The sequence below is a fragment of the Zootoca vivipara genome, chromosome 4 (assembly GCF_963506605.1).
Source record: "Zootoca vivipara chromosome 4, rZooViv1.1, whole genome shotgun sequence".
Taxonomy (NCBI): Eukaryota; Metazoa; Chordata; class Lepidosauria; order Squamata; family Lacertidae; genus Zootoca; species Zootoca vivipara.
In genome coordinates, this window is record NC_083279.1 from 9,475,114 (window position 1) to 10,051,829 (window position 576,716).

Genomic DNA, 576,716 nt, shown 5'->3' on the forward strand with positions numbered 1-576,716 from the left:
AGGCTTCCCTCAGGTCCTCTCCCAGGGGATTCAAACAACCCACACCAGCCCCCAACACCCAAGTAATCTTAGTCTTTGTTGGAGGGGGGGTTGTACCCTCGCCTACATCTCCAGTAATAGGGTATCCCATTAAAGGGATCCGTGAAAGAGTTGTTTCTGTCCATATGCCCAGACAGCGGCTTGGGCCTCAGCACTCCTAGAGGCAACGATCCCTGCGGGGATCCCCATATTTGAAGTAAATCACAGGAATCCTCGGCCCTCCAAATGTTTTGAGACTACAATTCCCATCGTCCCTGACCACTGGTTTTGCTAGCTAGGGATCATGGGAGTTGTAGGCAAAAAACATCTGGAGGGCCAAGGTGGAGGAAGCCTGGCCTATGCCAAACTTCTTCATCTGTAGTCAATAAAAGTTGCCGCCTGATTTGATCCCATTCAATGGTGTGGTGTCATTTATTGGTAGCTCATCTGAGCCTGCAAGTGGGTCAAGAAGATGTGCATTTTACAGAGGAGAGCACTGAAAAATGCATGGACATGCACTTTGCGTTACTGACACCTCATTCTGTATCTGAGTGCCAGAAAGGTTTCTTATGAAGCAGGTCTAAGTGCCTTTCAGTTAAATGGATTGGACTACATTTCAGGACTTAAAAGTCCTCCCCCTTCATAGATATTCTATTTTTCTGGTGATCAATAAAGGTCCACTTCAAAATGATGAGATAGAGTAGCTCAGCTGGCTGGTAAGACAAGAAAGCAGAAGTAGACCAGTCTTAGTTCTCACTGGAGGTTAGGCTCAGGCAATGGAATTACAGATTAGCTGTAAAATAGTGTTGTTGTTTTTCCCTGAGAAGATTTCTGAGATTTTAATCTTTCAAACTCCTCAGGGGGTAAAAGTCTGCTACATAGATTCTCTCCCCCCCCCCTGAATATTTAAAACCATTTTTGTTTGTTTGGCAGCAACCTCCCCACCCCCCCCGACAATGCCACAGAATGGCCCTCATGGGGGGGGGGGTGCAAAATGGTTGTCAGGCTGCCAACATGGCTGCCGCTGTCATTTGTGGTGACAGCCGAAAGGAAGGAAGAAATAATTATTTGGTCATTCATAATCTGTCTCTGCTCAAATCCATACCTATCCTGAGTTATTTTCCAGTTAGAATGAATTAATATAGCTCTGCAATTTCGGTAAAAGCAATATATACATTAAAAACACCCGAGCAGACCCCCCCCCCAACATTTCGTTTCAATTTATAATCCTGTACGATCTGAGGGAAGCATAACCAAAATGGTTTCCTACAGATAATGTTGGACTAATTTCCCATCATCCATTATTGGCCCTTCAGGCTGAAGGTGATCACAGCTGAACAGCATCTGAAGGGCTCTACCCCAATCTGAGGCCATATTCTCTCCTATCTTTTAATATTTATTTATTTATTTATTTATTCATTTATTTATTTATTTATTTCATATTTAAAAAACATATCTCAGTTACTTTCTCATCGTATGTTCTCAAGGCGAGATGTGCAAAACTATAAAATGTATAAACATAAATGTTTAACATAAAAGTCATGTCAGTGGCATCCAGTTTGCATATGGTTGATTTGTTGATGTGATATATATATATACATATATACATACCACATTAATGATTCCTAATTTTTCCTGTTCTGGCTTAGTGTAAAAAAACAAAACACAAATAACCTCTCCACCCTTTCACAATTGTGGCTGGGCAAACCTAGCCAGATGCACCCATCTGTATAAATATAATATTTATATATTATAAATATAAATAAAAATAATAACATTATTATTATTTTCTGGAAACATTTTTTTCCGGTCTACAATCAGCATATATAGAACTGGATAAAGTACACATAGATGTGGATTATTTTTAGAGATTTCATACTACTGGAACTATAACAAAGCTCACTTTTATTTTGATGATCTAATAATTTTTTAAAGAATTGCACCAGTGATTAGTATGACCAAATAAACTTTTAAAGTCATTTTTATTCTAAGTGATTAATGCTTCATAGTTGAAGAGTGTCATCAGCATAGATAGAGACATTTTTCATAGACGGATTTATGCTTCATATTTGACATAGAAAGGTACATTTTTTAAAGTTGAAGAAGAGTGTCATCAGCATAGATAAAGATATATAGCTATATTCAGTAGGAGACAAGTACATATTATAATTATAGCGGACAGTTAACTTATGTTCTTCAGTTCTCCCACTCAGTACAATGAAACAATGTTGTTTTCAAATGAAACTTTAAGAAATTTAATTTTAAAAAGTGGCATGTGTTCTATCGGCTTTAATGTTTAATATTTGCCTTGAAATCTACCTGTATTTCTCAGACTACAGAATCCTTCTGCGATGGCCTCGATTTTAAATTTTTTATTTCATTTTAAACGGATTTGATCTTTTATTTGTGAAATACTGCTGAGTCACAGAGCAAAAGCAACCTCATAATTTCCCTCCCAGGGCTTTCCACGTCCCACACATTAACAACTCATTCAATTATATCTTTATATGGTGCTGCTGTTTGTGATTATTATACCCAGGAATGATGAGGATCAGTGCACACTCTCGCTGAAAGGTCTTTGGGCGCCAGGGCATGAGATTCTGGGCCAAGGTGATTTAGATTTCTAGTCCTTCGTTTTGTTTTATTAATACCCAAGAAAGCATCTTGTTAACTGAACCCAATCGTTTTATGGCGATGTGCATATGATAAGCTCAAGGTGAACTCAAATGGATAAATATATCTAGGGAGCGCAGCTGCAGACGGCTGCTTGAAGAAAATGATGGAGGGTAGCTTCATAATGTCAAATACAAAGAAGGAAAAGATTTTCATTCTGATTCAACTAAGGGCTGTCCCTGCTAATTATGCATATCGCTAGCTGGATGGCGAATTGCGTCGGCAAACTCTTGTATTTTAAACTCTTAAAGTGCAATCCTTTACACGTCTACTCAAAAGTAAGTCCCATTAGTTCATGGGTGTCAAACACAAGGCCCGGGGGCCAAATCCGGCCCGCCAGACCTCATCATGTGGCCCGCCGAGCGCCCCAGCCAGCGGGACCTTGCTGCTGAAGCGCTGCGCTGACAAAGCGCCGACAAACAGCTGGGGCCGGGGGGGGGGTCCCTTCGCACTCTTTTCTGGCGCTGAATCAAGGCGATGACCCCCCCTTCCCTTTCTTTCTTCCTCTCTCTCGTTCTTATTCTTTCTTTCCCTCTCCTTCCTTCCTTCTTTATCTCTGTCTTCTCTCCCTCTTTCTTTTTCTTTCCTTCTTTATTCCTTCTTTCCTACTCTTCTTTCTATCACCTCTTTCCTTCCTCTCTCCCTCCTGCTCCCTCTTTTCTTTCTTCCTTCCTTCCTTCCTTCCTTCCTTCCTTCCTTCCTTCCTTCCTTCCTTCCCATCTTTCTTCCTCTCCCTCATTCTTATCCTTTCTTTCCCTCTACTTCCTTCCTTCTTTCTCCCTTTCCGTCTTCTCTCCCTCTTTCTTTTTCTTTCCTTCTTTATTCCCTTCCTTATTTCCTACTCTTCTTTCTCTCCCCTCTTTCCTTCCTTCCTCTCTCCCTCCCACTCCCTCTTTTCTTCCTTCCTTCCTTCCTCCCTCCCCTCCCCTCCCTCTCCCTCTCCTCAGAAACATAGGATGCTGCTTTATACTTCTGGCCCTTAAACCCTGGAACCAGGAGAGCAGCTCCAGTGAGTCAACCTCAGCCAGTCCCTTTGGTGAAGGGTGGTGGCTCACTGGCAGAACATCTGTTCTGCATGCAGAAGGACCCCAGCATCTCCAGGTACTAGTAGCTCTGCAAAGGTCCTGCATGAAACCCTAGCGAGCCTCCACCACCCAGTGCAGTTACCAAAAATCATTTTTCAATAAATTGTACAATAATTGTACATTTGAATATCTACTTGCCATTATTCTGACTATGTTTCTGCTTTCAGAGCTAGTTATTACTTACATTATTACAAAAAACAGTAATAATTGAATGCAGTGACAATAATTTATGATAATAAAGAGTGGACACATAGTCCTACAGATACAACCGGCCCTTTGAGGGTGACCAAACTGCTGATGCGGCCCCCGATGAATTTGAGTTTGACACCCCTGCATTAGTTCAATAAGGCTTAGTACAGTATTAGGTAAGCAGGCATAGGTTTGCAGCCTTAGTTTTAAATCGTATTATTGCTTCACCTGGAATATTGGTTTGTATTGGATGGTGACTAATAAATTCAATAATAATACAGAATAAAGCAACAGGATGTTGTGATACCTTAAAGAATAACAAATTTATTACAAGTTAGAGTCCACTTCATAACCATGTTTTCGCATTTTGGCAAGTTCCTAAGCTTGGTCTCATTGAGAAAGCAAGAGAAAGACCTAATGCCTCGTGAGTTGCATGCCTTCGTTGTGGATTTAAATATCCATATCTAATATCCATAAATATCCATATCTACTGACAATGGTCTCCCTGGCTGCGGTTCCAGAGTTGTGGCGTCATTACTGAGAAAACTGTGGGATGTAATCCAGTGGGAGCAGTCAAATACAACATTCCTTGTTTTCCTAGAGTGGACATGCAAGGGGATGTTGGTCCAGCCTGTCGAAACTTCCTGTTTCCTCCTGGGCTGGAGCATCTTTCCTTGCATGTGACTAGAGGTGCGCGTCACCTTACCTGTCCAGGTAACAAAAAGGACAAGGCACGCAGACATCTCTCCCTTTTTGACTTTCTCCATCGTTGGACCAGCTTTTAGCTAGAATTACTCTGTTGGCTCTCAGCCAGCAGAGAACACTGGGATTATCTCCATATGGGATAGATCCACATGTATATACTTTGTAACTAAGTCTGCCTTCTGGTATCCAACTGTGAACTGATGATGTGAGTAAACGTCTTTTATATACTTTACACAATATTTTGCCATGTTTATACTTTCAAGGGGGGTATAAGGGAACTTACCAGGAATCAAATAATGAGAGGCTTGAACAAGCCTGCAACCAGCTATCTTCTGTGCCTTTAAAAGGGGAATGTAAAACTCTGCTAAGTTAATTGGGTCCTCCCTAACAAGAGGGCACGTGTTGTGGTGCGACCTAGCAACCAGACCCTGCGTTGTGAGTGGAAACATTTGGATAGCCACAACACCCTATTGGTGGTCCCTCGATCCTGGGTGCAATTGGGCCAGAGGGACGTCAGTCAAAGTGATCGAGGGACCTCTATTTAAGTCAATGCACGTGTCCCTGAGCTTCCTCTTTTGGGCTCTGTGCATTGGAACACCTGCCCACCTCTCCCTACATTTAGGGCTTGCGCTTGACCTTGCTATGCTGTCGTGTGTCGCCTGTCATTGGGACAGGGGCACAGCAGGAATTTTCCCCACTTGGCTGATTGGCTGGTGCCCTTTGGGTTTCACCTGCCCTGTAGCAAATCGTCACAACTTGTAAGGTTGCAGATAGGCTCTGGTTCTGGTGATAGCAGTGCCAGGATGCCTAGCCATCCCTATGTGTTGGGTATTCCAATAAAGGAATCCAGGGACTCATGGTTGGTCTTCCCTATGAGGGGTTGTGTCCGGAGCCTGAGTCTAGGGGACATCTGGGTGGAGGCCTAGCAGGGCTCCTGCTTACCACTGCCCCAAGTGTTCACCTGACCTATGGTTGGTGCCCAGGGTCAGCGCTACTTGCAAGGGTGCAGGGAGCTAGTTGAACCATAGCCTATGCAACCACACACTTGATTGTAATCAATAAAGTTGTGGCCTAAATTCTGCCAAAAACCACACCTAAAATTTGAGTCTTGTCTGAATTTACTTCTTGGGGTTGGTTAAAAGGTAATAGAACTTGCTAGCGCAAGTTAGGAAGGATATTAATAAACAACATATCTTCTCCTGCCTCCCTGAACATTCCCACACAAACCCATGTCCTATACGTTTAAGGTGCCACAAAACTGCTCATTTTGTGAATAGTTGTTGCTCTTTACCACAGAAACAACTTGCAACCACCTCAGGTACCACCTCACCCTATGTAGGTCCCTGCTGAGCAACTGCACTCAGATGGGGCACGGCTGAGAAGTGAACTTAGCTTGGCAGAACTCTTGAGATCCACTGCCTGGTAATCTAGCAGGGAGGTGGTGGTGGAGACAGGAAGTGTCTCTGTCCACAACATGCAAGTGCATGACATCATTGCCCTTGCTGATGTCAGCAGCCCTTGTCCACACTAGGAACCAGTATTCATTCCTTATTATTATTTTTACAGTGCGGGAGTGACCTGTGCTTCCAATCTTAATGCAGCAAAAGGGTTGCTTTAACTACCAAAGCCAGCAGCAAGAGAAACTATCGGGTTCTGTAAAACAGTGGTAGCTGAACTGTGAGCCTCCGGTGTTCTTGGACTGCAACTCCCATCAGTGCCCCATTCCCTCCGCACCATGGTTGACGGTCAGGGATGATGGAAGTTTTAGCCCAGTAACACCCAGACTTTACACCCACGTTGTAAAGACATACAATGAAAAAGGTTGTCCCATAAACAAGTGAGAAAGTGGAATTGGAAGGGGCACACCGCCATTCCCAACCGAACGTGGAATAAGAGACCTGATCAGTTGAAGAAAAACTTAGCTTAGAATAGTGATTGTATTCTAACTTGCAGTGACAAACTACAAGCATTTTTTTCTATATATAAAAGCATCTGTATTTACAACCCATAAATTCTTCCCAGCCCTTTAAATGAGCTCTCCATCTTCAATATATTTGAGTTCTCTATAAATCTACCATTCCTTAATCTAAATGTAATCATCTTGTAATAGACCGATTCCAGTAAAAATGCCATTAATCTTGTTTCCTTGGAAGAGAAGGAGGCAGAACGGCAAAGAAGGGAATGAAGAGAAAATTTTCTTCTAGTGTTTCGCTGCGGTGTTTTTTATTTAATTTCCAAATTTAAATAGAATCATGATGAACAGCAATAAACATGGGCGAGATCTAGTGAATGGCAAGCATTTCTTGCACAGTGGAATTTAAAGATGCTCCATATTGGCTCAATTGTGCTGCATATGATTTTGTTTACTTTCACTTGGGCTCCAATGTTTTGTTCGGCGTTTTAGAAAGACCACAAAATGCCAAATGAAGGCCCTTTCTAGTTACCAATTGTCTAATGCAGCTTAACAATTCGGACGTCTTCATTTTACAAAAAAATAAAAACACTCTCTGTAGGATTCCCATTATTGTCACAGAGAATAAATATTATGTCACAACGGTGACATTATGCTTAAGTTTGTATTTCTGTAACCTCAAACAACACTTGGTTGGACTACTGTAATGGGATCTTTATGGGGCTGCCTTCAAAAATGGACCGCATGTCGCGGCTTTTGCAACGTGCTGCTGCTCATTTGTTGAGCTTAGCAGCTTGTCAACATCATTTCACAGAGGTCATGAAGCCGTTGCACCATAGCTGCCAAGTTTTTGCTTTTCTCGCGAGGAAGCCTATTCAGCATAAGGGAAAATCCCTGTAAAAAAGGGATAACTTGGCAGCTATGCGTTGCACTTCCTGGTGATATGCTACTGGGTCAAATTATTGACAAAGAGCTGTACCAGCAACAGGGCCGGATTTAGGCTTGACCAGGCCCTAAGCTACCAAAGGTAATGGGGCCCTTTACATGTCCAGCTGTCCTTTGTCAACAACAAAATGTCGCTTTTTTGTGTGTTGAATATATGCTATATGGTAATTTATGGACCTAATAGGTATCTAAAGCCATTTGCACATAACAAACTAACCAGTCCATGCAGAATGTAGGCACCCTATACAGGTATATAGAAATGAGCAAACCAGTGATATTTTAGGGAGCTGGCTAGCAGGCAGGGCCCATTACTTACATCATAGGGGCCTGGGTAAAGGTAAAGGTACCCCTGACCATTAGGTCCAGTCGCGGACAACTCTGGGGTTGCGGCACTCATCTCGCTCTATAGGCCGAGGGAACCGGCTTTGGTCCACAGACAGCTTCTGGGCCATGTGCCCAGCATGACTAAGCCGCTTCTGGTGAACCAGAGCAGCGCACGGAAATGCCATTTACCTTCCCCCCGGAGCGGTACCTATTTATCTATTTGCACTTTGATGTGTTTTCGAACTGCTAGGTGGGCAGGAGCTGGGACCAAACAATGGGAGCTCACCCTGTCATGGGGATTCAAACTACCGACCTTCTGATCGGCAAGCCCTAGGCTCTGCGGTTTACACCACAGTGCCACCCGCATAGGGGCCTACACAACACAAAACACTGTGGCTGTATGTAGGTTTTATTTGTTTTTTTATCTCATATTTTGGAATTGTACATCCAGTGGGTTTTTTCCTTTAAATTTTTTGGGAGGGCCCAAGAGATTGGGGTCCAAACTATAGCTTGTTTAGCTTATACGTAAATCTGGAGCAGATGTATCGGTACATCTAAAGCTGGGAGAGACCAGGGACCAGAAATGCAAAAAGTTTGGTTTTCTGTGCTCCTCCAGCAATTTCCTCCATGCCCGTGGGTATTGAGTCTACTCTGCACCTTCTCCTTCTCCTTCTCTGCCTCCCTCCCTTTTCCCTCCTGCTGCAACTCTCACCTGCTCTCTCCGCCTTTCTTCTTAGTCATGCTGGGCGCTCCGGTCAGACTTCTAATAACACCACCAGCCAACCTGGAGAGGGAGCCCTGCAGGGCTACCGCAACGGCCCTTGCCAGTGGCCAGATTCCTCCACCAAAGTGCCCAGGATTTCATTCAGCCACCCAGAGCAACGGAGGAGCGGCCTGGGGGTGGCCACAAATGGGTGGGCTCCTAGCCCCTGTGAGCCAGCGTGGAGACTGCAGGCCTAGTCCTTGATGTCACCTGGAGCTTGATGTCACCTGGAGCTCAGGAGCTTCACCTGCATCACAAAAGACAGGATTCTAAAACCCTCCAATAGCATTTGCTGGTAGATGGCAGGCAGCCAATCCCTGCTGCGATAGGGCCAGCATTGTGATTCACCAGTCACAGCATAAGGCAGCCTATCACAGGCGGGGAGGTGTGTTGCCAGGGGTGACTTCAGGTCTCTATCTACTGGGCTGAGTGCCTCTGTTTGCCATCCTTGTTCTTCTTGATGTTACAATAAATCCTTTTTGAGCTGAAATCTGGTCTTGGGTCATGCCTGAGCCCACCTACACTTCAGAGAGGCATGGTTTTTGTGCCCTTCTGGGCCTGCAACCTTGGCAGAGGCCCACCTGGCTAACCTCTAGGTATGCCCCTGCATGTGATTACTTAAAAAGCCCTAAAGAACTTGGGACCTAAATACTTCAAGGAACATCTTCCTCCAAACCAACCTGCCTCTGAGTTCAGATCATGAGATCCCTTTTGTGGCAATCTACAAGAGGGACCTCTCTGCAGTGGCAGCCCCCGTCTGGAATGTCTGGCCCTCGGATATATACAGCTGGCTCTGACTCTGTTGAGTTTTCCTTGTCAGCTGAAAGCATATTTATTTGCTCAGGCAATTTGCTTTTTGCTATGTTTGTTGTTCAAGTTGTTAAAAACACAACAACCTGGCCTTTGATCTGATCTTGATGTAATTGTTATTTTTATTTTATTTTTTCTATTTGCTTTGTTGCACTCCACGCTGAGATTGCTAGTCAGTGAAGGTTTGGTTTAAAATGCTCTTAAATAAATAAGCACTTGACTGCATCTAGCCAACAATAACAGTAGTGGTGATTTGGATTGCAGCGTACAAACCAATTTGTGCAATCAACATCAGTAAACAAATGGAAAAAGTTTGTGTGTCCTCAGCAACAATGGTCACATCATACCTTTACTTTTCCTCTGCAAAATTCTTGTGAGATTCCCATCTCACTTACCTTTGATGTGCTTCCAAAGATCCCCCAGAAAAGTTCCTTTTCAAAGAGCAGAGACGTTTGAGAAAGGATAATATTTAGTTAGTTACCGGTAGTTAGTTAGTTAGTTAGTTAGTTAGTTAGTTATTACATTTATATCCCACTCTTTTCTCCAAGGAGCGCAAGGTGGAATACACAGGTCTCCACCTCTCCATGTTATTCCCACCACAGCCTTGTGAGGTAGGTTAGGTAAGTGAGTGACTGGTGCAAGGCCACCCAGTGAGCTTCATGGTTGAGTGGGGATTCGAACCCTGGACTCCGAGGTCCTAGTCCGACACTACACCACATTATTAGTTTCTTGGAAGAAGCAAAGATCACCAGTGCCAAAGCAATGATTCTTCAACATCAACTTCGTTGGACTGGTCATGTTGTTCGGATGCCCAATTAGCATCTTCCAAAGCAACTACTCTATTCCGAACTTAAAAATCGAAAGTGTAGTGCCGGTGGTCAACAAAAGAGGTTTAAAAACTCTCTCAAGGTAAATCTTTTTTAAAATGTAGTATAAACACCATCAACTGGGAAACACTGGCCTGCAAGTGCTCCAACTGGAGAACATGGGCTTTGAAGATGCTAAAAGTCAGGACGAAAGGGAGAAATGTGCTAAGAGGAAGGCACACTTGGCAGACACCGTGATCAACTCCCGCCCGGAAACCTATGTCCCCACTGTGGAAGGATGTGTGGATCCAGAATTGGCTTCCACAGTCACTTATGGACTCACTGTTAAAACCGTGTTTATGGAAGACAATATTACTCGGCTATGACTGATCGCCAAAGAAGAAAGAAGGAGAAGTAGTTTCTTTCCAATTTGTACTGCCCATTGATAGCCAAATCCTTAGCGTTCATAGTGGAGAAGTGTCCTCATTACCTCAAGGGCATTTATTTCTAGAGGTGTTTTTTTTTTATTCAGCCCTTTTATTTTATTTAAAAAGGACTTTGGTCTTGAGCTTGGTCTGACCAAGGCAGAATTGGCCAAATGATAAGCCTGTTGTTCACTTTAGCCAGCCAAGTAGCCAACACACAGAATCAACAGTCTGATCATAAGCAGATTTCCTCCTTTGCATGGGACTTACTCCCATATATGTGTGTACAGAATAGCATCCTTAGTTCCTAGTAAATATGCTTTGGATTACAGCTTTATGCTTAACAGCTCAGCAAAAGCATGAACCTTAGAGTTCTGCAGGATCATCTCCAAATTCAACAGCTGAAGAAATAAATCTAACTTCATTATGTCACTTCTCCAATTTCTTTCTCTCTTTAATGTAATGTACAACAGATTTCCTTCTGCAGAGCATTATCCGACTTCAGTGTCAGACCAGCTTATTCAGATCCCATCTGTGTGCTTCCAAAAACAGTAAAAACAATTTCTTGAACAAGTCTCATATTATCATAAAGTCTAAAGTTAGCAAAATCTCTCCAAAAGCACGTTTTATTTTGGTCTTCTCTGGAAAGAAAAAGACCCCCAGATTAGGGTGTATTTTCCTCCTGGCTCCCTGCAGTAAATTTTGCCATCTTCCTGGGCTGAGAATTTAGAGACCATCTCCACACTGCAATGGGTAGGGAGAGGCTCCCACATGGAGGCCCTGCCATGCCCGCTTCTCCTGATTCTCCACCCTGATCTCATTGCCTCCTACACTGTGGCAGCAGCATGAATCCAACTAGCATGCTCTGCTCCATCTATCATTGCCACAGTACAGGGAAGCCAAGCAAGCAGAGAGTGGAAGGGCCTCTACCCCAGAGCCTTAGTGGCATCAAGCTGTCTACCTCCCTAGAGTCCCACCTTGAGGCTGAATGAAACCAGCTCTTCCTTGGGTAGCAAAAGAATCCCCTTGACTTCCTAGCAGCTAGGAAGCGACTCATGTGGCAATGTCACAGCCTTTCTTGAATAACCTCTGGGATGGGAAAGATCTTGAAAGGAAAAGATGGGGGTGCCAACCAGTCAGCCCAAGTGGCTCAAGGGGCAGCAAGGTAACAGGTGCAGGAGCCCCATGTTAGAAACACTCTAACATCTAGCATAACTCCAAGGCAAGTGTGGCAGACTCTGTCTGGAGCAAGTAGGTTGGCAACCCTGCAGAGGAACAACCAATGCCAGACTTGCCATTGCTGCTGGTCATGTTGTGAGCATGGGCGTAGGCAGGGGGCAGGAGGGGGCAGTTGCCCCCCCCTAGAAGCAGGGCCACTGGCCAGCCTTCCCCGCTGCCCAGTGCCGTCTCCCTTCTCCCTGGCTGGCTGTGGGGCGGGTGGAGGGAAAGCCCCAGAGCCGCGCAAAGTGTTTGGCTGGCTTTCCCTTCGCCCGCCCCACAGCCAGCTGGCTAGAGGACGTCTCACTTCTCGCTGGCTGTGGGGCGGGTGGAGGGAACGCCAGCCAAACGCTTTGCGCGGCTCTGGGGCTTTCCCTCCACCCGCCCCACAGCCAGCCAGCTAGAAGGGACGTCTCCCTTCTCCCTGGCTGGCTGTGGGGCGGGTGGAGGGAGAGAAGGGGATCAGAACAGCCCGATTTTGGGCTGATCCTGGTGCCCCCTCGCCCCTGCCGATCGCAGAGGGGGAGGAGGGGGTCAGAACAGCCCAATTTTGGGCTGATCCTGGCGCCCCCTCGCCCCTGCCGGTCGAGGAGGGGGAGGAGGGGGTCGGAGCAGCCCGATTTCGGGCTGATCCTGGTGCCCCCTCACCCCTGAACGACCATGGCTTTCCTTGCCCCACTGTGGCCCCTCCCCTCCCGTGCCTTGGCCCCGCCCCTTGCCCCCCTAATTTTGATCCTGGCTACGCCCCTGGTTGTGAGCCTTACTCCTGCCCTTCATGGAAGAGGGTGGGGTCCTGTTCCCGTTGGAGAGTGGCCTGTTTTGACCCAGATGAAGTACCTGCAACCCATTGTCCCAGTGTGGAGGAGAGAGGGCTCTATCAGTGCCTAAGCCTCAGTTTTCCCAACCATACCTCCTTCTTGGGGCCATGGTGCAAAGCTCCCTCCGGGGCCCCCTCCATTTCCCAGAGTTTTTTAGGGAGGACTGCACTGCCAGCAGGGCTGGAGGGGGCGGGCAGTGGCTGGAGGGTGGCTCCTCTGGCGGGGAAGAGGCGGAGGCTGGACGCAGCGCCTCCTGGCTCAGCTAGTTGCTTCGTGCCGCAGTGGCCATGACAGACGGAGGGCGCAGCGCTGCTTCGGGGCGGCATGGCGGAGGTGGGCGAGGGCAGTATGCTGATGCTGGGAGGCGCCGCGTCCAGCCTCCGCCTCTTCCCTGGTGCCCTCCAGAACTTGGCACCCTGGTGCCCCGCGCCACTAGCCTCTATGGGTAAGATGCCCCTGGTGTCAACATAGCTCACATTCTTCCATCTGAGCAAAGGGAGGGGGCTTCCACCATTTCCTAGGGCTTCCCAACTGACACGACAAGTGTAGAATTGTTGCTCTAAGTTCCCTTTTCTTGGAGCAAAAGAGATGAATAAATATTGTAATCGGTATAGGTTGTGACTTCAGATCATGGGATGCTTGGCCAATTAGAAAACAACTCCAGGAGAAAAAGACAATTTCAAAAGACTTTACAGGCACAGCTTCACCATCAAGCTGGAGAAAGAACATCTGCAAATAATCAACTGACGCGTCTTTTGGGGCAGAGTTGAAACAGCAGGCAGTTTCTATTATCTTGGTCACTTCATTACTTTAGTCATCCAGCCCTGTTTGGTGATCCTGGCAGATGTATTTAAGTGCAGAATGGAGCACATAATTCACAGTGAATAATTTCATATGAATAGTTCATTCTCTCATTTGAGTGTACAGGACGCAGGCAAAAGTACAGATACCTCCGGTTTAGTCATTATTTTAAAATGTTTGGCACTGTGTTGTTGTTTTCTGGCCGCCTCCATTATGCAGTGGCTTAAAAGTCACAGTATCAGCCAATGAATGAACCAGATTTTTTCCCCCAGGGAATAGGATATTAATCTCTTCATGAGCAGGCAAAAGTCCAGCAGCAGTGCTACAGACTTCAGATTCTTTTCAATGAATGAGCACTTGAAACCCATGCTGCATTTGGAATCTATCTACTTACAATTGTCTGAGTAGACTCCTAAAAACAGGCAGCAAGAAAACCACCAGTCCTGAATTAGATTCCCACTGACCACTTGAATGGACTCTGCAGCACACACACTTTCCTGATCGCTGCTAATCCAGCTGAACATCATATCAAAACCTCTCTCCCAACTTGAATACCATGAACTTGAATCCCTGAGTTGGGGAAACTCTCCCAACTTGAATCCCTGAGTTGGGAAAAAATCAGTTTGACAAACAATGAATGCATATATGGGGAGGCTACATTTTCCGTTCTAAATTGGTCAAAAAAAGAAGTCCATTTTTGTATGTGCTGCAGAAATACATAGCAAGTTGTGATTAGTCATTCGGAATCTGAGTTATCTCTCCATCAACTTCCCATTAACTTTCGGTCAAAATCAAGCTCTTAAAATATTCCAGGTGCTTACATTAGGTGTTCAAAGCACTAAAAAACTTAGGCCCCAAATACCTGAGAGACCACCTCCTTCCCTACATACCCTCTTGGGTGTTAAGATAAACAGAGGGGGCTTTCTTGGCAGTTCCAACGCCTTCGGAAGTTCAAGGGATGGTGGCCAGGAGACAGCATGCTCTCTGGCAGCCCCTAAGCTGTAGACGTCCCTCCTAGCAGGGATCTGGCATCTTCATTATCAGTTCGCATTGTATGCTGAAGGGATTATCTTCACACCTCTGCTGACTTTGCTGCTTCCATGGGGGGGGGGGCTGATCTTTAGTGCTGAGTTGGAACCAACAACAATTAAGTTTTCCATGGATTGTTGTTTGTTCCGATTTAGCACTAAAGAGCGGGTTTTCTGGGGGAAAGTACTGAGAACAGAAATGTGGAATAGCCTGAAGATCCAGCTCTTTATCCTGGCCTGTGACACCTGACATATTTTGTAAACCCACCCTATTCTTGAGACTGTGGTTTGTTTTACATTGTTTTTTAAATTGTTGTAACCCATCCTGAAGCCTTATGGGAAGGATGGGTGATAAATCGAACAATTAAATAGTAAATAATGGTGCTATTTAAAATGTATTCAGGTCTCTTAATTTATAGTTCTTTACTCAGTAGCAGGTGGCATTGTGGAGCAGCGTTGCTCACCTGAGCTTTAGTTGATTGTGTCATTGCTTATGAGCAGGTCGAACGGTGATGAAACAGCAGCAACACCTGGGCCAGAGGACATGTGAGTATCTCCATCCCCACAGCCTTCTTGTCACTAGTTTGCCCAATGGACAGCTGGGAACTGAAGCTGAGAAATAGTGTTTGTCAAAATCACACTTAGCTTGTGATTCTTCTTCTTTTTTAATTGCATTTATATCCCACCTTTCCCCCTCTCCCAAGGAGTTGAAGGTAGAATACAGACATAGGCAAACTCAGCCCTCCAGATGTTTTGGGACTACAAATCCCATCATCCCTGACCACTGGTCCTGTTAGCTAGGGATAATGGGAGTTGTAGTCCCAAAACATCTGGAGGGCTGAGTTTGCCTATGCCTGGTAGAGTACATTGTTTTCTCCCTCCTCGTCTAATCCCCCACCACAACCCTGAGAGGTAGGTAAGGCTGAGAAGGAGTGGCTGGCTCAAGGTCATCCATTAAATGTCATGGCTGAGTAGGGATTTGAAGCCGGGTGCCACAGGTTCTAGCCTGACACTCACGCAACCCTGGTTCTCCCAGCTCTACCACTGGACTGCAATTAAACCAGCCCCATTTGAATCCTGATGCTAATTGTCAAATTGGGTTTCCCTATGGAGAGGCAGCCCCTTGCTGTCATATGGAAACCAGAAATAAGGATCACTCTTAGTTTAGGATTCTGTGCTCTGACATGCTTTTGCCCGTCAAGCCCGGGCTAATCTGTCTCCTTGCTATTCAACACCTGTCTCATCTATTTCGTCTTTCCATTTTATCTGTTTACTGCAGTGACTGCTCTTCCAGCATTCTGGACAAGCATCATTTCACCTTGCGGCAGAGTTAAACAGCTGTAGCTGCTTTCCTGTAGAAGAATTACTCAGTAGAAACCCTTTAGGATAGCTGGTTTGAATAGCCAATGACTGCATCCATATGTTTACCCTAGGACAGCTTAAAACAAAGTAACAGAAAAGGACAGGTTTGAAAACTAATTAGAAATACCATTGCCACTCAATGCAGAACAGTTATTATGTGAATGCAAGAAAACAGTTGACGTTTCATTCAAAAGCTTTTCTATATAGACAACCAGGCTTGGTAAACAGGCGTTCCGGGCAGGGCCTGGTTTTGACTTCTGCCTCCCCAATGCTCTATCACAGGCATCCCCAAACTCGGCCCTCCAGATGTTTTGGGACTACAATTCCCATCATCCCTGACCACTGGTCCTGCTAGCTAGGGATGATGGGAGTTGTAGTCCCAAACATCTGGAGGGCCAAGTTTGGGGATGCCTGCTCCATCAGTTCATCCTTCTTCATCTAATTTCCTCTCCTTCCAGAAACACACTGCCTCAGGTACATTCTGGTATTTACCTGAACATGCAAACGTTCTTACCTGAACATGTGAATGAGGGAAGGGGTGTGCAATTCATGCAAGCCCCCACCCCAAAGTGGCTCTTCTTCAGGCCTTTGTGCATCCATGCAGGTCACATTCACACAAAGGTCTATAGGGGTTTTATGTGTGTTAAATGATCATCTCCCAGCCCCATTCGGATTCCCAGTTGCAGAGAGGTTTCGGCGAGCATCTGACAGAATGCCTGTAAAAGCCCCCTTACAGGGGTGGCGAACTCTCAAAAGACTGCGATCTAAAGACTGGCAGTGATCTACCCCCTTTTGGGGGGGTTCAAGTCAAGGTTGTTGAGCTTTTTTTAGGGGAGCCAAAGTTGTTCAGCATTTTGGGGAGAGCCACTGATCTACCAGTGATCTACCACAGACGTCCAGTGATCTACCAGTAGCTCACGATCTACCTGTTGGACGTGCCTGCATGACTAAACCTACAAAAGTCTGAAGGGGACTCATCTTCATCATCATCATCATCAGAGGCAAGGCTTGCATGCATGTATGCACCCCCACCCACCCCAGTGCAGTTTGACCATTCACATGCTCAGATATGTGAATACACACACACACACACACACACACACTTCTGAGAAAATAGCAAATGCCCCAAAACAGTTTATCATTAAATAAGGAGTAAATATTGGGATGCCGATGACAGATTTGCCCATGGCTCATTATCTAATTCGATGGTAGCTAATTTTGAAAGATTACGAACTGCCTTAAATTAAACTCAAATCTATAAACAAGAATATTCTAATATAGCAGACAAAATGATTTTGTAACTTCATTGATAGGAAGCCGGTGGCTGGAAACATATGCCTGTGTCAGGATGACTTCATCGCTTTGAAGGAGATTCCCAGTTTTTTTTTTTTCTTAAAAAGAAATTCACACATGGGATTTAGTGGCCTTCAACTTTCAGCAGCCATAAAATCTCTTCCTTCACTTGTGATTCTAGGGAGTTTTCTGCTTCCTTGCTTTAGACTCAGACCCTCAATGTGATGGTTTGTGCACAAAAGGATGGAAACGAGTAAACTAAAATTATCTCAGCCTGGCTTGAACTGTCATCAGGAACATGATTTTGAACAGCTGAGAAGGGACTTTGGCAAGTGGTTAAGGGACGCGGGTGGCGCTGGGGGTTAAACCACAGAGCCTAGGGCTTGCCAATCAGAAGGTCGACGGTTCAAATCCCTGCGATGGGGTGAGCTCCCGTTGCTCGGTCCCTGCTCCTGCCAACCTAGCAGTTTGAAAGCACGTCAAAGTGCAAGTAAATAAATAGGTACCGCTCAAGCAGGAAGGTAAATGGCATTTCCGTGCGCTGCTCTGGTTTCTCCAGAAGTGGCTTAGTCATGCTGGCCACATGACCCGGAAGCTGTGCGCCGGCTCCCTCGGCCAGTAAAGCGAGATGAGCGCCACAACCCCAGAGTCGTCCGCGACTGGACCTAATGGCTCCACCTAGTATCTCACAAAGTCCCCACACTGGCTCTGCCATTCAACCCATCAGATTCTGCCCAGGTTCCACTCTTCACCTGCCACATTTGATCCAAGCCCTGAGCTGTCAGCATCTGCCCTGGCTATATACTCTATCTTCAGTTGCCTGTCCTCGATTTCAAAGGAGCAATTGTCTCCTATTGCATACGCCCCGTTATGTCCTCTCTAAAGCAAATATTGCCACCATGGTCATTTCAGTTGAACCCTTCCTGAATTACCTACTCTTGACATTAATGTTTTCCAAACGCTTCAGATTTAAATGGTCAAAATGAAAATCTTTGCATCCATATCCTGTTTTAAAGACAGCCTTTTTAAATAAAATAAAATAAAAAGTCAATAATCGCTCCAAAGCTTTGACATTAAACAAACTAAACTTCAGATAATACAATGGTAGAATAGATTTAATAAACTCAATGTCCAACCTCAGTAGTACTTAATCTCCCAGAATTATTATGTCACCCACTATCACCTCATAAGAAAAATTCCAGAAAGCAATTTCCCAGTGCACAAAAGCACACTATTTTATGCTTTTCTGTCACATTAGAAAGCAGCAGCTATATGTCTAACTGTTAAGGAGTTTCCACTGGCAGCATACAGTATATATATGAGATAATAATTTTGGCAATAGGGTACAGATAGATAACTCTCGGTCCAAGGGCCGGATTCAGCCGACTGAATTCTGCAGCCAGGCTGCATTTGCCAAATCTCCTTCCTCCCACCCTCCACCAGACTTATTCCTCCTGCTTCCTACCCATAGCTGCCAAGTTTTCCCTTTTCTCGCAAGGAAGCCTATTCAGCATAAGGGAATTTCCCTTAAAAAAAGGGAGAACTTGGCAGCTATGTTCCTACCTACCCCAACCCCACCTACCTCCCATGCTGAGTGAAGGGGAGGAGGATTGGCCAGCAGGGGTGAAAAGGAATTGTTGGGTTCACATTTTTATGCAATCACATCTTTCCAAATGGAGTATATATGAACTGAAATGAGGCTATCCTTCAAAATTTGTACTCCTCTGAAATTTGCAATGCAGTTCTACATCTTTTTTTTAAAAAAAAGCATTTGAAAAGCATGTATTAGGGGAGAGTATATTGGTGAAAATAATGTACAGAATCCATTGCACTGGGTAACAATGCTTGCAAAGTTGCGCATATATAGGGAAGTTGCATATGAACATGTGTATGTCAAGAAATGCACGTGAAAGTACTGTATGCGAATTTTCATGATTTTTTTAAAACCACAAACTGATCTGGAAATGGGCAGAACTCAGCTTAAGATTGGGGAGGGAATGAAAAACAGAGAGAAATTGAAATTGACGAACACATCCGTCTTTGCTGGTGGCAACTCCTCCCCATTCCCTCCTCCTCGGTCAACCTCAGCCAATCAGGAGTGTTGGCATCACCTTACTTCCTGTATGTTGGTCAAGCTTGGCATGGCCAGCCATGCCATCACCTCCCTCTATTTCAACATCATCATTTGCTCTCTCTTTCCCATTTGTTTCTGCATGATAGTCAGCTGGAGCTCACAGCTGGACCAGGAGCTGAATCCATGGATGGGGGACAGGGGGGTGCTCAGTCCCCAACCTTCCTCATGCTGAGTGAGGGATGTGAGCGGAATTTGAGAACTTTCCCTACAACTGAGGAGCCTGTCTTATCACCTCCACCCACATGAATTCACTTGTAAGCTAATGTCTTTAGGAGAGGCCTTTTGTGTGACCCTCTGCCATGTGAGATATAGAGTGGAGGGACCTTGGGAAGTCTGAGTCTGTTCCTCTCATTTGACAGTCCGTTCCTTTCCCCAGGGAACTCTGCAAAGGGAATAGGGGATCTCCTAACAATTATCAGCACTCTTAATAAACTAGAGTTGCCAGGGCGCTTTGGGGAAAGCCTTGGCTGTTTAAAGTGGCCTGATACAGTGGTACCTCGCAAGACGAATGCCCTGCAAGATGAATTTTTCGCAAGACGAATGCGTTTTGCGATCTGATGGTGATCTGATGGTGACTCGCAAGACGAATTCATTTTGCGAAAAATTCATCTTGCGAATCGCGGTTTCCCATAGGAATGCATTGAAATTTAATTAATGTGTTCCTATGGGCAAAAAAAGAAATTTCAATGCATTCCTATGGGAAACCGCGATTCACAAGACGAATTTTTCGCAAAACGAATTGACTGGTGGAACGAATTAAATTCATCTTGCGAGGCACCACTGTATTGGTTTAAATATATAGGGCAGGTGATGCCTTAGCATAAGGCAGATCCCAAAGCCAGGTGGGGAGAAACAAAGAGAAATTTCCTGCATTTATCCGCTCACTATATTTATTTACTATACCAAAGAATCAATAGATTCCTTGCCACATAACTGAAACCAGTCAGTGTATTTTAAATCAATTTTAAATATTCTGCTTAGAATATTCTGCTGCAGGCTGCAGTCCTATATCCATTTATCATGGTATAAGCCCCATTGAATTGAGTGGGACTGCATAGTAGACAAATACCAAACTTGCAAGCCAGCCTCCATATTTTCCTCAGTAACTGTGGATAATGTTATCTTAACAAATTTAATTCTTTCACACACCTTGAGCAGCCATTCACTTTTGGTAATGATAATGTATTTCACATTCTGGCACAGGTCAGCCTAGCAGATTCAACCTTGTGGTATCCTCTTTCCAGCGTTGCGTATTTTGCAAAATTCTTACCACTGTATCCAAAAGTCACTGTGCACCCAAACCAGTTAAACAAGGCTGAAGAAAATGAAAATATAAAAAATATCCCCCGACTGCTAGAATGGCTAAGAAATGGATAACCTGAATTATTTGCTAAAGCATTAAAACAATTGAATAATTTCGGGTGTTCTGATCATGAATACAATGCAATGCATAATCAGATGAAATAATTACTTTCTCAAATGAGAATATCACTCATAATCCCTGCATTGCTTGCGTTCTCACCACCTGTTAGATTTCATCTGTAGTACAAAGGGCAAGTGACAAAATTCACAGCATTCTCAGAAAAAAATGTGACAATATATATTCCGGCATTTGCAACAAGAAGACATCCAATATGGTTGGGCAATTAGTAAAATGGGGGGATATATAAGAGAAGTCCTGGATTACATGAGGTGGTATCTGAAAATTTCCTTTGCACTGATGGAAGGCTGTCTGATCCAGCAGTCTTCCGTTAGTGGAATGGGGAAATAGGCTATTTTGCCAATCCTCCCTGCCCAGTCCTCTGCATGCGCCCCAAATCTTTTTCAGAATTAGGGGACCCTTCCAAACAGGGTGGGAGCTGATCTGGGGGACTACAGCAGGTCCCTCCTCATTGTGGTGATGGGAAAACACAGCCATCCTTCCAAGATTTGCACGCCTCTGAATGTTGCTATGTGATATGAAGATAATAAGGTAAAATGTCCATAAAATAGTGAAAGCAACGCCTTATGTTATGAAATATCAGTCTATGTATGTATACCTACATCGACATAGTGTGTGTACATTAGAGAAAACATGCTTTGCAAAAATGTGCATATTCATAATAATAATAAAGGTAAAGGGACCCCTGACCATTAGGTCCAGTCGTGACCGACTCTGGGGTTGTGCGCTCATCTCGCATTATTGGCCGAGGGAGCCGGTGTATAGCTTCCAGGTCATGTGGCCGGCATGACAAAGCCGCTTCTGGCGAACCAGAGCAGCACATGGAAATGCCGTTTACCTTCCCGCCGGAGCAGTACCTATTTATCTACTTGCACTTTGATGTGCTTTCAAACCGCTAGGTTGGCAGGAGCTGGGACCGAGCAACGGGAGCTCACCCCATCGCAGGGATTCAAACCGCCGACCTTCTGATTGGCAAGCCCTAGGCTCAGTGGTTTAACCCACAGCGCCACCCACGTTCTTATCTACTACTACTCTTTTATGTTAGCTGGGCTAGGGCTATTGGTATAGAGCCAACATGTACAACGGGTGGATTGCGATCTACTGGTAGATCCCCTGGTGATCCTGGTAGATCACGGGATCCTTATTGATTGCCCCCTCACAGGGATTCGAACCGCCGACCTTCTGATCAGCAAGCCCTAGGCTCAGTGGTTTAGCCCACAGCGCCACCTGGGTCCAATAATAATAATAATAATAATAATAATAATAATAATAATAATAATTTACTAGGCAAAATTGCATGTGAAATGTGTATTTTAGGAAGAATTCACACAAAATACTAATCAATTTTCATGCAGCTTTTAAAAACCACACAAACTGATGTGGAGATGCAAGTGCATCACATTCTTGTTGCCTCGAGACCACATTATTTCTTACAGGCCAGGGTATGGAAATGGCGGTCATCTCCCAAAGGGTAGTGGGGAGAGGCCCTGTTCCCAGCTCATGTAGGTCCATTTATCACTCCAAAAAGAAAGTAGGTGGGGAGCGGCAGTGAGAAGCCATCATATTTTCAAGAGCAGCCATCATGTCTCCTCCAGGGACTCATCAGAAACTAGAGCCAGGCTCTGCTTGTAAATGAGTCCGGAAACGACATCGGTTTCCTTCCGACTGGAAAACAAAAACTGAGAAACTGTGAGAAACCCAACCTGACAGATTCGCCCATCCCTAAGTACACCATCTGTCCTATTTAAAGCAGCTGCAGTTTTACTCCTTGTGCTTCAGAGATTGTCAACGTGATCTTGTTTAGAACTAGTTTCAGAAGGTGGCTCGAGGAAGTAGGCACCGGCTCCATTTTCAGTTAGTTAGACACATCCCTGAGTGCAATACCGGTAGATAGATAGAGGTTTCTAGATAAAGGTTACCATAAAACTCTCTCTCTCTCTTGTGTGCCACTTAATGGAAAGATAAAGCTCAGTTTTAGCAGTATAAGCATGATGAAAGGAAATATTTAAGCCTGCCTGCCAAGTCTCTGGCCAGCTTGTGAAGAACAGCCAAATCTTCAGCCTGGCCTTGTTCTTGAAGCATAAGGAAAGGAATTAATTGGGGAAGAAACATGCCAGGCAAAAGAGGCTCAGGGCTGAGAGGCCAAGAGATCACTCATCAACTCTCCAGCCAGGGGAGACTCTGAAGATTTATTGCAGGGTGGGAATCTATTTAGGGCTAAACCACTAGATGACCTGCCATGCCAAAAGGAGGAGGCAGACAAGAAATAACGCAAAGAAAAGGTGTGACAGGGTGAATGGAAACCAATTTGTTAATTCAGAAAGCAGCAGCTGCTCCCTCCACACTTCAGACTCTCTTTGCCCATCTCTTTTCCATGGATGCTGTTTTACCTGTTTCCTTCTCCCTGGCTGGTTTCTAAGCAACCTTAGGAACCAGCAGCGCACCCAAATGAGCTCAGAAATTTCTTGACTTGTAGGCAGCAGGAGAGGATTGGCCTGTTGGCTGCTAATGTCACAAAAACACTCGGGCTGAGAATCTCGCCAGTTCCTTTCCTCACTGCAGTGACTGGGACAAAGGGGCTTGTAACCGGGCACATGCTGTTATTTCTGTGGGAAGGGTAGCATTGTCTTTTTGCTTACAAATCCTGTCTTAAGGGTATATTTTGTGTATGAATAGGGTGAGCCTGTGACATGCATTCAGGAACTAAAGCAGGCATCCCCAAACTGCGGCCCTCCAGATGTTTTGGCCTACAACTCCCATGATCCCTAGCTAACAGGACCAGTGGTCGGGGAAGATGGGAGTTGTAGCCCAAAACATCTGGAGGGCCAAAGTTTGGGGATGCCTGAACTAAAGTGTTAACCATCACAAAAGAATGGCCATACTGCCCAGGTAATGCAATCAGTGACCATTATCAGGTATCCTGGCAGACAGGATTTCTGTTGTAGACCGCCTCCTTCTGTGATGTATGTATGGTGTGTGTTTTTTTGGAGGGGGGGCTACAGGGTGGGCAGTTTCAAAAGTCTAAGGGCTTGCACACCACTGTTCAGGGTTCTCCTCCCTCCTGTGTGTGCTGAATGGGTACCCTGTTGGAACAGTTCCTTTAATAAATATCAGGCTTACTAGCCGCTTTGCTTCTCAATATTCTCTGGTTGGCCTCTGTTATTTTCTCCTACCAATAAGGAACCCATTTAAGGACTCTATACGGACTCCAGAATATCCCATAAGGGAAAGGGAGCAGTTTTTCTTATAACAGGATCTAAAATAAAGCTACAGAAGACCAACGGCAGCAACAGCGATACCCCCCTCCAAAACAACCAACCCTCCCAAAGAACACCCCAGCCCAATATCCTGTTCAGCAGTCTCAGCTTTTGCAGTTGGAGTCCATACACCCAGGCCAGGTGAATGCTGATGTCACGAATGCTGCAATTCCTCCCTAAAAACAAGGGAAATCAGTGTGAAGTCCTAGGCAGTCCTTATTAGGGGAGGATCTTTGAGGAGCCCTCTCCCAAGTGAAAGTTTGCAGGTTCGCCAAAAAATTTATTCCTGCCACTGGCATTGCTCTTCCTCACACAGACTGAGCAGTGCAGAAGGCATAAACTATGCATGGAGATCAGGGAAAAGGGGGTCTGCTCTCCCCTCTTGCCACCTCTGGGTACTCTGCTTTCAGTTGTCTGTACAGGGCTGAACTTTCCCAGTGTTGTGCTGTAATAAATTACTGAAGATCTGGGACTTTGCTTTGGAAATACAGACTAGCGATTTTCAGCCTAAGTAGAAGCACTTTTTTTTTATGAAGGAGGGAAGGCCGTTCCGAAGAAAGGGATAAGGAGAAACCGCTCTGCGGATTTGGAGAGAGTGGGGAATTTAGAAGTAGCTCCAGCAAGAGATCTCCAAGTAAAATGCAATAGAAGAGGCCAAAGCTGGGAAATGATTGTGATTTAGTGCAGGTTGCAAAACATGCAGAGGTGGGTTTGGGGAGTCCGATTCAGAAATTTTACCAGGTGAGCATTGGTGTTTTCATTTTGTGGTTGGCAGACTTTAAAAAAAGGAAAAAAAATTAGTCACCTTTATTGTTACCTCTCCCACTCCACCTCCAAGCCAAGAATCCAAAGAAATAACATGCTCTCTGTCATTCTTTATACAAGAAGAACCCAATTACAAAAGAGGGGAAGGGGGATCTGAGTAGTGAATGAAAGGTGGACAAACAACCCCAGAAGGAGCATGACCCACCGGAGGCACTACCCCTCCCCTAACACCCCCACCCCACCCCCAGATCTGGCATCAAATACTTTTATCCACATTACACCAAAATTGTTAAAAAAAGTTCCAGGTCAAGCTTGATTCCCGATTTGAGCAACTAGAGGTGGCAGATCATGGCAGCAGCTCTGTAGCAGCTCTGTAGCAGCTTCCCATGCACCTTAAGTCACCTCTGTCTTGCTTCAGCTCTCGCCCGACTTGACGGAAGCTGCATCTGAGTCTCTGCTTCCTGGAATGTGAGAGGAGTCATGCATCCCCTGGCAATTTCCACAAAAAGGCCAGCGTCATATTTTGAGAACCTTTGGGCTTCGGCCAGCTCTGTCCACGGCTCCCAAAGAGAGGATTCTAGGAAGTGTAAAACATAGACAGCATATAAAGAATTTTATATTTCTGGGGGAAGCCAAGGAACACCTGTTATTCCTTTCTGGCCTTGAAAGGCTTCATGAGTCCCCAGTGCATAGCACAGAGGAAACTCAAGGTGTAACCACAAGTTTTGCTGATGTAATAGTGATTTGGTTTAGTGTGACTGAGAAAGAGCAGAAGGAGAAGGATGGGGATATATATATACGTGTGTGTTTGTGTGTGTGTGTGTGTGTGTGTGTGTGTGTAGAGAGAGAGAGAGACTTATTTGCATGCCTTGTTTGTCAGAAGTATTATTAGAAAAGCACCTAAAGATGGGCATTAAAGGGCTAAAGGAGGAATATCAAAACTTTGTTTTTGAGGTACCTATCTGTAGGTAGCTGGGTAGGTAGAGATGAGATTATATAAATTCTACAGATCAATGGGTTGGACAAATGGTCTTTAGTTAGCTTTTTCTACGGCAGTTACGAATAATGGGATTGTCCAGCTTTTGGAAGCGGAAGGCTTAGCTGAACTTGATCAATCCTAAGTATGTATACTCAAAAATAACTGCCACTTAGTTCAGTGGGCATGATCCTGGGGAAGGACATGCCTGCTTTGAGCCAGGCTGGGTGGCGGCGTTGAATTGGGGATTGCCCGAGGCAGATTTAGGGGATCTGCAAGGGGCACAGAGACTTGGGGATGCTGCAACTAGGCTTTAGAACGGAGTGCGAGAGGCTGGGGCACCAAATTTTGCCATCACACAGGGGGCAAGTCCCAAAATTTCGCCACTGGGTTGGATTGGGTGGAGACTGATCTGCCAGCAGTAGCCTTTGGAAGGCCCCAAAGTGGAGTCTTCTGTCATCAGGGGTGGAAGAAGGGCTATTCTGCCACAGGATCCCAAGTCAGCCTCCCTGTGGGCCTAATTGCTGCACTGGCTCAAGGCTGTCACCAGCTAGGCTTGCCATATTTCAAAAAGTGTAAATCCAGAGCTTTGGGTTGGGGGGCAAAGTTGTTGAACTTTTCTGGCAAAATCGCCAAAAAAAGACATTTTTGAGCTATTTTTCAGGAAAATCAGCAAAAACCACACTGCCGACATGGGTTGCCATACATCCAGATTTTCCCAGACATTTGCCAATTTCCACCCAGACATTGCTTCCAACTGCGATATCCGGGGAAATTCCGGGCGTATGGCAACCCTAGGACCAACTATTTGCCTGCTCCCACCAGTTTGGACAGCGTTTTTCGATAAATATATAGAACAACTATTTATTTGGATGCAAGTTTCTACTGAAGACATACAGCAGGGGTCAGTGAGTAGGAGGACCCCTTCGTGTTGTTTCCACTATAATACATTTATTTAAATTATAAGTTACTTATGTGATGCTTTTCTTCCATGGAATTCAAGAAGGCACACGCAGAGTTCCCAGGTATTCTCTCACCCAGACGCTGAAGACACCCAAGGCTGCATAGTTTCAGAGAGATTCCACATCATAAACCTTCAGACCATGCCTGGGAGGAAGATCACTCATAGTTTCGTGGTTCTCCATTTCCACAAGAAGTAAGAGCTTGTACAGCATAGCTTCTTCTACCAGGTATCTTCTGTGGCATTTGATATTTGTCCAACTACCCACCAGTGGGTATTAGACAATTTGCACCTCTGTAGCTCCCCCCCCCCAAAAAAATGGCTCCTTATTTGTTGATGCTCCTTCTGCGTTGTCAGAGCGACAGTTTCCAGTCGCTCTATTAATAGTGCTACTCAGTAGGTGGCTGTGATGCTGTCAGCATCCGAAGACTAACGATAATCAATGAATCGTCCCAGGGATGGCTGAGAGCATTGCACAGGGATATGCACTGCAGCCAGCGCCATCCATTTAAAGCTCAGCAATAAAAGCAGGCAGCACCGATACTGAAAGCATTGGTGAGCCAATTGCCTCTCGATTTGGGGGCACTCGTGACGCATCTGATGCAAGGGAAGAGGCTGGAAGGCAAGGAAACGACTCTGAGGGAAGAGGGGAGAAGTAAATTCAATGAATAGCAAGATTTAAACAGAGATTTAAATCTCAAGCTGGAAAGTTAATGGGGTGGATTTTGAGGGACCTGTTTCGGTGGTAAACAGATAGCATAACATGATTGACTTGGAAGCTGATGGGATAATTTTTCTGAGTGGCCGGGCCGGGGGGGGGGGCAGCCAGATTTAATTCTTGGATTGAATGAAATCTGTGAGCAGAAGAAGGAACACAAATTTATGCAGAAATGATTTTGAGGGAGCCTGTTTTGGGGAGAGAAAGTATAACCTGTTTAGATTTGACTGTAAATATTACAATTGATTGGATTTTGATGGGAAACAATACTGGTAGTATTAATTTTCTACTTGTGCCATGTTCCATTTCTATATTGAACACACCTAATTTTTCACCTTGGCCACATGTACTGGCTCCCATATGTGGCTCCCAGGGGGTTGGCGGCTCTTAGCCCCCAAATGGTTACCCCCCCCCCACACACTCTACATGTTGGTATGACCTGTGTTCCATGCTCTAGAACTGTGCACTGGATCCAGCCAAGCCAATTTGGGTTGCCTCAAGATTTGGCTGAATTGAGCTGAGGCAATCACAAATCACCTTGGGTCAAATTGAGACCACCTTGTGGGGGCCAGTCTGAGAACAAGGAGAGGAGGGGAGAAGGAGACATGCTGTCAAGGCTTCAGAGAATCCTATCCCTCCCACGGTGGGATGCCAAGAAGCAGAAAAAAACAAGAAGAGTTCTTACCAAGTAGTTTATTCAATAGTCACAGAGAGAGACAAAGGAATGTGGTCTCTCTGAGATAATGGTGTTGCTCCAAGTAAAGTCCCACCCTCTCAGTCCCTCCTATTCTACGTCACCCCTGCGCTGGCTGATCTGTGCTTTCTGCCTCTGAGTTTTCTATTACTCTCAAGGTATGCCTTGTTCTGGGAGGGAGGGTCAGGAATACTTTCAAGAGACACTGAGTCTGTTAGCTGTTGGTGTTGACCTTTAAAGCCCTAAACGGCCTTGGTCTTCTATACCTGAAGGAGCGTCTCCACCCCATCGTCCAGCCCGGACCCTGAGGTCCAGCTCTGAGGGCCTTCTGGCGGTTCCCTCACTGCGAGAAGCAAAGTTACAGGGAACCAGGCAGAGGGCCTTCTTGGAAGTGGCACCTGCCCTGTGGAACACCCTCCCATCAGATGTCAAGGAAATAAGCAACTATCCTACTTTTGAAAGACATCTGAAGGCAGCCCTGTTTAGGGAAGTTTTTAATGTTTAATGTTGTATTGTGTTTTTAATATTCGATTGGGAGCCGCCCAGAGTGGCTGAGGATCCCCAGCCAGATGGGTGGGGTATTAATAAATTATTATTATTATTATTATTATTATTATTACCCAGTTTCTCCCCTCTGCAGCCTCTGAACTATGACCTTCTGCAAACCACTGTTCTAAATCTATACTGTCCTCCTCTTCTTGGGAAGGTGCAGAAAGAGGGGATGGCGGTTCCCACCATTCCTCCTCAGTCCAGCCCCTGACACATGTAGACAGCCTGTGTGCATCTCCCCACCCAGGAGGGAAGAACAAGATGCGTGTCCCCCTTCTGATTTCATGTTTAATTAGGGTTTTGAACCCCGACTAAAGATATGGTTGGGGGGGAGATACATATCTCCTCCCCTCTCCCAAGCACATAATAATAATAATAATAATAATAATAATAATAATAATAATAATAATTTATTATTTATACCCCGCCCATGAAATAAAATAATCTATTAAACATTAAAAGCCTCCGTAAACAGGGCTGCCTTCAGATGTCTTCTAAAAATCTGGTAGCTGTTTTTCTCTTTGACATCTGATGGGAGGGCGTTCCACAGGGCGGCTGCCACCACCGAGAAGGCCCTGTGCACATGACTGTGCAAGGCCCCAAAATTGCTTCATGGTCCAGATCCAGGTTGGTTCCTCCTGGGTCACATAAAGGCCACTCCAAAGTGTCAGATCAAGGAGTGTTCACAGCCCTTCTAGAAACTTACACTAACCGTGCCTATTAGGTAGCAATTAAGCAATACAAAATGTAATCTTTTCACTTATGCATAGCAGTAGGACATGTCCCGATTATTATATCATGTAGCAAGAATCCCTGGACCACTGCATAAGATTCTTTAAAAAATATAGATGCTACAGGCAGGAAAGAGGAGATGGAAGCTGGAAGCCCCAACCATTGCAGTTTTCCTCCACCCCTTTTTTTATTCCTAACACTTCATCCAATAACATCCAAATGTAGCAGTTTTTTTAAAGACAGATTTATTAGCTGATAACAAAAGTCTGTGAGTGTGAGACGAACAAGAAGAAAATCCTGACAAAACCCATAAGAATTGTGTTTTTTGTTACAAATATTGCATCCATATGGAAAATGTCTTTGTTGGATATTTTCCCCATGACCCTGAGAAGACTTGTCATTGATTTAATAATCTGTTGGAATGAAACAGAGGCACGTGTGGAATAGCACAACAGTATAACAGGAAAACACTTGGCTGTTGTAATTCCAAATAAGTAAATAATAATATTAATTAATTACTTCCCTTCTTAGCTCATACTGTAAAAAGAAGTAGCATTCTTTAGAAAATGTAGGTTACATATAGTCACATAACTCAGTGTTTCTCAACCTTTTTTGGGCCAAGGCACACTTGTTCCATGAAAAAAATCACGAGGCACACCACCATTAAAAAAGTTTTAAAAATTAACTCTGTGCCGCCCTATATTGACTATATAATTATGACTGTAAGAAACACTTGCCAATTGCTGTGTTGGTTGCAATCTCCTGTAATAAGGCTTCACAAGCCGCTGATTTCTCTGCCAGCACAATCCTTTGCTCAGCAAGTTTCAGGTTGAGCTCATGCAGCCAGCTTCTTTAAGTTTGTCTAAAACCACCCTCCCATGGTGGTGGCTGTTGAGAGCTGCGTCGTGACCCGGCCGGCTTCCTTTCCGGCGGGTCAGTGTTGGTTATTGGCGGCCGCCAGGCATGTGACAATGCAAATCGCCCTTCTCGTCGCCGCACGTCGCGGCACACCAGCCAGCGTCTCGCGGCACACTAGTGTGCCGCGGAACAGCGGTTGAGAAACGCTGACATAACTGGTATCTAGCTTCTGAAACACACTGCCATATGATACTGGCAATGACAAGTCACTTAAATGACTTTTAAAAGGGATTAGACAAAGACATGCTAAGACAAACCTTGTTTTACTTTCTTCATGGCAGGCAAAGCAGCAAAAGGGATCCGTGTGGAGCCATATGTCTCCAAGAGTTTGCATGTTTGTGCAGGTCTCATTAAGCCAAGATAATGAGAGTGAGAAAGAGAGTTAGGATTTATAGAGATATAGAAAAGGAATGTTATCAGTACTAAAATAATTCGTAATAATCTGTTTGGTTTGATCAACGGGTTTTCACATGCAACAGCAAACCGTCAGGCTTCTGTGTGCACTGCAAGGATCTTGAGACAGCCACAAAATAGATGGCTTGTGGGGAGGTGAATGTCCCAGAATGCAGAAAAGGGTCCCATGCTCAAGAAATGGGAGAAACACTCTTCCAGGGCAGTTTTGGGATTCTCTTGCTCTTTTTCTTTTGCATGCTGTATCTAGAGACTTGCGTATACTAAGTTCTCAAATATCTGGACCATTTAAACCAGGCGGGCACTGATTTATGTATAATCCAGAACAGGTACAGGGCCGTCTCTAGGCCTGGGCTGGGTGGCGCATTGCGCCAGGGCGCCTGGCCACCAGGGGCGCTGCTGCGCCCGCCAGACAGCTGATGTCTGAGCCCTATGGCTCTGCCGCCGCCGCCGCCTCTCCTTCGACCCGTGGTAATCCCCTCAGCCACTGCCCACCGAGTCGCTGTCGCCTGCGGGAGCAGTGGTGGCGGGAGTGGCTCCCAAGGGGCCTCCTCCACATCTGGTGCCCGCCGCCCCACCACCACCACTGGCAACCACCTCCTGCTCCTTGGGCCACTGGGAGCACAGCAAGAGAGCGCAGGTGGAGGCAGTGGTGGGCAGGTCAGCCGGCCAGGGAACAAGCGGCGCACTGCAGGACCCAGAATTCACCGCTCACGCTTGTTTCCTCGGGTGCGAATGGCGGCTGCTGGGCCACGCGGCCTCCGGGCCGGGGAGGTGGTGGGAGCTGGGGAGCTGCCCACGCCCTGGCTGGGGCAGAGAGGGGTCAGTGGCATGACCTGGACTGGCAGCGGGACACCACGCAGCAGGTGAGGGGCGGCGGGAAGCCTGGGCTGGTAGCACTGGGGACCCTGAGCCAGGGCGAGAGAGAGCAGCTTGGGGAAAGGGAGGCGGCACCGGAGGGACCTTTGCAACACGGCGCTGGATTTGCTTGAGACGGCCCTGAACAGGTACACAGAAGAAAAAGGATTAGCAAAGCTGGTCAAGATCTTATTGCAGATATTAACAACACAGGAGGTCGGTCTCCAGGTCTCACCGCAACACGTGCCTCTTCCTCCAGCCATGTCCTCCAGCCAAGGAGGAAACGTAGGTGGAAGTGGGAGGCACAGATCCTCAGTTGTGGCAATTGCTCTACTGCGACCTAGACTTGCCCACAGGTTTCTCTCTGTGTATTCTGTTTCCTTGAATAAAGAATTAACTTTACTGGTGGTCTCTGAGTTTCTGTGCTGACCTGCAGCTGAACCAGCCCCGACACTGACCCATGTATTGAATGATTTTATTCTGGTTTCTTTCCTGTTGGTTTTTCTTATGTAAGCCCCGTTGTGGAGGGACATCACCTAAAAGGCAGCCTATAAATAAGGATTTAATGACACTCATCACTGCCACCTTGGGAGACTTTAGTAACATAAATCAGCATCTGTCTACGGACTCAATGACTGTGGCGGCAGCAAGGGTAGCTGCAAGAGTTATTGCCGCAAGGATCCCTGTGAGTCTGATGATTTTCTTCTATAGAGCAAGGATATTTCTCAAGAAATGGAATTTGCCACCTGGATTGACTAGAGATTCTGCAGCTTTAAATTCCATAGCAACACATAGCAATTAAAGCTATGGGGACAGAAAGGTAAATCCAGAGCTGTTTACCTTCTATGGGTGTAGACAAGTTGCTATTTTATAAACGGAGAGCGGCCCCTTAGAAACTTGCACATTTATTACGGCATAAGGATTTGGGACCTGCGGTTCATTTCATCAGATATACTGTTATCTTGCATTACAAGTATATACACACAGCGGTTGTGGCAGCAGCGGCATTGTAGATGGTGAAGTCAGAGATCGTTGAAATGAAGAAAAGGACAGACCGTGATCATTATATAATTAAGAGCGGGAATTCGAAAAACAGCTGTTTCATTTATTGTGGTGCTCTGCCACCAATCAGATTTTATTATTTATTTATTTATTTGGCTTCTGACATCACAAAATGCAAAGGAGGTTAAGCCAATCTAGAAATAGAGCAGGTCCCGTGGGATGGGTGACCATCCCAGTCGAAAGTAAATGGATACATTTGCAGCGCTTGAAAAATTACTGAAGAGGAAGCTTTTCTAGTTCTGATGAAGATTTTCAGAATATGTCCTTCAACTCATTCCTGGCTCAGCCCAGGTTTAAATTATATTTCAAACATTGAACATAATCCAGAGAGGAATTCAATTTTTTGCCTGGTTTTTCTACATTGCAGCTTAGGGTACATTTGGATGTTGACATGTTCTTTGCAATGTCTCACATATCAATTACATATATTTCCAAAGGCCGGATATATCATTTTACATATAGAGTCATTTTAATGTGCAAATATCCCTGTGGTTGTACCTTTGATCGGTGTTTCAGTAATAGGCTTACTAGATGGTCCTGGAGGGCAAATGATGACTTCAGACTCAGTTTTCCTATCTGTAGTAATGGCTTCGTTCATGAAAATGTTGCTGCACAGATCAAAGAAATTAACATTCATATTCCTCAACCAAGTGCTGTAGAGATAATAACAATGGCCGCTGAAGGGAACTGGGTCAGTAAAACATAGTAACCATATTACATCTTTCAGCGTGGAAGAAATTGGGGCAAATCATTATAATGATTCACATGTGTATCTTAAGCAACCTTATTGGAATGATTGTCTTCTGCAGGGTCAGAATTTAGTCACATGAAGAGTATACATCTGCTTCTAAGTGTTAATTTGGCCAGATTGTTGCAAATTGAGTTATATCTAAATCAGATCTGAAAATATCCGAATCATTATTTTTTAAAAAATCCATGAAGCTAACTTCTCTCCATTCAGTCTTCTACCCAATCAGAGTCTGCTGTTTTCCTCCTGGCATTTGAATTTAGAAGCTGCGGTAATGCCTACGAAGCAATAGTTTATGCAGAATAATCCTTTTACCACAGAATTTCAAAATCTTTTATTCCTGCAGGTTCCCAGAAGCTCAGTGCTGTAAAATTGGGATATGTTCCTTATTTAAAGGATTAAAGGATTTAAAAGATGTTGAGGGAATGAAAACCACAGTGCTGTATGAAAACGTCATATAGGCTATTCTCTGATGGACTACGTGTTTATTGTTTAAAGAGGAACAGCGATGAATGAATGGATGAATGAATGAATGAATAATATTGCTACAGATCTGGGGTACCGGAGTTTAGAGGTGCAACAGCACCAAGAAGCTGCTCAAACCTCATTATGCACGATCAAGCTTTATTTAGCGCCTCAGCCCTTGCTTTTTCCCCGCAGGACCAATTGCAGTCATCAGCAGTCGTTAACAGCCATCAACAGGTTTACCACTCCCATCAGCCCATCAGCCCATCACCCATTCCCACCCACCCCCACCACCCTCTGTATATACATAAGGGTCTGACTCTTCTGTTTCAAGTGTATCTGAAGAAGTGGGCATGCACACGAAAGCTCATACCAAAATAAAAACTTAGTTGGTCTTTAAGGTGCTACTGAAGGAATTTTTTTATTTTGCTTCGACTCAGACGAACACGGCTACCTACCTGTAACTAGCACCCATAACTGTTAGCGTTATAAATTAATAAATGGTAGAATTTAGTCAATATTTCGGATACCGAAGGGGAAATACATCTTCAGCGGTTCTCCTGAAGTGTGCTAAACATGACATTCCTGGGTTTAGCCTTCGCAAACTAGCCTTTCTGGCCTCAATGAACGCAAGGATCACTGAGTTGAAAATGCAGAGAGAAGGAATCCGTTTCTTGGTCAAATAACAGCAAAAAGTCAGGCTCGTTGAATTTAGTTTATACTTCGGCATTTCCAGTAGCTCCATGCTTCCCTGCATGCATGTTGCCTCCCCATCCTTTAAATATAGACTAAGACAAGTAAGGTTGAAGCCCGCACCCAACCACAAAATGAAAAACTTGCTTAGGGGCCTTGAGGCAGTTGTGTTTTCTCAGCCTAACCTACCTCACTGGGTTGTTGTAAGGATAAAAGAGGAGGTGGGAAAAAAACAACTGCCCCGGGCTCCTTGGAGAAATAGCAGGATAAAACAAATAAATTTCCTTGAGAACATGAAAAAGGCACCTGTCTTCTAAAATTTATCACAATCTAGAATGCTTTTTCCAGTGCCCAATTCCTTTTGCTATCACTCTATCCAAAGTCTTGAAACACTGCCATCTCTTAGTATCATCACATTCTTGCCACAAGGTTCAGGCAGCAATCCTATACCTTCCTACTTGGGAGTAAGCCCCAAGGAATTCACTTATTCATGTAGAGAAGTGCAGGATTGTGCTGTCAGCATTCTGAAAACTTCCCTCACTGTTGTTGATAAATTCAGAGAGACTATTTTATATCTTTTCTCCCCTCCAAGAAACTATTCATTACAGAAGTTAACGAGCACTCGCTTAGTAAACTGCCTTTAAGACAAAGCTGAGGACATGTTAATGGTGTAATGAATCAGTTGTTACATTCAATGATCAGTTTTCACAGTAAAGTACTATTGCTTTATTGACCCCCACATCTAAAGATTTATCACAGTGGCATTTTATAGTGGTTACAGGACACACAGTTATAAGGCAACAGGGTGCCGTTTATTTTATATGGTACTTTTTATGTTTCACTGTATTGTGAACCTGTTGCATTCTGAAATCCCAAATAACGTTTGGCGGGAAATCATTAAGCATGTCAGGCGACAATGTGGAGCTTCTGTTGCAACCAGGAAGAATCTTCTCTTCTCCCCTGACCTGTTTCAGTTCCCTAAGAAAAATGTCTTGAAGTCCATTTTTATATATGGCAGGTATATAACTTGAAAAAAGAAATGAAGAACAGCACAATATATATATGGCTCTTCAGCAACTCCAAAGCGGAGCCATATATTTGGTCCCAAACCCTCCATCAGGGCAACTTCCTGCAAGAATTGCACATTGGAGAACTTCAAAGCGGGTGTCCTGGTTATGTAGAACCCCTGCAGGAGAGTTAGGTTGGGTTTTACTTTCTCTGTAGACAACAATACACATTGCAGGGTTATTGTCAAGGCTTCAGGGAATCCTATCTCTCCCACGGTGCGATGCCAAGAAGCAGGAAAAAAAGAAGAGTTCTTACCAAGTAGTTTATTCAATAGTCACAGAGACGATGGAATGCGGTCTCTCTGAGACAAAGGCATTGCTCCGAGTAAAGTCCCACCCCCTCAGTCCCTCCAATACTACATCACCCCTGCGCCAGCTGATCTGTACTTTATGCCTCTGAGTTTTCTATTACTCTCAAGGAACGCCTTGTTCTGGGGGGGGGGGGTCAGGAATGCTTTCAAGAGACACTGTGTTAGCTGTCTTTCCCCTGGTGCTTCTTCTTCTTGCTCCTCCTCCCCCTGCTATCCCAATATTTCCCAGCTTCTCCCCTCTGCAGCTTCTGAACTATGACCTTCTGCAAACCACTGTTCTAAATCTATACTGTCCTCCTCTTCTCAGGAAGGTGCAGGAAGAGGAGGGGGCAGTTCCCACCATTCCCCCTCAGTCCAGCCCCTGACAGTTTTTCCAAGAAGACCCAAGATGGAGCTAAAGGTATATTCCCACTCTGCCATCAATGTAGACCCTGCCAACGGTGTGTCAGGTTGGCATCATACCAGTGAAGGATCTCACACCCAACATCTGCCTTTTCTAAGGAGGTAGGCGACCTGAAGACAAAATATGGTAGTATGGGAATGTTTCTCCACCTACTACTTTTCAACTGCAAATTCTCCCTCTCCCTTGCTGCTTCCCCCTAGGCAGTGTGGTATTCCAGACAGACATCTGGGCTGTCATGCTATGTGGTGTCTGAAGAGGCTAGCATTTTAAAATCGTTGTTATTTCTTTAAACAAACCATTGTTGTTTTCTCAGCAAGCATTCTGAGTTTCACTTATATGCATGCCATTGCAGAGCAGTTGCAAATAGAATATTTCCATAACAACCAGGAAAAGATATCATTCCATCAGTCTTCTGTGCATGCCTTTCGAACTTTAGTAGAAAAAAACCAAAATAATTTATTTGGCAATGAATCGATGCTCATGGTGATTCCCTTTGCCTCTTCATTTTGAGGCAAAGGGAATCACCGTGAGCATCGATTCATTCCCAAATAAATTATTTGGGGGGTTTTCTACTAAAGTTTGAAAAATATGAACATAGGACTGATTAGAACACAACTGGAAAAGAACAAATATTTTGTGACATTTCATTTGTAGGAATGTTCCACGTACATTCATGCTAAAAGAGCATCTTACCGTGCCAAGATACCTTCAGTCATATTTAAAAACATTTTTAAAGTACTTTTAAAAGCCAAATATTGTCTCATGGAAAGTGTTGGATATGAACCAGGATTAAATCCCTGGGAATAGGGATTTAAGCGTGGGTGAGAATGGCAACTCAGTTCTCATTTAAAAGTGGATTTACATAACTCACACTTTCCCAAACAAAATGCAAACCAAGACATCCGTCCTTCAAAATTCACACTTCTCTGAGTTTTGCAATGCAGTTCTCCAATCAAATAATATATACAAAATGCATATATTGGGTTAAAGAATGCATATAACTGCATAAATTGTTGAAAATAGCATACAAGCATGCATTAAATTAGGGAAAATTGCTTTGCAATAGTGCATTTTATTGGGGAAAATTGTGCACATCAGAAAATGTGCACATCAGAAGAAATTCATGCTAGTGAATTTTCATGAGGGGGTGGTGGAAGCAGAAGCAGATGAAAGAAACCAAAACTGACATATTAATCCATTCCTAGTTACAAGTTTCTGAAATTTAAAAGTGCCGTCCTATGAATGGCTCCTCAGGATTAAGACCCACTGAATTCTACTATTAGAGTGAGAAACTAAAGATGAGAAAGTCAAAAGTGTGGCGATAAAGTGGGCACAAGACCTGGGACACAATAAACAAATGGAAGATTGGGAAAAATTAAGGAAATTTAATTTAAAGTTTACGGATTGTATAATGTTAAAAGAGAATTATATGAAAATGATGATACTACACCTGTAAAGATGACAAAAATGTATAGAACAGGCTCTAAAAATGTTGGAAGTGTAAAGAAAAAGAGGCTACGTTCTTACATATGTGGTGGAATTGTAAAGCAATTAAGAAATATTGGGAAATGATATATAATGAAATGAAAATGATGTTTAAGATAACTTTTGTCAAAAGTCCAGAAGCCTTTTTACTAGGCATTACAGGCCAAGATCTGCCAAAAGAGAAGAAGAAAATCTTCATGTATGCTACAACGGCTACTAGGATACTCCTAGCCCAGAAAATGGAAAAGTGACGAGATACCAACTAAAGAAGATTGGCAAGATAAACTTATGGACTACGCCAAAATGGCCAAACTGACTGAGAGATTAAGAAATATAGACAATAAAGACTTCCAAAAGGAGTGAGAACCATTTATGATGTACTTACAGAAATATTGTAAGGAAATGAACTCACTAGCAGGATTCGACTAAACACTTACAATTACCAAATAGAATAAAGAAAGGACCTAATTTAGAGAATACAGTATTAAGGTATAACCAAAAAGCAGGAGAATTATTATGCAACAAACCAGAAGAGGAAGTTGCAGGGGGGATACGGGTTTGCTTTATATTTAAGATGATGTCATTGTGATGAAGATAAAAATGTAACCAATAAAAACTATTTTTTAAAATAAAAAAAGACCTACTGAATTCAATGGGACTTATTTGCAGGTGTCCTGTAGAGCAATGCAGCTGTCTTGCGCCCTTTCCAGAAGCCTTTTCCTGCCTGCATGAAGGAAGTGGTTCGGAGGAGAAGCTGAATTTACAGGTGTACAGTCTCAAAAATATAAGACATAATGATGGAAGATATTAACAGCTATGGCAAAATGCATGACATGGGCAGCCTGCATCAAATTGCTGGTATGAGTACGGTACACAATATTTTAATGCTAGGCTGGGGAAAAGTTGAAATGTCTTTGCACCTAGGTAGCCAGGGACCTGGGATCTTTTTTTAAAATCTCTGCTCATTCATATTCCCAGCTCATTCATTTTTCAAGCCTTCCCAGACACAGCCATATATTAGACCTGATCAGAGCTTCCTGCGACTGCGGGGCTAAGGTTCCTGATAATAATAGTCTTTTGCCATCACAAATCAAGCAAATCGAGGCTTTCCATAAAAATTATTAGTGAAATCCATTACGGTCAAAGGGGGTCACAAAAATATCTGCAATAAATGTCGAAAACATATAGAGCATCATTTGATAAACTGTAGTATAATTTCGTTTGATGTTTACTTTGAAAATTGGTGGCTCTGCACAGGGTATTTTGACTACAGCATATAGTCATTTGGGTAATGGTGATTCTCCATTTCATGCCTGATGGCTTTCTGGACATAAAGGTAGCATGTTTTTGCCTTCACCTATCCGTTTTTATCACTGAAGGGGGGGGAGCCTTAGTCGGAAGATTAATTTGCTTTCAGTGACGGCCTGGTTTACAGTGGAACCTCGGTTTATGAACACCTCGGTTTACAAATTTTCGGTTTACGAACGCCGCGGACCCATCTGGAACGGGTTAATTCACTTTCCATTACTTTCAATGGGAAGGTTCGCTTCAGTTTATGAACGCTTCAGTTTATGAACAGACCTCTGGAACAAATTGTGTTCATAAACCAAGGTACCACTGTATTTAGGATGGAGGACATGACAGAAAAAAGGAGCACAGTGTGTGTCTCTGAGCTGTAGGTTGAATCTGCTTTGTAACTTAAATTTGTTTGTTTGTTTGTTTTGTATACCGCATTTCATCAAAGATCGCAGAACAGCTCATGAGATAAAAGTACAATATGAGGACACAAAATGCATAATAGAAGAAGAACAAAAGCAAACCAATAAACGTCAGGTCTGCATATTAGCGAAACAAATGCTGACTCAGGCATCTGCATGAGGGCTGCTTGTCTTTTTTATCGTTAAAGGTGAAACATGAATGTTCATGCATTTTTCTGTTTATCTGTTGTTATAGTATTGGGAGCGAGGGATGAAGTTTAAAAAAGAGAGGACAGGACTTGCTTTTAAAGTGCAAAATGACACTTTAAAAGTGGGAAGGTGTTTCTTAGTGATATCATCTGGTGTGCACTGCACTGCTACCTCACAGAATCTGTTTGTTCCCCAGACCACAAGTGGGGGAAGGCAGAGACTGAAAAGGTGGGAAACGGCTGACCTAGTAGGCAAAAAATTGTGGCTGGTCAGGTTAAGTTCACCTTGGGATGCAGGCATGCCACACTACCATTTTATAAATAGAATCATCAGCACACACACAGTTTTTACATATATCTCTTTACAATTGCAAGAGAGAGGGAGAGGCCTCTTTCTTCTCTGGTTTTTTTACAGTGGTACCTCTACTTACGAATTTAATGCGTTCCGAACGCACATTCGTAAGTCGAAAATAATTGTGAGTTGAATCCCATAGGAATGCATGGGGGGGGGAATCCATAAGTCAAAGCAACCCTATCCATAAATTCATAAGTACAGTGGAACCTCAGTTTATGAACACCTTGGTTTACGAATTTTCGGTTTATGAACGCCGCAGACCCATCTGGAACAGATTAATCCACTTTCCATTACTTTCAATGGGAAAGTTCGCTTCAGTTTATGAAGAGACTCCGGAACCAATTGTGTTCATAAACCGAGGTACCACTGTAGAAAAAATCCTACCTAAACCGCATCCAAGATGGCGGACGGAGCTCCGTTCGTAAGTAGAAACATTCGTAAGTAGAGTTATTCGTAAGTAGAGGTACCACTGTATTTATGTTTGGTGACATTGATATGTGCAATTAGGCAGAATACAGAGATTCATGGGTTTGTACATAAACAATAAACAATAATAAAATAGCCGCATGTGCAGAGGATTTGTTATTATTCGTGGGCCCAAATTGTCTGTATCAGAATTAATAAATTTGATGAATAATTTTGTTGAATTTCTGGCTCTAATTTTGGTGCAATTTCTGGTCAAACCCTGAATTAATGCCAATGAGCAGTGCAAAGTCATCTAGTTTATGTGCAAATTGGCAGTTTGGTTGGAGTCCAGAGGCTATTACATATTTAGGTGTTTTGGTTTCTAGACACATTTCTCAAATGATTAAGTTGACCTTAAATAGACTGGTGACAGAGGTATCTATTGATTCGGAAAGATGGGTGTTCCTTACAGAAAGGGCTCTGCCACACTTCGACTTGTCCTGGGCCTTGAAAGTACAGGTCTGAGTGGTTCTCTGTTTGCCTTGCCACTTTCCCCAGGAAAACCCGCTCTTTAGTGCGGAATCTGAGCAAATGTCAATCTGCAGAAAAGCCAGCTGATGTTTCCTCCAATTCAGTGGTTAAGATTGGGGTTTCCCAGGGGAAAGCAGTGGGGCAAGCAGAGCCCTTAGTAGTGGGGGCAAAGTTAAAACACATGGGGTGTATGGGATGTTAGGGGAAGGGTAGTACCTGTCATGGGCCAGAAGTCAGCTTTGCCTGCTGAACAGCAGCCTGAAGGGGGAGAAGGCAGAGTGACTCCACCTGCAGCTGATCAGCCTTCAATTACACAGAGGAGAAGGCACTGATGAGAACCAGCTGGCTTCAGCTTTCCTAAGCAGAGCTTCCAGCAGCAGTCAGATGCTGGCAACAACACTTGTAGTTCCTGGCCCGACCTTCCTGCTTGTCTGTGCCCTTGACCCCAAGATCATCAGATTCCTTGACACCTGGACCATCTGACCACGTGAACTGCTATATGCCTGACCTTAGGACTGGACCTGGCTTTGCTTATGGACTCTGCTTCCAGGCAAGTACCCCTCTGAAACTCTACTGGTTGGCTGGTCTCTCACTCCACTGGGCTGTGTTTGTGGCTGTGCAGCGTAGGACCATGACAGTACCTCTTGTGGGAGACATGTTGTGCTCCTTCTGGGGTAGTTTGTCCACCTTTGGTCCCCACCGTTCACTCAATGCTCACCTGTGACTCCTGGAAACTGTCTGCATGTGACAGTGGCCACACACCAGGAAACGGCTTCAACTGGCCGGCTAAACTGGGTGAGGGTAGCTGACGGGTCTCAAACCCTCTGTGAGTTAGGGACTTCCCCTCCATGAGAAGACAGGCTGTGGCAGATTGAGTGGACAAGACCAATAGTGGGTCCAGAAATCAAGAAGGTTTCTGCATGTGCTGTAGAGGGAAGTGAGGGGCAAATGGGATTCATCAACCTGAAAGGTTCATATGCCATCTGGGAAAAGGAAAAGTCTGTGTTGTGTATTGAGTCAAAGGATTTTATATCTGTATTACTATTGTCTGTATTTGCATTAGGGTAAAGCAGGCATCCCTAAACTGCGGCCCTCCAGATGTTTTGGCCTACAACTCCCATGATCCCTAGCTAACAGGACCAGTGGTCGGGGAAGATGGGAATTGTAGTCCAAACCATCTGGAGGGCTGAAGTTTGGGGATGCCTGGGGTAAAGTAACTGCCTTTTGGTTCCAGAAGGTACAGCTACTATTGGTTCATTTAAGCTGCTGTATTTGGATCCTCTGTCTTACTGGTTTCCTCCAAAAGGCAGCACTGTGATTGCCTGATATTGTTCCCTCCAAAATGTATCCCTTTCTAGCTAGTCCCCTGTCCCTATAAATGTAGCTTTCCTCTCCTCAGAGCTCAGTCTGGTTTGCTTTAATAAAGAAGTGTTGCTAGAGAACTGTCTCCAGCATATTTTGTCAAGAGAGCTGAAATCAAGAACCCCACGTCACAACAGTCTGATTCTTAACCTCCGCTGCCTTGCAGAACATATTTGGGAGAAGAAAGGGCTAAGGAATAAACCAGGCATCCCCAAACTTCGGCCCTCCAGATGTTTTGGACTACAATTCCCATAATCCCTGACCACTGGTCCTGCTAGCTAGGGATCATGGGAGTTGTAGGCCAAAACATCTGGAGGGCCGCAGTTTGGGGATGCCTGGAATAAACACTGCACAAATCCATAGTGGAGTCCCTAAGATGGTTGGGTGGCATGTGGTATGTCTCCTTCCAGCAGCTCCTGCAGCCAAGTTGGTGCCAGACATACTGCTCTGCTTTCCTTTGGACCAAATCATTGAAGCTGAGATGGGGCTGATCCCATCTGGGCAGCCCAGGACCTTTATACACACTGCCCAGGCGTGCGCCTCAGGGTGGTTTCTTCGATGCTGCTAATTGAACTGTTTGACTTCACTCCCGGAGGGTGCACTCCATGGTTTTTCAAGGCAGATGGATGCCAACAGTACGCATAAGAGAAATATTTTGCCACATATAATTTATGCACCTGTGGTATTCCTTTATATATTCCCTGTGTAATTTCAGAGATTTAATGCAGCATTTTGGAAGTTTATTTGGGGAGCCTCTAAACCAGGCCTAGGCAAACTCGGCCCTCCAGATGTTTTGGGACTACAACTCCCATCATCCCTAGCTAACAGGACCAGTGGTCAGGGATGATGGGAGTTGTAGTCCCAAAACATCTGGAGGGCCGAGTTTGCCTATGCCTGCTCTAAACTTTGGGATTTTTACTTTAAAAGATCCAGTTGTCAGTATTGGAAAGAGGGTTTAAATTTTACAGATTTCTGCCTATATCATAGGGCAAGCCTTTTAGCACATAGAATTGATTGGCTAACCCTGTATTTGTTGCTTATAAACATTTATTGGACTGTTGTATCTTGGAGATCTCAGGAACCTAGAGATGAGTAGCACAGAGAGTTCCATTCAGCTCAGTCCCGGAACATTGTTTTTGCATCTTTATGTCGTGTTTCTTTAGATTTAAAATTGAGATTGGTTGAACAAAAAATGGATGTTCCTGGTATCTTGGGACTGTGCAACACCTTTATACGAATGGATTGGCTAGTTCAAATAGACGCTAGTGACTTAATGCTGAAAGTTCCTCTTTGTGTCATGGACTGGCTGGCTGCAGAGGACTGGTGGGAGGCACCAATGGGAACCCCCCAAAAAGATGCTCAGAGTCAGGGGATTTGTGGTGGGACGGTGATGAGTGGTCCGAGGGATAAGACAGAGCAGACTGGGAGGAGGAGGTGTCAGAAGCTGAAGAGGCAACAGGGTTTAGTGAGCAGAAAGAGGCTGTGCCAGAGAGCATTCCAGAACTAGAGGCAGAAGAGGAGGCTGGAGAGGACGATGGGCAAGAGGCAGAGATCCGGCAGGCTGCTGAAGAAGCCCGGGGGTCTCCCCCTCCTTCTGCAACCAGCTCCCTTCTCCCATGGTCTCCCAGGACCAGAAGGGGTATGAAGTGGGTGGAGCAAGGACAGAACAATGGCGCCTCAGATTCCTTGGGAAGGAACCGGGGAGGAGGAGCCTTAGGGAGCTGTGGGAGCTTCAATCCCCACAACTGCCTCATAGGGGAAGTTCTACCAGGAAGAGTTGCTGTGCTCACTAGGCCTGGCCTCCTGAGTCAACCTTGTTTCCTTGAACTTCACTGAAGCAGTGTGATTTATTGCTGACCTACTCCTGGCACCCGCCCCGGAGGTGTCCTCTTCCTGGTTGGAAATTATTGCTTGCATTAACTGTGGATGTTCACGAACTCTTAGATTGCAATCCTGTGGTGTGGGGACCAGCAAATGAACAGCAAAAGTGGATTCTGTTAGCCCTTTTGGTGGCAAAAGAGACCTATATTGCATTTCTTTCTTGGTGGTGGTATTTGTCTTGAGAGACCATAGAGTGGGCCTCTGGAGGTGAGGTCAAACTGCTGCAATAGCAGCACTGATACGACTTCTCTGGGGCACAAGCCTGGGCATTCTGTATGAGGTCCTAGGCTGCCCAGATGACAGGACCTCACTCTTGGCCTTGCTGGAAGGACAAATACCACCATCCATGACTCAATGGTCTGAACATCTCACTGCCTTTTCTATATTTTAGCAATTAATCGTCAGTCTTGGTTTAGATAACTGTTTGGAACACACAAAGTGCTTATATTGCTTCATACACTTAAATTAGGATTGATGGAATATTCTTATTGTTAATGTCATCTGCAGATTATTTTTTAAAAAAAACAAACACGCATACACACAGAGAGAAGGAGCTTTTTACAAATAACTCTTTACAATTCCGGGTTAGTTGCTATCCCTAAGCATGTGTATACCTCTTGGTTATCAGCGGGAACACACAGTCCAGCTGATAAGGGAAATCCTTGGAGTGGTGTAATAGATAACTGAAATCTTGCCATTGAAATATTGCAGGACTTTAAGGGAAAGAAAAAGTCAATTGCCTTTCATTGAAAAGTTATTATTGTAATAGATTTTCTGCTGAGGTAAACTAATCCCAGGCATTAGAATTGTAATATCTCTATTTTCTCCAAGCTTTGCTACTTTGGAATCGTAAAATGAAAGGCTGCCGTGTCGTTTTCTTCCTGCCACCTCACATAACAGTTAAAACTATAAAAAGATGTTCACAGGGGACTCAAGCATAATATGGTAGTGGCAAATGTGTCGTCCCGCGTTGGCCGCCTTCTGAGAGACACATACCTGGGGGATAGTGTTGGTCTCATCTTGCTTGAACTGAGCCCAAGTCTAGATTTCGTCAGAAAATGAAATAATTTGGTGTGGTGTCAACTGCGTTTCTGGCAGGCAAAGTCTGTTCCATTATCGCTTGGGGCCTCCTGGCGGCACAGTAAGCTCCCATAATCCTTGCCTACACCGAAGTTGATCGGGAAATAAAGAGGCGGCTTTTCAATGTTTACTGCAGCGTTTATAGACCTATCATTTTTAATACAACGGTGCAATAGACAGGTTCATCCATTTGAGCTTGAGTGGTGGCAACAGGTGAAATGATGAGGCTAGCCTGATTCTACTACACAGCATATACTTTTAGATGATTAATAAAAACTAACTGCCCAGTGCTCTAGGAAGAGGGCTGCCGCAAACCAAATGTGGCATTGTGCCATACTGAATGGATATCACAGTAACAGGACACAAGGGAAAATCCTTTAGAATAGGGTGTGAATTAAAGTGGTAAGATAGTAAAAAGATAAATGGCCCTCTTCACCATCAGGTCCAATCGTGTCCGACTCTGGGGTTGCGGCGCTCATCTTGCTCTATAGGCCGAGGGAGCCGGCGTTTGTCCGCAGACAGCTTCTGGGTCATGTGGCCAGCATGACAAAGCTGCTTCTGGCAAACCAGAGCAGTGCACGGAAACGCCGTTTACTTTCCCGCCGGAGCGATCCCTATTTATCTACTTGCACTTTGATGTGCTTTCGAACTGTGGGCAGGAGCTGGGACCAAGCAACGGGAGATCACCCCGTTGCAGAGATTCGAACTGCCGACCTTCTGATCAGCAAGCTCTAGACTCTGCGGTTTAACTCACAGCGCCACCTGGGTCCCTTGCGGTAAGATAGTACCCCGCCCCCCCAAAATGTGAAAATAAGGCCCGAGGTTAAACACACAGAGACACTGCAACTTGTTTCTTGAAGACTGAAAATTTTGTCCAAGAAACTCTGTTCTAGTTTCATCCATAATACATTGCCTTTTGCACAGTCTTATCAGAAGGAAGTGAAAGAGGGAAATCCTATATAAGATTTCATACTATTAAACTTCTTGTTTATATTTTTACTTTTGAAAAACAGGCCTTTTCCCATCTAATAAAAAAAATACTCTCACAAGGACTGAGAAAAGGAAATTTATAAAGAAAGAACTGGGCAAACGGAACCATATGGTTGCACTTTTACTTAAGACTTGCCTACTCATAGAAACTGTTCCAATTTAATAAAATTAATTCTTTCAAGTGAGATACAGTCAACTGCTAAATCAGATTAAGTGTAGCTTGTGTCAGTTTAACAAAATTATTCTAAACCCAGTGTGCCTGCAGTGGTGGCTTACACCAAATTAAGACAGGAATCAATTACAGAACTGATTTAGTTAGATCAGAGCAATTTCTGTGTGGAGAGACCTGGTCAGCCAGCCACTTACAGTCCAGCCCTATGCATTTTGCTCCAAAGTAGCCGCCACTTGAAGTTTAATGGGACTTAGCGTATTCCCAAGTAAGCACACTTAGGATTGCAGACTTTATTACACATGCTGGTAGATATACTACCTTGCTAATATAATGATCATTTAGGGGCATTCTTTTCCTTTCACTGTTTTAATATGGAGGAAGTAAGATTTAATTAAGATTTAATTTAATTAATTAAAATGAGAAGAGAAGACTCCCTGGGAAAGACCCTGATGCTGGGAAAGATGGAGGGCACAAGGAGAAGGGGACAATAGAGGATGAGATGGTTGGACAGTGTTCTCGAAGCTACGAACATGAGTTTGACCAAACTGTGGGAGGCAGTGCAAGACAGGAGTGCCTGGCGTGCTATGGTCCATAGGGTCACGAAGAGTCAGACATGACTAAACGACTAAACAACAACAACAAGATTTAATTGTATCTTTGCACCAAGCTAAATCAATTGCTAGGGACCCAGGTGGCACTGTAGGTTAAATCACAGAGTCTAGGGCTTGCTGATCAGAAGGTCGGCGGTTCGAATCCCTGCAACGGGGTGAGCTCCCGTTGCTCGGTCCCAGCTCCTGTCCACCTAGCAGTTCGAAAGCACATCAAAGTGCAAGTAGATAAATAGGGATTGCTCCGGCGGGAAGGCAAACAGCGTTTCCGTGCGCTGCTCTGGTTCACCAGAAGCAGCTTTGTCATGCTGGCCACATGACCCGGAAGCTGTCTGCGGACAAACGCCGGCTCCCGAGGCCTATAGAGCGAGATGAGCGCCGCAACCCCAGAGTCGGTCACGACTGGACCTGATGGTCAGGGGCCCCTTTACCTTTACCTTTAAATCAATCACTATTTATTTGTCATGTGAATTTGGACAACCAGCTTACCATATAGAAAATGTGGAGAGGTTTGCCCATTTCATTAACGTGTGGTGTGCTAAAGTGCAGCAATACACGAGGCTCCATACCTAAATACTGACTTTGCTTTGGAGTGGAAAACCCTCTTCTCCCTCAGGATGGGGGAAGAAATTTGATTCAGTTCACATGTAAAGGTGATTCTCTCCAATCCACCCTTTCCAAAACAATGCATTGCCCAAAACAAAGGCATTCTTTGAAATCCACACTTCTCTGAATTTTGCACGGCTCCACCACGCAGCTCCACTCCCTACCGGGCTGGCGCCCTACACCACCCAGACTACCCCTAGAGCCGGCCCTGGGGACGGGCCTCTAATCACCCTTTTGGGAGGGAGAGCAGGACTGGGATTCTACTTAATAGGCATCCCAAAACCACCTTATTAAACGGGGGGAATTACAGACAATACAGACGGAATTAAAAAGGCACCCCACAATCAACATGGCACTCCCGCCAAAACAAGATGGCGCTCCCGCCAAAATTAGCTGGGCTAACACCTCCCCTACTCAAAAAGAAGGTACAAAATGGTGATTGCGTTAAGATGGGGGGGGGTTTTCCCAGCCCTAGGAAATTCCCCACCAGCTCCCAAGCAGAACAGTGGTGAAACTCAGCAATTCGCTCAGAGAGGGACTTTCCGCGATGCCCAAAAGCGATTGGGTAGACAGAATGCCAAATATCACAAAATACAAAATACCAATAAAATGTCCAAGCCCCAAAGCCGCAGCCGGAACCGAGAAGAAAAAGCCACTGCGCAAAAGCCCACCGGCAAATTAAGCAGGCAAATTTTAAGCAGGCTCTAGGGGCCGTAGCCCCGTGGGGTGAAAGCCCCTCTGGGGGGAAGGGAACGGAAAAGAAAGGAAGGGAATAAGTAACCAAGGAGGGACAGAAAACAACTGGAAAGGGATCAAAGGGAAAGAAGGGATGACAGAAAGAAATCACTGGGACGATCTGTCGAAGGTAAATCTCTCTCTCTCAGTTGCACAGAGGACACGCTCTTGCTGTTCCGAATGCACGTGCCGAAAGAGGAACCTCTGGGTCACGTGCATGGGTATATATAGGTCCTTTGATCCGTTTGGACTGCGCCCCATTGGCCAGATTGAACCCATCTTCGAGGGACCTACCAATCGGGTGTTGTGGCTGACCAGTCTTACCCAACCACAACACAGGGTGTCGCTCTCCAGGTCTTATCACAACCGATGCCCTCTTTGAGAGAGGACCTGACTTCTCTAATGATAGGGCCGGACCTGGACATTTTTCTGTGTTAACTGGTGGTTGTTGGCTCAGCTGCTGCCATTGGGAATAGGCCGGGCAGGCAGAGGATTATTGTTTGAGCTAAGCTGCCAGGCAGAGAGAAGAAATGCACAGAATTGCTCTCTGGGAGAATCTTACAGCACAGTTCAAGAAACCTGATGGGGGAAACTGAGTGCTAAAGCTGTGAACCATCAGTCTTACACTCAACCCTGAATGTGTATGTAAATAAAGCCTTACATAAGAGAAGCGCCACCAGGCTCCAGTGATCTGAAGTTCATGAAAACCAAGGTATGAGAACAAACCCCTGAAACCTCCATTATGAAGCCACGCATCATGTAATTTTCAAGGATCCAAATGGTGTTGGAATGAGCATGCTGATTAAATAGACTAGAGTTGTTGAAAAGTTGTCACTTGATGGTCATGCAGAAGCGTAAAATGTTGCTATGTCCTGAGGAAGATTCTCTTGTCCCCCCTCTTTCAGTTGGATCGTCTCTAGCTCAGGGAACTCAAGACCCAGCGACAGGAATCTCTCGTTTAATTTTATTACAGTCATTGGAAACGTTTGCTTCCCTTCGCCCCTCCCACTTTAGTCTCTCTCTCTTTTTATAATCTTTTTTATCGATTTTCAAAAATGTAAACATACAACATAAAGCAATTCAAGATATCGAGATTACTCTGAATCTCCTGACTTCCCACCCACTCCTGACTTCCCACTTCCTTTTGATGCTATTTTCAACTGCATATCAATACTTTTCCGTTTTTTGATCTTCCTAAATTATCTATATCTTCTGTTATATTACAAGTGTATTTAAAATCCTGCTATTGTTTTGACCTGTTTACAATGATTTTGTATATTCATTATAAACATTTCACATTCTTTTTTAAATTTATTGAGGTCTTGATTCCTGAGCTTCCTGGTTAGTTTTGCCATTTTGGCCTAGTCCATCAACTTGGTTTCCCAGTCTTCTCTGTCTCTTCCTTCCATCTCTGGGTTAGTAACATCCATGCGGCTGTTGTAGCATACATAAACAGTTTTCTCTGGTCCTTTGGTATCTGTCCCTATAATCAGTGCTTTTCTGGGGGGGGGACAGGGGTACACATACCCCTAAACATTTTTTGAATGTTTGGCCTCATTGAGGGGCAGTATTTCGATATGACTAGGAAAATGAGAGTACCCCTATACATTTGGGGGGGGAAGCATTGCCTATAATGCCTAATAAAAAAGCTTCTGTTTTTTTTAAACAAAAGTTATTTTGAACATTTTTTTTCAATTCAGTTTATATCATTTCCCAGAATCTTTTAGTTATATTACAGGTTCACCACATATGATAAAAGGTACCTCCTTTTTCTTTACATTTCCAGCATATATTGGTACTGGTTCCATACATCTTTGCTAGTTTTACCGGAGTCAAATGCCACCGGTACACAGGGCCGTCTTAAGCGCCCCTGGCACCGTGGTGCACTGGATCCCTCCGGTGCCCCCCCCGCCCTGTTTCCCAGCGTGGTGGGCGGGTGGGCGGAGCGCGTAGCGCGTAGCGCGGCTGCCACAGGCACTGCTGCGCGGCTGGCGGGCAGGCACAGCGCGGTTGCCGTGGGCGCAGCTGCGCGGCGGACCGGCCGGCCAGTGGGCGGGCGCAGCTCGCGGCGCCGTCCTGGCGGGCCGGCGCTGTGGTGCCCTGCGCCACCCAGCCTGGCCGTAGGGCCAGCCCTGCCGGTACATCATTTTCATATAATTTCCTTTCAATAAAGAACACGCCGTAAATTTCAGATCTTTTCCATAGCCTCTCCCAACCTGTCATTTGTATATTATGTCCCGCATCTTTCACCCCCAATTCAGTGTCTCTTTTAAAAGGTTCCTCCCCCCACGCAGTATTTGCAAGCTGGCACCTTTGCGTCTCGGCTGCATCCAGATGCGGTGCAGGCCCTGCAATACACAGGGCAAAAGGACCTTTGCAGCATAGGCGCTTTGAGCAACACTACATCGTGCCTGAAATGAGCCCTAGGTCAGGTTAGACAAGGACAAGGTAGCTGTGAAAAGCTTCTGGCATGCGTAAGATCCAGCCAATTAATAGTGATTCGTAGCATGCCATCAATAACCTAAGTGACTGACATTTCTTCCCACAAATCTCTTCACCTTTGTTTTTTGTTTTGCTTTGTGCTGCAAAGAGCACCTAGTATGGATTTCCTACCAGCAAATGTTCTCTTCCTGTCACATCTTCATTCCATCTGTAAATATTTTGTAATTTCCCATAAGCTTTCTCTACCTTACTCCACCAGATACAGTTTTCCCTTGACTAGGAGTCTTGGTAGACCACAAACTTGACATGAGTCAACAGTGTGATGCAGCAGCTAAAAAAGCCAATGCAATTCTGGGCTGCATCAATAGGAGTATAGCATCTAGATCAAGGGAAGTAATAGTACCACTGTATTCTGCTCTGGTCAGACCTCACCTGGAGTGCTGTGTCCAGTTCTGGGCACCACAGTTCAAGGATACTGACAAGCTGGAACGTGTCCAGAGGAGGGCAACCAAAATGGTCAAAGGCCTGGAAACAATGCCTTATGAGGAACGGCTTAGGGAGCTGGGTATGTTTAGCCTGGAGAAGAGAAGGTTAAGGGGTGATATGATAGCCATGTTCAAATATATAAAAGGATGTCATATAGAGGAGGGAGAAAGGTTGTTTTCTGCTGCTCCAGAGAAGCGGACAAAGAGCAATGGATTCAAGCTACAAGAAAGAAGATTCCACCTAAACATTAGGAAGAACTTCCTGACAGTAAGAGCTGTTTGACAGTGGAACTTGCTGCCAAGGAGTGTGGTGGAGTCTCCTTCTTTGGAGGTCTTTAAGCCATCTGTCAGGAATGCTTTGATGGTGTTTCCTGCTTGGCAGGGGGTTGGACTGGATGGCCCTTGTGGTCTCTTCCAACTCTATGATTCTATGAACTTCTGTCAGCTGAAATGGTTGCAGCAATGGGCCTTTCCTGTTCTGTCTTGTGAACATTTTCCCTCAAGCCCCGAGGGAACGAGTGAGTGTGGTAAAGCAATTTGCCTGTTTTAGGATGGGGGAATTCAGCTCAGACCTCCACCATTTCCCTAACCTCTTACGTAACGGGTGGTTTTTCTCTGCTCCCTCCCTTGCCCTTACAACCAGCGCAGCGCCAGGCATAAGTCACCCTGACGTTCCGGTTGCATCCCGCAATATAGGCCCTTGCCGGAGAGACATTTACCACACAGAACGACAGCCTCGCCAAAGTCCTGAAGTGGCCAATCCCTCAGCCAGGGTTTGTGGGAGTAATTTCTTCTGTTCTCTCCCTAGTGCAACTGGCCATCATTGCATGATGAAAGCCAGTATGTTGCCTAGTAACAGAAGTCCCTTTTCCATCCTTCCCAGAGCCAATGACACGGGTGGCTGACATAGAGATAAATGGCTGCCAAAGATCTCTAGCTGCAGGACCCAACCCAGAACAGATGCCCCACCCGTGCTGCAAGGCAATAAGGAGACGACACACAATCCATTTCCAAGGGTTGAAACAATGCTCCGATTTATGAGCTTTGCCTCAGTTTTCAGTTTCTGCGACATACATATTTAAACAGACCATTTTTGCTGCAGAATTGAGCAGCCTCTGCCTTTTGTTTTCAAGCTCTGGAATTACTAAAAGCCTAATTTGTATGCAGTTTCTTCCAGGACAGTGTTCTAATACCCAAAGAATAGTGTCAGGTCTGCCTTCCTTCTGTCATCTAGTGAGCTATGATTTTGCTCATTCGATATTCCCTTTTTTTATAACTATGCTGAGTCTTGTTCAACAAATTAGTAAGCTATGTCATATTGTACTGCTGCTTAATTATGCATGTGAGCATTCATTTCATCAGAGCTTTACCTTTCTTGCGCAGGTGGCAGAAAACCAAGTTATGGTTAAAATTAAACATGAAGTGATGTCTTGTTTGGAAGCAATGCCTTTGCTTATTCATGCAAGTTGATAGCCTGCGGGTTTCTGAAGAACCATCATTTGGTCATTTTTAAGAGCCCCAGGAGACAGAGCAGAGATTCTGCTGGAATGCCCATGTGGGCTTCTCCTCATGCGAAAAAATTGCAAGGGAATTTCATGAGAAGTCAAGCCCAGGGTAACTGCGGCTGTCAGCTGTTGAGCGGCTTCAGGCCGCTCTCCGGAGGCACGCGTGTGCCTCAGGATAGCGGCCTGAAGCTGCTCAACAGGTGACAGGACAGGCGCAGTAGAGGCGGCCCTAGGCAGCGGCGGCGGGCAGGCTGGCCAGCGCCTCCTCCATTTTGGCGCCCTAGGCAGCTGCCTAGTTCGCCTAAATAGACGTGCCGGCCCTGCATGAAATCACTGAGTGGAGTCATCTGCAGCTTTGGAGTACGTTGTCAGCAATATGTTGATGAGAGACTGCTCTGCTTCTTTACATCTGCAGGTGGGCCAGTGGATGTGTGGGGCCATTGTCTTGCCTCTGTTATGGAGCAGATGAGAGCCAATAAACTGAAGCTCAATTCAGATAAGACTGAGGCGCTGTTAGTGGGTGGTTTCCTGGACTGGATGGTTGGGATGTTGCTGGCTCTTGATGGGGTTAAACTTCCTCTGAAGCAGCAGGTTCATAGCTTGGGGATACTCAGGTGGCCTCAGTGGTGCGGAGTGCCTTCCATCAGCTACACCCCTATGTGGACAGGGATAGCCTAACTTCTGTCATCTATGCCCTGGTAATCTCTAGGTTATTGCAATGTGTTATACATGGTGCTGCCTCTGAAGATGGTTTGGATATTTCAGCTGGTGCAGAATGCCGCAGCCAGGCTACTCACGATTTGAGCATATAACACCAATCCTGGACAACCATGGGGCCATCATGGAAAAGGCCCTGCCATTGTTGCCTGCCGGAATAAGTTCCCTCCTTGGTGGGCATGGAAGCAGAGCTTTTTAAATCTTAAATAAAGCTCTCTGTAACCCAGAGGCGGAGCTAGCTGTGCACCCAGGGGTGGGGCAAGCATCCCAGGGGGTGGTGCGGCAATGTCACTCCCCCTCAGGGATGACACCCGAGGTGGATCGCACCCTTCCTCCACCAGTGCTGTAACCTTAGCTATTTTGGATGCATAATAACACAGCCTGTGATCATCGCAAAGGTCGGTTTTTCCATCGAACTGGCTTTTAAACGTTGTTGCTATTCTTGCTGGTTTTGCCATATGAGTTTTGCTATTAGTTTCTGCCATGTCTGTGTTATGTTCCAGAGGGATACTGGTAGATAAAATAATAATAAACTCTTTACAGAGTTCACCCTGCTATCTTTCAAAGCCGAGACAGTTGCAAGTTTGATCAAAAGAACCCTACTTATTTCTGAAGGTGGTATATTATGAGGATTACATAGATAGATCCTTGTGGGATTAGATCCCCAGGTATTTAACTGGAGTCCGTTTAAATCACTAATTTAAACTACCTGCATTTGTGAATGTTACTTTGAATGACAGGCAAGAGACGGTTAACACTGTTTTTATAGTTTCTGGGAAATGCCTACAAGTTGCAGCTTTCTACACCCATTGTAATGTGGGCTTAAACCACTCTTAAATGCTCTGAGGTGTACATGACCTGCAAAATACCATCTTGAGAAAAGTTCCTACTAAAATATAGTTAGTAGACTGATGTGTTAAGGGACCGGCTAACTTTCCCATGCAATCCTATTGGGCCCCAAACTAGAATTCCATAAGTTTGTAGTGATAATAATAATAATAATAATAATAATAATAATAATAATAATAATAATATATTATTTATACCCTGCCCATCTGGCTGGGTTTCCCCAGCCACTCTGGGCGGCTTCCAACAGAAAAATAAAACACAATAATCTATTAAACATTAAAAGGCTCCCTGAACAGGGCTGCCTTCAGATGTCTTCTAAAAGTCTGGTAGTTGTTTTCCTCTTTGACATCTGTTGGGAGGGCGTTCCACAGGGCAGGCACCACCACCGAGAAGGCCCTCTGCCTAGTTCCCTGCAACTTGGCTTCTCGCAACGAGGGAACCGCCAGAAGGCCCTCGGTGCTGGACCTCAGTGTCCTGGCAGAATGATGGAGGTGGAGACGCTCCTTCAGGTATACTGGAGTGCACAAATTAGCTGCATCCATGTAGCATTAGCCAGGAGGGAGAATGCATCTCATCTTAATATCTGTGCCATATAAACCATCACTTTTGTAATGATCGCAGTTATTTGGTCTTTCATTTTAACTGCATCATAAAAACCTATTTATTATCCAAGCAGCCTGGTTTATGAGATCAGCCCTATGATAGACTTGGCGTATTCAGAGGGACTTTGCAGCACCTTTTTACTCATTTGTTTGGTGCGCTCTGGGAATACTGAGCAAAAAAGCCCCACCCTGCCTCACCCACCCACCTCCACCCTCCCAAACCCCACCTTAAAGCCAAGCAAGTTGCCTCGAAAAAGGGCCTCGCCCACTGACAGCGAGAGAAAGAGGGAGAGCCGCAGAGGCTGGAAAGAAAGGAACAAAGAAAGACAGAAATGTACATCGTAATCTAATGGAGCCGAGGCAGCAACTAGACTGTCAATTTACTGAGCTGGAGACGAAGGAGCAGGCTGGGGCTTTTCAATTCCGCTGTCTCCTCCCTGGGGTTAGAATCGAGACTGGTTGCCATGGATATCCTGGATTCCTGCAGCTAATGGGAGGGAGTTCTGAAGCCCGTGGTATCCTGGGGACCATCTAGGGCGGGAGATGAAATGGAGGCCTGTGGGTGTGGTGGTGCGGCACCGGGAAAAAGAAGGTCAAAGGGGTCGGCTTCCAACCGCGTTAAAGCTGAAATTTCATTTCAAGTCACATTCATCCGGCAATCTCCGCGTCAGACCTCGTTTGTCCTCTTCTCCTCTCTGTCCTTTTTTCCAAGGCTGCCAACATTGTTGTCTTAAAATGGCTATTATCAAAGCACTTAATATTGCACATAATTGGATGCACGCCGACAGTTCGGGGGATTTCCGCCCCCCCCACTCCCTCACACGCCACATACCTCCAGTATTTGTATAATTTGAGCCGGACTGGGATTTAAAACCTGAATTTCCAATTTCTAAACATGAGGCAGTAGCAGTGCTATCTGGATTTACATCTGCTACGAACACAGAGGATGTTTTTTAAAAAAGAAAGAAAACCCACAGCACACCATTCGGAGTTTCTGGGTGTTTTCACTTTATAATGATGTATCGGTCCACTTTTGCAGAGTTTCGTCTGTGAGTGTTTTTTGTTCATGGCTATCCGTAAAGAGGAAGGTCATCTGTGGGCGGGACATTATATTTAGCCAGTATATTTCTCTTCTCCTTTGATCTATGACAACATTACTGCGTCAACAGTTTCCATCCCCTCCCCTCTGGATTTCTCTTCAGGAAAAGGGCATGCTTGCATTGAGTAGAATTAAAGGAATCTCTTCCAATCCCATAAAGCGTCCAATATACCTGAGGAAACGGGCCTTGATACGCACATCCCTAGTTAGGCTGAATAAGGAGTTGTGTGAGGCAATTCTCCACCTGATTCAGCAACAGAGCGATTTTTTAAAAAGAAGTTTTTGTTCCTTCCCTTTCAATAAATCAGATGTTCAGGAGAGGAAGCAAAGGCTGGATTCGAAAAATTGCTATGCTGCTTTTACACTATATCCACTTTTCCCAGCTGTCTAGCAGGACCACAGCTGCCAAAAACGGCTACATACACTCAGCCCTACCTGTGCCACAGGTGCTCTGTTGGGTCAGAATTGCAATGATGACTTTTAAAAAAATTTAAAAATACTGATTTTCCTTCCTAAGATACCACCATGGGATTAAAATCAACCACAAGGGAACTTTTCCATGAAGAATTTGCGCATGAATAGACATCCCACAATGTAGTTTTCCTAATAGGTAAAGGACCCCTGGACGGTAAAGTCCAGTCGAAGGCGACTCTGGGGTTACGGCACTCATCTTGCTTTCAGGCCGAGGGAGCCAGTGTTTGTCTGCAGACAGCTTTCCAAGTCATGGGGCCAGCAGGACTAAACTGCTTCTGGTGCAATGGAACACCGTGACGGAAACCAGAGTGCACGGAAATGCTGTTTACCTTCCCGCCACAGCCGTACCTATTTATCTACTTTCGCCGGCGTGCTTTCAAGCTGCTAGGTTGGCAGGAGCTGGGAGCAACGGGAGCTCACCCCGTCGCACGGATTCGAACCCCCGACCTTCCGATTGGCAAGCCCAAGAGGCTCAGTGGCTTAGACCACAGCGCCACCCGCACCCGTGCAGTTTTCCGAATAGATTATCACCTGCAGAGTAGTAAGCAAACATCCCTGAATTTTAACCCCATAGCAGATAGGGTTTTCTTCCTGAATATAAAAGAGCCTAGGCAATATAAGCTGATCAGTGCCCTTCTTTTCATTCTGCACACATGGCTTTGTTGGGGACATATGACCACCCTGGGATACATTGGAAATTGCCTTGGGGGGTAGTAAAATGCTTTTTAAAAATTGCTTATGTCAGCTTCTGACATAAGGCTATGGTGACACTTTTATTTACCTCCATGCCCTCTGAGCTTCAGCAGTTCTGCAAGCTGTATGAAGTGCTCCTAGCTAATTCAATAAGCCCATGTTCATTAGAAGTTACCCGAGGATGTTACCCTAAATGACTGTAGGATGGTAGTTTGGGGTGCTTCCTATTAGGGAAACCAGGGTTGTTTATTCCAATTTATTCAGTTTATTCCAGTTTATTCCAATATCGGTTTCAGGATATCTGCTCGTGGTATCGTTCTGGAAATCACTGATGCTATAAAAAATATTGTACATCGCACATTCATATTGTTACTAATTATTATTATAACTGAGGAAGCTCTACAGAGACTCATCAAACCTTTCCCCCAAGCCTGCATGGAGTTTCTCCTCGCCATCAGTCCAACGAAGACCAACATATTGGGTCAGGATGTTGCCAGCACTTCATGTATTGGCATGGTGACCACATGCTTGAGGGTAGTAGACACTTTTGCCTTCCTAGGTTCCACCATAACTAGCAACCTTTCCATCACCACGGAGCTTGAGAAGCATATTGGTGAGACAGCTACGGCAATGGCTCACCTCTCCAAAAGGGTATGGAGGCTAACAACCAATACCAAGATGAAGGTCTACCAGATTTTGGGCATCAGGTGGCAGGATAGTCTCAGACAAACATGTGCTCTTTCAAGCCCACTTTCCCAGCATGTTCGCTCTTCTGTCTCAGCGACATCTATGCCGGCTTCGTCACGTCCACAGAAGGTGGCAGGATCTCCAAAGATGTGTGCTTTATGGGGAACTGGCTTCAGGTACCCAGGCCTGTTGGCAGACCAACTCTATGAAATAAAGATGTCTGCAAACATAGAACCATAGAATCATAGAGTTGGAAGAGACCCCAAGGGCCATCCAGTCCAACCCCCTGCCAAGCAGGAAACACTATCAAAGCATTCCTGACAGATGGCTGTCAAGCCTCCGCTTAAAGACCTCCAAAGAAGGAGACTCCACCACACTCCTTGGCAGCAAGTTCCACTGTCGAATAGCTCTTAATGTCAGGAAGTTCTTCCTAATGTTTAGGTGGAATCTTCTTTCTTGTAGCTTGAATCCATTGCTCCGTGTCCGCTTCTCTGGAGCAGCAGAAAACAACCTTTCACCCTCTTCTATATGACATCCTTTTATATATTTGAACATGGCTATCATATCACCCCTTAACCTTCTCTTCTCCAGGCTAAACATACCCAGCTCCCTAAGCCGTTTCTCATAAGGCATCGTTTCCAGGCCTTTGACCATTTTGGTTGCCCTCCTCTGGACACATGCCAGCTTGTCAATATCCTTCTTGAACTGTGGTGCCCAGAACTGGACACAGTATTCCAGGTGAGGTCTGACCAGAGCAGAATACAGTGGTACTATTACTTCCCTTGATCTAGATGCTATACTCCTATTGATGCAGCCCAGAATTGCATTGGCTTTTTAAGCTGCTGCATCAGACTTTTGACTCATGTCAAGTTTGTGGTCTTCATGACATGAAGGCTGGGAATGTTAACCCCGCTTTGTAGAAATCCCTTGCAGGCAACCACAGTGTGTGGAGACAGTCAGGTTGTGTATCCGCAGCAGTGACCAGAGGAGAAATGACCACTGGGAACAGTGCAGAGAGAAGAAACGCCATATTGCACCTGTAACAGTGAAATTGCTTGCCTTCATCTGCCCCAGCTGGAATAAAACATGTCTCTCCCATATCAGACCACAGCAGGCTCTGTAACTCTCCAACAGTTTGACTTTACTCCTGATGCCACTGTCTCTCAAGACTGATGGATGCCAACAATAAAAAATACTGTACATTGCACATTAATAATAATAATAATAATAATAATAATAATAATAATAATAATAATATATTTATTACACAGTCTAGTTTAAGCAGAGACCCTCTTAAACGAGGCAAAATTTCCCCTGCTGCTTGCAGCAGAGCAGGAAAGCTAAGTTGATGTGTAGCCCCTTTAGGAATGACAAGCCATAGAAATACGGTCGCAGGCTGTTTCTCTGGAGAAAGACACTCCCAGAGGGTCAGTGAGCACCAAGCAGGCAGGCACACAGAAATAAATGTTCCCTTCTCTTTCCTTAACAGGAAAATGGAGAGTTGTGATTTGCCTATTCACAAAAGAGAAGTGGCAATATTTCATGAATTCAGCCTTCCAGTTAAAACCCTGCTCACACACATAGATACCTCACACAAACCATTACTTACAGAGGCACGACAGCTGCAGCTACATCTGGAGAGGGTTTTCTGAAGGAGGATTTGCTTTGGCCCCCATGGGATCTGGATGCTTCCTTATAGAAGTCGTCGGCCAAAGCAGCTGGAGGACAGTGGGCCTCCCACCCCGATTTACCACCCCAGACCTGTCTGTGACAGATAGATGAGATGAGAACTGGACTTCAGAGGCATAGCTGCCAAGTCTCCCGTATTCCCCGGGAAATCCCCGTTTTTCCAGCTGTTCCTAGCTGAAAAAACAGATTTTTTTTGTTTTTCCCCGGTTTATTCTGGCGCAGCGGCCATTTTGGAACTGGGCGGAGCATGCTCAGAAGCGACTTTTGATGCTGCTCTGCCCAGTTCCAAAATGGCTGCAGTGCGACTTCTGGCGCCGTGGCCATTTTGGAACTGGGCAAAGCAGCATCAAAAGTCACTTCTGAGCATGCCCCGCCCAGTTCCAAAATGGTGGCAGCGCTACTTCCGGTCTGCTACTTCCGCCCGGTCCCTTATTTCTCCGACAGCAACTTGGCAGGTATGTTCAGAGGCTCTCCAGCTGTACATCCCTCTGCAAGGACACCCAGATACACTCCATGGCTATGATCCGCCGAAGACATTTCGGCACCTGAGGCGAACCACAAGATGGCATCCCTCCCCACCAGAGAAGAAGGGGTGGGTGAAGATCTATATCAGGAATGAGGAGGGAATGAAGATCTACCTCAAGAACAAGGCAGGGCTGGGGACCTACATAGGGAAACCAATCAACGGTACCCGTAATAGGTGGGAAAGGGGCATGCGCTGAATCATGTAGGGTGGGGGAAGAGCCCAGGGGCTCCCAGAAAGCAGCCCCCCCACCATTTCCTCCCTCGGCCAGCAGTGCCTCCTATTCACTGAAAGGATGCTGTGGAAGTGGTTTGAGGCAGGGGCTGTGGAAAAGGAGGCAGAGCTTGGCCTCCACGGAGCACGCAGCAGTCACTGCTTCTGCAAGAGCAGCAAACAGTGTGTTTCTTCGAGGCTGGATCTGCTGCCCCTGTGGATTCTGCCACCAGAGGCAGTAAAATTCCTGGGGATGTTGTTCTAGGGTTTCACAAATGCTACAATAATTACTACGAACAAAATTTGCCAAGCGATTTAGGAAGGCTTCTCTATAGAAGTTAATTAACCAATCAATTAATTAATTGAGTAAAATGCTCAATATCGCTGAGTCTCAATAGACCCCCCAGGAGCTTCCTGCTGTAAAGACACAAAACCCCAGAGAATGTGCTCCTCTCTGCTCCTCCAATCCTAAACAAATTCCCACCTTTCCATGCAGACAGACACACAAACAGTCTGGATTACAATATTCCTGCAGCAGCTAAGCATGAAATGCAAAGTTCCGGATGCCCCTTACCTTAGTGATTGCTTTTTTGCATTTACATTTTATTATAATGTTTTTAAAGTGTGTGTGCATATAAGAAAATAATTACAACGGCATATGACATACCGTATAGCACCCCACGGTCAATGTCAGACCACTTCCTGGAGAATTTTGGACTTAAGTCTCCGATTCTCCAATCAGGGATGGTGGACTAATTATCTGCCCTAGGAAACAAATGGAATCCAATGGATTTCTGAATGCCCTCGGGTTTTTCCCCAGTGGATAGAGCAGGTGACCCTATTGAAGCCCACCTTGTGGAACAGAGTGGTACCTTGGTTCTCAAACTTTATCTGTTCCGGGAGGCCGTTCCAAAACCAAAGCGTTCCAAAACCAAGGCACACTTTCCCATAGAAAGTAATGCAAAATGGATTAATCCGTTCCAGACTTTTAAAAACAACCCCTAAAACAGCAATTTAACATGAATTTTACTATCTAACGAGACCATTGATCCATAAAATGAAAGCAATAAACAATGGACTGCAGTCAGACGATCAATCAATCAATCAATCAATCAGTAGCTGAACTGGGTTCCACACAGTCACAAAAAACAACAACAAAAAGAGCCGCAAAAACAAAAATGCAAAATAAATAGCAAAGACAGACAGACCTCAGCGTAACACTCAAAATGGAAGCGTAAGACTCAAAACGGAGCACTTTCAGCTTCTGAAAAAAGTTCGCAAACCGGAACTCTTACTTCCAGGTTTGCAGTGTTTAGATTCCAAGTTGAGTGCCGCTGTACTGAGATGCTTCAAGCTCTTAACAGGGCTGCCCTCAAGCACCCTCTCCAGCACGGTGGAACGCGTTCTGCATTTTGGTGCACCATAGACCTAAGGGTGATGAAACATGCCCGAGAATGGCTAGAACACATGTGGTAAATGGGTCACTGAAAAGTCCGCTGAGCAGGAGGAAGAGCTCACCATTATGCCTGCTGCCTGGCCTCGAGGGTGGCAAAGAAGACCCTCTGCTCTCCCTGCCTCATATCCTTGAGTAGCCATCCTTTTGTATTGTCCAAAGTCTGTTAATAATGGTGTTTTAGACCCTTTGGAAGCCCATGGAGATTTATTTGCAAGGCATTTTGAGGGTAAGGTCGCTTGCTTCCATCGCATTCTTGACCCTAAATCCACATTCACTGCAGTCTCTTGCGAGATGCCCAGTATGTCTGCTGCAACATTGTGGGATCGGTTTCAATGGATGTGTCTTGATAATGGGGGGAAAGTGCTTGTGGCAATGTGGCCAATAAGGTGTTCCTCTTGGTTCATTAAAGCTGATGGAGGGGGTACGATCAGGTGCATTTAGGGTGTGACATCATACACATCCCGTTCCATATTCTTCCTCGGAAATGGGGGGGGGGACTTTAGTCAGGCTAATTTCAGGACGGCCTCATCAGCAAGGTCCATAAGTCAAGATTCCTAGGCACTTGAGCAAGGCAAGAGATTCAGAACTCAGTGGGAGCTACATAGGAAGATGTCTCAACACTTTGACATAACCCCCCCCCCCCTGCCAAGCTTCTAAAGATGAGGTGGGGCAAGCTCATTCACGGGACTCTCCTGCCCTACAAGTCTCCTGCAATTAATCAAAGGTAATCTCCCCAAAATATACCTTTGACACGATCTGCTCTCCCTTTTTCTCTTTTATTGAAGAACAGGGTATTTTAATGCCATCATCATCACCACAGAGGTGTCTGTGGAGGAGATATATTGATTGAAAATGTCCAGCCAACCAGATTGCTAGTTGGGTTCTTATTGAGGATATTCGGCGACATGTATGTAGGCAGTGCCGGTTTCTAGGCAACATCATCTCTTGATTCAGCAAATCAAGGTGCAGTTAAATTCATACCTGGCTGGTCTTTATTTTGGCCCTAATGTTGATACAGTACGTTCTTACTGGGGAGAGAAGAGTGTGGCTTTCATGGTAACCACTTACTTTCTTCTTTTCTATAATTCTGCTGCGAATCATAGAATTGTAGAGTTGGGAAGGACCAACCCCCTGTCCCTGCAATCATGTTTTTACAAGTCTGCAGCCTGTTGCCATGCTAATAATTGAAATGTCATAAATTCACCATGGAACCGTTCCTCAGAAACAAAGGAGGAGAAAACGACAAGTTTACTGGAGCAAAACAAATAAGTTGTGAAGTATGGAGAGAACTTTGAAAGATAATCAGACAAACACCCACCCCAAAGGGAGTAAAATAGTTGTGCAGATTTACCAATGACGCAGAGATTAACGGTACATTGGTGCTCGTGTGGAAACCAACCCAAGGCTGCTGCTTCTTCTTTTTTAAAGACATTTTATTAAATTTTCCAATTAAACACAAACAATAACAAAACAACAACAAACACATTACATAAACATAATAAACATACAATTTTTCTTCTAAACATCTTATCAATTATTTCAATTTTCTTTGCTCTGCCGAGCTTTGACTTCCCTCCTTCCCCCCAATCGGTTTTCTTATCCATTCCTGTCTCACAGTTTCTTTATTCCATCTACCTAAAGTCAATTCGTAGGATTTATTTCAGTCCTGCAAGTGTCTTTAAACTTCTACAGTTCTTCTCCATATAGTCCACAAATTTACTCCAGTCCTTTTGGAACTTTGACTCTCCCTGGTTTCGGATCCTGCTAGTCAGTCTTGCTAGTTCCGCATAGTCCATCATTTTTGTCTGCCACTCTTCAATCGTCGGTAATTCCTGAGTTTTGGGGCTAACAAAGTCCTAGCCGCGGTTGTCGCATACATAAATAATACTTGATCTTCTTCCGCAATCTCCTGTCCTATAAATCCTAATAGAAAAGCTTCAGGTTTTTTGGGAAAGGTATATTTAAGAATCTTTTTCAATTCGTTATATATCATTTCACAAAATCTTTTAATTTTTTCGCACGTCCACCACATATGATAAAACCAACCCAAGGCTTCTTTTACACATGTGGATGACACGGCTGCTCCCATTTGCTGTTGGGAATGTATTGGAAACTTCCGCCCACATTGCTGAGCTTCCATGCGGATACATAACACAGACACTATGTTACGTTACAGTGGTGTAAATGCACGAGGAAGCCCAGCCACTTGGGTAGACATTTTATATGATGCCGTGTTGGAGCAAATGCGTTAACATCCGTGTTGCCCCAGAGCGTGCAAGAAGTTGTGGCGAGATTATTTGAGGTCCAACCATACGCTCGCATCCACAAGGACGACTTGGGCTGTGTACACACCGTCCAATTAAAGCACATTTAAAGTACCTGGCTTGCCCCAAGGAATCAGTAAGAGCTGTTCGACAGTGGAATTTGCTACCAAGGAGTGTGGTGGAGTCTCCTTCTTTGGAGGTCTTTAAGCAGAGGCTTGACAGCCATATGTCAATAATGCTTTGATGGTGTTTCCTGCTTGGCAGGGGGTTGGACTGGATGGCCCTTGTGGTCTCTTCCAACTCTTCTATGATTCTATAATCATGGGAACCGCCCCGCAACGAGCTACCATTCCTGCACTTCTAGCAAACTACAGTTCCCAGGGTTGTTTGGGGAAATCTTTAAATGGCTCAGAAGGAAAGGTCTTTATTCTCATCGGTTTCAATGCAACTATGAGAAGCTTCTGAACTGAAGGAGATAGCTTGTATAATGTCTTCTTTGATCTTTAGACACATTTTTTTTTAAAAAAACATACAAGGATCTTTAAATGTGACTGCCATCTGTTTTATTCTATGATTCTACAAACCAAACCTGCCTCAGGAATTAGCCTGTAGTCTACTCATCTGGCCAATAGTCTCAATGAAACTATTTGCACAGTAATAATAACTCAATAGCCCTTCTCAAGGGACATGGTCCTGCATTTACAGAGAGATCGCCACAGAGCTTTTCCTGTAATCATCATATTAGAACTCTCTAATATGTTAACCTGTCCTTTTTTAAAACACCCGCCTTTAAAAAAAAAAAACCAGCTTGAAAAGGTGCATTTTTCTATAATCAGATTGCAGAGAGCAGGGGGGGGGGGAATCCGTTCAGAAGAATTGTGCCAGAACCAGAAGACAAGAGCAGAGGACACAATGAAATAGATGAGGAATTTCACTTGATTTGATTGCCTGCTACTGCTTGGGAACCTAGCGAAGAAATGCTTGAGCTGAGAAGGTGACCAAGGTGATAATGAGAGCAATGTGCTGCCCCTTTCCCCCCGCCCAGCAGCAATTATTTTGTGTGGGAGAATTAAAAGGTCCAGGCGATATGGTCCATGGAAGACGTCATTCTGTAATATCTGGAACAAAGCCAGTGATCAGCCACGCCCCTGCAGGGCGCACATGCTTTTCGAAAGAATTATTTCTCGTGCGCTCGTGCAATGTTTACATCTTTGCAGAACGATAATCTGAAAAAAAAATCAGCTTGGGAAGCACGTTGCCTTGGGAATCCTCTGTATCAGGCTAGGAGCGTTATTCGCCTGGAAATTCTTCTTCGGAGATGGGGCGCCATCTAGTGGCAACTCTGCGAAGCACAAGATTAAGGTGGCTTTTTATTTTAGAATGGTGCTTGCTGAAATATGGATGATCTAAGCCCAGGTTTTTGCTCACACGGTGGCCAAGCAGATGCCAATGGGAAGCGTGCAAGCAGGACTTGGACGAGAGCGGTTTCCCCACTTGTTTTTCCCAAGAACTGGTATTCAGAAGCAGGCTTCCTCCAAGAAGTGAAGGCAGAACATACTGTATCTAATAATATCAATGGCTATGAAGTGCTTTCGTCTGCCTGGAATTTTGCAACATTCAGCTTCATTGAATAGCCCTGAGCCCGAATGACCCTGTGCATCATGGGCGTAGGCAGGGGGGCAGGAGGGGGCAATTGCCCCCCCCCCAGAAGCAGGGCCGCTGGCTAGCCTGCCCCGCTGCCCGCCCGGTGCCGTCTCCCTTCTCCCTGGCTGGCTGTGGAGCGGGCGGAGGGAAAGCCCCAGAGCCACGCAAAGCGTTTGGCTGGCTTTCCCTCCGCCCGCCCCACAGCCAGCAAGGGAGAAGGGAGACGTCCCTTCTAGCCAGCTGGCTGTGGGGCGGGTGGAGGGAAAGCCAGCCAAACGCTTTGCACGGCTCTGGGGCTTTCCCTCCGTCCGCCCCGGCGATCGCAGAGGGGGAGGAGGGGATCGGAGCAGCCTGATTTCGGGCTGATCCTGGTGCCCCCTCGCCCCTGCCGATCGCGGAGGGGGAGGAGGGAGTCGGAGCAGCCCGATTTTGGGCTGATCCTGGCGCCCCCTCGCCCCTGCCGTTCGAGGAGGGGGAGGAGGGGGTCGGAGCAGCCTCCGATCCCCTCCTCCCCCTCCGCGATCGCCGGGGCGGGTGGAGGGAAAGCTGGCAAGGAAGAAGGGAGCTTTCCTTGGCCCGCTGTGGCCCCCCCGCCCCTTGGCCCCCTAATTTTCATCCTGGCTACACCCCTGCTGTGCATTGTCTTGAAGATTCTGTACCAACCAAGGAGGAGCGGCAGACTAAATTAATGGGCTATGCCAAAATGGCAAAACTTACGGAAGCAATCAGAAACCAAGAGGGGGAGAACTTTATCAAAGACTGGGGGAAATTTGTGGATTACCTGAAATGTTATTGCACACATATAAGTTCATTAGCAGGATCAACTAAAACCAAGCAGCTAAAATTAATGCTAAAAGAATTAATAATTGGTGTAATGAAGGAAATTAAGTGTTACAAACTTAAAAAAAAGGAAAGAAACCATGACCCCGGGGGGGGGGGAGCATAATATGTATGTTTATTGGGGAAATATTGGATTTGAATTTCTGTTAAAATCCTTTTTTTAAAAAAAGCTGAGAAATAAAATTGATAAATAAAATGAGAAAGGGTTCATAACTAGCACTGCCACATAGACCTCTTCCATCTATTGAGGCACTTGCAATGTATCAGAAGCACATCTGCATTTTTTAAAACCAAGCTTGATAAAACAAGACGATGACTGCTTTCCATTTTGGAGACAAATCAGTCTGTTTTTCTCATCCAGCAACGCTTACGTATGTAAAATAAATGACAGCGAATGCCTATGGAGAGCAAAATGAAGGGGAGATTTTCCAGCGCTGGGTAGTTATCGTGCAGTTGTATAGAACTGAACACTCGAGTAGAAGATCTCTACAGGTAGCCGGGAAAACAAGAAAAAAGAAGAGCAACAAAAAGGAACCATAGCCAGATGCTGTGTGCAGGAAAGGCTTGTGAGATGAGGACACGAAAGAGGTCATGATCAAGTGGGCGATGGACTTCGGATATAACATTGAAGTTGATTTATGGATAAAACTGTGGAATCAATATATTAAGTTTACTGTGTGCACGGTACTAAAGGAGAACATAATGAAAATGATGTACCGGTGGCACTTGACACCAGTCAAGCTAGCAAAAATTTATAAGAAAAAAGACAAAAGGTGTTGGAAATGTATGTTGGAAGATGGGGATACCTACCACATGTGGTAGCGATGTAGGAAAACAAAACCGTTCTGGGAACAAATATACAATGAACTTAAAAGATTGTTAAAGTACACATCCCCGAAAAGACCAGAATTATTTTTGTTGGGATTAATGGGGAAGGAAATTAAAAAAGAAGACCATAGAATATTTATGTACGCAACCACTGCGGCCAGAGTGCTGCTGGCTCAGAAATGGAAAACGTTAGACCAGGCATCCCCAAACTGCGGCCCTCCAGATGTTTTGGCCTACAACTCCCATGATCCCTAGCTAACAGAACCAATGGTCAGGGATGATGGGAATTGTAGTCCAAAACATCTGGAGGGCCGAAGTTTGGGGATGCATGCGTTAGACATTCCAACTGTGGAGGGTAAAAATGGTAGAATATTTAGAATTGGCTTGACTGACTGGAAGAGTAAGAGATCAAAAAGACCAGAAATCTCAAAAAGAATGGAACAAATTTAGAGAATATATGAGAGTACATTGTAAACCAGCAATAACACTGATTGGCTTGACATAATACCTACAATAGTTTTTTTTTTAAAGGGAAATAACGGAGAAATAAGCAAAAGAGAAAACGTATAGAAACAAAAGGAAATGAGCAGATAAAAGAGTATAGAAAACCAAACGTGAAAGAAGAAGGAAGCTGAGTTCGGCAGGACGGATAAAAATAAAAGGTTAAAAAAACAACGAGGGGGGGGGGTAAGGGAATTTGCTGTATTTGGTTGTATTTTGGCATATTGTATAAAATGACCAATGATATACAAAGATGTACAAAAGTTTATGTTTATGCTTATGCTTATGTTCGGAAAACTCAATAAAAATCATATGGGGGGGGGGGAGTAAGTCACCTCAGTGTCTTCAGAGGAGGTGGGATTTTGAAACCGGGTTTGTAGTGAATTTACTTTTCTCGATAGGAGTGAATGTTTACCTCTTTCTTACTTGGGATAACGCCGTCGTCTCTCTCTTAAACCTTAGCAAAACTACTCCATTCTTTAATCCCTTCTGTTGCTCATAGTTCGAATCCTGCTAGCGTGTTCATCATACAATCATACAGTGGTACCTCGACTTACGAATTTAATCCGTTCCGAATGGACCTTCGTAAGTCGAAAAAATCGTAAGTCGAAGCCAATAGGGATTTTTTTAAAAAAAGTTGCAAGTCGAAAAAAGCCTATCTAAACCGCATCCAAAATGGCAGACGGAACTCTGTTCGTAACTCGAAACATTTGCAAGTCGGGTCATTCGTAAGTCGAGGTACCACTGTATTTCTTTAAATAATCCGAAAAGGGTTGACGTTCTTCCAAAAAAACCTTTGTCATGAGGTTCTTTTATTTTAGCTGTTAACTTTGCCAGTTCTGTGTGATCCACTGCTTTGCTTATCGATTCTTCTTCAGTGGGTATTTCTGCTTCTTTCCATTTTGTGTGCCATTTTGTGGGGAACTTCTGTCCCTATCATCCCTAAAAGAAAAAGCTTCAGGCTTGTTGTTATTGTTGTTTGGTATAGATTACTGAAACCAATTTGTGCATCTTCCCACCCAACCCAACCCAACCCCCTTTTCAGGTCCCAGTTTTCCAGGTAAGTCTAGCTCAAAAGTCTAAGTCTCTCTCCCCCCCCCATTTAAATCTCACTCTCTCTCATGCCATGTACCCAGACCCCACCTCAGTAGGCGCACTGTTGAAGGGGGAAGGGATCCAGAGTCAGTCCCTGCGAACCATCCTGTCCTTTTACAAAATCGCTAACCTCCATTAGGGCAAGACCATAGAGATGGGCCAGTCCCAAGCCATTGAGGCCGCTGTAACTCATATACACGAGAGGATGGCTACATAAAAGAGCTCCCACTTGGAATGACTCAAAAACATTGTCCTGGTTTTCTACAGGGCTTAGGAATTGCTCCCTTCTGTGGAGTGAAGTTTCTGTGGGGAATGGAGGAGACAGCAGCGAGCTCTTGGGGCTGCCGGGGGGGGGGGAGGAGAACAGCCTATTTTAAGCTTGCTTGAAAACCTATCCCAGCATTATGTGCTCCAACTTGACGGAAGAATGGTTTAATCTCCGTTGCCACCATTAATTTTTGACGGAGGTCACCACTCGACATCCTGTTTACAGCCCACTAAATCTCCATTATGAAGCTGCAGCTTACAGAAAGAGTGGTTGCGTTAACTTTTATGGTTGCATTACGCACAAAGGAAGGGGATTAAAAATGCCGCAATTTCTTTCTGGGGGTGGGGAAAACAGCAGCCACACTTCAGGAAAAAGCAAGAGAGATGGTGAGCCCAAGCTCTGCAATGCCCACTAAATTATGGGGTACCTACGGGACCGCCTCTCCTGGTATGCCCCACGGAGGACCTTAAGGTCCACAAACAACAATATTCTGGAGATCCCGAGCCATAAGGTGGCTAGATTGGCCTCTACTAGGGCCAGGGCCTTTTCAGTATTGGCCCCAACTTGGTGGAACGCTCTTTCACAGGACACCAGGGCCCTGCGGGATTTGTCATCTTTCCGCAGGGCCTGCAAGACAGAGCTGTTCCGCCTGGCCTTTGGGTTGGATTCAGTCTGACCCCTGTGTTTTCCTCCCTCATGGCTTGGATTTATGGACTACTTAAAATCAGGCTGCATTTTAAATTTTAATATTGTATTTTAATCTGTATTTTAACTAATTGCTTTTTATGTTTTATTGTAATTTTATTGGTGTTAGCCGCCCTGAGCCCAGTTTTGACTGGGGAGGGTGGGGTATAAATAAAAATTTATTATTTTTATTATTATTGCCATAGTTACCATATGCTCTACTACTGCCAGGAAGAAGCGGGTGGCGCTGTGGTCTAAACCACTGAGCCTCTTGGGCTTGCTGATCAGGAGGTTGGCCGTTCGAATCCCCACGTCAGTGAGCTCCCGTTGCTCTGTCCCAGCTCCTGCCAGCCTAGCAGTTTGAAAGCATGCCAGTGCAGCAGATTAAAAGGTAATCTGCTCCGGCAGGAAGGTAAATGGTGTTTTCAAGTGCTCTGGTTTCCGTCACGGTGTTCTGTTGCACCAAAAGTGGTTTAAGTCATGCTGGCCACATGACCTGAAAAGCTGTTTGTGGACAAAACGCCGTTTTTGTTTTTGAGGCTTTTTCGGTTAATTTGTTTTTGTGACTATGTGCAACCTTGTTCAGCTACCGATAGATTGATAGTGTGACTGCAGAAATGGATAAAAGCCCCCCATCCAAACAATGACTATCGACCGTGCAGGTAAGAAAAGAAATTAATTTAAATTTTTATCATCTAGAATACTGTCTTACTTATTTTATAGTTCAGTACAGCGCAGGTCGGCGGTTCGAATCCCCGCGACAGGGTGAGCTCCCGTTGCTCAGTCCCAGCTCCTGCCCACCTAGCAGTTCGAAATCACATCAAAATGCAAGTAGATAAATAGGTACTGCTTCAAGCGGGAAGGTAAACGGCATTTCCGTGCTCTGCTCTGCTTTGCCAGAAGCGGCTTTGTCATGCTGGCCACATGAGCTGGAAGCTGTACGCAGGCTCCCTCGGCCAATAATGCGAGATGACGGCCACAACCCCAGAGTCGGTCACGACTGGACCTAATGGTCAGGGGTCCCTTTACCTTTACATTAATTATTGCTTTCATTTTATGGATCAGTGGTCTTGTTAGATATTAAAATTTATGTTAAATTGCTGTTTTAGGGGTTGTTTTTAAAAGTCTGGAATGGATTAGTTACAGGTAGGTAGCCGTGTTGGTCTGACGTAATCAAAACAAAATAAAAAATTCCTTCCAGTAGCACCTTAGAGACCAACTAAGTTTGTCATAGGTATGAGCTTTCGTGTGCATGCACACTTCTTCAGATAAACTGAAACAGAAGTCACCAGACCCTTATATATAGTGAGAGGGTGGGGAGGGGTATTACTCAGAAGGGTGGTGGGAATGGGTGATTGGCTGATAGGAGTGGTAAACCCATTCCCACCACCCTTCTGAGTAATACCCCTCCCCACCCTCTCACTATATATAAGGGTCTGGTGACTTCTGTTTCAGTGTATCTGAAGAAGTGTGCATGCACACGAAAGCTCATACCTATGACAAACTTAGTTGGTCTCTAAGGTGCTACTGGAACGGATTAATCCGTTTTGCATTCCTTTCTATGGCGCGCCTTGGTTTTTGAACGCTTTGGTTTTGGAACGGACTTCCAGAACGGATTAAGTTTGAGAACCAAGGTACCACTGCACACTCTTACAAGAGCACCACATATGGTGAAAAGTACATTCTTTCTCCTTACATTTCCAGCACATATTTGATTTCGAGGTCAAAGGGTCCATCTAGTTCAGCATTCAATTTCCCAGAGCAGCCAGACAGTCAGGTGTCCTGAGGATGCTCATAGACCAGCCAGGAAGTTGGCTTGTTTATAGCCAGTTACAGAGAGGTCTACTGCCTTTCAATATGGAGGCTCCATTTAGCTAACAAATTTAGCCACCAATTTCCTTCATGGATGTGTCAAATCTAAGCCACTCTCTTTCGGCAGCTAAAGCCATAATCTTTTCCGTTAAAAAGCAGTTTAAATAGATACTCTTTTTTTGTCAGTCCTGAGCTTACTGCCAGTTAATTTAAGTGGGTGACCCCCCCCCGATTATGAGTTCTGCTGAGACAAAAGAGGAACAGGAATTCCTCTCTTCACATACAAAAGATCTGTATCACAAATGAAAACAACCAGAGGAAATGCAGCAATGACATTTATTGGAAATTCTCCAAATGATACATGTGAATAAGTCCAACTTAGGGTGAAACTTTCTCTGCCTCTTAAAAAAAAAAAGTTCTGAAAAGAAATTGCAACGTGCGCCTTGACAAGTTGATCAATGCAGTACACAGTTCAACAGTTCTATGGGACTGGTTCTGTATGCACAATATTGCTTCAAGTGAAATTGCAAAAAAGAAAGGAGAATCACTTTCCCCCTTCCATCTGGGAAAATGCAATTATTAGTGAGTTTATTCATTTGGGTGAGAGGCAACAGCTGCAAGAAAATAATGCTAGGCACAATCTGTTAGAAATCTGTCTTCCACAGTGGAATTTCCTACAATGTCACCTATTTGTTTCATCCACTCCTGCTGGACTGTGCCTTGTGATGATCACACCATTAATGTTATCAACTAACAAGAAAAGACTTGATACTGCCGTACTAAACCAGCAAACCAACTTTGTTGTCCCTCGGATTTGCTTGTCGCTTGCATTAGGCATTTTGCAAAGGAAACATTGGCACTCTCTCCACTTATGAGTAAGACACTTGGCTGAATTTGGCACTTGGCTTATTATTATTATTATTATTTTAGAAAAAAACAATACCTGGAAAAATATAACAAATAAATCCCCACTGGGTGTTACAATAATTCGATTCAAGCATGTTCCCACAAATGCAAATCTCCTGTGCATGATTAACTGCTATTTTCATAGCTCCCTCAGATCAAATATTGACTTCAGGGTCGGGTCTACAAGACTGAAGTGGGTTCCAAAAACAACAGTTCTTCAGCGCTGTGCAAAAGCAGAGACTGATAAAAAGAATGGAAGCTGCCCGGAAAAAAGCATTGAACTGTGTCTATTGGTATTGAATCCTGCTTCTAAACAAAACGAGACAAGGTATGCTCCAGAACAGATATCTTAAGCTGAAATGTACTAACCACTAGATTTGGACGACGACTTCCCTGCAGAGTAAACACGTCTATATGCTTCTCTGAGGCAAGGGCATCTTTGAGGCATCATAATAGTCTACATAAAGAATCCTGAAGTTTTGTCAGTGCCCATATCCCAATAAAGGGGGGGAAACTGGACGGGTCGTTGGCCCTTTGCACAGAGAGAGGTTGGGGACTCTTACAAGGTTTCTTTGGCTCGCTGAAACCATGTATTCATCACATTTTAAACTGCATGAAGCAGCGTTCAAATCAAAGGTTATCTTATGTGCCAGCACATGCGGAAACTCCATGTGGCGTATCTGTTGGTGTGCATCATGTGAGAAGACGGGCGATGAACGAAAACTTTGATTCTTTCCCCACATAAAGTAATTCCTAAACCTACAGAGCTAGCGTGTCCGAGGAAAAAGCTACCTTAGAAACACATGCTAGTTCTGTATCATGGTGTATCTCCAGCGAGATACATCATGCGAGATTTCCAAGAGCGTGTTTCGGCTCTTAATTTCACACCCCAGTGAACGGGGGAAGAGGAACTGCTTGCAACCTTCACTTTTCCTGCCTCCGTTGGGGAGAATAAGGTATGGCCACTTCTCTAGATGCAGGAGAAAGCACCCTGGCACCGTTTAACTCTCCTCAAGAAGCTGAGCCGCAAAATGACAGGATTATTCTTGGACGTATGTGGAAGTCAGCAGAATGAACTGCAGGCACGTAAAAATGGCCAGAGACACACACACACAGGGAAAAAAACCTTACACAGAACACAAAAGAAATCCCCAACTAAAATGGAAAACATGCTCTTCTTTGGAGGGGAACAATTACATTCTTGTTTTCTTTTCAAGTATTATTCAATGTGTATAAAGACAACAACATGTTCCTTTCACTAGATCCAGAGAACATATTGAAGTTGACATTTAAGTTACCAGCGGTCCAAAAGGGTGGACTTTCATCTCTTTCCCTTTACACCAATCCTAAATATACATCTAATTGTCTTCTTTAGATCCAATCTTCTTTTTCTTTCCTCTTTTTTTGCATTGCTATTTATGTACACCCATTATTAAAAACATTTAACCTGGGATTTGCATATCGAGATTTTAAAGGCCTCTCCGCTGCTAGAAGAACCCCAGTACCCGTGTGAGATTATGCAGATACCTTCTACGTTTGCCGTTTTCCCTTTTCTTTATTGTTCGAAACCGTGTTGCCTGCAACGCTTCACTTATGGCTTATTTTCTAAATTTTGCTTGGGCTACAGTTTGCTTCCTTTAGCAGCTGTTCACAGTCGGGCGGCACATTTTCCGGCAAGTATTTGCAGATTTTCTCAATAGTCTTTCTATAGAGCGCCTTCTCTTCTTCCAGAGACTGAATTAAGCTCTTCATTTTGTTCTCCCTTTCCAAGACGTCTTCCAGGTTCGATTCCACACTCTGGATTTTAGCATGAGCTGCCTAATCGGAAAGCAGGAAAAGGGATTTTTTAAAAGCAGAAACGCATAGCACCTACATTCATAAAATGCTTGCAAATACATTATACAAATTGCTCACTGTTCCCTTCAGGTTCATTGGGGATAAATCATTTCCCGTTTGCTCGCTGTTGTTCTTGCGATACAGGCACATCTAATTTCCAGTTTACTGAAAAGAACTAGTTGCACGAAGCTATTTTATTGTGGATCTCAACTTCTAGTCATAGTCTACTACACTTTGGCAACAGCCATTCTGTGCTGGGTACCACAGTGTCTTCCCAGCTCCGTATTGTCTACACTGACTGGCAGCAGTTGTCCAGGGTTTCAGGCAGAAAGAAGTTCCTCTCAGCCCTCCCTGGAGATGGCCAGGATTTGAACCTGGGACCTTCTGCACGCAAAGCAAATGCTCTCCCACTGGGCTATGGCCCTTCTACTCTGGCTTAGATGGGTACAACCTGGTGCGTTTTCCTACCCAACCTCAACCTCAACGAACCTGAAGACCAAACAAAGCATTCACCATCAGATCTGGGTGTTTGACAAACATGTAAACAACAACAACAACAAAACAGGCGAGAGGATGCAATTGGAAGAGGAAAACTGTTGGTGGGAGTGGCTCACTCTTCCTCCATAATCCTCTTCCGCAGCCACCGAACAAAGGACTGGGAGTTTCCTCTGAGGAAAAGAGGCTCTCCTGTACCCTCTTCCTGGTGTCTAGAGAATCAGGTTAGGGTTCCTAGGCCAACCCCATGTGCCATACCGGTTCTGCAATGCAGGATAGAGTCACAGCATGCAGCGTGGCCCTTGGTACTTTACCTGCAGTTTCTCCAAGAGGTCCATATTCTGCCTCTTCAGCTGACTGTTTGCCCTTTCGAGTTTCTCGGGAGCCTCCCCATCATCGCACAGACTTGAGTTCTCTTGCAGTTCATCTTGCAGAACGTGGTACTCCACCTCATAGGCATGCAGCTGTTTGGAAATATCCATCTCAAAGACCTACCGGCAGAAGAGAAAGCCAGCTTCCTTATGAGAGGTCCCACCGTGTTTAATTTAGGCAAATAGGACCATCTGAACTAAACAGAGCATGCCTACGAGGATGCCTCATTCAACTGGTTACGTGAGTCAAGGAGGCGTTGTTTGCAATTATCCCCCAGAAGGGATGACTCTCAAGACTAGAAGCTGCTTCTGGATAATGAGCCAAAAAGATGCAATCTTGAGGAATCAGCAGCATGCATGTTCCAAACTGAAGTGTGTGGACCCAAGTGGAACCCTGTGGCTACATTAACACACTTTCTAAAGGTAAAGGTGAAGGGACCCCTGACCATTAGATCCAGTCGTGACCGACTCTGGGGTTGCGGCACTCATCTCGCGTTATTGGCCAAGGGAGCCAGCGTACAGCTTCCGGGTCATGTGGCCAGCATGACTAAGCCGCTTCTGGCAAACCAGAGCAGCACACAGAAACACCGTTTACCTTCCCGCCGGAGCAGTACCTATTTATCTACTTGCACTTTGATGTGCTTTCAAACTGCTAGATTAGCAGGAGCTGGGACCGAGCAACAGGAGCTCACCCCGTCGCGGGGATTCGAACCGCCGACCTTCTGATCGGCAAGCCCTAGGCTCTGTGGTTTAACCCACAGCGCCACCCGCATTCCACAAACAAACACACTTTCTAGACAGGCCAATAAATAGGGGGATCTTACCAGAGGCAGAGAGTAATGTCAGTAAGATAGCTGGGAAATTTTCTGGACCTTTTGCCAATAGCTAAGTACAGTTAAAAAACAATAACACCAAACCACACACACATTTGTGGCAGGTGTACATTTTCAAAACACACTCACACATATTTGAAATATATTCCAATGACACTTCGAGGATAATTCAAATGAGTGATTGTTTAAAATGTATTTAGCTGTCAACCTTTGACATTTGGAAGCATTTATACAAAATACAGTAGGCTAAAAATATACATATTTGTATTCAGATAATAATAATGCCTATACATTAGATAGGTATACAATTGTACCCTGGATTCCAAATGCCTTGGTACTCGGACATTTTGGCTCCCAAAAGCCACAAACTCAGAAGTGAGTGTTCCAGTTTGCAAACGTTCTTTGGGACCCAAACGTCTGACGAGGCTTCTTTGGCTTTGGAAGTCAAACGGATTTCTGGAACGGATTCTGTTCGACTTCCAAGGTACAACTGTATATGGAATTGGAATTGCTCCCTTTTATAATGAAATAGTATACCTTTTCTTTTATCCTGTTCAGTTAAAATGTTCTTTAAAAATTAATTTTGAAAATACACCAGATATCGCAATATCTTGAAACTGCAAGATAAAGTTATAACACTGACACACAGAGAGAGCTCTTTTCAGGTAGTCCTTCACAGAACGGAGTTTTCAATCTCCTCCATTCACCCAGGTATAACCTAACCAGCCAGCTCCTTAAAGATGGCTTCACACGCCACTAACAGCTTGTGCATAAACTTGCTCACAGTAAACACCCGGTCTGCTGGCTTGAGGCAGAAACTGAAAGTACCTGGGCATGAGCAATATGACTTACAGCATTGGGATAGCAACCTAATATTTCTCATTAGAACAACAGTGAACTTTACAGAGTGCTTCACGTACATCAGCTCAGTAATCCTTACAAAAAAAACCCTGTAAGGAAGGCCAGATATTATTCCCTGTATCTCAAACTGCTGTTGGAGAGCGGCTTGCCTCAAGCCACCTCATGAATTCATGGGGGAAGCGAGGTTCAAGCCAGGGGCTTTTGGTTCACAGCTCGGTTCTCTGGGCACTATCGTATAACTGAATGGCCAAGGGATGCATTATCAATGCATTATACTGTTTGTGGGTGGGTGGAACAGAGCAGATGTGATTCTTACCTGTGTCATAATCTTTTCCATTTGGAGCTTTGTCATGTCTGGTAGAGTGTTTTTCAGAAACTCGACAATGCTTTCAAAAGCCTCGCACATCATGATGTGTTCCTCTTGGCTGCTAAGCAAACTTAGTGCTACTTTAAATATGACTTCTGTTCCCTGAAGAAATATAATGTCTGGGACAGAGAATGAAACATTGATTAGATCGCGTTTCCCATTATTTTAATCACAGATTTATGTCGACAGATATATTGAAGATTCAAGGGGATAAAAAAAAGTCATTTGTTTTGTGTTGTTACACTTACCTGCGAAAAACATGTTTTATAATTAATATATACATCACACATGCTTTAATATTCCAAGTCAAGAAAATGTGTCATGTCTTCTAAGTAAAATCAGAGCACGACACATGACTTGGTTAGCACCAGAGAACCGTCACCATGGCCCAAGAGAGCTAATGAAATGTAGATTATGTTCCTGCAATACACTTTTTAAAAATTCCTGCAGAAGGATCAGTTTAAAAAGAAAAAGAAAAGTCTTAAACAATTGTTCTAGTGCTAGCGTAGGAGTGCCCAAACTACTCAAAAAGATGTGTTGTTACACACACACACACACACACACACACACACACACACACACACACACACAATTAGGGAGCAGTTCTTACACATGAGAAGCAGATGTTAAGCAAGCCAATGCATGTTAGCCAGCATAAAGCAGAATTAAGTGTGACTAGGTAAAGGTAAAGGGACCCCTGACAGTTAAGTCCAGTCGCAAACGCCTCTGGGGTTGCAGCACTCTCATTGCTTTACAGGCCGAGGGAGCCGACGTTTGTTTGCTCCAAGACAGTTTTTCCGGGTCATGTGGCCGGCATGACTAAGCTGCTTCTGGCGCAATGGAACACCGACATCAGAGCAGCTCACGGAAACGTCGTTTACCTTCCCGCCGGAGCAGTACCTAATAATCTACTTGCACTTTTTGGCGTGCTTTCAAACTGCTAGGTTGGCAGGAGCTGGGACCAAGCAATGGGAGCTCACCCCATCGTGGGGATTCGAACTGCCGGCCTTTTGATCGGCAAGCCCTAGGCTTAGTGGTTTAGACCACAGCACCACCTGCGTCCCTGTGGCTGATCCGGTACAAACTTATCACTAAAGTCACTATGATTACGTCAAAGGCATGTTGCAGAATAGACCCCCCCCCCCAAAGAACACCCCACCAATTTGTAGGGACCTATTATTGATCTGCCCAGCCAATACACTGAAAAGCTTCTTACCAAACACTCTGGCTACAAATCCCAATGGAAACTGCGAAGCAAATAAAGTAAGAAACCAGGGGGCAGCATAAAGGCTGGGGCTGATCTCGTTCTCTTCAAGGTGGTTGTAGAGGTCTCTGTGATAATCATGCAGTAGCCTTGACAGCTGGTACATCTGGATCTGTATTAAAATATGGGAAAGTGAAGCGATTAAGAATTTCTCTGACTTGTGCAATCTGGACCTGCTATCACAGTTTCCCCACGGGGAGACCCTGAGGCTGTTTGGGTCCCCTCTCCCTGTGGCTGCTGTTCACATGATGCTTAGTCTGTCCAGAAGGTGTGACCACATGTATATATGCGCATATCTAGAATTCACTGCCGTAAGATGCGGTCATAGTCACTAATGCAGGCAGCTTTTCAGATTCGCAGCCCCTAAGGCCGTATTTCAGGTTGGTTTTTCCAAGCTAGAAAATTATCACAGATGTCGTTTGTCTCTTACATTAACTGATAAACTATGTCGAAACATTTAAACTACTCTCCTATGAACTAGCACTCTGGAATTTGTCTTAGGAATTCCAACTATAATAATAATAATAATTTATTATTTATACCCCGCCCATCTGGCCGGGTTCCCCCAGCCACTCTGGGCGGCTTCCAACAAAACACTAAAATACAGAAATCCATCAAACATTAAAAGCTTCCCTAAACAGGGCTGCCTTGAGATGCAGCACAGAGGAGGGAGGGATCTGCACAGCTCTCCCTCAAAATCGAGAAATGAAAAGCAGGGAGATATTGATCAGCTGCCACGTCTTATTACATTGCTAACAGAGGTTTACACGTAAAGAAAGACGCTGTTTCTGAGTGAGGGAATAGTTTGCCACATCAGCAGCTCAGCTCTATGCATGCTTCTTGAGTATGTAAAGCGAGCTAGCTTCTAACACCGTGTTCCTCTCATTGACCGCTTCCACTGAAAGTACCTAATAAAGTCATGGAGCAGCAGAATTATTATTATTATTATTATTATTATTATTATTATTATTATTATTATTATTATTATTATTATACCCCGCCCATCTGGCTGGGTTTCCCCGGCCACTCTGGGCGGCTTCCAACAAATATAAAAATACATCAAAATATCACAGATTAAAAACTTCCCAAAACAGGGCTGCCTTTAGGTGTTTTCTAAATGTAAGGTAGTTGTTCATCTCCCTGACCTCCGATGGAAGGGCGTTCCACAGGGCAGGCGCCACTACCGAGAAGGCCCTCTGCCTGGTTCCCTGTAGCTTTGCTTCTCGCAGTGAGGGAACCGCCAGAAGGCCCTCGGCGGTGGATCTGAGTGTCCGGGCTGAACAATGGGGGTGGAGACGCTCCTTCAGGTATATAGGACCGAGGCCGTTTAGGCCTTTAAATATTTGGCAGCAGAGTATGCGGTGAATAGTGTAAACTCCTGAGATGGCTGAGAAAAACACAGGGAAGAGAACTGCCCAACAAGCCAATGGGAACTTTTAAGGGACAATAAAGGAAACAGTGGTAAGAGAGGTTGTACTGAGTACAACGAGAGATCAGAAACCAAAGGAAAGCAGGTGGCAGGCCACATTTAGTTCATGAGCCTTCTGCAATCCTGCCTCCAACTCCCAGTGTAACACCTTTCTCCCAAGCGGAAGCCTATTTCTGCCTTACCTGTAGCGACATCATGTCCGGCCTGTACTGCTTCCGGAAGCCGAGGTCGTACATGAGGAATTTGAGCATTTCGAAGGCTTGTTCTTCGCTCATGTGGAGCAGCAGAACCCCAGCTACAAAGCTGATACCTTGGCAGTAGCCCACCTCCTTGTCCAGCAAGGAATAAGCTTTCAGAAGATTGAAGAGGGAGAGCTGCCCTGCTCCTAACTGAGCAGAGAAGTAAGGATGTGTTGGGAAGGTCCTTCCTGGTGCAGAGAGAGAGAGAGAGATAGATAACAGTGTATGTAATCATTTGGGAAGCCAGCCATAAGTGTAACTGACTGGCTTCCAAAGTGATTGCTTACACACACATACACAGATATAACCCTTGTACAAATAAATTAAAAAATTCCTTCCAGTAGCACCTTAGAGACCAACTAAGTTTGTCATAGGTATGAGCTTTCGTGTGCATGCACACTTCTTCAGGTATCTGAAGAAGTGTGCATGCACACAAAAGCTCATACCTATGACAAACTTAGTTGGTCTCTAAGGTGCTACTGGAAGGAATTTTTTTATTCTGTTTTGACTGCGTCAGACCAACACGGCTACCTACCTGTAACCTTGTACAAATGGGAAGCTTTTGCCACACTTCCTAACCACGGGCAACAGTCAACTAAGTTTTACTCAGAGCAAACCCATTGAAATCAATGGACCTAACTTAGTTGGGTTCGTTATTTTAAATGGGTCTACTCTGAGTAAACCTTCATTAACTACCACCCCACTGTCCACCAGCGACAGAATGTTAAACTTCTCTTTCATCTCTCGGCAGGACTTAGAAGCCTCCCTCTCTCTTGGTTCCTTACGCTGTGCTACTCCTGGGCCGTGGTCATGAGAAGTGTGAAAATGAACCACCCTAAGCAAATGAAAAGCGGGGTGCTTATTACTGGGGGCAGTTTCCAGGCATAACAACTGGTAGCCATAAAACAATAAATGTAAGCATGCTGCAAGATTTGGGTGCCACAGCAGAAGCACAGAACTGAACACTAGGCACAAAATTCAGGTTCCCAGAAAAAAAACTCTCTTCTTTTTTGAACGTGGCTAAAATATGCAGCAGCATGTTTGCAGATAGTGCCACCTAACGTTTCAGAAACCGGGGGTGGGGGGTGGGGTGGCTGAATAAGACTTCAAGGAATAAAGAGCAGGTCTTCAGTGCTCACATAGTTCTTTACCTGGTGGCTAGCAAAGCAAAAATGAATTTATGCACAATAAGAGGTGTTACGCTGGTACTTCACTTGTACAGTGGTACCTCGGGTTAAGAACTTAATTTGTTTGGGAGACTTCATGACCAGAGGGAAGAGTCGGTGGTAGAAGATTGGAAGAAATTTAAATTCGCAATATTGGAAATGTTTAATATAAGATTTGGAAGTACAGTCGTACCTCGGGTTACGACCACCTCGGTTTGCGAACAGTTCGGGTTACGAACTGCGCAAACCCGGAAGTGTTTTCGCCGCGCGCGCGTGATCTGCGCATGCGCAAAGCGCGAAAATCGCGCTTTGCGCATGCGCAAAATGGCGGCGCCCATTGCGTTCGGTTTACGAACTATTCGGGTTACGAACTGCGATCCGGAACGGATCGCGTTCGTAACCCGAGGTATTACTGTACATGGAGGTTGTAGAGGAAGATTTGTAGAGGTTTTATTGCTTTTTTTAGAATTGAAATGTTTGTTAAGGAAGTAATAAGAGGTGAAATATGTTAGTCAAGGTAAAAATAAGATGAGTTGAAGTATGATATAGAAATTACTAGGGATGATATACAATGAAATGCAGTTAGGAGGGACATGAGGAAGTCAACCATGTCAGAACATATGAATGATAAATATGGCTTGTTTTTTTCTTATTTTTGTGTTTTATGTGATTCTTTGTATTTTATATGTTTTTTTCAGTTTTATAAAATCAATATATATATATATATATATATATATATATATATATATATATATATATATATATATATTAAAAGAACTTAATTCGTTCCGGAGGTCCATTCTTAACCTGAAACTGTTCTTAACCTGAGGTACCACTTTAGCTAATGGGGACTCCCGCTGCCACCGCCGCACGATTTCTGTTCTCATCCTGAGGTAAAGTTATTTAGGGAGGCTTTTAATGTTTAATTGTTTTATTTCATTTTTCTGTTGTAAGCCACCCAGAGTGGCTGGGGAAACCCAGCCAGATGGGCGGGGTATAAATAATAAACTATTATTATTATTATTATTATATTATTATTATTATTATTATTATTATTATTATTATTATTATTATTATTAACCCGAGATACTACTTCAGGGCTAGCAGAGTCTGTAATCTGAAGCGTCTGTAACCTGAGGTAGCACTGTACAATTTATACAATTTGTAGAACCGGATTAACTTGGAACAAGTCCCCTCTCCCACCCCGCCTCCAACCTGTTCATGACCTAAAGTCCTGACTATGAAAAAAAAAGTTACCTAGGTCTACAAGGATCGCATGTTGCTGAGCTGTCAGCTGTTTCAGGAGTTCTTTGTAAGAGATGTCAGGCGGTTGCTGTTTATTTGGTAGCCGGTGCCTTACGCGATGCTGCACAGCAAGAAATTGCCATATTTCTCCCCGGCGACTTTTGGGAACCCCTGGACACAGAAGATATAAAACAAAATTATTCAGGGGGTTGTGCAGTGGTTTAATAGAGTTCACTACAAATATAAAGATGACCCATTTCTAATTTATAACCATTAGGGTCATTATTTTGAACTTCTACACACACTGTTCCACATGAACACTTTCAACATCTCATTTATTGCAGCCTCACAACGGGGCAAAAAGTGGGATCCTTTTGCCGGCCCAGTGACATTCTCCAGGAGCCTCAGAATTTTCAGACCTATTTTCTGAGCTTTAGGGAAATAGTTTACTTTTCCACCCAAACTCAAGCGGCGCTCTCCCTTTCTCTAGTTATAGCCCAGTAATCGTTATTTGTCCGCCACTCCTTTCCCAAGAGTCAAAGGGACTATAATTGCCCAGTTTTCAACTGGAAATGCAAGGCAACGAAAGCAAGGAAAAATCACCAGGAAAATGTCATTGCTTTGCATCAGGCTCATTCATTGCATATGGTGGTGTTCAGACAGATGGAAAATGCAAGGTCTCAAAAAAAAAATGCACTCAAAATTACCATCTTTCAGAGTTGCATGGATATCTTCCATGTCACATCTGATTTTGGCTCTGCAATTCAACAGCTTCTTATCCCAGATATTGATAGTGTCTTTCTGACAAGTACCAACTTCCTCATAGTCCAGCTTAACCTTTCTGGACTGGAGCTCATCTCTGCTTGCTGCAAGAGAGAACACAAGGCACAGACCATTTTAGACGATGGACCACAGATCAGCATTTAATGCCATGTATGTCTGGCATGTGGGACTCGGGTGGCGCTGTGGGTTGAACCACAGAGCCTAGGCCTTGCCGATCAGAAGGTCGGCGGTTCAAATCCCTGCGACGGGGTGAGCTCCCGTTGCTCGGTCCCTGCTCCTGCCAACCTAGCAGTTCGAAAGCACGTCAAAGTGCAAGTAGATAAAATAGGTAAGGTAAACAGGGTTTCCGTGTGCTGCTCTGGTTCGCCAGAAGTGGCTTAGTCATGCTGGCCACATGACCTGGAAGCTGTACGCCGGCTCCCTCGGCCAATAAAGCGAGATGAGCGCCGCAACCCCAGAGTCGGTCACGACTGGACCTAATGGTCAGGGGTCCCTTTACCTTTACCTATGTCTGGCATGTAGGCCACATATCAATTTATGTCACGTGGACCATCCAACAAGCCTAGGTTTAGGAAGGCATGTTTGTGGGCAGTTACACATAGTACTGTTCTCTTACTGTGCATAAGCTCTGCACACTTACAGCCTTGTACAACCAGCTCTTAAACTAAAGCTGTAGAAAGTTCGGTAAGACTCAATAATAAATAGCAGAAGACTTTCTTAAAACCTGTGGGAAGGTGAGAACATGCACTCAGCTGTCTCCCCTGCGCCATGGTTCACAATGTGATCCTGTCTTAAAGCTAATCATTAGATTTGGTGGAGTTGCAAAGAACATGGCGCTTGAATAGATGGAAGCAGCACATGCAAGACGTAAAGCTACAATTCCATCACTCAAACTGTGAAAGATGAAGTACTATTCTGCTATCTGCAGGTGATTCAAACAGTGGCTTACTTACAAGGAGGGGAAGAAAAGATTTTCCTTACGTGCATCTTACCTTCTATAAAAGAAAACATAATTCAAGCTTCCTCGACAGCATTAAGAAGAATAGGAAGTATTTTTATTAGCATTTTGTCAACAAATTTCATCTGATGATGAATAAGCAAAGAGGGTGTACGGGCAGGAATAAATTGCACAAAGGCAGGAGTGAAATCTGCTGCAACTTCCTTTATCAACTTAGCTCTCTGTGCGTGGGAAGGTGAGGAAGAAGGGAGGCAGGTTTATACGTTGCCTCAGCCATCGAACGAGGCAATGTTAAATGTTATGTGAAATAGCAAAGAATTTGAAGCTGATGCAAATCAACCAGCTGAAACACACTGATTAGAAACTTCCACTCAAGCAGAATTCCCAGTACCACAGATTACGAGGCATTTCTATCTACATTTTCTTCACAACCATCTCTGCTAAATGGTGTATGATGCAGGTGCCCATATGCACCTCCTAGACAGTTCAAATAAGCTAAAAATAAATAAGTGAAACAAACAAAGTCCAAAATCTGCGGTAATGTTTGAAAAGCTGAGTGTCCCATTTAAGGGCCTGCTTATCTCTCAGCCACCTCATTAGAGCTGAAGATATATGAGTGTGTGTGTGTGTGTGTGTGTGTGTGTGTGTGTGAGAGCGAGAGCGAGAGCGAGAGCGAGAGCGAGAGCGAGAGCGAGAGCGAGAGCGAGAGAGAGAGAGAGAGAGAGAGAGAGAGAGAGACTGCAGAATCAGGGACCGGCAGCCGTGTGACACCGGAAGTTGCGTCGACGTAACTTACGGTGTCGCTTTGCCCTTCTATGGGCACCAAAAATGGCCGCCGCCGGCTTCAAAAGTCGCTTGTACGCATGTCAGGAAGTGCGTCGACGCAACGTCCGGTGTCGCTCCGCCCATCTATGGGCACAAAAAATGGCTGCCACCAACACCGGAAGTCGCGTCTATGCACTTCTGGACATGCGTAGATGCGACGTTTGAAGCCGACGGTGGCCATTTTTGGTGCCCATAGAAGGGCAAATCGGAAAGAAAAAAAATGGCCGCCGGCAGGAGAAAATAATAGAGAAAAATGGGAGACGAAGTGATGCGGGGGATAACCGGGAAAAGGTAAGTATAATTGGGGTTTTCCCGGAGAAAACGGGGTACTTGGCAGCTATGCAACACATACAAACTCCCAATTTTCTCCACATAGAAAAAAACCCAGGATGTTAGGAGTGGGTGGGCCCAGCACTGATCACCCTCAGTACATACAATAAGTTGCAAAAGATTTGATTTTCAGCTTCACCACTAGATTCTGCTGAATTTATAAGGTGGCTCGGATATTTTGTGCACGCTAAGAGAGTGACATTCCAGAGGCAATGTTCAAAGGACATTCGTTTAAAGCCTCCTACCCTTGAGAAAACCTTTCCACATCATTTTTGTGTGCCATAGAACACTTTCATAGAACAGAGGATGTTAGGACTCACGTGGAATGATGGGACATTGCAATGCCCTGTATGAAATGACAGTTTGCCCCAGGGTGGATAAAAATCAATGATTTTTTTTTAAAAGATTTTTTTATTTAAATCAATTTTTTTAAAATAAAATGCTTTTTGAGGAAAATATATTACCATCCAAAGGTTATTCCATCATGAAATAAAGATTAGTTTTTTAATTATGTAGAATAACGTTGTATATGTTTGATTTTTTGGGTAAATATATTCCATTAATCCATTCACAATGTCATGCTCTTCCAGAGGTTTTTGTAAGATTATTGGGCAGTTTCTCTGCCTACAAGATATTATCACAGATGCTTGGTTTACTTTTGCAGTTCTCAAAACTGAATTTGACTCAGCAGAGATCACATGCCTCTTCTTCATAGAAAAAATGTTATAACATGAACAGAGTTGAGAAAAAGACCTTAATCCTATTGTTCTACAAACCTATGAATACAGAATCAACCCCTTCAGTGCTAAGTTTCAAGAAGTTCAATGAATAGAATAGAAACAATATTTTTCTGATTGTTTGGAGTGGACAGTATTTAAGTTTTTCATGTGTAGCCTGGGCTGACAGTCTAAGTTTCTTAAAATATATACATTTTGGTTTTGTTTAGCCAAATTAGTTAACAAACATGGATGTTTGTTTAAGCAAATAACATATGCTGTAATGTTATTGTTTCAGTTGAATAAATCTATTTAAATTGCTATTATTAAGGTAATGATTATTTTTCTCCTTCCTAAGTACAACAGTAAAGTTGTCCAAATATGAATGATTAACCTATTAAACTGGGGATAAAAAAAACTAATATGAAAAGTTGTTATTCTAAAAATCTTCATCTACTTGCATATTAAAGTTATACCAGCAAGAATTAGTCTTTATGTAGAAAACTATGATTTAAATCAAGCCTTACTGACTAGTGATTTAAGTCGTGAGTTAAATCATGATTTAAATCAGTTTGATTTAAATCAAATCCACCCTGGTTTGCCCTAACTTATGCACCAAATTACCCTTTTTGCCTGCGCATTGATGGCAAAGAGCAAAAACAGGTAGTCAAGTTTCCCTAAAGGGAGCCAGGCAATGCTGATCTCCTTGGCCAACTCCTGAAGAACACAGCTGAAAACTACTGTGCTAGCAAGAGAACAGAAAGGAGCAGAGAGTCTAGCCAGAAGGAGAATGTACAACAATAAAACAATTGGTGATACAATGACTACTGCAGTCGACACAAGACAACACCCCCGGTTTAAAAAAACTGAAGGACCTCGTCCACTTTCTATGCTCCTCCCGATGGAAACATGCGGATGGGGAAAGATATGCCCCTGCTTTAAGTCATTTACATACTGTCTTCTCTTGTATATTATTTACTACAGAGCTCAATGACTAAGCTCTTTAGCGACGAAACGTCGGATTACCGGAACGAAGTCATAAAATCTATTTTGGAAAGGGAAGAAATGAGCACTGAACCACTGATATATATTACCAGCGAAGTCTTTATTACTGTGTTTGCTATTGTTTAAGTTAAAACCAGTTTGGGAAAGAAACTGCTTTTGTCATTTTTATGGACGTTTATTGGTTTATTGTTTGTTTGCAGGTAGCTGCCTTGGCGAGATTATCTTGTGCCAATTGGAGAGCAAAAGTGGCAGGAAGGAAAGAACGGCAGCAAGGGCTGTGAAGCTGGAGGCAAAATTGGAAGCAGGGACTGCCTATCATCTTATAGATAAAGGAAAATAAACATAGTTTTAAGGTGTTGAACTGTTAACAGGGATCGCAGGTCCCACCAGACCCAAAAGCCATGCAGGATGGGCTTGCCATTTGCTTAAACAGTTTTTTTCTTAATTTTGTGACGCATACTGAAAACCTTTATATTAAAGGACGACATGTAAGCCCATGAAATTTGCCAGTCGCACAACACTATTTCATTAGCTACTTCTGCTTCAAGTTGCGCAGGGAATTTGTTAACTGATCCCTGGGATGTCCATGCCTGGAAGGCAGAGCAACCATTCTTTATCTTAACCTTCACTAACCTTCCAATTTCTGGTTTTCCTTTTCCATTCGAAGGAGCAGAATTTGCTGATGGATGGCTTTTCTCCACAGACTCTGCAGCTCTTCAGAGTTCTTTTTCTCCCCAGTCTTATCTTGAAGATCATCGTTTTGCAATATGGAAACAAGGGGGTCTTCATCAAAAGATCGCGCAAGAGGAGACAGCGGCAACAATTCATTTACATCACCTCCATCTGCAAAATATTGCTGCATTAGCCATGGATTTATTAAACACTATTTGAGAGTTCTAGTATGGCGGCAGAAATATGCATGAACATCCACCATTAGGATTTTATTTATTATATTACTGCACAAGCTCACATTCACCCATCTCACTTTTCTCTCCTCTTGGGAGAGAGACCTGGGTTACTGGGGTTTGGGTTTTTTGCTTATTCTGCAGAAGTGCCATGCACATTGAAGACACTCTATAAGTAATAACAGTAGTACGTGGTATTTTTAGTCTGTGCTCCAGCACTCAGTAACATATATACTACCCTAACTGAAGCGCATGGACCTAAGGACATATTGCTACAAGCCCAATTATACCCTCATAAGAAAGCAAGACAGCATAAGAAAGCAAGACAGAGACAAGGGTGGCGCTGTGGGTTAAACCACAGAGCCTAGGGCCTGCTGATCAGAAGGCCGGCGGTTCGAATCCCTGCGACGGGGTGAGCTCCCATTGCTTGGTCCCAGCTCCTGCCAACCTAGCAGTTCGAAAGCATGTCAAAGTGCAAGTAGATAAATAGGTACAGCGGGAAGGTAAACAGCGTTTCCGTGTGCTGCTCTGGTTCACCAGAAGCGGCTTTGTCATGCTGGCCACATGACCTGGAAGCTATAAGCCGGCTCCCTCGGCCAATAACACGAGATGAGCGCCGCAACCCCAGAGTCGGTCACGACTGGACCTAATGGTCAGGGTTCCCTTTACCTTTAAGAAAGCAAGATGGAACTTTTATAACGTCACCCTGATACAGCCTAACTCTGGGTTTATTATCTCATCCAATACTGCTTCCTCATACAACAGTGAGCAAATTTGTTTTAAGATTTTTTGCATCCACAGTTTGCCCTGCTAGACAGACAGACGAGCCATTCTAACAGTCAGTGTCACCTATTGCATGTAATTTTGGAAATCAGGTGCTAATGAACATTCATCGTCTGTGGTTCTGCTGAATATAACAATCAAGTCAGAAAGTGCAAGCAGACATACATAATTCTGCAAGTTTTGTTCTCGAGAGTCAAGTGCCAGGGTTATATATTCCCTTATGAGCCGTAGACTGGCTTTGGGGAAAGACAAAAGTTGAAATGCTTGAACCCCTTTTTTCTAGCCTATGGCTTCCCTTGAATAAATACTTCCTAACTGCTAATTGCCAGATGTAATTAGTGTTCCTTTTGATTTAGCACCCAGAACTGTTACTAGAGCACTCTCCTAGCAGCAGAGCCTGTCAATATGATAACTGGATATTATCCAACTTAGGCATTGAAAGCAGTACTGCAGCAAACTTGCAATTAGCAGAAAGTTTCCTCCAGGGGCGAAACTTTGCCTATCTTAACCAAGAGTTGATCTAGCTTTGCCCAGTTGGCCTTCATTACCTGAGACAGATCTGGTGACCTGGCACACACGCAACACCTGACTTTTCCTATGCTAGGAATTTGTATTAAACAGGACACAAAGTGTTTCTAACATATTATTTTAAAACCAAGGAAAGATAGTCCATAGCATCTGATTCATAGCATCTGTAAGGCGGTATGATACAGGCCCAAATGATGCAAGGTGGTTGATAAGCACGGTGTGAAAAAAGAGGAGAGAGAAGTTTTTGTCCCTCCCTTTCAACACTAGGATTCATCCAGTTTAACTGGCTAGCAGGAGATTCAGAAGAGGCAAAAGGAAGGGATATGATATTTGCCTTGATCAGGCATCCCCAAACTGCAGCCCTCCAGATGTTTTGGCCTACACCTCCCATGATCCTTAGCTAAGAAGACCAGTGGTCAGGGATGATGGGAATTGTAGTCCAAAACATCTGGAGGGCCGAGGTTTGGGGATGCCTGGCCTTGGCGGTCCTAAATGAGGACTGGCAAATTCATGGAGGACAGGGCTACATGTAACAGTATTACCGGTAACTCTGATTGCCAGTTGCTGAGAAGCAATGACATAATGCAGGCATGGCCAAACTTGGCCCTCCAGATGTCTTGGGACTACAACTCCCATCATCCCTAGCTAACAGGACCAGTGGTCAGGGATGATGGGAATTGTAGTCCCAAAACATCTGGAGGGCCAGGTTTGGCCATGCCTGACATAATGAATTTACTTCAGGCTCTGCTTGTGGGGTTTCCAGATGCACCTGTGTATAAGGAGGATATTGGGCTAGATCAGGGTTTCCCAAACTTGGCCCTCCAGTTGTTTTAGGACTACAACTCCCATCATCCCTAGCTAGCAGGACCAGTGGTTGGGATGATGGGAACTGTAGTCCAACAACAGCTGGAGACCCAAGTTTGGGAAACCCTGGACTAGATGAACATTGGATCAGATCCTGCAGGACTCGTCTTATGTTCATTAGCCTGTTGCCACCAGACATCTCCTCTTGCACCACCCCATATGACTTCCTTAGCTGTAACTTGAGGTCAAGGCAGTGCTGGTGACAAAGATACGTTGCATAATAGAGTTGTTAACCAAATGTTACCAGGGAGGTCAGAAGGAAACATGATTCGGAAGCAGATAGGGCGAGATGTGGCCATGTGTTTCTGGAGACAACTAAAGTGGTTGCTCTTAGAACAACATGTTGAAAGATACAGGGATAGTCAATCATAGACTTGACTCTGACTTCGATAGCATACTGCCACAAAAAAAGGCCAACTAGCTGGGAAAAAACACCCATTTGGAACCCTAAAACGAAAGCTGCACCTAACAAGCATATCAATTATTCAAACTTGGGTCTTGCAGAACTTGCCCACGTCTTTTAAGAGCAGACTGGAAACTGCCGCTCTTAAACAGATGTGAAATCGAATTGTCGTTACATAAACTGCTGCCTCAGAATGAAAACTGACCTTGAAGTTGCATTGCTGAGGGGGATTTCTTCATGGGCGATGCCACCCTTAGGAAGATTCTCTGCCGCCAGGAAATCCGGCGGGGGGTAAGGGTAATTCCGCCAGCATTTAGAGAGTCGTTGCTGCACACAGAGGAGGTCCTTTTTCTTCTTTCCCCATCACTGCAGGATCAGGAGGAAAAGGCAACAGCTCAAGTCAGCATCAAGGGAGACTGAGAGAAGCCTAGGCATGGCCATGCAAAGCCAGCAGAACAGCCTTTAACACACAAAGGATTACATCATTTCAATGTAATCACCATAAGAGCGAGGCTTCCCAGATCTTTTCATTAAGGACACCGGCCTAATCTGGGCCCAAGTTTTCGCCATATTTTTGTCCTAGGCACTGTACTGTTTCTACAGCCAGAAACCTGGAAGTTTATCCACAAATCTCCAACAAGTTTTTTGTAAGTCCCATACAATTTTGGAATCTATGAATACAGTATTTAGAGTTGCGGCAAACTATGTTGCACATTGCATGTCTATTAGAAGAAGGAAAACTGTATATAACCGAACCTTCATTATCAAAATCGGGAGTAGACCCTCATGTCCATATATCTGTAATCTAAGCTAAAAATGCTATTGATCTCAACTTCTAGGTTACCTGAAGATTAACAATTGCTTTAGGCTTTCTGGATAGGTAAGGCTATACAGCACAAGGCACTTGACGTGAAGGTCCAAACAAGCATATTAAGTCTCTCTTTTTCAAATTGCATCCACATTCCACGAGGCTTGTATGTGCATGAAAGCAAATGAATATAGCCAAACACAGAATTACAAAGACTGCATTACAAAAGAGGAAGAAGTGGGCTTTCAGAGAAAACCCTCTAAACTCTCTCAAAATGCATTGCATTATTGTGGCATTATAGTGACAAAATAGTATTGTGACAAAAAGTATACAGAAAGCCTTATTTGACAATCTGAAATATTTTACATACATAGCAAGTGGGCGTGAGACAGTTTTTATATAAATAATGCACCGAGAAAGAACTATTTCGACCTCTTTTGTTGCCCCCACACTCATCACTAAAATGTTAATTTCTAAACAGGATAGCCATAGATGCTCCCTATTGTGCAAAAACTGAGCTCAGATCAATGAATGCTGTGTAATATGTCCTCCCTTTAATTTTCTGATCCCAAGTAACCTAGTTTTCCAAGCAGGTAGCAAATGTAGGTCTTTGCTAGGTTTTTTAAAAAATGGTTTCAGCAAGAAATGGCAAAATCCCCTAGAGCTTGGCAAGAGCAGTTTCTTGGGGAGCGGGGGGGGGGGGGGAGGGGGGAGTAGTACTATCAACTTTTGCTTGTAAAGTATACCAGCAGCTTTAGAGTGAAACAAATGCAAGTAAGACTGCCTTCTGAAAGTGAAATGTGTTTATCGTTTCCCTACATTTTAATAATAAAAAAACACCCTACATTGAAGCTCCAACCTAGTCCTTTTACTTTAGAGATTGCTTTCACAAGCACACATCACAGTTCCCATCACAAATAAAAAGGACTTCCATTAACCCATACTAAACCCATCTAAGTTTTAATGCCCCTTCTTAAGAGCCAAAGCAGGATAAAAGTAACCAAATCAAAACTGCAAAGAAAACCATCGTTCAGTTTCTCACTTTGTATTTTTACTCTTAAGCTGATGACAAATTGTGAAACGTCAGAAAGAAATTAGCAAAACCCTTAAAACTACCTGGTTGGCCATGAACCCCATCTCCATTTAGCCGGCTGTGAGATCGTGTGAAGTTTGCCTCTACTTCTGCAAACTTTTACAGGAAGAAAAAAGGTTCTTTTAGAACGATCTGGTACCAAAACCACACTGCAATTACGAAAGCCCTTTTTTAATTCCTTCTTCAAGTTTCATCAGCATAAGCACTGAGCTTCTCCAAATAAATGCAGGGGATTTCCTAAGCAACAAGAGCAACAAGCTCTAGATTTCTTGGTAGCACAGTTCCACAACCGTCTTTCGAAAATAATTCTCCCTTATTGCGTTCACAACTGGAGCATTTTTGAATTTTAATCCGCAAGCCATAACTCACCCAAAAGTAAATCTTTAGAGCTGCAGCATATGAAAAATTTGCATTGTCTCTCAGCTTTGCTTTCGGTTCAACTTCTCCTTTCCTTTGAAGGAAAACAGAAAACTAAAAGGGAAATTCACGCCTTAGCCTGTGTACCTACTCAATGATGTTAGCTGGGAAATGAAAACACACCCACCCAATGAATAGAAAAGAGCAGCTCAGATGCTTGCGCCTTTACTGTGTCCTAAGGCTGAAAAATTCCTATCAGTTTTAATCCTCTGATGGGTTGACTATGATGTTGCTTATCTCTCTCTGTATTACTCTGAATTACAGAAGACCCCACACCCAATTTTCCTGCTTGCCCTAAAAGTGCAAGAAAAAAACCTAAGCCAGATAGATAGATAGATAGATAGATAGATAGATAGATAGATAGATAGATAGATAGATAGATGTATTTCCTACTGATGAAATGTCTGAAATATTAAGAAACTATGGCCTGCCAATGAACTGGGAGTGCTCATGACTTAAGTCCGTCACTAACAGTGATAACCTGTTATGCACAGTAGGAGCAATAAGAGACCATAGAACAACAGAAATGTGGAGTTGGAAGGGATCCCGAGGGTCATCTAGTCCAACCCCCTGCAATACAGGAATGTTTTGCTCAACGTGGGGCTCGAACCCATGACCCTAGAGTAAGAGCCTCGCGCTCTGCCGACTAAGCTAGGAAGATGAGGCCAAGATGTTCCTCCCCACAGAAATATTTAGTAAAAAGAGGCCAAGATCAGGATGAGAACAGTAAAGGGTTTCCTCTGCCAGGTGGGTGAATTTTAGCTGATAGTTGTAAGATAACACAGATAAAAAGAGAACCTCTTAAAAGTAGGGCTATAGCCAGATTAAAGAAGCCTTAGTCCACTAATTTGTCCATGGAGTTTTCTTGGCAAAATACTGGAGTGGGTTGCCAGTTTCATGATCATTGCAGATGGTAACTGCAGATGGTGACAGCAGTCACGAAATTAAAAGACGCCTACTTCTTGGGAGAAAAGCAATGACAAACCTAGACAGCATCTTAAAAAACAGAGACATCAACTTGCTGACAAAAGTCAGTATAGTTAAAGCTATGGTTTTCCCAGTAGTGATGTATGGAAGTGAGAGCTGGACCATAAAGAAGGCTGATCGCAGAAGAATTTATGCTTTTGAATTATGGTGCTGGAGGAGACTCTTGAGAGTCCCATGGACTGCAGGAAGATCAAACCTATCCATTCTTCAGGAAATCAGCCCTGGCTGCTCACTGGAAGGACAGATCCCGAAGCTGAGGCTCCAATACTTTGGCCACCTCATGAGAAGAGAAGACTCCCTGAAAAAGACCCTGATGCTGGGAAAGATTGAGGGCACTAGGAGAAGGGGACGACAGAGGATGAGATGGTTGGACAGTGTTCTCGAAGCTACGAACATGAGTCTGACCAAACTGTGGGAGGCAGTGGAAGACAAGAGTGCCTGGCGTGCTCTGGTCCATGGGGTCACGAAGAGTCGGACACGACTAAACAACAACAACAACAACAAAGTCCACTAATTTAGGAGATACAGTTGATCAATTAAATCTGCATATAGTTGCCTACAGTAAATTTTAAAGAAAGACACATGCATGATATGTGTTATCTTATAAGAGGCATTCCTCACACAGAAAAGAATGGTGCATGTTGCCGATGGCATTTAAGCACTTCCATTAGAAAGGTAATTTTAATAGCTCTGCTGCCTCCTTCAGCCATCCGACAGTGCTTTAACTGCTTAAAATCAGGAACAACATTGCTGCTCCTATTAAAACCTGCATCAACCAGAATGCTAACACCCATTAATTGTTTACAAAGGTCATTGTGGTTTCAAACTTACAAAATAAAGAGATAAGGGCAACGGTTTGTTATTGAAGTCGCCACAGCCAACAGCTGAAAAATCTTGAGATGGGCATTTGAAAGCGAATGACCTTGGCGTGAAAGGGGCGCTGGCTAGGTGTACTCCAGATGTGACTTTAAAATTCTTATTTAATCACATTTTAAGTTGTAATATGGTTAAATAATAAGTTTTGGTTGCATCAGACAAACATCTGTCACTCTAATAAGATGATCTGCAGGGTGACATTTGGGTTTAGCAGGAAAGAAAGACACACCCCCGTGATATTTCTCAACTATGGTTATCGCTGTTCTTCCTGCAATGTCTATTAATTCTGTGTGAATCAGTGTGCATCACCAGCCTCCTCGACTCTGTGGCTCCAGGTCCAAAGTGACTTGCATACTCACAAGCCAGTTTGGCAAAGAACAGTACCTGAGACAAAGGGCCACAGGCATGGGCCAGTGAACACTCCGCGGGGCGTGCAGACCTCCGGTTAAATAGAACATTGCTTTGGTTCAGTAAAAATAAAATCCAAACAGAGACATTACAAGTAGGCCGAAGCACTATATCCTCCACATCAGGGACCACAGACTGCAGTGAAGCCTACACTTTCGCGAGCAGCAAAAATGGTGAAATCACCAGTTCCGAAGCCATTCAATTGCATCACCAAAGAAATGTGCCACTATTACTTTTTGATGCTTCCCTCATGCACCGGGGCTTCACAAAACCTTCATCGCCATGCTCAGAAAGTCAAGGGAAATTCACACTTGCTGTATAGGATGTGTCATTGTGTACTGAAAAGAGGGCGGGTTGGGGAATCTAAACATAGCTGCAGTGGTTGGATCGTACCAGTAGCTGGGTGCCTTCAAAATGCAAATATCCAGGTTGGCCAAAGGGAGGTCACTTCACACAGCCTATAACAAGCCTCCTTGATAGCAGGCGCTAGCAGCCCAGTGCAAATTATATTCCTCATTTAAAGCATTAAAAACAACAAAAGCATGCCATTGTTAGTCACACACGGGCAGCCTTCACATTGCCCCTGCCATACAGCACACGTTTAAGCAGCTAATTAGTAAAATACCCACTAAGATCATCAACATTGCCATTTTTTCTTCTTCTTTTTCTAAGTCCCTGGGTTATTTTCTTTACACTGTTAGCTCAGCAATAAGGGTAGTTTATTTTTTAATAATAATAATAATAAATTATTTATACCCCGCCCATCCGGCTGGGTTTCCCCAGCCACTCTGGGTGGCTTCCAACAGAAGAATCTGATACACTTCAAAAGATTGTAGTATAAAATGCCCTGCTTGTTATCATCTCCTCAAACGAACTTTACAACCATTCTGTGTGGTAAAGGAAAGGTAAAGGGACCCCTGACCATTAGGTCCAGTCGTGACTGACTCTGGGGTTGCGCGCTCATCTCGCATTATTGGCCGAGGAAGCCGGCGTATAGCTTCCAGGTCATGTGGCCAGAATGACAAAGCCGCTTCTGGCGAACCAGAGCAGCGCATGGAAACGCCGTTTACCTTCCCATCGGAGCGGTACCTATTTATCTACTTGCACTAACATGCTTTCGAACTGCTAGGTTGGCAGGAGCTGGGACCAAGCAATGAGAGCTCACCCCATCACGGGGATTCGAACTGCCGACCTTCTAATCGGCAAGCCCTAGGCTCAGTGGTTTAAACCACAGCGCCGCCCACGTCCCAATTCTGTGTGGTAGAACAAGATTATTCCCATTTTTATGGACGGGGTACTGAGGATGACAGAAAATCTATTTTATTCGAGGAATAAAAGTGCTTCCACATCAAAGTCTTGTACTAGACTACACTAGGGAGACATGCAGAGATTGTCCAGAGGAATAATTTATACGGATTTATGCAGGGGTTTGTTTTTTTAAAAAAAAATCCATCTGGGGGGGAAACAACAATCAGTATATTTAGAAACCTCATGATTTTTCACTTACTGGGTTTGGCAATGTTGATTTTTTTTTTAACACTATTTTGGCATTAGTTAGAAAAACAGTGTAGTAGTTATGCAAGACCTCTGTGCTATAACCCTCAGCAGACATTTCCAAAGAACGCTCTATTCACAGGTTTTCATGAAACAAGTGAAGTATCTCACTTAGAAGCGTGTGGCAAAAATTCTTCATCGCAAGCCGGCTGCATACGAAGTGCAAAATTGCAGGCCAGGCAGAAACCAGTGTTCTCACCTCTGGGGGAGTTCATGTTCAGACTGAGGAGATGATTTTCCTGAGCTCTGGTAAAAGCTTTTCAGGAAAGATGGGGCAGAGAAGGAAGAAGGGAGACTCGACGGCGCAGATGATTCACTCTCACTGCGAGCGCGTCGGGCAATTGTCAGCCTGACAGCAGGCGATAAGAAAAGGCGTAGAAAATGAGTTTCAGTGCAACATTTTAAAGCGTTCCCCACACTCCATACTCACCATATAAGAGGTTCAGTTAAGACCTGAATGGTAATTGCCATTATTACAGTAACAGTGTGAAAATTCAATGCATTTCAAGTTTAAGGCACCATGAAATTTTGCTGAAGTTGAGGTGGGGGGCATTTAAAGAAACCGAAAAGGTGTGTCATGTACTTGGCTTCACTTCCCTCAACCTGCAAGGTAAACTACCCCCACCTCCCCCTTTCAGGGATATACAGTACAGTGGTACCTCGACTTACAAAGACGATCCGTTCCGCGACGCTCTTCGGAAGTCGAATCCTTCGTAAGTCGAAGCGTCCATTTTGCGCATGCGCAAACTGCGCGCGCAACGAAAATAATTCCAGGTTAGCGGAATTCGTAAGTCGAAACCTTCGTAAGTCAAGGCATTCGTAAGTCGAGGTACCACTGTACTAGACCCTAAAGGTTCAGCTTTCATTAAAACTTAAGAAGTCCCAAGTCTTGTGATATACTGATAACTAAGAAAAACCACGCAAACAGTAATTCCAACAGGCACTGAAGATACCTGATCCTGATAAAAACATCAGCACCACACCTTAACTCATCCTTCTCCTTCTATAACATTGCATAGAATTTATCAATTGCCTGACATTAGAACATTTGGACAAGAAGAAAGTTCCGCTACGTGTTCCAAGGGGGCATGTGAGCTTCTGGACACACGCCTACCATTTGTGGTGGCAACTGCTTATTACTTCAGCCTACAGCATCTCAACTATGAACACAAAACAGGAAAGGGAAAGTTGCTCAGTTTTAGGTCACCTGCCTTGCATGCAAAAGGTCCCAGGTCTAGCAACCAGCATCTCTAGGTAAGGCAGCATAAAGGGGCTCCCTATGTCCCTAGGAAAACTGCCCGCTTTTTATTTGCTCTTATTCAAACTTACTGTATTGGCCCGAATATAAGCCACTATTCCACCCCCCCCACCCCCCGGCCAAATTCTGACTGTGAAAACTTAAAAGTGCGGCTTAAATTCACAACCTTACAAAAATTGGCTTTTACAATATCGCTGCTGAAACAGACATATGGTAAAACGGAACAAAAAAATGTTTTATTGCCAATTTGCAAGCTTGAGACTGTTGTGCAATTAATTCTATTGTCATTCATCACTTTCCCCGTATTTTACAATGCAGTATTGATTTTTTTATTTGCATTTACGGTGCTACAGATTTTCTTCTACATTTGTCATTTGCGGGTGTGAATGTCTGCAGAATTTTAAGGGAGCAGCTTATATTCAGGTATTGTCTCCCCCCCTCCCCTCCCTGAATTTTAAAGATGCGGCTTCTATTCGGGTGCAGCTTATATTTGGGCCAATACGGTAATAGATTCACATTCATGAGTTTACTTATGATCAGGCTTCTATAAACTCATATTGACTTATGGTTTGCCCTTCTGCAATGTACCTGCAAAGTGCTACTCTGCTACCTTGTTTTCAGGTACAAGCTTGCTTTAAATAAGAAAAACAACATTTCACCAGAATATTATTTGGGGTGGGCAAAAAGATGCTACCGGGGGGGGGGGGGGAGAATACAAAGCATGCAGTTATTTTACAGTGATAGACTCCAAAAATGGTGGAGTCGGTCAAAATAAACATGTTCTGCAGTTGGTGGGAAAACTTCAAGTATCGTCAGAATGATTTCAGGCTTTTAGAGGGTGAATCATTACAAGCCTCCACCATCAAATATTTCTGGGGCGATCGTTTTTGAGTCTACAGCATGTGCACAAAAACAACTTGCGATCAAACTGTTGAAGATTTGCTGTTTTGACTAGAAAACTTGCTGAGCAAGCAAGACAACAACTCTGCAGCAATGGGCAAATAAATGTTGTCAGCAAGTCTAACACAATTATTGTTCAAGTTTCCTGTTTCACCGCAGCACCGTAATGATTAGTGTCTGGGGGTGGGGTGGGGGGGCAAAGCAACCTAACACTAAATTCATCAGCAAAGTCAAGGTCACTTTGCTGACAGGCTACAAACTGCCAGAAGGTGTTGAGAGGTGTTAACTAACCATGGACCCAGAAGGGAGGATTAGCAACAGATACTCCTGCTGGCAAGCAGACCTACTACTAGGGGCAATTCGCCGCCAGCTGTTTGGAAAGCAGTTGCTACACAGAGCTGCAGCAACCTGCTAAACCAGGCACCCCCAAACTTCGGCCCTCCAGATGTTTTGGACTACAATTCCCATCTTCCCCGACCACTGGTCCTGTTAGCTAGGGATCATGGGAGTTGTAGGCCAAAACATCTGGAGGGCCGCAGTTTGAGGATGCCTGTGCTAAACAGTGGCAAGAACCGATACCAGTCTTTTAAGGGTGAAACAACTTGAGCAGCTTCAATCACACTGCAATCCATTGTGGATCCGGTCACAAACACTGGACGAAGCGAAGCTCAACTTGCCGATGGTGATCACCAGAGGCATTAGCACTAACCGGGAAAATAAGCAAGGGTCTCGACTGCAAGGGCTGCTGTTACAACTGGTCTGGCTGTGGGGCTGACTGTACAATTAAAAATAAATGAATAAATGGTGGTGCCAGTCATTTCAACAGAGAAATACAGTACAAAAAGGCTTGGTACATTAAACACTTGGAAAATGCCTAGATTTCTCCACCCTAGATGTTAGGGAGGGAAATCTCAGCTAGAGGTGTCCGGAACCCAGCTCATTCTTTGCACAACTCCTCTCATCTCAATTAATTTAAAAAGTGACTTGGTATTAAGGCTACACGGTTCAGGGGGGGATTATGGGAGTATTTGGAATCCAAGCCTTCATCCTGCCCTCCCAAGAGTTAAAATGGCACCACCCTGTATCTTCTCAGCAGGCCTAACAGAGCGGGTGTCAGAACATAGTGTATTGTGATTCCTCGAAATTGCATGGCCACTGTTTGCAATGGAGGCTCATGTAGACCGCAACTCACCTCTGCACATTGTTCTATGAAGCTAAGATGTTCTCCAGTTTCAAGGGGAAGTTTTGCTTAAGATTACGAATAAAACCACCTAAATTAACTGAACTTATTCTGTTTCTAGTTTTGAAGGCATTTAAGGACACTTACAGTGCAATCATTTATATGTTCAATGAGACTTCCTCCCAAGTATTGGACCACATCTTAAACACTGCAGCCGTTGCATAGGAATTATTCAATAGCTGGATGGCGACAATATCTGTATTGAGGCTCTGGCTGTTGTCTTACATGCCTTGGCCACATCCATCTTCAACGGCAGCAATGCACTGTGTGTTGTCTGCTTTTGCCAAGTGCTCAAAAGCTGGAGCCGTCGAAGAAGGCAGTGGCCAGAGCGGATGAAATGGGGGGGGGGCTTTTTTGTGAACATGTCACTCAGAAATTACTTGATACTTCCAGCTTGTTTTGAAGCCTGATCCCAAAGTGCTGGTAATAAATTATAACTCCCTAAACAGGTTGGGAATAAATAGTTAAAGGACCACCTGCTCCCATATTATCCTCCCTCTGCCCCACCGTTTTTAGAAGTGCAGTTGTTTTTGGGAATTCTTCCAGTATCAAAAGATTATACTTATTCTATATCCTTTTGAGATTAGGTGAGTTATCTCTCTGCCCCCTCTCCTGGTTGAGAGGTGCCAGAACAGTTCTGTTGCTGCTTTTGCATTGCTTAAAATCCTCATTGTTCAATGTTTGCTTCTTCTTACATAATAATATTTTTCCCCAAGATAATTAAAAGCATATTTTTTCCAACGCTGCTTTGAGAGTTATTTTGGGACAGAAAAGCACCCTAAAAAGGTTAAGTCTAAAATAAAACCATTGTATTGCAAACCCCTGAATGGTGAAAAGAGAAAGGGCTCTATAGTGCAACAAAGCACAAGACTTGAACCACTCTAGAATTTTAGACAAAACAAGGCAGATCTTCTTTTAAAGAAAACTGCTACTTGACTTTATACAAAGCACTAAAGGCCTTAAAGATTTAAATAAATGAAGTCCACGAATCAGTGGGTCCAATCGCTTTTGTGCATCTTCCGTTCATTTCAAAAGGTTTGCACAAAAGAATGAGCCATATCCAAAGAGCAGCTCCTTATACGGAACCCCTATTTGTATTTGTATTGGCTGGCTTTAGCTGCTTTCTGATTTATAAAATGTAGACCACCATAATGATAAGCACCTAATTGCTTCAGATATTTTACAGCCGTCGAATGAAAGTGTTTTCATTAACAACAACAACAACAACAACTCAATCTCTATTTGTAGGATGCAAAGCCCTACACAGGAAGAAGGCATCATCATCGTCATCATTTTTAATTTGTATACCATCTTTCTATCTTACAATACCCAAGGCGGTTTACAAGCTGAAGAAATAAAAAAGGTACATCTTATAACAATCTAATGCAGGCATCCCCAAACTTCGGCCCTCCAGATGTTTTGGACTACAATTCCCATCATCCCTGACCACTGGTCCTCTTAGCTAGGGATCATGGGAGTTGTAGGCCAAAACATCTGGAGGGGCCGCAGTTTGGGGATGCCTGATCTAATGCAATACAAAAAATGTGATAATAAAACAAAACTTTAAAATAAGCAACCCACATCAAAAAAGTAACGTTCAACAATCATTAGAACAGTATAAAATAATAATAATACCAACATACAAAAGTTAAACAGAAATCCACTCAACAATTACAATGAATAATTTCTAAACTGTAATCAATAAAACAATGGCAAGCCACAGTACATGAAATAATACAATACAAATCGAGAAGCAGAGACTAGAGGGTGGAGCAAGGCAGGTGGAAGGAGGCCTTGCCTGACGAAGTCTCTCCCCTCATAGTTCTTCCTCCTAGGACTCACTAAACTCACTGGAACTTACTATTGAGTAAAATACACTGAAGATCAGGCTGTAAACTGTTACTCTCCGGTTGCCTGCGATAGAATGAAAAACCCTGGCAACTATTCCAAGATTCTTATCCTTGTTCCATCAAAAGAAAAGGGGAAATAAAAGATATCCAGATAAGCCTACAAGATTCCTATGCAGTCACTTTGCTCAAAACTCACCTGCTATGCTCCGCAGAGTTCTGTCTCGGGAGAGGAGACTTGACACTTTGGGACCTCCCGTCTTGGAAAGTAATCCTCTTTTTGGCGCTGGACGGCGGGTGGCTAAAGGTATGAGCTCGTCTCCTGAACTGGGGAGAATCGGAATCCTCTTCGGGGAACGGCTGCCAAGCCGAGGATACAGGAGAAGTGGGGGGCGTTGTGGGAGGAGACTCCCCAGAAGAGCATTCCTGGAAGAAGTCAGCCACAGGCAGAATTAAGGTCGCCCCTTTTACACACTATAGCTACTCAGTGAGAGTAATCCCTGCAAGTTAACAAGAGAGGAGATGAAACTGAGCCTCCTCTTTCTCCTCCTGGGCAAAAAAAAAAGGAAAACAAACCCATTGTATGCTAATTAGAAACTATGCCAAACATCCTTTGCCCCTGGAATTGCCATGACCTCTCGCGAACAATACCGCAAAAAGAATCCGAATACGTTACTGGCACTGTTACTACATTTTCAAGCCTGGGTTCCAATCAAAACTGGCTTCTTTTCTCGGCATATCGCGTACAGATTTCCTGTCCTGCCAGAGCTCTTTCCTGGAAGAGGGGTCTGCTAATAAAAAGCTGCATTAAGAGCAACAGGAAGATTAGAAGTCAAAAGAACCCCTCTGTTTCCACGTCTCTCGGAGGGGAAAAAATAATAATAATAATGTGTGTGTGTGTGCAATTGCTATGTAAAACAGGAAATAAATGGAAAGTGTACAACGAGCAGTTTACACATGCTGCACAGGCAGGCTAACGGCAAAGGATGACAGATTTAAAATGTCATTGTTTAAGAGACATGTATCAACTGGGATAAACAAGGGCTATCTTTTTTTCTGCTTTACATGCTTACTTCCCCTAAGTAGTTTCAACTCCGATTGGCAATGAATTACAGTGGTACCTCGACTTATAAATAACTCTACTTACGAATGTTTCTACTTATGAACGGAGCTCCGTCCGCCATCTTGGATACGGTTTAGATAGGATTTTTTCGACTTACGAATTTTTAGATAGGGTTGCTTCGACTTACGAATTTTTTCTCCCAATGCATTCCTATGGGATTCGACTTACAATTTTTTTCGACTTACGAATGTGCGTTCGGAACGCATTAAATTCGTAAGTAGAGGTACCACTGTATTCTGTTTACACTCATAAAAGCAAGTAGGATTTTAGAATCAGGATCCATAGAAAGGATCTTGAGAATCATCTAGTCCAACCCCCGGCAACGCAGGAATATGCAGCTGGCCCATGTGGGGATTGAACCCACAACCTTGGTGTTATCAGCACCACGCTCTAACCAACTGAGCTAACTAAAGATCCTCTTACACTAGGCCCAGGGGCCAAATGCAGCCCTCTCTCCAGGCCACCCCCTCCACTGGCCTTGCATTTCCAGCCCAGATATTTTTGCCCCATGGAAGGTGGGCCAGTTCCCCACCTCTGCGCCCTAGAGAACGACCCAATTCAGACTTCTGTTTTACTTGTATTTACTAAACAAAAGCTTAAAAACTCAGCCTTTCCTAATATGTATTTGCAGTTGGCATCCGTTGTTTTTGACTAAGGAATTTATGAATTGGAATGTTTTCCACCAAGAAATAAAATATCTGCCCTGCATCGCTGCTCCTTGTCCCCCCCCCCCCAAGCCATCGAGTTACCACAAATGTCTAACTCTTCCAATTTAGACCTTCTTCTCTGCTGGGTTGCCAGGCAGTGACTCTAACCAGCCATAAACTACGAGGTAAGGGACTGTTTTCTAGCACTGTTAGGCTACTTATCGTTTTGTTTTGCCTGTAAAAGTAAGCAGTCAGCAAACCATAATTGGCCATTTTATCAGAAAGTGAGCTTCTAACAAGAGTTTTTATTTTTTTTAAGGAAAACCCGAATAAACTCCTATATCCAGCATAATTTTGCACTTTATTCCCCACCCCCGCGTGCAAAGCCCGTTACTTACTTTGTCAGAAGTGAGGTTGTTGCACCTTTCAAAGCTGTCCATGCTCCCCAAACGGCCACGCATTCGGTTAGCTCCCTATGGAATAACAAGAAAGCATCCCATCTGTTAGATCCCATTCCCCACTCTCTGCAATTCACAAACAGCAGCTTACTTGAGGCTCCAAGGGAGCAAAGCCAGGAACACAATTCACAAAAGGATTTTGCCTGGAGCATTAACGGCTCAGCAACAGCCTGCAGAAGCCAGAAGCAGCCTGTGGACCCCTCTGAATTTGGGAACTTTCCCATTTTGTAGATCCCTTGGGGTAGCTGGCAAGGATAGGACAGAGTGCTTGAATGTGCTGCTGTGGTGTTTGAATGTGGTGCTTGAACGTGCTCCTAGCACGATTGATACCAATACAGCTGTTAAGTGCTGAAAGGCAAGCCATTTAATTCCATGCTGAAGAAATATCCTTGATAAAGAAATCCAAGTTGGAACGCGCTGTGAACCAACCCCAAATTGGCACACTTGCTTGAAAACTGAAATCCTGCGCAACTTACATGTCCGTTTATTAAGCTCTAGCACATTCATGTGTCGAAAAAAAAGGATACAGTCTTGAATCCTCTGATCCTATAAGCAGAACCCTGTTCATGGGATTCTCCCGCTAAAGAACAGATAGGAAGGCATTTTCATTGACTCCCCCTTTCCTGTCACTACCGGTAAGCCCCTGAAATTCTATGCCAGAGGGTAGGGAGCCATCCAGACAGTGTTCGAAATTAGCTAGGCGCCAGGCGCATTTTGCACCTGGCTTTTAACCACTTGCACCAGGATGGTGCCTGATTATCTCCACTACTTGGGGATCATTGGATCTGGACTGTTTTCACACACAAATACCCCATCTTATAGAATTCTATCAGTTATATTTTATCTGTATAATCGGAATGAATTTCAGGAACCAAAATGCTTTTTCTGTGCAGCCTGGGCAGCAGCAGTCACCATTAAGAAAAAGAGGTTGGAAATAACCAATATATATGTGGACTGTCTCTGGATCACGTGACTTTTCTTCTTTAAGTTCTCGGAACTCAAGGTTGTAATCTGCACTAGCCAGGTGTTTAAATGAGAATTAATCACAGTCAAGCCCCATCATTTGAAAGCTAAGACTTCAGAGCCGCTATGCCCCCAAATGGCAAGCAGACATTCCATTTTGGCGACTGCAACCTTGGCTTAAGGAGCCGATTTGGTGCCTAGTTAATAGATCTGAGTTTCTAACACTGCACCCAGAACAGCATGGATGGTGCAGGAAGGGTAATTAATGGAACTTCCTTCTCTCTTTTTGCCAGCGGGATCCTGTTGGCTCAAAAGCCCTTCTGTGAATGGGAGCGAAGCACAGGATACAAGCCATAGGGCTTAGTAGAGAGGGCTGTGTGAACTTCAATAGGCAGTCGGGAATATCTGGGTAGGAATGGTAGGAACATCTGGGCCACATGAATATCCCACCCTCCACAGCCATGTGTGTGAACTTGGATGTCATTGTGTTTCCATCCCAGAAATGAGTTTGATGGTTAGAAGTAACAACAACACCTCCATTTGTCATTAACCTTGCAAGGTAACTGGGCACTGACGCTATACCTACTAAGGCCTGTTGAACAGAACTCTTGTGAAGTGAAGCAAATATTTATCTGGCTGCAAAACAGCAGGAGATATAAATGAAATTCTTTTAAGAGGCTCAGGATTTTGCCTCAGGAAAGCATCAAGATTTCCTTTCCATGTTCAAAAAATGTGCTGACTGTTCATAAGCTACCCTAAACAGAGTATGGCATGCTTTGAAGACAGGAGACATATGCTGCACTTATGAAACCTGGAATTTAATAGGTTGTATTTATTCAGTCAACTGGAAACTATAAATAAATAAATAAATAAGCAAATTCCTGTAGGGCACAATACATTCAAGACAGGAAAAAATACCAGCACTCCCAACAAACCACCATTTGCCATACTGAAATTAGTTCTTATTTCTGCAGTAGTTGTTGCAAAGACAACTTAATGAATTGGTGATCTGTACAATTCAACACAAATTTCAGTTTTCAAGAGAAAGATACAAAAAAAAGAATAGGCCCAAATAGGAAAAATTTGTTACCGAAGAAGCTAATCAAATATCCAAAAGGTTACAATGATCTTAGGGACAATTACATCCCAGGAGTCCTCGCTCCTGAGTCAAACTTACCCTTGAGAAAATGTTTTCTAGAGAACTGGTCAAAGATTTCTTGGCCTTGTTCTTCAGAATGTCAAGTTTGAATCTGCCACCACTAGCTGCGTTCTCTGGAACTGTCGCGTTGGAGGCATTCTGCTGAAACAAAAAGGCAAGCTTTGTCGTCAATGTTGCCTACAGAAGACAACTCAAATGTACCCCTGCCAAACTGACCCACAGATATACGAAGTACAAACCAGAAAAAGTGTTGCCTTTTAAAATTTGCAGGGTGTCGTTGGATTAACTTTTTCTACACGCTACACTTTGGCTTTTAGTGCAACGTAAGGAAGCGCAGGTAGGGACGTGGGTGGCGCTGTGGTCTAAACCACAGAGCCTTGGGCTTGCTGATCCGAAGGTCGGCGGTTCGTAACCCCGTGATGGGGTTAGCTCCCGTTGCTCGGTCCCAGCTCCTGCCAACCTAGCAGTTCGAAAGCACGTCAAAGTGCAAGTAGATAAATAGGTACTGCTCCAGCAGGAAGGTAAACGGTGTTTCCATGCGCTGCCCTGGTTCGCCAGAAGCGGCTTTGTCATGCTGGCCACATGACCCGGAAGCTGTACGCCGGCTCCCTCGGCCAATAAAGCGAGATGAGCGCCGCAACCCCAGTCTCGTCAGCGACGGGACCTTACGGTCAGGGGTCCCTTTACCTTTAAGGAAACCAGGTCAAACTAGATGCAACATCAGGCAGGGGTGCAAAATTCGTCGCTGACTTTTTGATGTTGCTGCTATAAACAATTTGGATTGCGGCTGGGCCACAGGGGAGTAGTGTATCCTTTTTTTGTGTGTACTGCAGCCCCAAAGCAAATCAGAGGGTCCCATTGGCCATTCATTTGCTAAAAGCAAAGCCAGGGTTTCATATTCTAGGGAGTCTCCATGCATGAATATGAAGGCTCATGCTCCCTTGCTACAGGCATTCACATTAAAAATATTTGGGGGGGGGGGTTGCATGCAAAGTTGTAGGTGGGACTTCTGTCAACACAGGAGCAAAGAATACTCAATAGGGCTTTAGTTTAACTCAGGCTTCCTCAACCTCAGCCCTCCAGATGTTTTTGGCCTACAACTCCCATGATCCTAGCTAGCAGGACCAGTGGTCAGGGATGCTGGGAATTGTAGTCTCAAAACATCTGGAGGGGTGAGATTGAGAAAGCCTGGTTTAACTGCTCTGACATAGTTAACTGTTGCTGGGTTTTATAACCAAGTTTTGTTTCACAGTGTAGTTAAGTTTTTAACTTAATTGCTTGCTTAACAATATTTCAATCAAGAGGCGGTTTATAATTAAAGGAAGCTATTATTGTAATGCTTAAGAGATCTCTCAGCATGATGGTAGCTCAATAATTTCTACGCTATGGTACTTATCATTCACCATCTTCCTTATTCTGCAAACGAAATCAACTTGCAACTCCCACCCCAAGGCTAGAGTTTCCTACCTCTCTCACAAGGCTAGAGCTTGGGGGTCACCCAATGAGACTGATTGGCACAACACATAGCTGCCCTTTGGAATCCATTGCCACAAGGTGCCATAGTTTACCAACCTGACCATACATTAGCTCAGTGGGATTTCATTGGGACTAAGCTAAATGTATGCTTAGATGTATGCTGCAGCCCCAGAGAAGGTGTTAAGATGGTGATGGAAAACCATCCCACAGGAGCACTTGGGTTCATACAGTATTGTTCTAATATGTCTTCCACCATCACTGAAGAACAAAACAGGATAAAGAGTCTTACCATTGGAGCCTCTCCAATATGCACATGAGCCTTTTGTTTAGCTTCACACAGTTGTCGCAAGTGTAAGATCACAAGCTCATTGTCTTCCTGGTCAGTAACGGGCTTCATTTTCTGTTAGGTGGGAAATAAGTAATATATTTTTGGAAATTTGATACCTGCAATTCTGGTTCAACTTGATTTTTATAAAATAGACAATTCATTCTTGTAGAAATAAAGTATCAAAATAAATTCATTTCATTAATAATAATAATAATAATAATAATTATACCCCGCCCATCTGGCTGGGTTTCCCCAGTCATTCTGGGCGGCTTACAGCAGTTTAACAATAGCCTTCGGATCACACATTTGTGAATGGACTTTTGACTCTTGGTGTTTCTGAGCTAACAACTTGATCCTGTAGTCTCGTTCCAGAGAATGAATGCCAACCGGTTCGGTTTATTACCTGCACACGCTCAAAGATGTCAGCTTGCTCATTGTCACTGAGAGAGGACAGATGTTTCTGAATCACAAGTTTAGCTCTTGGCGGATAAAGACCTTAAAAAAACAACAGAGAGGAAGGCATACATTGATCAGGTAAGTTATATTTATTTGACAAACTACCTCACCAGAACATTAACACTGAATAATGTGCAGTATATTAAATCATGACAATGTCAAAGAAAACCCAGATTTTATGTTAAAAACAAAATCAAACCAGTTTGTACGTTTCTGTTCCACAACTTTTACAAATTCAGTCTTATTACATTCTTAATTTATGGAAGGGGAAGGGGGAGGTCTCAAACAAGCAAGTGGGTAAATAGAACTACCACCAGTGATGTGATTATGTGGTTTTAGGCACTAGACTTAATGATCTTATTGGGGCCCTCCTTTTTAGATGCAAGGGAAGATGGCTTCTGCCATGTGCCAAGTGAGAACCATCTTCTCAGATGCACAGCCATGCCTCAGAGGATTCGAGAGGGAGTTGATATAACACTAGGGACACATGAGGATGGCAGCCAGAAAGGCCTCCTTCATATGAGCACTGTGGGATTTCTGTTTGTGTGCCACATTTTAAGAGAGATTTTCTTTTGAGAAACTTTTTCTCGGCTGCTCTGAGAGCCTCTTGGCAGTATGAAGTAGGCTTTTCCCTTCACTGGTACTCAATATTTAACAAAATTAAACAAGCATACCACCAGGTCTGATACCTACTTTCACCTGGAACGCCTCTATCGACTGAAGCACAGTCTTCCAAGATATAGCATTCTTTTTAAATAAAATAAAATAAATAAATACCCACCCACCACATGTGACAGAAATCCTCTTTAAGCTGTTGGCGTAACTAAATCAATGCAAAGTTGTTGTTGTTTCGTGTGCGTTTTTCTTGCTCAAGGGCAGAATCATAACTCAGCAGTGAGGTGCCCCCCCCCCTTTAAGGCCAAGGAAGGACGTACCCCTTTCAAAACCCGCAGGATTTCAGTTTGAGAGTTTGAGCGGTCAGTCATTCTCGAGAGAGGTGATTATAGGTCCTATATATACCCTGCCAGCCAACAACCCCCCAAGACAAAGCTCTTTCTTTTCTTGATGAAAGCATCAGCTAAAGTCACGGTGGGCTGTACTTGCGCAGACTTGGCACACTTCTCTGCCCACCAGAGGGAGCTGACAACTAAATATGTACTTTTGCTATAAACACATGCCAGCATAGAGGAAAGTATGCTTTATTTTGGGCTGGGGGGAGGGGGGATTACCATGTGGGAAGCCTTGTCATGCTGTCAGTATAGTGACTAGCTTCCAACGGCCTCCATTTTGAATAAGGTTTCCATTTGTTGTTTGTTGTTTAGTCGTTTAGTCATGTCCGACTCTTCGTGACCCGATGGACCAGAGCACGCCAGGCACTCCTGTCTTCCACTGCCTCCCGCAGTTTGGTCAAACTCATGTTCGTAGCTTCGAGAACACTGTCCAGCCATCTCGTCCTCTGTCGTCCCCTTCTCCTTGTGCCCTCCATCTTTCCCAACATCAGGGTCTTTTCCAGGGAGTCTTCTCTTCTCATGAGGTAGCCAAAGTATTGTAGCCTCAGCTTCATGATCTGTCCTTCCAGTGAGCACTCGGGGCTGATTTCCTTCAGAATGGATAGGTTTGATCTTCTTGCAATCCACGGGACTCTCAAGAGTCTCCTCCAGCACCAAAATTCAAAAGCATCAATTCTTCGGCGATCAGCCTTCTTAATGGTCCAGCTCTCACTTCCATACATCACTACTGGGAAAACCATAGCTTTAACTATACGGACCTTTGCCGGCAAGGTGATGTCTCTGCTTTTTAAGGTGCTGTATAGGTTTGTCATTGCTTTTCTCCCAAGAAGCAGGCGTATTTGAATTTCGTGACTGCTGTCACCATCTGCAGTGATCAAGGAGCCCAGGAAAGTAAAATCTCTCACTGCCTCCATTTCTTCCCCTTCTATTTGCCAGGAGGTGATGGGACCAGTGGCCATGATCTTAGTTTTTTTGATGTTGAGCTTCAATGTGTGAGTCATCCCTTTGATGGAAACTGTTGCCCAGGATGAGTTAGGGCTCATTTAGACTTCCTTTTGCTCTGCATTTTCCAGGCACAGGGTCCATGTTGAAACCTGTGTTTCACCGCTGAATCAGAGCAAACGGCAATTGGGTTTCCCACTGACTGCCCTTTGCCCTGATTTGGTGGTATGTATGTGGCATCCATCCATCCATTCATGAAACCATATATAAGCACGCCTTTGGGGGTGGTCAAACCATTGGAGAGTTACATTACTGTAGAGACCGACATGGGAGAGACAGGTTTTGTTGCAGGTGGGGCTGATGAAGGTGCCCTGTTTTGCTGCTATGGGTGCAGTGGGGTGTTTTTTCTCTCAGTGTTAAAATGCGGCAAGACAAGCACCAAGACAAAAACAACAACACTGGACCTGTGCCTAGAAACACAGCGCAAAAGGAAGTATCTAGATGAGCCCTTATAGACATCTAACAAATATCTAGAAAAATAGCACTGCTCAGGTGGAATGACCAGCCAGGGTGGGAACCAAATGGAACCCTCCATACTGTCAATCTCAGAATACCAAGATACTGTGGGGTGGTCTGTAGGGAGCAAGCTGTTGCCTTCGTGATTTGTTTGTAGGTTTTTCAAAATAACCTCTCAAGTCACCATTTGAAACACAATTCCTGAACAGATTAGCTAGACCTTGGTCGAATTATGGAGAGCTCTTCTTCTGGATAGGGTTCATATAGTTCAAGGTAGCCCCTCTTCCTTTCCTTTAAAAGGCAACAGTCTGGCCCATGCCCTATTTATGGCTGTGACAGGAATCCTATAATAGGCAGGGGGGCTGTAATAGGTGGGTGGGCCTTCTTGATACAGAACCAAATATCCACAAGAAGCAGTTATAGTCCCTCACAGTTAGGCAACTTTACATAGAATTACAGCCTTAGCCAGGCTTATACGGACACTGGAAAACTTAGCATGGCACCCTAAGCAAAGGAGGTTTGACTGTTACTGCAAAACAAGGCCCCGAGGCACCTTTGTGTGCAAAGCACAATGCTCCAGATTCGGAAAGCAAGCAAGGGCTCCCAGCTACCTTCAATCCTTTCGCAGAGCTTGTGCAGAAAGTGCATTGGGCAGGCCTCGCAGAGCTTAATCTGAGTCTTGGCGCTCTGGAGGGCTGCAGCCGTGCTGAACGCTTGTTTCAGAGTGAGCATGACTTCATCCACCTGAAAAGGGGGGATTAAAATCCAATGAATCCTATGTGTGCATCTTAATACCAGTTACATAAAAATACATACATACATCTATATATTTAAAACCAGACACTTTGAGCCCATTTTCAATCTAGCTAGCAAACCACTGAGTTACCATTAGAAATAAAAAGCACAGCAAACTTCCTGACAGAAATGAATGGGAGTTACACAATGGCTAAGGAGAACCCATTCATTTCACTACAGCTTCTGCGGAAGAATCTGCCAGTGTCCTGTGTCCTATTTTCATTTAAATGGGCTGTTAAAATTAGACTGATTTTGCAGGCTCTGTTTCACATTTGGGTTGCTGGGGGTTTTTTTAAACATGAGTGCCGTTTTTCTTGCGTCGTCGTTGTTTTTTTTTAACACAGCTGAATTGTTTGATAATAGGGATCAGACACTTAACTTTTGCAATAAGCACAATGAAGTTATTAAATCCTACTCCTGGATAGAATTTAAGTTAGAGAACTGGGCCTTTATGTACTGGGACTAAAAGGAGCTACCAACTTATTAGTAACCAACTGAACAGCTCGCCAGCCTTTATTGTTTCCAGACGGTAGTCTGGGCCATGCTCCCCCCAACACAACTGCAAATAGAGGCAAGCAAAATTCCCACACTCTCCCACGTTAGAGGGGGGGGGGCTTTACATTCTCTGTGAGGGAAAGGGTCAGAGGTTATAAGGCTTCCCCTCGAGTGGTATAGAGATTCAAATCCATTTTCATGCCCTGCATAGAAGCTTTTCAGTACTGTATCTCCTTTCCCTTCCTATATTTTATCTTGTGCCGTTTAAGAAAGCCAGACCTCGAGTCTGGAAAAATCTGGAACAGGATTCACTTTTTACAGTAGCTTCTAGTTTGCTTTGAACTTCCTTCTTTTTTGCATTTGGACACGGTTCCACAGCTTTCTTGTGAAGAATATTTGCCATGAAAGGAAAGCGAGGCCCTCGCCTTTGGATTGTTGCTTAGCAGAGTATTTGGTGGCTGTGCAATTTTCTCTTTCCAAATATCACATCATCTTTATCACTTAGACCCTAGCTGTTTGAAGCCTTAAATGGCGCAGGAGCCTAGGCACAGATTTCTGTTTTGGCTTTTCTGTCAAAACGGCTTTTAGTTATAAATTGGCGCCATTCTCACCACCTGAAATCACAGAATAAAATTCTGTCCTGCCAATATAGAAGGTCTGAGGGCAGTTGTGCATGCATAAACTGGTGTATTATTTGTGAGGCATGTAGGAAGTCACGTCAATCAGGCATCAGAACAAGCGATACCCTTTTTGCAACTATGGGTGTTGGTTGTGGGGGGAGGCAGCTATTATACTCTTTTAGGATTGTAGTACTTTGGGTGGGTACTGTTGGGTTTTTTTTTGGTTTTTTTGTCAATTGGATTGTTTCTGGGATTTCCCCTGCTACTGCAGAACCATAGTCTCTTGAATCCCAGGGTCTTTTTCCTCCTGCCCTTGTGATGATGATGTCGCTGCCCCTATCTTGGTGAAGAGAAAAGGGAGATGTGCCGCACTTCATTACCCAGTTCAAAATGGGTATGAAATATCTGATGAATGTGCCCTGGCACATGAAATTACTGCCATAGGATCTGGGAAGGAAAACACAGACTAGAAGTGTGTGCAGCTTCCCCCCCCCCACTGTCCAGAACTAAGAGTCATAAGGAGATCACGCTATGGATTTGGCCTGTGTCCAAAAAAAAAAAAGGAACACAAAAATCTGACCACACTTTTGAAGTTTTATAACTCTTGAGATACAGATCACTAGATGGACTGAAGAATACAGTAAACAGTAGTGACTTACCAGAGATTCGCTTGCACACTGGAACACATAACAAACATACTGATTGATCCCAGGTTCCGCAGATTCCCGACAAATAAAACCAAAGTGATCTATGTGTCTTATGCCCTGGAGAGAAATAAAATGAAAAGCTAAACATACAGTAAAAAATTAACTGATGCTCATCAACTACTGATCATTAGGACTCAAGCATTATTATTATTATTATTATTATTATTATTATTATTATTATTATTATTATTGAAAAATCAGGAGTAACTAAACCTACTTTTCCTGTATAAAAAGGGTAAAGGGACCCCTGACCATTAGGTCCAGTCGTGACCGACTCTGGGGTTGCGCTCTCATCTCGCATTATTGGCCAAGGGAGCCGGCGTATAGCTTCCAGGTCATGTGGCCAGCATGACAAAGCCGCTTCTGGCAAACCAGAGCAGCACATGGAAACGCCGTTTACCTTCCCGCCGGAGCGGTCCCTATTGATCTACTTGCACTTTGATGTGCTTTCGAACTGCTAGGTGGGCAGGAGCTGGGACCAAGCAACAGGAGCTCACCCCGTCACAGGGATTCGAACCGCCGACCTTCTGATCAGCAAGCCCTAGGCTCAGTGGTTTAACCACAGTGCCACCTGGGTACTTTTCCTGTATAGTGCTTCCCAATCAGAAAAACCACGATCCTTTTGTGGTTGTTTTAAAGAGAGCGTATAAATATATACAAACATTTCTGAATATGTGATGCTCCTTGCTCCAACACACATCTCCAAAAACCAAACAAACCCCAAAGCAAACAGATCACTATTTTGAATTACTACACTGAAGAGTCAGGATCATTTTTCTGACTTTTGTTTCTTCTTCCACTGCCTATTCCTCCTCTCAGTACACATTTCTGACACTCCCCCGAAGCCCTGTGAATCAAGAAGGACCCCAAAATGATGTATGCCCTTTCTTTCTGAGGGGAGCATGAAGAGATCCGAAATGGTTAAGTTTCTACTTGGCATAGCTCCCGACTTCTAGGCCCCAGCATACAAAATGAAAATGGTGGCAGCCTTGGCCTGAGTTGAAATGGGTCACATGCAGTGTTTATTTGTATACACTGGTACGTGTATAAAATTTGTATGTTCATCTGGTATGCCAGCCGAGACTGCAACGTGCTCTACGTGGGGCTCAGGTGACTTAGAAGCTACAACTAATCCAGAATGTGGCAGCTAGACTGGTGACTGGGAGTGGCCGCCGAGACCACATAACACCAGTCTTGGTACATTGGCTCCCAGGACGTTTCCAAGCACAATTCAAAGTGTCGGTTGTTGTTTAGTCGTTTAGTCATATCCGACTCTTCGTGACCCCATGGACCAGAGCACGCCAGGCACTCCTGTCTTCCACTGCCTCCCGCAGTTTGGTCAAATTCATTTTAGTAGCTTTGAGAACACTGTCCAACCATCTCGTCCTCTGTCGTCCCCTTCTCCTTGTGCCCTCAATCTTTCCCAACATCAGGGTCTTTTCCAGGGAGTCTTCTCTTCTCATGAGGTGGCCAAAGTATTGTAGCCTCAGCTTCATGATCTGTCCTTCCAGTGAGCACTCGGGGCTGATTTCCTTCAGAATGGATAGGTTTGATCTCCTTGCAGTCCACGGGACTCTCAAGAGTCTCCTCCAGCAACATAATTCAAAAGCATCAATTCTTCAGCGATCAGCCTTCTTTACGGTCCAGTGTTGGTACTGACCTTTAAAGCTCTAAACCAGGCATCCCCAATCTGCGGCTCTCCAGTTGTTTTGGCCTACAATTCTCATGATTCCTAGCTAACAGGACCAGTGGTCAGGGATGATGGGAATTGTAGTCCAAAACATCTGGAGAGCCGAAGGTTGGGGATGCCTGCTCTAAACGGCCTTGGCCCTGTATACCTGAAGGAGCATCTCCATCCCCATCGTTCAGCCTGGACACTGAGATTCTCCTCTGAGGGTCTTCTGTCAGTTCCCTCGCTGCAAGAAGTGAAACAAAATAAAAAAACCCCTTCCAGCAGCACCTTAGAGACCAACTAAGTTTGTCATTGGTATGAGCTTTCATGTGCATGCAAAGCTCATACCAATGAAACTTAATTGGTCTCTAAGGTGCTGCTGGAAGGATTTTTTAAATTTTGTTTTGACTCCGTCAGACCAACACGGCTACTTTCCTGTGCAAGAAGTGAAGTTACAGGGAACCAGGCAGAGGGCCTTCTTAGTAGTGGTGCCCACCGTGTGGAACACCCTCCCATCAGATGTCAAGGAGATAAAGAACTGGCTGAGTAAACATGCATAGGTTTTTGCCAGCAGTTGACAACCCTCCACATGCTGCTGGGTCTATAGCTCTCCCCATACATTATCACCGGTCATGCTGACCAGAGCAGATGGGAGTTGTAGTCCAACGTCATCTTGAGGACCCCCCTCGGTTATATCACAAAGTCCTTGCAGAACAGAAATGCAAGGACTTCCGACATCAACAGAAATGGAGCAGAAATGGAGCAGAAATTCGTACTAAACCAAAAGCAAACAGACGATTCTCTTTCCTTCACCAGCACTAAGGGAGTGAAAGTAATCGCAGAGTTGCTTCTTACCACAACACAGTAAGTGAGACAACTGTCTGTAAGGGGGGAAACCCTAAAACTTAAAACTGGTGTACCCGTCAGTTAGTTTCTCTCTTCTCTCCTCTTAGTTCTTCCCTGGGAGGGTTTTTCAACATCCGAAGAACAACAAGTGAGTTTGTTTCATTGTTCTCAGTACAGGGAAACTCTCACAGCTGCTTCTGACATGCAACGCCACACTGATACGTTTTGATATTCGTGATCTGCTTGTACGAGTTCAACGCATGCAGCCTTCCTGCAAAAGTGTCAGTCACTAGAAAACAGCTGGATTGGAAGTGGCGTTGCTATTTTAGTCCAAGAGAATGCATGCTTGAGAACTCTGAAACCAGCGTTGAGAAAACTAAGAACGCAGCAACCGCCTCGAAAGACGATGACGTGGTGAAGGTATTTGCCTGCGAGTCTTGTTGGGAAAATAGTGGCTGCAACCAAGCAGTTGAGAATTGCAAGCAGAAACTGCCTTCCATACACAAAAGCCCACAGAAGCCCACATCTCACTATCTCTATCACAAAGCACATTCACTGGTCAGGTCCATCTATTTTGCACATGTAACAGGATTAGCTGTCACAACGAGACCCCATTTTGGGGGGTAGGGGAATGATCAAGAAATACCCCAGCGCGCTATTTCATCATTTGTCTCTTTGATACTTTTAATTTTAGATGTGAAGATGTGCAGATTTTCACCTGCAATTACCTTAATAAAGAGAATGAACTGAAACTTCTCCTTCAATAAGTAGGCAAAACATCATGTCAGAAGTACCCACTGATCATTCAATTTTATTTTATTTTAAATTTCAGATACAGTGGTACCTCGCAAGACGAATGCCTCGCGCAACGAAAAACTCGCGAGACGAAAGCGTCTAGCGATTCTTTGTTGCCTCGCAAGACGAAGCTTTCTATGGCCGCGTCTCGCAATACTTTTTCTTTTTTGCCGCCTGCCGTTTGTTTCCGCAAGACAAAAATTTCCGTATTGCGAGGTACCACTGTAGTTCTAAATAATAACCTAAGAAAAATTGATTACCACAAGGAGGAGTGGAAATGAGAAATCGGCAACAAACAGCATGAAACTTAACAGATGTCTCTGTTGTTAATACTGCAGGATAATTCTCTGGCATTCCCTTTTTATTATTATATTTTGGGAGAATATACTGAATTCTACAGTTAAAAGCAGGAACAACTAAGCAGATGTTAACAAATAGTTCCTCCCACCCCAGTCCTTCTGCTTACACTTAATTTTCCAAACCTGTTTTTATTCTGAAGATGCCCAGCTTGTTTTCTCCAAACTCTCTTCAACCCAGCCTGGATACCCACCTGAGAACATGAGGAGATATCTTTGAAGTTCTTCTCAAACACAACCGATTTAGTATCTGGACTGATGAGGTTAATTTCAAATCGACCAACCTTGAAAAGTGAGAAAACAACAACAACAACAACAACAACAACATGTTAAGGCAACCAGAACACCATGGACAAATAGCTAACCTTGAGACTTGAGGTGCCAGAAATTTTTACTCGTGCCTGTTCAACAAAGGGAAGTGTATCAAAAAGTGATGTCATGCCAACAGTAATGATTAGGACAAGGTGACAGTTCTGCTAAGCCACCTGAAAGCAACTGGAACAGAGAAAGAGCAACAGGCATATACCGATAATATACTCAGTCTCACTAGTGCTTTGCTTTTGTTTTATTCAGGATTCCATTTTATCTATGGGATGAGTAGTCGTCAGTCATTGAAGCTCCCACAGAAGACACAGGCTTGAAGTCTCCATAACAACAAGCCTCTCCAATGTTCCAAAAAGTCAAGGCAGCTGGAAATATTCAGAGTAAAACTAGGTGACAGAAGATGAATACATAATGGGAATTACGAGATACAGAAAAATAGTCCAGAGGAACCAGGAAGAGCATCAGCATGCAGTTTAAGAATAGACATGGATGAATTTCCTCTAAATGCTAATAACCTTGCCTGCAAATATTTTCAATTTAAGGGATCTTGAAGATCATTTTAACCAGTCATCCAGAAGCTAATCTTACATGTTTACAGATTTAACACGCACCAAAGCAGAAAGTAAGTGTGAACAGGACTGGTCACAATGAATTTTATCTGCAGTATATCAAATTGCTGGCTGTGTTATCAGTTGAACATGTACATGTACAGTATCTTTTTCAGTATACAGTGGTGCCTCGCTAGAGGAATTTAATTCGTTCCACGGGTCTTTTCTTATAACGAAAAATTCGTCTAGCGAATCCCATAGGAATGCATTGATATGTTTTTGGATTTTTTTTGCCCATAGGAACGCATTAATTGAATTTCAATGCATTCCTATTGGAAACCGCTGATTCGCTAGACGAATTTTTCGTAAAACGAATTCGTCTAGCGAGGCAACCTCCGCTAGAAAAAACCTTTCGTTAAGCGGAAATTTCGTTAAGCAGGGCATTCATTAAGCGAGGCACCACTGTATAATAGCTTTGGTATGCTTTTTACGATGGTGGTCAACCAAACAAAAACATAATTTAGAGACACTTCTCCATTATTTAGAGCCATTGCTTCCCCAGTGCTCCAAACTACAATTCTGGCCTCACAGGTTAGAACCCACAAACCACCACATATTCCTCTTAAAATATATATTTCATTTTGTGAAGTTTTCCCCTCTTGCTCCATTTGCTGAACATACAATGGTACCACAACTTACGAAGACGATCCGTTCCGCGGCGCTCTTCGTAAGTCAAAGTCTTTGGTTGTCGAAGCGCCTGTTCTGTGCATGCGCGAAGCGCGATTTTGCGCTTCTGTGCATGCACGGAGTGCACACGCCGCTTCTGCGCAGGCGCAGAACACACGCGCGGCGACAAGACTTCCAGGTTTGCTGACTTCGGAAGTCGAAACCTTCGGAAGTCGAGTCATTCGGATGTCGAGATACCACTGTATTATACTTTTTGCCATACTTACATATCCTTTTGACTCTTATGTATAGTCAGAGGGTGGGGAGGGGTATTATTCTGAACACCCGTCAGAGTAATACCCCTCCCCACCCTCTGACTATATATAAGGGTCTGGTGACTTCTGTTTCAGTGTATCTGAAGAAGTGTGCATGCACACAAAAGCTCATACCTATGACAAACTTAGTTGGTCTCTAAGGTGCTACTGGAAGGAATTTTTTTTTATTTTTTGTTTCGACAGCTGGACCATAAAGAAGGCTGATCGCCGAAAAATTGATGCTTTTGAATTATGGTGCTGGAGGAGACTCTTGAGAGTCCCATGGACTGCAAGAAGATCAAACCAATCCATTCTGAAGGAAATCAGCCCCGAATGCTCACTGGAAGGACAGATTGTGAAGCTGAGGCTCCAATACTTTGGCCACCTCATGAGAAGAGAAGAATCCTTGGAAAAGACCCTGATGTTGGGAAAGACTGAGGGCACTAGGAGAAGGGGACGACAGAGGAAAAGATGGTTGGACAGTGTTCTCGAAGCTACTAAAATGAATTTGACCAAACTGCGAGAGGCAGTGGAAGACAGGAGTGCCTGGCGTGCTCTAGTCCATGGGGTCACGAAGAGTCGGACATGACTAAACGACTAAACAACAACAACGTCAGACCAACACGGCTACCTACCTGTAACTAGTTATTTGCTTTTTCAGGATTTGCTTTGGGAATGCAATATATACAGTATATATATTACAAAATAGGTACTCGATTGCTATGGTACATTATCTTGCATTCCCTTTCAGCTCTGTTCAGATGCACAATTGCAGTAGCTTAACTATGGCTTGGGGCGATGTCCAAGCTATAAACCATGGGTGTCAAACACAAGGCCCGGGGGCCAAATCCGGCCCGCCAGACCTTGTCATGTGGCCCGCCCTCTAGAAGCAGGGCCGGCGCATCCACTATGGCCAGGACCCCGGCGGAGCGCGCAGCCGTGGGCAAGAGGGCAAGAGCGGCGCCCACCCCTTGCTCCGGGGCTTTCAGTTCAGCATGTTTGGGAGCGATCCTCCGGCGGCCCGCGCCCGCACCGCCTCCCCACAGCCCCGACATCAGGCGCTGGGCAGCCAATGGCAAGCCGAGGCACCCGCGGCCGCTCCTCCGGAAATCAGAAGAGGAGCTCAACAGAGTGCAAAAGGGCCAGAGCCGCCCAGGGTCCAGGCGGAGGGGAAGTCGTGAGCTGGGCAGGCGGTCAGGCGCCGCGCTCCCAGCCTCATGCCCTGCCGAGCTCGTGGGGATTCCCCTCGGCAGGGAAGGCGCTGGAGCCCGCAGAGCTCGCCAACCGAACAGCAGCAGCCGCCGCCACCGCCGCCAAAGCTGAGGCAGGAGCAGCAGCTGCGCGAGGTCTCGCGTTCTCTCAGAGGCTTGCACTGCTTCTCGCGTTCTCCCTCCCCCTGGGTGTGGGGCTGGCTCCCTCTCTCTGGATGGATGGAGTGTGCAGCTGCCTCTCGTGTGTGTGTTTTTAGAAAGATTCAGATTTTTTTTTGAGGGAAAAAATGTGTGTGCACGCCCCCCCCCGTTTTGGGTGGAGTGGGGTGGCAACGGCTCTTTAGGTTGTGTTCCTAAAGTTGTGTTCCTCAGTCTAAGCCAGGGAGGGGCTGCAAGTTTCTTCCCACCGCCACCAGTACTCTTCCCCCCCACCAAAAAAGTGTGGCGGGGTCAATCTAGCAACGTTCCCTCGCCCCCAATGCTGCAGCCTCCCCGCTCGCCAGCCTTCTCCCGAACAAGGAGTCCTGCTCGCGGAGCAGGATATTATTAGGATTCGCAGTGAAGCATCCTCCTTGATGTCAGGTCTTTGCTCTCCTCTCTCGCTCTCTTTCTCTCTCTCCCCCCACCTCCACCCTCGCGCCACAACCAGTCTAGCAAACGGGAGAGGTGAAAACAAAAGCGTCATGTCAAATTGGTTGCGCCACAGCAGCTTTTCGGCTAGTACTCCAAAAGGAGCGCGTGGGGGGGGGGCTTCTCAGAAGGAGGACAGGAAGGACTGCAAGAGCCCTTTAAAAAGGTGCTTTGAAGCGTTAGCACGGGGGGAGGGAGGGGTATGTGTGCAAATCTCAGACTTGGGCCGTGGTTTTAAGAGTTTGGTCAAAGTGTGCGCGTTTCAGACTCCCTCTCCTCCTCTCTCTCCCTGCGCCTCTCCCTCTCCGGAGGTTTAGTATGCTGGCTGACAGCTACGCTCCGATCTTTCCCCCTTCTGTTTGTAGGTCCGATCTTTGCCCCTTCTGTTTTACCGTCTCCTCCCCCCTGCTTTGATGTCTGTTACCAAAAATCATTTTTCAATAAATTGTACAATAATTGTACATTTGAATATCTACTTGCCATTATTCTGACTATGTTTCTGCTTTCAGAGCTAGTTATTACTTAAAAAAAGGTAAAGGGACCCCTGACCATTAGGGCCAGTCGTGACCGACTCTGGGGTTGCGCGCTCATCTCGCATTATTGGCCGAGGGAGCCGGCATATAGCTTCCAGGTCATGTGGCCAGCATGACAAAGCCGCTTCTGGCAAACCAGAGCAGTACATGGAAACGCCGTTTACCTTCCCGCTGTAGCGGTTCCTATTTATCTACTTGCATTTTGACGTGCTTTCGAACAGCTAGGTTGGCAGGAGCTGGGACCAAGCAACGGGAGCTCACCCCGTCACAGGGATTCGAACCACCAACCTTTTGATCAGCAAGCCCTAGGCTCAGTGGTTTAACCACAGCGCCACCTGGGTCCCCACAGTTATTAAATACATTATTACAAAAACCAGTAATAATTGAATGCAGTGACAATAATTTATGATAATAAAGAGTGGACACATAGTCCTACAGATACAACCGGCCCTTTGAGGGTGACCAAACTGCTGATGCGGCCCCCGATGAATTTGAGTTTGACACCCCTGCTATAAACTATAGTTGATTACTGGCCAGCAAATCAGACTGAGAAAAATACGTTCTGAAGTAGGTTAGCAAACCGTAGTTTGGCATGATGTCTGACTTGAGAAACCATTGTAATATTCACTGTTCTGCTGCACCAAGGAGACAAGTGCATAGGGTTACAAGATGGCATAAAATGAAAGCAGAACAATTCTTAAATCATAGCTTAGATTTTATGTGTTTTAGCATCCAAACCCTAGTTTGAGTGTCCAACTACTGGTTTAGTCATCTGACAGACAAATTATCATGGTCAGTTTCAGGCTCAAAGAGTTACGAATACTGTACTCAAATACTTTTTGAAAAAGGCAACACTTTTAAGAATTTAGAAATATACAGTGGTACCTCGGGTTACGAACTTAATTCGTTACGGAGGTCTGTTCTTAACCTGAAACCGTTCTTAACCTGAGGTACCACTTGGATTACACACAGAACATACCTGAAACAGCATGGTCCTGTTCTTTTCGGAGTCAGAAGGCTGGACGTGGCTCGGGGCGCTTGCGTGACGTCTCCGGGATTGTGTTTTCAAACTATTGTCGTGAACCTTCCTTTGCATGACGCCCGTCACACTGCTGCACCGCGATCGGAACTCCTGCTGCTCATCAAAACCCGAATCCTCCAAAATGCGCTCGGGGAAAGAGCCGCGGGAGCTGGCCAAGCTGGCCAGGTTGGGCTGGCTTCCAACTATGAACATCCCGGGGCTACCACTGTTGAGGCCGTCCACCTCCTCAAACGGACTGTCCGAGGGAGAAGAGGCCAGTTCCCCATCGCACTCCATAAGATCCGTGATAGATTCTGCATTCCTCTGCTCGCTCAAGAGTTTCAGGCGCTGACGCTCGTGCAGGCTGAACTTCTCGATGCAGTCATCAATCAGGCTGGAAGGTGCCTTTTTGTGTGCCACCGTCACTTTGCCACAGTAGAGAACCTCAAATTTTTGAGAGTTGTAGAAGGCATCTTCGCTGTCTTTGTTAGGCTTGGCGTCCTCTTTTAGGGCTGCTTTGCAAACCTGTCTTATGCTGCTGATGACATCTGGAACCTTTAGAAAAAGAGAAAGAAAATCATCATTAACAAAATGAAAACTGAAAGAAAACCGAGAACTTTTTAACATAAAGAGAGGCGTGTCCTTTAGGAGAAGGGGAGTGGAGGTTTGCCTTCCACTAAGGTTACCAGATTTTTTTCAATGAATCCGGGGGCACTTTTCAACTTCCTACTAAATAGATGGATTTTGTCAGGGGACTGATTTGTAAATCCAGGGACTGTCCCTGGGAAATGGGGATGTCTCGTAACCTTACCTTCCACTTGCCTTGGATGGGCATCCAGAAAAAGGATTAGCTCAGTCCTTACATATAAGGAAGATCTTATGGAAGATTCAAACAATCTATACAGTGGAACCTCGGTTTATGAACACCTTGGTTTACGAATTTTCAGTTTACGAATGCCGCGGACCCATCTGGAACGGATTAATTCACTTTCCATTACTTTCAATGGGAAAGTTCGCTTCAGTTTATGAACAGACTTCCAGAACCAATTACACCCATGCTTCGGGTTAAGTACGCTTCAGGTTGAGTACTCCACGGACCAGTCTGGAACGGATTAATCCATTTTCCATTACTTTCAATGGGAAAGTTCACTTCAGTTTATGAATGCTTCAGTTTATGAACAGACTTCCGGAACCAATTGTGTTCATAAACCGAGGTACCACTGTATATATAAAAATGTAAAAAAGGTGAAAATGTGGGCTCCACTTTTCTCGGTAACCGCTTGATTGCTTGTCCTGGAATTTGGACACAACGATCCATGCCACTACCCGAGTGTTTGTACCACCTCGGATTGCTCACATCTCATACCTGTTTCTCTTCGAACTAAAACAGCGCCCTCAAGTGGTGTTATTCCCACAGCTCCACCTCCTCCCTCCCCATGGAGTCTAGCCCACACCCACAAACCCCACCTCCAACATGCCTTTTGCAGCAACTAGGCCGAGTAGAGGTTTGAAGACAGGCCAAACAGAGGTGGGGACTCCCCTGGGTGGGGGGGGGGTGAGTGGGAGGAGGGGGAATGAAAGGTCATGAGGAGTTGGGACAGGGTGGGGCCGATCACAGGGATGAGCCTGGGGGTGGGGGGGAGGAGTCTGAAGGGGGACTGGGGGCCCATTTAACAGACTAAGCCACAACAATGTGTGGCAGGGCCAGCTAGTTACCTGTAAAATGACCTATCACCTTTTCTGGACTGGAGAGCGTGAGGTTTAGGGACTGTATGCTCCCTTTGCTTTTGCATGGATTCCAAATGGAATTCAGACATGCCTCTGTGTGGTTATCAAGTGCTCCATGCATTCATGAACAGGACACACTGTAAAATCTAAGCATAACCAAGACAGGAAGCGCATCTCTGTTATCACACACACACACACACACACACACACACCAGACACACACTTCAGTTTGGGCAGGGGACAATGACATCTATTTGCCAGTACTGCAAGCTTGGAGAAGGGGGTTAAGAGCACAAATTTCCTAACTGTGGTCCATGGACCACTAGAACTCCACAGACTTCATTCTGGTAGTCTGCAGCATGTTTACATTGATTACAAGTGTATTTGACTGCTTCTTTTATTTCTTATATTCTATTTTATTGATATGCAATTTGAATTCTATGGAATGCAAACTGAAATACAATAAACTACAGTAAAAGAAATGAAAGAAGCAATAAAATATAATTAAAAAACCATGCAGCACCTAGCAGAGCACATTACAATTGCTACAACAGGCACAAAAATGGCTAACTGGTTTGCCAAGAACAGTTTAAGCAATTCTACCAACACTTCTAATCACAAGTGTTCAAGCCCTAGAATCCTCAGAAACCACATTCTCCATCATGACTATTAAGCATAAAAAGCAGCCTTTCTTATGACAGTAGAATTTGTGCAACAATTTCAAATTTCAAAGACTTGAGTACGGATAAGAAATTTGATCATTACAAAGGCGACTTTCTACTTGAACTTCAACATCAGCTTGATCTCACAGGTTTAGAAAAGATACAACCCAACGGTTCATTTATTTACTTTGAGCGTTAACCTATCAAAGGAAAATATGGCATGCTCCCACAGTATAAAAATTCTCCATTTGGAGTGGTGGCGGTGGGAAAGGACAATGTAGGGCAGCCAATTTTCATTTGATGGGATATGCTTTACAGCAGCACAAAACCATCACTGAAATACAGGCTTATGCTGACCACCATATCCATTTTGGATACAGAAAATGGGACATACATTATAATACAATACTTCAAGTGAAGAAGCATGTGATTATTACTAGTTCTGCCACACATCTCACATATAAAAAGCTGAAGCTATTCTGCTAGTAAATTTCCCCCGAAAGATGAAATGCTATACACATAACACACCAGCTGCATTAATATTTTCTTTATGATTTTTTTTAGGTAGGTGCTTTAAGATTTAGCAAGCTAGAAGTGTCTCCTATTCCATATGTAACAAAGTGGTACCTTGTTATTAGCATTTCAGCAGAACAGTGAAGGCATTCTCAAAGTTTTACAGAGCTCCAGAAACAGAAAGAGGACTGTACTGTATTTAGAAAGACTTTCTTCCTCTGCAAGGAAAAAAAAAAGTCTCTCTTGCTACAGAATTTGCAGCTATTTCACGGCGTTTCCTTAGACACTCTGTTCACAGCAACTTGCATGGTTTTTCAAGAAACAGTCATTACAGATTCAAAAGCAGAGTGTTTCCTGATATTTAAAACACAGGAAGCACATATGCTGTCAAAGCATTTAACTATCTACTGGCCCTTCTAGTTGCATTCTTAAAACTATATACCGTAATTAAAACTAAATTAAAGGAGTCTGATTCACATAAGCAGACTAAAGTTTAAGTATTTTACAGGTATAAACATGGGTGGGTAATGTATTGTATCATGCACACAGATGTTTAAAATTCTCCTTAAATTGTTCACATGTGAGCATCTCTGAAATACATGAACCCAAGTGTTATTACTTTATTTTTGTTTACACTCAAGTAAACACTGGAGAATGGTGCTAACTGATGCGAAGAGCCCTCACTTCAGATTACATGATTTTATAAACATTACAGTAACTCAAACTTCAGCTTAAAAGCATTATTCAACAGTGACTCTGCTTCCAAGATCAAAGTGGAAAGTCTGCCATCTACTCATTAAATGTTATTATATTGATCATAAAGATGCACATAAAGGAGCTAAAACATATTCTTATTTCTGTGAGCAAGCATAAAATAGCTTTGTATTTAAAGGAGCAGGTTAATAAAACTGCAGTTGCCAAGGAATGTATTACTTTGCTCTATGAAGAGACAGGTGCAATTTGTAAAATTTTGAATTCAAAGCTATTGGGGAACCAAACTTGTTTAGCAGCCTATATTTATTGAGAAAACAACCTGTAGGAGATAGGCTGGAGAGAGAGAGAGAAGCACAAATCAATGGTATTGATGCATCAGGTTTGGAGCAATTGGATTTTTGGTACGACATCAGCCTTGCTTAGGAGACCGGGGAAGAAACAGCAAGAAATATCCATAGATAAAGGCTCTTCCTTTTGGTAGGGCAAACTTGACTCACTTTGATGACGTAGACATGAGAGGAATCTTTCCACTGGCTTCCCAGCAGACTCCTTGGCCAAGCTGATCTCAAAAAGAGGGGCAGTTGCTGAAGGGAGGGGAACCAAGATACAGACACATACATATACTGCGTATAAGACTTCTTTTTAACCCAGGAAAATCTTCTCAAAAGTCGGGGGTCGTCTTATACGCCAGGTCGTATTTCTTATACGTCGAGTATATCGCAAACTCTATATTTTAACTGGAAAAGTTGGGGGTCGTCTTATACGCCCAGTCGTCTCATACGCCGGAATATACGGTATATTCAGTATACCTGAAAGAACGTCTCCACCCCCATCGTTCCACCCAGACACTGAGGTCCAGCGCCGAGGGCCTTCTGGTGGTTCCCTCCCTGCGAGAAGCCAAGTTACAGGGAACCAGGCAGAGGGCCTTCTCGGTAGTGGCACCCGCCCTGTGGAACGCCCTCCCACCAGATGTCAAAGAGAAAAACATCTACTAGACTTTTAGGAGACACCTGAAAACTGTGAACACAGAAGCAACGCTCAAGCATGGCCGAAGCGTTCTGAACATACATTCATGACCTTGTATGTTCAGTGGAGAGAGTGCAAGTTCCATCGATTTATGCCATATTTCCAGTCACATCCATTCCTATTTATAGGGGTTGGGGTGGCAGCAAACAACTCTGCTGGCTCTTCTTAACCTCTCATCACCTTTAGCTAGAGCAAATCACAACTGTCTTGCTCACAGCATCGTGTATTGAACCCTCCGCTCCCATCACATGAGCACTGGGCTTTGTCCTGAACTGTGTACAAAACACTCAACAACAACTTTATTCTGTCAGTCCCTTTTCACACCGAAGTGTTTCGAAGCAATTTACATAACAGAACTAGAAACAACAACAAAATACCCCTTAAAACCAAATTTAAAAAGGCAGTGAAAGAGGACCTAAAGTGTTCATCCAAAATATATATATGAAAGGAATGATATACATAAATATGGAAGAAAAAAGGAGATAAATATAATCAAACATTAAAAGGAAGGAGAAGGTGGAAAGGGGGCGATATTACAAAACTCTCGTGCGGTTTTATTCTAACTTGTGTGCCAAAATTAAAAGCGAAGCAGACAATATAACTCTTAAAGTCAGTCTAGGACTTGTTGCAGCATTGATGGATTTCCACCCTTCATTCTTCCCGTCAAAGGATGGAATCCAGATGGAAATGACTATCAATATGGCATCTTTGTAACTCCAACTGCAATGTTGATGCACATTACTATCATGCCGCTGTGGGTGGGATTTGTGCCAACCTGAAGGAATGAGATCATTGCAACCAACTAAATCTTGCTGCCGGATACTGCCATAATAACCATCCTTGCATGTATTTCTTGCACCAAATCAAATCCAAGCCTTTTTATTTATTTACTGCACCTGTGGCAAGTATTTTCAAGTTTATTTCGGCAACATAAATCCCCAACCCTCGATGAAGTGCAAAACCACTCTAGGATCGACCAGAGCCGACAGTGGCGGAGTACTAAAAAAAAGAAAAGGGGAAAAAAATCCCTGCTCATACTAATTCAGTGTCAGGGAAAAGGGATTTAGCCTAGCCTTCCTCCTGACATGCTTAATAACCACGTGCAGGGAATTGCTCCAGAGGTAGTTTTATGGGGTGCAGTGTGGTTTTAGTGGGGTGGATATATTGTGGATAATAAGAATAATATTAACTTGCATGCAACTCTCCCAGGTGGATCAGACTGCACCTCCAGGCAAGCAGGCTCTTTTCAAGGTATGTCAGAACAGGTGAGCAACATATGCTGGGAAGTGAAATATCTCCAGAGCAGGAATCTAGGTCAGAGATAGGAATTGCCATGCCTGTATTTACTCAGTTAGGTAAAGGGACCCCTAACCATTAGGTCCAGTCGTGACTGACTCTGGGGTTGCGGCGCTCATCTCGCGTTATTGGCCGAGGGAGCTGGCATACAGCTTCCAGGTCATGTGGCCAGCATGACAAAGCCGCTTCTGGCGAACCAGAGCAGCGCACGGAAACGCCGTTTACCTTCCCGCGGGAGCGGTACCTATTTACCGGTATCTACTTGCCCTTTGACGTGCTTTCGAACTGCTAGGTTGGCAGGAGCTGGGACCGAGCAACGGGAACTCACCCCATCACGGGGATTCGAATCGCCGACCTTCTGATTGGCAAGCCCTAGGCCAGGCATCCCCAAACTGTGGCCCTCCAGATGTTTTGGCCTACAACTCCCATGATCCCTAGCTAACAGGACCAGTGGTTGGGGAAGATGGGAATTGTAGTCCAAAACATCTGGAGGGCCGAAGTTTGGGGGTGCCTGCCCTAGGCTCTGTGATTTAACCCACAGTGTCCCATTTACTCAATTAAGTTTCAATAAATATCCGGAATCATGTGAAACACAGAAACTCCCACAAACTCATAACAGAAAAAGTATATACAATTACGTAAGGATATCACCTTACGTAACCTCAAGATCTTCCTTGAAGTGTGAATGTTCGTGGCACAATGTGCAAATGTCCCGTTCCCCCACCCCCATGTAGCTTCATCCTGATAAATAGCAAGTTTATCCTTCATCATTAACAAATGAACTACACATCTCTAGCACAGATTCCCTATCAGCCGTTATTCTCCACAAAAGCACATTCCAGAATGCCTATGCTGAAAATATTTCTGCTTCTGTTTGGGAGGAAAATAGGCCAGCCTCCTCAGCTTTTGCAACCAATATTACTTCTCGTTTTCTGAGCTCTGCATCTATATTTGAAAACTCAATGTTCCACTACCACATCAACACAGACTTCCTCCCTCGTAATGATCTTTTAAAGAGGCTGCTATATTACAACACACAACCCTGGACACCTGCTAGAAATCCATTAACATTATACTTGTGTTGGCAGCAATTATTGAAGACAAGACGTAAGAAGTAAAGGCAAAAGAACTTCATGCACAAAATATAACTGAATGACAAAGCATAATCCTCTGAAAAACCAAGATATCCAACACATTTGCTTCCTTTCTGGGCATATAACTTCTTTTGCTTCCACACCAACCCCTGATATTGTCATTTTTAAAGTGCACAAGTGGTGCATTTTAATGCTTGCACTGCACTGCCATTCTGAGCCTCCTTAGGCTGCAGCCTAAAAGAGGTAAAGGTAGATTTCTTCATCTTAAGTTCAATAAACAAGCAGGCCAGAGTTAAGACACACAAGCCCTCCAGGCGAGCGGAGACAGTTTCCTGTTTATTTCAGGCTTATTTCCGAACCCAGTCCTAGCAATATGAAAACGAGGCTTGAACCGTTGGGCAAGGCATTTCTGTTTACCTAGCAATTTGTGTCTGACGTACTTGAAAACGCTGCCCTCTGCATAACCCAATGTAGGAATGTGGGCATAGCTGTCGACAGAGTTAGGTCTGCAAGAACTTGTCTTGCACACATTTTAATAAAGGCGATTTTATCTGTGGCCTTGAAAGACTGGCTGTTCTGGCTCATTTCCAGATTTAAAAAACAACAACATACAGGTATGTGCAGTGGAGCTTCAATTAATAGATACTAAAGGAATGCAGGTTGTTTCCAGTTCCAAGAGGTTCCTGCCTCCAAAAGGTTTTCCCTGCATAAACCCCCTGGCAGCTTGTGGTGTCCTTCAGTGAAACCCAAATTTTGCCACCAACTGCGGCTCCAAGCAATTCAATTGCGAGATACAGCCACTGACCAATGGAAGAAGGTTTACTAACAATATGGAACAATCACTTCCCAGCTGAAGAATGATCAGGGATCTCACACATTTAAGCCCCACCAGAGCATAACTTAGGCCAGGCATCCCCAAACTTCAGCCCTCCAGATGTTTTGGACTACAATTCCCATCTTCCCCGACCACTGGTCCTGTTAGCTAGGATCATGGGAGTTGCAGGCCAAAACATCTGGAGGGCCGCAGTTTGGGGACGCCTGACTTAGGCCCATTCAGTTCTACAGAGATGAGTTTTCAGGAAAAGTAGAAAAGGCTTTGCAGAGAAACTAGAATGTAGGGATTTGGGATAGTTGTTGTTGTTTGATCGTTTAGTCGTGGTGCTCTGGTGGAGCAGCAGCAGCGGGAGGCCCCATTAGCTAAAGTGGTACTTCAGGTTAAGAACAGTTTCAGGTTAAGAACGGACCTCCAGAACAAATTAAGTTCTTAACCCGAGGTACCACTGTTAACACGGGTTGCGCATTTAGTAAGTTAAGGTTTTCAAACTTTGTGAGGCTTGAAGAGGAAAGAACCTAAATCGGAACATGGGGCTGGCTAAAACGACAAGCAGCACCTATTGCTCCGCTGCCTAATACTGTCTGAAACCAAGAGAACTATTCTGAGTGCCAAATAGGGGTCAAGGCTTGAATTTGGCCATTGTTTCCCCTCCCCCTCTTTGCCACTGAAGAAATTGCTTTAGCAACCAATGCAAGTTTTGAAGGCATTTGCAAAATGGGATTGCAGGGTACTGTGAAAAAATAATGCAAAATCCAACTGCACATGTCAAAGCTCTTGGGCACGCCATTGCAACTGTCTGGATCCCAGGCATTACATTTAATCCATCTTGCAAATATACGAAGCACCCTGCTTCATAACTTATGAAGCCAACTTTCAAACTAGTTACTTATACAATTCCCGCATCAAGATGGTTTGGTTCTTGGCCTCAAATGCCTGCATCCAGCAGGATAATTAATCTGATTTATTGCTCTTCGGAGTCTTAACATTTTCTCCTATTAACAAGAACTGAACTATATAAGGTTAATTAGTTTCCCCATCAACAGCCTTTTATTTTTCATCAATCACTTCCTTTTTTTCTTTTCTTTTTTTTTAAGCATCATCACTTCTGGGAAAAGAGCTGTAAAAGACAACTTCTTAGGGCAAAAGGCAACGGAATCCTGACATTTTTGAATGACCAAGCAGAAAACTGACCGTTAAATTCAGAAGGCCAAATATTCCTCAAGTATTTTCTTTGTCAGAACACAAACCAGGATATAAGTTCCGTTGCTTGTGCGCAACATTTCATAATAACATATCCCACTTCAACACTAGCCGCTATGCTTAAACAATCACACAGATTTTGCTTTTGAAACATCCTGCTCTCAATCAAGGCTGTACAAACAAACAAACAAACAAACAAACAAACAAACAAAACCACCAATGACATCTAGTTTCAATTTTATTCAATAGCAATGAATCTGGTAGGGTAGAACCGGGGCTTTTTTCTGACCGGGACTCAGTTTTGGCACCTCTCAGGTGAGCGCCATTACCATTACTGTATAAGAGAACAAGGGAGGTGTTCATGGTTTGTTCTGGCACCTCTTTTTTTCTAGAAAAATAGCACTTGATAGAACTATTTCCTTAAGCACAGCTTTTTTCAGTCCTAGTTGGTGTCATTGCTTCTACTGGTGGTAGCTATGATATCACGAGTTTTCAACACAAAGTGCTGAATTAATCACAGAGTGATTTCAGCCAAACGGGGACCACACAAATATATAATTAAATTTACATGGATTACATCACTGAGGCTAATGAAGTCAATTGAGCGAAAGGGAAAGGAAAGATCAAAATGTTCCTTTCCTTAGCAAGGAATATAAAAACACACACCAGTTTTTTCTTTCTTTCACATATCGTTGCAGCATTAACAAGGAAGATATTAAACAGAAGCAAAATAAGCTGTTAACGCCACAAAAAAGGTAAATTTAGCAAGTCAGAAAAATGTCAAGCCATAAAAAGACACATACAGTATATTGTCATATACAGTACAGTACTTTGTCATCATGAAGTTCATAAACTGACATTGTCATCTCCGTAATTCCTGAATTAACAATCTAATACTAAACTTGGCCTTCACTCTGAAGTGTGTTTCAAAGCAGTTTCAACAGAAACTACTTGAAAACACACTTTAAAGCAGTGTTAGAAACTTAGATATAGAAGCTAACTGCCAAATGGCGCCTTCAACCTAGGTTACAGTTGCCACAAAGGAATGTCTTAGTGGGGCATTGTTGTAATCATGAAATTTATTATTATTACAGTGGTACCTTGGTTTTCAAACGTCTTGGAAGCTGGACGTTTCGGTTTTCGAACACCGAAAACCTAGAAGTAAATGGTTCCATTTTCCAATGCACCTTGGAAGTCGAATGGCTTCCACTGCGTATACCTCTAATTTTTTCCAGTTTTCTGCAAACCGCCCTTTGTGCCTCAGTTTTTGAACGTTTCAGAATTCGAACGGTCTTCTGGAACGGATTACGTTGGAAAACCGAGGTACCACTGTATTATTATTATTATTTTCCTTCCTATACCATTTTATATTTTACAGGGGGAGAAATCTCTCTGTGCTTTACAACATGTTAAAACATCAAGTAGAACAATCTAGAATAAAACCAATTCAAGCTTCAAGGGAAATATTTCAGATGGAGTCAGCCACGGCCTCCTAACCTCCCTCACAGGGTTGTTGTAGGGATCAACTGGGGAGGGGGATGAACCATGTAGTCCTTGGAGAAAAAGTTGGGATTTAAATGCAATAAATGAACTCTTCTGCTTACCTGCTTACTGAAAGCTGGTGGGGCCAGCCAGGTGGAGATCTCAGTGCCAGCTTGGCAGCCAGAGATCTCCATGTGGTTGAAACTGGACCCACACCAGTTGCAAAACAGGCCTAATGCCTGGGGAATTTCTAGTACTGGCTGAGAGACATTGCCTTTGAAATGCACTTCCAGGTGGTTTCTCTTGAAACCACTAGGAAACGCTTTTCAAAGTGAAGGCCACACCTATAACCTATACCTGCCTCCCACCCAATGTCTTATGTGATGTCAAGGATGTGGTAGGGAGCCATGGTTGGGAAGAAACAGACTCACAGGTCAAACTGGGACGTCTGCTGGGCCAACATATACCTGCGGGTTGTAGCTTCCTCACCCTTGTACAAAAGAGATGTTTTGATAATGATATCCCACCATTTTCAGTAAAGCTTAAGAGCTTATTAGTACCTTTCCTTAAGGTCACTCCAATGCCAGTGCTGAGGAGCCACTATTTTGCCACACATCAAAACGAGTTGTTCTTGGAAATTAACGTATTGCAAGAAACTGCACTGTAAACAGTGGGACGGAATTAAGCCCGTTCATTCCCTGAAGAAAAGAGTTCCTTCCCAAGTAAAGCTATGAGGCTTAATAAACCAACAGCATTTTGCAATTATGTGGTCTACTTTCCTTCCTCATCTGGACCACAAGCAATAAAACACTCAGGTTGACATAAAAACTGAACATATATTTTCATATATGGCAGTAAAATAGAAGAGGGGGCAAAACCGATCTCACCAGCTTTGGACTGCGGCTTCAGCAAAGTGTCAACCTTTATTTCAGAACATTCTCATCTGCATCAAAATAGTATTATTTAGTTTAGACAGGGTGAACTATTTATTTTCAAGAAACTTGGTCCTTGCAGAGAATGGATGCTCTATCAAGTAAACAGGGCTTGTGTTAACACCTGGCTCAAACTTGTGAAAATCATTTGTCTTTAATAACAGCCTGGTGTACAGAATTTAAGCCAGCAAAACTTTTTGTTAGTACATTGGTCTTGATCTAAGAGCTACTCGAGACACTCCTCAGCTTTACCTAACGTCCGCCATTTTGAATAGATGGTCTCCAGTTTACAGAGTTAAGTGCTTCTATTAATTCTCCCGAGTCCCCCTAAGTGGTCCATGCTGCATAGGATTGGGAGTGGGGATGGGGTGGAGAACAGGATGTTGCTTGAGAAGAAGTCACCCAAAACCTCCTGAGGCAGGCAGAGTTCCTTGGCAGACTCCTTGGATCCTGGCATTTGCCCATGCCAGGAAAAACAAAGTGTTGCAGCAGCTCAAGACTAAGCAAGTGCATTATAGGCTGGGATCTACTGCCTTAGGTGAGTGCCAGGAAAAACACCAGCTGCTTTATTTCTAGAACAGTTTTGATGGATCTTCAAGACTGTAGTGGCGCTGGCTTAGGTGGGTCAGTCCTCTCACACTGATGGGACAGAGTATCCATATTGATTGCAGATTCTTTTTATTTTAAAAAATCAAATGTGTGAAATAAAGAAACCAGCAAGGTCAAGCAATTCGACAGATCAAATCGTAATGTGACATGTCTACTACTAAACACAAACGAAAACAGATTCAAACCACGAAGTATCCGAGATTCAGTCAGCGTGGGTGACCCATTCCAGATTCACTAGTGGGAAATAAGCATAGCAAAGTGAATAGTCTAATATGTTTTAAGAGTCACGATTACTTTCAGCAGAGGCCATTTCTAGTCTCTGTTCAAACCAAGAACCACAGGGCCTATCCGCTGATGAAGTCCGACTTAGTAACTTTACACTTTAGAAACCTTTTGCAACTTTAAAGTCTGCTGCAGAAGCGGCCTGGGATACTGAAATGCTCCCCTACTGCTTTCAAATATTTTCAGTGCCTGATTTATGCCATGCTATATTTGTTAGCCTTTGACCTCAAATCTCTGTTTTTGTTAGGGGAAAAAAACATTTCCAGTATGCTCTGTCTGAAGCCACCCGACTGATTATATTAAAGTTTCTTAAGGTGAGCCCCCTCAAGATGGGGGGGGGGGGAAGACTCTGCCCCTTCTTCGCATACTTGGGGGGGGGAGCTGCCCTCAGTCCCACAGAGTTGGTACATATGGTGCCAATCTGCTTCTTCCCAAATCTTCCCAATCTGCTTCTCCTCCTCTTCCAACTGTGGCTGCTAAACCATGTCTGGTCGTAGATCCTGATGGAACCAAGGGGTGCCATGACAGTAATTCATGAACAGTGCACAATCTCACCACTGATTTACCTGCTTGCAGCTACATACTAGGCTTATTTCCCCCACCTACACACCCCTTATCAATTTCAGCTTGGTCGTGGCTGAAGCATCAACATAAGATTTATTATACGCACAGAATTCCATTGAACTCAAGAGGTCTGCAGAGGCTTTAACTACTTACAAAACCAAAACTTAGCCCTTTTGCATGAAGGGGTTATTGCCAGGGTACAGAACATGTAATTCAAGGAGTGCCCATCAGGATGACGTACAGATTCCAATTACAGTGGTGCCTCGCTAGACGAATTTAATTCGTTCCACGGGTCTTATCTTATAACGAAAAATTCGTCTAGCGAATCCCATAGGAATGCATTGAAAAAATTTTTTTTAAAAATTTGCCCATAGGAACGCATTAATTGAATTTCAATGCATTCCTATGGGAAACCGCGATTCGCTAGATGAATTTTTCGTAAAACGAATTCGTCTAGCGAGGCAACCTCCGCTCGAAAAATCCTTTCGTTAAGCAGAAATTTCGTTAAGCAGGGCATTCATTAAGCGAGGCACCACTGTAGTGCTACAGCTACAGAATAACACTGGGCTACACAGCAGACTTGAACATGCTGCCTGCAACGATAAGGCATAAAATATATTAAGACTTGCACCGTTACCCTAGAGTAATGCTACTGACATGAAAGTGTCACCAGAAGCCCATTAAAAAGACTGTCTTCACATTTCTTCCCTTCCCCAGTAACTAAACAGGAAGAAGAATGATGAACAGCTACTGCATGCTTTGATAAATCCTAGGTCTCTGATGTTTCAAGACTTGGCGGCTCGCAAAATCTTGCTTACCATATTAGTATATGTTTGAAGATTGCCGCAGTTTAGAACAGTGGTGCTCCAGACATATTCAGGGGAAGCTTTTTATTGAGAAGCCTCAGATAGGACCAGGAGCACCAGATACAAGTTCTGCAAGGCACAGCTTTGTTACCGATCTTCCCCCTACGACGCGTCCCTCCCACAGGTCATGCAATGTGATAAACAGCAATAATAATAATAATAATAATAATAATAATAATAATAATAATAATATTTTATTTGTATCCCGTCCTCCCCGCCCGAGGCTGGGCTCAGAGCGGCTAGCATCATAAAAACAACCAATAAGCATAAAAACAGACATCAATTAATTAAAATACATCTTGGAATTAATTCAGACAAGTTAAAATCCGGGCAGGTGGCAATTATCAGGGTGGAATTGAGAGTGGTTAATACTTGCCAGGACCAACTGTTCCCACTGATCACACAAGGACCTGTTGGGGGCCTCCGTCGGGCTTGTTTTATACAAGACAGAACAATGCACTACATAAAACTGAGTGTGCACTTCAAACACTTCCCAGAATCCAAAGCAAGATGTGCAAGCATGGTCACTGGGGCCAGGTTCCTCGTGAGGCAAGTTTATACTAAGGGTTCCCCAAAAGTTTCTGAAGCCAGCACCGCTTCAAAAAAAGGGGGGTGGCTAAATATAAATGCTTTTCCTTTACCTGCCATTAACAGGGGCTATAACAGCATTAAACATATCGCTTGCAATACTCTCAGAGTGAGATAAGAGTTGTCATTAAAGCATCTATATTTCTATCGCTAAAAAGGAAGAAACTAGTCATTGCAAAACTTGCTTTGATTTCACCCATTTACTCAGGGAAAACAGAAAAGCTTAGCTTTATTTTGTTCCTTTTCAGGTTTGTTCATACTAATGTTACTTCCTGAAAAGCCAGTACTAGTTAAATATTGCCAGAATAGAGACCCAAACCTTGACATTACTCCCAATCACATACGGTAAAAGAAAATGTACAAGGCCCCTTTTTTATATTTATTACAAACAAGGATATCCAACTACAAGTTTCCAGAAATGTGAAAAGTTGCCCTCAGTTAAGACTTATTTGTGGTAAATCATTCCAAGGCTGCAGAAAAAGAACCAGAGCTATGAAAAGTTACGTTAGCTAAACGTTTTACAGTGGTACCTTGGTTTGCAACCGTTTTGGATTACAACCATTTTGGATGACAACCACGTCAAACCCTGAAGTGTATGTCCCTTTTTGGATTACAACCCATTTTTTGGGGGGAGGCCCCACTGGCAAAAGCGCGCCTTGGGTTACAACCTCTTTTGGTTTACCACCGGACCTCCGGAACGGATTATGGTTGTAAACCAAGGTATCACTGTGTTCTGTATCTGGTTACAAACTGGTTACAAACTGGTTACAAACTGAAGCACAAGCTTCCACGCTAAATAAGCCAGAAAGCAAAGCCTGTTGGATTTGAATGGTGGTGCTGTGGTCTAAACCACTGAGCCTAGAGCTTGCCAATTAGAAGGTCAGCGGTTCGAATCTCCACGACGGAGTGAGCTCCTGTTGTTCGGTCCCAGCTCCTGCCAACCTAGCAGTTCGAAAGCACGTCAAAGTGCAAGTAGATAAATAGGTACCGCTCCGGTGGAAAGGTAAATGGCGTTTCCGTGCGCTGCTCTGGTTCGCCCGAAGCGGCTCAGTCGTGCTGCCCACATGACCCGGAAAAACTGTCTGTGGACAAACGTCCGATCCCTCGGCCAGTAAAGCGAGATGAGCGCCGCAACCCCAGAGTCGTTCACGACTGGACTTAGCTGTCAGGGGTCCTTTACCTTTTTTAAGGCAGAACACATTGTCTGCTATTTTAAGGATAATACAGTGGTACCTCAGGTTACAAACACTTCGGGTTACAAACTCCGCTAACCCGGAAGTAGTACCTCGGGTTACAAACTTTGCCCCAGATGAGAACGGAAATTGTGCCCCAGTGACGCGGCGGCAGCGGGAGGCCCCATTAGCGAAAGCGCACCTCAGATTAAGAACGGTTTCATGTTAAGAACGGACCTCTGGAACAAATTAAGTTTGTAACCCGAGGTACCACTGTACTATAGTGTCAGGGATGTAATGACTACTCTTGAGTAACGACCTTCCACATGCTTGTCTTTCAGACGTTTTTATTGATGCACATTATTTACAGTGTAACGAACTACTGATTCCATGTCTACCCGCTCGAGTCAGATTCCTGCACTGCCCCCCTCCGCGTTCTGGACCAACATAAAAGCCTCGGAACTGAGAAGCACCTCCCTTTCCTCCTCCTCCTCAATTCCAGCGTCGGGGGACGGGTCTTCTGTCTGACCGATTCCTGTCCTCTCTGTCTGTCTGCCTCCCTCCCTTCCTTCCTATGGAGCAGGGGCTCTTGGATGCTGCCAGAGCCCTGGCCCTCCCTCTCCGTTCCCTGACTCCCTCCATCAGACCCTTCGCTCTCATGACTGCTGGGAGACGGGCTGCTTCGGATGAAAGGGGGGGGTTCTCTATAAGCCCTCCCCCTTACATCCAGGATGGAGACTACAAACAGAAAAAGTATTTAAAGCATAAGGGAAGTTTTCTAGTTCAGCTCTTAAGCAGCAAGATGACTGAACCAAGTAAGCTACCCAACATACCGAGGTGGCCAAATGATTCGGTAAACAAGACCAGCTGCTCAAGTGCTTCTGCAAGCAATGAGATGTCCAGAAATCAGCAGGTCAACGTTTTCTCTGTACGGAATGAAACATCATCACCAAATAATTTCTGCACAGCAAGCTGTCGTTGAAGGCACAGCCACAAATAACGGAAAGAATCAGCTAATTCTATTAACCCGCTCCAACTCTGGCAGCTCATCCTTACACGTGTTGAATCAAAAGAAACTCCCAATGAGTTCAGCAGGAGTTACTCGCAAGTACGTGTGCAGAGGACTGCATTTTCTTTTTCAGCAAATGAAGTTTACTACATCCTGAACATAACCAAACATGCACATAAACCACTGAATTCTTAACTTGATTTGCAGACATTCCATGATTAATCACCATTTTATTTATTTTTGCTTCAAATATATGGCAGAGCAGCTTTGCTGTAGAGTTGGACAGTGTATTTCCCCCTTTTAAAAACAGATCCTGGAGTGATTTCCCCCTCCCAAAATACAGAGCCTATCCAGGGCTACAATACTGCAAACCATATCCTGCCTGGATCCTTGAAATACAGAAGCCCTCTGTTCTTCACACTATTGTTTCTACATGCCAATCATTGACTTAATTAGTACTGCCAAGAGAAAGTTAATTCTTAATCCCAATGGGCCCATTAAATCCCATTACATCATCATGACTTTCAGTTGTCCCTCAAAGCAAGGTTGATCCTACACGGTCTGCAAGTTATCACATCTTTCCTCCCTGTTTGTGCACCACTGGGTGTCCACTTGTTTTATCAGTTCAAGCCCTAAGAGATGTGCCACTCCAAATTGCAGCGCATCATTCACCACTACAAGTATCTTTTAAATCAGGCATCCCCAAACTTCGGCCCTCCAGATGTTTTGGACTACATTCCCCATCTTCCCCAACCACTGGTCCTGTTAGCTAGGGATCATGGGAGTTGTAGGCCAAAACATCTGGAGGGCCGCAGTTTGGGGATGCCTGTTTTAAATCTAAAAACAACCACCACCACCAAACCAGCTTAGAGCAAAAGACTGAATTATAGAGACACATGTTCAAATCCTTACTCACTCAAGTTAAGGTTGGAAGAAATCCCGTTTCTGAAACACTTTTTTATTGTGAACATATTTTGTTAACAAAACGAATAACAATACACTTAGGTATACATAAACAGCTACATCGGGCAATGGCATCAAAAGACCTGCATTCTTTGTCCAAGAGCATTTCAGATTGTTCCATGTGTGGACATGCCTTCCACATAGTCTCATGACATGGACATTTTTATTAGCATCCTGCTTTATTTTGCAACAGCATGGCTCTTTTCAAAAAGCTCAGAAGCAGCAGGCGTACGTAAGTCGTACTCTAGTATGTAAGTCACTTGAGAAAGACCAGGTCGAAGAGTGTAATGGAGGCTGATTTATGTACAGAGATGTCATCAGAGGCACATAATTCAATGGCAGAGGGGAGTACCGTTTCAAACATTTCGCAAGGACTACCAAGAAGGAATCCCAATGGCAAAGATCTGGGTCAAGCGATCAGGGGAGCAGATAGTCCAACAAATGCATTTTACAATCACTGGGCCTAGACCAGGGTTTTCCAAACTTGGGTCTCCAGCTGTTGTTGGACTACAACTCCCATCATCCCTAGCTGGCAGGACCAGTGGTCAGGGGATCTTTGGCCCTCCAGATCATAGAATCATAGAGTTGGAAGAGACCACAAGGGCCATCCAGTCCAACCCACTGCCAAGCAGGAAACACCATCAAAGCATTCCTGACAAATGGCTGTCAAGCCTCTGCTTAAAGACCTCCAAAGAAGGAGACTCCACCACACTCCTTGGCAGCAAATTCCACTGCCGAACAGCTCTTACTGTCAGGAAGTTATTCCTAATGTTTAGGTGGAATCTTCTTTCTTGTAGTTTGAATCCATTGCTCCATGTCCGCTTCTCTGGAGCAGCAGAAAACAATCTTTCTCCCTCCTCTATGACATCCTTTTATATACAGGTATTTGAACATGGCTATCATATCACCCTTTAACATTCTCTTCTCCAGGCTAAACATACCCAGCTCCCTAAGCCATTCCTCATAAGGCAACATTTCTAGACCTCTGACCATTTTGGTTGCCCTCCTCTGGACATGTTCCAGCTTTTCCAATATCCCTCTTGAACTGTGGTGCCTAGAACTGGACACAGTACTCCAGGAGAGGTCTGACCAGAGCAGAATACAGTGGTACTATTACTTTCCTTGATCTAGATGCTATACTATTGATGCAGCCCAGAATTGCGTTGGCTTTTTTAGCTGCTGCATCACACTGCTGATTCATGTCAAGTTTGTGGTCTACCAAGACTCCTAGATCCTTTTCACGTGTACTACTCTCAAGCCAGGTGTCACCCATCCTGTATTTGTGACTTTCATTTTTTTTTTGCCCAAGTGTAGTACTTTACTTAAAATTCATCTTGTTTGCTTTGGCCCAGTTGTCTAATCTGTTAAGGCCATTTTGAAGTGTGATCCTGTCCTCTGGGGTATTAGCCACCCCTCCCAATTTGGTGTCATCTGCAAACTTGATCAGGATGCCCTCAAGATGCTGAACTACAACTCCCAACAGCCCCAGCAAGCATGGCCAATGGCTAGGAATGATAGAGGCTGTTGTTCAGCAACATCAAGAGAGCCAAGGGTTGGTTCCCCACACCTGATCTACATGGAGAGGGGGAATCTAGGCAGGCCGCTCGGAAAAGAGGGCAAGATGCAATTGTCATGAGAAGTACCCTCGCTGAAATCCCCTCTTTTCCACACTGCCAAAGGTACGAATTGTCATGAGAAGTACCCTTGCTGAAATTCCCTCTTTTTCACACTGCCAAAGGTACGAAGGCCCCGTCTTCTTCTTTTAACCGGATGCTATATACTAGTCTCTGGAGAAAATTGTAGCTTCACGAGGTGTGGAAAGGGATACTGACATTTAAAAGGGACACACAAATGGAATAACTTCTAGTGCTGAGCTGCGGACTCTGTTTTCAGTAAGCTAACACATGCATGCCCATTTCTAATTGAAGCAAACAGGCTACTTCGAAGTATGCATTTCTGCCCTACTTTATTTTAAAGAACAAGTACTAGGGGTGTCGAGTGTCATCTCATCTTGTGGCTCTAAATAGGACTTTAAGCAGCAGCATCAACTAAAGATAGCCACCAGTTGCAGTATAAATATCATCAATGGAATTATTTTACCAGCGTTATCTTGCAGGCTGGGGCGAACTTGTTGATGTAAGAGTTGTTTTGGAAAAGGAAATTCAGGTCACTCTGACATTTACGCTTAGGGGTGTAGCATCCGCTTGATTTTCTGGTTAAGGCTTCGATCCAATGCACATTTACCCAGGAGTAAGCCCCCCTTGGATTTCAGAATAAACATATTCATGAGGCTGCTACTTGACAAAAATCCAACTGTCCCAATTATTTGAATTGCTGGTTTCTATATAAATAAATCATTCCGCTTATATAAACTGCAGGTGGCAAGCACCATCTTAAAAACTGTTTCCTCTCTCCTTCCACACAAAAGGAGGTTAGTCAGATGCAAAGGGGGAAAGGATCCGTGCACTTTTTGTAGCTGCTTGACAAACTGCACCTGCTCAAATTCTTGCTTCTACACCATTATTAAAGGTGCATGAACTTTTTCCTCCATTGCATCTGGTTATCCTCCACACAGAAGGAATGCTTTTTCTGATAATGCCTCTAATAGGTAAAGGGATCCCTTACCATTAGGTCCAGTCATGACTGACTCTGGGGTTGTGGTGCTCATCTCGCTTTATTGGCCAAGGGAGCCGACATACAACTTTCAGGTCATGTGGCCAGCATGACTAAGCTGCTTCTGGTGAACCAGGAAACACTGTTTACCTTCCCGCCTGAGTGGTACCTATTTATCTACTTGCACTTTGACGTGCTTTCGAACTGCTAGGTTGGCAGGAGCTGGGACTGAGCAACAGGAGCTCACCCCGTTGCGCAACGTGCAAATAAAAATAAAGATTTTTTTCTTGCTGCAAAAATTCTGTTTTTACTTACAGTATATGTATTCAAACTGACCAATTAATGCACTAATATTTCCAAAATATGCCGTAATCCTCTGCACACGGATCTGGGAATGATCCCAATTAAACTCAATGGAGTTTACTTCTATGTAGACACCCATAGGATTGCGCTTCACCTCTTCTGTAACAAGCTAGCAACCCTATTTATTTCCTAATATAGCAATCCGTGTAGTGGAAAATATTTAACATGAAGGTTTGAGAAATGGTTCAGAAATTTGGAATAATTAAAAAGTTATTTTGATTATCGACAGTGTTTGTTTTTGCTTCTGGCTCTCGTGCCATGTGCCAGGAAAATCTGGGATTCCTCTGTGAGATCAATAGTGGCATGGGAGCATTGCTGAAAGGCATCTTGGCCACAGTTCCTGATCTCACTTTGCTATATAAAGCCCCGGGCGAGTGCTAAGAAACAGGCTTGGGCAATGCTCTCCATGAGCAAAGAGCACACCTGAAAACATGGACCAGAATATTCTGGAATGTGCCGAGTCCCGGGGGCAGCACACAGAGGTTTTTCATAACACGAGACACTGTGGGAATGGCTCTCTGAAGGTGGAAAGCTAGAAAATGGTGGACTACTCCAATATTAAACACTACTTAAACATGTTGTTGTTGTTGTTGTTGTTACAGTCATACCTCGGTTTTTGAACGTCTTGGAAGTTGAATGTTTCAGGTTTTGAATGCCCAAAACCCGGAAGTAAATGCTTCCGTTTTCGAACGCACCTCAGAAGTCGAACGGCTTCCGCTGCATGTAGATGTTGTTGTCGTTTTTCCAGTTTTCTGCAGACTTCCCTTTGCGCCTCGGTTTTCAAACGTTCCGGAATCCAAACGGTCTTCCGGAACAGATTACGTTCGAAAACTGAGGTACCACTGTATTATTACCTCTCTTGCCCTGACCTCGCCATTGTGATCCACGCAACGGTCACCTCCAGGCTTGACTATTGTAACTCACTCTACGTGGGGCTGCCCTTGAAGCTGACCCAGAAACTCCAGCGGGTGCAGAATGCCGCGGCAAAGCTCCTTACGGGGTCCTTGTTGCCGGAGGCCTTGGGAACTGGTGATGTTAACTGCTGGATTAATGGTCCAGCTGGGCAACAGGGTGGCCTCTGGTTTTCACAAATAAAGGCTCCCTAATCAGTGCCTGTGGGGAAGCAATATCCACCACATAAAGTATTATTAAATTATTGATGTTGTTGTTGTTTAGTCGTGTCCGACTCTTCATGACCCCATGGACCAGAGCACGCCAGGCACTCCTGTCTTCCACTGCCTCCCGCAGTTTGGTCAAACTTAATATTATTATTACTTGTTAAATTTTTATACAGCCCTATAACCACAGGCCTCGGGGCTGTTTGCAACATAAAAATCACAATATAAAATCACAAAATACATAATAAAAACAAGAGTAACCCAATAACACCCCCCCAAAAAAGGGCATTGGATTGGCCATGATGCTTTGCTTTCAGGTCTCAAAAAGAGCAAGGTTACATTATGCATCCCTGCCATTTCTGAGAGGAAAGAGTCTTTTACTGACCTTGCAGGAACTCCCGTGACAAACAGCAACAGACAGAGAACAGCTGCTGCTTCAAGGCTGCAACTGTGCCCATGCTTTAATTCAATCAAATGATATTTTTGGCATAGCAAAGTTACAAAGGGGAAAAAACCACACCTCACCCCGCTTATTTTTACCTTGCTTTTGGTACTACCAAAAGTGACATAACTGTCCTCTAGTCCAAAATTACCCTTTTGAAAAGCTCTTCTAGTCTGGTAATGCCAACTGTATTAAAAGAAATTACTCATCTGTGTGTGTGTGTGGAGTTTGGAGGGTGGAGTACCAACTTTACGGGCTCCCACATTACTGTCTGAAAAACAGGGTGCTACATACCTACAAAATATAGAAAGTGGCGATTTCTGCTTCGAAGGCCTTCTGGTGGTTCCCTCACTGCGAGAAGTTAAGTTACAGGGAACTAGGGAGAGGGCCTTCTTGGTGGTGGCGCCCTCCCTGTGGAACACCCTCCCATCAGATGTCAAGGAGGTAAGTACAGTGGTACCTTGGTTCTCAAACTTAAACCATTCCGAAAGTCTGTTCCAAAACCAAAGTGTTCCAAAACCAAGGAGCGCCTTCCCATAGAAAGTAATGCAAAAGGGTAGAGAATGTTGGGTAATAAAGGTAAGAGAAGAATGAAGGGTAAATGGTTAAAAAGAAGTTACAAATTGGAAGAAAGAATGTAATTATAGATTTGGAAACTGCAATAATTAGTGAACAATAAGGAACTCAAGAAGGGGGAATGAGGAAGTCCGAAATGCTTAGATTAGAAATTGAAAAAATATGATTACAGTATGTCTTTTTACTATTTTTGTGGGTTTTTTTCTTTCTATTTTTTCTTCACCTTTCTATACAAAATGAATAAGAATTATGTATGAATTAGATATGAAATGGGAGTTAAGATGTAATTTTTTGATGTCGAGCTAAGAGTGGAAATGGTATGAGTTTATTATTAAAGGATGGTAAGAAGGGGAAGTGAAGAAGTTTGAAGAAACAAGATGTGATGATATTGTTCTGTATTTTTGTATTTTTTTTGTTTAATTTTTTCTTTCCCCCCCTCTTTTTCTTTTTCCCCCTATATGTGAAAATCAATAAAAAAATTATACATATATATATATATATATATATATATATATATACACACACATACATACATATATATATATATATATATATATATATATATGGATCAATCCATTCCAGACTTTTAAAAACAACCCCTAAAACTGCAATTCAACATGATTTTTTTTATCTAACGAGACCACTGATCCATAAAATGAAAGCAATAAACAATGGACTGCAGTCACAAAACCAATCAATCAATCAGTAGCTGAACTACGTTCCACACAGTCACAGTGACAAAAAACAAAAAAGAGCCGCAAAAACCAAAACACAAAATAAAGAGCAAAAATAGACAGTTTTTGCAACACTCAAATCGGAAGTGTGGCACTCAAGTCGGAGCAGATTCGGCTTCGAAAAATTTCGCAAACCAGAACACTTACTTCCGGGATTGCAGTGTTTGGGTTCCGAGTTGTTTGAGTACCAAGGCGTTTGAGAACCAAGGTTTACAAACTTTAGACAACATCTGAATGCAGCCCTGTATGGCAAAGTTTTTAATGTTTGATGTTTTATTATGCTTTTATGTTTGTTGGAAGCTGCCCAGAGTGGGTGAGGTCAAGTTCTATCCTATGAGCCACCCGTATCCTGCCCCCATACTAAACTATACAGCCATGCAGTGTAACTGGACACAGAATCATAAGAGTTGATTTATTTAATTAAAAAAAATCACAAGAGTTGGAAGGGCACCTTGAGGTTTAACCCCCTGCAATACAGGAACATGCAACTTCCCCTTAAGGGGATTGAACCTGCAACCTTGGTGTTATCAGCACAACGCTCTAACCAACTGAGCTGTCCATGCATAGCTAAAACCTTCTTAGGATGGAGCCCGCCAACACAGCTCTGACGAGTGCAGAAACACAAACGAACGTATTAAAATAACATGGTTGGATTGAGTTGGGTTGCGAGGGTCCCCCAATGGCATTTCTCAGAAAGCACAGTTACACCGTGGATGTCGGCACATCCGAAAGTAGATTTTGGAAACCACGAAGAACAAACCTCTCTTACAATCAGCTCGAAACATATATTTCACATGGTGCTGCGCAATCTATCCTTGGCTGCGCTAGAAATAATATTGTGAAGGATAAAGATAAGGACACAACACTGCTGTAGTCTGATTGCTTTTTAATGACACCAAGGAGAATTTCTGGATGATTTAGGGCATTTTTCAAGGGTACATTTCAAGTGCACCGGACAAGAATTATTATTGGTGGTATTTTATCTCAAACATTGACATTAGGGGTATCAGAAACTGGCTCTCGTTGGCAGTCAAATTTGGGCAGCTGAAACATGTTGCCTTCAGCCTATGTAGCTAAATCAATTAAACCTTCCAAAGAAGTCCAATTTGTCTGCAACAGTACAGAACTAGAAGAAAACTAGAGGAGGGTGTTTAAAAAGAGCCCCTTTAACAAGCCCAAAGCACACAGAGTTCACTATTAACAGAACATCCATATTTGCCACCTGCAAAAGACAATCCTGTTGTTACATTGTTCTAGTCCGCTGAATGGGACCAATTTTAAATCTTACTAGTACAGCACGTTCTCAACTATGTCAACAAAAAGAAAGCCATCAATGCTGAGCTTTTGCCTCGTTACACCAGAGTCCATTTTGGATGAATAAAAGGCTTTTCTTATCTAACTAGGATAATATTGACTTTACAGCAATCAAGTTTAACTTAACACTTCAGAAAAACAGGACACAGCATGTGACTCATTATGCCGGCTTAGAAGGTCCATATGGCTGGGGCTCTCGTTGAAATTCACCGTTATCATGTTAAATTAGCCTGAAAAACACTTAGCACAAGTACTTTGATAATCAATCAAGGGATCATTCAAAGTACATATTTTTTTATCGCAAGTCAGGGAAAAGGGCCATGAGGGTATCTGGAAAGCAATGCCCTGCTTTTACCCATAACATCAAGATGGGTTACCCCTGTGTTAGTTATAGCAGAAGTGACAACTTGCTACTGTTGACAGGCTTTTCAGCTTTCCACGCTAGGGTTAGTTATACAAGAACTTTAATCCTGCCCTTCTACCATGTAAATATTACTCCGGGAAGCTTACAATACCTAGTTAAGATCACAATTTCATAGCAAAACAGCAACAGTAAGTAGAGACAAGCATAACATAAAAACAGTGGGTAAAAGGTAGATTATAAAATTACACCCCCAAAAGCTTTCTCTAACAGGTGCTAGAGACACAATACTGTAGGATCACCCCCACTCTAATAATAATAATAATAATAATAATAATAATAATAATAATCCAATCCTAATAATGCTAATGCTAATACTAATACTAATAATAATAATGGGAAGACAACACAGGTTTTCATCTGTTTTAGTGTCTCTTAAAGGTAAAGGTAAAGGGGCCCCTGACCATCAGGTCCAGTCGTGTCCAACTTTGGGGTTGCGGCGCTCATCTCGCTCTATAGGCCAAGGGAGCTGGCGTTTGTTCGAAGACAGCTTCTGGGTCATGTAGCCAGCATGACTAAGCCGCTTCTGGCAAACCAGAGCAGCGCATGGAAACGCCGTTTACCTTCCCGCCGGAGCGGTCCCTATTTATCTACTTGCACTTTTTTTAAATACATTTTATTCCAATTTTCCAAATTCAACAAATTAACAAAACCAATCTTTTATACAAAATCTTATATTCACATCTTTTACCTTGCTCCGCCGAGCTATGACTTCCCCCCCTCCCTTCATGCGGGTTTCTTGTTAATTCCTTTTTTTTGCAGTTCCTTTTTTAACATATTGGTCAATTCGTAAGGTTTATTTTAGTCCTGCGAGAGTTTTTAATGATCTACAGTTTTTCTCCATATAGTCCACATATTTACTCCAGTCCTTTTGAAACCTTGTCTCCCCCTGGTCACGAATCTTGCATGTCAATCTAGCATGTTCAGCATAGTCCATCATTTTTATCTGCCACTCCACAATTGTAGGTAATTCCTGTAATTTCCATTTTTGGGCTAACAAAGTCCTAGCCGCGGTTGTTGCATACATAAACAGTGTTTGATCTTCTTTTCTAATCTCTCCTCCTATTATTCCTAACAAAAATGCTTCTGGTTTTTTTGGAAAGGTATATCTAAACATCTTTTTCAATTCATTATATAAACTTTCCCAAAATCTTTTAACTTTTTCGCATGTCCACCACATATGATAAAATTCACCATCTTTCTCTTTACATTTCCAGCAACTTTTATCACCCATTCTATACATTTTAGCTAACTTAACTGGAGTTAAATACCATCTGTACATCATCTTATATACATTTTCTTTCAAGGCAGTACATGCTGTAAATATTAAAGTTTGATTCCATAATTTCAACCACGCATCATATTCAATATTATGCCCCAAATCTTTTGCCCATTTAATCATCACTTCTTTTGTCAACTCATCTTTTGTATACCACTCCAACAACAGATCATACATCTTTGCCAAAAGCTTTGTTTTGCCTTCTAGCACTTCTATTTGAAATTTGGATCTTTTATCCTCAAAACCTATTTTTCTATCTTCTTTAAGCACATCATTTATTTGATGGTATTCTATCCATCCTGTTAACACTCCTTTAATGTCCTCAAAAGGTTTTAAACTCCATCCTTTTTCAGTTTTCGTCAAGATTTCCTCATACGTGGCCCGCCTCTTTTCCATATTATCTACTTGCACTTTGATGTGCTTTCAAACTGCTAGGTGGGCAGGAGCTGGGCAGGAGCTGGGACCGAGCAACGGGAGCTCACCCCCTTGCAGGGATTCGAACCGCCGACCTTCTGATCAGCAAGCCCTAGACTCTGTGGTTTAACCCACAGCGCCACCTGGGTCCCTTAGGCAGATCTATAATTAAAATGTGTGGGTTGCTGTTTTTTTTTAAAAAAAAGAAAGGTCCTGTTTTATAGCACCTGATTCTGCCTTTCTTTTCACCAACCCCCCGTCATTATTTAACGCGGCCTCCCTTTTCTCTCACACCTTGAGCAGTCTGGTCAAGACAGCGACTGGGGTGGGGGTGGGCAATGCGGTGACCTTCCAGACCTGCTTGGACCACAACTCCCTCAGACCCAGGCAGCATGGCTAATGACCAGAGGGCGAGAATTGTAGCCCACCAACATCCGCAAAGCCTCCACTCGGCTCACAGAAGGCAGTCCTCAGCTTTGGCAGGTTGCACCTGTGCGGAAAATGGAGTTGTCTGCCTGCATCCAACACAACACCCTGCTGGGAGCAGAGCATTTGAAGGAGAAGGATGCTAATGGTGGACAAGTCCTTTTTCAAGGAAGTCAATCTGTCCTCAATGGTCTTCTCTTGCAAATACAGTGGTACCTTGGTTCTCAAACACCGAAAACCTGAAAGTATGTGTTCCGGTTTCCGAACGTTTTTCAGAAAACCGAACGTTCTATGCGGCTGTCGGCTATTGTTTCTGGGGCACCTGCACCAATCAGAAGCCGCGCCTTGGTTTCCGAACATTTTGGAAGTCAGGCGGACTTCCGGAATGGATCAAGTTTAGCGCTTTTGTTTTTGCTATTTATTTTGCATATTTGTTTTTGAGGCTTTTTCGGTTAATTTGTTTTGGTGACTGTGTGGAACCCAGTTCAGCTACTGAACTAACAATGACTAACATCAGTGCAGGTAAGAAAAAATAATAATTTTTATTTCTATCATCTACAACACTGTCTTATTTATTTTATAGTACCGTACAACACATTGATTATTGCTTTCATTTTATGGATCAATGGTCTCATTAGATAGTAAAATTCATGTTAGATTGCTATTTTAGGGGTTGTTTTTAAAAGTCTGGAATGGATTAATCTGTTTTGCATTACTTTCTATGGGAAAGCGCGCCTTGGTTTTGGAACACTTTGCTTTTGGAATGGAATTCTGGAACGGATTAAGTTTGAGAACCAAGGTACGACTGTAATGGCTTATGGCAACGGCCCACTGGCCTATGACTCAGTTATCCTTGTGGTGCAGTTTTGCTCATGCAAGTGAAGCCATTGCCCAAGAGTGACTTCCCAGGATGCACCTCCTCTCTCCAATTCCAACCACCTTCCTCTCCAACTATGAGTCATGCCAAGGCCCCCTTAGGGGATGTGTCTATCAAGGGCTCGGATCTCCAACAATATCATTTGAACTAGGAACTCGCCTGGAAAACAGGCAGACTCTGTGCTGATAAGTGGTCATCCAAGTATTTAGTACAAATATTCAAGCACAGAAAACAACTCAACCCTTGCAACCCGGCTGACTGTTGATACGTCCGGCGTTATTTGCAAATCAAATGCAAGCATATCCCCATGCACAATAAAGGACGTAGGTCTGGAAGATTGCAAAAAGGAAAAGGACCAGCGCCATGTAGGACAAGCGTGAATTGGGACGCTGTCAAATCTCCAACATCAAGCCAATCGGATCCCTATTGTGAACAAGTATTGCAGCACTGTGCATAAATTTAAAATTCTATGCACGTGTGATGCACCAATTTTCAAGATGACCGTTGCATTGGCAAAGCAACAGTATAGTCCAGTCAGAAATGGTAGAAGTGGGTCAGGCATCCCCAAACTTCGGCCCTCCAGATGTTTTGGACTACAATTCCCATCTTCCCCGACCACTGGTCCTGTTACCTAGAGATCATGGGAGTTGTAGGCCAAAACATCTGGAGGGCCGCAGTTTGGGGATGCCTGAAGTGGGTCCTGCAACAAAATGTTACAGTATGCAGTGTTCCTGTTCAGGATTCCAGCCAGCCATGCCTTCGTTAGAGATCCTCCATTCTATTCTCCCTCCTCTTCACAGTCAGCATTCCATGTCTACTGAGCATTTTTCAGTCTTGGGATGCTTTCGGGGGGGCCGAGAGGAAGATTTTACCTTAGGGTTCCCCCCCCTGAATTTTTTTTTTGTACCTCTGCAGGTTTTGCTGTTTCCTAAGCCTGCTGATTCCACTTTTATGGGCTTGGATGGTGCTGTTTTTGGCTACAAAAAGATCCACACTCAGAGTCTGCTATTTTTATATAGAATTCCAGGATTTTTTTAATGCATGCATATCAGGCAAATACAGTGCCCTTTAAAATCCTAGGACGTTAGCAGCCAGCTATCTTTATTTGCAGTATTAAGTAGGTTATGCTGACTCACCGACGCAGGGTGCCTAAAATATAAGCAAAGGTGCAGTCGTCCAAGAGGAATCTGAAGAACTAGATAGAGGAAGCTACTGCACAGTTTCACAACTAAGATTCCTTGGCTTGTTTCTTTTCATATACTACTGGGGAAACAGAGGCCAAGTGCTGAGGGCAATTTTGAACTCAGAACTTTCTAGACAGGCTACTTGTAAAACTGGCTGGATATGTCCAGAATCCATAACACGTGACTGATTACTAAAAAAAGTTAGTTCACAAAAATGAACTGCTTCCTTTCCGAGCAAGCCCCCAATTTTTCAGAGCCAATCTATTATTGTTTTTTCTCAATTTATTTATTTCATTTGGACAAACTATCCTATTTATGATGCACACTCTGTACATTCAGATCCCCAAAGACTGAAAATTGAAATCATCGTTCTCGATAAATAATGCCCTACACACACATTGACAAACGTCAGCAGCCTAAGGAAGGAGATTCTGCATTTCACATTCAATTAAGAAATATTGCTAAATCTGCTTACCATATACGCTCAGCTTTAGACTCTTAAAACAGAAAATATAAGGCAGGAACCAGAAAAATACAGATTAGCTACTGCAGGCCACATGGCCAAATCTGATTACCTGCTAGCTCCTCTGTTGCAATTTCAGAAACAAGAGGGGCATGTGGAAAGAATGGCCTCCCTGATCAATGGAGCTTGCTAGCAGTCCACTTTGGACAGCCAGAGCCTTAGCTGCCAAGTATCCTGTTTTTCGCGGGAAACCCCCGGATTTTAATCCGTTCCCCGCTGTTCTCCCGAATGGAGAAAAATCCCGGAAATACCCCGGATTTCCTACCTGCCAGGGAGCCTCCATTTTGGGTGCCGCTCTTCCCATGTGTGGACACCAGAAATCGGGCAGAGCGGCCCCAGATGTTGCTTCTACGCATGCCCGGTGGCCAAAAATGCTGCCGATCCCGCATTTTTCAGCGGGAGACTTGGCAGGTATGGCCAGAGCCCAAACTCATTCCTTTCCCTCAGTGTAGATCAGGAACAAAAGAAAAATAACCTTAAGAAAAGTGTTCTTTAATACAGTATTTCAGTTTTAGAGTATAGCTTGTCATTTCAATTTTTCTTATGCTTGTTATGGTAGCATCTACAATGGCTTCTACAGTCATACCTCGGGTTGAGTACACTGCGGGTTGCGTACTTTCAGGTTGTGCACTCAGTGGACCCAGAAGTGTTGAGTACTTTTCGGGGTGCGAATGGCACCCCGGAACGGATTGGGTACTTAACCCAAGGTACCACTGTATTAGAACTTGTCCAAATTTTTATTCCAGCTTCCTCCTACAGCAGGGGTCAGCAAACATTTTCAGCAGGGAGGGGGCTGGTCCACTGTCCCTCAGACTTTGTGGGGGGGCGGACTATATTTTGAAGAAGAAAAAATGAACAAATTCCTATGGCCCACAAATAACCCAGAGATGCATTTTAAATAAAAGGACACATTCTACTCATGTAAAAACACCAGGTAGGCCCCACAAATAACCCAGGGATGCATTTTAAATAAAAGGACACATTCTACTCATGTAAAAACACCAGGCAGGCCCCACAAATAAGCCAGAGATGCATTTCAAATAAAATGACACATTCTACTCATGTAAAAACATGCTGATTCCCGGACCGTCCGTGGGCCATATTGAGAAGGCGATTGGGCCGCATCTGGCCCCCGGGCCTTAGTTTGCCTGCCCATGTCCTACAGTATTCCAGGAATCATCTTAGGCTAAATGCTTAATACACAGCTCTTCTGAGAATTTACTGCCCCTGTTTCCACCTCGAGTCACAGTGCCATGCACAATGCTTCACCCGCTCTGTAGCCCATGTGGATAATGAGGCTGCCGTGGCAGAAAATGCAACTCTACCCAAATATTTTTGTGTGGAAAGACAAGAAGATACCCTGGGCCAGAATTATCTATTTTGTCCCCTTAATGCTGATTTTTCAGAAGGAAGAGGATTACTAGTACAACTACCAAGAGAAAGCAAAATAAGATTTAATGTTAATCCTTAAAGAAAGAAAAAGTGAAAGACAAGTCTTGCACAAAATTTTTAACTCACTCTCTCTACAGTCTTCTTCAGTGAGAAAAATAAAAAAATAGAAATTACTGTACAGTTTTGTGAGTGTTTTTTTAATGTGTGGTTAAAAGGAGTAACTCTTTCAACTTACAAATCATAACCTCTATAAGGAAAGCTATTCTGAAGCCATAAATTAAACCAAGCATTGCCAAGCTAAAATTACGCTCACTTTGAAGTTTCCCGCTTGCTAATGTAAAGACTTTTCAGGCCCCACAAACAGACTCATAGAAATTGCAGCGCTGAAATTTATTAGGGAACGACCCTCAGCTTTGCTATCACATATAATCCAAAACAGTCCAGTTGCTTGAGAAACCTCAAAAACAAGGCAATCGTTCTTCTCTACCTCAAAGATAGGATATATCGTGCAAAATGTAACCCAAAATTGTTAAGGTACCCCCCAGAACGCCTCAATCTGAGTGTATGTACAATCTATGAACACAGAGGTGGGGAATCTGGCCCTCCAGATGTTCTTGGACTACAAAGCCCATCATCCGTCATGCTGGCTGGGACTGATGGGAATTGGAGTCCAATGACAACTGGATCCATCTTCCCCATCCCTGGGCTACTGAGGGGATCCACATTTTGGGGGTGCCCTTTGCGCTGAGACAAAATCTATGATTACCATCACCCAGCCCTCTGTTTCCTCTGACTCAGTGTATCACCTGGGATCATGCTGAGCTTTCAAATCACTCAGAAGCAGCAACATTTCTTGCTGTTTTCCAAATACTCTCAGAGCCTAGTAAGGGGAGAGACAGCTACCTTCACCTGCCCCTTCCCAGGCTCAAGACCTGCATTTGAGGACCCTTCAGTGCCAAAATGGGACATGAGCAAAGAACAGGGTGGATAAAAAAATCAATGATTTTTTTTTAAAAAAATAAAAAATAGATTTTTTTAAAAAATTAAAATTGGATTTTTTATTTAAATTGGATTTTTTAAAAATAAATTGATTTTTGAGAGAAAATCTTTCTAAAGGTAGTTTTCTGCTTAAGTTACATTATAGTCCAAAGCCTATTCATCAGGAAATAAGAATTTGTTTTAAGTTTTTCATGTGTGCTAAAACTCATTCTAAGTTGTTGTGTTTTTGTTTAAACAGTTTAACCACATCAGTTAACAAACATGGATACATATGCTATAATGTTATTGTTTTAGTTAAACAAATTGTTTAAATTGTTATTAAGGAAATGATTTTTTTTCTCCTTCCAATAAAGTACAGCAGAAAAGTTGTCCAAATATAAACAGTTAACTTATTAAACTTCATGGATCCTTCATGGATCACTGCCTTGTCGTGGCGAAGGGGCTTAAATAACTTAGAGAAGTTATGTTTTGACCAAACGTGATCCACCTGGAGAAGGAATTGGCAAGCCACTCCAGTATCCCTGCCAGGAAAACTCTATGGACAAATTGCTCACTGGAAGGACAGATCGTGAAGCTGAGGCTCCAATACTTTGGCCACCTCATGAGAAGAGAAGAATCCTTGGAAAAGACCTTGATGTTGGGAAAGATGGAGGGCACTAGGAGAAGGGGACGACAGAGGACGAGATGGTTGGACAGTGTTCTCGAAGCTACGAACATGAGTTTGACCAAACTGCGGGAGGCAGTGGAAGACAGGAGTGCCTGGCGTGCTATGGTCCATGGGGTCATGAAGAGTTGGACACGACTAAACGACTAAACAACAACTTATTAAACCTCACAATAATTTCACAATTATCGGTCTATGTATTTCTAATAGTATAAGCAAATCAGAAATTTTTTTTGATAGAATTGTAAAAACTACTCTCAAAATTTATTATTTCAAAAATGAAACCTTCATCTGGTTGTAAATATTAAGATTACACCAGGAAGAATGAGTCTTTCGGGGGAGGGGGGATGATTTAAATCAAGTCTGACTGACTAGTGATTTAAATCAAATCTACCCTGGCTGGAAATGATGCATCGAAATGTGGGCTGCAAAAATCACTTCACAATAAAGTAGCACTCCAGCACAGAGCAACACTCGTGGACTCAAATGTTGAGACAGAGGAAGTCCATTGCTACTTTGGGCATCGATTTGGAAGCAGCACTTCCAGTAAAAGGTAAATGTACCCCTAACCACTAGGTCCAGTCGTGGACAACTCTGGGGTTGTGGCACTCATCTCGCTCTTATAAGCCGAGGGAGCCGGCTTTTGTCCGCAGACAGCTTCTGGGTCATATGGCCAGCATGACAAAGCTGCTTCTGGCAAACCAGAGCAGTGCATGGAAACGCCACTTACCTTCCCGCCTGAGCGGTACCTATTTATCTACTTGCACTGGTGTGCTTTCGAACTACTAGGTTGGCAGGAGCTGGAACAGAGCAACGGGAGCTCACCTCGTCGCGGGGATTCAAACCGCCGACTTTCTGATCGGCAGTGGTTTAGACCACAACGCAAAAGCAAAGTTCATCTGCTTTTACACACACACACACACACACACACAGAGAGAGAGAGAGAGAGAGAGAGAGAGAGAGAGAGAGAGAGAATATTGTGTCTGTATTGCTAGTTAATTCTGAACAACTACTGAAAGCTGTTGCTCCCACTCTGCCTATGACATGCCTGAAACCAGAGGTCAAAACTCGTACCCAGTACCTCCTAATAAAGAAGCATTCAGAACACAGTTCCCTCCCAGGCTTGTGGCAGAGTTCCAGGAAATTGATGTGATGCGCAGTCTGGCAGATCTCAGTCCTACTACACAAAGCCTTTCTGCCATCAAACTGATTTATTCCAGCAGAACCTTGCAGAAGACTCTTAGCCTCCATCACAAGAACTCAGGCTGAAGTTTTCTAAACGTGCTTTTGACTCCTTCAGTTCATGCAGCAGAGAAACGCAGGTTGTTCACAATGTTTTGTTCTTTCAGAACAATGCAGCATTTTTTGTCATTTAGGGGTAGCTACGCAGGGAAATGATCTGGAACACAGCAAAGCCTAGGGCGCATCTTTAAAGTACTTTATTCCTCTAAACATATCAGGCAATTTCTAGGCTTATATTCCTGAAAACGTTTTCAGAAATCTCCTAACATTCTGGAATATTTAGCTGCCTTTGCTGAAAATTTGTTTCACAATGCCACTTTTGGTTGATGTTTTAATATGTCGCTACGTTAAATGTTGGAAACCTCCCTTAATTTTAAGGCGGCCAGGGCAGTGTTAGAAACTGCGATAAAAAAGCTATCCGCCACAAGGCTCCTGGGTTGTGAGTGCCAAAACAAAGTGTATAGTTGCGCGTGTATATTCAGCAACATTTTATACTTTTTGAAAAACATGACCTAAAATGTGCCTATTTTGGTGCTGCGCTACTCTGCAGGTCAGCTGATTTGTGCAACAGCGCAGCACCAAAAGACATGCAAATCAGCTGATTCATAGGACAGCACACCACAAAAAAATACGTGGCAACCATAATGTATAGTTTTGGCCACAGGAAGACACTATATAACGCCTGAAAATAGAAGGGGCAGTTTTAAAGTAATAGCTTCTGCAGCCAAACATTTATCATCACTTTTGTGCGCGCGCATACACACACATACACATCTTCTCTTACTACACCAGTAGAGTGAATAATTCTACTAAGAACTGTTTTGGGTGACTGATCGCAAACTATGAGGGTGGTAAAGGTAAAGGTAAAGGGACCCCTGACCGTTAAGTCCAGTCGCGGACGACTCTGGGGTTGCGGCACTCATCTTGCTTAACTGGCCGAGGGAGCCGACGTTTGTCCGCAGACAGTTTTTCTGGGTCATGTGGCCAGCATAACTAAGCCGCTTCTGGCAAATCAGAGCAGCACACGGAAACGCGTTTACCTTCCCGACAGACCTATTTATGTACTTGCACTTTGAGGTGCTTTCGAACTGCTAGGTGGGCAGGAGCTGGGACCGAACAACGGGAGCTCACCCCGTCACGGGCATTCGAACCACTGACCTTCTGATTGGCAAGCCCTAGGCTCTGTGGTTTAGACCACAGCGCCACCTACGTCCCACCATGAGCGTGGTACTACTGCACTAAGATCTCCCAGGTTAACTTAATATTTTAAAAGCTTTTGACGGACCTGCCCGTAGCTACAATGAGTTACCTATTTATAGTCCAGTCCTGCATCTTAATGGATCAGGCAGGTGGCATGAATGTTTGCTTGACACAAAACGCCCTTCACAGGAGAAATGTGCAGATGTGATGCTGCATGCTGGGCAAGTAAATATTCTGCACAAGAAAATTTAATTCATACTTCCTGGAAGACACAATGAAGAAAGAGGAGCTTCGGCCTAAGTAGTTCTGTGATGGAATAAATCCAAATTAATGAGCTAATTCATAGCAAATCCTCAGTTCTGAACCTGTTGAATGCACTTGCTTTAGCTCAAGTTTGAGACTGCATGAAAAGTGCAGACTTCTAGACTTCTAGATAAACCTCATTGCCAGTGTGCACCTACTATATGGCTAAAGCGAGATGCTCTATAAGAGGCGTATATAACTTCAAAACTAACGTGGGGCTTGGTCCTCAGCTTTCCATCCCATAGTTTAGCATGGTGATGAAGATTGTGTCACCTGTGTTCTCTTGAGCACAGGTGACTCCACACAGGAGTGGTCAACTAGCTGTGCAGCAAGACTTTTCAAACAAGTTGGCTTTTAATCCTTGTGAAGCAAAACAAAGCACCCAGCCATTCTTAGAAAACCTATTTATTTATTTATTTAATCCTGCTTCCTTTGCATTATTTCCCTTTAAGCTTTGTCTGAAGCAGGTTGTTTTGGCCTTTCAACTATTGAGCTGAGTAAGGGCAATTGTGGATCACACTGAATCAGAACTGGAAAAAAGTTCGAAATTCATCGCATTTTGATTACATTGTGCCTCAAGCAACTCAGCTCATTATAACAGCAGTTATCTTAGAATCATAGCCCTTTAACTTGCTTAAAGGTGTTAAACTTGGGCTGGATTGGTGCTCCAAGATATTCTGCAGAAAACTCATGCTAGTTTAACCGAAATAGAGTATCTACACCAAGAGAACTTGCCATTTCATTCCATGTTTCTGTCCCTGCCTGCACTAAATAGAACAGATTGCAGACACCTGCGATTGCAAAACTGCTGCAGGCCACATGAACTGAGAGGCATTAATAAAAGCTTGTAAAGATCTCCGGAACTTTAAAGCGCCAACAAAGTTTTCTAGGCAACAGATGTGACCTCAAAAGCAGCCCTGGTAAAAGTCACCAGAGCCAAGCTTTTAGTGGCTACTGAGTATCTGATACCCCAGACCCACATTTCCCTCAAGGAGTATCTTACACCTGCTTCCCAGATAATCTCATATATGGTGAGGCCATAGCAAGCCAAGACCAGGTGCTCACCTTCAGCCACAAAGCTGTGTCATGAGCCTTCAGTGTATTCCAGATAAGGTACAATTGGGGTTTTATTAGGGCACAGAAGCAACCCGGACAGATTGCACACTGCTAGGGTAGTAGTACACATTGGCAAGAAGCAACACTATGAGCCAGCAATACAAATGAAGTTAGTTCTTTGTCGTCATCCTGTAACTGCAAGTGCCAAGCCAAGAAATTGCCCATCTGGTTGCACCTTGAAGCAACTGCCATAGCAGAAGATTCGGGAATGATGGGGTTTTTCCCATTAAAAATGAGGAAAACGCTTGTCCAAGATACAAGGTCATAACGAGAGCCCCGGAGGATCAGAACAGAGGCCCATCTAGTCCTGCATCCTGTTCTCACAATGCGCAACTGGATGCCTGTGATAAACACAAGCAAGACCCAAGTGGAACAACAGCACTCTCCTTGTGATTCCCTGCCAAGAACTGATATGCCTCCAACAGGTCTCCAAACCATGGGCCTATCTCCTTCATTGCACCTGAATGCATTTGTCTTAAGAATTAGCATACTCCTGCATATCAAACACAACTTGGTATCTCACATCTCTTGTGTGTTTCCTTCCTCCTCTCTAGTCACCTGAAGCAGCGGTTACGGAGGTTTCATTACTCAAAAGCAACATCTGAGCTAGATTTCGATCCTGATATCAAAGATACAGTGGTACCTCGGGTTATAGACGCTCCAGGTTACAGACACTTCAGGTTACAGACTCCGCTAACCCAGAAATAGTACCTCGGGTTAAGAACTTTGCTTCAGGATGAGAACAGAAATCGCATGGAAGCAGCAGTGCAACGGCAGAGGGAGGCCCCATTAGCTAAAGTGGTACCTCAGGTTAAGAACAGTTTCAGGTTAAGAACGGACCTCCAGAATGAATTACGGTAAGTTCTTAACCAGAGGTACCACTGTACTAATTCTCAGTACAGTATCTAGGCATAGGTTTTTTTAAAAAAAATCCCCTTAGCTGGAGTTGTCTAAAGCTAATGCAATGAGAGGTGGTGGGATGCAACATGGGGAGAGCTCTAGGGAAAAGTAACTGAAAATACCCAACAATATTTGGATAACAGAAGGAATGAACCAAGATTAAGTACAGCAAGGCCAAAATGTGTCCTATTGGAGTAGAACGATTTGGAAGGAAAGGTTTAGTGGCCAAGATGGATACTCCTGCTATTAGAATTTAAGTGAGAGTTACCCAGCATAAGTATTGAGGCTCTTACATATACACTTATTCCCAGGGGTGGGGATTTTCTTCTATGTAAACATGCATTGTGCAATACTCAGAAAATCAAATATTATTTCCCTCTTACAGCTGCTGCTGCTGCTGCACCAGAATTTGTTTTTTATTTAGGTGCAATGAAAGCACAGGTGTGTTTTGCATTCAGGTGGCATATTTTTAGGGTTTAATTAGAAACACATCAGGACCTGCAAATAGTTTACTGCTCCACCCGCTACTGCCCTATTTTGACTCTTGGCTCCCACTACAGCAGGGGTAGGCAACCTAAGGCCCGTGGGCCGGATGCGGCCCAATCGCCTTCTCAATCTGGCTCATGGACGGCCCATGTTTTTACATGAGTAGAATGTGTGCTTTTATTTAAAATGCATCTCTGGGTTATTTGTGGGGCATAGGAATTCGTTCATTTCCCCCCCCCCAAAAAAAATATAGTCTGGCCCCCCACATGGTCTGAGGGATGGTAGACCGGCCCACGGCTGGAAAAGGTTGCTGACCCCTGCACTACAGGATTCAGAGAATAGCCTGGTTCAAGTCTCCTTTATGAATGCAGTCAGGGGACCTGCGGGACTCATTCTGTACAGAAGACAACTCAAGGGAAGCACAGGCTGCCATTCTCACATTGCTTTTTCCAGAGTTCCACTGCCACCCACCCCCAGCACCACTCTAACGTGGTAAGTGAAATATGTCACCTGGCTATACATTAAGAGGAATATGCACCTCTGCAAATCTGGAAACCCACCACGATTCACCAGAAAGTTACTTTCCCTTCTGCATCAGAAAGTTACTTTCCCTTCTGCACATAGAGGGCAGAGCAGACACGGGAAGGAACCACTTTGGACACAACACTACACTCCTGGAATATTAGCTAGGTGCCCACAGCTTCAAAAAGGTGTGCGGACCTGGCTGTCCATCACAGCCTTTGTGCATTACATTTGCAGCCCAATTCTAAGCAAGTTTCCTCAAAAGCTTGAGTTCAGTGATGCTTTCTCTCAAATTACTTTGTTGTAGCCTTCAGATCACTTTCACCAGAATGCTAGTCTAGGAGACTACTAGACGAAAGCACATTCTCTCAGCCTGTGAATCCATTTCACTTTGGGGTGATCCGGGTGTTTCTCCCACAAGTCCGAAGGCTGGTGCAAGAGCCCTTGGAGCCGGGTTCAAATCCCACTTTGAGTTACAGACCTTTGCGGAAGCCCTAGCCTAGCCGGGGGCCACGAAGCACCACTGCAAGGATACGCATGCGGTTTGTTTGCACCCTCGGACTGGCAACACCCCGCGCGTGGCCTTCCTTCGGGGGAGGGCGGAGAAGGAGGAAGAGCCAAAGCGCGGAAGCGGCCAAAGCGCGGAAGCGGCGCAGCCCACCGCTCGACACCAGCCCTCCTCCCCCCGTCCCTCCCTCCTCCCGGGCCTGGACTTGCCTGGCTGGGGTCGGTGGCCTTGAAGACGTGGCAAGCCATCGGGGACTCGGGGTCGTCGGGCTGCGCTTTGATCAGGTAGGCGAAGTAGGTGAGGTCGTGGCTGTTGTGGATGAAGCGCGAGATGTGCTGCGCCTTGTGCTCGAAGATGAAGACGGCCGGGTTCGAGGCGCTGCTGATGGCCGACGGGATGCAGCGCAGGTTGGGCGAGCCCAGCAGCAGCAGCACTTCGCGGGCGGGCACCGCGCTGGGCTCCTGCTTCTGGCTGCGCCGACGGATCTCGGCCACCAGCCAAGGCAGCATGGGCAGCGTGGTGCGCCGGTCCAGGCACGACCAGCCCACGTACCACAACTTGAAGCGCTTCTCCCCCGACGGCGCCTTGCCGACGCCTTGCAGCGGGTCGGCGGAGGGCTCCAGGGGGTGAGAGAACGCCCCGTCCGAGCTCACCTTCTCCATGAGGCCAGAGGAAGCAGCCCGGGAGCGAGCAAGGGCCCCAGCCAAAGGCGTCCTCGATTTCCTTTACGGCGTCCAAAGAAAGAGCGCAGCCTTGCGCGGCCCTTGGAAAGCAGGTCACCTGCAGCTCAGCGCGGCTCCCTCGCGAGGAAACGTGCTGCAAGGGGACATTTCATGCCCTGCTGCAAGCAGCGAGGCAGCACGTCGGTGGATGCTAACTCTTCGTGCATGGATCCCGGTGCCGCGATCCCTCGGGGGTGCTGCAGGGCTCCGTGGCGCGACCCTCTCCCAGCACCCGCCGCGCTCCTGCGGGTCTCGCCTGGAGCTGCGCGACGGCCGTTCCCGTCCGCGCCCGCCTCCTGCGCCCGCCCACCCCGCGGGCAGCGCCAGTGAGGCGGCCGCGAGGGCTGCCTCCTCCCGCCTCCTCGGAGCGAGGGGTGGCGCACGGAGAGGCGACGCTCCTGGGAGGCGGGCTGGATGGCTTGGCCCGCCCTCCCCTGCAGTTTGCCCGCAAAGGAGACTCGCCGCCTCTGCCGCCGCCTCGCTTCCCGACGGCCAAAACAAAACGAGATGCGCCTCCCTCCCTCCAGGAGGCTCCCCTTCCCCGCCTCAACGCGGCTGCAGAAGCCGATCCGGGCTCCAGCCAAGCTAGGCGAAGCGACAGTCCTCTCGCCGTCTGCGCATCCTCCGCGCCCGGCGCGTATGTGTGCGCCTTGGGCCGCACATGCCCAGCAGCAGAAGGGGAGGAAAGAGCAGGGTAGGCGGCTTCATGCACGCACCCTTCGTAGTCCGCTGGCTGCCGCAGGGCGGATCTAGTGGCAAGATCCAGCAAAGGGGTCGCAAGCGCGATCCTGAAGCTTGGAAGTTTAAGCGCGGGCTTCAGTGGCGTCTTTTGCGCCCGGGTTGCGCGTCTGCCTTCTTGCTTGGTAGTCGTCGCCGTCGAACCAGCGCAATTTACGCGTCAAGGCTCCTAACTTACTCTTACTTCGGCCGGGGGGGGGGCGAGAGGAAACAAAGGGTGGGGGGAGGGGCTGATGGACTGAGGGATTTATTGTGACATAAGCCACAATAACGCTACAAGGGGCATAATTCCCAGCCCTATCGTAATGCAGTGAGCATTGCTGGATATTACTCGCTGAGGTGCTTAGAGGGGACAGAAAAACACCAAGATTCAATATTAAAAATAAATGAAACTATGATCTGTAGGTGAGGGTAGCCGATGGGTCTCAAAACCCTTGAGTTAGGGACTTTCCATGCATGTGAAGACAGGCTCCAATGGATTGAGCGGATGTGAGACCAATAGCAGGTCCAACGGTTTCTAAACATGCTGTAGAGGGAAGTGAGGGGCAGAAAAACCCTGACCCTAAACTTCCACTGCCTTGCGGAATTTTTCCACGAGAGATTAAAGAGTAAGCCCTACACAAATCTGGAGTGGAGTCCCTAAGATGGTTGGGTGGGGGTCTTGTACGGCTTGGGCCCTGTGGAGGTCACTTTGGTGCTACTAAGAAAGAATGATGGCCTGGTATGCTGAAGTCATGGGGACATATGTATGAGACAAGCCTACTTGGGAGGATACTGTACAGTGGTACCTCGGTTTATGAACACAATTGGTTCCGGAAGTCTGTTCATAAACTGAAGCGTTCATAAACTGAAGCGAACTTTCCCATTGAAAGTAATGGAAAGTGAATTAATCCGTTCCAGACAGTCCACAGAGTACTTAAACTGAAGCGTTCATAAACTGAAGCAAACTTTCCCATTGAAAGTAATGGAAAGTGGATTAATCCGTTCCAGACGGGTCTGCAGAGTACTCAACCTGAAGCGTACTTAACCCAAAGTATGAGTGTAATTGGTTCTGGAAGTCCGTACTTAACCTGTCCGTACTTACACCTTAAGCCACAACCTTTCCCATTGAAAGTAATGGAAAGTGGATTAATCCGTTCCAGACGGGTCCGTGGAGTACTCAACCTGAAGCGTACTTAACCCGAAGCATGGGTGTAATTGGTTCTGGAAGTCTGTTCATAAACTGAAGCGTTCATAAACTGAAGCAAACTTTCCCTTTGAAAGTAATGGAAAGTGAATTAATCCGTTCCAGATGGGTCTGCGGCGTTCGTAAACCGAAAATTCGTAAACCAAGGTGTTCGTAAACCGAGGTTCCACTGTATTGCCGCAGGCCATGTTCAGGGCGTAAGAAGCCCCATCAAGCTCTGCCTGGTGTGTCATGCTTGCACTGTGAATCATCTGAGGGTGCAGTGGTGGCTGGTGCCATTGGAACCAGTGGGGCACAAGGCAGGGAGACCACCCATAAACAGAGCCGTGCCAATGATTTCTAGTTTTGGCCTCCATGCTGAGTTGTCTGAGGACAACGCTGAGGCTTGAGGAAAATTGAAAGCAGGCAGGTGGACTGGCTGGCCGGCTGCTGATTTGAGGTCGGTGCCCAATTTGCCCTAAAGGACCATCCTGCTCTGTAGGGGTGTTGTTTTAATCATACCTAGGAAGAGACGGGTCTCTTCCCACCTCAACCCCCCCACCCCCCCAAAGTTCACATTTTAAGGTTTTATAGGCTATATGGTATCCCTCCCCCCAAATACTATAAATTTACAAGAGGTAGTGTTTTATTTGTTTTGTAGGTTGGGGGCTGGCGCCTTAAAGACTACAGCTGCACATCTTATACACTAGACCAGTGGTTCCCAAACTCTCGCCTTCCCCTTTTGAAACATTTAAGGACTGCAAGAAGATCAAACCTATCCATTCTGAAGGAAATCAGCCCCGAGTGCTCACTGGAAGGACAGGTCGTGAAGCTGAGGCTCCAATACTTTGGCCACCTCATGAGAAGAGAAGACCCTGATGTTGGGAAAGATTGAGGGCACAAGGAGAAGGGGACGACAGAGGATGAGATGGTTGGACAGTGTTCTCGAAGCTACCAACATGAGTTTGACCAAACTGCGGGAGGCAGTGGAAGACAGGAGTGCCTGGCATGCTGTGGTCCATGGGGTCACGAAGAGTCGGACACAACTAAACAACAAATTGAAGCCTGTTTATTTGAAAGCAAGAACTACTGAAACCAGCAGCCTTCTTTTGAGGGTAAATACAATTACTGTATCACGAAGAGTCGGACATGACTAAACGACTAAACAACACAATTACTGTATGATCGGGATGTAACATCCCCAACAGTAAAACGGCACTCCCTCTCTCCTGTCTCACGATCCGGGGATCCATTCAAATCAACTCATCTAATAATCCCCCCTCATCTCCTGACAGGCTTATCCACTTATTTCATCATTTGGCTTCTTATCCCTTAATCCGCCTATCATTTGTTATCCTCAAAGCCCTGCAGTGGCTCAGTACTTAGGAGAAAGTGCTTTGGGTTTCAATGGCATTTTGCTCATGTCAGTCAGTGTTTAGGGTTCATATTTGGGTATGCTAGGTTGTGATCATGACTGTTAAAACACAAGCACACACACACACACAAAACAACAGGTTGGCTGTGCAGCTCTGCAGCTAGTTTAGTAATCCTCAAACTGGGCAAGGGTCTATTTGCATGAGGTCTGTGGAAAGAAATCCTGGGAGCTCAAAGTATGCACACCTACAAAGACTGGCCGTTGCATCTGTGCAGTATTTCCTTCTCAGCCCTTCTGCTTCTTCCAGTAGTGACAGCAGGAGCAGATTCTTCTGTATCTGCATTAAGTGCACTTGGGTAAAGGTAAAGGGACCCCTGACCATTAGCTCCAGTCGTGACCAACTCTGGGGTTGCGGCGCTCATCTTGGTTTATTGGCCGAGGGAGCCGGCATACAGCTTCCAGGTGATGTGGCCAGCATGACTAAACCGCTTCTGGAGAACCAGAGCAGCGCACGGAAACGCTGTTTACTGTCGCGCTTGGAGCAGTACCTATTTATCTACTTGCACTTTGACATGCTTTCGAACTGCTAGGTTGGCAGGAGCTGGGACCAAGCAACGGGAGCTCACCCTGTCGCGGGGATTCGAACCACTGACCTTCTAATCAGCAAGCCCTAGGCTCAGTGGTTTAACCCACAGCGCCACCGTTGGGTACCAGTAATTAACTCTGATGTAGAAACGCAGCAAAATTAGCCATTGTTGGAGATGGTGCCATGTTTTATCAGCGAGCCTTAGGTAGAAGTTCACAAAAAACTAAGCCAGCCCTTCCAGAGGGAAGACTGGTACTTTTTTCTGGAGAGACAATTCTGATAACGTGACTCTCCAGCTGCACAATGAAGGCAGGCAGAGTACTATATGGCTTTCAACCTTAAGCTATTGTCAAAACATTGAAACGTGAAACAAGCTATTCTCTAAAGGCTCAGGAGAGTCTGTCTCTTGAGACCTAGTTCTTAGCAGTAGCTCACTACTGGGCAAGCAGTACCATTGTGTTGAATCTCCCCAGAGTAGTCACAGGAATTCCTTTTTAGGTAGACTTACGTCGATCAAAAGGTCGGCGGTTTGAATCCCCGCGATGGGGTGAGCTCCTCTTGTTCTGTCCCAGCTCCTGCCAACCTAGCAGTTCGAAAGCATGCCAAAAAGTGCAAGTAGATAAATAGGTACCTGCAGGAAGGTAAACAATGTTTCCATGTGCTGCTCTGGTTTTGCCAGAAGCGGCTTAGCCATGCTGGCCACATCATCCGAAAAAACTGTCTGCGGACAAACGCCGGCTCCCTCAGCCTGTTAAGCGAGATGAGCGCCGCAACCCCAGAGTCATTCGCGACTGGATTTAACTCTCTGGGGTCCTTTACCTTTAATGGGCTAGCTAGGATCTTAAAAAGGGGAAACATGCATGCATACAGGGGACAGCCAGACAGTTTTGCCTATCTGATGCAGCCCCCTTGGACCACTCCTGATTTTCAGAAGGCTCAAGGTTCTGCAGTCTAGGGCATGCATGGAAAACTACAAATCACAGCCTAAAATAACTGTGTTTAAAACATCCGGCAGCAGACAAGTACATTCACACACAGTCATAAGGTTCATAAGCAAAAGGCAGCAGACAATAGGGGAAATAAAGGTGGAACTATTTCCCCCACCATTAGATTTAATAGAAAACAATAGCATTTTTAGTTCCCAAAATATGTGGCATGGCACGTTTCATGGGTAACAAGCTAATTAATATGATATAGAGCTGAAAATTAACAGAAACCACAAGCTTTATCATTGTGGGCTAACAGCACTCAGGCAACATCTCCTGCACAGTCCCACTTTTCTGGGTTCTTCTGTATGGTGAAAGTCATATGCGCACTACAATTGCTCTTAAGCAGCATGTCCTTCTACTTATGTGTAGCATTTCAGTATATAAGAAGGCATTTTACAGGCCTTTGAACAGGAACAGTCCAGCAGATGGGCAAAGTCGTGTAGGAAACTGAAATGACACCTTCCCTTAGCAGCAAAAACCACAATGTTTTAAGGCAAACAGGAACAGCTCATTTGGTTCAAACAAACTGCGCAGCAGATGCTCAAACTGTCTCAAGGACGGCTGCCATTTCCTTGAACTGATTGTAGAAGTTCTAAAATGAAAAAAAAGGAAATGATATATGATTATTTGGATACAGAGTGCATGAGATGTAGCTGCCTAGTTCAAACTGGTGCCCCCCAAATGTTTGGGACTAGAAGTACCAAAATCTCTAACCGCTGCTCATGCTGGCAGAGGCTGATCAAAGTTACAGTCCAAAACATTGGGATGACACAGGTTGGGGGAAAGTTGACCTACAGTGTCTGGCTTGTATGTCCAAGTTCAAATCCCCAGTCAGGGCTTTTTCACACTTCTGCATTTCTTCAACCTCCCTTCTCTCCTCTAATGTCCAAATTCTCTCTCTCTTTCATTCTAGAGCCAAACATATTTCAAAAAGTCAACGCATTTCCCCAGTTTTGGAGTCTTAAGTTAACAGGAACACAGAAGACCAATGGTGTTTCCCTTCCACCTGCCTTGCCCCATCCTCCAGTCTCTTTTCTGCACTGTGGCTTGTTGTTGTTTTATTGATTGTAGTTTTGAAATTATTTATTGTAAATGTTAAGAGTGGATTTCTGTTTAATTTTCATATGCTGAAATTATTCTATACTATTCTAATGATTGTTGAACGTTATGTTATTTGATTGCTTATTTTAAAGCTATGCTTTATTATCACATTTTTGTATTGCATTAGATGGTTATAAGGTTGTTTTGTATTGCATTAGATTCTGTTTCTTCAGCTTGTAAACTGCCTTGAGTATTGTAAGATAGAAAAGCGGTATACAAATTTAAAGTGATGATGATGATGATGCAACCCAGTTGATTTGTAACCACGTTAGAACAACTGCCAACCTTCAGAAGGGGTTATGCTATTATACAAACCTGAAATTGTGGGACCGTCATTTCAAATGTTTTGCTTGTGATGCGGCCTGAAGCATCTGCCACTTTTACTGCCATCGTAACGTAAGGAGACTTCAAAGATTTGCAGCTGTCGGAGCTCACGGCCATCCCCAGCTTCCACTGAAAATCAATAAGCTGCAAATAAATAAAGAGGGAGGGGGAGAGAATCAGACACTGTGGCCAATAGGAGTTCTTTGAGGCTGGCAGAATGTGCAAGTAGTGCGTTCAAATGCAGCACCAAACCATGGTTTGGCATTCCATTAAACAGACTTGGGCACATGTGTAGTTTCTTCTCCTCGCACGCTCATATTCCCTCCTTGATATTCTGGTTCACAGCAAACCAGAGCGTGCCAAGTTGTCATTGATGTCAACAGAGCTGCTGGCAAACCTTGGTCGCCACATTAAAACACAGCTTAGAAACAAATGGTCATTTAATAAATAATGATGTTTTTTGGTCTGAACCCAGGCTCGCGGTTTGCTTCCCCCAAACAAGCCACGAGCCCCAGTTTGCACAAATCAACATTCCTACATCTGCAGCTCAGAGGGGCACCCTGGAAACTTTTGCACAGCATGCAACATTGTGCTGCTCGTTCATGTTAAACCATAGTGGGGTATTTTTTTCTAAATAACTATGGTTTAATGTGGTATGCAAACCAGGACACTGTGTGTCGTGGGAAAACAGTAATATGCAACTAGAATTTTACACCATGCTCTAAAAAGGAGGTCACCCCAGTGCGAACTTCCTTTGAAACAAATTGTTTTACCCGTCCAACAACGGCTACATTTTTAGCATCTTCCGACACTGTGATCGAGCGGCCCTGTTCGTTCCAGACGTGACGAAGAACCTGGACAGCTTGTTTCGGCAGCGTACCAGCTGCACCGCCTAGCCTGGTAGACAGGTCTTCTGGCGAGAGTTTATCTTTTGCTGCTGTGCTAAACAAAAAAAGAGGAGGGGGAAGGAAGATTTCACTGCTAGATTTTAAATAGAAAAGAGCTGGTTTTAAATTTTGCTTGTCCCCTAAAATACTGCTTTACATTTATTTTAGCTTTAGCTCTCTCTCTCTCTCTTTCTGTGTGTGTGTGTGTGTGTATGTACTAACTAGGCAAACACACATACGCACACATACATAAACAAAATTAGATCATTTATCATACTTGCGGCTTGATCTTCCTCCATTGAGTTCTGGTGATTATCTCACAAAGAACACTATCAAGGAAGTTAAGCAGAGCATCATGGGTTTGCCTTGGGCCAATGGTGTACCAAAGAATATGCATGAGGAATCCCTATATATCATAGATTATTATAGGGCAGGCATCCCCAAACTGTGGCCCCCCAGGTGTTTTGGCCTACAACTCCCATGATCCCTAGCTAACAGGACCAGTGGCCGGGGGAAGATGGGAATTGTAGTCCAAAACATCTGGAGGGCCGAAGTTTGGGGATGCCTGTTATAGGGCATGCTAACAAACTAGGCTATGAGGGTAAATCAGTATTTTTTAATTCACAGAAGCACTGCTCATAATTACAGATACTAAATATCTTCCATGCAGTAAACAGTAGCGATGTAGTTAAAGAGATCCGAGGACCATGTTTGCTTACCTGAAAACAAAGGAAATGGCATTAACAACCTTTTCCAGGTCACTAGTGACTATTTCAATCCCAGCTGCCTGAAATCTCTAGGAGAGAAACACAGTTCATAAGTTGTAGCAGAGGACAAATTAATAACGGGTGTTGTTAATATGCATGCAATATTTGTTTTAGCGATTCAGTTTACCTGACACAGCTCCACTGTGTTCACAGCTGCGATCTCACACCGAAGAGTCTGAATGGTTTGCTCACACTGCAAAGAAAGAAGATTTTAAATGGTTCTTAGATGACAACTACTTGCTAATTGCAAATGCAATTTGTGGGAATTAAAAGGATTCCGCCCCCCCAACGAAACAGCATTCATTTGCTTTCAATGGCAATAGAGTGATAAAATGGTGGTGGAAGAATCCCTGGTTTTAAGGTCATTCAAAAACATGGCAACTGTCAGTCAGCTAGTGACTTATCAACCTTATGGTAGGGAAGGCAGTCTCCGAAGTTGCGTTCCGTGTCTGCGGAGGCTGGCGAGAGGTGGCGGGAGAAGGTCTTCCCCCGCCGCCGCCTCTCGCAGCGCACAGCTGGCATGGAGCACAACTTTGGAGACCTCCGAAGTTGCGCTCCGTGTTGGGGGAGGCAGGCAAGGTGGTGGCTTGGAGAAGAGAGCTCCCCCCCCCCCGCCGCCTTGCACACAGCCGACATCGGACGGGGCTTCGGAGACCTTCTCCGAAGCCCCGTTGCATGCCGCTGCCAGTCCCCCAGAGCCTATACCCTATAGGAACGCTTTATTAAGTTTCAATGCATTCCTATGGGAAACTGGGACTTGCTAGACGAAAAATTCGTTACACGAATTGACCCGTGGAACGAATTAATTTCGTCTAGCGAGGCACCACTGTAGAAATGTAGAGTTGGAAGGGACTAGATGGACTTGTCTCATGTAGTCCAACCCAATTGGACAGATGAACCACAGAGGCTGTCCTTAGGAGGGGGTCTGTACATAAGAGTCTTTACTTGGCCAAGCACTCTACATTTGCCAATAAAGCGATAAGGGCCTAGTTTGCATGTAACACAATGTAACACAAACTGGCTGAAATGGCTGCCGTCTCCTCTCCAGGAACCATCATTTTCACATTAAACCATGGTTTCTTAGAGTTATGTGCAAATGCAGCCATAATATTAACAGGCTAGAACCTAAAACGGTTTCAACTCTAATGATTTGTTGGAGAATACTATATTGGCCTGAATATAAGCCACACTTTTTCCCCAAATTCAGACTGTGAAAAGTTAAAGTGCAGCTTAAATATGTGACTTTACAAAAATGGGCTTTTATACTAATAATAATAATAATAATAATAATAATAATAATAATAATTTATTTGTACCCCATCCACTTTGGGCAGCTTCCAACAAAAATTTAAAATATATTAAAATGTGGATTTTTATGATATCGCTGCTGAAAGAGACATACAGTAAAACGGAACAAAAAATGTTTTATGGCCGATTTGCGAGCTTGAGACTGTTGTGCAATTAATTCTATTGTCATTCATCACTTTCCCCATATTTTACAGTGAAGTACTGATTTTTTGTTTGCATTTACGGTGCTATGAACAGGTGTTTAACCCACCTGTTTTTCTTCTACATTTGCCATTTGTGGGTGTGAGTGCCTGCAGAATTTTAAGGGAGCAGCTTATATTCAGGTATTGTCTTTTTTTCTCCCCCGCCTCTTGAATTTTAGAGGTGCGGCTTATTTGCGGGTGTGGCTGATGTTCGGGCCAATACAGTATTTTCTGAATATAAGTTAAATAATACAAACAAATCTGAAGTTTATCCTGGAGACAAATAAATACGCTTTCCTCAAACGTGAAGTGGTAGAGGGTAGAATTGTTTATGATCCGTGCCACTCTATGCATGTTTACTCACAAGTAAGCTCCACTGTTTTCAATGGAGTGCATCTCAAATCTTAAAATATTCCAGTCCCATGTGAGGAGACCGCATGGCTCTATCCCACCACCCTCTGAATCAAAACTGCTTTTCTTTCATGAAACTGCGCATAAGAAATACTAGGAAGGGAATTAAAAAAATGTAGGACACACAATGGAGCAAAATCACTATAAAACAATCCATGATTAAAAGCAGGAAAGGAGACCGGCATCACTTACTAGCTCTGCAAACAGATCCTGTGGTATTGTTCTGATGATGTCTGCAGTGCAGCCAAAATCTGCAAAACAGAGAAGATTCTGAGCTTCACATTTAAATCACTGTGCAACTCTAACCAATGCACCAGCTGGGTGGAAAATGGTCACCAGTGGATATCTCGCTGGCAGTAGCCTGAAGAAAATCCCCCAAATTGTGCACTTCGCTGGTGGGTTTATAAACCCCTTGGCTGCCCGTTTGCCTTGGCACAGCAAAAAATAGAGGATCCCTTTCCCCCCCCCAAAAAACACCAGGCATCCCCAAACTGTGGCCCTCCAGATGTTTTGGCCTACAACTCCCATGATCCCTAGCTAAGAGCTAAGTGGTCAGGGATGATGGGAATTGTAGTCCAAAACATCTGGAGGGCCGAAGTTTGGGGATGCCTGCCTTACACTCTGGCTCATATGACCAGCAGGGCTCCACAAATGGTTTCAAAAGGTCTTTTACTAGAATTTGGGCAGCTGTAGTCGCATACATCCATAGAGTAGTTTTGGTTTTGGGGATTTCCATTGTTAATATTCCCAGAAGCAATTCTGGTAGCACAAAAGTGAAGAACAGATGCAGGGCCATCAAAAGAAGAACGGCACCTTAAAATACTAAAATATATAGAACGTGCCAGCATGACAAATAGATTTAAGAAATATAGACGATAAGAAATTAAAAAGAAGACTGGACGTTATACATAGAATATATGGGAAATATATTATAAGAAGAAAATAAGTGTAACAGACGGGGGGAAACACTCAGCAGTAGATGTGACAAAGTGGAATAGTGTAAAGTAATGAAAATAATTTAGTAGAATAAGAAAATGCAGTCAAAAGGACAACATATAGGAAACAAGAGAAAGAGTGGGAGTTAAAATTAAGGCTCATAAGAGTCAATTAAACTGGAGGAATATGTTACTATTATTATTTACAGATATATGTCTTATATTTATTTAGTTTTATTTTTCTCTTTCTCTCTTACTCCACGTTTGACTGTAACATACTATGCACTGATGATACTATAAAACAGAAAAAGCAAATAAATATTTTTTTAAAAACCCCACGAAAGGTATTTTATTTTACTATTAGATAAAAGTATAAACACTGTATTATTTAACCCAACTAATGAATGAATAAGGAGAAGTTGTTTTCTGCTCAACAGTGGCTGCAAAAATGATGAATATTGGAAAGTGAACCAAGCATCTCCTAGTTATCCATAGTCCACAAAAGTATGGAAAGTAGTTTTTTGAGGGGCAAAGCATAGGCAGGAAGACGTCAGGAAAAATTAGGTGTTCACTGGGCAGGGGGTGGCAGGAAACACTTAAGCAGGCATAGGCAAACTCGGCCCTCCAGATGCTTTGGGACTACAACGCCCATCATCCCTGACCACTGATCCTGTTAGCTAGGGATGATGGGAGTTGTAGTCCCAAAACATCTGGAGGGCCGAGTTTGCCCATGCCTGCTCTTAAGGTTTTGGAAACAAAACCTTATTTGGAACTGTTGCGGGATTTGGTTAAGTTTAGCCTGCAAAAGAGGAGACACGATAGCCACCTTCAAATATCTCAAGGGCTGTCACGTGGAAAATGGAGCAAGCTTGTTTTCTCCTGCTCAGAAGGTAGGACTCGAACCAATGGCTTCAAGTTACAAAAAGGGAGATTGTGGCTAAACATCAGCAAGAACCTTCTGGCAGTAAGAGCTGTTTTGACAGTGGAACGGATTCCCTTGGGAGATTGCGGACTCTCCTTCCTTGGAGGTTTTTAAGCAGAGATTGGATGGCCATCTGTCAGGGATGATCTAGTTGTGTGTGATTCATGCACTGCAGAGGGTTGGACTGGATGACCCTCAGGGACCCTTCCAAATCTACACTTCTATGATTCTAGAATAAAGAAACTGCAGGGCAACTATTCTTAGGACAACCTGTCCCACTAACGTAACCACCCTGAGACCTATTGGTGAAATATGATATGCAAATTTAATAAACAGCAAATAAAAGCAATGCATATCTTCTAGGTATGGCTAAAAGTGAAACAGAGGGCTTACTTGAGAGCAAGCATGTTGAGAAGGCGGCTTGCAAAAGACGCACAGGATAAACCCCACCTATGTACAGGTAGTTGAAAGAAATAAATAAAAAATTAAGAATTGTCCAGTAGCACCTTAGAGACCAACTAAGTTTGTTCCGGGTATAAGCTTTTGTGTGCATCTAAAGAAGTGTGCATGCACACGGAAGCTTATACCCGGAACAAACTCAGTTGGTCTCTAAGGCGCTACTGGACAATTTTTTTATTTTTTGAAATTTATTTTGACTGCGTCAGACCAACACGACTACCTACCTGAATCTAGTACCACCTATGCAAGAAGTGGGAAGCACTGTTTAGGGAAGCTTTTAATATTTGATGAATTATTGTATTTAAAATTTTTGCTCGAAGCCGCCCAGAGTGGCTGGGGAAACTCAGCCAGATAGGCGGGGTATTAATAATAATAATAATAATAATAATAATAAGGCTGAGTTAGGAAGCAACGTAGTCCAGGAAGTACGAGGCGATGGGCCGGTTCGCCAGAACCCTCCTCATTTACACCCTTAGCCATAATAATAATAATAATAATAATAATAATAATAATAATAATAATAATGTTATTCCCCGCTTTTTTCAAGGAAGCAAACCCCACTATGTTCAACAAGGCTTATTCCCGGGTAAAAATATATGGGCTTTCAGCCCTCCCAGCCTTTTTTTTTAATAGTCAGCCTCCACTGCATGCTTCCTCGTTCAGTCTCCAAAGCGACCAACCTCTCCCCAAACTCACCCCAAGGTCCGAGCGGCTTTCCGAGCACCATCGCTGCGGCTCCCGCAGCCATAGACATCAAAGGACGCGCCTCCCACTTTGGAACGCCTTGGAACGTCGACGAACAACGAGCGGCTCCCTGATTGGTCACTTCGCAGCAACAAAGAATTTTTCTCCTTCCGAGACTTCCCTCCTAGCCAATCAGAAGCCAGGGTTTCCCTCCGTTGTTTCCGATGGCGGAGCTTCTTCCGCTCTTGGTCGCTTTGGCCGGTTTACTGGCGGGGAGAAGGTCTGCGGTCTTGCGAGCATGAATTTTTACTCGGGGGATCAGTTGACTTTCACTGGAATAAGTCGTGGCCGCTTCCCCCTGAAAACGCTCCGCTCCATTCTCCCCTCCCCTACTTTTTATTTCTTCTGGACTACAACTCCCATAATTCCTGGCCGTTCGTCATGCTGGCAGGGACTGATGGGAGTTGGAGTCCAACGTTCACCCGGAGGTCTGCAGGAATCTTGGGCTGGGCTATCATTTAAGGCGGGGCTTGTTCGGAAGTCGAGTTTTGCTGCAGCAGCTTTTTTGTATTTCTGTTTGGATCCTACCATATGATTTATGTGTTCAATTTATTTGGGTACTCTCCCCCCCCCGCAAATATTTTTAATCGGATATGTGTGTTCGCAATATAATAATATAATATAATATAATATAATATAATATAATATAATATAATATAATATAATATAATATAATATACAGTGGATGCTCGGGTTGCGAAGGTGATCCGTGTGGAGTCACGTTCTCAACCCGCAGCGCTCGCAACCCGTGTCTGCGCACGCACGGGTCGCAATTCAGTGCTTCTGCGCAAAGCGCGATTTAGCATTTCTGCACATGCGCAAGCGCCGAAACCCGGAAATAACCCGTTCGGGTGCTTCCGGGTTTGTGCGGTGCGCAACCTGAAAAGATGCAACCTGAAGCGTCTGTAACCTGAGGTATGACCGTAATATAACAAAAGAATCCTTAAAATATTGCCTTGTTTTGAATGCGTCTTAAGATTCCCAAACTGGAAACTCATGGTCCAGTCATCACAGACAGAATATAAAATGCTTATTATGTCCAATCCTATGTATCTTTACTCGGAAGCAAGCCCCACTTTATTCAGCTGTGGTCCCTTTCAGCTAAGGGTGCATATGATTGCATACTAAACCCCAAAGTTCCATATCTTCTGGATTGTCGCCCTTCAGATGTTGTTTGACTGCCAGGGGTCAGCAAAAATTTTCAGCAGGGGGCCGGTCCACTGTCCCTCAGACCTTGTGGTGGGCTGTACTATATTTTGAAGGGGGGGGTGAACAAATTCCTATGCCCCACAAATAACCCAGAGATGCATTTTAAATAAAAAGACACATTCTACTCATGTAAAAACATGTTGATTCCCGGACCATCCGCGGGCCGGTTGAGGAGGCGATTGGGCCACATCTGGCCCCCGGGCCTTAGTTTGCCTACCCATGGACTATGGCATGCTCGTACCATGCATAAGATCAGGCCCGGCTCTAGGTAGACCCCCGGTGGCGCAGGGCACCATGGCGCCGGCCCGCCAGAAAGGCGCCGCGAGCTGCGCCCGCCCGCTGGCCGGCCGATCCGCCGGTCCGCCGCACAGCTGCGCCTGTGGGAGCCGTGCTGCGCGCGGCGCCCACCCGCCCACCGCGCTGGGGAACGGGGCGGGAGGGCGCCAGAGAGATCGCGCTGTGCCTGCCTGCCCGCCCGCCGCTGCGCCCACCGCGTTGGGAAACGGGGCGGGAGGGCGCCGGAGAGATCCAGCGCACCACAGCGGCAGGGGCGTTTAAGACGGCTCTGCATAAGATACCACTTTAAACAATAATGGCTTCTCCCAAAGAACTCTGGGAGCTGCAGTTAAGGGTGCTAAACACTATTAGGAGGCCCTTATTCCCCTCACAGACCTACTATTTCCAGAGTGGCTTAACACTCAATCCATCTTAACAAGGAACTCTGGGAATTAATTGCAACCCTATAATCTCTGCACATTCAAAAACTACAGCTCCCTTAATTATCCGGGGAAATCCATAATTGTTCAGCATGGCATCCTAGTGCTTTCAATGTATTGTATGAATGTGGCCTAAAGCTGGCACCTTCATTTATTATTTATTTCATAAAATTTATACACCACTTGATTGTAAAAAATAAATAAATTCAAAGCAGTTTAATCCCACTTAGATGGGAACAAACCCCATTGAATTCAAGAGGATTTACTTCTGACAGTGCCAGATTTACGTATAAGCTAAACAAGCTATAGCTTAGGGCCCCACTCTCTTGGGGGCCTCCAAAAAAATTTAAAGGGGAAAAAAACCTGGATGTACTTTGATAAAATACATATTTTGTTATGTGCAAATGGCTTTAGATACCTATTAGGTCCATAAATTACCATATAGCATATATTCAACACCAAAAAACAGCAACAATTGGTTGTTGTCAAAGGACTGCTGGGCATATAAAGGGCCCCATTACCTTCAGTAGCTTGGGGTTTCATCAAACCTAAATCCGGCCCTGACATCTGAGTAGACATGGCTAGGATTGCAATTTACACTGACTAGGGATTAGGGCACTCTGGGCAGTTGAAGATCCAGTACCTGTTCCTGTTTGCAAGTCGTTTGGGTGACAAGATCACAATGTCGATGAGGGAGCAGGAGGGAAGCTGGCCTTCACATCTCCGTGCATTAAAGTCCTAGTTACATGGTGCACTTGCCCTCCAAAACAGCCACCTCTCACGCCAAACATAAAGTACTCAATAAAACCACTTTGGGGCCAGGATTCTTTGGGTGCTGAGAATTTAGGGATGCTTTTTAAAACAAGGACAGTTGTTGTTGTTTTCACACACTCCCCGCCGCCGCCCCCATGTCCGAAACAGGAAATTGTGGTGGTTGCCACAGGGGAACTGTCCATGGCTTCATTTGTACCTGGAAGAGTAATATTCTTCCTCCAGCTCATAGAGGTCTACGGAGATCTCATCACGCAGGGCAATAAGCTTCTTGTCGCATTCCTCCTGAAAACTGCGCAACTGCTGGTTCCTCTGGTTGATGGCTTTGTTGACGGAAGGGAAGTCATTGAGGATCAGGAACTGTTCTAGGTCAGAGACAAGCTTCATAAGAGACTCGCCAGCCCGAACAATATTTGCAGCTCTGACATGCATCTCATAGTTGTCCTGCTCGCCTTGGGTTGCCCGAGAAACTTGGGTTTCTTCCTCAATCTTTGCGGTTTTGATTATCTCTGTGAAGTTATCCATGACTGACTTGATGTCATCTTTCAGCCTCTTGTTGTAAGACTGAAGAAGGGTTTCCTTGCTCTGGGGGAGCATGTGCTGCTGCAACATTGTGGGGCAAGAAAGGTCAGAAAAAGTTACAACTCAATACATGTAATCCTCTTGCAGCCAGGCAGCCATTTTTTCTTTTTCTCTTGCGAACAATTCATCTTTCACTGGCTACGTCCAACCAATGGGGCAGGGAAAACGATTCATTTGGGTACCGTACTTTTCGATGTTTTGTTCATTGTTTATGACTTTTGTTATGTTTTGTAGTTATGTAATTTTTTTATATGTTGTCAGCCTCCTTGAACATGGCTTTACCTTTGGAAAGGCAGCATACATATAAAATGATTGCTTGACTGTAATAAATTTAAACACAGTCCCACCTGGGTTGGAAAAAGATTATTTCATTCCAGCATTGCAGAGGCTGCTCCTGTCACAAATCTCCTGTTATCAAACTGTTGTAATTTAGCAATTTCATGCTTGATCTCGATGTTTCTGTGTTCGAAAATTGCCATTTTAAAGTCAGTGACAGGAGCGTCCTGAAAGCTTGCAGTTTTCTCCCAGGGGTTTCTGAATAGTTACCCCTTCTGATGTCAGGTTTTGTATCCATTTATTGCTACTGACTTTAAAGTGGCTGTTTTTGAACAAAGAATCTTCTAAGGCAGACTCCAGCATTAAGTTACTTAACAAGCTATGTATTCATTCAGGGGCGTAGCCAGGATGAAAATTAGGGGGGGCAAGGGGTGGGGCCAAGGGGCAGGGGAGGGGCCACAGCGGGGCAAGGAAAGCTCCCTTCTCCCTTGCCAGCTTTCCCTCCACTCGCCCTGGCGATTGCGGAGGGGGAGGAGGGAATCGGAGCAGCCCTCCTCCCCCTCCTCGAACGGCAGGGGCGAGGGGGCGCCAGGATCAGCCCGAAATCGGGCTGCTCCGATCCCCTCCTCCCCCTCTGCGATCGCTGTCCCTTCTCCCTGGCTGGCTGTGGGGCGGGTGGAGGGAAAGCCCCAGAGCCGCACAAAGCGGTTGCCTGGGTTTCCCTCCCCCTGCCCCACAGCCAGCTGGCTAGAAGGGACATCTCCCTTCTCCCTTGCTGGCTGTGGGGCGGGCGGAGGGAAAGCCAGCCAAACGCTTTGCACGGCTCTGGGGCTTTCCCTCCGCCCGCCCCACAGCCAGCCAGGGAGAAGGGAGACGGCACCAGGCGGGCAGCGGGGCAGGCTGGCCAGCGGCCCTGCTTCTAGGGGGGGCAATTGCCCCCTCCTTCCCCCCTGCCTACGCCCATGTATTCATTTATTGAAGTTGCAATAGACTAATACATGTGTAGGCAAACTAAGGCCCGGGGGCCGAATGTGGCCCAATCACCTTCTCAATCCAACCCGCGGATGGTCCAGGAATCAGCGTGTTTTTACATGAGTAGAATGTGTCCTTTTATTTAAAATGCATCTCTGGGTTATTTGTGGGGCCTGACTGGTGTTTTTACATGTGTAGAATGTGTGCTTTTATTTAAAATGCATCTCTGGGTTATTTGTGGGCCATAGGAATTCGTTCATTCCCCCCCCCAAAGGTCTGAGGGACAGTGGACTGGCCCCCTGCTGAAAAAGTTTGCTGACCCCTGGACTAATACAACAGAAGAGACAGAACATGCAACTTATGTACATTTAACTTGTGCACATTTAAGCTTTAAATGCTTGGCAAATAAAAAATAAGAGGGGGTGGAAAGGATTTAGGTGTCTGAGGGGAAAAAGACTGAACCCCCCCCCTCCTTTGAACCCAGCGTGTTGTGACCATACATGATTTGGGCTTCACATACTGGAATAAAACCCAGTTGAAAGCTGAGTGTCTCCTGTATGTGATGAAACCCCCTGGTCATGCTAAGTTGGCTACATCATTGGCAAAAGAAGCTAAACCCCCAAAATGCAGTACAGCAGTGCTTGGCACTTTGGGGACTTCAGATGGGAAAGGGAGGGACGTCCCCAGACACATCCAATGACCTACAGTGGACACATGCTGAAAGCTGTGATTGGTTGTGGCTCTGTGATGCATGGAAGGTGCATCTGCATTGCACATCTAAAAATTGTGAATCAGCACTGAAGCATTGCATTCATCCACGGAAGTTGATACGGTATCAAAAATGTCATAGTCATGTGTTAATTAAAAGCTAATCCTGAAAACAATCAGACAGCAGGAAGTACTGCTGTCAACAACTATTATCCGGGATGATCAGGTATTGGAAGGTTTTGCTCAGGCTGTTCCTTTGCTATCAACTGCTAGAAACTGGGGTGAATAACAGGGGGTGAATCATTCATTTAATGGTGTTGTGGCTTCCTTGGCAGTCTTGCTCAATAAACAAGTTGCTGACTGGTCTAATGTGTTGCAACGGCACCTTCAATATTAAAAGAAGAAACTACCATATATTCACATTGTATGGGTAAGTGCGCCACACAAAGCATGTAGGTAGGGTCCTGTATTTAGACACAGGATACCCAAGTATCTGATCTGGACCTTCAAGCTGTGCAAACCAGAAGCATTTTACTAGCCAATGCTCGACTAGCTAGACTGACCTTATCCTTTACTCCATCCATACATATACATTAGCTTCAGAGGGAAGATGTCCTTGTTAGGTTAAACACTGGCATATTAAACACCCTCAAACATAACTACTTCACATTCAATGCCAGTTAAATATGCAAAAAGAAAAGAAAACCACATTAGGCAGTCAGCCCTTAAAATCTACATGTTAAAATGGGAAGGTAGTTTCATTTCAAGCTCTGCCACACCGTTTCCTGTTGCACTGAGCTGGAGATGCCAACATGAAAAGCTACTTTTCAGTGCAAGGAGTCCCTTCCAACTTTTTTTTTTTAAAAAGTTTGATGTTTTATTGTGTTTTTATTATTCTGTTGGGAGCTGCCCAGAGTGGATGGCGATACCCAGCCAGATGGGCGGGGTAGAAATAATTAATTATTAAATTTATTATTATTACTACTACAATTCTTCTTCTTTTGCTTTTTAATGCTTCATTGAGATTAAAAAGAAGTAACAAACAAAAGGATTAATCAGAAAAAGGGAAAAGAAAACAATATTTGTTACATCACATCACAGTATGTTCTTCTTGAGTCTCCCAACGACTTCCCGCCACCCCATCATGTATTTACCACTTAGTCTATCTAGCGCACTGTTTTCTTTTCTTTTTGTTAATTTTCATCAATAATATGTTCTCTTATAATTATCCATCATAGCACAGAAGTCATTTAAATCCTGCCACGGGCGTCCTGTTATTACAGTAATCCTTAATATATTTTTTTTTGTACATGTCCCATTTCTTAATTAATGTTTGATTGGCACCCCCTCTCGGTTTTTCTGGCGGTTTTGCCAACTCAACTGAGTACGCTATTATTATTACAATTCTATTATTCTCTAAACCCAACAAAGCATTCTGGTAACTCTCATGGTGCGCTTGTTCCCCCAAGCCAAGGGATTAAACTTTGTTACCAGGTAAGGGCCGGCCCAAGACATTTTGGTGCCTGAAAGGAACCTCAAAAGGGCAGCCTCCTCCTCTCTCCTCCAGGGAGGAATGGGGCCAGTGAAGATCCCAATCAGGAACAAGAGGCTGGGGGATACAGATCTGCCCCCGTTGCGGATGCTGCGCCGCCCGAGGCCGCCGCCTCACCTGGCCTCGTGGGTGGGCTGCAGCGGAACCTCGAGCGCCGCCCTCTAGAGGCAGCAGGCTGCCCCTGCAGCTGCTCGCCCGGCCGTGGGAGAAACCAATTCATCTCAGAGGAGGGGGGGGAGGAAGAGAAGGAAACCAGGCATATTTAAACAACGCCGCGCTGCGCTCATTTTATTCTGTTGTTTTAATGCCGCGTTTATTTCAATGGCGGCGAGGGGGTAAAAGAGGGGGGGGAAAGCCGGGCCGCATTTATGTGCGTACGTATTTCCTTTCCCGCCCTCCCCCCGTACGTCTTGGGAGGCATTGGTTCGGGCGACGCCTTTCTCAGGCTGAGAGGCGCGCGGGGCGGGCTCTGCAAGCGACGCTGTCCGTCGGGGCGGACGGGTGGAGGGGCTGGGGCTCTGTGCGGAAGCGGATCGAGGGGAGCAGAAGACCGAGGTCTCTAGAATCCCGGGCGGCAGCAGCGTCGGTCTCTCTTCCTCCTCCTCAGGCCCGTGGAGCGCGCGAGGGAGAGCGAGAGAAAGAGAGCCATGGAGTCCCACCGCTGGCTGCCTCTGGAGGCGAACCCCGATGTGAGAGAGCCTGGGGAGCGGGGGCAAAGAGGGGGCCGGGGCCACGCACACGTCGATGGATATATATGTGTGTGTGTATATAGATATGTAATGCACACAGACTTATAGGAATACACACACATATTTGCATCTATATATATTTGTACGCACACGTACGCACATATATGTATGTATATATATGTAACGCACAATATATTTATATTAATGCACACACTCACATATTCATTGACATCTATATATAAGTATATTCATGCACACACACATATACACATGTGCATATATATGTGTGTGTGTGTGTGTGTGTGTGTGTGTGTGTGTAATACACATATATTAATGCATACACATACATGCACACACATATATTTATATATTAGTATATTTATGGACGCAGATATAAATATAGGTATGCATGCATGTATAAATTTATACACACATATATATGCTTGTACGAACATCTATTCATATACATACCGTATATGTATACATGTGCATATACAGTGGACGCTTGGGTTGCGATTCGGTGCTTATGCGCATGGGCATGCGTCAAAACCCGGAAGTAACCCGTTTGGGTACTTCCAGGTTTGGCGCAGGACGCAACCTGAAACGTCTGTAACCCGAGGAATGACTGTATATGCATATATACAATTATATCCATATATACATACACACACTCTATCTCTCTGTATTTATATGCGCACACATATACGTGCGTACCCATGTATATTTAGCTACATATACGCACGCACACACATTTGCATGCACATATATATACATATAGACAGACATCTACCTTTTTATATATGTTTGGGGTGGTGGCAGTGGCAGTAGGAGTTAAATCAGTTCATTTGGGGAAGGAGGGGAAGCTTGCCTGCTTCCTTATTAAACCTATGTACTGTACCACCTTCCATCTGCATCTGAAGATCACAGGGTGGTCTACAGTATAGAAACTCAAGATGTATAACGTAAGGATGACAGCATGAAAGATAATGAAAGTGGGGGAACTGGGATGAGGGGGTTATGCATAGGGGAGAGTGAGCTATTGGGGATTTCAGGAGGGTGGGGAATGAGCTAAAGCATTTCCAGTTTGAGTTTTAGTGACCGACTAGAACTAAACCACATTTTTTTTCTTCCTTTTTTTCCTTTTTTTTCAGGTCACAAACCAGGTGAGCATCTTTTATTTGTTTGTTGGTTTGTTTGTTAAGATAAAGATTTGCTTGTTTAATTCTTGGGTTTTGCACCTCTTCTGTTCCCATAACGTTTTGGCTGTGATGTTACATTCCTCCTTTATTCTGTCTCTGAGTGCATGGATGTGTGTCTGACTGTGTATTGTACACCCACCCACAGGCTCTCTCTCATCCATCAGCTGAGGATAACACTTGGGCATCTGATGGAGTAAGCTCTGGTCCATGAAAGCTTATGCTGCAATAAATCTGTTGCTCTTTCAGGGTGCTGCAATACATGTTTGCATTTGTTGCAAGAAATTGACTCGCTGCCTTCCCTGTTTTAAGGCCAGGGAGTTTCCCATTCTCCTTCAAGGCCCTGCACAGTCACGAAAAATTATACCCTGGCTGCCTCCTTGCAGCCTACTCGTTTCGTTAGGGAAAGCATCTCCTTGTGGAGAATTTAAGTTTGGGAGAAAATAAACTCATGAAAAATGTGTTTTATAATAATAATAATAATAATATAATAATTTATTATTTGTACCCCGCCCATCTGGCGGAGTCTCCCCAGCCACTCTGGGCGACTCCCAATCGAGTGTTAAAACAATACAGCATTAAATATTAGAAACTTCCCTAAAGTTGATGGTTTTATAAACAGTGTTTGATAACAGTGTTCATCCCTGTTTATCGCATGGTCTCAAAGTTTCTAAGTATAAGTATCCGTATCTTTAGTCTTGTTAATGTTAATTTGCAATGCTTAGCAACTTGATTATCAAACATCACTGTTTGTTTCTATTAACACATTGTTTCTATAACACTTGTTTGGCTCACCATAGCTTCATATCTTTTGCATCTTAACATGTCTTAAGCATTAATGGAATGGGGTATCATCATCCTCTGCGTATGTCAGCCACCCAAGACAGTTGACTATGCAGCTTCTGTATTTTGCTAGACCTATCATTGTTCTTGCTCTGTCCTGTATAACTGGTCCTAGGTGACACCACAGGAAGAAAATGCACTTCCTGCATGCATAGGACAGTATCAGTTTTCTAGGAAAGGGTAACATTTAAAAGTGATGGAGTTGATGTGGAAGGGTGACTTCCTTTTGAATATGTGTATAAAATATGAGGAGAGACTTTTAAAAGAACAAACATATGTAAGTTACTAGTTAACCCGTTGTTTAGAGGATAGATAAAGGTGGCGCTGTGGGTTAAACCACTGAGCCTAGGGCTTGCTGATCAGAAGGTTGGCGGTTCGAATCCCTGTGACGGGGTGAGCTCCTGTTGCTCGGTCCCAGCTCCTGCCAACCTAGCAGTTCGAAAGCACACCAGTGCAAGTAGATAAATAGGTACCGCTCAGGCGGGAAGGTAAACGGCATTTTCGTGTGCTGCTCTGGTTCGCCAGAAGTGGCTTTGTCATGCTGGCCACATGACCTGGAAGCTATACGCCAGCTCCCTCGGCCAATAATGCGAGATGAGCGCGCAACCCCAGAGTCGGTCACGATTGGATCTAATGGTCAGGGGTCCCTTTACCTTTATCTAAAGGGACCATCAAGGCACTTTCTTGTACAAGATTCAGAATAAAGAATCTTAATTTATGTTGCATCTGAGCTGGATATGTGCAAGGAAGAGCTTTGTGGTGTTTGTGAAGAATGGTAATCTGGTCTTTCGAATGTGACGCGTTAGGCTTTTGCAGGTGTTGCTCAATAGCATCCCTGAGAAGATGAGACAGGTTAATTGCTTATTGCTTGGGTGGTAACGAAATCTTCCACAGTAGATGAGTTTTCTGGCATGCTCAAAAACTAGTGCATCAGCACATACAGTTCATGAAGGAATTTCCCTTTAGGGACAATAAGTACTAGTACAGTAACTCTTGCTTAAGCCATCCCTGTAAATTCAGTAAATGCAGTTCTTCCCTTTACCTCCTCACAATCCCTTTTTTTCTGGAGAAGGATTATTCAGCATTGTAATTACACAGTCGCCTGACCTCTTATGGCAAGCAAGCAATGCCTCCAAGTAGTGCATATTTTCTCCTGCTTGGCATACTCTGGAGCAGGGTGGATTTGATTTAAATCAAACTGATTTAAATCACTAGTCAGTAAGACTTGATTTAAATCATAGTTTTCTACATAAAGACTAATTCTTGCTGGTATAACTTTAATATGCAAGTAGATGAAGCTTTTTAGAATAACAACTTTTCATATTAGTTTTTTTTTATCCCCAGTTTATTAGGTTAATCATTCATATTTGGACAACTTTACTGTTGTACTTAGGAAGGAGAAAAATAATCATTACCTTAATAATAATTTAAATAGATTTCTTCAACTGAAACAATAACATTACAGCATATGTTATTTGCTTAAACAAACATCCATGTTTGTTAACTAATTTGGCTAAACAAAAACAAAATATAAATATTTTAAGAAACTTAGACTCTCAGCCCAGCCTACACATGAAAAACCTAAATACTGTACTGTCCACTCCAAACAATCAGAAAAATATTGTTTCTATTCTATTCACTGAACTTCTTGAAGCTTAGCATTGAAGGGGTTGATTCTGTATTCATAGGTTTAAGGTCTTTTTCTCAACTCTGTTCATGTTATAACATTTTTGCTGTGAAGAACAGGGATGTGATCTCTGCTGAGTCAAATTCAGTTTTGAGAACTGCAAAAGTAAACCAAGCATCTGTGATAATATCTTGTAGGCAGAGAAACTGCCCAATAATCTTACAAAAACCTCTGGAAGAGCATGACATTGTGAATGGATTAATGGAATTTATTTACCAAAAAAATTAAACATATACAACCTTATTCTACATAATTAAAAAAAACTAATCTTTATTTCATGATGGAATAACCTTTGGATGGTAATATATTTTCCTCAAAAAGCATTTTATTTTTAAAAAATCCGATTTGAATAAAAAAAAACCCGATTTCATTAATTTTTTTAAAATCATTGATTTTTATCCACCCTGCTCTGGAGGGAGGTACAGCAATATATTATGGCAGCTGCTGTTTCTTCTCTCCATGTCCACAGTGCCAAGATTCAGGCAGGCAGGAGTGTCAAGCGACACTTGCCCTGTCACTGCGTTTCATTTTGCCACCTTTAAACTTTGTGGTGGAAGTCCGAGTCGAGTGAGTGTGAGATGAACTGATTCCATAGCACGGTGCTGGGTTTCCCCAGCTGGGAAAAGTCAGTGCTGGGTTTTGGCAGAGTACATGGAAGACTGAAAGAAGATAAACTTGCGGAGTAAGTGGCACAGAGATCCCGCCCTGAGAAGCCTGCATTGTAAATGCATTATCTGCTAGATAAATGCTGTTTGCGTGGGATCGGATTGAGTTCAACGGTTTCATTTATGTAGCACCCAAGTTGAAGATCTACTGAATTCCAGTGGCCCGGCTTGTACCATCGGTAACTAGATTTTGACAACCAAGTATACGTCTTCTATATCTGTGTTCATACACAGGTGCTGTTTAATTTCAAGCTCTGAATAATCAGTGGTTTATGCAGAGAAGTGCACGGCTTCAGATTTTTGCAACGCTATTTGAGGCCTTTTCCTGGGTGTCAATTTATGATTAGTGAAGCATTTGAGTATTACATGCTGCAGGTCCCCTAGTGTGCTTCGTGGCAGTAAAAACACTGTGGGTCTGTCTCCATACCTGAGCCTCTTCCATCAATTATTCTATGCAGTTTATCTCCTCGGTTCTACTTAAGTTATAAGTAGGGATCAGAGAAGCAAGTGGTGGCTGTGACCAAGTGCAGTTAACACATTTAAAAATCTGGGTACAGGTCAGGATAAGGATTAAGGGGCTAAGCCAGAGGCTATATGGAAAATGTGAGGTCACTTATGTGAACAATTGTACATCTGTACATCTGTATTGATTAGTGTAAGAAAACCTGCAGATGAGTCTCTGAAAATAAAATTGGTTATCCTCAACTGTGTTACTTTCTGATTTCTGGAGAGAGCAGTGGGAAATGAAATTAGGAATATAGCATAGTTTGAAGGTTGCTTCTTTGCGATGGTGGGTGGGCGGCACCCAAAGGCTGTGGAACCCTTGAATTTCTTACTTTCAGCAGACGATTGTTGTGCCACATCACACACTGCTTATATAAAAGTCCTCCGAGTTTGAAAAGTTACTTAAAATGCAGGGATGGGTGGGTCTAGGAATCACAGTTTGAAAATCACAAGCCACAGGCAGCCTTAAATTTGCAAAACTGATTGCATTGCCCCCTAGATCTCAGCTACACTTAAGTTCCAGAAGCAAAACCATTTTTTCTTGAGCTTTTAAGAATTCGGTTTCTTAATAATATATTAAGACAGATCGTGAAGCTGAGGCTCCAATACTTTGGTCACCTCATGAGAAGAGAAGACTCCCTGGAAAAGACCCTGATGTTGGGAAAGATGGAGGGCACTAGGAGAAGGGGACGACAGAGGACGAGATGGTTGGACAGTGTTCTTGAAGCTACGAACATGAGTCTGACCAAACCGGGAGGCAGTGGGAGACAGGAGTGCCTGGCGTGCTCTGGTCCATGGGGTCACGAAGAGTCGGACACGACTAAACGACTGAACAACAACAACAATAATATATAACTTAACCTTGCTGTTTTATTACCACCATCCTCTGTCAGTTGTGCTGTCTATGTTGAACCATACTAAAAGACGCAAAAAATAACCTTTTTTTTTGGAATGAATCTTCTTTATACTACAGTACAGTGTGAAGGATATACTTCTTGATAAATGCTTAACGTGTATCTCTTTTTTACTAGTTTCTCAAACAGCTAGGGATACATCCCAGCTGGCAATTTGTAGATGTGTACGGCATGGAACCAGAACTCCTTAGCATGGTGCCAAGACCTGTTTGTGCTATCCTTCTCCTCTTTCCAGTAACAGAAAAGGTAATTATTATTTATCTTCAACACAGTTATCTTCCTGATGAAGTACTTTAACTTTGGTGTCTTACAAGTGACCTAAGGAAAGCAGGCTTTGGTAGGTTCAGATCTTGGTCTGACAAACCATGGTTTATATCAGACTACAACAAAGCTATGTTCCATACATGCTCACTCCTATTTTTCTCTTCTTCCTTTATGAACCTTGTTTGGGTGAAGAAACTCTAGCTTCTTAAGCCACAGTTTCTCATGACACTTGAACTTGTTTAAGGCTTTCTCCCAAGACAGGATTTAATCCTGTACCCTAAATCTCAGTAGACCAAAATACTCCTAAAACAGGGACCTACAACCTGTATGCCCAATTTGTCTCACAAGGCCATGTTGCCAAAATTGCTCACCTGCCATCATATGTCAGCTCCTGTTAAAGTGACTTGTTGGGGAACGAGGGACCTGGAATTTGTCCCATCAGGTGGGAACGATTCCCTACCTCTGTCTTAAAGCTTATGGTAGGTCTGCAAACAGTGATAATGTGGAGCAGGGAGAAATAGTTAACACCTGCAATCCTTTACTTTTCCCGATAAATCCTTCCTTGGTATGCAGAATATATTTAGCCACACATTTGCAAATGAATCCAAAAAATTAGTAGCAACTGGCCACGTAATGCTAAGGGAACCATTTTTGATTTGACTGCCTGAACAATAGAGGGTTTTTCCTATAGTTGACCTGCTCACCTGGAAGCCATGGATGTTTACAAGCCTGCATTGATCAAGTTCTCACAGTACAATCAAACCTTGGTTTCCTAACGTCTCGGCTGCCGAACGTTTCGGAAGCCGAACACCGAAAACCCGGAAGTGAATGCTTCTGTTTTCAAGCGCACCTCGTAAGTCAAATGGCTCCTGAGGCGCATTTCTCAATTTTCCCCATTCAACTTGCTGGCAGCCCTTTGATCCTCAGTTTTCTAATCTTTCGGAAGTCGAACGGACTTCCAGAACGGATTAAGTTCGAAAACCAAGGTTCCACTGTATTTTCAACTTCGTTTTTGCATTCTAAATCACAGCCTTTTTGGAAAACGTAATTCTTCGGGGGGGGGGGACCTGGATATTTAATTCTGTTGGCCACCAGTGTAGACACTGTTCATATAGCAAGCAGTGCAGGCCAAAACCCTGTACTAACTTGTTGGGCCTCCTATTACAACTGCAGTGTTTAGTTGCTTGATTGTTTAAATTTAAAAATGTCCTGATCTTCTAAAATGAAGTTCCCTACTAATTGAGAACAGGATCTTTACTTTTTAAAGTGGCAGGAAGCAGGCATTTTTAAAAAGAAAAATAGGCAAATATCTCTTCTAAGGTCATGCTTGTTGCTCGGTGTGTATATTTATCTAACAACAAAGTGTGTGGTTTTCCTCAGAACAACTGTTGTTGTTGCTATGAAAACCTAAGCTGCTTTAATTTACTAATGTTACAGTCCTAGCCTATTTACCTTGGACCAAGCAGGGCTTTCCTCTGAGGAGACATGGCTAGGATCACACTTGAAATACTACTTTTTCCTGGTGTTTGTGACCAGGTTAGCCAAACCTTGGCTTAGCAAGCTTGCAGTGGGGTAGCCAAGAGGAGCCCTCAGCTGGTTTGCTGTTCCCTGATCCCCCCCTCCCCCTGCTGGTGTGCCAAGGTTTGTTTCAGCATGAGCCAGGTCTTTGCAACAGTCCCAGTTGTAGTGTATCTCAGTTGCTGAAATCCAGGAAAGGTTTAAATATGTTTGGAAATGTTAAACACCTGTACAAGAGGCTTGTTGTTTGTTTTAGAAAAAAAAATTCCTTCCAGTAGCACCTTAGAGACCAACTAAGTTTGTCATTGGTATGAGCTTTCGTGTGCATGCTCTAAGGTGCTACTGGAAGGAATTTTTTTATTTTTTTGTTTCGACTACATCAGACCAACACAGCTACCTACCTGTTTGTTTTAGGATATTCTAATGATTTATATTCTTTGAGTTAGCTTGGTTGGGAGCAAAGGTTAAAACATTTATCAACTGAAAAGATTGCAGGTCGATTTATAACAGGATGTGCTATATAATGCAGTCATACCTCATGTTACATTCGCTTCAGGATGCGTCTTTTCAGGTTATGGACGTGCCGAACCCGGAAGTCCTGGAATGGCTTACTTCCGGGTTCGGCGCGTCCATAACCTGCGCACATGCGCAGAAGCGCCGCATTGCATCACGCACGTGTGCAGATGCGGAGCTCTATGTTGCAGCCTTTTCATGTTGCGAATGGGCCGCCGGAACGGATCCCGTTCGCAACATGAGATACCACTGTAGACACAACTAGCTGTCATGTGCTTTGAAGATTATTCAACCAATGAAAGAACTCGGTATAGTAGTGTAAACTTTAAGCATGAGCTAGCAGATGTTAAAACTAGCAAGGTTTAGTTTGCTTCAGTTGACAATAGTTACATTTAGCTTGTGATGTCCTCTTTGTAAAAGAAGATTGTGAATTTGTCTTACTAGCAGTAAAACTAGCCATGCTAAGAGCATAAATTGATGCATGTTTACTGAGAGTAAAACAATGAGTTACACAATCTAGTAACATCTAGAAAGGTCTCCAGCTTACTAGTGGCAGTATCTCAAAGCAAGAACAAACTTTATTTTTAGGCTGCATTGCTTCTTTTTGGCAAGGACTGCTTATGTTATGGAATTATTCTTTTAAAAAACAGAATTGGAAGAAAGCAAATTGCTACGTGTTTTTTATTCTTTCCTTCTAGTATGAAACATTCCGAACGGAAGAGGAAGCAAAAATAAAAGCTCAGGGGCAAGAAGTAAAACCATCAGTGTATTTCATGAAGCAAACAATCAGCAACGCCTGTGGAACTATTGGGCTTATTCATGCTATTGCAAACAACAGGGATAAAATTAACTTTGGTAAATACTTCATTTCTCCTATGGTGCCTCTTACTGGTTTGAAGGGTAGGGGGCACTCCTGAACTGCTTATTGCTTATGCTGAACTGCAGGAAACTTGGAAATAAGCAAAAGTTTGGCTGAAATGCTCTTGGAAAACAAGTGCCACAATATGAATAGCTGCAGCGGAATAAAATACATAGCAAATTCAGCATGGATTTTTAAGATTAATGTAGTCCTCAGTTCTTAACAGGTACTGTAGTTATTTATGTGTCACTTCATGTGAAATAAATAAGATAAGTGCAGTAATGCTTTTTGTCATAGAGTTCAAAGTAACATATTTTAACATATTTTAAAATTCATGTTCTTTTATTTGTTCTAGAAACTGACTCCTCACTAAAGAAGTTCCTAGATGACTCTATGCCCATGAGTCCTGAAGAGAGGGCCAAATATCTAGAAACTTACGAAGTCAGTATCATTCCTTAATATAAATTTGGAAAATTGGGAGTATTTTGCTTTTAGGCCTATGTATGTCAAGCCAGATTGCACTGGCTTTGGGTGGGGCAGTCAATGCAGGGCTTCGGGTTCATATATTATTAGGGAAGTCTAAGAACTACATACATTTGGCTGAATTTTATTATCTATTATATATTATATTTACTGTACATAGAGTGGTACCTCGGGTTACAGACGCTTCAGGTTACAGACTCCGCTAACCCAGAAATAGTCCCTCGGGTTAAGAACTTTGTTTCAGGATGAGAACAGAAATCGCGGCTTGGCAGCAACGGGAGGCCCCATTAGCTAAAATGGTACCTCAGGTTAAGAACAGTTTCAGGTTGAGAACAGACCTCAAGAACGAATTAAGTTCTTAATCCCGAGGTATCACTGTACTCGAGTATAAGCCGATCCAAATATAATCCGAGGCACCCAATTTTACTCTCCAAAACTGGGAAAACCTATTGACTCGAGTATAAGCTGGTTCACCACACCACAAACCAAGGAGGAAGGAGCAGCCCAAAATGGCTGCTTTCAGGCTACTCCTTCCTCCTCTGCCGCCTTTGCTGCTGTCAGAAATGCGCTCGGCTGGGACCCTCACTCGAGTATAAGCCGACGGGACCTTTTTCAGCATAAAAATGTGCTGAAAAGGTCAGATTATACTCAAGTATATACGGTGTGTGTGTGTGTGTGTGTGTGTGTGTGTGTGTGTGTGTATATATGTATAAAACCTGCCCTTTGTTGCTTGAAAAACAGTATCAGCTGAATAAAATGAAAGGCAGCATCATAGAAGCGTTAAATGAAGTCATTCTAAACCCCTTGGCGGCGGAAGAGATGTTCCTTCAAATGGTTTGGTTTGATGTTATTAAGGGATTTATATATTAATGAATGCCAACAACTCAAATTTGGTCCAGGAACAGATAAGGTCCAGTGCAGCATCAGTAATGATAATAATTTATTAGCCTTGATCCAGTCCCTTGCTGCTTGCAAACAGGGTTTCCAGCACCTGTGCAACCTTGTTTGATGAAGTTGGTTTGGATAGATGTTAGCGTACTAGTGGCATCACAGCCAGTAGGCACAGTTGTGGGCTCTTAATCTGTGTTTTGTTGGTTTTGCTAGGAAACCAACACCTGTACTCTAGCTACTATCTAGCCTGGAGCTCCTCTGCCTCACTATGGTGCAGTAAAGTCAGGGCCACACCAGCCATGCCAACTGGAAAATTCCCCATAGCATTCAAGTATCCCTTCATTTCCGTAAGTCTCTTGGGGGAAGACCATCTTAATTTGTTTCCCAACCCTGGGATGGAAGAGGCGGGGGATGAGAAGCTCTCACCATCAGTCCAGACCTCTTTACAACCTAAATATCCACCTATCCTTCCCCTAAATGCTACTCGGGATCTGAAGGTACTGTACATGATTTCATTAAAAAAGAGTTCAGAATGTTATGTTTATTTAGACAGTGGGAGGGAACTTAAAAATTTGGGTTTGGCACTTGGATTACAGTGGTACCTCGGTTTATGAACACAATTGGGTCCGGAAGTCTGTTCATAAACTGAAGCGTTCATAAACTGAAGCGAACTTTCCCATTGAAAGTAATGGAAAATGGATTAAACCCTTCCAGACGGTCCGCAGAGTACTTAAACTGAAGCGTTCATAAACTGAAGCGAACTTTCCCATTGAAAGTAATGGAAAGTGGATTAATCTGTTCCAGACGGTCCGCGGAGTACTTAAACTGGAGCGTTCATAAACTGAAGCGAACTTTCCCATTGAAAGTAATGGAAAGTGGATTAATCCGTTCTAGACGGGTCCGCGGAGTACTCAACCTGAAGCGTACTTAACTTAATTAAGCGTACTTAAGGAGTGTCATTGGTTCCGGAAGTCTGTTCATAAACTGAAGCGAACTTTCCTATTGAAAGTAATGGAAAGTGAATTAATCTGTTCCAGATGGGTCCGCGGCGTTCGTAAACCGAAAATTCGTAAACAGAGGTGTTCATAAACCCGAGGTTCCACTGTATTATAAATCACTGTATAATATAAGATTTTGCCTATAAACTAAATTGCCTTTTTATTATTTCAGGCTATCCGTGTCACTCATGAATCCAGTGCCCATGAAGGTCAGACTGAGGTATTGAACTTAATGTGTTTCCCCCCTGAGTAAAATTTTGAGTAGGGGTCTTTCTGTATGCAGTTTCTAACAAGTTGATGGGGAGAGTTTCTCTCTTTTCTGTAAAAAAAAATTCCACTAGGTTGCTAAAAACTAGAAAAGTGGTTTCTATCCTGCAGGGTAATAGCAAGAGCCCATATGGATGTGTGAAATATATAAGGTTACAAATATAATATGTTTCACTGGTAGCTGTTGTGTTATACTGGCTCATATTTGTAAGAGGATGTGCTTAAGTCGATGTCAGTTCAGCCATTAATTTTCTGGGTAAAAAGCCACTTCTGCCACCAGTATGGTAAGGATAATACTAGTCGTGTTTTATTATATGGGATTTTTTTTAAAAAAATGAGGCCTTATATCTGAAGAACCAAATGCTTGAGGAAAGTGCTGTATGAATATTAATAGGAAGCTTTTTATTTAATATTGTAAATGCATGGACAATCGTTTTCTTACCATAGGAACATTGTCTTCTTCCTACCCTTCCTCCTCAGTTCACACCAGCACATACATGATGAGCACATTGTGAACACATTTAACGCTAAAAGACACTCTTTAATCATCTAATCTAATCTAATTGATCCCATGTGGTGAGACAGCTGTGGTTATAGGCTGATGGCTGTTTTTTGTTCTGTTTTTTTAAAAAGACCTATCTGGTACAATCTGTGATAAAATTGAAATGCTTCTATTTTTTAGTTAATTTCAGCAGGATTTAGCCCTGTCTTTAATTCTGGATCGTGTCCCTTAGCCATCACAAATGGCAAAGTAGTGGGCAAAGTTTGGACAGGATACATTTAATAAAAGCAGTGTCCCACCTGTGTGTGCCACCTTCTCCTTCCCGGGCTCTTTGGGATAGGGCTGAGGCAGAAGAAATCCTGAGAGCATTGGCATGTTCATGTGTTCTCTAGCTCATGATGCACTGCTTGCAATGGTTAAGCTTTCCTCATGAGCATTTTGCTACTAGATGTTGGTCTCCCCTGCAGTGGATCCTTTCCAAAACTTTGGGCATCGTGCGCACAACAGGCAGAATGGATACTTTAGTATTTTGTATTTAAAGATAACATGTAACATTTATGTTGCAATAATAAATTATTAGTAGTAGTAGTAGTAGTAGCACATTAGGCCATCCAAAGCATGGCTGCATACTTTGCCTCGTATCATTCATATTGTATAATAAGGAAGTGAAATAAATTTCAGCGTATGCAGCCAGGTTTACTAAATGCAGCAGAAAATCAACAATTTCTCTGTTGATTTTATTTTAACATTATTTTCCTATGCATTGTGGGGCGCAGGTGGCGCTGTTGTCTTAAACCACTGAGCCTCTTGGGCTTGCTGATCAGAAGGTCGGCGTTTCGAATCCCCACGATGGGGTGAGCTCCCATTGTTTGGTCCCAGCTCCTGCCAGCCTAGCAGTTCAAAAGCATGTCAAAGTGCAACTAGATAAATAGATACCGCTCTGGTGGGAAGGTAAACAGTGTTTCCGTGCACTCTGGTTTCCATCACGGTGTTCCGTTGCGCCAGAAGCGGTTTAGTCATGCTGGACACATGACCTGGAAAGCTGTCTGTGGACAAACGCCAGCTCCCTCAGCCTGAAAGCGAGATGAGCGCCGCAATCCCATAGTCGCCTTTGACTGGACTTAATCGTCCAGGGTTCCTTTACCTTTACCTGCAACAGGTTAAATGAATCATTGCGGTGAAAACCTTGCCAGAGGCATAGCCATGTGGTTTTTTTGTAGCAAAAACAATCAAGGAGTGTTGTGGGCACAGTAAAGGCTAACAAATATTAACTGGGTTGGAGCGCCCAAAAGCTTACGCTGTAATTATTTGTCGGTCTGTAAAGTGTCACAGGACTGCAGTGTTAATGGCCTGGCTTGTACATCACACAAAACTAAAACTTGGTTTGAGGTGAATGCACAGGCTCCTGAAGATGAGCAAGTTCATCTGCCTTGTTCCTCCTTGGTCTTTTTGGCTGCCGTGCCAAGCTAAGGTGTGGCTTGACCCGGTGTTTCATTTGACCTGGGCCTGTGGTTTTGCGCTCTCCAGACAAACCACAAGTCGTGTGAACCAGCCACTAACTAAAATGGGCTGGGTGACTGGCCTTGTGAGTTTTTAAGTTGGGAAAGCCTCGTTTTATTACTGGCTTACACTGGTTGTGTTACAAGGGTGTAGAAAGCAAACTTGTGCAGCATAACCTCTAGGTGGGGATAGAATACTTGGTGCTAAAATATGAAATACTATTTGCCAGATGCCTTTTTCCATTTGCTAAATGTATACAAGTTGCTTTCTGGAGCAGATGTGCATGACTGTAGAATTCGAAGCATATTTTCATTGGGCTAAATGTGTGTGTGTGTGTCCTAAATTTAGTTAGGAAAAAAAATCTGGACCAGAAATTGTGACAAAGAGTTTACTTGCTGCATTGTATTTGAAATGGGCCTGAGGGATTGCTGTAATAGCTGTGCTACAATGAATATTTGTATGCTGGTACTGAAAAGATGCTATGCTAGCATTAAACAGTGATACACTGGTATGCATGTCTAGAACACACTTAGTGCTGCTGTTAAAATTGTTTCCTAATTTTGGATGGTAGCAGTGCCAATGGTTTTAACTGTGCTTGTAGTGAGCTGTGTGATCACGTGGTTCCTTCCCCACATCTTCCTGTACAGCATGGATTCAGCTCAGTTCACATGTAACATTAAGGCGAATCATGAATATACAGTGGTACCTCGGTTTACGAACACCTCGGGTTACGAACTTTCGGTTTACGAACCATCGAAACCCGGAAGTAAGTAACCCGAGGTTTCCGAGGGCCATGAAGGCCTCCATGGAGGCATCGGAGCGTCCGCGACTGGGACGCAGCCACGGAAGTGCTCCGATGCCTTCACGGAGGCAAACTGCACAGAAAGGTGCCTTTCCCCGATGCGAGTGCCCTGCGCTGCGGCCGCCTCTCAGTCAAGGCGGCTGAGTAAAGCGCGGGAACCCCGGGGGGGGGGGTTTCTCTTTGGAAGCTCTTACCTCGCGCTTAGAAAAGGGCTTCCAGCAGCAGTAGCAGCAACAGCAGTGAGAGGTTTTGCGAGTCGTTTCGCTGCACGGCGGTGGCAGCGCTCGCAGCTCTCCTTCCCCCTCTCTCTGTGGTGCCAGCCGGGCGACCTTCCTCCTCCTCAGAGCAGACGCCACCACCAGACGCCAGGACTGGCCGGGGTGGCTCGCGGTGCGCCTGGCTCTGGTTGGAGCGGCGGCGGCAATGGCGGCTCTCTCAACCCCGAGCCTCTCCACTCCGCAGGGGCGCAATGGTGAAGGCCCGGCCTCGCTTCTCTTGACCCCTCCGCGAGGCCGGGCCTTCACCGTCGTGCTCCTGCGACGTCTCTCCACCTTCGGCGTCGCGCTCCTGTGGAGAGGCGTCGCAGGAGCACGAAGGTCTGCTTCTCTTGAGCCGTCCGCGAGGCTGGCTCAAGAGAAGCGGGCTTTCGCGTTGCGCTCCTGCGACGTCTCTCCACCTTCGCCGTAGCGCTCCTGTGGAGAGGCATCGCAGGAACGTGACAGCGAAGGCCCGCTTCTCTTGAGCCGGCCTCGCAGAGGGCTCAAGAGAAGCAGACCTTCGCCGTAGGGCTCCTGTGGAGAGGCGTCGCAGGAACGTGACAGCGAAGGCCCGCTTCTCTTGAGCCCTCTGCGAGGCCGGCTCAAGAGAAGCGGGCCTTCGCTGTCACGTTCCTGCGATGCCTCTCCACAGGAGCGCTACGGCGAAGGTGGAGAGACGTCGCAGGAGCGCGACGCGAAAGCCCGCTTCTCTTGAGCCGGCCTCGCGGAGGGCTCAAGAGAAGCGGACCTTCGCGCTCCTGCGACGCCTCTCCACAGGAGCGCGACGCCGAAGGTGGAGAGACGTTGCAGGAGCACGACGGCGAAGGTCCGGCCTTGCGGAGGGGTCAAGAGAAGCGAGGCCGGGCCCTCACCATTGCGCCCCTGCGGAGTGGAGAGGCTCAGGGTTGAGAGAGCCGCCATTGCCGCCGCCGCTCCAACCAGAGCCAGGCGCACCGCGAGCCACCCCGGCCAGTCCTGGCGTCTGGTGGTGGTGGCGGCTGCTCTGAGGAGGAGGAAGGTCGCCCGGCCGGCACCGCAGAGAGAGGGGGAAGGAGAGCTGCGAGCGCTGCCACCACTGTGCAGCGAAACGACTCGCAAAGCCTCTCACTGCTGTTGCTGCTACTGCTGCTGGAAGCCCTTTTCTAAGCTCGAGGTAAGAGCTTCCGAAGAGAAACCCCCCCCCCCCGGTTTCCCGCGCTTTACTCAGCCGCCTTGACTGAGAGGCGGCCGCAGCGCAGGGCACTCGCGTCGGGGAAAGGCTCCTTTCTGTGCAGTTTGCCTCTGTGAAGGCATCGGAGTGCTTCCGTGGCTGCGTCCCAGTCACGGACCCTCCGATGCCTCCGTGGAGGCCTCCATAGGCCTCAGAAAGCTCTTGGTAGAAAGTAAAATTATTGTTAAATTGCTGCTTTAGGGGGTGTTTTTCATCGCCTGGAACGGATTAATCCACTTTCCATTATTTTCAATGGGAAAGTTTGCTTCGGTTTATGAACGCTTCGGTTTATGAACAGACTTCCGGAACCAATTGTGTTCATAAACCGAGGTACCACTGTATGTGAATTTTAGGCGTGTGGGCGCTCACTCTAATAATCACAGCTGCTTTGCTCCACCCTCTATTGCTCTGTTGACACCCATGGCTGACTTTCAGTTTTCATAGCTGTGGTTTTAGGGGACCGTTTGAACCAGGCCAATGTTTTGATGGAAGCAAAGAATCCTTGAGGCAGGGGTCCCCAAACTTACCCGGCTTCGGGCCAATCGCGTGGTGGGCCGGAGGGCGGGGGAGCACACATGAGTGTGTACCCATACGCATGCGCACACTCACATATTCTTTGTGTCATATGCCGTTCACTTCTGCTTTTGCAAGTGGGTTAAAGGCCCCTCCCCAAAATAAATCTCTCAAGCAATAAGATGTCTGAGAGACAGAACGTTAACAGGGGGAGCTTTTACCATAATTGTATATCCACATACTAGAAAAGGTTGACCTGTTTAATTTCTGCCTGCCACACGGCTGTTAAAACCACAAGAGCCCCACTTTCCCTTGGTGCCTACCCTAAACCGTGCAAGCAGACTCGTTTCACAAGTTGTAAGCCACTTATGCTACGGTACTGCTTTCATCAATTGATCTGAGACCAGCGATACCACATTTTGTGCAGGGCCAGGCACGCTATCTTACATAGGGGGTGGTGCAAAAGGAGATGAAAAGACACCTGCGATTTATAGCAAGCAATGTTCAGGTGCCCCTGCTGGGATCAATTCAGGATTAAACTGTTACAAAGCATATTTATAAAAGCATTGTTGTAGTTCTTATTTATACCTCATAACAACGTTGCTGTAATTATCAGCGGAGGCCAGGCGAACATTCTTTTCCTTTATTTTAACAGAAAGGAATGGAGACTTTGATGTGAATGCCCATTTTAGTATTCATGCCAGCAGCACAACCCATGGAAAAGAATCCCTCTACTTTTCCGCCGTGGGTGGGGAAGCGTTTAAGAGCCCCCTCTGCCCACGTTGCTGCTGTGATCGACAATCCCACACAGCTGCAGTTCCCTAAAAACAAGATATTGAGTAATAGCCGTGGGCTACACTGCAGGTTTGTCATATACAATGCTTGCAGACCACCTGCCCCAGCAATGCTGTATGGCTGTATTGGGCTTCGTTCTAGAACTGGTGTCAGCCGCGCTTTCTTAACCGCAATAGCCTGCTGCAACATGGATGACGTACTATAATTTTTATTTGCTGGGGATTATTTATGTTTACAAACTGTGGAGGAGGGAGAATAACTTTTTAAAATAATAATAATAATAATAATAATTTTTTATTTATACCCCGCCCTCCCCAGTCAAAACCAGGCTCAGGGTGGCTAACACCAATAAAATTACAATAAGACATAAAAGGGAAAAAACCAATTAATTAAAATACAATATTAAAATTTAAAATGCAGCCTCATTTTAAGTAGTCCATAAATCCAAACCATGAGGGAGGAAAACACAGGGGTCAGACTGAATCCAACCCAAAGGCTCTATCTTGCAGGCCCTGCGGAAAGATGACGAATCCCGCAGGGTCCTGGTCTCCTGTGAAAGAGCGTTCCACCAAGTTGGGACCAATACTGAAAAGGCCCTGGCCCTAGTTGAGGCCAATCTAGCCACCTTATGGTTTAATTTAACACCTTATGGTTTAATCTAACAGGTTTAATTTCACGCACACCTTTTTGTGTGTGTGTGAAATTAAACCTGTTAGAAAGAATACGAACTCTGTTGCTACCTTTTGGTTTTTGGTGGACATGTCGCCGTCGAGTCAGCTATGCTAAAATCATGGATTTTTCTTAGTTATCGTCTTTAGACAGTAGTCACTTCCATACCAGAGGAGGAGAAAGAAAATGGCTTCAGAATGACCCACTAAGTCCATTCTCCAAATGTCTGGAAAAAGTAATTCCAGGGTCATTTTGAGGCCATTTTCTGGTCTTCTGTTAGGTTTGTGTACTTTTTCTCTGGTACTTGTCAATCTCATCTCTGATGGTGCTCATTGGAAGGGCAGGAGCAGGTGTGTATGTCAGAAAGCAATTGCTTCGAATGGCGGCTGCTTTCTAACTTTTATGTTCTGCACGGGCTAGAAACTTCCTTTTAAAAAGAAAAAGAAACACCTTGCGAATGTGGGGCTCCTGGCAGCCGTGTGTGTGTGTGTGTGTGTGTGTGTGTGTGTGTGTGTGTGTGTGTGTGTGTGTGGACCAGCCAGCAACACTTTGTATGTATTAACCTTGGACTAATGGAAATTATATCCAGTGAATTGATGGCTAGGGGTTATATAATAGTATAATTTATGCAGTTTAACTGAAATTTAACATTGGGAAATGCCTTCCCATTTTAAACCCTTAGCTTCCTAATCAGTTTCTGCTACCTTAAAAGTATAAAAAGCAGTGTGTTGGATGGATGGCCTTGTCTTGACGGGACTCTTCATTGCTGATTTCCTGAAACTTGTTATTCAGAGCAAAGTACACATGCTGTAAAGTTATTTCCTGCCAAGTGTTAACCAAGCTAAGTTATTGCCTTGGCAAAGCTTGTTTTTATTGTGTTTCTAGGCAAGCAATTCATCTACCAGGAAAATGAAGCCAAACCTCCCTTCCCAAATAAGGCTGAGGTGTTTGGAATGCAGAGCTAAATATGTTATCTAGCTTTGGCATTTCAGTTATGAGAAAACTTTGGGCAACTCTTGGGCGATAGGTCTGCATTTTGCAACTCGCCCATCGGGGTGTTGGCGAAACTTTACCGGTTCTGAAAAGACGAATGTGCAGTGAACTGCCCACCAGAGCAGCCTTTTAATTTTAGGGCTCCCGAAGGACTTTAAGATGACAATAAACATATTTCCTGCATTCCACCATGGATTGCCCTGTACCCCTTGCTTCTGCTGAATTCACTGTATTCCTCTCCGCTCGGCAGGTCGCAGGAGTGATGATTTATACGGGGGAAGGAGGTGCACAGGGATAAGTCTAGCATTTAAACTCCCTTTAGCAATAGCTGTAGTATAGTCTTCCAGTACTCAAATTGCAGCATTTTTAAAAAATTGTGTGATTTCTTGACCAGATGGTACTCTTTGTTCTTCAACAGCTGTGCGAAAAATGTTGTGCTAGTGTCAGTAACACCTGTCGGAGCTGGAATTGACTAGTGGACTTGTCCTAGTTAGGGTTGCCAGACTCAATAGTGGACAGGACTTCTGTGCCTTTAATTGTCCTGCTCTCTTTTGAGTCTGGAAACCTTAAAGAGAAACCAGCAAACCCTTCGTTTAATTTCCCACCAAAGGGTCTGTTGGTTTCTCTTTAAGGTTTCCAGACTCAAAAGAGAGCAGGGAAATTAAAGGCACAGAAGTCCTGTCTTCTATTGAGTCTGGCAACCCGAATCCTAGTATGGGATAACTAGCTTTCGAGAGAGGAGGATAAACTTGAACCCTTCTCCTTGACACACTTATTTTGTGCATGCTTTATGGGGAAAGTATTCAAACATATAATCCCATTCCCAGGTGACTTAAATTTGTAGAACCCAGGGAAAGCTATACCGCTTGATCCTGCTTGCTATATAAACTGGCCCTTTGTTGTTGTTGTCGTTTAGTCGTGTCCGACTCTTCGTGACCCCATGGACCATAGCACGCCAGGCACTCCTGTCTTGCACTGCCTCCCGCAGTTTGGTCAAACTCATGTTTGTAGCTTCGAGAACACTGTCCAAACTGGCCCTTATTGAACCTCAATTTTACTTATTTTTTAAAACAATCATATACTGCTTAACTACAGTGTCTCCAAATGGTTTGCAAAGATGCAATAAAAAAAATCTGTTAAAACTAGAAAATTAAGCTTCAATTAAAATACCTGCTGCTGAAATAATAATAATAATAATAATAATAATAATAATAATAATAATAATAATGGCACCTACAGATTTTTATTATTAAGTTCAGTAGGGAAGGCACCTGTCTGTCCTCAACTGGAAGGGAGTTCTATAAAACTGGGACCACAGTACTGGACACCTGGTGGGATACGAGTTTGGCATTTGAGCCATGGGGGAACCATTAACAGGGGCTGCCCCCCAAGACCTCCATGATCAGGCAGGGCTATAAGGGATTAGGCGGCCCTCAAGGCATCCTGGGCCCATATTCTTGGGGCCTCGTAAATTAATGCAAGAAACTTCCTTGAACCTGGCCTGGATCCAGGAGTACAGTACCCTCCAAACTCCCAACCTGTTCTTTCAGAGGGATCGCAGCCCCATCCATAACAGGCAACTGGTCGGTCTCCAGGACACGGGAACAACCAATTCACATGGCCTCTGTCTTCCCAGGGTTCAGGCCTGGCTTCCCTGCCCCCATTTGAATCCCACCTTTTGTGATTTTCTCACATAAAAACAAAAAAAGGCAACTGATCCTTGAGCTTCTTTCATCAGGGAGACCCAATTCACAGCAAGTGTGCCCCAGGTAGCAGAGTCTGCAATTAACAGTCCCACAATAATTTATCACACGATGTCAGAAATTGCGTTTGCAGGTGGTTTAGATGAGCCTTGATGTTATGAAAGATTAAGAGCAGCACTAACACATTTGTCATTAAAAAAAGAACAGCATGCAGCAAACGTTTAGATAGTAACAGCTCTTCAATTAAATTTCTGTCCCTTGGTATGCATATAACCCGTGTGGGGTCGGGTAGCTTCAGCTAATGCGAAATGCTGCAGCTAGTTTAGTGCTGGGAGCAAACTACTGTCAACACATGACACCTGTGTTCACAAGACCTGCATGGTTTCTCATCTGCTACTGTGCCAGGTCCAGGGTTTCTGTATTGGGGTCCAAAGCCCTGAACAACCCAGGGTACCTCAATGTCCTAACCTGTGTGTCCCAGGCCAACCCCTTAGATAATCTGGGGGTGTAGTATTAGTGGTCCCCTGTGGACCAGAAGCTTGAGTCAGTTGAAGCAGTTTTATTTCAGGAGACCTTTGCACCACGGACGCAAGTTCTGTTTTGTTCTGCGATGTTTTAAAGTTGTGTTTCTAAATGTTACTTACGATGTGTTTTTGATTTTTTGTAAGCTGCTTTGAAACCCAGATGGGGTGAAAAGCGGGATATATTTTTTAAAAATAACATGAGCAAAAACTGTACAGTGACCTCTAAAGCGGGTAAAGTTGTGTTTTCTTTTCTTTTCTTTTTAATATTTGTGTAGTCACCACCATCATCCTCACCACAGCCTGAGTTTAGCCACTGCAAAATGAAGGCTTCACCCTTGCGTCGCTCTGCTTCCTTGACACTGATCAGATGCAATCATGTAGCCACAAGCCCTGTAAAGGCTACCAGTCCACCTGTCTCCCTCCAGCGCTGGCGGCCCACAATACCCCTATCATCTATTGGGCTCCATTCTTTTGTAAGTGTAGTCAATCTTCCATCTCTTCTCTGCGGCAGACACCCTCGACATTTAGGCTTAATGGCGGGACTCTTTGGCTCTGAATTCCCTTAGGGCTTTTCCCAGTAGACTAAGCATACTGTCTTAAATCCTCATCAGCAGACTCTCAATAATGACAGAATAGCATTAGGAACATCTACTTCTCCCCACCCCAAAGATTTTCCCCATCTTGCATCTGGTTTCTCTCATCTCATTGGTGTTTCGTTGGGTCTGCTAATTCTTAGTTCTTGCCAAATCCGCTCCTATCACATCTAATTAAAAGTCTCTTTGCTTTCTTCCAGGGCCCAGTGCTCTGCGTGCTTTGCAATACTCTCCAGCTCTTCCTGATCTAAATCTTTCATCAGAGATGTACAATATGGCTTAAATGTTCTATTGGCATCGCTGATTGTTTACATTTGCAGTAAATATATGTATATTCTGGTTAATTGCAAAAATCATCCAATATGATCTTGATCTTGTTCCTTTCTTTGGTAAAAAGAGGCATTTAAATTAGACCAATGAACAAATATTTTTCTGCAACTTAAACAAGAGGTGCTTATCTTGTTTTCAAATTTCCCTTGTCTTTTTATGACTGTATTAAACTGCATTGTGTGTTCAAATTCTAATCTTTTTTACTTCTAGTTTGGGAGAGGCCTAGCTACCAGGAAGAGTGTCTGAACACTGTCTCTGTGTGGTACTGAGTACATGAATGGTTTTAAAAATTCTATTTAGATGCTAACCTTTGGCTTAAAAAACAGAGCTCATATAAGCATGAAAAATTTGTATAAATACAGTTGATCGATGCTTATTGCCTATTACTTCCATATTAAAAAATTAATATACAGACACTGACCTACATAAAACTAAACATACCCTACTCTGGATAAATATGTTATGCTGTAACAGTTGGTTTGATGGAGGGTGTAGAATATTTCATAACCAACTCAGTAGCAGACTTTGGATAAGTTAAAAGTTAAAAGAGCAATCATTGAACTGATGAAGATGTATTGTAAAGAGTAAACAAATATGGACCACATTTTTACAGCATTTAAAGTTCTTCTTTTAAAATAATCAAAGAAGGTAGTTGTCAAGAGAGATGCAATACTTTCAGAAATTGAATTAAACCAGACCCAGATTTTCATAACAAGAGGTGGGATAAGGGAGTGCATCAATCTTGCTCTTTCTATACAACAGAAACTCCTCTTTGGAACACTGCATAGACTTCTAAGTGCAAACCAGAAGGCAAACTTCTAAAAAATCAATATGTCAGTGGTATCTTTCAGCTCAAAGATTAAGCAAGGATATACAAGATCAATAGCATTCCACAGCATCTTGACCAAACAAGATGGAGGCAGGATGGAGAAGGATGTTCATTCATTGTGGAAACTCTTCCTTTGGCTGCATCCTAGTACCCATCCATGTAGTTTGTTGGAAAGCTTGCTAATTCTGTAAGACACTGAATACTTTAGCACAAGAAACCTTTAACAATGGGCATTCATGGTCTTCTGTGATCAGCTGGAAGCACAATTATAACTGACGAAGCTGTTTCCCCCACAATCCTGTCTTTGTTACATTTAAAGATGTCCACAGGAACCTGGGAACTCCGGGTTTGTGTTCTTTGCACCTACACGATGCAGCCATGGTGTGAACGAATCAATTTATTTCAGTCACTGGCCAGAGTGCAGCCATGGTGTCACTCTGAAATGAAAAAGTGCAGCAGCCGATCACCGCTGCAAAAGTTTGTCTATGTGCAATGTCAGTTTGAACACATCAACAACTTTTTTTTTTTTGCATCTTTTTGTGAAAAGTCAGCCAGACCATGTTTCATACCCATGCTTTTTCCACTTAACATTCAAAGCAGGCGTGGACATATCAGTCACATAGACACCAATCAGTGAGTCATGTGGGTTTTTCAGTGCATTTCCTGCACACTTTCCCACCTCCCCTTTAGTTGTGTCTTCCTCCCCCACAAAAAGAGAATTGCAAACTATATTATTTGCGCCTCTTTGCAGAAAAAGGTGTCCCATCCTTTGATGATTTTTATTCTCTTCTTAACACTTTCACAACTCTTACACAAATCTTTCGTCTCTACAGGAGCTGCTGTTCCAATCTATAAATGAATGTCTCTAGCTTGGACACTTGTGCCATTATATCTGCAAATGACACTGTCATAACATTACATTAGGTTTGTAGTGCTCTTAAAGTGTGCCGCCGGCATGTTGTTGCAAAAGCTATGTACGAACCCAGAGTTTTTGGCACCGAGATGCTTCTTGAATCAATGAGAACACTTGGAATACCTTTTGGCAGAAATGTGAGACTTCTAAAAAAAATGGAGTTAATTTTAACCAGCTTCTGGAGCTGCTGCCATGAAGAACAGTGTATTTTGGATGTCTGTTAGACCAATACTTTGTGCATGTGAGCATAGGTGGAATTAGCCATGGTCAATTTTATTATTTGTTTAGAAATATTTGCACCCCACCTTAATGCACCAAAGGGCTCAAAAAAGTGGCTTACTAAAAATCTCACAGTAAAAATAGCATTTTAAGTCTAGTATTGGGGTCAGAAATAACATGGTGCCCTATGGTGCTGGTGCTAGGATTATTCAAGTACTGTTTCGTATCACCATCCTCTATTTTTCCTGCTCCTGCCCTGTGGCCGTTGCCTGATAACCAGCCCAGCAAAACGGAAGCTGTGTTTCTGTTAGGAAAGGACCATTTCAGTATGAGATTATGTATACAGACTCAAAATACATACAGAGTTAACAGTGCAATCTTACACCTTAGCTGTAGACCTCATTGTGTTCAGTAGGACTTGCATCTGTCAGATGTGTATGAAAGGGAGAGGGCATACTTTGTCAAGTGAAAATTTATATATTCGCCCAAATTGCAGGTATGCGTGTGTGTTAAAGTACATTTTTTGTAGGTACTGTAGTGGCCAAAGGACCATCTTCACCCTCCATTCCTTTGAGACAGGACTCTTCTTTCTCCAGTGCCAAAGTTCTCAAATGAGAGGCGCCAGAGGTCAAGCCTGGACAGAACCAAAACCAACCCTAGAAGCTGGTCCAGTCTTGAGGAACAGTGTGCTTTTCTTTATTTAGAAGCCCATGTCTTTTATACTTCACATGTATTGTTCAAACCAGGTTCATAGGTTGAGCCCTGGCTCGGCTTAAGTTCTTCCCAACCGGGTAGAGCAGGGTTTCAGCTCCTACTAATGACTCGCATGCATGTTGTATTCTCTCGCAGGCACCCAGTATAGATGAAAAAGTAGATCTTCATTTCATCGCATTAGTAAACATTGATGGCAATCTCTACGAGTTGGGTAAGAGCAATCCTTCTCTTTCAAAACGGATCACATTATCATCTACTTAATGATCAATTTTTGGTATTTTTACCTCGGATGTATAGCCTGCCAAGAATAGATAGTGATTATAAGATTGTCCAGTAAAGAATTCTCGGTCAAGTAATTATGCTCTGCCTTTCGAGAACCACAGTTAAGAAGAATTGAAGAATATTGGAACAGCTACTTTTGAAAGGGGAAAGCTGTTAACCTGATGAGCTGGCCTCCGTTTTAGTTCATATCTTGTTTCTGATTTTTTAATGTATGAGTTGGTAATGGTTTTCCCCCTACCTTGAATGTGCCATGGATTTAGAGTGACCTTTTGAAGATGTATGTTGTCTTCCATGAGCCTGTATAAAGTGAAGTCATAGGAAACTTCCAATTGCAAACCTTGTATGTGAAAGGCTGTGGATTCAGTCCCCAGAATATCTGACCAAACAATGTCTAGTAACAAGGTTAAGAGAGGCAGTTGCCTAAGACCTCAGAACTACTACTACTACTACTCCTTTGCCAAATAATATTTTATTAATTTTTACAATACATTAATCATATTCAACTCATTATTTTTCACATTTTCTCATTTTGGCTTTTTAAAGCCTTGACTTCCATCCTCCCCTTCTACTGATTTTCTGACATTTAATCTAACCTCCATACTTCCCTTATCAATCATTGAATTAAATTATAGCAAAAACTTATCACTAAAAACTAAATTACAATGTTACAGAATATTTGAAAGACAGTTGCACTCAATGTACTACGTTGGTAGGATTGCAAGAAGCTTTGTAAGACCTCAGAACTTCTAATACGCATCAGTACTGCGTCATTAGTATAACTTCTTTGATTTGAAACCATAGCACCAAAACTGTACTTCCAAAGTTTCCTAAGATCTCCTCTTATTGTACTGTCCATTTGTGGCTTATTTAGTCTGTTCAGATTGTTTGCTTTTTGAATCCTGGACCACCTAAACACAAAACACTTATGCTTTGCCACAAAAAAATATGCTCTTTATATTTTTAGATAACAATTTACCAGAATAGACTAGGGAACACAATAAAAAAAAACTTAGCTTGCAAAATGTGGGTGGTCTATGGAATGCAACCAAGAATGTGCATTGCAGAACTGACTCTTGGATTGCTGCGTATATAGAAGTCAACCATTGCAGTAAACACATTGAAAATGTCTAAAGCGCATACCTCATACGAAAATAATTTAGGGATTTGTCCGTGATGGAATAAAAATAGCTACCAAACTAAATGAATTTACCCGAGAAACTGAAAACTGGGAATGGAAGACGAAGTCTTTCCTGGCATATTTAATAGAAGCTGAGAAGTTGACTTCATGAATTTGGCCTCTGTGTTGGATAGCTTTAAAAAGTAATTGCCATGGAGGATCTGCCTATTAATCAGGTAGTTAAATTGTGCCTCCATACTTAATGGCAGTGAATGTCTGAATGTCTAAAACCAAGCATAGAAGGGCTTTTGCCTTCGTGTCCTGTTTGAACTTGGAGGCATGTGCCTGGGCCCTAGTGGTGGCAATGGAAGCTAGTCTACAGGGGATCTTGATTCATTTTATAGTAAGTTAGCATGAAAAACTCAGTAGCTTTCCATTTGCTTTGATCTGTGTACGTGTTTATAAAGGAAGAACTAGAACAATGCCCAACTCCCAAGACTAACTCTGTCAGTGGAATTGGTATATGCTGTTAATGCATAGCCATTGACATTTTTGTTCCAACAAGCTTTCACAGCTGGATGGATCGGTCTCTGCCATAGTTCGTAGAATAATGGAATTTTAGACCTGGAAAAGCCCCTGAGGATCATCTAGTCCAACCCCCTGCAATGCAGGAATTTGTAGCTATCCCAGATGTCCATTTTCTGTTGTTTCTAAACTTCCTGTTTTGTTTTGGGGTTTTTTGTGCAGTTTTGTAGCTATTTTTAGCAGGGTTTATTACATGTTATACATTGCCTTGGGGCATATGTTGTGGAAGGTGATTAATTAATAGTTATAATAATGATAATGATGATTTTAAATCTTGGCTACTTGTACAAATTTAACTACAGTGGTACCTCAACTTACAAACGACTCGACAACCGAATTTTTCGACTTACGAATGGGGATAATGGCCGCACGCTTATGAATGTCTCGACATCCCAAAAAACCCTGTGGCGGTTTTAGATAGGGATTTTTCGACTTACGAATTGTTAGATAGGGTTGCTTCGACTTATGAATTTTTCCGTTTCCAATGCATTCCTATGGGAAATTGCGTTTCCAATGGCGTTTTTTTGACTTACGAATTTTTCAACTTACGAAGGTGCCTTCGGAACGGATTAAATTCGTAAGTCGAGGCACCACTGTATAGTACTTAATTTTCCCTAGCCCTGTTATTTCATTGTATAGTGGGGAAAATATCAAAGGATTAAATGACCTTAAAACTTATTTTATGGGATCACATGAGGTGGTGTATTTGCCCCATGAAGAAGATAGGCCATGTCAAATTTACTACCTAATGCTTTCTACATAAATTCTTAAGAATTTTCTTTCTGTATTTTCCAACAGATGGACGGAAGCCTTTCCCAATAAACCATGGGCAATCTAGTGATGACACTTTTTTAGAGGTAGGAATATTGTTTCGTATCACCAGGCTTTGACACTTCTTATAGCAGAGCTGTTGTGGGTGGTATGAAGTATTTACTAAGTTTGTGAAATGGCTGTTGTAGAATATAGTATAAATTTAGAGGAGCTTCAAATTGCCAGTACTGCTAGAAGCTGGGCATTCTGAATATTGTTTTCTACTTGGTATTATCATTATGCTCAGTCTTCAGTCAAAATTCCTGGAAAACAAATGCAGAACTGTTCTCACCACTCCTAATGTTAGTTAGGCAATGATTGATCAATTTCAGTTTTGTTTGTGTTGCAGAATAGATGACACATCTTTATTGTTTCTTTCCTCTTGCTAGGATGCAGTAGAAGTATGCAAGAAATTCATGGAACGTGATCCAGATGAATTAAGGTTCAATGCAATTGCTCTAGCAGCTGCCTAAATTATTCTTGCACAAGGACAGAAACTGCCTAACGTATTGTAACAGAATAATGCTTTTGCCATAAATCAGTGATACAATTTTTGATACCATGCAAATAACATGTTGATGTGGATTAAACTTCAAATTTGTCCTTTACCTCATGTGGCTTGTTTCTTTTAGAGTATTTTGAATGATTGCATGAATGCATTCCAGAAGAGCAGCTGTGTAAATAGCACAACATAATGAAAAGCGCCATGGACCCAGTTCACAGGTTTTGTGGTTTTTTTTTTTCTGAGAGCAGGCAATCCTGATCATCCTCTTACATAGCACAGCAAAAAAATTCACCTGATGCTGTCTAACTTGGCTATCTTGGATGTGGCTCATAGCAGTTTCTCTGACTGCAGCAGCTAGAGAAAGCTTCACCACTATAAAGGAAATTGCTGCAGGCACAATGCAGTTCTCAACATGAATGTGCAACAAAAGGAAGGTCAAGACAACTCCTGTTTGCAGAGTAACTGATCTGGTCTTACGGGTTATTGCATGGACTTTTGGTAAGCTGTTGCCAACTTCGTAAGATGCTGTTAAGGGAGCAGTCCTGTACACAAGAAGCTCATATATGTTAATCCAGTGTAAAGTTACACCAGGTCCAAACCCCATTCAGGAGCAAGGCTACTTGCTCTCAGCTGAGCTGGCCCAAATCTGTCAGAAGGGAAAACAAGCTTTTGAAAGGGTTTGACTTTCTGCATTCTGGGGTTGCTCTTAACCGCAGTAGGTCTTAGAACTGACTCCGTGTAAACAGACCGTATTAATAACATATGCCACACACCTCTGAAATGTTACAGGTAGGTAGCTGTGTTGGTCTGAGTCGAAGCAAAATAAAAAAATTCCTTCAGTAGCACCTTAAAGACCAACTAAGTTTATATTTTGGTATGAGCTTTCGTGTGCATGCACACTTCTTCAGATACACTAGAAACAGAAGTGTCAGACCCTATATATATATATATATATATATATATATATATATATATATATATATATACCCCGTATATTCCGGTGTATAAGACGACTGGGCGTATAAGACGACCCCCAACCTTTCCAGTTAAAATATAGAGTTTGGGATATACTCACTGTATAAGAAATACGACCCAGCGTATAAGACGACCCCTGACTTTTGAGAAGATTTTCCTGGGTTAAAAAGTAGTCTTATACGCAGGAATATACTGTATATATATAGGGTCTGACACTTCTGTTTCTAGTGTATCTGAAGAAGTGTGCATGCACACGAAAGCTCATACCAAAATATAAACTTAGTTGGTCTTTAAGGTGCTACTGAAGGAATTTTTTTATTTTACCTCTGAAATGAACACAGGTTTTAATGGCAAATGACTCTAATAACATGGGCTAGAGCTTCCTCAACCTCGGCCCTCCAGATGTTTTGAGACTACAATTGCCATCATCCCTTATCACCGGTCCTGCTAGCTAGGGATCATGGGAGTTGTAGGCCAAAAACATCCGGAGGGCCGAGGTTGAGGAAGTCTGGGTTAGTGCTATCCCTGCCAATGAGGAATATTAATATCTCTGACCAATTCATTAATATTGCTACCCTTTCTATACCTCTTCCCCCCCATTGACTTTTCATCTTAATCCTGGTGCATAAAGATTAATAAGAGGATACAGCCTTTCTGAAGTTTTTATATCTCCTATGATGACACTGTATATTAAATAGCCAGCTACTGGACTGAAGAAGAAGATCATAATTGTATTGTGTCTTAATAAAGTCACTGACTTTCTTTCTTTTATATGCTTGTGATTAGTTTCAATCTTATACCCTCGTACCTGGCAGTGAGTCCTGCTGAATTTAATGAGACATACTTCTAAATACATATGTATAGGATTGCACTGTGTTGTTGTTTTTAAAAGCAAACTCTCGGAAGTTGGGCTATTAACAAATATTTGTATCTAAGGGGAAAGGAACTGTGAGAGGTGACAGAATAGTAACATTTTGTTGCACAAAAACAAACCCAACAGAAGAATTTACAAGGGCTCGATTTCAAATACAAAAAACCCTCCCTTTTATAAATGCTTCTATGTCTTGTTCCTCTTGCTATTGGAGAGTTCTGTATGGAAAGACGACTGTCTGGAATGTAGGATGCTTTGGCTAAGATACCAAGCTATCAAGTTGGAAGAGTAGATAGCTGAGATTGTCAGTCTCCCTTTCTTTACTCTCCCCCTTGCCTTGCCCCTGTAACCTCCAGCTGACCTAGTGACTCGAGGAAAATGAAAGTTAGAATGTCTCTTTGAAATGAGCATATACTGTATGGCAGGGGTAGACAACCTAAGGCCCAGATGCCAGATGCGGCCCAATCTTCTCAATCCAGCCCACGGACAGTCCAGCAATCAATGTGTTTTTACATGAGTAGAATGTGTCCTTTTATTTAAAATGCATCTCTGGGTTGTTTGTGGGGCCTGCCTGGTGTTTTTACATGAGTAGAATGTGTGCTTTTATTTAAAGTGCATCTCTGGGTTGTTTGTGGGGCATAGGAATTTGTTCATCCCCCCCCCCTCAAAATATAGACCGGCCCACCACATGGTCTGAGGGATGGTGGACCAGCCTACGGCTGAAAAATGTTGCTGACACCTGCTGTATGGCATTCAGAACGATTTTGGAACGCATGCATTTGGGTTTTTTTGTTTTTGTTTTTTTAAATAGTAACTAATAAAATGACTTGTTCCAATTTGCTACAGAACGAATGACCCCTGTGATAAATTACAGTACTGTATGTAAATTCTCGAAAAGGAGAACTTACTGGATCACAGCAGTCTTTCCACAACACATTTGCTCTACGGAAGGCAATTAAAAGAATTCTTGTAATACCTGAGTTCAGACAAAACAGGGTTGTCCCTTCAACATACTTTGCTTAAACATGAGCTGTAAAAGAATGAAAATTTGTGGTAACTGCAACTACCTTATATTATTTGATAGCAACTGAGATAGAATGTTGGAGTGCCTAAAATAACATTTTACATCAGTATGAAGTATCCAGGCACTTAGACTTTTATGTTGCAATTGCATCTAGGAGGAGTTCAATTTCTTTATTTTATTTTTAAAGATGTTTTATTTGTTGTTACTGGGTTCAGGTAGGGAGGGGATGGAAGCTTAACAATTTTCAAAAGTTGATATGCATCGCCTTGGAATATCAGTGGAATTAATTTATTCCTGTTTATACATTGTTTACCTTTAAGCTTAAATATGTGAAAGATACATACGGTTGGAGAAATATAGAGGACATATACATTGGCTCAGGAACAAGTGAAGCATTGGAATCTACATCTTTGAATGGGGCTGAGCACCTGGGGTGATCACAAGATGCTGTGAATCTCTCCTCTGACATCTGCTCTTGTTGGGTTTTCCAAGGCAACAAAAGCCATGATTGATACAGACACAGTAAACAGAATGCCTTCCGTTCCCGACGTGACTGCCACAAAGGCCTGCATTCTTACATGCAGTGACAAAAAACCTCAATCCCTTGGTTTATATTGGTGTTGGAATAAAAATAAGCCCTGCCTTGTCTCACGGAAGTATGATAAGGATGATGATATACTGTGTTCAGTTCCGATAAGGAAGCTGCGTTTGTGGGCGCAGTACTGGTCCAAAGTTTACAACAACACAATGATAGCTTCCCTGCCCGCTACCATCCCTGAATTTCCAGAAACTGCCTTCTAGAACTATTACTATTCTTTATTCAATTTGTATGCCACTTTTCATCCGAAGAGCACAGGGTTGTTCACAATTATAAACATACCAAATGAAAACACAAAAATACACAATATGTGCAAAATGAACCAATAGCCCCTCTCACCACGGACACATTTAAAAGGCAATGGAATGTTAATCAGCCAAGGGTCTAGCTGATGAACATTTTCGCCTAGCATCTAAAAATATATAATGAAGGTGCCGGGGAACCTCTGGAGACCGCATTCCACAAACGGGGAGCCACTAAAAAATAAATAAAAGGCCAGTTCTCATGTTGCCACCCTTCGGACCTCTCATGGAAGGAGGCACACATAAAAGAGCCTCAGAATATGATCTTAGGGTCTGACAGTTCATATGGGCTGAGGCAGTCAATGACAACATTGTGGTCCTGAGCTGTTTTAAGGCTTTATAGGTCAAAACCAGCACTTGGAATTGTGCCTGGGAGCTAACTGGCAGCCAGGGCAGGGTGGAATCTAGACACATTAAAAAGCGCTGTTAAAATGCTTTTTAAAAAAGGTGTTTCGGAAAATATATTGAATTTGCCAGAAGCTCACCATCACCATCTAGTGTCACATTTGTAAAAAATAAAAAGGGGTAAAAGGTAAAGGACTCCTGGACGGTTAAGTCCAGTCAAAGGCGACTATGGGGTTGCGGTGCTCATCTCGCTTTTCAACGGAGCCGACGTTTGTCCACAGACAGCTTTCCGGGTCATGTGGTCAGCAGAACTAAACCGCTTCTGGCTCAACGGAGCACCGTGATGGAAACCAGAACGCACGAAAATGCCGTTTACCTTCCCACTGCAGCAGTACCTATTTATCTACTTGCACTGGCGTGCTTTCGAACTGCTAGGTTGGCAGGAGCTGGGACAGAGCAATGGGAGCTCACTCGGTTGCAGGGAATTGAACCGCCGACCTTCTGAGTGGCAAGCCCAAGAGGCTCCGTGGTTTAGACCACAGCACCACCCGCACCCCTGTCACATTTGTATGATGCACTTAAAACACACTTAAAATGCATTTGCAGCTGTATAGCTGAGTCTCCAAGATGGCTCAAGCTGTCTTGTCCCAGTGAGGAACCTGGCCTCTGAAACGCCTTCAGAGGCAGCCATGCTTCCTCCTGCCAGCCAGGATGGTTTGCATGAGGAAGATCTGCTTATCTTTGGGTTGGGGGGTCATCCTGCAGCGAACGGTGACCACTCCAAGGCCGAACAGCGCTTTCCAAATGAACCAAGCACCTGATCGCTGCGGGCTTGCTAGGTTAGGTCTAGGCCGCTGATGCAGCAGCACTTGACCACAAGTAAAAAAATTTTTAAAACCCTGCAATGAGGCTCTATCCAGGCGCCGTGCCGCTTTTTCGCAGGGAGGGGGCGCCGCCGCATAAGGCGCCGCGGTTCCCTTCCTTTAAGGAGAGACCGAGAAGGTCCTCGGAGGAGCGCGGCTGCCGTTGCCTTACCTGCCGCCAGGTGGGAGTCGCGCCTCCGCCGTCCCCCGGGGAAGTTGGCCAAAGTTTGCCCGCGGCTGACGGCTGGAGCGCCGGCCGGAGGTAGGTGGTGGTGGAGGTGGAGGAAAAGGAGTGGGGCGGGCGCGCCTTTCCTAGCGGGACGCCGCGGAGAGCGCGCGCGGGGAAAGGGGCTGCCGTGGCTGCGGCGAAACTGCGCCTGAGGGGTCCCCGGTTGCGAGGCGCCGCAGCGCAAGAGCCGGGCGTTTTTGGGGAGGGAAAGGGCGCGTCGCGGCGGGGCTGGAGCGCGCCAAGGGGGCTGAGGCGCGAGAGTGGCGGCGGCGGCGGCTGAGCCCCTCGCTTCTCGCTGAGGTAACGGTGGCGACACCCCTCCCCAAACTTTGCCCCCCCTTTCCTTTTTCTTTTTACGCTTGCCGTAAAAACTTCGCGTGGTGGAGAGGCTGTGAGGGCGGCGACTTGGCGACGCCTCCTGAGCGGGTGGGGTTTCCCCCCTCGGCGTCCCCGTTTCCCTCGGTGGCGGGGCGCTTCTGACAAGCCTTCTCCTCCTGCTTCTTCTTCTTCCTCAGCACCGGAGTCCCGCCGCGCCTTCCTCTCTCTTGCCGGCCATGGAGAGCAGAGAGGATGCCGAGGGCGCCGGGGGCGGCGAGGGCGCCTTTGCCGAAGCTCGCCGCTGGGTGGAGGTAAGAGAGCCGCGCGGGCGGGGTCCCGTCCCGCAGGTAGAAAAGCTGGGCAATGGGGAGGGGGAGAGAGACTTGTTTTTTTGTCGTGAGCATTTATAGATATTGCCCTTTACAAGTACCAAGGCCCGACCCGAGCGCATGAAGGCTGCTTCTCCCTCTCTTTCTCCCCGTCCTCCTCCTTGCCCTGGCATTGCCCACACTTCTTCATCAGAGAGGCGATATTTTAAAATGGGGAGATGGGTGGAAAAGAGAACGGAACGGGGAAATGGTCTTTAGCAAAATACAGAGTAAATCACCCTCCAGATTTACCGTTTGCGTTCATAAAACAAAAGTTATTGGTTCAACTTTTCAAAAAATAATTAGTGGTTTTGTGTGTGTGTGTGTGTGTGTGTGTGTGTGTGTGTGTGTGTGTGTGTGTGTTACAAACAGGTACACTTCTCCTCTCTCCTTTCCATTCAGAAGTCTCAAAAAGTTTTGTAGCCTGGAAAAAGCCAGTGTGATTCTTCTGAAACAAAAGTTGCACATACTGCATTCCCTTGAGTACCCCCAGGGGGGGAAACGCACTGCTCCTTGCAGGGGTTTGGGTGTAGCACTTAACTTGCAAAAAGTGGAGTGGCTGGCTGGCCCCTTGGTCATGCAACCTTCCTGCAAGCGCCTAGCACCAATTCCAGATGTGCCTGGTGGGGATTTGAGGAGGTAAAGGTATATTTGCTTGCATACCGGTACATACACCCTGTCCTTTCATGCCTTGTTAAATAACAGGGTGGGGACAGCCCCTTTAACTACTGTCATACTTGGAAAACACACTCTAGGTATGCTGTGGGTAAAACTGAAGGGAGCTGGGATGTGGGCCTTACGGATATCAGGAAGGGCCACCCAACTTTTTCTCCTCTAGTATGAGCACTAGTTTCAGATGTGTATCCAGGTGTTGGTTAGGTTGGCCCTGCCAAGGGCGCAGGCCCAGTTTCAAAAATTGCAGCTTCTCCACTTTGGCTTGGAGTGAGCCCATCCACCCATCTGTGCTCTCCCTGGGCTGCTCCTCTGCTGCCCTGGGCAACTGAGCGAGGCACACAAGCTCCTCTGGGCACCTTGGCAGAGAGTGCAAGGGGCGGAGGGGTGCCGATACAGCTCCTTGTCAAAGGAGCCTGGGTATTGCTCTGACTATGTTTTTTTTGCCATTTGAGAGCTCAGCCACAGGTTCTTGGGTGGAGCCTTTGCTCAAATTAAGCAGAGATTTTGTGGAATTTTTGATGGGGTTAATGCGATATTCATTAGCTCACTTGGAAATAAGGCCCACTGGATTTTGTAGGAATAACTTTGGAGTATGTGTACCAAGTTGGAGTTGCTTCTGTGTTGCGATTGCTGGATCCCCTGTTATGTAGGCATATCCTTTTAATGTTATAGGAAAGTTTCTTATTACAGGATATTTAGGTTCTGTGGAATAGGTGTTTGAGGCTGTAGCACCACTCCCACCACCCCAGCTGTTGTTGGACCACAGCTTCCATTATCCCTATCTATTGGCTACACCGGCTGTGGCTGATGGGAGTAGTAGTCTGTCAGCAACAACTAGAGGGGCACGGCTTTCTTGCTCTAGAACAGGGTTTCCCATACTTGGGTCTCCAGCTGTTTTTGGACTACAATTCCCACCATCCCCTGACCACTGCTCCTGCTAACTAGGGATGGTGGGAGTTGTATTCTCAAAAACAGCTGGAGACCCAAGTGTGGGAAACACCGCTCTAGAACAAACAACTTCCCAAGAGGTCTTGCAGTCCATGGAAGCCTGTTTCCCACAATAAATTTCCTAGCCTTTAAGGTACTCGAAGATGACTTGTTGGAACATACAGTGCGTCTCATGCATGTCCTTTTACACCTCGGTGAATTGCATTCGGTATCCATTATTTTCCACATGGCAACTTCAGGAAAACAGTGCCTTCAGTTAAAGTTTGGTTTAGAAACTCAGGCATTTCTTGGCCTTGATAAGCAGGCTGCCGTTATTGGGAGTTGCTCATTAAGAATGCAGAGAATGAAGAATCCTGCTCAGGTGCAGATGGTTAAGTTAGATGGCCTTCAGATCTGGTTTAACTTTCCCCTTAAATGTTCTCAAATGAACAACGGGATTTGGGAGGGTGCATTCCTTTCCACTTAGCAAAGCATATATTAAATTTTGTGGCAGGGATTGGATCTGTGTGCTGTTCTTAAGGGGGCAATTCAGTTGTCAACCTGAACTAATGTAGTCCTGCCAAGGACAATGGAATTGCACTTGTGGGAGAAATTTGACAGCCGATTCCGGAAAAGAGCCTAGCTTATGCTTGGAACTCAAGTAGTTGAGAGAGGTGATGCTCTATAAAGTTAACAAGGTGTCTTGGTGGCTCAGTTCGGCAGAAGCCAACTGCTAAGTACTTTTGAACATCCCCAATAGTTGCAGGCACCTGTGTACTTTCGGAAAGTGGCACTTAAGTTCTGCTGTAAAACTATTCACAGTTCTCAAAGAAAATTATTTGCAACTCCAGGAATTTCTGTCCATAGGTACTTTACTAGGTTTCTAAAAGGGAGGGGAAAGGGAAACACTTCCCCCCTTGCCCCCCCTCTTCTGTTTCAGGAAATGAATAAACTGGAATTTTAAGTGTATTCCCATGGCTTGTCCTGTTTCAGGTAGTAGAATTTCTCAGCAAGTAGACTCTGAGCCTACAGGTTTATGGCACCTATGTGGGAAATGTGAAGACTGGGCTTACAGGTGTGCTGGGATGCAGAGTGTAATTGTAGTGTTAACTACAATTGACTTTATATCAAGTGAGAGTGGAGCTACAACTCTGAAAGTAAAGATGGGGCTTATGATCCCCTGTTTGCCCCATAGCACTAAAAATGAACTGAGATGGGCACTAGCAGGGAGAATCATACTTCTGCCCTGAATTGCTTTCAAACTCTCGAAACAGATTTTTTAAAACTTGCTTATTTGCAACCATAGTGTTTGAAAAAGGAATATTGCTTCAAAAAAGTGAAGTTAATGGGTCGATAAGATAATTGAATTTTTCTTTATCCTCAAGGAGTTTGTGTACTATTTTAGGATACAGGAGGATTTTTCCTTTGATGGATATCTATTAATAACTGCGGCTTTTCCCTTTTACCCTGGAACTAATAATAAAAAAAACCCCAGCAATTTAGGTTGCAATCTGAATTCAATAGGACTTTCTTCTGAGTAGGCTGGTTAGGATTACAGTCTTATTTGTTGATATTTGTAGAATAATAATAATAATAATAATAATATATTTATACCCCGTCCATCTGGCTGGGTTTCCCCATCCACTCTGGGCTGCTTCCAACAGAATATTAAAATACAATTATCTATTAAACATTAAAAGCTTCCCTAAACATGGCTGCCTTCAGATGTCTTCTAAAAGTCTGGTAGTTGTTTGTTGCAGCTAGTTTTTGCTTTCTTCATGATGCACATTAAAATTCAGTATAATTACATAGTCTGGTCTTATCTTACGTATGCTCTATGATTTAAGTTAGGAGGTGAATTTAGCCACAGATAGTTTTTAAAGCTTCGGGAGAGTACCTGGATAACTTGGGCTCTGGTATTGGTATTTGGGCCATGATGTCAACTGCAATGTATTTCCTTAATTTGATTATGGAGACACCACAGAAGCTGCAGCCAACCAGAGTGAAGAATCTATTAGCGCCCCCCCCCCCCCATTTTATGGAGAAATGGGACCTTGCAATTCTTGATGGGAAGCATAACAAGTAAGAAGTAGTGTTTAGCTTTTGCAATTAACTCCTGCTGGTTCCACTTGCCAAGTAAAGACATTTGCAAAGAGGCCTTGCCCCATTTCTTACCTTTGCAGGCAATTTCTTTTTTAATCAGTAAATGAGTTTCCACCTTAGAGGTATCCTCAATACAGCTGCTAAATGAACTTCATGTACTTACTTCTTATTATTATTTCATTAAATTTGTATACTGCCCTTCATCCATAAATCTCGGGGGGTTCACAACGTAAAAATAAAAAAATTGCAAAATGCATAATAAAAACAAGAACAAAAACAAAGCAAACCAATAACCCCCCCGACACATTTAAAAGGGTGTAGAGTGTTCTAATTAAGTGACTCAAATAATTTTCAGTTATTAGATGCAAGAATTCAGGGTCAGACCAAGAGTCCATCAATCCAGACATCTTGTTTGACAGTAGCCAGTCAAATGTCTCAATTTTTTAAATGGGCCAACTGGAATTTCAAATGCGGCAAAGCAGTAGATTTTATATAGGAATTGTGATGCCAGCCATTCTGTTTTGGAACAAAAAAAAATCTTTTATTTTTATACAGCCCCACCAAATGTCTGCTTTGCATTGCCCACACCTCTAGTATTTATCTTGATACCCATTTTCAACTCAAAGGCTTTTGTGCAAGATGATACCCTTGACACTGATAAAAATGCACTTTAAGAATATAAATACAACCACAAGTCGTATTGCTTGTTAACATATGGTAGCAATAGCACTCTCAGTAGTCTGTCTTTGTTACCAGTATCATGCAGGTGGGAACAACAATAAAATTCTAAATGTGAAATGGTGAAATACAAATTTGTGTGTGTGTTTTCTAACTAAGTATAGGGAGAGCTTCCACAGTGAAGCGTAGTAAGCATGCTTAATTCAAACATTTCAATAGTTAAAATGCTATGATGATACAATTTCAGATAGGGGATGTACACTGCAGACTATCCCCTAGGACCTGAAGTATTTTCTTAGAACAGATGTAGCTAATAGGTTAAAGAGATGCGGGGTTTTCTTTCATTTCAGATGTGGCTTTTGAGAAGAAGAAAAGGGTCTGATTCTGATATGAGGGGTCCCGTATGTTCTCATGCAGGGTGTTTGGATGAGTGAGCTTTTTTCCCGTAAGGAACAGGTAGCACAACTTGTACATCCCTTTGTCTGAAGCTGAAGTCCTGTGCACACATGCTTGGAAGAGTCCCGTGGGTTCCCTGGTATGCTTGCTTCTAAGCAGACAGTTGCTGGGGAGAGAAAAGGGCATTTGCCTTTGTGTCATGCTTTTGAGCTTCAAAGCATCTTGCTGGCTGTTGTCAGACTAGATGGATCTTGACCTGATCCAGCCAGCCAATTCTTGTATTGTTAATGGCATGTTGTTCAGAAAGCATCATAAAAACCATGTGTTAGAAACTGCAGCCCTTATGAAACCCGGAGTTAGGAAGTTAGGAAATACATCCTAAAAGTATATTACCGGTAGATCACTTTGATTAGGAAGCAAGGATGATAGTTTTGGATGTGTCTCTGCATATTTAGAAACGTCATCCAGGAAAGCTTCCTTATTTGTTAGTTTGCATCCTATTTCTTTTGCATTCCATTTCTTTGTGTGAGATGGGGCCCCTGGCAGGATATTTTTGGAAGGCAATGCCAGAGAGGTGGGCAGGTCATCAGACAGTGAAGACAGCTGAGACCTAGTCTGCAGCTGTCTAAAGATTTGCTGTCAAGACCTGGGTCCCAAAGGATTGCTGATAAGAAGCAAGTTCTTGGGTGTCATTGTTTGGAGAAGGCAGGTAAACGCACCAAAACTGGAAAGCGGTTTCCTTGGTAATAAAGGGTGGGAATGCTACAGACCCAAAATACAGAGAAGTTGGGGCTGTAGAAATACAATGGGCTTTCGCACTGAAGTTGGCTGCTGTTTGATAGGCAGGTGGCAGAATGGCAGGAATCTCCAAGGGCCAAAGCAGGTGTCACGTGGGGGACTGGTGAACAGAATGTCTTTCAAGTTGTTAAAAAATGAACAAAAAACTTCAAAGCAGATTTAGGGGCATAATTCAGGTAAGGGTCATAGTGCTGTATGCTATTAATCCTTCCTCTCATTACTATCCTGCTGATATAAATCCCACAATCTTCCCAGTGGAAGAAAATTTGTGGGGCAAATAGTAGTTTCCAAAGGTGATGCTTTCAGGTGGGAAAGAAGGTTAATTTCACCACCTCACTCTCCCACTTCTGATATGCACTGGGTTCCTTCTGTGACTGCTTTTAAAAAGGTGGGAGGAATGCTGGATAGCTTGTTCATGGGCCTCCTGCATGTACCTAGTTTGTCCCCAAAGAGTTTGATACACAACTTCAATGCGAATGAAAAAAGCCTACAGTGGTTGATATACACGTTCAGTTTACAATGGATGTCCTCTGTTTCCTGTCCCACAGTAACGACATTCCAGCATGCTAAAAATAGTACAGCGGGGACTCAATCGCATTCCCCCCCCCCCATGTTGTGTATGAAGACTCCTTAAGTCTGGAGGCATGTGCACCTGGATTCAAGTCCAGCAGCTGCGATTTGTTAAGGCGTTATACACTTTTTGATTTGAAATCAACTTTGGTTTGGAGAGCAAGGAAAAGCATCTGTTTTCTCCTGCTTTTAAGGTCGCAAAATAATTGGCTAACCTAATATAAAAAATCATTTAAAAACAACAACTATATTTTTTCCTGAGAAGATTGCAAAGAACACCCACTGGACATTGGTCTGAGTCTTAAGAACGCTGCACACTTAGGGCTCATACACAATTCCATTTGTCCCTCTGCTTTTCCTCTGGGAAAAGCCTCTCTTTTCTCCTGAATTGGAGCCAACCCCAGTTTGGTTTTCCACGTGTTGATTTCCACGTTTGCTCCGATTCAGCAATAAAGAGGTTTTTCCAGGGAAAGTGGAGGGGGGAAGTAGAAAGCCCAAGTGGAAAACCTCTCTGACCTGTGTTTTCTAGGTGGAAGCGTGGGTGAGCCCCCCAAACTGAAAACACATAAGCTTTTTCTAGTATAGTTTAGCTATGCACATACTTCCTTGAGGCCTCAGCACAGCACAAAAGTTTGAGAGCAAGATGGAGTGGAAACAGTGCTAACTTTAAACCAGTATAACAAGCTGCGCCAAAGTAACTTCTGGTTATTTGTGTTTCCACTGCCATATCAAGTGAAGAAAGTAAAGGCAAGCTTTGGTTTTTGTTTAGGGACTGCAATTGTTTTAATAAAGAAAATCCAGATAGCGTGTACAGGTACTGGAAACTTAAGGTGAGCCCAGGAGCCTTAGATGTTTTGTGTAGCTAATCCAGTGTGCCATAAAGACTCTAGATGTGTTGGGTAGTGCAAGTCTTGGATGTAAGCCACGAGATGGGCAGAATCGCCTTGCGCAGCTCTTGCTTTTTTTCTTCATGTAGTTCAGGGTGTTCTGGAGCTTCAAGTAATGGTGAAGGCAAAGCAGGAGTTGGGAAGGAAGAGGTCTCTGCAAAGTATCTTACAATTACATTTTTATTTACTTTATTTAAATGTAAGTCCTGTCCTTGAAAAAGAACCCAGGGTAGCATCATAAGTACCTTTTTAAACAGCACTGATTGATCCTTTACCAAGGTATTTGGGAGGTGAGGAGAAAACCTCCTATATGGTGATCTTTACAAAAACAAATTTGAAGGAGGGGGGAATCATTCCTCATATCTTTATTTAGATGTTGGAGTGACCAAATGTGAGGTATAAATCAGTGGTCTGTTTTCAAAGTGTTTTATTTTATTTCATAAATTTCATATACCTCTTGTTTGTAAAAACAACTTCCAAACCCTCAAAATGATTTACAAACCACTGCGACTAGTTAATTATCCATTTTCATAATGAAAAGAAGAGGCACTACATATGTTGCAAAAAGTTATCAATGAACCAAACAACCACGTGAAAAGATTTACTGGCAGATTTATTTATTTTTAAAAACATAATTTTTACAAAACTGGCTCATGGACATGGTTGATGAGAGATTCAGTGGAAAGAAAAAGACTACTCAAAAGTGCTTCAGATTTGTCCTTCCATTAACAGCAAGGATGTGGGTGGCGCTGTGGTCTAAACCACAGAGCCTAGGGCTTGCCAATCAGAAGGTCGGTGGTTTGAATCCCCGCAACAGGGTGAGCTCCCGTTGCTCGGTCCCAGCTCCTGCCAACCTAGCAGTTCGAAAGCATGCCAGTGCAAGTAGATAAAGAGGTACTGCTGCGGTGGGAAGGTAAACGGCATTTTCATGCATTCTGGTTTCCGTCACGGTGCTCCATTGCGCCAGAAGCGGCTTAGTCAATCTGGCCACATGACCCAGAAGCTGAACGCTGGCTCCCTTGGCCAATAAAGTGAGATGAGCGCCGCAACCCCAGAGTCGTCCACGACTGGACCTAACAGTCAGGGGTCCCTTTACCTTTACCTTTAAGCTTTTATTCTCAGGATAAAGAGAAGATTCACTTTAGTTAAACTAGGATTTTCTCCCACAGCTGTATATGCTGGAACATGTATATGCTGGAAGTATTAGAACCTCAAATTTGCTTTCTTGCTTTTTTTTTGGGGGGGGGAGTAATCTTTCTGGCCATGTCCAGACCGCTGGGTGTTGCTCTTACTTTTTTCTTTTTCAGTCTGCATAGAGTAGTCTTGGTGCTGCTGTGAGTCTGGCTGGTGGTGTCCTCTGGCAGGTTTCTATGCACATGGCTGGGGTGCTCCATGTTACTTGGTGGGTCTTCCATTTGTGCAGGACTGTCCCAGATGGACTATAGCTTCCTGTTTGGCACAGCAAAAATACTTTCATCTTCTGGAGTTCATTTGAAGCATTAACTAAATTCTTCAACTTAAAGAAGAGCCAAGATATTTGAACAAAGTTGTCCCCAGGGAGCAATTGCAGCTGCCTTAATACCCCTCCTTAGAAGCTCATTCCCAAGGCAAATCAGAGCCCATTGTAAAGTAGTAAATATTGATGAGCAACTGCTCGAAATTCTTAGCATTGCTTCAGAGTGCGTTCCAAGCATTATGGAGCTGGAAAAGAAGCAAACAACTTGGACTGTCCCAGTCTGGCGAAAATGCATGTTGAGCAAACAGCATGCCCAGCTTATTCATTAGGAAAATGCCCTTGTGACCTGCTTTTTAAAAATCAACTGAGGTCTGAATAGTCAAATGATCTGAAAAACCACAGACGACATTTGATGGATGCTTGGTCACCAGGAATGTTGGACTTCCATGTGATATTCAAGGCTGGCTGTCCTTCGTGATTTGCATTTTGGGTGTTTCTTTCCCTGAATTCATATAAATGTATGCTTCCCCTGCAGAGGCATTCATTTACTTCGAAATGTTGGTGGTGCTTAGCTTCCCGAAGCTCTAAAATAATAATATTGCCTTTAATTTTGCATGCTGGTACTGTACACACATGTCACATTTGCATTGTGTGAAGGTGGGTGATGGAGGCATGGGCAGTTTCCCCCACCAGCAGTTTAGAAGAAGAAGAAAAGATTCATTTCCACAGGTTCTTATTTTAGAGAAGATAATTTTGCCGCTGTTGCTAGGAAACGAACCCAGAGCAATCTGGTGTGCAGGAAAGAAACAAAGCCTTGTTAAATTGCCGTCGCTGGAGGAGCAATCCTATAGCAAGCTCTGCTGGCACGAGCAGAGTTTGGATCCAGCAGGTCTTCATCTGAGGCCCCTGGCGCAGCTGGACTGCACCAGCTAAATTCTTTTATCCTCAGCTCAGCTGAAGATATGCCAATGTTTCTCTGCTGAGCCAGGAGCCAGGTGGCGGAACCCCTCTTTAATAAGTGTAAGCCCTGAAAGGGGGGTATGGTGGTGGGGGGCAGGTCCATGGGGATCCAGTCTAAAGCTGGTTAGTTTGGTCATATGACTGGGCAACTCAACGAAAGTTGAGCTGGCAAATAGAGTGAACCTCAAAGACTATCGGTAAACCCACTCACGAATGGAGTTTGGATCTGGTTACTTATGGTGGCTCAATTTATGCTGGGCTTGCTTCATGCAAGCTTCTTGTGTATAGGATGGCTGCTCTAAATTTCTTAATCACTGGAAGGAGCAAGTGTTGCATCAAACCAGTGGTAGAGATCTCAGCAGAACAATACAAGTTTAGAAGACCAGGTCTTTTACTTTCTTCAAGGGAGCAAAGCACCATTTTTTCCTGACGTTGGTGTAGTAGGTTCTACAGTAGGTGTAGAAATCTCAAAGGCCAAAAATTATCTTTAGGGAACCTTTTTTTTTCCATTGACCTGTTTTCTTGGGAACCCTCAGCATACCAGCTGCTACAGAACCATTGTGTCCTGTTCAGAAGAAGAAGAAGAAGAAGAAGAAGAAGAAGAAGAAGAAGAAGAAGAAGAAGAAGAAGAAGAAGAAGAAGAAGAAGAAGAAGAAGAAGAAGAACTTGCAGGAGCTGCAGGGGTTCCTGGAGCACAGTGGAGAGAAAAATGATTCCTCATTTAAGGTGGCTTGGCTAGGGCATAATCTTGGAGACACAACAGGCCCTCTTCTGGGGCTGAGATAAATTGAGTAGACACCATTAGGTAATGTTTAGAGGATATCTGGGCTGGGGGGGTGGGGGGAGAGACACTCCACAAAACCTTTTCTTGAGATGCAGCTCCAGGAGGATTAGTTGAAAGGATTGAATTTATTCTCTAAGAGGTAGACGTTTGCTTTAAATAAATCTGCCTCTAGCTTGAAAGTACAATGTATGGAGTCTAAGGAAATGGTTTGTCCAACATGTGGTCACCACATGTCTCTATTTCTGGAACTTGTTTTAAAGCTCGTCTGTCTACTGTATGTTTTTATGGTTTGCTTTTCTGCCAGGGCAGGAAAGATGTCTGCCTGGGTTAGATTTCCTGAATTTGCATACAGAGCCTCCCCGCGCCCCCCCAAAAGAACTCCTTCTCAAAGCATGGGTCTAATCACTGGGGTATGCTTTTATACAGAAGGGACAAATGGAGGGAAAACAGGGATAGTGAGCTTTCAGACGCATCTTGTGTAGCCTAAAGGAGTAGAATTAACACTAATATTTATAGGCAAGTAGTCTCCCCCCACCCCCAAAAAGCATCTCAACAGTATGGCAAGGACTGCATGTAGAGAACTCTGATCATATATTTAAAATAACATCTGAAAGACAAAGCACATAACTCAATCAAGTGATTCATTCATATTGTAAAACCTGGGTGGGCCTTTTCTGGAGTGCTTTTTATAGCTGTGTTGCTATGGACTTGGCTTAGCTTTTAAACATCTGCATAAGGGATACATTTAAGTCTTAGGTGAGTATTGCTATTTCACTGTGTGTGAAGGTGGGGGGGGGAGTGTTTCAAGGGGCCCTCAATCTTAGTTTGAAATGTGGCCAGTCGATGTATAAACATTTGTTGCCTGGGTAATGAACTGGCAGAAAAATTAAGAGAAACTTCAGCCATTGTGATCTACTTGCATTAGTCTTGGGAAATTTGGATTTGATACCTGTACTGTATCAGGCAAATGCTCGTCCGCTGATATTTGGCAGATTGTATCCATTTCAGTTCTCTGTCTATAAAATGGAAGTCATTGTGATCCATCTCTAGATTAGTTATGTGGACCGAAAAGAAACTCTACAGCAGGCACCCCCAAACTTCGGCCCTCCAGATGTTTTGGACTACAATCCCCACCATCCCTGACCACTGATCCTGTTAGCTAGGGATGGTGGGAGTTGTAGGCCAAAACATCTGGAGGGCCGCAGTTTGGGGATGCCTGCTCTACAGCATGTCAGAATAGTGGTTTGTGCTGTGAGGGACCCCTTAAGATCTTGCTAAGCAGTTGTGCAAGTCACTTGCCATTCCTATAATCTGTTGTACTTCCTAGTTCAAAGGGTGATTTAAGAGCTGACAATACATGTAAACATTCAAATTGCAGTATTAAAAGCTGAATTACTATTTAATGCCAATGATGCATAAATGTTTACACCTTTTTTTAAAAAAAGAGTTTCTTTCTCCAGAGAATGCTTTTCATTTTGATTTGCAAGAATGTTTGTTCCAGTGGATGCTCTTAGACTGCGAGCACATTGAGTTCCTATGGTGCATCAGCTGGGTCTGTGGAATCTTTCCGTCATCCTCATCAGGTCACCACCTCGACCTCAGGATTGTGAGTGCCCACACATTTTGGGAGTGGGGGTTCCTCCGGGAGCGCAACGTGGCTCCCCCATTAGAATGATATTAGATGTGTTGTTCTAAAACGTCACAGGACATACTTGTTAATTAAAATGTTTTTTACCTTTGGTTTTTTTTTGTTTCTTTTTCAAATGTAAGTACGGTAATACCCAATTTCCAAAATGCTGTCTCTTTCCCTGCCGCTGGTCACTGGTTACTCTGCTCTGCCCTCTGGTGTCACATTTTAATTCCTCTTCCCTCCATCTGTGTCCTTTGTTATCGGAGCTGAACACCTCCCCTTGAATACCATGGAGTCCTTGGAGTTTAAATGCGGTAAAAAAAGAGTTAAATGCTACATAGGGACGTATGAGCAGTGTTTCACCGATATAGCAGCATAAAACAATTAAAAATTAAGCAATCAAAAAGACAAGGTAATAACGCATTATGAATGTAAAAAATAGGACATAATGTGTCAAAACCATTCTTTAACCCACTCTTAATGTTAAAAATCATAAGTGTCTATCCGCCCTGTGTTTTGGAGGTGGACATTTTTTCTGCTACTCCCCAGTTTGGGGCAGGGGGTGGGGAGCAGCGTAGGAGCCCTAAAATAATGAGCAAATGAGTCCTCACATCAAATCTCTAATGTAGAGGAACTGTATTGCATAAAACACTGTCCAACACATATTGAAATGTCCTTAAAACCATGGAAATCAGTGACCTGGAGCATTGGATTGTGGCCAAGCTCTCTGTTCCCTCAAACTGTGAATACCTTTGAGAGCGATGTTAACCTTGACTACCAAATATCCCTAATGTCTGACTCCATGCAAGAACTTTAATTCATGTCAGCCATCAAGTACTGAAATACTGTAGGTAATTTAATCCATATTAATCCTTCATGGAGGAATTCCTGAAATGCTCAGGATGATGTATATTTTTAGCAAGAGAGTAACGATGGCGATTGTTTAGCTGAAAATAGATCATTGTGTTAGTGTTTTCTTGTAAGCTTTATTTAGAAATTAAGCAGTTCACCTTTTGTTAATGTTGGGGCGCCTTCTGTCTTTCAAAGCTTCTATCAAGTATGTAGTATTTAAATGCGTTCCACGCCCATATTCTTTGGTGAAATGCCCCCCTTTTATGAGTGATAGCTATATATTAAAAGAACTTCATCTCTGGATCAGAGAAAAATATAACTTGACAAGTCTGGCATTTTCAGGAAGGATCACAATGAGATTAGCTGGGCCAAGAGCAGGAATACTTCTGAATGCATTTGTTTTGTTGTTTTGTCGTTATGCATTGTTATGCATTTGTTGTTTAGTCGTTATGCATTGGGTATACATAAAAAAGAAAATGTGTTAGAGTTGAATTTATAGATGATTGAGTGTTCTGTGTGCTTGCGTGCCTTTTGATCTTATGAGTTATGTCTTGCCATGGTTGCAAGCTATAATTTGTTTCAGAACCATTACTACTCCCTTGCTTCTGTCTCCTTGAACTATGACCTAAAGCTTTCATGAGTTTTGTAAGGTACTGATGTTTTCCTGCATAGTTCAAGAGTGAACAGATGTCAGATAATGTTTTCCATACTTGATAGTATTGTCAGCACTTCATAATGAACCTCGCTGCCTCCTGTAATATGGTTTCTCCGTCAAAACTTTCACTGTTCTTTCTGCAGCCACAGCCTAGCCTTCTAGTACTGCCTCTTTAAATCTTTTAACAAACGCATCTGAGTTCAGCATTTCTGGCTAAGGCAGAGAGAAGGAAAACCCATACTTAAATTTGCTTTTTAAATAATGGTTTGTGTACCTGCACAGATGGTTTAGAACAGAGGAGTGCTTAGCACAAAGGAGTGCTTATCTCCTTAAGGACATTAGTAAAAAGCAGAACTGGGTGTATCCTGCAATGTTGTTTGAAGTTCTGTAAAATACTCAGCAAAGTTGGAAAGTACACTGGAAGCGAAAATAATAATCTGTAACTTGCATTTTGTATATATAAATTGATGGCTCATTCTCTGGATCTTACAGCTTTCCTACATAATATGTACGATAGCACTATAAATAAATCTAAAAGAAGCAAATCATATAATAGTCATATGGGTAGAATAACAAATGTGCAAATGAAACCATGTCCTATTACAGGCCCAGGAGCACATCCTACTGATGTTCTTTGGTTCTCTGATTATCAACGGTTCTGTGTGATTTGAACTTTGTTTAACATATTGATGTTAATATTTTGGTTAGCTAGATCTGTACCTTGCCATGCTTGCAGAACTTTAGAGCAGAAGTAGGAATTTCAAGAAAAAAGTCTGCTGCCAAAAATTGCAATCCCACGATGTCATTATGGCAGTAGTAGCCAATCATGAAGAGCAGCAACAAGAGTGTGTTCAGAATAATGACTTTTGGACACAAACACATTGCTGAAGGTGTGTGCAAATTGTGACATAAATTAAGGACATCCTTATTTCAGCTCCTCAATGGGTGTGGGAATGGAAATGTTCTGAAACATCCTTAATGACTCAAAATTGATAAAATGGGGTATGTAATATGTTGGCATCTGTGCAGAATACTTAGCAATGGGAGGGTTGCACTCTGCCAGGAAAATGTTAGTACCTTCTCTGAGATCAAGGAGAAACAGCACATGGTTCTTCACATTTTAATCCATATTAACTCTAGTGCCCATTTCTAGTTTCCATTTCTTCACCTAACAATTAAAAGGCCTACAGTTTTGTGTATATTTTACTCCTTTTGACATATCCCTCCTAATTCTGCTTCCCAGTGAATTTAACTAGTTTAAATGGCTTAACAGTTTGTATATCTTCAGCATAATCCTATGCATGTCTGTTTGGAAGTAGATCCCATTGAGTTCAACTGGGCTCATTCCCGGGTAAGTGCCATGGTAGCATCATCATCATGGTAATGTACAATAAAAGCTAAGGACTGTATTTCATGCTGCAGTTCCCCTGGTACAGTGGACTTCCATGTGTTCAATTGAACTTCCTCTCCTGTTCTCTTGAGCCCCATAAACTCTTGAAATCAGCTCTAGAGGATCGGGGGACTTTCTGGAGCAGGTTTTGGGAATGCGTGGAAGGGAGGAAAGGAAACTGAAGTCCTGTTTTAGAACCATGTGCGTGGAACATTGGATACAGCCCAGATCAAACTTACAGTAAGAGCACAATTCAGAAGTGGATGCATATTAGCATATCAGTACAGTATACCTGAAGGAGCGTCTCCACACCCACTGTTCTGCCCAGAAACTGAGGTCCAGCTCCGAGGCCCTTCTGGCGGTTCCCTCACTGCGAGAAGTGACGTTACAGGGAACCAGGCAGAGGGCCTTCTCAGCAGTGCCACCTGTCCTGTGGAACACCCTCCCACCAGATGTCAAGGAAATAAACAACTATCAGACTGTTAGAATATATCTGGAGGCAGCTCTGTTTAGGGAAGTTTTTAATGTTTGATCTTTTATTGTGTTAATAATATCCTGTTGGAAGCCGCCCAGGGTGGCTGGGGAGGCCCAGCTAGATGGACGGTGTATAAGTAAGGTAAATTATTATCATTATCATTATTATCATTATTACAATAGCAGAAATTTTGAGTAGCACCTAAGACAACATGTTAAAGACTGCTGTCTAGTGCAAAGATATTAGGAACTATTAGACTTTAAATTGTCTCTTAGTTATATGAAGCCTCACACAACATGAACTCCATTTATTGAGTTTTGAATTCTTACAATGTCGGCATGTATATTGCAAAAGAAGACAATCACACTTACAGTGGTTTTCAAGCCTGAAAAGTGGTTAGAGCATAACCATTATTTTTTTCAAAAAAAGTTTGGTTTAAATTCAGAATGTTGGAACTCCTATTTTAAGAACCGTAATCTATGAATCTGAGAATGTGGTGGGTTATAGGTAATATATCTGAGGGACGCGGGTGGCGCTGTGGTCTAAACCATAGAGCCTAGGGCTTGCCAATCAGATGGTCAGCAGTTCAAATCCCCACGACGGAGTGAGCTCCCATTGTTTGGTCCCAGCTCCTGCCCACCTAGCAGTTCGAAAGTATATCAAATGCAAGTAGATAAATAGGTAATGCTCCGGTGGTAAGGTAAACAGCGTTTCCGTGTACTGCTCTGGTTCACCAGAAGCAGCTTAGTCATGCTGGCCACATGACCTGGAAGCTGTCTGCGGACAAACGCTGGCTCCCTCAGCCTATAGAGCAAGATGAGCCGCCAACCCCAGAGTTGTCTGCGACTGGACCTAATGGTCACGGGTACCTTTGTTGTTGTTGTTTAGTCGTTTCCGACTCTTCATGACCCCATGGACCATAGCACACCAGGCACTCCTGTCTTCCACTGCCTCCCGCAGTTTGGTCAAACTCATATTCGTAGCTTCGAGAACACTGTCCAACCATCTCATCCTCTGTCGTCCCCTTCTCCTAGTGCCCTCCATCTTTCCCAGCATCAGGGTCTTTTTCAGGGAGTCTTCTCATGAGGTGGCCAAAGTATTGTAGCCTCAGCTTCAGGATCTGTCCTTCCAGTGAGCACTCAGGGCTGATTTCCTTCAGAATGGATAGGTTTGATCTTCTTGCAGTCCATGCAACTCTCAAGAGTCTTCTCCAGCACCATAATTCAAAAGCATCAATTCTTTGGTGATCAGCCTTCTTTATGGTCCAGCTCTCACTTCCATACATCACTACTGGGAAAACCATAGCTTGAACTATATGGACCTTGGTTGGCAAGGTGATGTCTCTGCTTTTTAAGATGCTGTCTAGGTTTGTCATTGCTTTTCTCCCAAGAAGCAGGCACCTTTTTATTTCGTGACTGCTGTCACCATCTGCAGTGATCATGGAACCCAAGAAAGTAAAATCTCTCACTGCCTCCATTTCTTCCCCTTCTATTTGCCAGGAGGTGATGGGGTGGGTTAGAGGCAATTCTCCGCCTTTGCATAAATCCCAGGGCTTTGAGGTTTTCTCTTGCGAAAACGGCAGCATTCTTTCAAAGTAAGCGTGACTCTGCCTTTGGCTAGCTGACGGTCTCTTCTGTCATGTTTACTACACTTTAAAAAAATTATGATTCACTGCAGTCAGAGGTTGCTTGATCTTTCATAGCGTCTCGGCAGCAGTGATCAAAATTTTATATTTGAGACCTAGCCAAATTACCTCCCCCAACCAAATTATTTTCAGAACCTAAATAACCAATACATCTCTGCTTTTCAGGTTGTTTGAAACCTACCCCCCCAAATGCTATTGTTGTCCTTTGAATATAGGAAAAAACTTGACCTTACGATATGGGACGTTTTGTTTGGCTTCCACAGGCTTCTGCCCATCCTTCTTTATAGCAGAGTGGGTTCTCATATTTTGCACCCATAGGGTGAAAAGCTTTAACACTATAACACTTTTCAGACTCTTACCCCTATTCAATGTGCATACTTCAAGGTGGTGCAGAATTGTGGCAGTGAGCCCTACTCCTTGCTGTCTGTGTTGCATGTTGAAATCGTTGAAAGTTGCTGGGATGCAACCATGAGCGTAGCCAGGGTTTTTGTTGAGGGGGCCAGGCTTTTTGTTTGGGGAGGGGCAGAACCTCAGTTAGCTATGCGTTTTTATTGCTTTTTATTTATTTAGGGGGGCAGCTGCCCTTCCACCACCCCCACCCCGGTTACGCCCATGGATGCAAATCTGTTTTGACCTGTAGGCTGATATGTCTGCATGGGAAAGAGCTGATAGAGAGAGAAACCTGCAGGCTTCCTAGACGGCCCTTTAAGCCTGCAATGAGCAATCTTTGGACTAGAATGATACCCTTAGGGTTGATCACTTCATTTCCTATTTCCTCCCTCTTTGTCCTAACCTTGGGAGAGGAGGCATCTTCTCATTCTCTCCTGCTGAGGTGCCTGAGAAAGAGATGGAAACAAGACAAACAGCTTACCTAGTTAGAACTTGGATCTCTCCCATCAAGTGTGTATTTCCTGCAATAAACATAGCTTTCTTATTTTTCTAAATTCAGAATCTCATTGTGATTGTATCCGGAGTAAAGTGTGCTCCTCCAACAGAGATTCAGTCTTGAATTCAACTTCTGCTGATCCATTTAAACTCCAAATGCCACTAGCCATTTGGACACTGCTTTTCTCAACCCCTCTTCCCCACTGAAATATACTCGGAGTCGAGAGTGAATTTCATGCTCTTTATTCAGCTTGTAGTAGGAACAGGAAAAGAAGAGAAGAGTGGCTCTTTCCCCAAAACGCCTGCTTATATACATTATTTACACAATGGGCCTTGCGTGATTGGCTACTTCAGGGCTGCTCCTGCAGGCCAATTAGGTTGCTGATTCACTTCCACCTGAAGCTGAATTGGGTGGCTCCTGCATACCAATCAGACTGCTGCATTCTAGATCCTATTGTTCTAGGATTCAGCACAGTACATAACACTCACCCTGTGTTAATAGCCCAATGCCACTGGACAACCCCCTCCCCACTTCAGTGTATCCTACACTGAGGGATTGGGCACAGAAGCACTGGGGATAATGAAGGTGATGATAGCTGCCAGCCCAACACTTCTGTTTGCACTGCTAGGCTAAGGCAATACATATTGCTTCTGACCATGGAGGTCAGGAGTAGCGCATCTGCTTTATGGGCAGAAAGTCCCAGGTTCAACCCTCAGCAACTCTACATAGGGATGCAAGATACCCACATCTGAAATCCTGGATAGCCATTGCTGGGCAGTGTAGACAAGACTGAGCTAGATGGACCAAGGGTCTGACTCTGTGTAAGGCAACTTCCTATGTGCAACATTTTCACCTTTAAGATTGGTTTGGTTTAGTATAGAAAGCAAAACAAAACTCATTGGTCAAACCGCATAAGTCAGATAGCTGGACATAAATATGAATCTAGCTAGTTGAATCCATATGTACCCTATTCCTTTTTGACTTGTTTACCTGGTGCTGAAAAACATTGGGCATTAATAAAAAGTGCATTACTTTTCAGCATCTTGAGATTGCTTCTCCTTTCTTTTTCTTTTTTGTTTACATATACTGCATGCAAGCAGAATATATTGGAATCAAAGGCTCGTGCAGCATTGAGCGAAACTCATCCTGCATCAGATTTCCAACAAGAGTTTGGGCCGCTTGAGTCTTTCCAGGCTGCTTTCCAATCTGGCTCAGCTCCAGTTTAGGAACTCCCATCTCTCCGCCTGCCCCACATTCAAACAGCTTGTGTTCTGTCTCACGCACCCACTGGCAGATCACTGATGTCAAGCCCAGCCCTGATGGTAAGTGCCCATTCAGGAAAACCTGTCTGGTCAGCTCTCACTGAGGGAGAACAACAGCCAATCAGCTTAAGCAAAGATGGTCACTCAGCAGCCATAACACTATTTTTATGTGGTGTTTATGGACTCAAGACTGAGGTTTTCTGCCAAGAGGTTCTGTTTTTAATCTTGGATTGCTCTGTCATGAATTTCCACCCACTCTAAACTACTCTTGGGGAGGCCTTCAGAAGCGAGAATAAAGTTTCCTAGTTGCTTCCTGACTAGCATTTGCCAGAACACTTTTAAAAATGCAATCCAACAAAGCCTTGAACCATAGTTGACTGGAGACTTATGGTAAGAGCATTCAAGGATCACTTAAAATGCACTTGAGGATGATTCAGTTTCATGCAAAATGGAACTGATGATTTATAAAAACATGTCATATTGTGCAATTTCTTTATAGTGAGCTTTTGGCAGGAATGGCTTTGCAAGGAAGCACAGGAAGCAAGTGTTAAATATTGCAGTGATTATTTATAAATAACTTTTTTTCTTGGACATTGCATTCTTGTAAGGAAAAATCCGCAAGGCACAGCAAGTTAGTCATATGGTTTGCGTTAAATCCAATTCTGTTTATGCAGGTGGTTTCCCCATTTTTAGAAAAGCTTTACTCTGCTTATCACATCCTCGGTGAATGTGGCTATTGGGCATTTTAACAATCAGGAGTTGTTTAGGCTGACATTTCTTCTTACTGACTCAATATAGCTGTGCACTAGAAATACGTATTTGTATCTGCATGGCAATGTGATAAGAAATTTCACTTTGTGCATTTATAATATGTCACCACTTGCTATTTTTTAAGTCAAGGTTTTTCAGTGTCGGACTTGACTGGCATTTCCACACCTCTCTAATTTTCTGTGCAAAGAGAACCATATATTTTAGAAAACTCCGGCTTTTAAGTTAAGAACAGGCAGACCATGTTCACACTGACTTCTTTCTTCCAAGCATGCAAATCAACCAGGTTCCTTTTAATTTCTTGTTGAATCAAATTCTGCACATATTAAACGCTGTTGTGTCAGATGAATTCTGCAGAATACTAGTTTGTGCAGTGGACACACTGGGAAGATGGAGGTTCAAAACTCCGCTCTGTTGAATGCTGTTAATGGTTAGCTATGTGTAAAGTGATGCACATCAGGGTAAAATAATGATATCTTCACATATACACTGATGGGAAATGAGTTGGCAGTGTAGGATTGTGAATGACCACACAATGAAAATGTCAAGCTGGTTTTTAGTGGTTGTGAAGAAGGCAAAACCCATGCTTAAGAAAGGGATTGAAAACAAAATTACCAATATATAACGCCTTTATACAAATCAGTAGTGAGACTACACTTTGAATACTACTATGTACAGTTCTGATAACCACATCGCAAAGAGGAACAGCTGGAAAAGCGTGCAAATATGGGTAACAAAAGTTATCAGGGGCTTAGAGCATCTGGGGGATATGTTGTGACACTTAGGCATTTCTAGTACTGTATAGAAAAAAGGCAACTAAGGGAGGGTTGTGATAGAGGTTTATATCATTATGCAAGGCGTGAAAAAAGTTGGCAGACATTTCTCCCTTTCCTGTAACCTGGCATCAGTAAAGCCAAAGGGTGGACATCCACGGCAGGCTACATAGTTAAACTGTGGAATTTGCTAACTCAAGATATGGTCATGGCTGCCAACTTGAATTACTTTAGTAGGCGATTGGATGCATGGAAGATAAGGCTATCAATGCCTACTAGTCACGGTGGTTCTATGATACTGTATGGGATTGGGGACAGTATGCCTCTGAATACAGTGGTACCTCAGGTTAAGTACTTAATTGGTTCTGGAAGTCCGTACTTAACCTGAAGCATTCTTAACCCGAAGCGAACTTTCCCATTGAAACTAATGGAACGTGGATTAATCCATTCCAGATGAGTCTGCGGAGTACTTAAATTGAAAGTACTCAACCTGAAGCGTACTTAACCCGAGGTATGACTGTACTAGTTTCTGGGGCGTAACAGCAGAATTGCCCTCATATCCTGCCTGTGCCATTTCATAGGTATTGGGTTAACCACATGGGAAGGAGGATGCTGATAGGCTTTTGGTCTGATCCACCAAGACACTTTCTTATGTTGTATTTGGTGACCGTGAGCCGCTCACTACCTCTCAACCTTTACCTCTGCCTTGCAGAATTGTTAGGTTAAAGTGGAGAGAAAGCACAGCACGATATATAATTCTGGAGCTTTCTCACATCTGCACCATTTCTTCAGGTGTTCAAACAAACCCCACGCACCCCTTTCTGGCATGGAGCTGGCATTTATCTAAGAATGCAGCAAGATATTGCAGAGCTCCAGAGAATACTGCATAGTATTGAAGTTTCTTGTAGCTTAGACAGTGTTCTACAGGGTAACAACCCCCACATAGTACTGCTTGATGGAAGAGCCCTACCCAGTGGCCTGTTTGCTACAATAAGCAGTTAAGAAGGGGGGGTAGGGGGGTATATGACGAGGGTGGGACTCTATTGCCTGCCTGAACAATACATTATGCTCTAACTCCATCATGTAAATAAACCCATGGAAATTACTAGCCTGCAAAAAATGTCCGTCTCCCCCAATACATCCTTGTTGCCTCCTGAGGGCTGGCAGAGGAGCGACTGAGAGCAAAGGCCAACATCAACACCTGGCATTTTTTTTGCAGCTGGCAGAACCCACTGCGGATGCCTGCCTTCTCGCCTCCATTTTTTCCTGGCCTGGTGCTTTGTGACTAATTCTCTCCACTGTTCTAACCTCTTTCCTCTTGAGATCATTGTAAGAATACAGGGCCACCACTTTTGGTAGCGACAACACATTGGCAGAAACATGGAACTGCTGCTCTGCCCAATGGCTGTCTATATATTTAAAGTTAGGAATGTTAATAACTTCCTTTTGGTTGCAAGACGTTGAGATTCCCCCCTCCTCTTGTTGCTTTGTTTGTCTTTGCTATATGATGGTGATATACTGTACTATCAAACTAGGAAGCAGGAAGGAAAAGAGATGTTCAATTACTAAGAGGTTAGCATAGGACGCGGGTGGCACTGTGGGTTAAACCACTGAGCCTAGGGCTTGGCGATTAGAAGGTCAGCAGTTCGAATCCCTGCGATGGGGTGAGCTCCCGTTGCTCAGTCCCAGCTCCTGCCAACCTAGCAGTTCAAAAGCACAAAGTGCAAGTAGATAAATAGGTACCGTTCCGGCGGGAAGGTAAATGGTGTTTCCGTGTGCTGCTCTGGTTCGCCAGAAGCAGCTTAGTCATGCTGGCAACATGACCCGGAAGCTGTACGCTGGCTCCCTCGGCCAGTAAAGCGAGATGAGTGCCGCCACCCCAGAGTCGTCCGCGACTGGACCTAATGGTCAGGGGTCCCTTTACCTTTAAGAGGTTAGCACGTGAAGCAGCTCATTGCCACTTTAGCAGTGTTAAAGTGTTGTCAGAAGGATACATAAATTTTTAACAAGCAGACATTCGGTTTGTCTTAGGGAAGGAGCATGGTGGAGCTAGGATTAGACCCGGGGTCTATGTTATTCAGACAAACATTTCTCTGCTACGAACAAGTATTTGGCTATATCTTTTTATTGGGAAGGTTTTGTCTGAACTGCTTATATTAAAGAGGACAACAGAACCCTTTGCAGACTTGGATTGCATATTAATAAACCAGGCTTCATCTGCTTTTCGGGTGCTGCAGTTTTGCAAATAAACTTTCAGACCATGATTCATTTAAATACTAATAGCCAAAAGAAATGGGCAGGAACAAGCTTTTTTATTTTGTTGCAGAGACTCTGAGCTAATCATTTACAAATTGCTGAATGAATGTGCCCAGATTAAGGACATTCCAGCATCTCAAAAATAACACTCACTATGGCTTAGCTACTCAGCTAAATATGCATTTTTCCTTTTAAGCAGGCCCAGCAACATCTATCTTGTTTGTTCTTGCCATATTATTCATTTGCCACATGTTCAAGATTATATTCATAGTAAAAAGGTAAAGGTAAAGGACCCTGACGGTTAAGTCCAGTCAAAGGCAACTGGTGCAGCACTCATCTCGCTTTTCAGGCTGAGGGAGCCGGCGTTTGTCTTCCATAAGTTGCTGGGGGGTTTTATCTCCCGTCTTTGTGTCTAAAAATATCTTTACTGGTAGGCGTTATTCATATCACAAGTTAAGCGCAGGGTTGTTCATGTGGCCATGGAATTCATTTCATTTGAATCTTATCTCGGTGTCCCTCACTGTTTCAGACCTCAGTCATAAGCTATGCATTTTCTGCTTTCTGCTAGCTTACAGTATGTTGTCCAAAATCTTCAGAATTCAAAACATTGTAGGATTCAAAAGCAGGGTTGATATTCTCTTGCAACTAAAAATCCTTCCTCGGAAATCCTGACTGAAGGTAATATCTGGGACTAAGAAATCTGCATGCTGATGTAAGTGGAACCAGTGTGGTCTTGTCTTCATACTTAGCTTCCATTAAAAGGTTGGTTTAAAGTTCTGCCTCTTCGTTTTAAACTACTGATTGTCTCTACAAGATCATGTACAAATAACAAATGTGACTGAAACCAGAATTAGTGTTTTGGTTATTTTTAAAAAAAGAAGTTTCCTGTTTAAAAAATGCTAATAGATGTGACATTAATGTCTTCTGTTCTAATTTGACTTGATTATTTCAGTTGAATGTAATTGCCTAGAAGAAAAGTTCTTGGTCAAGTGATGCTTCAGAAAAGAGTGACTTGTTACTGGAATCAGTTAGAATATTTGATTAATATATTGAACTGGAACCTGCTTGAGATTGGGGGATATATTTTCCATTAAAAGTAATTTACAGCTGTTAAATAGCAAGTAATATGCAAACACGGGCAAGAGTTTTGTTAATGAATCACTTTGCAGAGCATAAATAAGACCTGTTGCTACTCTTTGCATTTCATATGCTTTTCGTCCCACTGTTTACAGACATGAGCGCACATTCACTCACTAATTATATAATATATCTGTGAAGTAGGAATATGCCCAATATTTCCGACAAAGTGGGTTCTAGTCTACAAAACCTTGTATTTTTTTGTGTGTGTAGTGTTTTAATTTGTTGGAAGCAGGGGCGTAGCAAGGGGGGCGATGGGAGCGGGCGTCCCCCTCCCTGGCCCGCCCCTTGCCTCTACCCACACACGCTGAGCAGGTGAGTGAGCAAGGCTTTTTACTGGGCAGCAGGGCAATGGCGCCTCCCAAGCCGCCCGGTAAAAAAACCTCGCTCCGTGGCTTGCCGGTGGCGCTGCTCCAGCACCGTACGGACTGTGCCGGGATCGACGCTGGAGTGCCGCTGCCGGCACCCCATGACGCAGCGCGCATGTGCAGCATCGCTACGTATGTACATACGCATCGTATGTAGCGATGTTGTGCATGCATGCTACGTGTGACGCTGCGCATGCACGTGGTGTCGCGGGTTACCACTCCAGATGCCGGAGTGGCTTCCTCTGCCGCTGGTTGGAAGCTGCCCAAAGTGGTTGGGGCAACTCAGTCAGGTGGGCGGCTTATTATTATTATTAGCCATAGATTCATTAATTGTATTGTACATTCACCTAATATGCCAATACCTCTGGAAACCATACAAATCTGTGTGCGAAGTGGGGGTCTCAACAGTTCTAAAAACTTCAGCTTTCATTTTGTGCCACAGAGCTGTTCAATGGTTGCTGGAGAGGCAGTTGCTGAAACAGATTCCTGAAAGCATTTGAAACAGATTCCTGAAAGCCACCGTGAGAATCAGGGTGATGGACTCACTATATATTTGCCTTTGGTCTGATCCAGCAGCTTTCTTATTACATTCTCCTGGTCCTTCTTGTCCAGTTTTGACATAAAAAAGAATCCATGGTTTCCCACTATAAGAACAAGAAGATGCTAGCATTAGGCTATTGTAATATTCCCTCTCTCTTCTCTAACCTCTTCTGCTCCCACAGGTAGGGGACTGAGAACTTCAGTTTTCATTTTACCACAGTTCCTCATAACATCTGAATTTGAAGCTTCAGTGAGAGCAAGCCAGTACAAACCATGATTTGGGACCCTCGCATATTCACTCTACCCATTTGCCTGAACACTCCTGGCATACCCTGACACCTTCCTGATGCTTCAGATGGCAACTCCCTTCATCTCTAGCACAGCCAATGGGCAGAGACGAATATGACCTAAGGTGGGAGAGTAACAGAGGTGTTACGAAATTATTCATGGGCAAGGAGCGTGGATAGAGAGGTTTTTCTCCACCTTGCATAATATTCGAAACTGAGACCATCCACTGCAGCTGAATGTTGGAATATTCAGGACAGATGAAAAAGGAAGTATTTAGAATCATGGATTGTTGGAAGGGACCCCCAGGGTCATCAAGTCCAATCCCCTGCAATGCAGGAATCTTATCTAAAACAGCCATGACATCTGCTTAAAAACCTCCTAAGAAGGAGAGTCCACCACCTCCAGAGGGAGTTTGGATTTGATATCCCGCTTTATCACTACCCGAAGGAGTCTCAGAGTGGCTAACATTCTCCTTTCCCTTCCTCTCCCACCACAAACACTCTGTGAGGTGAGTGGGGCTGAGAGACTTCAGAGAAGTGTGACTACCGTGGGCCAAGGTCACCCAGCAGCTGCATGTGGAGGAGCGGAGACGCAAACCTGGTCCCCCAGATTACGAGTCTACTGCTCTTAACCACTACACCATACTGGCTCTCACTAGTATTGCTCCCATAAGCTGTAGTGAGGGCCACCAACTTAGATGACTTTTAAAAGGGTTTAGATCATAGAGGTTAAGGCTATCAGTGGCAATTAAACATGATGACTGTGTGCTGTCCCCAGTGTCAAGAGACAGTATGTCTCCGAATACCTGTTGCTGGGAATCACAGGCAGGTATAGTGCTGCTTATGGGCTTTCCTTAGGCATATGACTGGCCACTATGAAGACATGATGTTTGCACTAGATAGGCCCTTGGTCTGATCCAGCAGGTTTCTGTTTTTAATGTTCACTCCAACATCTGGAGGACACCAGGTTGCTGAAGGCTATTTTAAGCAAATTAGTTTCTGAGTTCAGGCATTATAGGCTGCTGCAGTTAATTTGAAACTGGCTTATTTTCCTCAGAGGCATGCGAGGAAGCACTGTGAGCTAGTGGCTGAGGTGTAAAGAACTTAGAAGGCAAAACTGATACCCAATTCAATTATATTTTTTAATGGCTCGGTATAGGTTTTATTCTCATTTCATTCAAGCAACAGGTTTCTGTTTGTACAATGGAATTCCCCCTTCCTCTTCTCTCTCTCTCTCTTCCCACCCCCCACCCCAAAGCATATACCCTAAATCTGCTCCAAAACAGATTTTGGGAGCATGCCGTGGGGAAGAGGAAGGAAGCGCAAGTAGAACTCCACTCTCACAGCCCTATATTTCTGAACTTCTCTTAAGAATGTGAATAGTTTTGTTACCCTGGCAGTTGCCAATAATACTCACTGGGGCTCATCATGCTTCTAAAAGTGGGCCCAAAAACTAATTAGTCTGTAGGGGGCATGGGATCTAGAAGACTTTATAAAAGGGATTTGTTTTGGTTGGAAAAGGTATCTCTGATTGTAAGGGAGCTAGGAGCTTCTACCCCAGATGAGGTGGCCTGCTTTCTATCACTGCTTTCTAGCATGTTGTTTTAATGTTAAAGGCTAAGCTTGGGTATAATCGTTAAACCTTGAGCTCCTTACACCTTTTTCTGTAGCAGAGGTCTTAATACCCCTATTCTGATGTCATAACTAAAGTATTAACATGTGCATTTGCCATGCATTGAGCTGGTTCACATGGCACACTAAACCAAACCCAACATGCTCATGCGGAGAGAGCCAGTTTGGACAATGCACTAAGCCAAGCCCCGGCCGTCTTCATTCAGCATGGTGTGGCATCAAAAAGGACCAGGAAGGAACAAAGATTCTCTCTGAGAGACTGCACATCAGTGGAACAGTGGGAAAGCCCTAGCTCTCATAGGAGCTAAAATAAGCACATTCTTCCATTTTTACAGATGTAATTGAACAGTTGCAGAAATGCAGCTGGACAGACGGATTGCAACATTGGCATGGGCCAGAAATAGTGATCCATCTATCGTCTATTAAGTGAAAAGAAAGAGGGAATGGGGAAAAACTTGCTTTCTGTGATACTGATAGTTCCCAGGAGCATAACACAAATAGAGAACCAAGTTGGGTAACACTGTAACACTTTGTATTCTTGGCTGTCTCCAGCAAAATGCCCTGTTGTGGAAGTGCTATTTCAAAATTTGGAAGTGCTATTTCAAAAGGCAAAATGGTCTCATTCAGTTGCTGAAGGTCATTACAATTTGACCCCCAAGCCAATCCTCTTAAAATTACTTCAGTATGTGCTGTATCACAGCCATTCCTTACTAGCCATAATATAATGAATGAACTATTAAATTGTCCAAAACTGTTTTTCCAAAAGTCTTGAAAATTCCACAGTTGCAGCATAGTCTAGCTGGGGCTCCTAGCTGCTAAATAACATAAGATTAAAAATCCTTTGTCTAAGTGATTTTGTAGCTCTTGAAGCTGTGGTAAGATAGGATTGAAATAGGCAGATAGATAGACAGACAGACTGATAGGGCTACTTCAGGCATAGGCAAACTTGGGCCTCCAAATGTTTTGGAACTACAACTCCCATCATCCCTAGCTAACAGGACCAGTGGTCGGGGATGATGGTCCCAAAACATCTGGAGGGCCGAGTTTGCCTATGCCTGGGCTACTTATTATTTGAGGGATATTCCTCTGCTTATTTTTAGTGATTGAACAGATTTAATAACTAATCTATTCCTTATAAACTAGAAAAAGGCTGTGGCAATGATTTATCATTTAAATTCTTCTGTGAAAGAAACGAGTGCTACAAAATAAATCTCTTACTAGGAAATTTGATGTGCAGGACAAATTCCATACAAGAACAGCAGAGGTCAGACTGCGTTAGCAAATGGTGACTTGTGACAGAATACATTCTCTTAGGAAATGTGAAAAGATAACTTTTATTTGTTCGCTGCATTAATTTTTGTTTTGTTTTGAGGTTAAGGAGCAATGATATAAAACCAAAATAAGTGAAACATTTAATATAGGCCCACAGAATATGAGAGCTAAACAAAAACAAAAATACATAGCAGTGCACCACATATGAAAACATCATTAATAAGCCAGGTACCATGCTTGGGAGCAGGGTGGAGAAAAATAACACTGAATTTTAGCATCAGTGTCAAGTTATCTCAGCTTCGTTTTTAATAGGAAACATTTCCCCCCAATTTGCTTTTCTTCTAGTGTGACAAATCTATTTCCCCCCCTTCCATTCTTCAACCATATATTAAGCATGTTAGTAGATACATAGATATGTGTGCATTGCTGTACCATGGAGGATACCATATTTAGGTACTTTTTGTATTATTATTAATGATATTACTATCTTGTACTGTAAATACTCTGTTATCAGTCTTATTGACATTTGTTGTACAAGAACTTTCACTAGGTATTTTTTTGTTTAGCTCTCATATTTTGTTCTATATGTAATAATAATAAAACTTCTAAATTTTAATAGTTTTTCCCTTAACCATTTGCCATGATTGAAAGTAAGCAATCTTTTTTTTTTATGCCCCCCCTTTTTTTCCTCTTGGGTATTTTTAGGACGAGTTCATAACCCAAATGGTGGTGTTTATAAATTTATCTTTCTAAAAGGCCAATACATATATATAGCTAAGCTTCACCATACTGTCTTGCAACCCTAAGTGAAATTATTATTGTAAAATATATAACAATTTTACTGTGCACCAAATTATTGTATTGTTGTTAGATTTACATCTTCATCAAAAGATCTTAGGGGCGTTCATGAGATCTTGTTCCCTTATTGTTGCGGTCAGTGCAAAAAGCTGAAATGGAGCAGAGCAGGATTTTCTTGCAAGAACGAGTGGGAAAGATTATAGACAGCTAAGAGCATCATATTTATAGGAAAATCAGCTAATAATTCTGACCACAGAAGCTATGAAAATAAATACACTTAAGATTCTGAAGTAAAGCACAGGTATCAAAAACAACCCACAGAAAAACTTCCCTGAATAAACTGATCTTGGAGTGCTAGTTCCATGCTTGACACAAAAACAACTTTATTTTTGTTTTAATAAAAAGAGCCAGCCTGGGAATGTTCACCAGTTTGAATCCTTGTTGTTCTTTCACCCAAGTGGCCTCTTGTAGATATGTTAGTGAGCTCCTAGCCATAGTTAAGAGATTGGAAGCATGTTGTAAACTCACATAGCTTTGTTTCACTTATGCAATTTCCCCACCTCTTCTTGGGGTGGTTGGTATGGTTAGGGTAGGCTTATGCAATTGTATATATCACTTCTCACCATATTAAAAAAACATGCCCTGAAATGATTTACAACCAAGTAAACTAATAAAATAAAATGATGAAATCAGAAATGTACTAAAAACATTTAAATGGTGCAGTGGTAACTAGACCTTGTTGATTCTAGACTGGGTTAATGCTAGTTAACATGGATCATGTCTGCATCGTCACATTTTAAGACCCTCCAGGGTTTTTTTTCCTACTGCACAGCTAGCGTACCAACTGTTGCCAGTTAAAACTGAAAACTCTAACCTGGACCCACTTATGAAAGTCTTAATAGTGCATAGTACATTTTTTTAGCAGAACTAAACTTGGATGTTATTTAAAAACTGATGCCCTAAGCATTTTAACCCACTTGTGTATTTTTTTGGTTTTTGGTTTTTGTTTTCAAAAGAATCAGCCACTTGAGAAGCCTGAATAAACTGGTGACTTTTTCTTCCTTTTGAATATTTCAACTATAATACCTTTTCTTGTGTGAAAATTGCAATAAAAACAAAGCAGGAGTTCTTATAGATTGGGCACTTTATGGCGAGGAGGAAACCCAGCTGTTGTCTACTGAGCTGAAATGGAAGGTTATGACAACTGTACATTCTTGGGAGTATTTGCACAATAGTCCCACATCCTGTTATCTTATTGCCTTCAAATCTAAACCAGAGATAAACATGTCATAATTAGCAAGTGCCAAATTCCTTCTGAAGTATATCATGATTCCTGTTCTCCTGACTTGTGATATATATATGGAACATATGTGCAATGCAATATATTACTCTTAGATGTTTTATGTGGTGGTCCCTTGGAATGAAGTGAAGCCACATCTAAGAAAAGTTAAAGGCTTTAAAAAAAATTTAAGACCCAAGTGGAAGGATAAAAGTCTTGTTGCATTACATACATCCCTGCCTCTGAGGCACATTGATGTGGCCTGAACTGGGCACACATACATGTTACTGATTCTGTGCCGCAAAGTTGGTATGCATCAGCTTTTGATAGCCTGCTTGAGCAAAATGCATCATTGTATTGGCTGCCACCATTCTTGGACATGGCTCCAGAAGCAGAATAATTAATGTTATCCAAAGATGCAAATTTAAACTTTTGTTGTTGTTACTCAGTCATTTAGTTGTGTCCGACTCTTCGTGACCCCATGGACCAGAGCACGCCAGGCACTCCTGTCTTCCACTGCTCCCACAGTTTGGTCAGACTCATGTTGGTAGCTTTGAGAACACTGTCCAACCATCTCGTCCGCTGTCATCCCCTTCTCCTTGTGCCCTCCATCTTTCCCAACATCAGGGTCTTTTCCAGGGAGTCTTTTCTTATAAGGTGGCCAAAGTATTGTAGCCTCAGCTTCAGGATCTGTCCTTCCAGTGAGCACTCAGGGCTGATTTCCTTCAGAATGGATAGGTTTGATCTTCTTGCAGTCCATGGGACTCTCAAGAGTCTCCTCCAGCACCATAATTCAAAAGCATCAATTCTTCAGCGATCAGCCTTCTTTATGGTCCAGCTCTCACTTCCATACATCACTACTGGGAAAACCATAGCTTTACGGTAACTATATGGACCTCATTAAAAGGTTCTATAATTTGTCCTCACTTTCTGCCATCAAGGTTGTGTCATCAGCGTATCTGAGCTTTTAATGTTTAATAAATTATTGTATTTTAATATTTCTGTTGGAAACCGCCCAGAGTGGCTGGGGAAACCCAGCCAGATGGGCGGGGTACAAATAATAAATTATTGTTGTTGTTGTTGTTGATATTTCTTCCGGCAATCTTAATTCCGGTTTGGGATTTATCCAGTCCAGCCTTTCACGTGATGAATTCTGCATATAAGTTAAATAAGCAGGGAGACAATTTAAACTTACATCAGACTATTTAAAAGCCGACTCTGTACACATTGATGATCCCAAGTGGGTTTGTTACAGTTATGATATACATATAGTTATTTATTACAAGCTGCATTGGTTGTTCATTTCTATGTTTTGAAGTCTTTGGGCGGTTGTTGGATTGTAGTTTACCTGAGGTCCTGGCAGAGCTTGCTTGCTGGAGCCGCGTGAACATTTCGTTAAACTTGTTCTGCATGTATTTCCACCATGGTGCATCTTAGCCACACCTTGTCATTGCTAGTGACATATATGGTAATCTCGATGTTATGGACTAATCAAGTTGGAATGTAAACAGGGTGGAGAATCCCAGCTAGCTGCAGGTGCTGTGGCTGGATTAGATTATGGGATGCTTGCCTCAAAGCATGTTGTGTGGTTTGAATACCGAAGGCTTAAGAGGTTTGATCCCTGGTACAGTATCTCCTCTGATAAATTTATGATAGGTATGCTAAAAGACCTTGCAAGGCTGATGTCAATCAGAACAGGTAGTGCTGTGCTAGATCGAACAATGGTCTGACACATTTGTAGACATTAGTCTTTTAAATTTGTTTTGTTTTAGGTTGTAATGCAGATATAGGGGTAAAGGGGCCCCTGACCATCAGGTCCAGTCGTGTCCGACTCTGGGGTTGCGGCGCTCATCTCGCTCTATAGGCCAAGGGAGCCAGCGTTTGTCCGCAGACAGCTTCTGGGTCATGTGGCCAGCATGACAAAGCTGCTTCTGGCGAACCAGAGCAGCGCACGGAAACACCGTTTACCTTCCCGCCGGAGCGGTCCCTATTTATCTACTTGCACTTTGATGTGCTTTCGAACTGCTAGGTGGGCAGGAGCTGGGACCGAGCAACAGGAGCTCACCCCATTGCAGGGATTCGAACCGCCGACCTTCTGATCAGCAAGCCCTAGACTTGTCAAATCTCTTGTGTACTCTATCCACTCATAGAACAAATAGTCCCAGATTGGCCGGAAAGTGTATTTATGACAGATGTTTGAGACTGTTCAAACTTTTGCTCATTTTCAGTTGCATCATCAAGCAGTTTCATTTTATTCACGTGTTCTGTACACAAATGCATAAATCACTTAATTTTTTTCATTGGATGTTCTGGAGCAGGAATTGGAAACTGATGAATTGGCAATGCATAGTGACATGCAAGGAAGTTTGCGAATGGCAAACATGTATGAAGGAATCAGTCTATGCCAGTGAGCTTTTATTGGTGCAAAGAACCTCTTGATTAATAATAATTAAAGTAATGAATTGGGCTGATCATGGCAAAACTCTATATTTTGGATAGGCAAGGTGTGGTACCATGATAAGTGCTTTAGCCACTAGTTTGCTTAAAACTGTGTGTATGCAAGCTTTTTGCAAGTCCAGTTGGACTTCCACATAGTTGTGCTTAACATTTGAATGATGGACCGCTCCAAATCCTTCTAGAAATGCCCAGCATGTAATGTAATTTTGTCATCATGCCAAAAAACACCCCTAAACCTTACTTTAAAAAATCCGATTAGACTTGATACATAGAAGATTAAATAGGGAATTTTAAGACTTGACCTCCCCTTTCAACAACACCCCCCTTTTAATATCTTGCAGTTGATCCATGAAGTTGTTTTGTATGATGTATAGCTTAATGCTAAAGATATTTACTAGCTTTAATTTCTTATTGAGGGCGCAATGGAAGAGGTGTCTTCAGTTGCTTTACTGGTCTATAAATAAAACTTTTTTTGTTTCAGAAAACAATTGCTATGTTTAAGTAGCAGAGATGGGCATGGTGCCATGGAATATGTTGCTGAGAAGATGTATTTACATGGAATAGGCTGTTCTTTGTCTGAGTTGCTAGGCAGAACTTCAGACATTCTTAAAGTCTGAACATTCCAATATGTAGCTGATCATAGAAACCATTGTGGTCTGCAAATAAAGTTTTAAGCATCTTGTTTAACACATATGAGCAGTCTGGACTATGGCAAGCCTTCTTGCATAGTTGATATCATGCATTTAGAAGAGCATTCCATAAGGGTCAGATCTCCAAAATTATTTCACTGACCACAGAAAAAGTATAAATAGATTAGAAATGCAAATATTTTCATTTGCTGCTGTCTGCTTTGTGATGGAATATTACCTCCCATGTTGACTAAAAAGGGAGTGCAAGCTAATGTTGAGTAAGACCAGGATTCCACCCAATACAAGGCAGCTCTTGTTTGTTAACATTTTGCAGTTTCACTCGTTTGCAGCCAGATTACTTCACCCATCCATGATTGCTGTGTGTAGTTTCTGGCAAGTACCATTAAACCTTCAGATTTTCCTTCTGTATGATCATCAGGTCCTTGTATTAAGTTTCCTATAGTATGTCTTTGAAGGTTCTAAGCAATTTTTGTGAAGGGGGTACAAAAGGATTTCTTTATCAGCAGACAATGTTAAGTGTAGCAAATGTGTGGGAACTTTTGGCCCTCCAGATGTTTCTCAAACTGTCAGGCCCATCAAGCTTGGCCAATGGCCAGGGATGATGGGAACTGTAGTAACATCAGGTGAGCCAAAGCTTATCTCCAGCTGGTATAATAGATACTCTGATAGGACTTGTATGGCTCAATTGCTCAGGATAGTCTAATCTCTAAATTGATGGTTTAAATACTCTCGTAACTCCAGTGCGGATTCTCCATTCTCTGTTCTGTTTGCCCATCTTTTTAGCAGAGCCGAAGCTGCAGTTCTTCAATATGCTGGTGAATCCCATATCTATCTGTCTCTCTGTTCCATCTGAACTGGGAGAGGTGTTTGAAGAGCTACTTAGAGATGGTGATGGGTTCAGTATGGGCCAATGAATTGAGACCGAATCCAGAAAATACAGAGGCGTCATTGTTCAGGGATGGACCTTGGTAATATGCCACCCTGTGCAAGGCCATTTGACACCCTCCACCCCAGCCCTCGTGGAGCCAGTTTAAGCCAGGCTTTGAGAAGGAGGGGTGAGGACTCTAGCAGGGTCCTTCCCAACTCCTGGTAAGCACTTGTCTGGCTTGGGAAGGAGAAAGGAGGACTCCTGTCAGAGCCTTCACACATCCTTCCCGAGGCCTGGCAAGTGCTTACCAAGCTTTGAGAAGGTGCCCTCCTCGGCTGTGCACCTGGTGAAGCCACACTGCCCTAAATCCGCTCCTGCATTGTTGCAAGTTCTTGAATCCAAGAGGTGGGCTGTTTTGAATGGGTTGTCAGTGCCTAGTGGTGCAGCAGTTGAGCCACTAGCATATTTGCAAAGCTAAGCAGCTTTGGTTTCAAATTGGGTGGGGAACCATGTGTTGAGATTCCTGCATTGCAGGGGGTTGGGTTGGTCCCTTGGGGTCCCTTCCAATTCTATTATTTTTGTATCGCTTGGAAGGAGCAGGTCTGTAGCTTGAGGGTATTCTTGGATTCAACATTGTATTTGAAGGTTCAGGTGGCCTCAGGGACTAGGAGTGCCTATTCACAGCTCTCACTGGTTTGTCAGCTATGACTCATTTTGAACAGAGGCGACTTGGCGACTGTATTTAGTCTTCTGGTAATCTCCCGATTGGATTGCTGCAGTGCGCTGTGTGTGGGACTATCCTTGAAGACTGCTCAGAAACTCCAGCTGATCAAAAATGCAGTGGCCAGATTAGCTGAGAGTCCATTTGGAGCTCGCATAACCCTTGTTCCAAAGCACTTGCACTGGCTGCCAGTTTGTTTCTGGGACCACTATGTCCAAACTGCAGTTATCAAGCATCTGACTTAATTAGGGTTGCCAGACTCAATAGAGGACAGGAACTTCTGTGCCTTTAATTGCCCTGCTCTCTTTTGAGTCTGGAAACCTTAAAGAGAAACCAGCAGACCCTTTGTTTAATTTCCAAGCAAAGGGTCTGCTGGTTTCTCTTTAAAGTTTCCAGACTCAAAAGAGAGCAGGGCAATTAAAGGCACAGAAGTCCTGTCCTCTATTGAGTCTGGCAACCCTAGACTTAATGAGCTGCTGTGGTCATTCATTGGCTCTTCCCCTGAATGCATGCTTAGCTAAAATTCATTTGTTTCCACCTAAATATTTCCTATTTTATCTCCTTATATCTTTCTTCATCAAGCTCCCTTGCATGTTGGTCCTCTAATTGACTCACAGATGGATGGAAGCACACATTCCTCCTAATTGCTTATCCTGATTGCTTATACCCTTGCCTGCAGCTCCCTGCATTTCTCTACTGCCCCCCTGCCCAGTCTACTGGACCCTGAACCTCTTTCTCATCCTACTGTTGTATCCTGATGAATGCTTTTGGGTCTTCCTCTTTTGCCCAAGATATCTAGCTGTCATAAAACCGTTGACACTGACTTGCTGTTGTCCAGGTTTGGCACCCTGGCTCTTTATGATTATTGGTGATATTCCAGAGTCTGATGCTGTGCCAGGGTTTGCCTTCAGCTGAGGACCGAAATAGCCAGGCTTTCACCTCATGAACAGAGCTGTTAACTGCACGCTGTTGATGTTTTACAATTTCCCCTTCTCTCTCTCTCTCCCCCCCCCTTATTCAGAGGAGACAAGTGCAGGGAGTTTCTTGCATAGAGAGATATCAAAGCAGAACTCTCCTTGGTTAGCTTTAGAAATCAGTCCCTTCAACTCTGTAGCAGGCTTTATACATAATAATAGCTCTTGCCTGCTTTTGGCTTGTTAATCTGTAGTTGGTATGTGGGTAATGTACATAGCAACTAGCAGGGTGGTAATTTGATCTTTTGTTCTGGGAGACACACCCTAATAAGAGAGAAGGATTCTGTCAAACTTGTTTAGCTCATCTCAGCCATGTTATAGTGAGGTGAAACAGCTCCAGAACTTTCCTGCCGTGTTACCCTCATGCAAGGGAGACGAGATGCAAGTTAGAGCCAGGTTGACTAGGGTAGAATAAAACTTGCAATTTGAGGCTTAAGCTGTCACATAGGAAAATGACTGACCAAGTGGCAAAGTACTTTATGGCAATGGTAATAGAATGAGATGTCTAAGGGAGATTAGCTCAGGCTAGAAAGTGCAGGTGTATTGCTAAAGGAAATGGTGAGTTTGTTCACTGCTTAATTGTGGCAGTTTTTCACTGCAAAATTGCTATCACTTTTGCAGTATATATTTTTGTTAACGGATTTTTTGTGTGTTGGTGTCGTAGAGAACGCAATTGAGCTTCCTTCAAATCAGTGAACGAATCCAGATTCCCTTCTTCCATCAGATTTTATGTTGATTTATGCCTGTCCTCCCTCTGCTGACTGTAATTACTTGAACATATCTGCCAGAGGCAGTTTCTCTCATCCCTTGCCAGTGAACAAGCCTGGTGTTGGCTCTGAACCTGTGGTAATATTACCCCGTGCATCTTTCATTAGGCTATGCTGGGCAATGTTGGCCACGCTCCCTTTGCCATGTACTTTACAAAACATCCCTGTAATGGAAACGAGTTGAAGCCTGATCCATGGGAAGTGTTGATCACAAAGTTAATTCTTCATTATGTTCAGTGCTGCATTTTATGGAGGGTAGCCTGGCTGAAAATGTGTGATATTAGTAATATTGTAGAATAGTAGCGGGAGTGAAGATCACCAAACACTTTTTTTTTTCTTGCTCTGGGGAAAAGAAATGGCATGGCACTGTTTTGGGTTCCCATTTCTTCATTTTCATTTCTAATTTCAAATCTATTCTTTCTCTTGGATTCCAACAAAATAACTGCCTAGCTTCATTAGACTGGTACAGTTCTCAAACTTTTGTCACATCTACATATGGCTGAGCAGGAAAGAAATCGTTATCTGACACAGCCCAGAATGCATTTTTGCTGATCAGGCATAGCTTCAAATGTGTCTACCTGGTTATGACCTGTAACATATAAATTTAAATAAAAAAATTCCTTCAGTAGCACCTTAAAGACCAACTAAGTTTTTATTTTGGTATGAGCTTTCGTGTGCATGCACACTTCTTCAGATATCTGACGAAGTGTGCATGCACACAAAAGCTCATACCAAAATAAAAACTTAGTTGGTCTTTAAGGTGCTACTGAAGGAATTTTTTTATTTTGCTTCGACTCAGACCAACACGGCTACCTACCTGTATATAAATTGAACACAGCAGCAAATCTACCTAGAATCCTTGTACATATCTTAGCCACTGTCAAACCTGGTTTAAATTTTTTAAAGTCTGATACCTTAAAAATAAAATGCTATTCAAGGAAGCAGTGTTGCTCCTGAGTGCGCACTGACTGCAAGTGCGTGGCGGGGGAAGATTGCTAGAAAATGTGTTCGACATTTTAAGTGCTGTACATTGCATCCTTCTGCTTTTCAGTCAAATATATGATACAGAGATGATCCGGAAGAGTGGGAAGCAGGAAAAAGAACAGAATTCTCACATCTAAAACCTGGGCATGAAAAGAAAAACTAGCAATTACGTTAGAAGCTGCTTCCAAACTGGAAAACTGCAATAAAGAAGAGAAGGTTGAAAGGCAGCTACCTCACTGCCAGATTTTCTATGCCGTTTCTTGCACTAAGTTGTAAAATATATGCATATAATTGGTATTTTGAGGGGGGCAACACTGCTAAATTCAGGACTTTTCAGAGGAAGGATGAGTTCATTTAGCCTTAAACCTCAAACTTTTTATAAGCAGTAAGAAGCCTCAATGTCAGTGAAACTATGAAGACTATTAAAATATATCCAGAAGTACTATTAAGGCTTTGCTTTTGACAGAAAATCACTGCAAACTATAATTTTTGGCTCCAAAAATCTCTTCCAAATTATATGTGGTGACTTAGCATGTCTCTTACTCCTTGCTTTATTCTACTGCTTTCTGGAAAGGGTGGAAGTATCCTACCAAAAGTCTTTAGATAGACCTGCCTTATGCACATTAAAATGTGTGTAGGATTGGCTTGCAAGAACCAAATCCCCAATCCAGAGGTTTTCAACCTATTTGAGTCCACGGCTCCCTTGACCAACTAGATTATTCCTGCGGCAGCCCTGTGGGGCTCAAGAGCCCAGTTATGTCACCCCTTGCCTGCAGAGCTGGCAGCCTCTCACTCTTTTTCGAAAACCCTCCCTTGTGGAGGGTTCCCTCAGCCTCCTCTCCTCTCTCCTCTCCTTGGGAGTCCTCCGGGCAGTCACTGCTGTAGCCCCTGGTCTCTGAGTTGCCTCCCCGCTGCCCCAAAGAGAGGTGCCTCCTCACACTGCCCCACAGGGGCCTGGGAGGAGGTCCCCCCCAGCCTTAGTGGCCTAATGGAGACTGGCCAAACATGATGCCAGCACCATACCTTGGGTGCTGACAGGTTTGCATGGCAGAAAGGCTCCGCTTCAGCGCTGGGCACTCATTCAAGGCACCCCAGGGTGCCATGGCACATGGGCTGAAAACCACTGCAGCAATCAGTTTCTGTTTGTACACTGTCATGAGGAAGGCAGTACATGGTTTCACTGTTTGCACCATTCCTCTTTCAGACTAGCTTTTCAGATGTGCATGTTCAACACAGGAGTTGTTCATTACTTCCATCATGTATGTCTTGGGCTGGCTGAGGTAAGACGACAATGAGGGGTGGCTTGCAGTGGACCCTGGGGAAGGCTCCAGAAGACTTAGGAAGTCACTGTCTGATCCACGGGTGTTTGATGCTGAGGATCCTGAGGGTGCGGGGTCCAAATTTTCCTCATCCTGCGCTCGTCTCATCAGTCACCGCAGTGAGATCCACACGCCCTGCCTCCCTCCCTCTCTAGAACTGTCAGAGGCCAGCACTGAAGCTTCCTGTCACTCTGTCCATCCAGCCTTTGGAGTCAGATACAGATTCTACCCTTGTCTCTCCAGAGGGGGGTGCTGTGCTTGATTCTTCTGCATTTCAGGAGGTAGGAACACCTTCCCTGCCACTTAAATCTCAGACACACCAATGGAGGTGTGAACAAGTGTCAGCCTCCCAGGTGAAGTGTCAGATTGCTTGCTAAGGAACCAAACTGCTTTCTGTGCTAAGTTTATAACAGGAATGCAAGGGGCATGTTGTTGGATCAACGTATTTTACTAAGCTTCTCAAAAGAATCAGCCTCTGAGTTTGTGTGCTTCAATTGGGGTTCTGGCAGAACAATATGTTGCCCTTCTGTGAGACCAACATAGGTGTTAGAAAAACATTTTGCACAGTTTGCACAGTGAGGGACAGAGATGATCTTCTGTAAAAAAAAATTCCTGCTGCAACATTCCCTCACATTAAAACTCTTGTGCAGTAAACCAGCAGAGCAGGAAGAGGTCAGTGCTGAAGGCTTTTCTCTCTGATATGGTAGCTTACAACACTAAAGTCTTCCTCCTCACGACCACCATGGGAAAGTGCTGAAGTACTAGATGTCGCAATTCTGCTATGTCATACTCTGCAATGTGTAGAATGCTACTTTGCCCTAAATTCACAAGCAGCAGGAAGATGTGATAAAATGGACTGCATTAGATGTAGGCGAGATGCCGCTTTTTGAATAATTCCTCATGTTTAGAAATTTGTTCAAGTAGACCTAGCTGCCTCCCTACTGTGCTAATGAAGTGTAATGGCTGCATGCCTGCTGTTTTCTTTCTACTGTAGAGGAATGCTCATGAGCAGTCAAAAGGCTCCTTCATATCTCTGCTTATTAAGTGGAGATACGGTTATCCAAAAATCTCCTTGTCACATGGTCGGAAAGCTCACAATTGTTTCCAGGCTGTCACTGTTTTGCTGGAGAGATGCAGTCACATACTGGATAATCTTTAAGATTGCACAGTGAAAGAGAATTAAAGAACTCAGACAGAACAAATGTGCTTCCCTTTGTGCAACATGTGGGATATTACCACCACCACCACTCATAAAAGTGTGTTAGGTGTATAAAGTTTGTAAAAGTAAGAAGGCAGCGAGAATGGTGGGGGGGAATGAGTTGCAGGGCATGCTTTTGCCCAAGAGAGAGTTCTCCCTCCTTTTTTTTAGACAGATTTTTATTAAAGATTTCTTGTTTTACAAAAGTATGTGGAATCTCTCTTTTTTTCAAATTACATTTTCTACAGATCAGTTTCATTTGCTGAGACATTAGTGTTACATTGGGAAGAAAAGGGAGATAGAGGTGGAGGGAGGCATGGTGGGTGGGGGTGGGGGCGGGTGGCAATGTTTCTATTCTACTTAATGTATGTGCGGGGTTTTGTGCCAGCGTCGCTTGTGAGGGTTCTCTTTACTATTTGCTTGTGTTCCTTTGGTGGTGAGAAAGGTTGTGGTTGGCCTAGGGTGTGGTTGTTTGTTTGTGATTGGCTGTGGTGAACTTTGTTTTCTTGTGTGTCTGGGGTGGGTGGGTGTTTTTGAATCATGTTAGCCATATTGATTCGTATGCTGTTGGTGGATTCTTGTCGTTGTCTTGTTGGGCTGTGTAGGGCATCTTCTTCTATTTGTCCCCGTGTCAGTTTAAGTTTGTTGGTTAGTTTTTGTAATCGGGTTATTTTCTCCCTCCTTTTTTTCAGCACATGCTGCTAAAGGTCTTACGACACCATTGGCCAAGCCAGCTTTTCATCCTTTTACACACACAGCCCCAAACTCCCTGCTGTGATGGGGAAGGGGAATAGAATACAAAACATGGTCTTGCGTTAATGGTACAGTGGTACCTTGGATTACAAACGCTTCAGGTTACAAACTCCGCTAACCCAGAAATAGTACCTCAGGTTAAGAACTTTGCTTCAGGATGAGAATAGAAATCATGCTTCGGCGGTGCAGCAGCAGCAGGAGGCCCCATTAGCTAAAGTGGTACTCCAGGTTAAGAACAGTTTCAGGTTAAGAACGGACCTCCCGAACAAATTAAGTTCTTAACCAGAGGTACCACTGTATTGCTTTAAAGAGAACTTTCATTGACACAGAGGAATGCAATCCTTACAAGTCGGGACCTAGTTCCCAAATCTGTTTTGGTTACCTCATCAAGGAACACTCCATTTAGATATGAAAGGTACCATGTGAAACTTATGGCAAAGCTATAGATCTTATTACGCAACACATTCCTTTAGGCATCCCAGTAATGAAATTGTCTACAACCAGAAATGCAGAATCTATAATCACAGTAAGTGAGTGGTGTCTGTTACAAAATGCATCCCTCTCAAAGCTACTTTAAGGGAGTTATACTGTAACACATGTTATTAGAAACAGGGTGGTGACTTTGGAATACCAGCATTGTGCAGTGGTACCTCGGGTTACAAATGCTTCAGGTTACAAATAACTCCGCTAACCCAGAAATAGTACCTCGGGTTAAGAACTTTGCTTCAGGATGAGAACAGAAATCGTGCTCCGGTGGCACGGCAGCAGCAAGAGGCCCCATTAACTAAAGTGGTGCTTCAGGATAAGAACAGTTTCAGGTTAAGAACGGACCTCCGGAACAAATTAAGTTCTTAACCAGAGGTACCACTGTATTCCAAAGCTGATTGTTTTTATATTGGTCATTTGAATTAGGCAGTTTGAATCAGTCTTTCTTATAAGTTATTCAACTCAGTGTTTAACTGTTGCTCTTTAGCTTAATATGCTGAGTGACTCCTGCAGAGTTTGAAAAGCATGGCCACTAGAATTAAATTAGGATAATTACCTTTATTTGCATTAATTACACATAGTTTTAACTCCTGCGGGAAAACATATAGCACAATTGCACTAGACCAAATTTGGGAAACTTGGCTCTCCTAGATGTTGCTGAATTGATTATTATTATTCCTGGAAGCTTCAAGTTATTGTTTATTTTCCATCAGTAACTAAATATTTAAATTACAATGTGGTGTATGTATCCCACAGCAATAGCAACCTTGGCAATGCCTCTTCATGTCACAAACCAGTGTGCATTATGGTATGTTGGTGGCTCCACCGCTGGAACACATTTCCCAGACAGAATCTCCTAATGCAGCAATTTTGCATTGTGTTTACATTTTGCCGCTTGTTAGTTGTGAGATGAAAATAGATAACTTTTGATAACTTTTATTGGCCACTGGTTTCTAGTCTTTAGATAACCTCTTAAATTCTTACAAGGGTACCATTGGCAGCATATAACTTCTAGTTTCTCCGATACTATTAATTTTAATTGATCTTTATATGTGTGTGTACATGTCCCTATTGCACACCACTCAGAAACCACAAATTTAAGTGATATAAAAATTGTTCTAAATAAATAAAAATGATTACTTAGCAAGTAGTAGCAAAGACCCCTGTGTGATATAGGCTGCTCACCAGACAATGTTTGGCTGGATGGACAAATTGGCTGCCCATGTCCTAAGTATGATCCTTATCAGTTTTTAGTTCTCCAGTAGTCATTGGGTCAATTCTACACGTTCCTGGTTAGTAATCCCTGGTGTTTCACTCCACATAAATATTTAAATCCTTAATCTTCTCTTTTCCCACACGGAAAAAGAAGTCAACAAGACTAACTTAGAACTAAAGTATGGATTTCACAAAGAGCATTGAGAATCTGCTTCAGTAAACTTTGACAGTAGCAAGCAAGTAATTACACAGGCATTTCAGAAATGTTGTTTAAATAATTAGTTCTTTATACACTGAAAGCAAAGCAGCCTCATACTTGGGTGTAGGCACTGGAGTAAAGGAAGTCGAATGCTCTGAAATTGATAGCCTCATTTCTTCTGGAATGTGATTTGTCAAATGAGGTGCATGCAACACACACTGGATTTCTTTTTCTTTTTCTTTAATAGATGTGAATTAAAGAAATGTGCCACACCTCTGAATTAACCAGTTGGTGAATGGTGTGTTTGATCAAAGTATGAATCATAATGCTTTAAAAGCTAACGATTTTTCACCACAGTGATATGATATATTAATGGCTTAAGGGGACGAGTAGTAAAATAGACCTTGGCTTTTAAGCAGCAGTCATACAACAGTTGCCAAATGCCGTTTTTGATGCAGTCTTTTTCTTTATTTTGAGCCAGAACGGTAGAGTGGGCAGGGTTGGATTTAGCTTTGGGAGAACTGAACAACGCTATCTTTGCTGAGTGTTCATTTAAATATAACGTCGTGCTGGCTACCAAAGTGATATGAGCAGGAAATCCACAGCTACTAGACATCTCTAATGTCAAAAACATATCAAAGGCTGGTAAGAGGCTCTTATCAAACCTTTTTATGAATAGCTATCTAATACATGATATCATTACCGAGGCCCTAGGGCAAAGGTAGCAGACACAGGGATGTGGGGATTAGTTAACATAGTTTGCGTCAACTTGGCCAGTGGAGAATGCTGTGCATTGCCTGCTGGGAAAAACCACTGTTCTGTCATTCCTTCTGTATGCAGGAATTCTGTACGCAGTTTCTAGTGAGATTAGACATTGTGATGCAAAGTATGCGCTGATCTCAAGATGCAGAATGAGCTATTTAATGATGCCCAGCATGTTTCAGCTAGATGAGGTATTCCTCTAGGAATTTTTTTTTTTAAAAAATAGCACAACCTACTCTTTCTTCAGTATACTGTATTGCGATTGATTCTCTCTCTTTTGTCTATTCCAGTTGATGCATCCCATTTTGTGTGTGTGTTGAAAGTATAAGTTGTCAACTAATTGCATTTCTTAAATGTCGTACTTACTAAAGTACCTTAGAAATAAAACTGTTAGCTGCATGTGATATTTATTCATTAAGGACATTTTTAAACCTCCCTTAATCAATTAATCCCAGAGTGGACTAAAACAGCAATTAAAGCAACAACTGTAACAAAATACGAGCAGGCCATGATGGGCGGGGTATAAATATATCATTATTATTATTATTATTATTACAAATAAAATACATAATAAATATTTTAGCATACCAATTGCAGCAGCAGACTGATATTCCACAAGTCTCTGGGCAAACAGATTTTAACCTGGCACTTAAATGACAACCATGTCCATGCCAGGCTTACTTCCAGGGAGAAGGTAGGTCATAACGGGTGCTACCACCAAGAAGGCCTTATCTTGTGTCATTACCCTAGTGCTGGAACAATGAAAAGAACCTCCCCTTGATCTAAGCACCCAGGCAGACGGCCAATGTGAAGTGGAATTTCATATACCTGGTCCCTCAAGTGATTTAGGGGCTTATAAGACAGTCATCTTAAATATAGCCTGGAAATGATTACTGTAGGTCTTCCATTGATGACCTTTCAGGATCAGTGTTCAGGATCCTTGATGTCTGTCCCCATTATCTTGCCTGGGCATACTATACTAACTGTAATTTCCAGATTGTCTTTAAAGGCAGCCCCATGTAAAGGGCAATATCCAAATGATCAAATAATACAGACACTAGTATAACTGTTTAAAAAGATGAATGCCATTAGAAAAGAATGGTTCAGAAGAATGGTAATTTATGAAGGGGGTGGAAAGACATTTGAGGGTTTAGCAGCTATTTGTTTTTCTGGCTTGAATGTCGTTATGAATGCATTACTAATAGGCTAAGGCATAACAAGAGAGCCCTAACTCTGTATGTTTAATGAAAGTTGCAGGAACAAATTGCAATGGGAATCTGCAGGTTATGAAGCTGGGGTGTGTGCCCTGTCCCCATTTCCAATAAAATAAAAGTGAGAAGAGAGGCAAAGTATGGTAGATGTAGTTTTGAAAAAACTTTCAGGCCCTTGAAGTAAAACACCTTAAAAATGCAGCAAAATTTGTTATCAGGGCCATTTCCAGTGTACTTTTAGAATGTCTCCTGTGCCCTCATGAAAAGATAGCATAGTCTTGCATTCATAAGCATGAATAATCGCTAGGGATACTGATAGTCAACTCAAAACATGTGGTTGCCCCTGACATTACCACAAACCTACAAAAATCAGTGTGAGGTTGGGATCAATGCCCTGTACTCCTTCCTGGGTGAACTAGGTGGGAAGGGTAGAGATCATACTTGCAGCTCCTGTGTGCTTCTGAGGCCTTCTGGCTACAACGGTGTGGATCCTATTCTGCCCCTTCTCTAGGTCCAAACTTGAGAGGGAGATTGGAACTTGTCACACTCACCAGGATAAGGGGAAGGGGAAGGCTTTTCACCATGCTGAGTAAAATGGCAGACTTGAGAAATAATATCCTATGTATCCATCTAAAAGGGCTGCATTCTCTTGTTTCCCATTTTCTGAAAAGACAGCTTATTATATGTTTTCTTTCTAGGCAGCTACTGGGAAAAGTTTTGGAAAGAACGACTTCCGTGCTGCTTTGGAAAATGGAGTCCTCCTGTGTGAGTAAGTATTTTTGACAAGAAAAGGCTTTTTAAAACTGTTGATCATCTATTGATGAGTGCAACAGCAGAAGCAGTTCTGCCCTTCTCAGGCTTACAAGACTTCTTAGTATTTTGCTTTATCTTCCAGGAGGCCTTGCACACCCCATGGCTGAGATGAAAAATGTTTAATTGCAAGTGAAAATATAATTGTGTGCGCTCTTGGGTGTTTTATTTAATGCATTTTGTTTTCTATACTTCACTTGATGCATATAAAACTAAACATTAACCATCTTCAACAGAGCAATTTTGGTATGAATCTACCCAGTTCTATTATTCCCATGCATAATATGACACAGTCCTCCTCTTCAGCAAAGTGAAAAAAATCTGCAGAGAAGGTGGGCTGTATTAACACCAATTCTGAGGATCGTTTAGTTCAGAGGTTGGGAGCCTATGGCCGTCCAGATGTTAATGGACTGAGGCTCCCAGAATCCCTGGCCATTGGCCATATTGGCTGGGGCTGATGGGCATCCAGCAACATCTGGAAGGTGTTGGTGTGTTTTTCAGTATGTATCACATGATACATATCACGTGCAACATGTATCATGTGTTTCCCCCATAACTCCATACCACCCTGATTCCAACATAAGTTGTGACTTGGTAAGAGAAAGAAGTCCACATGAGCATTCATTTGTATTTTCTCTCAAAATATACATTAAAATTAAAAAAAAAACACCTGAGAACTGTTTTGGAACATTTGGAAAGTATGTTTGTCAGTGGAGAACCCCAAGTTATTACCTGTACATTAGCCTGGGAGGTGTGAATCAGGTCAAGTTTCTGTTGAAAGTCTATTTACAATTAAATTCCTCAATCATCTGAGGAGCGGGAACTTTCTCTTCCTGGCTTCTCTTACATATTATCTAGCAAAAGGATACCCCAAAAGTGGCAATTATGGTACTATTCTCCCAGTGCCCCAACCTTTTAAAACACCAGCATGGTGCTTCTCTCTCTCTCATCATCCACCACATGTTAAATAGTCTAGCAAAAAGCCTAAGTAGTAGTGTTTTTTGGAAAGATTTAAAACTCCTGCCAGGTACCCTTTTCAAAGATATATTTTCCTAGTACTTTTGTCATATTTGGCAATAGAAATGTGAAAATATCTGGCATTTGGCAGATGGGACTGCCCCCGTTTTTGAAGCTTTCTTTCCTTCATACTAATGAGCACCCACTTGCAATCAAGAGAGGTCTTGGGTGATGGCCTTTAGAAATGAAATTCTTTCTGAGAATGCAAAGCTGCGCCGCTGCAACTTGTTTAATTCTATGGTTAGGTTTTATGGTTCATTCACTTTATGTTCTCCCCTCCACTTATTCTCAGGTGTTTGTTAGCGAATTGAGAAAAAATGTTTTTACCTGTTGGCATGCTGTTGTATATAAATGGAAGACCTTCAATTATGGCGATCTAGGCTACCAGGCTTGTGGGAGACTGAGCTGTTACTGTTTCTGAAGTTTTATTTTGCTTCAGATATTGTATTTATAGGCAATTTTCCAACTTTTGTCATAATGAATCTTCCTAAATTAAGACCTTTGGATTGCATGCCTCATTCTTGGTGGGGCTGGTTCACACATATAGCTCACCACCCGACAACCATAACATCAAGTGATGACATGCATGTGTGATTTATCTTCATGCCTTTCAGTAGAGCTAGTCCACAAAACCCTGGCAAGTAAGCAGTTGTGAGCTATTTGCCTGTGTGAACCAATCTGTTAGGACTGTCAAAACTGGAGGCAGAATATTGCTCGAGTTCTGCCTTGTTAAAAATCTGCTTTGGGGAGACTTGGGTGCTGCCTGTTCACATAACACTGTGTAACTGTAGCTGCTGCCGGCTGGACTAAGCCCAGCGTTCATTTCAGCTCCAGTTTTGTATGCTGAACTGGTCAGTGCTCGAGTTGGACCTGCTTTTTAAGTGTATGATGAGCCTCCTGGTTGTGTAAATTGGCCGTGATGCATATGCTACAAGAGCAGGCATCTCCAAACTTCGGCCCTCCAGATGTTTTGGACTACAATTCCCATCTCCCCCAACCACTGGTCCTGTTAGCTAGGAATCATGGGAGTTGTAGGCCAAAACATCTGGAGGGCCGCAGTTTGGGGATGCCTGTACAAGAGGGTATTGAACAACTTTGTTCCAAGTCACATGTGTTTGTCCTTCTCTGTAGTAATGATGGGAATACTCCCCCCCCCTGCTTCGTAGCAAAGTGTAGTCTATCTTACATGGATGGTGTTTGCTTTTGTTCAGTCTGGGTAAGGGAACTGGTCCTTGTTTGGTCAGCACAACTTTTCTAAATGAGGAGCACAAGGGTTTCCCAGAAGCTTATTAGAGGCTATTCCCAATGAATTGAAATTCATGAATTCATGAATTCCCAAAATTTGAAAATGGTGCATAAGCCTCTCTAAAAGACAACCCCACCCGACCCTTTCACTAGTCTCTTCTTACAATGTGATGGTTGCATTCTCTGTGCAGTTGAAGCTGTGGTGAGGCCAGCAAAAGGTTTGGCCAGCAGTTCTTGTAAACCATGAGCTCTAAGACACTCCCAAACTCTTGCAGTGCACAGGGGGGATTCCTTGGCAGGTAAGGCCAAGGATTCCCTGAAGGTAGAAAGTTGGAAAACGAACAACTTTTATATATAGCAGATTGCACAAAACAAAACCGAAAAGATTCTTGTCTATGCATGCAACTTCATGGTATGAACAACAGTATTTTGTGTAACCACATTGTATTTGTTTGACACTTATTTTCCCATGCTTAAAGATTTTCGTTTGTTTGTTTTACATTTCCCAGTCTTTTGATACTTACGTGTACACATCCATATGATACATTTTTTATCAGTGGAAAAGCTGAGGCAAAGGCAGTTGTCTGTTTAATTAATTCATATAATTTAAATGAGAGGAGCAATACTTTGTAATTTTAATGTTTATGTTTAGCCCTAGAGTAAAATTGCGTTATAAAGCCTGGTTAACTCTCATTCTTTTGTAGTCTAATTAACAAGATCAAACCTGGCATCATTAGAAAGATTAATCGTCTGTCAACGCCAATAGCTGGGCTGGTAAGTAGTAAAGTATATTTTTGCACTGTCAGTTTTGCTTTCTGGATTCTCTTTATTCAAATTAGCAAATTGGATTTTTAGAGGTGATATTAATATAAGGTTTAGGTGCAGTACTGACCGTTGTGCGCCCTCCTATCAGCCCCAGTATGGCAGGAGGTCAGGGATGATGGGAATTGTAGTCCAACAACATCTGGCTCCCCCCTTGTTGTTTTCATGTTACAGTATAGACTTACTAGATGTTCACAACCTGTTCTTAATGTATTGTTATTGGTAAAGCTATGGCAAGCCTAGTAATGTACAGCAATATTTTCCTTGAATTGGGTTTCATCTCATTCTTCATACCAACACAATTACTAAGCATGACTAATATTGCCTTTCTTTTCTCTCTCTTTACTACCTGCCTCCATATGCAACATCTGGGTCAAGTTTTAAAGTAACTTATCCAGTGTTTTGTGCAATGTAGTCTTGCTTCTACCACGATCCCCTATTTTTCCTCCAATGATGGTGTTCAGTTAAATTTAACAAACTCTCCTGCTGTTGCTAAGCAAATAAATTATATTTTGAAACAGCAGATCAGTTTGTTTCATTGCACCATTTGAAACAGAAAATGTATTTATAATAGGGATAAGCAACTGCAAATCTAGGGGCTCTTAACACTTCCTATGTTGGGCACATTAGCTATTTTACCCCTGGGGGATACAGGTAAATATTATCTTTTTACACCACATTCCCTTGCCCAGTGAGTCAACATTTAACCCTTCCATAGCAGGAAAAGTGATACTGAACCAAAATAGACCTTTTATGGCGGATTGCCACTGAAGAAAGGGTAAAATTGCTCCTCATCCAGTCTGTGTAGCTGTTGTCCAAATGCTCATTCCCTATGACTGCTGCTTACAGAAGAAAAGCATGTTGGGGCAGATCCATCTTGGATGTCTATGCAGCATCTAGCGTGGTCCTCAGACAATGAGGAGAACTAGAGAGCAACTTTATTGCTGATCGCATAAGTGCAGTACGGGGGGGAATCAGAAGACTTGGTATCTTAGGATGAGCATCCTTGTTGTATACTAAGAGGGGCAGTACCAAGACACAGCTCTTCACCTACTGGAAGATGTTTGGGAGACGGAAGCTACTGATAGCCAGCCTTTTTAGTTGTGTTAAAAATATATCACCAGTTAAAACGTGAGTTGCTGACCAAAATGTTTATAGGTAATGAATTATTTTTAAAACAAAACTAACAAAGAAGAGGTGAGTTCCCTCAGATAAAGTAGTATTTTAATGCACTGGGCATGGTAGGTAGGATTATTTTTAGAACAGAACCCATAGCATTCTTCATGGTACTGTTCGTCACTAAGCACATTTGAACGTTATTTCTCTTGAAAATGTTTGGGGAGCGATTAGCATAGTTGAACGTTTTGAATTGGGCATTGTGTACTGCAGGAAGGGCAACATTCCAATTAGCAAATTCCATCTGTGTGATGCTCTTTACATAAAAAAGCATGCCGTGAAAGCTGGGCTTCTTAAGCTGCAAATAAGATGCAAATGGACTTGTGAAGCAAGCATTTCCACAGGAAAACTAAGAGTGTGTTGCTGGGGTGGGCGAGGGGGCTAAACTAAAAGACATGCATATCTAGGGCATAGCTGCCAAGTTTTCCCCTTTCTCGCGAGGAAGCCTATTCAGCATAATGGAATTTCCCTTAAAAAAAGGGAGAACTTGGCAGCTATGATCTAGGGCAAAGTAAAAGCCCCTCACAGGTGAAGGAAGTAGTCCTTGCCATTAAAAACAACAACAAAATAACACATAAGGGCATGGAACCAAACTTCTGCAGCAAAACATACGTTGTGATTGTGTTAAGTACACAAGTACACCCAGTTCCATTGTATAGAATTGACAGGCAGAAGAAAAATGTAAGCATATGAGGGCAATGCAAGAGCCACATTTCTTTGGGGCAAACTTTCAAGGGCCCCATGAGCAAGCAAAAATGGACAGAGCAATGAATTACCTCTGTATCACTGTGTGTCTAGTTTCTGCACACATCTCTGTATCCTCCATCCCAACAAGAGGCATTATCAAAATTCAAAGACACAATCCAACCAGCTGAAAGGTGGGTGGGTGGGTTGCCAGTGAGGGAAGTATTATGGGCTGGGTGCATGTGATGGGGAAATGTCCTGAAAATCAAATGGAGAGTCCCTGAGTATTTGGCTCCTGCAACTGAGATGTCTCCCCCACCCCCTGCTGTACATATTTTCTTTTCTCTATATGTGCTGAAGCTTGTATCTCTGAGTGAATTGTTGGTGCAATATATGTTCCGTGCAGCCCACAAACAAGTTTATAAATGGCAGCAAGATCCTTTACAACAGGAAAGGTTTTCTGTCCCCGTGCTAGACAGTTGAAAACATTACATGAACTTTCCTCTGTAGTGCTATTGTGCACACTTGTTGAATGTGGGTGTGTCCTGAGCAGTTGAGGATAGTGTTCGCAGTGGAAGCACAAACAAGTCAACAAATGGTATTTGTGGATGATTAAACACAGCAGCGGAGCTAAGGCGTTCAAAGGTCATTGATGCCATAAAGGGTAAGCATACTTTTGCCTGCCCTGTTAAGAGATCGTTCTGTATTGTGTTTCCTGCTTACCGCTGGCATTACAGCTGGAACCACAGCAGGTCTGAACCACAAACCAGTTAAGCCAGAGCAAATAGTTTCTAGTGGGTGTAGCATTTTTGAGCATCAGGGCCCTGTGATATTTTCAAGCTGAATTCTTAGTAAATGTACTCCTGGCTTCAGTGTAGGAGGCAATGCATTGGCAACCCTGGCAATGGGCGGGTGAGGAATGTGCAACATTTGCCCTGTCCTTTACACTTCCTGGGCAGCTGTCTAGATTCAGGCAACTTTTAGCCTGTATTTCTTCTCCAACTCTGGTTTGACAAGTAAGTGTTTGTGTGATGTGCCACCACTGCTGTTTGTCAACGTTCCCCTCTGTTAACAAAACCACCAAGTGTCAACAGAAGCACATACTCCAGAAGACTGTGCCTTCTACAGAGTGATGTGTGTTTCTGAAGTTTCTAGCGATAAAAGTAAGTATCCACAGTAGCAGCCTGTTCATAGGAAGCAAATGCAGGAAAGGTTTAATGGACTGAGAGAAACCTCCAAGCTTCAAATGCATCTCTGCACCTGTTATGTTTTCAGATAATGTGATACCTTGAGAGTTAAACTGCTCTACTTCTCTTCACATTGTATATATTCAGGCATTCTTAGTTGCCACTATCTTCCTAAAGTTGCCTTCTCCTAATGCCATATTCTGGCATTCTTAGGTCATATTAAAAACTTTTGTTATTACAAAACTAAGGCCCGCTAAAGTACCGATCTCAGCCCATCCCTTATTCTAAAACACTTTAATCAGTACCCTTATGTGAGACTTTCTTGGGCTCTTTCTGCTTGTATCCCAAGAGGAAGTAGGAGGTTATAGAGGAGGGAAAGGAAACCAGACTGTGTCTACAGTAGTAGAAATGTGATTTGACTTACAGTTTGTGCATGTGCAAGAGAAAGAGGGGGAGATTTTGAGTTTATAAATTATACCCTTGCAATATCTCTGCTGGCTTTAGATGCAACAGATTAGGGGAAGCTGGCTGCAAAAGAAGGTGGAAAATGTGGGAGGAGAGTTGCAGTTTTGTTGCACACTCCACACGTGAGCTCCCCTGGCCTCCCCTTTGCTCGGGTAAAAAATTATGTGCACTGCTAAACTTGCTACCACACAGTGGTCTAGTTAGGCCTTCTCTATCAAAGTTGCCTCAATCTTTAGTGCAGCCTGGAGAAAAGCAAATTTGGTCCTTCTCCATTTTACATAGATGGAATTTCACAGTCAGCCGAGATTAGTGTCTGGGAATTCTGGGCTTCCCACTCATGTGACCAGCCGCCTGCTTCTCTCCATGCGCCATAAAGATAATTAGTAATTCTAATGCATGTGTGATGAATACTTAGTCACAAAGGCTTTTTGCCCTCTGAATGCAAAAATCAAAGCCAACTATTTGTTGTGTTGTTTCTAATAAATGGGCTGTAAGTACCAATGTGCAGCTCTGACTACATGCACCTCCAAGCATGGAACTGAATTACAGTGGTACCTTGTCTAGCATCTGCCTCGTCGAGCACCCATTCCATTGAACCTCCGTGGAAAACTCGGAAGTACCGAAACAGGTTATTTCTGGGTTCGCCGCATGCACAGAAGCGCAAACCTCTCTGCGAGCATGCGCAGACGCGGCGCTTTGTCCAGCGACCAGGGCTCAGGAACAGATCCCAGTCGCAAAACAAAGTACCACTGTAATTGTAGAATGCGTAAGCTTTTACGGCCCAACATGATAAATTTCCTATGTATAAAAAAGCTCGTTTTATAACTCTGTAGATCTTGAGATTCTAGTCTGGAAGTATCCCTCACAATTTTGATTATTTATGATCTATAGGAGTTGAAGGGAGGTAAAAATACACACATACACACATAGTGCCCTTCAGCTCTCTATATTGGACAAACAGGCCAAACCCTACGCCAAAGGATAAATGGACATAAATCTGACATCAGGAACCAGAAGACAGAAAAACCAGTAGGAGAACACTTCAATCTCCCAGGACATTCTATACAAGATCTCAAAGTAGCTGTCTTACTACAAAAGAATTTCAGAAATAGACTGGAAAGAGAAGTTGCTGAATTGCAACTTATCACCAAGCTCAAAACCATGGAGGGACCTGGTTTGAACAGAGATATCGGGTTCTTATCTCATTATACATGATAAGCGATCTTCAGCCATCTCAACCCTTGCTTTTTCATGCAAAACCATTTGCAGTCGTTTGCGGTCATCAACAGCTATCAGTCAGTCAATCACCCATTTCCACCACCCTTCTGAGTGATCCCCCCTCCCCATCCCCACCCCTCCCCACCCCTTCTCTACATAAGTGCCTGGAAACTTCCATTTCACTGTATCTGAAGAAGTGTGCATGCACACGAAAGCTCATACCAAAATAAAAACTTAGTTGGTCTTTAAGGTGCTACTGAAGGAATTTTTTTATTTTACTTCGATCCAGACCAACACGGCTACCTACCTGTAACACATACACACACACACACACACACACACACACACACACACACACACACACAATACAAAAGTGGCAGTAGTTCAGGTAATTCCAAATCATGAGAAATTTTGATTTATTTCCTTAGACTTGACATTTATTATGTGTTCCAATGTTTGAAAATGATCGCTATGTTTTAGTCCACATCTGCTGTAAAATTTGGCGCATGGCCATTGTGAAAAGTTGAGTTATGCTGCCACGGAAGTAATAGTTAATGTTCAAAACATTTAAGCTGCCCTAATACCTGTTTTCTGCAGGTGGATTTTTCTGGTCCAGAAAATGCTCCTTGGAACTTTGTTTCTAATACCCTTTCTGAGACTTGCCTCTAGACTGAACATACTTTTTTCTAATGAAGTTTTTTTTAAAAAAAATATTTTAAGCAGCAATTTCAAAAAGGAAACACTGTTAAGACATAGTCTTCCCCTGCATTTTCTTTTAACCACTGAAAGTTTTTGGTGCACAAGGTGTGCTTTTAAAGGCCAGCCCTCACTCTCAGCCTGAACTTCCTCACAGAGCTGTTATGAGGATAACATGAGAAGGAGGTCTGTATTTACACCACCATGAGCTCTTGCAGAAAAAGTGGGGTGTTAGTAGCCACTGCTGCTACTATGCACTTCCTTGTTGCATCTGTATGTGTCCTGGTTGTAATCTTACTATAGCACTGCACCAGTGCCCCCTTTTTTATAATTAGGGCAATTGCTTCACTTTCTGATCCCAGCCAACTGGGACCATGCCAGTATGAAGCCAATCATGTGTAGCTGTATATACGAAAGTCACTGAAAGCAAACACGGCTCTTGAAGGGGGAGAGGAATGAATATTGGCCTGTTGCCAACAAAGCAACTGGTCAGAAACATTTGTCTTCGCGTGGTGTGCTGGCAGGAAACTGCTCACCAGAACAGCATAGAAAGGCAAGAATACCAATCTGATTATAACCTCCCCTGTAAAAAGAGCAAAAAGTGGGCAGGGTCCTTGGGGGGCAGGCACTGATTTATGTGAAATCTACACACACCACTTTTGGCTCATCGGTAATAAGGACAGGTAGGGAAAGTATAGACTGGGGTGGGGTGGGGAATGTTAACTCGTGCATATAAGCATTATTTTAACAGCAAATTAATAGGAACTGTACACTTGATTGAAGATAATGATATACCAGTGTAACAACTTGGAAAGGCATAAACTAGTTTTTGTACTGTTGAGTATGGACAAAAACACTTTGGAGATCTTGCAGGAAAGTAAATTGCAAAAAGAGTTGTGATAAGAAGTTGGGAGAGTTTCTGTTTCTAGAACTGCGTTTTATGAAATTAGTAATGGCACCCTTGTTTGCACATCACATTGAAACATAGTTAGAAACAAACCTTGGTTTAACTTGAGTGAGTAGCATAGCTGCCAAGTTATCCCTTTTTTACAGGGATTTTCCCTTATGCTGAATAGGCTTCCTCGCGAGAAAAGGGAAAACTTGGCAGCTATGGTGAGTAGCATGATAGGCAGAACTTATTACTATGTGCCTTTTCCCACTCCAGTTCCCACATCATTGGGGAAACAAGCCAGTGTTGGAAGCCGGTGTAGTTTACTCTCTCCCCTTCCCCCTGCAGTCATTTGTGGCAGTAGAAAAAGGAACAAGCCCCTCCCCTCCTCCCCATGCACACACTGCTTCTGCCTTGGGTGGTGTACGCTGGCAGCGTTTTTGAACTGGTGGTTTTGCCTCAAAGGAATCCCCCCCCCCTTTCTCAGCCTCCATAGGATTGCTCTGTAAATATTCCAGTGCAAATACTTTTGGCCATTGGAATCTGAGATCAGCTTTGAGATCTTATGCAGTACGTAAAATTAACCTGGTGCACTGTAGTTTTGATTACTTAATTAATATGTCAAACATGGTAAATCAGATTCCCAATTACTTTATGGCGTCATAACATTTACCAATTCATTTACCCCCAGAACATATCCACATATCCATAGGGAGAAGACTGTCAGTGCCATTTTTAAGTAAAAACTGCTGTTATAAACTGTCTGTACAAGGGGAGAGGGGCAATAGTCTGATTTCCCTTCTAGATTGAACATGGTGTTACAAACAGCACAGTTGGGGTGGCTGCCCATATTCTAGTCCAGCTGATCTCTATCAAAGGCTTCAACATGAAATCTTACAGATTGTTAGAGTCCCCAGATTCAGGTTGAGCTGAAAACAGGTTGTCTGCTGAAAACAAAACAGAATAATAATCATCATCATCAATTGAAGATCGGATTTTTACAGTTCACATGTAACACTAAAAGATGCTTTAGTTCCTCATTCCTCTTGTACAGCTAGGAGCAGGGACATTGGTAGAGTTAATCTTCCTTTCCATGAAACCTGCCTTCTTATACAAAAACAAAACATTGTGTTGTAAAATTAATTCTGGCCAGTTACTTAACAAGCCAACTTCAAATCATGTGATTTGAAGTTAGCTTGTTAAACTAACCAGATTTAAACACACACACACACACACACACACACACACACACACACACACCACCTGGAGAACCTGGTTTAACTGTAGGGCTAATCTGGGTATCCTTAAACTCTGCCAAAGGCATCCTTGTAACAATAAAGGAGAGGGGAGGCAGCTCTTTCCTGCTTTTCTTTGCAATGTTAAACCATGGTTTAGCATCATGTGTGAATGCAGCTGTTTAAGCACCCATTTTTGCTTTATCTTTATCAATGTCCAGTCTTAACATAAATATTTCTGGACCCTTCTGATTTGGTATTGAAGCTCATGTTTAAGTTCTTAGAATGATCTCCTTCACTCAGCCAAGAGTAGAAAAAGATGTGTGTGTTCTGTTATGTGGCTGAAATGTTTTAAAAGGAAGGGACGGCAAAATTCTGGGGCAGTGGGGGAATCCTACGTAACTGTGGAGTTCATAACTAAGACAACTTGGAGGCACATGACTTTGATTTTTTTAATGAAAAGTTGAGAATGTTAATGTACATATAAACTATGGTTTTTAGAACTTGTCTTAGAAGGTGGAGTGGTCTTTGCTATTTCACATTCACTGGTAAATACAGACTCTGCTACTAAATATTTGAATTGGCATATTCGCTTCTAATACGATGGGTATAGTAATACAATGTTCTTACAATGTCATCATTCATTAGATTCTACTTATGTAGCTCTTGGTATGCCCAATCCCTTATGTTCCCTTGTTGTTTAAGTTTTGTGAGGTATTAAAGGAATTAAACAAAAATCTTTCTAATGCAACTTAAGGTGGTCAAAATAAACACTGAAAGTCATTGAGTAAGGGTGTGTGTATATCTATCAGCAACCTTTGGGCTCAGACTCTAATTAATTCATACTCATTAAGTCTAATTCTGGTTTTGCTTGCATAACACTGGTTGGAATAGTACATAAACCGGAGTGGCAGGCATGTAAATAATGGTAGAAAACAGTCCAAAATATGTGTTGGCAAGTTGAATCTTCCTATGGCCCGGAGAAACTCCTGTAGTTTTTGCATCATAAACTAAGTGTTCTAATTTAGTTTAGGTTTCCTCTTCAAACCTAACCTCCCACCCCGCCTCTGTGGTTGAATGTTAAAGATGTGTCATAACTTGTATTTCTGATACTACGTAAAAGCTGTTTGTCCCAGCCGAATAATGTGATGTTGGCACTTTGGGGTGTGCATGTTGGAATTTATATTTGTTACATAAGGAGAACACATGACTCCCCTCATAAGTATTTGTTTAAACAATAAAGAAAGCAAATATACTGAAGAGCTGGGAGGGTTCTCCCCAGATAGAATTAACAGGAAGCCAAGGGTTTTAAACTTTGTTCCCTACATAATAGGTCTACACTCTCTCTTGAGGATTTAAGTTGGTTTTAATGTAACCAGTGTATACTTGGATAGAATCAAAACAAGTTGTCCCATAATTTGACGGATGACTTTTCTCTTAAAATCACATGGAGCCTATCATGGGTAAATCTGGCTGCTAGAATAATCCTCCTTCATCCGCTTGTGCCCTTCTTTTCTGGACTCTGCAATTCAATAATTGGAGTGGGTGGAGAAATACAGCTTTTGGCAGTCATGTATGCAATTATACAAGCACACAAGAGTGAAATTGTAGGTCTTGGTAAATAATAATTCTGTGTGAGAACAGTGTGTTGGGGAATCAGCATTAACAATGTAGCAATATCATGGAGGGATATCTCGGAATACAGTATTGTGGGGAATAGGTGGCAACAGTAACTCTGTGTGCGCAGAATCCTAGAGTTGGAAGGGACTCTGAGGGTCCTCTAGGGCCAACCCCCCTGCAATGCAGGAATCTCAACTAGATCATACATGAGATGGCCATCCAACCTCTGCTTAAAAACCTCCAAGGAAGGAGTGTCCGCCACCTCTTGTGGAAGTGTATTCTACTGTCGAACATCTCTTACTGTCAGAAAGTTCTCCCTGTTGTTTAGTCAGAATCTCCTTTCTTGTAACTTGAATCCATCGGTTTGGGTCCTAGCCTCTGGAGCAGATGAAAACAAGCCTGAAGAGGGCTATAGTATATCCTCTTAGTCTCCTCTTTACCAACAGGATTTTCTGGGCTGAGTAGACTGCATGCCGATTAGCCCCTTCACCCAATTTACGGAAGAGAGCACAATTTAGCATAGGTTTTGTGTTATAGGCAAATATGTGTTGTCTTTCATAGGACCCCAAAGATAAACCTCTCACAAGTAATAAGAATGTGAACAGGTGAGGCTTTTCTCAGTTACAGTTCCATACTTACAAAATGCTTTAACCCATTCTATTTCTGCCTACCACGTGTCTATTAAAGCTAGAAGAGCACTGTTCTCCCCAAGTGCCAATGCTAAATAATGCAAAGAACTCAAGTTTCATGAGTTGCAATCACCCATTCCCACCACCCTTCTGAGTAATACCCCTCCCCACCCTCTCACTATATATAAGGGTCTGGTGACTTCTATTTCAGTGTAGCTGAAGAAGTGTGCATGCACACGAAAGCTCATACCAATGACAAACTTAGTTGGTCTCTAAAGTGCTACTGGAAGGATTTTTTAAATTTTGTTTAAACCAGGTAGGTTACACTAAGTCAGGAGTAGAGAGCCTTTTGGGCTCCACATGCCAGATCCTTATAAGATCCTAGCCTTGTAGGCCAAACTTGAGATGTGGGCAGGGCCACCCAACTGGCGTCACAGTGATTGAGTGCTTTGAGGTTTTGTGTGGTGCTCTAAAGTGACGTCCTCATGCAGCTGATCCAGCTGGCTTGGCTCTACTGCCCATCAGCTGACTTCCGTTTCAGTGTATCTGAAGAAGTCACAGTGATGGGCGTTAATGCTGAAGTCTACTTTCTGCAGGCACTGGCTGCACAAGTGAGTTCCTGCAGGGAACTTTCTAGCACATCCAGTTTAGCTGATGGGTGATAAGCCAAGGCCATACTTTTCAGGCTCCTGATTGTATACTGGCAGCTGCGTCTCCCCCTGCCCCACACATGATGTATGTCATCAAGTTTGAGGCAGGCGGGCATGGCTTGTGGAAAACAGCCAGAGATTCTGCACCCTTACTGTACAGTATGTCTTTCATCAATTTGATCTTAGGCTGGCTGTACCACATTCAGTGGAAGATCAGGCACAGTATTTCACATCGTGGTTGGGGCTGAGCAGGTGCGGCGGGAGATCAAAAGGCATTTAACATTTATAGCAAGATTCAGATGCCCATACTTGGGTAAATTCAAGAGTAAACTGTTAAAAAGTAAGCAGTATAATTGAAAAGCATTGTTGTGGTTATTCACCTTCCTCCTGATAACAACAACGGTGTTATCTGCACAGGTCAGACAACTGCTCATTCCCCCACTTCTTTTTGGTTAACAAAAGGGACTTGAGTCTTTGACATGAATACCCCTTTTTGTGTTTATATGATCAGGAACAACCCACTGCAAGAATGCATCCATTCTCTCCCCCCCCGGTCCCCCCCCCCATGGTAGGAAAGAAGTTGACTTCCGGTTTGTCGCCCGATCTGGCCGGCGGGGTTTGTCTCGAGCTCCGAGACAGCCCGGCTTCGCTGAGGGGGGGGGAAGGCTGCGAAAGCGCCGCAGCGCCCCAAAAGAGTTCCAGATCGAGAGTTCTGGAAACAAAGCTCCAGCGGTGCCCCATTTTTCAGCGACTCCCCGATCCTCTGGTGAGCTCTAATAAGAGTCCCGGAGAGAAAGGGTTGCAGTCGCGGGGGCCATTTTGGAGAACAGCGTTACCTCAGCGAAGTGAAGCTTCGAGTCCGGTGGTGGTGAGCGGCAGATTCTTCTAAATTTTTGATTTGGAAAAACCCGTGAGTAAAGTTTGAATATATAATATTGGACTGTAATTCGGTAACGGGAGCAAGGGGAAAAGAACGGAAGTCACCTTCTCCCACTGATTGATGCAAGAAGCAGTGCAATTGAAATGATGACCAGTCTCAGCGAAAAGCAGCTTATTATATGAACTCCTCCAGAGACTAAATGCAAAGAATTACCTCCGGTGGCAGGGTGAAGGAGAGAGACTTATTTTAAAGTTGATATTCCCTGCACCTTAGGAAAGGGAGAGCTTCTCCCTGCCCTGAAATCGGCAGCCCGGAGAGGACGGTAAGCTGACTGTGAAGATGGATGTCAATAAGGATTTGATACTTAAAAACCTTTTGATTGAATGTTTGAAACAATTTTAAAGTTGAAGTTAGATACTACGGACAATATACAGTTTCCAGTTCGGATTTGCAATAATATATCTCTTTTGTAAACACCCCCTGGCTCTCAAGCCTCGCGCCATTCTCAGCAAGCTGGAACAATGGCAACAAAAGACTGCACATCTGCGTTCAAGGACAGAGTGATAAAACTCTTATGGGAATTTAGAATAGAAACGTACAAGACTCAGCAACAATTGTTGGAAATAAATCAAGATCTACAGGAGCTCAGAGAACGGGACTTACCAGAGGAAAAGGAGGAAGATATGCAAAAAGAGGACTTGGTTAAAGAAGGAACACAAGAATTACAGGAAAAGGTTTCAACCGAAAAAAAGGCACAAGGCGACGAGTGGTGGTATGAACTGAGCGATGGGAAAAAGGAAAACTTAAAGAACAAAGATGGATCACAGGAGTCAATAATGCAAGAGCTACAGGAGAGACAGAACACCCATGAGAAAAATGGCCAGCAAAGAAGAAAAGAAGACTGGGGATGGGGAGACAGAGGGGGTTGGTTTTTGAAACAGGTTAAAAAGGGGGTGGGTTGAAGGAAGATTGAATATCAATTTTTGAGGACAGATAAAAAGGATTGACAACTGGACTGACGACTTTGGAACTTACTGGACTGGAAGGGAAAGGCCGTGATCGGGGCGGGGAGGGGGAAAATTATGATTTTTAATCTGTGCAAATAAGAATTATAAAGAGAAGCTTTGGAGGATAAAAATAGGCAGGTCAAAAATAAAAGTAATGAGCAGATTTGTTTATGAAAAAGATTTAGAAAGATCAAGCTAGTTTGATTAAAGAGGATTTAAAAAGTGGGACAGTTTTTTATAATATAAGGTTAATTTTTTCTTGTAGAAATAGAATGGGAATAAGAATAAGAATACTGTTAAATTAGAATTGAAAATGGAAATCGGGATAGGGGGGAGGTTGGGGAAGTCATTTTTCTTTCATTTTTCCTTTTTTTTTTCTTCTTTTTTTTTTTTTTTGCTTTTTCAGTTTGGAAATTGGCTGGATGGATGCTCTCCTCTTCGTTCCCTCTCTTGGAGTCTTCTGGTGGCAGGGGGGGATTCTGGGGGGGAGGGAGGGGTGGGGGAGAAACCCAGCCATAAAAGGAAACACTGCCGGCTGCCTGCCTTTCGGGGGCCCCTCTGGTGGGAGAAGAGGACCCTGGGAGGGTGGGTGGAAGCCAGTGGTAAACATGTAATGTTGTATCTTTTGTTTTTGTTTTTGTTTTGTATAAAATCAATAAAATATAATTTAAAAAAAAAGGAAAGAAGTTAATCACATGCTGCATCTGCAGCTGCATTTCCCAAAGAAAGAAAGAAAAAGAGGGAGGAGGGAGGGGAAAGTCCCAATATGCCAAGACACTTGATCACAACATTGGCTTGCACTGTAGGGTTGTCATATACATTTAGGGCCCCACCCTGGGCCTGCAAAACATTTTTAGTATAGCAACACTGAGCTACTTTGCACGAATGATGTAACCCATGATTTATCCACCACAGCCATTCCCCCCCCCCGAAAAAAGTATAGTATTATAATGATGGGTTTTATTTGATTTTATAAGTTCAAAGCAGAGTAATTTTGGGGGCGGGGGGGGGCATGAAATTAAGCCTGTGTTAGAGCAGGAGGTCTTGTCTTTGGTGCTGCCTTTTGCTTTCAGGTGGCTGTGCTATTGCCAGGCCGTAGCTACACATTGTTCAGTTATTTCTCTGGACAATATTCACCTCTATACCAAGGGAAATGGGGGTGGTAGGAATGGCTACAGCTTCAGAATGAAGCCCCTTTCCATTCCTTGGAGAAACAGATTCCTGGATTATTTAAAGTTATCTGTAGCATTCATCACTCACAGCTCTGACATTGCTCATTGGCCAAAATAAGTTTGTTTTATGAGGGTTAAAAACCCATGAAGTCAAGTTGTGGTTCCCTTACCAGTACTGGGCCCAGTGCAGCTGCACCCCAGTCAGTAACTGTAGTACAATGTTCTAGCAGATTATAGAATAGATTGGTGCAAAGAAAAATAATCCACAGTTGTTGATCAAGACACTCAGTTAACTTCCCAGCTGCCACTTAGTAATCGGGCAAATGATGCAAATATAGTATCTGAAGAATACACTGCTCCAATGAGGCGAAACGAATGTGAAATCAAATATCTAGTGCTGCTAAGTAAAATCCTGAGTATCTAGTATTATTTGTGGTAAATATTTAAACCCTGAGTTATTAACACCGAAGGGTCTAGCCCAGAGGTTGCCAACTCAGAGCCCCAGATTTTGAACTATTTTTTAAAGCCAGTCTGTAGCCCTCCTAGAAAGAAAGCTATGAAGCAAAATATGCAGGTATCTTCTGAGTGATTTCTGTGAAGTGAGCAAGCCTGGCTGCTTCTGCTTGTCAGGTGTGGGTTTTGTTTTGTTTTTTAAACCTAGTGAGGGAAATCAGAGCTGCAAATGGTGAGACGTTTGGACACCAAGCCTATAGGAATCCCTGTGGCCCCCAAGAGCTGCTGTTTTCACATCCCTTCTAGTGCACTTTTCCTGCACCTGTCTCATTTCCTTGGCAGAAATTCAACAGGTTAAGCCTTTTCTCATATGAAGATAAAATCATGGGAAAGCTTCACTGAGAATGTACTTTTTCTAATTTTGTGTTATGCCATGCCACCCACGGCAGATGTTTTGTGACTGGTGCCCCCAGCGCTGCCTCAAAATCCAAAAAGATTTGCGACTCTTGATGTTGCCCCTTTTGATCCTACACAGCAATTCCATTTTTATCCAGGGTGATGGTGGATGAAGCAACAGTATGTGCCGTGTTTTGTAGGAAGGGTTGACACTGTTGGTATATTTCACTGGAAGTTCTCCCTTCCTGTTTCTTTCAGATATCTCTTTCTTCCCCTTACGCTATTCTTGAAGCTCCTAGCCAAAGAGCTGGCACGTTAAAAGCTTTGGATTGTTTAGGTCACAATCATAGACATGTATATTTGCACTCGTGTTTCCTTTCCTGGGTGCTATTTTTACTAGGTATCTTTTGGAATGTTATGAGCAGAAATTATTTGGCCACTTTGGACGGCGGGGTTTAACACGGACCAGCCAGCCACTGTCCTAAGTACACATGTAATTTAAACAAAAAAAGTGAGGACGTGAACTGAAAAGTCTCCCTGTAGTCTTCGGGTGCATGACTCAAGCAGCTGGCCCAGAGCAGGTGTAGTTAAGTCAGTGCTAAACCACACCTATGTTTTCCAGCTTACCCAATGAAAACCACACATTTCTGCTGTGTCTTTTTGCTCTTGCCTTTCATTTGCTTTTTCTCGTATTAGCTTGCTCGGTAACCAAAGCCAGATTCCAGGTGCATTATTCTATGATCAATCTGTAATCATAGAAACAGAGTCCCTCCCCTTAATTCCTCCGTTGCCAACCATTTCTGGGTGGGTGAATGTCAGTAGCTGTAGTTATTTTTAAATGTGAGAGGTGAGGCTTGTCATGCAAAGCTAAAAAGAGGGCGTTTGTTTGCAGAGCTGACATCAAAGTGTAGATTGCTGCTTACTGGCTGAGCATTTTTGCTTTTTGTACCTGGTAATCTTTAACGTGGTCTGTCAGTCACAGAGATCATTGCTTAACCAGAGGATTCATATGAAATATTGCTAGCATTTATGATCCAGAAGATTGGCATTCTGTTTCTCCACATACTGGACTTTGAAACTTCGGCTAAGCAGCTTGCAATCCTTCCCTTCACATTGCTCAACTAAGCAATTGCTTTCCACTTCTCTTCACAGGATAATATAAATGTGTTTTTGAAAGCTTGTGAAAATCTTGGATTAAAAGAAGCTCAGCTTTTTCATCCTGGTGACCTTCAAGATCTATCTAATCGAGTTACTGTCAAGTAAGTATTCTGTGTTTTTATCAGTTGACTTTTAAGAATATTCAAAGGTGACTTCTGTGGTGCTGCTATCCATGTATACAGTATAGGGATTTTATATAATGTTTCCTTTGTATGTTCAGCGTGGAAGCCATCAGGCTTCTTTAGATGTTCAAGCCTGTGAAAGCTGAGATTTAATTTGCGTCGATTTTTCTGGAGCAACTAACTTGGTACATTTTGTTTTTAAGTATTTGCTGACATTTAAAATGTGCCAAGCTGCTTTACTAATTAATGGCTGCGTTGGTTGAAGATGCAAAGTTGAATGTTCAACAGTTCTTAAATGTGAAAGTAAAAATGGAAGCCTTCACTATAAGCTTGTAATTACCAGAAGGGTACTCTCTCTGTGTGTTTGCTATGCATTCACGTACCCACCTTTGGTCTAGCATTCAGATCTTGAAATCTGCTAACTGGAGAGCTGAACCCAAGGGATATACTGTGTTGCCTGTGGATATTCTGCTAAAATGTTGTGCGATGCATTACTAACAGTAATATTGTGTAGTGCAGAGTTGGGCAGACTGCAGGCTTGTCATATATCTACTTTGCTTGTTTTTACTAAACAACACCCCACCCCCAAGATTTAACAACCAGGTGCAAAGGACATAGATTTAGAATAAAAGAACTGGGTGCTTCTGAGCATATGCGGAGCCTAGGAACTTTTCAGCACCTGAACTGAACTTGTAGTCCTTTCATGAAAAAACTCCACTCTGTTACCCCAAGCTTTCTTCTCTTCAGCTACCTAATTCAAGATGAGGAGGAAGCACTTTTTTTTAAAAAAAAATGACTTTGTTAAACAATTGTTCACAAAAACCCCTGGTGAGCAACTGCAGGTTACCCAGAGATCTACCAGTAGGTCCTGATCTGCTCAGCATAGTTAAAGTGGCTAAGATTATGTGTTGTGAACTTAGAAGTCCTTGGTTCCATTTTTCCTAAGCAGTTCATTGATCAAAGGTTGTGTTAAGCTACGAAATATTGGCCACAGTAACCAATCTGTAATATCAGGGTGATAACAGTGCCCCGCCATAAAAGCTGATGTATGAATTACTGAAAACAATATATTATGAAGCATTTGAGAGTGTTGAGAGTACCATAGAATAATGACAATAATAAAGAATAATTTCATTATTCCTGAGGGCAGTCTTTCTCACTATTAGAATATGTTTGAGAAGTCTTAGTGTGTGCAGTATCAGAGAGAAACTATTCTCATGAAAAGGAAAGGAAAGCTAAGTACAGTGTGTTCAGGCTATGTATAATTGCTATTATTATAGTCTGTTTCACGAGATAATATAAATGTTAGGTCTTGAACAAATTATTCATTGCTTTCTATAATCTTGGAACTGCCAGAGCTTGCTTCACTATACGGCCAGGAGTTTCACCGAAGAGCAGGACAAAGTCCTTAAAACGTTGCCAAGATTTTTGTCGTTAACAAGTGTTACTAAGGTAAATACAGCATACAGGAAGTGTTTCCCGGGCTGTTAACCTGTGAGTGGTTACAGGTTGTGGAGAAGTAGGTAGGGCAGTAATCAACAAGGCAAGAATGTAAGGATTCAGAGAAACCTTTACCCTTGGTCTTTCAGGCCATTTGAGAAGGGCAATATGCGTGTAAATGCAGTTGCCAAGAATGTTAGTTTAAGAATGGTAAACACTGTTGTGAAATCAGCATTACTAAGCCTGCAGCAACCTGAAAACTCTACGAATCAAAAGCAGCACTGCAATTAACCATTTTGTCGATCAGGTGATATGTGTAAGAGGTTATCTCCAGGTGGCCAAGCATTGTGCAGGTTCCTGTTCTGAAGGCTGGCTCTCTCTGCTGTAAAGGCAAAGCAACGATTCTGCGGACAAACTCCCTGACTCCTCTGGAGGAAGTGAATGGGACTGTTCCCTCCACCAACCTTCCTGGGTCTTGATGTGCCCCATTCTGAAAAGCATCCTGGTAGTGGTGGAAGAGGTCACATGCATTGCCCCCAGAATGGTGCTTTAAGAAGAGTTCTGTTCAAACTAGCTGACCTTGCACACTGTGTTCATTCCTCTTTAGCAAAGGGTTTCCCAAACCTCATGAGTTCATTGACCCCTTGATGAGCTTATAAAGTTCTCATCGACACTAACCCAAATGTAAATGAAATTAAGTCAAGAAATATCCTCTATTCCTCACTGGCAGTGGAGATGTACTCTATACATGCCCATGCCCTTTGTTTCTGAGGCTCATAGTTCCCAGTTATTATTATTATTTGAACTGTGTCCTGTAATTACCGCTCACCCATTAAAGTGGTGGGTGGGGTTTGCGACTCGGCGTCGGCTTCCTGAGCCTGGGTGACAGCCCCCTTTTTGCTTTCTGGCCATCGCTCCGCCCCCTCCCCGGCTAGCCAAGCAGCTGCTGGCTGGGGGGGGGGGCGGGGGCGGAGCACGGGCCAGGTAGGGAAGGCTCCAGCTGACCACCTCTCCCTTTCAGTCTGTAGGTCTTTATTCACCCCTGCACAGACCCATTGACTCTAGGTGGTTAATATCAACCACTTTAGGAAGACCTGCTCTAACAGGAGGAGCAGACTAGGAAAAGGCACTTCCTTTTAACTGCTGCAAATGCTGTAGAACTGTCCTTTGTGTTTTCTGTTGTCCCACAACCCAAAGAGAGATGAATAATCTCTCTTTACCTCAGCTGTGATTGTCTGGCTGGCTAATTTGTCTCTTTCCCCACCTTCTGTGTGTGTGGAGGCAAGAGAGGGAAGGGAAACCAAGCTTGGTCTCTGTCATGATATAGATGCTGCCCTTGGGTCCAGAGTCTCTCTCCACCCTACCCCCCCCCCTGGAGCTTTAAGTATGGAGAATAGATAGGAAGCAGCTACCATTGATGCCAGCCTATAGCTTGGCAGTAATGGCAATTGCCCCTCCTTCCCGCTGTGTCATGTCTTCTAGGACTTGAAGAGAAATGGAGATCTTCAGGAGTAGGGGGTGGAGGGGAGACTCAGATGAATGGATTGGGGGTGGATGATTGACTTTCACCTGATTATTTGCAAGGTTTCCCTGGATTCCTTTAAATAAAGTTATAGGAGTTTTCCCTTGTCAAGAAATGTTATGATACCCCTTCCACTACCACACAAACATTGTATACCTTCATGAACCCTGTGGCCAACATTGTGGCACTTGTCACAGTGGCCTAATGAAATTTAAATAATTCCGTTCATCAGTGGTAAAGCTGAGTTCAATTAATAAACATTTTGTGATTTACTGTTTGTGTACCCTGTTCCTTTTAGGTTTGCAAAGGTATTTATTAGCTTCCTAAAAACAAAAATATACTGCAGCAAAGCAACAATAAACTACACTACCTCTATTACAGGCTACTCGGGGCATTTGTTATGCCGCAGCAGTATAGCAGTAATTCAGAAAGTCTACAGTGGTTGTTTTCCTGCTGGAAGGTGACATGAGCTCATCTTCAACTATAATCACTAGGATATGTAATAAACTGAAACTGAGATCAGATAGCTTAAAAGGAAACAGTTGTGCAAGATATTCCTTGAAACTACCAGCATGAACTCCTGTCCAAAATGAGCAACAGGGATATGTGGTAATTGGCAGTGAGATGAATGGTGGAATGGTAGCTCAATTTGAGAACTGCTGTTATCATTTTGGTATCTCTTACAGTTCTTGGAGTAAAAACTAACAGACATTATGATGAGCTCTACATCAGACCCACAAATGAATATTATTTTCTTTATTAGTTAAGCTGATTTATAATTACACAAGCTATGTCTAGTAGCTGCTTTCAAATGCAAAAAACCCCCACAGCCCACTACAATTAACAATTAATGATTTGTGCAAAGATTGTTTGCACAACCCAGACTAAGATAAATAAATATATAATCAGCAGTGGACTAGTCCAAACATAAGATAATTATCTTCAGTTTATTGATAGTATATCATACTATCAATGAAAGCATCATTACCCAAGGGACAATACCTACTGAGAAAATTCTTTGTCCTGGTCCTAGAGAAACAAATGCACTATCACAGCTCTCATTAATTAGAATTTGCACAGCATCATGATGGATGTATGAGAAGTTGTGTAAGAAAATGACATGTCTGTTTCTCTTAATTGGAGCTTTTAAGCATGTCACAAACCTGTATGGTGTTCGGCTTTAAATCATGATTTAAATTGGAGGGGGAGACAGTTACATACGAAATATCCATTTTAGAGTAACACCACATCCAAACCACACTTTTAAACATTCTTATACACCTCTAACAGTTATGGCTTCCCCCAATTAATCCTATGAACTGTAGTTTGTAAAGGGTTCTGAGAGTTTTTAGGAGAGTGTTAGCCAATATCAGTTCACAGTACTTTACACAGTGCACTTTTCATATGTGCTTTTAAGCATATAAAGGAACATTAGACTTAGGAACATTTCTTATGAGACATACATTGTTTTCTTAAACTAGTGTTTGCAAGTATATTTGTAGCGGGCTGTTCATAATGGTGTTCAGAACCAGTTATTTCCGGCTTCAAAGAGTCTTTAGTGCAGCAGTGAGGTTCAGTGTAGGGGCTAAAGGCAGGACCCCTTCCCAAATGCTACCTAGGTAAGTTTGGAGAGTTGGATGGCAAACAGCTAATGTATATTCTCAACCCCTAGAGGGGAGATTGAGAACTTCTACACCAATTGCTACCTATTCTAGCATTAGGATTGGAACTACAGTATATAAACTGTGAAATTCTGTAAGTATGTGTTTAGTCATTTGGGAGAATGCCTAGATTTTGAACTACTGAAAACAGTGTATAATTATTTTATTGGGACATGTTTTCTGCACATGAGGGGTTGAATGTGAATCTCTGCTTCTGTAGGAAGTAAATGTGCTTTAAGGTCAGCCGAGAATATTATAGGGTGCAATGTGAAACTCTTGCTAAAAATACTTGCAGTAGCATGGGTAGAGCTAAACAGTACATTTCAGACTCTTTAATTCTTCCTGTGACGCACAGTTTGGAAGTTTCAATGCCTTGTTATGTTTTAAAATTGAGACTTGTATAAATATCGAAACCATAGATTTGGAAACACTAGTATTGTGTAGTTTTGAAGAAGAAGAAGAAATCACAGTAGAAATTCTTACATAAATCTGCTTTGTAGAAATTCTCTTTTTTTATAGATTGAAAGATGGATCTATCTATGGACTGAAAATGGAAATAGATATTATACCCTTACTTAGGTATATTTAGTTACACACAAGTCTTACTGGATGCAATAGTATTTAATGCCTACAAACATCTGGTTCAGGCACAAGGGTCATTTAACCCTGTGCCTTGTTCCCATAGTGACCACCCAGATGCTTATGGGAAATCAGCAAGCAGAACGTAAGTGTAACAGCAGCTTCCCCTCTTGAGCATAGCTGCCAAGTTATCCCTTTTTTAAAGGGATTTTCCCTAATGCTGAATAGGCTTCCTTGCGAGAAAAGGGAAAACTTGGCAGCTATGCTCTTGAGAGTCCCAGCAACCAGCATACGGAGGCATATGCTTCTGACAGTGAAGGGTAGTACGCAGTCATCATGACCACAAGCTATTGATAACCTCATCGTCCCTGAATACATCTAATTCCTTTTTAAAGCTATCCAAGTTTCTGGCAATCAGTACCTCTTGAATTTTATTCAGAGTAGACCCATTAAAATTAATGGACCTAGCCAGTGCTTTTTTTCCAGGGGGTACTCAAGGGTATTAGAGCGAGATGAGCACGCAACCCCAGAGTCGTCCGCAACTGGACCTAATGGTCAGGGGTACCTTTACCTAGACCTTCACCTTTACTCAAGGGTACACAGTACTGGCCCCTCTTTTGTTGTTGCTAAAAAGTGTGGCACTCACTGCAACAACTTCATGGTGAGAACCGCGGCACCTATTTTTCTAGGGGGAAAAGCACTGGACCTAACTTATGTTCATTAATTTCACTGGGTCTGCTCTTGAGTAAAACTGAAGTACATATCACACTATAATTTACATATGCAGTGTATGAAGCACTTCCAACATTAAGCTTTGTTACATAGTCCTGGGTTTGGATAGTATGAGAGATAGAGGAAAAATCCGAGGTGAGCAAAGGATTGTAATATTCTAGTTTGTGCAGCTTCAGGTGTGCGTAATGGTACATATCTGAGTTAGGCATTTATGTCCTCCTTGCATCATGCCGTTCAGTTTTGGGCATTTCTTAAATAGTATTCTTTCTGGTATAAGTGTGTGTAGGTTTCACGTGTTGCCTTCCCATTAGTTTTATTCTCACATCCCAATCATTGTAGGTGTATGATAACCTGAGTTCAGTCCTCCTTGAAATTTCGTAGTACCTTTATCCTCCTGATTCACCACAGCTTCCTAGTGGAGTCAGATGTGACCTCAGTTTTGGCAATAGATACATGGAGGCTAGATCCATTTGGCATTAATGGTGGTCTTGTTCAGCCTAAACTTCAACAATATCACTAGATCAGGGTATGCTAACCTTTTTAGAGCTTCCTCCCCAAAATCAGCCCCAAGAGTCCACATGGGTTTAGATGCCTGAAATGCCCCAAACTGGGAACAAATTGTTGGCTTACTTCATCCAGAATTGTTTGACTATTTATACTGGAGACGAGCATTCTGGTTTAAATTAAGAAAGATGAGCTGGGAATTTAACTTGGAATATCAGAGCCTTAACTTATGCCACAGAATGTGAAGGTTTGGTTATAACAAAAAAAATTAATTAAAATGGCCATGTGTGAATTAGTGAAGATTAGGCTGAAGTGTTCTTCCTGGTAAACATTTAATATAAAAGCAGCATATTTTTATAGCACCACTAAGTTACTGATCAACAGATAAGGTGCTGCAATAACCCTGGGTGTAATTGCAAACAAGCGATAATACTGTACTTGAACAACTGTAGAACAGCATAAGAAGAACGTTTACAAAGTTGAATTGAAAAAAGCAATCTGAGTGACATGCCTTTTTTTTGCTTTCTTCCTACGTATGAGAAATTCAATTACAAAACCCTGCTGCATCCGTAACTTTAAGAATAATACTGAATCTTAAATATTTACATTACTATGTAAAAATAAAATGAAGTGAAGCGAGATTACTAAACCATAGCAAAACAAAGCTTCTGAATGAATAAACATATCAACAGCTACATAAATCATTCAAACATAGTATCTTCTTTGAATACTTCTATCCCATGACTATTATTTACCCATGTATTAGAGATGTAGCATAAGCACTTGCCTGCTCTATGGGATCATGAGATTAGCTGTATAAGTCAGTAGCTAAACATAGTGCAATGCTTTTAGAACGTTAAACATTTAGGTGCATTGGAAATAACTGATGTTTACCTTTGAGGGGTAAGGGGGCAATTTATTTATTTAAATAATACAGCTATTATTGCACAGTCCTTTAAACTTGTGGCTCATTGGCACTGAGTGAAACAGAAGTTTAAGAGCTCGCTTGAAAATCTTTCCTGGAGGCCTGCTCTTTTAGCAAGTACTGTATGTATTTTATTTTCCTTAGCCGGGGGGCGGGGGCAATTTTCACCTGGTATAGTTCAGCTCTGTATGTAAGGGGGGGGGATACAACTCTCCCCAACTCATGACTACATTGTTGATGAACTTTAATATAGGCAGAATATAATCATGAGCGCAGATTGGAGAGTACAGTGAAGTGCTTCCCTTGTAAAGTTGCTCTATAAACCCTAGCTGTTTTTTTCAGAAGGAAATATAAGATGGGCCCAAAATATCATGTGGTTAACACCCCAAACATACACACAGAGACACACCCGGAAATGATCTGCCCAGAAATATGCTGGAAATTTTGTGTGCAACAGAGAGAGAAAGAGATTGGCTTTTGATGGTGGCTATTAGTAGATATTTAGTAAGCGGTCTCTGAAGTGGGAGGAGGAAAATAAGATGAACACAATCCCACTTTGAACGTGGGAGACAAAAGGAAGTGCCATGGTTAGGACAGGCTTATTTATGTTGACCTGAAAAGAAGTGGGTTGGTTATAGGCTCATAGAATCATAGAATTGTAGAGCTGGAAGGGACCCCAAGGGTCATCTTTGGGCCGGATGCCCACCACACCGATTGCGTGGTGGGCCGGAGGGTGTGGGAGCGCACGGCTGTGCATGCACATATGCTATTTCTGGCACACTCCCAACCTGGAAAGCGCTGGAAATAGCTTGTGCGCATGTGCATAAGCTAATTCCGTCACTTTTCTGGGTTGGAAGTCGGCAACCGCGCCGCACCGCGCCGGTAAGAGCGGGCAGCGGCAGCGGGCGGCGGTCCCCAGGGACCACATAAAAGAGCCTCAGGGGCCGTATGTGGCCCCCGGGCCATAGTCTGGGGACCCCTGATCTAGTCCAACCCTCTGCAATGCAGAAATCTCAGCTAGATCCTACATGACAGATGGCCATCCAACCTCTGGTAAGAGGCTTGTCTGTGGTATGTTTGTAGCCACAATTCTAATAGTAATTTCAGCCTTTACATTGTATAATTATGAACTCAGAATGGAACACTCTCCATGAATATTGCTTTCAAAACCTAAAGTCTTATCCTTTGTTACAGTACGTGATAGCTGCTGCTGAGTCATTTATACACATGCCCTTTTGCTCATTTCCTCCCCAAGGTTGTAGCCTCACATTGAGTTTCTGAGGCCTATTTGTGAAATTCTTATGGATGATTCACTGGCTAATATCAGTTTCACACAATCTGAATAAGTTGAAAACTATGCAGGCAACGGTATCGTTGGTGTTCCACCACATGGTTGGCATTCCTTAGAATAATTTGAATGGCCATATTTGCATACAGTATGCTGTCGGTCTTGGTGCACGAGTCTCATTGGGTGAAATGGTAATATACCTTTATGAATGAGGAAGGCTCTGTATAAAGAGAGGGAAATATTGTCTACTTCCCAAAAACTAAAATAAAAGGTGGCCTTATATTCTGTTTCTAATACTAGCTGGAATAGCCCACATAGTATATAGGATATTTATTGGAAGTCTCCTAAAGCTTTGGGCAGACGTGCTCCAAGAAATATTGTAAATACATGAATGAAAGGTGTTGTGTCTGGTAGTCAGACCAGAAACTCTCATCTCTAGAATCGACCAATGACCTGATTCAGACATAAAGAAAAAACCATGGGGTTGTGTCCAAATGGTTTGTTTTTTAAAACAAACAAACAAAAATGAACAAAAAGCAGAGAAACAAACTTTTGGCCTACCTATACAAAGAAAGCAGGCGATTTTGTGGATTTTTATTCTAAGAGCTATTTGAGAGGTGGTAGAGTGTGGGGGGTTTTTTGTCTGGAAGGGGGCACTAGTATACCAAGCCCCTGCCTAATTCTATCAGCTTCATATTGTGAAATTCAACATCATTTAATTTAAAAGGGGTGCGGTTGGAGGCAGCGGAAGTTAAGCTTTCATTACAATGACTCTGAGAGTCCTTTCAGTGCATAAAGAAGAGAAAGAGAGGAAGAGGAAGGGTGGCAGGAAAGCCTATGAATCGTGGCTGCTTCTAAGGAACTTTCCCATTCTCTATTTTAACAAAAAAAGAAAAAGGGAAAAAAGAGAAACACTTTACTTTACCGGGGCAAAAGAACAGCTTCTTATCAGCTGCCAATGGTGCTATGCTAGTTAAACGTGCTAGGGGAGGCAAGCTGCAATCCCTTCAAATGCACGGGTCACCATTGCCCCAAGGAAGTAGTTGTCCTAGCGCAAAAGCACAACTCTGCCCACTGATGGAAGGATCCATGTTTGCAGCAAAACTCAAACTTTCAGGGCTCTTCCAGGCGACCTGTTTACCCAGTGTTCATTCTTATTTATTTGTGCATGGCTAACGTGGTTAGGGACCCAGGTGGCGCTGTGGGTTAAACCACGTGTCTAGGGCTTGTTGATCAGAAGGTCGGCGGTTCGAATCCCTGCAACGGGGTGAGCTCCCGTTGCTCGGTCACAGCTCCTGCCGACCTAACAGTTCGAAAGCACGTCAAAGTGCAAGTAGATAAATAGGGACCGCTCCGGCGGGAAGGTAAACGGCGTTTCCGTGCGCTGCTCTGGTTCGCCAGAAGCAGCTTTGACATGCTGGCCACATGACCCGGAAGCTGTCTGCAGAAAAACGCCGGCTCCCTCAGCCTATAGAGCAAGATGAGCACCGCAACCCCAGAGTCGGACACAACTGGACCTGATGGTCAGGGGCATCTTTACCTTTAACATGGTGGTTAGACTGTGCCCGGTCTTTACTGAGCATTGCTTTTTATTTGTTTACAGGGTGGTTTTGTGACAATGAGCATTCATTTTGTGTTGCTTGTGGGGTGCTTAACCCACACATAATCATTGCATTTCCCCATCGCTTTGTTAGCCACCAAAAACCATGGCGACATCAGTGATTTCTGGAACCTGGCTGTGACTTCTGGAACCTGGAAGTGGCCATATTTCAGAGCAGTTTGGAAGCTCTGTCGCAGGAACAAGAGAAAAGAGTGAATAGGAAGGCTCTGTGATTCATCAGTACAGCCACTGCAGCTCTGCTGAGTGGGCAGACATCTAGGTTTCTCTTCTTAGATTGAAGCCACCTGGCAGCCACAGTTTTTCAGTGTAAGAAGAAAGAGCAGTCTGCCAGAATCTGGCCTTGAGGCATCGAACAGGAATCCAGCTGGGATGGGTTTTACTTTGGTGATGAGCTGGAGGGGGGCAGGGCGGGAATAGCAGCAAGCAGTGGACCAGTGGCAGTGGGCAGACAAAGCTCTGCCACTTCCTCAATATGCTGCCTGAAGCAAGGAGCTCATCTTCCCTCATGGTAGGGTCAGTGACATGAAAAGTTAATGTGTGGCGACTGACGAATAATGTGTTTCTCTCTGTAAAAATTATAACACAGTGATCGACATGCATATGTGAGTTGGATCTAGGACTATAGAGACTCTGAATTAGAGACTTGTTGGCATCTGTCTGTCTCTGGAGACAATGGAAGAGTGTGTCTTCAGGGGTAAAGTCAAACTGTTAAGACAGTTAATGCATGTGCTGTGGCTGTAGAGACCAGTGCAGGAGAGACGTGTTTTATTGCAGGTGGTGCAAATGAAGGTGTCCGGTGTTACTGCTTCAGGTGCACCATAGTGTTAGAAACTGCTTATATAGAGAGACTGTGACACATACAGGGGCACAATGACAGAGTACTTTTGGGTGTCTTCTTAATTTCTATTTAGTCATATATTAAACTGGATGCATGGGACCCAGGTGGCGCTGTGGTTAAACCACTGAGCCTAGGGCTTGCTGATCAGAAGGTCGGCGGTTCGAATCCCTGTGAAGGGGTGAGCTCCCGTTGCTTGGTCCCAGCTCCTGCCAACCTAGCAGTTCGAAAGCACGTCAAAATGCAAGTAGATAAATAGGAACCGCTACAGCGGGAAGGTAAACGGCGTTTCCATGTGCTGCTCTGGTTTGGACCTGATGGTCAGGGGTCCCTTTACCTTTACCTTTAAACTGGATGCATAACATGCTGTTTGCAGTGGCTGTATTTTGCTGCTGCTCCTTCCTCATCTCTGGGTTTTTAAAAACCTGTCAAACTAGTCTCAAGTTAGTTTGGGTCATCCATACTGAGCCAAGAATGGTTCCACGTCTGCGTGTGTTTTGCCCAGCAACACCAGTCAAAATTGCCCATCTACAAAACTTCTAGGAAGCATTTCTTTTTTTAAAAAAATTAAGAATCCAAGGCTATACAAAATGCAATGAGTTTCATCCTGTTAAGAGACTTGATCAGATGCTATGCAAGGGATTGCATTAAATTGTCCATATGCATCCCAGTGTTGAAATATTTGCCTGTCTGTGCCAGGAGCAGGAATGTCTTATGACTTTGACAAGCTTGAATTAGATTTTATTCACAGGATTTCGAGATAATTGGATTTGATAGTCTGACTCCTATGCCTCCTATTATGAAATAGTATACAGTAGTCAGTTTCATTGTAATACAGTATAGCAATCAGTAATAATAATAATAATAATAATAATAATAATAATAATATATTATTTATACCCCGCCCATCTGGCCGGGTTCCCCCAGCCACTCTGGGAGGCTTCCAACAAAACATTAAAATACAGAATACACTAAATGTTAACTGTAAACAGTTGGAAGGCAACAACTTAGCATGTTCTGAAACAGTCTGAGTTTCATGTTGGATGGCAAACACTTGAACTTTGTTTCCTGCTGAAACACACACAGATTAATACCTTGCCATACTTCTTAAGCACATCTTCATTGTTTTTGTTGATTTCTAAAATATGCCTTTGATTCTGACCCTCGGCAGCATTTGTTAAATTACAGTTTTGGGTATTGACATATGGGTTACAGTATGAGTTTTAACTCAGGGACATCTTTATAAATTAGGATCAGTCGCAATTGACCGCTAACACCATGCCAATTAAAAGTTTGAGGTGGTGGTGGTGGTAAAACAAGCATGTTTAGTTGCTCTCCCTTTTAGTTTCTTTTTAAAATATATAGTAGAGGGTAGTTTTTTAGAATAATAATAATAATAAAAAGATGGTTGTCGCTTCCCAGTTAAAGTGGGCAATAAAAAGATTTCCAGACTTCTTTGATACTCTGATTTCCTGTACTAGGTAGCAGGGCCATAGCTAGGGGATGGTGAGGTGGGCCCCCAAAAGGGGTGCAGGTGGGGCGCGCGCAAAATTGGCTAAAAATCTGTCCATAAATATTTCTATAAATAAAAAAATTGATTATTGCCTCATAAGAAAAGGTTTTTAACAGAGGGTGAATTGATGGGTGGAGGGGGGTTGAAGGAGAGGTGGAAAGAAGAGCTAATTTGTCCATGGCTAGGGGGCACAATCTGGACGGTTCTGCCAGGGCCGCAAGATCACCAAACTATGGCTCTGCAAAATAAGATTTGGCAGACCCAACCAATCCTAGAATTAGACAAGGGGTGGAAACACTTTGAAATGCATTTTCTTCATCTCATGTACCCCAGTTTTGTTTTCCAGAGTTCAGGTTAATGGCCTTTTAAGTACAAACAAGTACTGTATTAACTGATAGAATGCTTAATGGATTGTTGTGCTCCAGTTGTATAAAAGGAAGAAATCTGGTTCATTCTGTCATAGAACTGTGTCAAGCCAGGATTCTGCTGTAATTAAAATGATCAAAATACATACATTCAAGTATGTGTAGAGGGACAGCCCAAGGCATTTTGTTGCCTAAGGCAGAGTAACAAATGATGTGTATTCATACCCCATCAAGGTACATAGCATCTAAGGCCAGCCAAGTTATTTTGGCACTTGAAGCAGAAAATCCTAGAATAACCTAGCCATGAAAATACAGTATCTGGGTGTCCCTTCATGACACCCAAAATCAGTTGCCTAATATTGGAATAGAAACTGCATGCATTATCCCACTTATTTTAGCTGTGTAACACGAATAAGCACAAATAGCATTTTGAAACCCCACAGCAGAAGGGATGAATCTCTTCCCAACAAAGTTAAGTAGGCATAAAATTAGATGCACCCACTAATGAAATAGTTATCTGTTCCTGTCATCTTGAGTAGTTTTAACCACTCTTTGTTCTATCCACTCTTTGAATTTCAATCTGCTTTGTGGCATTTAGAAAAAAATTGTCAAGTTCTCCAGACTTACAGGCCATAATTTGTAATGTCTAGTTCTTCTCCTCCTTTCTCTACCCTATTGGATAAAATGGATGGTTTGAACATAACCTTTTCTCCTTATTTTTCTGTTTGTTTTTAAATCAATGACATCTCTGTTGCCTTTCTTACAAACTGATGGAATGTCTGCTTTTAGTTTCTAGAGCACATTCAAGTTGAACAATGTCTAAGTTTATACTTTTTGTAATCTTAGAATGCTTTTGTATTGTTTAAGGATACAATTTATTAATACTTTTGTATGTGATCCTCCTGTGCATAATAACACAAACATCATTGAAGTTACCTAACATACAAAATCATTTGCATTTTTGAGATTGCAGTTTTTGGAGAGAGAAACAATCTATACATGTTAAAAATAAGAAACAGGCTAGGCTGCATGCTCTTGCACAATCTTTATTTGTTGTCTTTTTCATTCCTTGTGTAATCTAGTTAAACAACTTGCTATGTTAACTGGTAGGAAGTGAGAATTATTCCATAGTTTCAGGGTGTGGGGTTTCATTTGTTCCTTGTGCATGTGGGGTGATGGGAAGATTCTGATCAAATTGCAACACTCTTAACAAGCTAAAACAAGCAGGAAGCCAAAAGTCCAATATCAAAAATCAACTACCAACATAGTATTGACATATTTAAAATACGAAAATGCAGCTTTGACAGGAAAGGCTATGCTGAGAGCCAGAGTCTGCATGTTCATTTTTTAAAAATTGTACCCCTCTTTTCACCATATGGGTCCCAAAGTGGCTGTTATCTCTATATTGCAACTAAAATCCAGTAAATGACTAACATAACTGGATTTTTTCTATGTAAAGCTCCCAAAAATGTGTTGATAGCTGCTGCTTCAGCATTTTGAAGGCAACCCTTATTTCAGAGGGGGTGAAACACTGCACATACAAACTTGTTTTTCTGAAAGTCTGTGCTTGAGCAGACAATGAGTTTGGGGTTTTCAGAATGTCAGACAGTGTTGCCTGTCTGACCAGTGGAGAAGAATAGAAGATCAGGAGCAACGAGACCTGCAAAAAGCATCTTGAACATTGATAGACTAGTTTTAGTGTTGAGCTTTATCTTTGGCCTGAGCCAAAGACTTGGCTTGCTACTGTTTCTTGTCAAAGGCTTGCCACTGGCCTTGCTTATCTTGTCTGCACCCTGACTCTTTTTTTTTTCATGCTATCTAGATTTCAGCCCGGCTGACTTCATAGGACACATGTATCTCGCTAGACGAGAGTACAAAATGTCTTTTATAAATCTGCCAGTTGGCACAGTGTTCCAGAAGTATTCTTAGTGCGCTAAAAGCCTAGAATCTGAATTCCCATACTATTTTAACTCATTGACACAAATTCCCTAATTTATCTAGCAGTTACAGACATGTTAAATTGTTGAGAGCCAGTGTGGTGTTAAACTAGGAGCTGGGAAACTAGGGTTCAAAAACTCACATGACCATGGCATTCCCTGAGTGACCTTGTGCCAGTCAATGCCTATCAGCCTAACCTACCTCACAGGGTTGTTGTGGGGGATTAAATGAGGAGAGGGAGAACTACTGGCCTCGGTCCAGTATACCTGAAGGAGTGTCTCCACGTCCATCATTCTGCCCGGACACTGAGGTCCAGCACCGAGGGCCTTCTGGCGGTTCCCTCGTTGTGAGAAGCCAAGTTGCAGGGAACTAGGCAGAGGGCCTTCTCGGTGGTGGTGCCTGCCCTGTGGAACGCCTTCCCAACAGATGTCAAAGAGGAAAACACTACCAGACTTTTAGAAGATATCTGAAGGCAGCCCTGTTCAGGGAGGCTTTTAATGTTTAATAGATTACTGTGTTTTATTTTTCTGTTGGAAGCCGCCCAGAGTGGCTGGGGAAACCCTGCCAGATGGGCGGGGTATAAATAATAAATTATTATTATTATTATTATTATTATTATTATTATTATTATTATTACATATGCCACCTTGAGCTCCTTGGGGGAAAAGGTGGAATAAAAATGCAATTAACCACCATCATCCATGCTGGTATGTTCAAATTACAGTAGGTTTCCCCAGATACCATGGAAAAATATCCCAGGTATTGGTTGTGAGAACTGGCCCTTGGCCTGTAGACCTCTGTGGTTATTTGAATTAAGTACAGCATTTTTCTCAGGATTTTTTTTAAACAACCGTCTGACCTCTATAAGAGCAGCCTAGCATAGCTGCTGTAGTGCATATCTCTACCTTTTACCAACAACAACTGTTCTGTTCCAGCAGCAAGTGAGAGTACAGTGGTACCTCTACTTACGAATTTAATGCGTTCCAAACGGACATTCATAAGTCGAAAAAAATTGTAAGTCGAATCCCATAGGAATGCATTGGGAGAAAAAAATGTAAGTCAAAGCAACCCTATCTAAAAATTCGTAAGTAGAAAAAATCCTATCTAAACCGCATCCAAGATGGCAGACGGAGCTACATTCGTAAGTAGAAACATTTGTAAGTAGAGTTATTCGTAAGTAGAGGTACCACTGTATAACAAATCTAATAGTTCCGATACTTGGCGCCCGATAGTTCCGATACTGTTAGCCAAAGAGAAGGTATCCAGGCAGCAAATGTGTCTCTGTGTGTAGGAGGATGAAATCCATCAGGCTAGTGCAACATACTTTGCCTTAGTAGACTGTCTGGAAAGGAAAATAACTATAAACTATTGTACGTGTGAAGTATTTTCTACTGACAAGCCATTTGACTCTTAGGTTTCTTTTTCCAACAGCTGTTAAGGTGGAGGTTTTCTTTTTGAGGGGGGGTTGTGTTTTTGTTTGTTGGATGCAGGAAAGAAACAAACCCTGTTGCGATTTGACACTGCCTTGGTTTATTGTTCGGGGGTAAAAGGGCTACATCAAAGCTATTTTGAAAATAAACATGATTTCACTTATAGCGAGCTACTGCAGTACTGTATTCATATTCACAATGCATGGAAACAGGGGCAGGAAATGGGCTTGGCGGGTAAACTCTAGGAGGCTCAGCAAGAAGCTGTGGATCTTATCCACTGTTAGGCACAATTGCCTAGGCTTTAAATATAAATTTGCTTCTTCTTTTTCTGCCCTTTGCAGTGCATTGATGTGAAATACTGTATCCTCAGTTGAAGTTTAGGGATTGGTCCTGTGCTCATAACCGTGTCATTAAGCTCAAGTGAGTCTTCACGATTCAGAAGTAAATGTACACAGACATGATAACATCCCACCCATGTATGCAGTTGTGAGGTCCTTTTGAGGAAGGTTGGGATACAAACATGCTAAATAAGTAACAATTACTTCTAGGAAAGCTTCCAGTGGGGTATATGTTTCCAACATGACCCATTCCAAAGGCTCAGGGTCAGGTTAGGCTGAGGGTGAATAATGAATTAAAAGCCTAAAATGCTGAATTTAAAATAAATAGATAAATTTGTTTCACATGTTAACATCCCCATTCTATCCCATGAGCTTTAACTGTAGCCAGCAAGCTCGTACTTGTGAACTCCCTCAAGGTTTTCCCAGCCTTCTTCATTTCCGATGCTCTTATGCAGAGGTGGGCAGAGGCCCATGTTGTCAAGTTCCTAAAGTTAAAATAAAATATTAGCCAAAAGTGGTGAGTCTGGGCTTCCCTGTTCCATCTTTCCTCGCCTATTTTCCAAGAGGCTGCCTTGGGCCCCCCAACAGATTGATGCTTAAGCTCTCCCACATCTCTGCTAACTGACTGGCCATGTATTCAGAGATCAATTTGAGAGTCAGCTGTTGGCGGGGGAAGGAATGTGCAGCTGTCCAAGGGTGGGGACAGTGTAGGCAGGCAGATGAACTTCAAAAGCTGTTTGGACCATTGCAGAAACACTGCTGGTTGAGTGACGATACCTTAGTTGCAGGGAGGCAATTGGAGGACGGTACTTGAAACAGTCAAGCTCTGGTCTTAGATGTTGCCTAGAATATTTCCTAGGTGAGCATAAATATCTTAAAGGTCACCCAGGGCACTGCAAATAGGAGAGGTGCCCCTGCTCCCAGACAGGCAGACAAAGGGATGTAATGTAAAATAAGAATGTGTTCGATGGCACCTTGAGACTAACTTCCTGGATCCTTTTTTATTGTAAAATACTGTATACTAAGCTTTGCATTTCGGCAGAATCTGAATTTAAGTACCGTAGGTAAAGGAAAGCAGAAAAGTCAGCTGAAAGCTGATAGCTGCAAACAAAGTTTTAAAAGGGATATTAGTTATATAATTTTTTAATGTAGAATTTGTATAGTATTGATAAAAAATACAGTCTTAAGCCCCTACTTTGATAGCCAAATGAGTTCCTGTTCAGCTCTCTCGTATTCTGTATGTCCCTATACGGTAGTTTGACCTTCCTAAGAACAGCGACTCTGATGTCTTCAACACTGGCCTGTTTTGCACGTAGCGTTAAGCTAAATTTTCTTCACTTCCTTTAGTGTGGTATTGATAAAAACAAACGCTGGTTCTTGTAAAGTTCATACTTGAGGGAGATAATAAAATGTTCAGAATGTTGAGTGCATAAAGCTATATTGCGCAATGGTTGAGTTTTTCTCTCCCAGCTTCAGTAACTACTTGGGGAGATTCCATTCTATGTATTGAGGGTGGCAGTGAGCCTCCTAGGGACTATTGTAAGAGACATTGAGTGTCTTCATTTTAATGCAATGACTGAGAAGCATAGAAGTACCTCTTTATCCTGGCCTTTGTGACACACACACACACACACACACACACACACACACACACACACACACACGGACCCATTCTAGCTATAATTGTAATATTGCCCAAGGGTGAGGCACACTCTTTCTTTTACAAAAGCAAGAAGTGCCCATCCTTCTAGAGTTTTCTTTGTTAAAAATAGCAAATAGCAAAATAAACTCCCTTGATTTCTAGAGATTGCTTTTTTAAATTAAACAGATGGCCTTTTGAAGGTTGCTAGCTGATAAAGACACACAACTCCATTTGCTTGGCTAGAGCTTGCAAACAATCTGGTGATTAGAACACAGGGAGTGAAGAGCAGATAATTCCAAATATTTCAGCTGGTAAAGAGGGTCACTGGGGACCTACAAAGACATGTTGCTTGATTCGAGAGTGCTGCTGCTTTAAAAGCTAGTACTATGTGTGTGCAGACACACTTCCTTCCCTGCATTATTCCTGTAGTATTTATAAACGTGCAGGCATTAGAAAGTGGTCACAAGTCTCCATTATGTCTTCCTTGTAAGGAACTTAAGACTACTCAAAAGTGTGGAGCTGGCCTCCTTGCATTATTGCAGGGCAACAATTGAAAATTGCATAGTCACTTCCTTGCCCCTCCCTGCCAGATTCCATGATTCATGTTTAAGTGAATCCCATTCTTGCACATGATACGGCCTCCGTCTTGCATACTAGCCATTTCAGGTTGTGTTCCCATGAGAGTGGTGCCAAAAATAGCCTCTCTCTATTAACAACTGTTTCCTACATGGCCTATAATGTTTGCAAGCATACTCCAACATGATGTGGACAAGTGAGTTCTTGCAGAGTTGTTCACTACAGGTAGTTCCATTTTTGATTGCATACCTATGGAGATGGTAATGTGTTCACCAGCTATATTCAAATGAACACAACCTTCAGTAAAGTAATTCATATTCTGTTGACGTTATATATAAAAAGAAGAGTTCACATTAGATGTCTAAATCATTGTAAACGTGTCTCTGCATTTGCTGTAACTAGTATTGCATTTCCAACCATCCATTGTTATAACAAAATTTCAGTTATATTTTATGTCCTTTTTTCAAAAAAGGACAATGGATGTTAATCCCCCCTCCATCTGTGTGATGTATGAGTTATTGCTAGATGACCCATATTTCCTCACAGTATGCTTTTAAATTAAGATTGCTCTCTTCTTTTTTTCTATAGTAAAACTGAATTGCTTCTACAGTGCTATACAGTGGTACCTCTACTTACGAATTTAATTGTTCCGAACGCACATTCATAAGTTGAAAAAAATTGTAAGTCGAATCCCATAGGAATGCATTGGGAGAAAAAATTCATAAGTCGAAGCAACCCTATCTAAAAATTCGTAAGTAGAAAAAATCCTATCTAAACCGCATCCAAGATGGCGGACGGAGCTCAGTTCGTAAGTAGAAACATTCGTAAGTAGAGTTATTCGTAAGTAGAGGTACCACTGTATCTTCATCCTTTCTCGAAACAAAATAAAAAAATTCCTTCCAGCAGCACTTTAGAGACCAACTAAGTTTGTCATAGGTATGAGCTTTCGTGTGCATGCACACTTCTTCAGATACACTGAAGCAGAAGTCCCCAGACCAGTGATAGGCAACCTTTTGAGCTTGGTGTGTCAAAATTCGCCAAAAAAACTGAGCATAACTCTGGTGGTGTGTCACTTCGAGAAAAACACCATAATTTCACGATATTTATAGTTTAAATAACAAAAATGTATAATTGTAATATATAACTGTATTTAATAAACCATGTACCTCTGAATCACGTCCAAAGGGTGCCATCTAAATCCCATTACTTTCAATGAAAAAACTACTATTGATTTCAACTGTATTGATTTGCTTCCAAAACCTTTTAATGATGTGTGATTAAAAAATGCAGCATAAATATACTAAAGATCAAAGAGGCAATACATCGCCTGTCCTTTACGATCAAATAGCTGAAAGGCACACTGCATAAAGGTGGCAGTCACTTCATTGCATTCCACTGCTGATGATGTTGATATCATCCTTGGTTGTCAAAAGGCAACCAAAGAACCAGAATGGGGGAGGGAGGGAAAGAGCACTTGCCATCTTTGTCCACTGTTTGGCTCAGCAGATTATTTATCAGGTTCCAGCAGGATTTTACTCCAGAAATTAGTTGTTATGTCAGGTCTTAGTCTTTGAGCACGAGAAGCAATGTACAGTAATGCATCTGAACATGTGCAGAGTGCAACTTCCCACTACTAGGCTTGCTCCTAAATACCTGAGATTAAGGTCCCGGTTTACAAATCAAGTTTTGCTTCTGCACTGGTGTGTGCGTGTGTGTATCTATTCAATCTCCGATCTTAGTAAGAAGTTTTGCATCCAAACTATTGGCGTTAACAATACTATACAGCCGAGCTGCAGATTGGTTTGGTTGTAAAACCTGAAGCTCCCAGGAGAGACATGCGTTTCCTTTTACCTTCAATTACAAGCCTGGGCATCTGGCACCAGGCTCGCATGCCACAACAAGTACGCATCGTGCCCCCAAACTATCATTTTGTGTGCGCCTTCCCCACCCGCCTCCTCTAGCCAAGTGTCTGCTGCCAGGCCACACCGGTATGAGCTGCAGCCTTCGAGGGCCAGCCTGCGCCATGCGCTGCATTCTTGTGATATGCCACCAGACTGGCCAATCGCTCGCAGAGGCCGACGGGTGGGAGTGCAGAGCGGGGAGCCAAAGGGAGGAGTCGAGTCAGCCCTCGGCAAAGTTAGGCATGGCCCCTGCGCTCTGCACTCCCATAGAAGCCATGCGGCCCAGATCCGCCCGCATAGCCCCTCCTCGTCCCCGGACTTTTTTTGTGACGGCGGGCAAAGGGGGTGTCGCGGGCACCCCCAACGAGGGCAGCGTGGTTTCTTACCCTGCCTGCCAGCACCTCTCGGCTAACGGAGAGCAGCAGCAGTGGGGCGCTCCCAGAAGCCCAACCCAGGGCCATGCTGCCCCGTCTCTGGGGAAAGGCGAGCAGGCAGCGGGAGGCTTCCGGGAGCGGCGCCTGCTTGCAGCGCCAGGGAGTGGGAGCTTCGCCCGCCGACAGCTGCCGCCGACAGCTGCTAGCAGGCTGGTTGCTCAGGTCAGGTTACACAGCAGAGGGGCGAGTGGTGGTGGCGGTTCCAGGGGCCCAGAAACCAGCCAGGTAGCCTTGTTGGTTCTGGCTGGCCTCAGGAGCTGCCCGCTGCCATGACGTCCGCCATGCCGCCTCAATCGGAAGTCCTCCTGACTGTGCTTGTTTTGTTCCTGACACAGCGGGAGCGCTGAGTCGAAGATCCCTCCGCGTGTCACTGAAAATGACTGTGCGTGTCAGTGTTGACACGCGTGTCATAGGTTCGCCATCACCGCCCCAGACACTTATATATAGTCAGATGGTGGGGGGGGGAGGTATTACTAAGAAGAGTGGAGGGAGTAGGTGATTGACAGACTGATAGCTGTTGATGACCGTTAACGACTGCAAATGGTCTACAGGAAAAAGCAAGGGGTGATAATTCCTTCCAGCTTTATTCATCCTTTCTATCACTGCTGAGGACCTGAAGCTTAGTGTCCAGGCATAGGCAAACTCAGCCCTCCAGATGTTTTGGGACTACAATTCACATGATCCCTGACCACTGGTCTTGTTAGCTAGGGATGATGGGAGTTGTAGGCCAAAAACATATGGAGGGCCGAGTTTGCCTATGCCTGCTAAGGCTTATAATTTCAAAGATCAATTATTGTTGCTTTCCTTTTTATGTAGGGGTGTTGCCATAAAGCTTGCCATAACTTTTTTGGATCAGAAAGCTCAGGGATAGTTCATAGAGGCAACTAGAATCCTGCATTTTTAGAACAGTATTTCTCTGGCTTGTGTCTTGATAATCTGTACTTCAATGCATGTTAATAGATTTGAGCAGTCAGTTTTGCTATGTAATTACAGTACTGTTTGGTATTATTCATTCTAAAAGATTTAATATATGCCTGACATGTTACTGTTTTTGTGTTTTTGTAGACCAGAAGAGACTAACAGAAGAGTGAAGAATGTAAGACTCATTCTCTTTTAATTATTTGATTCACACACAGAGAGGTGGTTTAAAAAAACAAACTTGCACCTTTAGCTTAGTGAACTGAGCTTTCTCCTCTTCTTGAAAGAGGTCAAGCAGTAGAAAGAGAGATCCTTCCAATGGCACAATCTAGTTAAATATAGTGTGTGCAGTACTTTTTATTAGATAGGTTTACAGCATATCTACAAACCCCCTTGCAACCAAGGCAATTTGCTTTTCAGATGGTAAGTGGGTCTCCCTTTACTATCTTGGACCTAAGGCCTGTTTGCGTATATCATGGTTGGGGTTTGTGCGTATGTTTCACTCTGGTGAGCTTATGCAAAGTTGGACAACATTATTGCATATTTTTGTATGGTAATATTTGTGCAGTAAGCTACATTGATACAATGTGAATTTCAGCAGATCATGTATAATCTAGGTTCAAGGATGTTTCTGTTAAAAGGAAATGTGCCATTCTGAACCAAACTCTGCTCCAAGAGAACTCAAATGACACTTAATAAATTATGTTGTGTAAATGTAACAAGGAATTCCCGGTATGCAAACCATATGCATTCATTTATTTGAACAATGCTTACTTTAAAAATAATAGTAAGAGTTCTCCTGAGCTGCTTGTGGAGTTTGCTGACTTCAGTTCTTTTAAGATAGAATTCTGAATGGACTTGGCCAATTCAGTAACAGTTGTGCCAGTAAATGCAGTACAAAGCATATGCTGCTTATTTCAAGACCATCATGTTTTGTTCTAACCTCTGTATGCGAGTATAATTTGGGAGTTTTTCCTTCTGCACCAGTGTAGTGGCAAGAAAAGTGTGGGGAGCCATGATAAAATGATTGCTGCTCCATTACACCCTCCAAAGTATTGTGCATTGTGCATGCAAACTACACCCACTGTACAGCAAACCTTTTCCGTGCTTGTCAAGGGCTCCAGGACCAGTGCCTGTAAATTGGCCACTTTCTAGCTTTAGCCATCAGTTTGAAGAAGGCCTCTGATAAGGAAAACATGAAAAGGAAAATCCTTTATTCAGACAGCACAGTCAATATGTGGAATTTGCTCCCACAAAAAACAAAAACAAAAACCCAGTGATGGCCTTTGACTCAGATGGCTTTAAAAAAGAAATATACGGTACAAATTCATGTAGGATAAAGCTATCAAAGGCTGCTAGCCACAGCGGCAGAGTTCTACGTCCTGTGTCAAGAGGCAAGAGGCGTCCGAGTGCCAGTTGTAGGGAATTGAAAATGGGGAGGCCACTAAGAAATGCTTTGGGGGTTTTCATAGGCATTTGTTTGGCTATTGTGAAAACGGGGAAGGGCTAGATGGAGCACTGGTCTGAGCTAGCAGGCTCTTTGTATGCTTTTATGCTAATAGCAGGTGGCAGTTGAGGAAAGGTGTTAAAAATGTCTGTATTGGAAGCAAGAAAGTAAGAAGTTTTATAATAAGCATATGTTTGGCATAATGTGTGTGTGTGTTTGTTTGTCTGGCTTCACATCATTTTTCATAAATGTTTCGTTCTTTTTAAATTTAGGTTTTGATTACATTATATTGGTTGGGGAGGAAAGCGCACAGCAACCCTTACTATAATGGCCCACAGCTAAATTTAAAAGCCTTTGAGAAATTACTAGGACAAGCCTTGACAAAGGTAAGGCATTAATGGAAGGAAAAGTAATTTCAGCAAAGATTATCTACTATTGCTGTAGGAAAAAAAATGTTTGATTGGCTGAGCATGTTTTATCTGATTCAGTTTTCTACTTTTTGAGGGGAGGGAAATCTATAGCTTTACATTTTCCTTTTTATATCCTTTTTATTGCTGTAAGCCGCCTTGGACAGGCAAAAAGGCAAACTAGTAAAGTACGGTAATAGTAATAATAATAAACATAGCATGTGCTTTTGTTCATCTGTTTGACACCCAGTTTGGCAGCTAATTTTATAAGAGGTCACTTAGAAGAGGGAATGAGCAATGGGGAGTTGAGCCTCACATCTACCCTGAACTTTCAAATGCACTGCCAACAAGTGTAATGGCTATAATCTCCCCTTGCTCCGCACATGACTTTTCACTTTTGATATTGCAATTTTGGGAGAGGGAGCTGATAACTAGAGAAATGGATTTGGCCACAAGAGTGTCATTTTGCAGATCCATAGCACAATGCTTTGTTACTCACAAGCACGATCATGTATTACTACAAAACTTTACTAGTTATAATTCACATTCAGCAGTAATTATAAAGTAGTAATTATATTTGTTTATTTTCTGTTTCAAGTTTCTTAAACGCATTTCCCCATGCTATAAGCTTCCATTGAGAAGAACACCATTCATGTCACTCAAACAGAACACGTTGCAAAATTATCATTGTTAAAATCCTTTGATAATTTTTTTTTAAAAAATTCAATCAACAACAACTTTTCATTGCAGGCTCTTGGAGAATCCAGCAGTCCCAAACGAAGTGGAAGGGATAGCGGATACGGAGATATTTGGTATATTGAACGCAGTGACTCACTTTCGTCATCTATCAGCCATAAGAGAGACGATTCCTTTGATAGCTTGGACTCCTTTGGCTCAAGGTCTTCTGCAAGCTTTTCATCAGACGTAACTTTGAAAGGTGGCAGTGAAGGTAATATATTCTTTAAAATCCTACTAGCCATATTTTTTGAGAGAAGTAGGACAACAAAAACTGTAAGGGTTAGGTGCTTTTACATTTTGCCTTATCAGATCAGTGTTTTCCTAGTTTTAAGTATTCTGAGGTTTTCCAGGCGAATGTCAGATAGCTAAAGAACATTCCCTTAAACAAGTTTCCTAGCTATCAAACAACTGACTGAAGGAAATTGAATGGGCAATTGATACTAGATGGGTCATAGGACCCCCTCACTTCCAGTTTGACCCCAAATACTAAATACATCTGGCAGGTGAGCTGGAAGTCATTAGTTTTACTCAGTGCCTCTGCCAAACCTCTTGACCTCTGCAGTCAATAAAGTTGTGCCCTGATGTGACCCAAAATGTACATTGCCATATTTTGTTTATTTACTGTTCCTAAGACTGGCGGGGGGTGGGATGAGGCACCTGGGCACGCAATTGAATTGCTGTTCACAATAGCAACAAATCCATTTTGGTAACTATGCTAATATTAACAGAGACTTCATAAACAGTTTTGTAAGGACTTCGTGACCTCTGGCCTGCCATTCTCTGTTAGTTTTGTGGCACAGTATGCGATTTTTGACCGTCTGTTCTGGCATTGAGAAATAAATTGAAAAAGTTGCTTCCAGTTCAGAGAGGGTTTTTCATCTAATATTTTTGGTCTTGTGATTTCTTTGGAGAAGTATCAGTTATAGAGCACAGTCCTTGAGATCAATGGTTCATTTTGCAAGTGGGAATGAGGAAATGATGTAATTAATGCAACTTAACTAGGAAAACCAAAGTTCAGCCAGGTGAATTTTCATACAGCATCCTGGCAAGCGTCTAAAAATATTCTCTTGCTCTGTTTGCAATAAAAATCTTAAGAGGGCTTAGGTCAGCCCTGGCTTATAACAAAATAAACTTCTGATGCTGCAATTTCAACTTAGAGGATTTCTGTGTGTTTTTGTTTAAAAGATTGTGAAAGTGACACAGATTCTGAAACACGCGCAAGAATGCATGATTCCAGTAAAGATGACATGTCGTACCGCAGAGTTTCTTTGATTGAACCCAAGCCTGCTGCAGAGTTCAATCGTTTCTTACCCAGCAAAGCTAAACCACCAACATACATGCCAGCACCCTTGAGGAAGAGAAGAACAGAGAAGAATGAGGATAACAGAAGAAGCTGGGCAAGTCCTGTGTTTACGGAGCCGGATGGAACATTTTCAAGGTATTCGTGTGGTGTTTAAATGTGGCAAATGTTGTCATTGTGGCGAATGTTAACTTATCACTACAGAAGAGGCCTGATGCAAGCCTACCATTGTCAGTAGAGATCAGGGGAATAATGAGGGCATGTAATCTTCTCCTTCCTTCTATGCAATTCCATTCCCCTTCCTGTTTATGGTTTGTCTTAACTATGCCTGCAGGTACTACGTTCTCATTTGATGCTAGCCAGAGTTGCCCTTGCATTTCACATTTGGGTTTCAATCTTTGTATACGACATAGAGGTGCAATGCTACAGAGTGGTTAAAAGAAACCGTGAAAAAGGAGGGATTTCGTGTGAGAGGCAGAAGGGCCCCTGAGTCTTCAGTAGGCTTCTGATTTTTACTTCTCCTAACCATGACACCAGAATAACAAAGATGGCTTTATTAAAAGGTTGACACAGTGTTTAAGTTTTTCAAAAATATTGAATTCAATTAATTCAATTAAATATTCAGTTTTGAAATCAGTTTCAATTTTAATTTGGACAAAAACCACTACCTTTGGGTTTTTATATTTTTTTTAAAAGAGTGCCCCTGAATTTCTGGTAGTTTCTTTTTGAAGCTTGCTAAATTGATGTGTTGTTTATTAAAATATGACACACTCTTCTTGCTTTCCCATGTGACTTTTAATAAAACCTGCTAACTCTTTTCGTAAGGTAACTGAGAGTAAATATTCTGTTCATTTACTCAGATAATAAAATGAGATTAACTTGAAGTTCATAGAAGAAGTTTTTTCCCATTCCCTCCTTCCATTTGAAGCCATCTTTGTCTCTCCCAAAGCCCTTTGGAAGGTCTTCCTAAATAATGTGGGGTGGTAGACAGGGTGCTGCTGGTAAATGGCAGAACTTCTCAAAATTGATCAACCCAATACAAAATGATGTACAGAGTCTTTCTTTTGTCATTGGATTATTACCCCCCCTCCAAGAATTCAAGTAGCATTGCCTTATACTGTGATTGTAGTAGAGCTGGTGACCAGACATACCAATTCTCATTCTGTAGCTCCATCCCTATTATGACTGATCTCAGCCGATGTGGAAGGAGTCCTTTACCTTCCAATCAAAATAGCAGAGCAGAGAGTGGCTTTGTACATCTAGCTTCCCCACAGGTGATCTGCCAGTTTGATGGTAGTTGCTACTTGGAAGTTGAAAGGAAAGCTGACAGATGTTATACTCAGGATGATTTGACAAAGTGCAGGCTCTTGGTGAAAATACCTTTTGCTAGACCTGGATTTCTTTATGCCCAGCAAAATTATTCTTCCATGCTTGATGCTCAAGACATTATACCACTGACCCATGGTGCTGAAAGAGATGTGGTTAAAGGTCTACTTCTCTGGGTCCTTATGATTTACTCCTAAACTATCAAAAATATCTGTAAATAGTGTATTCTGAAGCCAGAGTTCCTTGATCTGCTTGTACAAAAACTTAAACCACTTCCCGTGTGTGCGGGTGTGTGTGCGGGTGTGTGTGTGTGCGCACACGCACGCTTTGAACGGGTTCCTAACATTTTTCTTCTGGTCATATGAAACAAAAGCCTTCTGTTATAATGGCATCCTTGCATAGTTGCAGTGCTTTGATACTCAGAACTAATTTTGCTTCATTCACAAGTTTGTAATTTTTAGCCAAATATGTCATCTGTTCTGTATTCGACAACAAATTGTGTTTGAAAGTATAATTTGATTGGGTATTTTGTACAGTAACCAGAGAAGAGCTTTGCAGAGAAGAGAGATGGAATGCAATACATCAGCTAACGTTCTTTCAGGCTTCTCCAACTATTTGGAGGAGGAGGAAGAAGAAGAAAAGACAATGGGCACTCCAGACATTGAATCAGATGACCTTTATGTTCGCAAAATAAATGCTGCAGTGTCAAACCTAAAACTTTCCTCTCATAAGTTTCTTCCCAAGTCTTGGCTTCCAGGGGAAGAATTGCACTGGAAAAAAGCGAAAAGGATATCTTTTTCCAAGCAATGGTATAAGGATATTCAAGGATTCAGGTTTGTTGCCTTGCATGTTCTTTTTTTCATCCAAGCAGACCTTTTTTTTAAAAAAAAACATGTTTGAGTGGCTCAAATCACTGCACGATTTGAGTTGCAGCAGAGGGCATGAAGTCTTCACTGGCTGTTGCCTGTGGAAACTGAATTGCTGTTCTATTCGATTTTGAAATGCAGCCTCTTCCCAAAGCACTTATTTTAAGCAGTGTATTGAAACAGATTACTGCATACCATTTTTTTGTGCCAGAACTTACGTATTCTCTGTTTTTCCCCTTCTTCACTTACGTGCTACTGTGCAGTAAGAGCTCAGATTCTGAAGAGGATGTTGCAAGAGTCCAGGCAAGCAATAGCCTGAGTAACTTGGGTAACAGTTGCAGAGAAGACTCAAACTGCATTAAGCAGACTGCGGAACGTGCTGCAAAATCAGTACTACAAGATGCAGAAGAAAGTGTTAACCATTCCTCTGATCTACCAAGGTTGCTACAATTGCATGAACTATGCTATCCTGTGTGTACAGAAACCTGCTGTTTGCTAAAAGTTAAAGTGAAAAGTTAATATGGATCGCTGCCTTTTGAACTTTTCCACCTATGTCCATACATGTTGGCTTACTGAATTCACACTACTAAAGCAGAGTGGATTTTATTTTTGTGCTGGTCGATGCTCTTGTCTCCTCTGCAATGATTGCTATGCTTTGCTGCTACGCAGGAGTAAAAGTGTTGTCCTTTTAAAAATATGTTGGAGTCGTAACAAGCCACATTTCAATGTTGCAGTGTGCACCCCCTTTCAGTTGCAAAGTTTTTTTGCATCTTTTTGGTCTGCATTTCAGGCCTTGCTCTCACTGAGTTTGGAAACCTTTGAGTTCTAGCACCGAGGGCTAACTTGAATAAACGGTCCTTTAAAAAAAGCACCCCTAAATAGAAAACCTGACATATTAGTTTTATTTGCCAGACACAGGTTTAGCAGCTCAGTGAGAGCTAGGTGTCTGTTTCTACTAGTTAATGCAACTTTTAATTTGTGTGTCTTTTTTTATATCTCAGTCAGTTTTTATTTCTGCGAGCGCTGCAAAAATATTCTGACGACTACCTGTCCTCTGAAACTAGAACCAAAATTGATCCTTCTTCAGGGCCTAGGCTCATAACATACAGGAAAAAAAATTATTTTAGGCCTGGATGTGACCAAAGGGACAATGAAAATGGAGAAAATTATCCAGATTTGGAAAATGATGATTTGTTTGTTCGTAAGACTGGTGCTTCCCATGTGAATCCGGTAATCCTCCAAGGTTTTCAGTATCTTAAGCAAGGTCCTCAAATAGAAGGAGAGATAGTTCTCCAACCCAGAGACGATGAAACTGCAATTCCAGATTTGGAAAAAGATGATTTGACAGTTCGCAAAGCTCAGTTTCAGAAGAAAGAAGTGCCCTTATCAGGTGCCCCAGATAGATATTGGCCTGCTCTCTTTCCGGATCCTTGGAGTCTCCCACCAGAAATCCAGGCCAAATTTCTTTGTTTGCTTGAGAAGACAACAACAAGGGATGAGAGACAAAGTGGTGGAAAGATTTTATCTCCTTCTTCTTCACGGCAAAAAAAGGATGATATGTTGACCCGCAAGATTGAGCTGCTCAACGTAGGCGTCAATGTGCAGCCTATTAGTTTCTCTCCAGGAACATGCAGCAAAGAAGACATGGAAAAATGGGAGGCAATCAGAGAGGCCAGCAAAATCAGACACAAGAAAAGGCAAATGGTTGAAAGGTCAGCTCAAGGCCTTGCATGGATTGTGATTGTATCCAAAATATTCTGAAATGGTGTTTTGTTTTTGTTTTTGTTTAAAAAAGAGAGAACGAGGGACAGCAGCATCTTGCTTTCAACCACGCATGTCTTGGTGTGAAACTTCAGTCTGTGTCTTTGTATATTGTCCCATAAGTTGTCATGTTGGTTGTCAAGCTCATCAACAATACAAACCACATACTTCAGGAGTTTCAGGACTGTTTGATCACTGGACTAATGCAACATTCAAGAAAACATTTATTTAAAGGATCAGAAATAAACAGATTCAGCATAGCTGGTACTTCAAAGTATTTGTTTGCAGACATTCTTGGAAATGTGTGAATTTCAAGTGTAGGAGTGGCTAAATGGGTATAATATTTTTTTCTCCTTGCTCTACAACTGTTTAAGGGGTTTATATTCTTGTATCGAAAACACACCTATGGATGAACAGAAGCAAACGTACATGTGGATTGCTTCTCCTCTTTCATCCTCTTTCTCCACAGTCAACGTCTATGCGTTCTAAATAACCCTTTTAGGTATGCTCAAAGGTTGCTCACAGTGTGGCGCAAATATCTCATTCTGCAACCGCTGACCTTTCCCAGCAGTTTATACATAGTTTTGCTTCTAAATTGCTTCTGTCCCATTCTTGACTCAAAAACGAACTCCCAACTCAAAAGCACTTTGTGGAGCAATTATGAGTCTGTGAATTTAGATAGATAGATAGATAGATAGATAGATAGATAGATAGATAGATAGATAGATAGATAGGTATTTAGTAATCCCACTAAAATATTAACAAGTAACTCTGTCCCAATCCAGCCACTGAAATCTAGCCCTAATGTGGGAGGACTTTACAACCTGTTCAGAAGATGTTTGGATACTAGTGAGCATAATTTGCGGTTGTTGACAACACCTATCTTCATGAAGAAACAGTCCTGGGTCAATCTTAATGAGGTTTCTTATATTCACCTGGTAAAGTGTTTTCCATCTTGAAATACCCTCATCCATTTCATTCTACATGGAGCATTCATTAGTCCTTCAGCAAACTTTGTATGTTGTTTTTTTTTGTGTCCGCTGAGTAGTTCTAGAGCACCAATTATGCATGTTTCGTTGGAAAGTATAACTGCAAGCTGGTTGCATACTTAAGCTTAACACAGTTAACAAATTTTAAGGGACAATTAGAATTAAACATGTGAGGCACCTTACATTCTTCCTGAATCTCCCTGCCTTCTTTTGTGTGGGGCCTTCTGCTGCCAACCTCTCCTGCCTTCCTTTTAGTTATCCAAGAGCTGTGCTCTGTAAATGGCTCAAAAAGGCATGGGCTGAATCTTTGCCCTAACATATTACTCTGTGACTGTTTTTTAAATAGTTATGCAATGATTATATAAACAATTACTAGATACGAATCAGAGCTGTAACTGTGGCTGTATTTAATGTGTTAAGCTTCTGATATGTCTTCTGTGTGTTTGATAGATTAAGATGTGCAATGTCAAGATTTTGGGGCGGAACCCACCCATTCATATTTGCATTTTTTAGATTAAGTTTAAGGAAAGTTTCTAGGTATGCACATTTTGTGGTCCATACTAAACCACAAATAAAAAAGCAGGTGTAAGTATGTGTGTTGGCATTTGAATCTAAGAGTTTAAATTATTCTCAAAGTTCAGCCTAATATTTGAATTTTGAGATTGTCATAGGGTTTTCATATTCACATTACTTTAGCAACTTGTTCATTGTTTTAGTTCATATGTTCTACATAATGTTGTTGGCATTTTTTTACATATGGTGAAAATTGGAATGGGTAGTATGAACTTGTTTTGGTTTTCTGATTTCCCCTTCAGGCTGTTTCAAAAGATTACTGATGAGCATGGGTAAGTTTAATGAGAAAAGCATGGCAGAGCATAAAGATTCCAACTTAATGCAATGGATTAACCATGCAGCTTATGCATTTTCAGCACTGGCTAAGGACTTGTGCTTTGAGGCAAAATGTGCATGATGCTTCATACTTGAGTGCTTAATGGTTTGCACGGCAGTTTCTGGGATTCATTTAGGGCAGTGGCAGGAAATGGGGCCACAAGTCCAGCAACATCTGGAATGGCCACTAGTTCTCTACCCCTTGCCTAGGAGGAACTCTGATTGGCAAAGGTTTTGCATGTATGGAGGAAAATAAAACGAGGAGTTATAGTCTAACAGCTTCTTAAAACAAGCTGGGAACGTTTCATTGCTTGAAGCCTAGCATGTGGCACACTTCAGATAGAGTATGTTTAAATACTGTTTATGCAACCCACACTTCCCACAAGTAGCTCCTTAAACTAAATGAAAACTGACTTTCCGCCAGAGATGTTGATGACCAGCAACTTTGCTGAACCAATAACTTGTGCCTGAGAATGGGATGTACCGACAGCTGTGCCAGGAAATTTTCACAAGCAGTTTGATGGTGGTGTTTATAAGTATTTGTAGGTTTTCAGCAGCAGCCTGTTTGTACACAACCCCCGTTTTGGCCTTGGAGAAAGATTTAGTTCGTTTGACAAAAAGAGAACTTAAACTAGAAATATTGTGAGGCATCTAAGTGGTAAATATTCACACCAGGGAAAGGATTTTCATCTTTTAATAAGATAAATGGTAAAATTGGTATCCTTTAATAATACATTTTTTCTACTGTTTGGGTTTTGCCTGTTCCATGTGCCTAGAGAGTTTCTAAAATTGGGGAAATTATTTCACAAATGTTGACTACTAACAGCAAAGCCAGATGTGATGAAGTAAAAGTGCTTCTGGCACCAACCACAGCAAGCACACACTTTCATTTCTTCCATAACATATAGGAAAAAATACATAATGTGAGATTATGATGTCCTGGCTTTCCCTAGCTTTGGTGCACATCAGGGACATTCGTAATACAGTCGTACCTTGGATCCTGAACACCCTGGTACTTGGATGTTTTGGCTCCCGAACTCCGCAGACCCGGAAGTGATTGTTCCGGTTTGCAAATGTTCTTTGGAACCCAAACATCTGGTGAGGCTTCTGCAGCTTCTGATTGGCTGCAGGAGCTTCCTGCAGCCAATCAGAAGCCGCAATTTGGCTTTCAAACATTTTGGAAGTCGAACGGACTTCCGGAATGGTTTCCGTTTGACTTCCAAGGTACGACTGTACTTTGAGACTAATATGTGAGACATTGTACTATATCTTATATAGGGTGGGTGTGGGAGTGAGGTACATGATGACTACTCAACACACACCCCCCAAAATGGCCACATTTTATAGTTACATGTAGTTTGGCCATGAAACTAAATGTGAGAGTCACTGAGGAGGGCAACTGCACTCACATAGCTATAAAATGTGGACTTCCAGGATTCAGGTATTCTTAGATAATGTTTTAAGGTTGTTAGTCTTTTTAAAATCTCTAAGCACCCATTCTCATTTGGGGTGATGAGAAGTCCAGTAAGTTGGGTTATATCCACCAATTGCCCAGGAAGGCAAGGAAGCGTGTGATAGAATTCTGGGATAGCTCTGTGTCCCTTAGGCTCCTCCTCCAGTTCTTTTCCTGACTTCACCCAGGATAGAGCTTCCCCCGTATGACTCCTCTTCAGCATATTTTGTAATTATTATTCCTTCTTAGTTTTTTTTTCTTTTTAGTCTCTCATTCCCCCACCCCGCCCAATTCTCAAAGGAGGAAAGAAAAGGCCTTTGTATTCTCTATGAACTTTCTCTCTTCTGTTTGCCTAGCCTCTCTTCCACACAACTCCCTCTGGAAGGACAGCAAAAACTTCAACAAAGAAAACAACACTTGAGGCGGGTTGGGGAGGGGGGGAATTCAACACTTTTGCTGCCACCACCAAGGGGCCTTTGTGCAAGCAGTGCCACCAGTATCTAAAGAGCACTGGTTAGCAGCATCCCTGCCCATTCCATACCACTCCCAGCCAACAGAAATTGCTCTCATCCGGGGCAGCATTTCTCAGGACGCAGGATGCTTATGAGGGTTGCTGTGAGAGAACGTGCAGCAGAAGGCCTCAAAAGAAGAGACATTGACACATTGACCGTCACCCACAGTGATGATGCAGAGGAGGCCTGTGATGAGGGAGAGGGTCCCCTCCAGTTGGGTTTGTAGTCCTCAGTGTTTTCCCCATAAGGCACCATCTTACAGGCCAATTACTATTTTTGTACACAAAAGCACCTGCATTGTGCTCTCCCGTCTCCCAAGGGAAGCTTCCAGTTTAGCACTTCCTTCCCTCCTTTCTATAGGAATGAATTATCAGAAATATTAAGCAGCCAGACCTGGCAGATATCTCTGCTCAGCTGTTTCACCAGAGCAAAGAAGGGACATTTCAAAACCATTAAGGTCCTCCCAGGTTAGCCACCATATCAAAAACACCCATCCAAACATCCCCTTGGCGCCATCCCTTGTTCATCAGAAGGTGCTCATCAAGGCTGCACAGTCTCTCATGACCTTACAGCCTCATTCCAGTTTCCTCCATTTCCAATGAGGAAAACAAAGGCATGTAGCACTGCTCTTGTGCCCCTCTACACATGGAGTGATTGCAATTCCTGTGAGTATCTTGGCAAAGAAAGAAGAGGGAAGCTGTTTTCCTGAGGAATTCCCCATCTAGTCTTTTCATAATGAGGATTCCATGCCATTAGCATCTAAGTCTTATCTCCATCCTAGATTTACAATCTGAAACTCCAGAAGCTTTTCAGCCAGCTTCCAGATGAGCATCTGTTTTTACTGAATCCAAGCCAACTCTTTTTTTGTTGTTGTTCATTCCCCCCCCCCCCCTAATATGATGGATCAGGAATGGGCAAATAGCTTACAAAGCAAAAAGGTTATTAGCTTACCTCAAAAGCACTATAAATTACCCAACAGATTTATGGAGACACTTAAAACCTCAGTAGTAGAGACTTCACTGCCGGCACTGCTATTGAGATCTGTTATTCTCTGGAGTAATGATTCTCTTGAAGATGGGGAGTAGGGAGCAAACCAAGCTCTTGAAAAGAGTCATGATGCTTCTGCCTTGCCGCTCCAAATCACCACCACTTTTTCACAGAGCTACAAGAGCTGGCATCCCTCTTGCCCAATGCAAGGACTTGGATGACAAAACCCTTCATATGAGCTCTACCAGAATTGGCCTTCCTTGTTAAAATCTATAAGAACAGAGGTGACTGCTATCTGTGGAAGGTCCCCCCCCCCCCCCGGATAACTATAACAGCTCACAGAGTATCTGAATTGGAAGCCTTCTTTGTGAGAGAAAATGTGTGTAACTTCCACAAAGATAGTCAGATGATTCCAGCATTTATTCCAAAGGTCAGCTTGTTATACAAAGAACAAGAACTGATCCTACCACCTTTTTTTGTTTCCAACTTTCTCATCCAAGGCAGAGGATTTGACCTCCATCAAACTTACTCAGTCAGATGGATCAATTCCCTGTTGGTCTCTTTCAACCCTATACAGTATCTTTAGGTAAGAAAGTATCTAGTGTGACCTTGGTCCTAGGCTTAATCCTGCATCTTTCTAGCCTATGACACCAAGCCTTTAACAAAACCTTGCTGCATCTCATCACACTATTCAAGAGTAGCTTCACCAAGAAATGCCCTATTTGTGAAGATCTGCAGGGCCGCCTCATCAAAGTCTCTTTCCACAGTAAATCTTTTCCACTAGTCCTTTTTTACAACCTGACCCGCTTGAGTATCAAGCTAGCATAGTTTCTTATGAGAGAAAGATCAAATATTTAAAAAGTGAACCCACCATTTTTCTCCTGCCTCGACACAAGTAGTGTGTCAAGCTACAAGAAAGAAGATTCCACCTAAACATTAGGAAGAACTTCCTGACAGTAAGAGCTACCGTAGTCGACAGTGGAATTTGCTGCCAAGGGGTGTGGTGGAGTCTCCTTCTTTGGAGGTCTTTAAGCGGAGGCTTGACAGCCATCTGTCAAGAATGTTTTGATGGTGTTTCCTGCTTGGCAGGGGGTTGGACTGGATGGCCCTTGTGGTCTCTTCCAACTCTATGATTCTATGATTCTTACTGTTTTGGGAACTGTGTATACTATTTCTGTCTCAAGCTTTGCTGTGGGACAGAACTAGACAAGGTTTTCTCTGCTTTCCTGAGAAATTGGTGGCTATAACTCAGCATTTTGGATGCCTCACATACCTGCCAAGTTCCTGCCTGAAAAATAAGGGATCGGACCGGAAGTAGCAGACCGGAAGTAGCGCTGCCGCCATTTTGGAACTGGGCGGAGCATGCTCAGAGGTGACTTTTGATTCTGCTCTGCTCTGCCCAGTTCCAAAATGGCCACCGCGCCAGAATAAACCGGGGAAAAACAAAAAAATCAGTTTTGGCTGGGAACAGCTGGAAAAACGGGGGTTTCCCGGGGAATACGGGAGACTTGGCAGCTATGATGCATCATTCATCCCAACTAGAAAGAATATTCACAATGAGTAACAAACATTGCTTTCTAGTTATTATTTATCAGACAATCCACAACATAAAGCAAGCTATGAGAGATAGAGAGAGAGAGAGAGAGAGAGAGAGAGAGAGAGAGAGAGAGAGAGAGAGAGAGAGAGAGAGAGAGAGAAGAAGAGGAGGAGGAGGAGGAGACACCTTCCATTGTCCCCAAACCCAGTCCCAAAGAAAAATACACTTTGCACAGCAGTATTTTGAACTACATTCTTACTGTTTGTATGGGATTGTAGTTGCGGCAGACAGCTTTTGCATCCAGTATTTTTGTTGGAAAAGCAGGATGAAACAAATATTTGCAAACACTTATATGAGCAGATACCCTAACAACACTAAAATAATGAAAAATACAGAGCATGATTGCTACTGAAATACTGCTTAAAGGAAAGCTCTGGCGTTTACTTTAGATAATGCTATCAGATTATATGCATGTAGGTTGCCTTTGTTTGGGAGCTGAATGCTGCATTGTAGAATACAATGTGCATGAGCGTTTTGTGACTTTATTTCAATCTTGTCTAATGTCTCTCGTGGCTTTTTGGCAATGACCTTTGGAAATGGACTAGATTTGTAGTAAGTATTCCGATAACTCCACAATAAGTGGTTATATGCTGCCAAAATCAGCAAGGGTATGAAAGAGTACTAAAGACTTAGCTTGAATTTTCATTTCTTAATGGAGGTTACGTGTAATATATTTAGGTCTTCTGTTGCTTTAACCAAGTTAATAGTTGTAAAGTTGTTTGACTTCCTGGGGAAACTTTTGACTTGAGTAATTTATCCCCCCTATAAAAACCATTGGCTTGTAACAAACATTGTAAACATTTAAAAGTGCAAATACATTAGATTTTTAAGCCTTTTTAAACTTCATTCAGTAACTGGGGTGCAGTCAATGTTTCTATTATTTCATACAGTGTGATCCTAAGTATGTTTACAGAATAGTAAACCCCACTTGGTTTAATGGGACTTGCTCCCCAGTGTGTGTTGTTCAGAGTACAACCATAATATTTAACTTCCACCTTCATCGGCTGATATTGGGCTTTATGGTCTAGCCCTCTGTAAGCAGCTAAAGAGGGAGAAATTGTTTGTGATGACAGCAGGAAATGATTTGCCGCTAAACTGACATCACATAAAAAACCCAATCCTAGTTCTAAAGTATATTATCAATATCACAGTGTACTAGTGTACTGTGGCATATTCCTGTCAAGTGAAAAAACCCTGGTCATTAAATATAAACATCTGAGCACCAACAATATGAATGTATAATATCAAGTAATCACTTGCTGCTTTTAGTGCAGTTTGGTTTATTGAATGGATAGTTTAGCTCCCTCTCCAAAGGAATTGTTACTCCAAATTAAGGCAATTTGAAACTTTTAAACATAATGATGTGTTGACTCCTAGGAGCAAATCCTTGAATGATGTCAGTGCAGATGAGCTCCAAACGATCCGTCAGTTGCGTTACGAGGAGCTTCAGAGAATAAGGTCTCAGCTACAAGAACAAGATGAACAATGGCAAGATGTAAGTATTGTCACACAGCACCCCAATCTCCACGAGCAGTGCGAGATTCCAGGGGTTGCAGGAGCTTTCACTGTGTTTCCTTTTGGAAAAAGGGGCACAGTGGAGACTGCAGTGTCTTTATGATAGATGGTTTAATCACATATACACAACCTGTACCTGCTGTGGAGGGGGTTCTGAGCATCAGAGTCCAAGCTGTGCCAGCTTCTTCCAAAAGCAGCAGTGTCCCTGCTCTGCTGCTTACTTTTCCCTGAGAGTGGTCACATCCCACCTGTTCTAGCCTTGCTAACCTAAGCCTTGCTCTTTTGTAATGCACAAATAGGCCCTACTCACCTGTATCCTCACACCTAGGTCTTCAATCCTTTGACCCCCCCCCCCAGGCTCTCAGCTCAAAGGAAATTAGGCTGTCTCCAGTACCTTTGAACCCAGGTTGACATCACAGGATTAAGGGTGTCTGGTACATGGTCCAGCACACAAGGTTTGATTTAGATGGGCCCTCACACATGCCAATTAGAAGATTAACAGGGACTATTTATTATGCATCTTAAATATACACCCGGATTTATCTTAAACACACATGAGTCAAGCTATCTCCTCCAAGGAAATTAGCTTTGATACTCTCTAACCTTATCCTATAAATCTATAACCTAGAAACCCCCTAACCTATAAATATTGCATGAAGATCCTGCAACAGTTAAAGGGAAGCAAAAAGTGGATGGTACCAATTAGAATTCAGTGCTCCCTACTTTAAGGTAAAATGCATAGTTACTTTGCAAATAGTCTAATTCGGGCCTAAAATATAAAAAAGGAATGGGTGAGCACAGGAAGAGGTAAACACTCCACTCCCATTTATTCTTCCTTCAAATCTCTGCCCACTTGCCTTTAATTTGGGAGGGGTGTGGCAATTCCAAAGATCCAAAATTGATTTCTGGGCACCACAACTATGATATAGAATGGAATGTAAGAGGCAGGGGGCACTGAATTTGGCTTGGGAAAAGGACACTGCTGAAATTTAAGACATTCAGGTCCACCACTGGTCATGATTATGAACAGTTACTCAGTTTTAAGTCATGAGGAATCTAGAGTTCAAGTGGCCACTCAGGGTCGTCTCTAGGCCCGGGTCTGGTGGCGCACGCCCCAGGCCACCAGGGACACCGCTGTGCCCGCTGACAGGTGTGGCGGAGGCCTCCCCAGGCACGCCTCTCAGCTGTTCAGCGGCTTCAGGCCGCTCTCCGGAGGCGTGCGGGCCGTCGCAACAGGGGGCGGGCAGTGCCCCCTGGCCCAGGGCCGGCCCTACGGCCAGGCTGGGTTGCGCAGGGCTCCGGCCCTCCAGGCGGCAGCCGCACTGCGTGCTGTGCCCGCCCGCCACACTGGGAAACGGGGCGGGGCGGGGGCGCTGGAGAGATCCATCGGACCACAGTGCCAGGGTGCCAGGTATGCTTAAGACGGCCCTGTGGCCACTTCAAGATAGCACAGGACGAGAATTTGTATACCACTCCTTGGGGAAAAGGGAGAGGAATTATATTTTCTCTTGCAGATCATTTGTCTTGCACTAGGGACCCAGGTGGCACTGTGGTTTAAACCACTGAGCCTAGGGCTTGCTGATCAGAAGGTCAGCGGTTCGAATCCCTGTTATGGCGTGAGCTCCCGTTGCTCGGTCCCAGCTCCTGCCAACCTAGCAGTTCGAAAGCACGTCAAAATGCAAGTAGATAAATAGGAAACGCTACAGCGGGAAGGTAAACGGCGTTTCCATGTGCTGCTCTGGTTTGCCAGAAGCGACTTTGTCATGCTGGCCACATGACCTGGAAGCTGTACGCTGGCTTCCTCGGCCAATAATGCGAGATGAGCGTGCAACCCCAGAGTCAGTCACGACTGGACCAGGGGTCAGGGGTCAGGGGTCCCTTTATCTTTACTGTCTTGCACTACGAGACAAAGGGTTGCAAATGGCAAAAAGCGACTGTAGGGATGGCACTGTTGTCCGTGGGACAAAAGCAGAGGAATTCAATTCCCGGCCTAGATGGTTTTTCAAGAGGAGCCAAGGTACATTTTGGGATGGACCATTTCCCCAGCCAACTGAACTGTCATTCACATAATTAAAAAGAGCCTGTATTTCTATACTGTATCTAACAGGAAACAATAAAAAATAGTGTTCTAAACTGTTCTGACAAGCTAAATATAAAATACACACTTGTGTTCCTGTTTTGTTTGAACAAAAGTATCTTTAAAATTAAACCTCCATTGACCGTTGTTGTGAAAGGGAAGAGCACTGGCAAATTTACTTTTGAGACAGTGTGCTTCCTTTTCCCTTGCTTTAAAACATGAGACTGCTATCTTCTGCCCAGCTCTTTTAGAGAAATTTTTGCAGGAAGATACCTGAGAATGCAGGAACATTAGACATGTAGAGTGAAATTGGAGCACCTGAGCATCCAGTCAGAATGAGCACTCTTGGATAGGTAATGAGATCCGTGAGCATTCACAGTAGTAGCTCTTACCAAGGTCTGTAGCAAATGCAGTGTTCATTTGCCTGATTTGTACTCAGGATTTGGCAAAATGGAAAAGCCGCCGCAAGAGCCACACTTCTGATTTGCAAAAGAAAAAGGAGGAGAGAGAAGAGATTGAGCGGAGAACTTCTGAGAGTTCCGAAAGGCGCGGCAAATCTCTGAGAGAAATGCAGAGGGACAGGTAACGTTGGCAAACAGTATTCAGCATTTCGAACAGCTCCGTCTGTTTTTTTAGAAGTAGGTTGCACAGAGTTTAAATGGCTTCCTTTGTAGAAAGGGTTATTAGAATGGAGACAAACACCTTTTCAGCACTCAAGTGCGACTACTTTATTTCAGTCTTCAGCTTTTCCTCCACGGTTACTGATTTCTTCAGTACTTAAGAAGTGATTAAGATGTTTTCTGCTAATAAAATGATTTTCACTGTATGTTAATCACCTTAGCAGAATTTTTTTTAAAGGAGTGAATAATTAAGCTCCAATTTAAGTTTAAATTTGTGGATTTAAACTGATCCTAAAACTATTTGTGTGAAGTAAGACCCATTGATTACATTGTGACTTGTTTCTAAGTATGCCTACGATAAGCGTATTTGTAGTTGTGCTTCTAGCTGATAGGGTGAGGTCTTTCTAGATTATTAAATAACCCTGATATTTATCTATCTGAGATATTCTTGGTACAATACGACAAAGGCTTTTGCATGTCTTTGTCCCAACTCAACAGTGGAGTGAATGCAGCGTGTTCCCAGTGGAATCAGAAGCAAATGAAAGCCTTTATTAAGACATAGCAAATAAAATGGCAACTGAGAGATGCCCATATTGAAATATCGCTAGGTTTTTTAATTAAATAAAACCCTTTATTTGAAAAGCCTACATTGAACCACAATAAAACATACGAGCTGCAGTACATGATCACAGCATAATCCTGAGAGTAAATCTCAGTGAACTCAATGGGACTTACCTTCTCAGATAGTATTGCAGGATTGCACTATATATTAGACACCTAGCCATAAGAAATGTCTTCTTAAATGTGCCAAAGAGAAGGTTATTTGTGGAAACACCTAGCATTCTGAAAATATACATAGTACTATATTTATGTAAAAGAGAGAGAGAGAGAACTGTGATCCCTGTTTAGGAGTGCACGGATTAAGCTTTTATAATAGCCGCAAACCTTTCTACTGTTCTGTCTTCACTTCAGAGTACACCTAATAGCAAAATGATGACTGAAATCCCACCTGTTCTTTATGTCACTGATGTCATAATGCACTTTCTCCCCCCCCCCCCTTAGGGAGGGCAGAGATCAAGGGCTCTATAGCAGCGCTGAGCATCGAGCGGAAAACAGGCGAATGTATTTGTCAAATGACGATGTGTTTAGTGGAGAGCAAATTCCTTCAAGGCCTTCAAAAGAGCACCTTGTTGAAAACTATGCTTCCCGCTCCTTGAAGAGTGAAGAAAACAGTCAAGAGAGCAATAAAGAAACTGAGAGCTGTGCAAGAATTGACTCTCTGGCTCCACCTAAGAGTATGGCAGAAGAAAGGCACCAGCCCCCTTTGTCAACATATCATTCAGTAAATGCACCAATTGGGTCAGCTCGGGTTTCAGCTTCTCTCCCAAGAAGTTACCAGAAAACCGATACTGCCAGACTAACGTCTGTGGTTACACCTAGGCCCTTTGGTGTCCATTCGAGAGGAATCTCATCACTTCCTAGGTCCTTTACGGTAAAAAAAAAGTCATATTCCTAATGTCTCTGTAGGTAACTCTTCTGAATAAACTCAAAGGAGCTTTCACTTCCCCCCCACCATGTAGAAATGCTTCAACTGTGTTGCAATAACAATGAGTAGTTTACTTGGTCTAGTGCCTAAAACATATAGACAGATGTTTCTGTATAAACTAATATTTTGGGGGAAATGGTATTAAATTGTTTCACCTCGTAGAGACTTGCAACAGACATAGCAATGAAGTTGCTGCTAAAGGAGAACACAGCAATAAATGCATTTTGTGCTGCTGCTTTTCAGTGGATCTGTGTCTCTGTTACGTTAGGCTACCCCAACTCATGATTTTAAAGGGTTTAATTTAATTACTTTCATATGTTGCAGCGCAGGCAGTTTATTCCTTGAATATTTTACTCTGACCAAAGCTATATAATTTTTGACTTTTGGAAATCTACTCTAATAGCGATGATGCCAATCAGTAGCAGGCAAAGGGTCTGAGAGAACATGAGGAAGAAGGCAAACATTTAGGGCAACATGTTGAAACCAATTGTAAATAATAATTTTTTTTAAAAAAACCACCCACCAACTATTACCTCCTTTCCTAGATGGATGACGCCCCAAAATATAATGGAGAAGTAGATGTGTCCAAGAGAACTCAGTATGCATTCACCAGCAATTCACTTTCTAAGCCAGAAGCTGGACAAAGCCAATCTATAAGTGACCTAAGAACTGCTGAGGATAAGACTTGGACAAGATACTCATCTGCTGAGGACAAGACAAAGGCAAGACAATCGCCTACAGAGAATGCTACCATTGCGAGCGAAGGTGCAGATGTTAATCACTTGGGCCCTAAATCAGAGCATCATACTGCCCATGACTCAATTGCAGCTGGATCTTCAGCAGCAGAACAAACAAGCCACCCAGAGACTGAGGTTTCAAGAGCGCAAGTGAGTATGGAGAGATGCTAGCATTTACACATTGTAATGCTTTGTTGGATGTTGTCTGTGTGCTAGGAGCAGTGAGCACAGGAAGGTATGCGTGGTCTCTTTCCAAGGTGAACTGTAATTTTACATTTGGCAGGTGAGACTAGGGTAGGAGGAAGTTCTTTCAGATAAAGAATGGAAAATAAGGCAGCAGCATTGGCTAGGGCAGTTCAAGAAAGATTTAGCCTGATGAATAGAGTTATTTAGATTCAACACACACACAATGCATGCTAGTAAATTTTGCCTGCTAGTAAATCCCTTCCAGAAAAGTTAGAGCAGTGGCTTAGGGGAGTAGGGCCATGTCAATAGTTTCCATGAGGATTTTGGATTTTTGCAGGTGTAGAAATAATTTCTAGAAGTAGTATGGCAGTAAATTAAAGATAATGGTCCATATTTTCTAAATTAAGGAACTCATCTGTTGGTGTTTAATCTTCGATCCTTCCGTTAAATTTGTAGCTGGTTTAGTTGCGCTTTTTAGTGGTGTTTGTACTGTTTTCGTAAAGTCGCTTGCAATATGCAAGGCAGGAAAGGCAAGCTGCAAGTGTTTCAAGTGAACCTGCACAAAAAGATTGATGTGGCATTAGCAAGGCAGCATAATGAAATTCTTGGGCAAATAATAGATAAACAATAACTGAAATTGCCGTGTTTGGGTTGAAGCCTGAATTACTGAAGGCAACAGTGGGTTCATTCATCTTCCCAAGACACATTGCGGATTTAATTGATGTCCTGACGGATGTGGGCCTGAAATTATTCTCCAGTTTGTAATATAAACATGCAATTGTTGGGTGGCTTGTTCTGCTAGTTCTGCATTCACAATTATTTGCAACACTTTAACCAGGTGTTGCGGATTATCTGACTTTCCCCCTGCAGTCAGTTTAATAATATAGTACATTTCCACCCTGGAAGGGCAAATGTCTTAAGAAGAGATTAGCTTTGAACATTTGTTTATAAACTTGCTATGTATTGTTCATCTCCCTTTTTTATTTTTCTCTATCTTTTTCTTGCTACTCCCAGCTCATAAACTCTTTAGCTAAACTTTGAAGTGAATCTCCTTCCATCATTCTCTTTTCAAACTGTTTCTGCAAACGCTGACATCTTGATCCACAGACTAAATAAGCACATGCGCCTGGGAGAAGATGTCTGAGCTTGTCTTCCTAGCTCTTCCCATTGATAAGAGAAAACTGAACAGCTGTAGGCTTACCATATTTCAAAAAGTAAAAACCAGGACACCCCAAAACTTTTGTAGATAAACCTAAAGGTTGTTGAGCTTCTTGTACAAGAACGCCAAAAAACCCCATGATTTTTCTATTGACTTGCCTAAGATCCACGAGAGAGTGCCACCTTTCATAAATTCCCACCAGACGTCAATTCCGCCTTTGAAATCCCAGTAATGTACGGGGAAATCCAGACTTATGGCGGCCCTAACAGCAGAATGTCTCTTCATCAATGGCAAATGCTGTGGCACAAACATCACTTGGATGTATAATTCTGAGCATGAAATTGCCCCACTGCTATGGGTTTGCAGTCTCACAAGTTATAAAAGTGATTTAACTCCAGCTTCAGAAACTAGAGCTTTTTAAAAGATGCTGACAGAAGCTGTTGTGCCCCCATCATTCCTCACTTAGAAATGTAAAATTAGTGTCAGCAGCCAGAACTTTGGTACCCTTGTATCCTGCAACACTTAATGACTATCCACTTAGTGAGTAGCATTCCTTACTTTCCTTATAAGTATTATTTATCTTAGAGCAAGGAAATGTTAATTAGACCCTGGGATGTGATCCATCAAGCAACTTTCCCAGACAGTTGTTTAATCCCTAGGTGTGGCTTTTTTAAAAAAGTGTTTTCATTTCAACCTATATCTTAAAACAAATCTTAATGCAACCCTTTCCTAACTTTTCTAACATTTTTTTCTTAAATTGATCGTCATTTGGGAACCCAAATACAGTGTAATTGTATTTGCAATTTTGCAAATTTTGCAATTCTAAGCATCTGAAATATATATCCCAACTAGCACAATAAATGCGGGAGGAGTGTCTTGAGTGATGCATATCCTGGTGATTCAGATCACATTCACACTATGCATTTAAAGAATCATGGGAACTGTAGTTCATTAAGAGTGCTGGGAATTGCAGCTCTGGGGTGGGTAAACTACGGGTCTCAGGATTCTTTGTAGGAAGCCATGTGCTTTAAACGTTTGGTGTGGATGCGACCTCAAAGATGGGGAAGCCCAGCCTCTGTGCATTTTCCCTTTCCCTTTACCCCACAAATTTAGTACATTGGGTCAGACAAAAGAGCTCTCTGAGCCAGCATCCTGTTCCCCACTGTGACCAGCTAGATGCCTCTGGGAAGGCCATGTGAAGGCAACAGCCCCCTCCTTTTGTTCCCAACAAACATTTATTCCCAGTCAACTTATTCTGAAAGTTGCAAGGAGATTGTTGATTGCCTGTTTAGCTGCTGAAATGCAGGTACGGTTTGAATAAAAGGCAATAATTCGTTTGTGCTTGAGCCTCTGGGAAGCAGAAATTTGAGCCTGGGTGCAATTCAATGCACTAAATAATACCCCAAGACTAGAATTGTTTCTGCTGCTTAGACAAAGATAGCACACATTGATTGGGGGAGCGTGCATTCAAATGCATTCAGTGAGATTTAGAAATCAGACTACACTTTATGGCAAGGGTTTACTCTTATCTTAAATGTTTCCACTTGATTATATTTATCTTCTCCCAACCTGCAACATCAACACCCTTTCCCCTTAAGGTAGAGGTGGGAACCCTCCAGGTGTTGCTGGACTCCCACCATCCCTGGCCATCGGCCACACCAGCTGGGAATGGTGGGAGTGGTAGTTCAACAACATCTGGAGGGCTGAAGGCTCCCCATCCCTGCCTTGAAGCTTTTTCCATTCAGACTTGCTCTCTGTTGGCTGTGAAGATGTTTATCCATTTCATCATTTCCTTTGTGCTTTAATGCCACCTTTAGGATAGGGCCAGGAGAGGAATAAGTGGGTGGGTTACCTTTTGCAGCCACATTCCCTCATGGGCACCCTTCTGGGGGCCGCATGCCTGTGGTGGATATGTAGCCAGCCAGAGGCAAAAGCAGCAGGTGTTCCTCTTCCATTTTGTACAGTAAGGGTACATTGCAGCCACAGAAAAGTATCAGGTTTGTACATGCAGCAGGGCTGGTGAACGGCCTGGGCTGGCCACAAAGGGAGCCATGGAAATCCATTTTGGATCTTTGGCTCTGAGTTTCCCCATCCACAATGCACAGTGGTACCTCTACTTATGAATAACTCTACTTACGAATATTTCTACTTACGAATGGAGCTCCGTCCGCCATCTTGAATGCGGTTTAGATAGGATTTTTTCTACTTACGAATTTTTAGATAGGGTTGCTTCTACTTACGAATTGTTTCTCCCAATGCATTCCTATGGGATTCGACTTACAATTTTTTTCGACTTACAAATGTGCGTTCGGAACGCATTAAATTCATAAGTAGAGGTACCACTGTAAATAAACACCCCAGCGGCCAACATAATTTAAGTTTTCTCTTCTCTCGGGCACTTGATGGCCCATGATGGGCTGTTGTTAATAATTATTGATTTGTATTAGGTTTAGTTTTATCTTCAAGTTTTGATTTTGTTCATTTTCATTAGGGGTGCGTAGTGAAGTGAGGTGACAATATTCTCCACAAACTGTCAATTCTAATGTAAGAACCAGTTTTACAACCCACATTTTAAAAAAATCTAGTAAATAATAAGTCAAGCTGTGATATTGCCAGTGTAAGTAATGAACAATGATTGAATGAAAATTCTCTAATATTCTCATTAATCGAGAATATTCTCAAGAGTATTCTCCAAATGATTATTCTTGAGAATTTAACATCACTGGGGGTGGGGGTGTAGTATTACATGTATTCATGGTTTCCCTTTTGGATTTTTTACCTTCCTCATCCACAGCAATGTTCAGGGAATCTTAGTAAGACAGCATTCTTGCTCTAGCCCAATATCAGACCTCAGAGCATGAAGGAGGCTCAGTACCAGAACCTCCACTCAAAGTATGGAAGCTGATAATAAGAATCGTGATAAGTGTGCCTCGGACTGTGTATGTACCAGCATCCAGGAGTTGGATCCAGAGATCCTGTGAGCAGTTTGCTCCCTTGCACACACCACAGACTGATCCCTTTCCCTCTGCCTCCTCCTGTGAGCAGAAGGATCCAAACCCTTCTGTCTAGGTCATGTAGAACTACTCTAATGATTTCAATATCCCTGTGAATGCCTCTGTATAAAAAAATTGGTTGGTTAATGAAGTTGGGTACCCCCAGCTGGTTCTCCTTCAATCCAAGCTTGATTCAAGTGTGCAGAAATAAAACGTTCTGCTGTATGTGTGGCTTGACTTGCCCTGTGCTAGAGTGATGACAGGAAGGCATGAAAAGGATTAAGCACCCTTCCTTTGAGCTGTGGATCCACCCGCTCACCCCCCCCCCAAAAAAAACTTTTACATTCACACTAATCAGGAGATTTGCCTCTAGGAAATGCACCAGAATGTCTTCCACCTGCTATATGGTTAGTGAGTGAGTTAATCTAGGGTTGCCATAGGGTTCAGCCTTTTATTATTATTATTACTAAGGGTTTTCTTGGTTTACAAAGAAATGTGCAATGTCTCTCTCAGCATTTTTACAAATCAGTTTCATTTGTTGAGACATTGGTGAGGAGAGGGGAAGGAAAGTAGATGGGGGGAGGGTGGGGTGACAATGTTTCTATTTTCCTTAATAAGTGTGTGGGGTCTTTGTCAGCGTCGCTTGTGTAGGTTCTCTGTTGTTCACTTGTTTTCCTTTGATGGTGAGAGATGTTGGGGTTGGCCTAGGATATGGTTGTTCCTTTGTGGTTGGCTGTGGTGGTCTTTGTTTTGTGTGTGAGTGGGGTGGGTGGGTGTTTTTGGGTCAGGTTAGCCATATTGATTTGTATGCTGTTGGTGGATTTTTATCATTGTCTTGTTGGGCTGTGTATGTGATAAAGGGGAACCATACCGGGGGTGAAGCCATCTTCTTCTATTTGTCCCCCCTTTTTTTTACAAAGTTGTTGAGCTTTTTTGTTTGTTTGTTTTGGGCAAAGTTGTTGAGCTTTTTTGGGGTGGGGGGGAATTCCCCCTCCCCAAAATCAACACTTCCAGCCTGCCATTGGCTGCCATTCTCTCGGATTTTCCCAAACATTTTAAACCAATGTCTTCCTCAACAATGCTTTCAGATTTGAACCCTCCAGTCTTTGGGGGAGAGGTGTGCTAATGTTTTGATATTTACATAATAGTTGGGGTGTATTGAACCACATGAAGCTACGAACATGAGTTTGACCAAACTGCGGGAGGCAGTGGAAGACAGGAGTGCCTGGCGTGCTCTGGTCCATGGGGTCACGAAGAGTCGGACACGACTAAATGACTAAACAACAAATTGAACCACACATGATCCCAAAATAAAATAAGACTACCAGTAGCTGCTATCTACTGTGACTAGGTTCTACCTCCACTGTTGAAGGCCAGTACCAGTTGCTAGGAGGAACCCCAAGTGGCGAGGGTGCTATGGCACTCAGGTTCTGCTTGTGGGTTTCCTATATGCATCAGTTTCGTCACTGTAAGAAGATGATACTGGACTAGATAGGGCTTCTGGCCTGATCTGGCAAGCTCTTCTTCAGTTCAAATTTTAGGCCTCTAGATCATGTTAATACCTGTCTGACTTGGGGAGGGAGGGAGGGAGGGAGGTTGGTTGGTTGTGGCGTATGTGTGTTGGTTTTTGTACCATGAAAATGCAGCTTATCTTCAAATACAAAACATACTCATGGGTACCAAATGAGCTTCTGTCAACACATGGATTATTGAGACATATGAATGGGCGACTCTCACCGCCAAATGTGCCTGGAGTGTTTTTTAATCTCGAGTTAGTCTTCATTTGCTGAATGCAAGAGGCAGAAGTAAAAGCGTACAGTTTTTTTTGAGCAATTGAACAGCCTGTCATCACTGGTATGCGTATCAAAGGGTTAACTTTCTGTCCGCTGAAGCACTTCTTAACAAGTCTTATCAGCAAGGCCCAAGTATTTATAGGAATGCAACATTTAAAATTAGCTGCCAAAGTAAAGCACTAGCTAGCCTTTTTTTAGTGCAGAGAACACTTCTGTCTGCTTGATAGATAATTTAATAGCCCGGAGCGCACATTGTAAGTTGCCTCACCTATTTAATGGATAGACTTTCCTCCATGTAGGAGCCTGTGACACCAGATACTGCAGTATCATGTTCTATTTAATTTTTTTTTTTAGGACCAGTACAGTGATATGAGAATCAGTATAAACCAGAGACCGGGTAGCAGTCGGAGTTTTGGGTTTGCTGTGCACCTGGATCCTTCTGGAGTCTTTGTGAAGTCAATAGAAGAAGGTAAAAATTCCCATGTAAACTCTTAATGTGCTTGCCTTGAGAAAGTTAATTGGAAGGCAAGCAATTGATCTAAATCGATCTGAAGATTTCAGGTTGCACATTCGGGTGGGAAGGGTGCTGGAAAAATAAAAACTGTTGTGAATAGTAGAGAATGCTCTAAGATTAATTTGTATTCTTTTTATTTGCATGTGTGATTGATTCTGCTGTCAACTGTAGATCTCCAGTAGCAGCCAGGGAAAAAATGTCCACCACCCCCCCAAGTGTTTAGAAGGTCTATATTGCACTGCATTAATTTTCTCATATAAATGCATTGCACTTTTAAAAATAATTTGCATGCAAGGAAGAAAGTAAGGTTTGTCTTTGATGTAGTTAAACATATTGACAACAGTGTCAATAAATTATTAGTTGTCTTTGAATAAAATAATGATGGTTGTTTTTTTAAAAAATAAATTTTATTTCCTTTTGTGACAAAAACAAAACAATGCATGACATCATAAACATATAAGTAAGAAATCATGATGATCATTATGAGAAATTATGGCTATTAAAAGAAAATAGCCAAGCTTTAGCTGAGCTAGAATTTAAAAATTATCACCTTTTCATATTCAAGTAACACCCTTCCAACACTTCAGAGGAAATAAATGATGTCTCTTATACCAGCTCTTTCACTTGCATGAATTTTTTGTGAAGAAATTATATAAGTTTTTCGGCAGTATTGCTTTTACTTTGTTGTAAAGCATCATTAATTTACAAAACTTTCTTCCCCCTCCCCACTCTTAAAACAACAAAAAAGGATTATTTCCCTAATAGAAACTGTAGTTTGTCTTTCTGGCCTCCCAAAAGGAATTCATTAGAGCTCTTCAACAATGAAGCATGCCATAGCAAAAGGAGTAGTAAAGGTTTTTCTGTAATTTACTAAGCAGTGAGATTAAGATATTAATAATTAAAGAAGCTCAGGGTCTGACCTACAAGTCTGAGACAACTCCTGAATCCGTGAAACTTAGCACAGGCAAAGTTGATTGTGGTGCTTTCAGTACAAGTAGAGGCCATGAAGTTATAGATTCAGGCATTCAGCTGTCACCCTCTTGTCACCCTCCAAGTCAGGCTATTGGTTTATTTGCCCACTGCTGTGTGCACATATTGATAGCCGCTCTCCCAGGCCTAAAGCAGAATAAGTTTTATTATTTATCTTTTAAAAGTCCAGTCCCTACTGCTTCTCCAAGAAAACTCAGAGTGGCACAAACAGCAATAAAAACAAACAGAATTGCCAAAGCACCACAATTTACATTCAGATTAATGAATTAACGGCATCTACCCTGTTTAACAAATTCCAGCAACAAACTGAGCCGGCCAAATTGCACCATTAATCGTAGAATCAAAGAATTGTAGAGTTGGAAGGGACCCTGAGGCTCATCTAGCCCAATCCCATGCAATGTAGGAATCTCAGTTAGATCATACATGGCCAATGGCCATCCAGATTCTGCTATCAAAAACCTATCAAAATTTTGCTATCAGAATTGAATACCTTTTTTAAAAGACAATTCTTCGCCAGCCTCCTGAAAAGCAGTATAGCAACAGGCCTCCTGAACCTCACTTGGCAAGTCATTCATTGGAGTAGAAGCTCCATTAGGAAAGATCTCAACCTATAAAACCCTTAATGGCCAGCGCCTTGAATACAGCCCAGAAGCTAATGACCTCTCTCAGCAGCTTCATGCATATATTAAGAAGCATGGAGAAAAACATAGACCCTTACAGAACCCTAAATGGCACAGGCCATGGGGAAGAGCTTTCAGCTTGACCTGGTAACCATTTGACAACCTGCGCAGATCTTTAAGCTTAGGTTTTATATGCTGACAAGGTCTCACTTCTGTCAGCAATTGCATTGCAGCATTCTATGCTAACTGCAGCTTCTGTATCAAGTGCAAGGGAAGCCCCACATATTGTGCATTGCAGTAGCCCAGTCTTAAAGTAACCATATTAGACAATTAACTATAGTTACTCAGCTTCAAGGTGGTCCAAAGATAGTTTGCTAAACAGAAGTCATATCCCTGCTTCTTTATGGCCAAAGGGAGGCATTCTGTAGTGTCCTTGGCTCAACAGAAGCCGAGACAGTTGATTTATCAGACAGGATAAGCAATAATCAAGATAATGGGCCATTGAATCCATTTCCCCCCAGAGATTTTGCCTACCTCCTCACAGCCAATCAGCTGAAAGGTATCCAATTAAACAGGACAAACAGACTCTCTAATCCAAAATTCCTCCGGACTCCTGCGAAGTTCAAGTTGGAGCTGATCTAAGTAATTTTATCTGCAAAGTGCTTTGCAAATAGGTCACAACAGGGTTCCATGACATCATGTAACATCTGCTCGCCATGATGTAAAAGGTCCTTCACAACATGGAATAGCTCTGCTGGATAGCACTGAGCAGAGAAGTCTTTTGCAGAACTGTTGTCTGAGACCTTATTAGTTGAAGATGCTGGGTGTGGCACCTGGAACTTTCTGCATTAAAACCATGTTTGTACATTGAGCTATGGCCTCCCTAGCTTGGTTCTTATACACTGAAATGTGCTTTAGAGCCAGTGTGGCATTAACTTGGGCAGGAGAACACTGGATTCAGGACTCCATTCTGGTAAAGTTGGTCTGGCAAGTTCACTGTCTATGTTGCAGATGAGTTAGAACAGGGATGCCCAAAAGGTAGACCGTGGTAGATCTCGGGACCCTCCCGCCATCTAAAAAAAGCTCAACTTTTTTTTAATAGTGGGAGTAGATCTCAGTCTCTTGAAAGTTGGGCATGCGTGAGTTAGAATAAAGCTGAGTAACATCACATGTCAGCTCCTTGGGAGAAAAGATGGGAAGCAGGTGTGGGGTTGGTGATAGAAAAGCTTATTAAAATTCCACCCCAGTTGGTTAGCATCCGTCTTGGGAGACAATGGAGGACTGCGCCTTTGAGGGTGCCTATTAAAAAAAATCTCATTTCATAACTTGGAACTGATACTGGCAAGTGCTCCTGATCTTGGGTGGGAAAGTGCTCTGAAGTGTTCACACTTCTCTGCTGTGCTTAGCAACATGGTTGAAAACCAATGTAAACAGAGGAAATACGAGTGTGTTTTAAAAATGTTCACAGAGGCAATATAGATAACAAGTTGCAAAACAGCAGTGATTCTCTGGCGGGTATGGTAGGGTGGCATATTAGAATTATGTAGGATCATTTGTTGCTTTTGCCTTTTTAGCGTGTTTTTTAATGTAGGAGAGGAGGAGATCCTTGTTCACAATTTGCAAAACCAAGAAACTGCCACACCACCTTAACTGCTTGGCTTTGTATTCACAACAAACCTTTATGCCTATAAAAATACCAAACTATTCTAGTCCTGTCAATTAACTATCAATAAATGCTGTATAAAGCTGAGTCATTATGATTATTTGTACCTCTTGTGTCTTTGAATTAATCCACACTTTTAAAGCCATGGTGCACCTGTAGCAGCACATCTAGGCACCTTCATCTGCCCCAGCTGCAACAAAACATGTCTCTTCCATGCCAGTATCTACAGCCACAGCAGGCACTGTAACTCTCCAATGGTTTGACTTCACCCCCAAAGGCACACTCCAACAATTACTTGCATAGAAGTAGTTCTTAGGCACAAGAAAAGACATATTGTATGTTAAATATGAATGACAAGTCCTGATAGTTATTCAGTGGCTTCTAAAAAAATCCCCCCATTGTCTTTCCAAGGCACTCGCAGCAACTCTCACAAAGATAAAACATACCAAAAAAGTCTTAAAAGTAACATAAAAAATTAAAGTGAGTGCCTTTTTTATTTAGCTGCCCCATGTTTCTGACATTACAAGTTAGCTCTCATCTTTCCATCACCACCAGGTAGCCCAGCAGACTTTTGCCAGTTGAATGTTGAGGATGAAATCCTTACTCTCAATGGCACAAAGGTTTCAGGTATGGACCAGAGTCAGTGGGAAGCAGCCATCAGCAGCTCAGTAGAAACTGGAAACCTTGTCATGGATGTCAGGCGATACGGCAAGAAGGGTGAGCTTTTACTTGGGGTGACTTCTGCGTGACCTGAAAGGTGTCTGTTCTTTGCCTGCGAACTTGTTGGGATGGATGAGTTCTTTATTTCTGCAGCCTTCTGCAGCAACAGCTTTTTCCTGGGAGCACCTGCTTATTGTAAATACAGTTCCTGCTGCTGCTAATTTTGGGTTGATGTTTTTTGCATGTGTTAAAGCAGTGTAAATCTGCATTAGCAAGTCTACTTTACTAAAACGGGAGATAACTTTTTTCAAGGAGAAATATATCCATGTAGGTTTCTTGTTCCCGCAGCCTTCAGAAATACTGATTTTCCTGGCCTTGTCAGAGAGATGCAGAAAGAATCCAGCACTTTTATTATTACCGGTAGTTCTGTGGTTCCATTTCCTGAAAGGGCATCCATGTGATCTACTCCCCACACCAAACCCTTGCAATTAGGTCCTTTCTCTGTCCAGATATTCTAGCACTGGAGTGTATACCTGTATTTGAAGAATAAAAGTTAGTAAACTTGCTATTGTTCATTGTGCTTGCCTTTGACTAATGCTTGCTTTTTTGGGGAAGGCGGTCTGTACATAAAAAAAGCCCTAACCAATTTTCACACATACAAATTCCAATTCACTTTCTACTTCATCTGTCCTCCTATCTTTTTTGTCCGTGTTTTGGTTTTGATGTATTTCCATTAAGTCCTTTTCTTTATGCTTTGACAACTTCCCTGTCTACTTTTCAATTTTTTGATCTCCACATGCCAATCAGACTGGGGCAAAGACCAGCCTTCCCTGCCATATGCAAGGCACAAAATCCTCAATCTCACCAGTATGGCTACCAACATTATAGGTACACCTGAGAACAAATGGATTGATGCGACGTCTGTGGACAGCACTTCAGCCAAAAGTCAAAGCACGTCAGCACAAAAGGACTTGCACAACAATTTTCAAAACGATGTAAGTATGCCTATGTTTGCATTTGGGAAGAGGTTCTGCACTTCTTCTCTCAGCCACATTAAACTGTGCCTAGAAAGTACTCACTTAATGAAAGTTAAATGTCTCCAAGGTTCGGTTAATGAAGAAATGTTGTCTTGGCCTGTTGGCCAGAAGTCCAGGTCCTATTGCTGGCTAGGTGGTGATGTAGGCCAGCAACTTTTTATGCCGGGACATGTGAAAGTGATGCAGCCAGATATTTCTGCTGCATGTTCTGGCAACATAAGTCAGTCGTTCTATTGCGCTATGAGAGAAGTGCTATTATACTGCAGGAGACATTACTGAAGTTTCCTATGAACCCAAAGTAAATACCCATACAGGTGTCTGGTTACAGCTGTCATGTTATTTCCTCTGTTCTGGCCTCACCTTCTTCCCATCCAAGTAGGTATCTCCCCCCTGCTGCATCTCTTGCACTGCACTGGGATAAATAATTTTATTTATACATAAACCTTCACAGAACATATATATATATATATCCCACCAAAAAAACCATTCAGAGTTGAACCACAAATTTAGCTCTTAATTTCCTGGTTGTCCATTCATTCATTGGATCACTCGGCTGCTCCCAGTGCAACAGCAAAGCAAATTACTAGCCAGTTACTTGCAACAAAGCAAATAAATAAGCATGCCAGTTACATGTTCAGTATTAAATCAGAAAACTTAACTTAGCTGCCAGAAGTCTGAGAAACATTTGCATAACCCTTTCCTTCTTGAAGATGGAGGAACAAGTTCCACGAAATCCCTTCTCTTGATTTTCTAAGCATTGGAAGCCCATAATGCCACATGAACTGATTGCTAGAATTTTTAGATTTTAAATCCAGTAATAGATTATTAGATGAATGGCTGTGTGATAGTACCATCATGTGTATTGCTGTGTCACCTTGGGTACAATGGGGTTTCATACAGAGCATCAGACCAGTATAGAAAATACTATGCTAGATCTCTCCTTGCTATTCCCCCCTACATCTTTCCACTGAAATTCAGGAGAACATGTTCACTCTATATCAGGCTTCCTCATCCTCGGCCCTCCAGATGTTTTGAGACTACAATTCCCAGCATCCCTGACCACTGGTCCTGCTAGCTAGGGATCATGGGAGTTGTAGGCCAAAAACATCCGGAGGGCCGAGGTTGAGGAAGCCTGCTCTACATCATTTATTAAATATGCATAAAAGTAAAGTTCATTGGGGGATGCGGGTGGCGTTGTGGTCTAAACCACAGAGCCTAGGGCTTGCCAATCAGAAGGTTGGCGGTTCAAATCCCCATGACGGGGTGAGCTCCCATTGCTCGGTCCCAGCTCCTGCCCACCTAGCAGTTCGAAAGCATGTCAAAGTGCAAGTAGATGTGGTTACAGGTAGGTAGCCGTGTTGGTCTGGATCGAAGTAAAATAAAAAAAATTCCTTCAGTAGCACCTTAAAGACCAACTAAGTTTTTATTTTGGTATGAGCTTTCGTGTGCATGCACACTTCTTCAGATGCAAGTAGATAAATAGGTACTGCTCCAGTGGTAAGGTAAACGGTGTTTCCGTGCGCTGCTTTGGTTCACCAGAAGCGGCTTTGTCATGCTGGCCACATGACCCAGAAGCTGTCTGCAGACAAACGCCGGCTCCCTTGGCCTATAGAGCGAGATGAGCGTGCAACCCCAGAGTCGTCCACGACTGGACCTAACGGTCAGGGGTACCTTTACCTTCACCTTTAAAGTTCTTTAGGGTTGTATGGCTTACCAGATGTGTCAAAAGCGGTTGTAGTTAAAAGGGTTTTTTTTGCGGGGGCAGGGGATGAAGGTAAGAGTCATGGAATTATTTCAGTATGTCAATTTTTCTGGTTTCAGGATTCAGAAACAAAGGTGAATGGAATGCAAGGAGATGCAAATTCCAATGAGAAAAAAGGTAAAACCATCAGAGCTTTCCAGTTGCTAGCTGTAGGCAGTGGTTGGGATTGAAGGGAAAAATATATACCTAGTGGATATGGTGTACTTGGGAGTTGTGTACAGTTGAAATATGAGAACTTCCAATTTTCTTAGGTGGCTCATAAATATAATTGCATGCAGAAGACCAATTGGGTTCTCTTCCGGAAGCGTTGTGCATATATAAAGAACTGCTAACAAGATGGCAGCTAGTTCCTTTATTACTGCATGACTGACAATATGCGTGTGTGTAGTAAGAATGAAAGAAGGGGGGGGGGGAGGCAGAAAGAATTTTAACTCAAAACAGTACTGGCGTTGTGGTCCTAGCAAGTTCATGGGATTACTTGCCTTTCACTGTCACGTCCGTCCGAGCTTCGGGGTGTGTGTGCGCGCGCGTGCATATGTGCTTGGAGGGAGATACTCTATAAAATGCTTTTTTGAAAGAAAAAAGAAAAGTCTATTCAATGTGTAGAAAATAGTACGGTGCAAATTTATGTGTGCCCAGTAAGACTTTGAGTTAGTGTATGTTTTTTGAAGGTTCAGACTTTTGAGGAAGGCAAAGGAAGAGAAAACCTATCCTGTAATATAAAACTAGAATGCATTTCAGCCGTAGAGCTTAGTTTCCCTTGCAGTTTCCATTTATTTCAGTGGTGTGTTGATGGCAACAGCTTTGTCTGCCTATGCCAGCCTTTCTCAAACTTGGATCCCCAGGTATTGTTGGACTACAAATCCCATCATCCTCATTGGTCCTGGTAGCTAAGGATGATGGGCATTGTGGTCCAGCAATATCTGGGAGCCCAAGTTTCTCAAGTCTGGCCTATACTCATGCAGTTAGATTAAGAATGCATTTCTATAATTCCGGCCTGCAGCACATAGAAATTGAAGTGAACCCTCCACTGGACACCGCAGTTGCTGATCTAAGGACAACTGATACTTGTCATGAGCTCAGTGCACTTATCTAAGATTTGTTTTGTTTGATAGTTATATTTAGGCTGATGTGAGTTTTCTAAAAAGGCAAGCAGAATAGAAGTAGCATGTACAAAATGATAAATAACTAAAGTATTGAAAGAAATGTTTGTCTGAGCAAGAAGGCCATCCAGACCCTACGGGACAACGTTTAATGTATTACTAAATGTTTTATCTCACCCTTCATCCAAGGAGTTCAAGGCACTGATATGGAAGTATATTACAGCACCCCTGTAAGGTTGTTCAGGCCAAGAGATAATGACTTATCCCAGGCCACCCAGTGAAACGAACAGAGATCAATGTCCAGGTTTTCTGGTTGTTCGTTTCCCAGCAATCTCGTTTACTACCCTAGCTCTGCCTCTGCTGAAATTTTGAACACTGAAAGATGATGTATAGAGTAGGAGCACTGTACTTTGGCAAACACATTCCTGTGACATAGGCTACTGTGCTGGCAAGATGTTTGTTTCAATGCAGCTTAGGTTGGATGCTCTGAATAGTGTTTATCCATTGGACAGATATTAAATAAAGCCAAACCACACCACACTGACTTGTTTTGTATCTTCATATTTTTTCCAAATAGACACAGAACCCATTTCTTTGAAAAACTTAAAAAGGCGATCACAGTTTTTTGAACAAGGTAAAAACAAACAAACCCCAAAGCTAACATTTCATGTACTTTCATGAAATTGTTCCCCAATGTACATTCTTCTTAACAAGTCTCTGGTGTTGGGTTCTAAGTTTCTTCAGTCACTGATTGTTGCCGTCATGCCAAACTAGCTTAATCTGTTTCCATTCTTTCCTTAGGGTCATCAGGTTTTTCTTACAATTCATGGGTCTACCTTTGTGGTAATGGGCTTTGTGTGTTCCTCTGTTCCTCAAACCTTTTACACTTCTGATATTTGTTCAAATGATCTTCTCACTGGGAAGCAGTGTGAAATACAGAAACCTTTGTTCGGATTTGCAGCTTTTCTACCAAATGCCATTACGCTGAGCAAAGCAGCAGACATGCTACAATAAATTCCCAACCCGAGAAATGCAGTCAAATTTAAATGTATTCATAATACGATTTAGATTTATTAAAAATTGGCAGATTAGTATGCAGTAGCTAATTTAAAAAATTCCTGTTCCATAACCATGAGCAAATCCTAGGGTTCCAAAATACTTTGAAAAGGGGTTTTAAGAATCAAAACAACAGTGTCTCGGCTGTGAATGGTTTGTCACAATTCTCTAAGGCTGCTCCTAGTGTGCTTTGCATGTTGCATCTCACCTCCTTCATTTTTTCACTTCAGTAATTTGCTTCTACCTGTTTCAGTATTTTTGTGCACATGGAATGTTTTGAAGTGATTAAGGCACTTCACATTTATCATAACATTAAGTATCACCAAAGGTCTGTTTTCCCTTGAATATATACGTCCCTTTGATAAGTACAAAATATTAAAAAGCTTCTCTTTGATTCTGTTAGGATGGTTTGTCCTAGTGATATACTGCTGAGTGAATTACAGTACCTCCTGTGCTTAGGGGGTTAGAGCAGGTACCTGCAATGTCTCAGCATAGCTGTCAAGCATCCTTTATTATGATGGCATATTCCTCTCTAAGTTCTTTTCAAAGCCAGCGGAGGGGAGAGGGGGAGGCCTTGGCCTGCTTGTACATTTCAATCCCTCAGCTTCTTGGCTGTGCAGGTAGGGCTTTTCCAAACATGGAATGTGCTTCACAATAAAAACTGCTGGACAGGTATGGAACGTGGTCTTATTATCTTCACTGGTTTCCTTAGAATTTTCCACTTTGTCTTTTTATTGCATGTTTGTCATCTGATGTGAGAGTCCGCTCATCTTCTGTCAGGGTGGAGCTGTTGCAAAGAGACTTTGTTGTCACTAATAAGGAAAAATACGTATCTTCCCTCGTTTACAAATACTGCTGAGAGTGCTCATGTGTTGCAGATGGAAAAAGATTGTTAAACTTTTCCTATACAATAGACCAGAAGAGATAACAACCTCTACGCAATTATTTGCAGTCTGCTGTGTATATATAAAGAAGTATTAAAGTTTTTTATATATATATATAATTGCTAGTGTTGCAATTCTCTGAAAGTTGTGCAGTTTCTCAGCATACAGTCCCAATGCAGGAGCACTTAACCAATCCTACTGATTTTGTATTTGACCTCTGTTGTGCGTGTTTTTATTATTTCTGTATACGCTGCCCTAAGAGCATTATGCTGAGTGATTAATATATCTAGTAAAATTTTTTTTGAAAAAATCTATCATACAAAGCAAAAAGCACAACCTGACCCATCTGTTGTATGTGGTTGGGTTTGGCATTGCAAAAATGGGTGTTAAGGAGAATCACATAGAAGTTAAAATGTGGTTGGAATGAAAGTGAATTATACGCCAATGTAATGTCTTTGGTAAGCAAGATAAAAATGTATGTGCAGCTGTTTCTTTAAAAACAACAACAAAGGGAGCCATCCTATTGATGGCCTAAACCTTCAGAAAAGTACATGAGTAGTGCCACTTTCAAATATGTTGTTTAATTGAATACTGCGTTAGTAGAAGTGGGTCCCCCCCCAGTGCATTCTTTGCTTTGTGATGAGCTTTTGCTTAATTCTAAATTGAAAAGTGGCTTTTTGGTTCTAGCCAGGTTTTTAAAAGAAGATTCTTTAGCGAACTTTGTGGTATTGTAAAAAAATTCCTTCAGTAGCACCTTTTTAACCTTTTTAACCTTTTTTAACCTTTTAAACCTTTTTTACAGCTATCTATGCTGTGTCTACAAATTTGTATTTATCCATTACGCTGATATTTCCTATTTCCATTGGGCACTGTTAAAGTGGGGGGGGGGAGCCATTGAGTGATGAATCTTGCATCTTTGCATTGAGTGATGAATCTTGCATCTTGCACAGAACTATGTGCTGTGTTCATGCAGCCTGTTTCTCTACTGTGCTTTCTGCCAGTGCTACTCATCTTTTGAGGCAGGGAATAGGATGTGTCCATCTTTTTCTGGTGCACTCCTCGTTTCTGGTTGTATGGGTTATTGGGGAGAGGAGGAAAGAGGGAGGTCTTTTCCAACCCAGTTCACTGAATTTGATGTGTGATATATTAATCCCAAGATCTATTTTTGTGTGTTTTTGTTTTGCTGTTCCTCATATCATTCTAAGACTATCCACGTTTCAGTGCATTCTGGGAAATCCTTACTCCCTAATTGTCTTACAGCTGCTATCTTTTCCTGCTTATTGTGGTCAGAAGCCTATGGTGGATTACGATCTGAAAAAAATGTGGGAGTATAACATTACTGTTAAAATGCTGCTTTGGCAAGCATTATGAAACCCTGGAGAAAGTCTGGGGAAAATACAGACTTCTCTCAATTTTCTCTTGATGTGGTGACGCACGTATTCATCCTTAAGATTACCATCATTTTGTGTGTTTTTCCATGTAGAGCAGCTGTTTCTCCCTTGCTTGTCCAACTGATGAAAAACTGTAAAATCATACAATTCTAATAGGTGTTTGCTCATCTGAAAGTCCTTGACCTGATAAGGGAATGGGGCCCAACAGATTAAATAGCGCCTTCCAATAGCTTACAACTTTAAATGGTATCTTCCAGGTCATACTAACAAAGTTTCTTTTTCTTTCTTTTTAAAATTATTGTCTTCTCACTGCCAGGAGGCCCAGAGCCTGCCATTCCTGATGTGAGTATTGCTGCTTAAGTTATAGTAAATAGTATTTAACTAATGAGATAATAATATAACATTAAAAAATACGTACATTCCCACAGATAAAGCAGTAAAGATGTTATTATGAGATAGAATAGAATAATGCATAACTTGGGGGAAATATACAGTCACACATTATCATGAAAATTATTATTTTAAAAACTGATGAACAAGAACTATGGGTGGTATTCAACTAATATTTGCTCACAGTAGACCTGTTAAAATTAATGGATCTAGCTTAGTCATGTTAATTATTGTAGTGGATTACCACCCCGTGACTGTAAATCTACCTGCTTGAAACCGAAAGAAAGGTTCTTCATAAGATAGCTTTATTTGGTGAATAAGGAATGTAACCAGATGTTTGGAACAAAAAGTACTCTCAATATAACATTGCCTCTAGAGGTAAAAAGGTAAAGGAACCTTGGATGGTTAAATTCATTAAAAGGCGACTATGGGGTGCGGCGCTCATTTCGCTTCTGGCTGAGGGAGCCGGCGTTTGGCGCTGTGGTCTAAACCACTGAGCCTCTTGGGCTTGCCAATCGTAGGGTTGGCAGTTGGAATCCGTGCAGCAGGATGAGCTCCCGTTGCTCTGTCCCAGCTTCTGCCAACCTAGCAGTTTGTTGCCTCTAATACGCAAACCTGGGATGGGTACTGTCCATGGAAGCGGGAAGGAACAGAGCTGAAGCCTCCTTTTCCTTGGGCACTTTCCAAGACTGGCCAAGTTGGGTGGGTGTGATAGCTTGCAGAGCAAAAGTGTGCAGGGTTAAGCATTTTCCTTATCTGCCCTCTCTGCCAAACTTAAGACAAATTCAAGATTGGGAATCCATGTTCACTGCCAAATATTATCTATTTCTGGTTTAAGACTGACATTGTAAATTTGTGTGTGTGTGTGTGTGTGTTCAAAGCAAAACAAAACATTCTGCTCTAGCTGATTTTATGTTTCTGTGTTTCAGCTCTCAGTTCCACCCATCAGTGCTTCTAGCCGCTGGGCCTGGGATCAAGAGGAAGAAAGAAAAAGACAAGAGAAATGGCAAGCAGAACAGGATCGCTTACTTCAGGTGTGGACTTAATAATGCAATGTCCATCACTACAAAGTTGGCTCTGGATTTGGCCAGCCAGACTGACCTCCAAAATAAGCCTATTCTGAAATTTATGCTGCCAATAGAAATGGTCTATAGTGATTTAAGGTTAACTTAGTGAGGCTAGGTTTTGGAGAGTATATAACTGCTATTTTAAAGCAATTAAAGATGGAAATCCCCACCATTAATACTAAACATAGTATTAATATGTGGTTTATAATTGCTTTGTATAGATACTTAGAATAAAATCTTATTTTGCTAATGGGTTTTCTTTCCAAATAAGCACCTTTGGGTTTATCCTATTTTGATATCTTGTCATCTGTTTTAGAGTGAAAGGCTTCTGGGGCAAACCATGTGCCATCTTAATATGTTATTATGCATCCTGAATGCTGCTGATCTGAAAACCAGTTGTGTGTTTATTACTGCCCAACCTCCCTATGTTCTATTTGCATCGCATAAATCTCTGAGATGCTTTAGACAAAACCAGATCCTGCTTTGAGATTAAATGTTAAAAGTCTGATGACTTATTTTTGCTCCCTAAACAGAAGTTAAGGTTAACCCATTCCTTTCTAGGAAGAGTGGGTTGCTTCTTATAGGAAGAAGTAAAATAAAAGGTAAATGAGAAAGTACCTAGGTAACAATTAATGTACAGTGGTACCTCACAGTTTACAAACACAATTGGTTCCGGAAGGCTGTACTTAACCTGAAGCGTACTTAACCTGAAGCGAACTTTCCCATTGAAAGTAATGGAAAGTGGATTAATCTGTTCCAGACGGGTCCGCAGAGTACTCAACCTGAAGTGTACTTAACGCGAGGTATGAGTGTAATTGGTTCAGGAAGTCTGTACTTAACCTGAAGCGTACTTAACCTGAAGCGAACTTTCCCATTGAAAGTAATGGAAAGTGGATTAATCCGTTCCAGACAGGTCCTCGGAGTACTTAAACTGAAAATACTCAAACTGAGGCATACTTAAACCAAGGTATGACTGTATTTGTACAGGGTTAGAATCAATTACAAATTTGTATTATGCTTCCGCACCACCATGCCTTTACACATCTTCAAAAGTGCTATATATATATATATATATATATATATATATATATATATATATAGTACCTTCCTTTGCCATTGATTTGCCAGAACTAGCTTTCATAAGAGTACTGAGATTTTGACATTATTGAGAGGGCACTATTTGAAATGAAACTGATATTTATAATGTAAAAGAGTGTGTTCATGGCTTGCCCAACTATGGATTTATCTTACTTTGTACAGTACAGTGAACACAACACATTTCTATGCAGTTTACATTGCCAGAAAATATACTTTCAGCTAATTATGCCATGAAATTAATATAATTTTTTATTTTTTAAAAAAAAAACTAGGAGAAATACAGGCGTGAACAAGAGAGACTGAAGGAAGAATGGCTGAAAGCTCAGAAAGAGGCTGAAAAGGAGAACTCCAAATACTTAAATGAGGTGAGCTCTATAACTTATTGTGCATTACCCTCTCTTGGAACTTCCATGGAACAAAATTTACAACTTGCTTTCTCCCTGGTTAGTAAGCAAATGCACCAGAATCAGGAAATGCAGGCAACTATATTCCACTAGAAGAAAATCTAAACAGGAACAGGATGATAATAATACAGTGGTGCCTCGCCAGACGAAATTAATTCGTTCCACGGGTCTTTTCTTATAGCAAAAAAATTCGTCTAGCGAATCCCATAGGAATGCATTGAATTTTTTTTTATTTTATTTTTTTGCCCATAGGAACACATTAATTGAATTTCAATGCATTCCTATGGGAAACAGCGATTCGCTAGACGAATTTTTCGTAAAACGCATTGGTCTAGCGAGGCAAGCTCCGCTCGAAAAAACCTTTCGTTAAGCGGAAATTTAGTTAAGCAGGGCATTCGTTAAGCGAGGCACTACTGTAGATTCATCGGGACAAACAAACAAATCACAAATCCATGAATAGCATGAGATTCTAGCAGTAATGATAAATCATCTTAAAATGTGCATTAAAAAACATTAAAAGTCAAAATAGATGCTAACAGTTCCATTTAGATAGGTTTCCTCAACCTGGTGCCCTTGAGATGTTGTTGAACTACAACTGCCATCAACCATGGCCATTAGCCATGTTGAAGCCCAAATCCATCTGGAAGGCACTACTTTGGGGGAAGCTGTACTAAGAGATCCAAGCAGAATTTATTACTACAAAACACAGATTGCGTAGTAGTTGGTGGCTTAATTTGGGTCTTTGTGTCACCGCTTACCTTCACCAGCTGTTGCCGATCTGTTTCCTTAAGCCAGTTTCAATTAAAAATCTTGAGAAGGAAGTCCGGGTAAGACTTCTCTTTGACAATGGATGCATTGTCAGTTTGGATACAATGTGGATGGATGGATGGATGGATGAAAGACTGTTGCTTTCACCTTTATTCATTTCAACTTCGCTTGTACCAAGGTCCTATGCAAACTCTCTTCTTTTATGAATAGCAGCAACTGGCAGGTTGCATACAAACTACCATCGATCTTTTAGTTGTTTCTGTCCATGACCTTGGAGATTGCTGGAAGACTTCAAGAAAAGTTTAGATAGCTTTAGCCCTGCACTGAGGGCTCTACAGTGCAGGTCAAGCGGACTAATCTACAAGTGTTCAGTCGCCAGAGCTTAAGCAGGTATAGTGTTCAGTTCCCAGATCCATAAAATGCAAAGATCATATTTAATCATGTAAACATACAGTGTGACAGACTTAAATGGTTGATAATGGACCACTTAACTGCAATCATCCCTAAGCGGTGTACAAGAAATACAATACAGAAAGCTAAAAATTTGTTAAAACTTAAAAATAATTGCCTGCTTTAAGTTAAAGCAAACGAGTAAAATAAAATGTAAGTAGAAGTACTAAATGTGCTAAATATGGCAAAACCCACTAATTTTAAAAGTTAAGAGGCAAGGGCAAGTGCTAATAATATTCAGTGGTTCCATTTCCTAAAACTCTGTGCCATTCTGTCGGTTTCATTTTTATAAGCCTTGCACTCTCTTCTAGGAGGAGACTGTATTAAAGCCAAATACTGTGTCTGTAACTGCACAAGAACCTCCTGTTTCCATGTGGAGGGCAAATGGAGATCACAAGGCTGACTATTCCGATGCTGGTAGACGATGGGAAGAAGAACGACAACAGGAGAAGAAGGAAGAGGATAGGAAACATCTTGAGGAGGCCCAGAGACTGGAAGCAGCAACAGAACAAGAGAGGAAGCGCCAAGAACTAGAACGTGAGAAGGAAAGAAATGTGTGCTATGCAGAGGAGCCGAGGTATCAGGAGGCAGCAGAACAGAAATTGCTGGTTGAACAAGTCAAGGAAACTTCGATACAGAGGCCCCAGTATCAAAGGTGTGCATTCAGTTTTTTGCTATAGTGACCTACAGAAGGCATAAGCATAAGCTCAAAAATGTATGACTAAAATACTTTATATTCATGAGAATTTATTATATTGATGCACAAGTACTTATGGGTGCAAAAAGCAATTGAGTCACCCAATAAGCTTGTTTTGAAACAATGTCAGTTTCAAATTGTTAACTGGACTATTTATGTTGAGGTTTTTGGTAGGACTTTGGTAAAAGCTCTGTTTCCCGTGGCTGCAAGTATCCCTAGATGCAAATACGCACTTGCAGCAGCAACCAAGTCCTAATGGACATCCAGCATAAGCATTCTTCATTTATCCTCATCCCAGCTTAGTAAATCAATAATAGGGTCTTCCAGGAGGGCTGACACCAAGTGCTACAACGGGCAATAACCCCATATATGAATCGGTTAGGATCTCCGTGGACTTTTGAGGACTCTAGAGCCAATCCTAACTTGATATGTTAGGATGCAGGAATCAGAAATCTGGTGCCCAGACCCCTCATTTAGGTTTCTGCCCCATCACTAAACCATAATAGATATAACACTTTCCCTCTCCTTGACGCTACACTGACTGATTTGCAGAAGAACTGCTTTGGTTAAGCTTTGCATTCATGGGCTCCAGCCACTGCATCATCAGGTATGCTGCCAGCAAAAGCCTGAGCCAAGAAAACATGTAGCAGCTACTGCAGCAAAATTTACCAAGGAAAGCTGAATTAAGTATTTGCCATCAGTTGTGCCTCCCTCATTCTTAAACCACCTGATTGTTGTGCGATTTACAGTTAACAAGGCCTGCTGCATGCCTGTTGCAAACAGAAGCATAGATAACCAACGTGGTTTAAGAGCATAGATGCTAACAGCGGCGTTACTTTTGCATGTTTGTTTAGGTCAAGGAAGGCTTATATGTGGCCCTCTAGCTCCCATCACCCCTGATTATTGGCCATGCTGGGCAAGGCTGGTGAGCGTTGGAGGGCAACAGTTTTGCCACCACTGCTTTAGTTTGCTGTGTGTACTTACAGCACTTATAATGGATGCCCACCATAACTGCCAGATTTTGCAGATCTACCTGTTGAGAACTGCACACGCTGGAAGTATTTAAACCATTTAGTATTTAAAAGGCAGGAATCCTTTTGGGGGGAAGAAGGCAAGGGCCACATTACTCTAGTGTAACACTTTTGGAAACTGCTTTGCATAAGTGGCTGTGGCCAGGCAGCAGACAATCACACACCTTTAACTTACACCCATCCCTTTCTCTCCCCTCCCTCCGGTTTCCTCTCTTTCTGCACTGAGACTTTCTGCACTGCACTCCCATGTCTTAGTGCACAGAGGCAACAATGCAAACTGCTTTTTTAAAAGTTCCTGTTGCTTCCTCTCTGTGCACTAAGGGTAGCCCATTTCTGAGCACACCAAAAGGAATCCAGGAGAAGTTTCCATCCAGGCACACTGAAAGCTCCCTGAATAATCAGCTATCTCTGCCCGCTGAGAAATGGGAGCAGGTCCTTGCTTTCTCATTGCTCAGCTGGAGAAAGTAAGTTTGCAGAGAGGGGAAGGTTTTAATTTCTCTTCCTCCCTCCACAGACTTCCCTTGCCCATGTGCTTCTCAGTCACACCATCGCTGTGTCTTCCCCATGTGTGTGTCCAAACCTTTAAAAATGAATTTGAGTGCATAAGAACCTCAGATCTTGCATTGCAAAAGTGAAATATACTGTATATATTTTATTTTGCAAACTGTAAATGCTCAGAACTTGGCACTGAGCATTTCTAAGACAAGTCATGCTGCTATTGTAAATTATAAAACAAAGAACAGGTCTAACTTCCTAATCTGCCATCCCTTCTCCTACAGCTTCCTGTTTTCTTGGATGCAAATCTAGATTTGCAAGAATTTCTTGTTCAATATGTGGGAGGCTATTGTTCATGGTTTTGTATCTTCCTGCAGTACCAGCCAAATGAGTATCTCTTCCTGTATAATCTATTCATTCTAATGTGTGTTTACTTTAGGCATTTTGAAACACCAAGAACTTCTGATGAACAAACAGGCTACTTCAGTACTAACAGGTAAAACTATGCTGGTTTTCCTGTCCTGCAGTTTTATGCTTGTCTGGGGTTCTTTTCCAAGTGTGCCTCTGAAATGCTGGAATCCTGGTACAGCTTAGGGAAATACAGCATTAGTTCGTGGAAGTATGATGGGATAAAGTGTCATTTCAGCTGCATTGCCTTAGATCCCGGGTAGTAAATGAGGTTGTTGGAACTTCAGTTCCTGCATCTGTGGCTAATGGTCAGAGGGTGATGAGTCTGATAAGAGAGATCTGGGCAGCACCTCGTTGAGTTACCCCTGCCTTAGATCATACCACAATAAAACAAAGCCACCACAGCTGCAGAATTTTTGGGCGTTTTTTTGGAAGAGATATTTGGTTTTTTAGAAGAGATAAAAGCATATACTAATAGTATTTTTGGAAGTCTTTCAGATATGATGTAATGTAGTAAAGTCAGATGTTAAAGTATAATTCTGTGATTCACAACAGCCTCTGCACCATGTTTATCAGTATACGTTTCAACGTAGAGGAAAATTTAGATGTGACTGGCTTAGTGAGGCACCAGATAATTTCAGCTGTTATTTTTTTTATTATCTCCAACCATTATTGACCGTGATTACATCATACTTTGTTATAGGCTGTTCACCCACATGGTTGTATAATCTAAAATATGAAAAGCAAAGAGTGGGCGTAGAAGTGAGCAAAGATATCAACAGTGACAGGGTTTGTTTGAGCTTCTGTAGTCACATAGTACATTAAGGGGGGGATATGTTCAGTGTTCCTGATTTATTTTTGATTATTACATCTTCCATTCATATCCATATGTCCGAGGCATTTTTCCATTAGTGCCTAGTTATCTCCATTGTCCTTATGTAGTGAACATCGAAACAGCAGTTATTTCCCACCTTGTAAGATTGCTCCTCTCCAAATTAAAATCACAGTGAACTGGCTCCATATGTTGCAGTCTATAATCCTCCAAATCTTCCTGGGACTATTGTTCACTTTATCCATATGCATTTGCTTGACTCGATTTCCTGACTGTTTTAAGAGAGCAATCCTAGTTGGGGCAGTGGATTGTCTACTACAGGCACGTCCAACAGGTAGATCGTGATCTACCAGTAGATCACTGGACATCTGTGGTAGATCACTGGTAGATCAGTGGCTCCCCCCAAAGAAGCTGAACAACTTTGGCTCCCCTAAAAAGAGCTCAACATTTTGGCCCTTCCCTCCTCCCTAAAAGAAGCTCAACAAGTTTGACCTGAACACCCAAGAAACGGGCTTCCCTCTTCCCTAAAAAAGTTCAACAACTTTGACCTGAACCCCCCAAAAGGGGGTAGTTCACTGCTAGTCTTTAACTCTGTGAGTAGACTGCAGTCTCTTGGGAGTTGGCCACCCCTGGTCTACTACATTTACACTTCTGCTGCTTGCAGGGAAGTTTGGGGCAGTTGATTCTTCTCTTTTGCAGCACCAGCTTTTAGACTGGGCCAGTAGTGGGGCTCAAATTGGACCCCTCACCAAGAAATGAGTTGGCTTTTGTTCCCTCAGATCTGTCGCTTGCTCCACCCCACCCCTAAAATGCCCCATTTGGGGCCATTATGTCAGCTGCCCCCAGCCGGCATATCAACTGTGATAACATGTGGGCTTCCCCTGCCAACCCAAAACTGGTTGAGGGACACCTCAACCACATCTTAATCCCCACCTGCAGTGCAGATTAGGGGTCTGGACTATTATCGGGATGGTTCTCTATACCGACATATAATTTGCAAATGCTGCACAGGATTAAATCTCTCTATATAATAAAATCATAAGGCTGTTGTCACATGAGCAGCATGGCGAAAGGAACAACTAGGACAGGCTGTGGTAGAACCCTGGCAACCGTCCTCTGCTACACCACTGCTGCCATTTCAGCCTCAGTGGTGCTCTGGTCTGAGAAGGGAAGCAGCAGAAGAGCAGTTGATGGGGAGCTGGCCTAGCCTGGCTCTTCCTTTGCAGCTTGTGTGGCCCATGGTTTGGTTGAGCTGTAAAGTGAGGAATGTAAAGGGAGAGAGGAGGCCAGGTTAGCCACATGTAAAGGAAGAATGAGGAGGTTGGTGAGGGGATCTGTTGGGATGGTGAGGTGGGTAAAGCTAGTAATATGTAACTTCTTAATTGTTTTAGAAGTATATCCAGATCAACTCCAGATCTAGATGATCATCATGCAAATAGAAATGGTGAGTGGTGTGTGCGTATTTTTGTTTTTTCTTAAAAAACAACAACAACAAATCATAGGGATGGACGAAGCCTGCTGCTCAGAAACGATATGAGATACCGGATTATTTTGTCATTGGTTGTCTGGTAAGACTGAATTATTGCAGAACTTAGGCCCAAACCTTAAGCCTTGTCTATAGGTACAGGTAGGTACATATCTGATCTGGGTAAGAATGTCGGGACATGTTGCGCATTATTGAACACTAGATCCTAGGGAGATGCAACCATCTGGATGACTCAAAGCTCACTTTAACACCAGTATTTTTCTCCACTGGAGCAGAGATTTGCCTTTGTAAAAAATAGGCAGAATGCTTCACCTTTCTATCAGTATTCTGTCACGAATCATGACTCATACTACAATGCATTTGGGTATCGTGCCTCATAAGAGATGTTACTGACTTTGCTTTTTGTCTCCCCTCCACCCCTTTAGTGCACTTGTGTGATTTGTGTGTCTTTGCTTCTTTATTTTTCAAATTAGGCATGAAGAGCAAACTTTCCGAGCAGCCCTCAAATGCTGGTGACTCACAGAAGAGATCTCAGAAAGAGCATGGCTTGTCCCCAGCTGAGCTGGAAAGACAGCAGATCCTTCAGGAAATGAGAAAGAAGACGTCCCTACACACAGACAACAGCTGGATCAGACAACGCAGTTCCAGTATGCACAAAGAGCCTGTTAGTCTAATTGGCACTAAAATGAGGAGGTAATATTGATTCACTGTGTGTTGCCTATTGCTGACTGTATGATGCTCATGCCATTCTGGAACTGTGATTGATTTACAAAGCAGTCAGGAAAATTATTTATTTTAATTTGAGATGGATCAAATTTTCATTTTTCCCCATGAAAATTTGTATTTTCCCTTTGGATAGTGAGATTACTGGTTGTAGTGCACAGTTTTTGAAGCTGATTTATCATTTAAGCAGTATGTGTTATGATCCATGTACCTGTTTGAGCGGCATTAGCAAAATTTGTTGATGAAATAATTTTTCATGGATTCCCCAATGTGCGTGTGGGTATTCACCCTGGCTGAGATTGAAAGAGCTATTCTTGCTGCACTCAAGAGCCTTGAGTCTGCTTTTGTTTTGCTGGAACAGCAGGCCCACAGGCTATCTCCCAAACTGATTTTGAAGCTCCTCTCAATTTTGGAAGAGTTTCCTTGAAGCTTGAGAAACTGCTGCTTCTGAAACATGAATCCATTGCCACCTTGGCATGGTCCTTTAGACTGCCTGTGTATTCATTTAGAAAACAACTTGCTTCACAGTTGGGAGTTCAGAGTTTGTCACTTTGTGAACCTATTATAGAGATTGGCTTTGAATCTGAACATCTGGGACCGTTGTATTTGTCTCTATGTATATGTCCAAAGTTCTCTAAGCTAGTGGCCATCAAGGCATCTCTATGATAGATGGTCATCCACACTCTGCTTGAAATGAAGGAGAGTCCATCACATTCTGAAGAGTTCATTCCACTGTCCAACAGATCTTAGCATCAGAAAGTTCTTCCTGGTGCTTAGTCAGAATCTCCTTTCTTGTAACTTGAACCCATTGGTTTGGGTCCTAGCTTCCGGAGCAGGAGTAAGCAAGCTCGCTCCATCTTCCATGTGGCAGAGCTTTAGATATTTGAAGATGGCTATTATACCTTCCTCTGTCTCCTCTTATCCAAACTAAGCACACACAGCTGCTTCAAATGTTCATCATAAGACTTGGTTTCCAGACCCTTGCTCATCTTGGTTGGCCTCCTTTGCACACATTCCAGCTAGTCAATATCATTCTTAAATTGTGGCGACCAGAACTGGACACGGTACTTCAGGTGTGCTCTGACCAAGGTACCATTTTGATACCAATGAAAATGCAAACCTATGGACACACTATGTTCATGCTCAACCTTCACCTTCTTGCTACAATGGCAGCCATATAATCTTCTTCTTTTTTAACGCACAGAGGTGAGAGTTTGGATAACCTTGATTCTTCAAGAACAAATTCCCGGAGGCCTCATTCTTGGATGGGCCAGTCTGGATCTTCACTGTCTTTATCATCTAGTCAAGATTATAGTCACCATGTGCCTCCTGTAGTGTCCACTTCAAATCGTGCCTACATGCGCATACCCTCTTCCAGCCTGCCATCTCCTTTGGCCAGTTCCATGAAAACTTCATCCTTGCCTCATGTTCTTCCATCTGCGCCATCTCCTGTTCCCCGTTCTCAGTCACCAACTTCTGCTTCCCAGTCTGGAACTCAGCAACGCAGCAGGTATGGGGTTTCGTCTGCTTAAAACTTTTATGTATAACTTAACGTTACTGAGTTTTCATAAAGGGTGATGTAGAGAACAATGAACTCCTTCCATCCGTGCAGACAGTAATTTAAATGGCACCATTTATTTTTAAGCTGTAAGCTCTGGAGACCCACACAGAGCTACAGAATGTGTTTTGCATTACATAATTAGAGGGACATACAAATTATTTTGTCAGCTCTGCCTCTTTTGCTGTTTTATTCTTAAAGTGATTTATGCCTCAAAGTGTACATTTATAAAATCAAGCCATACACACATATATTCTGTAAGCCAGTGGCTCAGGCATTGGGTATATATCCATTTCAACCTCCTTCTGGAAGGCTAAAATTTTGAACAGGGTCATGCCAAGGATTGTGGCTCCCCCAACATGTGCTTCCACTGAACCCAATTCTCTCTGACCCCTTCCTCAAAATTGATATCTATGGGTTCCAAATCAGTTGTACATGGTAACTAATGTTATAACATTCCATTTTACAATGTGTATTTAATGGAACATGAATGCACACATTTAAGCACCCTCATACCATGTTCACCCCTCCTTGTTTCAGGGTTGTTGAATATCGTACTTTTCCGTGCATAAGACTAGGTTTTTTTCTTTAAAAATTACACTAAAAAGTGGGGGGTCGTCTTATATATGGAGCCATCTCCCCCCCCCCCATTTTCTTAAATTTGAGTCCTCCCAAATATAATACATGGGGGTGTCTTATACACGAAAAAATACGGTACTTTGTATGGTTTTTTTCTGTTAGAAATGTACATTAAGAGCATGTTTATATTATGTAAATAATATTATACTTGTCTTCTTGCAACTTTTTAATACTGGTTTTTAACCTCTCTGGTTTGAGAGCAGACCATGGCTACATCAGTTTTGATGACACGGTAAAATCATGCTTATTGATGACAAAGCAAGGAATGGAATAAGCATTTGCGAGCTCATCAGGAAGTTTCCAGTCCCCCAACTATTAGTGAGCAGCAATACAATATCTGAACTAGACTGTAGTGTTATCTTCAAATTTTATATGGCAGGACTTCAAAGGGGTTTCTGTTGTATATCCCAGCCTAGTGCTGTGTTGCCTAAAAAGATACAGCTGTTGGGATTTGGATTGGAGCACTTTTTGAAATGTATTCACAATCATTTCCCACAGATAAAGAATGAAAGAGGAATCTAAATCATATGTGTATGCTAAATTTAGAAATGTTTTGAACCTTGTAATTTATGTTAAAAATTTATGATGGCACTATATTGCATGAGAGACTGTTGGAGGTACTCATTTAATCATTGAAATGGTAACTTCTTTTCCCGATTTAAAAATTTCTGTTCTAGGATAGTAACTTGCAGATTTCTTCTAGCAGTCCTGGGTTTTGATTCATTACTCATGCTGCTGTAGCACTTTCTTTTCAATAATATGTCTCTAATTTCCTAAAATCTGCCTCTCAGCCACTTTCTTGTTCTGTATCTAGGTCGGTCAGTGGAAAGCGAGTGTGCTCATACTGTAGAAACGTTCTGGGCAAAGGAGCCGCCATGATCATCGAATCTCTTGGTCTTTGCTATCATTTACATTGTTTTAAGGTGAGAGGTGGGCAAAACGCCAGGGAGATGGAGGAACCTTACACTGCAGGCTAGCATGGCAACGTAGAAGACAATGAATTAGGGGCTCTGCTAATCAACCTTGCGCTACATGCATAACTCAGCCTGGCCAATATCTCTGCTTGCTCACCTGCTTCAAATTAAAATAATCAGGTTCTTGATTTGATTGAGGATTTTGAAATATGTTCAATCAGTGGTTTCATGCAACCTTGCACACATCTGAATTAGCATTCTACATTTGAAATTACATCCTTTAATCACGTAAGGTGGTTTCGTTCAATCTTCAAATCTTCATCTGTTTGCACTTGCACAATGAGGATAGTTAATGTATGGAAGGAAATAGTCCCTCTGCCGCCGCCATCACACACTTCTGGCTTCAATAGGAACCTTCCTGTGCTTCAATAGGAACCTTCCTGTGCTTATGATGGCACTTAGGAGCTCCTTCTGGTGAGGTTGGAGAGGCCTGCTTGTTTAGGGTCTTCAGGAAGTTGATGGAGAATTCTAGTGAGCCTTTGGAATTGAATGGGTTTTATGGCAGTTTCATCTGAAAATATGACTGCTTTAAAATTGATGAACAACTTGTACTGAAGTTATATATTACAAGCCACCCTGAGCATTTCTTAGAAGCTGTGTGTGACTTTTAAAAATAAAGTAAGATACACTTTAAAGAAGCATTCTCACACAAAATTAGTAGCACGGATGTCATTGTAAACATGAAGTCTGATCAGACTTTAAGAAAGGAGGTCTAGGGTGGCAGGAATCTGGTTGTGACTCATGCTTTGTGCCAAAATCACTGCTTTTGATTCTTTTGTGCCATGTAAATCATTCTGTTTCAGAAAGCAAGACTCTCGTTTCCTAATCCCTGGCTCATTCCTCTTCTCTGGTTAAAGTGTGCAGCTCTCCACATTGCTTGTTCCTAGCATTAGAACCTCTCCTGCATATTAACACACTCCCGCTCTTGCTCAAGAGGGTGCAGGGTTCAAATCTTGTATTTGAAAAATCATTGCAAAATGTGTTTACTGCTAATTGTTCCTTTTTCTTCACAGTGCAATGCTTGCGAGCGCGACCTTGGGGGCTCTCAGGCCGGAACTGAAGTCCGGATCCGAAACAATGAACTCTTCTGTAATGACTGCTATCTCAGATTTAAGAGTAAGGGGTTCCTTCAACAATGCTAAAGTTTTGATGAGATGCCTACACCAGATGCTCTCAGAATTATAGTTTCCCTCTGTGTATGTGATATAGGGATGGTTTGTGTTGTAGCAGTTGTTTCTACTGGGATTTGGGAGGATTTTCCTCTTGGATCGATGAGGCTATTTTTTTTTCTGATTTGAAATATTTAAAAAGAAAAAATGGCACAATTACCAAAAGTGCAATCCGAGCAATAGGACTAAAAGAAAAGAAACCAGTATGTCTGTCGGATAGCATTTACATTATTTTGTATTTCTCTCTCACTATGTGTCATGATGCATTAAAAGTACTCCACCGACATATTAAATGGATGAGTTGCAATAATTAGGAAGGTGAATGGTTTATAGTGTTTTAGGTATTGCAAGTTATGACAAAGCATAAATTTTATTCTGTTTTGAAGGGGCATCCTCCTCTGGCAGAAGGAGCCTTCCTCTTAGTGGTCACAGCTGGAGGAAGACTTGATCTAAAGAGCTGAGAAAATTAATCTTTCATTGGCTGGGATCCTAAGTGTGCTTTTAAGGAATTCGGCTTCATGAAATCTGTTGGGTGGCCAACTTATTAAATATCTTAGAGATCATGGGCCCTGGTTCGTCTGCTCTCTTAATCTTGTTATACTCAGATTTGGCGTTGGGAAATCTTCGCTGTGCCCCCCACTGCCATCAGAGGCAGAGTTGCTGATCACATGGGGCAGGAACTTCCTAGCTGCAGCATCTGAAATCTGGGAGGCTTGAGCAGCCCTTGCCTTATTTACCTTCAGTGTTTACTGAAGACTGCGTCTTCAGTATTAGTTGCTTGCCTCCCAATTACGGATTCTGTGGGCTGTTGCTGTTGGATTTTGATCCCAGTTCGTTCCATTGTTCTGGTTTTTAATAACTAATTACTAAGGTTTTGTTGCTATTTACTCTGCTGTTCTGATGGGCCTTTTAGATGGTATAATGTGTGTATTGCTGTGTGTGCCATTTTAACAGTTGCTTGACTTACTTTGCAAGGGACGCGGGTGGCGCTGTGGTCTAAACCACAGAGCCTAGGGCTTGCTGATCAGAAGGTCGGCGGTTCAAATTCCCGCGACAGGGTGAACTCCTGCTGCTCTGTCTCAGCTCCTGCCAACCTAGCAGTTCAAAAGCACGTCAAAGTGCAAGTAGATAAATAGGTAGCGCTCCGGCGGGAATGTACGGCGTTTCCGTGCGCTGCTCTGGTTCGCTAGAAGCGGCTTAGTCATACTGGCCACATGACCCGGAAGCTGTCTGCGGACAAACGCTGGCTCCCTCGGCCAGTAAAGCGAGATGAGCACCTCAACCCCAGAGTCATTCGCGACTGGACTTAACGGTCAGGGGTCCCTTTACCCGACTTACTTTTAGGTGGGGATGACATATCTGAAATGTCAGCTCCGCTTTGAACCAACACAACACAATTTTGCTTTATATGAAATCACAGGGCAGTGTTTTTAACTTTACACAAACTCCATTTTAGATGAAGTGGAAGTACTTTTACTAGTGTAGCCTATCTAGGTTTCTTTTGAAGTATGGGGCTTTGAAGAGTTAGTGGCCTATCCATGTATGATATTTGGAGGGTTCCCCAGCAAGAATTCCAGTGTAGGTTGACGTTACCATGTCTCTTCCAGGGACTTTGGGAAGAGAAGAGTGGGCCCCTTAGCAAAGCATCATGAGTTACAGAAGTGTCCTAACGCAGATCTCAGCCTTGTTTGGAAATAGTTCCTCATACAATGACTGCAACATCAGGGGATTAGCTTTCTGTGTAAATGAGCCTTTGCATATCTAATAACACAGACGTAATATTCATATCACCTTGGTGCCACTTGAAATGCAATGCTTTTCAGTGGAGCCAATTCACATCTTTAGATGTTTCATTTTCTTGAAACATCTGAGTAGGAAGGAAACTTGAAAATGCTTTCTTGACTTGACATGTTCTGTCAAGGTAGCTTTTGTGTTCCTATTTGCTCTTTTATATTAATCTGCTTTTTATGTTTATCCACAACCCTGCCTTTTTAGACTCCCTACTGCTCTCAGCTCCTGCTCTTCTCAAAACGCCTATTGGTGGCTCTAAATTCAGGGGTTCAGGACTGCTGTCTGCATCCAGCCCTGTAGTGGGATACTTCCACCCATGTTGCTTGCTTGCTAGCCCACATAAGATTATAGGGACTGGTTGTCTGGCTTTCCATACTGTAAGACTCTTCCAATCTCAGTGGAGGCTGCTTCTGTCACCTTTAAAGTGCCCTGTTGTGCATGGTAGCATTGAACTTGTAGCCAAAATGCAACCAGTGGTTGCATGCCTAAGACTTCAGTTTTTCTAGCCTCTCTTGTTGGTTATGTGAACTTTGGCAAGGGTTGATGTGGAAGGAAGAGCTGAGGAAAACCATTCTTAGTGCAGCCGAACATCATAACCAGTGTAGGTGTTTAAATTTGAGGCCAAATCATATGAGCACATGCCCTTAGACTTTTCATCCTCTTCTATCCTCAGTATATTTTGGGATGCCATTTAAGAACACTCCTGTTGTTGTCGTTGTCATTATTTGAGGCCCTTTAAAGGGCTAGTCATGTTGTATTGGCCTTCGAAGGGCCAAAATAGATCTCACATTATATTAATTGCTTTCATGCACTTTTGTGTCATTTCAATGTGAATAGCTCTGAGCAGCATTGGGAACACAGTGGATGTGGAGGGAGAGGTTAACCCTTTTTCCTGCTGCGATGCTCATGGAAATCCTTCTTCTCTCCTATGTATCAGAAGAGAAATTCTCATTGACGCCTGACCATAACTTTCCACAACTCCAGGCAGCTGCTAACTTGTTGTGGTAGCTTCAAGCTCTCTCCAAGTCTATTCCCCCCCTTTTCTGTTCATTGGTTGGCTCATAAGTAAACTTTTGTTACAAGAGCTCCTTCTGCTGGCCTTGTGGAAATATAATGGCACTTAAGAGTGCTAGTTCAATCAACTTGCTGGGGATCTCATTATGAGAGCTTGAAAATGAAATTCTCAGGGTTCTACCCCCCAAACTATCTTACTTTTCCAGAAACAAAATAAAAAAAAAATCTTTCCAGCAGCACCTTAGAGACCAACTAAGTTTGTCATAGGTATGAGCTTTCGTGTGCATGCATTCTGAGGAAGTGTGCATGCACACGAAAGCTCATACCTATGACAAACTTAGCTGGTCTCTAAGGTGCTGCTGGAAGGAATTTTTTATTTTGTTTTGACTACGTCAGACCAACACGGCTACCTACCTGTTACTTTTCCAGAACAGCTTGGATGTTGTTAGCACAATTAAGCAGAATGCAAGAAATATTTGAGGATTTTAAGAAAAGCAGTTTGCAGTGGAGATGTTTCTGTCTTTCTGAACCCTTGCAATAATCAATCCTTCTCTTTTCTTTTCTTTTAAACAGCTGGACAGCCAACCATTATGTGATAGAAGCCTTATTATGAAACCACTGCTACAGATAGAGGAGGAAGCTGCTGCTGTAGATCTATAAATATATTTTGTGTGTGTGGTTTTTAAAAAATATTTTTGCCTGTCTAGCTCATGTAGAAAATTCATGGTATCTTTTATTATACTTACATTGAGCTATTTATGAGAAGGTAATCACAATAAAACATTTCTGGGTTGAAAAATAAATAAAGCAGAATGCTTTAAGTTCAATGTATAATTTCATCCTTATACATCTACACACACATACAAAAGGGAGAAAAACATTTAATTGGGTAATTTAAAAATGTTGGAGACTTGCGGGGAAATAGCTTTAATTTTCCAATCATCTATGAAGAGGCTTTTTAATGTTCTTAAATGAGCATTACTGAAAAATTAAGTATGTATTCGTAACTGCAGTTTCTACATCTGATGTATATCAAGTTCTGCAGGATATTATGAAATTGCATTCAAAGACATACAGGTGGCTGCTGTCTATATTTGAGTTACTACGCTTAAGTAATATTATCGTTTTTAAAACTAAAATGTAAACTTCAGTCTGTTTTGCCTGGGATTCACTATTTCATTGTGCTTTAATAGTTATAGCCAATTGGGGAAATTATTTGTGAGGCGTTCTTTCTTTTCATGTTTGAGAAATGTAACTCTACTTGCACCTCAAACAAGTTAATAAGACTGAGCATTTCCCCCCCTTCTGTTGACTTATTTTGTATTTGTAAATAAAGTTGCTGATACTGCACTTGAACCGCTTTCATTCTTTATTTTTCTGTCTAGAAGGAAGAAACCCTTCAGGAAAATGCCAGTGAACTCTGATAAAATTCAATTGCGAGTCCAGTTACAGCACCCCTATGCATAGGCAATATCTATGGTGTAAAGCAGGGGTGTCCAACTGGTTGACCGTGATCGACTGGTCGATCGTGGTCATTTGCAGGTTCTTTTTCCTTAGCGGGAAAAAAAAGAGCATTCGGCCCCGCCCCCTCGCCCTGTCCTCCATTCTTGCAAGATCGCTAGAACAGAAGACAGAATTTTCGCTGCGAGGCTGATTGTTTTCTGGGCAATCTCTTTTGTGAGCATCTTTCTCCTTAGGCCCTAAAGAAAGCTCAACATTTTTGTCCTGCCCCTCTAAAAAAAGGTTAATAAGTTCGACTCTCCTCCCTAAAAAATGCTCAGCAACTTTGAGCTGAACACCCTCCCCCCCCCAAAAAAGGGGTAGATCACCGCCAGTTTTTTATTCTATGAGTAGATCGCAGTCTCTTGGGAGTTGGACGTCCCTGGTGTAAAGGACAATGATCTGGGGAAAAAATTGGCCACAGCTTTATTGATTACAGCTGTAGGTGGACTTTGGCTCAGACATTAGGTGTCTATTCATCTCAGCCTCCTGCTGGAGGGCTGAAATTTTGAACAGGGTCATGCCAAGGATTGTGGCCTCCCCAAGATGTGCTTCCCCTGAACCCGATTCTCTCTGCCCCCTTCCTCATCATTAGTTTTTGTGGGTTCCGAATCAGTTTTGCATGGTAACTAATGTTATATCAATAAAAAAAAATTATGAACTTTTGATTGTGATAGGATTCATCTGTTTGGTAAATAACTTATTCCAGTGCTTTTTCTGGTATATTGTTTTTGTTTGTTTGTGTTTTTACTGCTTTTTTAGGTTTGTGCTTTGTTGCTTGCCTAACAGTGCAGCAAAGTGTCTTGCCAATGAGACTGTCAATTGACAACATGCACCTTCAAAGTCATCTTACCTGGAACTAGGGTTGCCAGACTCAATAGAGGACAGGACTTCTGTGCCTTTAATTGCCCTGCTCTCTTTTGAGTCTGGAAAGCCTAAAGAGAAACCAGCAGACCCTTTGTTTAATTTCCCAGCAAAGGTTCTGCTGGTTTCTCTTTAAGGTTTCCAGACTCAAAAGAGAGCAGGGCAATTAAAGGCACAGAAGTCCTGTCCTCTATTGAGTCTGGCAACCCTACCTGGAACACTGCTCTTTTAAAAAAAGAAACATTTCATAACACCAGATTAGGCTGATGCTTCGTACACTTGCCTTCTCAATGCATATTCCCAATATGCATTTTCTGCTGCAGAAATTTTGAATTATTTTCCCCTTTTGCATGTTTCAATCACAGGTAGTTCCTCTGTGGTGGGACTTCAGAGGCAGCTAGAAGTAAAGAAAACCACCTCATCACTTGGCGATAATTTTTCTTATGCCATTTTCCCAGCCAAAATCCCACTAAAGCTTCTCTTGATCTCAGGGAGAAAAAAGTACAGGTAGATTTCAGGGTGTCAGTACTTGTGAAGTATCTCGAAATGATATCTACACAGTATGGCGTTTTCAAAAGCAGGGTATAAAACCTGGATCTTCTAATAAAACAAAAATATTTTTAAACACAAGATGGCAGTCTTTAAATGCAATTGATAGGAGAATGTCGTGTTTTGTAATCATGCAAATGATCCTAAACCCATTTCTTAATATTAGAAGCCAAACACTTCCCTGTGTTTGGACTCTTACAACATCTTTTGTCAATGTGGTCACGCTGGTTTATGCAACATTTTTGCCGCATGGATGATTCCATAGGATTGCTCCACATGGAGAATTTCAAAGCATTGGAAGAGACTCAAAGACAGCCACTCTAAGATGCAAGGCTTTACTTTGGGAAAAAGTGAGACCACCTCTGAAAATAGGTATGGTAAGGTTTTTCAAAAGAATAATCTAAATTCTGGGCTATCATTAGAGCTCAGTGCAGGAATACCGTATATTCCGGCGTATAAGATGACCCCCAACTTTCCCAGTTAAAATATAGAGTTTGGGATATACTCGCCGTATAAGAAATACAACCCCGTGTATAAGACGACCCCCGACTTTTGAGAAGATTTTCCTGGGTTAAAAGGTAGTCTTATACGCAGGAATATACAGTACTTAAAACTGTTACCATAAAGGTAAGTCCTACTCACAGAAGAAGAAAGTTTGTTGGGGAGAAGGTGGGGGAAGAAAACTCTCCCTGTCATTAGTTGTCTGTGAGCAGGGATTTTGAACATGCAATACACCCTTGCTACCTGCAGCCTGAAGTTGTACAGCCCAGCTTTGCCAGTAGATTCTGCTGGTTGTATAAACTGGCCTTTGGTTCCTAAGCATCTCTAGACAGAGGTTTTTGTTTTGCTGTTGTTAGAAGGAAGGGAAGACATTGGTGCATCTGATGAGAACCATCCTGTTGGATGAAATCAAGGGGCCTATTTTCCTCTACAAATTCTATTTCCCAAGGGTTCGTATCCCATCTGGTGGGATTATAAGCAGGGTCTGTTTAGGATCTGCTTAGAAATTATTCCAGGTTATTCATGCAAATATGTAACCCTGTTTGATTCCAGAAGAACAATACTTTTATTTATTTATTTGGGGGGGGGTAGCACCTGGGTAGAGTTTTACAGAAAAGATGGATGATGCTTAATTATAAGAGTTCCGATTAGCAGGTTTATCATGCTGTCAGGCTTGAGAGTGAAGCTCCCACTAGTTTTTACTGAAACACGCAGCCAATAACTCGCATTAGTTCTAATGATTGATGTGTAGGCAATGAGGCTTCACTAGCATGGCAAGTTAATGTCAAGTACACGGGACGAATTTAGGGGTTTGTGGGTGGGATTTGTTTTCACCAAAACATCATCAGTGAGTGTGACAACTGAAAGCTGCAATTCTGACACACACACACAATAATTTCACCAATTGCCGAACGTCAAATCTGAAAGACCGATACATTGCTGCTTCCCATTTGATGATAGAAAATTCGATAATTTTACACCTTGGGATACACACACACATACACAAACATCCCTCCATAGCAGGTCATGTGGTCAAGCGAGGGGTTTCCTGTGGCAGATGCTCAGTGCCAGTTATAATGGTAAAAACCCACCACTTAATATCTGCAGAAGACCTTATCTTTCCAGAGAAAAAATATACTTTATAATAAAGTAAGATATGAATGAGGAAAATGTTGATTTCAAGGGGAATGTGGTTTTGGAAACTACAATAATGAAAAATATTATATATAAAAGAAAAATTCAGCACCTCAGTGATGAATAATAATAATTATTATTATTATTATTATTTATTTATACCCCGCCCATCTGGCTGGGTTTCCCCAGCCACTCTGGGCGGCTTCCAACAGAAAAATAAAGCACAATAATCTATTAAACATTAAAAGCCTCCCTGAACAGGGCTGCCTTCAGATGTCTTCTAAAAGTCTGGTAGTTGTTTTCCTCTTTGACATCTGTTGGGAGGGCGTTCCACAGGGCAGGCGCCACCACCGAGAAGGCCCTCTGCCTAGTTCCCTGCAACTTGGCATCTCGCAACGAGGGAACCTCCAGAAGGCCCTCGGTGCTGGACCTCAGTGTCCGGGCAGAATGATGGAGGTGGAGACGCTCCTTCAGGTATACTGAAGGAACAAAGCAGCCGGGGAAAGAGCAGCGAGGACAAATATTCAAAGGGCACCAAGAAGCAATAATCGAGAAGATTAATAATGTATGTAGATCTATTGATATTTAATTAAAATCAAATCTGATCCATGGCAGTTGAAGTGCCAGATTTATGTTGTCATTGGATTGCTCTGCAAGTAAGGATTTAATCACTTCCAAAACTCATTTCATCTGGGCTGGGCTGGGGTAGGTCATGACATTAAAATTAGTTTGCCCCTTAGTCATTTCAAAATGCTGGCAAGACATATTCAACCAGGGAATCATTTTCTGCTTTCTGTGTCACTTTGTTAAAATAAGGATCTGAAATGCAAAGTCGGGTTTCATGCTCTGCTTTACAGTAATAACACATCTCATGTGCTTTGATGCTCTGATTAGATACCTGAAAACTCAGGTTTTGACTGGGGAGTCAGGCTTGGAGGACCATTTCATACACTGAATTATTATGTTTTTTTTAAAAAAACTGATATATTAATGCTCCTCTAATTTAATCTAGCTGCTGTCTTCTTTTGTCTTATCAATATATTTTGAACGTGGATGTTATGTTAGTCTATAATGGGGCAGCTGGAACTGACTACAGCATTAGTAATAGTATTAGACTATAATATAGCATTGGTTGCTTTAATAAAAGTCAATACAAATAATGTTTAAAGTCAGGAAATAACTCTAAGATGCTGAATGAGAGGGAACTGGAAAAAGTCAATAGGCAAAATCTAATATACAAGCTCTCTTTAGCTTCTTTTCCGTTTGACCAGAAAGGTGTTCCACCCATTTAAAAACTGGCTTTTCCAGAGAGTCTGTAGGAGGAGTTTGGTGGCACTTTGGTGAATTTAGATTTTGTTTGGAAGTTGAGAGAGAATTTTCCCTTGGATTACCTGGGCTAGAAATCCTTTTATCCTTCCTTCCCTATATTCTCACCGCATACTGCCTAAGTTGATGACATGTGATAGACAAGGAGTTGACTACTTCCAACCTGTTTTATTGTCCAGTGGTTATAATTCTGCCACGGGCTTGCTGGATGTTTCAATTGACACATTTCGCTAGCAAAGCTGACAGTGGCACTTTCCCTGGGGGGTTATTCGAACTCTCGGATGCTTTCCTGACAGCTGAGGAAGGGAGAAAATCAATTTCTATCCATCTTCTTGCCAAATCCACAGTTTGCCATCAATTAACGGCAGGGGGGCTCAGCTTTTATTCCCAGCCAGTTGATCCTGGGACTGGTTAGTTGGGAGACGCCAGCGGAAGATTCACTTCCCCGTCCCCAGACAAAGATAATAATCGCTTGTGTGTGTTGAGATTCATCATTCTGTACATAATTGTCGCCCACTTATAGCAACAGGTTTTTGTAGGCAGATCAGCTTTAGCATAAGAATGAAGCCTAATCTAGCGGTGTAGGAAATGACCAGCCTTTGACGTATGATGAGATGAGTGATGACAGTTATCTGACAAAATAGTCACTGTGCAGCTGATGCAATACCAAAGCCAGACCAAAGGCAGCCTTTTCTTGTGCCTTGAGATATTAGTAAAGTCAAGGAAACATTTGTATAGCTTTTGAACCCAAGAAATTAGGCCCTTTGGGGTCTTAAATGCAACCTACAGCAGCCATATCCCACCCCCACCCCCAAAACCCTGATGAATCATCTTCATTGGTAGGAAATGGATGTCCTTAAGGGGGCAGAGTTAGTATCGGCTGATACAGTTTGCTTCAGCTTGTAACCTACACAGTTTAAATTAACAACCCAGGTAGAATTTGGGAAATGATGACATTTGCAGCCAACAGGAAGAAAATCGGACAAGTGGAGTTGCCTTTGGTCAGTGAAAAAGGACGACTGTGGTTCAGTCCTGGCAGTATTTGGGGCTGCCGTGACAGCATGAGATTTTAAAAGGCAAGCGATGGCACATGGGAACTGAAGGACAGGACACAGACATAGAATCACACAGTTGGAAGGCAGTCTGAAGATCATCTAGCCCAACCCCTTGCAATGTAGGAATATGCAGCTTTCCCTTACGGGGATTGAACCTGCAACCTTGGCATTATCAGCACCACACTCTAACCAGCTGAGGACCATGGTAATATTTCAGACGGGATTTTAGAAGCTACACCAGGCATCCCCAAACTGCGGCCCTCCAGATGTTTTGGCCTACAACTCCCATGATCCCTATCTAACAGGACCAGTGGTCAGGGAAGATGGGAATTGTAGTCCAAAACATCTGGAGGGCCGAAGTTTGGGGATGCCTGAGCTACACTGCAGAAGCCTGGTTCCTCATTTCATTTCTATTCTTTCCTCCCTCTAAGAAACTCAGAGCAATGTGCTTCTTCTCCACAGTCCTCACAACATTGCTGTGAAATAGATAGACAAAGGGATTATAACTCTTTGGTTGCCATTTTATAGCCTGACACCCTAACTACATATACTGCACTGGATTTCTAGACTGGCGGTGGACAAGGATTATTCTTAGCAGATATTTTCCCATTAATTTGGCATGACCACCTAAGCTGGATGGAGAGTTTGGCCCATGAACCCATTTGATGCTCCTGTAGCAGGGGAAGGCTAGTTCACAGCACTCTGAAGCACTGTCCGTCAGGAAGGGCATGCTCTGGGAATGTTCTTGTGCAGATGGGCTTTATGAATGTTGAAGTATTTATGATCGTGGTGCAATAAAGTTCATTAGTGGGTCGTAAAACACTCGTGGACCCACACTGCCAACCGTTAATGGCGCCCAGCACGCTCCCAGCTTCGCCTGTAAAATCTTCTCCTCGCAACTAGCAGAGTTACTGCGCAACTGGAATCAGATAGCAGTTTGTCGGTGTCTTCAAGAAATCTAAACTAACATAACTTTATTTACAGAAGCTTAACATAAAACAGTAAAACCAACTGAACTTAGCTGCATGTTTGCAGCTCTCTAATCTCTAAACACTCCCCCACTGATCTCCTCTCTCCTAGCTCTCTCATCTCATTCTCTCACTCAAAGTGAAAGTACATTCTCTTTACAGCATGATTTATGACTACACAGCAATCAGCACATAGCCACAGTGGGCTGGCACCCAGAGAATAAGAACGTCGGAGTGTTTTTAACTCCTTGCTTTCCAGAATCCCAACAATGAAGACCAGGGATGCCCCATTAGGTGTGGGTCAAGGCTTGATGGGCCAAAGTGCTTGGTTGCTCTTATACATCAGTGTATCGGACATGTCAGTACCACCATTGCTGTAGCATCCCACAGAAGACACGAGGGCATGGGGCTGGCAGCAGCGGCAGTGAGGGGATTTCACTAGCTCTGGACTGAGGATGGCATGTTAAGACAGGTTGATATACAGTGGTGCCTCGCTTAACGAATGCCCTGCTTAACGAAATTTCCACTTAACGAAAGGTTTTTTCTAGCGGACGTTGCCTCACTAGATGAATTCATTTTAAAAAAATTCGTCTAGCGAATCGCAGTTTCCCATAGGAATGCATTGAAATTCAATTAATGCGTTCCTATGGGCAAAAAAAAATTCAAAAAAAAATTCAATGCATTCCTATGGGATTCACTAGACGAATTTTTCGTTATAAGAAAAGACCCGTGGAACGAATTAAATTCGTCTAGCGAGGCACCACTGTAATTGGCTCACGTCAATAACCTAGTGTGGGCTAGAGCAGGACAGGATCTGGGCCCTGGTCCACCATTTGGAAAGTCCCAGCATCTTCATCTAAACTAGCACCACTAAGATGTTCTAGTACTGCACTCTATTTTTTTTTTGCACGTTGTTTGCACTTTGATGAATAATTTCAATAGTTCCAAGTTCAAAACTTTTACCCAAGATGGCATTAGGGATATTTACACCTGTCTAAGTTGAACATAGGGATGCGGGTGGTGCTGTGGTCTAAACCACAGAGCCTAGGGCTTGGCGATCTTAAGGTCGGTGGTTCGAACCCCGCGACGGGGTGAGCTCCCATTGCTTGGTCTCTGCTCCTGCCAACCTAGCTCCTGCCAACCTAGCAGTTTGAAAGCACGTCAAGTGCAAGTAGATAAATAGGTAGTGCTCCAGCGGGAAGTTAAATGGCGTTTCCATGCGCTGCTCTGGATCACCAGAAGCGGCTTTGTCATGCTGGCCACATGACCTGGAAGCTGACTGCGGACAAACGCCGGCTCCCTCGGCCAGTAAAGCAAGATGAGCGCTGCAACCCCAGAGTCGTCCGCAACTGGACCTAACGGCCAGGGGTCCCTTTACCTTTACCTTTAAGTTGAACATAGCATTTAAATCTCTTGCTTGGCACATTGACGATGCTCATGCTTGCTCTAATTCTATTTCAGTGCCCGCGTATATGGGGACCACAAATCTACCCTGATTATATGGGCACAGTAAGATTAAGCTGCCTCGCAGGGCAGTTTCTCAGCCTGCCATTTTTGTGCTCAAATACATAATGAAAATCTGCACAATAATTTCTCCATGTGGAAGTGTTAATTCTACAAAAGTTGCTGAATTGCATCTTTTAGACCACATTTGTCAAAAGGCTTATCGGTTCTTTTCTGAAAGCCAGTTATCTTCCTGCTCAGCCTGCCAGTCCTTGAGCGGGAAGTGTCACAGAAATCAAAGCTGCTTTCTGGCCCAGTACGAGACCTGCAGATCTCCATTCCACACCAGTCAGCCGGGCTTTTGGATGAGAGAGAAATCAAGCCAGGGCTGCCTCAAATGTTCTTAGGATTCCAATCAGGAAAAGCACTAGTCTCAGACCATTTTCTGCATTTAACCTTAATTTTATTCTATGCTGTTAACCACAGACTGTTCATTCCACAGAGTGCTTGCTTTCAAAGTCATATTTTTTATTTCAGTGACCCTTATCCTTGCTTGATAGAGCACACTTGTATTTTTCCCCCGCTGAATTCGGAAGGCTAGACCCAACATGTGTGCCTGCCCTGCTGCCAAAGGGTCACACAACGTCTAGCCACTTAGGGAAAATATCTTTCAAGCTGCAATTATCCTGCACGGTTATGTCAACCACCACAAGCCGAGAGACATTGCTCCCATTGTAATTAAATTCCTTCCCCCTTTTGAAGGCTCCCAGAATGTTTGACAGCAAAAGACAATGTTAAACATCCAAAGCAAGATGTTTTCGAATGATGAAAATATTTCAGAAAATTATTTAAACACTTGGAAAATGTGTTTTTAAAAACCCTTGGATAGGCACGCACATTTAGAAAGTGTTCTCTTCTCTCTTTCCCTTGCCTCTGTTCTATTAAAGGTCTTTATTGCAAGTCTTTAAGTATTATGGCAACTCCTGTCTTTATTGGATATAAATCAGTGGATTTGCCGATTCCGTCCGACATGACATTTGCTAAACAGCACAATTGTATGTAAATTGTATGTAAATAACCTTCTGGGCGAACTGATGCATCTGTGTGAGCTCCCAGTGAAACTGAGACATGTTCCCAAGTGGCAAAGAAAACACAAAATTTTGCACATTTTATGGGTTGCCATGAAATGTGTTTCCCTGTAAATCATCCAGGCCTGTTTCTAGTCACTATTCTATTTTCTGTGCAAATATAAAATGATTTTCATTTAGTAATGAATGTTCCGATAACTTCCCTTCTATCAAGATACGAATCTAGAATGTTATGCTGAGTTTAATACTGTACATTGTCTTGTGGGTTTAAATGACACCAACAATGTCCTGACTATCGACAGTGGCTTTTGCCGCTGGCTTTAGCTTGTTTCAGCCAACCACTAAATGAACTAATAGTCACAAACCAGGCTGTTAGTGCATTTCATGTGTCCCTGGAGATCACTAGGCCAGTCGCCCAGCTAGGAATCTACCTCTCTGTTTGCTTAATGAAGTATATTCACACAACATGGCACACACACACACACACACACACACACACTTACTCACCTTGTATACTAACCACCCAGACCAGAACACTGATAGTCAAAGCAATAAACTTTTATTTATTAATAGAAAATAAAACAGGGAAAATCACCACCACTGCAAGTTCTAATAGCCTATTTCCCAAACCTGGAGCTCCAGCAGTTTTTGGACTACAATTCCCATCATCTCTGACCACTGGTTTAGCTAGCTAGGGGAGTTGTAGTCCCAAAACAGCTGGAGACTCAAGTCTGGGAAACATTGGCCAAAGGCATGGGTAGGCAAACTAAGGCCCGGGGGCCAGATCCAGCCCAATCACCTAAATCCAGCCTGTGGACGGTCCGGGAATCAGCATGTTTTTACATGAGTAGAATGTGTCCTTTTATTTAAAATGCATCTCTGGGTTATTTGTGGGACATAGGAATTCTTTCATTTTTCTCCTTTCAAAATATAGTCCGGCCCCCCACAAGGTCTGAGGGTCAGTGGACCGGCCCCCTGCTGAAAAAGTTTGCTGACCCCTGGCCTAAGGTAAACAACTTTTCTTAACAGTTCTCCTAAGTCTCCTCATTCTCCCTTTTATCTCATTCTCCGACTCTCTTCTGCAACCCTTCAAGGGACACTCTCCTTTTGTCACTCAGACTCCATCGCCCACCCCTGCTGTCAAATGTTATCCCACCCAGTCACCCAATAGCTTTTCCAAGGCTCAGTATCTTTTCATTTAACCAGATGTGCCCATATGACTGTATGAGGTCCCCCCCCCCCCCGTATGGAAAATCATTTCTTAAGTGGGGCTGGGGGCTGGGGGTGGGTTTGGCTATGTCCCCACCCTTGTTATTTCTTCCATTTATGGACCTCCAAGTGATTTCACAATATAATACCACGAGATCCAGTTTTTTCAATAAATTTCTACGTTGCTCACAGTAAACCAGAAATTGAAATAACAAACCCTTCAGCTGTTACCTTTCAAATAGTCCTTTGTTGGTCGCAAATGCTCCCTTCTCTTTGATATTTTTAGCAAACTAGGCAATTATATATTTAGCCTAGTATATGTTGTTCTCTTTGATGTTGTCATGGCAACTGGTTCTATGTACTCTTGAGGTAACATCACTTCATATAAATCTGGTTGAATAACTCTGACAATCAAACATGCCATAATAGATTTTATGCTAACAAGATTTTCTTCCAGAAATAGAGGTATTAGATGTAGAGGTTTTTTCTTCTTCTCATTACCAATATATATATATTTAAAAACTTTTTAAAAGTCCCCCCAAGTGTGCCTTCATTGGTAATCCCTAGCTTTTGTTTTTTGTTCTGTTAGCACGCCCCGAAACAGGAAGCTCTGGGTCACGTGCATGGGCATATATAGGTCCCTCGATCCGTTTGGACTGCGTCCCATTGGCCAGATTGAACCCAACATCAAGGTACCTACCAATCGGGTGTTGTGATGGTTTTTTGTTTTGTTTTTTAAAGTCAAGCCTTTTCCCAGAAGCTTTGGATTAACTTTGGATCATGGCCTAAATGAACTTTTGGTCTCCCATTCTTACGATTCCTTTAATATTCTGACAAAACCATTTATATACTTTTCAAAAAATTTGCATAGTACAATACATTTCTAGAGTTCAGCTTCAAATGTTTTTCACCCAGGATTTGAAATAGTAACACAAGAGACCTGGTTCAAATGGTTCACGGTGCTAAGTTTTCACTGTGCCAAAGGGAATAAAGAAAAGAAAGGCTTTCTTCTGACAATCTGTGGCTAGGTACTGGCAATTCTCCCCACCTCTCTTTTTTATTTTTAGAAGATGATTCCGAAGGTCACCTTCAGCCATTCTGGAAATAAGAGAGATAATTATCATAGCATGGAAGATTTCCAGTCTTCTGAAATGTTAACAGTCGCAAGGCAGAACCTGCTCACTGATAATAAGAAAGGCATTTCTAATCTGCACAAATCCCTTTCTTGCCCAATCTGTAATTGAAAATGTACACTTCAGGTTGACCTCTCAACTTAGCCACCAACCATTTCGGAAAGCAATGCTCACCTGAGGATAATAGAGGCAGTGGAGTAATCTTCCAAGTTACTATTGGCAAAATGGAGATGGGGGAGGGATAGGAAGAAAATTGAAATTAGAAATCTACGTAAATCATATAAATTTTGAGTATGCCAAGCATCAATGATCCAGCACTTGAATCCAATAAAAACATTGTCATTTCCTGTTGTTTCACTTGCACTGTTAATTATAGTGATTCAAAACCAAAATATCATATTGGACTATAAATGGGAGATGAATGGGAAAGTGTAAATGAGCATAATTTCTTATCTTGTAATATCTCAACCTGTGATACGTCCCCAGCTGTAACAGGAGGCAAGGACTGAGTCATGGCAATTGAGAAGCTCCTACAGTGTTGCTTGATGACGATTATAATTCTGGAATCTTTGTCCAGTATTAAAATTCTTGATTTTTCTCAGAAATCTCTTCTGCGGTCCAGGTCCCAGCATCAGAAGTCTGTCCAGTTGTGTTGTGTGCAAAAGGACCTAGCTTCAATCCATGAAATCTCCAGTTTAAAAAATGGATCACAGGGCAGGTATAAAATCCCTCTTTGCCTAAGACCCTTGAGATCTGCTGCCAACCAGGATTTGCAATTTCCCTAATATAAAGCAGGGTGGTTATATATATATAATTAACTCCTGCATTATTGCACACTTTACCCTAGTGAATGCAGTTTTGTACACACTACTTGACTGAAGAACTGTATTGCAAAATTTGGGAAAGTGTGAATTCTGAAGAATGGCTCTGTTTCAGTTTGCATATTGTTTCGGAAAGTGTGAATTAGCTGAGTTCAACTTACATGAACTGAACGGTCTTTCTGCCTACACAGCACTCATTGTTCTCAAGAGAGAACTCTGTGGGAACCACCTGACCCCTGAGCCATATTTCCCTCTCTGAGGACTCAGCTACATTAGTCAAAAACAGTGTTTTAAATGTGTTATAAACAAGCAACACCAAATGGTGATGTAGAGCACAAAACTTTTGCAGGCAATTTTACATACAGATTTTTTTCTTTTGTTAAAACGACTTATATATAGCGTTCTTTCCCCGTATGTAGATCCACCCGTCCCTGACTCTCCCGTTTCTTTGTTCTCTTCCCCCCTTCTCAGGATGAATAAGCCATTGCTGAAGAGACAGATGTTGTTGAAAGGTACAACAACAAGATCTTCTTCCCACTGTCAAGGGCTCAAAGCCAGAGGCCTGGGTTCCAAAGATTGTGCTGCCTGGGGCACAACTGTGGCTCATGTAGTGGTGATAGTTTCCTAGGGGACCAGGCAGTGGATAGACACCCCCTTCACAACATGAGGCAGACTGGGGCAGCCGCCTCAGGCGGCAGAACCCCAAGAAGGCCGCAAAGCAGCGTCAGGTTCCAGCGAGACCTTGCCATAGCTGCCAAGTACCCCGTTTTCTCCGGGAAACCCCCAATTCTACTTACCTTTTCCCGGTGGTCCCCCGTATCACTTTGTCTCCCGTTTTTCTCCGTTATTTTCTCCTGCTGGCGGCCATTTTTTTCTTTCCGATTTGCCCTTCTATGGGCACCAAAAATGGCTGCCGCCGGCTTCAAAAGTCACATCTACGCATGTCCGGAAGTGCATAGACGCGAACTTCTGGTGTCGGCGGCGGCCATTTTTGGTGCCCATAGATGGGCGGAGCGACACCGGAAGTTGCGTCGACGCACTTCCTGACATGCGTATAAGCAACTTTCGAAGCCGGCGATGGCCATTTTTGGTGCCCATAGAAGGGCAAAGCAACACCGGAAGTTACATCGACGCAACTTCCAGTGTCACGCGGCTGCCGTTCCCGGATTCTGCAGTCCGGGACTTGGAAGGTAAGGACCTTGCCCAAACCTCACAAGATCTTGGGCACTCTTTGAGATCTCATGAGAGCTCAGCGAGATCTTGCCAGAACCTGCTGCCACTGCTTTGCCACACGGTGCAGATGAGGAGTGCATTAGCTGTTACGCAACTCTTTTTTTTGAGAGAAGAAAAACGAAACACCCCCCCCCCCTATTTCTCCTCCCTGGCAGTGCCAGGGAGCAGAGTAACCAGGATGGTGGGGGGGAAAAGAAGAAGCAGGGCATCAGAAGGGCCAGAGGGCAGTGGTGTAAGGTACCCTGAGGGTACCTGGCTCAGGGACTCCTGAAACACAGTAGTGCCTCTAGATATAGGTCCATCTTGGGTAGAGACCATCCTCCTTTTAGTGGTTATATCCGTGGTCAACCACTTGAACCCCTTCAGCCTGCCAGGATTGGGGCTCCCTCTGCTAATCACTAAGTGGCTGACTTGTGTTAGGAAACTCATCAAGGCCTGCATTTCTAGAATATTTGTACTTAACTCTTTGAGATACTCTCTGGATAGAAGAGAAAAGAACATATGCTAAAAAAATTAATAATAATAATATTGGGGAAGGTTCTGGACTGTGAGAAGAATGGTACACAGTGGGACTTGATTTTGATAATAAGTCTGGAAATGACAGAGGAGATTCGTAATCCTAAAAGTGTTGCAACAAGCATGGATGAGAGGACTGATGAACTAATAGAAATGAATTTTGAAACAGATGATCCATATGAATTCAGAGAGGAAGAAGAGGGAGAAGAGGAAGAAGGACTAGGGGAAGGACTAGAAGAAGACGCATGCTGTGATTTGACTTTAGGGAAAATTCTGGAAACGACAGAGGAGAACCGCAATCCTGAAGGAAATGCAATAACTATCGGAGAGAAGACTGCTGATTCAACAGAACTGAATTTTGAGACAGAAGAGGATGAAGAAGAAATCACTGTTTCACCGGTGGGAGGGGTGGAACAGGGAAGGGATTCGATCCAAAAGTCCCCCCAAAAGGTGAAAAACAAAAAGGTTGTTACCCCAGTGAGAGAGGGGGAGAAGGAAGCAGGTGGGGGGCAGAAAGAGAATGAGATTGAAGATAAAATGTTGGAAATACAGCAGGGGGGGAAGGGTTGAGCAAAATTTAGATTGGGACAGAGCAGGAGTGGGGTGAGGAGGAACTGAGATGACATTTATAGGTGGATAAAACACGGTTTGAACTCATCAAGGAGCTGGCTGAAATCTCTGGAGACATCGATTCCAAGGAAAAGGGGTAGATTTAGTCTCGAGGGTGGGAATAAAAAGGGGGAGAAAGATCTTGAAAATTAATTATGAATATTTCTGGGTAAAAGGGTAGAGAATATTGGGCAATAAAGGTAAAGAGAAGTATGTAAATTGGAAGAAAGAAGGTAATCTTAGATTTGGAAACTGCAATAATTAGTGATTAATAAGGAACTCAAGAAGGGGAAATGAGGAAGTCCGAAATGTTTTGATTAGAAATTGGAAAATATGATTATGTCTTATGTCTTTTTATTTTTATTTTGGTTTTTTTCTTTCTATTTTTCTTTCACTCTTCTATACAAAATGAATAAGAATTATTTAAGAATAAGGTTATGAAATGGGAGATAAGACGTAATTTTATGATGTCTAGCTAAGATTTGGAAATGGTAAGAGTTAATTATTAATAAGGACTGTGAGAAGGGGAAGTGAAGAAGTTTGAAGAAATAAGATGTGATAATATTGTCATTTTTGTTTTTTGTATTTTTGTATTTCTTTTTAAAAAATTTCTTTTTTTCTTTTTCTCCCCCCCCCCCCTATGTAGAATTCAATAAAAATTATTGGGGAAATCTGATTGTAAAGAAAAAAAAGCAGAGGAATTGGGTGGGAGGAATTCTGTGCACAAATGCAGCCTTCCTTCAGGTCTTTTCTCAGCTTTTCTTTAAAAGTCAAGTTTGGAAGAAATTTGGAACAAGGGCTCCCTCTTCAGGTAAGAAGTCCAGCACACCATCTCCATTGGGCTTTGCGCACAAAATTAAAACAGTACTCTCTTTGCCTTCACATGCATAATACGGTACATATATAAAATGTTGGGCAGATATCATCATCAACATCACCACAATTTATTCCCCGCCCTTCTCCCCATGGTGCCAGGCAGGTTCAAACCATTAAAGCACAATATTAAAAATAACTTCAAACAATTTAAAATTACAGACACAAAAATGGGTTCTGAAAATAAACATCTCAAGGGTCAAAAGCCAAGGCAAAGAAGTGTGTCTTCCGCATTCTCTGAAAGCTGTATATTGAAGATGCCAGTCGCACCTCTGTGGTAAGGGAAGGCCCTGGGCTGCACCCCCTGAGCTTTTGAGGGTGATGGAACAACCAAGAGGGCCCCCTTCACTGATCTTAGCATTTGAGGAAGTCTGTAGGGAAGGAGGCAGTCTTTTAGGTAAGTGGGCTCTGAATCACTTCAGGCTTTAAACACTAATGTGAGCATCTTGAACTGGGCCTGGGAATGACAAGGCAGCCAGTGAGGCTGTTTAAAAACAAGGGCTCTATAAGATCTGAAGGAAAAAACCTCAGCGAGTAAACTGGCTGCTACATTTTGGACCAACTAAATTTTCCGAGTCACCTTCCAGGACAGCCTCACTTAGAGCTCATTGCAACAACTCAATCTGCTGCATTCGCGAGTCTAAATGCTACGTGCTACTGCAAAATGCACTGAAACTGTTCCATCACTATGTTGTGATCCAGTTTATAAAACTTTGACTTTTATTTTATTGTTTATGCACGTTGTTATGCAACTAAGTTTTTCTATTTCCAAAATATCTCTCTGTCTCTGTCTCTCTCTCTCTCTCTCTCTCTCTCTCTCTCTCACACACACACACACACACACTGCTTTTTTTCCTGGGGGGGACGCAGGGGTTCGCTTACCCCTAAACATTTTGTGAATCTTTGTACTTTGGTCCATTTACTGCATTTATTTTTTTCCCCATTTGAACTATAAAATGGTGATTTTCTTGAGTCAAAATGAGAGTACCACTAAACATATATTTAGAAAAAAAGCACTGTGTGTGTGTGTGTGTGTCACACACAATAACTCAATCTGGAATTTCACAGACAAATCACCTCTGCCCAAAAGTAGCTGGAAGTGGTGAACCAGGCATAGCTGAAAAGCAAACATTATTGATGCAGGTATTTCTGCCCAACCAATATTTCCCAGGAGTTTCCACTTGCTTTGTTAGAAGGGAATACGTTACCACTAAGAAGTGTATGTGCCATACTGTGGGGTGGGTTGTTTTTTTTTTTTTAAAGATACTGCCTTTGCTGGTGCTAGAGAACATGAAATTGGATAAAGGCACAAATTGGAGGATATTCGTTAAGTGTAGGTCTCTAGTGATGGGCGCAGTGGCAGACAGGCAGAAAACAGGTATGCTAGGGATGCAGTCCGTAGTCTCTGCTAATTAAGAGATCTGTGTCGTCTCCGAGTTCCCAGTAGTGGCCTAAGATATTCTGCTGCCTGAAGCAGAGCTCAAACTGAGCTGCCTCCTGCTGCTAGGCTCAATGCTTTAAATAATAATAATCGTACTGCGCTATTCAGACACCAGCTCTTGCCTTCATCCATTTCACCAGCCCCTCCAAAAGTTCCTATTTTCCAGGGCCATCCCTGATTTAGAGAAGCTGTCCCAGTTTCTGATTTGATCCTAGAATGTCCCGCTTTTCCTTAGGGTGTCCCTGTTTTCATTGGAGAAACATTGGAGGGTATGGAGTTATCTGACCCCTGAGTCGTCTGAAGGCAATCCTGTATAGGGAAGGTCTTTTTTTTAATGTTTGATGTTTTGCTATGTTTTTATATATGTTGGAAGCTGCCCAGGGTGGCTGGGGCAACCCAGCAAGGTGTGTGGGGTATAAATAGCAAAATTATCATTATGGAATGGGATGTCCCTATTTTCATTGGAGAAACGTTGGAAGGTATGTTCCCCCCTCACCTGAAACATGTGAGTTCACACTGCTGCATGGCAGGGCTTGTCCTTGGCTGACACGCATATGTTCATTTTTTAAATAAAGGATACTGAAGCTACATTTCCCAGGCCCTGGCAAATGCCTAGAGCAGATGGGGAAATCTGTGGCTCTCCAGATGTTGCTTATCCACAACTTCTCCAGATGCTCATCTTGACCACTGTGCATGCTGGCTGGGGCTCCAACAACATCTGGAGGAGAGGAGAGTCCCATTTTGCGTGGACAGGTGGAGTCCCCCAAACCCCAGGCGACCCCCGAGCAGAATAATGACTCAAGACAAGTTGCTATGGGATTAAAATTGTTTATCAGCTCCATCTGGTACGCAGGCTGAGACCCTACCTGCCCATGGACTGTCTCGCCAGAGTGGTGCATGCTCTAGTTATCTCCCGCTTGGACTACTGCAATGCGCTCCACGTGGGGCTACCTTTGAAGGTGACCCGGAAACTACAACTAACCCAGAATGCGGCAGCTAGATTGGTGACTGGGAGCGGCCGCCGAGACCACATAACACTGGTCCTGAAAGACCTACATTGGCTCCCAGTACGATTCTGAGCACAATTCAAAGTGTTGGAGCTGACCTTTAAAGCCCTAAACGGCCTCGGTCCAGTATACCTGAAGGAGCGTCTCCTCCCCCATCGTTCTGCCCGGACACTGAGGTCCATCGCCGAGGGCCTTCTGGCGGTTCCCTCGCTACGAGAAGCCAAGTTACAGGGAACCAGGCAGAGGGCCTTCTCGGTAGTGGCACCCACCCTGTGGAATGCCCTCCCACCAGAGGTCAAAGAGAACAACAATTACCAGACCTTTAGAAGGCATCTTAAGGCAGCCCTGTTTAGGGAAGCTTTTAATGTTTGATGGATTTCTGTATTTTAATGTTTTGTTGGAAGCCGCCCAGAGTGGCTGGGGGAACCCAGCCAGATGGACGGGGTATAAATAATAAATTATTATTATTATTATTATTATTATTATTATTATTATTATTATTACAACCTTATTAAGATTCAGATGTAGGGAGACTTCAGGGTTATCCAGAATGTGTGGGGATTGGGGTTAGCTCTGGAGAACATATGTTCAAGCAGAGAGCCCGCCCCCCGTTTCACTGCCGTTGGAGGGGAGAGCAATGACAACCTCTCAGCATATGGCCAATGCCTCCCCTCAAGACCCCTTTAACAGGGAACCCTGGGATCACTGCTGCAAGGGGGGCATGGGTCACCGCTTCATGCCTCCCCTCCCCCATTTAGGAATATAGACTAAAGGATTCCGCCCAAGGCCTGAAACCGCCAAAGTTGTGACATTTTTCTACGGGAAAGGCAAAACCTGCCAATGCAGGAAAATTCCTTTCCGGCCCTTCAACAGCGACCCTGATGTACCAGTGCCTGCGTACCTGTGGAGAAGAGGTTAACCTGCAAAAGAAGAATTGAGGGAGTGGAGGATGGGAGAAGCTCTGGAGCCGACTGCTGCTTCCCAGGTAAGCTACACCTTCTGTTGTGTGTGCAGGACGGTCCCTCCCCTTACCTGGCCAATCCCCTGGCAACACCTCCGCAGGCAGGACTGGGCAGTTGACTGAGGTAGGCGGAGACCCCAGGTACCCTGCCTGGGGAGGAGGAAGCCAGTCCGAACTACCAGGAGCCGCACTGGGATCCAGGGGGCTGCACGCGACCACACAAAAGTCGCCCCCTTTTGATGTGGGGAGCGGTCATTCCCCCTCCCTACTGGAGAGCCAAGCCTCCTCAGGCACCAGTGCTCTGAAGCAACTCCTGCAATTTTACCGTCATAGGAATCACTCCTACTGATGCTTCTTCAAGCTGTTTCCTCCCTGGTGGTGACTTGATGGTGTCTCATCTTACAGCCAGCTCTTTGTGTGCGAGAAGGGAACCAACCCTCCATCTTTCTTTTAGATTCCCTGTGTCAGGAGCTTTGGGCTGTCAGCAACGCCATGCATTTAGAAGGAGGCTGTTTCCATAGATATTTTAAAATAAAATGGTAAGCAACTGCAATTTTAGTTGCCTGTGTTGCTTTCACAGGCTACTGGCAGCTCAGCATGAGTCTTGTGTTTTTCCAATATGGCTCGATAGTGACTTTTCCTTGTCCAGTGAAGCAACAGGAGGGCTATATATATTTAGCTATACTGCTATATATTTTTCAGGATTGCTCAAAAGGGGAACATTCTGTCTCATGGCCATATCTTTAATATCTTAAATATGTTGGCTTACCATGTATTAATTAAACCATACTCCTCCTCTACCACAATCGCTTGTTAATTGAAGCTGAGAGCACAATTTTCTTTGTACTCAACATTACTTATTCCCATTTTTAAAAACAACTGTGTGGAAATGATTTTTTAAAAGATGTGCCATGGTGCTTGTTTTCCTAAACATATAAAGCTACGGGTGGTCTGGTCTCCCAAGTCGAGGGAGAGGCATTATTATGCAGAAAGCATAATTCTAATTATGTTTTAATATAAAACAAGCAACTAAAAATAAAACAAAATATGTAAATTAGATTTTAAAGAAGAGGGACCCTAGTTTGCAATGACTTCAAGAAAGAAATATACTATCTGGCACGAATTCAAGAAAAATGCCTGCATTTAAGATTGCTGCAAAGGGAACTTTTATACTTTACCACAATGCCGGTTGCCTTGTTCCCATAACTGGTGCTTTCACTGCCAATACATCTGATGAAATTAACTCTGGCCCACAAAACATTACGCTAATAAATGTGCTGGTCTGCAAGGTACCATCATCCATGGTGTTTGATTGGATATGAAGAGCTGTGCTGGTTCAAACCAAGGAGTCGTCATTCTGCTTGCTACTGTGGCCCATCCTACTGTCTCCAGGAATACTACAAGTGAAGTGTAAAAGCAACCAACCTCCCCCATTATATATGTCCTTAGCATCTGGTGCTCAGAAGTATTCTCCTTCTAAAAGTGAAAATCTCATTCCCTATGGTGATTTTCATCTCCATCCTCTCTATTTCCTAATAATTTATAATACTGAGCTTGCCCCCTTTTCATTACATTTAAAGTTAGGAAGATTACCCTGGTGCCCTTAACTCTCATGTCAAATCTCATTTGCCATTTTGTTGTCCACTTAGAGAGACCTTCCCGGAGGCCTCGCAGTCTTAGTGGCGCCATGATGCAGCGCACAGATCTTATTTCTAATCTACCTATTCCATGAAGCTGAAATGAATCCTAAATATGTACAAATATGCTTGCTCCCATCTTCCTTTTTTTTTTGGAGACTTTCATTTTCTTCTCATCTTATGTTGTCTGCAGGGCTGGTCCAAGATGTTTAGCTGCCTAAACTTAACAAGGCTGAAAACGCTCACAAACGTTCTCCAATCAGGAACCGTTGAGGTTTGTGAGCATTTTCAGCCTTGTTACGTTTAGTGTATGAACATGTTGATGAAGTCCGTCCCTTGAAGAAACTGTACCAGTGAAATGGGGATAACACAAGCTAGCCGCCCGTCGGAGGACAGACGAGGACGTCTGAGAGACCTTAGCACCTTATCACATTGGACTTTTTGCACATTGAACTTGGCACTTTTAGAGTCTTATTCGCCTCTTCAGAGACAATTGCATATGTGTTATGTATTCCATTCCCTCCGGTTGCATATATATGATTTAGTGTTTTCACGGTCTTTGTTACCGGTATTTCTATTCATTCCTGTAGTATTACCGTGTTGTTTGTTGTTTGTCGCCATCCACCAATCTTGTCTGATTTGAAGAAAACGCTTCTACAGGTTTGTAGCCCCAGATGTTTCAAAATGCCCTGTTGGATTAGAAACTTTTTGTTTGGATGAATACACTCACAAAGTCACATGATTCCTCTCTACCAGTTTGCTGAAGAGGTTTCAGCAGTCAGCTCGAAAATACTGTAAAAGGTGGGGGGGAGTTGTCATGTTAATTCTCGCCTAAACTTTAGCATCCTTTAAAAAAGTCCTTTTCCGTAAGAATACTAAAATACTAGCACTGTTTTCAAAGTAAATTAACTACAATACCCTGCAGAAAGGATTCTTATTTCTTGTTCCAGAGGTACTGCTATCCCACTTTTTTACAATCATCCCTCTTTCTCTTAATGTACATACCTGTGTGCCAGCTGAGAATAACATTTCATGCACTTGGTGGTTAAAGCTCTTGCCTACAAAAGCATATGACTTGCACGATAAATCTGTTAGTCTTTAAGATGCCATGCTAAATAATAAATAAATAATAATAATAATAATAATAATAATAATAATAATAATAATAATAAATTTATACCCTGCCCATCTGTCCGGGTTCCCCCAGCCACTCTGGGCGGCTCCCAACAAAATATTAAAATACAGAAATCCCAAAATACTTTTGGGATCTCAAAGAATGCTTTTGCCTTATCTCTTGCGACTACTTCTCTTAGCCTTCAACTAAAGAACCTAAATTGAATGACCTTTACTATCTTGGTGGAAGTGTTAGAGCGAATGGGGGAAAATATTACTTTGTTCATGTATATGTGACCTTTCCTGTTGTCAGTTAGGCAGAGTGATTTCCAGAGCTTAACACGGTTGACAACCTATTTGAGAACTGCCTGGAAAATTGAGGAGAAAAATATGGACACCAGTTAACCTATGGCATTGTCTCCGGAAATTGAGCTTTACTATGCATAAGGGTCACTGTGTCTTAGATAAATCATCATTTTCAGTTCTGGCAAAGGCATCTGAACACATTTTCTGTGTTGCTTTAATAAAGATTTCCAGGGTTTTCTGCTTTGCTTTTCAGTTGCCGTTTCTCCATTCTTCTGAGGGATGTATGGTGAGCTTGAGCGCAGCTCTCAATGTTTCTTAGTGGCTCATATATGAAAAGGTTCAAGGAGGTTGCACATTCAAAAAACAAATAATTACCATTTATGTATGATGAGCATGCTGGGGAGTATATAAGGTCAATACTCTATTATTTTACTGTGCATCGAGCTTAAAGGGGAGATGTATCATCTCAATAGGCATTTGTCTGAATGTTGCCAGAGGGTGATGTTACCCTCTAGTACAAGGGTCAGCAAACTTTTTCTGCAGGGGGCCAGTCCACTGTCCCTCAGGCCTTGTGGGGGACCGAACTATATTGGGGGAGGAAATGAACAAATTCCTATGCCCCACAAATAACCCAGAGATGCATTTTAAATGAAAGGACACATTCTACTCATGTAAAAACACGCTGATTCCCGGACCATCCACGGGCCGGATTTAAAAGGCGATTGGGATCCAGGATCCGGGCCTTAGTTTGCCTACCCATGCTCTAGTATGTTTTGCTGAAGAATATGATTTTCGCCTGCTCTCTACTGCTGATGTACAATGACAATAGGGGTGACAGGCAGGATCCTGTCTGGTATGGGAGAGACATAGGCTTCAGAGAAACATCTAGGCCTTGCTGTGCCTCCAATAAGGCCCCTGAAAGTATCCCTTTCTAAAGGCATTTCCATACAGGGGAGCTTGCATTGACGCTGAGCTTTCTCGCTCTTGTATGAACACGCAGTTGTAGCTCATGTGGAAATGAGCCATTCATAATTCCAAAAGGCATGCTGGCCAGTGCGAGGTTAGCACTGATGTTGCAAACCTGAGGGTAAGCAGAATGACAACAGCTACATTGTATGTAAAGAGTGACAGAGTTTACTGTACAGTGGAACCTCGGTTTATGAACACCTCGGTTTATGAATTTTCGGTTTATGAACACCGTGGACCCATCTGGAACGGATTAATTCATTTTCCATTACTTTTAATGGGAAAGTTCGCTTCAGTTTATGAACGCTTCAGTTTATGAACAGACTTCCGGAACCAATTGTGTTCATAAACCGAGGTACCACTGTATGTTTCTAAAACAAGGAGTTTCTAAAACTGCAAACACATAACTTCATTGTTCATAAATTTGTGTGCATCAAAGAAAAACTAGTGTATTATAACCTGGGGAGATTTTAAATAGGTCCTGCTTCATGAAATCATTTCTCTTTGTCATAGGACTTTCTAGATGTGTAGGTGAAAATCTACTTTGGCTTTCATGGAATATCCCCCAAATGTCCCTATTTAACCGGATTGACTTCTGATCCCAATTCCGGATGTCACACTTTGGCTCCTGTGCGTTGGCTGCACAATTTTGGTTCCACTCTGTGGCGCGAGTCAATTGGCTCGTACCAGAGCATGGGACCAATAAATGGAAGCAAAACTTACCTTGACCCTGAGCACCGCCACTTCTCTTCCCCCTTCTACCGTGTCAGTTCTGGAAGCTTGCTGTGGTGCCAGAGGAGGAAGCTGGTCTTGTTTGCGTGGCATTTCCCAACACCGCATAGGCTGGAGCAACCTTCCGACAGGCCGCTCTGGGCTGTGCAATATCTCTCAATGCTGTGGAGCAGGAGATGGAAGACAGCAGACAAAGGTAGCAGGGAGCGAGCAGGTTGCTGCAGCGAGTACAGTCATCTATACCAAGGGTGTCCAACAGGTCGATCACGATCTACTGGTCAATTGCGGAATGCACTTGGTTGATCCTGGTCGATTACCCCCCCAACCCCCCCAAAGCTCAACAACTTTGGCTGATCCCCCCCCCCCAGGTTAAACAACTCTGGTCAATCCAATGGGTAGATCACTGCCAGTTTATTTATAGTGGGAGTAGATCGCAGTCTCTTGGAAGTTGGACACCCCTGATCTATATAATCTACCACAGGACTAGCCAACGTAGTGCCTTCCACATACCATTGGACTCCAACTCCCATCAGCCCTGAATATTGGTCATGTTCACTAACTCATGGGAGTTGGAGTCACGGGACACCTGGAAGTTGTCTACTTCTAAGTACCAAGTACTAAGTACTTCTAAGTACCAAGCAGAATTCTACGATGCATTGGGTCTGTAGAATGGTTACTTACCGTGATCTGCCATTATCAACTAGTGGGCTTGGAGAGTTATTCCCCTGTTCCCCCAACCCCCATGACACCAGACACCTATTGCTTGGGGTTTCTGGTGGCAGAACAAAGTTATGTCATTCTGCACAATCGAGGGTGAAAATCTAGTTCTGAACCTTGTGAGGTACAACAGGGCTCAGAGGCACATGCCTTCTTTCTGCACATGCTTGTAACATTGTTGATCCAGGCCTATTTGGTTTGGCTGCAAGGGAAATGGAATAGTATGTGAAATTGCTGAATATGTGCAGAAGCTCCGATCTGGCATGTCTTGCATTCTTTCCTTGGCAAAAGAAGGGACAGCCTGCTTTTGCTTGTCTCCATTGCAAATCGCAGCAACATTCCCCAGTGCCACCTCCTCTGTTATACTCTGCGACTTGCTTTCTTTTAAAAATAAAATGTCATTTTGTGCAGTGGGAGGTGGGGGACACAGTCTCCTATGCAAGTATAGGAGGGTGCTTATCTTCTAGGCAAAGTGCAAATATAATAAGAGAGGAACATGAATGAATTTTTTATAGTCTCCCTATTGTTTACCTCCCCTCTGTCCTCCTTGTCTTTCAATAGCTCCATGTGTTTGCTTCCCCTCCCCCCTTGCCCCCACCCCGGCGCATAAGAGATTTATAAATAGGAACCTTTTGTTTCCTGGCATTTCTACTTTTGTTATAGTTTAGATCTTTGTTGGGCTGTTGTAGACAATCATAGAATCGTAGAGTTGGAAGGGACTGCAAGGCTCGTCTGGTCCACTCCCTGCAATGCAATGCTATGTAATGTAATGAAGCTTCCTTAGCTTGCAGCATTTTGCCTATAAAGAATGTAAAGAATATTAAAAGACTGCAGAGGAAAATGCAATGGGGTTCGTGAAGCGGAGATGGCAGAAGAGGATAGCTAAGGAAAGGTTTTGAGCAAGAGTGGTCTTGCGTAACTTGTGATACAGAACTCAGCCTAGCCAACCATGAGTTATGGCCTGCTAGGTTCTTGATAACAGCTGTTCTTTAGAAGACCCAGGCAGGTAGCAAAAGTAGGAAGTTTATTGATCTCACGGTGTGGGCTGACATGTGTGGCAAGCTGTGACCAATTTGATATGTTATACCAATTGTATAGGCTTGATTACTGTCTCCGCATGATGACATCAGTGCCTGTGCACTTGCCGATTCCTGACTGGGTTGAATACTACCTATAGAGACTAGACAGGGTAGGAGGTCTTAAGGTTCAAAGACCCACAGTACAAAAAACACAAAAACAAATTCATGAAGCAGAGTAGCAGAATGAAATTCAGATACAGCACACATACCAAATCTTCAGCTCTAAAGAGACTGGTTAGCAATCACCATTGCAAAGTACACAAATAATAACAATGAAAGGGTCAACATGCAATTAATATAGTTGCTGAACACATTGCACCATCAATATTTTTTCTTTAGCTTATGGTTTTTGTCAGGGGGGGGGACTCCCTACAGGGAGCCTCCCCCCCCCCAGCATCCTGACCAGCACTTCACCCAGCGACAGCACAAGCAGCGAGTCAGGAGGAGGGAATGAGGAACGGAGCGGTTTGGAGAGAGGGCTCAGTAAGGTGTCTGAGCCCTGGCAACGCTATGGAGAACAGAGCGTGCAGGAAGGGCTCGGAGACGTGTCAGAGCCCTAGCACTGCTCTGGTCGAGGGTCAGCGGATGAGGGACTCAGAGAGACCCAGGCACCACCCCAGCCAGCAAGAGGGGAAACCTCTCCTTCCGGCACCCGAATTGAGACGCACACCCACATGTAGGGCGAAGGGGCGGCGTTTTGGGGTGCCCAGGCTTTTATGCTGGCCGAAGAGCAGGCGACAGCCATTGCCGGGTTCTGAATCGGACTAGGCAGTCATGATATCTGTTATCTCTGCACTGTAAATAGTATGCACAAGAAAACTCTTAAAGACAGTGTGGACTGGAGCATCTTTACTTGAGAGTAGCCGCAACAGTTTTAAACAAATGGCCCATCTAAACATCTGCTGAGAGTCTGTGTGGTTCACTAGAGCAGCTGGTTTCTTCTAGTCAACCATAGGCTATTCTAAACTCTCACGTTTCAGCTTCATATCCCTGTTCAGTTTTTAAGTCAGAGAAATTTTTCTTTATTAAGTCCTCCCCCAAAATGAATGGATTAGGAATAGCCTATACTGTATAGGTAGGGAATATCATACAGAAAGCCAGTGTTATGTAGTTGGTAGCGTGTTTGACTTCAACCAAGGAAACCTACCTTTTGAAATCCAAACTTTGCCACAAAGTGTGTGGCATTAGACCAGTTACTATCTTTCAGCCTAACCTACCTCACTGGAAAGTTGCAAGGATAATATACATAAATTTCATGTACACCATCTGAGCTCCTTAGCGAAAGGGGGGATACAAATTTGGCAAGATCTCCATACATCCTTCACATTACAAAAAAGCATTGCCTCACTCAGTTTAGCTAAACTGGGCCCATTCATCATCGATGGTGTTGCTAATTCCAGATTGCAGTAATCAGACGTTCTGTGAGAACATGTGCCAAATTACATGTTGGGTGGACTTGCCCACTGAGTGAAGACCATTTTAACTATGACAATATCAGTTCAGAGTAACAATCTAATGATGGCTTTCCACTGGTGCATCAGCCCAACAAGCTGACATGGGTCTTCTCAAGCCTGGCCATCATCACAAATCAAGTAATATGGACACAGCTTTCAAGTCATCTCAAACCCATGATTTTCCGTGAAGTCAGTTCACATTTTCAGACGTGAGTCACCAAGTGTTGAATCATTACATTATGAGAAATCAAGTGAGGTGTGTATATATATATATATATATATATATATATATATATATATATATATATATGAAATCTCAGGAAAGTTCAGATATTATTTGCCAGGGCACGTTGCATGGGATACATGTGTTGGGAGATATTTGTGTGTCCCTAGTGTTTTAGGTCACCCTAAGTTAGGTCACCTTTGGCCTTCTTATGGGGTAAATAACGGCCACTTACCGTATCCCTGGTGAGTGGCAGTTGCAGCTCATTGCAGTGGCTCCCCAATCGCCCTACTGTAGCACTCCATGTTTGGACTGTCGGCACATTCCCTTGGCTGCCGCAGAGGCTCTAGGGTTCGCACCAAACCTGACTATTCAATTGAGCCAATCTGTGGCGGCGTGTAGGGTGTGGCTTGGAAAGCGGACCTGGCTGAAGCAGGCGTCACTCAGGTCCTCCCACCTGCTATTTATCCCATCCACCTCTGTGCGCTGCAGCTCAGTCAGATGGGAGTGTCACCCTCCCCGCTGCCCCCCTTCATTATTAGTTTCTTATTGTTCTGTTTCCTTTTCAGCTTAGATTACTTACCATGGTCTTTCGTCGGTTGCCGTATTTGGGGCAGAAAAGGAATTTTCCCTGCATGGCAGATTTTGCCTTCCCCATACCATTGTGTTAGGGTGCCAGCAAGTAGGCACACTGAAGAGCAGCAGACAGGGTCAGATAAGCCAAGGTCAGTTCAAGCCAGAAGTCCAAAAGCCGGGGTCAGGGAAGCCAGATCAAGATTACAGGAACCAAGGACAAGATGAGCGAGGCAACTAGGCACTTCAGTACGACGTTGCAGACGCTGAGGAGTGGCCAGCCCGCCTCTCTCTTAAGTAGCAGGTTCCCTCCCCCTCTTTTTATGAGCTGCAGCTGTTTCTAATTGCAGCCGGTGTTTTACAGCTCTGCGTTCCTTTGCAGAGAAGGGGGGGGGAAGGGGCCATCTGATAACCTGCCTGAGTGGGGCCTGGTTCTGGATCGACTTGTTGCTGCAGTTCTGATCTTCCCTCCTCCCTGTCAGATTGCTCTTCTTCCGAGGAGTGCCTCCACCAGTCTTCCCCAGGTGTGAATTCCTCAGATTCCTCTGTGGGGGCTTGCCTCTGTGGGGGCTTGTCAGGGGGAGCTAGCCACCACTCCTCCTCGTCTGTCTCAATCCTGACACATTGGTCACAACTTGTGCTGGTTTAGGACTTGGGCTGAATCCTATAGCTTTTCATCCTATCGGGGTGTGGGCATAGTTGCCAAGTACCCCGTTCATAGCTGCCAAGTTATCCCTTTTTTAAAGGGATTTTCCCTTATGCTGAATAGGCTTCCTCGCGAGAAAAGGGAAAACTTGGCAGCTATGACCCCATTTTTCCCGGGAAACCCTCATTTTTACTTAACTTTTCCCGGTGGTCCCCCGTATCATTTCGTCTCCCGTTTTTCTCCGTTATTTTCTCCTGCCGGTGGCCATTTTTTTTCTTTCTGATTTGCCCTTCTATGGGCACAAAAAATGGCCGCCGGCGGCTTCAAAAGTCGCATCTACGCATGTCTGGTGTCAGCGGCGGCCATGTTCCGGTGTCGGCGGCGGCCATGTTTGGTGCCCATAGATGGGCAAAGCGACACCGGAAGTTGCGTTGACGCAACTTCTGGTGTCACATGGCTGCCGGTCCCGGATTCTGCAGTCCGGGACTTGGAAGGTAAGGATGTGGTGACTCACCCCTTCCCCCCTTTCTCCTGCGGTGGTGAGGACAGGGAGGTCTGGAGGGAAGTCTCTGTGCGAAGAGCCAGTTGCGTAGGGCTAGCAGGCCATAGAGCTTCCCTCAGCGTTTGGGTATGAACTCGTGTTTTGCGATGGACCCACCTTCTCATATAGACCTGGTCGTGCCTCTGACCCCTAGGAGGGGGCTGAGAGGGGTATACGCCCAAAGCCAATGCCAAGGTTTACCTGCATCTGAAATCAATAAAGTTGTGGCCTTTTAAAAATCCCAGACAGTTGTCGTGTCCATTCATTTCACCTTCCCTTCTGGATTCAGGCGCAATATATAAACCAGTCCGTAGAGCACCATATACTAAGTGCTCTCCATATGGAAGCTCCACAGAAGTGGAGAACAATACTTAGTGGGTTTTGTACCTTTATTCTCCAGCAGCGACCATTAGTTAAACTAGCATCAATAGTTTGCACAGTGGCCTGGACACTGATGAGCGATTTTTGGATCGCAGATATGCAATTTGGTCTAATAGGAGCCAAGCTGAGATACATGCAGGAGGTTACTGTACATGGCTGGAATGAGAGTAATCAGTTTGTCTCATTGCCCAGAGTCATAAGCATACTTTTAACTTTTGGACAGGGTGTGCTATTAGTAGCAATAATGATCTTTTTTTTAAAAAAAAATGGCATAGGAACCAACCTCATAATTTAGAGTGTTTTGCAGTTTGCCAGAAGTTTATGACAGCTAAATTGCACCCAAATGTTAAAGAAAGCTGGGATTGTTGAATGACAGTTTTACATAAGAAACACTGACAGCTCTGAAGATTACACAGTTGAGGCTATTGTAAAATGCACATAGCAATAAGTTCTTGTCTCAACCAAGAATTTTTGAAAGAAGGCCCTGTAAGTCCAAACATTTGCTCAGTATTTGGGGATATACATTTAATCCAACTTTGGCAAAGGTGCCCACTTCTGCATTGTATTTCAAGAAATTAAAGCCCTATGAATTGTGTTCTATATGAATCTGGTGGTTTCCAGATAATAATAATAATAATAATAATAATAATAATAATAATAATAATAATAATTTTATTATTTATACCCCGCCCATCTGGCCGGGTCTCCCCCGCCACTCTGGGCGGCTTCCAACACACATCAAAAGACATTAAAATATCACAGACTAAAAACTGTAAATGCAGTGTAGAATGCAAAAACATTGTACGGAAAATATTCTAGAAAAATAATAATAAGACTTGCTAGCTGTGGCACTGAATAGACTTGCTACATGTGGCACTTAATGTGTAAGCCATTTTTGTCACTTAAAATAAAAAAAAATGGTTCCGGGAACACACATGGACAGAAAACTTAACTTTAAAAAAAGGAGTATGTACACAAAATGACACCCGGGGAGAAGAAGCGACAGAAGAAGAGTGGAAAGACTTTAAAATTTATTTTAAAAAATAAGCTAAAATTGTATATTGAGATTAGATTTAGAAGTGTATAGAAAATGTGGATTTGGGAATTATGTGAAGTAAATAGATGTATGAGAGATTTGAAGTTGTAAGGAATTTTTTTAAATGAATTGGAAATTGCTAAAGATAAAGGAGAAATGAACCGCAGATGGAGGGAACTCGAGGAAGTCCCTTTATATAATGTTAAAAGAAAAGGATTGTGTATTTGGATTTTTGTGTTTTCTTTTTATTGTTATGTTATTGTGTTTTATTGTGTTGTTTGCTTTTGCTGTTTTTGTTGTAAAACCAATAAATTTTTTTTTTAAATGACACCTTTCATATTTCCAGTTCCTGTTGGTAGAAGAGTCTAGAGGTAGGCAGCTCCTTTGATGTGTCTAAGACAAATTAAAAATACTACCTTCAAAACACTCATCATGCGAAAGGCTGGACTAGATGAATCCCAAGCCGGAATTAAGATTGCCGGAAGAAATATCAACAACCTCAGATATGCAGATGACACAACCTTGATGGCAGAAAGCGAGGAGGAATTAAAGAACCTTTTAATGAGGGTGAAAGAGGAGAGCGCAAAATATGGTCTGAAGCAAAACATCAAAAAAACCAAGATCATGGCCACTGGTCCCATCACCTCCTGGCAAATAGAAGGGGAAGAAATGGAGGCAGTGAGAGATTTTACTTTCTTGGGCTCCTTGATCACTGCAGATGGTGACAGCAGTCACGAAATTAAAAGACGCCTGCTTCTTGGGAGAAAAGCAATGACAAAACTAGACAGCATCTTAAAAAGCAGAGACATCACCTTGCCGACAAAGGTCCGTATAGTTAAAGCTATGGTTTTCCCAGTAGTGATGTATGGAAGTGAGAGCTGGACCATAAAGAAGGCTGATCGCCGAAGAATTGATGCTTTTGAATTATGGTGCTGGAGGAGACTCTTGAGAGTCCCATGGACTGCAAGACGATCAAACCTATCCATTCTTAAGAAAATCAGTCCTGAGTGCTTCCTGGAAGGACAGATCGTGAAGCTGAGGCTCCAATACTTTGGCCACCTCATGAGAAGAGAAGAATCCTTGGAAAAGACCCTGATGTTGGGAAAGATTGAGGGCACTAGGAGAAGGGGACGACAGAGGACAAGATGGTTGGACAGTGTTCTCGAAGCTACGAACATGAGTTTGACCAAACTGCGGGAGGCAGTGGAAGACAGGAGTGCCTGGCGTGCTATGGTCCATGGGGTCACGAAGAGTCGGACACGACTAAACGACTAAACAACAACAACAACAACAACCTTCAAAACACAAGCACCATTCAAGTAGGAAAGGATAGCGCCATTGTAAGAATTACATTGAGGGGAAGGGGTAAGGAGCGAGGTTTTCCATTCGTCATGCTCACATAGGCATTGGTGTTATGTTGCAGAAATTTCTCCCATATGTCAGTAGGGCAATCTAGCAGGTGAAAAGGCTCGCCTAAATCATGCCACCACAGTTAACAAAATAAGATGCTAGGAGTGAGAAATTTAGATTTGGACATGTATGGAGCATAACAATTTTTCATTGCAAATTGTAGACTGCGTGAAAGCTTGTTGACTTCAGAACAAAGTCACATTTTCTCTGTGCCATGACCAAGGCTCCAGTCCTAAACACATTTGCTTGAATTCTGTGTAATTTACTTTTGAGTAAAAGTGCATGACGTGTTATATGTACTTCTCAATTACTTTTTAAAATAAAAAGGAACACTGAAAGCAAGCTATTTCCCCCTCAATAGCTCCCTTTCAGAAACAATTTCTCCAACAGATGATACCACTTTGACCAAAATAGAGTTTTGAAGTATTGTACTTTCTCCTGAGAACTAAAAAGTTTGTATCAAAGAGTAGATATTTTAAAATAATTCCTGAAGGGAGTATATTTTCACTCTGTAAGCTGGTTCTAGCTCAAATGTACTTTGAGAATAAATTGAAAATAGCCTCTTTCCAACTGTGTTTATTTGATCTTAAAGGTGGAGTTTTCTCTAAGTGCCTTTTCATAGATCATAGCAATAAAATATTGATTTCTATAAAATAGTCAGAGATGCATTTAGAAACTTACAGTGGCCTTAAAGGTAAAGGTAAAGTGACCCCTGACCGTTAGGTCCAGTCGCGGACGACTCTGGTGTTGCGGTGCTCATCTCGCTTTATAGGCCGAGGAAGCCAGCGTACAGCTTCCAGGTCATGTGGCCAGCATGACTAAGCCGCTTCTGGTGAACCAGAGCAGCGCATGGAAATGCCGTTTACCTTCCCGCTGGAGCAGTACCTATTTATCTACTTGCTCTTTGACATGCTTTTGAACTGCTAGGTTGGCAGGAGCAGGGACAGACCGACGGGAGCTCACCCTGTCGCAGGGATCCGAACCGCCAACCTTCCGATCAGCAAGCCCAAGGCTCTGTGGTTTAGACCACAGCGCCACCCGCTTCCATTATAGTGGCCTTAGATGTGTTTATACTGAGATTATGCTCAGTATAATGGGAGAAAAGCAATGACAAACCTAGACAGCATCTTAAAAAGCAGAGATACCACCTTGCCGACAAAGGTCCGTATAGTTAAAGCTATGGTTTTCCCAGTAGTGATGTATGGAAGTGAGAGCTGGACCATAAAGAAGGCTGATCGCCGAAGAATTGATGCTTTTGAATTATGGTGCTGGAGGAGACTCTTGAGAGTCCCATGGACTGCAAGAAGATCAAACCTATCCATTCTTAAGGAAATCAGCCCTGAGTGCTCCCTGGAAGGACAGATCGTGAAGCTGAGGCTCCAATACTTTGGCCACCTTCATGAGAAGAGAAGAATCCTTGGAAAAGACCCTGATGTTGGGAAAGATTGAGGGCACTAGGAGAAGGGGACGACAGAGGACGAGATGGTTGGACAGTGTTCTTGAAGCTACGAACATGAGTTTGACCAAACTGCGGGAGGCAGTGCAAGACAGGAGTGCCTGGCGTGCTATGGTCCATGGGGTCACGAAGAGTCGGACACGACTAAACGACTAAACAACAACAACAATGCTTGAACAATTGTTTTCTTACTATGTTTGTCAAAAAATTCATACATGGAATTCACATTTACTTAGGATTGGACAGGTAAGTCATATATTTTACTATACAGAATAACATGTGATGACTTATGTGGGTTTTCACTGATCCTTACAGTGCACAGGAAAGCTAGGATCAGAGATCATATTGCATGTGCAGGCCACACATGCTTCTGTAGGGCCATCATGTGTTGTAAACTCCACTGCCGGTGCAAGGCATAGAGGAATTTTATAATGTCATCCTTCATACCTTATACTGTACTGATGTTTGTATGGATGCATCCTGGATTGGACAATGAGGGGAGCGGGATTTCAACCATCACTAATTCTGAGTTGTCTTCATGAACTTCCCACTCATTGCAATTTATTTCACACATAAAAGACACTCTTTTGCCTAGAGTTTTGGTATAAAACTTAAATCATGCCTCAAAGTCAAATTTAAATGAGAAGTCGTAGCTTGTATGGAGGGTGGTGAAAGGTGACAGGAAGCGGAGATTAAAAGAGAAATTCCACGGGGACCACATCAGACTTCAGAGTACCAAATGCTAGTATGCTCCAGCAAAGTAATGTGTTGGAAAGAAACCAAAACAGAAAAAAAGGGAAACGGAAAATTTTATTTGAAGGGTTTATTGAATATGTAAGGCAAAGTAGAGAATTCCTGCTGGACCAGATAATTCTTTTTAAGGCTTTGTTTTTTTATGGGCATGTAGAAAGTAATTTTTAATAGCATGAAGTGGTCTGGAATCGCTTAAATGTCTGGAGGATTTGATGAAAGGGTAGAGGGGATTTATATGGAAGAAGAAATTCTAATACTGTGTGTTTTGTGCTGACTTCACTTTACTGAAAGCAACAGTTTTTGGCATCCAGAATAGAATGTATAAGAATAAACAGGAACATTTCAAGGGCAGTTCCAAAACCAGAGACATACGTTTTGTAGAGGTGTTTAAGGGTCAGCCCTCTGGAAATGCTGAGTGTTTGCTGAGCATGCTCATTCGGATTTTAAATCCCTTACCCTCAGAACTATGTGTACTCCATGCTTTTTTAAAAAAAAGTCTATGACCAGGCCGTCACATAGCTGCCAAGTCTCCCGTATTCCCCGGGAAATCCCCGTTTTCCCAGCTGTTCCTAGCTGAAAAAATGGATTTTTTTGTTTCCCCCCAGTTTATTCTGGCGCAACAGCCATTTTGGAACTGGGCGGAGCATGCTCAAAAGTCACTTCTGAGCATGCTCCGCCCAGTTCCAAAATGGCGGCAGCGCTACTTCCGGTCTGCTATTTCTGGCCCGGTTCCTTATTTCTCTGACAGCAACTTGGCAGGTATGGGCCGTCAAAATTCCATGCAAAGAAAATTTGAATTCCATACCATGTATAAATTATGCAAGGAGAGAATCTTTGCAATACTTTTATTTTCAATAATTTACTCTAATGCTGCAGGAGGATGAAAGGAACTGCAGTCATCCTCTCAGCCAATGAAAAATCTTCTATCAGACACTCCTCTAGTATCTGAATTTTTGACAGGTGGCGCCTTTCTAGAATATCTTAGCAACTCTTATTATCCAGGCACTTTTCTTTTAAATAATATACATAGAAAATTCAATTCTCTACGTAATCCCATAGCCTTCGTTTCCCCCCTCTCTGTTCCTGTAGAATTTTGTAGTCCTGCAAGTTGCACTGGATAGAGCAAATGTGAATTTCAATTGCATTTCAGCTAAAAGTAGCTTTCCACTCAGTTGTCCCGTCCATTTCAATGGAAATTAAATGTGACTCATGCCCTCCAACATTCTGCTCATCAAAACAGAGAAAAACTTGCAGCATTTCTATTTTTATTTCAAACCCACAGTTCTAAAGTCTCCATTCTTTCGATGGCATATTGCATTCCTTTACTCTGCAAAGCCTGTCACCCCTTGATTTAAAAGCCAAGAAGCATTGGTTCTTTGAGTTAACAGTATGTTAGAGGGGGAAAACATATCTGAGCCATCATCTTACCTTTAATATACACAACTGATCGCTGCTCTGCAAGTGAGAGCCTCCTGCAGATATCATCTTATCAGAAGGTCCATTCAGCAAAGTGTAGAAATTGGGCCTTCAGAATTCCTTCCCCTTGAATATTAGATAAGGATTCTCTCCCTTTTAGCCACCTGTAAGACTTTCCTCTTCCAACAAGCCTATTAAGTTGAGAAATTCAACTTAATTTCTCCCCCATCGTTCTGCCCGGACACTGAGGTCCAGCGCCAAGGGCCTTCTGGCGGTTCCCTCGCTACGAGAAGCCAAGTTACAGGGAACCAGGCAGAGGGCCTTCTCAGTAGTGGCACCCACCCTGTGGAATGCCCTCCCACCAGAGGTCAAAGAGAACAACAACTTCCAGACCTTTAGAAGGCATCTCAAGGCAGCCCTGTTTAGGGAAGCTTTTAATGTTTGATGGATTTCTGTATTTTAATATTTTGTTGGAAGCTGCCCAGAGTGGCTAGGGAACCCGGCCAGATGGGCGGGGTATAAATAATAAACTATTATTATTATTATTATTATTATTATTATTATTATTATTATTATTATTTTCCCAGGCTGTATCCTAACTCGAATTGTTTTTAAAGAAGCTTCATTGTTTTTTTAAGAAGCTTCATTGTTTTTTCACTTGTTCTCTGCTGCACCAGGTTCCTTTGGGAGGAAAGGCAGGATATAAATTTAAATAGTAAATGAAATAAACTTGATTATTCCACAGCAAAATAAAACCCATTGGCTGTAATCATGCGGAAAGGCAGACTGTAAACTGCACGTGTGCTTAGTGTTCAGGCACATGCATTTACATGCATGCTCTCATGAGCCAAGCTGCATTTGCCTTCTACTCCCATGATTCTAGCATACTTGCCAAGTTCCTCTCTGAAAAATAAGGGACCGGATCGAAATTAGCATACCGGAAGTAGCGCGACGGCCGTTTTGGAACTGGGCGGAGCATGCTCAGAAGTGACTTTTGATGCTGCTGTGCCCAGTTCCAAAATGGCTGCCGCACCAGAAGTCACACTGCAGCCATTTTGGAACTGGGCAGAGCAGCATCAAAAGTCACTTCTGAGCATGCTCCGCCCAGTTCCAAAATGGCCGCCGCGCCAGAATAAATCGGGGGAAAACAAAAAATCTGTTTTTTTGGCTGGGGACAGCCGGAAAAACGGGGGTTTCCCGGGGGAAACGGGAGACTTGGCAGCTATGGATTCTAGAGAGCTGGAGAATGGGAAAAGCAAAAGTCTAATAAGTCATTTCTCCCCCTTCCCTAAACAGGGCTGCCTTCAGATGCCTTCTAAAAGTCGAATAGTTGTTTATTTCCCTAACATCTGATGGGAGGGCATTTCACAGGGCAGGCACCACTACCGAGAAGGCCCTCTGCCTGGTTCCCTGTAACTTTGCTTCTCTCAGGGAGGGAACTGCCAGAAGGCCCTCGGAGCTGGACCTCAGTGTCCAGGCTGAACAACGGGGGTGGAGACACTCCTTCAGGTATACCACCCCATAGGTGGATTTATGTCACTGCTGCCTGAACACAGAGAGTTTAACATAAAACCCAACTGTGTTCCAAGAGGAAATGAATTATTCTCCCAACCTTATAGAGAATTCATTGATTGGATGATTAAATTTATATACCACCCTATACCCGCAGGTCTCAGGGTGGTTCACAGGATAAAATGTTTACAGAAGTATTATTAAATGGGGAAAATATCAAACCAACCTAGTTAGGACTGAGCTTGCTCAGTGGCCATCGAGGTAGACCTTGAAAACAATGGTGTGTGGATGGAACAAAGTATTCTAGACAAGGGCCAGGTGGACGCTCTGAACAAGAACTATACAGCAATAATGTACTCCAGTTCCACTTATATTGTTTGAAATGCACAAGCTCATAAAACTTGCAAGTGTGAGCCATCATCTTACAGGAGCCATTCTCCATCCCTTCTCTAACACAAGATGAATATATCTTTTCAGACATTGATGGTCACCTGGGAGGCTGGGATCTAAAGTGAATGTATTACAAGGGAGAAAAGAAGTTACTGTTCATGCAAGGTAAGAAACTGATGGGTGAATCTTGCACACCTGACTGTACAAGTTGACTTTAATCACAGATAAAATGGAAGCATTTCTATTTGCAGATTATAGATAGCGTTTACGTGATCACAGGAAGTATTGGCCTGTGGTGATGAGTGGTTAGGTGAAAATTTGCTGGGAGGCATCTGCAAAAGCATCCAAGCAGTCAAAATTGCAACTCAAGCTTTGAAATAAGGTGTGCTGAAAGAAAGGGCACGAGGTTAAAACACAGCAGGAATTAAAGGATGTGCACGAAGAAAGATGGCCACATAGGGAAATCAATCAGCACCAGGAAGGGGGCAGAGCAGAACAGAGAGACTGAACAGATGGCTGGATGGAAAATGTGTGAATATGCAAACAAAATAACACGTTAAACTTTCAGTTAAAAGGCAGCCTGGGGTCCAGACTCCCTAATATGTTTGCTGAAAATGCATTCAGACTGACTAGTGAATCTCATCCAGAAAAATAAATAAATCAAGGAGACCTCTGGATATGTATTGGGTCTGGACAAGCATATTCACCGAATACTTTAAATGAGAATACACTACCTTAAAAAATATTGGCTTTATAAAATGAATTGAAAATGTATTACAATCCATGTCACTTTCAGCCTTGGTTTTTCACAAGTTAACATGGTGACCTGTCTCCATCTCAGTGTTTAACCTCATGCAATAAGTAACAGTTCGGATATTAGGCTTACCTTCATCCAGTTCACCTGTCTGGTGAAAAGCGAAAAACATGAATTGCAAAAAAACTAGATCTTACACAACAAAACCGACTCCAGATATGAAATCAGCATTGAAAGAACATATAAGAACAGTTGAAAAATCTCATGCAACAGAAGAAGAAGAAAATGTTCCCCAGTGGGGGGCGCCGAGTGTCACCCCCCTCCAGGGTGGCACCCAGGGCGACCCGCCCCATCACCCCCCCCTTGCTACACCACTGCCCTAGATGACATCTCCAGAGCCAGGGATGGTTGGATGTGCTGCATCACCTATGTGTGTGTGCCATAGTGGCATCCAGATAGCTCGGTTGGTAGAGCATGAGAATCTTAATCTCAAGGTTGTGGGTTTGAGCCCCACATTGGGCAAAACAATTCTTACCTTGCTGGGAATTGCACTAGATGGGCCTTGTGGTCCCTTCTAAGATTCTATGATTGGTTAAGAGATGTTTGAGTCTGTGGCTGTAAGGCATAACCATGCCATATGAGCAAAGAACACAGTACTAGGCTTCATCACCAGTTAAATTAATCTTGGTGGAAAGGCTGGAAAATGCCTTGGCCTGATATCATGGCAGCCTATAGCAGAATATTGCCTTGGGCTAGATGGACCATAGGTCTGACTTAGTAAAAAACACCAAGCTTCTTCTTCTTCTTCTTCTTCTTCTTCTTCTTCTTCTTCTTCTTCTTCTTCTTCTTCTTCTTCTTCTTCTTCTTCTTCTTCTATTCATTCAGATAGTGGGGGGATGGCCTTTGAAGTGTCTTCAGATGAATTATTCAGCAATCACTTAAATAGGTGCTCTTCTCGCCATATCTGGCTATATTTCTGTTAAGCCCACCATCAAACACTTCTGATGTGTGACGTCTCCTTTGATTGCTCATTTTAAAGCCTCGTTTGTTGATTCATTCCACTGCATGCCTTCACTTTGATTGTTGTGTCACCCCAGCATGCAAAGTACTAATCGGGACTTCCACACCACCTCTGCTCCAAAGATTCGCTCGATATTCATGTTTGCAAGATGTGTGCAAAAATAAAAGTCAAGTCAGCGGGCATAGATTTCTTCCTTCCTATTAGGAGTTGAAAAACTACTTGACAGCAGCAAAGTCAGCAACTAAAGATGAAGGTAGTGGAAGAAGCTTCTTAGGGTGGAGCTTGTTTTGGCAAAATTGCAAAGAAATTGGACATTTTTGAGCTGCCAACAAGGGCTGTGATACGTCCAGATTTTCTGGGACATTTCGCTGATTTCTGTCCGGACACTGCTTGCAGCTGCAGTATTCCAAATATGTCCAGGGGATTCCGGACGTGTGGCAACCCTAACATGGTACTGGGGAATCATGGCTCTGATCTTGCCTGCAACTATTAGGGTCAAGCTATTCTTTCCGGTTCACGTATGGGATAGAAGTTTGTTCCAAGTCTTTATCTATCATTCAAGAATTGCTTATCCTCAGCTGAGTATTACTTGTGTGTTAATTCTAGATATCCGAAGTAATGCATCCCTTGGGTTTTTATATGATTGTGAGCTTTGACTTCCCGGTAGTTATTTCACATAGTAACTATGCATTTTTATTTTGCCTGCAACATTCTTTGAATTATTCTCTTTCTTTTGAGGTTATGGGACCCTAACCTTGGCATACCACTGGAAATCCTTAATTCATTCTTCATTGTGCAGTGTATCGTTTTATTTGCCCTTGTCTACTAATTAGGAGATAAAAGTGATAAAAAAACCCTCTTTATTTTAGCTCTAGAGTTCTCGGTGAAAATCTTCAACCTTGACCCATGAGGAGCTTGACGCTTTGGCAGTATGCTTTATATCGTGCGCACAAGCCTGTGAACTGGTGACCTTAGCAAATGTTTATGAGGTGTGCGTGTGGGACTATGACAAGGGTTTGCCTGAAATCCTTGACAGGCCTGCAGAATGTTAACTTCCTGTGTTGAGGGAGTATTTATACTTTATTGGAATGAGTCTATATTGCATCAAATTACAGTCAGGTTTCTTGGAGGACTTTCAGACTTAGTTGGTTTTCTAAAACTTCCATTGTATAATTTTAAGAAATTTAATTGGGAAAGAAAAATGCCCGAGAACCCTTTTATATGTCAGGCAATGTAACTTCTCCTCACAAAGCATGCCCTAGAATATTGCAATTGCAGTGTTTTGCTTAGGAGAAGCACACTATTCCCTGAGAGGAAAAGTAAATAATCTCTTTTCTACACAAAACTCACACTCTTTCCTGTAACTTGATGTAATGTGTGGTGGGTGGGGGGGAAGAGAAATTGAAATTAACTATAATGGATTGGCAAAACAAGTTACAGGAATATGTAGAAATGGCGCAATTGACTAACAGCTTGAGAGGCAACACAAGGCAAGCATTCGTGCAAAAATGGGGAAAATATAAGAGAAATTTACGGAATCACAACAGTGGTATAAGTCTATGGCAGCATTTGATTGACCCTGGATTAATGAAATATAAATGAAATAAGTCAAAGGTTAAGTACTGTTCTAAGAATGTATTAGAAAGGAAACAAAGGATAAGCTAATAATGTTAGGTATGTTCACCATCAGGAAGAAAATACACATCGGGAAATGATAGGAAGTCGAATTATTTTATTTTATTTTTTTTAAAAAATATGTTAATAAATAGAGAAGAAAACGAGACAGTAGAAATATAAATTAAGTTTATTGTTTGTTAACAAATGGAGTATTGCTTGTATATGGTTGTTGTTTCATTTATAAGATTTATACTCATGTCCAGTTAAAGAAGATGTATACTATATTTGTTGTATAAGATTGTCAATAAAGTATTTTTTAAAAAAATTCAATGTCTAAAAAGATGAGAGAAATAGTAATGATTTATTTATGCAATTCTAACAAAAATAGCTGTGTAACAGAAATTGTATTCCTGTTGCCACACACACAAGAAAACTTTAAAAATCAAGTCATATGAAATAAAATACTGAACACCTTGTCCATTATCATTTTTAACATTAAGCAAATTGTATTTCAATTCCTTGTGGTTTTCAGAGCAGAGGCAATATAACTTTTTCCAGCTGTGGTTTGTGAGTATAATTTAAAATAAAGCTGTGGTTATTTTTATTCATTCATTCATTACATTTCTGTCTCACCCTTTCTCCCAAAGGAACCCATTCATTTTTTCCCATTCATTTTTTAGTTGTTATAAGGTCTATTATATATATTATTATTTTTCAAGCATAAAAATGTAGGAGAACAAGAACTGAAGCATATAAATCAGGAGTGGCCCTCCAGATATTAATGGACTACCTAACCCATCATGCCTGCTGGCTGGAGCTAATGGGAAGTCGAGCGACATCTGGAGGACCGCAGATTCCCCACTCCGGGTATAAAGACTACCTAGGCAGTAATCCAGAGAAAGTTCTCCAACCTTGGGTTAGTGCTAGGCAGGCAAATCACAGTGTAGCTGTCACAGGGGGACCCTCACCGTTAGAACTGACCATACTAATATTGAAAGAGCATGCAGCAATCTTCTTCTTCTACTACTACTACTAAAAAAGATGTGTTGGAATGAAAAGCCCTTTCTCAGAAATATCAAAGGGTCACTCACAGACTTGATTGGTTCTTACTGTGTGCAGTTTCTTGACATGGCTGTGTATTGCTTACCATTTATAAATGCCTCCAGTTCTCTATTTCAACAGTTTGCTGCCCATTCCAGTTCTTGTTGCTACTGAATTCAACGAGTGTTCCTTATTTTCACCTGTGTGAAATGTGTCCCTAATTTTTGACATTTTCACTGTTGGTGATTGTGAGCCAATTTGTGAGCCAACTCCCCGCATGTGTGCATCCAGAAATTGCGAGTGGTTTGTGAGGAGACCCTCTCCTGGGGTGATGGTTTAAGGTTTTTTTTAATTTGGTGACGGTGACGGCATTTGGGGGGCAGTTGGAGACCTTGCGTCAACCCAGGTTCCCTTCCCTGCTTGCTCTCCAAAATGGCCTCACATTTCATAGCCACTATACCTGTGGCAGAGCACTGCTAGTAGGGTTGCCAGACTCAATAGAGGACAGGACTTCTGTGCCTTTAATTGCCCTGCTCTCTTCTGAGTCTGGAAACCTTAGAGAGAAACCATCAGACCCTTTGCTTGGAAATTAAACAAAGGGTCTGCTGGTTTCTCTTTAAGGTTTCCAGACTCAAAAGAGAGCAGGGCAATTAGAGGCACAGAAGTCCTGTCCTCTATTGAGTCTGGCAACCCTAACTGCTAGGCTTCAGGTGGAACATAGATAGAGCTGCTTCTGAGGAATAAATACATGAAGCCTAAAACTAGGGCAGTGGTGGGGTGGGAGGAGAGGCTGCCCCATTTGCTTAATGGCATTTTTTTTTTGCTGAGTATTCATTTATCCATAGCTGCCAAGTTTTCCCTTTTCTCACGAGGAAGCCTATTCAGCATAAGGGGAAATCCCTTAAAAAAAGGGATAACTTGGCAGCTATGCATTTATCTGGAAAATTTATGGGCCACCCTTCACTAAGATTGGCTCCCAAAGAGGTTTTGCACAATTAAAATACCACAGTGATGAAACACACCCACACAATAAAACAACCAGCAGATGGAACAGGACCATCAGCAAGATTTAAAATTGCCTCAACGCTTGAGACCTGAGGGAATAAAAAAACCTAGTGTTGTGCCTATAACTGGGCCTGCTTTAAAGGACACATAACCACCCACTGACAAACCAAAGACACCACCTTTTATGTACACTCAAGTCACGTGGCATGAAATTGGGCTGATTTGCAGCCAGTTTTATGATGTATGAAAACACCCCTTGGGGTTTCAAAGATTTTGCCTTGCGAAGGAACCTTTTTTTTTTTAAATAAAAAAAATGACAGCAGTGACTGGAGCAGCTGCGTTAAGGAGAGTTGTATCCAGTCCAGTAACTGAATTAGGCAAAATGGATGCTATCGGAGGGACACAGTCATCTGCCGCCCCTTCTCCCAGCCTTTCATGCCGCTGAATCGTAAATGGTGAAAGTGACAGGAGCAGATGTGGAACTGGTACTTAAAAACAAAACTCCAGGGGTGATTTGAGGTTCTCAAAAAAATACCAGGTGTTACCACATTGTCTTATCCAATCACACTTTTTTAAAAATGCAAACATCTCTTTTCTAGAACTGGAAGAGGAAAGGTTTCGAAGCCTTTTTCATTTCGTTTTATTGCGGTGGGTAATATATTGCCATTACCAAGCTTCCCAAATTAATCAGAATGTTATTAAGATGCTGATGAGATGAGGTTAAGATCTCAATAGCTTCTGCAGACAAGCTGGTGATATTGAGGTCAAAAGAGGTTGGCGTTTATTTGTTCATCATGGCCCGTTTAGAACATTCTGGACTTTCAGCTGAGTTAGTTACCATACTAAAAATGTCAGAGAAGTAAAATAGCATTTGGGAAGTACAGTTCTGTCTATCTGAGGCTAAAGATTTCTGCAACTGTGGTTCTAGGCATTTTTTACAAAGTTCTGGTTATCTTGCTCTTCCAGAAAGAAACAAAACTGTTCCAGGATCCTGTTACATTTTGTGCTATTGCTGTGAATTGCAGTGGTCACCCTACTGGTATATTTACTCTAACTATTTCCTCCTCAATTTTGATCAATTCTGTGTTTTCTTACTAAATCTGGTGGCGACTAGAAAATCCCCAATAGGGTGTTTTCTGTGTCTCCAAATCAACGGGCTTTTGCTCTTTTGAGTGCCTCATGGGAGTCCCACCCAATTTCCAAATGCATGGCCTGAGATTAAGATTATTGCAATTTGCAAATCTGGGACTTGAAAGGGGCAATTTGGATGGAGAGAGGCTGCATTGTTCACTTGGCAGTGATAGCACAAGTGGTTTGCAATATCAAATGCCATGTGGGACCTGTTGCCTCTCCTTGTCTTTTAAAGCTTTTCACAACCATCTTCTGCAACATCTTTTCTTGGCATCACACACACGAGAGTTTAACCTATTCAGCTTTCAGCAGCCATTTGACATTTTCAACTCTGCTGCACTTGATAAGGATGAGCAGGAACCAGTTCTGAATTAGGTCTATGTGCTAATCTCCGGTGACACAAAACCTTATTACTTTCCATGTCTTTGGGCTCATCCAGACTTCTACTTGTCCCACTGCTTTCTCCTAAGAAAACGCAATCTTCACCGCTGAATGGGAGCAAACGTCAATTGAGTCAATGGAGTGTTGGTTGACGTTTGCTCTGATTTATTGCTGAAAAGTGGGGTTTTCCAGGGGAAAGTGGAGGAGCAAGAGCAAAAGCAGAGGACGAATGGAAAACTGCTCAGACTGTTGCTCTCTAGGCATGGGGCACATACAAGCCTGGATGAGCCCGTTTTGACAAAAATAAAGTGAAACACTAAAGCCGACAGATTCAGCTCAGTGATCTTCAAAACTGTATGAGAGGTACTGTTATGGTCAGAAGACTAGGACATCTAGAAATAAGAATCTTGAACCAAGCTTAACAGACGTAGAGTTTCATTTTATAGCCTCTTCCTTGCACACAGCTGCATGCAATGGCATAGCGTGGGTTGCCAGTGTCCAGGGCCATGTGGAAGGAGCGAAATGGGCAGAGTACACATGCATATTCAACACCCTAACAGCGTCTGCTTCACCCAGGAGGTCGCATCTGCAGAGAGAAGAAAGGAAGAGTCATTCCATTGTCTGGAGAGGTCACTTCCTCATTCACATGCAGAAGCCATTTTCAATGGAACCCAAGAATGGAAGTGCGCAGCTGTATTGAAGCAGCACTGGGCGATGAAATTTTTTACGCCTAACAATTTTGCCCCTGGGACAACTGCCTCTGTGGGCCCCCGATGCTATGCCACTGGCTTCATGTAGAGACTCTTTTGACTTCTTTCCAGTGGGTTAGCTAACACAGGACATTCTGAAGTCTTGGACTGCATCACGGAATGGAAATGCTGCAAACATGACACATACTAACGTGCCACAAAAGGGGCTGGCGTGTGCCCCTTGAAAAATTAAGGCACCATTATGGATGTTTCCTCTGTTCTCTATCCCTCATCTCACATTTTCTTTGCCAGTGGATGGGCAGTGACAGCCATGTGGGGATTCCCATATGCTGCCCAGACTTGATCTGACTGTTTTAATATTATTTTAAATTATTATTATTATTTATTGAATTTATATACCGCCCCATACCCAGAGGTCTCAGAAATTTGAGGAACCATGATTTAGCTTTTGTCTTCAGCTTTACTCTCTCTTTGTGGAAGAGGCAACACAGGGAAAGTGTTAGCTTTTGCCAGCCTTCTTCTGCTTTTCAGAGTAAGCAAGCTTTCAAGCTTCACGGTGCTTGTTCTCAGGCAGAAACAATTACAATGACCCTGGCAGACATCACCGCAAACATATCACTTTCTATTTTCTCCTTCAATGACCATTTCCAGCCTGAACACTTACACCTGCTACCTGGCTTTGTCCAATGGCCAAATTTCTTCCCCAAATATCTGACACTATTGCCTTCTCTTGCTGATTGCTTCTATGCTCTCCTCGACCTGCTTATTTTTTTATGATAATGAACACATCTGGAATCTTTGCCTGAGACTTTGCTATTACCAGAATCAGATGTACCACTGACCTTGCAACAAACTTTCTGATTAATTTCTTGCAGAGTTCAAATAATTCCTCTTTTTACAAAAGATATAAGCACACCATCCCTCATTGCAAAATATTGGATGAATTGCACATGTGCACATATTTGTAGATGCTTTTCTCTTTAAGTCTTTTGCTAGTGGCAATCTGGCTGCAAAAAAAAAGCATCCAGACTAGTATCAGAAGTATTTTGTACTTATGATCTTCTATTGGGAGAACAGAGAACACACCATAGAGATTCCTGCTTTGCAGTGGGTTGAGCTAGTTGACCCTCGGGGTCCCTTCCAACTCTACAATTCTCTCTAGGAGTTTTGCTAAAATAAAGCGCCACAGTGGACTTTCCAAGGATGCAAATGGTTCATTTGCCTCAAGGGCAATGTATGGCATCGAAGAGGTTATGAATAAAATATTAGGACTGTATTTGTCCCTCTAGGGTTTTTTTCTTCTTTCACAGGGCACGATTATCACGGAGAGAATTCCTCTGCAAATGACTTGGTGGAAAGGTGTATGGCATGCAAATTCCTCATTAGAAATCTGATGCCCTGATTCAAACAAGCGCCTCGAATTCTGCACAATACAGTGTTTTGTGTTTCTAGAGATAGGACTTCATGTGAACAATATGCCTTAGCTACATTCATTCATTCATTCATTCATTCATTCATTTGCTGCATTCAAACCCCACCTTTCCTCAAAGAAGTTCAAGGTGGCATACATCATTCTCCTCCCCTGATTTTTATTCTCACAGCCACCCTGTGATGTAGGTTAGAGTGAGAGTGAGTGACTGGTCATAGGTAGGCCAAGTGGAGATTCGAACCCTGGTCGCCCAGACCCTAGTCCAACTCTCTAACCACTATATCACACTGCACCATATAGGATACTTGGAATCTCAGTCTTCAGGTAATTCCTTTATTTTTGCATTTCTATTTTGACAAGGACTCATGGGAGCTGTCTCATTTGATTATCCCAATGGAGATTGAGAGTTGCCCAGGGACTAGAATCTCTTAGAAACCCCAAATTTAGGCTTTCCTGAGCCTTCAAAAATTTTGTATCTCTTGGCGTGGTAGATCCAAAATATGGTAGAAATATGGTGCAGGGTCCATGTAAAATCCCAATGGGAAAGATACCCAATAGTGAAATAATTAGCAAATAACCTCCTCAACTGAGTTTTATTCAGTTTCAGAGAAATGTTTAGAAAATGTCCTTTGGTCCTAACAAATCCTACCTCCCAAGGCAATATACAAAGCGTATCATCAGAAGTAAATTTAACTGTTAAACCGGATTAAGAATAGAGCACCAAGCATCCCAAAATGAGGAAGAGAGAAATCAAACTGGAACATACCTACTAAAAACCATCAAAAGCTGTTCCCTGCATTGCAGGGGGTTGGACTAGGGGGTCTCTTGGGATCCCTTCCAAGTCTACAATTCTGTGGTTCTATGATTCCCAACTGCAAGTAAGCAGAGATGAGGTCAGTCTAATCTCTCTTGGCTTTGAGTTTCAAAGCTGGTGCTGACGCACACAAAACAAATGAGAGAAAATGGTTAATTTGTTTGTTTGTTTTTTGAAAAATGACTAGTGAATGCATGCACATTTTCCTAAACGCTACACATCAGTACATTCTGGATTCAAAAATATTCAATTCTGCTCCTTCTTAAGCACATGGGATGCATAAGTGCTCACACTTTGAAGCCTCTTCTCTCGTATCAGAAAGCACTTCAAATGGCCAAAATACGGTTGCTTTCTCTTTCATTTGGTTTTTGAGAAATCGCACAAAATACAATGCAGCCTGCAAATATGTGAAAGGCCTTGGCTTGATACATTATTCATATTCCTTTTCATTGCACATGCTGGTTTAGCCATTGATTCGCAGTTTCCCATGTTGTGCACTTGGCAGCTGATTGGTATTTAATTTTTACAACGGAGCCTGGGAACAGATCCATGGAGCTATGGTGCTGTTGCTTTTTAATGCCGATGATGGGGAACAATCTTATTTATTTATTTACTTACTTACTTACTTACTTACTTAAGCATGGGCCCCCAAGCAAGGTGGTGCACAATAAAATAAAAGCAGTGCTCTGAGGTTGAGAATCCAGCTGTACAGTTCTACATCCAGTGGGAAAATAAGCACCCCTGAACTTGATGTGAGATAGATTAGCCTAGAGCAGTGATGGGCAACCTTTTGAGCTTGGTGTGTCAAAATTCGCCAAAAAACCAAGCATAACTATGGTGGTGTGTCACTTCGAGCAAAAAACCACAATTTTGCGATATTTATAGTTTAAATGAGAAAATGTATAATTGTAATATATAACTGTATTTAATAAACCAAAAACTAATTATTTAACCAAACCATTACAAAGAGTTGCCCAGAGTTGTTGAGTTTTTTGGGGGGAGCTGCTGAACAAAGTTTTGGAGGTTTTTTGGGGAGCAAAAGTTGCTTTGCTTTTTTGGGGGGGTGCCCCAAAGCTGCTGAGCTTTTTTTGGGGGGGGGGGGAAGAGAACAGAAATAAATGATGAATAATACTTCACTGGAACTAACACGCAGCATCGACATAGTCTGCCAAAGCGCCAGAAAAACAGCACAGAAAGGGTTTAAAAACCAATCTCTGGCTACCAGCAACAACAACAACAAAAACAGATCTGGGTGGAGACAAGCTCTAGCAGAGACAAGCTGTAGGAGGAGCGGGAGAACAAATTGGGGGGGGGGACAACAACAACGGGGCGAATGGGCTGGTGGGGCACGTGCCAGCAGTGAGGGCTCTGCGTGTCACGTCTGACATGCGTGTCATAGGTTCGCCATCACTGGCCTAGAGCAGGCATCCCCAAACTGCGGCCCTCCAGATGTTTTGGCCTACAACTCCCATGATCCCTAGCTAAGAGGACCAGTGGTCAGGGAACATGGGAATTGTAGTTCAAAACATCTGGAGGGCCAAAGTTTGGGGATGCCTGCTGTAGAGTTTCTGAGTAGGACCAGAGCGCACGGGTTCAAATCCCCACTCTGCCATGAGACTCAGCCTTGGGGCACCCACCTCACAAGGTTGTTGTGAAAGTGAAATGGCCAAGGAGGCAGGGACCGACTGTCTAAACCACCTTAAGCTCTGGGGTGGAAAGCTAGGATACAAATGGTCTAAATAAATATTTTTAAATGAATTTAAAGGGTAATGGGAGATCTGTATGCCAAGCAATGCACCCCCCCCACTTTTCTCTAGTGCTGAGCATGGGGGACTTGCATAAGGCAAGAGGTAGTGCTGGATGAGCAAATGGGAGGTGCATGGCGGTCTCCCCTTTCCCCTAATGTTCTTGTTCTGTTGTGTTGCCTATGCATTGTGTGTGTGTGTGTGTGTGTGTGTGTGTGTGTGAGAGAGAGAGAGAGAGAGAGAGAGAGAGAGAGAGAGAGAGAGAGAGAGAGAGAGAGAGAGAGAGAGAGAGAGATTGGGTCCTCCCTAACAATAAAGTTGTGGCCTAAATTTTGCCAAAAAACCAAACCAAAATTTGAGTCTTGTCTGAATTTTTTTTGGGGGGGGGGGGTGGTGGTTAAAAAGTCTACACACGCAAATTGGGTCCTCCTTAACAAGAGGGCACGTGTTGCGGTGCGACCTGGCAACCAGACCCTGTGTTGTGGGTGGGAACGTTTGGATAGCCACAACACCCTATTGGAGGTCCCTCAATGCTGGGTGCAATTAGACCAATGGGAAGCCAGCTAAAGTACACCGAGGGACCTCTATTTAAGCCCATGCATGTGTCCCTGAGCTTCCTCTTTGGGGCTCTGTGCATCAGAACACCCGCCCACCTCTCCCTACCTATATTTAGGGCTTCCATGCATGACCTTGCTATGCCGTCGTGTGTTGCCTGTCATTGGGACAGGGGCACGGCAGGAATTTTCCCCACTTGGCTGATTGGCTGGTGCCACTTGGGTTTTGCCTGCCACGTAGCAAATCGTCACAACTTGTAAGGTTGCGGATAGGCTCTGGTTCAGGTGATAGGGGTGGCAGAAGGATCTCGTCATCCCTATGCACTGGGTATTCCGCTAAAGGAATCCACGGACTCATTGTTGGTCTTCCCTGTGAGGGGTTGTGCCCTGAGCCTGAGTCTAGGGGACATCTGGGTGGAGGACTAGCAGGGCTCCTGCTTTCCACTTTCCTAGGTGTTCACCCGAGGCTGACTTATGGTTGGTGCCCTGGGTCAGCGCTGCCTGCAAGGCTGCAGGTAGCTAGTCGAACCAGAGCCTATGCAACCACTCACTTGATTTTTAATCAATAAAGTTGTGACCTAAATTCTGCTAAAAACCAAATTCTGCTAAATTCTGCAATCTGTAACGGATTGACACAGTTTTGAAATATTTATTCCTACCTGGTTGGAAAAGAGTTAATCCACCTCCAGCCTGACTGACATAACATTCTGATGGGGGCGGGACTGTTCCCAGTTTAAAAGGAGGGAGGAGAGGTTTGGTCAGTTAGGGAGAGGGGGAGGGAGTGGAGAGATGTGGAGAATAAAGTTGAGAGGCCAGGATAGTGGTGGTTTAGATGAGGTTTAGGAAAGCTTGATGTTAAATGTTTGACAGAGTTATTGTACAACTGAAACAAAGCGGATAAACACATGAAACGTTAAAGAAACACCTATGTTTTTAAGATAATAAAATTCATCTCTTTTGTGCCAAGAAGAATCGTCATTATTGTTCCAGCTGGGTATCAGAACTCACAGAAGTGGTGGCTCAATAGAGGAGGACAAAACTTACCTCAGGAATAGAGGCGACAGTTTGTGTCTTAGAGTTACACTGAGGAGGCTTAGGAGGGTAACCTGGGGTGCCACGAAGTTGCCAGAGTGGAAAGGGCAAACTTTTGCAGTGGGGAATAAAACTGAGTGAGACCCTTTACTGTAGGCAAGAGGTTACTCCGTCAAACAGCCTAGAGTTTCTCAAGATACCAGGCCACGTAAGCTGGAAGAATCTCTTTACTAAGAAAGCCACAAGTAAAAAGGGGTTTATTTTAAGGCAGCAGGAGAAGAGGGAGGGTGGTTTCACCCCTGGATTCCTGTGTCGCATTTTTAGTAATAGAGAGGGAGGACATTCGTCACACCCTGGGTCAGCACTGCCTGCAGGGCTTCAGGTAGCTAGTCGAACCAGAGCCTATGCAACCACTCACTTGATTTGTAATCAATAAAGTTGTGACCTAAATTCTGCTAAAAACCAAACCAAAGATTTGAGTCTTGTCTGAATTTATTTCGGGGGTGGTTAAAAGGTCTCCCCACGCAAAGAGAGAGGTCTGCGCACAGTTTCTGCACCTGGGGTTTCCTCTGGTTTGAACTGTGGCTTGCTTTCCAATCACTAGTGTTTTCTGTTTTCTCTCCCCCTTATCCGCCAACCTACAGATGGTGAGACTGTTTTACTGCAATGCGATCAGCTTGTGCCCTTTCTCCAGACTGAATGGTTTCAGCAAAAACAGTGAAAGTGGGGACAGTGGGTGAAAAGATAAACTCTGGAAGGAACATTTCACAGGTTGCTCCAAAGCCAGCAAATGTCCTCAGCTAACTTATTGTGTGTGTGTGTTTTTAAAGAGAGACAGGTTTTGTTTGGAGTAAATGTGAACTTAACTGCTTTTTAAAATGCTCCTCAATCTCTACCCAAATACGTTGAGGATGCAACAGCACACCAGTCAACATGCTTGCTTTGTCCTGAAAATACCTTGCAAATGGCTTCTTTATTCCCGTGTTCCATCAATGCTTACTCCTTCTTTTCTTCATATGTCATTTTTAGTTCTTGCTGAGTTAATGAAGTTCACGGTTCAGTCTCCAAAGAGATCCTGCTTGACACGAAACGTGGCTTTTCTTCTGAAGATATGATGCTCTGATTTTGCCAGCGAAAGATTTGTTTCTATGTATTCCAAGTTTCTCCACCTAGCAACAGTTCTGCACCGGGTCTGTTGCTATGGCAACAAAATATCCCATAATTGTCCAGGACTTCTGCCAAAAAAGAAAAGAAAAGAAGATTTTAATTTTAGTTTGACTATTCATTTCAGAGCCACTGGGTGATGGACCTAGCTGGAAGAAAGCTGGAAAATGTTCATTTCTTCTTTTAGGCTTGTTTTGTTGATTTTTGCAGTGAGATAAAACCACAGGTTTTTGTTATTATTATTTTTAAAAAACAAATCTTCAGATTTCCTTGCATTGAAGAAAGCTTTCATAATGCTCTGGCACCTTGATGGAAATCATTAAACTAGAAAGTTATGACATGGAAGTCCTTTTGGTGATACATTATTTTCATTAAATAGACAACTGATGGCTTTCTTTGATTCTTCTTCTTTTTTTGCCTTGGGTGTGTTTCATCAAATCTGCCATGGCTCAAAGCCTCATCTCATGCAGCTTTCAAGTTAGCACAGAAACACTTGCTCAAGCTGCATTTACAGCTCTATGTAGGGGGCAGAGGGTTGAATCCCTAAGGTTCCCTTCCATATGCAGAAGTCACCTTCCGATTGCCGAAGGTCCATTTTTGCGCCTTGCAATAGAGAATCAAATCCAAACATGCTCGTCTGCTTTCACAAAATCGTGTCAAGTGGAAACATGAGGACGGAAGGTCTGCTTTCCTCTACATGAGTCTGCCTGGACCTTACGATTTCTGATGGGGGTCCTCACTCGAATCCACAACCATTGTGGCTTTCTGCATCATGGTGCCTCAATTGGGAATCTCTTCCCAAGGAAGCCTGCCAGAGGCCGAATCTGCCTGGTGTGAGCAAAAGCTTAATTTCCCCAAGCATATCGGCATGATCAACAGCTAGATTTGATGGTTCCAGCAAGTGCATTGGATTCTACTGTTAACTTTTATTATAGGGCTACATTCTTTTAACTGTCTGCTGCTCTGGGATTCTCTAGCCACTTTCTCAAGCCTTTGCAGAAATGCAATAGCAGCTATTTCCCTTCTGCTTGTGGCTCTTTGGATTGTTGGCATGAACTTAGAAGTTCAAGGGAGAAAAAAATATATAACGAAATGCTAGATGTGTTCTCTGAACTGTAAGGAAACACCTGCAGGTTTCTTGGGTTCAGATTTGAGTCCCTAAAGTCACTTATTGAAGACAATTAAATTGTCAGGCAGCAAAACCGCACACTCCGCCTTGGGCTATTGCCTCTTTTGCAAGGATTTCTTTATTCTGTCAGCGAGCAGCCTAAGAATTCCAAGACACCCCCCAGCCAAAAATAAAAATAAAATATATGTGCCATCTTGAAATTAGTGGTTAAAATCAGTCCAGAAAGCTTTAGTCCTCCACATTGATTCAAAATCTTGATTGTTATTATTTTTAAACTATATGTTGCATTTCTCTTCCTGCCCCAATCACACTACAGAACCTTAAAGTTATGCGTCTTACCGCTTTATTATATACATTGCCTGGAATCTATTGGGTAAAGGGTAGTATGCAGAAGTTTTGAATAAATAATCTAACAACAACAATCTTTATTACGGTCCATAGACCCATCAATTCGTTACCAAGCGATACACAGCTGGGACACCCCGCCCTCAAACCACTCAGACATCTTACTCAAATTCGGAGTAGGAAACATTAGTTCTTGTGACCACCGATAAAAACTTTGCCACTGCTAGTGTTCTGGCATTTGACCGGTCTTCCAATAGGAACCTGATATAGAAATCCTCTGATTTTCCTGGGAGCAAGGCTAGCAGGGGTGAAATCACTTCAGCCCTAGCTTGCTCAAACTTCCCACAGTGCAGCACAATGTGTTTTATAGAATCTACATCATGGGTGCACGAGCACAGTCTTTCCTGGTAGGGTACTCCTCTCATCCTGCCCTCCAGCACTGCAGAGGGGAAAACATTCAGTCTTGCTTTTGTGAACAGCCTTCGGTAGTTTGGCACTGTCAAGTTTTGAATATAGGCTGCTGGCTTAAAGACATGCCCATATTGTACTCCTACTGCCAATGGACTGCAGATCGCAAGTGATTGATGTCGTAGATCACTGTGTGAATTATCCCAAAGTCTTTGCTTTAAGGTCTTTAGAGCACCTTCATATCCCAGGCAATAGAGTTGGGTGGGTGACAGACCTAAAGCAGTGGCTTTTCTCGCCATGGTTTTCTGGCATTGGCTGATGTATTCCTCATTGTTCAGGTATTTATACAGTCCCTCCCCAAGTTCAAATACTGCAATCTTGAGCCAATGTTTTAGTGTAGCCCACCATGCCTTTGTTGAAATTGGGCATTCACCCGTTTCTAGCAGGAGTATGGAATTTCGAACACAATTGGGCACCTGAAGCAAGGATCGAATAAATTGTGCTTGGAAGCCATCTAGCTTAGGCAGGTCCCCATTCTGCCAGACGTTTGCTGCGTACAGGATCTGGGGGACAGTTTTTGCATTGAATACTTTTAGAGCTGCTGGTACATACTTGCCGCCCTTTGTATGGAAGAATCGAAGTATGGCTAGTTTTGTAATCTCCGCCTTTTGAAGGGAGGTTTGCCAGTGGTACTTCCATGATCTTGTATGGTGGAATGTAAGTCCCAAATAGCTGAAATATTTAATCTGTTCAAGTTCATGGCCATCCAACGACCAGTTTAACCGGGAAAAGCTTCTTTCAAATACTAGGATTTTTGATTTTTCATAATTTATTGTTAAGCCATTTCCAAGACAATAATCAGAAAATTTCATCAACAGGTGTTTCAAACCTGGTCTGGTGCGTGAAATTATGGCCGCGTCATCAGCATAAAGCAGCAAGGGGGTCCTTCTCATACCTATTTTTGGAAGGTGACCATCTGCGTCCATTAGGCACTCTTCTAGATCATTTAGGAATAAGCAAAACAATGTTGGGGCCAGGACACAACCCTGTCGAACCCCCCTACTCATTTCGATATTATTTGATAGCTGTCCCTGCTGACCGCATCGGACCTGCAGTTTGGTTCCGTTATATAGGGAATAAATAATCTAATCATGCTAGTATACTCAGAAAGCTGAGAAAAATTCATTTCATTTTCATTTCACTTTTAAATTCTATATTTCTATATTATGATACGCAAAGCAGTTTGCAAGCTGAAGAAACAACAAAATTGCACACCCAATAACAAGCTGATCCGGTACAAAAACTCATAATAGAAACATAACTTTAAAACCAACACCTCACACAGTAAAATTAAATATCAGCAAGCAATAATTAAACAGTTTACGCTTGACAATTACAATGAAGAATTACTAAACTATAATTGATAAAAATCACGGCCAGACACAATGCATAAAATACCACAAAACATACCAAACCATGTAAAAGTATCAAATTGAGAGAAAAAATTGAGAGAAATATAAGAGATAAGCCCCCCCCCCAAAAAAAAATCTGAGCAGCCGGTTTCATTTCAAAGCCTGAGGTGAAACAGGAAGTTGCTACCCCCCACAAAAAACCTCGCTTGCTGCCCCATGGGATTCTCCCACCTGAAGTGGGTTGCTTCACTCTGCCTCATGGGTGCCCCCCACCCTGCCCCCCAGCAGGAAGCTCCATCTTGCTGCACTCTTCAAACATGCCCATTGCTGTGAGAGATTTTTGGAGAATAGAAGTGGCTCAGGACTGATCTGATTCCCTCCCCATTTCAGCAGCACAATCAGATATCTAGATGCTTTAAGCTGAATATTGGTGGGGAAAGGCTAGGAGAGAGAAATTATTTACAGTAAGATTGTCATCTACATGAACCCCCGCCCGGCCGCTGCTCAGAGCAGGAATGATAGGGAAGAAATTCAGTTTAGTTCACATTTAAAAGCAGCTTGAAAACTGTTCTCCCCGCCCCATGGTTTATAGAATGAATATGGGGCCAATGGGAGAACAAAGGAAATAAGTGTTGAAGCTTTCCCAGCTTTTCCAAAATTCCTCCCTCTACTGAGCCGCCTGAGGATTTTTGAGGAAAGAGTTCTGCTCTGATTTCAGAGGGTTCACCTGAGTCGAAAGAATTAGTAGTGAAAATTCAGGCCGCTCAGATAGAAGGCTTCTGTAGTCATAGAAACAGAGGGTGACATAGGAAGTCAGCACTACATTTTGGCTGATGGGGGGGGGAATAGTAAAAGTACGCAGTGTCTGAAATGATAAAAGTACCTCGGATGAAATCTAGGGGCAACCTTATTTGATAATGATGACTGCTAATATTTGTTGTGTGATGCCTCAGAGTGCTTGCAATGTCACGTTTTGATTGCATTCCTTCCAGGCCAGGAATGAAATTTCCAGACCCATTTAGACTGAGCCTGCTTTAAATGCATTAAATTGCATCTCAGCCAGCCGTTCATTTCATTCGATAGAACTTGTCCCGTCCCCCGCCCCCCAACAGAAATCAAGAACATGTTGACCAAGGCTGAATTATCAAACAGTCTAACAAGGCCTGATTTGGATTCACAATTTTCATCACAGAGTTCTGATACTGCAGTCAACTGATTTCCCCCCGTCAGAAATTACCAGTTAATAGGGTTCTTCTCTCTGGTATGGACTAGGTTCCATAATTTTGATGAAAGAACAACCAATGTTATGAAAATGAAAATTATGTGTTGCTTTGATTTGAAGAACATATATAGATGATTAGATATAGATGATAGATAGACAGACACCCACCCACCCCTCCAAACAATTTTGAACTGGGGAAAAGTTTGAGAACTGATGAAAGAGGCTTGTCTCGCACCCCTTCCTCCAAGCCAACAAAATGGTAGGTCTCCTGGTCACTTTAGGATGGAGGCGCCATAGCTTTGGGGAGTCACTGTGAGAGCCCAGATCAGGCATCCCTAAACTTTGGCCCTCCAGATGTTTTGAACTACAATTCCCATCTCCCCGACCACTGGTCCTGTAAGCTAGGGATCATGGGAGTTGTAGTCCAAAACATCTGGAGGGCCGCAGTTTGGGGATGCCTGGCCCAGCTCTTGCCTTTTGCTGTGAGAAGTTGAAATGTTTTCACAAGGAGTGAACAGAGAGCGCTTCCTGCTGGCCAGATCCCAGTTGAGGCATTAGAGACGCAACACTAGACCAGTTCAGAGTGTTTAAACAACAAAATAGAAGTGTATTTATTGGTAGGAAAAGAGAATTAGAATTGTAATCATACAGACAATTTAGAAAAGAAGCAGAAATACAAATGTAATTCTAGCTTCTCTAGTTAGTTTTGTTAAGCTTATGCTTGATGCTAGGCAAGGCAAACACAGCTCTCTGTATAGCAGTTGAATGACAGCAATTTCCGCCTTGATGAGTGATTTCTCCCCACTCCTCCCCCAAAAGAAACAATCCTCTTTTCCCCCCAAAGGGATGTATTTGGAAGATAAATTTTTTCCTTGGGACTCTTGGCCAAAAATTCCTAGGATCCAAAGCAAAGCCATGTTCTGATTTGAGACTAAGCAAAGAACCAATGAGCTTCCAGGTGTTTCGTCAATTACCAAAGGCAAGCAGGACAGAAAGGATTGACTGCTTGAAACGTAGATGTCTCCTTAACAATCCTTGTTTAGCTGGCCACCTATTCTGGAAGAAAGCCTATTGTGTTTGAAGAGAAAATAGGTGTTTATGAGACCAGCACCTCTGTTGTTTCCCGATACATGATTACTTTGTAACCTTGGGGCCAATTTATAATTTATAAATACCTGAAGTATCATAATGTAACCAGAAAAGTTTCTCCATCACTCATGGCAATTACTGTCATCCTGAAATGTGTTTTACATTTTATCTGTCAGCCTTGTTTATGCGGGTCTGTCATTTCTAATAACGCTGGTAGGAAACTATCAGGAAATGATGTTCCCTTTCCCTTGTTGTTTGCGGCAGATCATTTTACCTGCAATCCCAAGGTTGGTAATGCATTACTTTGCTAATTGTCTCTATTATTATATCCTATTAATAACATGATTGGCATTTTGATGCTCATCCTAAGTGCTCTGAGCGAGTGCACTTAGTTCATAGCTGAGCAGGCCTCCTGGCTACCAGGCTAGTACCCACCCATCATGGATGCTTTAGCTGAGATTGCAGGGGGTTGGACTAGATGACCCTAGGGGGCACATTGCAAATTCTGAGAGGGCGCTGTGGGTGCCAGTCACAATATGGCTTACTGGGGCATGGCATAACACAGAACTGGACAGACTACAGTTATGAAGAAGCTCCCCCCATAATGATGTTTTCATACTAGGAAAGGCTTAACCAGTTGAATTTCTCCCTATCATGCAACTGTTAAAGTCATAGGAACCCCCTTTCCCATCAATGTTAGCCCTAGACAAAGACTAGGCCTCCCATTGAACACAAGGAGATTTACTTTTGAGTAGACATGCATGCATTTGTACTAGTTTTGGTCACTAGTGTAAAACATTTTGAGCGTCTCCACCTCCATCATTCTGCCCGGACACTGAGGTCCAGCACCGAGGGCCTTCTGGCGGTTCCCTCGTTGAGAGAAGCCAAGTTGCAGGGAACTAGGCAGAGGGCCTTCTCGGTGGTGGCTCCTGCCCTGTGGAACACCCTCCCAACAGATGTCAAAAAGGAAAACAACTACCAGACTTTTAGAAGACATCTGAAGGCAGCCCTGTTCAGGGAGGCTTTAAATGTTTAATAGATTATTGTGTTTTATTTTTCTGTTGGAAGCCACCCAGAGTGGCTGGGGAGACCCGGCCAGATGGGCAGGGTATAAATAATAAATTATTATTATTATTATTATTATTATTATTATTATTATTATTAAGAATTAAGAAGACTTCAAAAATAACAATGATGTTGATGCAGTTTATTCTTATGGACAGGATCTTAAAGTGAAACAGAAGAATATGTTTCTGAGGGTATGGGGTGGAATGGCTTTATGCTTCTGAAAATAATTATTTTAGTGTGTGTTCCCTTGGACAGATCTACTAGTTAAATCCTCTCCATTGCCTTTCTACAAGTTAGCTGGTTGTGACTTTATTAGGAAAGCAAAACACCTTTTATACTCCTGGATGACTTGATAATGTAGCCTGGGGATGTCTTCTCCCTGCCTTCAAATTTTTTGAGTGCATCTTTCTTTGCCGCTTTTTAACAGGGAAAATAGCCTTTGTAAGAAGAGAATTAACAGATTGTGGAAGTGTGTGCTCTCTCTCGCTCTCTGCAAATGCAAATCCATTTTCTTCTAGATTCTCACAGATGTGTATTTTTGTCAGACTTTTACAATAAATGATTAGTTTGTGTGGGCCGGCTGTGGCTTGCGGGAGACCCTTGTTAATATTCTGTCAGCAAACTAATGAGAAGCTTGGCTGCAATTTTTTTCAGATAGAATCACATTTTCTGCATGTATCAGCTTTCACAGAAATGAATAATTCTGTTCTTTACCCTTGTGATGTTGTAGTTTGCTGCTGAAGCCATCCAAATGCTTATGGTTTATGTCTTCCGAATTCAGCTCTTCAGTCTCATTTCCTTTCATAGTTTATCCTCCTTTCCGCTAAAAGGCAATTTCCAGTAATTTCCTGTGTATGCATGTGCACATATCCAGACATTTGTTTGGGTGGGGCATAGGAGGGGGGTGGGTGCAAAAGCAGCATCTTACAGCTTAATTCTTTGGCTTTCAAACTGTGTTCTGGAGAAAACTCAATGCGAAGAGCAGAAGTGGTAGCCGAGCTTCTCTGAAAGACAGATAACTTTCCACTACCTATCCTTGTCTACAGGTTGATGCTGAGTGTGTTCAAAGTTGCATGTTTAACTGATGCAGGCAGAGGAGTTACGTGCCCAGGTATCATGAGCCCACTGCCCTGCCGTCCAAAACACCACTCGGGACAACATTATATGTGTCAAGGTGGAAGTCAAGGAAACGTCATACAACTCGGCAACCCTTCCCAGTAGGTCTTGCCCCCTAGAGCAGTTTGAAGGTCCCTGCCGCCTACCCCTCCTAAGGCCCATCCTCTCCCGGATGTTTCCCAAGCAGTCTCAAACTGCATCTGCACATCACTGGTCTCTGTTCTGCCCTCATTATATTGGAGTTTCTGGAGACCCGAGGGGGATGGGAGCTGGTCACAGCTTAAGAAGAAGACTCCCGGGATGGTTCAGCAATCTCTTGGCCCCCTTCCTCAGAATCTGACCTGCTCCCTGCCATAGGTTCCTCCTGTTCACTAAACACTGTTGTCTCATCAGTAACCAGCATCTCTTCCAAAGCTACCCCCTCTGACCTCTCCTCTGTGTCCCACAACCAAGCCCCGGGCTCTGAGCCTCCTTCTTTTGGGATCTTCCTTGGGGGTTCCTCAGCTGGTGACTCCCACTACGCCTCATTGTCCAGCCAGCCCCATACCATATGGTTCAAATAAGGCCACAACTTTCTTGATTTTCTATGTAAGTGGTTTGGCATAGGGCCACTAGGTCAAAACTGATTATCAACAAGACCTTTGATATTGTCCCAGGGGACAGCAGTAGAACAGAACAGACCTGCTGCTCAGCTGCTCTAACAACACAAAAAGACTGTTATTAACTGACATAAACTGTACCAACTTACACAACTGCCTCTGGCACAAGGTGTAGGACCTTCCTTCTTAGACCGTTGTAGCTCTGATGAGTATTAACTTAGCATTTTGGATGCTCATAACTCACACATATCTCACTATAGGATAGACAGGGAAGGACATAATGTGGTGGTGCCTCTGTGAGGCAAAGATGGCATTGTTGTTGTTTAGTCGTTTAGTCGTGTCCGACTCTTCGTGACCCCATGGACCATAGCACGCCAGGCACTCCTGTCTTGCACTGCCTCCCACAGTTTGGTCAAACTCATGTTTGTAGCTTCGAGAACACTGTCCAACCATCTCGCCCTCTGTCGTCCCCTTCTCCTAGTGCCCTCAATCTTTCCCAACATCAGGGTCTTTTCCAGGGAATCTTCTCTTCTCATGAGGTGGCCAAAGTATTGGAGCCTCAGCTTCACGATCTGTCCTTCCAGTGAGCACTCAGGGCTGATTTCCTTAAGAGTGGATAGGTTTTATTTTCTTGCATGGCACTCTCAAGAGTCTCCTCCAGCACCATAATTCAAAAGCATCAATTCTTCGGCAATCAGCCTTCTTTATGGTCCAGCTCTCACTTCCATACATCACTACTGGGAAAACCATAGCATTAACTTTGTAGGCAACCATAGCTTTAACTTTGTAGGCAAGGTGATGTCTCTGCTTTTTAAGTTGGCATGCTTTTTAACGATGGCATAGTGTCACACAAACTGGAAATGCCAAGAGCGGCAGTATTGTCCATGAAGAGTTGACATTACCAGACCCTGGTATAGTCCTGGGGATATTCTACTGCCCCCCCCCCACTGAACAAAATGTTCAAGGTGATCTCGAGATGAAGAATAAAGTCAGAGATGTACTGAAGGAGAAAGGGTTGCAGCAATGTGTGACTGCAGTTATCCTCACATTGACTGAATCAGTGCACGTTCCCATGATGATATCAAGGTAACATTTATTTATATCCTAAATGTTTGTGGTCATGCAACCATCCAGGTGGGTGAGACAGGCATAGACATTCTTAAGTTGTGCCCAGGATCTGGTATGCTGCTGAATTTGATATCAAGTTTAATTTATTCAGAAGTTAATAACTGCCCAAAAGTCCAGCGCAGTCACATTAAACACATTTGAGTTTAAAACAAAGAATGCCACTTCTCTTTCAAGCCCTTAGTCCAGGCATCCCCAAACTGTGGCCCTCCAGATGTTTTGGACTACAATTCCCATGTTCCCTGACCACTGGTCCTGTTAGCTAGGGATCATGGGAGTTGTAGGCCAAAACATCTGGAGGGCCGCAGTTTAGGGATGCCTGCCTTAGTCTGTGCATGAAAGCAACTTTTATTAATCGGGCCGCCAGAAAGCCTGGGTAGGTATATCTCACTCATGACTCTGTCATCCTGAGCTTTCCTCAAGTAGGAGGAGATGGATGTGAAATCCTATTAAGGGGGAAGTAGGAATTGGGTCAAAGCAATATCAAAATTTAATTCTGAAAAAGTCTCCTTCGTCCCTCAGATGTTTGTGGAACACTATTCTTTTGTGTGTGTCTTTGGAGATCTGCTTCTCCTTATATTATTCAGCCGTGTTAGTGATTGTTTCTGGACCAGCCGTTTGTCACCTTTACCGAGCTTTCTGCTTATAATGAAATGCATTTTCAAGTGCGCGTCATCTTGAAATGAAATCCTTCCTTGATCGCTTTACGTACAGTGTTGATTATAGCACATATTTGTGCCACAACCACTTATTATATTGCACTAAGTCCATTACTATGTTTCGCGGTTAAATCATAAAAAATGCCATTAGTGTACTCGGATCCTGGAGAGTGCAAACTCTCTCACAAAGGGCTAGGTACAGAATGATCAAATATGCATGAAGCAGAGCTATATGACATTCACAGAAAAATGGAATAAAAACACTAGTAGATGGGTACTATAATTGAGGACAAAGGTTCAGGATCCCAGACAGGGCTCTGGAATGCCAAGTATTGATGACATAAGGATGCCAAGAAATGGCAAGAAATGATTACTAGGAACTGCAAAAACTGTTTTCCCCACCTATCCTTTTTTTGTGTTCTTTTAGACTACAGTCATACCTCGGTTTAAGTATGCCTCGGTTTGAGTATTCTCAATTTAAGTACTCCGCGGACCCATCTGGAACGGATTGATCCACTTTCCATTACTTTCAATGGGAAAGTTCGCTTCAGGTTAAGTACGCTTCAGGTTAAGTACTCCATGGACCGTCTGGAACAGATTAATACACTTTCCATTACTTTCAATGGAAAAGTTCGCTTCAGGTTAAGTACGCTTCAGTTTAAGTACTTCACAGACCGTCTGGGACGGATTAATCCACTTTCCATTACTTTCAATGGGAAAGTTTGCTTCAGGATAAGTATGCTTCAGGTTGAGTACAGACTTCCGGAACCAATTGAGTTTGTAAACCGAAGTACCACTATACGAGGACAGAAACAATACAATATTCGTATATGAAACTGAATTTTCACTTAGCAATCCACACTCGAATCCAAGCCTTTGAAGATTTTGAAATCTTGAAAAAGTGTAGCGAGATAAGGTTGATCTTTCTATGAGCATGTCAGCCTATCCTATCAGGCAAGTGTCGTGCATCCGATGCTATTTTGTGGACTTTTTTTGTTCCTTCGTGAGTTGCACTCATTATGAACCCTACAACCATTTCCTCATCTGACTTCATAGCATGTTTTCATTTTTTAATCAGCTTTGTTGGATAATAGGCTTTTGAGGATGCTTTTCACTTGTGCCTCCATTTTTAAAAACAGATTAATTCTTTAAAGGAAAAGTTAACATCTTGCTTTATATTAACCGACAAGCAGCAGCTGCTTTCCGAAGAATAAAAGGAAGAAGTATCAAGAGACCTTCCTTGTAAAAATTGATGTTATTTCTTCCCTGGGCTGATATGAGTGATGTGTTACTAGCTCTGATTATGCCAATCATGCCTTCCTAAATGATGTATGTGTTCTTTGTTTTGTTTTTAAGAGGGGGGCTTATTTGGGTGGTCACAACAACAACAAAAATGAAGATACTTTCATGTGTGAGTTATTGCTATGTAGTGCAAGGAGCCTGCCCTGTGGCAGTCTAGGGTGAATATTACAACACCTTACACCCAATCTTTGCCTTTTGACAAGGACTTTTAGGAGCTGTACCTGCACTGAAGCCCTTAAACAGCAAATTCCTGCCGGTTATTAAAATACCATCTGCCGCAGCACAGGGGATAGTAATTACTTTGGATTCTTATTATCTAGTCAGAAACTATGGGGAAATGTCTGCATTCTTTATTCAAGCAGGGCGGGGGGTGGTTTCAGAAATGAAATTGCGCTAATAGTTTTAGAAGAGCCATGAACTTAATAGAGTGATGTAGCTCACATTGAATTTTCCTACATAAACAACATCATCTGTCATTAACTGGAGTGTCTTAATGACTTGGAATCAACTTGAATAATGACAAGTCACCAGTTATATTTAAATCACAATGAAAAGGAACCAGAAAACGCACAGTAACTAGGGCATTTTGCCAGGAGTGTTAACCACAATAAAAAATGTGCATGTCATACTAATGAGAAAAAAAGGAAAATAAATTTAAAAGTTAGCATTTATAATATAGTACTTGGTTTTTGGGTGCTATCTAGAGCTATCAAATTAAGTGGGTTCCCTCCCTTGATAAACTTTAAAGGAATAAGGGTCTAAAACAGGGGTCAGCAAACTTTTTCAGCAGGGTGCTGGTCCACTGTCCCTCAGACCTTGTGGGGGGCTGGACTATATTGGGGGGGGGGGAAATGAACGAATTCCTATGCCCCACAAATAACCCAGAGATGCATTTTAAATAAAAGCACACATTCTACACATGTAAAAACACCAGGCAGGCCTCACAAATAACCCAGAGTTGCATTTTAAATAAAAGGACACATTCTACTAATGTAAAACCATGCTGATTCCCGGACCGTCCGCGGGCTGGATTTAGAAGGTGATTGGGCCACATCCAGCCCCCGGGCCTTAGTTTGGGGACCCCTGGTCTAAAAGGTATAGCAGATTAGAACCGCCGACCTTCTGATCAGCAAGCCCAAGAGGCTCAGTGGTTTAGACCACAGCACCACCCACTCCCCCTAGAAGGGCCTATGGAGTGTTCACATGCATTATCTCAGGAATCATCACAACACAATATGCCTGCCTCATATTGCAGAAGTGGGTAGAGGCCAAGTGGTGATTTGAGGAACACCCACTTCAGATTTGGTTCCATATGGAAGGTCTGTCACTACTAAGATGTATGCATATCTAATCAGAAGTAAGTTCCATTGATGTACATCTTATATTATGGTAAATGGGTATAGGACTGCAGCCTCAATGAGTGGCTTGCTTGTTTCACTGACGTCAATCATAAAACTGAATGGCCACCCACCTGTTGGTGTGTGTGCGTGTGTGGTCCTGTTAGCTAGGGATGATGGGAGTTGTAGTCCCAAAACATCTGGAAGGCCAAGTTTGGCCACGCCTGGTCTAAGAGTTAGGCCTTAGCCTAAACCATCATTTCTCAACCTTGGGTCCCCAGATGTTGTTGGACTACCACTCCCATTATCCATGACTGCTGCACCTGCTAACATTGGATGATGGGAGTTGTAGTCCAACAACATCGGGGAGCCCAAGGTCTGTGAAAGGCTGGTCTAAACAATGTTACCAGCTGGGAAAGAATTGTTGACAGTTTCTGTGATCTATTGTCTGTGATCTATTGTGGGAGACTTGTGTTAAGGGTGAGAGGAGCTCTGAGTACATTTTAGAAAGTATGACCCAGAAGGAGACAACATCCTGATTCCACCTGGAGTTGGGTACCAAAATGCCTCCATTTACTTGAATTCTTCTATGTTTGAATTCTGATGGCAGAAATTTAATTTCCAGTATTGAAATGTACTCGGAGTCGAGAGTGAATTTCATGCTCTTTATTCAGCTCATAGTCATCAAGGAGAAGAGGAGAAGAAGAATGGCTCTTTTCCCAAAACCATCTGCTTATATACATTATTTACACAATGGGCCTTGCGTGATTGGCTACTTCAGGGCTACACCTGTGGGCCAATTATATTGTGGATTGACTTCTGCCTGCAGCCTGATTGGCTGCTCCTACAGGCCAATCAGGTAGCAGATTCACTTCTGCCCGCCGCCTGATTGGCTGCTCCAGCAGGCCAATCAGGTTGCGGATTCACTTCCACCTGGAGTTGGATTGGGTAGCTCCCGCTGTTTCTGAATCCTATTGTTCTAGGATTCAGCTCAGTACATAACAAGTATAATGACAGTTTCCTGTTTGTTTGCTCCAAAGGACAAAGGCACCTGATATTTTGGCTTCAAGAATGAAGGAGTTTAGATGCAACTTAGTATGTATAATAGGACAGTTTATTTGAACCCACAATTCATATTAATTATTACCTCCAGTGTTAGAGGAGAATATATAATCTAAGGTCCCATTAAGTTCTTCACTTTCCCTCTCAGTAGGCTCTCCATACCAACTAATTAACACAAAGGTCATTGTTCTCATTTCAGAATACCAACAGATCATTAAAACAGCACATCTCTGATTATGTTGATAAATGGAGGCGCTGCTGTTGAGACAGAATTTTCAATTTCTTCACAAAGGCTGAAAACAATCCTCATAAATTTAACAAGAGGATAATTTATGGAACAATGTGTTCTCTTCAAAGTATGTTTATTCGCTCTCTCTAAAGGACAAAGAGGAAGTATTAAGATATAAACATATCTAAACAGACAGGCTGGCTCTGAGTCAACAGCGATAGTTGAAAGCAGTGCTTCTCAAAGTCTGTTCAACAGGGGTTTGTCAGGGTTTCCTCTGTGAGAAGAAAGGTAATGGCAGACCACTGAGTTTACTCAAGACCAATGAGCTGTTAAAGGGCAGGGTCGCAGCTCACAGGCCACATGACCAGGTTTGCCTTCCAGAGAGGGGCTAATATCTGCTTTGATCTTCATTGGTCCTTTCTACTCCTGTACCATACAGGGCTAAGCCATGAGGGGGAGCAAATAGTTTGGTTTGCTATGCCATGTGAACCTGTGAGAGGGAACAGGCCTGGTTGCATACCCTCCAACAGTTTTCCAATGAAAATAGGGATGTCCTATTCCTTCACCACCACCACCATTTTATTATTTATACCCTGCCCTTCTGACTGGGTTGCCCCAGCCACTCTGGGTGGCTTTCAACATACCATACTTTTCCATGTGTAAGATGCCCCCATGTATAATATGCCCCGACTCCAAACAGAGAAATCAATCTACAAGTGGGGTGATCTCATGAACAACAGTTGAACACAATGTGGGACTAGAAGGGGGGGGGAATACGGTGGACTAATAAACTGACAAGAATACACAGATATGCTGATGATACAACCTTGATGGCAGAAAGTGAGGAGGAATTAAAGAACCTTTTACTGAGGGTGAAAGAGGAGAGCGCAATATATGGTATGAAGCTCAGCATCAAAAAAACTAAGATCATGGCCACTGGTCCCATCACCATAGCTGCCAAGTTATCCCTTTTTTAAAGGAATTTTCCCTTATGCTGAATAGGCTTCCTCGCGAGAAAAGGGAAAACTTGGCAGCTATGCCCATCACCTCCTGGCAAATAGAAGGGGAAGAAATGGAGGCAATGAGAGATTTACTTTCTTGGGTTCCATGATCACCACAGGTGGTGACAGCAGTCACGAAATTAAAAGACGCCTGCTTCTTGGGAGAAAAGCAATGACAAAGCTAGACAGCATCTTAAAAAGCAGAGACATCACCTTGCTGACAAAGGTCTGTATAGTTAAAGCTATGGTTTTCCCAGTAGTGATATATGGAAGTGAGAGCTGGACAATAAAGAAGGCTGATTGCCGAAGAATTGATGCTTTTGAATTATGGTGCTGGAGGAGACTCTTGACTGCAAGAAAATCAAACCTATCCATTCTGAAGGAAATCAGCCCTGAGTGCTCACTGGAAGGACAGATCCTGAAGCTGAGGCTCCAATACTTTGGCCACCTCATGAGAAGAGAAGACTCCCTGGAAAAGACCCTGATGTTGGGAAAGATGGAGGGCACAAGGAGAAGGGGGCGACAGAGGACGAGATGGTTGGACAGTGTTCTCAAAGTTACCAACATGAGTCTGACCAAACTGCAGGAGGCAGTGGAAGACAGGAGTGCCTGGCATGCTCTGGTCCATGGGGTCACGAAGAGTTGGACACGACTAAACAACTAAACAACAAACAGCAGCAATAAACTGATATGCAGCAACACTAGTTATGTATGGTGATAGTTATGCATGATGGTAAAGTAAGATGTGTAAATAGAAAAATGGAAAATGTATAAACAATATTTTTATTTTTTTTAAAAGCATAATAAAATATTAAACATTTTTTTTTAAAAAAAACCCTTCCCTAAACAGGGCTGCCTTCAGAAGCCTTTGAACGGTTGTATAGTTCCTTATCTCTTTGGTTCGAGGGTCGCATAGCTCTGTACCCACCAACATTTCTCTGATGAAAATAGGGGTGTCCTACAGAAGAGCATTCCAGGATCAAATCAGAAACCAGGACGACTTCTGTAAATCCAGGACTGTCCTTGGAAAATAGGGACACTTGGAGGGTTTGTGGTCAGCATTCTCTATGAATTGCATATGTGCATATGACCTGGAATCCTTTGCAATGGTTAAATTAATAAAATTAAGTTTTTCTTGGTAAGTAAAATTGCATAGAAATCATAAAAAAGCAATTGTCAAGTATTTTACATCTTATATCTTATATCCTATTATTACTTAGCATTACCTGACATTTTCTGAAGGTAAAATTAAAATTCTTCGGTTTTTGGAAAGCAGTTCATGTGCTTTTTCATAAAAAGTAACCAAGCTCAATGTTGTCCGATCACAAATATAATAGCAGATTTGAATTCATCACACCCAGAAATGTATTTTTAACACCCTCACTGAAGGAATTTCAAAAAATCAAGTTTCACCCCCTAAAAACACATACCTGGGAACGTGGCGGGGTGGAGGGAGAAATTTGATTCAGTTCCCAGTTAAAGGCAAATTTATCAATTCCATACTTTCCAAAACAATAGGCAAACCAAAAACTTAGCCATGATATGGCAGTCATCACCTCTTGTTTTCCTGCCAATTCCTTCTCTATTTTAAATCCTCCACACATCCAACACTTGAGACATACTCAAAAAGGAGCCAGAATTATTCCTATTAGGACTATTAAATGATGATATAACAGCAAGAGATTGATCTTTAGTGATGCATGCGACAGTAGCCAGCAGACTACTCATCGCAAGGAATTGGAAAAGTGATAAAATACCACATAAGGAGGAGTGGATTATAAAATTGACAACCTATCAAAATTTAACAATAAAAGCGGGAAAGGGGAAAGGTTTGAAAGAAGAAAAATTAGAAAAAGATTGGAAAATGTTTAAACAATATTTAAGGAAACGGGTGGAAAAAGCCAACCTCCTGGCAGAAATATAAAAGGCCCCAAATTAAAGATGGAAAAAATAGGGGAAAGTATGCATAATGACAGAGATATATACAAACCAGAGTAGAGGGAAGACTGGAAGTCACATGAGGTGGTGGTAACTTTTTATTATTTGTATGTTATTATCTGTTTATATTTTTTACACTTGTTTTGTCCTTGATCAGTTACATATTTCTGGTTTGTTAAAAAAATTATACTTGTTATATGATTTCAAACAAGATTATTTTATGATTTAAAGAGGATTTATATATGATTTGCAATTATGATTTATAATTTATAGTTTTTATATATGATTTTATATATGATTTATAATTTAAAGTTTTTTTATATTTTATAGTTTTTCTATATGATTTATGGATGTTTTTTTCCCTTTAATCTTCTGTTTGTTTGTTTGTATGTATGTTTGTACAATAATTATAAATAAATTTTAAAGAGAGAGAGACATACTGTCCTCCATAGACATTGGGCTTATGATGCAGAAACTTTGGAGGAGATGTTTTCCACTTGTTTTCCCCTTTTCTGCTTGTATTTTGTTCTGTAATGCTAGACAGAATAATAATCCCTGTTTTTCAGGAACTGGACTTTAATCATTGCCAATTGAAGGGTTTTTTTTTGCCCCTCTTGGAAGAGAAACAGAAAATAATACAGTATTTTTCCAATTTATTCCCCTGCAATATCATATGTATGGATTTTCTAATAGTGTCATAAACAAGGCTCATTTTCAGTAGTGTGAGGGAATAGAAGGAAATAGAAAAAAACAGGAGGTAGATGCTAACACTCTGGGCACTCTGCTACCACAATTTCCCCTCCTCCAATGCGCCTCATATTACCACACACATTGATTTTAATCACCTGTATTTATAATAACTATGTCTTTAAAAATAGCTCTTTCTGAGGTAGAGGCCTTTATATGTAGGTGCTCAGCTCAGGTCAAATCCTGTATGATTTAACTGGCTGGGGCTGATGCATAGCTGCCAAGTTCCGGCCTGAGAAATAAGGGACTGGACCGGAAGTAGCAGACCAGAAGTAGCACTGCCGCCATTTTGGAACTGGGCGGAGCATGCTCAGAAGCGACTTTTGATGCTGCTCTGCCCTGTTCCAAAATGGCTGCCGCACCAGAAGTCACGCTGCAGCCATTTTGGAACTGGGCAAAGCAGCATCAAAAGTCACTTCTGAGCATGCTCCGCCAGTTCCAAATGGCCGCCGCGCCAGAATAAACCGGGAAAAAACAAAAAAATCAATTTTTTCGGCTGGGGACAGCTGGAAAAACAGTGGTTTCCTGGGGAATACGGGAGACTTGGCAGCTATGGGCTGGTGGGAGTTGTAATCCAAAACCTCTGGAAGGTACCTCTGTGTTAGAATGTTATGGAAGACCATTATTATTTCGAGGAAGTTTAGGAAGCATGCAGCGATGCTCCTTTCACGTCTAGAAAACCTGTGGGCTGGGCTTTTACACTAAGTGGTTAATTCTCTTTTATTTCATAAAACGTTAGTTTCTCGCAGCTAGCTATATGCTGAGGCAGCATTATGTAAGAATCTTAATCTCTGCAATAGGCCTCTGCTAATCCCACGCTGGCACCTGGAATAGGGGAGTGCTGGCTGGTTTGATAAGTCATCTAGTTTGTCTGCCTCCCAAGTATGAAGCAGTCTTTGGTGGAAATCAATGTGTCATCTGAACACCAGATTTGACCTATGCAATCCCAACAGCAGATAAGCCTTGCAGCCACCTCTCCTAGAGAGAACTTCAGTGTAGGCTATTTCCAGAAACTACTAAGCAATAGCCAAACTACAACGTCCATCTCCAGGAGTCACTCCAGCTGATGATGGAATTCCTGGCAACCAGAGGGGCATGTGATAATCATAGCTGCCAAGTTATCCCTTTTTAAAAGGGATTTTCCATTATGCTGAATAGGCTTCCTCGCGAGAAAATGGAAAACTTGGCAGCTATGGTGATAATGGCAACACTTTGTACCTTTTTTGGTTGGGGGGTATTTAATAAAATCTTTAGACTTCACTCTTCATTATGTTTTGAATCCAAAAAGAACACCTGCTCCTTGGAAGAGATGCACCAGGTTGCCAAGGGCAGGAAGAAGGAGGAGGAGGAGCAGAAGGAGAAGAGTTTGGACTTGATATCACGCCTTTCACTCCCCTTGTTGTTGTTGTTGAGTTGTTTAGTCGTGTCCGACTCTTCGTGACCCCATGGACCATAGCACGCCAGGCACTCCTGTCTTGCACTGCCTCCCGCAGTTTGGTCAAACTCATGTTCGTAGCTTCGAGAACACTGTCCAACCATCTCGTCCTCTGTCGTCCCCTTCTCCTAGTGCCCTCAATCTTTCCCAACATCAGGGTCTTTTCCAAGGAGTCTCAAAGCAGCTAACAATCTCCTTTCCCTTCCTCCACCACAACAAACACTCTGTGAGGTGAGTGAGGCTGAGAGACTTCAGAGACATGTGACTAGCCCAAGGCCACCCAGCAGCTGCATGTGGAGGAGTGGGGAAGCGAACCCGGTTCACCAGATTATGAGTCTACCGCTCTTAACCACTACACCACAATGGCTGTGGGATTTGCCTGTACTTCATAGTGGCAACCAGAAACCAGCACAGGACACAGCAGAGCCACTATGGAGACTGGAAGAAGGCAGCTGAGGAAGGCAAGGAAAGCTATTGTTCCTAATGAGCCACAACAGGAATGAAGGAAGCATTGGAATAGGCCAGGCCAGATTCCCACCATCCCCCTCACCTTCATTGCCCACTCAGTGGTGACCACCTAAATGGTGTTTCCCCCGCTATCTGCAGACCCAGATACATCTTTTAATGGGTTTACTGGGTGCTTTGTGGGGAGAAAGGGCAGCTCCATATGTACAGCCAGAGAATCACTGCCAGACAAAGACTCTGATGGCTAGGCAGACCTAGTTCCTAGTGCACTTGCAGGCATTTGAAACTGTTCCATAGATGTCCCTTATGGGACAGATACGTGGTCCCCATTTTGCTGTATTTCTGTACTTTCTCCTTGTATTACAAAAACCCCACCCCACTGTGTTCATCCCCAGCTTGTATTTAGTTCATAGCTGATTAAATTATATTCATTTCCTTCCCCGTTTTGTCTTTCATGTTAGCTATAGCCTATCCTTTGTCCTGATGGATGCTTTCCAGTCTTCTTCTTCTTCTTCTTCTTCTTCTTCTTCTTCTTCTTCTTCTTCCAAAAAAAAAAAAAAAAAGAATCTCTAAGCGAATGAGCTGTAATGCAGGAAGCAGAAGAAATTACATTTGCAGAGAATGAGCTCCTAGACATCAAGAGACTCCCAATGGGCTACAGTTCATGCATCAAGCGTAGTACCTTTGGCTGAAAGAAGAAACGTCATGCTAGCAATACATGCTGAAGACATGTTAATTCGGCTTGTTAGAATGTGGTTAAGAGATTAAGTCGGGGGCAAGGAAGTCCTTGGTTCCAGGATCACAATTCACAGCCAAGAAGTCACTGGATGGCCTTGAGGCCACTAGGGCATGTTCCTGATGCTTCCTGGGTAAAAGATCCTATTCCCATTATGGAGAAATGGGCAGACTGCAATCCTCCACCATCCTCACAAATGACATGGGCACCAAGTTTCTGAGCAGGGTCATATCACTTGATCCTTCTGTTTCTCTTGAGGCATACGAACCACTTGTTTCAAGATGAAACATGTGCATGGAAGATGTTTCATTTTATTTTGTGTTATAGATATAATTTTTATTAAATTTTCTGTTTTACAACTTAAAGTACTCATTTTTACATCCTTAAGATATCGATGACTTCCCATCAGGGGCGTTGAAATGGGGGGGGGCAATGGGGGCGGTCCGCCCTGGGTTCCACTCGGGGGGGTGGTGCCACTTGGCACCCCCACCCCCATGACTCCCAAGCTGAGCCTCCAGCCTCCCGGTAAAAAGTGCATCGAGCGGACTTTTTGCCAGGAGGCTGGAGGCTCGGCTTGGGAGTCGCGGGGATGCCAAGTGGCTTAGGGAGTTTGGGAGCGGGCTTTGGGAGTTTGGCGTTGGAGGTGCGCGGCTTTGGAGTCACTGGGGCGGCATCGCGCTGCACATGTGTCGTTACGTGGCGCGGTATCACCTCCCCTGCGCCTCCAAAGCCACACACCTTCAGCGACAAACTCCAGGTAAAAAGCGGGCTTTCTACCTGGAGCTTGGCGCTGGAGGTGCGTGGCTTTAGAGGCACGGGGGGGGGGGCGGTGATACCCTGCCACGTAACAAGGCATGCGTCATTATGTAGCAACGCTGTCCCCCCCCCCCCGGTGCATGGCAATTTGCTGCCCCGGGTGTCGCAGCGGCTCGCTACGCCACTGCTTCCCATTCTTCTCTTCCCATGGTTCGTTTTACATAACATAAATCCCTGCATACAGAAACCATACCATTTAGTATTCCATTATGACATCCATTAAAACTTATTTACACTGTTGAATTTATCTTAACGCTGCCAGTGTTTTCAGCTGTACATAGTTATTTCCCATATATTCAATAAATGTTTTCCAATCTTCTCTAAACGTATGCTCTTCTTGTTCTCTTATTCTATATGTTAAGTCTGCAAGCTGTGCATATTCTGTCAAGGTAAACGGTGTTTCTGTGCGCTGCTCTGGTTCGCCAGAAGCGGCTTAGTCATGCTGGCCACATGACCCGGAAGCTGTCTGCGGACAAACACCGGCTCCTTTGGCCTATAGAGCAAGATGAGCACGCAACCCCAGAGTCATCCGCGACTGGACCTAATGGTCAGGGGTACCTTTACCTTTACCTATTCTGATGTTTATTGTGGTTTTTGGTTGTTGTTTTTTCAAATAAAGACTCTCTCTTTTACTGCCACACTGTCACTCTCAGTCACTGTTTCTGGAACGTATAATGTATAGAATAACATAATAGTAACATAATTTTTGGAGTGCGAAATCCAACTTTAGACTGATAGCTAACTACTTGAGAAGCTCAGTAGATCTTAACAGAGCTTTCCCACTACTTTACTCAGGATTTTAGATCAGCTAGGGCAGAGGTTCTTAACCTGTGATCCCCAGCACTTTTGGGTGACCTGAATACTGTTCAGGGGAGCCACAGCTTGCTTTCCTTCCTTCCTTCCTTCCTTCCTTCCTTCCTTCCTTCCTTCCTTCCTTCCTTCCTTCCTTCCTTCCTTCCTTCCTTCCTTCCCTCCTTCCCTCCTTCCCTCCTTCCCTCCTTCCCTCCTTCCCTCCTTCCCTCCTTGATGCTGCTTTCCCCTTTATTGCTCCATCCTCCTCTCTCAATTTACAGTGCTCTTCTCTACTATGTGCTTACATAGAGACTCAACAGATTTGTTTCTCACTCAAGCCTTGAAGGAAGTCTGGTGGTCTTCTCTGTAAAAGCACCCTGGTTGCGTAACACACTTCCTCCTCCCCAACCCCGGTGCCAGATTTACATATAAGCTAAACAAGCTATAGCTTAGGGCCCCACTCTCTTGGGGGGGGGCAAAAAAATTAAAGGAAAAAACCCTGGATGTACATTTCCAAAATAAAAAATAAAATAAAACCTACATCCAGCAACAGTGTTTTTGTTGTGTAGGCTCCTGTGATGTACTGTATATTCCTGCATATAAGACTACAGTACTTTTTAACCCAGGAAAATCTTCTCAAAAGTCGGGGGTCGTCTTATACACCGGGTCGTATTTCTTATACGGCGAGTATATCCCAAACTCTATATTTTAACTGGAAAAGTTGGGGGTCGTCTTATACACCCAGCATATATTCGACACAAAAAACCAGTGACAATTTGTTGTTGACAAAGGACAGCTGGACATATAAATTAGCTTAGGGCCTCATCTAACCTAAATCCGGCCCTGCTCCTCCCCCCCCCCCCACCGCAAGCATAGGTGGGGAACCTTTTCCGCCCATTGACTGCCTTCCTTACTGATCAATCTCCCAAGATTCGTATGCCCAGGGATGGTTGGAGCTAGCGGCTCAGTGGAGCAAGAGATGTGAATGATCTTTGTATACTGCAGCCAGGCAAAAGTCAGAGGTTTCCCTGCACAAAGCCCACACACCTCTCCATCAGGCTAGAAAAGGGCATTTTCACAGTTCATCGACACATTCCAGCCTGTTCTGGAAGCCCCTAGGTTTGTAGAAACACAAATAGTCATTAGGGGAAGGGGGACCTAGGAGAGCAAAAATGCCACAACCCAAAGCAGAGCAATAAGGACTGAAGAAGTTCAGCAACTACGTCGAGTGTCTTGATTTGGGGAGGAGAGACTAAGAGGAGGGTCTATCTGTCTCACATTAACCCGGAAGTAACTGCAAGGGTGGCCGAGTTTTTGTCAATTGGATCTCTTAGAGTGGTGAATGGCACTATTTAGTGGGAAGAAATCCCAATGAAAATCCTTGTTATTATATATTTTACATGGCTGTTTATTTGTATAAATATTTTAAAAAATTATATGGATGTTTTATGATGGCCTATGCTTGCAATGCCTAATAAAGGTTTGGCGAAGGAAGGAAGGAAGACGGAGGAGGGGAAATGAAACAGAATCTCCTGGCAGAGGGCACGGCTGCCCGGAACACTGAACATGAGCACTGCGTGCTACATCCCATAATATGTGCATGCACTTACCATGAAGTCCATACATGTGTAGATGGGATTCTTTGTTCTCTTCCTGCACACTCTGAAGAACCCAGGAAATGATTTGACGCTGTACACCAGACAGCAGAATCCTTTTGTAATGGAGGAAATATCTTTATTATTCTGGTCTGCCATTTCTTTTATGCTCTGCGATTCATCAGCCAGCTGTTATTTGTGCAGCATCCTTCAGCTCTTCAATAGGACTATGGCATTACAATCAGCCTTCATTATCTTCTCGGGCTCTTATATTAGAACCCACAGAGGAAACACTTTGTAATTGCTCCAGGCATAGTTCCTACATGTTAGAGATGCCGTCGATAGGATTAATGAATATCACTTGGTTGCGGGGGCGGGGTGGGTGGGTTGGAAGGTTGAAGAGGAGTGAGAAAGGGATCGGCAACAGTAATCGTGTCCTGCAGATGCGTTGCAATGCTAGTGGGGGGGGAGGAAAATCCCATCAGCAATTAAGTTTGTTTCTTGTAGCAGCAGATGTGCCGAGCCTCTCACTGAATATTGAGTACACTTGAAAGGGACTTGGAGAGGGAAAGAGTAGGAAAATAGATTAAGATTCCTTTCAAAGAAGGTCCTAGCAGGACAAGACGGCGGCCCTGGGAGTAGCTGGTTTTACGAGTACTTTTTGTAATAGTTGTTGAGGGACCATCTTGACATCAGGAGTGGAGGGCAGGCGATTTCCTTGGTTAACAGACGGTGGGTGGGTGGGTGGGTGGCTAGCTGGCCAAATGCAAGCAATGTAGTGGCACACAGGGCGAAATGAATTTAGCCCTGGGGTGGTCAATCTGTGAACCTCCAGATGGTTTTGGACTACCGGTTACAAACACATGCAGGCAGCCCTTTCCAGCAAGGACTGGCGGATCCCAAGAATTTATTGGCTCTTCCAATAACAAGCACTCTCTCTTGGAATCCACTCGTTGAGATTTGTGGCTGTAAAAAGCAGCTCCCATGTTTGTGTGAGCCCAGCAGAGGCAGCTTTGTGCAGGCTCTCCAGGCACCTTCGTGACCTCGAAAGGAGCACTCTGGGCATGTCAACTGAAACACCTTTGGCCCTGGAAGCAGTTGATTCTTAAGTTTCCTTAAGCAAAACAGGCACCAGGGAAAAGATAGTGGGAATCACTGCCCACAGAGGAACAGCCTGCTGATTTGATACCTGATTTGATTTTGTGATTTTATATGTGTTGGAAGCTGCCCAGAGTGGCAACATAGCCAGAAAGGGGTGGGGTATAAATAATAGAATTATTATTATTATTATTATTATTATTATTATTATTATTATTATTACTACAGTGGTACCTGGGAAGTCGAATGGAATCTGTTCCATAAGTCCATTCGACTTCCAAAATGTTCGGAAACCAAGGGTTGGCTTCCGATTGGCTGCAGGAAGCTCCTGCAGCCAATCGGAAGCCGTGGACGTCATGTCGGACGTTCAGGTTCCAAAGAACATTCGCAAACCGGAACACTCACTTCCGGGTTTGCAGCATTCGGGAGCCAAACCGTTTGAGTCACAAAGTGTTCATCAACTAAAGTTGTTTTGTTGTTTAGTCGTTTAGTTGTGTCCAACTCTTCGTGACCCCATGGCACTCCTGTCTTCCACTGCCTCCCGCAGTTTGGTCAAACTCATGTTGGTAGCTTTGAGAACACTGTCCAACCATCTCGTCCTCTGTCGTCCCCTTCTCCTAGTGCCCTCAATCTTTCCCAACATCAGGGTCTTTTCCAGGGAGTCTTCTCTTCTCATGAGGTGGCTGTTGTTGTTATTATTATTATTATTATTATTATTATTATTATTATTATTATTACTACCCCAATCATGCCCCTCTTTTTCTTTTCTTTTTTAGCCCTCAGTCACTTTAACCAAACTCAAAGCAGGGTTTATCCATGTTGCACTGATATGTCTTCTCTCCGTGAAAGAAGCTCCAGAGGATTTTAAATAATCAACAGAGACCTTTAACAGATGCACCCCAAACCATGGGTCATCATTAGTTGTTTAAAAAACCTCTCTGCATTATTTTTCCATTAATGATGTGAATCCATGAGATTGCTACAGTGATGTGGGTGGAGCATCCAACTTCATCAGTTTTGGGTTGGTTAACTTCAAAAGAGCAAACTGTGAGTTCAGGAGCTCCAAGTTTTGAAGCTGAATTGGGTTCAGCTTTCCACGTTCAACTGGGGACAAAATTCAACTGCACAAGCTTCATTTAACTGGGCAGGAAAGGGAACTTGCTCTCTCCTCAGACAGACAAAGATGGGCGAGTACCTGCCTCATAGATTTTTTAATTAATGCAAACAAACAAACCAGGGAACATATGGTGATAACATCATGCAGCAAACAACATAAAATATAACAATTTAACACCATTGGGTGTTGGAAACCCAATAATGTTATTTTTTGACAATGAACAAGACCAATATGGAAATAGGAGATGATAACAAGATGTGTACTGCAATGGCCTGTAACCAGTGGCCAGTTCATCAAAGTGACAACTGAACTAGTACCAAACTGTGAACTAGATCCTCAGTTGTGATCTATTTGCACACTTTAGAAAATGCAGGCTTCAGACCTTCTGATAAATGCAAATAAATCAGAGGCGGAGTCTCACACATTCATTGTTACAGTTATCAATGTATGTACAGAGCAATGGGGACTAGGAATTTGTTGGGCGAGAAACTTCTCTCAAGAAGCCACTAGCTCAGCCTTTTTACACAGTTAGGTGGAGTCCCCCAATACCCCGGGCAGCCCTCGAGCGGAATAATGACACAAGATCACCTTTTGATGGGATTAAAATTGGCCACAACTTTATTAAGAATTCAGTTGTAGGGGGACCTTGGCGCAGGCATTGGGCGTATATCCCTCCCAGCCCCCAGCCGAGGGTGGGGTAATTTTCAGGGTTGTCCAGCATGTGTGGGGGTTGGGCTAACTCTGGAGAACATATGTTCAAGCAGATAGCCCGCCCCCCTCGATCGCAGCCGCTGGAGGGGGAGGGCAATGACGGCCTATGCGTTTGGTCAATGCCCCCCCCTGCCCCATTTACAGGAACCCTGTTATCGGCGCTGCAATGGGGCGGCGGGGGGGTCACCGCCCCCACGCCCCACCCATTTATGTAAATGACTAAAGGATTCCGCTCAAGGCCTGCACCTGCCAAGTTGTGATGAATTGCTACGGGAAGGGCGAAACCTGCCAATGCAGGGAAATTCCTTTCCGGCCCTTCAACAGGAGCCTTGTCGTTGCAGCGCCTGCGTGCATGTACGCCTGTGGAAGGGAATAACCTGTAATGCAAGTATTAAATTAGGGAGTGGAGGGTGGGAAAGCTCTGAATCCGTCGGCTGCTTCCCGAGAATGGCTCACCTTCCACCATGTGCAAGGTAGGGTTACCTGTTCCTACCTGGCCAATCCCCCCGGCACGCCTCCCTGAGCTGGATTGGATGGCTAACTGAGTGGGCGGAGAACACCAGGATCCAGCCCCAGGTAGGCAGTGCCAGCTTCCAAACTTCCAGGGCTGCCTCAGGGATCCCAGGGGGCTATGCACGACCGTGCAAAATGCGCCCCCCCTTTATGTGGGGAACGGTCATTGTGCATATGCAAAGACCTGTGACCTTTCTGAATCTTGGCTCATAGGCAACCAAGGCTCAGGCTGCTCCTTGAAGAGCACAATCAGCTTCATTCATGACATGGAATATTTTCCTGGCATCAGAGCGCATTAAAGAGCGCATTAAAGAATTCATATAACAAAGAGAACTAAGCTGGTCTTGAACTGATCAGGAGAAGCTACCCTATGGGGGGGCTTTTAATCATTGAGAGGCGCATGCAGTGGCATTGCTCAACAGTTTAGTACATCAAGTTCAGAAAATTGCCATATGTGTTCAAAAACAGCAATGTAGTTTTTAGCCAGCCAGAAATATAATTAGCTGAGTAATTGTCTCCTTTAAGGCTGAGACAACAGTCAGACAGAGTCATCTGTTTCAATAATTGGATTCAAGTGGGTAATGCTTCAACTCAATGGACTTTTTTTTTTTTTTGGTTGAAGAAATGCCCCCAGTGTATTCTCACCATCACTTAGCTTGTTCATTGTTGCAGCATTTGGAGATGTAGTTGTGAGCCTGATTAAGGCTGCAATCTGATACAAATTTGCCAGGAAGTAGGTTTCCTTCAACTAAACAGGACTTACATCGAAGCAGAGATGCATAGAATTATGTTGCAAGTTACTGTTCTGCTGTGCTGTTTAGGTTCTGGAGCAGAATAAATTTATAAAATATATGTCTATAAAAATATAAAAACATTCTCTCTCTCTCTCTCTCTCTCTCTCTCTCTCTCTCTCTCTCTCTCTCTCTCTCTCTCTCGATATTCTTTATTCCTAGTTAACATTTAATAGGGGACAGAACTGTGGGGTTCTACAAACCTATTTTTAGAAGTGTGAACAGATATTTCTAAGGACAGAAAGATTCTGGGTGGGGAAATCAGATTCCCTGGGCTTAACTTTGGAAATCCAGTTTGCTGATCCTGGGATGGCACGAAAAATATGATGAGGTCAGCATATGGAGGATGTCTTAAGTGGCTGTCCTCTGAACCTACTGGTAGGATGACCATGAGTTCTACTTTATAGAGGAGAGCCCACTTCTTGTCTTGCTGAATACCCGTTTAAAGATAAATAACTGTAAGGTAAGAAGAATTAGCACCTGGACAGCAGACTAAGGAGCCTCATAGCTCACCTGGTCACTGTCTTTCCCCACTATGGCGAGATGCATTGTAGTTTTATTAAAATTATTGTAATTATTTCTAAATATACATTAGCACATGCACATTTTATTCAAATCTGTGCCCCTCTCTTACCTTATTTTTGGTGACATATTTCCTCATCTTTTGTTCATGTGTAACGAAGGGTAGGTGGGATACACAAACCAATAACTCTCTCCTGTTGCCTTTTGTCGGAGTGTTCTGGGTACAAAGCGAGGGTGGTAGATCTGCAGGGACCATGGGCCTTCTGCTGGGTTTGCCAAACATTAGATCATGGAGCTCTCACAGCTCAGACTTTGAGTTTTTCAGAAAGCTATATAACTTAATTAAAATCCCTTGTTCGCCTGTGTTTCAGGCCTTGAGAGTGCAAAATCTAAGTTGCCTTACCTTTTATCAGTGAATGGTGTTTTTCAGAAAGCTTTTTCAGAAAGTTTCAGAAAAACAAAGTTTTTCAGAAATGGTGAGTTTTATAGAAAGCTATATAGCTTAATTTGAACCTTTTTTTGCCTGTATTTCAGGCTTTGAACATGCTAAGTCGGAGTTTCTGCACCCGTTATCTTTGAATGATGTTTATTTAAAGTATAGTTTTTTTCAATTTCCTTCTGAGGAAACTGTTAATCACAGTGAAACGAGGTTATAGCTGGCATCCCGTCAAGGCTTTGTTTTCATAAATTACAGTAATTCTGTATCAGTTATTTCTATTAGTTTTCTGATAATCCTTAGTTTCTTATTATACTCTGGTTTCTCTTCAGATCGTGTAAATCTTTCGCCTTTTACTTATATATTTTTATCTTATCTGATTACCTCTCATTTCAGGGAATTTCACAGTATAATTGTTTCTGTTATATTTGGTTTCCATTTACGTATGTTGCTGTGACTGGTGGTTTTTTTTTGTTACTGGGTTTGGTTTCCTGGCAGATGCCCAGTCTTAGCGCCTGCTGAAAAAGACCTTCATTCAAACTGACCTCACCTACAATTTCTTCAAGAAGCATTGAATCAAGGTAAAGTGTTATTGGATGAGATCAGTAGATATATGTCGGTGCTTTTTTATGAAGCGAGTGGTATAGCAATGCTTTTTAAAAATGCCACCTCTGTTACACCATTGCCAGCACCTCCTCCTTCCAAGAAGGTATTTTGGTATCCTCTTGTGGGTGGCACTGTGGTCTAAACTACTGAACCTCTTGGGGTTGCCAACCAGAAGGTCAGTAGTTTGAATCCCTGCGACGAGGTGAGCTCCTGTCCCAGCTCCTGCCAAGCTAACAGTTTGAAAGTATGCCAGTGCTAGTAGATAAATAGGTACTGCTGCAGTGGAAAGGTAAATGGTGTTTTCATACTTACCTTCCAAGTCCTGGACTGCAGAATCCGGGACCGGCAGCTGTGTGACACCGGAAGTTGCGTCTATGGGCACAAAAAATGGCCACCGCCAGCTTCAAAAGTAGCTTCTACGCATGACCGGAAGTGCGTCAATGCAACTTCCGGTGTCTCCCCGCCCATCTATGGGCACCAAAAATGGCCGCCGACACAGGAAGTTGCGTCTATGCACTTCCAGTCATGCGTAGATGCGACTTTTGAAGCCGGCGGCGGCCATTTTTTGTGCCCATAGAAGGGCAAATCAGAAAAAAATGGCCGCCGGCAGGAGAAAATAACGGAGAAAAACGGGAGACGAAGTGATACGGGGGACCACCGGGAAAAGGTAAGTAAAAACGGGGGTTTCCCAGGGAAAACGGGGTACTTGGCAGCTATGTTTCCATACGCTCTGGCTTCCATCACGGTGTCCCATTGTGCCAGAAGCAGTTTAGTCATGACCCGGAAAGCTGTCTGTGGACAAGCGCCAGCTCCCTTGGCCTGAAAGCAAGATGAGTGCCGCAACTCGGTAGTCGCCTTAACCATCCAGGGCTCCTTTACCTTTTTACTAATTGCATGTTTTTTTAAAAAATACATGTTGAGATTGGGCCTGTGACTTTTTGGTGAAGGGCAGGATAGAAATACAGAAAACATACAAAATAAGCAAGGGCTTCTTATCAGAAAGGCACTCACTACAAGGCATGGGAAGGCAACTGGCCTGTCATCCACAGACTCACAGTAAATCTTGAGCTGGCCCCACTATTCAGAGTTAACTTGCTGCCACAAGTTTCTGTTGTATGTAAGCCACCAGTGGGATGTTCAAATCAGTGACGCAGAACAAAATGCTTCTCCTTTTCTTTTGCTGGTACTTTCAGTGCCACTGGGCTCTGCAATCAACCTCTGTGTGAGCCTTATCTATTTTACCCCCACTGTTACAGAGAAAAGGTCAAGTCCTTTTTCTTGGGTACTTTTACACTTGTCCTTTCAGTTTTGCAAGCCTGGTCGCTTTGGCCTTTAATATTCCTATGCCTTTAGCCTTTTCCCTTTGCCTGTCTATCTGTCTAAATCTCTTGGTTTTGTGCGTATATATATATTTCAGCTGTTCTGAAAACCATAAATTGTCTCCTAAGAAGACAGGCATGGTGGCATAATTTCATCTGGAGTGGGATCTGTAAGGTGTTGATGTGGCTTTTGTTCAAGCAGGTAAGAAGGTGGTTTTAAATGGCAATCCAGTTATATATTCTACATGGCAAAAGGTTAATTTATATACCAGTAAACTTCATTCATAATTACATTCGTCTGCCCCACTACACCTTGATTGAAAAAGGCTTCATGGTCATTTGTGTATACAGTATGTTATTATTTCATTGGCATGATCCTACACTTTGTCAATGGGAAACTCCACACCGGAGTAGAAATCATATATCAACCAGATGGAAAGCTCTTCAATCTGAGCAGGCTGAAAGCAAAAAGTAAGGTTACTGTAACTTCCGTCATAGAGCTTCAGTATGCTGATGACAACATAGTGTGTGCACGCTCAGAGGACGACCTCCAAACCATCCTAAATATCTTTGCAGAAGCATACAAAAAGCTTGGCCTATCACTCAACATCCAAAAAAACCAAAGTGCTGCAACAAGTACAAAACAACCCCTCTGCAGCGCCACAAATCCAACTCAGTGGTGTAACGTTGGAAAATGTTGATCACTTCTCCTACCTAGGCAGTTACCTTTCCACAAGGGCCAACATTGATGCTGAAATCCAGCATCGCCTGAGCCCTGCGAGTGCAGCTTTCTCCCGATTGAAGTGCAGAGTGTTTGAGGACCAGGACATTCTCAGGGAAACCAAAATGCTTGTTTACAAAGTTATTGTGCTACCAACATTACTATATGCTTATGAAACATGGACCACTTATAAATGCCATCTCCAACTCCTCGAAAGATTCCATCAACGGTGTCTCAGAAAAATTCTACACATCACTTGGGAAGACAGGCGAACTAATATCAGTGTACTGGAAGAAGCAAAGATCACCAGTGTTGAAGCAATGATTCTTCAACATCAACTTCATTGGACTGGTCATGTTGTGCGGATACCTGTTGATAGTCTTCCAAAGCAACTACTCTATTCCGAACTTAAAAATGGAAAGCGTAATGCTTGTGGTCAACAAAAGAGGTTTAAAGACTGCCTCAAGGCAAATCTTAAAAAATGTAGTATAAACACTGACAACTGGGAAACCCTGGCCTGCGAGCGCTCCAGTTGGAGAACAGCCTTTACCAAAGGTCTCGCGGGCTTTGAAGACACTCGATCTCAGGACGCAAGGGAGAAACGTGCTAAGAGGAAGGCACGCTTGGCAAATTCACACCGTGATCCACTCCTGCCTGGAAACCAATGTCCCCACTGTGGAAGGACGTGTGGATCCAGAATTGGCCTCCACAGTCACTTATGGACCCATTGTTAAAACCGTGTTTATGGAAGACAATCTTACTCAGATACGAGTGATCGCCAAAGAAGAATGTTATTACGATGATTTAAATAACTGAATTGTAACAGTGCATCAGGTGGTATAATTGATGGTCTTCAGTCACTATATTTGAGTTGGTAGAGACACACCAATAGCAGCAGCGACATCCGAGGCACAGAGAATGGATATCATCCATAATTGTCCCCTCTCCCGCAAGCATCCACAAGCTACTACTGCCTTTAAAAAATAAGCATATGTTTATTATGGATTAATTTTCTCTTTTCGTCAATCACCTTGGTGGCCTGCTGTCAGGCCAGAATGTGTCATAGAAATATAAATAAATTATATAGCATTGCTAATACTACTAATTGAGTCTTCTTGTACCATGATAAAGTCTGAAGTCAGATGAGGTTGACTCTCTTGTTGAAGTTAAGGAGGTCTGGATCTGATTTGTGTCTAGATAAATAACTTCCTGAGAACTACGAGTACGTTTTCCTGAGTTCTATATTGGGAGGAAAGCAGGATCGAAATGTAAATAAGTCCATAAATAAATTTCCCTTGGTTTAGTAATACTGCCTAGTATATGTGATAAAATAGCTATCAAAAATACAGTGGCTACGTTTTTCCTATCTGTGCATACTATTTATTGCTATAATTTTACACATTTACATCATATACCATACTTTCCTAGTCCATTCCTCTTTCACAGATTTCTTCGTGTTTATGGATTTCTTTTTTCATTAGCACACTAGCAGTATCAAGTAAGCGGCCCATTGTGCTTGCAATCTTGTGTACACTTATTTTTTAAGTATTAATAGGCTGCTTTCTCAGCAGATGACTTCAAAGGCAGCTTATAGCATTTTTTCAACTAGAAAAAAATCAGATGAAAACATCAAATAAAAACCAAGAACACAGAGAACAATATTTTATCAGTAAGGTCCACTTAATTCAGTGGCACCTACGGGATACCCTATGCCCAGATCCACCAGAATGAGCAGTTTAAGCCAGCTTAAAGTCCCCAACCTCAGCTCAGCTGATATTGTGCCAGCATAATTTAATAATTCCTGCTCATTTGGGGATTAGCTAGCTGAGTCAAAGCTGGCAACCCAGCATAACACTATTTTAAGAGCTTGTTTCCCCTCTGGCAACTTTGCACTGACTTAACTTAGAGTAGCTAGCTCTACACCAGCTTCTAGCACATAGGATTGCTCCCCAACTTTCTAGGAAGCATGCTTGGAGCAGGGCCATGTCTCCCGGTGTTGTGTCTTTATCCTGTCACTCATGTAATTCAGCAGAATTATTTATTGCGTCAAATGGACATTTCATTATTAATTTGCATTCATCCTTTCTACGTTCCTCTATTCAGGAAGGGTTGCGACTCAGAGAAAGGGCAAAACAGACAATCTAAAGCATATTGTCATTTTATGACAACACAAAACAGTTAACAAAATCTGAAAATCCATTCCACATAGAGTGCTAACAAGATAACATGCTTATAAATCAGCAAACAGTAAAACAAAATTACCCCTGTCAATTGCAGCAAATTAAATAATGGCAAACATCCAAGGGAAGATAGTGGTACCTTGGTTCTGAAACACTTTGGTTCCTAAACGCCGAAAGCCCAGAAGTAAGTGCACTGGTGGCAGAAGAGGAGTGCGGTGGGGTGCTATTGCGGCTGCCCGCCCACGCTGGGTGCCACGCCCGTGGGATGGGCGCCAGCCCTGCCCCTGGCTGCTCTCCGCCCCCCAGTGTTCCGGTTTTTGAATGTTTTTCAGAAGCCGAACATCCAATGCGGCTGTGGGCTATTGTTTCCGGGATGCCTGCACCAATCAAAAGCTGCGCCTTTATTTTCGTACATTTCGGAAGTCAAACGGACTTCCAGAATGGATAAAGTTTGGTGCTTTTGTTTTCGCTATTTAGTTTACGTTTTTGTTTTTGAGGCTTTTTCGATAAATTAGTTTTGGTGACTGTGTGGAACCCAGTTCAGTTACTGATTGATTGATTGTATGACTGTGGAAATGGATAAAAGCCCCCCATCCAAACAATGACTATCATCAGTGCAGGTAAGAAAAAATTGTAATTTTAATTACAATACTGCCCTATTTATTTTATAGTACAGTACATTGATTATTAAGGGGATTCTTAATCCACAGAGCCTAGGGCTTGCCAACCCAGAAGGTCAGCGATTCGAATCCCCGCAATGGGGTGAGCTCCCGTTGCTCGGTCCCAGCTCCTGCCAACCTAGCAGTTCAAAAGCACCTCAAAGTGCAGCTAGATAAATAGGTACCGCTCCAAGCGGGAAGGTAAACGGCGTTTCCATGTGCTGCTCTGGTTCGCCAGAAGCGGCTTTGTCATGCTGGCCACATGACCTGGAAGCTGTATGCCGGCTCCCTCGGCCAATAAAGCGAGATGAGCGCCGCAACCCCAGAGTCGGTCATGACTGGACCTAGTGGCCAGGGGTCCCTTTACCTTTACCTTTACATTGATTATTGCTTTCATATTATGGATCAATGGTCTCATTAGATAGTAAAATTCATGTTAAATTGTTATGTTAGGGGTTGTTTTTTAAAAGTCTGGAATAGATTAATCTGTTTTGCATTACTTTCTATGGGAAAGCGCATCTTGGTTTTTGAACGCTTTGGTTTTGGAATGGACTTCCAGAATGGATTAAGTTTGAGAACCAAGGTACCACTGTATACATAATGCCAGAGACCTTGAGCAGCCAGGTCATGCCTATCGTATCCTGTGAACAGTTGTCTGACTACAAGTCCCATGAGCCCCAGCCAGGATGCCCAATAGTTAGTGGGAAGTGTGGTCCGACAACATACGTTGCGCGCACTACGTTGTGTATCCTTGAGGTAATTATTATTGCCATATGACAGATGACAGGCTGGGTTTGAGAGACAGGCACTTTCGAGAGTTAATCTCAACAATTTATGACTTAGCTGAGATGTGAAATGAATATGTTTCTGAGGAATATTTCTAGGGTAGCCAAGGTCCCAGCCCTCCATGGAAATAACAGTGGAAGGCTATTATGTAAGCACCCATCCATGAAATTCCAGCCACAGTTCCCATGGTGGATTCTTATAGAAATATGTTGTGGGAATAGTTCTGCTGAAGGAATTGCATAGCAATAAGCTGGCAACAGAATCTCCACAGGGCTCTGCAATCACTGGCACACAGTTCCCTCCCTGGCACAAGGCCTCCAGTGTAGATTTCCTCAGGAACCCCTTGTGGGAATTGTGGCGGAAATCACTCCGTGGTGGATAAACATGCTGCATATAATTCTTCGGGAAAAGTTAATAGAGCAATAGTCAGTAGTTAAAAACTCAGCAGTGCATAATCTAGAGAACCAAATTATCCTGACTGAAATAATCCAACACAGAGGGAGACATGTGATCAGTGCTGATTTACACAATTTCTCCATGCTATTGTATTTATCAGGTCTATTTCTTGAGCCCAGTTAGCCACTTGAAGGCGTGAACCAACTCCACTGAGAAGCAGTATAGTTGAGGTGATGTGGTGAGATACTATTATTATTATTATTAGTAGTAGTAGTAGTAGTAGTAGTAGTAGTAGTAACAGCAGCTTAGTCAGTCTAACAGTAAGAGCTGTTTGGCAGTGGAATTTGCTGCCAAGGAAGTGTGGTGGAGTCTCCTTCTTGGGAGGTCTTTAAGCAGGAATGCTTTGATGGTGTTTCCTGCATGGAAGGGGGTTGGACTGGATGGCCCTTGTGGTCTCTTCCAACTCTATGATTCTATGATTCTCTGTCCTTCACCAGCAGGTCCCAGGGTGAGTTACAGCAATTTGACATTCAGACATTCAAACATCTGAAGGAGGTGGAACGGCCTTTGTTGATCTTAAATCCCAAAAGTGTCTGAAGGAGGCAGTCTATCAGAAATTTGGATCCTAAGTCATTTAGGGCTTTAAAGATAAAGGTAAAAGGAACCCTGATCATTAGGTCCAGTCGCGGATGGTGCTGTGTTTAATCCACAGCACCATCCATGTCCCTTATTTAAGGGCTTTATACATTATGAATTCCGCTATGAAAGTTATGCCTGCCCAGTTATATCTGGGATGTTCATGCACACAAGTTATCATGTTATATTACAGTTTGCTTCTAATGAAGATCATGCATGTTTGAATAAGCACTGAACAAACACTGGTTTACCCATAATATATAAAATACTGCTCCAAAACCCCACAAACCCCCTAAACACAATCAAAAGACAATGGGAAGACGACATAAGCTATGAGATCAACCTCGCACCCAATGGACCAGAATGTGGTATAACCCCCCCCCTTAAATCCATATCAGCAAAAAGGAAAGAACTCACTCTGAAAATCATCTACAGGTAGTACCTAACACCGCGGAAACTAGCAATAATACACCCAGGAACCTCATCAAAATGCTGGAGAGGATGCACCTCAGCAGGTACATATTTCCACATGTGGTGGGAGTGCCCCAAAAATCCAGCTATTCTAAGAGAAATAGGTAAAATAACCCAACAAACATTATAACTTACCCCAGAATTGGCCTTGCTAAACATCTTCCAGGACAATAATGCCCACCTGCATCACAAAGAACTCATAACCCACTTACTCTCCGCAACCAGAAGCACCATAACCAGACACTGGAAAGACCTGTCAGGAGTAAGCATGGACCAACAGTATGGGAAACAGCCCTACTGGAAAAATTAACTAATAAGTTGAAACTGACACGGGGACAAATAGAAGAAGACGGCTTCACCCCGGTATGGTTCCCCTTTATCACATACACAGCCCAACAAGACAATGACAAAAATCCACCAACAGCATACGAATCAATATGGTTAACCTGACCCAAAACACTCACCCACCCCACTCACACACAAAACAAAGACCACCACAGCCAACCACAAACGAAAAACCATATCCTAGGCCAACCCCAACATCTCTCACCATCAAAAGAAAACAAGTGAACAGTAGAGAACCTACACAAGCGACGCTGACAACCCCTCCCATTAAGCAAAATGGAAACACTGTCACCCCACCCCACCCCACCCTTCCCCCATCTACTTTCCTTCCCCTCTCCTCACCAATGTCTCAACAAATGAAACTGATATGTAAAAATGCTGTTGTCTTTGTCCATGGAGCTTTCTTGGCAAAATACTGCAGTGGCTTGCCAGTTCCTTCTCCAGGTGGATCACGTTTAGTCAAAACTCTCCACTACGACCTGACAGCAGTCACGAAATTAAAAGATGCCTGCTTCTTGGGAGAAAAGCAATGACAAACCTAGACAGCATCTTAAAAAGCAGAGACATCATCTTGCAGACAAAGGTCCATAGAGTTAAAGCTATGGTTTTCTCAGTAGTGATGTATGGAAGTGAGAGCTGGACCATAAAGAAGGCTGATCGTCGAAGAATTGATGCTTTTGGATTATGGTGCTGGAGGAGACTCTTGAGAGTCTCATGGACTGCAATAAGATCATCCTGAAGGAAATCAGCCCCGAGTGCTCACTGGAAGGACAGATCCTGAAGCTGAGGCTCCAATACTTTGACCACCTCATGAGAAGAGAAGATTCCCTGGAAAAGACCCTGATGTTGGGAAAGATGGAGGGCACAAGGAGAAGGGGATGACAGAGGATGAGATGGTTGGACAGTATTCTTGAAGCTACAAACATGAGTTTGACCAAACTGTGGGAGGCAGTGGAAGACAGGAGTGCCTGGCGTGCTCTGGTCCATGGGGTCACGAAGAGTCGAACACGACTAAACGACTAAACAACAACAACAATGTAAAAATGCTAAGAGAGACATTGCACATATCCTTGTAAACCAAGAAAACCCTTAATAAAAATTATTAAACAAAAACAAAAACACTGTGCTTAGTGATAATCTAGCGAATTCACACAAATGCACTCAAACTGATATATTATGAACACATACCCCATGCATAGTCTCTAAATGGAGTCAGTCAGTCATCATTCATTCATCTGCCCTTCATCTGAAGATCACAGAATGGTTTACAGCCTAGGAGAAAGTGCTCAGGTGTACAATGTCTGTTAGGGTTGGCTGTCCAATGCGTGCATTATCTGTGGGGCTTGCAGATTACCTAGAGACTATTAATACAGAGCCTGCGCATATTAACTGTGCACGTGTGTGAAACATCTCTGAATAATCTGCATTTGCAGATACTCATCGCTGATTATACATGTCTGAGTCACATGCAGCATCTTCTGATGTCATTCAGCTTGTGCACATTCTACCTTCCTGCACATTCCCAAGGGAGTGGGAAGGAAGGAAGGAAGGAAGGAAGGAAGGAAGGAAGGAAGGAAGGAAGGAAGGAAGGAAGGAAGGATATTATATGAACTTTGTTAACACAATGCAGCCCCTTAAACTATCTGAGGCATAAGCTGGTAACGATTTTAACTGGAAGAATCAATTTAAGGCTGGCTGTACAAATTGCTCTGCAGATTTGCTGTTCGTTGCAGTCAATGATTGGCAGGATATTTTTTTTTCTTGTCTTCTGGCTGATGCTCAAAATGTGAGCAAGGCACATGAAGTCTATAAAGCAAGCTTTCCGGGGCTGACTGATGTTGAAAACGTGATGGAATGGATGGGTGGGAGGAATCCCAGCGGGAGGTATCTTCTTAAGAAAGAAACCTCCTAAAGTTACCTGCTTGTACATATCAAATGTAGCCTTTAGCTAATTCTGCAGAAAAGTTGCACTCATTTGTTCTGGCTCCCTGACTGCAGTGGTGCCCTCTCTTAGTCAGAACTTGTTTCCCAGCGGTATAGAAGAATTCTCTACGCAGTAAGCACCTGAGATATGAAAGTGCTGGAGGTGGAAATTCTGCAACAGCAATAAAAGAAAAGCCCAGCAGTTAGTGCTCCCACTCATCACAGAACGCAAACCAATGCAGCAATCAGAATTCCCATGAGCAAAGCTAGGTGAACATCTGCTCCCTTTGCTTTACAGCCTTCATTTTTAAATATAAAACCTCTCTCTTGAGATGGCTTGCCTTGCAGCATTGCAGAGCTCAATATATTACATTCCTCTGCGACATTCAAGCCAGTAGACAATGGGCAGCAGAGGCACACCCCATCACTTCCACTTGTTGTCACTCTGGGGATTGTACACACACACACACACACACAGAGAGAGAGAGAGAGAGAACCTAGGTGGCGCTGTGGGTTAAACACTGAGCCTAGGGCTTGCTGATCAGAAGGTCAGCGGTTCGAATCCCTGCGATGGGGTGAGCTTCCGTTGCTCGGTCCCAGCTCCTGCCAACCTAGCAGTTCGAAAGCACGTCAAAGTGCAAGTAGATAAATAGGAACTGCTACAGCGGGAAGGTAAACGGCATTTCCGTGCGCTGCTCTGGTTTGCCAGAAGCAGCTTTGTCATGCTGGCCACATGACCTGGAAGCTATACGCCGGCTCCCTTGGCCAATAACGCGAGATGAGCGCCGCAACCCCAGAGTCGGTCATGACTGGACCTAATGGCCAGGGTTCTTTTTTTAATCTTATGTAAATACATACATGCCTATCAATAAATCACATTTGTTTCCTGGTGGTTTTCTACTGTGGCTTCCAGCAGTTCTGTGAGATAGTAACTGGCTCAGTGTCTGCTGGTTTATTTAGTGGTTGAATGCAATATTATATTATTATTATTATTATTATCATTTACATTTTCTATACTACCCTTCCTCTGAAGATCACAGGGTTGTTTACAATTTAGATATGTATTTTAATTTTATTAATTTTATTTTGTCATATTTGCTTTGTTGTACAATGTATATTGGTATTGAATATGGGCCTATGGCCGTAATAAACTATCTATCTATCTAAACAGGTGGGATAGCTAATACATTAGAAGACAGAAGCAGTACCCATAATATCTTGACAGAATCAAGACCTGGGCCAGAACTAATGAATTTCCACCAGAGCCTGTTTTCACATGCAGGGGAAGTCCCCAACTCACCAAGGGTTTGAGACCCATTTGCTCCCCTCACTTTTAGCCAGCCTGTTGAAGCCGTTTCCTGGGGTGTGGCCACTGTCACATGCTGACAGCTTTTAGGAGCCACAGGTGAGAGCTGGGTGCAGGGTGGGGACCAAAGGTGGACAAACTACCCCAGAAGGAGCACAATGTATTGCCCCTCCCCTAACATCCCATACATCCCAAGTATTGAACCAATGCATTCAAATTAGAATAAAAGGGCTTTAGATTAAACATTCAGGAGAACTTCATGATGGTGGAATAGACTGTCTCTGAAGTTGGTGGACGTTTTTAAGTAAAGGCTGAATGACCAGTTATCCATTGGGCTAGATGAACTTTGAGATCCTCTCAAGCTCTATGATTCTATGTCTTTCTCCAGTTCCTGTCCATCACTTCCTGTACATCACACTATAATGTTTTGCAATGCTTATGCATGTTATCACAGTAACTCCTAAAACAATGCTATAAGGTAGCTTGGTGTTCCTTCCCCCATACTGAAGAAGAAGAAGATGAGGTCACACTCCTGGTCTGGTCACACTCTTGTCAAGCTCCCAAAAATAGAACTGGAGAGGTGTTCATTAATGGAAGAACTCATAACTGTTTTTTTTTCAAGAAAGGCATAAATGCTTGTTGTGCTTGGCAATCGTAAACCCAGGCTTGAATTTCTGAGGGAACTCTTCAAGATGTGTGTGGTTCCCTCCCCAGTGAAATATGACAAAATGTCCCCAAAATATTTTGGCTGACAACCACTATGACTAGTTCAGTTTCAGGAAAAGAAATGAGGATATATATGGTCTGTGTGGAATGAGATGAATGTTCAATTGTCTGATGCAAAGTCTTTTAACAAAATAATTCCCAAACTGTGTGCCAGAGTCATGCTAGCATTCATGTGAGAAATGCAGGAAATTATGAGAGAGTACCTTAAATGTCGAGGGATGCAGGTGGCGCTGTGGGTTAAACCACTGAGCCTAGGGCTTGCTGATCAGAAGGTTGGCGGTTCGAATCCCTGCGACGGGGTGAGCTCCCGTTGCTTGGTCCCAGCTCCTGCCAACCTAGCAGTTCGAAAGCATGTCAAAATGCAAGTAGATAAATAGGGACCGCTACAGCGGGAAGGTAAACGGCGTTTCCGTGTGCTGCTCTGGTTCGCCAGAAGTGCTTTTGTCATGCTGGCCACATGACCTGGAAGCTATACGCCGGCTCCCTCGGCCAATAATGCGAGATGAGCGCGCAACCCCAGAGTCGGTCACGACTGGACCTAATGGTCAGGGGTCCCTTTACCTTTACCTTAAATGTCACTCACTCCTTATTCCCTATAATTCACCTTACGTGGGTGGGTGAGATAAGCTTACCACCATTTCTGTACCCCGCAGTATGACTGGTTCATTTACTCACACTTGATGGAGAGGTACAAAATTATTCACAGAGGAGACAGCCAGCTATGTCTCTGCATGAATCACTGATCGCCTGTCCCTATTTAGATATATACCCAGAAGAGGGATTCATGCAGAAACACAGAATGGGGTGCTGCCAAGGAGAGATGCTTCTTACGCTTACATGCTCTAAAAATAAATATTTTGGGAGAATGATTGAAGTATGCTTCCAATTTTAATGTGGACACAAAACTTTATTTTCAGAGAAAAATGAGCCTCAGCTACCAGATGCTTGGCAAACAGTGTACCAACATTGTGTAGCAAGTCCCTCCGATCAGTGAAATAATTGACACGTGACACAGAATTTAAGGGTTAAATTGGGTGGTTCAGGCCACAACTTTATTAATATGCATGTTGAGCGGAATTGGCTTAGGCGTTGGAACCTATCAGACTAAATCCGACTCCAACCCGTGTGTTGAAGTCCGTGAGAAGTTAACCACCAGGAGGAACCCGGCGATGCAGATCAACCGGGACTCCTCCTGTGGCCACCGTATGGGGCGTGCCTTACGGCCCTGGCGACTCCCAGCTCTGGACCAAGCCTCGCCCCCGGAATCCTTTAACGGAATTACTTCTCCATATTTGGGCAGGTGATGACGCAATCTGCCCCTCCTCCATCTTATTGTTATGCAAATTTCCAACGCCTAACCGCCACTCGAGCCCCCCCAGGCTCGCCGCCAATCCGCTCACATGTTATAATAACCAAAAGGTTAATTTAGCCTACCCCTAATTAGTAGTTTTGTACTCAGCCAATTCATTATCGGATATCAAATCATTAATTAATTATTTACCGAGGGGTGTGGCCCTACTCTCTTGTTTACCTAATTAAAATCTACCTCATACAGGACATCTCTTATTGTTTACCTAATTAAAATCTACCTCATACAGGACATCTCTTATGCCAGCAATCACGTTCTGTAGCCAGGTGTCATTCCCGATAGCAGAAAGGTGCACGCCATCATCGCGATAGAGGGCTGCTTCGCTTCGTTTCAACGTGGGGTGCTGTATAACCCGACCATTCAACGATAATATTTGGACCTTGTTGCCTGCTATATGATTCCATAGCATTTCTGTTATCATCTGAGGTAGTTGATTAGCTCATTCCTAGTCACATACAGACAAAATAACATGACACATGGAACTATGGAATTTACTTCCACAAGAAGTAGTAATCACTACTAACTTGGATGACTTTAAAAAAGGATTAGACAAATGCATGGAGGATCCACGGCTGTCAGGCTTCAGGGAAACGGCTTCCTCCCTCCCTTTGACCAGGGATAAGCAGAACAAAGCAAAAATAGTCTCTTACCAGTTAAAGAGATGTTTAATGTTCACAGCAAAAGAACGAAGACTCCATTCTCGGAGGTGCTCCCAATTAAAGTTTCCACCCACCTCCCCCTGAGCCACCCCTGTCACTTCCTCGTCGGGCAACCTGATGTCTCAACCATTTGGCCTTCTGTGTAGCTACCTTATATGCTCTCCTTGACCTTGGACTGATCGGTTCGACACTTTCCAATGAAAGGAAGTCTGTTAATTCTCTCTCTCCCTGTCCATCTTTTCCTAGCTGTTCCCCACTCAGTTCTGCCCAGCTGTTGTCTTCCGAACTATGTCCCTCTGCAAACCGCTGCTCCAAATCCATACAGCTCCACTGCTCCTGGGCAGCTACAGAATCCTGGTTAGGAGCAGGGGGAGGGGGAGGCCCCCACCATTCCTGAACAGAGTAGCTCCTGATCAGCCTGGTCTCTGACAATGGCTATGTTCCAATTCCAATGTTGGAAGCAGAATGCTTTTGATTTCCTGTTGCTGGAAATCACAAGTGGGGAGGTTGGTGTTGTGTTCAGGTCAGTCTTCTGGATGGATTAAATGGGCCTTTGGCCTGGTCCAGCTGGACTCTTCATATGTTCATATCAGAATACAATTTCCCCTGAGATTTTGTTTCTCTTTTTAAAAAAACATTTTAAACCTGCTCCTCTGCCTTTAAAAAGCTCCCAGAGCAGCTTATATACAATCATTTGGAACAATGCACTCCCTGCCTGAAGGCTTACCATCTAAAATACAGTACACAAAAGGAAAAAGGGATGGGGAGAAGAAAAAAGCAAACACAGAAGCCAATTCTTAAAGTTAAATCGTAGTTATTTCAATGGGCACAGTTCAGGGGAAGGTGGTCTCCCATAGAGTTGGCCTTTCAGCGGAGTTGATGGAATGAGATTCAATCAATCCCCAGCTGTTTCAGTTCCCATCTCCTGAAAGGTGTAGGCCACTCTGCCGAATTTTCGCCAAATGTTCTCCATCATTTTGTGGGGGGGGGGGGAGGCAGCCACTATTTCTCCCATCTGCCTCACCGGAGAACAATGCTAGGACTAAGCCTCGTGGAGAGGTGCAATACAGTGGTACCTCGGGTTACAAACACCTTGGGTTACAAACACTTCAGGTTACAGACTCCGCTAACCCGGAAGTAGTACCTCGGGTTAAGAACTTTACCTCAGGATAAGAACAGAAATCGCACAGCGGCAGCAGGAGGCCCCATTAGCTAATGTGGTACCTCAGGTTAAGAACAGTTTCAGGTTAAGAATGGACCTCTGGAACGAATTAAGTTCGCAACCAGAGGTACCACTGTATAGCAGTTAGACTCCCAATGACAGCCATTTAAAAGGACTGGGCTGGAGGGGTGGGTGGAGAAAAAAACCCCACTGCCAATGCTTATGATGAGTCCCACCTCTGAGCATTAGCTGGGCAATTTATTCTCCTCTTGAAGAAATCTGGAGAAATGATCCCCCACAATTTCTCTGTTCACAAATAGAGTAGAGAATTAACACCCAGGTCTAATTCTTGTAGATTGTTCCTCCGAATGCAGAGAGCACTTTGGACTTTCCATCTCCGGGTGTTTCCAGACAGAGGCTTCATAGTGCAAACAGGTCAGTCAGATATTGCAAGCAGGTTGTCGGCAACAGTGCTATTGTTTTAGACTTTAAGTGGAAAGGGTTCCTGCGGACACCTGGTTTAAGGGGGTGGCGAAATAGGCTGGCATTTTGATGCCAATGACATCGAGTGGATGCAGTGAAAAGTTTGCAGGTAGGAAGATGGGCATTTGGTATGTATACTGGATGCAAAATCCCAGCCTCAGCCCTACAGTTCACTCCCTGGATTCCCCGACTTAAGCAACACATGCGATGTAAATAATATAAAAATAACAAGCACCTCTGGCTTCGTTAGCAATGTAAAAGTAAATAAAAAAAACTAAATAAAATGCTTGACAACTGATCTGTTAGAATTCTCATGATGAAAGCTATGTGGTGATAGTCAAACATTTGTCTCATATAGATATAGATATAGATATAGATATAGATATAGATATAGATATACACACACACACACACACACACACACACACACACACACACTGTATATTTCGGCGTATAAGACGACTGGGCGTATAAGACGACCCCCAACTTTTCCAGTTAAAATATAGAGTTTGGGATATACTCGCCGTATAATAAATATGACCCGGCGTATAAGATGACCCCCGACTTTTGAGAAGATTTTCCTGGGTTAAAAAGTGTCTTATACACAGGAATATACAGTATATGACCTTGGTAGGACCTCTGAATTTCCTTATTAGGATCAGAAGCTAGAACCTTGATACCAAACGCTTTGAAACCAGGAACTCTTGTAGTCATGTTGGCATGGGGGAGAATGTTAATGTGAATATAATGAAAGGCGTGCTTATTTTAATAAAAAGGAAAGTATCCCTGTCAGCTTTGGTTAATCAAGGCTTGGTCTATCTGTTGAGATGGTTATTGTGTCATCAAGCTTTAAGCAGTTGCCCTGCAGCGGAAACCAAGATAGCTTTCAGAAACCCACAGGCTTTCATGAAGAGTGTGGAGTTTGCAAACTTATGTAGTGTGCCCATAACTGACTTGGTAATTTGTTGTTGTATTTATTTTCAATCATGCAAGACTTTTGCACAGAACTCAGCTGTCTCCTGGTTTGTTTCATTAAGTAGCATCTTTTTTAAAAAAATGTCTTTTGCACTCTTTTAAGACGGCTGCCCATTTTTTTGGCTGGTAAAGCAATCTGTACTGCAGAACTTATCTTTCCTTCTTTCCCAAAGACCTGTGTCAGCTTTCTTCCGCATTTCCCCTCCTTCATTTCAACCTTACTGCCTTCTCCATAGCTTTTTCTGTCTGTTTTTTTTATATGGAAACATTTGTCCCAGTATCTGATTTGATCCCAGAATGTCCCACTTTTCCTTAGGGCATCCCTATTTTCGTTGGAGAAATGTTGGAGGGTTTTGAGTTATCCGACCGCTGAGCAATCTTGAAGACAATCTTGTATAGGAAAGGGTTGGGGTTTTTTTGAAATGTATTATTATGTTTTAATGTTTGTTGGAAGCTGCCCAGTGTGGCCTGGGCAACCCAGAAAGATGTGTGGGGTATAAATAGTAAAATTATCATTATGAAATGGGACATCCTTTGTTTCATCAAAGAAATGTTGGAGGGTATGAGTTTGTAGACCTTGTAGTTATGAAGAAATGCTTTTCAAAAAACGGACCCAGGAACTGCAAAAAGTTTTCAATTGTAAAGAACTACAGGATATTTTGAATGTTCAGGGTTAGTGGTACAGGAGTATTTTTGTTGAATAAAACTTCAAATACAGTGGTATCTCAGTTTACGAACTTAATCCGTTCCAGAAGTCCATTCTTAAACTGAAACCATTCTTAAACCAAGGTGTGCTTTCCCTAATGAGGCCTCTCGCCACCAGTGCCCTTCCACCGTTCAGCTTCCGTTGTTAGACCGAGGTAAAGTTCACAAACTGGGACACTACTTCTGGTTTTGTGGAGTTCGTAAACGGAAAAGTTCATAAACCGGGCTGTTCTTAAACCGAGGTACCACTGTATTGGTGACAGCAAGCTGTTAAAGAGGTGATACTTTGGGTGATGTAGAGACACTTTGAAAGATTAAAGGCAAGAAGACACCAAGCTGCAGGAAACTAAACTACTACACCATACTGGCAGTATCCTGTCTTACTGGTATAAATAAAAAGCTTTGTGGGGACCCAGTTTTCTCTTCCTTTAGTAACTAATTTGTGCCAGCCTTCACTAGATGAGTGAAAAGAACTGACTTGTGTAATTTTCCAATTATAGGGAGGGAGAAGCTGATGGGGAGAAATGGGATTGGCCAGTGGTGACCTTGCACTCAAATTAGTAGAAATGGAAAGATTTGCAAATGATGCAGGAGTAAAAGGAGCCGAGCATGAAGTTTTAACTGCTCACTGAGCACTTGACCTTATGCTGCCGGTGTCTGGGTATAATGGGGTTTGGGATGAGCAATGGCCAAATGAACAGGACCATCCTATGGAGTTTGATTCAAATTTCGAAAGGGTAGTTGTGCTCATCTATGTGAGCGAAAAGCAGCAGGGCCCTGTGGCACATTAATGATGAGCAAGCGTATTCTGGCAAGGGAGCCAACATAATCCGATACATGAAGGTGATGGTGATGAATACTATACACAAGCATAGGTCAGGGAGAGGAGCAAGAAGAACATGTCATGCAAGGGGAATTCAAAAGAGAGGAATCTTTCTTGGGAACTGTTAAGGTGCCAGCAAGTAGGCACACTGAAGAGCAGCAGACGGGGTCGGACAAGCCAAGGTCAATAGACTGGTCAGAGTCAGTTGAAGGCAGGCAGCTACATAGGAGTCAAGAGTAGAGAAGGTCAGTTCAAGCCAGAAGTCTTACTTGGAGTCAAGAGTAGCCAAAGTCAGTCAAGCCAAGTCCAAAAGCCGAGGTCAGGGAAGCCAGAAGTCCAAAAGCCGAGGTCAGGGAAGCCAGATCAAGATCACAGAAACCAAAGACAAGATGAGCTAGGCAACTAGGCACTTCAGTACGACGTTGCAGACGCTGAGGAGTGGCCAGCCCGCCTCTCTCTTAAGTAGCAGGTTCCCTCCCCCTCTTTTTATGAGCTGCAGCTGTTTCTAATTGCAGCCGGTGTTTTTCAGCTCTGCGTTCCTTTGCAGAGAAGGGAGGGGGGGAAGGGGCCATCTGATAACCTGCCTAAGTGGGGCCTGGTTCTGGATTGACTTGTTGCTGCAGTTCTGATCCTCCCTCCTCCCTGTCAGATTGCTCTTCTTCCGAGGAGTGCCTCCACCAGTCTTCCCCAGGTGTGAATTCCTCAGATTCCTCTGTGGGGGCTCGTCAGGAGGGGCTAGCCACCACTCTTCCTCGTCATCTGTCTCAACCCTGACAGGAACAGAGTTACTATGCATGAATCAATCAACTGGTAGCAAGATTCCGTTACCTCTTCTCTGAGTTGGTTGGCACACGGAATGTTTGGAGAGGCTATTTAGAGACAACATGCACACAATTACTAAAAACATTGATGGTTTGGGGCTTTAACATTTTGTCCCCCACCGTGGTCGCAATCTGCACCAGGCCTTCATGCCTGCTATTTGTACTGCAACTAAATTGTCCATTGGTACAAATGAGAGCTTTCCTTTCAGTGTTAATGAACAAATAAATGATTTATTTATTTTTAAAGGATTTACACCCCACCATTCCTCGCAAATGAACACAGGGCAGAAAACACACCCGTGGCAATATTGTTAAAGACAGTCACCTTCTCTCAGCTAATAGTAGCAGGTGCAAAGGTCCCATTCTGGATTGGTACTATTTGGGTTGGGAGCAAAGGTTCAATGCCTCCTCTCTCTCCCATCAAGGTCCTGATCTTGATCAGCTCCTGCACCATCGGGATTGGACTGTGTGGTAAGTCATACAATTAGGCCTCATAAGGATGGTTGCTGCTGCTGATGCCCAGGAGAACTCAGAATAGCACAGAGTTCTTTTTAAAATGTTTTTAACAATTTCTTTTTTACCTTTTTAAATTCTTTTTGGTGAGTGGGTGGGATAGATGTTTAATCGGGTTTGAGAATTGTTTAATTTTTGTATGTTTGTAATTTTTACTGTTTTGGGTTTGTATTTTTTTTTTGTGTTTTGTTTTTATATAGGTTTTATTTTGTTCTTAAGGGGAGGGGTCAGGGCTGCCTGGGAGTGGGTCCCAGGCAACAAAATGGCTGCGGCAGGTTCCACAGGGACATCTACATGCAGCCGCTGGGAGAGATCATCGGGGGGTTGGGTTGGGTGTTCATCAGTATGCTGAGACCTTACCTGCCCATGGACTGTCTCGCCAGAGTGGTGCATGCTCCAGTTATCTCCCGCTTGAACTACTGCAATGCGCTCTATGTGGGGCTACCTTTGAAGGTGACCTGGAAACTGCAGCAGAATGCGGCAGCTAGACTGGTGAATGGGAGCAGCCGCCGAGACCACATAACACCGGCCTTGAAATACCTACATTGGCTCCCAGTACGTTTCCGAGCACAATTTAAAGTGTTGGTGCTGAACTTTAAAGCCCTAAACGGCCTCGGTCCAGTATACTTGAAGGAGCGTCTCCACCCCCATCGCTCTGCCTGGACACTGAGTTCCAGTACCGAGGGCCTTCTGGCGGTTCTCTTGCTGCGAGAAGCCAAGTTACAGGGAACCAGGCAGAGGGCCTTCTCGGTAGTGGCACCCGCCCTGTGGAACACCTTCTCACCAGATGTCAAAGAGAAAAACAACTACCAGACTTTTAGAAGACATCTGAAGGCAGCCCTGTTTAAGGAAGCTTTTAATGTTTAATAGACAATTGTATTTTAAGATCTTGTTGGAAGCTGCCCAGAGTGGCTGGGGAAACCCAGCCAGATGGGCAGGGTATAAATAATAAATTATTATTACTATTATTACTATTACTGTTACTGGATTCAGGTTCCAGTTTTTGCCTGAATTGAATCCTTTTAAGAGAACTGAGGCACCAGTATTTCTTACCTGGTAGGTTCCTCTCAGTGGGTTCCATCTGTGTGGCATTTTGTCTCTGATTTCTTTTTAGTGTAGAGAATGGGCAAGACAAGTTAGATAAATAAAGAACAGGGCTTTTTCACCTTTGGCGGTTGTTTACAAGAGGGAATTTCAGCTGTTTTATCTTACATGACCTACTACACTTTCTTCTACACAACTGTTAAAGGTGCAGGGGCCCAATCCTCTTTTTCCACCTGTTCTCCTTTGAGCGACCTCTGAGTTGCAATGAATTAAATGCAGGCTACATGGGATCAGGGCCAAGTGGGTTACAACAACAGGTGATTTCCTTTTGAGGGAAACCTTGCTCTTTTAATTTCAATGACATTCATTCAAATCCAAGTTTGTGTCGAAGAAAGTGAAGACGGAGAACTGGCATATTTGAAACACACATTTCATTTCACCCCCAGTGAATTAGTAAATTCATACTTCAATGAATTATTCAATGCCAATAAAAACAACAAAAACACTAAATCCCTGTTGAAATCCGTTGCTCTTTTCCAAAAACTGCAGCTACAAATGCAAACTGTCAGAGAAAATGAAAGGTTCCGATTGATTTCATCAGTTTTGTTTGTGTGCTAAAGTCTGACTCATACATGCTCCAGAGCGCGATGTGGCTTGGGGAATATTCACCCAGCCGGGCCACATTTTTCACATATTTTAAAAATGTCATATGTCACCGTAGACACCTCTAGGGAAAAGGTGACACAGCCATTTTATAAATGAAGAAAACAAGAGGGACCCTCAACAAATGCTGCAGCATAGACTGCGCCATGTTACAATTCCTGCTGTGATCTCTCCCCTTTTTTAGACTTCTTCAGACTGAGGCTTTTCTCCAAGTCTGTCTGCTGATCACCTCCGTTTTCATAGAATCATAGAAATATAAAATGGTAGAGATGGAAGGGGTCACAAGGCTCATCTAGTCCAACACCCTGCAATGGGCAACCCAGCCTACTCGCAATCTGGAAACCAAACAATCCACAAGGGGTTTCCAGACCAGACTGAGAAGAGGGTGTCTTTATTCATCCATAAGAACATAGGCCCTAGGGCTGAGTGAAAATGGCTTCCCACAGTTCTTCATCCTATTAACGATTGGTGGAATTGGAGAAGCATTTCACTGAATATTCCTTTGGGAAGGGAGAGACACATCTCCAGTCAGTAATTAGGGTTGCCAGACTCAATAGTGGACAGGACTGTTAGGATTTGATAGTAGATTCTGTTCCACCTTAAACAGGAACAGGCTTGGAAGAGGATGTTGAATGTGTCACATGATGTATACTGTACTTCCGTTTGTTGTGCTATTGTAGTGTTTTACTGCAGAGGAATTGGGAAGAAGTTAGTGCACACAACCTCATGCCAATGTGGAAGTTACTGTGAGCTGTCAGCTGTGTAATATGAGTTAATGCATCTTCTTTGTACTTTTGTCCATTTACTGTATTTATGTTTCCCAATTTGAATTATAAAATGGTGATTTTCTTGAGTCAAAATGAGAATACCCCTAAACATTTTTTTAGGAAAAAGGCACTTCTTTAACCCCATTACATCCATTTCCATACACATTGTAAAATGATGATAAGATAAGATAAGATGATAAAATAAGATAATCTTTAGTGTCATTGCCCCCCCCCCTTTGCAGGAACAACGAAATTACTCGGCTGCTCCATCCTCTCAGATAAGGCACTCCACATAAATTTAAAATAACTACAAAACATTAATTAAACAATACAATACGAAATGACAAGTAAAAATAAGATGACTTCAAAGTCCAGAAGTCATGTGTGGCTGGAGAACCGCATTGCAAAATTCAGAGAAGTGTGAATTTCAAGATGGTTGTGTTTCAGTTCGTGTATTGTTTTGGAAAATATGAATGAGGCAGCTTCACCTTTAAATGTGAACTGAATAGAATTACTCCACCCTTTCCTATGCATGGTCTAGATGGGAAATAAACTATCTCTCTAGACATCTGCATGGATGCAAATACAGTCATACCTCGGTTTAAGTACACTTTGGTTTGAGTACTTTCAGTTTAAGTACTCCGCGGACCCGTTAATCTGGAATGGATAAATCCACTTTCCATTACTTTCAGTGGGAAAGTTCGCTTCAGGTTAAGTACGCTTCACGTTAAGTACGTACTTCCAGAACTAATTACACTCATACTTTGGGTTAAGTACGCTTCAGGTTGAATACTCCGCGGACCCGTCTGGAACAGATTAATCCACTTTCCATTACTTTCAATGGGAAAGTTCGCTTCAGATTAAGTAAACTTCAGTTTAAGTACTCCGCGGACCGTCTGGAATGGATTAATCCACTTTCCATTACTTTCAATGGGAAAGTTCGCTTCAGGTTAAGTACAGACTTCCGGAACTAATTGTGTACTTAAACTGAGGTACCACTGTAATATGTACATTTTAAAATGTAAATAGTAGCAGCTGAGGGGATGTCTAAGCAGCCTCAGAACCAGGAGGGAGGAATACTAGATGGAGAGATGGAGTTGAATTTCTCTCCCAGCTTCAATCCCAAGAAAAATGGCCTCTTTGAAGCTGAAAGCTTATCTTGAAATACAAACAGCAGGTTTGGAGAGGTGAATTTGTTGGAAATAAAGAAGAAACTTATTTCTTAAGTAGCAGGGAAGATATTAATGCTGCACAAAATGTTAAATTTTTATTTTCTTTAAAAGACTCAGAGGAGGGAAGAAGCAAGCAGATATGGAATGCAGATTTTCTTGACCTTGGAGACATATCATAGCTAAGTAAGACTACTTAATATAATTAGAATAGAATTCAGAGATGAAAGGATCTTGGCATAAGTTTTTCTCATGCAAAAGGTAATTGGTGTTGCTTGGAGGTTTGCTCGTGTGTGGGTGGTTGCTGGTGGAGTTGCTTCTGCAAGCCATTAAAATGAGAGAGCAGGAGAAGAGGAACCATCTGCAATTAGAGGCAGATTAATGAATATCTTAATGCATTAGGCCACTAAAGAGATTTTGAGGAGACATTTGCAGATGAGATGTGACAAGATACCTTCCCTCCTTGGTTCCCTTTCACCACTCCCATCCACAGCTATAATTGAGACAGCATCATATTGAATATGCCTTACCTTACAACCACTACAGTATTTGGTTTTTTAAAATTAAAAGTTGCCAACCAACATTTTGTTGGGAAAGAGATGAAAGATAAAATTGCCAATATTGCAATGCCTTTATAGGAATGTATGGTGTGACTTGGAATGCAAGTTGTTGTATCTCAGAAAGGTTCTGGAGAAGCTTCAGAAAAGAGGAACCAAAATGGTCAAGGGGCTGGAGCAAGGAAAAGTTTGAGAAGAAACGTCAAGGCGGGGGAAGATAAGTAAGTGAGAACATGATCGAGGGTTATAAAGTTATGCATGGTGAGGAGAAAATGGATAGATGTTTCTCCTGCTCTTATGATTCCATAAACCAGAGTCATTCAATGAAACTGGTTTGCATGAGATTCAAGACCGACAAAAGTAAGTACTTACAGAACTTAACATAATTCATTTCCACAAGATATGGTGATGGCCAGTAGGTTACATGCCTTGGTGGGTGGGTGTGAATTCACGGAAGACAAGGCTATCAACTGCTACTAGTCATGGTGACTACGTATTACCTCTAGGTTCAGAGCCAGGAATGATAATGGGAGGAGACTATGGTCCTCATGGCCTGTTTGTGGGTTTCCCAGGAGGTATCAACCTTCAAGCTTCCATGCTTAAGAAATCCTATTCCACATCAACACATCTCTTTAAGTGCACCAGAATGTTTGTCACAGAACCTTTCTGCATTCCAGAGGCTCTTGAGCAGTTCTTATTGTGATTATTCTCTCAATTCATTACTCATTTGCTATGGAAAGAGTCCAAGTGATTTGCAAAACTTTAAAACCATAAAGCATGACAACACTTTGACAAGACATGCAAATAAGGCTAGCTATGGTCCAATGTTAACTAGGCATGCCACAGTGACTACTTTTGATAATGAAAGTAAAACTACAAAGGGAGGGCCTAGAACACACCGTTGACTCAGAAGAGGACTGGACAGGCTTTTTGTACACTGGTGTCTCATTTGAACAGGGAGTAGAATCCAGAACACACCCAATATGACACCTCAGTGGAGAAGACAGGTAATTAGTGATCACCTCATTAAGAAACCCTTGGTAAGTTTTATCAAGGGTTTCTCAATGCACAAAAAAGTTTGAGAGCTGCTTCTGTAATGGAGCCAACTTTAGTCCATGAAAGCTTTATCTGTTAGTCTGCTGTAACAGAGTGGTCTTAGCTACAGGAAGCTGGCATAATTTATGCAGGTGTACCTTATCCCCATTCCCAACGCTGTTGAGCCTCTGGGAGGAGCTACTGCCAGCTGAGCCAACAGGTAAGTGTAGGCCCAAATTTTGAGGATGGGATCCTAGGTCACGTGACCAAGCTGAACAGGATTTGGAATAGGTGTAAGTGTCTCGTTGCACATCTCACCCCTGTCCTTCCCTTGGAATGCCCCCTTTGTGTGTGTGTGTGTGGGGGTTATGCTGGCATGAGTTACCCAGTGGCACGCCGCCTGCAGGGGTGTGGCATGCATCTTGGGGGTGGGGGGCGGTGTCTGCGGGGGCATGGTGCCCAGCATGGGCAGGGGGCAGCCGTGATGGCCCCCCACTGGGATCGCGCTGCCGGGGGCGGTGCACTCCCCCCCTCACTCCTCTTCCTCCGCCAGTGGAGTTACCCCATCTTAAATTATGCTGGCTGAGTCCTGGCTGGAATAGGGTGATGAATTTGGCTGAGTTCCAGCTGAGCCAGAAAAGCCCAAGGTCTTCTAGATCCAATTTGTCTCATCCCAGTAGATTTTGAGTTTGGGTTGTGCTGCAACATTTCCTCACACGGTTTCTATTTTCTCAGACTTTTATATCTGGCTTGTAGCAATCTTCTTTTTCCACTTCAGCTAACTCTCCTTATAATCATGGAACTTTATAGCTTAGCACTCTAAACTTTTTCAACCTGCCATATCAGAGCCTGCCAAAGCTTCCTATTTCCTTTGGCCATCCGTCTTTTGTATTTGTCCTCTCAAACTAAGCCTCTTTTTCTTGTAGTCCATGGCAAGATTCCATCTGATCCCCTTGTTTCACCCATCAGAGCATCCATCTCTCTTTTCTCCCTCCCTCCAAACAATCACTTCTCTCTTATGTTCTCATGCCCCCCTTCTCTATCTACATGCTTTGTATTCATTACAAAAAGGTTTAATATTCTGTATTTGTGGTTCTGTTTCAGTGAATCCATCTTCATTAGCTCAGTCTCTGATCCATCTTGTCTGCTGCTCTGTTCCTGCTTTTATTAATTAATTCCTTTATTCTAGTACAAACAATGGAGAGCTCAGATCAGGAGAAGAAAGGGCATTAGGTAGGGGTGTGTCCACCCCAGGAGAGATGGCAGGGATGGAGAGGTAGTTAACTTGGATTTGGTGCAGGTGAGGCATTTTTCCTGAGCTACCCCCCCTCCCTGCCAGCTATCCTCTCTGCTGGAAGACAGAGCTGTGTATGTCATGGAGCTTGCCCAGTACCCCCTAAATTAGCACGATGGGGGATACTGCAATGTTTATGGCAGATACATTTCTTGATGCAGACCAGGGTTCCAGAATGCTCTGGGCTAAGTTCAGACCAGTCTGTCCAAGGACTTACAGTAGGCTGACTGTGGGAAAGAGTCTGCAATGCAATAGGAAGCAAAGAGGGGTATAGAACAAACCTCTTCATCTGCGTCGTTCTATACCAGGCACCCCCAAACTGCGGCCCTCCAGATGTTTTGGCCTACAACTCCCATGATCCCTAGCTAACAGGACCAGTGGTCAGGGATGATGGGAATTGTAGTCCAAAACATCTGGAGGGCCGAAGTTTGGGGATGCCTGCTCTATAGCATGTCTACTTCATCCTTGTCCCAGGTACTGAATCTGTCCTCAAGTGGCCCTAGGCAAGGGATTGATAAATTCATCAATTTTTTGTTCTCTCATTTCCCCCCATCATGAATTCAGTTCTTCACATTTCTGCATTAATTTGCAAATTCAAAATGATCCGCATGAAAATTAATGCAGCTTTGACAAATATATGCATCTTTGGAAGCATCTTCCCCTAACATACAAAATATCAAACCAAACAATGCATTTTTGCATTTCATTTTCACTAATACACTCATTTGTTATGCAAATGTTACTATATGCATTTTTGGATGGAGAATTGCATTGCAAAATTTGGGGAATTGCAAATTTTGACAGATGGCTGTGTTTTGGTTTGCATAGCATTTCAGTAAGTGTGCATCAGGTAGGTTTTCCTTTAAATGTGAATTACATTAAATTTCTGCTGCACCCCTACCCTATACTACTACTACTACTACTACTATTAGGTGGCCCAGCCACGCATTGCTGTGGGTCATCCTTGTGACTACCCCCACCCTGTTCTGACCCATGACCTATTCTGCCCCTCCTCCCCCACCCCTGTCTCCTCCCTGTGACTCCCCCCACCCTGTCCTGACCCATGTGCTATTCTGTTCCCTCCTCCCCTCCCCCCGACACATCTCTATGACTCCCCCAACTCTGTTCCGACCCATTACCTATTTTGTCCCCTCTTCCCCCCCACCCCCAGGTCATCCCTGTGATTCCCCCCAGTCTGTCCCGACCCATGACCTACTCTGCCCCCCTCCACCCCGTCTAATCCCTGTGACTCCCCCCACCCTGTCCTGACCCATGAACTATTCTGTTCCCTCTTCCCCTCCCCCCAGCACATCCCTGTGACTCCCCCAACTCTGTTCCAACCCATGACCTATTTTGTCCCCTCTTCCCCCTACCCCTGGGTCATCCCTGTGATTCCTCCCAGTCTGTCCTGACCCATGACCTATTCTGTCCCCTCCCCCCACCCACCCCAGCTCTCAGACTCGGCCTGCCTTGTTCTGGAGGTGGCAGCAACGGCGACTTTGGGGTGGGGGTTGCAATGTCAGCTGAAGCAGCAACAGGGGTGGCCCGGCTCTCGAGGTGCTAGCAGATGGTCCGTCTCTCGGGCGTGGCCTGACTTTGGGATGTGGCCTGCGTCGGAGGTGTGTTGGAAGCACCGGTGGTGGTGACTTTGGGGGTACGGCCTGTGTTGGAGATAGACTCCAGGCGGCTGTTGGGGTGCAGTCTGCATCAGAGGTGGGTTCGCGGCACCGGTGGTGGGAGGTGGGCTCGAGACGGCCGTTGGGGTATGACCGCGGAGGAGGGGTGGGTGGGTGGGTTGTGCTGGTGAAAGGATATTCCATCTGTTCCTTTAACGCCCACTGGCGGTGCAGTACCAGTATAGTGGCCACTAGAGGGGGCTGTTTTGCAACCTCTCCTGTTCCTTCCCCCCCCCCCCAGCATGCATTTTAGGGTGAGTTGTGAGTTCTGGAATATGGGTTCTTTTGGGGGGGGGTTACGTGGCCCAGGTGTGACATCTTTCTTCGCAAATTGCATAAGATACGTCGCTTATTCGTTTGGGATGTTATACTGCCCTATACCTGGGGGTCTCAGTGTGTTAAAATGATTTTGCTCACCATTTCACTAACAAGTAGTAGTCTACGTGTCTTCGTTCCCACCTGAAATGCACTTTTAGGAAGCACAATCCATGCCACTGCAAGTTTCATCATTTTATAGCGGACCTCATACCAGTGGATAATGTCACGTAGCCAGATAAGTTGATTTGTTATAACCTCCCAGACCAGTGTCTGCAACATATAGCCACCCCCACCCCCCAAAAAATACATAAGTAGACCCATATCTATATATCCCCTACAGACTACACACTAGGATATTTTGTGGAGGTTACCTTATTCTGGTCCAATTTGCACAAATTGTTACTAGATCAGTAAAAGCAGGCTTTAGGCTTGGATCTCAGACTACATAGTCTGAGAAACAGGAAGGCAGCAGGCGTTGTGAAACATAAGAAGGCTATCTGAAAGATTTCAGACTCTCCAGACTCCAGGCTATTTTTAAAAGCAACCATTTTAGGGGTGGGTGAAATGATGTTCTGTCTGGGAATGCAGAGGATTCTGTCAGCTCAAGGCTGATATGATATCAGAGACAAGATGATCACTGATGTTCAGCAGGGCAGTGCTATGCCCTGGAATAGAAAGGTGAACAGCACACATTGTGGGCAGGAGCAAAATATTGAGCACAAATTTACAAAATTGCTCAGATGCACGCAATGGAGTCCAGAGAGGGCTGGGCAATGTCAGAGATCATTAAAAGGGGAAGTGTAAATAAGCATCTGCATGCATATCCTCAGGAGAAGAAAGTGAAGTTTAGGACTGGAGAAGAGAAAGTGGGGAGGCATTATTCAAAAAGAAAATACAGTGGTACCTCTGGTTAAGAACTTAATTCGATCCGGAGGTCGGTTCTTAACCTGAAACTGTTCTTAACCTGAGGTACCACTTTAGCTAATGAGGCCTCCCACTGCCGCCGCGCTGCCGCCACACAATTTCTGTTCTCATCCTGAAGTAAAGTTCTTAACACGAGGTACTACTTCCGGGTTAGTGGAGTCTGTAACCTGAAGCGTTTGTAACCTGAAGCGTTTGTAACCCAAGGTACCACTGCTATTCCTGGGGTTGTAGAATAGGTGGTATCACTTTGGTTTGCAAGTGGAAGATTGCATTAAAAAAAAACAACCCTATGTGAAAACATAAGCAAAAACCCTCTTCTTCATCCCTGCATTCTGTTTCAGTGTATCTGAAGTGTGCATGCACATGAAAGCTTATACCCAGAACAAACTTAGTTGGTCTCTAAGGTGCTACTGGACTTTTTATTTATTTATTTATTTCGATCCCTGCATTTGATAAACTTGCAAAGCAGGGAGACAGCAGGCAAAACCCTTTCTAACCTGATACAGTAGTTTTATACTTGAAGGCAGATCTAAATGTGAGAATATCTAGAACTGGTACCCTCTTCCTTCTGCAAACATTTGAAAAAGTGTGCCCAATAACTCTTCACTTTTCAGCTTGTGTTGATGTGGTTTAATTTGGCATCCACTACACATAGAAAAACAACATCTGACCTTACCTTAATGTAGGCAACTGTTTGTTATGCTGCACTCCAAATGCAAAGTATAAGTAGGAGTTTGCCTGAAAGTGTTCTTGGAGCATTTGTTGTGTGGCGATGACCCTCGCTCCCCAGGAAATAAGACACAAGACACAGTGAAATGAATTTTAAGTGGGCGAAAAGGCCACAACTTTATTGGTTACGAATGTTGAGCGGTATTGGCTTAGGCATTGGAACCTAACCGGCTATATCTGACTGTAACCCGTGTGTTACAGTCTGGGAGAAATTAACCACCAGAAAGGACCCCAGTGATGTACATCTACTGGAACACCTCCTGTGGCCACCGTTGGGGGGTGCCATAAGGCCCTGACCTCCGCAGGCTCAGGACAAAGCTACCGCCCCCGGAATCCCTTTAACGGAATTACTTCTCCAATTTCTGGGCAGATGATGACTTAATCTGCCCCCTTCTTCTTTTATGCAAATTTCCAATGCCTAACCGCCACACAAGCCTCTTGAGGTGCGCCGCCAATACTCTCACATCCACAACCAATGTTTTAACCCCTTAATTATGTCATCTAACCATATGTTGTTACCCTGCGGTGAAAGGTGTACCCCGTCATTGCGATAAAGGGCTGCTTCAGTGCGTTTTAAATCTGGGTGTGCAATTATCAGACCATTCAGTGCTAACACCCTGCGTACCACAAAGGAGTTCGCTCGGGGCCAGCCCACAACACCACCTGCGTGGGGATGCGGAATTGGTTTTCTCAATATCTTTTTGTGGCTTAGCCACTGCAGCTATAAAACAGTCTCCTTGCCTGACTAGGATGATTGTGTGAAAATATCAAATAGATTATATGTGAGGTGCTTTAGTAACTTACCAGTAAGTTTGTTCATCTACAAGCAGTTTGTTGTGTGGGACATTCACACCATGAATTATAATTAGAGGTAGATCACTGGGAGGAGGGAGAGTTTCGCTTGTAACTGCAAAGGGAAGCACTTCAGTTGGCCTCTGAGATGCTCAGAGTAGGGGATGCAGCTCAAGACAAAAACTGCTAATGATAAGCAATTTGCATATTTTGCAGCCTGCACCTATTCTTTGCTTCTGCCTGCAATCTGCCCTGCTAACTTTTGCAAGCACAAGGTAAGCTCTCCCTCCTCCAAGTGATTTACATGTCCCTGGGTAGAATTCATTGTGTGAATATATATTACAAGATTTTAGAGAGGAATGCAATTGCTTCAAGGCCAGGCTGTGTTTAGCCAGGTGGTTCAAGCCTGTAATTTGCTCCCTGTAGAAATGAGCTGCCATGTGCTCTTCCAAAGAGGTGGCTTCTTGGGGAGGACGATGTTGCAACCACGCACAGAATATTTAGCTCTGTAATCTTCCATTCATATGTACTGAGAGTTCCGAGCAGCTTTGCACAAGCATTTAACTTCCTGCAGTCCTATCCTATGTTTGCCTGCTCCAAAGTTAACTGGAACATACTCTCAGATAACTCTGCATAAGAATGAGGTCTAAGCTGCTTATTTCTACTAGATGTGTAGTGTTTGCAGGTGCATGCATTAGGTATTAGCAAAGATACAACAAGGGCAAGAGAAGGGTGAACCAAAAGAGTATCCTGCAATGAATTAACTTAACAGATAGTCTGGTATCCACAGTATACAAAATACTAATCCAAAATCCCACAACCCCCCTAGACGTAATCAAAAAACAATGGGATGATGATGATGATGATAATTTATCATACCCCACCCATCTGGTTGGGTTTCCCCAGCCACTCTGGGTGGCTTCCAACAGGAGATTAAAATACATTAAAACATCAGTCATTAAAAAACTTCCCTAAAGAGGGCTGCCTTCAGATGTCTTCTAAACGTCAGATAGTTGTTTATTCCTTTGACATCTGGTGGGAGGGCATTCCACAGGGTGGGAGCCACCACTGAGAAGGCCCTCTGCCTGGTTCTCGGGGTGACATAGACTATGAGATTGACACACACACCCCACCCAGTGGACCAGAATGTGGTCTAAACCTCCCTTTAAATCCATATTAGTGAAGAGAACTTACTCTGAAATTTACTTACAGGTGGTAGCAGAGCTGCCAAGTTCTCCATTTTTTTAAGGGAAATTCCCTTATGCTGAATAGGCTTCCTCGCGAGAAAAGGGAAAACCTGGCAGCTATGGGTGGTAGCTAACACCACAGAAACTAATGCTAATACCTCCACAGGCACATGTGGTGGGAATGTCCTAAAATTCAACTCTTCTGGACATAAATCATACAAGAAATATGCAAAATAACTAAGCAAGTATTAGAAGTCACCCCAGAATTGACCCTACTAAACATCTTCCAAGACAATAATTCCCACTCACATCACAAAGAGCTCCTAACCCACCTGTTCTCAGCAGCCAGAAGAATCATAGCCAGACACTGGAGAGACCTGTCAGGAGTAAGCATAGACCAATGGTATCAAATAGTATGGGAAACAGGCTTATCAGAAAAACTAACCAACAAACTGAAACTGACACGGGGACAAATAGAAGAAGACGCCTTCACCCCAGTATGGTTACCCTTCATCACATGCACAGCCCAACAAGACAACAACAACAACAACAACCCACCAACAGGATACGAATCAATCTGGTTAATCTGATCCAAAAACAGCCACCCACCCCACACAAAAACACATTTCACTACAGCCAATCAAAGACAACCAACCACGCCCTAAGCCACCCCCAACCTCTCTCACCACCAAAGAAATACAGGTGAATAGTAAAGAGAACCCACACAAGTGACGCTGACACAAAACCCCACACATACACTAAATAGAAAAGAAGCATTGCCACCCAACCCCCTTCCACCTCTTTCCCCCTTTTGATTCCTAATGTAACACTAAAGTCTCACAACAAATGAAACTGATCTGTAGCAAACTCAACTTGAAAAAAGAAACGGTGCACATACTTTTGTAAACTCAGAAATCTTTAATAAAATATATTTTAAAAAACTTAAAACAGATAGTCCTTTAAAATTAATGAACATGGGTAGAACTACACATTCGGTAGCCATGACTTGTCTGGGAAACATCATCATAAGATAAGGCAGTCCACATTCCCATTCATGTCTGCTTTTCTTCTGAAAGTTTCCTCCCTAACCCTTTCCTCCCAGACAGGGTTCCTAGACCTGCCTCTATGAGAAAGACATGGGTCTGAGATGCCAGTCAGAATGGGGAGGGAATTGGGGAGGGAAGAGCTGGGCAGCTGCCACTGATTTCTTTTGCAAATCCCCACCATCATTTTCCTTGAAGGGCTTGCAGATGCACGACAACCTCCAAACATGTATCCCTGACTAAGATACTTGTCTAGACATATCCCAGACATAGAATGAAAATTACGTTCAAATTAAATCGAGAAATTCCATCACTAAATTTCGGGACGTCCCGATTTTCATTCCACCTTCAGCAAGTATGAGATTTATTCCTCTCTGAAGGCAAACAGGTGGCAAGACACTGATTAATTATATAGGTCTACCCTTTTGTTTTTTTACATACTGCTCCTTTTCCTGCGTCTCTTTCTCAACCAAGCATAGGCCCTTTTCTGGGGACTGATGCTGTCGGGGGAAGGAATCACGTCATGATTCCTTTTCGCTCTTCCTGACAGACGTTCCTGGAATGGTGCCAGTCCAGACCACAAAATAAGCAGCTCTCATACTGTTCTGGTAATGTCCAAATTAGATTTTATTTGAGACTTTCATGAGAACTGTAATGATACATGCTTGCTCAGGGAGGAATTAGGAGTATACATTTTTGTTGCTGGCAAAGAGCTCGTGGGTAATGTTTATAAAGGAAACTGTGTTTTACATTATTAGACATCTGGAATAGCTTTGTTAGAAAGCCATTTAACCAAGGATTCTGAAGAAACCCATATTCAAGACGCTTCACAGTGTGTTGTGTATTTGTGGGCAGAAAGACTGTCTTGATCTCCCTCCGGGATGATAATCAAAACAATCGGTGGAGCCTTTACATTCCCCAGCCTTTGGAAATTCTTCCATATGCAATGCATGGAATTATAGGGTTGTGTTGCTGAAAATTATCCTGCTGGGAACCTTTCCCAGTTCCCACAACCATTGTATTCTTTCGGTGCTTAGTCTTTAAGTCTTTTCATTTGTTTTATGCTTTTATATGAGTGGTTTTGCATTTGTAATTGGATATGAGAACTCCCTCATAGATGCTTTAAGCCCTCTCAATAGGACTCTTTCTGGTTAAATCAAAGTCTTATATCTTCCTCCACCAACCTGGTGCCCTCCAGATGTGTCTCTCGAATTTAAGGGGTGTGTGGAATGTGTGACCCACCCCACTCAAGACACACACAACCATACGTGGCAGCCAGTAAATCTGAGGAGACAAGGAAACACCAGTACAATAGTATGTTGTACATTTCTTTGATATGATAAAGAGACATGGGCAAGGGACTGAAGAGATGGACATTAGCAGGGCCGGAACCTTCCCTTTCATTACATATAACTTGAGGCTTAGAGATTTTGGGCAGGTGGGAGTGGGTAAGGGCCTCTGGGTCAGAACCAGCCAGCATTGGAGAGGGGGATTAAAAGAAGGGGAACCAGGAGCAAGGGAGAGACAGAGAAAACAGGAAAAGCGGGGGAATAAAGGGTGTGGGAGGGAAGGACAAGGGGGGATGAGGGTGGGGGGTACAGGCAGAAGACCCACCAGCATCCGGACCCCAGAGACTGACCTGCAGCTGCTGTAAATCAAAGCACTTCCATTATCAAAACATAGAGACAGAGGCAGACAGAGAGAAGGGAGTCAGACAGCAAAGCTGAACGAGCCTACGGTGGGCATAAACCTGGACAGGAGTGCCGGCAGCAGCTCAAGGCTCTTGGAACGGCCAACCCAGCAGTTGGCAAAGGGACAGACATTCAGAGAACTATATATAATGTGTGTGTACTTTTTTTTGAAGAAAAGGTGCCAGAACTGTGCTCTGGTGCAACGAGCACAAAAAAAGCACTCCTTAGAGAGATATTTCAGATAATAATGGGAAATGTATAAATGGTTAGATGATGCAGTCCTTAATGGCATCCCAACCTTGCATTTGTCTTCCTCCTAGCATATTTCCCTTCGAGCTTTTTTGTTTGTTTTAATTCAAGTTCTGTCTCAGTATATCCTACCAGTTTCTGAATGCTGAGTAGAGGCATTAACAACTTCAATAAGTGTCTGAAGGCATTATAATATTTACAAATACCTACAATATTTACAAATACGCATGTGGCGCTGTGGGTTAAACCACAGAGCCTAGGGCTTGCCGATCAGAAGGTCAGCGGTTTGAATCCCTGAATCCCTGTGACGGGGTGAGCTCCCATTGCTCGGTCCCAGCTCCTGCCAACCTAGCAGTTCAGCCAATAACGCGCGATGAGCACCGCAACCCCAGAGTCAGTCACGACTGGACCTAATGGTCAGGGGTCCCTTTACCTTTACCTTTACATGTTCTTATCTTTACATGTTCTTACCTTTACATGTTCTATCTTAGTAGAACAAACTACATCCCCACAACACAACACCTCTCAACTTACTGGGGAACAACCATCACCCTCCAAACGCATTAATGAACAGAACATCGACCACCAACCACCACCGAAAAGATGTTACACAAAAAGGGACTCCACGTGGACCCCTCCTGATGGACGCAATACCACACTAGATCTGTACATCGACTGCTTCCGCCACAGAATCCAAACGGATGTGACCAGAAAACACCATCACTTACAACAAAATCTAAACCATGCTGAAAGGAGAGCCATAGAAAATCTCAGGAACAACCCAGACATTATAATTAAAGAGGCAGACAAGGGTGGAGCTGTCGTCATCATGAACAAAACTGATTACATCCAAGAGGCCCACAGACAACTTTCCAATACTGCCTTTTACATGAAATTGGACTCAGACCCCACACAAGCATACAAAAAAGAACTGAACAAGATTGTCAAGGAGCTACCCCTACACATCCAAGAACAGATCCTCACAAACACACCAGCGGAACCTCGACCAGGAACTTTCTACCTTCTACCTAAAATACACAAACCAGGAAATCCAGGACGCCCCATCATCTCAGGTATTGGCACCATTACAGTGGGTGTTTCCGGCTATATGGACTCTGTTCTGAAACCATATGCTATCAGTGCTCCCAGCTACGTACGTGACACCACAAATTTTCTGAGGAAAATACAATCTTTGAACAATCTTCCTAACAATACTATACTAGCCACTATGGATGTGGAATCTCTATACACCAACATCCCACATAATGATGGTTTACAAGCCATAAGGAACACCATTTCAGATAAAACCACAGCGGACTTTGCTACCAAACTCTGCCACTTTGTCCTTACCCACAACCACTTCAAATTTGGTGATGACCTGTTCCTCCAGATCAGCGGCACAGCCATGGGCACCCGCATGGCCCCACAGTATGCCAACATCTTCATGGCAGACTTAGAACATCGTTTCCTAGACTCCTACCCACTCAAACCTCTCTTGTACCTACGATACATTGACGATATCTTTATTATCTGGACACATGGACAACAGACCCTGGAAACCTTCCACCAGACATTCAATGACTTTCACCCCACCATCAACCTAACAATGAACCAATCTATGCAAGAAATACATTTTTTGGACACTACTATAAAAATACAGGATGGACGTATAGACACCACCTTATACAGAAAACCAACTGACCGACAAACATATCTACATGCTTCTAGCTACCATCCCAAACATACCAAACAATCCATCGTATACAGCCAGGCCCTACGTTACAACCGTATCTGTTCCAACTCTACAGACAGAGAATCTCACCTAAGAGATCTACAGCAAACCTTTTTAGAACTAAAATATCCACCTGATGAAGTTAAACAACAGATCAACAGAGCCAGACTGATACCTAGGGAGAACCTGCTGCAAGACAGACCCAAAAAAGAAAATAACAGAACACCACTAGTCATCACATACAGCTCCCAAGTTAAAACAGTACAACGCATCATCAGAGATCTACAGCCTCTCCTGGACAATGACAGCTCCCTTTCTCAAGCTCTGGGAGGAAGACCTTTCATTGCCTACAGACAGCCACCCAATCTTAAACAACTCCTCACCCACAATAATACAACCACCAGACTTAACATGGACACTGGTACCAGAGCCTGCAATAAACCCAGATGCCAACTTTGCTGCCACATACACCCGGACAACATCATTACTGGCCCCAACAACATCCAACATACCATCTCAGGACTATTTAATTGCTCATCTTCTAACATTGTGTATGCCATCAAATGCCAACGGTGCCCTTCAGCTCTCTATATTGGACAAACAGGCCAAACCCTACGCCAAAGGATAAATGGACATAAATCTGACATCAGGAACCATAAGACAGAGAAACCAGTAGGAGAACACTTCAATCTCCCAGGACATTCTATACAAGATCTCAAAGCAGCTGTTTTATTACAGAGAAATTTCAGGAACAGACTGGAAAGGGAAGTTGCTGAATTGGAAATCATTACCAAGCTTAAAACCATGGAAGCACCTGGGATGAATAGAGATATCGGATTCTTATCTCATTATGCATGATCAAGCTTTCTTTAGCACCTCAGCCCAGGACTAATTGCTGCCATCAGCAGCCATTAACACCCATCTACAGGTTTACCACTCCCATCAGCCCATCTCCCATTCCCACCCACCCCCACCACCCTCTGTATATATATAGGGTCTGACACTTCTGTTTCTAGTGTATCTGAAGAAGTGTGCATGCACACGAAAGCTCATACCAAAATATAAACTTAGTTGGTCTTTAAGGTGCTACTGAAGGAATTTTTTTATTTTGCTTCGACTCAGACCAACACGGCTACCTACCTGTAACATGTTCTTATCCTGATTGAGCATACACACACACACATGCATATACTTAAACGTAAATACATACAGTTATACACACACACACACACACACACACACACACACACACACACACACACACTAACATGTGAAAAACTACCAACAGATCAATGATCTTCCCTACCTACAATAATTTCTCATTCACTTCAGTTGATTATCCCAATCTACAAAAACATCAAACTTCCCTGTTTAACTGGCAGCTCATGAATTGGTATTTGAATCAGAGCAATCGCTTGCATTTCTTTTTATTTAAACAATCAAAACATACCTGAGGATTCCCCCCTTTTTTATTTAGCCATTTAGAAGCAGATTAAGGTCAAAGGTATAACTGGAAGTTCTAAGATCTGGATTATGTTGTCTTTGAACACAGCAGATGCAACTCATGGGTCAGAAAATCATAAGAGTGTTTTTTTAAGGCCTTTTCACCTTCAGCAACTAAACACAGGATTGACTGTGGTCATCCAGAGTTCTTAAAATTTGGTCATCCAATGAAGGTGATTGACCGCTGATTTGATTTAGGACAGACAAAAAAAGTACATCTTCACACAATGCACAGTTGATCTCTGGGTTTCATTAGCACAATATGTGATGACGGACACTAGCTTAGATGGCTTTAAAGGGAGAGTTGGACAAATTCCTGGATGGTCCAGAATGTTGGATGAGATGGGGCTTTGGTATAATTCAATAGTGCTCTTCTGGTGTCATTATACCTGCCAAGATATAACAAAATTGTTGTACTAGGTGGCAACTATCTTGAATTAGACTCTGGCATGCACTATTCTCATTTATGATACCTACACATTTGCTTTCATGGGCATCACCCAGTCACTTGGCCTGAGATTCATCAATACTGGTCTTTAGTTCAGAGTCATTTATTAATAACAAGCATTAATTTGACTCCTTGGTCTAAAGATTTCCTTTTTCTGGCTCAGGAAGTAAATGCAGGTGGTACAATGATATTTTTAATTTGAAGTGAGCGTGAGGTGCAGGCATGTGATTTGGGGCTATAATATTTCATTTCCCCATTTAATAGTATTAAATATACAAGGAAATTGATGGCAAGTGCAGTCAAATCCCGAGCTCCAGCTGCATGCTGGTAGCACAAATTAATTTTATGTCCTCCTTCTAGAAGAAATAATTGCTCCTGACCTTTTTTTGGCAGCCTTTTATGAGATCTCAGAAGGAATCGAGTGAAATCTCATGATGGGTTTGAAATTATACCCTGGTACTCAAGGAGTGACAGGAACAGTTGAATTTTAAGCTCCCTTAAATGATGGTGTTAACCTGTCAAAGGAACTATCAGGCCGTTGCTCTTCATTGTCTGTAAGATTGATCCCAGCAGTCAAGAAAATTCAAAGCCAGGCCGAGTGATAGTATCACCAGAGCCCTTGCCCCTCCAAATTAGAAGCATACATCAGTGGAAGTCAATTTCATATTACCAGGTATGGAGGACTGTGTTAATACTCTCTACAATTTCCTGTGACTCTTCAAGAAAACTTGGGTTGCAAGCCACTTCTGCCAGAACTTTCCAGCCAAAGGCAGAGATAAGTTTGTTTCTCTTTCATGATCCTCTTATGTATCTATTTCCTTATTTACTATTTCCTGACGCAGTTATTCTAATATATTTCTTGGCATCCTTCCCCTTTCTTACACAGCTCCTCTACCATCCAAATAGTGAACACACCTGGAAAACCTACTCTTAAAAATCCTAAACAAAATCTGAGGGTCAACCCAAACCTATTGCAAGGTACAGCTCTTACTCTGAGCTTGGTGTGCATATTATTGTAATCCTCTACACGCTTATATGGTACTAAGACCCAATAGGCCTTACTTCTGAGTAGACATGCCTAGTAAAGGTAAAGGTAAAGGGGCCCCTGACCATCAGGTCCAGTCGTGTCTGACTCTGGGGTTGCGGCGCTCATCTCGTTCTATAGGCCGAGGGAGCCGGTGTTTGTCCGCAGACAGCTTCTGGGTCATGTGGCCAGCATGACAAAGCTGCTTCTGGTGAACCAGAGCAGCGTACGGAAACGCCGTTTACCTTCCCGCCGGAGCGGTTCCTATTTATCTACTTGCACTTTGATGTGGTTTAACCCACAGCGCCACCTGGGTCCCTAGACATGCCTAGTAATGCCCTGTAAATTGCTTATTTTCACATTTTCTGGGTCTATCTCTGGCTTGAAGCATATAGTGGGGCTATGAGCAAGTAATATTCCTCAGCCTAACCTATTGCATAGGTTGGATGTTAGAACACATACATTTGCAGCATTTAAAACAGTTGACAAATGATAATAGCAGCTCTGGTTCATCCTTGCAAATGCAGGGTATTGATTGCAGAGAAAACTAGAATGTGGTTGCAAATGGGCACATTTCCAGACAGAGACATAGTACACGGGGGGGTGTTGTTCTTCAGAATGTGTTGCAGCAGACTGAAAAATGTGGTCATAAAACACCATAGATTAAGAACCATGTAATCAGTTGAAAGAAGAACAAGTAGTAAGCTTGTCCTGACAGCTCTAATACTATCAATCGGCACACTTCAGAAGCTATAAAGATGAAAGATGCTGCAGTAAAAGGAGGAATCAAATGGAAAGAAAGCCCTGAGGTCTTAAGAGCTGAAGGGGATGCAGTGAAGTTCTTGAACTGCATGGTTTCTATCCATCAACTTGCAGAGTGTTGAAGAGGTGATGGACCAGGACACCATTTTGTTTTGGTTTGGTTTTTTGTTTGTTTGTTTTTAGGGCAGAGGACCCCACAGGGCAAGGCAGCAATGATAGCTGCTGGTCAGAAACTTGTTCTGATCAATTTTGGAAGTGAACTGAGCCCTTTTGAGCCACCTCCTTCTGTCAAGCTTTCCTGGGTTCTTTCCCCTTGTGAAAAACACGGGGAACCCAGGTGTGTGGCTCAGAATATTAGAGATATATTTTGGCCAAAGGCCACCTCAAAAGCAAAATTCACCAGAATTTATGGCAGAAAACATCACACCTGCATTAGACAGATGCAGTCTACCACACTGTCTGAATGCTATTTATGTGAGTAAAACATCTCTCTTGTGCATTGATTTCTTTTTATGGGATGATTGACTAGATTGTAGTCACTAGAAGATTTGATTTGTAATTTCTTCCCGAATTACAAATTGATTAGAAGCTTGACCCATCTAATGTTGTTGATTGTGGACTTAAATGAATCCATTGAATCTTATTTTGATTTGATTTTACAGATCATGGAATCATAGAACCATAGTATTGTATGGTTGAAGGGACCCCAAGAGTCATTTAGTCCAACCTCCTGCAATGCAGGATCACAACTGAAGAATCACTGGAAGATGGCCATCCAACTCTCTTTAAAAGCTGTCACTGAGGGAGAATCCACCACCTCCTTAAGTTAGTCAGTTCCACCATAGATTTATAAACTGCTTCATAGCTAAAGCTATTGAAGATAGGTATAAACAAGTATTCGTTTAGCAAAACCTATATACTACTTGATGGAAAATATGACATCACATGATTGGCAGGCAGGTAGGGACGGGGCAAAATGACCTGGTGGCCTTGATTAGACCCATGGCTTCCCCACCCCTGATTTAAGTCCATTGGTTTCAACAAGTTTACTCCATGTCTTATCACACTAAATATCTATTTTTGATTGGGTCTATAGAAATTCCTGAAACCCAGCCGTGATAATTTGCTTCCTCATGACGTTATTCCACACAGCTGTTGTATTTAAGAGTACTGCAGTCATCTAGGTAGAGCCAATTGCAAAGATCTTTTATATCCAAGGGTTACTTGGTTACTTCTAGTGATGTGGGGAAAACTCATTTAATTGTCCCATGTATGTTCTTTCTGCAACCACATGGGATAGCACCATGAAGAATGGTTCTGATACTACTAGGTACCGATTTGGTCTGTGACCGTTTAATAAATTTGATTTGATTTGACTGCTAGGTACTGTCTGGACAGGCTGGTTTGGCTTGGGGCAGTTTCAATTTTATTTCTTTAAAGAAGAGCCTCCTGACAAATGTTCTTTCGCAATTCTCTCCTAGGCGATACTCAGCAAAATATCTACCCCAGTTATGCCGTCTGTGAATTCTGAATACAGTCATGGATCCAGTTTTAATATTGTTGAACTATTTAAACATTCTTGCAGGAAGTTGTGGTCTTGGCCCACTGCTCCCTTCATCTCCCAGCATGAACTAGCTATAGAATTTCATTTAACATTAAGTGATGCAAAAAATTCTCAGAAGACAATTTTCTGACAGAGGTTTCTGCCTCTTATTTGAATTCATACTCAACTTCTGGGTAATTCCAGTCTTGTCAGAAGATTCAGTGAAATCCTACCATCTCATTTTGTCACCCACAAATAGTGTGATGAAATTGGGAGGCCATTTTCACTGAGACCTAACATTTGCTCTTGTGAAGGCCTTCATCCAAACAATAAACTTGAACTAGAATATATTAAAAACATATCGTTCAAATCCGTTCTTTTACCCTCACCAGTACAAATTGTAGTCTAATATATATGCTGCAAACAATAAATCTATAGGTCTTTAAGGAGCCAGAAGTCCATGTTACACTCAGAGTAGACCTATTGAAATAAATGACTTGTCCATACATTTTAAAGGGTGGGTATCACCCTTTGTTTTCTGTACTCTAAATCTTCTAATATATATTGTGGAAAGTGGTCTGTCTGTCTGTTTTCTTTGTATATGGACTCCTCTTAAATCATTGTAACCAAGTTTTGCATGATGGTTCCTGACATCAAGGAGCAGGGTCCCCCCCCCACATTTAGATACAACTGGACGCCATTTTGAATCAAGATGGTGGTCTGAACGTTTCAAAACTGCTTAGAATTCCCAAGTAATGTCAGGAACATTCTGCTAGTGTTATATACTTTGAATTCCTGTGTCTACTCAAGAAAATATAATGAATATATGTTCTGGGCTGTGAGTGTAATGATGGAGAGAGCCCTTTTAAACTGACATTTAGGCATAACACTTTCAAGTATTTTTATTTCACTCTCAGTATATATGAATTTCCCTGTGCTTTGTCATAGTGACAGTGAATGCTGTCTAGAAGAAACATGGTGATAATTGACTAGATTTCCTTCTAGAGAAAGCATGCTATTTTTTCTGGAAGGTATTATTTCGGCATGAGGATTATTAGGCCTCCTTCCATCTGCCACATGATAGAGGTTTGTCTTTGGCCTGCTTTTTTAAGTGAATCAACCCGATTCAAACTTCCTGGACTAAGATAGTTATCCTTAGGTTTTTGCACTTCTCTGAGTTTTGTAATTTAGCTCTACCAGTTCAAAAGAATTCCAAAACGTCTATAAAACTGCCTATTTCAGCTTAAAATGTGTACAAAAAGGTATATTTTGTGGGGAACTACATTTAAAATGTGTATTTTCATGCACTTTATTCTATTTACACATACAAAGAAAATGCACAAATGTCATTATGCTGCCGTTTCAGGGTGCCATATTTCAAAACGTGAAAATCCAGACACAAAAGTTGTTGAGGGGGCTTTTTCAGCAAAAACACTATTTTGAGCTACCGTTTTTGTTTTGTTTTTAGGAAAATCACCCAAAACGACACTGCCGGCATGTGTTGCCATGTGTTGCATGTGTTTAGTGGTTTCCACCCGGACACTGCTTCTGGCTGCAGTATTCCAGCTATCTTTGGACTTATGGCTCTACTCTGTCCCAGGATGCAGCCCCCCAAGCCTTTAGGCACCATGACAGGACACCTTCCTCCTCCCCAACCAGCTTGGGTATCTGATGCTTTGGCTGCCACCAATAAGAGCCAGCCCGGCAGGAGGAGGAGCAATGGAAGGTTACCAAAACTGGCAACTAGCCAGGCTGGTAATCTGCTGCCACTGCACAATGAATCCTGAGATCAAGGAGCAGTGTTTTGTCCGTGTTTGGATACCAGCTGGGTGCCATTTTGAATCAAGGTGGTGGAATGAACTGCCTCGATTTTAACCACTGATTTCAAAATTGCACTGATTTGAGGGTTTCTTAGAATACCTCAGCAACACTGCATAGGAGGCTGTTAGTTGTTATATAAATGGTGATTTATTGGGGTGGGATGTATGGAGTGAGCATGGTGGATCTCTTGTACAGTGGTACCTCTAGTTACAAACTTAATTTGTTCCAGAGGTCTGTTCTTAACCTGAAACTGTTCTCAACTAGAGGCGTGCTTTCGCTAATGGGGCCTCTTACTGCTGCTGCACCGCCGGCACACGATTTCTGTTCTCATCCTGGGGCAAAGTTCTCAACTCGAGGTAACTCTTCCAGGTTAGTGGAGTTTGTAACCTGAAGCGTTTGTAACCTGAGGTACCACTGTATTTGGCCAGGGAGGAAGCACCAGTGGCGAGGAGGTGATGATATCATTGCCTGTCCTGGCTGAGTAGGGAACTGAGGTGGAAGATGATTCACTGCCATTGCTGAAAAACATCCAGTAATGGATGTTGTTGTTGTTGTTGTTTAGTCGTGTCTGACTCTTCGTGACCCCATGGAGCATAGCACGCCAGGCACTCCTGTCTTCCACTGCCTCCCGCAGTTTGGTCAAACTCATGTTTGTAGCTTCGAGAACACTGTCCAGCCATCTCGTCCTCTGTTGTCCCCTTCTCCTAGCGCCCTCAATCTTTCCCAACATCAGGGTCTTTTCAGGGAGTCTTCTCTTCTCATGAGGTGGCCAAAGTATTGGAGCCTCAGCTTCAGGATCTGTCCTTCCAGTGAGCACTCGGGGCTGATGTAGGGTTGCCATATTCTGGGTTACAAAAACCAGGACACATTCAGGGCACCCACTCCACACCACATCTTCGTCCTCCACCCCCTTCCTGCCGCCAATCTTCCTCACTCGCCCCCCCACTCCCTCCCCCATCCCATCTAACCTACCTTTCTCCAGTTGTCCTTCTCTGTAGCCCTCCGGGAGTGTCGGGGGAATCAGCACAGAGCAACACTCTGGGCACTGCAAGGCGGGTGCTGCCTTCAGAAACTTGTGGAGCTTTTTTAAAAGGAGTCTGCCACAGTGGCGGAGCTAGCCTCTTGGGCATGCCGTGCACCTGGTGGGTGGGGCGAACTGCCCAGGGGGCAGGGCAAGCCTCCTGGGGGGGGAATCAGCGCAACAATCAGCACCCATTGGGGCGGCATGACAATCCGCCCAGGGGGGCAGCGTGGCGATCCGCCCAGGGGGGATTTTGTCACCCCCCTCAAAGATGACACCCAGGCTGGGATGCCCCACTGCCCCCTTCCTACGCCCCTGGTCTGCCATACCTCCAGGTTTCCTGGACATTTGAGTGATTTCCCGCAATTCCACCCAGACACCATTTCAGTCGGACTGATCCCAGATATGTCCAGGAAAACCCAGACATATGGCAGCCCTAAATGGATGTAAAGGGTGGACTAGACTCCATGGACACAATTGAATACCTTGTGTTGCCTGGATCATCTCCCAAGTCTTCCTGCACTCAGCTGCCCCATTCTAGAGCAAATTACATATACAACAAAAAGGCAAGAATAGAATGCTAACAAGTTTTTGGCAGAACTCGGTATGTCCTAAGGAGTTATAGTCAGACGTTTATGACAGCTGGTATGGCAGACCTTAACTATAAATATATTAGTGCCAGGAGGCAGGCTTTCATCATAACAATAAATAAAGAATGCAATTCCTATTACAACTGTATTTTATCTAGCCTTTTTTTTAAAAAAGGACAGCATTGTTCAGTTCATCCTGTTTTGTTTTTTTGTCCTAATGAAGGAAGGCCAGCTGTGCTGTCTCATGCATTTACATTCATACATTAAGAATTTTAGGGTGTCAGAAAGACAGCTCAAATTTTCCTTTCGACGGATTCTTTCCCCCTCCTTCCTCCTTGCAGTACGCTGCTGAATGACAACCCATGGGACAACTAGTTAACCTACTTTTTACGCTCTGCTTAAACATTTTCTTGTAACTTATTTGGAAGGAAATATGTTCTTAAAAATGAATGTGCCTGAAATTCATTTCATTTCATCTTATTGTAGCCCTCAGCCATACGTTCTAACAGGCTAACGCTTAAAAACAGCACAGCTTAAATCAGACTTGTGACCCACTAAAGCTTGCAATTTTTCAGTGTCCAAATCACAGAAAAGGCATCTGCAATCTTCCATCGGTCCCCACCTCAAACATTTCAGCTTTCACATGCGTACTGTAGGTTTCTCACACAGGTCCAGTTTCAACACCAAGAACCGCCAGCTTCCAGGGGAAACCCACAGCTGACAATTGCCCTGAGATCCCTTTTAAAACAATTTCGTTTGCCCACCCTGTACTCCAGGACTGAATAGCTCCTAGCCACAATCTCAGTTTAATCTCACTATGTTCCAGGTCTCTAACCTTTGGGGCTCAATGGCACATTGGAATTTTGAGGGGAAATCCATGGAATCCAACCACCACATGGCTGCTGTGTAGGCATTGAATAAAATGGCTGCCCCATCAATAGTAAAAACCAACAAAAGCCAGGAGCACAAAATGAGGCACAGGCATGCCCACCCATCAGCTCTCTCATCAATGGGGGTGGGTAGGCGCCTACATCAACCACCCCCTTTCTAGGGGACATGTTTAATGTAGGAGAGGTCAGGCCAGTGCAAAGAAGAGCAAAACAAACTGTCTCTCACAGGTTCTAGATTTCTGAGAGGATATAAACTGAAACCTTACTTGGGCACCTTAGGAAGTACTGGCAGGCACGATGCTACCCATGGACGCCATATTTGTTACCTTTGTTGCAGACAACTTTCTCACGCACTGTGGGGGAAGGGAAATGGCCACTGCCAAGAAAAAAATCATTTTCAGGTACCAGGCATTGCCAAGACAAGGGACAAACACTCTGGGCTCTGGCAATTCCTCAGTCTGCAACAATCCCACTGACTTCAATGAGAATAAGACCATGGTGTTAGACATAATTTTGGGGAAGTTCTATGGAAATTAGTTGGATTAAGATATGAGGATATCCATTCTTAAGGAAATCAGCCCTGAGTGCTCACTGGAAGGACAGATCGTGAAGCTGAGGCTCCAATACTTTGGCCACCTCATGAGAAGAGAAGAATCCTTGGAAAAGACCCTGATGTTGGGAAAGATGGAGGGCACTAGGAGAAGGGGACGACAGAGGACAAGATGGTTGGACAGTGTTCTCGAAGCTACGAACATGAGTTTGACCAAACTGCGGGAGGCAGTGGAAGACAGGAGTGCCTGGCGTGCTATGGTCCATGGGGTCACGAAGAGTCGGACACGACTAAACAACTAAGCAACAACAACAAGAAGAAGATATGAGGAGATGTCTCATCCCTGATAGTCACCTGTGGCCCTAGAGAATTCTTGGGTCCACTTGGGTCCACCTGGATGGCTTCATCCGAGGGAAATTATCCCAAATACTGGGGCATAATGACAGCCCCCTGTGCTTCAATGATCTACACCAGCTTCCCTTCAGAGTACATGTGATAGTGGTTGCTTAGAAACAGTTTCTCAATTTTAAGTCCAAGCTGTATGCATCCCCCATCCTCTAACTCAGGCATCCCCAAACTTCGGCCCTCCAGATGCTTTGGCCTACAACTCCCATGATCCCTAGCTAACAGGACCAGTGGTCAGGGATGATGGGAATTGTAGTCCAAAACATCTGGAGGGCCAAAGTTTGGGGGTGCCTGCTCTAACTAGACAGGGTTCTCATCTCTACCTCTGTGGACCAACTGTCTGAGAATGTGGTTAGTTGTAGAATGTCAAGAACACCAATTCCCTCCTCGGCATCCACAGTTGGGGTGCCAGCTTGAATAAAATATTGTGGGGGCCCAGATAAGCTCTACCCCACATAATTGATCACATGACACAGTGTACACACACCATTTGAATGGGAATCCTCATCAACTTGTGAGGGCTCGCCCCCTCAATATTTTATTGTGAGGGCTGAAGCCCCCACAGCTCCTAGGAGTTGGCTCCTATGTCCACAGTGGAGCAGCGGCTGTCTCCATTTTGAGAGCCTTTGTGGGCCTCTGCCACATTTTTTGTATGCTCCCGTGGTAAAGCCTGAAGTCACATGCTGAAACTAAGGAGGCCAGTGTCTGGTCAGTGCCTGGATGAGAGACAGCCTAGGAGCCATATGTATTCTGCCTTGGGTTCCACAATGGATGGGATATAAAATGTGGGATAATAATAATAATAATAATAATAATAATAATAATAATAATAATAATTGTATCCTGTCCTCCCCAGCCAAGGCCGAGCTCAGAGCGGCTAACGTCATAAAAACAACACAATACGCATAAAAACATACATCAATTAATTAAAATACATCTTAAAATTAATTCAGACATGTTAAAATCTGGGCAGGTGGCAATTATCAGGTTGGAATTGAGAGTGGTTAATACTTTCCAGGACCAACAGTTTCCACTGATCATACAAGGACCTGTGAGCGGGTTGGGGGCCTCCTTTGGGCTTGTTTTATACAAAGGAAAGTACCGGTAAGCCAAAATGCATCCTGCCCAAAGGCCTGGCGGAACAGCTCCGTCTTGCAGGCCCTGCGGAAAGATGTCAAATCCTGCAGGGCCCTGGTCTATTGTGGGAGAGTGTTCCACCAGGCCGGGGCCACGGCCGAAAAGGCCCTGGCTCTAGTCGAGGCCAGTCTGATTTCCCTGGAGCACGGGATCTTCAAGGTGTTGTTGTTAGCAGACCATAAGATCCTCCGTGGGGCATACCAGAAGAGGCAGTCCCGTAGGTACGAGGGTCCTAGGCCGTTTAGAGCTTTAAATGTTCTTTGTTCCCTGCCCTTCCAGGAGACATACTTCTCTGCTTCACCCATCAGCAAACTGTGAGTTGACATGCCTGTAGTGTTGTAACTAGGGCTAGACTGAAATCTCCCCCTCTCACTCCCACTTTATCAAATATATTCTTTCCTGCATCTGAAAACAGTAGGTGATTATCTGCTGCTTTCATGGGCATTGGGGATTTCTCCCAAAAATTCAGGAGTTGGGGATTTCCACTTACCTTACTGGGTCATGGCAAGAAATGCAGCCAGTTTATTTTGTACCTTGTCTGGGGACTGGGCAATGGAGGGAGAAGCAGCATAGCATGGGGTGTCGGATCTTGAATACTAATCATGTTCTCCTACTCTTGAGAAGCAGCTGAAAGCCTTTCTGGAAAGCAGCCTTCACTCCCTCTGTGTGTCTTTCATGGCTATTCCATTCCCCAACTTTCTGCTGTTTTTGTTCCCTTTCCTTCATGGGGTGGGTGTATTTACAAGCATATACTTCTTCATACTCCTGGGTAATGCAGACCTGTCTAGTTTGCTTGTAGGTGGTCCCATCTTGCCTCCAGAACAATCAGCGTTCAATCTGCCCACTTTGCTGTTAGAGGAATGATGCTGTCGGAATATTCTGACAGCACGGTACCCTGAAATTTTCATGATGACAAAAAAATATTTTAAAAAATACATCAATCTTTGTCAAAACAGAGTGCTCGGCATTGCTTGGGAAATCAACAGAGTGATCCCTGGAGAAAAAATAAAATTCAAATCCTTGTGAAGGAAATATGACGTAAGGACTTACAGGTAATTGTAAAGCTCAACAATGGGGAGGGGGACGGGTATTATTGTAATCACTCAACACTTTTTACTTTTTTTACTTTCTGCAATTAGTATAGTACTGTAGCTGTTTAAGATTAAGTAGAGTTGATTAGGGAACAGAGGGGGCATGGGGTGAAAAGTTTAAACTTGTGATTTGCACAGCATGAAAGATGTAGGTTTTCTATTGAAAGTAGGTACATCTAATCCATTTTCTTGTAGTAGCATAAATCTGGTTCAATATACCATGATGAACTGAAGGCAGTGGTTCTGTGGCAGCTGCCACTGACATTATATTTATGGCCATTAAAGCATATAGATTGAAAAATTCAAGTTGCTATCATTTTCCTGTAGATCACTAGGAGGTTTGGGCTAGACTGTTTAATGAGCTGCCTGCTTCCACATGATCCTGTTCACCCTTTGAGATTCAGCCCCTTGTCTCTTCTCCATCTGGTAAAGGTAAAAGTTAGGGACCCCTAGACTGTTAAGTCTAGTCAAAGGTGACTATGGGATGTGGCGTTCATCTTGCTTTCAGGCTGAGGGAGCAGGTGTTTGTCCACAGACAGCTTTCCAGGTCATGTGGCCAGCATGACTAAACTGCTACTGGTGCAATGGGACACCATGATGGAAACCAGAGCGCATAGAAACGCCATGTACCTTCCCACCACAGTGGTACCTATTTATCTACTTGCACTGGTGTGCTTTCAAAGTGCTAGGTTGGCAGAAGCTGGGACAGAGCAACGGGAGCTCTCCCCGTTGCGGGGATTTGAACTGCCGATCTTCCAATTGGCAAGCCCAAGAGGCTCAGTGGTTTAGACCACACCGCCACCCACGTCCCCAGTGGGTACGCAAGGCTGGCCTTTCTGAGTTGTGGTGTCCAGATATTGGCACTCCCCTGGGAAGCCTGCCCAGCCTCAGCCCCCTTATCAGTTGAGAGAGTGGCAAAGACTGTTCTGTTTGGAGAAGCCTTCAGATTATTAGTTATTGCAAAGGTAGGGGACCTCCAGCTCATTACACCTTGGGCCTTGTGACCTCGCCTAAGCACTCCCATAGCTGCCAAGTACCCCGTTTTCTCCGGGAAAACCCCGATTTTACTTACCTTTTCCCGGTGGTCCCCCGTATCACTTCGTCTCCCGTTTTTCTCCATTATTTTCTCCTGCTGGCGGCCATTTTTTTCTTTCCGATTTGCTATGGGCACCAAAAATGGCCGCCACCAGTTTCAAAAGTTGCATCTACGCATGTCCGGAAGTGCATAGACGCGACTTCCGGTGTCAGCGGCCATTTTTGGTGCCCATAGAAGGGCAAAGCGACACCGGAAGTTACGTCAACACAACTTCCGGTGTCACATGGCTGCCGGTCCCGGATTCTGCAGCCCGGGACTTGGAAGGTAAGCACTCCCCCAGCAACAACCTTTAGGTTTTCAAGGAGTGGCAGGTGAGCAGGGAAGGATGAATTCTACCCTGCTCCTGTGCTGGATCGCACCCCCCAAAATCCCCATCCCCATGGGACAAGTAGGCTGGGGGGTGGGTGTGTTTTCATGGTAACAAGGAGATATCTCCTTGCTCCCGCTTAAAACTAATTGTCCCAAGGCAGGGAGACGAGTAGTGAGTAGAGATCGTAGCTGGAGAGAAAGAAGGAAGGAAGGGAGGGGGGAGGGAGGGAGGGAGGGAGGGAGGGAGGGAGGGAGGGAGGGAAGGTGTTAGTGCCCATGGGAAGACTACTAGCAGGATCTGTATGCAAAATACCAGCAACTGGTATTCAGAAACATACTGCTTTGAATATGGAAGTAGAACAGAACCATAATGGCTAATAGCCATCAAAAGTCTAATTCTCTTTTAAACCCAAGTTGGCTATCCCAGCCTCCTGTGGGAGAGAATTCCATAGTTTATATACTGTGAAGAATCTCTGATAACCTTCTAAAATTCAGCTTTGTTTGGATGTCCACAATTCTAGCATTATCAGAGAGGGGGGGCGCTTTTCTCTATCCCCTATCTCCATACCATGCATAATTTTTTATAAACTTCTCGTTACTCGCCTTTCCTCTAATCTAAAAAGTCCCAAATGTTGTAACTCCCATGGCAGAATTAGTCCACCTCCTTTATTGTTTTGGTTGCCTTTTTCTGAACCTTTTCCATACTACAAAATCCGTTTTTGTATCTGGTTTTGATTCACTTTCAGTTGAGTTATGTGGAAGAAACTGATGTCATTTGTAACACAGTTTATTAAGTTAAAGGATGCACTAACTATTCCAGGACTTAATTTGTCCCATGTTAGGATTGGGGAGAAATTCATTCCAGTCTGCATTTAAACCTACCTAGTTCACACTTTCTGAAACAATATGAGAACAAAATAGGACCATAACTTGACAATTGTGTTTCCTGAATTTTGCAGTGCATATACTGGAGTGAAGTGTGCATAAAATACATATATCAGTGAAATTAGGTGAAATTGATTTGCAAACATTGTGTTTATTAGGGAGAATTGCAAACAAACATTAGGGGAAATTCACACTAAATTAATGTTGAATTTTCATGGCAAATCAGAAACTGATTGTGGGGAATTGAATTTAAGATTAGAAAAATTAGAAACTGAGAGAAACAGAAAGATTCACTCATTTGTCAGTGATTTCCAGTCAGTTTTAGCCCCAATCCCTCTTTTTGGAAATCAAGCTTTTTATGCCATGGAACTATATGAAAAAAGATATTATTTGCCAATGCACCTGGTGTCTCTAAACTCCTACTGATGACACACAAAGTGGTTCTGAATATTTGTACAACGTAATCAGTACAGAGCAGAACAACCATAAAATGTAGCATAATAAAATGTTAATTTTCTCCCTCGTTGCTTTGGGAACTTTGGCAAGAAGCTCTAATCATATGTGCATTTATCTTCTTTGTTAAAGAAGATCTGCTTGCGCATTTTCCACCACGAGATATGCATTTTATTTTATTTAGAAAGTGACATTAACCCCTCTCCCTTTCTACTAACTTCATCCACCTTGGAGTTTTTGTGTGCCTTAAGGGCATAGCTGCCAAGTTCTCCCTTTTTTTAAGGGAAATTCCCTTATGCTGAATAGGCTTCCTCGCGAGAAAAGGGAAAACTTGGCAGCTATGCTTAAGGGGGTTTGTAACAGAACCATCAAATTTTTCTGAGGAAAAATAGCCTGTATGAATTGTTGAACCATGCACCTTGTGAGATAAAAGAACCCTCATCAGTATGTTTTCAAAAGTAGAAAATAACCTGAAAATAAATATGTTTGAGAGACACTGCTTGCTGAAGTATCTTCATTTCTTACCTTGCTACGTTCCTATGACATTTTGCCCTTCTTATTACCAGTGGCATTATACTAATCCAATTATCACTCAACTGCAAACACCAGTCTTATGGCCAGAGAGAAATACTCCATATGTTTGAGGCTAATTAGGCCACAATTTCCAGGCAACAAAACCAGCGTATTTGGTCTAGGGTTACGATGATCTGCTTTAGTGCTACTTCATAAATAAGCATTCATAAATAAGAACAGGGCTCTCCCAAGTGTTGCTGTACTCCAGCTCCCATCGGCTGCGGCTAATGGTCAAGGATGGTGGGAGTTGGACAACCAGAGATTTCCCTCCCTTCTCTATTAGAATGGTTAGAAAGCCCCTGCCTTTTAAAAAACATCAGGTCCACCTAGCTTCCTTGTTTATTGATTGTATACCTTGTGGCATCTTTTCACAATCTGTGCACTGAGTAAAATCGGTGTATATTTCTTTCTCTTTTGTTAGGTAGAGTCCTCCACCTTCCTTTAAGTTTGCAAGCATATTGCGTTTCTGAACATTCAGATAGCAACATTTTGCACAGTATTGAAGTGTCACATTTGAGCAAGCAGAGGCAGCCCATATACAACAGTTCAAAATGCCTTGGACACCAAGGTCCACATTTTTTGCTTCTGTGGCATGGATGATTTTTCAGCATAAGACACATTAAATTTTGTATCACCTCAGAGAATCAGGGAGATGGTGTGGGGTTTCCTGCTTTTGACATTCTGGCATGAATTGTGGCATCTCCTGTGTTCTTCATCAAGATGGCTTCAGAATGGATGGTGCCAAACAAGCATGAATAGATTCATATTTGGTGTTAAGTTCTAAGTGCCAAGGTACCTGCTCATTTGCCCTGTTTGCTGGAGAACACAAACTATTTAGCCCTTAGCCTTTCTACACACGGTAGTAGGACATTTGTGGACAATCTGTATAGAGGAGGAGGAGAAATGTCATAAAGGCAAAACTCCTGTCATGGCATTGAGGCTGCTTATTTTCTTTCCTTGTCTCCCTTGAGACAGAGAAAGTCTTTCTACGATCTTATACTTGCAGTGCTGTTGCAAAGGTCTTATCATTCCCATCCCCACTCAACAATTTCTGTATGATATATAAGGGGGGGGGGGACATCAACTAAAATGTGTCCTGTCAAAATGCTCCTTCTAGTCAAGTAAACAATTCTTTTGCCAAACTAGCCAGCAGCAAAGAGAATAAGGTTATATACAAATGCATTTGTGATTCTGGGAAAGGACAAGGAAGGAAGGAAGGAAGGAAGGAAGGAAGGAAGGAAGGAAGGAAGGAAGGAAGGAAGGAAGGAAGGAAGGAAGGAAGGGGAGAATGGAAGAGAGAGAATGGAAGAAAAGGGAAGGAATCTAAATGTAGAAATATTCAGTGTTTTAGAAATGCCAAACTCATCATAAATCAGAAAGGTCTCCATACACTTAGCAATTACCAGCATTTTCTGCTAGCCCCTGGCACTTCCAATGAACCAGCTTATACTAATAGCTTTTTTCCCTGGAAAATGATCCAAATTGGTCACTAAGAGATGTTCCTTCACAGTCTCAGGAGTATTTCTCATGTTGCCTCTGAGCGGGGGAATATACTGCAGCATGATTCATTCCCACACTAGGAAAGTACTGACAGAGGCCCTGGGATATATGGAAAGAGACCATGCTGTGAACTGATTGGGCCCTGGAGGGTGGAGCTGGAAAGCTTCATTTATCCATCCATTGGATTTAGTTCCAGCCTTCTTCCCAGTCTCAAAGCATGGCTGGCTATCTCTTCCAGATATGCCAATCCATCACATTAAATTCTGGAAATATGATTAACAATGAGAGTGTGAATTATTCACATATGTATTATTCATTCTGCCTTTCCTAGAATAGCACATTACCCCTTTGTGGTAAGTCTGTTTGAGAAAGTGTGCTGAAACAACCTGTGGGCATTTCTGGATTATGGTTCTCCCCCCCCCCCCAAAAAAAAAGTTCATTGCCTCAGGGAAAGAATAATAGTCTTCCAAATAAGCATGGGAAGAAACGGAAATAGAATTTCCCACTGGGTCAAAGAAATGTAATGTATATGGTTAATTGGCTGTATATATGTTTGTTTGTTTGTTTGTTTTGGATAGCAGCCATATCCTCAATTGTTAGAATGGAAACATATGTGTTCTACGAATATAACATGCAGAATATCCAGATAACTTCCCCCTAAAAAAAAATCTACACCACATACAATTCATACAATCCTCTCAGTACAGTGGTGCCTCGCTAGACGAATTTAATTCGTTCCATGGGTCTTTTCTTATAACGAAAAATTCATCTAGCGAATCCCATAGGAATGCATTGAATTTTTTTTATTTTATTTTTTTGCCCATAGGAACGCATTAATTGAATTTCAATGCATTCCTATGGGAAACCGCAACTCGCTAGATGAATTTTTCATAAAACAAATTCGTCTAGCGAGGCAACCTCCACTAGAAAAAACCTTTCGTTAAGCGGAAATTTCGTTAAGCAGGGCATTCGTTAAGCGAGGCACCACTGTACTAGTTTTCCTGACAACACACTGCTTGGGGGGGGGTCTATCCACACTACAGACCAGGGGTAAGCAAACTTTTTCAGCCGTGGGCCGGTCCACTGTCCCTCAGACCTTGTGGGGGGTCGGACTATATTTTGGAAAAAAGAATATGAACAAATTCCTATGCCCCACAAATAACCCAGAGATGCTTTTTAAATAAAAGGACACATTCTACTCATGCATAAACACCAGGCAGGCCCCACAAATAACCAAGAGGTGCATTTTAATTAAAAGGACACATTCTACTCATGTAAAAACATGCTGATTCCCGAACCATCCTCTGGCCGGATTTAGAAGGCGATTGGGCCGCATCCGGCCCCTGGGCCTTAGTTTGGGGACCCTGCTACAGACTCAAACAGATGAACAGAATTCCCTCTCCTCAGGGAGCTTTGGTAATTGCCATTCTTTAATTGAATATAGAGCTATCTAAGATCATTCTGAGCACTTTTACCCAATTGCCGTCCCTTGGAAACTTTTGAGGAAGCCATGATGGTTGAATTCATATGCAACCAATATAAATTTGCGGTGTAGATTTGCTGCAGATTCCCAGGTAATTTTACCAAGGATTCCATCACCTATCCAGCTACTCTTTTTGCCTTTCAAACTTTCCTCAGGTGGGAGGCTGCCGCTTTCCAGTTCCCTGCACCCACCTGAGAAGGAAGGTGCTGTTTGTTTGTTTGTTTGTTTGTTTGTTTGTTTCTCTATCTCTCAGCCAGAGGACCAGAGCTTTCAAATGCACTTGGTAGCCTTCTGGCTGAGAAGAGTGATGAAGGCATGGACCCACTAGTTGTGAGCTGAAGGGCCTCACCTTTATGCTATATAAATGCTGCGGTTTTGTTGCTGCTGTTCTCACTGTCTGATCCTGTCCACACCTACCGGTACCTGTACAGTCTGAAAATTCAATGTGAGCAATCATGGCTAGAGCTGTGTTTGCTTTCTGGCACTGAGGAGGGACCAGCAAGCCAGTTCACCCAAATGTAAACTCTATTCTTACATACTAAATTCCTGTGAAAACTAATGGCAATAAAATAGGCAGACTCCACCCCCACTATTTGACCTCTGGTGGTAATTTGGGCATGACTGAATTTTGCTGCTCCCGACTCCTTGCCATTCCCTTGGGCCACAAACAACATTTATGACGGAGTATAAATGTTGATCAAATGCCATTGTAATCAGTTGTAATGCAAGAGGGAATCACGGATGTAAATTGTGCCAGTGAAGTGGATACTGAATAATTGGATCAGCAAAATAGGCTCCAATGACTGCATTAATCCATGGCTGTGACTCACTTGAAACAGTTTCTTCTTCGAGTGCTGACAGATTTGCAGGCCAATCCGTAATCCCTTTAAGACAGCACATTAGGATTTAAGCTTGTTGCCGCCCTGATTCATTATTTTGAACTTAGTCCCATTGATTCCAGAGAAATGTATTTCTACATCATTGCTCAAATCCAGCAGTAGAGGCAGAGCTTTGCTCATTTAAGGACTTTAGATTGTGCCAAATTTATTTAAGCATATCAGTGACCCTAACCTAAAGGGTTTTCGTTTTAGTCAGTTCACACAATGGTCCAAATTTTTGTCCTGGCAAATATGGCTACATAAAATTGTGGCTAATGACTCTACCTAGATAATAATAGTTGGTACATCCAATTGAGATTCTGGTGATTTGGTTTTGTCTGATAGGGTGCTACTGTGAGGTAGAAAATACAGTGCCCTGGGTGAGCTCTTTTAAGTACAGTGGTACCTCGGGTTACAAACGCTTCAGGTTACAGACACTTCAGGTTACAGACTCCGCTAACCCAGAAATAGTACCTCGGGTTAAGAACTTTGCTTCAGGATGAGAACAGAAATCGTGCTCCGGCGGCAGCAGTAGGCCCCATTAGCTAAAGTGGTGCTTTAGGTTAAGAACAGTTTCAGGTTAAGAACAGACCTCCAAAACGAATTACGTTCATAACCAGAGATAATACCACTGTATTTAAGTGAATGAGTTAAACTGCTGATCTCTGGGAATACAGAAAAGCACATTAATCTGACCTTTAATGGAAACTTTTGGAAGAAACTTTGAAGGGAATATTTTAAAAATCTAGCAGCCTGTATTTCCATGCTTTTTGCTTTGCTTTGCTGCATGTTTTGTAATTTTAAATCTCTGCTGGGGCTCTCTCACCAAAGAGTACTTGCTCCAGGCCTGGAACTAGGCATCCAAGGAATTCTTTTTTTGTCCTTTTACCAAAAGACCACCACAACCTCCGCCACCACAACCCTGGTGCTGGTTTGCTGCTTGCTCAGACAAATGCTGCAATGCAACAACACCATGCGTGCAGAGCTATGCACATGCATGCGGAAGGCCTGTTTGAGTGTATCGGCGGCCTTGGTTGGCTGCAAGTACTTTAGCTTAACTAATTTATAGCTCACTCTGAGAACACAACCTGCAATAACCCTCCTGAAATAACTGCCAGTGGGAACATTTGACAGCCTCCGAAAATATTTGAAATAGTTCAAAGCCACCGTAATAATACACGTAGCCATTCCTTCTTTGCTGCATAAAGGCAGGGGCTGCTGGTGTATAACTGATCTGGGCTGTAGAGTCATATGAGCATTCTGATCAGCAGAAAGACAGATCCTGGCAGAGACGGGGAGCGGTCTCAAAGCTGGCAAGGAAAGAATCAAACGATAATAGTATGAGAACAGAGAAGGATCAAGAGTAAGCTTCTTAAGAATATGGCGAGACCAGGGGCAACTCAAGACTTGAAAGAGTTGAAATATGCTAAGCAAGTAAGAGGAAGGAATGGCAATCTAAAAAGCAAGCGACAATCCTGGACAAAAGCTGGAGTGCCTAAAAAAGGTTGACAGCATGGCTTATGACCCATCTGGGAAAGCTTTTCTGCTGAGGATTAGGTGCTGGAGAATTCTGACTGACAGACGGCATCATTTTGTCACATTTTTCACCAGTTTGACTTCACCCCCGGAGGCACACTCCATTGTCTCTCGAGACAGAAGGATGCCAACGAGCTGGTGTCAGTTTTTAACTTTGTTGTATGGTTTCTAATGTACGTGTCACATATTTTTTTGGCTGTAAGCTGCTTTGATATTATTCTTTTTATGATACAGCAGTCCATAAATATTTTTATACAAATAAATAAATAAATAGTGACACATTGTGCTGCAATTACCAGTGAATATTTTTGCAGGTTATCTGCTCAAACCTAAGACCTCAAGAATTAAAATGTCCTGAATTTGTTAAGCCTGACTCATACAGATCAATCTTGCAGTGGAACAGCTTTATTTCAGCAGAGGTTTTTTTCTTTAAAGAAAGTCTACTCTACATATAGATTAAATTGGGCTCTGTGGGAAAATTAATAGCATTCTGAATTAATTGCAACTCAAAAGTGCAAGAATAACTCTGGTAAGCAAACAGATGAACTGAGGGAGGGCTTAATTAGAAGCATTTTACTGCTCATAGGGAAATATAAATTTCAGAACGCCAACCCGTGGGCTCACACTCATTGTATCTATTATTCATTTCCTAGCGTCTCCTGTATTCTGCAGGGATCAGAATCATGGTGATTTCAGAGTGGAGCCATCAACTGGAAGCCTGTAAACAGAATCTGGCCTGTGGGAGGCTCCTGGAGAGTGCAAAAGACGTTAGATGAAAGTGTCATGGTCTGGGATAAGGGTGGAGATGTCGTTGAACTCCATCTCTCATCAGCATCAGCAACCCTGAGCAATGGTCAGGGACATAGCTGCCAAGTCTCCCATTTTCCCCGGGAAACCCCCATTTTTACTTACCTTTTCCCGGTGGTCCCCCGTATCACTTCGTCTTCCGTTTTTCTCCGTTATTTTCTCCTGCCGACGGCCATTTTTTCCTGATTTGCCCTTCTATGGGCACAAAAAATGGCCGGCGGCGGCTTCAAAAGTCGCATCTATGCATGACCGGAAGTGCATAGATGCGACTTCCGGTGTTGGCGGCGGCCATTTTGGTGCCCATAGATGGGCGGGGTGGTACCGGAAGTTGCGTCGACGCACTTCCGGTCATGCGTAGAAGCTACTTTTGAAGCCGGCGGTGGCCATTTTTGGTGCCCATAGAAGGGCAAAGGGACACCAGAAGTTACGTCGACGCAACTTCCGGTGTCACACAGCTGCCGGTCCCGGATTCTACAGTCCGGGACTTGGAAGGTAAGGTCAGGGATGATGGGAGTTGCAGTCCAATAATATCTGGAGAAGGCCACAGATTCTCTACCCATGGTCTAGAAGAAATCCTGCCCACCTTTTTCCTGTCAATTTTCTGGGGAGAGAGAAACATATACACTCATGTGCAGAAGTGATTTGGAAACTCCAGATAGCTCAGCGATATTGGCTGTATTAAACACCATGCATTGAAAAGCATATTTAAATATCATAATTTACCCCAAAGAGTTCTGGGAATTGTTGTTTACCCCTCACAGAGGTTCACTTCCCAGGATCCTTTACTACATTTCCCAGGGTTCTTTGGGGGAAGCCATGTGCTTTACATGTATGGTGTGTATGAATATCTAATACTATGGGATGCAGCTGAGTAAAACAAGAGGGGGGAGTACAATTTATACACATCCTAAATCCTGGGGCTTAAAAGCATAGCTGCCAAGTTTTCCCTTTTCTTGCGAGGAAGCCTATTCAGCATAAGGGAAAATCCCTTAAAAAATGGGATAACTTGGCAGCTATGCTTAAAAGACTGAAGACTGCTGATAAAGCCCAACAATTAGCCTTATCAATGACACCCCTGAGCAATCTTTATTTCATTCTCTTCTGTGTTGTTTCCCTTCCGTGAAAAGAATTCATGATGTTCTCAGTTAATTAATTTATTATCATAAATTAATAATAAATAAGTAATAACATCCACTCTAACAGACACATACTTTTAAATATTTGAAAAGTTCCTTAGTTATTTCCCTCAGCAAAATATCATGACATTAATTTTCAACAGTGACTGAGAGGGATAAAAACGTGTTTTTTTCCAGTGCTGCAAGACCACACAGTAATTATATATTTACAAGATAAAATGAACAACTTCCAGGACTTCAGCAAAATTACTGTGAATGCATGCGGGTTTTGGCAATACCAGACCTTGCTCAAAGAAATAAGAGTATTGCCTCATCTGATTTTCATTATTCTCTGACTGATAATAAACTTTATAAATTCTCCTCCTTTCGCCGTAGGAATTGCTTCTGTTATGAAATTATAATCCAAATGAGCCCTGGATTAATGAATGATGGCTCATTGCGTTATATCATGGGCACATAGTGTCAGGATTGGCACTTACTTTTCGGCTGGAGACTGGCATGTGTATTTGCTGTTCCCAAAATGTCTTTTGCTAGTAGACCCCTGTGCCCATCTGTTGAAATGGCACCATTCCCATCCATGAGTCCCCATGGCTATTGTCTTACAGAAGTGATAGGCTTATTCAATCAGCTGTTGGGAAAGATTGAGGGCACAAGGAGAAGGGGACGACAGAGGATGAGATGGTTGGACAGTGTTCTTGAAGCTACAAACATGAATTTGACCAAACTGCGGGAGGCAGTGCAAGACAGGAGTGCCTGGTGTGCTCTGGTCCATGGGGTCACGAAGAGTCGGACACGGCTAAACGACTAAACAACAACAATCACAATGAAGGTAATAGTCCTATTTCTTTAAAAAGCCCTTCATGCCTAAAAAGATGAATGCCAATATACAGTTGCAAAAGTTTGCAAGAATAAAAATCTGGATTATTTCAGAGGTTATCTCCTTAAGGATATGTAACATGGGCTAGAATTGCAGAAAGCGGATGCAAAGAAGCCATGCAAATTGCAACGTATCAAATGTTTATCATAACTAGGCTGAGAGTATCCAGCTCCACGCTGCTTTAAAAATAGATTTCTGAAAAGAATAATTTTAGAAGCACAATCATATTGTTCTTACAGCTAGAGACAGAGTTCCCTTGTAAATATATACAAAGAGAGAGAGAGAGAGAGCACACTCACCTAGAAGGAGAGTTTAATTGAGCCATCATGAAAAGTTCTTCCAAATGCCTTCAAATAACCTGAAGAATATTCAGGGGCTTTGGCATGCTGAGTTTTGTCTCTGAACAGAATTCCCCTATGAACCCGGCAATTGTAATTAAGAACAAACCATTTTTGTCTCTGAAAATTGTTTCTATATAATATGCATTGTATGGTAGGTTAGGCTACAATTCTCTATGCACTTACATGGTGATACAGTCATACCTCGGTTTAAGTATGCCTCAGTTTGAGTATTTTCAGTTTAAGTACTCCGCGGACCTGTCTGGAACGGATTAATCCACTTTCCATTACTTTCAATGGGAAAGTTCACTTCAGGTTAAGTACAGACTTCCGGAACCAATTGTGTTTCTAAACCGAGGTACCACTGTATATGATATTGTGTTATACTGAGTTATTTGTTCCTCTAGTAACTAAAGACCATTTCATCTCATAAATAGCACTCTTTTGCTCAGTAACTACCACACTTTTGTTCTAGAAAGCTTTGAATACTTGTTGCAGCCAACCGCCACCAAATAAATGGGGACTTAGTTCCAACCAAGCCTCATAGTCTAATTCCAGGTGTGGATACTTAAAAGTAAGTCTCATGAGCACGATGATATGTCCTCTCTAGGGTGCTTATGACTGTAGGCACAGACTTGGTTTTCAAGTACATTGGTGCCTCGCTAGACAAATTTAATTCGTTCCATGGGTCTTTTCTTATAACAAAAAATTCGTCTAGCGAATCCCATAGGAATGCATTGAAAAAAAAATTTAATTTTTTTTTTTGCCCATAGGAACGCATTAATTGAATTTCAATGCATTCCTATGGGAAACCGCGATTCGCTAGACGAATTTTTTGTAACATGAATTCATCTAGCGAGGCAACCTCCACTAGAAAAAACCTTTCGTTAAGCGGAAATTTCATTAAGCAGGGCATTTGTTAAGCGAGGCACCACTGTAAATGATTCTGCTCAGAATTATTTCATGTGTGCAGAGAAAGCCAAACAGGAAGCACTCTCTTGTCTCTAAGAATTGGGTCAATATGATCAAAAGAGCTTTTGCAATGCTCCTAGGTTGTAGAAATGTTCTGTTGAATTGCGTGCAAACCAATATGTTTTAATTGCCACAGCACCCCAATAAGTGTGCATGGTGGTTTGGGAAGCATTAATGTTAAAATAGAAAAGCTGGATTAAATCAATGATTTAAATTGATTTTCTTTACTTGGTGATGTCCATCAATCCTCACTGTTTGAGAGGAAAACCTTTGTGCTGATATTGAGTTATAAGAAGGGCTATGCTGGTGGCGTTAGAGCGGTGTGGGCTCATTGACACATACAAGTCACCTCTTTGACTAGGAGTTCTACAAGCCTGACCTGGCCAACTGGTTTCCATTTAGAATATAGACAATCTCTTATGTTGTCAGCCTAGAAGCTGTCCACTGAATGTTGCCAGAGTACTGCTAATTTTCCTGGCAATACATGTCTCCCCACTCTTCCACCCACTAGCAGCTGTTGCCAACATCATGGTGAACAGCTCTATGTCATAGAGGAATTACTCATATGCTGAAAGTCGCCTATGTAGAATCTGGAAAAAAAATTGGGTCCCAAAATGCATGTTAAACAAACACTTGCCACATGGTAAAATAGGTTAAGGTAGCCAACCGTCTAGAATGTTGTTGGTTCATACAGTAAAACTATATTCACTCAATTACACAGTACTAGAATAAGAAAATCCTTAATAGTACCAGGAAATCCAGTCTCCACCTATGACACACTATGCTGCATCCTATCTCGCCAGAGGCACCATGTTCTAAAAAAAAACATTGATGGGACCTGATGCGATGTCATGACAACGTTCTGCAATGATCTAAGACACCCTGATGTCACTCTGTGCCCGGCTTTGTGTTCACCCTAAATAATAGGGGGGCTGCCCCCCTTGAAAAACCATCAAGGGGGCCAAAAGTACTTTGGCCCCTAGGAATCGGGGCCTATGTATCTCTCTGAACCTCCTGAACTTTGTCTCAGCTCTACAACTGACCTTCTGGATGACTCTGCTCTTAAATTTCCAGGTTCTTACACATTGCACCCATGACCTGCAAGATCCTGCCCACCTAAGATCTCCCTCTGATGCTTCACAAGGGTTTGTAGCTGCCAAATCGAAGCTTGCCAACTTGGTGGGAGTGGCCTTGAAAAGAATCTTTAAGGTTGCTGCCTTTTCTGCTGATACACATTCTGTGTGTTTCACTGCATGGCAGGCAGGATTTAAGCAAGTGAAGCTTTCATCATTTCTGCGCCTCTCCAGCGGCCTACAGGGACTCTGCTCCACTACTGGAGAGTCCTGGACACCCCGGTTAAGGAAGGAAAAGGCTGCTGAAGAAGCAGGAGTAGACTTAGAATACAAGATGGGATCCACTGATGGATCTCTGTTTGATCTGCAGCTGATACTCGGTTGTTTAGCAGCAGCAGCAGCAGCAACAATAACTTTATTTCACAATCTTTTTTTTTTTAACATACTTTTTATTAATTTTACAAAATACAAAAAAACAAAAAAACGGTACATACTTAAACCCCTTTTCCACCTCCTTCCTACCCACCCACATGGGTCCTCCCCTGCCACAGAAGTATCCCATGTTTGTGAACAGTCAGAAATGGTCCATTTTATGCTTGGATTTCTGTCCTCCTCCCCCTCCCCTGACCCCAAAGCTCCCCCCTGCCACCAGGGAGCTCCAGCAAACCAGGGCAGTACGCAGGAGGACATCCATCCAACCATCTATTGTTATACCAAAAAAAGAGAAAAATAGATATAGGAAAAAAAGGGGAAAAAGAAAGGGCGAAGAAAAAAAAGAAAAAGAAAAAAACAATACAAAACAGAAAAATTTTTCTTGCATTCATAGTTGAAAAACCATATTTTATGGGCTTCCCCTCCCCCCCTTCCCCGGTTTTCATCCCTTTTTTATCATCTGCAACAGTTTCTTACTTTATAAAAATACACCTTTGTATCTTATACAACTTATAAATCAATTGTTAACATTTTCATCTAATATTCAAATCACTGAAAATTCAAACTCCCATTTTCTCTTCCCGTGCCTAATTTTTTTTTTCTCCCTCTATAAGCCTCCATATTTTCACATTTTCCAAAATCCATTCACTTTTAAAACTATAACTATTCTCAATTTAACCTTACATCCCCGATTACCGGCTCCACCCCCCCCAATCCAGCAAATTCCAAAATCAGCAGACCAGTTATAAACCTGTTAATCCATCCTTATAATCACAACATCACTTTCCCTTCACCCCACCCCCTGTTTACAGTCTCTTGCCATCCAGGTCACCATACAGGACCCCTGAATTTCTTCTCTTCTCTGCATATTTTTTCCTTCTTCCCTGTGGGCGTTCTGGAGTTCCAATAATACCAATCGTGCCCCCCTCAAAGGCAGGGCACTCCATCCAACTTTTTGTAGAGTAGAGTCATCATTTTTTTCATGGTGTGTTTCATTTTGTGTTGAATCATCACAGTCCTCATCTTCATCTTTTCCTTCCCCATCATTGTCATTCTCACATTGCTCTTTTTCAGTGTCAAAAGCTTCATCTCCTAGAAAATCATATTCCGCCATCACCTCCTGAAATTTCTGCTGTAACTCCTGTCGTCGTGTCTCCTCTTGACATAACTCTATTCTTGTTTCCCACATTAAGGTCAAAACAGACCGCTGGAACTCAGGGGAACACTTTTTTGTTGACATATTTCAGTCCTGCCAAGGTCAAAACTTATCACGTGGGGTGGAATATGATCACAGTTTATTTTCTCGACTCCATTTTAACAAGCTGGCTGCATTCTTCAAGTCTTGTTAACAATAAAGTTCGAACTCACATTTCACAAGCACTTAAGCCAAAAAAGAAATTCCACAAAGTCCAGAAACACAAAGTGAAGTAAAATTTGACTTATAAATCCTGATCAACTCACTGAATTGCCTAGGCTGCCGGCTCCCGAGGGAAAGAAAGGTTTTTCTTAGGCTTTACCTCATTGCTGCAGGGCAGTCATAAACCACAGTCTCTCTCCCCTTTTCACCCTGCATCAAAGGGGATATTCTCTTTGATGCCTTTGAGGGATCCTTTTGAATTACAAATCTTCTGTTTATGGCTTCGGGTTTCTATTTACTGTCTCTTTGTTGCCGTGGGGGGGGGTGGCTTCCTCTTTTCTCCCCTCTCTCCCAGACCAAATTGTTTTATAATCCAAATCGTGAGGTTACTTACAGTCTTTTCCAATCGTTTTATTTTCGGAAGAATCCAGCGCTCTCCGCCTTCGGCTTGAAGCTTCTCCCTGCTAGAATAACGTTGCCGCTCAAAATGGCCCCCGCGACTTCTACCCTCCTCGCTCCGGAGCTCTTATTAGAGCTAACCGAAGAGTTGGGGAGTCCGGATTGGGTCTGTGCCGAGCAAATTGCCCTCGGGACGCCCTTCCCGAGGTTCTAAGGGGCGCAGCGTTGCTCTCGCTGCCCTCCCCACTCCTAGCAGAGACGGGCCGTCTCGGAGACGAGACGAAACCCCGCCGATCGACGCTGGCGCTGAACCCGGAAGCCTAACTTTATTTCACAATCTAAGGCCAATCAAATGAGAAAAACTTGGGGTAACCAAGAATGGACTTTTATGTGAAAGAACTGTGAGCTCAGTTCAGTTCCAGGACTGAAAACAAACCCTTAGGCCCATAATGTGCTCAGAGGCACCCAGTTCTTTCATTCTAACTGTATATCTTTTGCACCTAGCTCTGGTAGGTCTTGGTGTTCTACTAAATAAAACCTAGTAAATCTGACAAAACTGAAGTTGGCCTGCTCTTAGGTTAGGGCCCAACTCGTTCTTGATTTATGATAAAGATGCCCAGCTGTGACACTGAAAGGCCTTCGATGCAATGCTGACGACAACAAAGGAAACTGTTTCCCCCAGGTGATCAAAGGCCTGTTAAATGTAGCCAGTGATACACTTACTTAATAGACACAATCACTAGAGGTGCCATTTGAGATATTAGTAGTGAAGTGAGGAAATGTCCACTCTTGGTTAGATCCAAGGTTATTTTTGTTGCTAATAAATAAATAAATAACAGTGTGTTGTAAATATTTAATTTTTTTAGAATTCACCATAATTGTAACTGTGCTGTCAATACAGAGCAAGCAAAAGCAAAGGAAGGTGTGTCCCTGGCTGGCTTCCTTCCTACATAGGTCCATTAAGGGATTTAAATTCTCATGTGGCCTGGAAAACACAGGTGTGAGATCCACTGTTCCATTTGCTTAGATATTGTCCCTTGCGTCTACTCATTAAACCCCCACACAGATGATGGTAACATAGGAAGTTTATTTAAACAATGTTATTAGGGTTGCCAGACTCAATAGAGGACAGGACTTCTGTGCCTTTAATTGCCCTGCTCTCTTTTGAGTCTGGAAACCTTAAAGAGAAACCAGCAGACCCTTTGCTTGGAAATTAAACAAAGGGTCTACTGGTTTCTCTTTAAGGTTTCCAGACTCAAAAGAGAGCGGGGCAATTAAAGGCACAGAAGTCCTGTCCACTATTGAGTCTGGAAACCCTACAACTCCCTGGAAGGTTTCTAAGCATACTTCTGCAGTAGAGCTTAAAACTTAAAACCAAGCTTAAAACCATGGAGAGACCTGGTTTGAACAGAGACGTTGGATTCTTATCTCATTATACATGATAAAGCGATCCTCAGCCACCTCACCCCTTGCTTTTTCATGCAAGTCCATTTGCAGTCATTTGCAGTCGTCAACAGCTATCAGTCAGTCTATCACCCATTTCCACCACCCCGTCTTAAGCCCATCCAGCGCCCTGGCGCTAAGGTCCTCCAGCGCCCCCCTCCAGAGCCTCTCCAAGGGCTCGGGAATGCCAAGCAGACCGCAGCAGCAGCGGGAGGCCACCTCCGAGGACTCCACACTGTGCCTCCTTCTTGTTTCCCCAGCGCTGGGTTCCGCTCAGTCAAGCTTCGCCACCAGCGCGCACACCGCGGGACCAGCAAGAGCTGCTTGGGCGCTGTGCGCATGCTGGTGGCGAAGTTCGACTGAGCGGAACCCAACGCTGGGGAAACGAGAAGGAGGCGCAGTGCAGAGTCCTCAGAGAAGGAGAGAGACGCGGTGCAGCCTCTCAGCTCGTGGAGCGCAGTCTTGGTCAGATCGCCGGAACCGTGCGCTCACTTGGTGCCCTTCCAGCGCCCTCCAGCGCCCAGCACCGTGGTTCTCCGCGCCACTAGCCTCTATGGCTAGGACGGGCCTGACCCCTCCCCACCCTTTCTCTACATATAAGCATCTAGGGACTTCTAATTCAGTGTATCTGAAGAAGTGTGCATGCACACAAAAGCTCGTACCAAAATAAAAACTTAGTTGGTCTTTAAGGTGCTGCTGGAAGGGATTTTTTTATTTTGTTTCTGCAGTAGAGTTTCTCCTGGGCCAATGGAACAGAGGGAATAGGAACTCTGAAGGCTGGGGTGTATTTTAGGGCATGGTTAATTTGCAACTCTTGCCCTGAACACACACCAACCACCTCTAGGAGCAGCTTTGGTTCATATTATGCTTGACATCATCTTACAAGGAGAAGGTGGAGCCCACTGAATATTTTCCTGGCATTATAACATTTTAAGTCATAATGCGGTTCTTTAAAGTTTGTTTCCTTTCCTGTCCCTTGTGAGACCTCTGGGGATATGGCAAGTTAAGTGCCTGAAAGAAATAATAAAACGAGAGCCAGTGATGGAGATCTTTTGTCCAGGCTCCTTCCCCCCTTAATAGAGGCCTTTCATTTGCCTCGAGGGGCTACATTGGCCATAAATTTCCGATTGCCCGCAGAAAGCTCACAGAGTTCTCATTAAGCAATTTCTATGGGAGCACCCTATAAATTATTCTCCTCCAATACAATAGAGAAAGGGATGGAACTCTGCCCAGCGCTAGCACTCTGAACTTTAAAAAGCTGCAGGGTGAAACCATGTGGTTTCTATTACCAGTTTTGTTGAACTAGTCAGAAATATCTGAGCAGTCAGCCACCTGCGGCTTCCTGAATACATCCAGATGTTGAAAAGTGCACACTTGCTAATTTTGCAGCATCTTCTCCAAAAAGCAGCTTTCTTAGTGAAATGGCTGAAGATCAGACAACCCAAAACAGGGGCCTTCATACTCTTTGCAGAAAAGGCAGTTTCTTGGGCAGCAAATATTTCAAGGGAGCTATGGTGGGCAAGAGTCATGAAAAATTACTTCCCCTCCCATGATCGTTACGCTCCCTGCTGCAATGCACCATTTCACTAGCAGTTTTCTCCACTTGCCCATATTCTTTTCCCGAACACTCCTCTAAGCCCTCTATAGATGCAGTGCTTTCTTTCAGACGGAGCTCACCGGAGCTCCAGCACCTCTCAGGTGGGTGCCATTGCCATTCTAAGAGAACAAGGGAGAAGTTGTGGTGAGCTCCAGCACCTCTTTTTCTAGAAAAATAGCACGGAGTAGATGTATAAATTTAGGCTTAGCTAAACACATGAGGGGCCACCAGTTTATAGCTCTGCCCTTTATCGTTGTTTTTGTTGCCCTCCAGCTCATAAGAACATAAAAAGAGTCTGCTGGATCAGGTCAACTTTCTGTTCAGTCCCACTTCCTGTTCTCACAGTGACCAATCAGATGCCCCCAAGGGACGTTCTGCATGACAGACCTGAAAACTACAGCATTCTCACCTCCTGAAATTTCCAGCAACCGGTATTCAGAAGCATATTGCCTCTGACAGTGGAGGGAGAACACAACCGTCAGCATTAGTTGGCAATGAATTTGTCTAATCCTCATTTAACGTTGCCCAAGTTGGTGGCCATCACTGCATTTTCAATTCTGTCGTGCCACCTCATTTTCTCAAAACTAAAAAGTCACAAATGTTGTAACCTATCCTCAAGGAAAAGTTTCCCCAGCCCCATAATCAAGTTGGTTGTCCTGCTCAACTCTATAATATCCCATCTGCAGCTACGAGACTTCCATACTCACAGAGTCACCCCACATGTTTCAGGCCCCTGATCTTCCAGAGTACTTCCAGTGAGCTTGCATGAGTTGACTTAACTCCTCACTTCAGACTGTCACATTCTATGAATCTACAAAACTGTTTGCAGCCCAGGAACCATGGAGAGTTGTTTTTCAGGCAGTAGGCAAGCCTCCTGCCCTATTTTGTGTTTGGTTTTTGTTTTGTTTTTTGCATTCCCAATAAGTCAGGAAACAAGTGGCCAGGCAACTCTTTGGCCAGAGTCTGGCAGATCACCACTATGGACTGGTGGCGCACCGTGCTCATCTTCAAGTTATGCAGACTTTGCAAACATAATGAAATTAGGGGAAGAAGAACACATCGTTGACGTTCTTAATTACATCAATGCTGCTAGACCTCATCAATTACATCAATGCTGCTAGACCTTGTGTTGTATGGTTACCTAAAGAATCACGGTGGAAGGAAAGAGGCTGCATTTGTTTTCTGTTCATTTGCAACACTGCCAACAGAGAGGAGAAAGGAATGATCAGATTGGAGCATGCCTTTGGCAGATGTGTCATCTGACTTATTGGCCAGGAATGTAGCCCACGGATTTTCATCTATCCATGTATCTTCCAACGGTGCACTGAGTGACAGCATGCTAAACTGCCACACACAGTGCAACTATCTTCAAGGAGGAAGTCTTGAAGCTGCACACCTGAAGGGTCCCATGCAATCTGGAATCTTGTACAAGAAGAGTAGTGTATGTACTTGTGATGCCCTCTCACCCACTGCAGACATTCATGCTATAAGCGTGGACACTTGGAGATGTGACCACTCAGCTTGGTCCTTCTCCCTGCTTCCCTGTTGCTCTACACAAGAACTATAATGCCTGAAGAGAGCCTTCTGATGATTTTGCTCGTGCAGGATTTGCCCGTTTTCCCAGGAGCCATGCACTATAGCAGACAAACCTTGATGTTTAATTCAGCCACCTCTTTATACAATGTTTTCTATTACACATCAATGTAGGGAGATCATTTGCTTTTCTATCATCTCGCTTCTGTCAGCAGACATGTGGAAGTGCTAATAGCTGGAAAAACACACGATGAAAGAAGGTTTCGTGAGTTATGAGAGTGCTTCAGATGTGTGTGATTCAGGATACAGCATGATGTAACTATTTCCCATGCTATTTTAAATGTTGCAGATGGGAACAAGATATATAGTTTGAATTATTGTTGAGTGCTTGGAAAGAAAAACAGGAATCTTTTAAGAGCAATAAAACCCGTTTATCTACCCATCCTCTTCATTTTAAAAAACTGAAATCCATTGCCTCTGTTCCCACACTGTTGGAGACGGTCCAGCAAAGAGGAACTGTGTCTGTGTCTTTGCAGTGGCGGCTTTGCGATGGCTGGATATAGAAGGTTAAGTTCTCATTCTGATCATACAGGACTTTGGATTGGGAACTCTAAATTGTCCCCTGGATCCCAACCAGAGTTCATATTTTAAAGGAGCTTTACACAACGAAGGAGAGAATACTTAAACATCCGCTCCAAGAACTGTTATCAAAGGAGGACATCATAGAGTGGCAGCAGTACCTTGGGGGTCATATTGTTTAACATATGTCTAAGGTCTAGCGCTTAGATTTCTCCCTTTGAAGTTGCTGTGAGCTGTTCACAGCCAGTGTGGTTTAGTGGTTAAGAGCGGTGGACTCGTAATCTGGTGAACCGGGTTCCCGTCCCTGGTCCTCCACATGCAGCTGCTGGGTGACCTTGGGCTAGTCACACTTCTTTCACTATCTAATCCAAATCCAATCACACACTATCAAATCCAAATCCAAACTCTTCTTTGAAGTCTCTCAGCCTCACTCACCTCACAGAGTGTTTGTTGTGGGAGAGGAAGGGAAAGGAGAATGTTAGCCACTTTGAGATTCCTTAGGGTAGTGATAAAGTGGGATATCAAATTCAAACTCTCTTCTTCTTCTTCTTCTTCTTCTTCTTCTTCTTCTTCTTCTTCTTCTTCTTCTTCTTCTTCTTCTTCTTCTTCTTCTTCTTCTTCTTCTTCTTCTTCCGGAGATGTGGGTTGAGGTATGTGAATGACTTCCCTGCCTAAATCTGTCCATTGTATCTGGATCAGGAGAAGAAGTTCAGGTGCTGGACTCGGGCTTGGAAGATACTGGATAGCTCAGTTGGTTAGAGTGTGGTGTTGATAATGACAAGGTTGCAGGTTCGATCCCCGTAAGGGACAGATGCATTGCAGGGGGGCTGCACCAGAGGATCATTAGGGTCCCTTCCAGCTCTGTGATTCCATTATTCTACCAGACGTTTTCCTTAACCAAAGGTCATGACATAGAAAGCACAGTGTACTGGCAGAGGATGATCTAGAACTTTCCCCTTCTTTTTTGGATGCTGCTGCCCTGAATTATCTCAAAATAACAGGAGCAAGAAGGCAGCCAGGGAGCACAAGCCAGGGAGCTGAGGGATGCCTGGAGGTGGTGGGGCAATGCCCCCACTTGCCCTAATAGTCAATCCTCCACTAAGACAGTGATATGTACTTGTTTTTAAAGTCTTCAGAAGCAGCCCTACAATGAGAAAGATTGTTTTCTGCTGCTCCAGAGAAGCGGACACGGAGCAATGGATTCAAACTTCAAGAAAGAAGATTCCACCTAAACATTAGGAAGAACTTCCTGACAGTAAGAGCTGTTCGGCAGTGGAATTTGCTACCAAGGAGTGTGGTGGAGTCTCCTTCTTTGGAGGTCTTTAAGCAGAGGCTTGACAGCCATATGTCAAGAATGCTTTGATGGTGTTTCCTGCTTGGCAGGGGGTTGGACTGGATGGCCCTTGTGGTCTCTTCCAACTCTATGATTCTATGATCAAATAAAGATCTGGTGCCTTGTTTCCCCACCACCACCTTCCCCCTTCTCCAGTCTGTTTATCACAGCCTGCTGCCTTCAAATCACACACACGATGCTTGCTCTCGAGTCGTTTCAGTCTGTTGTGAATTGCAGCCACCGAGAACAGCCCTGGTTTCAAATAGAACGTTCCTGTTTGCTTGACATTGCTCTCTCTCTCGCAGACTGTTCAGTGTTAGACTTAGTAAAAACAGGAAGCAAAGCTAATCTCCAGGCATTGCATTTTTATCTACAGCACTTCCACATGTTTGTACCGCTTCCAGGAACCAAAGCATTGGCCTCAGGTGATGGATGGAGCTAATGTACGAGAGGCAAACTATGGCAAAAGACAGGGAAAGAGCATGAAGGTATAGTTCCTAAACAGATGCTCTTCACTCTTTAGTCATTCCCTCCATCCCCCGGCTTCAGTAATATAATATAACCTAAATAGATTCATTGTATGCAGCAAAGTGTTGCCATGTGAGTTCTGGACACTTTGTTCAAGATTTAGGAACAGAGCCAACTGTCTGAGTCCCTCCAGTCCAAAGGATAGCAGATGTGCCTTTTCTTCCAGATCTCCTGCTAATGGTATTTTGACTGCAAGGGAGAAGGAGCTACAATGTAAAAACACAGTTGGTAGCTAGCAGCCTTTTGTGGAAAGACGGCGCTTTTGGCCATCTCTTGAAATACTGTTTCGTGAAATGGCTGAGGAGTGAAAAATTATTTCATTGCCTGCATATTATATCATCATTCCTTCTAACTAGAAATGGGTGGGTCTGTCAATTTGGGGTTCTCCCAGTTTCTCATTTTTCCAATCCTAAATTCACTTCCCCGTACCTTAAAGGTAAAGGGACCCCTAACCATTAGGTCCAGTCGTGACCGATTCTGGGTTTGCGCTCTCATCTCGCATTATTGGCCGAGGGAGCCGGCGTATAGCTTCCAGGTCATGTGGCCAGCATGACAAAGCCGCTTCTGGCGAACCAGAGCAGCACATGGAAACGCCGTTTACCTTCCCGCTGTAGTGGTTCCTATTTATCTACTTGCATTTTTGACGTGCTTTCGAACTGCTAGGTTGGCAGGAGCTGGGACCAAGCAACGGGAGCTCACCCCATCACAGGGATTCGAACCGCCGACCTTCTGATCAGCAAGCCCTAGGCTCAGTGGTTTAACCCACAGCGCCACCTGGGTCCCTTCCCCATACCTTACACATCATTTATTTTATTTGTCATCTTTTATTTTATTTCCTCCCGGAAATTCACCAGCATTTTAAAGTGAATTTCTCCTGATAGACACACTTTTTTGGTAGGCAATTTCCCCTAATGTGCACCTTTTGGGGGGAGATTATTTCCCCCTAATCCCAATCTTTCTGCATCAGTTTACAGTTTGTTTTTAAAACTCATCAACATTATAGTCTGCATTTCTCATAATATACACATTTTATATGCAATTTTACCTATGCATATTTGCAAGCAATTTTACTTCCACTAATAGGCATTCTTTAGGCATACTCTGCTATATCCATTTCCCACAGACTTTTGGGTTGGAAAACTACACACACACACACACACACACACACACACACACAGTGAAATCTGGAGAAGTAAGAATTTCAAAGGACAGCAGCATATTTTGGCTTGCATATTGTTTCAGTAAGTGTGAATTGGGAATGAGACTAACTTTCTTCCTCATCATGTTAAAAAAACCACAAACCAGCTGGAGAGGAGGCCAGTGAGACACCTCAGGGGGAAAGAGAGAGAAACCGGGAAGCTTGCCTGAGAGCATCACAGGGGGATATTGAAGGCAGAAGCACCCTTGGAGGTTTTCACATTATCTCCGTCTTAGATGTTCTCATCCAACTGGCAGGCTACATCATCACTGGTGGGAAAGGCATACCTGAAAGTCTGGCAGGAAAGAGAGGGAAGCCTTTCCGCTACTCTAACTACTGCCAGCTGCATTATCTGCCTGTCATTCTCAGACATTCTCTCTTCCAAAATCAGTCTCAGACGATTGTTCTGATGAAATGAATTATGCTTATCATGTTGTCCTTTTCTTGTGTCTGCTGCTTCCATTACCCATTGATAATCCAGCCACCAGTGCTGGCGCCTATTGTAGTCCCTGACATATGTCTGTCTCCAGGACACAATGCACATTACCTGGCCCTGCTCCTCCCCCTGTTTTTTAAATTCAGCTTTCCAGTTCTTTTTTTACTCGTCCCTTTCAAATTCTTTCAGCATGTCAACCGGCAATTTATTTCTCTTTCAGAGTTCCTTCATTTTCCTGTCTTTCTTTTGATGTATACATTTTCCCTTCTTTACACCCCCCCCCCCGGCTGACATGTTACACCATTTTTGTTCCTTCTTGAAAATCCTTTTCATTTATCAAGCTATTCTCCAAGGGCACATTTGTTATTTATGCCATCTCACTCTTACTCTTCTGAAACAATGTCAATTCATCGCTGTGGGCTTCTGTTCATATTCATCTTATTTTCACATGACACTTCATTGCAGAACAAGTCCTTTTTTTGTATAAAGAAAGAGGAATATGGCAGCATCGTCATCAATCAGACTAAGTTCTACCTAGTCCAGGATTCTGTTTCTGAAAGTGGGCATCGAGATGTTCCTGGGTGGTGATGTGGACAGTGGCAAGACCCATGCCTAGTATCTAATAACATACCATCTCAGGATTATTTAATTGCTCATCTTCTAACATTGTGTATGCCATCAAATGCCAACAGTGCCCTTCAGCTCTCTATATTGGACAAACAGGCCAAACCCTACGTCAAAGGATAAATGGACATAAATCTGACATCAGGAACCACAAAACAGAGAAACCAGTAGGAGAACACTTCAATCTCCCAGGACATTCTATACAAGATCTCAAAGCAGCTGTTTTATTACATAAAAATTTCAGGAACAGACTGGAAAGAGAAGTTGCTGAATTGGAACTCATTACCAAGCTTAAAACCATGGAGCCACCTGGGATGAACAAAGACATTGGATTCTTATCTCATTATGCATGATCAAGCTTTCTTTAGCGCCTCAGCCCTTGCTTTTCCCCCGCAGGACCAATTGCAGTCATCAGCAGTCGTTAACAGCCATCTACAGGTTTACCACTCCCATCAGCCCATCACCCATTCCCACCCACCCACCCACCCTCTGTATATACATAAGGGACTGACTTCTGCTTCAAGTGTATCTGAAGAAGTGTGCATGCACACAAAAGCTCATACCAAAATAAAAACTTAGTTGGTCTTTAAGGTGCTACTGAAGGAATTTTTTTTATTTTGCTTCGACTCAGACCAACACCGCTACCTACCTGTAACTAGAAATAATCTGTCTCTGAATATATATGCAAACCATCCAAAAGCATCATATTTACACTAATCCTGTAATTTTTCTTACTTCTATTATAGCAGGATGGTTATGGGAGGGGGGTGTGTGTTAGGGAACGGGAAGTACCTCTAGTCCTTCTGGGGTAGTTTGTCCACCTTTGGTTCTCACCTGTGGCTCCTAATAGCTGTCAGCATGTGAGAGCTGCAACACCCCAGAAAGTGGCTTTGACTGGCCAGCTAAATCAGGCAAGGGTAGCCAATGGGTCTCAAATCCTCAGCAACTTAGGGACTTCCCTTTCATGTGAAAACTGGCTCCGGTGGACTGAGCAGACAAGACCAACAGTGGGTCCAACGGTCAAAAAGTGATTTCTGCACGTGCCGTAGAGGGAAAGTGAGGGGTAGATGGGGCTCATCAACCTGGGAAGGTAGCCCATCTAGGAGAAGGAAAACTCTGATCCTAAACCTCCGTTGCCTTGTGAGATACTTTCATGAAAAGAAAAGGCTAAGGAGTAAACCCTACACAAATCTGGATTGGAGTTCCTAAGATAGTTGGGTGGTGCCTATCAGTGAGGCTAAGAGTTGGGTCTTGTTGTCTGGGCAGCCCAGGACCTCCCTACACAATGCCCAGGGCATGCGCCCTTGGGAAGCCACTTCGGTGCTGCTAATGCAACTTTGTTGCCAGGAGATGGGGTAAACTCCTCTGCCCCATCCTGCCACCCGCTACTGGAACCATCGTTGTCAGAATAACCACCACCCACCAGCTAGATTTTATTGCTGCATCAGCTGTTCCCTAACATGCCATATACTTGCTTCACACTGCAGACATTTCTGGATAATGCAAAATACTTTGGTGAAACTCAGGTCAGGATTTAGCGTTTGGCTCTGTTTGCTCGAAATGACTCATGAGATAAAGTTTTACTTCAGTGGCATCTGTTACCAAGCTTGGAATTCAGCTGTATCCATAAATATGCATTTAACACCTCTAATAAGCACAGGATAACTTGGTATGTGTTATCTTTCTATATTTCCAATGGTAAATAATCTTTATCCTGTTTCTGTCTTAGTTCCCTGTTTCTCATAATTTTCAGTGTTCCATTTTTGACATGGTATATAATATTTGCATGAATACCAAACACATGTGTGTGTGCGCGCACGCACACACATGCATTCCATATTGCATAGTTTGTGGGCAATATAATTAGCAAGGAAACCTGTACAACTTTCCATTTGATTAATGTATTTTCGTTGATTTTGACTAATTTACTCTCATGGCAGTAATTGCCTTGATATTGGAAAATCTCCCCAACTTACATCCTATTGTTGGGTCCATCTCAGTACTGGTGAATCCAGTTCTATTTTAAATAACCAGCACCAAACCAAACCTTCATGTTATCAGGAAGTGGCTAAACTGATTTCAAAGGTAGTAACTGAATGAAATCTGTATTATGTTTACCTATGAATGGCCTTGATGGAGACAGGTTGGCACAGAGTTACTTTTAAGAAGTTGCACATAGGAGAAAATATCTGACCCCCATCATGATCACAGGAAGCAAAGACAAACTGTTGGAATAACTAGGAAGAAGAGCAGTACGACACACACAAATACCACAAGGCATCTTCCTGGTCTAGCAATTTTAAGAATCTATGGCTATTCCTGTCTTGTTTTCATCTTTCTCCAAATACCTTCTTCCTTTCATGTCATGGCCTTCAGATTGTAAGCTGTCAGGCAGACACTGTCTTGTTTTTACTGACCTTATGTTAGCCATTTTCTATTTACTGCTTCTCAGCTAAATGTTTAAAATAAAATGACAGGGTTCCAAATGTCAAGCTGCATTGCTGTTTTCTTGTGCAAAATCATTGCACAAGAAAAATATGAGCTGCATCCAGAGAACCTGTTCCACACATATTCTTATTTTACATAGCTAATTATGCCCATCGCTTGGGCACTCGTGTATGGAGCTGGGTGAGTAATATTTGTACTTCCCACTCAGCTTTCTGAGTTTCTTCCTTGAAGTAAAATTTGCACTTGTTTTTGACTTGCATTTTTAGTCTAGTTTGTGTTTTGTTAACCGTAACTTAAGTCTGGAAGAAACTTTGATGGCAGAACAGGAATTTGTTGTATACACTGAAAGAAATGTGATGAAGAAAGTCAACAAACAGTGGCTAAGGGCCAGGAAGGAACATGTACCACAGTTCTTGCATCCATTTGTAAGAGTAAGTTGTTTGTCTTTTGAAGGATATAAAAAATCACCCCTGCCTCTCATTAGTCCCCAGGCTTTCTGATATGATCCTAGCTCCTTAAATAAGGAACAGACCAGACAGTATAGCTCATTAAAATATCCACTGGATCCCAATTCGTCATATGACAGCATCACATGATGGCTTTGCGTCTGATTTGCTAAAGGTAAAGATAAAGGGCCCCCTGACCATTATTTCCAGCCGCGGACAACTCTGGGGTTGCGGCGCTCATCTCGCTTTACTGGCCGACGGAGCCAGCATTTGTCCGCAGACAGCATCCGGGTCATGTGGCCAGCAGGACTAAGCCGCTTCTGGTGAACCAGAGCAGAGCACGGAAATGCAGTTTACCTTCCCGCCGGAGCAGTACCTATTTATATATTTGCACTTTGACGGGCTTTCGAACTGCTAGGTTGGCAGGAGCTGGGACCAAGCAACAGGAGCTCACTCCGTCACGGGGATTCGAACTGCTGACCTTCTGATTGGCAGGCCCTAGGCTCTGTGGTTTAGACCACAGTGCCAGCCGCGTCCAATCTATTTGGTAGCTCCGGGCTAATGCAATGATTCACCTTCTGCCCCAGATACTAATTTTAGATCTCTAACCCAGTTATCAGTATATGGAAGTGTGTCACAAGGGCTGATCATATATTTCAGCTACTCAATACTTACTTAAAGCCCTGATGACAGTTATACATGGAATTATTAAATGAACGAAATTATAATTCACAAAAAGTTTGTAGAATTAGATTGAGTCATGGATGAACTTATGTCCAGAGGTTATGCACAGCTTTTCAATTCCAGCACATCAGGTCAGGGTAGCATTGTGTAAAGGTGAAGGGGCCCCTGACCATCAGGTCCAGTCGTGTCCGACTCTGGGGTTGCAGCGCTCATCTCGCTCTATAAGCCAAGGGAGCTGGCGTTTTTTCCGCAGACAGCTTCCGGGTCATGTGGCCAGCATGACAAAGCTGCTTCTGGCTAACCAGAGCAGCACACACAGGTCAATGTGGTATTGGAGAGTGGGCCTACTCTGGGTAGTCACACTTCTGATGCTGCATGTCCCAGCTAGCCTGGTGCCTGCATGTAAAGTACAAACGTTTGCAGAGAGGGAGGCGTTGTGCAGACAGTTGCTTGTGGGATAGCTCCCCTCCCCCCACAGTAGATTTTTGCACTGCCAGTACAGATGCTAGGAGGGAATAGGGTCAGCTGATATGGGTGATGTCAGGATCATGCCTACTCAGCACAACCCTGCTCATGTCTGAGAGGGAGCACAACTTCTGAATAGGGTTAAAGGTAAAGGGACCCCTGACCGTTAAGCCCAGTCGCAGACGACTCTGGGGTTGCAGCGCTCATCTCGCTTTACTGGCCGAGGGAGCCGACGTTTGTCCACAGACAGTTTCTGGGTCATGTGGCCAGCATGACTAAGCCGCTTCTGGCGAACCAGAGCAGTGCGTGGAAACGCTGTTTACCTTCCCGCTGGAGCGGTCCCTATTTATCTACTTGCACTTTGACGTGCTTTCGAACTGCTAGGTGGGCAGCATTGTGTACTTCACATCTAAACAATTAACTTTGCCAAGTCACCTCCAGTAATCACAGAATCAGAGGATGGGACACCTATTCCTAGCATTAAATGGAGCAGAAAAATGGAGCAGGGAAAAACCATTGCAGCTGGGAGGAATTGCAGTATTACAACACATGGAGAGTGAGGCAGGACAGTATTTAATATGGAAGTAGAATGGGATGTTATTACTACAGGGCATCCATCTGTTTGGGGAGAGTCAAACTGTTGGAACAGCGCCTGCTGTGGCTGTAGAGGCTGATACAGGAGAGACATGTTTTGTTGCAGTTGGGGCAGATGAAGGCAGCTGGTTTTGCTGCTTCAGTTACACCATGGCATTTGTCCTTTCTGCACTCTTCCCAGTGATCATTCCTCCTCTAATCACTGCTGTGGATGCACAACCTGACTGCCTCTCTCCAGGCACTGTGGTCATCTGCAAGGGTGGCGAGGTTAATGTTGCCAGCCTTTATGTCATGTTTGCACACATCTTGGTAATGCACAAATCCTGGGTGTGGCTTTTTGTTCTTATGCTGCCTATGGTCGGGGAGAGGGGCTTACCTATGGCCCTTCATATCTTGTTGGACCACAACTCCCATCATCCCTGACCATTGACTATGTCAGGGGTCAGCAACCTTTTTCAGCTGTGACTGGTCCACCATCCCTCAGACCATGTGGTGGGCTGGACTATTTTTTTTGGGGGGGGGGGGGAATGAACGAATTCCTATACCCCACAAATAACCCAGAGATGCATTTTAAATACAGTGGTACCTTGACAGCCAAACGATTCGACTTCCGAAGGTTTCGACTTCCGAAGTTGACAACCCCGGAAGTCTTTTCGTCACGTGCGCCCTGCGCAGAACAGGCGCTTCGACAACCGAAGACTTTGACTTCCGAAGACGGCCGCGGAACGGATCGTCTTCGTAAGTCGAGGTACCACTGTAAAAGCACACATTCTACTCATGTAAAAACACCAGGCAGGCCCCACAAATAACCCAGAGATGCATGTTAAATAAAAGGACACATTCTACTCATGTAAAAACACACTGATTCCCGGACCGTCCACGGGCCGGATTGAGAAGGCAATTGGGCTGCATCCGGTCCACGGGCCTTAGGTTGCCTACCCCTGGACTATGTTGTTGGGGCTGCTGCTATTGCAGCTCAGCAGCATCTAGTGAATCACAGGTTAACCACCCCATAGTCTGCCAGTTCTAGAAATTTTCAGCTTATCTCTGCCCTCAGTCACACTATGAGCACTGGCCCTTTGGTAGGTGAAGTGTATTCACCTTGACAAATGGCATTAATTATGTCAGGATTCAATTATAGTTTTTGTTCAGTCAAGGACTTCTACCCATGTATGGCCTTGTATGCAGCCCTCTTGTGCTGCAAACACAGGGAGGTGCATTTAAAAGAAATACTTGACGTGGCCCAGCTGTGAACAGTCCCTTCTATTTTCAAGACTTAATTTTTAAGTATTTCACCAAAATGATACACTTCACAATAATAACGGTCTTTCTGTCTTTCAAACCCAAGAGAAAGCTCTGGATACTGAGAAACAGAAAGCTGAAAAGTTATTATTTCAACAGAAATTACGGTAGTGTAAGCGGGCAAAACTGAACCACAGCTTTGCAAGTTACTGTTGTTACAGGCCCAACACAAATCCATAAAGCTAGGTGTAGCAATAAAACCAGGGGCGTCTTACCCATAGAGGCTAGTGGCGCAGGGCACCAGGGCGCCAGGTCCTGGAGGGCGCCAGGGAAGAGGCGGAAGCTGGACGCGGCACCTCCCAGCATCAGCTCGCTGCCCTCGCCCACCTCAGCCATGCCGCACCGAAGCAGCGCCGTGCCCAGAGCCTCCACCTGCCGTGGCAACCGCAGCACGAAGTGGCCAGCTGAGCTTGGAGCCGCCGCGTTCAGCCTCCGTCTCTTCCCCGCCGGAGGAGCTGCCCTCTAGCTGCTGCCAGCCTCCTCCAGCCCTGCAAAGTTGGGTGCATCACCAGCAGTGCCGTCCTCTGTAAGAAAGGTCGGCAACTCTGGGAAACGGGGGGCGGGCACCGAACGGATCTTTGCACCACAGTGCCGGATATGCTTAAGACGGCCCTGAATAAAAAAATAAAATCAACGCAATACAAAAGTGGTGCATGTGCTGGACTATATGGTCATAGAGTTACTTTCAACTCTACATCAAAGAAGTCAAAATGAAAAGAAGGAAATGCCTCACTCGGTGGGGAGGAGCCACTACAGTAGCTTCCTGTTAAGTGGGCTGCTGTTGCTTTCCTGGAGGGAGAGGTGAGGCAGGAACCAGTGGAGCCAATACAGCTTTCCTGCCAGAGCATTTGCACCATGCTGACCTCCTTGCTACTTCACCCCTCTCCTTTCCCTCCAGGTAAGCAGCCATGACCCACTTACCAAGAAGCTAGCATAACAGCTGTGCCACACTTGGTGAGCCAGTTCTGGAAGATGGTCTTCCAGTTGATATTTTTATTGAAGAAGTGGCAACCCAACTTGGGGCGGGGGGGCATAAGCACGAAGAAAACAGACTTCCGTGCATGTGTATCTCTAGCCAGATGGGAAATCCTGTGCTCATTTCTACTCAGAATTAAGTCCTGCGATCTGATGCTATCTACCCCATTCCCCAAACCACATAAACTAGAGCTATGTGCAAATGGCCTCTTGAACTTCTCCTCTCTACTTGTGGGTAAAGAAAGGGGTGGAATTTGTCAAATTTCTCATACTGGGAATAGGGCTCACCATTAGCAGTGGCAGCAATTTATTAAGAACCTGGCCGCCATTTTGCACCCTCTACAATGCCCCAGAAGTAGAGTCATTCCTGGGCATTGTGGGGGATTTATTTATTATTTCATAGCATTTATATGCCGTTTGATTGTAGGAAAAAACCTCAAAGCAGAATGGTGGCTACCCCAACATCACCACCAAACTATGGAGAATATTTGGAGTAGATTGTGCAAAGTAACCTTATTTTTTCTAGAAGAGGGGAAAGAAAAAGAAACATCTCGGCAATTTTCTCAGGAAAAAAAATGTCTTCGGAGAAGATTTGGCTCAGCTCTAAAATAAACACACAGCCTGGGTGGGCATAGCCCTGCCAAATCTGTTTTATTCACACAGGGAAGCTGTTTGAAAGAGGGAGCAGAAAAAAGAATTCCCCCCCCCCCCAGCTCTAGTCACACCTCCTAATCAAACTAGGAGGGGGTTCGCATTAGGATAAAGTTACAGTAAGATGTTCAAAAAATGTTAAATTAATAAGCTATCTGTTTATTTATCCATTTAAAACCTACTCTCCTTTCAGAGTCATAAGCTCTGATTGTTGTTCCATCAACCCCAACAGCACAGAGTTTGATTTCCACTTTTTCTTGATCCATTAACTAGCTTCCTTTATTAAAACAAACAAACAAATTAACACAGTATTTTGTAGGAGGCATCAAAATACACTTCATAGTGAATTCAGTGAGAGTGGGTGATAGGCTTTTTGTGGTGGTTATTTTTAATTAAAAAACTGCTGCTGTTGTTTTGTATTGCTTAAGACATATTTTATCTCCCCGGGCATTAGAGATATGTTCCGATTTGATTAGCTTCAGTCACCTTTCTCGGGGGAAATGGCAGGTGGCTAAATCTTTTATTTGGGAAATAGCTGCTTTCAATTAAGCAGGCAGCCTTAGGGGAACTTCACACATGGCATTCCAAATTCTAAACATACTAGTTTAGTCCAGTCCTGCTCATTTTTACTCAGAATTAAGTCCTGCGATCTGAGCTACTGGAGTCAAGTCTGTTTCCATGTGCATCTTTTACACAATCTCTCTGGGTTCTGCCTCCATTATGTGTTACATCAGGTGTTGTCGGACTACAACTCCCATCTTCCCTGATCACAGGCCAAACCAGCCAAGGCTGAGATGAGGAAGCATTCAACCATTTCTGGAAGGCCACCAGACTCTCTACCCTGGTGCTAATGTGTGTATTAACCTTTAATATTCCTTTTCATAGACTTCTTCACATGTGACATTGACTACAGTGGGGAATGCGCTGGCAAAGCAGACCTCTGCAGAGAGGAGCACTGAACCTTCTCCTCCTCAGCTTTGACAGAAGCTATTACACATCATCATGACATCAGGTGATTGACAGGTGGGTGTCAGAGTTGCAAACACAAGACGCTGGCTAATAACTGTTAGTAAATATATAATTGGTATGATGTCATTCAAAATATACGAATAAGCCACTTCAAAACAATATATATATCATACAACACATCTCACAAAATATGCATGTATAAGTGTTTGTGCAAAAGAATATCTGCTTGTTGATTTGCACAATTCCACCAGTGTGTACACAGATACAGATTGTACACTTGATGAGTTACAAGTAGAGAACTGTATGAGTATAGACCTCATTGAACGTAAGATGTGAGCCCCTCTCATATGCCCATTGATAAGGGGTTGAGATGCATAAGAAGACTACACTTTTAATAGTTGTGTGGAAGAGTGGATTAGGCGCTGAAATCCCCTGTTCTACGCAATTATTAAAGATGCATAAGTATTGCCCTCTTGTGCATCTGGCTGTTCTATCTATTGAGAAGATTCCTCCTCCTCCCCCTTCAATTGCAATAATCGTCACAGAAAGATGAGTCACTACTATGACAGCCTACATTTAGGGTGACTTCAAATATTAACCCACAGAGAATAAATGCATCACATTTATTATTGTTATGAAACTGCCAGCATACAAAAAATAACCATCGTAACATGCAGATCATCCTATCTTTGTTTTTTCATTTTAAAAATACATATACTGTACTATAATTGAAATCAATAAGTAACAGTCAGACTTCCATCAATGAAAATAATATATTGTTGTCGTTTAGTCGTTTAGTCGTGTCCGACTCTTCGTGACCCCATGGACCATAGCACGCCAGGCACTCCTGTCTTGCACTGCCTCCTGCAGTTTGGTCAAACTCATGTTGGTAGCTTCGAGAACACTGTCCAACCATCTCGTCCTCTGTCGTCCCCTTCTCCTAGTGCCCTCCATCTTTCCCAACATCAGGGTCTTTTCCAGGGAGTCTTCTCTTCTCATGAGGTGGCCAAAGTATTAGAGCCTCAGCTTCAATAATATATACAACTAAATATTTCATATTCAAGTGATTTATCAATCAACTCCACTTTTCTACAAAGGCTTCTTCTTTAAATCACTTCCAGTATTTGTTAATTCATAAGTTTTGTTAGAAAAGCCATAGTTGAAACTCACTCATAGCAAGATGATCTTAAAGGATACTGAAAGAGGCTCTCAAGGATTTCACTCATCGTGGAACAAAGCCAGAATTATGCTTGGGCTCCACCTGCTGTTGATCTCCTTTGCCTTTGGCTCATCAGTCCCAATGGACAACAATATGGCTGCCACCAGGTAAGAGTTGAGGGAGGGCCAGGTTGTCACTCATTGGAGATAATGGGACAGCCCCACGTCTTTCCTCTTCCCTGCATCCTTCTCAGAAGCATCGCCTTGTTGTTTTCAGATTGTGATGAAAGTTTAACAGCAAAGCTATTGCCCCCTTTTATAACAAATAAAACTATTTAGCAGAGCTCATTTAGTATGAGGGTGAAAGATAAAAGTCTTATCAGACAAGAAAGCAATTTCACAGTCTTTCATTCTTCAGGGCCTGTTCTTTAAATATATCTATATACGAGATGGCCATTAATCTTTAACAAATGATTTACTCTTAATTCTCCAGAAAACCCATTTAGGCCTTGGAGGCAATTAATATGCAAACATGCAAAGACATCTCCCCTGTGTAAAAGCTTTATGTATTAGTGAGTTTGGAATGCCTTTTTGAAAGACAGTTCCACACAGCCTGAGCTCTACTTTTTAAGGATCAAGAGCCTGGAGAGAAAAAGTATATATATATATATATATATATATGTCAAGACATTATTTCCCAATAAACACTGTGGTATGCGATGTAGAAAAGAGCATCACCACAAAGAGAGTGTTGTGGGTCCTGAAACATGTCACCTCTTGATTACCCTGTGAAGAAACCACATGCTAAGAGAAAGGACAGCTACTGGAATGTACACACATGCACACACACACTGTTAAATGTTTTCTGCATAAGATACAATAAAAATCTAAAGAAGAAGAGGAAGAGGAGGAGGAGGAGGAAGAAGAAGAAGAAGAAGAAGAAGAAGAAGAAGAAGAAGAAGAAGAAGAAGAAGAAGAAGAAGAAGAAGAAGAAGATGATGAAGAAGAAGACATGATGAAAGGAAGAGAAGGGGGGGGAGAAGAAAAGGACATTGTGTGGCAATACCCCGATCCCTCCCAGAGTAAATAAAGACACAGGACACATTGCATAAGGTTAATGGGCGTTAAAAGGCCAGAACTTTATCGATTACGGATGTAGAGAGGTATTGGCTTAGGCATTGGATCTAACCATCTATATCCGACTCCAGCCCGCTCTGCTGGCAGTCTGTGAAGGGTTAACCACCGTTGGGTGAGCCCTGCGATGCAGATCAACTAGGAACTCATCCTGGGGCCACCGATAAGGGGCGTGCCTTAAGGCCCTCACCTACCACGGCTTCGGACATGGCCACGCCCCCGGACTCCTTAAGGGAGTACCCTTCGGCATTTTGGGGGAGGTGATGGCAGCAACCACCCCCCACCTGTAACCTTTCAGAAATAATCCAATGCCTACTGCCAAAAACCAAAGTTGTGACGAGTTGCTATGAGGTAGGCGAAAACCACAAGGCCAGAGCCAATTCGCCAAGTGGGAAAATTCCTACCAGGCCCCTCAACGGCGACCAACCGGGGTCCATAGCAATGTCAAAGAGGGGAGCCCTGCCTAAAGGGAGGGTGGGCGGGAAAAACGAAGCGGCTGGGGGGGTCAGGTAAGAGAGGCTGAATTCCGGCCACGGGCTTGCTTAAATTAGCAAGCCACACACCCCTGGAGCGTCCGGATTGGATGCGCCAAGGGAGCGCCGCGTCTGGGAGCCAGCCAATGGGCTGGGAGGGTGGCAGCCATCCCCCCCAGCACGTGTGAGGGCTCGTGGTGCCCACAATCTCCCCTCCTCCTACGGCGGAAGGGACTTTACAAAGTCCTCTATCAAAATTAAGTCTTAACCCTTATTCTGCACACAGCAAAGTGAGCCCCCCCCCAGCTCTCACCTGGGAGCTTCCCCCTCTTCCTCCAGCCTCGTACCTTGGGAGATCCTCTCTGCTCTGTCCCTGACACAGCCCCTTCATCTTTAATCCATTGCCTTCTTGTGTATATGTTCCTGGATATAAGGTAGAGAACTTCAAATTATAGAACAAAACATAGGTATAAGAGGAGGAAAGAAAAAGAAATCACAATCACACAAGTATATCATAATAATAGTCGTCGTCCCCACACTCACACACACATTTAAAAGGTCATAAATTGTTTAAAGGCTGAAGGTCTGGTTAAAGAGAAATGTTTTCTCCTGGCACCTAATGATGGTGCCAGGCAAGCCTCTCTGGGGAGAGCATTCCAGAAATGGGGAGCCACCACAGAAAAGGCCTGTTCTTGTGTTGTCACCTTCCTAACTTCTCAGGGAGGGGGACACAGAGGAGTCTTGGATGACAAGTGCAGTTTGCTTCATATGGGGAGAGGTCCTGAGATCCTGAGTCATGTAAGAAACTCATGTTGCTATGAGTGAGTTTAAAAGCCTTTAAACGCACTGCCTGCCATCCTATGTATGTTTACTCAAAGGTAAGTCCCATTGAACTCAATGAGGCTTGATCACTATTATAAGTGTTTAGGAATGTAGCTTAACGATGCTAAAGGAAAATAAACAGAAAATTCCTAACCATCATGTTTTAAAAACCCAATTAATTATATGGTTTACTCATTGATCTTCACTTTTCCCAATGCCTATTTTTGTTAGAATTATGAACTGCAGCAATTCATCCATTCTTCTCCCCCTTTCCCATCAATCTTTAAAAAAACCTGTTTTAATGTCAGAAATATCTGTCTTACTGCATTCTCAGGTGCAATGGCCACATAAATATTTTGCCATTCTTCATCTCCCCTGTTCCAAACAAGTCTGCAGGTAGGAAAAAGGTGCTTTGCTAAGGAGTACAAGTTTATCCAGGCAAACTGAAGAGAAGCAATGAGCAGAGGAGGAAAAATCTCCCATTACTTTTGACATTGCACATTGAGAACAGGAGAATATTCTGTGGGGACAGTGGGGGCTGCCTTGATTGAATGCCAGAGGCATTTTGTACAGCATACAATAGTCCTACATATCTACGCACACTAAACTTCCCAAAAAATAAACTTCCCCCAAAATAAAATAAAAGGACCAAGAGTTCCAGAGCTTGAAAAGTGCCCTAAAGTCATGGACACACATCACTGAAGGCAGGGAGGGGAGGGGAGTTTTCCTATTACAATGTGGATCCATGCCAATGAAATCACTTCAGTTTCAGTTTTCACAACATTTTCACAATAAGTAATAAGAAAATAGTTCATAGAAAGCCATATTCATTGTTTCTAAGTAACTTTCACAGCTTTCTGTATTTCAGTATTCTGGGCTGTACTACTAAGAAGGCAGAGACAGGACTGACATGTTTCACTAACTTTTTACAAAGCTGTCCGACCCTGATGACATCATCAAACGGAACAAAAGCTAACTTCTTCTACCTCACAACCTTCTGCCTATTTATGCATATTTGAAAATGTAACCTGTGCAATTCTCACCGGGGATACAAAGTTAAATGCCGAGAGCATTTTTATTCACACTATGGCTTCCATGGCAAGACTGAGACCTATGGTGCTTCACTTTCGGGGCTGGCCCACCCATGAGGCAGACTGAGGCAGCTGCCTCAGGCAGCAGAATCCAAATGACACCTTTTGCAGGCAAACACACTTTCCTGTTTTGCCTCAGGCTACAAAACAGGATGGGCCATCCCCTGTTTGATTCAGTTTTGTTTAATTGCATGACTCTTTCTATTTTTAGAGAATGGGTTGTAATTGTAGGTTTTTTTCCCAGCCATAGCTGCCAAGTTCCGGCCTGAGAAATAAGGGACTGAACCGGAAGTAGAAGACCAGAAGTAGCGCTGCCGCCATTTTGGAACTGGGCGGAGCATGCTCAGAAGCTACTTTTGATGCTGCTCTGCCCTGTTCCAACCAAAATGGCCGCTGCACCAGAAGTCGCGCTGCAGCCATTTTGGAACTGGGCAAAGCAGCATCAAAAGTCGCTTCTGAGCATGCTCCGCCCAGTTCCAAAATGGCCACCGCGCCAGAATAAACGGGGGGAAACAAAAAAATCCGTTTTTCCATCTGGGAACAGCTGGAAAAACAGGGGTTTCCCGGGGAATACGGGAGACTTGGCAGCTATGTTCCCAGCTAGTCACAGTGGTAGACTGTCGTCTTGCCAAAGGGAAAGGGATTCTTTCTGGATTCAGGTGGGCAGTTACAGACACCTTGTTTATTTGCTAGTCAATAACACAAAGCTAAGAATAATAATAAAAAAGCAGGGATCTCATGACCATTGCCAGTTGCTGGGAAAGCTACACCAGAGTAGCAACATGTCCTCACACCCCTTCAGTCTACGGCTCATATTTATATTATTTATACTATTTTGGTGTGGGAATATGAAGGACAGCAATATCTCCATGGTCAGCCAGGAGATACCAATGGTATACCCCATCCCTAAATTGGGACGAGGCTCTTAATCTCAGGGTCGTGGGTTCGAACCCCACATTGGGCAAAAGACTAGATGATCTTCATCATCTCTTCCAACTCTACAGTTCTGTGATTCTATAATTCCAACTCCCCACCTTATGTGCTACAATACCAATTTCCTATGTTATTTATTTGCCTCACACCGATCCAGCCTCACATACAGTTTCTAAAGGAGCAAATCTTGGGCTCACATACCTTCCCCTGATGTGCACAGAGCCTTCAGATTGAAGATACATGAGGAAGTGCCTACCTAAAAAGGCTCCATTAATGTCAGACTTCTAGTGTGCAGGCCTGAGTTCATACTGAAGGCTTGCTGACCTCAAAATGCAAGAAAGTTCCCCCTCCATTCCTCATGGATTCAGTAACAGCTGAATCTTACTTCAGCACCGGCGATGGGACAGTGCCTTCCACCGCACTTGAGGGCAGCAGGCTAAAGTTATGGGGAGAAATGCAGGGTGGGAGCGCTGCACCTTTGCCCTCCAACAGAAGGAAACAGTCGAGGGTCTCAGAAGGAACAGGAAGAGGTTGCTACTACTGGTCCCCTTCAGCAACAGCTTCCTGAGTTGGCAGGTCCGGCCTGTTCATTAGGTGGGATGAAGCAGCTGCCTCGAGCAAGCCCAAGAAGTGGCGTCCCATCTGCCCCACTGCTGCTGGTGGTACGACCCCTCTCACTGAGTTTGGGAAGCAGCATTGCTGCTTGTCTTCCTCACCCCTGGGTTAGAGAAGATGAGCCTCAAGACCCTGCAGAACAAGTATGGTGAGAGGGGGGCATTCCGGCACGTGATGTGGGAATCGGAAGATAAGTGGAAATACTTTGTGGAATGCCCCCCTCTTGCTGAATGCTAGCATCAGTGGAAGTGTGAGGGGGGGCAGGGGGCCCAGTCCCATTTTGCCTCAGGTGTCAAAGTGGCCCTGTGAATTGCCTGCTTCAAGGTAAGGCCAGACCTGATTAGGAACTCCTCACAGCCCTGAAGTGTGAACAGGAGCTCAGTAGCCAAAGCCTTGTTTTTCTTCTCTTTTTTCCTCCTGAATGCTTTCAAGTGGCAGAAAGTCCTCCAAATTCTATGAAATTCAAAGTTTGTCTCTTAACTTAGTGAACTTTAATTACTCCAGCATCAAAGAAAGATGAATGTTCAATGAGGTTTGGTCTACTTTGTTGCTCTTGATGTGCTTCTTTCTCTCATTAGTGAAAGAAAAATATATTTTTGATTAAAACATAAAAGGGCAACTTGAGGGCACTTCAGAAAGAAGAAAAAAAACAGAGAGAAATGTGACAGAATTCCTTTGGATTCTCTACTTTAACAATTGCATGTATTCACAGGCTGCTTTCATCCAAATGCTTTATCTTGATCGTGCAATAAATTCCACTGCAAAAAAATCTTTCTCAAACAGGAGCGGTCCACTGCGATGAAATTATTACTATAAAAAGAATTTGGCACTTCCTTAGAAGTATGTGACACCTATGAACTCCTAACGGTTGTTGTTCTTCTGTGCAAAGATTTGTCAGATTTCTGCCAAGGGGATCACTTGGCAGATTAAGTTGTTGGAGAAGATTAAGTTGTTGGAGAAGATGTATTAGTATAGCTGTAGTCACCATAATGCCCTCAATATTGTGGGACTGTTCCCATCAGCACCAGCCAGCATGGTCAGTGGTCAAGATATGTTGCTATAGTCCAACAATATCTAAGGGCACCAAATTGGCTATGCTTGTAATCGTGACTCTCAATGCAAGAAATCTTGTCACTGTAAAGGCAATACAGTTCTTTGTAAGATTGTCACAAAATGTCACCCAAAATAAAAACTGAGGTTCTTCAGCTGGAACATGTAAGAAACGATGGAAGGATGCTGAAATAGGTTTTATGAATGCAATTAGCAAAATTATTTAGGAGCCACATGCTTTGTAGGAAAAGAAATACACAAGAGCATTTGTTGCATCGCTGCTGCCATGAGTCCTGCCAGGTTCTTCTCTCATGCACAGTTCTACCAAGAAGCTATTATTTGGTATAGAGAGACTAGGATCCGGGGGCAAGAAATGTAACAGAGCTCCGAATGGGCAGGTGTAGAGCAGGATGGGTGGGGTGTCGGGTAGGAAGCAGAGCTACGGTGCTGGAGCTACCTTTGCCTGGGAAGTTGAAGAAACTGGTCAGGTAGGTCTTAGTCTTTTCACATAGTTTTCCCACCTTAACAGCTTCTCCTTTCTGCCCGATGCACAATTTCTGACAGCCAAGGATTGCTCTTGGGCATCCAACCGAACTCACAGCAATCTGTAGCTGTCCGTATCTGACTTGTCCTATGACCGAGTCCCTTTGAATTTGCCCAGTTTGGCTCAGGCCTCCACCAAATCTGGTGCGCAGCCCCGGTATAGTCATACCTCGGTTTAAGTAGGCTTCGGTTTGAGTACTTTCAGTTTAAGTACTCCGCGGACCCGTCTGGAACGGATTAATCCACTTTCCATTACTTTCAATGGGAAAGTTTGTTTCAGGTTAAGTATGCTTCAGGTTAAGTACGGACTTCCAGAACGAATTACACTCATACTTTGGGTTAAGTACGCTTCAGGTTGAGTCTGGAACGGATTAAACCACTTTCCATTACTTTCAATGGGACAGTTCACTTCAGGTTAAGTACGCTTCAGTTTAAGTACTCCGCAGACCATCTGGAACGGATTAATCCACTTTCCATTACTTTCAATGGGAAAGTTCGCTTCAGGTTAAGTACGCTTCAGGTTAAGCACAGACTTCCAGAAATAATTGTGTACTTAAACCAAGGTACCACTGTATTTATGTCCAAACCTACTTATTTTGTTAAAGTTTGCAATATGAAGTATGATTTGGGCTCCATTTATTCCTGTGCTGATCTCTTTGTATACAAGCTGCGGTGATAGATTATGCCCTATGTTTATGTATCAGAATGACACTGTTGTGAATAATAGAAAACTTCTTCCCCCCCTTTCATAATGCAAACATGCCAAAATATTTCTCAGCATCCCAAAGAAATTGTGTTCTAATCCCCAGAATTTCAATGACAGTACTGCAAGATCCAAAGAGATTATGATCTCATTGGTTTTTCCATTTCTATTTAGAATTCCTACCACGAAATGCGTCCCGAGCTTTTTTTCCCTTTGCCGAGCATCATAGTTTATATTTCTGCAAACACTGTGCAAATGATGGCATTGCGTAAGCTGTTACTCCTCTCCCTTTATAAATGCATTAGCAAGAGACAGCTGCACAGTCATTTATACCATGGGATACAATACCCTAATTAAGTGAGGAGATGAGAAAGGTGCTAGAAATGAAGTGTCACCTATTCATATGGTTGCTGTCAGCTTCGAATCTGATTGTATCGATAGACAGAATAATTCAGTATGTTTCCCCTCTGCATTTACACAGTACTTTTGACACATCAATATTTTTTCCCCCAACTGTTGCATATTACTTGTCAAAAGGAAGAATACATTTTCTAAGCAGGCAGTTTCCATGCTGACATCATCTAACAGGCACGTAGACTAATTCCAGGTCACAGACAGGGGAGTTCCACTGACAGTGAAGGTGGCAAATAAGAGCTCCAACAGGATCTGTGAGATATGTCCAGTATGGATGGGTGAACCAGAACGATCACAGAATTGTAGAGTTGGAAGTGACCCAAAAGATCATCTAGTCCAGGCATCCCCAAACTATGGCCCTCCAGATGTTTTGGCCTACAACTCCCATGATCCCTAGCTAAAAGGACCAGTGGTCGGGGAAGATGGGAATTGTAGTCCAAAACATCTGGAGGGCCGAAGTTTGGGGATGGCTGATCTAGTCCAACTCCCTACAGTGCAGGAATCTTTCACCCAATATGGGGCTCAAAATGAGTCTTGTGTTTTACTAGATGACATACAGCTTCCTTCCTTCCTTCTTCTTTTTTTCTTGTTGTTAAGTCATTTAGTCATGTCCAACTCTTCGTGACCCCATGGACCAGAGCACGCCAGGCACTCCTGTCTTCCACTGCCTCCCGCAGTTTGGTCAGACACGTGTTTGTAGCTTTGAGAACACTGTCCAACCATCTCGTCCTCTGTCGTCCCCTTCTCCTTGTGCCCTCCATCTTTCCCAACAGGGTCTTTTCCAGGGAGTCTTCTCTTCTCATGAGGTGGCCAAAGTATTGGAGCCTCAGCTTCAGGATCTGTCCTTCCAGTGAGCACTCAGGGCTGATTTTCTTCAGAATGGATAGGTTTGAACTTCTTGCAGTCCATAGGACAAGAATTGATGCTTTTGAATTATGGTGCTGGAGGAGCATCAATTCTTTGGCGATCAGCCTTCTTTATGGTCCAGCTCTTAATTGCAGACCTATCATCATCATCATCATCATCATCATCTTATCCTCCCCATCCATGCATGACTGAAATGAATGCACACATGCCCATGCATAGTTAGGAGTCTTTTGGAGGGAGAGTCTCCACTGTTACCCACAGGTACTTTCAACATAGTTGCCAAGTACCCCGTTTCCCCTGGGAAACCCCCGTTTTTATTTACCTTTTCCCAGTGGCCCCCCCGTATCACTTCGTCTCCCGTCTTTCTCCATTATTTTCTCCTGCCACCGGCCTTTTCCCCCCGATTTGCCCTTCTATGGGCACCAAAAATGGCCACTGCCGGCTTCAAAAGTCGCATCTATGCATGTCCGGAAGTGACGGTGTCGGTGTCGGCCATTTTTGGTGCCCATAGTTGGGCGAAGCGACACCGGAAGTTGCGTCAATGCACTTCCTGACATGCGTACAAGCGACTTTTGAAGCCGGCGGCGGCCATTTTTGGTGCCCATAGAAGGGCAAAGCGACACCGGAAGTTACGTTGACGCAACTTCCGGTGTCACACGGCTGCCGGTCCCGGATTCTGCAGTCCGGGACTTGGAATGTAAGACTTTCAATCCTAAGGTCCCATGCAATCGTCTCCATTTGGATAGTGGGAGTGAAGAGATAAGTTCTCCTCTGTCTGCTCACTGCCTTCTCAGTAAGGGTGATCTCCCATGTCTGTAATGAAGTAAGAAGAAAAAAGGTATGTAGTCAAGCATTTGGCCCTCAGGAAGGGGAGCTAACTCATAGGTGTGGCATGGAAGTGTCCTCAACTGGCTGGCCAAGCTGTAAGAAGAGAGAATGTTTGTGTGAGGAAAGCATGATTGGAGTTTAAACATTTGCTGGACAGGACAAGATAGTTTAACAATCTGTTCCACAAACAGCCAACCAGGAGGAGCTGGTTTGTTTCAACTGGGAATCTTGACCCACCAGATACCTTTGACAGGACATGGGATGAAGGTTGTTCTCTGTTGTTTCTCCCAGGACCTGAAACTCGGAGATATACTGCCTTTGAACTTGGAGGTTCCATTCAGCTGTAATGGCTAATAGCCTCTGCCTGATAGATCCATCTTCCATTAGGTTTCCTAATTCCTGATGCAGAAGCTTTAATGGCCCAGCACACACTCAAATCCTAGAGGTGTCAAATGCCTCTGTCCGTGGCTCACTATAAAGTCAGCATAATTCAGCTGCAAAGATCATAACATGCATAGGAAACAAATCACAAAGATAAGTACTTGCAATTTTTTGGCTTTGGGTAATGTTTGCCTTCCTAATTTGAAAAAAATAAATAAAAACACCACCACCCAGAGTCTTTAACCATATGATTAGGTTGAATTCAAGCTGTGTTCTACAGCAAAAGTGGCATATTTGCAGAGGCATAATGTTCATTCCAAATGTACAGGACCAAATAATCAGAAACAGCTGGGGAATTTGTTAGCAATACTCATTAAGAATACACTGTTCTGTCAAAAACAGCCTCGTGTTCTAATAGGTGAACCTGTGTGCTGCCAATGAGATTTGAATTAAAATTGGGAGTTGAAAATAATTACACCCAACATCTGCAGTCATATATCACATGAAGAAAATTGCTTGTCACAAAGGACACAAAGAGAAAAGGGGGATAACTTTTTTTTTGATGCAGTAATAAAAAGTCTGAGAGGTACTGCCAAACTTTCAGAAACTGCAGCCTAAGACCTTAATTCTGAGATCTTCATGGAGAATTATAGGGGGTGGGGGTGGACATGGACAGAAAATCAATAGCAGGGCTTGAGTTTCTGGTTCAAGACTCATGGTCAAAGTCCTCTTTGCCTACATGATCCATTGCTACTGAAGCCTAAACATTTCCAAAATGTTAAAAGAGGAAAAGGTTTAGCAAACCATAGAGCACAACCCTAATCAGATCTTGCCCATTGAACTTTGTGGGGCTTAAAAGCGCTTAGCTTTGACTTCCTTGGGCCCATGGTTTACCTGCTCTATCTCATCATGATACATGGTGCATCTTCACATGGCAAAAGGTACCAACCAAAAAGGCAGGGCTTGGAAATGTTAGGGCCCTGACTACATCTTCTGATTATGTATTCCCCAATCCTCTGACACCCACCGTGTCTTCCTCGGATGGCTGTGATGTTTCACAGGTCCTGGACATGGGCTGTCCCACTGAGTCATCAGCCTGTGACTCCTTGAGCTCCTCTCATCCCTCTTCCTGATCTGACCAGCTCCTTGGGGATCCTTGGGGCTCACAACAGTTCGTATGTACCATTTATAAAATCTTGTATTTTATAATTTTGTATAAGAGTAACTAGCCCTCATAATTTCAGAGCTACCTTTTAAAAGTGAGGACGAAAAACTGAAGTGATCTGCAGAGTGGAACAAATTGCCCATCTCCCTACCCAGGAAATGTCGGAGGCTATTCTCATGATTGATAAAGCATCAAATTAAATACCATTTGCCTCAAATCGCCCTTCCAACTTTAATTTTAGTCTCCTCTCAGGTAGTCTTCAGAACCCTTTCAGCAATATTCAATCATGTATGCCATCTGAAATGTCATCAGCCCTCCTTAATGGTAAGAAGTATTTAATCTGACTATGGAGAAGTATGAATTTCAAAGTTGTTATAATTATGGTGCAATTATGCTCAAAGAAGCAAAGTTCTAATCGGAAGCAAAGTTCAAATCAGAATGATATTATATAATAGCATGGCTCTAACCTAACTTTTGTTCCATTCATTCATTTTTGTGCAGGTCTCAAGATGAGAAATTGTTTGTGAAAACAAAGAAATTACCATGTTTGTAGGACTATGATTACATGACTTGTCTGCACTTGTTAAGAGCCATCAATTTCAGTGGGGGAGAGCTCATCATTTTTAACTCTCTGATTGGAATCAAAGTGGAGATTCAAAGTGGAAAACTAGGCAATTTTCAGAGGAGGGAAAATTGTATAAAAGGGAATGAAATTCAGAGGCTTTCTGCTCAGTGGTATTTGTGGTAGCCACTGGCTAGCAGCCAGGGATGGAAGAGGAATTCATTTCAGGTTGCCTTTGAAGGCAAACACCCCTAATTCACATGTTCCGAAACAAGATGTGAAATGAAACATAGTCATCCTTTGAAATTTGCACTTCTCTGAATTTTCCTTTTTTAATTTTTTTTTAAAAAATACACTTTATTAATAATTATTTAAGCAATACACTTACAAACATACACTTACACATATAACATTAACATAAAGAAAAAGAAGTTAAGAAAAAGGAAAAAGAAAAAACTTAACAGAAACAATAACTTAAACCGAATAATATTATAATATATAATGATATTATAATATATCCAAATCATAATTGTAACGTAACAAAAATGGGAAAACTGACATAAAAAATCTTAATCGTCAAACAGAACATAAAAACTTATAATAGGGCCAGATAGGAATAGACAAATCATGCAGTTCTTTCAGAGGGTCATCCATACTTGGCCCCTTATTTTCCCTAATTCTAGTCTGGATCATTTTAACCATTAGTGTTAAAAAGCTAACTGCCCTCCCCCTGCCCTCTCCCCCTGATGACTTCCAGTCATTCCTATATGTTGATTATCTTTCTTTCTTCTGATGCATACTCGATTTGATTTTTTTCCTTCTCTCTAATTTCCTTGCCCTTCCTACCTCTGCCACAAGATTCACTTATCCAACCTTATTTTTCATATAAGATTCGAAGGATTCCCAATTTTTGCCCGCTTTTTCCCTGCCCAATCCTTTTGAAATCCCATTTTTAATAGCCAAATTTTTATATCCCACTACTTTCAATAGCCAATCTTTTATATTTGGAATTTTATCACTTTTCCAATTTTGTGCGATTAGGACTCTGGCGTCTATGGTGCTATACATTACCACACATCTATTTTCAGCCTTAATTTCATCACTTAGCATACTCAAAAGAAATATTTCCGGATCTTTCTTGAATGATGTTTTAGTTATCTTTTTTAGCTCCTTGTATACCTCATCCCAAAAATTTCTTATTTTTTTACACCACCACCAGACATGTATAAATGTTCCAATCTCTTCCTTGCACCTCCAGCAGGACTTATCATTTCCCTTGTATATCTTTGCCAGACGCACCGGGGTAAGATACCACCTAAATTGCATTTTATAGATATTTTCCTTTAAATCATAGCTAGTTATCATTTTGATGTCCCTTATCCATAATTTTTCCCAATTTTCATACATTATTGGTTTACTCACATCTTGTGCCCATTACATCTTTTGTTAGTTCATCTTTGGTTTCCCATTCCAGGATCAATTCATACAATTTTTTTATAAATTTATTTCCCCCTTCCAATATTATTTTACCAAATTTAGACATTTCTTTCTCTGAATTTTCCAATGCAGTTCTCCAGCCAAGTAGCATACAAAAATGTGTATACTAGCGTAAAGTATGCAGATAAATGCATATACTAGTGAAACTAACATACAGAAATGTGTTATCTCAGGGGAAATTGCATACAAAAAATGTCTGTATTAGGAGAAATTCACTGATGAATTTTCATGAGGACTAAAAAAAACACAACCCCGTCACAAACTGATGTGGAAATGTGGAAAACTGAATTCAAGTTTAGAAAAATGAGAATCCAAAATTGATATATTTACATGTCCTTACAGGCAGTAGCCATTATTTCCCATATAATAGCCATAGGAATAATGCCGTGCAATGACATAGTCACATTCCTGGGACATTGCAAGAAACATCAGAACATGCAATGGCAAAGAGGGAGAGGGGGGGGAGATGGACAGGGACAGGGAGAGAGCTGGTAAAAATGTAAACCAGTTACTGCCCTTTCATTCTTCCCCTGAAAATTGGAATCAGAATATCTCAAAGAGAAGATTTTGGCTAATGCTTTCTTAAGAGTTCTCTGCTATGAATTCATTGACTAATATTCCAGTTAGTAACTTACTTTTGAAGATCCACCATGGTTATTGCCACCATCTATTTGTTTATTTTGTAATTTTAATTTTATTTAAAAAGGGCCCCAGTGCTGAGACGAGTAACAATGACACAGGAGCCTGCAGCTATCTCTACTGTTGGAATTCCAGTAGAGTGCCCTTCTGAGATGCTGCATCAGATCCAATAATAAATGCAGATGGTGGCAGCTGCAGCCATGTGACCTGGCACTGGGCAGCTGGAACTGTGCTGCCAGTCCTGCTTTCAGCATTATCTGCCCATTCCTGCTGCCTTCCTGCCACAATCCATCACTCCTGCCCTCTGGGAGCCCACTAGCTTGGTGCTTTAGGGAGAACCAACTAAGGGACACCTTGCCCTGGGGTCTCCTCAAACCTGGCCTTGCATTGGGCAAAAGGAAAGTAGAACCACATGTGAAGGTACCTTTACTATTCAAGCTGAGATCCCAAGAGCTGCAAGCAGAACATCTGTGCACACATGTCAAAGCTTCTATTCCCTCTGCATTCCCTCACAGTGTCTTAAATGGTTCTTGAGAAAGTTGGAAGACCTTCTGCTGAAGGTCCCAATGTAGCATGAGGAGGTGCAACCAGACAAAGAAGTATGGAGAATTCTAGTGCATGTCCAAGTGCCTGAGCACGCCCACAGAGATCTTTGGGTCTTGGAATACAAGTTTGACGACAAATGCAACATTTTTATAAAGAGTAAAGGGGTGCTCTGAGGCGCTGCCTATTTTTATGCCCTACAGAAAGATGCAGATTTTACAGTGGCATTCCTAACCGGCAGACACATGCTATATAGGCACTTTAAAAAATGTATTGGTTCAAAATTGGGAAAGGAGTACGACAAGGTTGTATATTGTCTCCCTGCTTATTTAACTTATATGCAGAACTCATCATGTGAAAGGCTGGACTAGATGAATCCCAAGCCGGAATTAAGATTGCCGGAGGAAATATCAACAACCTCAGGTATGCAGATGACACAACCTTGATGGCAGAAAGTGAGGAGGAATTAAAGAACCTTTTAATGAGGGTGAAAGAGGAGAGCGCAAAATATGGTCTGAAGCTCAACATCAAAAAAACCAAGATCATGGCCACGGGTCCCATCACCTCCTGGCAAATAGAAGGGGAAGAAATGGAGGCAGTGAGAGATTTTACTTTCTTGGGCTCCTTGATCACTGCAGATGGTGACAGCAGTCACGAAATTAAAAGACGCCTGCTTCTTGGGAGAAAAGCAATAACAAACCTAGACAGCATCTTAAAAAGCAGAGACATCACCTTGCCGACAAAGGTCTGTATAGTTAAAGCTATGGTTTTCGCAGTAGTGATGTATGGAAGTGAGAGCTGGACCATAAAGAAGGCTGATCGCCAAAGAATTGATGCTTTTGAATTATGGTGCTGGAGGAGACTCTTGAGAGTCCCATGGACTGCAAGAAGATCAAACCTATCCATTCTTAAGGAAATCAGCCCTGAGTGCTCACTGGAAGGACATATCGTGAAGCTGAGGCTCCAATACCTTGGCCACCTCATGAGAAGAGAAGAATCCTTGGAAAAGACCCTGATGTTGGGAAAGATTGAGGGCACTAGGAGAAGGGGACGACAGAGGGAGAGAGGGTTGGACAGTGTTCTCGAAGCTACGAACATGAGTTTGACCAAACTGCGGGAGGCAGTGGAAGACAGGAGTGCCTGGCGTGCTCTGGTCCATGGGGTCACGAAGAGTCAGACACGACTAAACAACAACAACAACAACAACAACAACAACAACAACAAAAATGTAACAGCTACACAGCCTGCCTGATGCACAAGGACTTTGATTGTATTGTTTAACCTTTTCTGTGATTGCTGCCCTGAGCTCCTTTGGAAGGAAGGAGGTGATACAAAATCAATAAACAAATAAATAAACTTTCTGGATGACTCAAACACAAATTGGTATCCTACTGGAGGGAGGGAGATACTTGGACTGTTTTTAAAACTCTATATCAGTTTTCACCCTTATCCTGATTTGCACCTCACTTCCTCCACCTCACCCCGACTAGGGGATTCAAAAAATGTGCAATATGTCTTCTCTTTTACTGAACCAGTAATCCCATCCAAAGCCAAAATTACTTTTCCGCGTTGAAATTACACACTGTTTCCCCCCCCTCCCAGCTTCAGGATCTCTCCTATAAATCATTAGAAGAACATTCATCTGCTGTGTCCATGCAGGGACCAGAGAATTATAAGGTAAGCCTCACACTGCTGAAGATATTGCACCCTTGAGGAAAAACAAAGCTGTTAAGTTTAAAAATGAAATGTTCCTTTCAAGCATGTGACAATTCATTGTAAACAAGTGGAGACGCTTAAACAGTCAGCTATCTCAGACAACATTATTCCAAACCATCTCATTCTAAAGCCCCATCAAAAAATGATAAAATGCACGAGCCATTTATTGTGTGTATAGTATCTTTATTTTTCCATCTGAACTATTTCGTAAATTGCTTTTACATGCAGATATAAAGCGCTTAGAGCTAAATAATAAACGGTAGAAACATGGGGGAGAAATTGGGAAGCATATGAGATTGAGACAATACATGGTTTGGCGACCTCAATGGAAAACGCGGTATTGGAAGATCCTTGCAATGTGTTAGATTGAGGTTGAAATATACTCGGAGTCGAGAGTGAATTTCATGCTCTTTATTCAGCTCATATTCATCAAGGAGAAGAAGAGAAGACGAATGGCTCTTTTCCCAAAACCATCTGCTTATATACATTATTTACACAATGGGCCTTGCGTGATTGGCTACTTCAGGGCTACACCTGTGGGCCAATTATATTGTGGATTGACTTCTGCCTGCAGCCTGATTGGCTGCTCCTACAGGCCAATCAGGTAGCAGATTCACTTCTGCCAGCCGCCTGATTGGCTGCTCCAGCAGGCCAATCAGGTTGCGGATTCACTTCCACCTGGAGTTGGATTGGGTAGCTCCCGCTGATTCTGAATCCTATTGTTCTAGGATTCCGCGCTCAGTACATAACAGAGGTGGACAACCTTTTTTTGTGACTGAGGAACATATGCAGAGGTGGGTGACCATTCTGGGAATGCTTGCCAGTGGGTGTGGCCAGAGCCAGCAGTGAGCAGAACCTGGGCTTGTGGTGGGTGGGGCTAGACACACACATACACACAGTCATTGGGAGGGGGTGCAATGTGCATAGCAAGGACTATCTCTCTGTGTGTCATTCTCTCTATCACAATCACAGTCCCCCAGCCCACCAAACATCTGCTTCTTGGCTAAAGGAACATGAATCACTTGGGCAAGCTGGCACATAGGGATGACCCTTCCCACATAATGTTCTACACATCACTGCAATGACCAATCAACAAGTATGTCTGGCAGATCACAAACTAGGCAGCATATTTGGTGCACCTGTTGTCTGACCTCCACACGATCCAGAATCCTGGTAACATAGAGAGGCTTCTCAGCATTTTCAGTTTATGCTTCCATAACCCCAATTCCTCTAAGCACTTAAATCTCTCGAGTTCAGGCAAATTCTGAAGACAATGGACTTGGAGTTAAACATGCAAAGGGGGCACAAGGCTGGGAACACAACCATTACAGCAAATCATTTTCTTGTTCAATAAGGTATCAGACCATTTTTAAAATCCATCTCAATGTCCTTCCTTGCATCAAAACAAATATCTAACATTTTACTTCTCAGGAGCCGGCATTTGTCCACAGACAGCTTTCCGGGTCATGTGGCCAACAGGACTAAACCGCTTCTGGAACAATGGAACACCGTGATGGAAACCAGAGCGCATGGAAATGTCATTTCCCTTCCCACCATAGTGGTACCTATTTATCTACTTGCACTGGCATGCTTTCAAACTGCTAGGTTGGCAGAAGCTGTGACAGAGCAATGGGAACTCACTCCTTCACAGGGATTCGAACTGCTGGCCTACTGATTGGCAAGCCCAAGAGGCTCAGTGGTTTAGACCAGCGTTTCTCAACCGCTGTTCCGCGGCACACTAGTGTGCCGCAAGACGCTGGCTGGTGTGCCGCGACGTGCGGCGACAAGAAGGGCGATTTGCATTGTCACGTGCCTGGTGGCCGCCAATAGACAGCGCTGACCCGCCGGAAAGCAATATTTCTCCTCCTCTTTCCCAAAGCTCAGTGCAAACGAGCCTGGCGGCCGCCAATACACAACACTAACCCGCCGGAAAGCAATATTTGGCAAGTGTTTCTTACAGTCATAATTATAATATAGGGCGGCACAGAGTTAAATTTTTTAACTTTTTTAATGGTGGTGTGCCTCGTGATTTTTTTCACGGAACAAGTGTGCCGTGGCCCAAAAAAGGTTGAGAAACACTGGTTTAGACCACAGTGCCACCCACGTCCCTCTAATCTCTGACTAAAGAGCATGCCGGCTAAGGCAGTTGAAAGTCTTGAGGACTTATTCCCCATTACTTTAAGTGATTGTTGTTATAAACAATTAAATGGCCCAACATGTCAGGTATGTTTGCCAATGTCGGAGCTTCTGTTGCTTCCCTTCCACCAGCAAAGGGCAGCTGTTTGGACTGCACAGCAAATGTTATTCCGAGGTACCCAAGAAGATAACTCTTAAAACACACTGGCTTTCTGCAATTTAATCCTGAGCATATCCAATACGCGAAGATCCTAGCTGAGTTGCTGAACTCTTTTTAAACCCCCTTTCTCTTGAAATCTAAAATAACACCCTTGAGAAGTGATAAATATATAAACAAAAAATAATCTGCAGCTACCTGGGAGCAGCAGTCCTGCCTACTTATATCACAAATCCTTTCACCAGCCTCCCCTAAAACAGTCCGTTATCATTTGAGTCATCTAGATGAGTCATCATTCTGTAGCAAGGTGATTTTATATGGCATGAGGTGGCTAGAAGTCATATTGACATTCAATTCCCATTAGCTTTAACAGACGTTTTCTTTTCACATCGCTTTAAATGTTATGTTTTTCACATGCCTTTATTTTTTGCAGATGCTTGGTCTGTGTATACACTGTAGGATGGGGGGCGGCAATGCACTATCCCGCATTCCTTCAGGTAAATGAAAGTTCTCATAAACAAGTACCATTTCCATGTAACAAAGTGTAACACTGAAGCATTCTCTATTTGCTGCACTTCCACTCCAGTGTTTTTTTTAAAAAAAACACAGCCTTATTTAGATGAGTGTCTTCAAGTATTGCAACAAATACTCAAAAGATGTGGCCTGCACATAACACTAAGCCAAACCATGGCTTAGCACAAACCATAGCTGCCAAGTTCCGGCCTGAGAAATAAGGGACTGGACCGGAAGTAGCAGACTGGAAGTAGCGCTGTTGCCATTTTGGAACTGGGCGGAGCATGCTCAGAAGCTACTTTGATGCTGCTCTGCCCTGTTCCAAAATGGCCGCCGCACCAGAAGTCACGCTGCAGCCATTTTGGAACTGGGCAAAGCAGCATCAAAAGTCGCTTCTGAGCATGCTCCGCCCAGTTCAAAAATGGCCGCCGCCATTTTGGAAAATTATTTTGGAATAAACCAGGGGGAAACAAAAAAAATCCATTTTTTCAGGTGGGGACAGCTGGAAAAACGGGGGTTTCCCGGGGAATACGGGAAACTTGGCAGCTATGGCACAAACCAGCAAAGATCATGGCTGCTGCATTCCTCCCTCAGCCCCACTGCTGCTGTGCTAGATGGGACTAAGTCATAGTTTGGCTTGGTGTTACATTTGATCCCAAGCTCTCAGTTTGTCTGGTTTGTCTGGTTTATTTATTTCCTTGCACTAAACCATAGCTTGACATAGAGTTATGTGTGCACTGGGCCACAGATTCAACTAAATAACACGAGTGTATTGCAATTGTGACATGAAACTCACACCCCCTGAGATGCTTGAGGGAGGACCAGCTAGGAATTGCACTCTGTGGCTGCCCATATCAAGCGGAGGCTTGATGGCTATATGTCAGGAATGCTTTGATGGTGTTTCCTGCTTGGCAGGGGGTTGGACTGGATGGCCCTTGTGGTCTCTTCCAACTCTATGATTCTATGAAATGTTACATGGAACCTCTGGAAATCATTCACTCAGGAGCTCATCCTGTGCCCACCTCACTTCAGAGTTGGGAGGCAAGTAAACTTATTTTTATTTTGCCAGGTATTTGTAGTTACATGGAGAAGCATAGAGTGACTGTTTGCCTGGACACTAGGGATGGTGGTGAACATTATCTCTGGACATTGTACTTGAATATATTCATTGTACTGGGGCTTAATAAAGTGAGTGTTTTTTCTTAGCATTCATGAGCATTTTCACGACTCTGATGCCTGTCAATGAACTGAAGAGACCTCACTCCTTCTAGAAGGATGGGGCTGGCTTCTGCTTGATGTTTCACACACACACACCCTTATGGCTGATGTATTTTTGAATGCCCATCCTCCCTCCCTGCTCTCTGTCTCTCTGTCTCATCAAAGCAACAACCACTAGAGTGAAATGTTGCCATAAAAAATAAATAATATAAATCCACAAGCCCTGCATTTCATATTTGCTTGATCCAATTCCTGGCAAAGTTCTTTCTCCTCTTCTCTGCTTCCCCTGCCTTGAAGCAAATCCAAACACTACAATTGGATCTTGTCATCAGAACTGTTTTTCATTCCCACAGGATTGTGGGCTTTTCTGCTGCCTCCAGGCAGAGGGCCTTCTCGGTAGTGGCACCCACCCTGTGGAATGCCCTCCCATCAGATGTCAAGGAAATAAACAACTATCTGACTTTTAGAAAACATCAGAAGGCAGCTCTGTTTAGGGAAGTTTTTAATGTTTGTTGTTTTATTGTGGCTTTAATATTCTGCCAACAGCCGCCCAGACGGGCAGGGTATAAATATATTATTATTATTATTATTATTATTATTATTATTAACATTATTATTTCTTCTTTTAGTGGGGGACTGATAATAGAAAACTTTCCCCCCATTAAATCTTTCTTTTAAAAAAAAATCACCACCAGGGCTATATTCTTTGGCTGTATAATAAGCAACTACACTTATTTTTACCCCAGGATTTCTTTCTTAGAATTCCCCCACAATTCTAGGTATAAGACTGGTCGTATTTACTAAGGCTGCAGTCCTAACCCCACTTACCTGGGATGTAAGCCCCATTGGATTCAATAAGACTTACTTCTGAGCATGGATTGTGCTTTCACTGTACGTTGCCTAGGACAAGAAATCTCAGCCTCTTCCCTACTACACAAGGTCCATGCTAAAATAACTCACTGCTATGTGCCAACCAGTCGTTGTTCTTAAATCATCCCCCCCCTTCCTTCCTGAGTTGTCAGTCCTATGATCATGATACTGTTGTTTTACCTGCCCCCTTTTATTGTTTTGAGTATTTCTAGCAGAGGAAGGATGGAGGCTTGTTTAATGGATATCGCTTTCTTTCTCTTATTGCAGGAGTTGTTGGTTCAAGTAATTGGATTGCTTAGAAACAAGATTGCTTTTGTGTTGTCTTTTTCTCCCCTTGGAGGTGGTGGTGGGAAGAAAAGAGAGTCTGTTTACTTATTTGCCTCTTCCCCTACCTGTGATATTTGCTTTTTTAAAAACCTAGCTGACTGCACAAATCAAAACAAGGTGGGTTTTGTTTGGAAAGCCTGAGAACCTATCAAGAAGTTTAAAATCCAAATGTTTGTACAGTAATTGAATTTGGCACCCTCTTCTTCACCCCACCCTGCTAATTCTCCAACCTCCCCCCACTTTTTGCTCTGCTGGGCATCTTGGATAGATGGCCCCACATGTTACAGAGTTTTCCTGTAATATGATAAAAATAAAGCTATGAAGTTATTGCAAAACTACAGCAAACGGAGAGCAAGCAGCCACGAAATCACAAGCACAAACAGCTACAGATCAGGATAGGAGGAAGATCAAACAAACAGTGAGAAACCAGATATTCTGTACCAAATCACATCCCTTTTTAAGGAGGATCCAAACACAGAAGATCATCATAGGGGATCACTCCTTCCCTATTTCATGCATTTACTTGAATTGTGTGGGTTTTTTTTTTTAAAAAAAGCAGACATAGGATCTCTAATCAGATTGGGTTCCTGGTTTGAAAAATAGAGGGCCTTAACCCTTTGCCACTTGCTGCAGTCTTAAATTGGATTGAGTGTTTGTGATTTTCACATTTGAATTGACCTTATTTTCATATTATCTGCATGCACTGCTTTGTCCTATATTTAATGATCAGGCTGGAGTATAATAACCATAGACGTTTTCTTTTTTGCTTCTAAAGAGCAACACCGGCATGGAATTAGCAGGAGCCTTCTCATTACAATGAATGAGCAGCATTATTGAAGGACTAATGACCAGCCTGGCCATATATAGCCCATATCTGTCCTTGTAGTCATCAAGGCCTCCAGACAATCATTAAATCATTTTACTCTATTGCACTGAAGAAAAGCATAAGGCTTTGGAGGAAATTGCCAGACACGTTATTGCTCCTGTTTGCAATGACATTTGCTGTGATCGCTTTAAGGGAATTAATAATGTGGGGGTAATAAAATCCTTAGCAACGTGAGATTTATGGCTGAAATGTTGGTATATTCTCCAGCTGATGAGAAACCACAATGATTCATGCAGAGATTAGCTGCTTATACATTTTTCCAAGTGGGATGAACGACATATAGCAAAGTAATTACATGCCTCTAATTATCTTCAGTCGTTAACAGGGACAGTTCATCTATGGGAAGCTTGAAATGAGCACCAGCATTAATCTGTTGGAAATGCTTTCTTAAGTCTATGACAAAAATATCAGTCTCAAGTAAGTTTTGTACTCTTTGAGCTGCTCACTTATAACCAGGGGAAGCTGCAAGTACATTCAGCTTCTCTCATACTGTTCGATCGTGACTCTTGAGAAACAAGCTTTCCATTTTGAGTCTGATTTTCAAAAGGTGTCTGAAAGGAGAACTGCAGCTTATGAGGGCTGAACTGGAAACCCAAACCTCGTGTTGACTTGCCTGCCTGTCCAATGCATATTAAAACTTACCCCTGAGTCCTGATACCATCGCACAGAGCATTCCCCCATCTGCAGTAGTGGCATAGGATGATGTGGAAGAGGTCCAGGAAAACAGACAATATGATAGAGTCAGGACTTGCTTACATTTCACTAGGGGAATATTAACACAGGCCGTCCATTTTTAGTGGAAGACCCATGTTTACTGCAACATGTAGGGAATCTGCTCACTGACCTGCTAAATTTGTAAGTGTAGGTAGCTTGCATTATTTTATGGCATGGTTTCTTTTACAGATTTTACAGTACATATCGTTCATTAGGATGGGCAGAGTGTCAGCGGAAAGGATTATAGGCCCATGCTATTGCTACTGTCGGGAGTAACGTAAGTGTTTTGCCCTCACCGCCATGTTGGCTTCCACTGTAGTTATTTACTAATTTTATTATTTATTTGCTAAATTTCTATACCAGCCTTTATCTGAGGATCACAGGGCCGTTTACAAGATTAAAAACACAAAAATACGAGACATAGCAATAAGAATTAAAAAAATAAACCCCTAAACACACAAACACACGTTATAAAAGGCCATAAATGGTTTAATTAGCCAAAGGCCTGGGAGAATGAATAGAATGTCAGCATTTGGGGATACTTGCTGTGAGTGATCGTCATTTACTATGTTCCACAGAAGTCTACAGGAGCCGCTCAGAAATTACTGTTCTCCTATTTGCATTGGTGAGCCTTCATCTGCAGAACCTCCACCACCTGCGCTGCTCCCAGTTCTATTTTATGGTGGAATGCTAGAGAGTAATGGGACCTGTGTAGTTTGGGACCTTGCGCAAGACCAAAATTTAACTGGGAGAGGTTCCAGTCTGAAATCCTAGAGAGATGCTGCTAGTCACTGTATGTTGTTGTTGTTTAGTCGTGTCCGACTCTTTGTGACCCCATGGACCAGAGCACGCCAGGCACTAATGTCTTCCACTGCCTCCCGCAGTTTGGTCAAACTCATGTTCGTAGCTTCGAGAACACTGTCCAACCATCTTGTCCTCTGTCTTCCCCTTCTCCTTGTGCCAACATGAGGGTCTTTTCCAGGGAGTCTTCTCTTCTCATGAGGTGGCCAAAGTATTGGAGCCTCAGCTTCAGGATCTGTCCTTCCAGTGAGCACTCAGGGCTGATTTCCTTAAGAACGGATAGGTTTGATCTTCTTGCAGTCCATGGGACAAGAATTGATGCTTTTGAATTATGGTGCTGGAGGAGCATCAATTCTTTGGCGATCAGCCTTCTTTATGGTCCAGCTCTTAATAACAGGTCTATCATCAACATCATCCCGAGGTACCACTGTACAGATTTTTGTCGGCAAGGTGATGTCTCTGATTTTTAAGATGCTGTCCAGGTTTATCATTGCTTTTCTCCCAAGAAGCAGGCGTCTTTTAATTTCGTGACTGCTATCACCATCTGCAGTGATCATGGAACCTGTATAGACAGTACTAAACCAGATGGACTAATGGTTTGACTCACAATAAATGAAGTTTTCTGTGTTCCTCGGAACCCCCTTCAAGCCCAGAAACATTCAGCATTGACTCTTGTCCCTGGTAGACTTTAGGAAGCACCAACAAAGCATTTCCGTCTCTGCATTTTGCATAACCGTTGTCCAGAGCCTTCATGATGCACCATCCAGATATGGAGTTGGGTTTGGCCAGGGGTGCGGGTGGCGCTGTGGTCTAAACCACTGAGCCCCTTAGGTTTGCACATCAGAAGGTTGGCAGTTTGAATCCCCGTGACGGGGTGAGCTCCCGTTGCTCTTTCCCAGCTCCTGCCAACCTACGGTAGCAGTTCGAAAGCATGCCAGTGCAAGTAGATAAATAGGTACCGCTGCGGTGGGAAGGCAAACAACATGTTTGGCTCTGGCTTCTGTTGCACCAGAAGCGGTTTAGTCATGCTGGCCACATGACCTGGAAAGCTGTCTGTGGACAAACGCCAGCTCTCTCGGCCTGAAAGCGAGATGAGCACTGCACCCCATAGTCGCCTTTGACTGGACTTAACTGTCCAGGGGTCCTTTACTTTACTTTTGGGGGGAGGGGTTGGCCACCCAAGTCTTTGCTTTGGCCCTAATGTGAAATTGTTTTTAAGGGTGCCCTGTAAAGACTGTCCCATCCCATCCAGTACCACAGTTACTTTCTCAACAGCTGTTTATTCTCTGTAGGACTGGATTAGACTACCTGCTCTATATAGTGTTCCTTTATTTGACTCCTTTCCAACTTGGTTTCTAACTTCTGGTGATCCCCCACGGCTTACTATGGAATAAGAAATATGAATATTGATGTTGATTTTTGAGCGCAGGGAAAATCCAAAAGGCATGTTTGGTTTAGATGAGAAATGACCTTTTAAGTTCTCCTTGAAGTAAACAAAGTTAATTGGATGTAGAGGTCTGCTACAATAACAATAGGTAGAAAAACCTGCAGCTAACTCTGAGCTGAGCTCAGTTTAATCCCTCCTAGAGAAACAGGGGTTCGTCGCTGTTGCTGTTATTGTGAACTATCATTTATTTTCCTCCCTGTGGGTGTAAAGCTTTGGAAGGCACTAAGCCGAGAGCTGTGATGCCTTTCCAGGGGCTGTCTATAAAGCCGCTGAAGTGCTGAAACTTTTTTGTTTCTGTTCGATTAGTTTGCTTTTTGTGTGTGTGAAATTGACATTAGTCAGAGCCTACATTAGAATGCACCACTGCTGCGAAGAGATACCGTAAACTTTTTCACATCTTCAGCAAACTCTGAATTTAATAACTGGCAGACGAGGGACTATGTACCAGCTCCACCTTGATTGTGTATGTTTTCTCCATTGAATGCCACGGAGATTCCTTCTAAGCAAAGATGCATAAGCAAAGTGTCCATCCCTACATACATAGACATCCCACGATATACACAGTTTTCCCACTCAGAAATCAAGGGCAAGTATTGCATATACAGTGGTACCTCTAGTTAATCCATTCTTAATAGGGTTGCCAGACTCAATAGAGGACAGGACTTCTGTGCCTTTAATTGCCCTGCTCTCTTTTGAGTCTGGAAACCTTAAAGAGAAACCAGCAGACCCTTTGCTTGGAAATTAAACAAAGAGTCTGCTGGCTTCTCTTTAAGGTTTCCAGACTCAAAAGAAAACAGGACAATTAAAGGCACAGAAGTCCTGTCCACTATTGAGTCTGGCAACCCTAGTTCTTGACCTGAAACTGTTCTTAACTAGAGGCATGCTTTCGCTAATGGGGCTTCTTGCTGCCACTGTGCCGCCAGCACACAATTTCCATTCTCATCCTGGCGCAAAATTCTCAACTCTACGTAACTAGCGGAGTTTGTAACCTGAAGCATTTTTAACCTGAGGCGTTTGTAACTCGAGGTACCACTGTATTGGATGCAGGTATGCAAGCATCTCTGCTAGAGTTGTGTGTTACATTAAATGTGGAACAAGCCCACAGGAAGAATTAGCAAGCGTTCTGTGTCATACGGTCTGAGGCATGGTTTTACAGACCTTGTTACCTTTGGTCTTTTGTGAACTATCCTACTCAAAACATATTGGTAACTAAAGAACAGTTAAGGGAAGCATCGGCTGGTTGGCTTGTTTAAATTGCCTTTCCAGGATACACCAGGGGTGTCACATTCAAAAAAGTTACAATGATCTGCCTTAGGCCTCAGCCAAAACACCTGTTTTCCACAAACATTTTGGCTGCATCGAAAAGTTCTCACCTTTTCAATTATTTTTAAGCACTCCTCGCAAAAATGTTGGCCTGTAGTGCAAGGGAACATGTTTACATCACCTCAGTTTGATCAGCTGTCCTGTGTCAGTCGGATCAGCGAGGTCATTGTGTAGTCAACCAGACTGGCTGTGTAGTGTTGTGACATCATTCTGCTCGCTACATGGCTCCCTGGCTCAGATTCCACTTGGCTAATCCAGGGGGGGGAAAGGCAGCAGAAGCTCTCAAAGAAGAAGGAAAAGAATAGCAACAAAGCGGCAGCAGCCAGAGTGACAGAATCACACCGAACAGTATTGTACAAAGGTGACATTGGGCAGAATGTGTGGTTCAGTAAATATTTCTACTTGAAAATCGAAAACTGCAAATATTTGGTGCTTCCCTACTCCACAGTAAGAACCCCGTAAGACAAGAATAAGACTTCACTGGGAATACTTTCCATTGAACTCAGTGGGGCTTACTTCCGAGTAGACATATTTGGCCTACAAGTGGTTTATAATCTCCAGGAGCACACCAGTGAAACAATTGTGCTGCAGGGAGGCAGAAATCATTAAAAGACATCCATTAACCTCAGAGAACTCAGAAACATATATTTTGTTTCACAACATTAGTTTTCCAATTAGATTCCCCCCCCCCGCCATATAGTATTGATACTTTCACTTAGCAGTAAGTAATGGGCAAGTCCAAATACAGCTGTTTCCAGCCTTGGAGTTGAAGTTCTTGTGAGTTCTGCAAAGCCAGAATAAATGCTTCACATGCCAGAGACAAACTTAGTGCATGCTGTTAGTCTTTGCTGTTATGAAAGTCGGGTCCTCCCTAACAAGGGTGACCTGGCAACCAGACCCTGTGTTGTGGGTGGGAACGTTTGGATGGCCACAACACCCTATTGGAGGTCCCTCGATGCTGGGTGCAATTAGACCAATGGGATGCCAGCGAAATTGTATCGAGGGACCTCTATTTAAGCCCATGCACGTGTCCCTGAGCTTCCTCTTTGGGGCCAGTGCATCGGAACACCCGCCCACCTCTCCCTATATTTAGGGCTTGCACGCATGACCTTGCTGTGCCGCCGTGTGTCACCTGTCGTTGGGACAGGGGCACGGCAGGAATTTTCCCCACTTGGCTGATTGGCTGGTGCCATTTGGGTTTCGTCTGCCGCGTAGCAAATCGTCACAACTTGTAAGGTTGTGGATAGGCTCTGGTTCAGGTGATAGGGGTGGCAGAGCGGTCTGGCAATCCCTATGCAATGGGTTTTCCGTTAAAGGAATCCTGGGACTCTTGGTTGGTCTTCCCTGAGAGGGTTGTGCCTGGAGCCACTATGCCGGGTGTTCACCCAAGGCTGACCTATGGTGTGCCCTGGGTCAGCGCTGCCTGCAAGGGTGCAGGGAGCTAGTCGAACCAGAGCCTATGCAACCACTCACTTGATTGTAATCAATAAAGTTTGTGGCCTAAATTCTACCAAAAACCAAACCTAAAATTCGAGTCTTTTCTGAATTTATTTGGGGAAGGTTAAAGAGTCTACACATGCAACTGAAAGAGTTAACTGCAGTTGCTCTTTTGCCCAGTAAAACCTCCTGAGCTAATTCTGTTCAAGCTGCAGTATCTAAAGCAGGAGTTGCCAACCTTTTGGGGACACTGGGCTCACCTGGAATTTTGAGAAAGTGTTGTGAGCACCAGTCACAAAATGGCTGCCATAGAGGTGTGAGCTAACACAAAATGGCTGCTAGATTTAAAAGGGCACAAAAGTGGTAGCAACACAAAATGGTGAAGGTGTACCTGTTAAAGTTAACAGTTTAATGTGCATAAAATGTACTGTTTGTATGCATTGATGTTAAAACATGCAAATATGTGCATTAGTAAAACAGAGAAATTTGCATTAAATGAGAGGTTCCACTCTAGGTGAAAGCGGAAGGCTGGTGTTTTTCCATTTCAACTGGTTTAGGATACCTGATTACTCCTTGCTATAAACCTGAGTAAGTCCCTTGTCAGCAAAGATAGAAGCTGAAGGATTGCCAGACAGGACTACGAAAACTTCGTTGAAAAACGGATCACATTTGATCACTTTTATAAAATGAAGGATCATATAAATACACATATATTGTTGGAGGTGCTTTGAAGCTATATTGAATTTATTTAATTTTAAATAGACTTGAAAGGGTCAAAACAATATATAGTTTTCTATTCTTTATGTAGTGCATAAATGAGACTATTTTGTTAAAGATTTTTAGTGTATGACACAATAGTAGTCAACCGTATATGGCAGCTGAACAGTTTTTTTAGTTTTTTCCCCCTTTCCCTTTTTTGTCATTTGTGTTATGCTGCCAATGCGGTTCTTATGCTTCTGCAATTATTATCTGTATAATTTTGTGTTGGAGGATTCAAAGAAAAATGTTAAAAATAGCGGGGGGAGGGGAGAGACGTGCGTGCAAAAATTAAAACGATCACCAGCTGACTATTACAGAACATGTCTTTCTTGAAGCCTTGCAGTAAATAATTGTTTTCAGCAAACGCCTGAAAGTTAGTAGAGAAGGCAACTGCTGGATCTTTGTTTGAAGAGCATCCCACAGAAGTGGGGCAATAACACTGAAGCCTCCATTTGGGGTTGGTGTTTGTGTTGCCCCACACCATCACTCATTGTGACTCGTTTAATAGGACCTTGGTCATTAGTTTGGTTCATTTTGCGCTTTGTGATTTGAAAGTTGTATTCAGCATGCTAACCCTATTCAGAGAGGGACGCAGGTGGCGCTGTGGTTTAAACCACTGAGCCTCTTGGGCATGCCAATCAGAAGGTTGGTGGTTTGAATCCCCGCGACGGGGTGATCTCCCATTGCTCAGTCCCTGCTCCTGCCAACCTAGCAGTTCGAAAGCACGTCAAAGTGCAAATAGATAAATAGGTACCGCTCCAGCGGGAAGGTAAACGGTGTTTCCGTGCACTGCTCTGGTTGGCCAGAAGCAGCTTAGTCATGCTGGCCACATGACCCGGAAACTGTCCCCGGCCAAACTCCGGCTCCCTCGGCCAGTAAAGTGAGATGAGCGTCACAACCCCAGAGTCATCCACGACTGGGCTTAACGGTCAGGGGTCCCTTTACCTTTAACCCTATTCAGAAGTTGTGCTCCCTCTCAGACATGAGCAGGGTTGTGCTGAGTAGGCATGATCCTGACATCACCCATATCAGCTGACCCTATTCCCTCCTAGCATCTGTACTGGCAGTGCAAAAATCTACTGTGGGGGGAGGGGAGCTATCCCACAAGCAACTGTCTGCACAAAGCCTCCCTCTCTGCAAACGTTTGTACTTTACATGCAGGCACCAGGCTAGCTGGGACATGCAGCATCAGAAGTGTGGCTACCCAGAGTAGGCCCACTCTCCAATACCACATTGACCTTTCATGTGCCCATAATATCTGGAAAGGGTTTCCAAAGCTTAGGTGCTTTGGATTCTGGACAGGTTGCATTAATAACTCACTCCACCCCCCCCCCCAAATTATTATTGTTCTTTCAGTTTATACAGTAATTCCTTGTGGGAAGCTAGCAAAGAGACTTAGTTTAAAATGCCCTTATTTTCTGCTGGCATATTTTCTGTTACATCCCCAGATTTCCATCTAATTGCACGTGAGGTAAGAGTGGTCATTTCACCATCCATGCTCCCCTCACCCCAGCCTTGTTGACTTTGAAAATGAGAGGATTTATTCTTGTCCTTTATTTTCTTCTGTTTATGTTCCTTTTGCTTCTAGCTGCCTGAAATTATGGCAGGAGTGTCACAAGCCTTTGAGACAGCATATGTTGTCCCTGGGATTCATTTCTGCACTATGCAATTCTTTTCTGTGCCCTCTGGAGACCAGAAGCCTAACTCGTTTTCTCACATCTGTTCTAGGACCTATAAATCTTAGCCACAGCACTAGTTGGTTCCCACTTTCCCTGGGATCACTGGGATTGTTGTTTCCCCTTCGCACTTGCTGGCAATCCACTGCCACTCCCTCCTGGACCCTCCCATCTGTGCACAGTCAATGTCAGTTTGTCAACAGAAAAGAAGTAATACTGGGACTTCTGCTTTTGACATAATTTTTGATGTAGGCTGACACTTATGTTTTTCAAAGTACACGTCTGTCTTACAGTTTCCTGCACAAACAGTCTTTCTCTGTCTTTTTTTGAAAAAAAAATAGAGGTGGGCCTGTGCTGATAGCTCATTGTCCAGAACGTTGCCGGTTTTATTCTAGAGCGGCCATAATTTGCTCCAGAGAATCTGACGAGATCTAGATACCCCATATAAAAGCTGGTGTGGTGGTGGCCATCCCAATAAAAATGTTGAGCCAGGTGTGACTGCTGTGAAAAAGGTGGATGCCGTGTTTGGGATCAGCTGGAAAAGAATACAAGCAGGGAAGAAAGCTGCCAGAATTGTAGTGCCTTTTTACAACTCCCTGGTGCAACCAGACTTGGAATATTGTGTACTGTTCTGGTCACGACATCCCTGTGGCGTTTGCCCATTCCTCGGGTGCTACAACTGTGCAGGAGTGGGGAAAGGGTTAATAGGCTGACCAATAAGAAGCCGGGGGCGGGCCTTAGGGGCTTTAAAAACCCAGCCCTGAAGCAGTTGAGGGCAGTTGAGTTGAGTTGGGAGTGGTGCTTGGTGGTTGTGAGGGTTGGTGTGTGGGACTTGGTGGTGGTGAGGTAGAGTAGTTAGAGTGAGATTCAGACAAGGTTACGACTGAGAAAACGGTGTAACAGTGTAACTAATACCTGAAGCTTGTTGGCATTTTAAATAAACACTTGTTTCTTTGTTTAACTTAAAATCCTGACTGTGACTCAGTGATTTACCAGGGGGATCCTGGTTGGTGGCAGCAGAGCAGTGGTGGCACAGGGTCAATAGTCCGTGAAACGACCGGGGGCCCTGTGTGAACGCCACAATCCCAAATGGGTTATTGTAGAGCTGTGTACCATAGCAAAGGTGCAGAAAAGGAAAATCAAAATGGCCAGTGTGGAGGGGATGGCGAAGCAACTCCTCTGTGAGGAAAAGTATTGGGGCTTTTTAGTTGAGAATAAAGGCAAGGACAGAGCTATATAAAGTTATGCATGTTACAGAGAAAGTGACCGCCATATGTTGTTGGACTCAAACTCCCATTGGTGCAGTCCATCAAGGATGATGGGAACCATAGCTGCCAAGTCTCCCGTATTTCCTGGGAAACCCCCATTTTTCCAGCTGCCCCCAGCCGACAAAACAGATTTTTTTGTTTTTCCCCAGTTTATTCTGGCGCGGCGGCCATTGTGGAACTGGGCGGAGCATGCTCAGAAGCGACTTTTGATGCTGCTTTGCCCAGTTCCAAAATGGCTGCAGCGCGGCGGCCATTTTGGAACAGGGCAGAGCAGCATCAAAAGCAGCTTCTGAGCATGCTCCACCCAGTTCCAAAATGGCGGCAGTGCTACTTCCGGTCTGCTACTTCCGGTCCGGTCCCTTATTTCTCAAGCCGGAACTTGGCAGGTATGATGGGAACTGAAGTCCAACAACACCTGGAAGGACTCAGGTTTCCCACCCTCCTTCATATATTGCCCAAGGTGGTTGCTATACGCAAAGTGCCCTATAGAAATCTCCTGTCAGGCTGCTGCCAGCGACTCCTGGCTGGTTGCCCAGGAACGTACAAAGGCAAGGAAATGTTTCTTACCGTCCACTTTTTATTCAGTATATACAGAGAGGGGCTATAGAACCCAGCTCTTAGATAATGGTGTTGTCCTGAGTGAATCTCCACACACACACCCATGTCTCCCACTTCCTCATTCACCATTCTCATCATCTCTCCTATGGGTGTTGCTCTGTGCCCTCTGTCTTTGAGCTCTTTGCTCTCCTACTTTCAAGGCTTGCCGGGTTCTGGGAGTGGGGTCTAGAATGCTTTCTAAAGACACTGTGTCTGTCAGCTGTGGCCCTCCTGGTTCTTACTTCTCCTCCTCTCCCATTATTTCCCAACTTTCCCCCTCATCTGCCTCTGAGCTGTGACCTCCCTCAAACCCCTGTTGTAAATCTATACTGTCTTCCTCCTCCCTGGAAGGGTCAGGCTGGGGAGGGAGTCTCCACCATTCCTCCTTTGCCAAGTCCCCGACGTCTCCTGAGGCTTCCCCTGCTCCTTTGAAAAGCCTTATCTGGGTGTTTCTTCCTCTGTCATGTTTACGTATCAATTTTTGGACTTTCCCAGGCAGCTCACAACTCACACACATCTGCTCACCTCTCCTCACTTGATAACTGGTCACTTACGACAGCGGAATATGCAAACGGACTCCATCGAAAATCATTGCATGGAGGATAATGAGATGAGATGGGAAAGGTCAACGAGTGATGCGAGTAGTCAGCCGCTTTGGGGGAGGGTCTTTGCAGCAATTGAGGTATAAATGTAGTTAATAATAAGTGGTGGGTCAGCACCAGAACCGGGTAGCATCTAAAACAGATTTTGGATTACATTCTTCATTGAAAAGAGCTGCCTCTTGAAGCATTTCAAAAATGGAAATGTCATCTATTCAGAATTCTCTGCTGAAGCCAGGTACAATACAACACAAAGCAATTCTATGAACTGTGACACTTTCTATTGCTTTCCCAAATCCATTATGCTTCTTTAAAGAGGGCAGGAGGAAGCATGGATAATTCAAATAATGATCTCAGAATGAAGCCACCTACTAGCTGAGAGTGCTCCAGCTAGCTCAAAAATACTGCAGCCCATCTGCTTAGCAACACTCAGGTTGCTGTCTACTATGCATGCCGAGTCAGTATTCTGTTGTCTGAGCTGACTCTCCGCCGAACTCCTGAGCACAGTTCCAAGTGGGGGAGGGAAAAGCATCCCCCTATCTCCTCCTCTACCCCATGACATTGAGTAAAACAAAACATGCAATATGGTGTCATCATCATGATCTAAGATTGCTGTTCCCATTTCATTGGTGGTTGCTTATGAGCTCATTCAGAGGGCAATGACATCATGTCATATGAGGTTAGCGAGGAAAAGATTGTTTCCAGTGGTGGCAACTCATCCTGCATAACATCTGAGTTCTCTGGCCCACAGCAAGCAAGAAAAATGTACTACACAAACAATTCATTATTTTCACTTGCTACACGATAAGCATAAAAGAGAAGGCTTCTGACATTTTTTTTCCTGCCCAAAGTCAATTTTTTTAAAAAAGATACAGACAATTTTGAACCCCAAAGGTTAGGATGTTCTAACATATTTTGAACACATAGCAGTCACCCTTTTAACCAACTTTTCTAGATTTATATTCCTTTCCTAACAATGTTATGAAAGGGAAATCTTACTTTTAAAAAATGCCAACTTTGCAGAGGCCACTGTAATTACTGGAACTGTGCTTGGCAGAGTGACCTGTGCTTGGCAGAATAAACTTGCAGAGTTAATCTGGCCAATAAAAAACAAAAACAAAGTCCAAACACCTTATTTAATCTCGGTTAAATAGCCAGCTGGAAAAAAATTGAGAAACTGCCTCTTTTCTGGACAGATTCCACTCTGCCCTACACCAGTTTGAGGTGTAGGGCCTTCTGCAGTTACCTGTATAGTTGCAAGTTTATTTGGCATTTTAAAGAGTGAATAACAGCTGAATATCTGCACCTTTGATCACTTTTATTATTAGAGGGTGTGGGGTACACTTCCCAGACAAACGGCAAGTTCTGCAGAAACTGAGAAAAGTTATGTGGCTGTAGCCATGCTCCTTATGTCTCTTCATGTTCCTCCAGCCAGTGAATGTCAGTGTTATGCGTGTGTGCATGGGGATATCATTTTGAGGCTTATTATTATTATTACAGTATTATTATTATTATTCCCCTAGTATTTCAGAATTCTAAACTTGTTAGGAGTCTAGACGATTAGATGAGGGACCCTCACTCCTTCCACACAGAAACTAGGATCACCCTGGAAGTTCTTGTGCATTGAGGATCCATTTCGGGTCTTGCACAAAAGTCAGAGTTTTTTGTGGTAGAAGAAAAATCGTTTGAGTACATTATTCCAGAGTATTAGCTGGATAATGGCAAGGCTGTGTGGCTGCATGCCATGCAAGAAAAGAAAAAAACTTGAAAAAAACCCATGCAACTATTCCACTATAGTGCAAAATGGGCCTCACTCTGCTATATACCGTAATACAGTGTCTTAATTAACACAACCCCTTTGGAGCAGCTAACTGAGAATAAGAAAAATCCTACATCTGATAGCTTTGTAACCACCAGGGGGCCTTTATAATACACAGTAATTGTATCTATAAAAAGTGGGAGGACCACACAAAAGAACTGCTGTGCTCTCCGACCGAAGTGGTTTGAAAAACCCTCGCAAACTGGAGCCAGTGCATTCATAGAGTATGCATGTGGCTAGAGTCAGCCTTTTCAAAACAAAAGCCTCTAAAAAACATTGTGCACCCAGAGAAGTCAAATGGGGCGCTTTGGCAAGTATGCCTCACTTGTGCATATTTGCAGCTAAAAGCTGAGTAGAGAAAACAAAGTGGCATTTCACCAGGAGTAAAAATCCCCCTCCGGTTCTTTGGAACGGAGACTTTTAAAAGGGAGAGGTGTTGAGAAAGAGGCAGCTTGAGCTGTGACGGATGTTGGCCATTTCATAGCAATGTGTTCCGAATGGCTGGCTCAGCACAGATCCCCGGATGGCAGGAAATGTTATGGGGGGTCTCACAGCACTACGGACTAAGGGAGCAATGCTACAGCAAGGTCCACCCGGATGAGTGGGTTGGGATCCAGCACATCTCTGACTGAGTCAGAAGGTTCCTGGCGCAGCTGGGATATGCCAGCTTAACTCATACTTGGCATAGCAGGAGATACACTGGTGTGTAATGTGCCAGAGCCCCAGTTTGGTGCCTGGGGCTCTGGCAGTTGTCCCTTCGCACGTGCTGCGCAACAGGCAGCACCTGGGAAGGAGGTGTGCTCTGAGAAAATAAAGCACCTGAGGGATCAACATGCTCACTATCCTCACTCTCAGAAGGGGCTTGTATATCATGTGGTCACAGCAGATTGGCCCGTCTCTGAGGACGGCCCAGGAGCCAAGCGGAGAGCCATAGAATTCATTTGTGTGCAGAATTCATGTGTGCAGTCTAGCCAAGGCTGCAGGGTCAGTAGCCACATCAGCCATGATGGACCGCAGATGGTCAGAAACACTCTGAGGCAGAGCCTGGGATGGGGGAAGACCACAGAGCTTGAAATGGGCCACGAATGGGCCTCTTGTCTGAAGCCATCTGGCAAGGAACACGCTTTCCGGGCATACTGCAATTTAAGAATCAAGTAAATCGAACAAAAAGCCCTCAAATTGAAGGCAAAAGTTTCCAACCTAAATAGGCAGGACTCGCTTGGAGTGATGCCTTGGCAATTGACAATCGGCAATAGCTGTCTGATATAAACAACCCCAAATTCCCAGCCAGTCAATCGGCTTATATGGAAGCACAATTATGGGAACTATTAACTAGGGCAAAACTAGCTTTTAAATCACACAAAATGTCCGCCGCACTGCTGGGGAGGCTGACCTGGGCTAGAAGACCAGGCCACAAAAGGGTGCTCCCGCCAAAACAAGATGGCTGCCAAACTGCCCAGGAGATACACCCAGCCCAGAGGAACTAGGCCCAAGATGGCATTTCCTGCCAAAACAAGATGACTGCCAAACTGCAAGGGAGGCTCACCCGGACTAGAAGAAGAAGGCCCCAAGATGGCATTTCCCGACCAACCAAATAGTGGCCAAAGAGCTATGGGGGTTTGGCCCCCCCCCCAGCAAAGTCAATACTAGCGTCTGCTAATTAAATACTAGCCGCTAAGGTGATACAGCGTTTAAAGGCAGGAACAACTCAAACTGGTGCTCCCTGGCTGAATAATTAGCAGTCACAAAGGAATCAATGAAACTCTCTCTAAGAAGAAACTCAGGCCTCCCAATGTCGCTATGCGATGGGGAGGGGGGGTTAAATCCCTGCAGGATCCAAAAACGATACAATGGAGCAACTCTCCAAATTTAGGCACCAAGCAGTGATTGCTGCGCGCAGCGTTAGAAGCCCAAATTAATCCCTGCTGTTTGCAGGAGCAAATTGTGCAGCGAAAAGGGGGCTTCCTAAATAACCCGCTTGACTTAAAAACCTCCAGATGAATACAATTGAACGGGGGGATTCCACGCTCGCAGACTCTAGCGAAGGAGCCAAACAAGCAAACGTGTTAGTTTAAAGAGGGTTCCTATCTCTCCTGTATTCAAACAAAGTTCAGGAGAGGGAAGGGAAAGAAGGGGGGGAAGGAGCAGAATAAAAGGAATAGGGGGTGAGGAGGGTAAAATAGCAGGGGAGGATTAACGCTAAAAGAAAGAAAAAATGGGAAGGCTAAAAAACGGAACAAATCAAAAACTAAAGTGCAAGGTAACAGCAATTAGAACGATTCACCGTAAACAGCTCTCCAAAGGATCACAATTCCCTCACAGGTTAGCAACAGAGATGAAGGTCGTGTTCCAATGCAATTCAACGGGAGAAGGAAGGTCTCTACGGCTGAGGGCAGCGTTTAAATGCTGGTCCATTTGACTCTTTGATTGGCATGCCCTCAGCCCAATTGCACCCCGTCCGATGGACCACCAATAGGCATTGCTGCCAAGTCTCCCGTATTCCCCGGGAAACCCCCGTTTTCCCAGCTGCCCCCAGCCAAAAAAACGGATTTTTTTGTTTTCCCCCCGGTTTATTCTGGCGCGGTGGCCATTTTGGAACTGGGCGGAGCATGCACAGAAGCTACTTTTGATGCTGCTTTGCCCAGTTCCAAAATGGCGGCAGCACTACTTCCGGTCTGCTACTTCCGGTCCAGTCCCTTATTTCTCTGGCCGGAACTTGGCAGCTATGCCAATAGGGTGTTGTGGCTGCTCCAATTGTCCCGCTCCAACACCTAGACCTGGTCTGCTGGGACCCACCGCAACACGTGCCCTCTCTTGCAGGGAGGACCCGATTTGCCTGAGCTTGAGTCTGGACTAAGGATTCTGAGCTCCTGTGTTCTGATTCGATACATGATATCCAATCACAGAACATTTCAGGATTTAGGCCTCTGTCATTGGCCCTTAAACTCTGAGTCATGATTCACAGCTTGGAAGTTTAGACAGCCAATCATGTTGGGAGTGGGAGTGGGCCAGGCCTTCAGAAATGTATATAAGCAGTCACTTTGTCCCTGTTGTTCAGTTCTGTAGTTCAATAAAGGTTCTTCTTCAATAAAGGGACTTCTCACTGACTGGAGAGTTTTTATATCCCAGATTACAGACAGACATACACTCTTCCTGTAAGATCAGGTGGCAATTTAGGGGTACTTCTGGACCCAATTCCGCTTATAACCAGAGGTGGCAGCAATAGCCAGGAGCTGAAGCTGTTTTTGCCAGCTGTGATGAAAGGAAAATCCAGTTGCAATGGCACATTCCTTCCTAACCTCCAAGCTAGACTACTACAACACGGAGCTGCCTTTGGAGACTGTTTAGTGAAGGCTAAAACTTCAATTAATTCAAACTGTAGCATTTGGAGGAGAGAGCTGCGCTGGAAGCAAAAAATGCACATGTCAACACACCTGTATCGGCTCCAAAATGGTTTGGAACCCATAATACAAATCTAATCCTTCGCCTCAGACTAAGGTCAGAAATTTCAAGAATATGACATATATACAGTACTCAAGCAATACGCAGTTGTACCCTTTCAAATCAATTTAACTTTTTAAAAATAAAGAAAAGTATCACTTCTTGAGTAATAAACAAAATCACAGCATGTTCTACCTCAATCATGATTTATTTGATTTAGTGGTGAGCAGCTGGAACTGCAGAGAACATTGAGCGTTGAGAGGAAAAAACATTAAAATTCAAGCTACAGTTGAGACGGAAAAGTAAAGGCACTGCATATTCCCTGACATAACGGAAGTAATGGCTGGAGTGATTAATGAGGAAATCATGTTAATAAGATGATCTGATGCTGTGCTATATAATTCAATTTTGCAAGATGTAATTCATATGGCTGAATCAAAATAAAAATAATTCTGGTAATAGACAATGCTACACTGCAAATATGTCCTGATGCATTCAGTGGTATATATAAAGCAGTTGAATAGATGTGTTTTAAGGTGTAATTGAGAATGGCAATACATATTTAAAATTTAAGTTGGGCTGCAAGGTTTAATAGGCTTACAGTACAATCCAAGGCATGTCTACTCAGATGTAAGCCTCGGGAAGTTGAATGAGTCTTACTTCTTAGTAGACTTGTCTAGTTTTGTACTTTAATAGGCTTACAGTATAATCTACTCAGAAATAAGCCTATGGAATTCAATTGGGCTGACTTCTTAGTAGGCATGTATGGAAAAGCACAGTTAATTTGTAGATTAAGCAACCAAAGTTCCAGTTGGTTATTGGTTATTTGTTGAGGCTGTGGATTATTTGTTGATTAATCCTTACTCGTTTTGGTTCTGCTGTGTTCCTATAAAAGGAAACGAAAAATAAATTACTGTATTTTAAAAGGGCTTTACATTTAAGAACAGCAAGCAGTTTTTTATACTAACTTCTAAGTTCTCACGTTTCCTTCAATGTACCCAAATCCTGATATATTGGTTGGTATTCAATGCTTGTTCTACTTAGAGTAAATGCAGTGAAGTTGATGGACACAATTAACTTAGGGTCATTCGTTTCAGTAGCCAACTCTGAGTAGGACTTAGCTGAATACAACCCACGGCATTATTGACAGCATGCATTTTCATTGTAATTGGTTATTGTTTGAAACCAATTATTAGATTAAAAGGGAGTTGATTAATAAGCTAAACGTTCCTGAATCACTTGTCCCCTAGAGCCATATATACTCAAAAACCATAAAATTATAGATTTAGCTGATGCTAAAAGGGGTGTGAAGCTCAACATCAAAAAAACCAAGATCATGGCCACTGGCCCCATCACCTCCTGGCAAATAGAAGGGGAAGAAATGGAGGCAGTGAGAGATTTTACTTTCTTGGGCTCCTTGATCACTGCAGATGGTGACAGCACTCATGAAATTAAAAGACGCCTGCTTCTTGGGAGAAAAGCAATGACAAACCTAGACAGCATCTTAAAAAGCAGAGACATCACCTTGCCTACAAAGGTCCGTATAGTTAAAGCTATGGTTTTCCCAGTAGTGATGTATGGAAGTGAGAGCTGGACCATAAAGAAGGCTGATTGCCGAAGAATTGATGCTTTTGAATTATGGTGCTGGAGGAGACTCTTGAGAGTCCCATGGACTGCAAGAAGATCAAACCTATCCATTCTTAAGGAAATCAGCCCCGAGTGCTCACTGGAAGGACAGATCGTCCATGGGGTCACGAAGAGTCGGACACGACTAAACGACTAAACAACAACAACAAAAGGTGTGTGTGTGTGTGTGTGTGTGTGTGTGTGTGTGTGTGTGTGTATATATATATATATATATATATATATATATATATATATATATATATGGAACAGTTTGTTCAATGGGGCTGAACTAAGTACATAATAGTCTAAATAACAAACAGGCTTGCCATTGTGGGACGCACAGTGCAGCACTTGATAGGACTTTGGCCTGAGCCAGCAGCAATCTTCTTATGATCTTCTACTTTACAGCACAGATATGATCAATGGCAAATGCAGCTTCAGAATAACCACTTTTATACTTCCAAAGAGTTTCAGTCGGTTCTTGTTTCTATGCAGCCTGAGTTATACCACATTCTAAAATGACTAGCCTGCAAACATTTCCTCTGTTACCATTTAAAGACTATTAGCGAACTGCAGTTGGCCTCCACTACCAGAAATATATCTTCCTCTTCCCTAAAAAAAGCAAAAGGAAAAAACTTTGTTGAAGTTCTTCCAAAACTTGCTGCCACTTTTGTGAAAGTTGGCCACTCCTAATAAGGGTGGTCCAGATTGCAGACTGCCTTTCCATATAAACAAAACTTGAAAGGCAAACTTCACCCACTGCCCACTAGATGGCTGAGTTATTTCAGGGACGCAAATGCTAGCGTGTTCCTTGACGCTATGAGGTGCCAAGACGTTTGGAACCTACACTTTGTTAGACTCTGGGTGGCATGGAAAGAGTTCTGGCTACTTTATTTGCAAGAGGTAATATAATGGCTCAAAAGACAGAGGTGATATTCGGTAACTCACTGTTTGTGGAATTGAACCGTCAATGCAAGTATTTTCAAAGGTGGTTAGCAAGTACAGTGGTACCTGGGTTTAACAACCTGAAAACCCAGAAGTAGGTGTTTTGGTTTGTGAACTTTGTCTTGGAAGCAGAACATGTTCCGCTTCCTGTTGAGTGTGTTCCATTTGCTGCTATGGGAAAGCATGCCTTGGTTTAAGAACGCTTTTGTTTAAGAACGGACTTCCGGAATGGATTTTTTTCTTCTTCTTTTAACATCACTCTCAACATTACAATACTGAACAATACAGCTTTTAGCTCTGCCGAGCTTTTGATATCCCTCCCTCCCTTCAACAGGTAGTCTATTTCAAATCCAATAGCGCAATTTAAATATTTGTCTATAGTCCACATTGTAGGATTTATTTCAATCCTGCTAGTGTCTTCAAATTATTGCAATTATCATTTAAATATACGATAAATTTACTCCAGTCCCTTTGGAATTTCTGGTCATCCTGGTCTCGGATCCTGTAAATCAATTTGGCCCTTTCCGCATATTCCATCATCTTCGTCTGCCACTCCGCAATAGTAGGTATCGCTTGTAACTTCCACTTTTGGGCCAACAAAGTTCTCGCTGCCACTGTGGCATACATAAATAGTCTTTGATCTACCTTCGCAATTTCATTTCCCATCAAACCTAGCAAAAATGCTTCAGGTTTTTTGGCGAAGGTATACCTAAACATAGAATTATAGAATCATAGATCTCAAACATCTTCTTTAATTCATTGTAGATCAACTCCCAAAATGTTTTTACTTTGTCACAAGTCCACCACATATGGTAAAAGTCACCGTCTGAGTCTTTACATTTCCAGCATGCTTTACCCCTCATTCTATACATTTTAGCTCATTTCACAGGTGTCTAATACCATCTGTACATCATCTTCATTACATTCTCTTTTAAAGCCATACATGCTGTGAATTTTAAATTTTCGTTCCACAGTGTTATCCATGAATCAAACTCAATATTGTACGCAAAGTCTAGTGCCCATTTTATCATAACTTCTTTCGCTTCCTCATCTTTGGTAAACCAATGTAATAGCAAATTATACATTTTAGATAATACTTTACCTCTGTTTTCCAACAGTTCGATTTGAAATTTTGATTTCTTGTTTTCAAATCCTAACTTCCTCTTGTCAGCATTAAATATAACATTTATTTGATGATATTGCAACCAACCTGTGAAACAATCTTGAATCTGTTCATACGGTTTAAGCTTAAAACCTTGGTCAGTTCTTAAAATAATCTCTTCATAGGTGGCCCGCCTCCCTAATTTCTTGACTGACAATACCTCAATTGGAGAAATCCACCATGGTGTTTTCTTTTCCAATAAGTTTTTTCTTTCCCATACCTCATAAATTGATCTTCTAATCACATGGTTCAGGAAACCTTTATGTACTTTCACTTTGTCATACCAAAGATAAGAATGCCACCCAAATCTGTTATCATAACCTTCCAAATCCAGAAGATCTGTATTTTCCATCATTATCCATTCCTTTAACCAACAGAGACAGGACACTTCGTAATAGAGTTTCAAATCTTCCGGAACAGATTAAGTTCGAAAACCAAAGTACTACTGTACAACTTCAAAAAAATTAAAAATCAGTAGAACAATGCAAGAATGAAACAGCAGGCACAAAGGCAGCATAAAATCAACATCACAAGAAAATAAAGGGGTGGGAACAAAAATGTTTTTTGCCTGCTAGATGCTTTTGAATTGTGGTGCTGGAGGAGACTCTTGAGAGTCGCATGGACTGCTAGAAGATCAAACCTATCCATTCTGAAGGAAATCAGCCCTGAGTGCTCCCTGGAAGGACAGATCGTGAAGCTGAGGCTCCAATACTTTGGCCACCTCATGAGAAGAGAAGAATCCTTGGAAAAGACCCTGATGTTGGGAAAGATTGAGGGCACTAGGAGAAGGGGACGACAGAGGACAAGATGGTTGGACAGTGTTCTCGAAGCTACGAACATGAGTTTGACCAAACTGCGGGAGGCAGTGCAAGACAGGAGTGCCTGGCGTGCTATGGTCCATGGGGTCACGAAGAGTCGGACACGACTAAACGACTAAACAACAACAAAGCAAAAAGAGAGGACATCGGTCAAGCCTGCCTGGGGAGCACATTCTGAGGAAAGGTCCCACAACCATGTTGCCTCCTCTGTCTCCATCCAGCTCACCTCCAACTGTGGCAGGGACACCCAGAGAAGGGCCTCTCGGAAGAGGATTTTAATGCATGGGCAGCTTGATGCGGAAGGAAACCCAAATTAGAGGCTTTTCGAGAGTTATCTTTAGCATGCGTGGGAGCTAGTGAAGCACAGCCTCCTTCTTGCTCCACTAAGATAATGCAAGCAGTCCTACAAAACACGAGAAGCCCATATTTCACGTTTTCCCATTTTACAGCCTGGGGAGGAGCTACACTGTGAGTTCTTCCCACATGGTTCAGGCAGTAGCAAGTGGCACTGCAGCTCACCAGGAAGGAAAGTGGGAGGGGCAAGGCAGCAGAGAAGTTGGCATTGTGCAATACGCTGACAGGAGCACCACCGTATGGGTTCTGCTGCTGTATTTTCGCAGTGCTGTCCTCCCTGCTGCCTTGCCCCTCCTGCTCTCCCTTCCTGTAAGCTGCAACATCTCTGCTGCCGAGAGTTCAGGAAAGTGCCACCATCCCTTCATGCCATCAGCCATGGCGTTTGGGGCTCCCGGAGTCCTGTTTGTACTGCTCTGAAGCAAGGCCATGCCATGGAGCTCACACAAGGCTGGACCTTTTGAAATGATGGAAAGATATTGGGGGAAAGCCATGAAGTTCATATTACAATATACAGGCCCTGTGGGTGCTTGTGGGATACAGGTAGCAATGAAGAATGAAGTGACTGCTTGTGGACTGCAACCTCACCATGGTTACAATTGTGGTGATGCCACACAGCTTTGTGGCTTGGAGCAGACTGTCCATAGCCACCATGAACTAATTGTATTTTAAATACAGGCTGCAGTCACCTCTTCTTCTCTTTCTTTTTCTTAAGTGCCTTTCTGTAAGCTCTGTCTTAATACAAAGCTATTTTTATCCATCCTCCTGCTCTCAAACAGGTGGTCACATAAAGCCAATTTACTTCTCGAAAAACTGAATTACAGATCAGGGCAGATGTCTAATGCAATTCTTCTTTTCTGGTTTCTTTCCCCTGATGCACTTACCATACTTTTCCATGTATAAGACTAGGTTTTTTTACTTTAAAATAGGGTTAAAAAATTTGGGGGCGTCTTATACACAGATAGTGCATATGCCCATTTTCTAAATCCGGGGTCCCCAAAAGTAGGGGGTGTCTTATACATGGAGGCATCTTATACATGGAAAAATACAGTGTGTATTATTGAGAAAGAAGCACCAGAACAGAAAGAGAGACCATTGCTTTTGCTCCACTTCATTTATTGCATACAGCTGGGCCTAGCAAGGAGTGCTGAACTCTTGCCCAACAGGGAGCCATAGCCTTCCAAAATCCACACACTCTATGATTACTTCGGCTGTGTGAACAAAGTGCTCCCAGAATTCTAATTCCAGAACAGAATCCTACATTATATGTTTAGAATTATTAAAAGTGGATCGTTCACAGAACTTGCTGCTCATGTCTCAATTTCAATAGAGTTCCCTCCACACCACTGGGAAAAAGGAGGCTCTTTAGAATGAGAACTAATTAAATCTAGCATTGAGTGATGCTAACTAGAAAGGCATTATTTTCCTAAAAACACACTTGCCCAGTGTTTATGGAAGACAATATTATTCAGGATCGCCAAAGAAGAAGACACAGTATGTCTTTTGATGTCTGACCTCTGGAGAAAGTTTTACCTGTGCATTATCTGAGGTTTGTCAGTTATAAATAGGCTTCAAGATTGCTGGCATTGTATCTCACTAATGGATGCTTATGGGCATTTACATTCAGCGATATAGATAGATATTACAGAGAAAACCAGATTGTCCACTTGAAAGTGTTTTTTTTATCTTCATAACTAGACAGAGATGTAAATACTTTGACAACTGATGAATTTTTAAACGATTGCTGATTAACCATTGAATGGATTTAAGAAGAGGAGCAACTATTGAAGAAAAACCACTTAGAACTGATTGGACTTGACAATTTAATGGACTGATTTTAGAGGCAGTTTAAGAAATTGATCTTGGGTGCTTGAAAAAAAATAATTTGGATGAATTCAAAGAATCAAACAGAGGGCTGATTCAAGATACAAAAAGAATTTGGATGTTCTGAACATTTGACTTAATGAGCTGGAAAATGCTTTATATGATTAATGAATTGGGTGATGAAATATTAAGATACAGTACTGGGGAATAAATGAATGTTTCAATATTAATTTAAACAGAGTGGAGATGTTAGACATAGGTATAAACAATATTGAGAAAGGCAGATTTGTATAAATTGGTATTTTGATGAAGAGTGGTTTTGAAATAAATTTAGAAATTGTTTAATGTGTGTAAGAAGGAAATGCAGAATAAAGATAACCTCCCTCCAGGAGCAAAAGATGCAATAGGAAGCCTTTGGGGGTTCTTTTAAAAATGTTTCTTTCTTAACAGTTTAGAAGAAATGACTCAGCACAAATGACTGAGAAAGATAAAAAAAGACAGATAAAAAAATGAAAGAATAGGGTAAAAGAAGAAAAAGAAAAGTTGAAAAAGAGAGTTCTAAAATGGACACCAAGTCTAATGAAATATTGAACAAGGTTAATGTATGACAAGAGAAATCTGAGAAATTCAAACATACAACAAAACAATCAAAAACCTAACAGTTTTATCCAATAAAGTCATTTTGTTACGCATAAGAACTTCTGCTTAGGCAACAGAACTTCGCTACCCTCTCCTGACATCTGTTCTAGGGGTTGCCCCAACTCTCTGGGGCATATTTGGGGCACAAGGAGAGGAGAGGTGAAGTTCTGTTGCATATTAGTTAGTCCTTGTGCTAACAGGATGGCTTCGTCAGATACAAACTGAAATGAGCTGGAAAAACAAGTTTTGAAGAGTAATTCAGAAAGAATTAAAGATAATAGGGTAGACAATTCAGGAACATAGTAAATATTATGAAAAGGTTGAGGATAACTTGGAAGAGATTAATTTCGCAGTAAGAAAGCACAATCTTAGAACTAGAGGTATTCATGAACAGATACAATTTTCAAGGTTAGTGGCATATTTGAAAGAAGCTTTAATGAAATTCCTGGAATTGCCAGAAATGGCATTGGTGGGTTGGGGTTGTGAATAATTCTTCTAGATATGTTTTAGTCTTCTTTATTACCTTCAGAATACTCTAGGTGATACTACAGAGATTTTGAATATTAGTTAGTGATCAAAAGATTCTGGTATTGAAATATTTGCATCCAGGTTTCAAACACACCATACAGTTAAAGCCCATTATTTCCCCCAAAGAATTCTGGTAACTGTAGTTTACTCCTCGCAGAGTTACAATTCCCAGCACCCTTAACAAACTTCAGTTCCCAGGATTCTTTGGGGGAAATAATGTGCAGTCCCAGATACTCATTTGCAATGTGGGAAATTCATCTTCTTAACATCTAACCAAAGGCAAGAAAGCACTCTGTATAACCAGAGTGTACCTTTTATGCTCAATGTTTTTATTCAACCTGCCTGGATCATTGTGCACACTTTACAGGAAGCTAGGCATTCGTTTAAAGTAATGTAGGAAGCAATTCAGCAAGTGACACAAGAAAAAGCTTTATAGATCTAACTTGAAAAAAAAGTCAAACGGTTTAAGCTCTGTGATAAAATCAACGCAGTACACAAAAGTACTCTAAAAAATGATAATAAAGTCGATGTTTATTTGATTTGGGAAATTCAGGAGAAAGGGTCATGAGCAATACCTGAAAATACCTGTGAAGAGCTTCTGTAGCAAAAAAAGAGAGAGATGGGGGATGCCCTGCTCTGTTTTGTGATATGGCAAGGCAAGGCAAGGCCATATCCAACTAGGATCCAAGGCAAGGAACAGTTGAGGTTGAATGCAAGGCTTAGGATATGCTCTCAGGAGCCCTCAAGTTGCTCCCGCAAGGAACAAGCTGAAACTGAACCCTTGTATGTATGTATACATACCATACATGTAAAACACATCTGAATCAGGTTTCCCCAACCTTCTGCTCTCCAGATATCTTGGACTATATCTCCCACCATCGTCCCTGACTATTGGTCATGCTTGCTGGGTCTGATGGGAGTTTGAGTCCAAAACATCTGGACAGTTGTTGTTGTTGTTTAGTCATTTAGTCGTGTCCGACTCTTTGTGACCCCATGGACCAGAGCACGCCAGGCACTCCTGTCTTGCACTGCCTCCCGCAGTTTGGTCAGACTCATGTTGGTAGCTTCGAGAACACTGTCCAACCATCTCATCCTCTGTCGTCCCCTTCTCTTTCCCAACATCAGGGTCTTTTCCAGGGAGTCTTCTCTTCTCATGAGGTGGCCAAAGTATTGGAGCCTCAGCTTCAGGATCTGTCCTTCCAGTGAGCACTCAGGGCTGATTTCCTTCAGAATGGATAGGTTTGATCTTCTTGCAGTCCATGGGACTCTCAAGAGTCTCCTCCAGCACCAAAATTCAAAAGCATCAATTCTTCGGCGATCAGCCTTCTTTATGGTCCAGCTCTCACTTCCATACATCACTACTGGGAAAACCATAGCTTTAACTATACGGACCTTTGTTGGCAAGGTGATGTCTTTGCTTTATAAGATGTTGTCTAGGTTTGTCGTTGCTTTTCTCCCAAGAAGCAGGCGTCTTTTAATTTCGTGAATGCTGTCACCATCTGCAGTGATCAAGGAGCCCAGGAAAGTAAACTCTCTCACTGACTCCATAGAAATCTAGACAGTACCAGGCTGAGAAAAGGTGAGATATTTGTTGCCACGCTTCAGGATTTTGTTGCTTTCCCAAGATCTCTTGAAGTTAAATCTCGCAAGCAGATCTCATCAATAGCACAAAAGCATGTAAAGTTGTTTTTATACAAGCTATGATGCCATGCAGGACAGCTTAGATAATACCACAATGAGAGATACTAAAGAACAATGCAAATGAGCAAATTCAGTATCCTGGGGGATTCCCAGCATGTCCTGAAAAAGAAGTCCATGAACAGAAACACGAAAGTGTGATAAGATAGGACAAAATAGAAGCATGGCATTTAAGATTATATTTTTAAAATGGAGAAGGAAGGAGTGATCATCAAAAGCTGGATGTAAATGGAGAAACAGAAGAACAGAGTATTAGTGGTGCTTTTTTCGATAAGTACATGGAAATCAACTAGTGCTGTTGGATTCAAGGAAGGGCTCTTGATGCAGTAGGTAAAGGTAAAAGGACCCCTGACCGTTAAGTCCTGTTGCAGACAACTCTGGGGTTGCAGCGCTCATCTCCCTTTACTGGCTGAGGGAGCTGGAGTTTGTTCGCAGACAGCTTCTGGGTCATGTGGCCAGCATGACTAAGCCGCTTCTGGCGAAACCAGAGCAGCACACAGAAACACTGTTTACCTTCCCGCCAGAGTGGTACCTATTTATCTACTTGCACTTTGACGTGCTTTTGAACTGCTAGGTGGGCAGGAGCTGGGACTGAGCAACAGGAGCTCACCCCGTCACGGGGATTCGAACTGCCAACCTTCTGATCAGCAACCCTAGGCTTTGTGGTTTAGACCACAGCGCCACCCGTGTCCCTTATGCAGTAGAGGTGCCCACAAATGTCAAGAAGAAAAGGTGAGCCAAGGCTGACTTCCAATAAACTTGATAAAGTGTAAGGGGGTTACCAGACATTTAAAGAAGTCATAACATTTAGAAAGGTACAGCCAGCTAGAGGAACTTATTTTTCTCATTGAACAACTGATTATATTGCCTAAATAAAAATGGCTGCTTCGTAGTCCGCCTCAAATTACAGGAATCCAGAACAATTGTTACTTTGTGGCCATCTAATAATACCAGTAATAATATTTTTTTTAAAAAAAAAATGCAAACACAGATCTTTATAGAGCAGCTCTTGAAACAATAATTTACCAGGTGTGACAAGCAATTAAATTACCTTTTAATATCACGAATGCAATTGTTTTTTAACAATTAGGCTACAATCTGCCAGAGTCATTTTTTTAAAAAAGAACATGATTCTTTTACTAACTAGAAGAACTCATGCAGAACCTTCAGAAATTGAGCTATTTTTATAGCCCTGCTCTCTCTTACATAAGTAATCAGAGTCAAGTAATATATTTTTGAAGTTTGCATGTTTCAGAAATGATTTTCGCCATGACTGATTGATTTGTATAACCTGGTTATGTCACTAACTGCCACACAGCACTTCCCTGTCATCAGTGCTTCACAATAACAAGCTGTATGGCTGCCTACCTTATTTTCAAAAAAGATTGCTCCCATTCTTCTTGTGTGGGTTCAAATCACACGTTTCGAATAGAAATGTGCCATAAAATTGTTCATATTAATAGTAAATATGATAGCTTTAGCAATGGAAAGATAACCAAGTTAGTTTTCTCCCACTTTAAAATCAGACCATAAAACACGTGGATATCTGCTAGGGAGGCCATAGGCCATAAGGAATGGAAGAACGTCAATTTTGGTTTCTCTCTGTTTCTCATTTTTACAATCTCAAGTTTGGTTGACCAGTTTGCAACTTTTAAAAAGTCTGCATGAGATTTCATGCACATTTTTGTGTGTGCATTTCTCTTAACATACCCATTTTTGTACACATTATTGCCCACAATATATGCATTTCTGCAAGCAATTTCCCCAGACATAATACATGCTCAAGGTGGCACCTATCCGTATCCCCCTAGATGTGACAGTTTGGCCTCTGAAGCTCTACTTAGACCTAGTTTAAATGTAATTGTGTGTGTGTGTGTGTGTGTGTGTGTGTGTGTGTGTGTGTGTGTGTGTAAAGGAACTTACCAATGCGAGGTTCCACATTAGAATTGGGTTGCCAGAACTTCCATGTGTGGTATAAGCATATGTTCCATCCATGGCCCAGGTGTACCCCATGCTGACGTGGTGGTGAGGCCACAAAGAATGCTATTGGGGAGCCTCAGTTCATCAAACAAGTATGTCATAGCACATCTCACGTATAGTGTAAATGCCATGGACTGGTTGAGACACAGAGGAATGGCAGGAGCTGGGGAACCCCCAAGGGAAGAAGGCTCAGAGCCAGGGGAGCAGTGGTTGTACGATAGTGAGTGGTCAGAGGGCAAAGAAGAAGAAGACTAAGGGGAGGTGTGAGCGGGAGGAGTTTGTGGCAGAGAGCAGTCCAAACTCAGAGGAAGAAGCTGAAACAGGAGAGGAGGGAGACCAAGAGGCAGAGGTGAATAGGGCTGGTGAAGAAGCAAGGGTGTCTCCCTCTCCTGCTGCGACAAGCTCCCTTTCCCCCTGGTCTCCCAGAACCAGGAGAGGCATGAAGAGAGCTGAGGAGAAGTTAGCTTCACATAGGTACAGTCTCAGATTGCTTGGGGAAAACCTGGAAGAGGAGGGGACTGAGGAGGGGACTTTCAGTCAACTGTTTCATGAGAGCAAGATCTGCCGGAGAAAAGTTGCTGCGCTCATTGGGCCTGACACTCCTTGCAGATCCTATTTTTGCTAATAAAGTGTTAATTCCAACTCGCTCAGTGTGGTTTCCTGCTGTTTCATTCCTGTCAGAAAATAGGTGCTCACTTCCCAGTTTAACTCTCGCTATGGCAGTAGTTAAAAAGGGACACGGGTGGCGCTGTGGGTTAAACCACAGAGCCTAGGGCTTGCCGATCAGAAGGTCAGCGGTTCGAATCCCCGTGATGGGGTGAGCTCCCATTGCTCGGTCCCAGCTCCTGCCAACCTATCAGTTCAAAAGCACGTCAAAGTGCAAGTACATGAATAGGCACCGCTCCGACGGGAAGGTAAACGGCATTTCCGTGCGCTGCTCTGGTTCGCCAGAAGTGGCTTTGTCATGCTGGCCACATGACCTGGAAGCTGTACGCTCGCTCCCTCGGCCAATAACTCAAGATGAGCACCACAACCCCAGAGTCAGTCACGACTGGACCTAGTGGTCAGGGGTCCCTTTACCTTTAAGCAACCACTCACTATTGGTTGTATTTTAAATAAAGTTGTGGGCAAAATAATGCCAAAAACCCTAAACTTAAATTTGGTGTGATGTATGAATTTCTGGGGGGGGGGTGAACTGTGACCTCGACACGCAACTCAAAGTATTCCATCGTTCTCACTTAAAGCGATGAAAACAGAAGAAAAATATTAGGCAGTAGGAGGTAGGCCAGTCCTATTTTTGGTTTAAAACTGTTTTTTTGAGATCCTCCTAACTCCTAAATTATGCAAAGCCCATTAAGGCCCAGAAAAAAAATTACAGACCTTTACATCTCTAAATATGTGAGCCATTTACGGTTACTTGTGGGAAAGGAATAAAATGGAGAGGTAATAAAGGCCTCCGTAAAAGAGATTCCATCAGCTTACTGCCCAAATAACCGCACAAGCAACAAATCATATTTAACACCAATATATTTGTATGCCAGATTGGTACAAAACAGCAAATAGCTTGTGTATAATATAATGGGCTATATTTAAACAAACGTGCTTTCTAAATATTGTAGAAGAAAGACATCCTCGCGAATGGTGCCTCCCTCTTTTTCCTTATTTTAAAAAGCCCATGTAATTGTTTAAAAAATGCTTAGAGATTAAGGTCGGAGAGTTCCCTCAGCGGAGAAAAATAAAACAATCTTTTTCTCGTTTGCATATGTCAATCTATTTAAATGCCTCCAATTTGAAAACTCTTAATTGCCTGTAATTGAAACAAAGCTACAAGAAATGATCAGTTGGCAAAAATAAATGCTTGAGATGTCTAAATTTGGTCAGATGGAAACTGCTTCAATTAAAACTCCCAAGTCCAAGGTCATTCCCCCTAGGAGGCGAGCGTCCTTCATAAAAATAACAAGACTCGCACTTTTGTTTCTGAAGAGCAAATCTTAACATTTTGCACATTGAATTTTATTTAAATTCGATGCGCTGAAGATAGTTGCTGTCAGCCAAACGACCAGGGTTGCATCCCATGGCGTTTTATT

At 43.2% G+C, this 576,716-nt stretch overlaps 5 protein-coding genes and 1 non-coding gene across 23 annotated transcripts; 2 read left to right on the top strand and 4 right to left on the bottom strand.

The window, feature by feature from the left end:
• Positions 1 to 72,146: 72,146 nt before the first annotated feature.
• Positions 72,147 to 163,068, bottom strand: TBC1D4 (TBC1 domain family member 4). Of its 6 annotated transcripts, none has more exons than XM_035114245.2 (20): positions 162,296 to 163,066; positions 122,894 to 123,490; positions 117,883 to 117,972; positions 113,972 to 114,076; positions 112,014 to 112,146; positions 108,882 to 108,973; positions 108,440 to 108,550; positions 106,693 to 106,815; positions 104,493 to 104,567; positions 102,524 to 102,750; positions 97,279 to 97,428; positions 91,142 to 91,302; positions 88,087 to 88,296; positions 83,544 to 83,702; positions 82,849 to 83,007; positions 80,369 to 80,613; positions 78,710 to 78,869; positions 77,443 to 77,612; positions 75,376 to 75,552; positions 72,147 to 74,548 (listed from the first exon to the last, which is right to left on the bottom strand). In XM_035114245.2, exons 1-20 carry the CDS (start codon positions 162,746 to 162,748, stop codon positions 74,336 to 74,338), a joined length of 3,810 nt encoding a protein of 1,269 aa, XP_034970136.2. In that variant the 5' UTR covers positions 162,749 to 163,066; the 3' UTR covers positions 72,147 to 74,335. The 6 variants fall into 6 exon arrangements, with proteins under 6 accessions (XP_034970136.2, XP_034970137.2, XP_060129310.1 ...); XM_035114246.2 differs by having other exon boundaries at positions 106,693 to 106,812; positions 162,296 to 163,065; XM_060273327.1 differs by lacking the exon at positions 162,296 to 163,066 and adding an exon at positions 156,635 to 156,727.
• TRNAI-GAU (transfer RNA isoleucine (anticodon GAU)) lies at positions 103,787 to 103,864 on the bottom strand. Its single transcript has one exon. It is a non-coding gene; the product is annotated as a tRNA-Ile (tRNA).
• Positions 163,069 to 165,295: 2,227 nt separating the features above from the next.
• COMMD6 (COMM domain containing 6) lies at positions 165,296 to 176,046 on the bottom strand. Of its 3 annotated transcripts, XR_009557425.1 has the most exons (8): positions 175,654 to 176,046; positions 172,834 to 172,892; positions 170,868 to 170,933; positions 170,693 to 170,769; positions 169,860 to 170,028; positions 169,078 to 169,230; positions 168,457 to 168,570; positions 165,296 to 168,253 (listed from the first exon to the last, which is right to left on the bottom strand). XR_009557425.1 is itself a non-coding variant. In XM_035114239.2 (7 exons), exons 4-7 carry the CDS (start codon positions 170,712 to 170,714, stop codon positions 168,203 to 168,205), a joined length of 390 nt encoding a protein of 129 aa, XP_034970130.2. In that variant the 5' UTR covers positions 170,715 to 170,769; positions 170,868 to 170,933; positions 172,834 to 172,892; positions 175,654 to 176,037; the 3' UTR covers positions 165,305 to 168,202. The 3 variants fall into 3 exon arrangements, 2 of the variants coding, with proteins under 2 accessions (XP_034970130.2, XP_034970129.2); XM_035114239.2 differs by lacking the exon at positions 168,457 to 168,570 and having other exon boundaries at positions 165,305 to 168,253; positions 169,860 to 170,023; positions 175,654 to 176,037; XM_035114238.2 differs by lacking the exon at positions 168,457 to 168,570 and having other exon boundaries at positions 165,306 to 168,253; positions 175,654 to 176,039.
• A 1,847-nt stretch (positions 176,047 to 177,893) lies between these two features.
• Positions 177,894 to 182,606, bottom strand: LOC118085389 (mediator of RNA polymerase II transcription subunit 22). 3 transcript variants are annotated; one of them, XM_035115989.2, is made up of 2 exons: positions 182,427 to 182,606; positions 177,894 to 178,997 (listed from the first exon to the last, which is right to left on the bottom strand). In XM_035115989.2, exons 1-2 carry the CDS (start codon positions 182,448 to 182,450, stop codon positions 178,587 to 178,589), a joined length of 435 nt encoding a protein of 144 aa, XP_034971880.1. In that variant the 5' UTR covers positions 182,451 to 182,606; the 3' UTR covers positions 177,894 to 178,586. The 3 variants fall into 3 exon arrangements, with proteins under 3 accessions (XP_034971880.1, XP_034971879.1, XP_034971881.1); XM_035115988.2 differs by having other exon boundaries at positions 177,894 to 179,000; XM_035115990.2 differs by lacking the exon at positions 182,427 to 182,606 and having other exon boundaries at positions 177,894 to 179,009.
• A 342-nt stretch (positions 182,607 to 182,948) lies between these two features.
• On the top strand, positions 182,949 to 211,246 carry UCHL3 (ubiquitin C-terminal hydrolase L3). 2 transcript variants are annotated; one of them, XM_060273329.1, is made up of 9 exons: positions 182,949 to 183,176; positions 184,328 to 189,231; positions 191,979 to 192,135; positions 192,495 to 192,580; positions 194,684 to 194,731; positions 204,522 to 204,719; positions 207,980 to 208,055; positions 210,627 to 210,685; positions 211,028 to 211,246. In XM_060273329.1, the coding sequence occupies exons 2-9, from the start codon at positions 189,157 to 189,159 to the stop codon at positions 211,109 to 211,111; spliced, it is 783 nt and encodes a 260-aa protein (XP_060129312.1). In that variant the 5' UTR covers positions 182,949 to 183,176; positions 184,328 to 189,156; the 3' UTR covers positions 211,112 to 211,246. The 2 variants fall into 2 exon arrangements, with proteins under 2 accessions (XP_060129312.1, XP_034971558.1); XM_035115667.2 differs by lacking the exon at positions 204,522 to 204,719 and having other exon boundaries at positions 182,954 to 183,176; positions 184,328 to 184,339; positions 189,103 to 189,231.
• Positions 211,247 to 216,311: 5,065 nt separating this feature from the next.
• LMO7 (LIM domain 7) lies at positions 216,312 to 360,359 on the top strand. 8 transcript variants are annotated; one of them, XM_035115708.2, is made up of 33 exons: positions 216,312 to 216,383; positions 216,866 to 216,979; positions 262,438 to 262,508; positions 265,516 to 265,585; positions 281,143 to 281,249; positions 303,580 to 303,610; positions 305,152 to 305,265; positions 306,037 to 306,235; positions 307,210 to 307,462; positions 309,187 to 309,483; positions 309,780 to 309,956; positions 310,518 to 311,228; positions 313,082 to 313,111; positions 319,081 to 319,198; positions 321,735 to 321,877; positions 322,978 to 323,407; positions 324,007 to 324,348; positions 330,684 to 330,798; positions 334,672 to 334,833; positions 335,584 to 335,771; positions 337,635 to 337,692; positions 339,256 to 339,312; positions 342,326 to 342,351; positions 343,329 to 343,433; positions 344,837 to 344,929; positions 346,498 to 346,841; positions 348,849 to 348,905; positions 351,041 to 351,093; positions 351,609 to 351,828; positions 353,063 to 353,368; positions 354,870 to 354,978; positions 356,043 to 356,145; positions 359,577 to 360,359. In XM_035115708.2, exons 2-33 carry the CDS (start codon positions 216,905 to 216,907, stop codon positions 359,597 to 359,599), a joined length of 5,187 nt encoding a protein of 1,728 aa, XP_034971599.2. In that variant the 5' UTR covers positions 216,312 to 216,383; positions 216,866 to 216,904; the 3' UTR covers positions 359,600 to 360,359. The 8 variants fall into 8 exon arrangements, with proteins under 8 accessions (XP_034971599.2, XP_060129313.1, XP_034971597.2 ...); XM_060273330.1 differs by lacking the exon at positions 216,312 to 216,383 and adding an exon at positions 216,426 to 216,650; XM_035115706.2 differs by lacking the exons at positions 216,312 to 216,383; positions 216,866 to 216,979 and having other exon boundaries at positions 335,665 to 335,771.
• Positions 360,360 to 576,716: the final 216,357 nt, after the last annotated feature.

What these genes read in the sequence shown, in the direction of transcription:
- TBC1D4 (XM_035114245.2), bottom strand. Translation starts at nt 162,748, where the DNA reads ATGGAGAAGGTGAGCTCGGACGGGGCGTTCTCTCACCCCCTGGAGCCC. An exon ending in ATATTGGAGAGGCTCCAATG is followed by an intron (nt 106,816 to 108,439) that starts GTAAGACTCTTT and finishes TTTTTGTTTCAG; the next exon opens with CAGAATGCCTCCAACGCGAC. An exon ending in ATTTGTAGCCAGAGTGTTTG is followed by an intron (nt 77,613 to 78,709) that starts GTAAGAAGCTTT and finishes TCTCTGTCCCAG; the next exon opens with ACATTATATTTCTTCAGGGA.
- LOC118085389 (XM_035115988.2), bottom strand. Translation starts at nt 182,450, where the DNA reads ATGTCTTGGGCCGGCCCTTACCTG. An exon ending in CTTGGGCCGGCCCTTACCTG is followed by an intron (nt 179,001 to 182,426) that starts GTAACAAAGTTT and finishes ACAATGTTGCAG; the next exon opens with CAGCACATGCTCCCCCAGAG.
- UCHL3 (XM_060273329.1), top strand. Translation starts at nt 189,157, where the DNA reads ATGGAACCAGAACTCCTTAGCATGGTGCCAAGACCTGTTTGTGCTATC. An exon ending in CTATTGGGCTCCATTCTTTT is followed by an intron (nt 204,720 to 207,979) that starts GTAAGTGTAGTC and finishes ATTCTCTCGCAG; the next exon opens with GCACCCAGTATAGATGAAAA. An exon ending in GTGATGACACTTTTTTAGAG is followed by an intron (nt 210,686 to 211,027) that starts GTAGGAATATTG and finishes TCCTCTTGCTAG; the next exon opens with GATGCAGTAGAAGTATGCAA.
- LMO7 (XM_035115708.2), top strand. Translation starts at nt 216,905, where the DNA reads ATGGAGAGCAGAGAGGATGCCGAGGGCGCCGGGGGCGGCGAGGGCGCC. An exon ending in CTGAGGTTTCAAGAGCGCAA is followed by an intron (nt 324,349 to 330,683) that starts GTGAGTATGGAG and finishes TTTTTTTTTTAG; the next exon opens with GACCAGTACAGTGATATGAG. An exon ending in AAATTCCAATGAGAAAAAAG is followed by an intron (nt 337,693 to 339,255) that starts GTAAAACCATCA and finishes TTTTCCAAATAG; the next exon opens with ACACAGAACCCATTTCTTTG.
- COMMD6 (XM_035114238.2), bottom strand. Translation starts at nt 175,711, where the DNA reads ATGTCTATGGCTGCGGGAGCCGCAGCGATGGTGCTCGGAAAGCCGCTC. An exon ending in AGGATCTGTTTGCAGAGCTA is followed by an intron (nt 170,934 to 172,833) that starts GTAAGTGATGCC and finishes CTTTCTTTGCAG; the next exon opens with TGTGAGCAAACCATTCAGAC. An exon ending in ACACAGTGGAGCTGTGTCAG is followed by an intron (nt 170,770 to 170,867) that starts GTAAACTGAATC and finishes TTTCTCTCCTAG; the next exon opens with AGATTTCAGGCAGCTGGGAT.